We start from the raw sequence: 536616 nt of genomic DNA, 5'->3' as shown, positions 1-536616 counted from the left end.
AGCTAGAAGCAATCCCTTCTTCCCCTTTGACGCAGTGACACAGTACCTGCCTCCCCCGGTCATCCTTACTGTGGAACACGATGGGCAAGTCTCCGAAGAGTCAGATATCTGGCTCCTCTCCAGGTTAAAAACTGACCTTTTCTCTCCTTAAATTGTAAGCCTAGAATAGAAACTGTCTTCCCTCATCGAGTATAGTGCCTGGTAAAGTCAAAAGTATTCGGATTTTAGCCGTGATAGTGGAATATTGAAACTGAGATCCAAGGAAGTATATGCAAATTACAGGAAAACCGGTCTTAACAGTTACTGTGGTGGCCAATGAGTAGTCATAGGTGGCCCTGTACATTTAAATTAAATAAAATTAAAATATTCATTTCTTTAAGTGCACTAGCCACATAAGTGCTCGATAGCTACCTGTGGCTAGTGGCTAACTAATTGGATGTGGTAGAATAGGACACTTCCATCATAGCAGAAAGTTCTTTTGTACAGCTTCCAGGTAAAAGATTATAGGAGTTAAACCAAATCTCCTTTAATATAGATTTATGTATTGGGAGGAGATCTGGGGATACACACTGGAGTCAGACCCTGAATTATGCCTTGCAGTTTTGACCTAAGGCCATTCATAGCAATCCCAGCAAGGCAGGAGCACCTGAAGGAGCTGAATAGATTTTGGTTCTGTTTTCTTGGGTCTTGACTTCAGGCTTCCACCCAAGAGAATTGTTCAGATATCCTGAGGAAGTTCTTCACTTAGCAAGTAATCAGAGCTCCACACGTCTATCAAACAGAGCAAATTTCTAATGGTCAAAAATAAATTGGTCCCTGCAGCGTAGTAGAGGCTAAAAGTCATCTGGAAGAACATAAACAGGATGGCTAAAAACAAAGAGTTTAGGAAAACATTGCAAACCAATGTGAAGAGATGGATTATCCAATAATAGTTGTGGAAGAAGTAACCAACTATCTGGATCTCAGATATATCCTTTTTTTTTTGGCCACACTGGGCAGCATGCAGGATCTTAGTTCCCCAACCAGGGATCGAACCTATGCCCTCTGCAGTGGAAGCACAGAGTCTTAACCACTGCACCGCCAGGGAAGTCCCTGGGTCTCAAATTAGAGCCACTCCTTAACACCAAACTTCATAAGTAATAAAATATGAGAATTAAAACAAGATGGTATTTTTCACATAGCAAAATGGAAAACAAAAAGGTGACACTCTTGGTAGAATTATAAATTAGCACAATCTCTCTGGAAAGGGATTTGGCAGCATCAATCAAGATATATGTATGGCCAATGAAAAGATTCTCAACATTGTTAGTCACCAGAGAAATGCAAAATAAACCATACTGAGATACCACTTTACTAGCCTAGTAGAAGAGCTAAAATTAAAGACTCTTGGTCTTCCCTGATGGCGCAGTGGTTAAGAATGCAGGGGACACGGTTTCGAGCTGTGGTCCGGGAAGATCCCTCATGCTGTAGAGCAACTAAGCCCGTGCGCTACAACTAGTGAGCCCACATGCCACAACTACTGAAGCCCACCCACCTAGAGCCTGTGCTCCGCAACAAGAGAAGCCACCGCAATGAGAAGCCCGCGCACCGCAATGAAGAGTAGCCCCCGCTCGCCGCAACTAGAGAAAGCCCGCGCGCAGCAACAAAGACCCAACGCAGCCAAAAATAATTAACTAATCAATTAATTAATTTTAAAAAATGACTCTCAACACGGAAGTGTTGACAAGGATGGGAGCAACTCTCCTACATTGCTGGTGGGAGAATAAAATGCTACAACTACTTTGGAAGTTTCTTGTAAAGTTAAATATACACCTACTCTATGATTCAGTAATTCTACTCTTGGGTATTTTACCCAACAGCAATAATTACCCAAACAGTAGAATACTACTCAGCTAATAAAAAGGAAATAATTACTGATGCATGCAACCGTATGGATGAATCTCAAAAACATTATGGTGAACAAAAGAAACAAGACACAAAATAGTACATACTATGATTTCATTTGCATAGGAAAATGTTTAAATGAAGTATGAAATTGGATGCAACATTATGCTTTATGCAAAATCATACTTTAGATGGAAAGATATTGGCTATCATGAGAAAAACCTCAGAAGATAACGAAAAGTGAAAATGTACAGTATGGACCCCATATTATTAACAGACAAGCTAACGTATGCATAAAAATACTAGAAGGAAATATTAATATGTTCACTCATTGAATAAATATTAATTAGGTGCCAACTGTTCCAGGCACTGTGCTAGGTAGTAGGGTTACAGTGATGAACTAAAATCAACACAGTTCTTACCACCATGGAGCATTAGCAGATGAGGAAAAAACTGTTAACAGTAGCCATCTCTTGGTGGTATGATTAAAAGTCACTTATAAAAAACAATTTTCTGTATTTTACAGATTTTCTGTGGTGAGAAAGTATTACTTTATAACTAGGAGAAAAAAATATTTAAATGCTCTTTTCTTTCAAAGGCCTGTTGTCCACGCCTATTTCCAGTAGCATTAAATATTCATTTGGGGAACTTTCTGAGAGACTTCTCTGATCAAAACAAAACATCTAGAACCACTCAGTGAAAATATAAAAAGAAGAAAACTCTCATTAAGCTCCCTTCCCAAACAATTTTTTTAAATGAATAAGGCTTAAATGTACTGGTGGTGGTGGTAATGTTTTTAGTCATCACATCAATAGCTCCTGGCAACAACTGGAGGGTTCTATTTCACTCAGCTTGTACACGTATCCACCTGGCCTGGGTCAGTTGCATTTTCATTTAATTGATGAATTTGATTCTCTTTCCTTTTACTTTCTGCATTGGTCAGAATTGACTACTTAAAACTATCAAGATTCATGCTAAATTGGCAATTCTACTAATTTCTTCAAATCTAGGTTTCCATGTTACAGGGCTTGTGAGACTTGGTATATTTCCTTATGACACTCCCTAAGCACTTCATAAAGCTTAATTAATGACTAACTCTTCTGAGAAATAATTACAAATGCTTTTAATTTAACAAAAGCACAGGGAATCCTAGTTTCCACTGTTGTACAAAAGTAACCTGGCTTCAGTTTCTACATGTATGAAGCCATTAAATATTAAACTTCTGTGTTAAATGCAGAGAACTGCAGAATATTTTTAAAACTGCAATAAAATAGCAAAAGGTATTTTATAGTGTATAATCTCTAATCTTATTTGAAAAAGCACTACATAAATGTTTTTATTAGTAATACATATTGTATGGACATTGTATACTATATTTTACTCATATCTTCCTATGAGTGCATTTAATTTTGATTAAATTACCTCAGAATGGACTCCTCCCACCACAGTTGAGGTCTAAAAAAAATTAGCAACTCCATATTAAAAAAATATTTTTTTTGCAATTGGAAAAACATGGCCTAAAGCAACATTCTACCAATCATAGCCTGATATCAAATTTATAATCTCTTTAGACTTTTTTTGTTTTGTTTTGGCTTTGCCGTGTGGCTCATGGGATCTCAGTTCCCTGACCAGAGATTGAACCTGGGCCCTAAGCAGTGAAAGCGTGGAGTCCTAACCACTGGGCAGCCAGGGAATTCCCCCCTTTAGACTCTTGTAAGTAAAAAATGCGAATGAAAGTTTTGCTGACTGGTAAATATATATTTACAGGTTGATATTCAGGCCATTTGGGGGGTAATATGCAAAGCTCTTAACAGTGTGTTATCCCTTGGTCTTCCTGGGAGAACCCAATACTATAACCGTGACAAGGATTGGGGAGCCCCAAAGCTGCCATCACCCCCTATTACTTTTGTTTAAATCCTTACGAAGTAGGAGAGAAAATGGTGGCAGTCATTGCTGGCTACATAATACAGTACAGTCTAGGAGAATAGAATTTAATACCTCTCTCATACCTGGGCTCCAGCATTCCACAGGTAAGATGCCATAGGTAAATGTCACAGGCATTCATCAAGTTGCTTGGGCCACAAATTTAGAGTTGGGGGCCAGGCAGAGAGGGAGGCTCAATCCCTCACACACCATATCCTGTAAACCTACTCCCCCTACAGTCCATTTTCCCATACAACAGATCTTTCTCAACTTGTCTGATTTTTATCATTCCTCTGCTTAAAACCCTCAAGTGTCTCCTTTTTTCCTGAAAGTGATCTACTTCTTAGTAGACTTCTGTCTACTTCTTTGAACTCAGCTCAAACCTCTTCCCTTACATCCACTACAATTCAGACATAGTGGCCTTGTTTATACTGTATATACTGCAATTTATACAAATAACCTCAAACAGACCAAGCTCATTTCTGTCCCAGAGCTCTTGCATTTGCTGTACCACAGGGTTTCAAATCATTCCCTCCCCATCCAGGTCCAAACTATAAATGAAATAAAGGTTTTGAGTATATTTTTAAGTGCTTTGGGGTATGTGTGAGAAATGTGTAGGAAAGCATATATTTTTCAGTTTCTCAAAGGAATTCAGACAATAAAATGTTAATGACCACTGGTATAGAGTTTTAATTTAGAAAGCGCTTTCTTATACACTTACTTCTCATTACGTTTATGCAGGTAGATAGTATAGAAATGATCATTTCTACCTCGTAGATAGACATTGAGGTGTGAAGAGGTTAAACATATCAGAGTTCACACAGCCAGTCAGCGATGGAATTGACACAAATCCATTCTTTTGGACTCAAAATCCTGTGCCCTTTTGGCTGAAGACCAAGACATAGTCCATTCTTGCCTATCTTCATTTGCTTCAAAAACATCAAAGTTAAACACTTCTCTAAGGGCTTTCTTATTTAAACTAGCTTATAAGGCTGCATTAGGGCTTCCCTGGTGGCGCAGTGGTTGAGAATCTGCCTGCCAATGCAGGGGACACGGGTTCGAGCCCTGGGCTGGGAAGATCCCACATGCCGCGGAGCAACTGGGCCCATGAGCCACAACTACTGAGCCTGCGCATCTGGAGCCTGTGCCCAGCAACAAGAGAGGCCACGATAGTGAGAAGCCCGCGCACCGCGATGAAGAGTGGCCCCCGCTTGCCGCAACTAGAGAAAGCCCTCGCACAGAAACGAAGACCCAACACAGCCAAAAATAAAAATTAAAAAATAGAATGTAAAGGATGTACCAAGGTTTAAAAAAAAAAAAAAAAAGGCTGCATTAAAATTTTCAATGAAAAAAATTTTATCATCAGCTAGATCAAGGCAGTTTTCAAGCAAAAATTTAATGTATGAACAAAGGAATGTAAAGGAGTTTTCTATTAAGCTAAGTAGAGCATAATTGGGGAAATAGCTTTGCAGGAATAAATTTAGCACACCTTAAAACCAAATGAAAATAATGTTGAGATCTCTAATGTTTAGATTTTACCTACCCTTTTAGTTAGCATGCACGACTGAACCATCTATCCCGAAAAATCAATTTAATCTAATATTTTTAAAAGTTAGTTTTCCCAGAAAAGAAAAATCTAAATTTAATCTCTTTCTCCTGCTCATGCAGTTTTCAAGAGAAATGGGATGGGGGGGATCTACATTATTTGGAGAATTACCACAAAATATTTAAACCATGTGAATTTGGCAGTAAAGATATTTCATCTCAAGGGCCATGCCTGTGTAATGACCTATATGGGAAGAGAATCTAAAAAAGAATGGATATATGTACAACTGATTCACTTTGCTGTACAGCAGAAACTAACACAACATTGTAAATCGACTATACTCCAATCAAAAAAAAAAGGGGAAGGGCATGCCTGTAGGATACAACCAGACACCAGCTTCAAAAGAGCTTGCTTCATTAACCTCAAGAACTTAAAGGGAACATGTCACTTGAAAGAATCTCCTATTCTGGGAGGATACAGTAGATCAAAGAGACTTTTTTCCTTCCTTATGAGCATCTATAATTAAAGACCTAATCCTTTATTTTAAGGAAGAAAAAAATGTGTCCTTCATTGAATTAGTTTCTTGTTTTCTTTTCCTTAAAACCCACGAGGTTAACATCATGTTTTGGAAGGAATTTCCTTTTAACCGGCCTGGATGTCGTTCTTAGATTTTGGTGCGTATAAAAATGTTAGCCTAGCAGCGTGTCTGCCTGGCGTCTTGGGACCTGCCACCTTCCCTGGACAATGTGAAGCCCAGCATCCAAGCCCCACTGCCTGCAGAGGCCCAGCTTCACGCACAGCAAGGGCAGCAAAAGGAAGGACAGCCTGGAAGGGAGAAGCATGAATCCATCCACTTACAGGGTGTGTCCACAGCTAGGTGCAGGCAGCGATAACCATGGTATCCAGGATTTCTCCAATGAGGACCAGTTCAAGTTCCACTATGGGGTTCGAGGGCCTCCCCTGGGCAGCTGCAGTGCCCATAGGTGTGGCAGTGGACACCGATGGAGACATTTTCAAGGCAGACTATGACAACCATTGGGTCAGCATCTTTTCTTCTGAGGGCAAGTTCAAGACCAAGATTGGAACTGGTTGCCTCATAGGCCCCAAGGGAGTAGCCATACAAGTGAATGGACATATCATTGTGTTTGACAAGTTGCTGCATCTTTACCTTCTGGCCCAGTGGAAAGCTGGTTGGCTATTTTGGGGGCCATGAGGCCACTGACCAACACTTTGCAGGGTCCCATCTTGTGAACAAGAATGAGATTGTAGCGATAGATTTCCATAACCATTCCATGAAGGTGGACGGGGCTGGCAGAGTTCCTCTTCAGGTTTGGCTCCCACAGGAGGGCAACAGGCGGTTCAACGCCCCCACGGGAGTAGCTGTGGATTCCAGCAGCAGCATCCTTGTGGCTGACCAGGGCAGCGTGGCACCCAGGCGTTGCATGGCTCTGGGTCCTTCCTGTCCTCGTATCAAGTCTGCAGAGCCATCGTAGCACCCACGGAGTCTGGCACTGACCTCCGATGCCCCCGTCGTGGTGGCGGCCTATGCTGGTGTCAACGAAAATATCAATTAACAATCTATAATAGGAATAGAAGAGTTTTTTTGAGCCAAACTGAGGACTACAGCTTCAAGACAGCATCTCAGATAACTGAGGAACTGTTCCAGAGAAGCATGGTTTTCAGCAGTTTTATATGTTGTCAGAACAAAGAACATTAAACAAGTCAGGGATACATTCCTTCAAGGTTAAAAAAAAAGATCAGCACTACACAGCGAGTCAGTATGACCTTGGCATCTGGGAAAGGAGTCTTATCATTGAAGGAGTATCAGCATTGGCGTCCCAGGAAGGGAGACATCTAATCTTTACTTTTAACATGGACATTATTTACTTTCGGCCAATGTACCCTTTTCTTAATAATTAAAGCAGATGAGGCCTATGCTACACCAGTAGCGGCATGGAGGCCCGGCCTAGCTCACGCAGGGATGTACCTAGGGGTGACTGGACAAGAGGCTCTGGCCAGAATCTGGCAGCCCTGAACGTGGGTTGTGGGCATGGGTGCCCTGGTGCCTTCCTCTTCCCCATCTCCTAACCCCAGGGTTGCTCTTTATTTACTCATTTCTTGCTTTTAACTGGGTGGGCCTAGACTGTGGTCTCAATGATGTCTGCAAAGCTTCCCCCTACCCTTTTTACACACCTCCCCCGTCCCCTCAATCTGCTCCCCACTCCCCCAGCCTGGGGCGGAACAGCCTCGTACTCCAGGGCACAAGGCCCTCTGATGGTCTGTTTGCCACGCTTCACACAAAGACAGCAATACCCCATCTCTTTAATGAAATGAGTTCACACAAAAAGCCAAATGTAGGACGACGTGTATTTTAAGAGCACATTTCACATTTAGAATTACCTCATCAAAAAATTTCTTTCCAGAGGCCTCTGCTAGGAATTTCCTGATGGTTTTCTATTACGTACGTATATTTATCACCTGTGGATTATTGCCTAAGTTCATTCTTAGGCACCCTCAACAGAGAAGCAAACCACAGATGGAGGAAAAAAAAAAAATCCAGAGCCTAATGGAAGAAAGAACTACTTCGTGGCTTCTGATTGCCAGAATTAGAACACTTTTAGGTTATTCCTTAACTGTAACTGATGCCACTGTTTCGGGATCCCATCCACTGCTAGGGTCTAAGGTTGCTGTTATACAGGAAGGGTAATCTGTTAACTCCCTTCCTTCATTTAAAATAAACCTTGAAGAAACATCTGGCAAGAATTGTGATGTTGAAAATACTTTTTTGGCTGACAGATCTAAACATACTTAGCTGTGAGATGATAAGGACCTATGGATCTTTTCCAACCACCATTATTTTTTTTATATTTAAATGGAATATAATTCAGTTTATTCCAGAAGGATGAAAAGGATTCACTTCTGCTGGGATTCAAACCTATCATTCTTGAGAAGTCCACGTGTATCGCACTGGATCATTAAGAGTACAAAAATCTTTAAAATAGATGAGCATTTTGTTTTCCCACGAAACAAGGCATTAGCAAAACCAACACCAAACACAGGAAAACACAACAGGAACTGCTGCCAGTGGAAAAGGAGCCCTTCCATCAACACAGAACTTGCAGGCATTTCATTTCGTCTTTTCATTCATTCTTTCTGTGTGGCAGGTGCTGGTATCACAGAAAGAAACCAGGTATATAGCCTCTACCCAGAAGGAACTCGGTTTATAAAGAACAAGAGAGATTACAGTGCAAGTCCAGTAACTGAGGTGTGAACAGGGAGGCACTAATCCCAGCCTGGGCAGGCTCTCCAGAGGTGGCACAAGCCGAAGGACAGAGCGACTATCATTTTGAACAGCTGTAGCAGACGTTAATCCAATATAGTAGCTACTTAATGAAATTTAAAATACCAGCAGGAGCCACTTAATATATTATTCTTGAGTTTTAAAAAAATGGGAGGACTGAGCAACAGGCATTTGGGAATCTCTAATGTATGTATTAATAAGATGGCATCAATTCTTTTACCCCAATGCTCGTTTTTGTTGTCGAAGATAAACAACAGATCCCTGGCCCTTTGAATAAATTGGAGTAAGAACAGGTTTAGAATTTTAAGTCTCGGGACAGAACGTTTCCCTACAAGACATACAGGAGCTGTGGTTTAAATGAACCAAGTGTACTCTCCAAGTTTCAAATCATGGATTTATACAAGTGAAAACAGTGTGGCAGAAAGCTCTTCTTAGGAAACACCACAGTTCTTCCATCACTGATGAAGTCATGGGCTCCGTTAAAAGATAAGTTAATCATTTAAAGTGAGTATGTTATGCTATTTGAGGTTCCTTCTAAAACCCCTCTCCAAAGGTAAGCTGGACCAGTAAAATGAAGCTTTATAAGTTAGCAAGACACCACCCCCATCTTGTGTTCAACAGTCTTCATTACACCCACGTTATTGCCAAAGATGACACTTGCGATTCAACAGTTACAGAATATAGCTTTATTTATAGAATCTTACAAATAAAAACATTTACAGTCCACATAACTTAAGTTATTTTTTTTCTAATTTATCCTCATAACACCTGAGTTATTTAAAAAAATACTGTGATGGAATTGCAGAACTGTAAAAGGAAATATGAGTAATAAAAATCTAACCTCTCTCTTTTGCAAAAACCAGACAACTTTTCGTTTTTTAAGCAGATTTCCAACATATTACCATCTCCACATTACCATGTGGAAGAGGACTTACTAAAAACAGGTCTTAGGATACCCGAACAGAGAAGCCTTCTTTTTAAAACCCAGGGTGAAGGACCAATGAAGGAAAGACCTAAGTTGACACTAGACACAAAAAACCTTTGGGGCAAGGACAGAAGGCAACCTGCAAGCCAGGGTGAGGGTGAGAAGCAGAACCCCTGCTGCTGGGTCACTGCTCCTGCACGTGACACATACTTTCCTTGTTATCCTTAATGGGAGCCGGTCCACGCAGGGAAAGGGAGGGTGAAGATGCTAATGCCAGAGGTGAAAAAGGTCCTCAGAACTCGCTACTCCTCAGACTTCTAATATGTACAAATGCTTAAAACAGCAAATCCAACACTTCAAAAAGAAATGGCTACATTTTCAATTGAGGAAAACCTGTTGCCAATGGCAACACATAATCAGTTGCATGATTTCAGTGTCTCCACCCCTAAGCCCAAACTAGGACTGGCCTCTGGACCAATTAGTTTGAAGAGAACTTCCCTTTGAGTCAGCTGTCTGTGAAAGGAAAGTTAGTTCTTAATATAGGTGTGCATGAGAAGGGAAAGCACCCTGCTACTTTGTATTTTATTTTTTAATTTGCTCAAGGTTACATTTTTGAGCTCTTCTCCTAAAACTAGAAACCCACTAACTCTTACTTAGGATTCTACTCCAAGAATAACAGTATTTGTAAGGAATGACAGATCTATAGGGGATGCTAAAATTATAAATTTAATACATCCATGTGAATTAAGGGAAGCAAAATCTTCTGAAGTCCTAAGGTTTGAGTGTTATTTCCTGCTAGCTCCTGCAAGCAGTTTGAGGGAAATCAAACAGAAAAGACAAAGAATCGTTTTAAAACAGTAACGATGACAATAATAATGACACTATAAAAAGTTAGATTCCAACATTCAAGGAATTGGTTCTTTGGTAAAAACTGGACCATAATCCTACCAGGAGTCTGTCCTGATAGTTCATCTAGAATCGTGAGAACTGAGTTTTCCTTCTTCTTCTGCCCATTCTCAAATCTATCAAAGTCAATAGGCAAGATGAGAAAAACTTATAAAGCATCACCAGCAGTTTTCCCGCTCATGTTCTTTTCAAGAATAGTCCTGGTTTGACGGATGTTTCCCAAGGGGCAGGGTTGGGGGGGGGAGGTGGGGCGGGGAAAAAAGCCAGAGTAGATGCTGCTTTTAAGTACCATAGAGTGGAAAGTTTTCCTGTCAGAACGGAAAAACTAACGGGTGGTGGTGACGGACCAGGACTCGTCAGCCACGTGCACAAGTCAGTTTGCGAACACAGCCCCTGGGCTGCGACTGTGGGCACCACTGAGGAAGGCTTCTGGAGAGGTCGGCTCCCCAGAGTGGCTAAAGAATCTCACATTATCAATATGATAATAATAAAGCAATTCACCTAGTGAACCTGGAGATTAGCTCCCCTCGAAGCCAGAGCTCTGAGGAGAGGGCTCCACAGGGCCGGCGGCTGGCCTACGGTCTCACACACAAGTCTATCAATCCGTTTTTCTGAAGAGAGTTAGAACAATTCCTATTCAGTTCAATACAGGATTCGCCCTTGCTTGTTTGGGGTGAGGGAGGAAGGGGGAACCCCAGACGGTGCAGCAGAACCCATGGGTCCTCTATTCTGCAAACCCCAGGGATGCCCCCATCCAAGCTCTGGACCTTCCATCTCAGAGTTCTATCACTGTTACTTATGGAATTAGTAAACCCTAAATGTTGCCTGCACTGATTCCATTTCTGATTACCCTTGTCAAGAAGACCACAAGCTGCACTCCAGTTCTGTAAGTCAGCTTGCCACCTGTCAGCACAACTGTTGACCAGGGAGGTAAATCTGTGCAGTCTGCCCTCTGACACGGGCATCGTCAATGTGCTTAGAATGTGCTTCCAGGGATTCTCCCAGGAGATGGGGGTGGGGAAAGGGGGGTAGAAATCACAGCAAAGCCAACGGATTTCTCACAGGTCTCTCTTCTCTGCCCTCCAGTCTGCCAGTGTTCATCCAAAAGGAGGGGAGGTTCAGGCAACAGAACCTACCTGCTGGCTCACCTGGACGGCCACGAAACACCAGGTGCAGAACCGGTGCCAAGCATCCCAGTGGGAACAGGTAACCATCCTGACAAGACACACACCCCCATCTCAGGGTGATCCTTGCCTCTCCCTCCCGCCCTAACTCATCTGTTTCCAGCTTTCAGTTCTCTTTGAAAGAATAGGCAACTGAACAGATTTTGAAAAAATAAGAGGGATTCCTGTCTTCTATACCTTTTCTGTAAAAATAGGCGGATTCGCTTAAAAATGGGTCACCTTGAGGCCGAGGAAACACATTTAGATTTATGGGCCCCAAACTATAGATTCACCTCCTGATATTTCTAACCAAGTTGTGAGCCCTGGCTATCTTTTTGCATTGTCGGGCAAAGGATTCAAAATGTCTCAGTGCTGGTTGGAAGAGAAAGAGGCCAGGGCAACCAGAGAAAAAAGTTAGTCTTGTCTTTTAAGCTGCATTCAGTTCCAGAATCGCTCTGAGAAAGAAGAGGAAAGGGAGAGAGGCACTACCTAGAGGCTGGTTACCAGGGCAGCTTATTCCTAGGATACAGCATTTTAAAAACAGCTAACATTTGAATGCAGGAATACAGTCTCCATGTCACAGTTTTTAATAGAACTGCCTCTTCCGAGGTGCTTCCTGGATGAGGAGTCCTCGGGCCAGGGATCGGCAGCCAAGGGCCAGACTGCCAATGCCGCCGGCTCCTGGCAGGGCCCTACCCGATCTGGATCTGTCCCGAATACATAGTGAGGACCAGCATGATGCCGAAACCAGTCAAGAGGCCCAGGTTCTGGATGACAAAGGGGATCAAGACACTGCCCTTCCTTTCATCCTCTTGGCAGACCTCGTTCATCTCAGGGAACTGAGGAAGAAGAAGAAAACACGAGAGTTGCAGTTCCTTCTTAACCTTTAAGTGCAGGACAGTTCAGTCATATATATATTACCTAACAATTATTACAACATTTACTATTATTATATTTTTATATTATAAGGCCACCATAATCATTAGTATAAATATACGATTATAATAAAGATATATAATATACGATTGGTTTACAAAGAAAATCAACAGCAATAACTTCTAGAACTTAAACGTTAGAGCCTTTCTCCAAGATGGTTACCACTACTTTACAGCTATGGAAGTGAAACAAAGTACTATACATGCATGTAACCCTGGATGTGTTTAGATGCAGACTAAAAATAACCACTTTGATAAAAATTACTGTGATCTTTAAAAACACTTCAAAAGGTCTTTTTGCTATCAGAACGTTGTCACTTGTTTGGGAAACTCAGCAACCATGTAAGGGGCCAGAGAATGGAACTAAGCATTGCCATGACTCAAGGCCTCTAGCTGCTGGCCAGCAAGGCAGGTGACAAAAATACCCTAACCCCAGGGAGGGCCACCCACCGGAGGAGAGAATCTAAGATGTTTCCATGGGCTGAGGATGGACCATGGTGGTCAGTGCTCTCATCATCTCATCAAAAATACTACTTTCCGGGACTGCTCTGCTGGTGCAGTGGTTAAGACTCCGCGCTCCCAATGCAGGGGGCCCAGGTTCGTTCCCTGGTCAGGGAACTAGATCCCACATGTCACAACTAAGGAGCCCGCCTGCTGCAACTAAGACCCAGCATGACCAAGTAAATAAATAAATATTAAAAAAAACACAAAAACAAAAAACTGCTTTCCGAGGATATGGAAAATAATTCATGCAAACCTGCCAAAGAACACATCATGCCAACAAGGAAGGAAATCAACCTTGTTAGTTAGAAAGATGCAACAAATCAGGTATTAAACTAGCAAACACAAAACTACTTAAATGGTTATACCAAATGTTAGCGGGTACAATGTACACTTTCAGACACTGCTAATGATGTAAATTAAAGAAGGGTAAGCTTTTTAGAAAGCAATTTGGCGATACATATTAAAACCTCAAACCACGCATCCCTCCTGAACCAGCAATTCTTGTTCTGGAGAAGGTAAATCCTCTCACCAAATACTACTGCTAATGAGAAAAGGATGCTTTTAAAGAGTATGCAACATGAAAAATGTCTAGGATGTATTAAGTAAAAAAAAAAAAAAAAAAAAAAAGAAACTAGGATATAAAATTGGGTACTCCATGTGATTAGAGTTACTTAAAAACAAACACAAGGCACTGAGATGAAAAAGAAACAAACCCAAGTGTTGTTGTTTTGGGGGAGAATAATTATGGGTAATTTCCTCTCCTTCCTTCCCTCCCTCCCCCATTCTTTATCTATAAGTCTCTATTCTGTAATACTTAAAGTAAGGACCCTGGAGTTGAGATACATCATTTTCTTTAACGACATATGCTAAAGGAACATAGGCCTTTCATCCTTTAAAATTTAATGTTCCCTTAAAAGGCATTGAACAGTACACTGTTATTTACAAATCGTGTGGCATGTGACTTGATTCCTCAATAAAGTTATTATTGGTGGCTCAGCGGTTAAGAATCTGCCTGCCAGTGCAGCGGACACAGGTTCGATCCCTGGTCCGGGAAGATCCACATGCCGCAGAGCAACTAAGCCCGTGTGCTACAACTACTGAGCCTGAGCTCCAGAGCCCACGAACCACAACTACTGAGCCCACAAGCTCTAGGGTCCGCGTGCCTAGAGCCTGTGCTCCACAACAAAAGAAGCCACTGCAACGAGAAGCCTGCGCACCGCAATAAAGAGTAGCCCCCGCTCGCCGCAACTAGAGAAAGCCCGCGCACAGCAACAAAGACCCAATGCAGCCAAAAATAAATAAATAAATAAATTTATTAAAAAAAAAAAAAACAAAACTAACTAATGCCCCTTAGCTGTCCTCCCAATCCAATGAATTTCATAACCCGATCCAGTTTTGCCTACAAGGTATTAAAACTATGGAAACTTACCATATCAGCCAGAGAAATATACAAGAACATTCCTCCAGCCAGGGCAAAGATCCAGTTAGCAGAGAAGTGGCTGCCAGCTAAGATGCCGAAGCCCAGGCCCACGTAACAGCAGCAGGCAGAGAGGAAGTTGAAGAAGAGAGCCTGCTGGATACTCATGCCGGCATTGAGCAGGATGACAAAGTCTCCTATGGTGGGGACAACAAGAGGGGAGGGTGTGGACAGAAGATTCATACTAGGTCGTGGGACACACAACTTGATGAGGACATGCTTAAACGCTGGATGGAGTGTGGGTGAAAATCAAGATGGCCCCAGACTGGAGATCACGGTGACAAGACTAGGGCCCCCTTCACCACCACGCCAAGGGGCTGTCTCCACCTGTGAGGCTGGGAGTGTACATCCAGCCTAGAGGCTGAACACAATGCACAGGATTTTCAAAAGGGAAAACCATCTAGCAATGGCCTCATTTCTCTTTTGATTGATGGTGAAACAGAAGGAGCTTCCTTCCTCAAAACTGCAATGAATGGTACTTTTCGAAAACAAAATTGAGACTGAGAGAAGTTAAAGTAATTTGCCCAAAGTCACAAGCCGATAAGTGTCAAAGCCAGGACATGACCTTGAGTGTCTGAGCCTCCAAAAAGTCTAGTTTACACTCTCCCTCTGATAAAACCAAGGACCTTCCAACCCCTGGTTCATCTATTTCTTCTACCGACCAGACTTCTAACATACATCTCAGCCTGTGGAAGATGAATAGGATATAAGAGATAACCTATATTGAGCACTTAGAATAGTATATGGCACGCAGTAAGTCCTTTTCACTATTTTTTCCTTTTGTTTCTTACGATAAATCAATGAGGTAGGTACCAGTATTAAGCCCAGTGTAGAGGTGAGGAAACAGCCACAGGTTGTGGGACTATGGGGAAACAACCATCCCAGTAAAAAATGCCATCATTTCCAAAGATCAATTTTCTTTCTTTCTTTCTTTTTTTGGCCATGATGTGTGGCATGCGGGATCTTAGCTCCCTGACCAGGGGTTGAACCCGTGCCCCCTGCAGTGGAAGCGTGGAGTCTTAACCATTAGAAAGCCAGGGAAGTCCCGTCCAATGATCAATTTTCAATTATTAATTCAGCTGTTGAGAATTAGTGGTTGGATTTCACATAGCATAGACAATGTGTTAGTTAATGATAATGTGTGTTCTGAAGTGGGGGGAGGAGTCGGCACAAGCGGAGGGGGCTGGGGGGCGGGGTGTCAGCACACTTACCTAGCTCGTGTGGGAACTCCTCGCAGAGGATGGCCACCGAGGTGCTGATGCCTTGGAAGACAGACACGGTGAAGGAGGCACCGATAGCCAGGCCATCGATGAAATTATGGAGGCCGTCGCTCAGGGTGATCATCCAGGCCAGTGTGCCGATGTCAGAGTAGCGGACACCTTTCAGCCAGTAGCAGGCGCTCTGGGAAGCCTGCAGGTCCTGCAAGAAAGCCCCCCTGTCAAAGGGTGGACGACGGACCTTCAAGGTAGGCCCGAGTCATCAAGGCCATTACCGCTTAAGGGCCCCTGCCTGCCCAGCAGTGGATGGCCCACTGACCTGGACAGAGAGGGAGCCCACGATGACCTTCTCATCCATCACAGGGGCCTTTCCGTCCAGCTCGCCACTGCAGCGCTGAGGAATCATGTGGTCCAGATCCCCGTTCTGCAGCTTCTCCGTCACCCCCTCCTCCTGATCCTTCTGGGAAGGGAGCGTCTCAGAGGCATAATGACTGTGTCCATGATGATGCTGGAGGGACCACAGGGAGGGGTTGGGTCCGTGCAACGCTCACCAAAACCACCCAACCAGCAGGAGCTCCAAGCACCGGGAAGACCTCGTTCCCACCATCCAAGAAAACACAAGCAGGCAATAGGACAGAAACCTAGGGCAAGGTGTTGGAGAAAGCTGAATCGAAGGGCATGTGGTGCTGCCATGGGACGGACCTCAGAGGAGTGACCTCAGGGCCAACACTCATTCCTGCCAGGAGGCACAGCAAAGAGCGTTTAGAGCTGCTCCTCGCATGGCTGATGATTCGCCCTCACCCACTGCTAATACCCTCCTGAGGTGAAGTGAGATAGCTACTCAGGAAATAGTTTGTGGGTTTGAATCCACAGCGGGAGGATCCAGGTAAGCTCACTGGATTGGCACTGAGGTAACACCACTATCGGACACATTTCTGAGATGGATGCTCTCCCTAGAGGCGCTTCTTTTTACCAACGATTAGGCCTCACCTCATTTTTCTGCCTAAGAAGCATCTTCAAGACCTTCTCTGTGAAAAAGAAGAGATAAAAGCCCCCAAACACCACTGCAGACTTGGAGACATAATAATCTTCCAGAGGGTTGAAACCAAAAGCCTGTGGACCCAAGAAAAAAAAATGAGTTTAAGAATATAGAAAAATCTTCACTGGTCCCCTCTCATCTCTTTAACCACTTGACTCTAGGAAAGGAAGAGGCCGGGATAACTCTGCCATGTACTCAATCCCTTTCCAGCAAAAATCTAGCCCTTGATGTTTCCCTAATGTCACATCACCAGACCTGCTGGGTTCTTTCTAGCTTATTTTCTGATGCAAAAGACAAATAGTCTTTAGAATTTTACTCTCAGGAAGAACAGCCTTGGATGTGGCTTTCTACTTTTAATGAGGATTCTGTCTTCATTTCTCCTGGTGCTCTGCTACAAGGGCAGACTCTGCCGGCAGATTCCATCTTTAAGGAGGAGACACTCGTGTTTGTTTTCATCGTTATATAGCGTTCCTGGCTGATCTGCCTGTAAACACACAGGGAGATGGTACAGTTATACTTTCTAAAATGGGAAATCCTTTGTCCAGTTAAATAGTAAGAATTGCGGCATCTTCCTGACCGCAGACCTCCCAGTGACCACAAAACCAAGAAAGCAGACTGGGTGACTGCATGTGTCAATTTTGGGGGTTTTGTCTTGGTTTCTGGAAACTTCACTTATTATGGCCAAAAGGAAGAAAGAAAAAAGACTCCATTGGGAAGCAGACAGGAGTAGAAATCAGGAGAATTGCATTCTTGATGATGCTCCTGACTTGTGCAGGGGGGCCTTGGGAAAGTGTCTGCTGACCTGCTCCTAAGCTTTCCGATAGGAAATGGGCCTCTCGAATAAACGCCAGCCTTCTCATGAATGGGTCCCAGATAAAAGACCATCAGTACCAGGAACTCCGGGCTGCTTAAAAGCTAAGTGTTTTTCTTTTCTATTTTAAAGGGACGAAATGCAATCTCTTAGTGTAGTTTTCTAAGAGACATTAAAGGTCAAGTTCTAGAATAGAAATTACTCATTCTGGCCAACTTTCCAGGAGAGTCAAATCATCTTAAGGAAAAGTGGAGTGAAAAGAGGTAACTAACAGTTCTCCACAAAAAGCACTAAGATATGAGCTCTTGTGCAGGTCAGATTCTGTATCTGTTAAATGGGTACAACATTCCTTGTTTCCTACACATCACAGAGGTGATCTAAGGATCAACTCAGAAAACACAAAACCGCATCTTGGAAAACAAAGTGCTATAAGGAGCCCGGGGCGTCATCTTTCTGCTTCACCTCCGGCTCATCCAGGCCTGTCAGACTACCCACAGTGAAGCGCCTCAGGATTCCTGCCATCAGCAGGTCTACGCAGAGACCACACGGGATCAGAAACTCCTCCAAGGCCCTGCTAAGCCTTACAGACACTGGGCTCCTCCCCTCTCATGAAGGGTTTCCTGGTTAGCCCAGGCGAAGGGGCAAAGGTGCCATCAACATGTGTGAGGCCAGACTGGTGGGTTCTCTCTAGCGTATTTTCTTTCTTTTCTTCTTCTTTTTTTTTTTGCCAACAGCAAAACTTTACTGCACACCTATTATATAAAGGCCCTTCAATGGATTAGGAGCTCATTATTTAATCCTCATACCTCTCTAGCTTATTTTCTGATGCAAAAGACAGATTGTCTTTAGAATTTAATGCCCTACGGAGGAGAAGTGAGCTTTTCATTGAGACCTACGGATTCTGTTTTTGGTGCCAAAAGCTCCAAATTGGGAGCCATAATGTGACCTAACTACACTACCTCTCTTCACCCAACAGATAGTGAGCACCAGGTGTTTAAGAAACATTAACTCACGTAACCCTCACGGCATCACCCTGAGGTCCGCCCTTATTACTCTTCCCGTTTTACGTATGAGGAAACGGAAGCACAGAGAGGTCAGGTGACTTGCCCAAGGGCACAGAACTTGTGGCCGGTGGAGCTGGGATTTGAACCAGCTCTCAAACCTTCTCTAACCTGCCTCTCCTCGCTCGTGCCTACGTCCTAGCTTCACTTTCCAAAAGGAGAGGACCTCCTCTCTAGGCCTTCTGTGGAGACGGAGGGCCCTCCCACTGTGTCCCGCCATCCCCCAGGAGGCGGCGTGCTCCTGTGCAAGGGCCCTGGCTTGCCATACCTCGGGGATGAGCTGGAAGAGGGCGTTGGAGTAGAGGGTTCCAATCGCCAGAGCTATGAAGTAGAGCAGCAGCCTCTTGTAAAAAGTCTTCTTCATGAAGGGCACCACGCTGGCCCCCATCAGGGAGCAGAGGGAGATGACGGTCACACAGAGGAGACCGTACCCCCAGACTGCCGGGGAGGGGGAGCCAGCCCCACCCAGGACAGGGACAAGGGCGAACGCCCCACGGCACAGCAGCCGCCATTCAGGGAGAGCGGTGGAGAGGGCGGGAGGTAGAGTGGGAGGGGGTTTTGGTGGATATTAACAAAGGAGGCAAAACAAGAAAAATCAGAGAGACAAGCAGGGAGGGAGAGAGAAACAGAACATTTGTTAGTGATTCAAGTCCGATGGAATTTCCTTCAATCAGCTCAGGAGTAACGGGGAGGAACTCGAGGTGGCCTTGGAACCCCGCGTCTCTCGCCCCTGCTGCCTGGGGGCTGAGTCCCACCTGCTAGCTGTTGTGCCTGGCAGGGCAGGTCCTGTCTTGGCCCGTAGCCGAGGTGTGCTCAGGCCTAGCCAGGGGCTGCGCAGCAGACTTTGGACTCGAGAGCTCTATGGAACAGGAAACCAGAGCAAGGGGAAGAGACTGATCGATCGTTGGGCTGCCGTGTTGGCACGTCTGACCCTCGCTATGCAGGCACATGGGACACTCCCCGCACCCAGTCTGCTCTGTGCAGGACTCAACAAAGTCGGACGTGCAGGGCAGAAGGGACGGACAAGTAAGGCCCGATGGCCACAAAATCCATTCTCTTAACATCTCAGGTTTTGTTGCCTTTTTTTTTTTTTTTCCTATGACCTTGTTTTGTTTTTTGTTTTTGTTTTCGGCTATGCCCCGAAACTTGCAGGATCTCAGTTCCCCGACCAGGGAATGAACCTGGGCCATGGCACAGGAAACCTGGAATCCTAACCACTAGGCCACCAGGGAACTCCCTCAGGTTTTGCTTTATTTGTTTGTTTCCATTTGCTTTGAGAGGGCTGCAGTGTAGAGAAGAGAGTTCCAAGATCACCCCGTCGAAAAATATTTCCTCTACCATTTCCCAGTGTCACACACTCCGGGCAGGACAAAAGTGAGCCAGGATGAGGCCTCCCCTGTGAGCCCAGGGGCGGAGTATGTACCATTATTGTATTCCCATTCAACAGGCAACACAGCACTTCATTTCCAATCTTGAAAAAAAATTAATAAATTTAATTTCTGGAGCTGAAAAAAAAGTAGCCCAAGATGAGGCCTGCCCTGAGAAGTGCTTGCTAGATTCATGTGGAATTCTGATATAGCATCAAGATGGTTCACCTTAAACCAGATTTCTCCCCTCATCATGAAGAGGGAACAGGCAAGGCAAGGCTGGGCATCCCATAGAGTCTTTTGATTGGGAAAGGGCAGGCAGCTGCCTATGGAAGGCGGCCATCAACATTCTCAAAGAAGGTCCACACATCACCCATCGCCCCACTGCACGTCCTTGCCTGAGCTGACAGGTGGGCAGACTGTCACCTTGGGTCTTATTTTTTTTAGCTCCTCAGTGGTTACAATTAAAGAACAAAATCAACAAACATTTCAGAACAGTCAAGTAAGGGTGCCAGGAAGTCAGTCCTATCAGGAAAAAGTCAAGATGCAAGGTGTGAAGAACGGTGGGTCCCTTTCCTTTATTTGGTAATTTTGATTTCGCTTTTTTCATTAAATAGTCTTGATTCTGTGTTTGGCCCTCTATACTGTGGATTAGGGCCTGCTTAAAAAAAAAGGATCACGTACTTTCTAGGTCAATACAACTTTTCAGTCGGTAACCTCTTTCTTTCCACCTCATTCCAGGTGGATCATCTCTTGGTGGCCACATCTGAGTACGGCCAGGTCCTCTACTTAGAACAGAGGGGGGGTCCGGAGGACCAAGGGCAGGGATAGCCACCACCAGCTGCTTTCCTTTCCAGCCCTGCCGACAGGGCTTAGGAAAGGCACTGACTGGGGAATGAGGCTGACAGGTCCCCAGCATGGGGGACAAGTGCTGAGAGCCTTGCATCTGACATCCCCTGAAGAGGCCAGAGGCAAACCTGGGTGCCCCCAGGAGTGAGAGGAGGCCCTTGAGATCCAGAGGCAGAAGTCATTTGCATCCCTTGACATGAGGAAGAAGTTAATGGTTCAGGTGGCGGCTGTCAGGTGCCTTGGAGCACAGGGGCGGGGCGGGGACGCCCCAGGGAGAGAGGACGCGCACGCTTCTTTGCTACTGCACCTCTGGGATGAGCTGGAAGAGCGCGTTAGACAGCAGCGTTCCAATGGACAGGGCGATGAAGTAAGTGAGCACACGGCTGAAAAACGCTTTCTCAGTGCACGGCAGGACGAGCACTCCCAGGAGAGAGGCCAGGTTAATCAGTGAGACACTGAGGAAACCAAAGCCCCACACTGTGGAGGAACAAGAACAGACGAGGGCCTCCATTACTGAGGGTGGAGGTACTCTTGCTGCCGGGGGGCAGCCCGTTCTGAACTCAGCGGCAATCGGGGCAGACAGAGGTCCGCCAACCCATCAGTAAATGCTTGTTGAGTCCACCTCTTGCTGGGTGCTGTGGAGAAGCCTAAAAATATACACCAAAGCTGCTATCCAAAAGCAGCTTACCTTTCAGACGGAGGGGCAGATGAAAACGTGAAAGGCTATAGACCATAGGAGTTAAATAACGACAGCAGGAAACGACGTGGGGTGTGACACAGGTGGCACATGCTAGGTACCAAGTGCCAGGCCGCTCACACCAGCATGACAGGACTGCAGAAGGTCGATCCAGGTCCAAGGGAGCCGTGTGCACACACAGGCCACAGTGAACCACTGTGGCTGGAGCAGGGGTACCAGGCAGGGGAGGGGGAAGAGGATGAAGTGGGCTGAGGGCAGACTGTGAAAGGCCTTAAATGCTAAACTCAAAAATCAAGGTGTTGGCCCCCTGGTAGTTTAATAAAAACCAAAACGGAAAAGTGACCAAAAAGAGCACCTCGAGGCTGGTCCAAAAGCCCCACGACGGCACGCTCACCAGCCACGCTGCCTGGCCTGGCAATGTGCTGGACCGGTCTTGGGAGCACACGAGATACCGGTATAGTCATTACTCCAACTCGCCCCTCCCGACGATGATAAGAGGATGATAACCGGTCAAACATTCAGTGGGCAGCTCTATCTGATCAGCCCAGCGGTCCTCGTGCAGACAAGCACGGACCAGGCCCTGCCTTCCCGTGCCGGCTCACCTTCAACTGAGCTGGGCCTCCCCTCTTCCGCCTGCTCGTTCTCCTCATTCTCCTGGTTCTCGGAGGAGCAGGCCCGGGAATCCAGCTGCTGGAGGATGGTGGGGCAGAACTCCTGGAACTCACGCCCCCCAATCCGCAACTGGTCGCTGAGGTTGTGGGCAGCAAAGAGGTCTCCAGAACTGAAGCACTGAAACCAAGTGGGAGGGGCAGAAAGCCTCTTAGGACACAAAGTCACACCTTGTCCCTGATGAGCCTTCCCAGACGGAAAATAGAAGATGCAACTGTTCAAATTTCACGGAACCTGCAGACTAATTTCCAAGGATGAGAGCAAAGTGGTCCCTAAACTTGAAAGACTGATAAGTAATCTTAGAGATCAGCCACCCATACATACCTTCCGCTCACCCATCTGTAAATGGCTACCCAGAAGTTCTGGGAACAACCGAATTCCAATCATTATGACCAGGGTGTGGTTTCTGGGAAACATGCCTCTGTGTGCATACCTGAAGATACAGCTTCTCCCAGATCCCAAATCTGGCCACATTACAACAGCCCAGGGAGCTATTACAGTAAAATGCAGATTTCACATACTTCTCCAGAGCTATTGAGCACAGGTGTCTAAGGGGAACAGTAGTCTCCTGGACCATATACAGTAATGTCCCCAGCCTGCAGGATGTGTTGGCAGAGATTGGGGAAGGAAGCGGGGGAAATCTGAAGACTCAAGGTCTGCCATGGAGCAAGTGTGGGCTGCCCAGTGGGCATGAGCTCTCAGTTCCCTTGGGAGGCATCAGGTTAAGTGGTTCTCACACACCGTTCCCGTGAAACACTGCCATTTTACTTCTAATTAGACAGTTACACGTCGGTCTTTCGCTGAGTTTGGTTTTACGTGGCTCTTGTCTCTGAGGGAGCCAGCTCTCTGGGAGTGCCGACGAGTGAGGGTTTCTGGGCCTACAAAGCTGGGGGTTGGGACTTCCCTGGGGTCCAGTGGTTAAGACTTCACCTTCCAATGCAGGGGGTGCGAGTTCAATCCCTGGTCAGGGAGGCTGGGATCCCACATGCCTCGTGGCCAAAAAACCAAAAAACATAAAACTGAAGCAATATTGTAACAAATTCAATAAAGACTTTAAAAATGGTCCACATCAAAAAAATCTTAAAAAAAAAAAAAATGCTGGGGGCTGGACTCGGTGACCCCAAGATTCTGCTGCTGAGCCGGGAGGCCTCTGGGGTCAGGCTGCACGAGCCCCCCAAGGCAGCCGCCCCTCTGACTCAGACGTGCACCACGCCCCCGTGGTTCTGCATACACGCCACATGGCCCCCCACAGCCCGGCCACTCGGTCTCTCCAAACTCTGCTCTCCTTCAAGGCGAAGCTCCAGGACGCCCCACACAGAAGCTTCCTTGACCATCTAGTGCACACTCACCCGCTTCTCTCATTTCTGAATCCTGTAATGACTATCCAAGCCACAGCATCTAGCGCTTCATTTGAATATCAGTTAACTCTGTTCTTGGTTGGCTGAGCTCCCCATCTTAACAGTAAACTCCCTAAACATGACTCATTTTTCTCTATTTCTCACAACACTCAGCACAGGGAACAAAGTAGATAGATAAAGACGTTGCTGGCTGACTTATATTTGGCTGCCACACGCAGCCTCAGACTCTGATTAGCCAAGATGATATGGAAGACAGAACAGAGAACCAGGAGCCAAAATACCTGAGTCTTAATCCTGGTCCCTCCAGAACTCACTGTGGGTCCCTTAGTATCTCAGTATATACAGGATATAATGAAGATCTGCCACCTGCATGTAGAGGTACTTTGAGGCTCACCTAGGATAATGGGCAAAGGGCTTTGCAGAAACTCTATTAGAAATATTAGCTGACCCGGGAGCTCCAGCTTACCAGCAGTTCCAGGAGATCCCAGTGCAGCTCTGAGGAAGGGTCTGGAGGGCTAAGAGCCCCTGCTTCATGGCTGCCCTTTGCTAAGGGCTTCAAAACACCCATGTAGGAGGTCGGGAGGCGCTGCTGGAGACTCAGACTAGCTGATCCCGACCGTGGGGGAAGAAGTGGCCCCTCTGCTCTGTCATCAAGGCTCACCTGCCCCCAACTAGATTGGGAACCTTGAAAGGACAGAGACGGTGCTGGGCAGAGCCAGGAGCCTTACCGTCGAGAGGTTCCTCGGTCCCTGCATGGACTGGGAGACGTTGTCCCGGCCCACTCCCACATCCAGGTGGTTGAGCAGGGCCTTCAGCTGCTGCAGGGTGAGGCTGTCGCCCTCCCCGTAGCGATGCATGAGGTTCTGCAAGAAAGAGGCTGCGCTGATGGCGGGTGTCCCCACGGATACAGCGTGAGCCTCAGGAGCAGCTGTCCACACGCCGAGCAGAGCCAGCAGGAGGCAGCTGGGGAGGGCTGGGTGCAGCAGCTTCATGGTGACAGGTGAGGCTGCAAGAGGAGAAGGCCAGGTGAGGGCAAGGCTTAGGACACCCATCCTCTCCTTCCACACCAGACCCGTCAGCTGCGCTCCAAACCCGAGGGTCTCTCTTCAGACTCTGAATCCAGTTGGTATCAAAACTGACCCTTCACTCCTTCTCTAATGCCTCTGCCTAGCTTTTGAGAAAAATCCTTCTTTTGAAACAGAAAATAAAATAAGAACAAATTCAATAGGTTTGACCAAATTTGAAAAGAAAAAAGTATAGAAAAACTATGGGTGTTTAAAGTCTTTACCTTTTTAGAGATACTGAAATCATCATGGATTAAATATCTTACTTGGGATTTGCTTCAAAATAACCAAGGAGTGGATATTTGCATTAGAGTATAGATGAAACAAGACTGGGCATGAGTTGATAATTGTTGGAACTGAGTGATGGGTAGGTGGGAATCCATGATACTATTCTCTCTACTTTTGTATATGTTTGAAATTCTCCAAAGGAAAATCTAAAAAAAAAACCTGAACACTACCACTTAAAGAGGGGGGATAAAAAACAGACTGGGAAAAATATACACCATCAAACACGCCAAAGGATTATTTCTATACTACCTAAATTAGGGAACCAACATGAAAAATACTCAGTCTCCCTGGTTTGTTAAGAATACAAATTTAAAAGATGGAGGGGGCTTCCCTGGTGGCGCAGTGGTTGAGAATCTGCCTGCTAATGCAGGGGACACGGGTTCGAGCCCTGGTCTGCGAAGATCCCACATGCCGCGGAGCAACTGGGCCCGTGAGCCACAACTACTGAGCCTGCGCGACTGGAGCCTGTGCTCTGCAACAAGAGAGGCCGCGATAGTGAGGGGCCCGCGCACCGCAATGAAGAGTGGCACCCGCTTGCCGCAACTAGAGAAAGCCCTCGCACAGAAACTAAGACCCAACACAGCTAAAAATAAATAAATAAATAAATTTATTTAAAAAAAAAAAAAAAAAGATGGAGGGTGCTACTTTGCTACTTATTAAAATAGCAAAACACATTTTTTAAAAAAGATATAAAACCAAATGTTAGTGAGGTTAAACAATGGAATAACATACTTCTGGGGGCTGTATACATAATATGACTCTGAACAAGTTATATGACAATAAATGTATTTAAATCCTTTAATAACTCTACTTCTAGAATTTACACTAAGAGAAGCAATCCAAAAATAAAAAGGCTATTGGCAGAAAGATGTGTTGTGGTCAAGTGGATTATATCAATTTCATGCAATAGTATGCAGCTATAAAAAGGAGAATCGTGAGTTTAATGTTAAATAAAGAAGCAGAACAATTATGTAATCAGAGTTAAGAACCGAGAAGGAACAGAGAAAAAAATGAAAGCTTCCAGTAGCAGGATGGATGATTTTTTTCTTTTGTTAATCATTTCCCTTAGTATAGTTATAATTTAATTTGTGAATAAACAAATACCAGGAGGGGAAAATGAGCCTCCTATTTAATCCAGGCCCAGGAGCCCAGGCACTGCAGTTATTCCCATGCCTCCCCGGGGCACCCGGGGCTCTGGCATGATGCCTCACATGGATCACTCCATCTCCCGGACCTTGCCTGGGACAGAGGAACCAGAGCAAAGTGGTTAAGAGCAGGCTTACTTGCATCCTGACTCTGCCGTTTACCAGCTGTGTGATCTTGGGCAAGTTATTTAACCAGAGTCAACATTCTACAGTCACCCAGAGCGGTGATAGAGCGTACCATGGCCTTTAGGGTCAGGAAGACCTGGCTTGAATTTCCACACTGCTGCTTCCCAGAAGTGACCTTGGCCAAGTTACGTAGCCTCTCTCTCCGCACCTACGTTTTCTCATCTATAAAATTTGTACCCACCTCATTGGACTCTTGTGAAGATTTAACGACATGAGCTTTGGCAATGGACTAGACTCAAGAAAGCACTCGATAAAACATGGCTATGATTATTATAAGACTTGTAATTGGCAGGGTTCCTCCACTTTGACTCCCTCTCAGATATTAAGCTACCAATGGAAGCATAGTGGCCGACTTTACTCCACGCCTACATCGCACAGGTCCCCCACCACAAGCATACCCGGGACATTCCAGGCTTTAGGTTCCACACATGGGGCACGCACAGAATCTGGAGACGTTCATACCATCACTCTTCAGTGAATATACTTTGAGTCACACAAATGAATGGATTAGGCATCAGCCAAAACGATAGTCTGTACAAGTGTTACTTGGAGACTAAAAACTCTCAAATCTCCACCAAGACCCAAAAGTTAACCTATAGTGAGTAGGGTGGATCTTATCCAAAACAGCTAAACTCCACTGTACAAAGAAAGCTGTTCTCCGCCCGACCACACTGTGACTTGTCTAAGGCGTGTGCTGTACTGTTAAAACAAAAGGGAGGAGGGCTGCATGGGTTTAGGAAAGGGGGGGCAAAGAGATGGGGACAGCAGCTAGCAGTCCCAGTGTGACCTTACTTGAAGCACCTGACACTCACTGATTCCTTTAAGAGAAGGCAGGACATTTATCCCCACATAACAGATGAGGAAACTGGGGTTTGGGGATTAGGGAACGTGGTCCATGACCAGCAAGTAGACCAGAAATCGAATTTTTCATGAACTGAAGCCAGGTCTGAACGACACTAAAGTCAGGGCACTCTTAGCCACTGTCCCCTCTGTGTGGAGACACACACATATATGCCCCAGGTCCCATGCAGAAGCCACCAAAGCCCGCGTGTCTCTGGGCAGATCCACCCCAGTTTCTACCAGTCCCAGCAGGCACCCCAAATCTAGGCGTAAGATGCCCTGAAGACCTGTGGAGGAAACCCCCCAAGTGTGTAACACAGACAGGCTGTGTTACAGGGTTCCCTCTGCAGAATCACTTCAACAAAACAAGCAATCAAATTCATCTGCAGCAACTTCAGAACACTCACAAACAAGAGACACGCAAAAACACTTCAAGGCCGAGACACCTGGGGTACTTACAGCTGTACCCGGGCAGGCATTCGCGTCAAGGTAAGCATCGACTCCGCGTGTGCTCTTCAGTGACCCAGGGGCCCCTGAGCCCCTCCGCCGGCAGCTGGGAGTGGGTGGGGCGGAGCCCTCCCGCCTGGCCCGCACTCCAGACAGGACGCCCACGCCACCCCACCCCGGAGAGGCAGAGGAGAATCTAGAAACAGCTGGAGGGCGGTAAGGAGTCCTGGTCCGGGGATCCTGGACACGTTAAAGACACTTCAAATCCAAGTGACCCTGGCTTTTTTGGCAGACATGAAAGGGGAGCTTTGTGCTCCAAAGGAGATGTAAGTCATTCTTAGGGAAAAAAAGAAAGTTTATAAGGGATTCTTTGGAGGAGAGAAAGAAGACAGGAAGAGGACACATACAGCTCCGGAGCAGCGGGATGGTGAGGCTGGGCAGGGGTCCTTGCCTCCAGCTCCAGCTGCAGGAGGAAGCCCAAGCCCGTTCTATTAAGTCCATGGAAATGGGCGGCCCCGGGTGGGCCGTTCCCCCCCCCCCCGGGGAGCTGAGCCAGCTGCCCTCAAGGCCACCTTCCTTCCAGGAGGAGTAAGAAGAGCCCAAGGGGCCAGGCATTAAAAACAAGCTGCCGACAGACAAAGGCTCGAGTATGCTGTTGGCTCAGAGGACCAGGCTCCCAGACTAAAGAGAAGCTGGAGTCTTCTCCACCCCTTTGTTCACCTGGCTCAGGTTCCAAGAAGTAAATTATTTTAGTGCCTTAAGTCTGTCTTCAAGGCGCCAGACCCAACCCTCCCCAGGGCGGGGTCGGGTGCGGGGTGAGGTGAGAGTCGACAGGAGATGCTTTTGCTCTGGACCCTCTGTGGAGCTTCAGAAGTGCCTTCCTACCTTGGAGGCTCCTAAATCAGATTCCACCTGCCTGTGGTCCCTTCACTTGGCTCAGAAATATCTCATTCTGGAAGTGGCACTTCTGTCCCGTGGACATAACTTTACTCTTATATTTACCGTGCTGCATTTTTTCCATGCCCACCCCCTGTCTCAGAGATGAGCAAACATTTACTTCTCTTCGTGGGGACAGAGTAGTGACTTTCCGTGATGCTTGGTCCAGGGACTGGACATTGATGTGAGCAGAACAGGCAACAGAGACCCGGGGGGCCTGGGAGCCGCTGGGCCTCCCAACACCCACTCCTTTCCCTGACCACGAGCTGGCCAGACAGCCCACCGTTCTCCCTCTCGGATTCCTCTGGGCCGAGGAATGGAACGCGGAAGGTAAGATCTAATGCTCCAGAGACAAACATGGCTGAGGCACAGCGGTTTCCAAGGCCAACTGGTAAGTCACGGGAAATGGGCAAAGGATGTGTTTGGGACCCTACCTCCTCTGTGCAGCACCCTATGCCTACTCTGCGCCCCCTCAAAGCACGGGCTATGTGGGAGCACAGTGAATGGGAAGACTCGAACTCTTCAGCTGCGATGCTAGTCAGCGGCAGGCCAAGGCGTGGCGTGTGTGCAAGGGCAATCTGAATTGGGCTTTTGCAAAGCACTTCAGTTAAAACTGAGAAAAGACTGATGGTCCACACTAGAGAATGACCACGGGGGTCAGAGGGGTGGATAAGGAGGTGCAGGTGAGGGGGCAGGGGAAAAGGAGAGGCTATAGTGACATGAATGATGGCTCCCGAAGTCCTTGGCTGCACTACTCACTGGCCTTAGTGAATCATCTTAAGCCTTCTCCTCAACTGTCTCCTCCCCACTTGAAATCCAAAGGATGTAAAAAGAGGCATCAAGTTCTCTTATATTCCTCTTGGGGACAGACAGCAGGGGGTCTCTGAGGTACCTGTGCTCTCAGTACCCAACTAACTACCACAAGGCAGCTGCCACCCCCCTGGGGGCTCTCTCCCCACAGCTCATTGCTGCAGAAGACTGTCAAATAGACTGGTCTTCCTCCAGCCCCCAGCCCCTCCCCATTCTAAGGCTGTGACCTGCCAGCCTAATAGGAATGTCTCCCCGGTGGACACTCCCCATGAAAGGTTAACCAGTGAGGGGTAAAACAGACACACATGGTCTGGGTGAGCCAAGGGGGCAGCTTCCAGAGCCTACCTCAGGAGAGGTGTATAAAAATCCCCGAAACTTGCAGACCGAAGACAAAGCCAGGCCTCAGAGTGGAGGTGGAGGCCCTGAGGACTCAAAAACCCTGGCCTTTGTCTTCCCTGCCGTGGGTGCTGGTAACTAGGAAAAGTGCAGCTCTGGCAACAGAAGGACCACTGGGCTTGGTGGGAGAAGTCCAATCTGTACCTCACTGATCTCACTAGGTCGCCTTCCTTATATTGGCAAGAGGAAAACAAATCCACAGAGCTTTCTTTGAATACTAAGAAAGATAAGGTATGTTGAAACACTATATAAAAATAAAGATTTCTGAATTAAGATGGAGAACTGAAATGGTAGCATTTTTCCTTCAACTGATAACTAACTTTTGAGTTAAAAAAAAAAATAGTAAAAAGCAAGCCAAAAAAAAAAAAAAAATAGTCACCCACAGCAAGCAAACAAGGAAAGAGACATAATCTGATATAATAACTTCCAAACCAGAGGCAAGGAAAGGAATGCACGAGGCACCACACGTGGCTGGTCTCCCAGCCCTGGCCCGGCCCCAGGAGGATTCTCACTAAACCGCCCCAGATCTGAAGAGAGGCAGATTGCCGCCAAGTCTTCCTGCCCTTCCACTGGGGAGTAGTGGGAAAAGGTGCTGGGAAACAAAGAAAAAGGTGGCAGGGGAACAAGAACAATGGGCTGACTCTCTCTGAGGGAAATAAGGGCTGCAAGGCTGCAGGCTGAACTGGGGAAGCTGTCCAATTCCAGTGGGTCCTCCTACCCCTCCAACAGCACCTCCCCAGTCCAGGGCCGCCACCGGGGCCACCACCAAAGTCGCAGAACACAGGCCCGATCCATGCCCTCCACCCCCAACTCAGGCTACAGAGAACACGCCATAAATACCCAGCACTCGGCACTGCTGTCACTGGGGTGGGGGACAAACCAGCCTCAAAGTGGTGGGAAGAAAGTCACTGCCTTATTTTAGAGCCAAAAGAGGCAAAAGGCACTAGCATGAATATGACGAGAAGAAACAGCAGGCCAACCATGCAGAGACAAAGATGTCAATGGAAAGGAAAACATCACTCCAGAGACAGTAATCCCTCAAAACTGCCAACTCTGTGGAATAACTCAATTAGAACATGCACACAATAAAACCAGAGCTCAGAGGTGGGGCTGTAAAACAAAAGGAGATGCAGGTTTACCCAAAAAAGACCAACAAAACATCACTGAAGAACTAATACATAGATTATAATGAACAGAGAACAGAATTCTGCCAGAAATTTCAAATAGAGATACTGACAAAAGGTTTGAGATCAGCACAGTGAATGCGGATGGAAAAGACAAATTAAAGCACGTAGTGACGACATGACACCAACGCCAGGATAACTGGTGTTCCTGAAGTAGAGAACCTGAGACTGGAATAAAAAATATGTTCAAAGATAAAAAACACATGATTTCCCTGAAATGAAAGGAAAAACAGAATCTGATGATTGCAATAATACACTGTACTCCACAAAAATTTCATGCAGAAGGCTCAACACTGGGACACTGCCTAGCGAAGTTACCAAACTTAAAAAGAAGACTTTTGCAGGTATCCAGAAGAAACTCCCTCGTCCCATAATATTTTCTTCCAAAAACTGTGAAATGTACTAAAACTTCTTTTAAGTGGCAGAAAATTCAGACTGCCCTCACCTTCTCCATAGCAACATTTAGCATCAGAAGAAATGCAAGTGTTTACATAATTCTGAGAGAAAGAAAATATGAACCAATGAATATTATTCCCAGCTGTGATGTCGTACAAATTGGTAAAGACAACAGGCAGAAATTCTCAAGCATGAAATAAGTCAGAGACTTCAGTCCCCTTTCTAGGGGGGAAGAAAATGACATGATAATGAAATGCAGCTAATTAGTAGAAAAATAAAATGAAGGCTCAGGAATGCAAAAACCACGGGTAAGCATTAAAACCCTTCAAATAAGAAATAATTAAAAACTATGGGGATTACGGTTATAGGACAGAATCTAAATGTTATAATCATGGACAATTTAATAATATAATTAATACAATCAAGAGATGGAAAGAAAGGAGACGAGAAAAAAATGTGAAAATGCTAATGTCCTGGGACTTCCCTGGTGGTGCAGTGGTTAAGAATCCGCCTGCTAATGCAGGAGACATGGGTTCGAGCCCTGGTCCGGGAAGATCCCACATGCCGCGGGCAACTAGCCCGTGTGCCACAACTATTGAGCCCGCGTGCTGCAACTACTGAAGCCTGCGCACCTAGAACCCATGCTCCACAGCAAGAGAAGCCACCGCAATGAGAAGCCCGCGCACCTCAACGAAGACCCAACACAGCCAAAAAAAGAAAAAAAAGCTAATGTCCTCATTTTTCATAGCAGAGTCAATAAATACCATCTAAAATGGAAACAAGTAATTATAGATGTGACTCACAAGCTTTTTTTTTTAGCCTTTTTGGGGTCTTTTAGGAAATCATCTCTCTTGTGAAAGACACATTTCTTCATAGTTTAATAATTCCTTTAATTTTACTATAGTTTCTTTTTCTTTGGTTACATTCAGGGAAGTTTTAATACTTTTTTATAGGAGTATTTTCTTTAATTTTTATTGGAGTATAGTTGATTTACAATGTTGTGTTAGTTTCAGGCGTACAGTAAAGTGAATCAGTTAAATATATATATATATATATATGTATATATATTCTTTTTCAGATTCTTTTCCCATATACGTTATTACAGAATATTGAGTAGAGTTCCCTGTGCTATACAGTAGGTCTTTATTAGTTATCTATTTTATATATAGTAGTATGTATATGTTTATCCTAATCTCCTAATTTGTCATTTGCTCCCACGTTTTGGAGTATTTATATCTATTTCTCTGTATGCATTTATCTGTGAGCATGTCTGGAAGGCTGTCTGGAATAATGTTCACCTAATATTAGTGATGACTATTTCTGAGTGGTGGGATTTGGAGTGTTTTGTTTTGTTTTGTTTTTAACCTTTTTAAATGCATCACTGATGTGTCCCAATGGGTTGTGTAGGTACAACAATATAAGAAAACATGGGTGATTTTTTTTATAATCAGGGAGTTAGGGAGAACTTTCTAAGTATGGGACAAAACCTAGAAGCTGTAAAATTAATAATTTGACTACACAAACTGCCAAGTGTTCTATAAATAATTAGTGTACTCCCAGCACTCATGGACAAACTAACAAAGATACAGTTCTCTGTGTAAGTCCCCATAGACACCGGGAGAAAAACAATAGTCTCTCAGCATGGTACTCAAGTACATACCCCCCTACAGGCTCTCTGGAGTCCAAAAAGCTTTGAGAAAAACTACCGAGCCTGTGGTCCTCCCCGCCCACCAAATGAACATTGTCCAAGAGGCCACTCTCCTCTCGGACAAGATGAAACTCCCTCCCAAGTATAGTGCAAATATCACAGTTTGAAAGCAAGTCCTCGGCCTTGCCCAACAGTCTCAGGGCTCAACGGGCCCATTCTTCTCCTGCTTCCCTAGGCCCTCCCTCCTAACTGCTCTCCCACATACCCTAAAAGGATGTGCTCTCTCCTCTTCCAGCTCGCACTCCCAGAACCTTAGCCTCAGGCTTTGGCTCAGCCAAAGGCCACCCAGGGTGGGAGATTTCCACTGACAGCGTAGGAGAGCTGGCAGGGAGGAGGGCAGTGGGGGTACCTGGAACTGGTGACCCACTTACTATACTGTCCCCATGAAACCTCACATCGCTGGGAGAGGCAGGATGAGAAAACTTTAAAAAAAAAAAAAAAAAAAAAAGAGTGGTGACCCAGAAGCAGAGAACAAAATTAGAACCACTAGCCTGCCGTTCATGGACCAATATTTACTGAGTCCCCATTGTGCGAGTCACTGCCCGTGGGAGGGAGGTTGGGAAGGGCAGAGGCCAGCGGCGTCAGGGCCCTGGGCAGCCAGCACAGGCGGCTGGGACAGCTGATTTAGCCACATGCTGAGCCCTGAGGGCTGGACCAGCAGGGGAGAGTTGTGCATCTGCCAGGCTCCACCGTCCCAGCGGAGCCTGGGCTTGCCAGAGCAAGGAAACCTTCCAAAACCAACTGAGTCAGGAAACCCGGTAAGCAGGAGCCTGCAGGACTCCCCCTACCAGAGGCCAGGGCAAGAGTCACCTCTATTCTCATTCATCCATCAACATTTCCCAGACACTCCATTGCAAAATTCTGACCTATTGTCCCTCTAAGTCCACTCCTGTTTGTCAGGCCACGGGGCCGGCATGTGGCTTGGGAAACAAGGTACTCACATCCACCACTTACGTCACTCATTTGAAGCAAAACTTCCCAACTTGTTATTCAGGGTCAAATAAATAAGTAAAATGTATGATCTAGTGGCTAAATCAGACAGCATGATGAGTTGGGCAGCCCTGGGTTCAAACTTGGGGCCTGCCACTAACCTACCATGTGCCCCAGCACAATTAGGCTATGAAATGTCCAGGCTCTCAGGGTCATTCTGATAAACGAGAGAGAGCTTAAAGGTCATAGCACAGCGTGTACTTAGGTCTGTTCCTTCTGTTCCTTGTCCTCCAAGCTCTCAGGCCAATCCCCTCACCTAGACCTGAACCTGCCTATTCTTGGATTACCTCCTCTTCCAGGAAGCCTTCTGGGACTACCCTTTGAGCACTCATCTCCAGCTACTTTAGACTCCTAATGACCTGGTCTCCCCGGGAGCCTTCCAGGCAGATTTTTGTTCCTTGAAGGCAGGGGGGTCCTCCCCTTATGCTTCCCCATACATAGTGTCTGGACCAGTGCTGGGCACACGAGTGGGGAGAAGCAGAGAATTTCTGCTGGAAGATGCCAAGTCCAACCTCCCATCTAACTGATGTCTGCTGGCATCGCCCCTACAGCTTGATGAGGAACAGGTAGCTCAGTGCCTCCTTCCACAGACATTCTAACCCACCCACTACCACAGCTCCCCACCCCGCCCCGGGGCCTTCAGACATGCCCCAAAGTCAGATGTCCAGACCACTTATTACCCTAGACTAAACAATCCCCATTCCTTCAATTTTGTTTATATTCATTGAACAAAAGGCTAGCTACACCTGCCGGACTTTAAAAAACTCAGTCCAAGAGTTCATTCACTCATACATATTCATTGCCTACCGGTTTCATACCGGGAATAATGCTAGGGAATGCCTAGTACCTGCCCTCACGGAGCAGGGAAAGCAAACAATTCAACAAGCAACTTACAAGAACAATGATGACAAGGGTTGTGTATTGATCCGGGTTCAGTTAGGCAATCTAAGCAGAAAGAGATTTTGTGTAACATATTAAATGGCCCAGAGAATCACGGGAAGAGCTGAAGAAACAGACTCTAGACTGAGTGTCCAGGAGCTACTCCCAAAATCACAGTGCAGAGCCAGTCGGCCAAGGAGCTGCTGCCCCCCACCACCATCAGGAAGCTATGGCACAAGGAAGCTGCCTGCTCCAGGATTATGCCGCAACTGCCAAGATCTACACCAGCAAATGGATGTCCCAGGGTCCATCCTGAGGAAGAGGATATCCACATATTTAAGACTAGATGGAGTGTAGCTAATTGGCAGAATGCATGTCACATTGGGAATTCCAGTGAAAGGATGTCTGGAAAGTCATTTTTTGATTCTCTACTTTTAGTAGCTTGGCCCATAATTTATTATCCAAAGTAACGCACTTGATAGTGAAAGGAGGCGCTATTAGTAAACACACCAGGACAACAAGAGTAAACCACAGGGTTGCCTCAGCGTGGAGGCCTGGGGAACAAGCCAAACAAACCGTCTGCCACAGGTCACGACGAGGAGCACAGGAAGCTTGGAGAACACAGCAGGGCGGTCAAGTCTAGTGTCAGGGGTCAGGGGAGGCCTCCAGAAAGAGACATTATTTTAGCTGAGACTTCGAGGGCGTGTAAAAGTGGGCCAGGTGAAGCTGACAGGGTGGGGATGGGGCGGAATGTTCCAGAAAGATGCAGCTTCCTGTGGAATGCCTCGGCCAAGATGCCGCACCTAAGAACTTAAGAGCCCAGGTGTGCACAAGAGGATGTGGCAGGGGCCAGGGCAGGCACAGGCCTATAGGCCACGTGAAGGTGGCTAGACCCCATCTGGAGGGCAGTGGGGATCATTTTCAGCAGAGGTACCACCAGATCTGTGTTTTTAGTATACTGGTCCGGCTGCAGTGTGGAGAACAGACTGGAGGTGGGCAAGAACAGAAGCCAGGAGCCCAGGAAGGAGGTTCCCTGGGTTCCAGGTGGGAGAACACAGCACCCAGTCTGGTCTAAAGAGCAAGGCTTCTTTTCCCCAGGTTCGATCCAGCCTGGGGTGCTTCCCTGCCCCTTGGGGCTGCTGGCCCCGCAGTTTTCCATTAAAGACCTGCAGAGGCTCTTCTTTAACGGTTACCAGGAGAGAAACAAGCCACATCACTGTCCTGGTAACCACAAGCATCAGAGTGAGTTGGAAAAGACCGCCCTCCACCCCTCCCCCCATCATTTCCTCAATCAGGCTGAGACCTCAACTCTCTTGCTATAGCAGGAGGGTCATTCATAAATGCCAACTCCAACTCCCAGGCAGCAACACTGTGTGGGCAGACTGTGCCACCGAGGGCCTCTCACAAGAAGTCCCAAAATGGCTAAGAAGAGTCGTCTGAGAAGGGAGGTGGGCTCTTTCCAGACAGTGACCCCTTACAAGACCCTGGGCTACAGCAGGCAGAGGCACGCTTGGTTTTCCTGGTGCAGGGAACCTCTCTCTACTAGAAGCCCGGCCGGAGGAGAGCTCCACTGCTCTGCCTGCAGCACTCTCCCTGCCCTGACGCCAGCCCACCCATCCCCCTCCCTCCGTGTCCTGCTGCACCACTATCTCCCCCATTTAATCCCTCCCATCCTTAAGCCAGAGCAAGCCTCCCCCACTCCTCCTCAAAGATTCTGACCGCGCCATCTCTTCAGCTGAGATGCTGAATTGGGAGAGATAATTTCTCCAGGAAAGTAGTTCTCAGAGTGTGGTCCCCGGACCAGCAGCATCACCATCACCTGGGAACCTGTTGGAAATACAAATTCTCAGCCCCACCCGAATCTGCTGAATCAGAGACTCCAGATGGGGTCCAGCAATCTTGTGTTTGAGGAAGCTCTCCAGGTGATCACGATGCACACGGAGGTCTGAGGACCACTATTCTCCGGGGAAGGTCGTTAGAGAACCAGATTTCTTCACCAGAGAGGGCAAGGGCCACTGCTGTGCAGTGGCAGCCCCTTCCCTCAGTTACCGCGCATGAGCACATGGCCAGGGCCCGGGTAGGAAGGCACAGGCTGCATCTTGGGCCTTATATTTACCAGCATGAGTTATAAATGAGCCCTACTCTCAGGAGAAAGAGTGTTATTGGGAAAAAGAGGAAAAAACCCGTATTTCCAAACCAGAGACAGGAAGGTGGCAAGAAACAGAGGGAGATTGAGTAATTACATGCCTGAATCATAATTCCTCCATTTTCCCTCCCATTTCCCAAACCTCCCACATGGTTCATTCCCTGGCCCAAGGTCACTGGCAGTCATCATGGGATTACTGAGGTGAAAGGCCTTCCCTCATCCTCTGCTTCCCCAGCATGGGCCTCACCACGTGACAGGAGCGCCCCTCTTCTTGGGCTTCAGGAGGAGAAACCACTGCAGCGCACCACCCGCACTAGTCACTTACGCCCGCTCCATTCCATCCTGTCCCCTCCGAGGATCGTGCTAAAACACCTACCTTCCATCACTTCCCCTACCCAACAGCAAAGCTGAGTCCCTCTGCCTGGCAGGCAAGGCTCCCTCCAACTAGACTCCCATCACCTTTCACCCTCAGCTGCCACTACTCTCTGGCCGGGCCCCTGGGCTCCACCTGAGACGTCTGCCCCTGCTCCCTTTCACCCCTGCACCCTCCTGTCTCCACATGGCCCACAGGACCAGGACTGGAAAGGCTGATTAACATATGGTAGAAACATCAGTCAGAAAGCTGAATGTAGTCCGAATGTGTTCCAAGCACTCTCTCCACAAGTGTGAAGGGCCTGGATGTGTTGTGTTTTTTTTTTTTTAAAAAGGATGAACTGCAGGAAAAAGCACCATCTCTGGTCCACCCCAAATCCTCCTCAGCACAAGTCCTACCCCATCCGCCTCTCAATCCTACCACTCTGTCTCAATGGTGTACTGTCTCACAATGACACTCCTAACACTTTCAGTTAACTTTCTTGGTTGTTTCATAACAATCCTAGGAAGTTGGTAGGATCTGAATAAATACTTGCTGCTCGAATATGTAAACACAAATGCCTATGTAGACAGACATACCTTCACTTCTCCAGAGAGTGCAGGATGGCTGGGATACACTGCACCGGAGATGCAGTATTTAGGGCCAAGGGCTCAAGGGCAGGAGGAATGCACAAGTGTCTTCTCAAAGCTCCCTCTTGCCAAAGGTGCTAAGGACAGCATAAGGACCCCGATACTTTGCCCTTCTGCTTCCCCATCTCTGCCCGGCCAGAGCTCTAGAGAGGGGCTGTCAAAGCACACTCAGATGGATTCCAGAGCAAAGGCAACCACGTTTCTGGCTATCATCCTCAGATACAGATCAGGGACAGCAAAAGACCCACATGGACAAGCTCCCCTTTCTCAGGTTAAAATACCCCTCAAGGCAGCAGTCTCTAGACAACATGGTGCCATAAGTGACTTCCCTTAACAACACGATGTATTTCCACTTGCCCTCACCCTCCCCCCCCACAAATGCTTGCCTATTAAAAAGGGATCAACATTCTAACCAGACTTAAAGGCTTACCCTCTCCTGCCAACACCAACCCCAAGGGGCAATCAGAATGCCACCTGGAAAGGGTTTCTGATTTTTAGCTTGCAACTCAGACATCCTCTAGTTTGGGTGACTTTCAGCTCCAGAGAGGAAAAAAAAAAAAAGACAGATACAAGAATTCTTGCGGCAGCACTATTCACAGTAACAAAAACTTTGGAAGCAACCCAAAAGCCCATCAGCAGAAGAGTGGATAAACAAACTACGAACTTTCACACTGGAAGAGTATAAACCAAAGTGAATGAACTACAGCAACATTAGCACTGAGTGTATATTACAAGTTTTCAATAACTGCCTTTTTGGGTGCTACTCACAGGACCAATTCATTCCTCAAGACCTCTCCTCCAGAAGACTGGAAGGATTGTCTGAATCTGAAGACAGGAAATCTGAGTGAAGGAAATGTCGAAATGCTGGTTGAAATAAAAATACTAAAATAAAATAAAATCTCTTAACCAGGCTTCCAGCTTCCACTGAGCACTTACCCCCAAACTGTCTGAGTCCCTTCTCTCTTTTTTTAAGTGTAACATATATACACGTGAAGTGCCCAAGTCTTAAGTGTATAGCTCAATGAAAGAGTCATCCTTTTAAAGTACAAATCTGATCACAGCACTTCCTTTGCTTTGAACCCACGATGGCTTCTCAGTACAAGTGGAATCAAATCTGGGACTTTCCTGGCGGTCCATGGTTAAGACTCTGTGCTTCTACTACAGGGGGCACGGGTTCGATCCCTGGTTGGGGAACTAAGATCCTGTGTGCCGCAGCCAAACAAAACAAAACAACAAATGAATCAAATCTATACCACTTTTCCTAGCCTATAAGTCACTGTGAGGTCTGGCCCTTGCTAACCCCACTGACCTCACCAGGATCCAGCCACCCTGGCCTTCTTTCTGTTCCTTTAGCACACCAAGCGCATTCTGACCTCAGGGCCTTTGCACTTGCTGTTCCCTCTGCTGAGAATGCCCTTCCCCTAGATCTTCATATCAAGTCTCAGCTCAAAGGTCACCTTCTCAAAGCGGAGGGCCATCTGGTTTCAAAAAAAAAAAAGCCTACTCCCAAGTCATTCAGAATCCCAACACCCTGTTTTATTTTCTTCTTACCATATATCACTATTTTACAGAGTCTTCTTTCTTTTGTTTTGTTTTTTTTACATATTTATTATCTATCTCCTCCTACTGACTGTAAACTGCACAATGGTGGAGACTCACGCTTATTTTCTTCCCTGAGCCTGGAGGAGTGAGTGCCTGGCACCGGGAGAGCCCCCAAAAGATATCTGCTGAATGATGTATTAATTTCCCACGACCCTCTTGTCCAGGGCCCCCAAGTTTAGAACCTTACTGTTCTTTGATCTCAACCCCCAGTCGAACTATGAGCAATTATAGGGGGAGGGACACCCTCTCCTGCAGCTTCAAGAGAGCTGAAGACCCCCAGAGAGCCAGAGAAGTCTGTCTGGAGTTGGAATATAAAACATAAGGTAAAAAATAAAATAAAATAAAGTAGAACATAAGGTGGGGTGGGAGACCCAAAAGTAAGGTGGTGGGAGAGGCACAGACAGGCAGCCTTCCTTCCCCATCCTGGAAGCAAACATGCCGAGGACAGGCAACCATCTGATCGCCCTGCCGAAAATTCCACGTTAACTTTTCCCCGTGGCAGGGAGAGAAAAGGAAAGGAAACCCCGCAAGTACAGGCTGCTTCTAGAATTTCTCAGCTGGTCATGGAAACTCTGAGTCCCGGTCCCGTTGCTCACAATCTCTCTCAATGTGCCAACTGCACATATCCTGAAGTGCGGGGGGCGGGGAGGGGCTCGTGGCCGCTGCCAAAAAGAGGCACTGGTGTGAGTAGCCAAGGTCACAGGCAGAATCAGGCCAGCAGAGCGGTGCACGCCACGGTTTACCCATGGTCAAGGCCTCTGCCATGGGAAGCACCTCCACGGCGTCTGGTGGATGGCAGGGGGCGGCCGAAGCGGGAGGAACAGGAACGGGGACAGAATCTGTTCCTAGGGCTGGTCAGGCTGTCCCAGAGGGCACTTTGGCTGGTGGCCCGAGTCTGGGGGAGCAGGCGACTTTGTACTTTTTGCGCTTTTCTGGGAAAGGTGATGAGAACAGTTGTGGCTTGCTACCCCGGGAAACTCCCCAGAGACCTGGTATCCTGAGAACTTGCCCAGCCTCTCAGAGGGGAAATGGTCAGCACTGAAATATACATACGCTAATCAATGTCACTGGCCCGCCTTCAGGAAGCAGGGGGAGAGGAGGAGAGGCAGGGAGGGACTCCAGGGCCTTCTGCCACTGGCTCATCCCTGGTAGAGAAAGCCGGGCCAGCTTCCCTGCAGGCCAGCACGGCTCCACCTCGCCCCAAGCCTCACGTACTCTGTGCTCTGAGAAAAGCGAGTCCGGGAGCCCTCTCGCTTCCAGGAAAGGAGGAGGGTAGCCGGCAGTACAGCCTGCTCCCTGGGATTTGCAGGGCTCTCCTGACTAGCAGGACACACGTGCCCCACCTCACTTTCTCCCATACAAACCAAACTTTCAGGCTTCCAGTAAAAGTGAGAATTAAAACAGTGGGTTTGAGACTTACTAGAGAATGGACTTGAGGATATGGGGAGGGGGAGGGGTAAGATGTGACAGAGTGAGAGAGTGGCATGGACATATATACACTACCAAATGTAAAATAGATAGCTAGTGGGAAGCAGCCGCATAGCACAGGGAGATCAGCTCGGTGCTTTGTGACCACCTAGAGGGGTGGGATAGGGAGGGTGGGAGGGAGGGAGACGCAAGAGGGAACAGATATGGGAACATATGTATATGCATAACTGATTCACTTTGTTATAAAGCAGAAACTAACACACCATTGTAAAGCAATTATACTCCAATAAAGATGGTAAAAAAAACAAAAAACAAAAAAAAACAGTGGGTTTGGGTTTGGGTCTGGGTTCGGGTCTGCCCTCTCCCACCTTTGTGAGAACAACCCAGAAATCCTGGGAGCCAGGGGGTAGTTAGTATGCAAGGCCTTCAGGTGAGCTGGCTGCCTCCCAGCACCCACCCAGCCCAACCTGACAGCAGGGCATAGGGAAAGACCCCAAGGGGAGAAGGGGACCTTCCTAGAAGGAAAGGAATCAGTGAGATCCAGGAGCAAGTTGGCCCAGGGCCAGTCCCTGCCCCCAGGGCTGCAGTCAACAAATATTTATTAAGAACTTACTACATTGAGATTGACATATATACACTAATATGTATAAAATGGATAACTAATAAGAACCTGCTGTATAAAAAAATAAAATAAAGTTCAAAACTTTTTAAAAATAAAAAATAAAAATAAATATAAATAATAAAAACTAAAAATTAAAAAAAGAACTCACTACACAATTTGTTAAACTACCCTTCTGAGATTTAACTAATTTACTACTCCTACTACCTGTGGGTAAGGATGCCAGCTTCATAAGATTCTCACCAACGCTGAGCATTAAAATAGGATTCCATCTTTGCCAAAGAGGTTAAAAACCATTTTCATCATTCTTTTCATTTGCATTCCTTTGATTACCAGTGTGGCTAAACACAGCTTCAGGTTTACTAACATTTATACTTCTTCTTTTACAAATTGCCTGTCACTCTCCTTTGCCCATTTTTGCTGACCCCCATTCAACTTTTTTTTTTATTGGTGTACTTAAGAGTTCATCAGACGCTGTAGGTTAACTCCTAAGCTCAGGTCACCCCGTCCCACCCCACCTCACCCACCCCCACCCCCCAAGAGATGAGTGATGCCCAAGATCCTGCCACAATCCCTGCTGTTGGCACCCAGGTGAAGCTGAGGGGCTGGAGCCGTCAAGGGGAGGGCGGTGAGTCTTTCCATTTCCGCCAGCACCAGGAGCTCCAGGCCTTCCTCAACCTTCTGGAGCACAGTTTCCTCCAGGATTTCCTCTCCAAAGATCCCTGTTTCCAGATTTCAGATAAGTATCTCCTGGCCATGGTGCTGGTCTACTTCCAGCGCGCCAACCTGCAGCTCAGCGAGTACACCCACAGCAATCTGTTCCTGGCACTGTACCTTGCAAATGACATGGAGGAAGACCTGGAGGACCCCAAAAGCGTGATTTTTCTGTGGGCCCTGGGCCAAGATTGGCATCGTCGAGTGTCAGACTTCCTGCGTCAGAGGGACAAGCTGTGGGCACGGATGGGCTTCAGGGCCGTTGTGAGACGCCAGAGCTGCGAGGAGGTCATGGCCAAGGAGCCGACCCACTGGGCCTGGACTCGGGAGAGGTATCCCCACCACGGCAGGGCTCAGAGGAGCTACCCAAAGGCCCAGATCCCCCTCCCCCGGGGCCCCGGCCTCTCGCCACCCCACTGTCCCCTGTGTGGCTTGCCCCCTTGCTGCAGCCACCGCTGCCACCACCCCTGCCCCTTGCCTGTCATATCCAAGTGCCCTTCCCAAAACCCTGAGCGGCACCGCCCTCCCTCCCAAGCTTGCCTCTCGGTGGCTGGAGACTCCTGGAGTGGGGCCTTCCTCATTGTCCTGCCCACCCAGCTGCAGCTGGAGCCAGGCACCTACACCCTCCACATCTTCTCAAAGCTGCTGCCGTGCCCTCGGCACTGACACTCGCAGGGTGAAGAACAGCCCGTCTGCTTGCCTGCTGACCCAGTGCTCTACTGGCTGTGGCCCCTCTGGCCTCCTGTCTTCTTGGCCTCAGGCTGGCAGGGCTGCCCATGCCCCCTGCCCCTTCCTCCCAACCTGCAACTTGTACCCACTCTGACCTGACTCCTCAAATAAATTCATGTCCACAGAAAAAAAAAAAAAAAAGAGTTCATCGTATGGTAAAAATATTAACCTTTTGTCACATGTTACAAATACTCTTCCTAATTAGTCATTTGCCCTTTAATTTCGTTAACTGGTCTTACTGACAAAATTTTTAAGTAAAGTCAAATATATCTCACTTTTCCTATAAGGTTTCTGCTTTTAATATCATGCTTGGAAAACCCTTTCTCACCCTGAAATTACAGAAATATATACCTATTTTTTATTGCATTAAAAAAATTTAAATCTCTAAGTCATCTACAACTTAATTTGACATAGCGTGACAAAGAGAATCTAACTTAAAAAAAAATAGCCAATTATCCCAATGTTTTTTAATGAACAGTCTATTGTCCTTGTAAACCTCAACTGTGGAGTCTATAAGAGGTAAGAACCAGAGGTGAAGTCAACTATATCCTTTGTGCTAAGAAAGGCCACAGGTGGCTGTTCTGCCGGTGAAATCTAAGTGCAGGGCTGTGGTGCCATCTCTTTTCCTTCCTCCCTCCTCCTCAGAGGTACAGGCTCGACTACCACGAGAAGGAAGTCCTATGTGCTAAGGATGGCAGAGCAGAAAGATCCATTGAAGACAGCCTGGGTTCCTGCAGGCACCACTGAGCAGGAACCCAGCCTTCCACGATTAATCGCCAGATGCTTTACATGCTATTTGCCCAAACCAGCCTTGACTGGACTCTGGTATTTGCATCTGAACACTCCTGTAACTCACCCACAATCCTTTCTTCCCTAATTTTATAATAATAAGAATTGCTAGGATTTATTGGCGTCTGCCAGGTACTGTGCTAAGCAATTTGTTTTCATTATCTCATTTACTCTTCTCAACAACCTTATTAGATGCCACAGTACTTCCCTAATTATAAGTATCAGTGACAGCTTTTCAGAGCAGAAAAAGATACTGCATTAAATGTACACATCACTGAGACACCTTCCTATTTCAGAAACATGAAAATAAAACAAAAAAGCATTTTAAAAGTGAGGAAATATGGTATCAATCCCATTTTACAGATGCGGATACTGAGGCTAAGAAGACTTACTCAAAATCACACCACAACTAGTAATAAATAATACCATTGTTGTTTGCTAAATTCCTACATGTACTGAGGTCTGTTTTTGGACGTTTCTGGTCTGTTCTATTTATCTATCCTGTGTCAATGTCACATTTAATTTTTTATTTTTAATTTTTTCTGGTAAAGCAAGTTCAACTTCACTATTTTCTTTTAAAAATTGTTCTTGGCTCTTCTTACACATTCATTCTTTCAGAATAAAACTTTTAAAGTCATCTTATATGAAAAGACAACCCTCAGAATGGGAGAAAATATTTGCAAACGAAGCAACTGACAAAGGATTAATCTCCAAAGCATACAAGCAGCTCATGCAGCTCAATATCAAAAAAACAAACAACCCAATCCAAAAATGGGCAGAAGACCTAAATAGACATTTCTCCAAAGAAGAGATACAGATTGCCAACAGACACATGAAAGAATGCTCAACATCATTAATCATTAGAGAAATGCAAATCAAAACTACAATGAGGTATCATCTCACACCGGTCAGAATGGCCATCATCAAAAAATCTAGAAACAATAAATGCTGGAGAGGGTGTGGAGAAAAGGGAACACTCTTGCACTGTTGGTGGGAATGTAAATTGATACAGCCACTATGGAGAACAGTATGGAGGTTCCTTAAAAAACTAAAAATAGAACTACCATATGACCCAGCAATCCCACTACTGGGCATATACCCTGAGAAAACCATAATTCAGAAAGAGTCATGTACCAAAATATTCATTGCAGCTCTGTTTACAATAGCCAGGACATGGAAGCAACCTAGGTGTCCATCATCGGATGAATGGATAAAGAAGATGTGGCACATATATACAATGGAATATTACTCAGCCATAAAAAGAAATGAAATGGAGGTGTTTGTAATGAGGTGGATGGAGTTAGAGTCTGTCATACAGAGTGAAGTAAGTCAGAAAGAGAAAAACAAATACAGTATGCTAACACATATATATGGAATCTAAGGGAAAAAAAAAAAAAAAAAAAGAGGTCATGAAGAACCTAGTGGCAAGATGGGAATAAAGACACAGACCTACTAGAGAATGGACTTGAGGATATGGGGAGGGGGAGGGGTGAGATGTGACAGGGTGAGAGAGTGTCATGGACATATATACACTACCAAATGTAAAATAGATAACTAGTGGGAAGCAGCCGCATAGCACAGGGAGATCAGCTCGGTGCTTTGTGACCACCTAGAGGGGTGGGATAGGGAGGGTGGGAGGGAGGGAGATGCAAGAGGGAAGAGATATGGCAACATATGTATATGTGTAACTGATTCACTTTGTTGTAAAGCAGAAGCTAGCACACCATTGTAAAGCAATTATACTTCAATAAAGATGTTTAAAAAAAAAAAAAAAAAAAAAAGAAATACAGTAACATAAAAAAAAAAAAAAAAAGACCTAAATAGACATTTCTCCAAAGAAGATATACAGATTGCCAACAAACTCATGAAAGGATGCTCAACATCACTAATCATTAGGGAAATGCAAATCAAAACTACAATGAGGTATCACCTCACACCAGTCAGAATGGCCAACATCAAAAAATCTACAAACAATAAATGCTGGAGAGGGTGTGGAGAAAAGGGAGCCCTCTTGCACTGCTGGTGAGAATGTAAATTGATACAGCCACTATGGAGAACAGTATGGAGGTTCCTTAAAAAACTAAAAATAGAACTAACATATGACCCAGCAATCCCACTACTGGGCATATACCCTGAGGGAACCATAATTCAAAGAGTCATGTACCACTGTGTTCACTGCACCTCTATTTACAATAGCCAGGACATGGAAGCAACCTAAGTGTCCATCGACAGATGAATGGATAAAGAAGACGTGGCACATATATACACTGGAATATTACTCAGCCATAAAAAGAAACGAAATTGAGTTATTTTTTGCGAGGTGGATGGACCTAGAGACTTTCATACAGAGTGAAGTAAGTCAGAAAGAGAAAAACAAATACTGGATGCTAACACATATATATGGAATCTAAAAAAAAAAATGGTTCTGAAGAACCTAGGGGCAGGACAGGAATAAAGACGCAGACGTAGAGAATGGACTTGAGGACACGGGGAGGGGGGGAAGGGTAAGCTGGGACGAAGTGAGACAGTGGCATGGACATATATATACTACCAAATGTAAAACAGATACCTAGTGGGAAGCAGCCGCATAGCACAGGGAGATCAGCTCGGTGCTTTGTGCCCACCTAGAGGAATGGGATAGGGAGAGTGGGAGGGAGATGCAAGAGGGAGGAGATATGGGGATGTATGTATATGCATAGCTGATTCACTTTGTTATACAGCAGAAACTAACACACCACTGTAAAGCAATTATACTCCAATAAAGATGTTAAAAAAATAAATAAATAAAGTCATCTTATAAAGTCCCAATACTGTGGAAATTCATCCCATGGAAATTATCCTGAATGGGGGTATTCAGCTTTAAGGAATTTGATAGAAGTATATATTCAACAACAAATATCTATCAAGTACAAACTTTTGTGGGCACAGGGAATACAGCAATGACCAAAAAGACAAAAATCCCTACCCTCCTGGAGCTTGCATTCCTTCAGGGCTCATAACAGTGAAAAACTGCAAGCAATCTAAACATACAATAGAAGGGGATTGCTAAAGTAAGGTAATCCATACAATAAAATATATGTAGTTCAAGTCAGAGATTAAGAGTTTAGGGTCTGAATGCACAGACCTCAGTGCGGATCCTGAATCTGTATTTACTAGCTTCAAGGCTTTGAGTCAAGTCACTACTTCAAGACTTATTTTCCTCCTACATGAAAACAAAGCTAGGGCTTCCCTGGTGGTGCAGTGGTTGAGAATCCACCTGCCAATGCAGGGGACACGGGTTCGAGCCCTGGGCTGGGAAGATCCCACATGCCGCGGAGCGGCTGGGCCCGTGAGTCACAATTACTGAGCCTGTGCGTCTGAAGCCTGTGCTCCGCAACAAGAGAGGCCGCGATAGTGAGAGACCCGCGCACCGCGATCAAGAGTGGCCCCCGCTTGCAACAACTGGAGAAAGCCCTCGCACAGAAACAAAGACCCAACACAGCCATAAAGAAATAAATTAAAAAAAAAAAAATTCCCCAAGTTTAAAAAAAAAAAAAAAGAAAACAAAGCTACTAGGTCTCTCCCTCAGAGCAACTGAGAAAATTAAATGAGATATTGAGTATAAATACAGTGCCTGATACACAGTAATTGCTCAATAAATGTTAGTATTTGGTGAAACAACAAAGGATTAATCTCCAAAATATACAAACAGCTCAGGGAGCTCAATATCAAAAAAAACAAACAATCCAGTTAAAAAATGGGCCAAAGACATAATTAAACATTTCACCAAGGAGGACATACAGATGGCCAAGAGGCACATGAAAAGATGCTCAACATCACTAATTATTAGAGAAATACAAAATCAAAATTACAATGAAGTATCACCTCATGTTGGTCAGAATGGCCATTATCAAAAAAGCTAGAAACAATAAACGCTGGAAAAGGTGTGGTGAAAAGGGAACCCTCCTACACTGTTGGTGGGAATGTAGATTGATACAACCACTATGGGAAACAGTACAGAGGTTCCTTAAAAAACTAAAAATAGAACTACCATATGACCCAGCAATCCCACTATTGGGCATATACCCTGAGAAAACAATAATTCAAAAAGAGTCATGTACCACAATGTTCATTGCAGCTCTATTTACAATAGCCAGGACATGGAAGCAACCTAAGTGTCCATCATCAGATGAATGGATAAAGAAGATGTGGCACATATATACAATGGAATATTACTCAGCCATAAAAAGAAACGAAATTGAGTTATTTGTAGTGAGGTGGATGGAGTTAGAGTCTGTCATACAGAGTGAAGTAAGTCAGAAAGAGAAAACAAATACCGTACGCTAACGCATATATATGGAATCTAAAAAAAAAAATGGTACTAATGAACCTAGTTGCAGGGCAGGAATAAAGAGGTAGACACAGAAAATGGACTTGAGGACATGGGGTGGGAGGGCGAAGCTGGGGCAAAGTGAGGGTAGCATCAACATATATACACTACCGAATGTAAAACAGTTGGCTGGTGGGAAGAAGCAGCATAGCACAGGGAGATCAGCTGGGTGCTTTGCGATGACCTAGAGGGGTGGGATAGGGAGGGTAGGAGGGAGGCTCAAGAGGGAGGGGATATGGGGACATGTGTATGCATATGGCTGACACACTCTGTTGTGCAACAGAAACTAACACGGTATTGTGAAGCAATTATACTCCAATAAAGAGCTATTAAAAAAAAAAGTTAGTATTTGGGGGAATAATGACATGGAAAGATGTTCACATGTTAAGTGAAAAAAAAAAAAGTCTACAAAACTATGTACAGCAGACCAGTTTTCTTTAAAATGTATGCATTCATAGAAAAAATTAAAAATATATAACAAACTTATTTCTTGGTGGTGGGTTTAATGGTAACTTCTGTTATCTTTTTATTAGTCTATAGTTTCTACAATGAACTTGCATTACTTTAAGAAGAAGGTTAAGGGAGTTTCCTGGTGCTCTAGCGGTTAGGATTTGGCGTGCTTTCACTGCCGTGGCTAGGGTTCAATCCCTGGTCGGGGGAACTGAGATCCTGCAAGTTGTGCAGGGCAGCCAAAAAAAAAAAGAAGAAGAAAGTTCATTTAGAGTTCAATTAGGAAATGGGAAAGGCTTTTTTTTTTTTTTAACTATTTTATTTTGATTCCTTTTTTTAAAAAAATTAATTAATTTATTTATTTTTGGCTGCATTGGGTCTTCATTGCTGCACACGGGCTTCCTCTAGTTGCAGAGAGCAGGGGCTACTCTTCGTTGCGGTGTGCAGGCTTCTCACTGCGGTGGCTCCTTGTTGCGGAGCATGGGCTCTAGAGCGCAGGCTCAGTAATTGTGGCGCACGGGCTTAGCTGCTCCGCGGCATGTGGGATCTTCCCGGACCAGGGCTCGAACCCGTGTCTCCTGCGTTGGCAGGCGGATTCTTAACCACTGTGCCACCAGGGAAGCCCGGGAAAGGCTTAATGATGACCAAGTGGAAGCCTTTTCTCTCCCCTTTTTAAACATCTTCACTTAGAGTCTGGAGGTGGATTCCAGTCCTAATCTGCCGTGGGCTGGACTTCATGTGTGCCTGGTCCCCCAACCTGGCCGCCCCAGTGAGCAGGGCCTCACCTCAGTTCTCCTGAATCAGAGCTTCCTGGGTGAGATCCAGGTATCCGTACGTGCAGTTCTGACAGATCAGCCTGGCTCTTGTCTGGGGCACTGGTCTGACATTTCAGTCTAGTCAGGACTGCTGGACTAGACACAGACTAGCTCCGACACTCTGATATACAGAAACTCTTTGAAGTCAGTTCCCCCTCTCTGCCAAATGAGTACTACAATCTCTGCCCTGCCCTTCCTACAGGGAAACTAACACTCAGTGAGAACTCCTTGCACAGAGACAAACTGTTGGCATTGCAAAGTGTCTAGAATGTAGGGACTCTGAAGCCAGAGTCCTCAGTCATTTATACGCACCTGGTTCTCAGATCTGTGTCAACACGAGGGGAGCAGGCAGCCTGAGGCTGGGCCCTTGCATCCTCAACAGTCAGGCCTGACCTCTGACTCTGGTCGAAAAACAAATCTCCCTTCTCTTTTGCAGCTCTGTGAACCACAGTTTACAAAGAACAGTTCCCCCCATCCTGAGCGTAGTGGGTCGAATAATACCCCCCCCAAATCCACATCTACCCAAAACCTCAGAATGGAACCTTATTGAAAAATATGGTCTTTGCAGATATAATGATTTAAGGATCTCAGAGATGAAGTCATCTTGGATTTAGGGTAGTCCCTAAATCCAATGATTACTATGTTTCTAAGATAAAGGAGAGGGAGATTTGGACACAGAGACACACAGAGGAGAAGACCATGTGAAGACAGAGGCAGAGATGGGAGTGATGCTGCCACAAGCCAAGGAACACTTGGAGCCACCAGAAGCTGGAAGAGGCAAGGAAGGATTCCCCCTAGAGCCTTCAGAGTGAACGTGGCCTTGTTGACCCCTTGATTTCGACCTTCTGGCCTCCAGATCTAATAGATTTCTGTTGTTTTAAGCCACAGAGTGTGGTCATTTGTTAGGGTGGCCTTAGGAAACTAATACTTTGATGCTGGAATTAAGGCTCAATAACTTTTATCTGAGACTCTCTTGCTATGGTTGGCAAAATTCCAAGATGGCCCCCAATGACCCTTGTCTTTGTGTATGGGCAGGACCTGAAAATGAGATATCATTCCTGTTATTAGGTTACATTATCTGCCAAAAGGGATTTTGCTGGTATCAGCTGACCAAATTAGTTGACCTTAAGATAGAGAAATGATCCTGTATGGGTCAGAACTAATCAGGTGATAGGCTCCTCCTGGCGAAAGGGATTTGAACCAGAGAAGGATTCAACATGAGGGTAACTTTTCCAGTGTGGAAGTCCAGCAGACCCCGATTTAACCAAGTGATCCAGGAAAACATCACTAGTAATGAGACATCAACATCATGAATGACTTGATACGATGCTCTTAAAAGGATGCAACATCATTTTTGTGATATTCTTGCTAAAAATGCATGACCTTATTCTAAGGAAGAAAGATAGAGGAACGGTTACAGATTGAAGGAGACTAAAGAGAAATAACAGCTAAATGCAACATGGGATGGCAGACTGGATCCTGGGACAGAAGAAAGACATCAGCGAAAATATTGGTAAAATTTAAATAAGGCCTGTAGTTTAAAGTTTTGTACCAATGTTGATTTCCTGTTCTTGATAATTATACTATGGGGTGAGGGATATAAAGGAACTCTGCTATATTCTTTGCAACTTTTAAGTCTAAAATTAGTTTTTAAAAAAAGGTTTAAAATGAAAGGAAATGATTGAGCAGATTAACAGAGGTTGCCTCAGGGCCACAGGATTAGACTTCTCCCATACTTCTTTATACTTGTCAGTAAGTATGCATTACTCTCAATAATCAGGGGCAGGAGGTTGGATGGAGTAAGTGGACTGGTGCAAAGGATGTAGATTTGGGGCCACTGGAGTTGCTCTGGATAAGAGCAGGCTGGACCCCAAGACACCGCTGCTGAAACGAGCAGCAAGTCTTTGATAGAGAAACAGCTAAGACTTAGAGAATATTGGTACCTTAGACCCCAGAGCCCTTCAAAATAACTGGATCCAACCTAAGTTTCTAGCCATGTCACTTGCTCTTTCCTCTATCAGCCACTCTGACCTAGGGTGACCACCCCTGCCCCAGGAATATACATCTCAGTGCCATTATTCACACAACTCCCCCGGCCAGGACCTCTCCCTCTCTTCTTAGCTTTCAAAACTTCGCTCAACTCCACCTCTAGGAAGCCTTCCCAGACCACTCCTGCCCCCAGTCGCCTTGCCTTCTACCGGCCTCTTTAAGTATCTCTTGTCTGTTCCACTCAATGGAGCTTAACGAATGCCACAGATAGCATGTTAAGTTTCCATATGTACTCAGCTCATCCTCACACATATTTTACAAGCCTCTTTGGAACAGAGACAGTGTTTGCCTGTCTTCACGGAGCGGGAGCTCTCTTAGCTGAGCTCTGCTGGCTGGGCCCATCCCTGCAGCAAAGAGGCCCCCTCTGCTGTCACCAGTCCAGGATTCATTGACCAAGAGTCTGTTGTGTCTCTTCCCAAACTTTTTTTTTTTTTAAATAAATTTATTTATTTATTTTTGGCTGTGTTGGGTCTTCGTTGCTGCATGCGGGCTTTCTCTAGTTGCGGCGGGTGCTACTCTTCGTTGCAGTGGGCAGGCTTCTCATTGTGGTGGCTTCTTTTGTTGCAGAGCTCGGGCTCTAGAGTGCAGGCTCAGTAGGTGTGGTGCACGGGGCTTAGCTGCTTCGCAGCATGTGGGATCTTCCCGGACCAGGGATCGAACCCGTGTCCCCTGCATTGGCAGGCAGATTCCTAACCACTGCACCACCAGGGAAGTCCATTCCCAAACTTCTTTATGCCAGTTGTTTGTTTTTATGATTCTAATTTAATTAAATAGTAACTGAAATATAAACGGAGAAAAAGTTTGGATTTCTACAAAAATGTAACTAAGTGATCTAGAAGAGCAATTCTGAAATTGTGGTCTTAGATGACACCTAGGGTCACTGAGACTGTTTCAGGTCTGCAAGGTAAAAACTAGTTTTATTATAAAATTAAGATGTTAAAAGCTTTTTCACTCTCTTTTTGGGGCTACGTGAAGTGTGATGAATGTGTGCCTATGCAGTCTTAAGTTTTCTGAAAATTTCTAAGGTAGAAGTTTAGGGTATAAATATGTGTGTTCTCAGAGATTAACTCAGTTTGTTTTCAGAGATTAACTCGGTTTGTCCACCGAGTATTTACCAGCAAATGTATGCTATACCTATTTTAACCTGTTGTCTCATTATTATCTAATAAATCATTATTTTAAAATCCTGAAGATGCACAAAAATGTAAAAATAATGCCACTTTTTCGACTTTTTTTTATTTTGGAAAGTTATTTTTCATAAAAATATGCCTTTTATGTTAACATGTAATGACCTTTATTTTATTCATTTAAAATAGTGAATGAATAAACAACTTTTTATATGTTTTAATTTTTAACATGGTAAATAATAGATATAGCCAGTAAATGAAAGACAATATTAAGGAATCCTAGGATCAAAAAGTTTGAGAACTGCTTATCTAGAAAGATGTGTTACAAATGGAAAAAAAAAAAGATTAAATTAGGTGTGTGCATTAAAAAAGTAGGATTCTGCACATGGACTGGTTTGCAAATGTCTTAAATTCTTGCTCTATTATTATTTTTTAATGGAGACTAATTAACAGATGTATATATCCTGTCACCCAGCAATCTCACTTCTGAGAATTTCTTCTGTAGTCATACACATAGGAAATGCCATTTGTAAAGTTATTCACTGTAGCACTGTACATAATGACAAAATACTGGAAACAACCCAAGTTGGGGGAGAGAGGGAGGCAACATATGTTGGTTTAAAAATTACTTTTGCTTTCCTATTCTGGAATAATATGCAGCTATAGTAAAAGAATAATAAAAGTATTTCTGTGCCGATGGGGAAAGATCTAGAATAGTTGCTAGGTGAAAAAAGCAAGGTGCTAAACAATGCCTAAAATGTTAACTTATAGCATTTGTAAAAATGGGGTGGGGCGGGCAGAGGTGAGACTTTTCACTGTATGGGGTTAGGGGGGGATGTGCAGTTGCTTTTTCAACTTTTTTATCCTCCTGATCTTTGAACTATGTGAATATATAGCCTAGTGAAAAAATTTTTTTCCATTAAAAATTTTTTTCTTCCAGTTTTATTGAGATATAATTGACATATGGTGAAAAAAATTTGATAAAAGAAAAGAAACAAAAAATCACAGGTATGATTTTTATATACAAACAATTTGCAAGTTTAATTAGGGGACCTAGAGACCCAAAGAAAAAGGCTTAGCCCTAAATCAAGCTTTGGCAAATAAAGATATATGAACATTGGGGGTGGGGGAATTGGATGAAGGCAGCCAAAAGGTACAAACTTCCAGTTATAAGAAAAATAAGTACTAGGGAAGTAATGTATAACACGGTAAATATAATTAACACTGCTGTAGGTTATATATGAAAGTTGAGAGTTAAATCCTAAGAGTTCTCATCACAAGGAAAACAAATTTTTTTCTATTTCTTTAATCTTTTATCTCTATGAGATGTTGTATGTTCATTAAATTTATTGTGGCACTCATTTCATAACTGTATATAAATCAAACCATTATGCTGTACACCTTAAACTTACACAGTGCTGTATGTCAGTTATATCTCAATAAAACTGGAAGAAAAAAATGCATGCACGTTTTTAAGGAAAAATGAATTGTTTGAAACATGGATTTTTAAAAAAATTCCCAACGTTTAGCTGACATTTTTTATTAATTACTAATTCTGAGTGCATTGAGTAAGAGTCTCTAGGGACCCAAAGGTAATAAATTGGGTCAGTCACATTCTCATTCCACCAAACCCCAGGACTCTCCTGGGCCTGAGGCTGGAGGAAGGTTAGGAGGCCCAGTGATGCAGTCAGATCTGAGGCAGGGAATTTGGTTTCCCACATAGGGGCATGCCAAGCGCTCTCTCCAGGCTGATTCTGTGGCCACCTTCCCTCCCACATGGGGTTCTGCCTCTGGATCTCACCCGGGGCCCAACAAGGGGTCCCCCCTGGGAGCCTCGATGGCCACAGTAAGGGTGAGAACAAGGCAGCTGGGCCTCGGAGACCTTGTGGTGAGGTTGCCCTGCTTGCCCCCAGGAGGGCACGAGGCCCCTGGCTGGCGGTAGACTCTGGACTCCTTATCTGCAGGCATTCTGCCAGCCCGCCAGCCTCGAGGTCAGCAAAGTCCCATTGCAGACATCGAGAGTCCTGCCTGGGGCCCCATCATCATGACCCTTCCTCAGCCACTCCCCACCCTCCTATGTCTCCAGGGAGTCAGGAAGAGAGGAGTGAAGACTCCTCCAGAAGAAATTTCTATCCACACAAGCAGAGAACTTCCCAAATAAGCACAGGGACAACTGGCTCCTTTTTCTTCATGTTTTCGAGGAAAAGTCTAGGATTATCAGCAATTTTATCATCACACTTAGGAATAAAAACTGCACCTTTCTTTGGTCCTCTCAATCAAGCCTCTTGGCCACTAGCAAACAATGTGACTTGGAAACACCAGTTAACCTCTCTAGATCCAGTTTCTTTAGTTGTAAAACAAAGGGCCTAGACTCGAAGATTCCCAAAGTCCCGCCAGTTCAATATCCTATCATGGGTGGTTCTGCAAAACGCTTAAGCGTTATTTTCTGCAGGCATCAAGTACGAAAAGGCTGAATTATTCTGGAGGAGATCCCGATTTCCAGACATATACATCTGTTCATGGCACTACCACTTAGATCGCAAGATCCTGTAAATATTGGACATGGATTGACGGTCCTCCTGCAACTGAGTGAGGTGTGAACAGGTAAGGAAGAGAAGAAAAAGGTAAAAAGGGTTCGAAAACCGAACCAGACCAGCGACTGATAATTTACTGTGCGTGCGCATGCGCGAACACACACGCACGCATGCGCGCAGATACACACGCAGTGTTAGTCCTCCCCGCCTATTATCAGCCCAGAAAAGGAGTATCTCCGTTACCTGAAGGAATCAGAGTAGCTCCCAAAACCAAAGGTGGAAAAAAAGTCTTTGTGGGACAGTAAATATGTGGAACAATCCCTGGCAGGCCACTGAAAAGAGGCCTACCCGGAAAGGCATGGAAATTGCATCCATGTTCCCAAAGAGGTGATGAATCAACCCTACGTCTGGGCTCATACCATTCCTACAACCCAACCTACCTATCAGCTCCTGGGACCCCCTAAATAATCCACTCCATCCCAGAGATGATGATGATAATGATGATGTAGATGATCACAAACCTCTACTATGCTCCAGGCACAACACAACATGATGCACAGCAGTGAGGACAGGTCTACAGAAGTTAAGAAATGTCTCCTGCTGGAGAGTGATGGGGCCAGGATGTGAACAGATTTACCTGGCTCAAAAGCCTGGAATTCTCCTGTCACCTTACACCATCTCTAGTAGAGTGCTGTCTTCTCTGAACTTGACCAGACACAACAGTGTGACCTCTCTTGTGTCTTATTCTTTATGTATGAATGTTCTTTCTCCCCCCCAACAAGTGTCTCCAGGAGCCAGGCCCCATCCCCTCTTTGCACTCTCCAGTGGCCAAGTGCAGAGCCAAACACAGACCAGGCACTGTGTATTTACATACTGAAGTGATGAAATACTGAGAGCCACGGGGCCCTGGTACCTCAACGTAGTCTTCTTGCCTAAATGACAAGGCCAATCATTCTGTTTGGTGCTCTCTAGTCACACCTGCAACCCAGGAAGAGCACCACTAGTCTATATAGTGGCTATCACACAATTCATGAAAAACTCACCTCTGAGCCTCCAACAGGAAATGGAATATGCAGTTTTCAATTTCAGGTGCTAAAAGTTATGATTCTCGACATTCTTTCTCTTGCTTCATTAAGTTTCTCTCAGTTTTTATGGCTCTTGTTTTAAGAGTTAAGGATTAATCATAGATGCTATGGGTAAGAGACCACAGATCTAATCTGACTCCTTCTTCCAGACACAGGGCAAGTTAGGAACAGAGCTGGGACAGAGGCCAGGAAGCCAGGCCAGTACCCACCACATTACCACCACCACTTCCCAGCAGCCGACCTAACTGGCCTGGGGTTCCTAGGAAAGAGTGACTCCAGACAAAACCAAGCCCAGGGAGGCTCCAGGAGGAAGGGTCAGATCAAAGCTGCTCCTCCCCCCACCCTTTCTTAGGCCCCCAGGAGAGCCCTCAGCCACTCTCCAAATCATGCTCACACACTCACGGACACCCAGGCCCTAGCAGACTCTAGATCCTCAAAACTGAAGCCACAAGCCAGAGCTGCGGAAAATCTCTTGACTCAATTGGACCCCAGGATCACACTATAGACTGCTTGGATGGTATTTTTTCCCATTGCCCTAACCCACCAAGAGAGGGCAGCCTGAGCCAGACCACCTAACCCGGTCGGTAGGGACCAAAAATAGCTAAAAAGCCATGCCCTCGGGATAAGCCAGGTCGGAGTTTAGTTAGTCCCTCCTTTGCCATCCTCCAGCTCCTGCTCCGGGCCGGCCGGAAGATACGGGTCATTTATCTCCAGCTGGGAGGTGGTCTGGCCAGGGTGGGGTGAGGGACTCAGTTCCTGAAAAGCAAAGTCCAGACACCAGTGCACCATCAGAGCCGCCCCGAGAGCTGCCCACCAGATTTGCCCATCTACTCTCTGCTTTTTCTGAGCTCGAGTTCATGGGCTCCAGGAAACCTCTCAGTCTTTTAGTGCGGCTATCGACATCCTGCTCCGGCTCCCACATCCCGCGCTCTCCAGCCAGAGAGACCGTAGCTGCGCCTTCTCTTCCCTCGCCACCAAGTAACCCTCGTCGTGGCACCGCGGCCAGGTAGCCAGGTGTCGCCTCCATCCAGCGTCCCGGTCCGCATGCGGGTGCGCCGGAGCGACTTCCGAAACCGCGGCCGGGCTCGGGGTCCTCGGCGCAGCCGTACCCCCACCCCCACCCGGTGACCCTGAGCCCCGGAGGCGCACTGCTCCCGCGCGCGATGCCCCATCCCCGGGGCACGGAGCCGCCCCTCCCGCACGCCCTCCCCACCTCACCTGAAGCTGGGCGGACGCCACCTGGCCCGGCGCACCCTCACAAACCAGGCCCTCGGGCGTCCCGAAGCGACAGCAGCAGCGGCAGCAGCAGCGCAGCTAGGTCGGCGTGCCCGCGCACGGAGCCCGCCTGCCCTCACCCCCGGGCCTGCGTCCTTCCCCCGCGCGGCGCGCATGCCCCGCTATATACCCTGCGCGTCACGGCGGGGCCCGCCCCCGCTCTCGCCCCGCCCCGCCCCACCCCACTCTCCCCAGGGCCTGCCACGTGGGGCCCTGGCTGGCTGTAGGGCTACGTGTGTGAGCTGGCTGCCAGCCGCCCGCTAGACCCGACCAGCGCTCGGCTTGCCCAGGCTTGCGGGGCGAGCCAGCGCCCTTCTGCGCCTAGCCCGCCGAGAGCCTAGCTTCATCTCGTAGCCCTGCCGCGAATTCCATCCCACAAGCTCCTCCTTCCTCTGGAAACCTCCCATTAAGCCCTTTCCCTCCTTATGTGGGAAGTTCTCACAACCCAGCCTCCATCTCCTCGGAGTAACACTGCTACCCACCTAATATGTATATATATATCTTAACACTTCTGATTAATGTAAAAAGCTCGATTCTGAAATACTCCCTGGGAGGGGACGTACCCATAGATAATGTTTTTTCTGCATTTTCCCACCAGGCGAAAGAACAAAAAATTCCTGTTCAAGTTCTAAATAAGCCATATTATATACTCACTTTCGAATTAGATGTCGCACCACATATTGCTTAACCGAAAGCTGGGAGAAATGTTAATTTTTGTGTGAGGAGTGTCCTAGGAGTCTTTTCTGATGTGGAGTAGTTCTATTGAGATGGATATCAAGCCTCGGAAATGCAAATTTCTTGAGAAAATAAGCCACCAATTAAATTCCCATTGTTCTGTTCTGCTGGACGTCACGATTATTTCCTCTGCAGCTAAGCCAGCTGCCACCTCGGTCTATGGGACTCAAAGGAAGGGCTTTCTAAGCAGAATTGTAGCCTGTTAGTACCCAAGTCCCTGTTCCAGCTCAATGACTGGTGCTCAGCCGACACTAAGTGTCTCTGTATTTGCACAGGGAAGGGGGACCACATTCCACTCTGCAAGTCCTGGGGAAAGGAAGGCCCATGATGGCAGTGCTTGTGATGAAAAGCAAGCAGACAATCCCTGGAGTGGGTGGCAGGAAGAATCCAGGCCTCGGTGGCAGCCTGTTCCTCCTTAGGAGGAAGGTAGAGAGGGAAAAGAGAGAGAGCACTGAAGCAAAGCCAGAGCAGGCCAGATTGTTTATGCCACTCTTGAAGAGACTAGCTGGGCCGTGGGTTTTTCTAAAATTTAATTATCCTCACCCTGCAATTACAGTGCTCCAGTTGAGTAAGAGGTGGGGTGATATTCCTCTCATTTTCCAAGAGATTTCAAAGTAATTGTATCTCTTGCACAATCTCCCTCAGAGCCCCTTCATCTTTGTAATAACCCTTTATATTTGTCTTTCTTGGTTAAACTCGAGTATTTTTCAGACATTATGTCATTCATTTGGGACTCTCAACCCCAAATCCAGTGGGCTGTCAGAAATGGCCCAGTCTCTACCATGCCTTCCTTTTCTTGAAGTTCTGGAAAAGGAATGAGATACTCACCCAGTGATTAAGTAAAACAAGCATGCTTCTAACACACGGAGCTCTGAAAAGTTTGAGGCCCATAAATACACATTACAAAGAGGTGTTAAACTCTTCTTAAAAAACTGAGGTCTAAAAGCAATCCCAAAGGCTCTTCCAGGCAATGTGTCAATACTACAAACAGGGGGGAAGTTACCTTCAGAGAAACGGGAGGGGAGGCAGGACAAGACACCCCACCACAGGCCCTATCACAGCATTCTCACTTGTTTGCAACCAGCAAGGGGTAGAGCTGCCAAAGTCCACCAGAGCTGATAAGCTATCAGTAATCCATTAGGGAATTCAATTAATTATTAACACAGCTAAAAATCAAAAGGTCTTAACTCTCCATAGCCACCCCCACACAAAATTCTTTAGGTATACCCAAAGTCCTGCCTTGTCCCGCGGTCTTTCCTGCCTAGTGACAGGTTTGGAGCCCCAATTCTATCTTTCTCTCTACCTAATATAGCCCTTTCTCCTCTTATTTCCCCATTTCCACTTGTTAAAATTCTAACTCTTCAAAGCCACCTCCCTTCAGAAAGATTCTTGATTCTCCTGAAGCGTATTTGACCTACCTTTTCAAACTCTTTTTACTGTAACAGTAAAAAATATTTTACACTGCATCTCCAGTACAAATAACAACATAGCTAACAAAAATCTTACAAAACTTCCTTAGTATGGTCAACGTTCTGATATTTTATATTGTTTCAATTTTTAAAAAGTGGTAACAAACCCACTAAATTGATTTCATTGGATCATGATTCACAGAATTAAAACATTTTATATGGTTTATGTACTTGCTTTTCCCCTTAAAAATTATTTCATTTCCATCTCTAACCTCTTTACTGGACCTTAATCTGTCTTGCTTACCAAAGATTTCTGTATATACCTGCATCCCCTAACATAACATCTTGCACATAACAGATGCTCAATAAAATATTAGTTGGATGAATGAACAGGTCAGCTCACTAAAAGTTTGATGTTGGGCAATATTTAAGGAAGTAAACATAAAAATCTGACATTTTCATGACTGCTATTTCTCTTCTGACAAGATGCCACAGCCGCCTGCCTTTTCAAAAGATATGCAGACAGATTTCTTGTAGCTGAAGTGAGTGGAACAGCCTTGAGAAAGAAGCCAGGGAAATGAGACCCTGGCCCAGAGTGTACAAAGTGGGACTGGGGACTCGAAATCAAAGCCCACTCTGTGGTGTGTTGACAAGGTAGACAACTTGATCAGCAGGGTGGGGCAAAGATCCCCCTTCCACCCCCCAGCTATCACGCGAGCTCTAGAGAGACTGAAGAGAGAAACCAATGGCGAGGTTTCTAAGACACTTTAAGGGGAAAAATGAGTTTTCTATGCTTCGGCATGTCTTAACGAATTCAAGAGGATCAGAAGGAATGTGAAGGTTCTAGTTTACCCAGAATCATGTCAGAGGACTAGCACCCCACACTCTGTCAGACAAAAGAAAACATCTTTAGAAGCCACATTCGTCATTTCTGTTATCATCCGATGGTTTCAGCAGGCAAAAAAAGATAACTGGGAAAAATAACACTTGGTTCAGTAGCAAGTTATCTATAGGAATTTGTTCATTTCATCTAAGATACGTAATTTGTTGGCACTTAATTGTTCATAGTATTCCTTTATAATCCTTTTAATTTCTGTTAGGTTAGTAGTCCTCTCTTTTCTTTTTTTTCCCCTGGCCAATCTAGCTAAAGGTTTGCCAATTCTGTTAATCTAAGGAACCAGCTTTTGGTTTTGCTGATTTTCTGTATTATTTTTCTATTCTCTATCTCATTAATTTCTGCTCTGATCTTTATTAGAAAATATCGTTATTTTGGTCATCTTTTTATTTAGTTATTTATTTATTTTTGGCCGCGTTGGGTCTTCACTGCTGCCCACGGGCTTTCTCTAGTTGCGGCAAGCGGGGGCTACTCTTGGATGTGGTGCGTGGGCTTCTCACTGCAGTGGCTTCTCTTACTGCGGAGCACGGGCTCTAGGCGCACAGGCTTCAGTAGTTGTGGCAGGCGGGCTTCAGTAGTCGTGGCACGTGGGCTCAGTAGTTGTGGCGCACGGGCTTAGTTGCTCCGCAGCATGTGGGATCTTCCCAGACCAGGGCTCGAACCCATGTCCCCTGCATTGGCAGGCGGATTCTTAACCACTGTGCCACCAGGGAAGTCCCAGTCCTCATCTTTGAATGAATGTTTAGATGGGAACAGAATTCCAAGTTGACTTTGCATTTTTAAGTTATTATTCCTTTTGTCTTAAGCATCTGTTGTGGTTGATAACAAGTCTGCTGCCAGTCTAACTTCTTTTATAAGCAATCTCTCTGGTTGTTTTTAAGATTCTGTCTTTGGTGTTCTGTAGTTTCACTACAGTACATCTAGGAGTGGTTGTACTTTTCTTGATCCTCAATGAGTTTCTTCAGGTAGAGGATTCATATTTGTCTCTCATTCTGGAAAACTCTGTCTTCATATTGTCCATAATTGTGTGGCTTATTCTATTTTAACCTGCAGGAACTCCTATTAGACCTTCTCATTCTCTCCTATATCTTCTCTTCCATAGTTCCCATTTATACCTCTGTGTGCTGCAATCCAGTTGATTAGTTGTTTCTCCAGGGCTCTGGGCTCTCACCAGTCTGGGCCAATCTTCATGGTAATTTGTCAGCATGTGGTCCTTCCACATGCTAATATGAATTCAGGCTGCACACACCTGTCTGTGGCCCAAGCTTGGGGATTTCTCATAAATGCCTTTTGTCTTTCTTGCTGCTGCCCCAGGATGGTTGGCACAGACCTTCTACTCTACTCCCCTTCCAGGCTCCAGCTCTCTATCTAGGAGAATTCACCCCAGCAATCCTGCACCTCATAAGGTCTAACGCTGCATCTTCTATCCTTATCTGAAATGAAAAAGCTCAGTGCTCCTGTCCCTGCATTTTGTCCATAACCCTGGGATGCTGTGTTGGCATCAACTATAACCACTCTGGCTTCCCTTTCTTTCTTGTGCCTCAATATCTTCCCTCCTTCCTCCTTCCCCCCCATCTTCCTCTCTTCCCTCGTTCCATTTCCTGAAAATCCAGCTACTTAACATAAAAAAAAAATTTTTTTTTCTATTTCGGCCAACCTTCGTCAGTATGGTCAGCTCAAGTCTGCTGTGTTGCCAGAAGTCTCCCGTACTCATTCTTCTTTTTTTTTGTGCCACGCAGCTTGGGGGATTCTCAGTTCCCTAACCAGGGATCCAGGGATTGAACCCCAGCCAGGGCAGTGAAGGCGCCAAATCCTAACCTCTAGACCAGCAAGGAACACCCACACTTACTCATTCTTAAAAATAGGTATGTATTTTTTAGAATAGCTTTAGGTTCACAGCACAGTTTGCAGAGGGTAAAGATTTCCCATATACGTACAGCCTCCCCCATTATCAACATCCCCCACAAGAATGGTACATGTGTTACAATTAGTGAACCTACATCAACTTATCATAATCACCTAAAATCCCAGTTTACATCAGGGTTCATGCTTAGTGTTTCACAGTCTATGGGTTTACACAAATATATAATGACATGTATCCACCAATACAAGATCATACAGAATAGTTTCCTTGCCCTAAAAATCCTCTGTGCTCTGCCCATTCATCCCTCCTCTCCCCTAACCCCTGACCCTTTCACTGTCTCTATAGTTTTTGCCTTTTCCAGAATGTTACATAGTTGGAATCATACAGTATGTAACCTTTTCAGACTGGCTTCTTTCACTCAGTAATACGCATTTAAGTTTCCTGCAGGTCTTTCCAATAGCTTGATAGCTCATTGCTTTTTAGCACTGAATAATATTCCATTGTCTTGTCGTACCATAGTTTATCTATTCACCTACTGATGGACATCTTGGTTGCTTACAAGTTTTGGCAATTATGTATAAAGCTGCTTTAAACATTCATGTGTAGGTTTCTGTGTGGACAAAAGTTGTAAACTCATTTGGGCAAATACCAAGCAGTGTGATTGCTTGATCATATGATAAGAATATGTTTAGTTTTGTAAGAAACTACCAAACTGTCTTCCAAAGCGGCTATGCTATTTCGCATTCCCTCAGGCAATGATGAGTTCATGTTGTTCCACATCCTCACCAGCATTTGGTGTTGTCAGTGTTTTGGATTTTGGCCATTCTAATAGGTGTGCAGTGGTATCTCATTTTAATTTGTAATTCTCTAATGACATATGATGTGGAGCATCAACACATGATGTTCGAGCCCTGGTCCGGGAAGATCCCACATGCCACGGAGCAACTAAGCCTGTGCGCCACAAGTACTGAACCTGAGCTCTAGAGCCCGCGTGCCATAGCCACTGAAGCCCACGCGCCTAGAGCCTGTGCTCCACAACAAGAGAAGCCACCGCAACGAGAAGCCCGTGCACCGCAACGAAGAGTAGCCCCCGCTCGCCGCCAACTAAAGAAAGCCCGCGCAGCAACAAAGACCCAATGCAGCCAATAAATAAATAAATAAAAATTTTTTAAAAAGAAATTTATTTTTTTTAATTTTAAAAAATTAAAAAAAAAGAAATTGGGTTCTTTCTAGAATGAGTTCAAGAAGCACTGCCTCATTTAAGATGGAGTTTCTAAATAAATAGAAAAGGACGTAGTGGTGAGGCAAGCAGCCAGGGTGCTTTGGGAAGGTATTTTTAAAGGTTACAGACACACCATGAGGTACATGCAAAGAAGGGCAAGCATTAGGAAAAGGTGAGAAGGGAGGGCCACCCTTAGGAGCTGGCTCTCACTTAGGCTAACAGAAATTGTCTGATGGGAAAAGAGATTTTTGAAAACAAGACAAAACACACACACACACACACACACACAGAGTTGCCTCATTTGTCCCAGAAGTAAGACTGTTAGCGTCTTTTCCAAGAAATCTTACTGCCAGATCTCAGTGAAATTACCTGGGTACTAATACTGGAGCTGCATCCAGCATGCCTAGTAACAAATTAGTAATTTTAACAAGTGTTACAGCTCTACAAAGGAAAAGAACTATATTAATATCATATGTCAATGACATTATTTCAAACACAACTACACATTTATACAAATTTGTTTTTATTTATTTCCCACCCCATGACCAGTCACTTCACATTAAGACTGAAAAAACAAGACAAGAAAACCGGAATAAAAAGTGAAATTTTTGTATTATATTCAAGTATTTGTCTTTTCTGATTATATAAGAGAAAATGAGTATTAGGAAATCTAACTTCAAAAGAGAAATTCAAAATGCTTCCAAAGAGAATGAGAGACTGTTAAGCCAAAAACCAGTGATCCAATGTGTCTGATTCCATGGTGTTTAAATCCCAGGTCTCAGCCTTCCTCTGTCCCTCACTCCAAACGGAACCGAAGCGCACTTGAGACCATTGACACCCAGAGCCGCTCAGCCTCTGCCAACGCAATGCTTGCTCAGTTTTCTTCTAACGATTTTTAAGCTGAAGTTTCTCTTCTCACACACTGTCATATAAAATAGGGATTTCTGCTTCATCCCCTCCCTGCCATCATACCAAAAAATAAATAAATGCAAATTTGAAAACATTAAATGTAACTGTCCTTTAAAACCCAGGTAAAGCAAGATAGGACTGAATTAGCCCTGACGGGACTGGAAATTTTTTAAACGGGGAAAAATAAACACACAATAACAGTGCTTCCCCAAAACACTGAAACCCACAGACACAGTGACAACTTTCTAAACTGAAACGTCTGGACTTTGGAAGGAGTGTCATGTTTCCCAAAGCCAACTTCTAGAAATCGTAACATGGATTCAGAAAAACTCCTAACAAAATGAGCCAACAGCCGGGAAGAGAGTATTGAGCAAGGGAAATGAGTGATTCAATTTGCAAACATATCAACAGAAAAGAAGGTGACACACTGGGGAGAAAGGGTCAAGAAAAGCTCATGTCCCATCATGAACCTTCCAAGCTGCTGGATTTCATAGGTTCTGACGCTTAATTTTTAAAAAACTGAAACTAAAGATCAGTAACCGGAGCAAAGCTGTCTTTGTGCCTGAGTGTGTGTATATGCGGCGGGGAGGGAGGTAGGAAGAAATCAACATAGCACGCTCACTATAAAGCAACTGAAATATACAGAAAAAACTGCATTTGGCCTCTCTTAGGAGGCCAAGGAATAGCTAAACACCTCTTTCAAAGTCACGTGTCATCAACTCAATCCCTAGAGAAGATTAGGTAAGCAAGGGCCTGACTATCCCACCAGCTGGTTTTACTACATGCCTTTCACATTTTCCAGCAATAGGCATATCCTGAAAAACCTTGCCTTCTTACCTTTCCCAGTTGCCCAAATAAAGTAGCTCTCTACTTTAAGAAACTTGCAAAGACTTCATTCATTATCACCTCTGGCACCAGAAATGGGAACTGTTTATTAGTAAACAGAGTTTGTAAGTGCAATCGCTGCTTCTGCGGGTTTCTACAGCTCAAGTTGGCTTTGGAGGCTCCTAAAGGGTCCCCTGTCTTCACCCACCCCATCTACGCAGTAGCAGACTACCCCCATGTGCTCTACAAAGGCAACGAGACAATTTCTAGCTGATCCTTAGGGTGGAACCTGCTTCTTGGTGATATCAGGTTTAAAAGAGAAAAGAAAAAAAAGATATCTTATTCTACTGGGTTGGTGAAAGGGAAAACACCAACACAAAACCCCTTTGTCACTGTTAATCCTGCACAGCTGAGTTCACAGCTGAGTTCAGAAGTCTGATTGCTCTGACCAGCCCATGTCCTGATTATCCAGTCACAGGAAGAACAGGTTCTCACACAGCTGGATGGCTGGTTCATGATGCAAGATTTGTCCTGACAGGAAAGCTAGCTTGTGGGCATACTTGCAAGGAGCTGGAACTCTAATGGTACCAGGCCAATTCCAGTACATGTGGCACAGTTTGAAAGTCAACCTGTAGGCCAAGAAGAAAACATGATCCTTTTCACTTTCCATCTTCAATTTGGAGCACATTATGTACTTCTGGGTGTGTGACACAGCATAGTTACCAGCAAACTGGGGGACTGAGGAATATATGATGCAACTTTTGGGAATCATTATTTTTAAGTGGAATTGTATCTATTTCCACTATTTGTAAGTCAAGAGGGCATGGGGAAATTCCCACTTTAGGTGCTCCTCTTTTTATATCAAAACAAGGAAAACAGCAAGGAGCACATGGTTTTGTTTTTGGGGTTTTTTTTTGCCTCAAGAAAAAGCTGCAGAAAGGTAAGTACCCCAGCAAAGTATTTATATAATCTGAGCGCAAGAGCAATGCATCTCAAACCTGGCTGTGTGTCATGATCATTAGAAGCAGTTTTTAAAAATGCGAATGCCTCAGAATGCTTGGAGTTCATGAAGCCTGGGTGTATTTTTTGAAAGGTCTCCAAGTAATTTTAGTGTACAACAAGGATTATCAGTCGCACCTCAAAAAGATACCATTATCATGAAAGACAAGAAGAAACTCAAGGGGTAAATATTCCTGGCAGTGGGCAGTATTTGTCTTTTCTGATTATATAAGAGAAAATGAGTATTAGGAAATCCAACTTCAAAAGATAAATTCAAAATGCTTCCAAAGAGAATCAGAAAATTATTAAGCCAAAAACCAGTGATCCAGTTTGTTTAATTCAGTGGTTTTAAAATTCCAGGTTTTAGCCTTAGCTCACTGGCCAGAATTATTTACAAGTGAGGAGGAGGTTACTGGTCAGCTCACCTCTGCATATGATCAGGGCTCAGGTGTGCAGTGTTGAGAACACAAACATAATGGGTAGGAATGCCACAACCCTGTCGTACATGATGGGCAAGAAGGTAGAAGTCCACCCTAGAAAGGAAAAAGTACAAAGTAATGGTAGAGTTGGATTTGGCCAGAGCTGGAAAAGATCTTGGAGATCATTCTAGCTCCTTCACCTAAGGCTCAGAGAGGTCAAATGACTGGATCAAGGACATACAAGGACCAAACTAGGCTGAGAATTCAGGTCTCCTGACTCAACAGGCTATTTAAGAATGGTGGTAGAAATGACATCTGTGTGCAGGTTAAGCATGCATAGTCTTAGGAAAAGACTATATGTTCAATATTTTATACTTAAGAGGTAAAAGCTTCATTGCTGGTTTGTGTGTTCTTAAATAGTTTTTAAAATTTTACTTTTTAACAGTAAAATCTCTGATTCCATTCCACATCTCTCTAGGCAACGTCCCCATTCCAATACCCAGGGAACAGATAACTTCTCCAACCTATTCTTGTTGAAATACTGTGTCTCGCCCACTTACCACTCACAGCTTGTTATTGTATGATCTACCACAGTCCCGGGGGAGGGAGTCACAAAGTGCTCTGTAGAAGACCGGTACACATTGGTGCTGATTTTCTTCTGAACTACAAATACCACCATCTTGGGATGATAATTCTCAAAAGCTTCAAAACACTTCTGTAGCTGAGGAATCTCATAGCTGGCAATTGTCTTTAGTTGGCCATCAGACACTCCATCACGGTACACCACAATCTTCTCTGGGAGACAGTGGTTCACCTGAAACAACACCCTGCTGAGGTGAACTGTGTGGCCCTGGGGCTAATGACCACAGGCAGAGAAAGGCTGACTCAGCAAACAACCCGGAGACACGGCAGTGGGTCCCTTTGACAGCTGGGCCCAAAGCTATCATGTTGGAAGGGCAGGGAGAAGCAGCTTCTAGTCATTTCTAGACTTCCTCAGGGTAGTAAAACAGGTCTGGTACACCAAAGGTGTTATAAAATATGAAACCAAATAAGCAAGCTCTGAGTCATATATATACGGCTTATACTGAAACGGTGTGAAAAAAAGTTAAAAGGAAGGAAAATTATGGGCTGAATCAATCTTCCTACTACTTGGATTTAACACTAACTAGTGTCTAGGCAAAAAACAAGGTGAACTGCTGTAGAAATTCTAACATATAACTGCACATCCCACAGATCCACCATCCTCACGTTTCTGTGTATCAGTAACATCCAAAGTTGCTGACAAATGAAAGGGGATCCTTTACTAAATATTATCCTACCATCAGGTATAGTGTGAAACATTCTTAATATAACTAAGTAAATAGCAGTCCTGGTAAATTGTCCATGGATCCAAATCAAATTAAATGCTGGCTTGAATCAGTTTTTTGTTTTTTTGTTTTTTGGGTTTTTTAAAATTATTTATTTATTTATTTATTTATTTATGGCTGTGCTGGGTCTTCGTTTCTGTGTGAGGGCTTTCTCTAGTTGCGGCAAGTGGGGGCCACTCGTCATCGCGGTGCGCGGGCCTCTCACTATCGCGGCCTCTCTTGTTGCGGAGCACAGGCTCCAGGCGCGCAGGCTCAGTAAGTGTGGCTCACGGGCCTAGCTGCTCTGCGGCATGTGGGATCTTCCCAGACCAGGGCTCGAACGCGTGTCCCCTGCATTGGCAGGCAGATTCTCAACCACTGCGCCACCAGGGAAACCCCTTGAATCAGTTTTGAAAAATAATTTTTTCCCCATTTAGAGAATATAATTATGTTCTAGTTGTATGTGACTTCAATAATTTTAAAAAATAAGCTGTTTCATTTTAAACTAGAAGTTTTCTTTAAAGTGCTTAGGTTTAGGGACTTCCCTGGCGGTCCAGTGGTTAGGACTCCATGATTCCACTGCAGGGGGCACGGGTTCGATCCCTGGTTGGTGAACTAAGATCCCACATGCCATGTGGCATGGCCAAAGAAATACATAAATAAATAAAGTGCTTTGGTTTAATTCAGTTAGTGACAGTTTGATTCTGATTTTGGTTCATCCTAGGTTTTTGTTCACAATTCCCCTCAAAACCCTAACTTATCATTGAATTAGATAGGCTTATACTACGTATTCTTTATAGGTTACTCTACATGAAAATTTAAGTTTCATTTCAAAGAACCCTTTTTAATAATAAATAATCACCTAGCATCTTTTTGGAGTTTAAGTTTAAAATTCAAATATTTTATAAATGTCCCTTTTTTCTGAGACCCCGCAAGTACTGTATTTACAAACATGTGATTCATCTTCACATTCCAAGATTGGAATTATTCCCCCAGTTGTACTTTTTTGTTTTTATGTTGTTTTTGGCTGTCTAGCATCTATTCCACCTCTTTTTGGTAACAGCATTTTAAGTGTCCTCCTGCCTCCAACAGGATACACTGGAATTCGTGTGATTATTAATCAAGGTACCTTCCCCTAATCCAGGGCTTCTCAACCTCAACACTACTGACATGTAGGGCCAGTGAATTCTTTTTATTGGGGGCTGACACTAAAGGATGTTTAGCAGCATTCCTGGCCTCTACCCACTAGATGCCAGTAGCAATCTCTCTCAGTTATAACCAAAAATGTCTCCAGGCTGCCCACTGGGGGAACAAAACTGCCCCAGCAGAACACTCCTCCCTCACTCTGACTCTTTGACAGAGAGTAAGAAACACCTGGAGATTTTCCCTTTGTGGTGGTGCTTCTTCAGGATCCCTGCTTCTGGAACCCTATCCATTTCCCAGCTTGACGCTCAACCTTCCCACGAATCCTCTGAGACTCTCCATGATCTTACCAATTAATCCCCATTTTGCTAAAGTTAGCACATTTCTGTGACTTCCCAAAGACCCCTAACTGATACGTTGTGTAAAAGGGTGGGTAACAAAGGCACCTGGATCTGGAAGAAAACCTGATTTCACAGATGAGGAAACAGAGAAGAATTACACTGGATCTGGGGTCAGGAGACCTGGGACTGAGTCTGAATGTGCTGCTCCTCAGCTATGCTCTTGAAGACTCAGTTTCCTCACTTGAAAAATGGATGTAAATGACCACCTTACTTTTCTTCTTCTCAGGGTTAAGAGGGATAAAGTGTGTGTATATATGTATATAATTTTTTTAAGCTACACACAAAAGTTGAGAACAAACTAGATCAAGGAAATACAGATATTCTGAAGCACAGGGAAGGGATCTAACAAGATCAATGGAGTGAGAAATAGAATCAAGTTCGTCTGAAGTATTCACTGATATTACCTCTTTCTTTAAAATCTGTTAACCAACTACTGAGTGTGAGACATTATACTTGGCCCTATGTAAGATTCCAGTAGAAGTGAAAGGCATGATTCCTGTTATTAAGGAGCTTTCAAATCTAATAATAACAGTCAACAATGGTAACTTTTCTAGGTCATCTAGTCCATTCTCCTCATTTCATAAATGATAAGACTATGATGTAGGGGGGTCAAAATATGAGACAAATCACAATACTGAAACATAAACGTTAAATATACATTATTAAATCACTTCAGTACTAGGGTAAATACATGAAACAATAAATTAATGAAAGCAGGACTGTGCTTGTTGGCTTGCTATCCCTAGCACTGAATACAACGGTGAGGGTCAAGTAGAAAATAAGTATCTGCTGGAAGTTTGAGATGTTCTTTTATGTGTGATTCCATTCATTCACTGAACAAACACTTAATGCCCACTAGATATGAGCCACTGTGCTAGCCTCAGAAAATTTAAAAATTATCTTGATACCTTCCAAATATTAGTGGAGCTCAAATTAACACTGGGGAGACAGACACAAAGTAAATACTCTCAATACATTACAAATAACATAACAAAGAATATAAATAAAATGCTATGGGAACAGAGAAGTATAAGACATTTGTTCTCTAGAGGAAAAAGTGAATATTATGCCTCAGTGAAAGAACTAGCAGACAATTCAGTCAGCAAGAAGGGTAAAGGATTCCAGGTAGCACTGCAATGTATTGAATACTACAACATGGGTGAACTCTGAAGACATTATGCTAAGTGAAATAAACAAGTCACAAAAAGACAAATACAGTATGATTCCACGTGTATGAGATACTCAGGGTAGTCAAAATCAGAGACAGGAAGTAGAAGGGTGGTGGCAACGGGCTAGGGGAAGGGGAGCATGGGGAATTACTGTTTTATGGGGACAGAGTTTCAGTTTTACAGGATAAAAAAAGAGTTATGGAGATGGATGATGATGATGACTGCCCAACATTTTGAATGTATTTAATACCACTGAAATGTTATACTTAAAAATGGTTAAGATGGTAAATTTTATGTTATGTGTATTTTACTCAATTAAAAAAACTGGGGGAAAAAAAGAGGGAAGAGGCCAGGCAAGCTACTAGAAATGGCAGGTGCAGAAAGGGCAGGCTGAAGTCTGGAAGAGTCCCCAAATAATCACTTGCTCAAGATAACTCTCCACCCTAAGATCCTCCCAATTGTGCTAAGAAAAGGGAAGTGAAGGTGGAACTGAAAAGCAGAAAGAACCTATACTCTCACACATTGTAAACTGGCTGCCTGAAACTTCTGATTCCAAAGGCAATACCGTGGCCCACTCCCTTCTGTCTCCAGGGTCGAACACTAGTCAGACCAGTCCAGCAATATGAAGTCAGAGCCAGAGCCAGAACCACAGGAGAAGCAAAAGGGGCTGAATTAACTACAGCTGAGTTTAATCTTCTCAAAGCTCAGGCCAAATAACAGATGAACTCAACATTAAGTGATTACTAATCATGAGAGCTAAAGCTAAGGCAAGTGTCAAGAACGTAGCTTGGTTTTGATTTTCACACGAGTGGAAGGCAACACTGGCACTCAGACTCACATGTTAGGTTTCAGTGGCCCATGAGACATCCAAGTACTAGAGGGGCCACGCAGGCAGCTGAAGATGTGGTCTAGGAGCTCAGATGAAGGGTACGGGCCAGAGAGTGATTCTCAATGTGTGCTCTGGGCTCCAATGCTTCCCCTTAGATGTTTTAGGGAGTCCACAGAGTCAAAACTAATTTCACAATACTACTACTACATTACTTGCCATTTTCACTCTAATTAGCTCATAAATATCCAGTAGAATTTTCCAGAAAGTAAATGATGTGTGACACTGCAATAAGTTAAATGTAGGATATTCACTTGCCTTTTACTAACCCAAACATTAAAGCCATTCGCCAAAATGTAAAACATCACCGAATATTTTGAAAGTAATCTTTAATTTAAAATGTTATTTATGGGACTTCCCTGGTGGCACAATGGTTAAGAACCTGCCTGCCAATGCAGAGAACATGGGTTCGAGCCCTGGTCCGGGAAGATCCCACATGCCGCGGAGCAACTAAGCCAGTGCGCCACAACTACTGAGCCTGCGCTCTAGAGTCCACGAGCCACAACTACTGAGCTCACGTGCCACAACAACTGAAGCCCGTGCGCCTAGAGCCCATGCTCTGCAACAAGAGAAGCCACTGCAATGAGAAGCCCACACACTGCAATGAGAAGCCCGCACACCGCAACGAGAAGCCCACGCACCACAACGAAGAGTAGACCCCACTCGCCGCAACTAGAGAAAGTCTGTGCACAGCACTGAAGACCCAACGCAGCCATAAATAAATAAATAAATAAATAAATAAATTACAATAAAAAATAAAAAATAAAATAAAATGTTATTTATGTTATTAACTATATTGAGCTTATTATTTTAAAGTAAATTAAAAAACATTAAAAAGTTCTGTTTTAACTTCTAATACGGTAATTATTGATGTATACCTATACAAACAAAAAACTCAATAATATTTAAGAAGGTAAAGATTTCCTTAGACCAGAAAATTTGAGAACTGCTGGACTAGAAATATAAATCTAAATACAGATATTAAATAAAACCACAGATGAGATTCAGCTTGCCAACAAGGCTTCAGGTGGTGGACCAGGATTTCTAAGAAACCCTGCCACTGAGGACAACTGGAAAAGCTGGACAAAATATAAAAACATCTACCTGAAGGCAGCATCAGAGGAAGGATGCGGGCCCAGAGAAATAAGCCAGCCTTTTGAACCTGTTTTTCCCCGGCAGCATGTGTTGATTTTGCTGATTCCACAAGGGTACGTAAGCTAGACGGATGTTTGGGAGTGGTGCTTTTTTTTTAATCACAGCTTTATTGAGCTATAATTTGCTATACCATAAAAGACACTCTCTTAAGGTATAAAAGTCAAAAGTTTTACATTTATCGAATTTTGCAACCATCACCGCTATCTAATTTTAGAACATATACATCACCCCAAAAGGTAATCTCATACCCATTAGCAGTCATTTCCCATCGCCCCCCCCCAACCCCAACTCCTGGAACACACTAACATACTTTGTTTCTTTGGATTAGCCTATTTTGGACAAACAGAATCATGTAATATGTGGTCTTTTGTGACTAAATAGTTCACTGAACATAATGTTTTCACAGTTCACCCATGTTGTATCAGTCCTTCATTCCCTTATGTTGCCAAATGACATTACATTACAGGCTATATCACATTTGTCCATTCATCGATCATATGGGTTATCTCCAGTTTTGGCTATTATGAATAATACTGCTATGAACATTCATATACAAGTTTTGTGTGGACATATGTTTTCAATTCTCTTGGTTTATACCTAGGAGTAGAATTGCTGGGTCATATGGTAACTCTATGTTTAACATCCTGACGAAATACCAAACTGTTTTTCAAAGAAGCTCTACCATTTTACAATCCCACCAGCAATGTATGAGGGTACCAGTTTCTCCACATCCTTGACAACACTCTTATTATCTTTTTTATTTTAGCCATCCTAGTGTGTGTGAGGTGGTATCTCATTGTGTGTGCATGCTTTTAAATAGAGACTTTATTTTTCAGACCAGTTTTAAGTTTACAAAAAACTTGAGGCCATAGTACAGAGTTCCCATATACACCTTCCCCACCAACCATACACATAGTTTCCCCTATTGTTACCAAATTAGGGTGGTGCATTTGTTACAACTGATAAATATTGATATATTATTAACTAAAGTCCACAGTTTATATTAGCATTCTCTCTCTTGTATATTCTATAGGCTTTAAGAAATGCATGTCATTTATCTACCATTATAGTACTTTTACAGCCCTAAAAACCCCCTGTGCTCCCTATTTATACTTCCCTTCCTCACCCTCCCAAACCTCTGGCAATCACTGATCTTTTTACTGTGTCCATAGTTTTGTGTCTTTTCCAGAATGTCCTATAGTTGGAATCATATAGTATGCAGCCTTTTCAGATTGGCTTTTTCCACTTAGTTACATGCATTTAAGATTCCTCCATATCTTCCCATGGCTTGATAGCTCATTTCTGTTTACTGCTGAGTATTTAATTGTCTGGATGTACCACAGATTATCTGTCCATTCACCTACTGAAGAACATCTTCGTTGCTTCCAGTTTGGGCAATTATAAATAAAGCTGCTATAAAAATCTTTGTGCAAGTTTTTGTGTGGACATATGTCTTCAACTCATTTGGGTAAATACTAAGGAGTGTGATTGCTGAATTGTATGGTAAGAGTATGTTTAGTTTTGTAAGAAACTACCAAACTGCCTTCCAAAGTGGCTGTACCATTTCACATTCCCTCAGGCAATGATGAGAGTTCCCATTGCTCCACATCCTCACTAGCATTTGGTGTTGTCAGTGTTTTAGATTTTGGCCATTCTAATAGATGTGTAGTGGTATCTTGTTGTTTTAATTTGCCATTCCCTAATGTTATATTGAGTATCTTTTCATATGCTTATTTGCCATCTGTATATCTTCTTTGGTGAGAAGTCTGTTCAAGTCTTTTGCCCATCTTTTAATTAGGTTGTTTTCTTATTGAGATTTTAAGAGTTCTTTGTATATTTTAGATAACAGTATTTTATCAGATACTTGTTTTGCAAATATTTTCTCCCAGTCTGTAGCTTCTTTTCATTCTCTTAGTGTCTCTCACAGAAGTTTCACAGAAGTTTTTTTTTTAATTTTAATTAAGTCCTGTTTATCAGTTCTTTCTTTCATGGATAGTGCTTTGGTATCAAAAAGTCATCACCAAACCCAATGTCACCAAGATTTTCTATGTTATCTTCTATACCTTTTACACTTCTGCATTTTAAAGATAAGTCTGTGATAATTTTGAGTTAATTTTTGTGAAAGGTATATGGTCTGGGTATAGTTTTTGTTTCTGTTTGTTTTCTTTGCATGTGGATGGGCAGCTGTTCCAGCACCATTTGTTGAAAAGATTCTCCTTTTCCAGTGAAGTGGCCCATGATCTTTTATCAAAGATCACTGGAATCTATTTGTATAGGTCTACTTCTGGGCTCTCAATTCTGTTACCTTGACATGTCTATTTTTCTTTTTGTCAATACCACACCATCTATATTACTGTAGCTTCATAGTAACTCTTTGAGTAACAGAAGTCCTCTGATTTGGTTCTTCTTAGGTACTGTGTTGGCTACCCTGTGTCTTTTACCTTTCTATTTAAACTTTACAATCTGTTTGTAAATATCTGCAAAGTAACTTGCTGGGATTTTGACTAGGGCTACAGTGAATCGATAGATCAAATTGGGAAGAACTGACATCTTAACAATATTGAGTCCTCCTATCAATGAACATGGGATATCTCTCCATTTATTTAGATATTTGATATTTTTCATTAGAGTTTCAGAGTTTTCTTCATGTAAATCTTATATAAACTTTGTTAGACTTATATCTAATGTTTCATTTTTTGGTGCTAATACAAATGGTATTGTTTTTAATTTCAAATTCCAATTGTTCATTGCTGATATATAGAAAAGGAATTGATTTTGTGGGTTTTTTCAGCAATTTAATTTTGTATATTTATTTTGTATCCTGCAACCTTGTAATTCCAGCACAGTTTTTTTGTTGTTGATTTCTTGAGATGTATACATAGACATCATGCTACCTGCAAAGTTTTTTTTCCTCCTTTTCGACTGTATAACTTTTACTTCCTTTTGTCTTTTTGCATTAGCTAGGACTTCCAGTATGATGTTGAATAGGAGTGGTGAGAGAAGAAATAACTGTCTTGTTCTTGATCTTAGGGGAAAAGTATCTAGTTTCTCACAATTAAGTACAAGGTTAGCTGCAGGATTTTTGTAGATGTTCTGTATTAAGTTTATGAAGTTCCCCCTATACTCCTAGTCTGCTGGGAGGTTTGTTGTTTTTTGTTTGCTTGGTTTTTTTTGTTTTTTTAGTCACAAATGGGAGTTGACTTTTGTCAAATGCTTTTTCTGCATCTATTGACGTGATAGGATTTTTCTTCTTTAGCCTATTGATGTGACAGACCACATTGATTGATTTTCAAATGCTGAACCAGCCCTGTATAACTGGAATACAAACCACTTGGTGGTATCCACTTGGTGGATACCACTTGGTATCCTTCTTAAGGGTTGCTGTAACAACCACAAACTGGGTTGCTTAGAACAACAGAAATGTATTCTCTCACAGTTCTGGAGGGCATAAGTCCAGAACTGTGGTATCAGCAGGTCCACATGCTTCCTCCAAAGGCCCTAGGAAAGAATACTTCCTTGCCTATTCTAGCTTCTGGTGGTTTCTGGCAATCCTTAGTGTTTCCTGGCTTGTAGATACATCACTCCAATCTCTGCTTCTACCTTTCCAGTGCCTTCTCCTGTGTGTCTGTGTCTCTGCTCCTTCACATGACCTTCTATGACTCTGACCAAACTTCCCTCTTCTTATAAGAATATGTCATTGGCTTAGGGCCCACCCTAATCCAGTCTAACCTCATCTTAACCTGACTGAATCTGCAAAGACCCTATTTCCAGATGAAGTCACATTCACAGGATCCAGGTGGACATGAATTTGGAGAGGCAGTATTCAACTCAGAACAGTTACGGTGTATAATTCTTTTTATGCATTGTTAGATTTGCTTTACTAGTATTTTGTTGAAGATTTTTGCATCTATAATCATGAGAAATATTGATCTGTAGCTTCCTTTATTGTAATGCCTTTTTCTGGTTTTCATGTGAAGTGGTACCTCATTGTGATTTTGATTTCCACTTCCCTAATGACTAATGATTTAAGCTCTCTTCATGTGCTTCTTCATCTATTTGTATACGCTCTTTGGAGAAATGTCTATTCAAATGTTTGCCTGTTTTTATGCTGGGTTATTTGTCTCTTTGTTTTTCAGTTGTATATTCTGGAAACTATACCTGTACTAGATATATCAGATGAATGATTCTGTCCCATTCCATGGGTTGTCTTTTCACTTTCTTGCACTTTGAAGCACAAAATATTTTAAATTTGATGAAGTCTGATTTATGTTTTTCTTTACTTGCTTTTTGCTTTCAGTATCATATCTAATAAACTGTTGTCTGTTAAATGGTCACAAAGATATAAACCTATGCCATCATCTAGAGTTTTATAGTTTTAGTTCCTACATTTAGGTCTTTGATCCATTTGGACTTATTTTTTATATATTGTTTGAGGCAAGGATCCAACTTCATTCTTTTGCATGTGGATATCCAGTACTCCCTGCACCATTTCCTGAAAAGACTATGCTTTCTCACCGCTGAATGTCACCCTTGCAGAAATCAGTTTACCATAGGCACACAGGTTTACTTCTGGACTCTCAACTGATCTCTACATCTCTTTCCATTTCAGTACCAGACTGTCTTGTTTATTCTAGCTTTGTAGTAAGTTTTGAATTCAGAAAGTATGAGTCCTTCAATTTTCTTCTTTTTCAAAATTGTTTTGCCTATTCTGGAATTTTTTACATTTCCATATGAATTTGAAAATCAATTTGTCCATTCCTACAAAAAAAAATGTTAGACTTTTGATATGTATTTCCTTGAATCTGTAGATTAATTTAAGGAGTACTACCATCTTAACAATATTAAGTCTTGAATATGGGTTGTCTTTCCTTTTGTTTAGGTCTTCTTCAATTCTTTCAACAATGTTCTGCAGTGTTCAGTGTATTTTTTGCACTTCTTTTGTTAAACATTTTCCTACACAGTTCTCTTTTATGCTGTTATAAATGGAATTATTTTAATTTCATTTCTGGATTGATCATTGCTAGTATAAAGAAATAGTTGATTATTGTACAGCAGTCTTGTATCCTCAACCTTGCTGAACTCTTTTACTAGCTACAATAGTGTGTGTGTATTCTTTAGGGTTTTCTATATGTAAGATAATGTCAAATAGAAACAGACATAGTTTAACTTCTTCCTTTCCAGTCTGGATGTCTTCTGCAGTTTTCTTGTGATATTTTTGTTTAGCTTTAGTATCAAGGTAATATTGGCCTTATGGTATGAACTGGGAAGTGTTCCCTCCTTTCCTATTTTTTGGAAGAGTTTGTGAAAGAATATTAATTCTTTAAATGTTCGGTATAACTAAAAAGTTTTGATAGTTTGTGCCTTTCTTGGAGTTTGTCCATTTCACTTAGGTTATCTAATTTCTTGGCATACAGCCGTTTATAGTATTTTCTTAAAATCCTTTTTTTATTTCTGTAAGGTCAGTAGTGATGTCTTTTTCATTCCAGATTTTAGTATCTGATCTTCTCTTTTTCATGGGTGGTCTAGCTAAAGGCTTATCAATTCTGTTGATCTTTTCAAATAATCAATTTTTGGTTTATTAATTTTCTCTGTTGTTTTTCAATTTTCCATTTCATTTCTCTATGCTATAATCTCTATCAATTCCTTCTTTCTTGCTTTGAGTTTAGTTTGCTCTTCTTTTTCTAGTTTCTTAAGGTGGAACTTGGGCTGTTTGGAGATTTTTCTTCTTTTTTATTATAGGTGTTTACAGCTATAAATTTTCCTTCTAAGCACTTCTTTACATACATCCACAAGTTTTGGTATGTTTTGTTTTCATTTTCATTTATCTCAAAGCGTTTTCTAATTTCCCTTTTGATTTCTTCTTTGACCTCTTGGTTACTTGGGAGTATTGTTTAATTTCCATATAGTTGTGACTTTCCCAAATGTCTCACGTATTAAATTCTAATTTCATTCTATTGTGGTTTCAGAACATATTTTGCATGATTTTAAACCTTTAAGATGGACTGAGTCTTGTTTTATAACCTGACATATGTTCTATCATGGAGAATGTGCCATGCACATTTGAGAAGAATGTGTGTTCTGTTGTTGTGTGTTCTGTAGATGTCTGTTAGGCTGAGTTGGATCACAGAGTTGTTCAAGTATTTTATTTCCTTGTTGATCTTATTTCTAACTGTTCTATCCATTATTGAAAATGAAGTTTTGAAATCTCCATCTATTACTGTAGAATTGTCTATTTCTTTCACTTATGTTAGTTTTTGTTTCATATATTTTTGGATGTATGTTGTTAGTTTCATATATGTTTATATTTTATGACTTCCTCATGGATTGACCCTTTTGCCATTACGAAATGTCCTTTCTTGTCTTTAGTAACAATTGTTATCTTAAAGTCTGTTTTGCCTGTTATTAGTATAGCTACTCCAGCTCTCTTTTGGTTTATCTTGTTCCATTCTTTTACTTTCAACCTCCTGTGTCTTTGAAACTAAAATATGTCTCTTGGAGAAAGCACATCTTCATATTTTCACTTAATCCAAGTTGCTAATCTCTACCTTTGGTGTTTAGTCCATTTACATTTAATGTAATTACTGATACGGTAAGATTTACATCTGCCATTTTACTATCTGTTTTCCACATGCCTTATATCTTTTTTGTCCCTCTATTCTTCCTCAACTGCCTTAATTTGTATTAAATAGACATTTTCTAGTTACCATATTAATTCCCTTGTTGTTCCTTTTATTTTTCAGAGTTATTTTCTTAGTGTTTCACCTGGGGATTACAGTTAACATATTAACTTATAACAATCTCATTTGGTCAGTTAATACAAAATTGTTTTTAAAGATTTAAAAGATTTAAAGATTCTTTTAAAGATTTAAACCACTGGTGGCACAGTGGTTAAGAATCCGCCTGCCAATGCAGGGGACATGGGTTTGAGCCCTGGTCCGGGAAGATCCCAAATGCCGCAGAGCAACTAAGCCTGTGCGCCACAACTACTGAGCCTGCGCTCTAGAGCCCATGAGCCACAACTACTGAGCCTGTGTGCCACAGCTACTGAAGCCCACGCACCTAGAGCTCGTGCTCCGCAACAAGAGAAGCCACCACAGTGGGAAGCCCATGCACCACAATGAAGAGTAGCCCCCACTCGCCGCAACTAGATAAAGCCCCCCACATGCAGCAGTGAAGACCCAATGCAGCCAAAAATAAATATATTTATTTTTTTTAATGATGATTTATTTATTATTTATTTATTTATTTTTGGCTCTGTTGGGTCTTAGACGTGGGATCTGTCATTGCACCAGTGCGCGGGCTCTTCGTTGTGGTACACGGACTTCTCTCTACTTGTGGCGTGCAGGTTTTCTCTTCTCTAGTTGTGGCACACAGGCTCCAGGGCACGTGGGCTCTGCAGTTGTGGCACGTGGGTTCCAGAGCACGTGGGGTCTGTAGTTTGCGGCATATGGGCTCTAGTTGAGGTGCGTGCGAGCTCAGTAGTTGTGGCAAGTGGGCTTAGCTGCCCTGTGGCATGTAGGATCTTAGTTCCCTGACCAGGGATAGAACCTGCGTCCCCTGCATTGTAAGGCAGATTCTTTACCACTGGACCACCACGGAAGTCCCAATACAAAATTAATTTTGGTATTATTCAAAAACTTTGCTCCTATTATGGCTCCGTTCCCTCCCCTCTCCTTTGTGCCTTTACTGTCATACAAATTATATCTTTATACATTGTATGTACATCCACTTAGATTTATAATTACCACTTTATGCACTTGTCTCTTAAGACACAGACTAGAAGAAAAATTACAAACAAAAATATATTTTTGCTCTTTATGTTTACCTATATAGTTACCTTTCCTGGTGGTACTTACTTCTTCATGTGGATACAAATTACTGTCTAGTGTCATTTCATTTCTACCTGAAGGACTCCCTTAAGTATTTCTCGTAGGACAGGTCTGCTAGTGACAAATTCCCCTAGTTTTTGTTTATCTGAGAGTCTTACTTTCTCCATTAAAAAAAAAATGAGATGTAAATCACATAAAATTCACTATTTCAAAGAGTATAATTCAGTGGTTTTAGTATATTCACAAAGTTATATACCTATCAACACTACCTAATTCCATAATATTTTCAACACCCCAAAAAGAACCCTATACCCATTAGCAGTTACTCCCTATTCCTGCCAGCATCCTCAATGCCTGGAAACCAGTAATCTCTTTTCTGTCTCTACAAATTTTCCTATTCTGGATATTTCATAGAAATGGAATAATATAAATATGTGGCTTTTTATGTCTAGCTTCTTTCACTGAGCATAATATTATTGTCAAGGTTTCTCCTTTATTTCTGAACAGCAGCTTTTCTGGATATACAATTCTTATTCAACCTTCTTTTTCTTCCAGCATTTGGAATATGTCATCCCATTGCCTTCTGGCCTCTATGATTTCTGATGAGAAGTCAGCTCTTAATCTTACTGAAGATGCCTTGAATATAATGAGCGGCTTTCTCTTGGTGCTTTCAAGATGCCCTCTTTGTCTTTTAGCAGTCTTACTTGGTTGTGTCTAGGTATGGGTATCTTTGAGTTTTTCCTACTTAGTGTTCGTTAGGCTTCTTGGATGAATTGATTACTTTCTTCATTATTTTTGGAAATTTTTGGCTATTATTCCTTCCAATGTCCTTTGTTCCCAATTCTTTCTCACTACTCCCCTTCTGGGAATCAAATTATGCTTATACTGCTATGGCTGATGGTGTCCCACAGATCTCTGAGCCTCTGTTAATTTTCCTTATTTTTTTCATTCTTTTCTTCACACTGAATAATCTCAACTGACCTATCTTCAAATTTGCTAGTTATTTCTTCTGCTTAATCCAATCTGATGTTAGGCCCCTCTACTGAAATTTTCATTTATTACATTTTAGAAGTCCAGAATTTCTATATGATTCTTTAAATTTAAAAAAAATTTATTTATTCAGACATAATCCACACACCATATAATTCATCAATTTAAAGTGTAAAATTCAATGTTTTTTAGTATATCCACAGATATGTACAACCATCACCACAATCGATTTTAGAACATTTTCATCACCTCAACAAGAAGCCCCACACTCTTAAACTACCACCACTCTACCCACCTCCTATTCTCTCCCCAACTTAGCCCTAAGCAACCACTGACCTACTTTCTGTTTCTGTAAACTTCCCTGTTCTGAACATTTCTTATGAATGGAATCATATAAAATGTGGTCTTTTATGACTGGCTTCTTTCACTTAGCATAACATTTTCAAGGTCCAAGTATTGCTTGCTATTTGTTTCACCTGCTCTACATTCTTTTCCTTTCTTCCTTAAAAAAATTTTCGTTATTTTCTCTCATCGTGATTGTTACATAACTCTTTTTTTATTCTTTTAGTGGCTACCCTAGAAATTACAACATAGCTCTTTAGTGTATCAAAGTGTAATATAAATTAGTACTTTCACCTTTTCCTCAACAATTCAAGAAACTAAAGGCATTGAAACTTCATTTACTTCTTCCAGATATATGTGCTATTAGTGTCATCAATTTGAAATTTATACATACAAATGAATATATATCCACTCAAAAACATTATATTATTATTTTAGATGGTAGGTATTCATTTAAATTTATCCCCATACTTGGCACTTTTATTCCTGTATTTATTCCTTTAACCATTTCTAAGTGTTTTCTGGGATAATTTTCCTTGTAGGTGAAAAATGCTCTTTTGTATTTTCCTTCAGTGCAAATCTGCCAGTGACAAGCGTTCTCAATTTTTTATTTGCCACAAAATGTCTTTTTTCACCTTATTAGAAGTTACTTTTAGTGGATATTGGATTCTATGTTGGTAGTTTTTTTCAGCATTTTGTAGCTATTATTATCTTGTGGCTTAAACTGTTTCTTTTGACTAGTTCACTATTAGTCAATTTGTTGCTCCTTGAAGGTAACCTCTTTTATTTTCCTTTGACTTGCCTTAATATGTACATATATATTTGTCTTTACTTTCAACAGTTTTATTATAATGTGCCTAAGTGTACTTTTCTTTTTATATCTTGCTTGGGATTTGTTGGATTTCTCATATCTGTGACTTAATGTCTTCTAACACTTTTGGAATATACTTTACCATTGTTTTTCTGCCCTCTGCTCTCTCTAACCTCCTTCTGGACCACTTATGTGTATAATATATTTTAACTCCATAACTCCCATGTCTGTTGCCTTGTTATATTTTCTAACCCTCCGTATCTCAGTGCAGTTTGATTATTTTCTTCTTACCTATCTTTCAATTGTCTCTTAATTTCCTCAATTAAGTCTAAACTACTGTTGCCCACTGTTATGAACAGAGCTGCGTTTCTCCAAAATTTGTGTTGAAGTCCTAACCTGCCATACCCAAAATGTGACTGTATTTGGAAATAGATATTTAGAGAGGTTATTCAGTTTAAATAAGGTCACTGGGGTGGGCCCTAATCAAATATGACTGGTGTCTTTCTAAGAAGAGGAGACTGGGGCACAGACACACATGGAGTAAAGACCATGTGACACAGAGAGAAGACAGCCATCTATAAGACAAGGAGAGAGGCCTCAGGAGAATCCAACCCTGCCAGCACAGCATCTTGATCTTGGACTTCCCATCCCACAGATCTGTGAGGAAATAAATTTTTATTGTTTAAGCCGTTGTTCCGGCAGCCCTAGCAACCTAATACACCCATTCACTAAGTGTTTAATTTTGGTTATCATAATTTTTAGTTTTAGAAATTTCAATTTTTCCCCACAGTTTCCAATTCTTTGCTAAAATTCTTAATGTTGTCTTCCATTTCTCTGAACTTAAGGGTAGCTATTTTAAAATGTGTCTGACTACTCATCTATCTGAATCCTCTGTGTATCTGGATCAATTATCTGTTGACTTTCTTAGTTTTTCAGTCTCTTCATTTTCTCTCTTGTGTTCTTGGTTGTTATTTATTGATTGCTAGATATTGCAGAAAAATCTGATGCCCAGGATAATGTTATCTTCCTTCAGAGGGTTTTTATTTGCTTTTGGCAAGTGGGCAGTAAAACTAGCAGTCAGAGTTCACCTGAATCCATATGCAAGGACTAGTATCATTCAGAATTGATCTACCTATAGCTCTTCTTTACCCCTAGTTTGCAGCTCTTCAGACTCACAGCCCAAATAGTGGGGAGAAGACTCACGACTACCACTGACTTGGGGGCCCTGGCCTCCAGCTTTTGATCCCTAAAGACTTCAAAAGTGCTCCGCAGCTTTTCAATGTTTCAGCTGCCTCTTCCAGAATTAGCATATGTCCCTAAAGAAGAAGAACCCAAATGCAGCTCTCATCATCTCTCTGGGTTTCTGTCATTTTGTATCTTCACCTACTTATTCTTCTTTGCTTCATTAACTTCTCAATTAAATTCAAGTAGCCATACATATATATGTGTATATATATTCATATAATGAATACATGACATATGTATATGTATACTCATGTGTGTATATGTATATATGTATATATATACATGTATATATTCAAAAATATATACACATATGTGCATACATATGTGTGTATAATATACATATATTCCTTTTTAAAAATTGCCAAACATAGCACAGACGTACCTCATTTTATTGTGCTTCACTTTATTGCACTTCGCAGATACTGCATTTTTTTTTACAAATTAAAGTTTTGTGTCACCCTGTGTTGAGCAAGTCTATCACTGCCATTTTTCCAACACATTATTTTTTAATTAAGACATGCACATTTGTTCATTGCACACTTAATAGACTATAGTATAGCATAAACTGAACATTTATATGCCCTGGGAAACTAAAAAATTTGTGACTCACTTTAGTGCAGTACTAGCTTTACTGTGGTAGTCTGGAACTGGACCCCCAATATCTCTGAGGTATGCCTGTATTTACAGTATTGTTAATAGAAATTACATGGCGCCTGGAATGATATTGTTCATATGGAGAAGACTCAAGTTTGTTTCTTCCAGGTGTCTGGAGTATTTGCACTATGAGAAACTTGGAAACACTAGCACACTGGATCATCATATCTGATTCAAAAATTTAAAATAATTCAAAGATGAGCTGTAGTTTGCTTTCAATCACCCTTATTCATAGAATGTAGCCCTTTGGGGCCCTAAAACAAAATGATGGAGGTTTTCTAGTGCAATCTATCCTTAGTGGGTTCTAAACTCTAATCACTGTCCACCTAGAAAAGCACTTGCACTTGACAAAAGCAGACTGTCAAAAGCACTCTTCAAGAAATATTTCTTGAATGAGAAAGTAAGGACCTCCAAAAATCTGTTCAACCATAAAAGCAACAAGCACACTGCACAAATGGTCAAAATCAACTTTTTTAGAACTGTGGAAACTAACCAGAGGCTTAAAACAATCTGAACAGCATTTATTCAATAAAATTGGCTGAATCTTGACCTTTGTGGTGCTTTAACTTGCTCTATTCATATTCCCCTTTCTCTGCAGTAGCTGTGACACCTGCAGCCTCACTACCATGGTAACTGTGAATATAATCTAGCAATCACTGGAGGGTGCAGAACATTCAAGGCATTTGAAGAAATCTTTGTCCTGTCATTAGCTGATCACTAAGCTAAACTAAGGGGAGATTTCAGTGGCTACACACAGTTTAGATTACAAAGATTACAGAATCGGGCCAGGGAAGTCATCAAAGAGCAACAACAACAATCCCTGGGGGTGGAGATTTGATTTGCAGAGTTGCCAACATTATATTAAAAATGTCTAGGGACTTCCCTGGTGGTCCAGTGGTTAAGAATCCTCCTTCCAATGCAGGGGACGCAGGTTGGATCCCTGGTCGAGGAACTAAGATCCCACATGCCACAGGGCAACTGAGCCCACGTGTTCTGGAGCCCATGCGCCACAACTAGAGAGAAGGCTGCGTGCCACAATGAACGATCCTGATGCCACAATGAAACGTCCTGCATGCTGCAACGAAGATCCCGCATGCCACAACTAAGACCTGAGGCAGCCAAATAAATAAATAAATATTTTTAAAAAGAAAGAAATGTAGCTTTAAAAAAAACTTTTTTAAATTAAAAATAAATATGTCTAGCTTTCAATAAAAAATTATGAAACACGCCAAGAAATAGTAAACTACAGCCCATTCACATGAAAAAAAAGTAGTTAATAGAAACTGCACGGGGAGAAGCCCAGACATTGGTTATATTAGACAAGGACTTTAAACCAACCATTTTAATTTTATTTTATTTATTTTTAAAATTATTTACTTATTTATATTTATTTTTGGCTGCATTGGGTCTTCGTTGCTGTGCGCACGCTTTTCTCTAGTTGCTGCGAGCAGGGGCTACTCTTCATTGCGGTGCACGGGCTTCTCACTGCGGTGGCTTCTCTTGTTGCAGAGCATGGGCTCTAGGTGCACAGGCTTCAGCAGTTGTGGTACGCGGGCTCAGTAGTTGTGGCTCGTGGGCTCTAGAGCGCAGGCTCAGTAGTTGTGGCGCACGGGCTTAGCTGCTCCGCGGCATGTGGGATCTTCCCGGACCAGGGCTCGAACCTGTGTCTCCTGCATTGGCAGGCGGATTCTTAACCACTGCACCACCAGAGAAGCCCCCAACCATTTTTAAATAATGTTCAAAGATCTAAAGAAAACTACATCTAAAGACCTTAAGGAAAATCTCACGAAGTAAAGACTACCAATAAAGATAGAAATTGTAAGAAAGAACCAAACAAAAATTTTGGAATCAGAAAGTATAAGTGAAATGAAAAATTCACCAGAGGGGCTTAAGAGCAGATTTGATCAGGCAGAAGGAATAATCAGCAAACTAAAAGATAAATCAATCAAGATTATCCAGTGTGAGAAACAGAAAGAAAAAAAGGAAGAAAAATGAATGCAGCCTCTGAGACCTGTGAGACGCCATCAGGTATAACAATATACGAATAATTGGAGTCTCAGTAGCAGAGGAGAGAGAAAGGGGCAAAAGAGTGTTTGAAGAAATAGTGGACCAAAAATTCCCAAATTTGATTCAAAAGTTAACTAACACATTCAAGAAGACTAAAACATACCAATTAGTATAAACTCAAACTTGATCTACAACATCAGCCCTTCCCTGGGTCTCCGACCTGCTGGCCTACCCTGCAGATTTTGGACTTGCCAGCCTCCATAAATCACATGAGCCAATTCCTCAAAATACACACACACACACACACACACACACACACACACACACACACACACACACCCCGTATTGATCTGTTTCTCTGGAAACCCTAATATAAAATTAGCACAGGACTTCCCTGGTGGCACAGTGGTTTAAGAATCCACCTGCCAATGCAGGAGACACGGGTTCAAGCCCTGGTCCGGGAAGATACCACATGCCACGGAGCAACTAAGCCCTTGTGCCACAACTACTGAAGCCCACGTGCCTAGAGCCCATGCTCCGCAACAAGAGAAGCCACTGCGATGAGAAGCCCGCCACTGCAACAAAGAGTAGCCCCCGCTCACTGCAACTAGAGAAAGCCCATGCACAGCAACAAAGACCCAACACAGCCAAAAATTAATTAATTAAAATAAAATAAAATAAAATTAGCACAGAGAAAGAGGGACACCATAGTACCAGAAAGGAACAAATTTTTTGTGTACTACTGAAATCAATTTGGTATTAATATGAATGAGACTGTTATAAACTAATATGCAGAAAAAGCATTTGATAAAAATCCAACACACTTTCACTATAAAAACACTCAGCCAATTAGGAACAGAAAGAAACTTCCTTAACATGATAAAGTGAGTCTATGAAACACCCACAGCTAACATCATACTCAATGGTGAAAGACTTAAAGCTATCCCCCTAAGATCAGGAAAAAGACAAGGATGCCTGTTTTTACCACTGCTATTAAATATTGCACTGGAAGTTCCAGTCAGAGCAACTACGCAGGACAAATAGATAAAAGGCATCGAAATTGGAAAAAAAGAAGTATGACTATTTCGATTTGCAGATAACATGATTCTATATATAGAAAAATCCCAAAGAATTGAGGAAAAAAATCTACTAAAGCTAGTTAAGTTCAGAAAAGTTGCAGGGTTAAAGATTAACACACAAAACAATTATGCTTCTATACACCAGCAATGAACAATCCAAAAATGAAATTAGAACTATTCCATACACAGTAGCCTTCAAAAGAATAAAATATCCAGAATAAATTTAACTGAGGTGAAACACTTGAACATGGAAACTACAAAACATTGCTGAAAGAAATTAAAGACGACCTAACTAAATGGAAAGACATCCTGTGTCCACATATTGCAAGAGTGAATATTATTAAGATGACAATACTTGCAAAGTGATCTATAAATTCAATGCAATTCCTATCGCAATTCCAATGGCCCTTTTTACAGAAATGGAAGTGCCTATTCTCAAATTCATATGGAATTCCAAGGGGCTCTGAATAGCCAAAACAATATTGAAAAAAAACCTGGAAGACTCAGACTTCCTAATTTCAAAACTAAAAAGAAGCAATAATCAAAACAGTGTTGTACTGACATAAGGATGACATAAAGACCAATGGAACAGAACTGAGAGTTCAGAAATAAACCCAAACATCCAGGGCTAATTGATCTTTAATAAGGGTGCCAATACCATTCTATAAAGAATATAGTCTCCCCAACAAGTGGTGCTGGGACAAGTGGATAACCACATGCAAAAGAGTAGAGTTGGACCTCTACCTCACTCCACATACAAAATGTAACTCAAAATGGATCAAAGACCTAAATGTAACAGCTAAAGCTCTAAAACTGTTAGAAGAAAACAAAGGCGTAAATCTTCATGACCTCAAATTTGGCAACAGAGTCTTAGATTTGACACCACAAGCACAAGGAACAAAAGGAAAAATAGATAATGGGACTCCATCAAAATTTAAAAGTTTTGTGCATCAAATAACATTATCAAGAAAGTGAAGACACTACAGAATGGGAGAAAATATTTGCAAATCGTACATCAGACAAGAGTTCTGTATCCAGAATATGTAAAAACAAAAACTCTTACACCTCAAAAAGAAAAAGACAAATAGATCAACTGAAAAACAGGGAAAGGACTCAAAAGGACTTCTCCAAAGAAGTTATACAAATGGGCAATAAGCACATGAAAAGATGTACAACATCATTAGTCATTAAGGAAATGCAAGTTAAAGCCATAATGAGATACCACTTCACAAGAGTTACAATTAAAAAAAGGAAAATAAGATGTGTTGGCAAGGATGTGGAGGAGCTGGAACCCTTCTATATTGCTGATAGGAATGTGAAATGGTGCATCCACTGTGGAAAACAGTTTGAGGGTTCCTCAAAAAGTTAAACAAAGAATTACCATATGACCCAGCAATTTCACTCCTAGGTATATACCCAAAAGAACTGAAAATAGGTACTCAAACTGATACATATACAGGCATGTTCACAGCCTGTATTATTCACATTATTCACAATAGTCAAAAGGTGGGAATAGTACAAATGTCCATCAATGATGAATGGATAAACATACAACAGAACATTATTCATCCATAAAAAATAACAAACTAATAATATAGTCTACAATTTAGATGAACCTTATAAACATGATCAATAAAAGAAGGCACACACAAAAGATCATGTATTTTATGATTATCTCTACATAATATACACAAATCCACAGAAAGAAAGCAGATTAGATGTTACCAGGAAGTAGGGGGAAGGGTGAATGGGGAGTAACTACCTCCTTCCAGGATCAGAAAGTAGTTACCAGCAAGCAGATATCTTGGTGTGTCTGCTCGAGCGGTACCTGGGTCCATGAAATGAGTGGACACTGAGGGCTGTAGCAATGAAGAAATGGGCTAAATCTAGACATATTTTTCTCATACCCTCTGAAGTGCAAAATTCCAATAAACTGTTCTGTCTGCCAAGAGAACAGAGAATGCAGATGGCTCTGGGGGCAGATTCCCTGAGGGGAAGGCCCCGCACACAGTGGCAAATTGGACTGACTCTGCAGCTCCAGGAGATTACAAATTGTTCCTGACAGAAACAGACACCTATTCTGGACTGGGTTTTGCATATCTGCTGGTAGATACAAAGTCTCAAAATACTATAAAAGAACTAAAACAGAAGACACTATACCAATCTGGACTGCCAAGTCACATTTCCTCAGACCAAGGAACACACTTTCATCCCCAGAGTAACAGTTTGACAGAAAATTAGAATGAGCAACTGAAACATTTATTGTTTAAAATGAAGGGAATAAAGGTGTGAAGGGCTAGCTTACATGACTTTATGAGTGTGTACTCATACTCAACATGACAGGGGCCAAGGGAATGTCCCCACTAGATAAACTCCTCTCCTTTTCTGGGGGATCTAAAGAACAAGGGGTGGGGAAGGATGCTGCTATGACAATACTTTTTGTTTTCCCCCACATGACGTTAACCCTCTTTTTCACTACCTGATGCAGTGGTTCTCGGACCAGGACTGCAACTTTGGGTGCTAGATTCTAGCTGGGACAAACCACGCATTCATTTGCTAGAGCTGCCATAACAAAGTACCACTAACTGAAGTGTACTGTTCCATCGTGCTGGAGTCTAAAGTTTGAAATCAAAGTGTTGGCAGGGTTATTTCCTTCTGAGGGCCGTGACAGAGAATCTATCGTTCTATGACTCCTGGTGGCCTCATGTGTTCCTTGGCTTGTAGATGGTGCTCTCCCTGTGTCTTCACATTGTCTTTCCTCTCTGTGTGTGTGTCTCTGTGTCCAAATCTCCTCTTTTCATAAGAACACAGCCATACTGGATTAGGGCCCACTCTAATGACCTCATCTTAACTTGATTATCTGCCAAGACACTCTTTCCAAAAAAGGTTACATTCACTGGTACTGGGCTTAGGACTTCAATATCTTTTTAAGGGGGCACAATTCAACCCATAACAATCCCTAAGCAAGAAACTGTAATTAGAGTTCCTAAGGGCCTAACGGGGTGGACTGTGCCTTCGCCCCCTCAGGCAAAATTGAGGTTCACAGGACACGCATCTATATTGCCTAGGAGGTGAGATAGCCCACTCGTTCTGACCTATGTAATCCTACCCTATGTGGATGGCAGTGGACTGAGGGGGAGGCAATTGCTAGACTAGTATTGCTGGCAGCATCCTAGACCAGCACAGTGGCTAAACCTAATGTTCCACTTAAAGGTGGAAAAGTTTGGGTATAAATACAGAGAAGGAAGAATGGTAGTTGAGGATAAAGGAATGAATAAATGGTTGTGCAATGAGGAAAATACAATATTACGTTGGTGCCTTAAAAGACGCTCAGAGCAAGAGGTGACATTGTCTGTTAGCTCAAGTATACCAATGTCTGAAATGGCGAATGAACTGCTGCTTTCAGAACCTGACAATGTTGAATGCAAGCCTGCAAACTTAAGTGGCATGGCTCTGGGAGATATTTTGGTCTTACAATATAATGATGAACTGAACTAATTATTCATGCCTGCGTGGGTCTCTAGTAACGTGCCACTGTTGACTCTTACATTTCAGGTTATGTCTACCACCACCCTGCATCATGATGTAGGGTGACCTTGTTGGTAAGATTCAACTAACCTTGTTGGTAAGATTCAACTATACCATGTAAATAAGTCTTATGATAATACCAATATTGATAAGCAAATACATTGGGAAATTGGGTTAAAGCCTCCTCAGGATGTAATATCAATGGAAAAATTACTGGCCTGAAGAAAGAACAGGACTAGCTAACCACCAGCTAACTTCTATGCTAAAGAGTTTTGCACAAGTTTATTGTAAGGTACAAACAGTGCCTTATAATAGATGAAGGGGGGAAAGAGTAATTAGTACAGAAATATCAGAATATATGTAATGGCCTTATAGAGCATATCAGTTGTTTCTTTAAGTCTACCTCTACCTCATACTGGCTCCTCCAAAAGTCAGGCATATTCACAATGATACTACTACCTGGCTTACAGAATGCAGTGGAAGTGACGCTACATGGCTTTCAAGACTAAGGTATACAAGGCAACACGTTTTCCACCTGGCTCTCTCAATCTCTTGGAATGCTCAAGCTCTGAACCCAGCCACCATGCTGTGAGGAAGCCCAAACTAGCTCATGTGAAAAGACCACATGAAGGGGCCCAAATGGAGAGGAACTGGAGCCCACTGTGCCCTGTCCAACTTCCTGACAGTGAACATCATAAATGCTCACTGCATGTCACTAAGTTTTAGGGTAATTTACTACAGAGCCATCCATAACCAAACAGTGCTCAAGTAATTTACAACCCAGAGGGAGAGATAAATAAGGATACAAACAACTAATAAAAGGCAGGATGTGATAATCACTACACAGAATGTTAACAGAGGGCCTTGGAAGAGGACCATAAAGAAATAAGTCTAGCTAAGGGATGGAGCAGAGGAGGGGAAATGAGAAAGGTTTCACAGAAGTAATCTATGAGCTAGGGCTGAATAGACATACACAACTTTGCAGGCAAACAACAGCAACAACAAGAAGGAAGGTGTGGGTGGGACTTGGTAACAAAGTAGCATATCACATGGACCTCTATAGGGACAAAAATTTAACTTCTGGTTTACACAATCTCTAATACTGAAACAGTACCAAACTATTGGAAGGACACTACAGGAAACATTATTCTAAAAGGAAACAAGGTGGAGTTCTAGAGATTGACTTTAATCATGCGAAATCATTAAATTTCTTGCTGTTTAATCTCTATGCAAAGGGCTAACACTGAACCCTAAGAAATGAAAGCCACTTATCAGTGCTTCCTTTGATGTACTGGCCAAGGCAAAACCCAGTACCTTGCTTGCTCATTGTTCCAGACCCAATATCAGCTTAATGACAGCAATTCTCCATGGTTAGCATTCTTTGGAGTTCTAGGGGTGATTTTCAGGGAGGCACTGGTCTTGAACCTAAATGAAAAGAACCAGCGTCTAATGACAGCCATAAAAAGCTGAGAAAATTAATAAGCTGCTTTAATTACTAAAATTTACCCTGACTTTCCTGATAAGGGCCTGAAGATTATACACACAGGCATTAGGCTGACAACCAGGGAAATAATCATTACTTACCAAATCAAATCAAAGCATTGAGCTCTTTAAGCTGCTCTGTACAAGTAGAAGCCTGAACACAGTCCTTCTGAGCTGCCTGTCAGTCTGTTTAGGAAACTCACCTTCGATTTGGGATCCCTCTCACTAAATCAGACTTCCTCTTAAAGTGATCAGGAAGGCAGTCCTTAAAAACCCTGATACTTTAGAACTGCTGTTCTCCTCACCTCATAGAACTTTTTTAAGGAGCCCACCAGGCACAGCTTCAGGCTATCCACAATCTCCTGATGAGGCATCTGGAATACCACTCGTGAATACCATTTTGTGAGGGTGCTGCGGCAGAGGCAGTTAGAGAGAGAGAGAGAGAGAGAGAGAGAAAGATGAACACACACTCACAAAGGCAGGCCCACAGCTGAATGTCAGCATACACAGGATTCTCCATGCACAAGTACCCAGCAAATGCATTTATGTTACATGTAAAAACACGCATTGATGTAGGGAAAAGATACATGTAAGCCAGCTACAGAATATAAAAACACAGGCATAATTGTGGATATCTGCTACAAAACTGCTTCCAATTGAAAAAATTTAACAACCTAGCTATCCACCAACAGAGGACTAGTTAAATAAATAGTGCTATAGCATATAATAAATTCCATGCAGCAGTTAAAAAGAATTGATGGAGATTTATTTGCATCAATATGGGAAAATGACCAAAATATACAGTTTAAGTACATAAAAGAAGATGAGGAACAGTATACATAGTAATGTGCCACTTGTATGTGTATACCAGCTACCTATATGTTAATATGTGCATAAAAGAGTACCTAAAAGTATATATATACTCCAAATCTTTGGTGGCGGTTAATAAAAGATAGACCATGAGGAATTTTCACTTTCTAAATTTCCGGAGATTTTTGCATGAGCATGCTTTATTTTTACAATCAGAAAAAACAAACAAAACCCCTCATTTCTAGGGGAAAAAACCCACCACCAGCAAGACACAGACCCCATTCTGAAAGAGGTTACACTGTAGCCAGGGAACAAACTTACACATGTGATAAGAGATTGTACAAATTAATATCATAGGAAGATAGAGAAGGAAGAATTTCAGCATACTTTTACTATAATATTAAATATTCAAAAATTTTTTCTGGATTTACAGTAAGATTAGGCATTAAAATAAGGTAACCAAACACAATGGAGCCAGGAGTGGTACTTACAGATTGATGCTTGAGACAAAGCCAACCACAGAGCGCATGCCTCTGCTGGGGTTGTGGTAAACATCCACCCCGATCACCATTAATTGTTTCTGGGTTAGAAAACAAAAACAAACCAAAACATCCAAGCAATACATCACCCCATCTTTAATTGTTATCTGAACCCCAAAGCAACATATGAAAATAAGTTCTGGGAAAGGAAGAGAAAGAGTGCAATCAACTTGATATTTTTTAAACACTGTGAACAAAGTCAGAGATCGTCAAGACCAGGGATTGGCAAACTTTCTGTAAAGGACTAAAAAGTAAATACCTTAGGCTTTGTGAGCCACACCGTCTCTGGAGGAACTATTCAATTCTGCCATTACAGCACACAAGCAGCCACAGGTAGTACATAAAGGAGTGTGGCTACATTCCAATAAAAATGCATTTAAGGACACTGAAAACTGAATTTCATATAATTTTCATGTGTCTGGAGATATTAGTCTTTTTATTTTTTTTAAATGATTACTTTTTTTAAAAATTTATTTTAATTAATTAATTTATTTTTTATTTTTGCCTGTGTTGGGTCTTCGTTTCTGTGCGAGGGCTTTCTCTAGTTGCGGCGAGCAGGGGCCACTCTTCATCGCGGTGCGCGGGCCTCTCACTATCGTGGCCTCTCTTGTTGCGGAGCACAGGCTCCAGACGCGCAGGCTCAGTAACTGTGGCTCACGGGCCCAGTTGCTCCGCGGCATGTGGGATCTTCCCAGACCAGGGCTCGAACCCGTGTCCCCTGCATTGGCAGGCAGATTCTCAACCAGTGCGCCACCAGGGAAGCCCTGGAGATATTAGTCTTATTTTTATTTTTTTCAACCACTTAAAAATGTGAAAACCGTTCTAAGCTTGCAGGCTATACAAAAACAAGCAATGAACCACTCAGACTATAAGCACTGAGAATGAGGAAAATTCTAGGAGGAAAATTACGAAAATAGCTAGGTAGGACTCTCTGGGATGCTGAATTGAATGAAGACGTATCTCAGCATCACTCACCAGAGGAATATCCACTCCCCAGAGCTCACCACCCAATTTACAGTTAATCTGGAGTAAAATTTTCTGGGCCACACTCTGAAGCCTGGTGGGCTGGCCAATGGTTCGGACATTGATGACCTGTAATAGAGGGGAAAGAGGACACTATCAACCTTTCAAACAATGTAAACAATTCTAGAGCAAGTACTACATTTGTTTAAGAAACTCCAGCTGGCAGATAATACACTTTGTACTAACAGTTCTAATTCTAGGGTTTCTAGTCAGGCATGTTGTGTGTGTGTGCACACACATGACACAAATCAAAACCAAAAAACAATGAGCCAACAAAAACTTTCAAAAAGATCTCATGCAGATTAAAAAAAAATTTAACCTCCGTAGGAAAACCCGCTTTCTCCTTTCAAAGGGAAGCCTATACTCTCAGAACCCAGTCATGTGAAACCACCTGGCGACTCACCTATGAACAAGCAAAAGTGCTCATTTGGGAACATGAAAGCAGCATTTACAAAGAACATCTGCTATTAGCCAGGTTACTGTAACAGGAAAGTTTCACCAGATGGGTCTACATATGCTGGCTTCTAATAGTTACTTCAGTCCCTCTTTTCCAAGCCTCAAGGGAGGCTAGAGTTTCCCTCTGTGCCTCCTGCCCAGTTTCCACTCACCTGCGAGGGCACGGGAGTCTGCACACAGCACAGCTTTTTAATGGCCCTGTAGAGGTCGTCACGTGTGCCCATGATGATGCAAACAACCATCTGTATCTTCCCCTTGAGGAGATAAAGTATATATACGTCAGGCTTTGGAACTCTGAGCGGACCTTGATAGGGCTTCAGTCAGGGGCAGTTCAAGAGTCTGCAAAGCCACAGGACCTTTAGGGTAAAGAGGGGACTGAGACAAAGATGGTGGACATGCCAACAGAGAAAAAGGTCCTTGAACCTGAGTGAGCATTTGCTGGGTTCCAGGCTTCTTTGCTTAGCTACATAACATGTTACCGTAAGTTACCTAGAGCTGGTCCTGATTACCTGATTAATTTATTAGGACACTTAAGATCCCTGGAAAAGAACCAGGCTTAAAAATATGCAAGGGTTTCTTATTAGTTGATGCTTTCAATGCACTATAATGTTTTTTGCCACTCTCTTTAGTAAACTAAGCACCTTATTACATTCATGCCATAGAACTTTAACTAGGAAACACAGGATACAATACCAGAAGAAAGGATTCAGAGCCAAATGCAGAGGAAATGAAGCTAGTGCCAAATCCATAAGTAGATCTTCCTAACTTTCTGATTAGGAGAGAGAATGATATTGCCAGCAGAATATCTTATATCGGCATCTTCTACCTCTCACTGCTTAAGAGATCCGATATTAAGAACAGAGGATCCTTCAAAAATCTGAATAAAGATAAGTAGCACACAAGTGAAATAAAGTTGCCAACGCTTTATGACAGAAACAGAAATCAACAGTATACTATTCCAAATCAAGATTAATTTTAAATGAAGACTTCTCAGAGGACACATGTTCCAGCAATCAGATCAAAGAACTTCCGAAGTCACATAGAACATGGGCTGCATGCTGGGAGCCTGTGGGCTGGATCTAGGAAACAGATGTGGTTTTTTAGTCCCTATAATGATTCACAAGTCTTTTTAAAATTAACATTTAAACATAGGTAGGTGTACACATATGCAAATCTAGACTTTTGGCTTCTATTGAAAAATAAACAAACTAAAAATCAATTTGACAATGCTGGGCTGTTATCTGCAGTCATGGGGTTTACTCTCTTTAGTTCCCTAGAGTCCCCTCCTGGCCCACTTCACTCCCATAGACATCTGAGTTTATGACCCTGAAACAAAGAGAATAATAAAACAGAATGCCCTAAAGATGGCAGAGAGATAGCAAGACCAATAGGAGTCAACATTATGAATGAAACTCATACCCATGCTACGTGAAGATTGCTGGCAGTGCACTCTCATAAAGAGAACAGGCCAAGTCATGAGATGGGGGAGCTGAGGTACTCAGCTGGGTTTTTCTTTTGAAAGCAGGGCAGACTTTATCAATGATCAGGCCCGGGGGAGGCCATGGCAGAGTAAGAAGGCATGGGAAGTCAGGAAGAAAATACAAAGAAAGAGAGAACATGAGTGTGCTGCTACAAGATGACACACCCAGAGCGGTGGATGAACAGAGAAAGTCATGACTGACTAGTGTTCTAGTCAATACTAGAATATCAATTCTAGTATTGATCTCACAAGAACTGACTCTTCAATTCAAGGACTAGTTATTTCCAAAAACTTTTGGTCTGCTTTTTTTTTTTTTTTAATAATTAATTAATTAAATTTATTTTTGGCTGCGTTGAGTCTTCGTTGCTGCGCGCGGGCTTCTCATTGCGGTGGCTTCTCTTGTTGCGGAGCACGGGCTCCAGGTGCGCGGGCTTCAGTAGTTGTGGCACGTGGGCTCAGTAGTTGTGGCTCACGGGCTTAGTTGCTCCACGGCATGTGGGACCTTCCCGGACCAGGGCTCGAACCCGTGTCCCCTGCATCAGCAGGCGGACTCTCAACCACTGCGCCACCAGGGAAGCCCTTGGTCTGCTTTTTTTCCCTCCTTAATCTTCTTCCTCTGTTTTATGTACGAACAGATAAGAACTGCAGGCCTGAACTACTGAGTTGTGAACACTATGACCTGCTCAGCTCCAGTAGTCCCGTTCGGCTATCTGGACCAAGCTGATGGGCCCACTCCCAAGTTCATCACCGGAGCAATTTGAATCTTGAGCCAGACCAGACCGTGACAGCTCAGTACTGAATCGTGCAAGACGGCACCTAGCCCAGGAAATTGCTTTCTGAGCACAACATGTTCTATATAGATAACAAATTGAAGTTAAGTCAGCTATTATCTCAGCCAATTACGTGAGGAACAGAACGCTGGAGTGAGTGAGAGTGCCAACAAAGGAGGAGAGAAGCGAAACCAACCAAAGGGCATGACGACTACTTTGTTAATTCGGTATTTCATGTGCACATGAGTAAGATACAGATTCCTGGACATCATCAACAGCAGACCAATAACCAAGATAATTTAAAATCAAGTATTCAAGCATTTCAGAATGGACATCCTGAAAATTTACTCAAATTAATTTATTACCTCAACTCCCAGCATGGATTGAATGGTTCTGACATAGGTCTCTATGCGATCATCCTTCAGTTCCACCCAGGCTGGTGGGCTCATGCGTATGCCAATGGGGCCAGCTACCTTCTCTAACATGTTCACCAGTTCTCGGGCTTGATTCATTGCTCTCTTTGGGTAAAACAGCGCCCAGAAATGCATGGGGACCTAGGAGCAACAACAAGCTATTTTTAGTACTTCCCACAACTTCCCCAACACTCCAACTTCATATCAGGAGATGTTATTCTAAAGAACAAATTGCTTTTCACTCTCTCCGTTTGAGTCCTGTCTTATCTAATGCCGATTACTAATGCAGATGTGTGTGATAAGTAAATTGTGGCACAGTCTCAAAATGGAATACTACACAGCAATGAGAATCGAAGATCTGTAACTATACCTAACAGTATGGAGAAACTTACCAAACAAGGCTGAAGAAATGAAGCCAGACATGACAGAATATATACAGTGTGGTTTCATGTATATATTAAGTACAAACACAGCTGAAAAAAATCAATGCTGTTAGAGGTCAGAATAGTGGCCATTTCTGGGTTGTGTAAGGGTGCCAGGTAGGTAGTAATTAGGAGCATGGGGGTGGGGCTTCTGGGGCACTGGTAAAGTTCTGTTTCTTAACCCTCAGTGTTGATTACATAGGTTTATTTAACTTGTAAAAATTCATCAAGTTATATACATAAGTGTACTTTTTCTTTAAATATATTTCAAAAAAAAGTTTTAGAAACAAATGTGTGTACTTTATGCACGGCCACAGAGACCAGGTGAGCCAAAAACATTTAAAAATAATTATATACCATTTTGTTCTTTGGTTGCCTTGGTGGGAAACTGTTTTAATTTTATTTCTTTCATGGAAACCCTAGGGAAAAAGAGGAAGGAAAGAGAAAAGAAGAAGGAAGAACAAAGAGAGAGTGGGTAATAGGCTGGCACTGAATGAATTACCACGGCAGTTTATTTCCTTGTCCTAAGTCTATGGTCAAGCAAAGGGCTTCCCTCTACCAACTCATCAACTCGCTCTTGTTAAAAGGACCTCTGTTTAGCAAATAATTCAGGATGGGAATTCAGTTGGTACTTCCTCTCAAAAAGAGGACACTAAATAATTCCTGCTTCCTAATTTCCACACTTCTAGGAATACTGGACCTCTCTTTACCACCTCACAAGTCACTTACAGTTAAGATGGAAAGGTCTCTGGTTACTTCTTTAATCCAGTTTAGTTCCTGAGATGTGATAAATGACGTATTCCTTAAGTTAATTCTTTCCATTGGCAGAACACGTCCTTCAATCTAAACAGAAAATAAAGTGCCTATGACATGAACCATCTGTAAACACTATTTAGAAAAACGCTGATACCGTTCTGGGGCCTGGTCAACTCTACCATATAGACCTGTCCCTGTCATAACTTCTGAAAATGGTAGAAAAATGCAACTGTTAGCAGTAAGAGTCCATGTCAATAAAACTCTGGACACACATACAGGTGAATTTTGATAGGTGCTGCTCTTTAATTATTGAAGCTTCCAACATGGTCCCCAAGAAAGGAATCAGAAAACACTGTCTCTTTAGAACCAGGGAATTCATGCAAAATGCCTATAAATACAAGGTGAACAGGAAAATAATCTTTAAGAAGATTTTAAGGGAAAAATTTAAGTAGAAAATTAGAGAATATTTCTTAATAAGGCTGCACATAAACTACTATTATACTTTATACAAAAGAAAAGCAGGAAAAAAAGCATAAATATAATGAAAGACCAAATTAAAGTTAACAATAATGAATCAATTAGATCTAAATATCCAAAAATAAGACGATAACTAAGTTGATGACATATCAATATGATGGATATTTGCCATTATTAAAATAACTTTCTAAGTGCATTTAATATAATCCTGTTTTTGCAAAAAATAAATAGTAATGTATGCATTATAAAAACTGAATGAGTCCACATTGAGTAATGAGTATCTCTGGGGGAATATGTAATTATGTAGGATTTTTACTTTTTATGAGCTCTACTCCTTGCTTTCTTAAAAAAGTAACAAAATACTTATTTTACCTATAATCAAAAAAAATTTTAATGATTTTCTTAGTATTATAAAAGTTTAACACAAAGAATAACAATTGCTTTAGCAATTGTTGCAATTGTAGCAATTGTATTAGCAAGAATGTTCACCTTTGCTTATGAAAGTAAAAAACTGAACCTTTCTACAAGGCATTTGGTAATATATAATAAAAAGTACTAAAAACATAAATGTCCTCTGACCTAACAATTACACTTCCATAAATTTGACTATGAAAATAAACATCATGTGCAAAGATTTAGTTACAAGGATGTTCACAGATTCACTATTTATAACAGGAAAATACTAAATTCAATTTGAATGTAAAAGAATAGGAAATTATTAATAAAATGAATATCTGTTAGCCATTAAAATATTTAGAAAAATATTAAATGACATGGAAAAAAATTCTAAATAAACTGAGTAAAAAAAAAAAAAAGGAAACCATCTGAAAACATGCTGCATGTGATTGTGTGCGTACACATACACACAGACAAAAAACACTGAAGGATATGTACCAAGATGTTAACAGTGGTTATTCTGATACAGCATGATTATGGATAAACTTTTCTCTTCTCTGGCTTAAGTTTTCTGCCTCTTCAAATAATATTTAATAACATGAACACATGTTCAAGATATAATAATAAATGAAAAAGAAGATGCAAAACCATATATAGTTATAAGCACAATCTTTTAAGAAAAGATTCATCCTGGGCTTCCCTGGTGGCCCAGTGGTTAAGAATCCGCCTGCCAATGCAGGAGACACGGGTTTGAGCCCTGGTCTGGGAAAATCCCACATGCTGCAGAGCAACTAAGCCCATGCGCCACAACTACTGAGCCTGTGCTCTAGAGCCCGCGAGCCACAACTACTGAAGCCCGCATGCCCTAGAGCCTATGCTCTGCAACAACGGAAGCCACCGCAAGGAAAAGCCTGCTCACCACAACGAAGAGTAGCTCCCGCTCACCACAACTAGAGAAAGCCCACGCTCAGCAACGAAGACCCAACTCAGCCAAAAATAAGTAAGTAAATAAATAAACTTATAAAAAAATTAAAAAAAAAAAAAGAAAAAAGAAAAGATTCATCCTTACAGAAAAAAAGTTTAGGGAAACAAAATATATTGAAAATATTATCTTTTATGTGTCTAAAATAAATCACTAAGATATTATCTTTGGGTGATGAAACTACTGATGTTTTTATTTCCTTCTTCACATTTTCTACAGTACCCACATTTTCCTTATTGACTTTCCATTACTTTTATTTAAAAAAAAAAAAGAAAAAAGAAACAGTTTTTAACAAGGAGTCAATTCAGAGTGCAAGAGAACTAGAGAAAAGATAGAATTAATTATTTTGGTATAACCTAGAAAGAAAATTAAAAGTAATAAAAGCTAATATTTACTGAGCACTTGCTATGTGTCAGATATTATGCTGAAGATTTTACCACTTAATTCCTTTAACTCAATCATTATCTTTATTTCACAGATAAAGAAACTAAGAGATACTAAGCAATTTGTTCCAAGTAACCAAGATGGCAAGCGGTAGAACTAAGATTCAAAGCCAAGGACTTCACCACCACCTCATGCTGCCTCTGCACTATGGCTCACGCTGCACAAAATACAACAGAATGGACTCAGGCAAATTGCAGGCAGAAAGGGCCATGCGAAAATTAAAATGTACAAGTCTGAGACTTTATGCCTATGGAAAGAATGAGAGTAGTATATTCAAAGAAACACAATTATTGGGAAAGATAGAGAAAAACTTAGGGGGAAAAAGGAAAAAGACATAGAGAACTTTAAGAATAATTTGGGTTGGAAAACTAAAAATGAGGTGAATTTTAAGTCAATATTCCTTTTGCTTGACTGGAAATTAACAGCTCAGATCCTGGGAAATACAAAAGAAAATCTGTAAGAGATACTAGCAAATTAAGTCAAGGAAATTCAAGTATTATGACTAGGACCCAAAAAAAAAAAAAAGTGTAATTATAAAGCAAAAACTGCAAAATAAAGACAAGATACGAAGTTATCACCTAGTCTCACAAAGCTCTAAAATGTTTGGTTAATGCTGTTTCCTACCATCATATTTTCTAGTTTACCTTATGTACATCCTTCTGCAGACAGAGTCCCCAACGTGTCAGTTCACTGTTGGCTGTCTCATTTTTTGAAATTCTCTGTAGCAAGCATTTCAAAGCATTATGGTGCTGTTTGGGGCTCAGGTTGATCTGCTGGGTCAAATCCTAAATAGAATCAAAATGGAGATACTAAGTTATTACTTTCTCCAGTATGAGGTTAAATAAACCCTAATGTATAACAAATTTCCATAGAAAACCTCCTTCCCATTGAAATCTACAGGAATTTTAAAATATCTCCAAGGACTTTAATAAATATCTCATGAATGTGAATGAAGTATAAGGTTAAAATTTTAACCATAAAAGAATTGGCTTTTTTTTATTGAAATATAGTTGATTTACAATGTTGTGTTAATTTCTGCTGTACGGCAAAGTGATTCAGTTATACATATACATACATACTTAAAAGTTAAGTATTTAAAATTGTCATTGTTTTTTTCTTATGACATGTAAATCTTATTCTTTTTCTCAAAGCCATGTAAGGGGGCTTGATTACATCTATTTAATATCTGGGGGGGGGCGGAAATGCCCTATGCCAGGCATGCAGGCAAACATAATGGAATGGAAAAACACATCCAGTCTTATACTTTATGTCATATGATACTAGCCACTTAATGTCACCGTAAGACACTTGTTAGGTCCAGTGTGTGGCCCATAATAGGTGTTTTCTAAATATTTATTGTTGAATGAATATCTAATAGATGTGTATGAAGATTCTGAATCACGTAAGTGAGTTCTTCCTTCATTCTTCTGGGACTAATGAACTGTGCAGCTGTTGCTCCCTGTGTGGCAGTCATTAGGGCAGTGAGTCTATGGGGCTACACAGATAGCCCCATAGATCATAAAATCATTACATTACTGAGAGTTGTAAGGAAGGAGCCTTGACCTACATACTAAAAGCAGAAGTATCAGAAGGTAAACATGAAAGACATCTCTTACAGAAATTCATTTTAGCTCTTTATGATGTTACTAAAAACAATACGTGGGATCTGAGACAGGGCCGGGTTTCCAAAACTAGGACAGACAAGGACTGAGAGAGAGGCAGCAGAACAGTGTGAGGGTGGAAAGCCCCAAGCAGACAGTGTGGAGGTGAAGCCCTTGGGGTCCGGACCCACGCTGCTGCACACATCTCTGCCTCCCAGCTACTTCCTACAAGACTGTGCCCAACATGAGACTTCCAGGACACCCCGAGCCCCACAGTGTAAACTTCTATCCTTTAATTTCACCCTCTCACTTGTTAACTTTTTGCTACATTATCTCCTCCTCCCTTCAAATAAACTGAAGGTTTACAGAAATGTTAAAAAAATTCAGTGCTCTCAAAGAACCTCATTTATGGTCATAGGACCAGCTTACAGTCATCCATCTGATTGGCGAGGGTGATGCCAGAACTATTTGTTTCCTTTTACCTTATAATCCAGTCGTTCTACTATTGTAACAACATTCCAAAGAAAGTTCTGATCGGCTTTTTCACAGTGTGTGGGAAGGGACACAGATTATGCTTTATATAGAGGAAAAATGAACCTGCCCAGATGACGTGGAAACCTGGCCCAGTTCTAGCTGTATCTGATATCAAAAAGGTCTTCGGTTCAAAGCAGGCACTTCTCACCTTCATGGCTCTAAAGTCCTTCTTCATCTTCTCAGGGATTCCAGTCATGAAGGAAAGCTCAGGCAGCAGCAGGATTTCGCCTTTTAGCAGCTTTGAGGAGAGAACAGAGGGAAGCAAGGCAGTAAAAGAGGATCTTCTTCCCCTGACCAGTACAAGACCTCCCAGGCCCAGAGCTGGTCTTGCAGGTGTATCACTGGCACACTAAGGAACACAAAACCCCAGAGAAGAGGGCAGGAAACACTACAAGTGTTTTACCCTTTTCTCCCTCAAGTCACGATTGCCTGTTGTATTAGGTAAAGAGAAAAATATTCAAATTGTCAAAAGGAGAGAAAAAGCTAGAAAAACTAAAAGTTTTGTTCCACTTCGGCCTCCAGATAAGCTGAGACAATACCTCCTACCAAGCTGGTGCCTCTGTCTCATCTTAACCTATTGATCTTCAGTCTCTACTCTGAAGACAGAGGAGTCAGGTACCAAGGCACTTTTCCCTGGCCCCCAGTTCTGTTAAAATGTCTGTAACTTCCCTAATGGACCCAGTGTTTTCATCTTCTTTAGCAGTAAATTCTCCTTATTCCTTAACCTAACTTGCTCTATGGATGTTTAGTTCCTCACTAAGGGGACTGCAAAAGCAACTCTGGCTAGAGGAGACAGACAAAACCCTACACAGCTTTCCCCAACCACACTGTAATCATAGCTCCACTGTAATCATAGGTCCCACGGCTCCTGGGGCTGATGGGTGGAGAACTTAGATGGAAGCATCGGCCTGACACCCTGCCCCCCACCTCCAACTCACCATCCCTTGGTTATTCTGTCGCTCACTGGGCCTGTGGATCAGCAGTGGCTGGTCCTTTTCCTTTATTGTGATCCCATAGTTTTTGCTAGAGCCGAACAGAGGCAGGGGAAAAAGTCAGAAGCAGCATCACCACTCTTACAGCATCACAGTCAAAGTGTTAACCAGGACTGAGGTACACAATCTGCATTATACCCTTGTCAAGGATCCATCAGAAACTCACCATAGCATATACATAACTGGAAAAAGCAGGCTCAAGTTAACATTGCAATTAAATAGAGGAGAAACAGGATAACAGTCCAGGAAAGAATTTGTTTAAAAACTGTATCAGGTTAAAGGGCTTAGGTAACTAGAAAGGCAAAATGATAGTCAAATGATTAATGACTTGAATTTAATCTCTCCAAACAGACTTGTAACCAAAACAGCAAAGGAAGCACAATTCGAAGCCCTGAGATTAATTTATGAAATAACTTCCAAAAAGTACTGAAAGAAATAAAACTGCAAGGGTAGCAAATTCAGGTCAAATCCCACAAATGAGCTCATCAATCTTGGATGCATTACCAATCCAATTATTTTTGAAGTGTCCTGCTGTGTGCCACTCCTGCTAGAGAACAGGAGACTACGGCCCCAACCCGCAGGCCCAACCCCAGTCTCTTCTCTCTACCTGTAGTATTCCAAGAATGTAATCTCCTTCCCATCAGACATCGTGAAGCTATCTTTTGGAGTCTTATTCCAATCCACATCATCAATACGATAGGTACGATTGTTGTATCGGGTTATGACAATACTGCCAACCAGAAGCTTAGTGCACTCGTCCTGGAAGTCTTCTTTGTTCTGTTGGTACATGGCATGCCTTTGAAAAGAGACAAAAGACCTTTGGATCATATGCAGTATACACAGAGCAGCATGAAAGGCATAGGGGATGCAAATAAGTACTTTAGGGTTACAATAGCAACTATATAGCACCAAAAGGCTCCAGCTGTCTCTTTCAAGAGATAGGACCCTCATCTCTTTTCTTTTTAACATTACCCAAAAAAAGTGACAGGATAAAAATGAAATTAAAAACAGCAACTATAAATTGATAAAATCCACTGTATTCCTTAAAATAAGGTACACTAATCATCAAAATAATTCGTATCATTATTAGGAGATAGTCTACAGAGGAACAATAAAACATTCTTTAAACTATATTTGCCCTTTCTAGCTGAAGGAAGAAATTACAACTACCTATCAGAAGACACCACTGGTGAAGATGCTAAATATGAAGAGAGGAAAAGACTCACCACAGACAAATGTACTCTCAAGGCAACCTCTATAACACTGCCATGAACAAGGTAACAACAGAAACTCACAGAAAGCATGTCTGAGCATGCACAGGGAGTCAAGGAAAGTTTACAGAGGCAGGTGATACTTGAAGGAGCAACCTGCCAGGCAGAGACACCACGGCAGCTGGTAAGTAACACCCTAGGCAGAGGCATAGGTATGCAGGGGACAATCAGGGATCTGGGACTGGGGCGAGCAAGGAGGTGAAAAAGGGTCAGAAGATGGTCAGTGTAGGCTGAAGACAGACAGGGACCAGACATGAATTCCTTTGTGGGTCAGAGCATGGACTCTTCTATGGGCCAGTGTCAACTAGGGTACATTCCTCAGGAACACTGGTCCCTTGAGAGGTCTTGAGGTGGGGTGAAAAAGGTTCCACAATCAAAAAAGTTGAGTCCATTCTGCATAATATAACCCCTTCTTAGAGGTTCACAACACACATTACCACATCAGGCTGATAAAAAAGAGAAACGTATTTAGTTTCATTTACCTACAAATTTATTGAACCACAGACTCCTCCCTCCCTTTTCCCTTTTAGCTCACTGAACATCTATTACCATTGTAGGCAATTAGTATCCTGCAGAACTTGCTGCAGTAAGGGATGAAAAACCATCAGAAACGTGAAACAGTTCAACACTGACGACAGACCCTGGAGCCAAAGCCTGGGTTCAAATCTTGGCTCTGCCACTTAGCAGCACGTGAGACCCTGAGCAAGTTACTTAACTTCCTTGTGCCTCAGTTTCCTTGTGTGAAAGTGGAGTCAGAAAAAACCACCTAACTCACAGTGTTGCTGAGAGAACTCCATGACTTTATACATATAAAGCACTTAGAACATAAAATTGTTTTGAAATAAGGTTAGAGATTTTATCTCAGATAGTTTCATGAATTTTTGCTTCCTATTTGCACAGTTTTATTCATCAGTACATTTTATGCTTGTCTAACTCACTACTGTCTATTAAATGCATGCAACATTGTAGAAAAATTAATTAAAAGTAGTTTTAATCAAAACCTTCAACTATGTTAATGGTTCCTATTTCACTAAGTGGAGGGTACATTAATTCATTGGTTTTACTTTTTAAATAATAGTTCTATTGTTTCACTCTTACAAATAATTCTGGGTGAACATTTTTTATAAAGATTCTTCTATACTTAAAATTGCTTCTTTGAGACAGATCTCCCATAAGTGAAATCACTAGATTAAAAGATTAGACCTGGACTTCCCTGGTGGCACAGTGGTTAAGAATCCGCCTGCCAGTGCAGGGGACAAGGGTTCGAGCCCTGGTCCGGGAAGATCCCACATGCCATGGAGCAACTAAGCCCATGCATCACAACGACTGAGCTTGTGCTCTAGAGCCCACAAGCCACAACTACTGAGCCCGCGTGCCACAACTACTGAAGCCCGAGCACCTAGAGCCCGTGCTCTGCAACAAGGGAAGCCACTGCAATGAGAAGCCTGCGCACCGCAACGAAGAGTAGCCCCCGCTCGCCACAACCAGAGAAAGCCCGCGCACGGCAACAAAGACCCAACGTAGCCAAAAATAAATAAATAAATAAATTTTAAAAATAAAAGAGTAGAACTTTAAGATTCTTGTAATGAAAGCCTAGTGGCATTAAAAATTATCTTTTCAAAATATTTTCTTACTTTCAAATAATTATAAAATCAAAGGAAGGTGTAAAATTTGTACAGAGAACTTCATGTATGGCATTGGCACTGGTTATAATATCATTACCTGGACTGCAGACCTTATTCCGTTTTCACCATTTCTTGCACACATTGACGTGTGTGTGTGTGTGTGTGTGTGTGTGTGTATGTGTGTGGTTCTATGCAATTTTATCTCATTTATAAGTTTGTGTAGCTACCACCACAATCAGTCACAGAACTGTTCCATACCATCAAAAAGGGAACTATTTCATGCCATCCCATCATGGTCACAGTCCTTCCCCTTCCCTGTGCCCCAGAAGCCACAGATCTGTTTTCTACTATAGTTTTGTCATTTTGAGAATGCCATGTAAATGGAACTTTATTATGCAACCTTTTGAGATTGACATTTTCCACCAAGCGTAATGCCCCTGAGATCCATCCAGGTTGTTGTATCAATAGCGCATTTGTTTTTAATGCTGAGTAGTATTCCACTGTATGGAGGTACTAGAATTTAACCATTAACCTGCTGAAGGCCATTTTGGTTGTTTCCACTTTTTTGCTATTACAAATAAAAGCTGCTATGAACATCTATCTGTGTATCAGTTTTTGTGTGAACTTAAATTTTCATTTTTCTGGGAAAAATGCCCAAGTGTGTGACTGTGGGGTCGTATGGTTAAGTGCATGCTTAGTTTTACAAGAATATGCTTAGTTTCATAAGAAACTGCCAAAAAATTCTCTGGCATAGCTGAACCATTTTACATTCCCACACAAAGTACATGAGGGGCAGTTTCTCTACATCCTTACCAGTATTTGGTATTTTCACTAGCTTTTATTTTAGTTACTCTAATAGATGTATACTGGTATCTCACTGTAGTTATAATTTGCATTTCCCTAATGGCTAATGATGTTGAACACCTTTCCATGTACCTATTTACCTTACAAATCAGCTCTTTGGTAAAATGTCAGTTCATATCTTTTGCCCAATTTTAAATGGATCATTGTTTTTCTTTAATCTTTACTATGGTTTTGCTTTAAAAGTGTTATATGTTGCTTATAAAATAAAAATGTTACTATAAAAAAACAGAAACTGAACATGGTATGTAATCCATCTGTGAGAGACCCACTTTCCCTCAGCTTTTCTTAAATTTGTGAATACTAATAATTCCCCCCCGAAGTGTATAATCATACCAGATACACTGTTTTGCAACTTGATTTTTAACTTAATATAGTTTAGATAGTCTTCCACGTAAATACAAATACATAAGGTTCTTAAAGCAAAGGACTACTTTTAAACAAATTGTTTTAGATCTCAAAGAACTGACATTTGCCAGTTTTGGTTTTGATTTATGAAGAGAATCTGGTACAGGAAGAACCTATGGATATACCAATATAATAATGATCATAAGATTTAAAATTTAGGTGTAACAATGACATTATGGTTATGTTTTAAAGAGAGAGTCAATTTAGGAGATAAATACTGAAATATCTGTGAAAGAAATAAGATGTCCAGGATTTGCTTCAAAATAATTAAGTTTAGTGGGAAAGAGTGGTAGAAGACCACATGAAACAGGTTGTTCATGAATTAATAATTGTTGAATCTATAAAATAGGAATGAGGGGGTTTATTACACTATTCTCTCTATTTTTGCAAATGTTTAAAATTTTTCATAACTAAACTCTTTTAAACATAAAAAATATGAAGAAAAAAGAAACAAAAACAAAAAAATAAATTAAAAATATATAATAATAATAAAAACATAAATACAAATACTGGGAAGAGGGAAAAATAAACTCAACACTAAGTTTTCTAGAAAAGAAAAAAGCATGTATAAAATAAAAAATATTTTAACTATTTTAACTAATATTTTAAATATTTTTAATGATATTCAAAAGACTACTGAATTTATGAAAGGACAATAATTTGAAAGCAGTAGAGATTGCTTTAATGAAAAATAAAGCAGGGCTTCCCTGGGGATGCAGTGGTTAAGAATCCACCTGCCAATGCAGGGACACGGGTTTGAGCCCTGGTCCAAGAAGATCCCACATGCCGCGGAGCAACTAAGCCCATGCGCCACAACTACTGAGCCTGCCCTCTGGAGCCCACGAGCCACAACTACTGAGCCTGCGTGCCACAACTACTGAAGCCCGCATGCCTAGAGCTTGTGCTCTGCAACAAGAGAAGCCACCGCAATGAGAAGCCTGTGCACTGCAACGAAGAGTAGCCCCCTGCTCGACGCAACTAGAGAAAGCCCGCGCACAGCAACGAAGACCCAAAGCAGCCAAAATAAATAAATAAATAAATAAATTTATTAAAAATATAAATAAAGCAAGAGTGCCAACCATTAGAAATTTTAGCAAAGGTAACAGAGGCAGCAAATCTTGGCCTAGAAAATCAAATTTATGAATTAAAAATTGGGCTTAAGAAGTTGTTTTAAGCAACCTAAATGTCCATCGACAGATGAATGGATAAAGACGACGTGGTACATATATACAATGGAATATTACTCAGCCATTAAAAAGAATGAAATAATGCCATTTATAGCAACATGGATGGACCTGAAGATTATCATACTTAAGTGAAGTCCAACAGAGAAAGACAAATGTAAGATACTGCTTATATGCAGAATCTAAAAAAAACTGATACAAATGAACTGATTTACAAAACAGAATCAGACTCACAGACTTAGAGAACAAATTTATGGCTACCAGGGTGGAGGGCTGTGGGGGAGGAATAGATTGGGAGTTTGGGATTGACATGTACACCCTGCTATATTTAAAATAAAATCTTTCCATGAAAAAAAAAAAGAAATTGTTTTAGTACTCTGAGGAAATACAGAGATGAGTATGATAAAATGAAGGATATCCAGACACAGAAGACAAGTCCAAGGGATAAAAGATAAATACAAAATAATTTACATAAGGGAAACAAAGAAAATTGTTTTAAAAGCTGAAGAAAGAGTTGGGTCCAGTTGAAAGAGCTCAAAAAATGGCTGGCAAATTAATGTAAAGGAACCTGAATCTGAAAGTTCTGAAAAAATTTACATTTCAAATATAAAAAGGGGTAATAAGTAAGGGGTTTCTTTTGTGGGGGGTGATGAAAATGTTCTAGAATAAGATAGTAACCTTATTTAACTTTCACCATTTTTTACATACAGTGATTTGTGTATATACTAAAAACCAGTGAATTTTAAAAGTGGCTAATTTTATGGCATGTTAATTATACCTCAATAACAAAAACTGAAATTAAAAAAAGGACCTCTCATTACAACAGTATGAAGATGTCAGCAATTCCTTTCTATAAAAATCAAGTATAAAGCTAGACAAAATTGTCAAAAACAAACATTTTAATACACTGGAAATCAACCAAAGACAACAAATTGAGAAGCATTTTTTTTTTTAAACAACACCTAAAGTTTCTGGTAAGAACAGCAGGAATTTGTGACCTTGCCTGGGACAGTCCCCATCTTTTCTATCCCACCCCTTCAGTCACTGAGAAAGGGTAGTTTTACCTGCCTGAGTGGGAAAATACAACCTGAGGATGGAGTGGAAATGGATAGCAAGCCAGCTACCAATGGTAATGCGGAAAACCAAAGTTTTGCTAGTCCAAGGTTGTACCCCAAGTACAAGGAGCAGAGTAGCTAGAAATTTAACGAATAGATTCTGGAAATCAGAAAGCAATAGAAGGGTTTAAGATAAGCTCACCACACATCTTTGGCTGACTAGGAAACTTACATATGCTCAGGAGAAAGCCAGGAGAGACTTGCTAAAAGTGAAAGCCAAGACACATGTGAGAACTATCCATAACTTTGAGTTTTTCAACCCACACATAGATTCATCATCAGAGAATGAAAGCCTTATGGGTTCAACCTATAAGGTACAACCTCTACCCAAATTATTGCCTGAGCCTCTAAACTATACAAAGGTGTGATCCCAAGGAAGCTAGGCTAAAATATCAAAATAAGAATAGAAAAATTGAGCAGAAACATCAGCAGCTGCACTCCACAGAGGATACAGAGTCCACAGTTTAAGTATGAACAAGTCATAATTTTTCAAAACTCAGAAAAATAAAACAGGATCCAGATTTGCTACAATATGTTATCTGAAATGTTTACTTTTCAATTACAAATTATTAAATGTGCAAAGAAACAGGAAAGCATGGCCAATAATCATGAAAAAAAGCAGTCAACAGAAACTTATTCAAGAGGGTTTACATGATGGACTTTGCACACAAAGAATTCAAAGCAGCTATTTTAAGTATGTTCAAATAACTAAAGGAAAATATGATGACAAATTGACAAATAGGGCACATCTCGATAGAGAAATAGAAACTGAAAGAAAAAAAAACAGGAGAAGGAGGAGGGGAAATGGAAGGGAAGAAGGATGAGGAGGGGGAGAGGGAGGGGGAAGGGAAAAAGAAACTGTAAAGTTGGAAAATACAATCAAAATGAAAAATTGTTAAGATGAACTCACCAGCAGATTTGAAATGGCAGAATAAATAGCCAACAACATAAAGATAGATCAATAGAAAGTACTCAATGCAAAGAAGACAGAGAAAGATATTAAAGACAAATGACACAAAATCTTAAGAGACAATATAGAGTGCCAACATAAATATACTGAGAGTCCCAGAAGGCAGACGAGAGAGGAAAGAAAAATATTAAAAGAAACAGTGGCCTAAAACTTCCCAAATTTGATTAAAGAAATTACTTATAAATCCATAACCTCAATGAATCTTAAGTATGACAAACACAATGAGAACCACACCTAAACACATCATGGACAACCTGCCAAAAGCCAAAGCCAAAGAGAAAAATCTTGATAGCAGCAAGAGAAAAATGACGCATCATATACAGAAGAACAACAATATGGTTAAAAACCTACTTCTCGGGCTTCCCTGGTGGCGCAGTGGTTAAGAATCTGCCTGCCTATGTAGGGGACATGGGCTTGAGCCCTGGTCCAGGAATATCCCACATGCTGTGGAGCAACTAAGCCCATGAGCCACAACTGCTGAGCCTGAGCTATAAAGTCCACGAGCCACAACTACTGAGCCCAGCCCATGTGCCACAACTACTGAAGCCTGCGCCCCTAGAGCCCATGCTCCACAGCAAGAGAAGCCACTGCAATGAGAAGCCCCCGCACAGCAACGAAGATCCAACGCACCCATAAATAAATAAATAAATAAATAAATAAATAAATAAATAAATAAACCTACCTCTCATCTGAAACAATGGAGGCCAGAAGGCAGAGTAATGACATGCTCAAAGGGCAGGAAAGGGCAGGAAAAAAAAATGTCTAACAGAAAAATCTATATCTGCTTTTTTTTTTTTTGACCACGCCTTGCGGCTTACGGGATTTTAGTTCCCTGACCAGGGATCGAACCTGGGCCCTCAGCAGTGAGAGCATGGAGTCCTAACCACTGGACCTCCAGGGAATTCCCGAAACTATTTTTCAAAAATGAAAATGAAGAAGGCAGTCACAAAGGACCATATACTGTATGATTCCTATATGAAATGTCCAGAACAGGTACATCTATAGATATAGAAAATAGGGTAGTGGTTGCCTAGAACTAGGGAGGGAAATTTGATAGGGAGTAGGGGTGGGTAATGGCTAAGGGGTGTAGGGTTTCTTCTGGGGGTAATGGAAATGTTCTAAAATTGACTGTAGTGAAGGATGCATAATGAATATACTAAAAGCCATTAATGGTATCCTTTAAATGAATGAACTGTATGGTATATAGTTAAATCTCAATAAAGCTGTTTAAAAAAATTGAAGGTGACATAAAATCATTCCCAGGTAAACAAAAACTAAGAGAACATATCGCTGGAAGATCTGCTCTACAGGAAATACTAAAGGAAGTCCCTCAGGCTAAAAGAAAACAATACCAGATGGCAACCTGGATCCACAGGAAGGAAGAATACTGGAAATGATATATATGTAGGTAAATATAAAAAGACTATATATGAATATATTTTTTCTTCATTTCTGAAAAAATCATAAGACTGTTTATATTGATTGTTTAAAGCAATAACTAAAATACTGTACTGTTGGGTTTATAACATATATACTGTGTGTGTGTGTGTGTGTGTGTGTGTGTGTGTGTGTATGCATAAAGAAGGGAGAAATATGGAATTATATTGGAGCAAAATTTCTATGTTTTACTGGAATTATGTATTAATGTAAAATAGACTATGATATGTGTAAGATACTTACTGAAGTCCTTAGAACAAACACACACACACAATCAACAGAGGAATTTAAATGGTACACTAAAAAATATTTAACACAGAAGAAGGCAATAAAGAAGGAATGAAGGGGATAAAAGACAGGAGACATACAGAAAACAAATAGCAAATGACAGACATACAGCCAACAATGTAAATACTAATGTTTAATATAAAGGTATTAAACAGGGCTTCCCTGGGGGCACAGTGGTTAAGAATCCGCCTGCCAATGCAGGGGACACGGGTAAGAGCCCTGGCCCAGGAAGATCCCATGTGCCGCGGAGCAACTAAGCCGGTGCACCACAACTACTGAGCCTGCGCTCTAGAGCCCGTGAGCCACAACTACTGAGACTGCGTGCCACAACTACTGAAGCCCACGCACCTAGAGCCCGTGCTCTGCAAAAAGAGAAGCCACCGCAATGAGAACCCACACACCGCATCGAAGAGTAGTCCCCACTCGCCACAACTAGAGAAAGCCCATGCGCAGCAACAAAGACCCAAGGCAGTCATAAATAAATAAATAAATAAATTTATTTTTAAAAAAGTATTAAACAGGCCAATCCAAAAGCAGAGATTGTCAGACTGGATTAAAAGCCCAAAATCCAGATATATGCTGTCTACAAGATACACATTTTATATTCAAAGACATAAACAGGTTGAAAATAGAAGAACAGAAAATATATACCAAACAGTAACCATAAAAAAGCTAGATTGGCTACATTAATGTCAGACAAAATAGACTTCAAGACAAAATCATTACTAGAGACGAAGAGGCACATTTCACAATGATAAAGGGGTTAACACATCAGTAAGATATAGCAATTATAAATATACATATTTATGTAAATATAGATGTGTGTCTGTATCCAAAGGAAAATATCCGAAGGAAAAACTGACAATTTAAAGAAGAATTAAACAACTTGACAAGATTTCAATATCCCTCTCTTAGTAATTGATACCATAAGTAGAAAATCAGGAAAGATATGGAAGACTTGAACAACACTATTAAACCAACTGAACCTAACTGACGTATATAAAAAAGTCCACCCAAAAACAGCAGAATGCATATCCTTTTCAATTACAAATGGAACTTTCTCTAGGACAGATTCTATACTAGGCCATAAAACAAGTTTCAGTAAAATTAAAACACCTGAAATAATACAAAATACGTTCTCCAAATACATCAGAATAAGACTAGAAACCAAAAACAGAGAGAATAGAAAACATCCAAATACCAAGAAATTAAACTTCACCCTCTAAATAATTCAGAGAAGGCAGCACAAGAGAAATTAGGAAATATCTCAAACTAAAAGAAAACAAAAAAATCGATATATCAAAAAATCATGAGTTATAGCTAATGCCGTGGTCAGAGGGAAGTTTATAGCTTTAAATTATATGAGAAAGAAAAGCAGAAATAAACCTACATGTTTATGATAAAGGTGTCATAGGTAAATCATAAGAAAGGAAAGTCTTTTTAAAGAAACAGTGTTATGATAATTGGGTATTTATATGCAATAAAATGAACTTAGACCACTACCTCATACTGTCCACAAAAGTTAACTCAAAATGGATCACAGACCTAAATGTAACAGCTAAACAATATGCCTCTTAAAATAAAACACAGAAAATCTTTATGACCTTGAGTTAGGCAATAATTTCTTAGATATGACACCAAAAACACAATCCGTGAAAGAAAAAACTAGTAATAGACTTCATCAAAATAAAAATGCTCTATCCTTAAAAGACACCATTAATAAAAATGAAAAGACAAGCCACAGACTGAGAGAAAAGTTTTGCAAATAATGTATCTTGATAAAGGGATTATATTTCTCACATATAAGAATTCTTACACAACTCAGTGAAAAAACACCAAAAAAAATAGGTGAAAATTTTGAACAGACATTTCATCAAAGTAGGTAAATGAATGGCAAATAAGCACAGGAAAAGATGCTCAACATCATTAGTCACTAGGGAAATGCAAATTAAAACCACGATATTCTGTAATAACCTAAATGGGAAAAGAATTTGAAAAAGAATAGATACATGTATATGTATAACTGAATCACTTTGCTGTACACCTGAAATTAACACAACATTGTTAATCAACTGTATTCCAATATAAAATAAAAATTTTTAAAAAACCTTTAGAAAGCATTAAAATTAAACACAGGATCTTAAATGTTCTCACCGCAAAAAGAAATAAAACAAAATAAAAGCACAACAGGATACCACTATACTGATCAGATTTTCTAATATTAAAAAGACTGACTATATCAAGTGTTGGTGAGAACGTAGAACAAACTGAAATCTCATACACTGCTGGTGGGAATGTAAAATGGTACAGCTACTTTGGAACACAGTTTCTTAGAAAGTTAAATGTACACCTATCACATGACCCACCATTCCACTTTCCAGGTATTAACTAAGAGAAATAAAAGTATGTGTCCACAGAAAGACTTGTGCCCTAATATTTACAGCAACTTTATATGTAATAGCCAACAAGTGGAAACAACAGGTGAGTAGATTTTAAAAGCTATGGTATATTCATACAAAAGAATACTACTCAGCAATAAAAAAGGAACAAACTTTTGATACATACAACTACAACTAAGTACATACTGGGATTTTCCTGGCAGTCCAGTGGTTAGGACTCTGTGCTGTCACTGCCGAGGGCCTGGGTTCAATTCCTGGTCGGGGAACTAAGATCCCACAAGCCACGTGGCATGTCAAAAAAAAAAAAGTATATACTATATGATTCCATTTATATAAAATTCTAGAAAATGAAAACTAATCTCTAGTGTCAGAGAGAAGATCAGCGTTTGCTGCCCACAGGGCAGAAGAAAAGTAAAAGTGAGAAGAGGTTTCAAAGAAACATGAGTAAATTTTGAGACGACAATGGATATGTTCATTTTCTTCATTATGATGTGTCATAGATACAAAAATATGTCAAAACTCACCAAAGTGTATACTTTAAATGTGTTCAGTTTATTGTGTGTCAATTGTGCCTTAACAAATGTGAAAAAAAGAAATAATAGTATAAAGGAGCCAGAACTAGACTGAAATACCGATTAGGATTGAGTACACAGTAATTACTGGTGGCATTTCAAATAAGTGAGAAAAAAAGAGGATCATTAAAAAATGGATAGAGACAAATGAAAATGAAAACGTAACTTTACAAAATGTATGGGATGCAGCAAATGCAGTTCTAAGATGGAGGTCCATAGTGATACAGGTCTTCCTCAAGAAACAAGAAAAATCTCAAATAAACAACCTAACCTACCACCTAAAAGAATTAGAAAAAGAAGAATAAACAAAGCCCAAAGTCAGCAGAAGGAAGAAAATAATAAAGATCTGAGAGGAAATAAATAAAATAGAGATAAAAAAACAATAGAGGGACCTCCCTGGTGGCACAGTGGATAAGAATCCGCCTGCCAATGCAGGGGACACAGGTTCGATCCCTGGTCCAGGAAGACCCCACGTGCCACGGAGTAACTAAGCCCGTGCGCCACAACTACTGAGCCGGCGCTCTAGAGCCCACGAGCCACAACTACCTAGCCTGTGCGCCACAACTACTGAAGCCCGCATGCCTAGAGCCCGTGTTCCACAACAAGAAAAGCCACTGCAAGGAGAAGCCTGCACACTGCAACGAAGAGTAGCCCCTGCTCGCCACAACTAGAGAAAGCCTACGTACAGCAATGAAGACCCAATGCAGCCAAAATTAATAAGCAAATAAATTTATATATAAAAAAATAAGAAACAATTTAAACAGACTGATCACTAGAAGTGAAATTAAATCTGTAATTTTAAAAACTCCCTGCAAACAAAAGTCCAGGACCAGACTGCTTCACTGGGGAATTCTTTCCAACTTATAAAGAACTTATACCTATCCTTCTCAAGCTACTCCAAAAAATTTAAGAGGAGGGAACACTCCCATAATCATTCTATGAGGCAACCATTACCCTGGTACCAGAACCAGACAAAGACACTACAAAAAAACCAAAATTACAGGCCAATACCTTTGATGAATATAGATGCAAAAATCCTCAACAAAATATTAGCAAACCAAATCCAACAATATATAATAAGGATCATACACTATGACCAAGCTGGATTCATTCCAGGGTCAGAAGGATGGTTCAATATACGCAAATGAATCAATGGGATACACCACATTAACAAAAAGAAAGCCAAAAACCACATGATCATCTCAACAGACACAGAAAAAGTATTTGAAAAAATTCAACATCCATTCATGATAAAACTGCTCATCAAAGTGGTACAGAGGGAACATATCTCAACATAATAAAGGTCATTTACAACAAACCCACAGCCAACGTAATACTCAATGGTATTGAGCTGAAAGCCTTTACACTAAATTCAGGAACAAGACAAGGGTGCCCACTCTCACTGCTTACATTCAACATAATATCGGAAGTCCTAGCCACAGCAATCAGACAAGAAAAAGAAATAAAAGGTATCCAAATTGGAAGGGAAGAAGTAAAACTGTCTCTACCTGCAGATGATATGACACTCCGTTTTCAGAATGCTAAAGTCTCCACACAAAAACTATCAGAACTAATATATGAAGTGAGCAAGGTAGCAGGGTATAAGATCAATACAGAGACATCTGTTGCATTACATATACTAATAATGAAATATCAGAAGCAGAAACTAAAAAAACAACCTCTTTTAAATTTACGTCAAAAAAAAGGTAAAATAGCTAGGAATAAACTTAACCAAGGAGGTGAAAGACCTACACTCTGAAAACTATAAAATAATGAGAAAGGAAATTAAAGATGATTCAAAGAAAATGGAAAGCTATCCCATGCTCTTGGACTAGAAGAATTAATATTGTTAAAGTGGCCATACTACTCAAAGCAACCTACAGATTTAATGCAATTCCTATCAAAATACTCATAACATTTTTCACAGAACTAGAACAAATAATCCTAAAATTTATATGGAACCACAAAAGACCCCAAACTGCCAAAGCAATCTTGAGAAAAAAGAACAAGCTGGGGTATCACCCTCCCAGACCTGAGACTATACTACAAAGCTACAGTAATCAAAATAGTGTGACACTGGCACAAAAACAGACTGTAGATCAATAAACATAGATCAATAGATCAGAGAGCCAAGAAATAACCCCATGCAGCTAGAGTCAATTAATCTATGACAAAGGAAGCAAGAATATACAATGGAGAAAAGACAGTCTCTTCAACAATGGTGTTGGGGAAAACTGGCCTACATGGAAAACAATGAAATTAGAACACTTTCTCACACCATATACAAAAAAAAACTCAAAATGGTTTAAAGATCTAAATGTAATAAGACATGACACCATAAAACTCCTAGAACACAGGTGAAACTTTGACATAAATTGTAGCAATATTTTCTTAGATCAGTCTCCCAAGGCAAAAAAATAAATAAATAAAAGCAAAAATAAAGAAATGGGACCTAATCAAACTTAAAAGCTTTTGCATAGCAAAGGAAACCATCAACAATACATATAGACAATCTACAGAATGGGAGAAAACATATGCAAACAGTGCTACTGCCAAGTGATTAATTTCCAATATACAAACAGCTCAATATGAAAAAAATAAAAAATCTTATCAAAAAATGGGCAGAAGAGCTAAATAGACATTTCTCCAAAGAAGACATACAGATGGCCAACAGACACATGAAAAGATGCTCAAAATCATTAATTATCAGAGAAATGCAAATCAAAACTACAATGAGGTATCATCTCACTCTGGTCAGAATGGCCATCATCAAAAAGTCTATAAATAATAAATGCTGGAGAGTGTGTGGAGAAAAACGCACCCTCTTCTACACTGTTGATGGGAATGTAAATTGGTTCAGCCACTATGGAGAACAGTATGGAGGTTCCTTAAAAAACTAGAAATGGAACTACCATATAATCAAGCAATTCCAATCGCAGGTATATATCCAGAAAAAAACAAACACTCTAATTTGAAAAGATACATGTACCCTAATGTTCATAGCGGCACTATTTTCAATAGCCAAGACATGGAAACAACCCAAATTCCCATTAACAGATGATTGGTTTAAGAAGATGTAGTATATATACACAATGGAAAAATACTCAGCCATAAAAAAGAATGAAATATTGCCATCTGCAGCGATAAGGATGCACCTAGAGAATATTATACTTAGTGAAGTAAGTCAGGCAGAGAAACATAAATCACTTGTATATGGAATCTAAAAAAATATACAAATGAATCTATATACAAAACAGAAACAGACTCACAGACATAGAAAACAAACTTTCGGGTACCAAAGGGGAGAGAGAGGGGGAGAGGAACAAATTAGGAGTATGAGGTTAACAGATACAAACTACTATACATAAAATAGATAAGCAACAAGAATTTACTGTATAGCACAGGGAATTATACCTAATATCTTGTAATAACTTATAATGGACTATAATCTGCAAAAAAGAAGAATCACTATGCTGTACACCTGAAACTAACACAATACTGTAAATCAACTATACTTCAATTTTAAAAAAAGAAAAGAAAAAAATAAATAGAATAATTTCCTAAATCATTTAAAAAATAAAATTCTTTATGAATTTAAAATTAATATGTAGAGGCTGCCCTGGTGGCACAGTGGTTAAGAATCCACCTGCCAATGCAGGGGACATGGGTTCGAGCCCTGGTCCAGGAAGATCCCACATGCCATGGAGCAACTAAGCCCGTGCGCCACAACTACTGAGCCTGCGCTCTAGAGCCCATGCTCCACAACAAGAGAAGCCACTGCAATGAGAAGCCCGCGCACCACAACGAAGAGTAGCCCCCACTCGCTGCAACTAGAGAAAGCCCACATGCGGCAACAAAGACCCAACACAACCAAGAATAAATAAATAAAATAAATTTTAAAAATATTTTAAAATATTAATATGTAAAAAATTAAACAATAAAACTGGATGAAAACACAGATATTCATACACTCTTGGGAATAAAAAAAAATCCCCGCAAACTTCAGAAAAGATGGATTGTTCTGTAGTAATGGTAACAAGTAGTCATAAGAACCAATTTTAAACCTGCTTAATTAATCTACATCAACTCACCTCAGAGAACACACTTTTGCAAGCCAACTCAACCACTGTCATCCCCTTGTTTCTGGAAATGAGGGAATGATAATCCAATAAGCATCCCACCAAGCGCTAATCAATCAATAGTCTCACCTGAGCAACAATGCTTTTACAGACGATGTTGACCTACTTGGCCCGTTGTAAGTCTGCAGTCCTGAACTACACACTTCTCAAATACAGTACTCTATATAAGATCAACAGTCTCTTACTGTAGTAAGCAGTAAATCAGCTTTCTCTAAGAGGTCTCATCATCATTTGATAATTCTGGAGGTCTCAGCAAGATAACTGTGAAAACTCTTCCCAGGCAACACTCCAGGGAGTCTCAAACCAATAGATGCACTCATTGGGCCCCTTATGCTTAATTCCACTGTCCTTCAGATCTGCTGCCAATTTAGTCAATCCCAACAACCACCTGAGGTCTAACTAGTTTCATTAGGCTCTGGTTGCTTTAATAATATTGACCTTTCAGTTTAAAAGTGCATTATCTGGTATATAATTAGACCTAGCTCTTTGTACAAGGTTTTTAGGCTTTTTGTTTTGAAGATATACTACTTGAAAATATTTTTGCTATTAAACTGATTATTCTTCATTTGCTTATTTTACTTTTGCTATTACTTGTCAATATGCATAAAGTCTTCTTTCATTTGTTTTTGTTTTGTTCTGGATTTCCTTGTCTCTGTTAAATGTACGAGGGAGTGTTCGATACAGAATGGATAGAGGCATAAGCCAGATAAGTCTTGAAACCAAGCCAACCTACTCCTGAGACATTATGGTTGGAGGTCCATTAGATCAGCGACCAATTTGTAAAAAAGCAAATTTCTCAAATGTCATGAAGGCATTCCTTGTCTTGTCAATTTGTGAAAGAAGGTGACTTTGTTTATTTAGTTCAAATTCCAGGGTCAATGATAGTTGGGTCACTGATCTCATGGCCCCTTCCTATCTGAGGTCGGAACCTGAGATACCGTTCACAAACACACATCCTTAGACGACCTTAGCGCTTCTTTCTCTTGTTTGTCATGGGTTTGCTAGTATCAAAGTCTCAATGTCTCCCTGCTTCTGATATAAAGACAACTACAATCCTAACTCTTGCACTTTCCCTGGTAAATAGAAAAAAAAATTTTTTGAATTAAAGTTAAAATGCCCAAAGTGCACATGTGACATTCTGCAGTATAGATCACATGCTAAATCATAAAACAAACCTCAATAAAAGGATAGAAATATACAAAGTAAGTCCTCTGACAACCACAGAATGAAATTAGAAATAAATAACAGGAAGAAATTTGGGAAGTACACAAGTATGTGGAAATTAAACAACATATTACCCTAGATAATCAATGGGTCAAACAAGACATAACAAGGGAAATTAAAAAATACTTTGAGTTAGATGAAAATGAAAACACAACATAATCAAACTTACGGGATACAGCTAAAGCAATACTTACAGGAGAATTTATAGCTGTAAATTCCTACATTAAAAAGAAAAAATATCTCAAATAAATAACCTAAACTTCTACCTTGAGACACTGGAAAAAGAAGAGCAAACTAAACCTGAAACCAGCAGAAGATGAGATGACAGGGGGCTGGGAGCCCATGAGTAGCTTCAGGATTGGCGATGGTCCCCAGAAAGACTAAGGCATAACCTAGTCTTTCAGTTCCATAACTTAGAACTTTCAGCCCCACCCCTCAATTTCTGGGGAGGAGAGAGGGGGCTGCAGATTGAACTTGGTCACCAAAGACCAATGATCTAACCAATAATGCCTACGTAACAGAACCTCCATAAAAACCTCTAACTGATGGGTTTGGGGGAGCTTCTTGATTGCTCAATTCATGGAAGTGCTGGGAGGGTGGGTGTGCCTGGAGAGAGCATGGAAGCCCCCAACCCCCTATTCTCCTCCACTGCTCCAAGCATTTCTTCCATTTGGCTCTTCCTGAGTTTGCACCCTTTATAATGAACCAGTAGTAGTAAGTTTTAAAACATTTAAAAATAAAGCAAGCAGAAGGAAGGAAATAATAAATATGAGTGGTAAGTAATGAAACAGGGACATCAACAAAACCAAACGCTGGTTTTTTTAAGAGGTCAACAACACTGACAAACCTTTAGCTAGACCACCTATGAAAAAAAGGAGACCCAGATTGCTAAAATCAGGAATGAAAGAGGGGACATCACTACTGGCCTCACAGAAATAAAAAGGATTATAAGGGAATACTTTGAACAAAAGTATGCCAACAAATTAGATCCCTTTAAATGAAATGGATAAATTCCTAGAAAGTCATAAACTACCAAAACTGACCCAAGAATAAATTAAAAATGTGAAGAAACCTCTAACAAGACAATGAATTAGTAATTGAAAAGCTGAACACAAAGAAAAACCCAAGCCCAGATGGCTTCACTGTTGAATTTCTACTGAGCATTCAAAGAAGAATGAATACCCATCCTTTACAACTCTTCAAAAAAATAGAACAGGGAGGGAATACTTCCCATTTTTTTCTATAAGGTCAGTATTACCCAGATATCAAAACCAGACAAAGGTATCACAAGAAAACTACAGACCAATACCTCTTATGAATATAGACACAAAAATTCCCAACAAAATACAAGCAAACCAAATCCAGCAACATAGGAAAAGAATTAAACAATATGACCAAGTGGGATTTATCCCAAGAATGTAAGGTTGATTTAACATCCAAAACTCAATTTAAAAATCAGATAGAATTTTTAAAGTGGTCATCTCTATAGACACAGGAAAAGCAGTCAACAAAATCCAATAGCCTTTCATGATAAAAACACTCATCAAACTAAGAATAAAAAGGAACTTCCTCAACTTGATAAAGGGCATCTTCAAAAACCCACACTAACGTCATACTTAATAATGAAAGACTGGATGCTTTCCCCCCCTAAAATCAGAACAGGAAAAGGATGTCCACTCTCACCACTTCTATTCAGCATTGTACTAGAGGTCCCAGCAGGGCAATTCAGCAAGAAAAAAATAAAAGACATCCATATTGGAAAGGAAGAAGTAAAAATATCTCTATTTTCAGATGACATGATCTCTTATATAGAAAATTCCAAGGTATCCATGAAAGAACTATTAGAATAAATGAATTCAAAGAGGCTGAAGGATAAAAGATCAATATACAAAAATCAACTGTATTTCTATACACTTGCAATGAACAATCCAAAAATGAAATTTAAAAATTAATTTACAAAATCCTCAAAAAGACTAAAATACCTGTACTTAGGAATAAATGTGAAACTTATACTCTGAAAACTACAAAACACTGTTTAAAGAAATTAAAGAAGATCTAAATAAATGGAAAAACTCTTGTGTTCACAGATCAGAAGACTTAATATTGTTAAGATGGCAATACTCTTCAAATTAATCTACCGATTCAACAGATCCCTATCAGAATCCCAGGTGACATATTGGTGGAGTTTGACAAGCTGATTCCAAAATTCATATAGAGTGCAAGAGATCCAGAATTGTCAAAACAATCTTGAAAAAGAACAAGGTTGGAAGACTCGTATTTCCCAATTTCAAAACTTAATACAAAGTAACAGTAATAAGACAGTGTGGCACTGGATTAAAGATAGTCATATAAACCAGTGGAACAGAACTGAGAGTCCAGAAATAAACCCATGTGTTGAACTGATTTTCAACAAGGGTGCCAAGAACATTCAGTGGAGGAAAGAACAGTCTTTCCAATAAATGGTGCTGAAATAACTGGATATCCACATGCAAAAGAATGAAGTTGAACCCCTACCTCATACTACATACAAATATTTATTCAAAATAAATCAAAGACCTAAATATAAGAGCTAAACCTGTAAAACTCTTAGAAGAAAACATAGGGGTAAATCTTTATGACCTCAGATTTTGCAATGGATTTTTACATGACACCAGGAACACAAGCAGCAAAAGAAAAAACAGATAAACTGGACTTCATGAGATTGAAAATTTTTGTGTTTCAAGTGACATTATCAAGAAACTGAAGAAAACCTACAGAATAAGAAAAAATTTCCAAATCATGTATCTGATAAGAGACTTGTATCTTGAATGTATAAAGAAATCTTGCAACTCAATAATAAAAAGGCAAATGACTCAATTTAAAAAGCAGGCAAAGGATGTGAATAGACATTTCTTCAAAGAAGATATACAAATAGCCAATAAGCACATAAACAGATTTTCAACATCATTAATCATCAGGGAAATGCAAATCAAAACCACACCATTTCCTATCCACTTGGATGATTAGAATCATAAACACAGATAATAATAAGTGTTGATGAGGATATGGACAAATCGGAACCCTCACACACTGCTGATGGGAATGTAAAACAGTACAGCCACTTTGGAAAACAGTCTGGCGGTTCCTCAAATGGTGAAACATAAAGCTAACACATGATCCAGCAATTCCACTTGTAGGTATCTACAGAAGAGAGATGAAAACATAAGTCTACAAGAAACACTTGCACATGAATGTTCATAGCAGCATTATTCGTAATAGCCCCCGAAGTGAAAACAACTCAAATGTCTGTCTATAAACGAATGTATAAAACAAAATAAGATACAACCATTCAATGCAATATTATTCAGCCACTGAAAAGGAATGAAGTACCTATACAAGCCACAACATGTATGAACCCTGAAAACATTGCTAAGTGAAAGATTATTACACATATATTATGTGATCCTATTTACATGAAATGTCCAGAATAGGCCAATCTATAGATACAGAAAGTATATCAGTGGTTGCCTATGTCTGGGGGAAAATGAGGGAATTAAGAAGTGATGGCTAAGGGGTGCAGGATTTCTTTCTCTTTTTTTTAATAAATTTATTTAATTTATTTATTTTTGGCTGCGTTGGGTCTTTGTTGCTGCACACGGGCTTTTCTCTAGTTGTGGTGAGCGGGGGCTACTCTTCGTTGCGGTGCGCGGGCTTCTCATTGCGGTGGCTTCTCTTGCTGTGGAGCACGGGCTCTAGGCACGCGGGCTTCAGTAGTTGTGGCGCACAGGCTTAGCTGCTCCGCAGCATGTGGGATCTTCCCAGACCAGGGCTCGAACCCGTGTCCCCTGCATTGGCAGGCGGATTCTTAACCACTGTGCCACTAGGGAAGCCCTAGGATTTTTTTGAGGCCATGAAAATGTTCTACAATTGACTGTTCAGATGGATATACAGCTATGTGAATATATTAAGCCACAGTTAAAATGGATGAATTGAATGGTATGTGAATCATGTCTTAATAAAGCTGTTAAAAAAGATCACACATATTAATTACTTCACAATTTCAGTGGGTCAGTAATTTGGGTGTGGCTTAGTTGGGTGCCTCTGGTTCTGCATCTTGCACAAGGCTGCAAGCAAGGTGTCAACCAGGGCTGCAGACATCTCAAGCCTCAACTGAAGGAGGATCTGGTTCTAAGCTCACTTCATTGGGGTGCTCCACAACCTGGCAGCTGGCTTCCCCAGGGTGAGTGACCTGAGACAGCAAGAGAGAGCACCCAAGACAGACACCATAGTCTGTTTATAATCTCACTTCAGAAGTGACATCCATTGACACCAAAAGCAAAGGCAACAAAGGCAAAATTAACAAGTAGGACTACATCAAACCAAAAAGCTTGGGACTTCCCTGGTGGCGCAGTGGTTAAGAATCCGCCTGCCAATGAAGGGGACACAGGTTCAATCCCTGGTCCGGGAAGATCCCACATGCCTGGAGCAAATAAGCCCGTGCACCACAACTACTGAGCCTGCGCTCTAGAGCCCGCGAGCCACAACTACTGAAGCCCGCACGCCTAGAGCCCATGCTCCGCAACAAGAGAAGCCACTGCAATGAGAAGCCCGCGCACCGCAACGAAGAGTAGCCCCCGCTCACCACAACTAGAGAAAGCCCACGTGCAACAACAAAGACCCAACGCAGCCAAAAATAAATAAAATAAATAAATTTTTTTAAAAAACCCACCCATTTCTCTTAAAAAAAAAACCCAAAAGCTTCTGCACAGCAAAGGAAACCATCAACAAAATGAAAAGACAACCTACAAAATGGGAGAAAGTATTTGCAAATCACGTATCTGATAAGGGGTTAATATCCAACATATATAAAAAACTCACATAACTCAATAGCAAAAAAAAAGCAAACAATCTGATTAAAGAATGGGCAAAGAATCTGAACAGATATTCTTCCAAAGAAGACATACAGATGGCCAACAGGTACATGAAAACGTGCTCAACATCACTAATCATCAAGGAAATGCAAATCAAAACCACGAGATCACCTCACACCTGTTAGAATGGCTATTATCAACAATACAAGAAACAAGTGTTGGTGAGGATGTGCAGAAAAGGGAACCCTTATACACTTTGCTGGGAATGTAAATTGGTGCAGCCACTATGAAAAACAGTATGGAGGGTCCTCAAAAAACTAAAAACAGAACTACCATATGATTCAGCAATTCCACTTCTGGGAATTTATCTGAAGGAAATAAAAACACCAACTCAAAAAGATATATGCACTCCCATATTTGCTGCATTATTTACAAAAGCCAAGACCTGGAAGCATCCTAAGTGTCCATGAATAGATGAATGGAAAAAGAAAATTTATATATATGTATACACACACACACACACACACACAAATGCAATATTATTCAGCTATAAAGAAAAGAAGGAAATCCTGCCATTTGTGACAACACGAATGGACCTCAAGGGCATTTATGTTAAGTGAAATAAGGCAGACAGAGAAAGACAAATACTGTCTGATTTCATGTATGTGTGAAATCTAACAGAAAAGAAGGGAGGGAGGGAGGGAGGAAGGAAGGAAGGAAAAAAGGAAGGGAGAAACCAAACCTTCAACTCATCCATACAGAGAACAGATTGGTGGTTGCCAGATGCAGGGGGTAGGAAATAGGTAAAATGGGTGAAGGTGGTCAAAAGGTACAAACTTCCAGTTATGAAATAAATATGTCCTGGGGTTGTAATGTACAACATGGTGACTATAGTTAATAATAGTATACTGTATATTTGAAAGTTGCTTTCAAATCTTAAAAGTTCTCACCACAAGAAAAAATTTGTTTATGTCTGGTAATGGATGTTAACAAGACTTACTGTGGTGATCATTTTGCAATATATACATACATCATTATGTTGTACACTTGAGATTAATGACATTATATGTCAATTACATCTCAATTTTTTTTAAAGTAATATTCTATCCAATCCCTTTTGCCATATTTTTTTAAAACTGAAGTATAGTTGATTCACAATGTTGTGTTAGTTTCACGTGGACAGCAAAGTGATTCGGTCATACATGTGTATCTATTCTTTTTCAGATTCTTTTCCATTATAAGTTATTACAAGATATTGAATATAGTTCTCTGTGTTATACAGAAGGTCCTTGTTGTTTATTTTGTATACAGTAGTGTGTATATATTAATCTTAAACTCCTAATTTATCCCTCCCCATCTTTCCCCTTTGGTAACCATAAGTTTATTTTTTATGTCTGTGAGTCTATTTCTCATTTGTAGATAAGTTCATTTGTAACTTTTTTTTTTAAGATTCTACATATAAGTCATATCATATGATATTTGTCTTTCTCTGTTGACTTGCTTCACTTAATATGATAATCTCTGGGTCCAGCCATGTTGCTGCAAGTTGCATTATTTCATCCCTTTTTATGGCTGAGTAATATTCCATTGTGCGTGTGTGTATGTGTGTGTTTGTGTGTATACACACACACCACATCTTTATCCATTTATCTGTCAGTGGTCATTTAGGTTGCTTCCATGTCTTGGCTACTGTAAACAGTGCTGCTGTGAACATTGGGGTACATGTATCTTTTCAAATTAGTGTTTTCTCTGCATATATGCCCAGGAATGGAACTGCTGGATCATATGGTAACTCCATTTTTAGTTTTTTAAGTAACGGAGGCTCCTCCATACTGTTCTCCATTGTGGCTGCACCAATTTACATTCCCACCAACAGTGTAGAGGAGGGTGCCTTTTTCTTCACACACTCTCCAGCATTTATTATTTGTAGACTTTTTGATGGCCATTCTGACCGGAGTGAGGTGATACTTCATTGTAGCTTTGATTTGCATTTCTCTAGTTTTGATTTGCATTTCTCTAATAATTAGCAATTTTGAGCATCTTTTCATGTGCCTGTTGGCCATCTGTATGTCTTCTTTGGAGAAATGTTTATTTAGGTCTCCTGACCATTTTTTAATTGGGTTGGTTGTTGCCATATTTCATTCATTAGAAACAAGTCAATAAATCCAGCCCACACTCGGGGGGGCAGGGGGAGTTGATTACAGAAGAGCCAAGCAGCAGAAATACTGGGAAACCACATCTAGACACATTACAGGTATTCCTCAGAGATACTGCGGTTAAGTTACAGACAACTGCAATAAAGCGAGTATTACAAAGCAAGTCACTCAAAATTTTTGGTTTCCTAGTGCATGTAAAAGTTGCATCTGATGAAACTGTAAACTCACAGATGTTCAATGAGCCCCAGTAATTTAAAAAATATAAAGAAAACTAAAGGCAGTTTTTAATCAAATTGATTAAATCAAGTTGGTTTAATCCGAAAAACAGTCTAAGAAGAAAGACAAATTATGCAGGATAACACAGATAAGAATGATAGCAAACTTCTTTGTGGAGACATGGAAGCCAGAAGAGGAGTGCCATCTTTGAAGCTCTGAAAGAAAACAATTTTAAGCTAAGATTCCATACTCATCAAAAATATCTTTCAAAAATGAAAGTGAAATAAACACTTTAAAAAGTTGCGTTTACACTATACTGTGGTCTATTAAGTGTGCAATAGCATTGTCTAAAAATTGTACGTATCTTAATTTAAAAATACTTTATTGCTAAAAAATGCTAACCATCATCTCAGCCTTCAGCCAGTTGTAATCTTTTTGCAATAGTAACATCAAAGATCATTGATCGCAGATCACCATAACAAACATAGTAATGATAAAAAGTTTGAAATATTCTGAGAATTATCAAAATGTGACAGAGACACACAAAGTGAGCAAATGTTGTTGGAAAAATGGTGCCAACAGACTTTTTTGATGCAGGGTTGCCACAAACCTTCAACCTGTAAAAAACACCATAATGCATAGCGCAATAAAATGAGGTATGCCTGAATAGCGAGACTGCTGAAAACCAAAGGCCAAAAAAAAAAAAAAAGATATAATACCTTAAAAAAAAAAAAAAAGATAAGTCATTAGCAGATTCCACACTAAAGGAAATAGTACAGGGGGTTCTTCAAGCAAAGGGAAAATAAGATAGAATCCTAAGAGAAGCAGAAGAAATGAAGAACCAATAAAATTTCAGAATACTGGAGTAAAGAGGGGCCCCCAAAACTCCCAAGGGAGCAAGTGGGAGAAACACAGATTCTGGAATCAGAAATCAGAATGGAAGATGGCAGAGAAGGAAGACTCTGAGCTCACCTCCTCTCATGGACACACCAATATTACAACTATTTACAGAGCACTACTGATGAGAAAGACCGGAATCTACCAGAAAATATCTTCTACAACTGACAATATAAAGAAGGGAGCACAATGAGATGGGTAGGAGGAATGGAGTTCTGATATAATCAAGTCCCATACCCCTGGGTGTGTGGCCCACAAACAGGAGGATAATTACAATTGCAGAGGTTCTCCCCAAGGAGTGAAGGTCTTAGCCCTGCATTGGGCTTCCCTGCACAAGGGTCCTACACCAGGAAGAAGAGCACCCAGAATGTTTCGCTTAGAAGGCCAGTGGGGCTTATTCTCAGGCGATCCAAAGGGCTGTGGGGAATAGAGACTCCACTCTTAAAGGGCTCACACAAAATCTCACATACTCTAGGACCCAGGGCAGAAGCAGTTATTTGAAAGGAGCCTGGACCAGACCTACCTGCTGATCTGGAGAGTCTCCCAGAGAGGCAGGAAGCAACTGCAGCTCACACTAGGCACATGGACACTGGCAGCATTTTGGGGAGCTTGTTCTATCACATGAACACTGGTGCTGGTAAGCACCACTTTGGAATCCTCCCTCTAGCTTGTTAGCCTCAGGACCCAACCCCACACCTCATCCACCAGCCTGTAGGCACCAGTACTGGGACGCCTCAGACCTGGCAACTACCCAGGCAGTGAAACAGCCACATCCACCAGCAGGCAGGCTACCTTAAGACCCGCCTGAGCTCACAGCCACCACTGGACATGACCTTCTCCACCAGATGGTCTATGACCTGGCTCCACACACCAGTGAGCCAGCACTATCCCTAGGACCCCCTGGGCCCCATTCCTGCATACCAGCAGGCTGACACCAGCCCCAGGAAGTCCTGGGCCCCAGCTCTACCCACTAGCAGGCCAACACCAGCTCTAAGATACCTTGTACTCTTCAGCCAACCACTCTGGGATCCAGTCCCACTCACCAATAGGCTGGCATCAGCCTTAGGACACCCCAGAACCTGCAGTCAGCTGTGTCAGGAACCAGCCCCAATCATCTGGGAACACCAATCTCACAAACACCCATGCCAGAAGCCAGCTGTGCTCACCAGTGAGCCAGCACTCGTCCCAGGACACCCTGGAGTTCCACAGCCAGCCACCTTGTGACTGGTCATGCCAATCAGAGGCTGGCAGCCTCTGCACAATGCAGGGCCTGGCAACCAACTGGACCAGGGCCAGCCATGCCTACCAGACCACCCACAATAGTCAGTCCACCACAACTGAAGGACCCATGCAGCCCACATGGGGACACCCATAGGGCATATAGCTCTGGTGACCAGAGGGGACCAAGCTGCTGGGACACATAGAATGTCTCCAAAAAAAGCCACTCCACCGAAGTCAGGAAATATAACCAACCTACCAGATACATAGAAATAAAAACAGCAAGTTAGGCAAAATGAGGCGACAGAGGAACATGGCCCAAATGAAGGAACAAGATAAAACCAGAAGAACTAAGTGAAGTGCAGACAGGCAATCCACCCAGTAAATAGTTCAAGTAATGACCATAAAGATGATCAAAGAACTCAATAGAAGAATGGATGAACAGAGTGAGAAGTTTAAGAACGAGTGAGAATACATAAAGGAAAACCAAAAGGAGCTGAAGAATACAGTAACTGAGATGAAATATACACTAGACGGAATCAACAGTAGATTAAATGATACAGAGGAATGGATCAACAAGCTATAAGTCTGAGTAGTGCAAATCACTGAAACTGAACCAAAAAAAAGCAAAAAGAATAAAAAGAAATGAGGACAATTTAGAGACCTCTGGGACAACATCAACTGCAATAACATTCGCATTATAGGGGCCCCAGAAGGAGAAGAAAGAAAGGGGGCAGAGAACATACCTGAACACATAATAGCTGAAAATCCCCCTAACGTGGGAAAGGAAACAGACATCCAGGTCCAGGAAGCACCAGAGAGTCCCAAACAGGATCAACCCAAAGAGGACCATACCAAGACACACTGTAATTAAAATGGCAAAAATTAAAGATAAAGAGAATACTAAAAGCAGCAAGGGAAAAGCAACAAGTTACATACAAAGGAACTCCCGTAAGGCTATCAACTGACTTTTCAGCAGAAACTCTGCAAGCCAGAAGGGAGTGGCACAGGAGACGCTGCTTTGGGAAACAACCCCGGTGTTCTCCTTACTTGCTGCAAGTAATAATAAATCCTTCCCTCTCCCAGAAAAAAAAAAGGGGGGGGAGTGGCATAATATATTTAAAGTGATGAAAGGGGAAAATCTAAAACCAAGAACACTCTGACCAGCAAGGCTCTTGTTCAGATTTGATGGAGAGATCAAAAGCTTTATAGACAAGCAAAAGCTAAAAGAGTTCAGCGCCACCAAACCAGCTTTACAAGAAATGTTAAAGGGATTTCTCTAAGCAAAAAAGAAAAAGCCACAACTAGAAACATGAAAATTATGAAAGAAGAAAGCTCACTGGTAAAGGTAAATATACAGTAAAAGTAGTAAATCAACCACATACAAAGCTAGTAGGAAGGTTAAAAGACAAAAGCAGTAAAATCATCTATATCCACAATAAGTAGTTAAGTGATACACAAATCAAAAAGATAAAAATATGATATCAAAAACAGTAATCATTGGGGGAGAGGAGTAAAAAATGCAGAGCTATTAAAATGTGTTTGAAATTAAGACAGCAGCAACGTAAAATAGTCATATATATAATCATATATATAAACCTCATGATAAACACAAACCAAAAATCCATAATAGATATACACAAAAAAGAAAAAGGAATCCAAACATAACACTAAAGATAGTCATTAAATCACAAGGGAAGAGAACAAAAGCAGAAAAAAGTAACAAAAAAGAACTACAAAAACAACCCAAAACAATTAACAGAATGGCAATATGTACATACCTACCAATAATTACTTTAAATGTAAAGGCACCAAATGATCCAATCAAAAGACAGAAGGGCTGAGTGGATACAAAAACAAGACCCATATATACGCTGCTTACAAGACACTTACGTTAGATCTACAGATATACATAGACTGAAAGTGAGACGATGGAAAAGTATTCTGTGCAAATGGAAATCAAAAGAAAGCCAGGGTAGCAATACATATATCAGACAAAATAGACTTTAAAACAAAGACTGTTAATAGAGACAAAGAAGAACACTACATAATGATCAAGGGATCAAGCCAAGAAGAAGATAAAACAATTATAAATATATATGCAACCAACATGGGAGCACCTAAACACATAAAAAAAATACGAACAGACATACAGGGAGAAATTGGCAGTAACACGATAATAGTAGGGGATTTTAACACCCCACGTACATCAATGGACAGATCATCCAGAAAGAAAATTAGTAAGGAAACACTGGCCTTAAATGACACATTAGACCTGATGAACTTAACAGATATATATAGAACATTCCATCCAAGAGCAGCAGAATACACATTCTTTTCAAGTGTATATGGAACATTCTTCAGGGTAGATCACATGCTAGGCTACAGAACAATTCTCAGTAAATTTAAGAAAACTGAAATCATATCAAGCATATTTTCTGACTATAACACTATGAGACTAGAAATCAACTACAAAGAAAAAAAAACTGCAAAAAACCAAACCCGTAGAGGCTAAACAATAAGCTACTAAAAAAGGCATCACTGAAGAAATTTTAAAAATACCTGGAGACAAATGAAAAAAACCACAATGATCCAAAATCTATGGGACACAGCAAAAGTAGTTCTAACAGGAAAGTTTATAGTGATACAAGCCTATCTCAAGAAACAAGAAAAATCTCAAAGAAAAAACCTAACCCTACACCTAAAGGAACTAGAAAAAGAAGAACAAACAAAACCCAAAGTTAGTAGAAGGAGAGAAATCATAAAGAACACAGCAGAAATAAACGAAATAGAGACTAAAAAGGCAACAGAAAGGATTAATGAAACTAAGAGCTGGTTCTCTGAAAAGATAAACAAAAGTGATAAACCTTTAGCTAGACACATCAAGAAAAAAAGAGTGCCCAGATCAATAAAATCAGAAGTGAAAAAGAAGTTACACCATCACCACAGAAATACAAAGGATTACAAGAGATTATTACAAACAACTATGTGAATAAAATGGACAACATAGATGAAATATACAAATTCCTAGAAATGTACAATTTCCCAAGACTGAACCAGGAAGAAATGGACAATCTGAGCAGACCAATTACCAGTAATGAAATTTCAATAATAAAAAAACTCACAACAAACAAAAGTCCAGGACCAGATGGCTTCACAGGTGAATTCTACCAAAAATTTATATAAGAGTTAACACCTATCCTTCCCAAACTGCTGCAAAAACTTGCAAAGGAAGGCAAATTCTGAACTCATTCTATAAGGCCAGTATCACCCTGATACCAAATCCACACAAGATATCCCCAAAAAAGAAAATTATAGGCCAATATCACTGAAAAATGTAGATACAAAAATTCTCAACAAGATATTAGCAAACTGAATTCAACAATACATTAAAAGGATGTATATACCATGATCAAGTGGGCTTTATTCCAGGGATGGTTCAATATCCACAAATCAATCAGTGTGACACACCACATTAACAAACTGAAGAATAAAAATCATATGGTACCTCAGTAGATGCAGAAAAAGCTTCTGACAAAATTCAACACCCACTTATGATAAAAACTCTCTAGCAAGTAGGCATAGAGGGAACCTACCTCAACATAATAAAGGCCACATATGACAAACCCACAGCCACCATTGTTCTCAATGGTGAAAAACTGAAACCATTTCCTCTAAGATCAGGAACAAGACAAGGTTGCCCACTCTCACCACTATTTTTCAACATAGTTTTGCAAGTCCTAGCCACAGCAATCAGAGAAGAAAAAGAAATAAAAGGAATCCAAATCGGAAAAGAAGAAGTAAAACTGTAACTCTGCAGATGACATGATACTATACATAGAGAACCCTAAAGATGCTACCAGAAAACTACTAGAGCTAATCAGTGAATTTGGCAACGTAGCAGGATACAAAATTAATGCACAGAAATCTCTTGCATTCCTATACACTAATGATGAAAAATCTGAAAGAGAAATTAAGGAACACTCCCATTTACCATTGCAACAAAAAGAATAAAATACCTAAGAATAAACCTACCTAAAGAGACAAAAGACCTGTATGCAGAAAACTATAAGACACTGAGGAAAGAAATTAAAGATGATACAAACAGATGGAGAGATATACTATGTTCTTGGAGAGGAAGAATCAACATTGTGAAAATGACTATACTACCCAAAGCAATCTACAGATTCAATGCAATTCTTATCAAACTACCGATGGCATTTTTCACAGAACTAGAACAAAAAATTTCACAATCTGTATGGAAACACAAAAGACCCCGAATAGCCAAAGCAATCTTGAGAAAGAAAAACGGAGCTGGAGGAATCAGGCTCCTGGACTTCAGACTATACTGCAAAGCTACAGTAATCAAGACAGTATAGTACTGGCACAAAAACAGAAATAAAGATCAATGGAACAGGATAGAAAGCCCACAGATAAACCCACGCACATATGGTCACTTTATCTTTGATAAAGGAGGCAAGAATATACAATGGAGAAAAGACAGCCTCTTCAATAATTGATGTTCGGAAAACTGGCCAGCTACATGTAAAAGAATGAAATTAGAACACTCCCGAACATCATACACAAAAATAAACTCAAAATGGATTAAAGACCTAAATGTAAGGCCAGATGCTATAAAACTCTTAGTGGAAAATAGAGGCAGAACACTCTACGACATAAATCACAGCAAGGGACAATCACAAATGGGACCTAATGAAACTTAAAAGCTTTTGCACAGCAAAGGAAGCCATAAACAAGACAAAAAGACAACCCTCAGAATGGGAGAAAATATTTGCAAACAGAGCAACTGACAAAGGAATAATCTCCAAAATATACAAGCAGCTCATGCAGCTCAACATCAAAAAAACAAACAACTCAATCAAAAAATGGACAGAAGACCTAAATAGACATTTCTCCAAAGATGATACGCAGATTGCCAACAAACACATGAAAAGATGCTCAACATCACTAATCATTAGAGAAATGCAAATCAAAACTACAAGGAGGTATCACCTCACACTGGGCAGAATGGCCATCATCAAAATATCTACAAACAATAAATGCTGGAGAGGGTGTGGAGAAAAGGGAACCCTCTTGCACTGTTGGGGGGAATGTAAATTGGTACAGCCACTATGGAGAACAGTACGGAGGTTCCTTAAAAAACTAAAAATAGAACTACCATATGACCCAGCAATCCCACTACTGGGCATATACCCTGAGAAAACCATAATTCAAAAAGAGTCATGTACCACAATGTTTATTGCAGCACTATTTACAATAGCCAGGACATGGAAGTATCCATCAACAGATGAATGGATAAAGAAGATGTGGCACATATATACAATGGAATATTACTCAGCCATAAAAAGAAACGAAATTGAGTTCTTTGTAGTGACGTGGATGGACCTAGAGTCTGTCATACACAGTGAAGCAAGTCAGAAAGAGAAAAACAAATATCATATGCTAACACATACATATGGAATCTAAAAAAAAAAATTGGTTCTGATGAACCTAGGGGCAGGACAGGAATAAAGACACAGACGTAGAAAATGGACTTGAGGACACGGGGAGGGGGAAGGGTAAGCTGGGACGAAGTGAGAGAATAGCACTGACATATATACACTACCAAATGTAAAACAGATAGTGGGAAGCAGCTGCATCGCACAGGGAGATCAGCTCAGTGCTTTACGACCACCTAGAGGGGAGGGATAAGGAGGGTGGGAGGTAGATGCAAGAGGGAGCAGATATGGGGATATACCTATGCATATAGCTGATTCATTTTGTTATACAGCAGAAACTAACACAACACTGTAAAGCAATTATACTCCAATAAAGATGTTAAAAAAAACACAATGAGATAGCACCTCACACTTGTCAAAATGGCTATCATCAAAAAGACCACAGATGGGGCTTCCCTGGTGGCACAGCGGTTAAGAATCTGCCTGCCAATGCAGGTGACACATGTTCGAGCCCTGGTCCGGGAACATCCCACATGCCGCAGAGCAACTAAGCCCGAGCGCCACAACTACTGAGCCACAACTACTGAGCCTGCGCTCTAGAGCCCACGAGCCACAACTACTGAAGCCCGTGTGCCACAACTACTGAAGCCCGCGTACCTAGAGCCCGTGCTCCGCAACAAGACAAGCCACTGCAGTGAGAAGCCCACACACAACAAAGAGTAGCCCCCACTCGCCGTAACTAGAGAGAGCCCGCGCGTAGCAAAGAAGACCCAATGCAGCCAAAAATAATAAATAAATAAAATAAATTAAAAAAAGAAAAAAAAAAACCACAGATAACAAATGTTGGCAAGGATGTGGAGAAAAGGGAACCTCTGTACACTGTTGGTGAGAATATAAATTTGTGCAGCCTCTGAGGAAAACGGTATTGAGGTTCCTCAAAAAACTAAAAATGTATCATATGAGCCAGCAATTCCACTCCTGGGTACATATCCAAAGAAAACACTAATTCATAAAGATACATGCACACCATTGTTCACAACAGCATTATTATTATTTACAATAGCCAAGATATGGAAGTAACCTAAGTGTCCATAACAAATGAATGGATAAGGAAGAACTGAGATACATACATACACATACACACACACATACACACACGAGCGTGCGTGCATGCGCACGCACACACACACTGGAATACTACTTAGCCATGAAAAAAGAATGAAATGTTGCCATTTGCAACAATATGGATGGACCTGGAGGGTATTATGCTTAGTGAAATAAGTCAGAGAAAGACAAATACTGCATTTTATCACTTACATGCGGAATCTAAAAAAACAGACTAGTGAATATAACAAAAAAGAAAAGAGACTCACAGAGAGAACAAATCAGTGGGTAGAGGGAAGGGGGGAGGGCAAGATAAGGGTATGGGATTAAGGGGGTCCAAACTATTACGTACAAAATAAATAAGCTACAAGGATATACCATACAGCACAGGGAACATAGTCAATATTTTATAATAATTTTAAATGGAGTATAATCTATAAAAATTTTGAATCACTTCGTTGTACATCTGAAACTAATATAATATTGTAAATCAACTATACCTCAATAAAAAATAAACTTAATTTCAAAAAAGAAATCAGAATGGCTTTAGATTTTTTCAACAGTAAATCCGAAAGCAAAAAGAAAATGGAGCAAAACTGCAGTGGCATTTTCTGGAGAGCTCAACAAAAATATTCTGAAATTAATCTGGAAAATAAATGTGAAAAATAGTTATAGAAAAGAAAAAGGAAGATAGTGGATATAAGAGCAAGGTGGAAGGACTTGCCTTACCAATACTAAAATATAGTACTAACCATAATAATTTTTTAGAAGTGTAGTACCTACACAGCATTTAACATATCAAATCTAAAATTAAAATATGAAAAAAAAGAAGGGATGAAGCAATATTAAAATCAAGTTTGGGCTTGCTCAAAAGGTACAAGTAAGGTAAAAAAGATATAAGGATGGTGTAAGAGGTGGTTGTTTACTCATCTACAGAATGAAAAAGTGGAAAAATTCAGAAGTAAGGTGTATTCAAATAGAGCTTTACTATGAGAACACCCAAAGAGTTAAATTTAAATAAGGAAATAGTCTCACTGTGAAAGAATATGTGAACATGAATAAAGATTATACTGAAGAGAAAAAAAAAACAATGGAACCATGATTTTTAAATTCCAAGGGAAAATTATCTCCAATCTCAAATTTTATGCCCAATCAAACTAAGGTAAAATAAAGAGATTTCAAACACGTAAGAGCTGAGACACAAGAGAGTAAACCAGGAAGAAGTCGTCATGGGATCGAACTACAGGATACCTGTGGTGAGAGGGAAAGCGAGTCTTCACCACAGTGAAGGGGAACCTCAGACAGTAACTATCAGCTACGCTGGAGAGCAACCCGTCCAAACTGAAGCCACTCAGGTTTTCACAGAGATTTCTAAGATGATACTGAATTCTGTGGGTTGTTAAATGCGTTATTGAGAACTTAATAGCAACATATGAAACCTAACCTTCTTTGTTCATTACCCTTTGAGAAATAAGCCAACCATTCTTTTTTCTTCTTTTTATGGAAGTATAGTTGATTTACAATGTTGTGTTAGATTCTGGTGTACAGCAAAGTGATTCAGTTATATATATACGTACATATTCTTTTTCATATTCTTTTCCATTGTGGTTTATTGCAGGACACTGAATATAGTTCCCTGTGCTATACAGTAGGACCTTGTTATCTGTTTTATGTATAGTGGTTGGAATCTGCTAGTCCCAAACTCCTAATTTACCCCTCCCCTACCCCCGTTCCCCTTTGGTAACCATAAGTTTGTTTTCTATGTCTGAGTCTATTTTCTTTTGTAAATAAGTTCATTTGTGTCACATTTTAGATTCCATATATAAGTGATATCATATGGTATTTGTTTTTCTCTTTCTGACTTACTTCACTTATAGGATAATCTCTAGGTCCCTCCATGGTGCTGCAAATGGCATTAATTCATTATTTCTTATGGCTGAGTAGTACTCCATTGTGTGTATGTGGTATGTGCGTGTGTATACACATATATATATACACACACACATCGTCTTTATCCATTCATGTCTCAATGGACATTTAGGTAGCCAAGCATTCCTGATTAGAAATGCAGCAGCTTTTAGCCTTAAGACCTAACTTCCAGGAAAATAACTGCTCTTCCGTGGTTTCCAGTGGTTCATAACAACGTAAAGCGCACAGGGAAAGAAAGGTGGCAAAGTCCCAAGTGTGTAACCGCTGCAAGGCTGCAAGGGAAAACTAAGAAGTGCAGAGCCCCATACCTGAGTCATGCTCTCCAAGGCTGAGTGCTAGGCACTACAGCCAGACGAGGACCAGGACCATGAACACCTCAGGGTCTCGTATGTAACATAATGAGGTTATGTCTGACTTAGGACTTCTTACTGTCTTGGAGAACAGGAGCTCAAAGCTAGATATAATTTGATTTAAATAATCCAAGAAATATGATTTTTGGGGGGAGGGGGGAGGGGACAGGGAGGATGAAACTGACAAAATACCTAGTGTCTGAATGTACAGTGAGATTACACAAATGGATGTGAATCTGAAGTTGAATTAATGGTAAGTACATATAAAATTATGCACTTAGAAAAATTTTTTAAAAGACAATTTTTATATCCAAGATAATTGTGCAGAAAACAAAAATAATCATAGTACATACTACATAGCTCACCTATAGTTTCTGTGTAGTCATAATATGACTAAAACTTTAATAAAAGTAAAACTTTAATAAAAATAAATTTCAATAAATGAAAAGACACGCCATATTTATGAATAGGAAGCCTCACTAAACACTCTCCCTAGTCAATATCAATCAAATTGCCAATTGACTTTTTGTCTTATTTTCACTAAATTATTCAAAGTTTCACATGAAAGAGTAAGGGGGGGTACAGAATAAAAATTCTGAAAACAGAATTCCACAACAAATATTAAAACCTAATAAAACTGCAATAATTCAAACAGTATCACACTGGTTTCAACCAGTGGTTCAAAATGAAATATTCAGAAATAAATCCAAGTATTTTAGCATTTGATAAAGATAGTGATTTAAATCTAAAGAAAAATGTTTTTCAATAAATTGTGTAACCGTACCAAAACAATCATGGTGATCCTAACATCACACCAAGTTCCAGAAGGTTTAAAACATTGGAAATTAAAACAAGTAGACCTTTCTAAGTAGAAAAACAAAGACAGTAACCATAAAGAAAGAAAGAGCAAATTTAAAGACATCTATTTTTATTTAATAAACATTCTTGAACACTTACTACAGGCTAGGAATAAACTACGTCTGGGTGTACCATGTGAGAGAAAGAGAGATGGTCCCTACCATCAAGGAGAGAGAGTCTAGGAGAAACAAAATAAATAATTACAAACTCAGTCAAAAAAGTCTGAGTCATCCTTAACCTCTCTCTTTCTCTCACACTCCACCACCCAGTTGGGAAATCGACTGAACGCTACTTTGAGAACATATCCAGAGGCCAACCACTTCTCACCATCTTTACTGCTGCCACCCCCTCATTTCTCCACTGGATTACTACAAGAGCTTCCTGGCTGGTCTCCCCACTTCTACCCCATCCCACCAAGCCTATTCTCCACGCAGTAAGTAACAAGAGGGATCCTTTCACAACTCAAGTCACATCGTGTCACTCGTTGGCTACAAAACCTATGTTTCACTCACACTAAAACCGAAACTCTTGACAACAGACTTACAAAGCTCTGTATCCTCAGCTCTTCCTTCCATCTACTCCATCCTTCCACTGCCCTCACCTCACTTGCTCTGCTCTAGCCACGCTGGCTTCCCTGCTGCTACTTGAAGAGCCAGGCATATTTCTGGCTTAGGCCTTTACCTCAGCTGTCCCTCTAACAAGAATTCCCTTAGCCCATATATTTACCTGGCTAACTCCCTCACCTGTTCCAAGTGTTGGTTCAAATGAGCTTGACATGTTACTGAAATGACAGCTCTCTCCCCTCTCCATCCCACCCCTAGTACTCCTGATCTCTCCTACCCTGTGTTCTACCTTTTCCTTCCTCCATACCTCTTATCACTTGTAGTACCCTATGCAATTTACTTATCATGCTTATTATTTACTATTTATCTCACCTGACTACAATGCAAACTCCATGAGGAGAGGGATCTTTGTTTTGTTAACTGATAAGTTCCAGAACTCTGGTACAAACTGGAGCTCTATAAATATATGTTGATGGAATGCATGAATTTATCAGATAAGCAAAGATTCATAAGCTTGGTAACACCCAGTAGTTATACATAGCTGGTGAGAAAATAAACTAAATTTTCTAGAGGGTAATCGGTCAATATATATTTAAACATCTTATTATAGTAAATATTTCAAGTCTTTAAAATGTTCGGCCTTTTCGTTAAGTAATTCCACTTTTGGGTACACAACCTAAAAAAATCATAGATGCACACAGATTTATGTATAAGATAGGATTTCATGTAATGATTACAAATTATACACATCTATATTTACTACAGTAAATATTTACTAGAGTAATACACTTAAACAAGAACTCAGGGTATGTGTATATTAAACCAAGTCTTCGTAACCGGAGACTTAACATACGTTCCTCCTCAGTCTAAGTGTAGCAGGTCTCTATTCAGATGCCTATTCTGGTAGGACTCACAGAAAGAGCACATCAATTCCGCATTCTCAATCTATTCTACAATTTAAAACCCAAATGGAACAATGGCTTATCTGTATTTATTACCAGCTATTACTGAACTTCTCAGAAAATTGTTAGTTTGTTAAACGTAGATGCCACCATCCACTCACATGACGTCCAGCACAGAATCATTCCGAATGACCTTATGGGAGACATCAGCTAGCAGGAAAAGACCTCCATCTGTCCTCCGGATGCTAGCTGCATAGCCCGGCCAGATCTGCAATCTGAAGACATAGGTGGCATTTACGCTGGGGTTCTATAAGAACCACAGATATTTCCATGCCACCATTTGAGGCAATACTTTGAGCAGATACTGCCCCTCCCCAATAACAATGAGAAAGCAACAGGAAACAAATTAAGTCAACATCATTGTGAACTTACTAAAAACCTAAATTATGGAAAATAATTAACTCATAAACTGTACTCACTATCATAAAATACTAATATGGTGATTGCAATGAAAAATTTATTTCCAGAACATTCAAAAGTGAGGAAGAAGAAAACACCACCAACCTGTGTTGCTGTAGTACCATAGCACTTGTAGGGTCAAAGAAGTTTCTCCCCACCAGCTTCATATCTAAAAGTTTCATTACCCTGAAATAAAGAGCAAGAATGGGTTTTCTAGTAGAAGAATTAAAAATAATTAAGTTCAATTGCTCTTAGCTACATTTTCCTTTGGAAGCCTAAAAGAGTAGAAACGTTGATGCTTTGCACAATATACCTTTTATGCTGAGAACACTCTTGCCAAAAGAAAAATAAAAATTACCAAAGTATTTATCTTGCAGTATATGCAACTGACTGCAGATTTTTCTACTAACTAGGTAACCAAAAATCAAGTTGACTTCCCAAGCTCAATTTACATTACTTTTCCCCATTAACTAAACAGAGCACAAGAAAGTCCGTTTCTAAATTTGTGAATATCAGTCAGGCGTAGGAAGTTATGTTTGTTTCTGGCAGTTCAGCTTACTAAGTAGAAATCAGGTTCTATGTTTCATTTTAAAAAAGGTGGTTTGGGAATAACTGTTTTACGAAAATTTGGGAGTCTGCAGAAAAGTTAAAAAATTATGAGCCGTCTGTATCCAAAAATTCAAAGGACTGGGAAAAATTCTAGCAAAAATTTTTACATGCTACCTCTTCAAGTAGCCCCATCACTGACACCATTAAATATGTACCATAAACATTTGCTTTTAAAGTTCCTGAATGAATGGAAGGAAACTATTCCCCTCTATCCAGCTACTTCAAACCTACTTTCATATACCCAAATCTGGACAATCACTTGAGATAACTTTTAATAAGTTAGCCTTAATGTCATCCATTTATTTATTAAATGTTTCCAAACTCATCTATATATGCACTGCATTTTAATACCACCCAAGCTTCCTGAAGAGCTTTGTTACAAATACAAGACTGAGGTTAAAGAAAATAAGACTTCAGCCGTTTCTCACCGACGGAAAACAACATTGTAGAACGGAATGCACAAGTCAGAACAGGGCTCCAGGATCTTTGTCAACTGAATCTTAATGGTGATCTCGGCACTGTCAGTTTTCCTTTGACTTTTTAACTCAAGAACCTAACAAATAAACATATGAAGTAAAGAAAAACGACAACACTACCAAGCGCTAATCTAATCCAACTGTGTTCTAGAACACTATAATATCGTAAACATGTTTTATTCTTTACTGTTACTTTGCTATCCACACTAGACAAAATCACAGCATGACAAGTAGGATTTACGAAAGGATTTGGTAAGAGAAACCCAATGGAGAACTAGCAATAGAGCTCTTTAAATTTGCAATCTTGAACTATTCTTTGTCACTGAGGTCCAAGGCTTCCAACCACTCCTCTTAAGAGAGAAGGGACTAGAAAGAACTCAAATGTAAAAGTTTCTCAGTTTGCAATTTCTTTGTTATGGAGAAGTCTGCCTTTCCTCTCAGAACAGGGAAGTACAACTCAAATGTCCAGGGACACTATGATTTCCCACCACCCATGCTTCGTCCCAAAGTGCACTTCCTATTTGGTCTCACTTGTTGAAGCTTAACAGGCAGATAGAGAATGGATCCATCCAAAGCAGTGATGTTTCCGGTGACAGCTTGATGGTCCTTCAACATGCCAAACCTCATGCTTTTGCACTCCACATTGGGGCTAGAAAATAATAAAGACGATTTTATTTCAGTTTGACTTTACAGCTGTGCGGTAGGTCTGTTAGAGACGCAGTCACTTATGACTACTGCTCCATCTAGTGGTCACATTAAAAAATTGAAATACATCTGACTAAAAATAGAACTCTGACCCAAGGATACTGGCTCACAGAAAATAAAAACAATCCATAATTCCACCACCCAAACACAACTGCCTTATCATGTCAGTGTACATTCTTCGAGAGTTTAGACCAGAGGGTCAGAAAACTTTTATGGAAAGATTTTACAGGTCATATGGTCTCTGCTACAACTACTCAACTCTGCTAACATAGCACAAAAGCCTCGTAGACAATATGTAAACCAATAAGTATGGCTACGTTCCAGCGAAACTTTATTACAAAAACAGGCAGTGGGCCAGATTTACCCAGCAGGCCTGCCACAGTTTGCTAATCCCTGCTCTAGCGTCTATAGAAATATACACTCTTTTAAAAATATATTTTAAAAAAATATAGGATTTTACTCTAACCATTTTTCACTCACAGCAATTTCAACTTTTTATCGATTCACTGTCACAAATCTTACAGCTTTGAAAAAGTCCAGTAGCTACTTTGTACAATGATTGTCCCATTACATCACAGTAACACACAACCTATTCTACAACTTCGAAGTTTAAACAAATCCAAGGCTAAAAAGGGTCAAGCATGTTCAAGTACACGAAGAAAGATAACATTAACAAAAAAATCAAGCGGTAATCCAATATAGTCATCGCCAAAACTAAGCACTCACATGCTAACATCACATTTCAAAATGCTTCTTCTGAAAAATTCACACATACATGGCATTATGCCCAAGACACTATATTTAAATTTGTCTTTTTAGAGCCCCATGATGTCAAGGAAGCTACAGGATGACCAGTCACTGTAATACATCCTCTCGGTATTCTCTCATCCTCTTCACATTGTGGCTTCAAAGGTCCGCATCTACAATCTCGAAATTTATAGAATCCATGTCTTCTCCACAGCCTGGTCAATGCAGAGACCCGTGAGGAGTCTCACACTCCTTTCTGTTTCATCATCAGTTGTCAATCCATTTCCAGAGCAAGTACTCTTCCCTCTCATTAACACCCATCTCCATCCCTTACATTCCAGAACAGGCCCATTCCCACCACCTTCCCCTCTTGCTAGTTCAATTTCACCCAGTTTCCTGACTCCTTCTCTTCACTTGTCATATGTGTTCACCTCCAGTTTCTTACCTCACAGAAGTCTTTAAAGCAATTATCATTCCATTTCTCATTCCTCTTACATACTTTTAAAATAAGTGGCCAATCCACTGGCTATTTCTCATGGCCCAGGCTCTCCTTTGTTCTTTTAATCTTGTTTTTTTCCCCATAACACTAATAAAGCTACTAGAAAATCACCAAGGGTGCCTCTTGAAAGCAAATTCAATAACTTTTTTCCCTGTGGCCAAAGTCAACCACCTCCCCCTCATTGAAATGGGTCCTTCTCTCTGGCTTTATAACCTGTCTTCAGGGTATTTTTCCCCTAACTGTTCCTTTCTTCTCTCTTTCATTCCACTTCTTCTTCTTGTACCAATTAATAGCTGTGCCTCAAAAATTCAGTCTTCCATCTTCCTATTTTCTCCATAAATATTCCAGAACACTCATTTATTTTCACAATTCCAGCTAATAACCTCCAGCTAATGGTTCTCCTGAGATTTTAAAAAAGAACACAGACTAATATAAATTCTTAACTTTTAAAGAAGTATGATAAATCCTAAAGTTACTGATATAAAATTAAAGTTATTTTCTCTGGTTTTTTCACCCTCAAATTTAACCCTAGACTATCACTGGAGAGCCACCAAATGCTGGTATAGCACTCATGCAGGGAGGATCCAGGTATCGTGGGGTGTGTATCTGATACCACTGTGTGGGGGGGGGTCTCTTTAAGAAGAGGAATACAAAATTACAGATACAAGATAAGTTAAAAAGGTTATGAAGGGATCTATGCAAGTACAAGGCCCTGAACTTAAGTTTCATTAACTTCACAGAAAATCCACCTCTAACCTCATGCATAAAATTGCACCTATTAAGTTAAAATCTGGATTGGTAATATAGCTAAACACATACAAAAAATGTTAACTTTAAACTTATTGCAAGGATCTGAATATATGAATTACTGTAGGGGGAGCTGCATCAGGAGTTATACAGAAAAACAATTCAGTTATTCCTGTGGAACTATTTCATTACTGCTCTCTAAGAAGTGAACAATACAGGGGGGGAAAAAAGCTGTGAATACCTGAAAGTCACATGATATTGATAAACTGCTTCATTATGACACTGTATTTTGATAAGGTTCAATCCCAAAGATTCAGGTGTTCCTTTTGATCCTTGCTTCACAAAAGGCTCTCTAGAAAATAAAAATAAAAAACAAAAGCACCCACATATGCCAAAAACAAACAAATAATCCATGCCACAAAAATACAAAGAAAGAAAAGGAAAGGAAAGGTAGATTGGGGGAAGTAGTATTTCACACTCTGCTTACAGGTACACAGACCAAGAATCAAGACATACAAAAGAAGCTTTGAAAGCCAGAACGTAAATTCTTAGCAATCTCTAATTAGAGAAGCAAGGTCACCCTATTTGTCCTAGTAATATCACTGGAATAACTAGGCAGCTAACTAAGAACATAAGAATTAGTTCTATAGAGAAAAATGAACTGCTGCAATGTATTTCCTAGATAATTTCCTTATCTTCAACATGACAAAGAATTATCTATGTCTGAATTGGGAAGGAAATGAAAATCCATGAGTAGACTCTAGATAGATACATACTATCATCACTAACCCCATTTCACCTCATCAGGAATTGCCCCACCTCTGTCATTCTCCCCACTGGCAAAAAACAAAACAACCCTGCAGTACCTACCACCCAAGGAGGACTTTAGACACAACAGAACAGAGTTTGCAATACTATGTGAAGCCCTCCTCCACATCATCACCAAGCAGGGAAGGCAGCACTCCTGACTTACTTTTCCTTGTGTTCTGCAGTCCCAAGTGGAGGGCGATCCAGAGAGTGCAGTGGGGCCGGGGGCAGAGGTGGCGGAGATGACAGCTGGGCAGGATCCTGAGGATTCAGGCTGAGAGCAACGGGAGCCTTGTATACTCCTCTGCCTATACCACCAGCTGCTCTTCCCATCGGTAATAAAAAGGCATCCAAATTCCCTCTTCCAAGCATTCTGAAATGTTGAAAAGAGGCAAATCAGAACTTTCTAAATCATGCTTCTATCTATGCCCCATCTAAATGAGTCTCCCAAATCTACATTCTCTTCCTGGAGGAGTCAGCAAAAGGGACCCAAGCATTGGGATTCTCTCCAAATCCAATATGCCAACATGACTCATTCACCAATTGTTATTAATATTGACTCTCAGGGCCAACTTCCATAGCAGAAATTGAGATGGAAGTTTGACCCACCTGGGTTAAAGAACCACTACCATCAGGCTGAATTCTTAAGAGGACAAACAGCGTGGTGGAGTACTGCTTTTACCCTTGTCCAAAGACTGACTGCATCAGTAGCTGCTGACTACTCTTGGAAAATACCCATTCTTACCATGAAACCATGCATTGTTTCTTTGTGAGATAATACAACCCACTTTAGAGTTTCTCTCTAGACTTAGAGATATTTCATCTGAATTTGATGGCTACCCAAGAAGGCAACTTTACCCACCTATTCCAACCAACGGAGGCCTCTGCCATCTTGCTATCTCCAGATGCCAACACTGAAGGATCCAGAAAAGTGGGATGGGGTTCTTCTTTGTCCTTGCGTGCCATTCTGGTAGACAAGCCTCGACCTAAAATGCCTCTACCTAAACAGAAGGGTCAAACCCCAGCTGTAACCGTGAGCTGAACATTTTATAAAGAACAGTAATTTTTCTGAAGATAAACTGTGTGAATTTAAGAACAAAGCAAACATATATAACACCACATTTTCTCAAGTTAGTTTTCCACATACCTAAAGGAGGCATTTCCTGTTCCACAGGGGTCCGGGACACTGTTTCAAGGCCCAGTCCTCGGAACATTGAGACCAAACCCACAGATTCCTACAGAAAGTCAAAGAATAAAGTTATTCTAAGATGTTTAAAACCCCAGAAACACTGTTGGTTTTCTTCAAGTCTTGGTAAATAATAAAAATCATCCACTTCAAATTCTATAAATGTTACAAGAATAAAAATACCTTATAAAAATTGTTTAAATCCTTATGGTCTTAAAAAAAACCACTTCTGTCGGACTTCCCTGGTGGCACAGTGGTTAAGAATCCGCCTGCCAATGCAGGGGACACGGGTTCGATCCCTGGTCCGGGAAGAGCCCACATACCGCGGAGCAACTAAGCCCATGCGCCACAACTACTGAGCCCGCGCTCTAGAGCCCACAAGCCACAACTACTGAAGCCCGTGCACCTAGAGCCCGTGATCCGCAACAAAAGAAGCCAACGCAATGAGAAGCCCTCGCACCACAACAAAGAGCAGCCCTCGCTCGCCGCGACTAGAGGAAGCCCGCGCACAGCAACGAAGACCCAACGCAGCCAAAAATAAATAAATTTATGTAAAAAAAAACCCAAAAAACCCACTTATGTCATATTAGGTTTTCAAGCATAAACAGTTACAGTTCATGATTTGATATACAGTATAACAAATGCAACAGAATTATTTTTCTAGTTCATTTCCTGCACACCTAAGGTAAGAGAGAACAAGCTAATAAATTTCCTGTACACCTAAGGTAAGAGAGAACAAGCTAATAAATTTTCCCAAAAAATGGATCATTTAAAGGTATCAGAATTTTGGGGTTTTTTAAAACAACCTCAACAAAACTTGCTACTGTTTTCCTGTAGCAGTCTTTGAAGTTTACTACTGTTACACCAATTAGAGTTGCCACATATAGACTCAAGCAATCCATTTGAGTAAAAATACAGGATTACTGTCAATAATGTTTCTTCTTACAGAACGTTACATCTGACATTGTCAACCTACTTAAAATTGTCATAATTGCACTATTAGGTTCTTCCTGTATTTGCTAACTCTTTATTCTTTGAGATTAATTATAGACAAATACCATTCTTAAAATTACTATATAATTAGGAGATTAAGAATGTATGTCCATGCGAGTATACACACAGCACTAACAATAGCTGAAGATCCTCTTTTTCTTTAAGATTTAGGCAAAGAGCCCTCTGAAAGGAACCATTCTTAACAAATATGACCTTAGAGGCAAGAGTGGCTGCTAATACCATAGAGTCAAACCCAGAGTGGAAATCTAAACACTCACAAAAAACAGAAGACTGTACCTTTAAACCTATCATTTATGTATGTATATATTTATATTTATAGAAGCTAGAGAACTAAGGCATTTACCCAGGTCCATCTAACATTCATTACGAGGCCCTTTTTCTAGACTTGCAACTCAAGAATTTGAAATATATTCCAAGAGGCGACCACTTGTTCAAGGGAAAAAAAAAACAAACCCTTGCTTTCATATAGGGCTTCCCAGTTTTTAAGTACCTTGAAATCCCTTATTTGCCCTGATGATAAGCTGTATGCTGCTACTATGTAGGCAGACACGGTCTTACCTTTTGCACTGGCCCACTCTGTGGGCCTGGCTCCTCTCGTTTTCCAAATACATGGCCTCTGCCTGCAGGTCCTGCCCTGCCCAGAGCTGGGTCCAAAGGTTTTGGAGCCTGTTGCCAAGAGCCCGCCATCCGCACAGACTGAGATGGGTGCACAGGAGACGGGCCCCTGAAGGGTGGTCGGACAGGATCCATTGCAAGGCTGCAGAGGACACAGGTGTCCATTTGTTCTGGTTAATTATCTGCCATCATTTTATAATTTAAATGATTCCCAACTGTTTTCCTTTTCCTTCAAGACAGACTCACAAAGCATTTAAAAAAAAAAGCTACTTTGGATCAGACCAGTGATACAACCAGCCTCCTATATTATGTTCACTTCAAAAGCTTCTGTTTAGCCCAGAATATTCTAAACACTCTCCATCAGCAATCTCTTAAAGGCCAAGCCCTCCTTGAATTTACTTATATTTTCTACCCAAACGGCCTCTTAGAGAACTCAGTCCTGTAAGTTAACTACCAGTTGTAGACGGAAACGCTTTTTATGTATGGGCATGATTTTGCTTTATAAGTAAGTTTATAGTTAACATAGCCATATCATAAAATTTTTTTGTCCATAAATATTTATGGGTTTTGCTTTGTTTTGGGCCACTCTTCTACCAGAGTCCTAATATTTTTCCAGTCTCTTTTCACATTAAACTTTTCCATCTCCTCCTTGGTTCCTTAGCTGCTTCTCTGAATCTTTATCCAATTCCTTTCTATAAAACTCTTCTTTCAAACTCTACCAGAACTGAGGTCTCCAGGGTACAGACCCTTTCTGGTTTGAGCCTATGATTCCTGCTGAGTCTCACAGGTGACATTTAACACCTCCCCCCATCCCCCAAGGTAACCAGGGATGATGCTCTTCTCGCCCCTCAAGTCTCAGACTCACTAAGCTTCTTCAAACTCACTTCATAATCTGTAGACTTCAGAACTCCTTCTTTCAGGGGCTCCCTTCATTGTCTGGACTCACCCCTGATCCCTGAAGAATCTTTTGTAACCAACAAGTAAGCCTCTTCTTAACTTTTGCAAATGTGTCTTAAGTATTAGCTACAGAGAAATCAGGCCACGCATATAAGGAAAAGACTGACACACAATTCCTAAGTCAACTATAGGTGAAGGCAGTTCAGGATCTGGCAAAAATTTTTTAAATAAATTATTATCTTTTACACTAAAATGGGAGGATATGCCTCCCTTACTCAAAGGCTACTACAGTTCTCCCCTTTAATTGTTTAAACTCCTTTTCAGTTAGCTTGGCCTCTTCACTCACACCTTCTCACCACCACTGGAAGAAACCAGAACAATCAGTAGCCTAACTGGTACACACTGAGAGGCACTATAACACCTACCAATTACAGGATTTCTGGAATCCTCTTCTTTCTCCACCCCTCCTCACCTCCACCATCACTTCTACAGATTCAGGCCCTCCCTTAATGTGCATTTTCTCCTTTGCTTAGTTAGCAGGTGGCTGGCTGACTATAAGGTACCAGCGAGGAGAGTCCAAGGACAGGCAGGTCCCAAGACCGGCGAGGCCTACGTTCCCCACCCCTCCAGGTGCGAGCTCCGGGCTGGGGCATATGACTGGGCCTAACCAGAAAAGAGGTTCCTGAAGGCAAATACTACACCCCTTCCACCCTGGAGAAAGCATCATTCCCCAAACCAAAACTCCCCTGGGCGTCCTGCCCACCCCTTATGGGCGAGTAACACTCACGCCCGCCCAAACCCCTCTCCCCATCAGAGTCCCCTCGCTCCCCAAGCACCACCTTCCCACCTCTCCCAGGTCCTGCGTTCCTCCTACCCCCCCCCAACCCCCAGCCTCAAATAGCCACTCCCCGCCCCCGTCCCCGCCCCCGGCTCCACCCAGGGGCCCACAGCCCCTCGCGGCTACCCAGGGATATGGGGTGAGAGGACAGGGGAGGGTCCGAGTGGGCCGGAGGGGCCCCCGTTCACCAGCAAGAGCTTGAGCGAAAGCGCACCTGGCCTGTAGCAGAGCGACCTTGGCCTCCCCGGCCTTCCACACCTGCGTCCCCTCCTCTCACCAGCGTTCAAGCCCTCGCGCAGCTCAGCGGGGCCTCAAGAGAACCCTGCGCTCAGCGCTCGCGCAGCGCCACGGGCCCACATGCTCCAGACCCCAAGTTCCCGTCCTCTCGCGGGGCCTCAGGGGCTGAACCCATTGGCCAAACAACGTGCCACTCACAAGAGCCAGCGGTCTCATTGGCTCTTCGGCAAAGAGCGCCTCCCTCTCCCGTTCCAGCAGCTTCGCTCTATCACTAGGTTCATCCGAAAGGGGTGCTCCAAGTGGGGGTCCAGAAGTTAGGAGTGAACCTAAGCATTAAAATGTGTTACGTTTTTTAAGATCCTGACTCCCATGCCGTGGGCAACTCCTGTAAACAGAGTTAGCTTACACGCTCATGTAGAGATTGACTTGCCCCATCCTTCCCGGTTAGAGGATATAAGGATGTGGGTGATGAATAGGAAAGAGCTTGAGTTGACGTTCAAACACCTAATTACGTGATCTCTAAGCCTCACTGTACTTATATGTAAAACTGGAAGAAAATCATCCATTCATAGGATTGTATGGAAATGTACATACTTTAATGAGATGATGCGTGTAAAATACCTGGCACAAGAAGAAGATTGCCTGCAATAAATTTTGCCTATCGTTATTATTTATTGATGCCTGAATCTGTGAGCCAAGAAGAGCTTTCTTCAAACTATGTAAAAGCATTGGTGGTTAACTCTGCAGCTATGGTATATTTTCCAAATAAATAAAGATTTCTCTCCCTCTCCAATCATTTTGGCAAATAACTGCACCACTCTCCAACCCCAAGTTTTCTGAGGTGGTTGGGGTCAAGCTTCCAGAGACCTTGGCTGATGTTGTAGAGATATGTAAATACTCTATATGGAATAGGGCTAGACACGGCTTTTCCAAGCCTCAGATATCTCATACCTCGTTTTAATCCATACATTCAAGGACTCTCCTCTCCTTCCCAAAACAGAATAGTTTGAAAATTATTGGAGCAGGAGAATTTCCAAAGCAGGAATCTAATTGGCGGGATACCCCTTCCCTCTTTGTAGATGTTATTTGTTTAACATTATATGTGAGTTCTTCTACCTCACAGCCTTCCCACTTTACAATGTTACAATGTTAGGTTATAATAACATGTATACTGAATTCTGTTGTTCATGCCAACATTTAGTAGCAAGTGCACTGAAAAATAGTTATACAAACTATTTTGTAACCTTGATAAAGTCCCAGTTCCCTGTCCTTATATGTACTCTGACCAAACCTTGCATGAAAGATTAATTCCATACCTAGGAAACAATATTTCAGCAGCTCTTTACAACAGCAATTCTCAGATAATTTTCTGAAGCTGTCAGTTTTTGAATCTAAACCGAGCACCATTACAAAGGATATACACATTGGGTTCCCTAGATTTCTATACATGTCATGCAAGAGTAGACAGGATATAGAAATACCCTGTACAATATTTCTAGCCAACCCACACATAATGAATACTAGTTATTTCACCAAAGGAAAATCCACATAGTGTCAGTGTTGACTGGAAATTAAGATAGTTGAAGCTCTCTAAAGTGTGGACATCTGCTTAGAAGCTTTCAAAAGCTAATCAACCTCTCCTGGAGTTTACATTCCCCAACAGGACACTTCAGTTGTTAATTAACCATACCTAGGATATTGATTTAAAAGAGCACACACATATTGTACTGTTTAAAGTATTTAAAATTAAATTACAGATGATATTTTCATAACACCAAATTCTGTCCACTTGGCCTTGCCAGGCTCTAAAATTCAGGGTGAGTATGGCCCTGTCACTATATACAATCTGGATTTTCCCAGGCAGTCATGACATCAAAGAGTCTGGCCCTTTGTCCCCAGTAAGTATTTCCATTCTGACCATAAATCCTGATTTGTTGTTGTTATTGTTGTTGAGTAAATAAAGTCACCAGAGCCACAGCAAGACTAATGGCAGAAAATGACATTAACTGTTTGGCCTAGAAACTACAGGGAGGATTTAATTGAAATTGGACCTACATCTGTAGTACCTCTGGGTTCCAGGCAGAGGTAAACACAGATCCTCCCAGGAGAAATACACCCTCCACCTGGCCCTCAAAGTTTCCACACAGGAACTCACAAGAAAAAATAAATCACAAAACACATTAGGGTCAATAAAATGGGTGAACTGTTTTGATTGTTTGTTGGGTTGTTTTGTTTAACTTAATTTTAAAAACACACATTAGGCTCAATAAGAAGACAAACAATGCAATTTTTTAAATGGGCAACAGATATGAACTGATCTTTCACCAAAGAAGATATACAAATGGGTAAAAATCACATGAAAATGTGCTCAACACCATTAGTCATTAGGGAAATGCAAACAAACAGACAAACAAAAACACAGTAAGATATTTCACACCCACTAGAATGGCTATAATAAATAGGACAGATAATAACTGTGATAGTTACTTTTATGTATCAGTTTGGCCAACAGGTACCCAGATATTTGGTCAGACATTATTCTGTGTGTTTCTTGGAGGGTGTTTTGGATGAAATTAACATTTGAATTGGGAGATGGGGTGAAACAGACTGCCCTCTCTATTGTGGATGACCTCATCCAATCAATTGAAGGCCTAACTAGGACAAGAAGGCTTACCCTCTCTGGATTAAGAGAGAATTTTTCTCACCTGACTGCCATTGAACTGAAATATCAGCTTTTTCCTGCCTTCTGACTCAAACGAAAGCATTGGCTCTTCTGGGTCTTAAGTCTGCAAGCCTTCAGATTGGAACACCACCATTGGCTCTCCCGGTTTTCAGGCCTTTGTATTTGGACTAGAACTACACCATTGGCTCTCCTGCAACTCCACTGAAGATCTTGGGATTTGTCAACCTCCATAATCACATATTATAATTCCTTAGTAGAAAGTGTATGTATATATAAATATATATATATATATATATATATATATATATATATATATATATATATCTCCTAATGGTTCCGTTTCACTGGAGAACCCTGACTAATACAGATTGTGGTACCATGAAGTAGGGTGCTGATGTAAAAAATACATAAAAATGTGGAAGTGGTTTTGGAGCTGGGTGATGGGTATAATTGGAAGACTTTTGAGGTACATGGTAGAAAAAGCCTAGATTTCCTTGAAGGGACTGTTGGTAGAAATATGGATGCTCAAGGTGCTTCTGGTGAGGTCTCAGACAGAAATGAGGAACATGTTATTGGAAACTGGAAGAAAGGTCATCCTTGTTATAAACTGGGAAAGAACTGGCTGAATTGTAGTCTTGTGCTTTGTGGAAGGTAGAACTCACAAGCAATGAACTTGGATATGTAGCTGAGGAGATATCTAAGCAAACTGTTGAGGCGTGACCTGGCCTCTCCTTCCTGCTTATAGTAAAACGTAAGAGGAGAAAGATAAATTGAAAGAAAGATTAAGCAAAAAAGAATCAGAGTTTGAAGATTTGGGAAGTTCAGCCTATCTATAGTGCAAAAGTGAGAAAGCTTGTTCTGGAGAGAACACCCAAGGGTGTGGCTAGACAATCACTCTATTAGGAGATTATCCATGGTTAACTATGGAGTTAATCAGCTATCTCAGCAGAAGCTAGAAGCAAAAATAGGATTATGTTGAACAGCAGCAGAGACACTGCCAGTTTGGACCAAAGGGAACAGAGACTGGATGAAATAAAGGAAGGCTTTCTAAAGGATGGCTTTTGGACTTCTGGGATTCTACAGGACAGGACAATAGAGCGATTCAACATGCTTAATCCTTTAAGAAAAGGGAAGAATAACCCCAAAGGTGATTCAGCCATCACCAATGCTGCCACTGTCACCACAAGCCTATGTGACAAAGTTATTTCCTCTTCATAGCTTCACAGCTGGAGAGGAATATTGCTTCAGGATGAATCATACCTCAAGTCTCACCAATATCTGATTTAGATGATGTCTAGATGAGATTTTGGACTTGGAATTGATGCTGGAGTAGGTTAAAACTTTTGGAGCTATTGGGATGGGGTGAATGTATTTTGAATGTGAGAAGGACATGAATTTGGCGGGACCAGAGGGCAGGATGTTACGAACTGAATTTTGTCCCCCCAAGAGTCATATGTTGAAACCTAACCCCCAACATCACTGTATTTGGAGCAGGGCCTCTGGGGAGGTAATTAAGGTTAAATGAAGTCATAAGGGTAGGGCCCAGCTCATAGCATTGGTGTCCTTAGAAGAAGAGACACCAGAGATCTCTCTTTCTTTCCCTGGGAGCAAAGAGGAAAGGCCATGTGAAAACACAATACAACAAGAAGGTGGCTGTCTATAAGTCAGGAAGAGAGCCCTCACCAGAAACCAAATTTGCCAGCGCCTTGGTCATGGACTTCTAGCCTCCAGAACTGTGAGAAAATAAATGTCTGTTGTTTAAGCCACCTTGTCTGCAGTATTTTGTAATGGCAGCCCTAGATGACTAATGCAATAATAAAGTCAGCAAGGATGTTGTGCTGTAAGTACCTGACATTAAGCTTTTTTTTCATTGTAATTCAAGTGCCTGATATTAAGCTTCTCATCGCCAAGACACCCGTTTCAAAGACATCCATCTCAAATAAACATGCTGCCATCTGAATAACTAGATAAGGAACCAGGACACCTCCACCCATGAAGTTCCCCTTTTAGAAAGCCCTGGGTGATGCTGACCTCTTGAGTGCTCCTGCTTTTTCCTCCCCATGCCCTAATTCCTGCTCTTGGGATTCATTCATTCATTCATTTATTTTGGGTGGCGGGGCCTGCAGGTTTTATTTCTTGACTGGTTCACGGGGTGGTAGGAAGTTGTACTACAGGCCACCTCACCGGGCCCCTGGCTCTGGCTGTGTCTGCCTTCTTCTGCTCCTGCTGTTGTTGGAGCAGCCGGGGCTCTGACTCAAACTCCTTCATGCGCTTCCCGTAGTCCATGTGCTCGCAGTAGTCCCAGTTGTGCTGTCATGCTTGCAGGCCAGGAAGTCGGGGAATGTGACAGCTTACACCTGAGAAGCCCGATGAGGTAGTGAGCGCAGTAGTCATGCTGATGAAGCACCAGCTGCGCGTTGCTCCACCTGCAGCTGAGGGGCTACCATCCCATGCTCCTTGCACCTGAGGAAGCCATAGTCGGCTGGGAAGGTGGGCATCTGGAGGGGGTCAGGCTCCCCCAGTGCATCATCCAGCTAGCACCTGGCCAGGTGCCCCCCCCCATGTCTGCTGTTGCTGCAGGTTCCTGTGGGAGTCCATGCTCTTAGGTTTTAAATTCACCAATGAAGAGTGAACCTGCAAAACCCTAGCCACCCCACTCTCAACCTTAATAAAGGCAGAACTGCAGGTTCTCACTTTCTATCTGTCTCTGTGTCTGTCTCTGTCTCTGTATCTCTGTGTCTCTGTGTCTCTGTCTCTCTGTTTCTCTCTCTGTCTCTGTGTCTCTGTCTCTGTCTCTCTCTCTCTCTTCTGTCTCTGTCTGTCTGTCTCTCTGTCTCTCTCTCTATATATATATGTATATATTTCCCCATGACCTTGCTGTGTGGCTCTCAGGCATGCCATGTACCCTCCAGCACTTGATTTTTCAAAGTTCCCTGATGGTTGCTGCTGTGGTGCATCCTGCAGTCATAATAAGAACCCAATGGCCAGTCCAGCCACAGCAGTGGCTCAGGTCATATAAGCAGATAGGTTAGGGGGTGCACCACTTTGGAAAACATTTGGCAGTTTCTCAAAAAGTTACACAAAAAATTTCCTTAGGAACCAAGAGTTCCACTTCTTAGTAACTACCTAAGAGGAATGAAAACATATGCTCCCACAAAACTTGCATGCATACATTCATAGCATCAATTTTTATGAGAGCCAAAACCTGAAAACCAATTAAATGCTCATCAACTGGTGAATGGATAAGCAAAATGTAGTGTGTTCATACAATGGACAGATTCAGCATTAAAAAGGAACAAACTACTATGCTATGCCATGGAGGAACCTCAAAACACGTTATGTTAAAAGATGAAGCCAGACACAAGAAACCATATATTGTATGATTCCATTTATACGAAAAGTCTAGAAAAGACAAATGTATAGAGACAGAATGTAGACAAGTGGTTGTCTGGGGCTGGAAGTGGGAATGAGGATGAACTGTTAATGGGCCTGAGGGATTTTATTAGGGTGATAACAATGTTCTAAAACTGATTTGTGGTGATGTTTATACCACTCATTAAATTTACCAAAAATTATTGAATACTCTAATAGGGTAAGTTTTACGATATGTAAAATAGATCTTAATAAAACCTCCTTTAAAAACATTAGCAAACAAGCAGAAACTACAGTGAACAGAACCAGATCCACAAAGATTTCAAAAAAAGAATCACTGGACCCAGAATATAAATAAATCTTGAATACGTTTTAAGAAATAAAGGTGGCAATTAAAACCATGAGTAAGAGCAAAGGTTATCAAAATTGACTAGGCAGATTTGAAAAAGAACCAAAATAGGACTTCTACAAATGAGTAATATAAAAATTGAAATTAAATGTTCAGAAGAAAAGTTACACAAGAAAAAAGACACAGCTGAAGGAAGACATTGTGAATTAGAAGATAAATCTGGTGGTGCAGCGGTTGGGAGTCTGCCTGCCAATGCAGGGGACATGGGTTCGAGCCCTGGTCTGGGAGGATCCCACATGCCGCAGAGCAACAAGGCCCATGTGCCACAACTACTGAACCTGCACTCTAGAGCCCGCGAGCCACAACTACTGAGCCCGTGTGCCACAACTACTGAACCTGCACTCTAGAGCCCGCGAGCCACAACTACTGAAGCCCATGTGCCTAGAGCCCATGCTCCACAAGAGAAGCCACCACAATGAGAAGCCTGCACACCACAACGAAGAGTAGCCCCCGCTCGCTGCAACCAGAGAAAAGCCTGAGCGTAGCAGCAAAGAGCCAATGCAGCCAAAAATAAAATAAATAAAATAAAATAAATTTTTTTAAAAAAAGATAAATCTGAAGTATTTACCCATACTGTAGAACAGAGGTACCAAAAAAAAAAAAAAAAAGTAAAATATGAAAGAGAGGTTGAGAGACATGGAGAATAGAGTTAGAATAGAAGGTCCCATAGAGTTTGAGAAGGAGAGTATATGGAGAAAAGAGGAAAGACAATATTTAAAGGAGTAATAACAGAATTTTCAGAATCAGTGAAAGATACAAATCTTTAGAATCAGGAAGCCCAGTGAATCTCAAATAGAAAAGTAAAAAGAAATCTACGCTTAGCACGTCATAGCTGTACTGCAGAATATCAAAGCTAAAGAAAAGATTTAAAAAAACAGTCATAGAGAAAAAACACATTTCCTATAAATGAATGAAAATTGGCTCAATAGAAAAAGCCTGGGGACTTTCCTGGTGGGCCAGTGGTTGAGAATCCTCCTTCCAAAGCAGGGGATGCGGGTTCGATCCCTGGTCTGGAAACTAAGATCCCACATGCCACAGGGCAACTAAGCCCGTGCGCCACAACTAGAGAGAAGCCTGCGTGCCACAGCAAAAGATCCCGTGTGCTGCAACTTAGACCTGACGCAGCCAATATAAATAAATAAATATTTTTTAAAAAGAAAAAGAAAAAGCCTGGAAGACATTGGCACACACACACACACACACACATCTCCACAGGCCTGAAAGTTTAAGGGAAAAAAAGAACTGTCAACCTAGAAAATGCATATCCAGTGAAATTTTCTTCCTAGAACAATAGTAAAATAAAGCATTTTCAGACAAACACAGAGATTTACCTCTAATAAACCCTCTGTAAAGGACTTTCCAAACACTAAAATGAAGAAAAATGACCCCAGAGGGAAAGTCTGAGATGAAAAAAGGAATCGTAAGTAAAGTAGTTGATTGAATAAAGTAATAATAATAATGTATAAGAGGAGGATGGCTTATCCTAGATTCCTCAGGAGGCAGAGACTGAGACAAAGGTTTAGCACAAGGATCTTATTGGAAAGTGTGATCCCAAGGAACAGGAGTGAGGAATGGAGGGAGAAAGAATGATGCAGAGAGGGAGAGAAAATTCATTCAATGATGCATTACCGGGACTTCCCTGGTGGTCCAGTGGTTAAGACTCTGTGCTTCCACTGCAGGGGGCGCGGGTTCGATCCCTGGTCAGGAAAATAAGATTCCCAAGTTTGTCACCGCTACAGAGTTCTGGTTGCTCCATCTCTGGGGACCATTTGAGAAGCCATAGGAAGTACACGTCAAGACTACTAGTCCTGGGACTTACCTGGTGGCACAGTGGTTAAGACTCCGTGCTCCCAATGCAGGGGGCCTGGGTTTGATCCCTGGTCCAGGAACTAGATCCCACATGCATGCCACAACTAAGAGTTCGCATGCCACAACTAAGGAGCTGGCGAGCCACAACTGGGGAGCCCACAAGCCGCAACTAAGGCTCGACGCAACTAAATAAATAAATAAATAAATATTAAAAAAAAAAAAAAAAGACTACTAGTCCTGCAGGATGTTACCTGTGGGAGTTGGGGGGATGCATGTATCCACTGACTCTCTCCTCTCCCTTGGTCAAAGGCTCACCTCAAGGAGTATTAACCCCTTATACTTTCTAGGTGCACCACGATGTTCCCATGCTACTCCATGCCTTGGCATCAAAACAGAAGCCTCAGGCTTCCCTGGTGGCACACTGGTTGAGAATCTGCCTGCCAATGCAGGGGACACGGGTTCGAGCCCTGGTCTGGGAAGATCCCACATGCCACGGAGCAACTAAGCCCGTGAGCCACAACTACTGAGCCTGCGCGTCTGGAGCCTGTGCTCCGCAACAAGAGAGGCCGCGATGGTGAGAGGCCCGCGCACCGCGATGAGGAGTGGCCCCCGCTTGCCACAACTAGAGAAAGCCCTCGCACAGAAGCGAAGACCCAACACAGCCATAAATAAAATAAATAAATAAATAAATTTAAAACAAAAACAAACAAAACAAAACAAAAACAGAAGCCTCAGGGCAGAAAGCAGGAGGTGCACAGGGCAAGCCTGAGGCTAGGCATTATCAGCTTGTATCCCTGTAGACCTGGTGAGTGCTCACAGAAAACTGTTCACCATAGTACTGGCTGTATGAAGGGACAGGTAAGACCGAGAGGATCTGTAATGGAGCATAAGAGGTGTCCAATACAGTGAAATTTTTAAAAAAATGATAGAGCTAACTGCCTTACCATGGTGGTCCGGAAACTCAGAGTCATGAGTGTGACCCCCTGAGGCATTCATCTGTTCACCCCTTCCTTGGCGTCAACTTCTTGTTCCTACTCTTGTTTTCCCTGAACCTTCATTTCCTTACATATTTGTTAAAGTCTTCTTGCAGTACAAAATTTGTTAGAACATGTCAGAACTTCTTGGAGAAAGGCAGATTATAAATAATTAATGAAGCTTGACCTCTCAAAAAAAAAAAAATGATAGAGCTAAGAGGTTAAGAAAAATAGCATATAAGTCAGGAGGGAGGTAATTAGAATAAAAGCATTATAAGGTTCTGGAGGAGGGTAATAATAATTAACTCTACACTCTCTCAGCATGCATATTAAGTTTTTTAAATATATATTTAAAATATTTTAATTGAGGTATAATTGACATATAATGGTATATTAGTTTCAGGTGCACAACGTAAGGATTCAATATTTGTATACTTTGCAAAATACTCATCACAATAAGCCTAGTTAACACCCATCACCTTACACAATTACAAAAAATTTTGTGTGTCATGAGAACTTTTAAGATTTACTCTCTCAGTAGGCTTAAAATCCCTTATCAGAAATCCTTGGGGCCATGTACATTTCAGAATTCAGGAAATTTTAAATTTTAAAAAGATAATTAAATTGTACATTGTATACCTCCCCTAGAGTGGTCTGAGACAGCACAAATAATCAAACACTTATATTTATGCAGTAAAACATATGAATATTCACCTCAAGTAGGGTAAAGACTGTAAATAGCTTCACATGATCAGGTAAAAATTTCTACCAAGTGAAATCAGATCAGACAGTTGAGGTTTTGCCACCAAGGAGGTTTCAAGAAAATAATTTTTACAACTTTTAGATTGCAAACTTTTGAATACGAAGCTGTGGACCTAGATTGGTTGAGCAGTAGCCATTACCAATATGTTAAAATTTAATATTTTCAATAAACCTCTCAGGAACATTTTATTATTTTCATTTTATAGATGAGAAAATGTAGGTTCAAATAAATTAAATAACATGACTAAGCTCACACACCAGTAAGAGGGGTAATCAAGAATCGAAGGAAGTCTCTTTACCTCTACCACCAGTGCCTTTCCTACCACACCTCCTCAAAGGAGCACCACTGTGGCGCCTAATTGGACAGTCATTATTCTGTCTACATTCCATTCAGGCTCTGAGAGTAAAGGAAAGGAGTGCGATATTATTTTTATAAGCCAAAATTGTAACTGGAGATTTTTTTATACTTCACTGAACATGTTTGTGGCAGAGAACTTTATTTCACTTTATTCCACTTCACGCATGAGAAACGGGGTCCAGTTCCTAACCTCCTATCATTTTGATGTCCTTACTAAAAGTCAGCTTCCCTTCTGATTTCAGTTTGTCATGAATATTATCTGACACTCATCAATTGATGAAAATCACAAATTCCACTCTCTGCAGCTGGCAGGAAATGAATTAGCAACATTTCCTGGAATACACCCAAATTCGCTGAAAAAAAAAATTTGTTAATGTGATCCCAGGTCCTGAAATTTCTTCCATTGTGACTAACGGAAAGTTTAAGGAACCTGAGAGATGGAAAAATCTTCAGTTATCATCTAACCTAACCCTTAATATTACGGATGAAGGGGCTGAGACCCTGATACATAGTTTCTCCATCACTTTATAGGGCTTACTTTGAACTTAAATGTAAACTAAAAAGAGAAGTAAGCCAATATTTACCAAGGAAACAAATGCGATGATGTATTTATGCAGGCATCATCTTAAAGTATGATTCTCAACAAAGCAAACAAACACCCCCATCAGCAGAAGTAGAGCTTGGGGAAACACAAGGAAAGGAGGAGGTGACCTGGGACCTCCCCTGGCCAAACAGTATGCCAAAAATTTACTAATTTGCATATAATATGACAGCATTGCCATCAAGCTAGACGTAAGTTTTCAGATCACTAGATAGACTCTGAAATGAGCCAGTTTATCATGTATCATTCCATTTGCCTCAATAGCTTCTCCAGTTACATTTGCTATCATGAGGATGTTACTACTATCCCCCAATACTAGTACTATTGGCTGCCTTTTTGGCCAAGAGAAGTTCCATACTGTTAACCTATGTTAAAGACAGATGGAACTGTGCAAAACAAACAAACGCCCTGAACTGAGATGTGCCAGTATGTTAAATAACAATGAATTTGACCCTGTATGTGAGTCAGCCAAAGGAGACAAACATAGGGAAATGGTTTCATACAAAACTGTGGTTGACAGCATAGATCCCCAGGGAAGGTTAAGCCTTGACTGTGCCACTTATTAGACCAGCATGACCTTAGGCAAGTCACAAATCTGTTGTTTCAAAATTTTGTATATTGATTATATATTACTTTCATAGTAAGGAATAATTAAATGTGTTAACTGAAAAAAAAAAGATTTACTCTCTCAGCAGCAATATGCAATACATATTTGAATACATATGTGAATATGCAATACAGTATTTTTAACTATAGTTGCCATGCTGTACATTACATCCTCAGGACTTTTTATTTTATAACTGGACGTTTATACCTTTTGACCCCATTCAATCATTTCTCCCACTTCCTGGCAACCACCAATCTGTTCTTTTTATCTATGTGCTTGTTTTTTTGTTTTTATTTGTTTGTCTTTTTAGATACCACATATAAGTGAAGTCATACAGTATTTGTTTTTGTCTGACTTATTTCACTTAGCATAATGTCCTCAAGGTCCAACCATGTCACGGATGGCAAGATTTCATCCTTTCTTATGAATGAGTAATATTCCATTGTGTGTGTGTGTGTATCACATTTTCTTTATCCATTCATCCATCAGTAGATACTTAGGTTGTTTCCATATCTTGGCTATTTAAATAATGCTGCAATGAACATGGGGGTGCATATATCTTTTGGAGTTAGTATTTTTGTTTTCTTTGGATAAATACCCAGAAATTGAATTGCTGGATTATGTGGTTGTTCTATTTTTAAATTTTTAAAAAAGAAATAAAATGCATATCTATCCAATCAGTAGAGGAAAAAAAATAATAAAATGAGAAAAACTCAATCAATCCAAATAAAAAAGGCAAGAAAGAAGAAAAATAAGTCACAGAAAAATCTGGACAAAGAGAAAGCACAAAATAAGTGGTAGAAATAAATCTAACAGTGCTAATAATTACAATAAACATAAGTGGGCTGAACTTTCCAGGTAAAAGGCAAAGATTACCAAACTAGATTTAAAAACAAAATCCACCTATATGGTGTTTAATAGAAAAAGATAGACATAAAACATAATAATAGAGAAAGACTGCAAGTCAAATGGTTAAAAGGAACGGAGCAGGCAAGGAAGGAAGGAAGAGAGGAAGGAAAGAAGGAAGGGAGGAAGTGCAAGTCACCATGACTTTGGTGAACAGTTCTTCTTTGCTACGAGCCAACTGGCATTCATCCAACCAATGGAATGACTGAGCAATGGCCGGGGGAATGATGGTGAGATCTGATGGGTGTTTTGTGTAGAAGGGACAGGAGCTAGGACCAAGCCCTGCTGTTTCCAACAGGCTCTCAGCTGAGATTAAAGAGAACGGTGATTAAATCAAGGTCCAACCATCTTGCAGGGAATGGCCAACTCAGCAGTCAGGTCAACTTAAAGGGCTTGCCACAGTTGGAGAGAACCAGGGTGTCTTCTTTTCTGAGGAATCTCCAGAGGCAATTCTCCAGAGACAAATCATTAATGTCCCTCCCTGTCCCATGCCCCCATCCCGGGGACCAAAGTGGTCCTCCCTGGTACCTAAGTCAGTACTCTCCTTCCACTGGGTCCCATTCCAATAACTATAAATTTACCATTTGTCACACCCAGACCTTTTGTTCAGAAGGATCAGGTAAAAGAGGGACAAGTGTATTTTTAATAAAATTTAATCAGTTGTGCTTCTAGTGTTTCATTAATTTTTTACAGCAACTCAGGACAAAAGAAATATCTAAAAATTCCATTTATTAAGTTGTCAGATCCAATTATCTTAACACATATTTATGTTGTCACAGTTTTGTAGCCATTTGAAAAAAAATACATATAAATTGAAAGAAAAAAATAATACGTTTATTCTATTTTAAAGAACAGTAATCTCCCCTTATCCACAGTTTCACTTTCTACATTTTCAGTTACCCTCTGGCAACTGCTGTCTCAAAATGTTAAACAGAAAATTCCAGAAATAAACAACTCATAAGTTTTAAATTGTGCACCATTAAATGAATAGTATGATGAAATCTCACACCACCTCGCTCTGTTCTACCCAGGATGTGAATCATCCCTTTGTCCAGCATATTCATGCTGTATACACTGCCTGTTAGTATAGGAAAAAACATAGTATATATAAAGTTGAGTACTATCTTAGATTTCCGGCATCCACTTGGAACATGTCTCCCGAGGATAAGGGAGACTACTGTAATCATATTTACTTCCCTGGGATGTGCTGGGTGCCATACAACTTCTCAAACCTTGGAATCAGATTGGGCGCTACCATACTCATTTCCTGTACCACACTGATATTCATGCAGTATTTGCTTTTTATCACACCAACTGCAGGAAACCCAACTTTGCAAAGATATGACATTATCAAAAGGAAAACAATCTAATGTTGCAGTCATGATCTACCTTGTACTAGTTTGCATAGTTTCCGACAGATGATGAGTATCACTGTGTTTCCCTTGCACTTTTAAAATACAGTTGACCCTTGAACAACATGTGGGGCTGGGGCACCAACCCTCTGCACATTCGAAAATCTGCGTGTAATTTATAGTCAGTCTTCTCTATACGTGATTCATCTGTACCCGAGGTTCCATATCCCTGGATCCAACCAACCACAGATTGTGTAGTACCATAGTATTTACTATTGAAAAAAATCCACATACACGTGGACCAGTGCAGTTCAAGCCCATTTATTCAAGGGTCAACTGTATTCTATGGTGCTCCATGGGCTTGCTGCCGAGGCACCCTGGGGTGCCTCAGAACACAGTTTAGGAACTATGGGTCTAGTACAGAATTATTATCCAGTTTTGGGGACAAAATTCTTGGGGGAAAAAATTCAAAATCAGATTGTCACACTTGATATTACTTAGTAGTTTGAATGTCAACAAATTGCACAAAGAGTTAATATTTTTAAAAAAACTTAGCATTAAGTTTGAATTCCCTAGGTCTTTCTTTTGGCTGGGCAGCTACTAGAGGGTGAAGCAATCAGGCCTGCTGGGGTTGCCATTAGGTGAAAGAAAGAAACATTGGACATAGAAGGGAATCCCAATTTCTCAAAATAGGTCTACATAACACTCCACCTTTTCATCCTGATTAGTACCCAGGGAGTGGCCAAGAACAAAAGATCGCTTTCTAAGAATAGTCATAGTGGCCACGCTGCCTTGTTAACACACACGGATCAGGAAGAGGTGATAGACATAGGGTCAGAAATCCCTTTCAGTTGACTCTTGAGGAGGCCCTTCCAATGCTTAACAAGCCCAGTTGCCTGTGGATGGTGGCCTGTGCAGAAAGTCCATCAAATACCTTGACTGGCTTGAGAGTCCATTGCAATCAAAGATGCATCATCATCAGACTGCAAACGTCTGGAAATCCAGAAATGTAGCAAAGATTAGTTTCAAGGACCACAGTGGTCTGGGCAGAGTCAGCTGATTGTACTGAGACAGCAACACTGCAACCTGAAAAACTGTCGACAGTGGTGAGCCCCAGGAGTGGGGCACAGGTTCGATGGCTTTGCCCTGTGCAATGGGCCTCCCTCACCGAGACCAACAGTTCAACTTTTATTAGGACGTGCGGGCCCAGCACGCAGTAGTAGTGTGTGCATCTTAAACATAGAGTCCTTTGCCTGGTGCCCAGTCTACGGTGGTGGGTATGTTGCATGTCGGGTTCAATGATGGGTCCAGGCAGCAAAGGTGGCCGCCTGGGCAGTGCAGGCTCAATCCACAGCTTGATTCCAGTTGGTGTCATCAGAGAATTGGTCCTCACCATGGGCACCTATAGGAGTGACCCAGATGGCTCCATTAGCAGCCGTGATTTTTTTCCATAGTTGATGGCCCCAAAGAGGGAAATCTTTAATCTGCCACTCTGTAGTTTTCCAAGTGGCAGACCAAATGGCTAGGCCATTGTCAACAGCCCAAACAAGAGTTAGCAAAAATATAACAAGCTTCATCAAGGAGTATCGGCTGGAGCTGTGAGGACAGCTTTGCGTTCTGCCTACCGAGCAGAGAGACCACATCTGTTTTCTGTTCCAAGTAGATGGCGCGGATGCTGAACAGCCACAGCATGGTGCCTACCCAGTGGACACCATGGGTTTTAGCTTAGCCGAACCATCAGCGAACCAGGCCCAGGCATTTAGAAGAAGCACTGTGGAATGAAAGCCCCACTGAGCAAGTGACTTTGCTTCAGGCTGTGGAATGGAGGATAACATTTCTCCCAAAGGGATGGCTGCCTGTTTGTCATGTAAAGCTGAAAACGCCACTGGGGCCAGGCCAGCTGGAGACCTAAATACACCATTTCCATCTGACAAGGGAGGTTTATTGGGCCCTCCCCACATTGTTAGTTATTGAGTCCCAGTTACCCTACCCCTCAAAATATCAGTCACAAGGCCTCTATGTGTGTTTAACACTCTTGGGTGTTCAGTTTTGACAAGAACCCAAGAGCAAGGTAAGAGATGCTTTTCAAAAGAGGTGTACCTCTTAGCATCATTAGGGAGGCAACAAACCCCATCAATGGACGCCTCCCAGGGGAGGCTGCCTCCCAAATGTTCTGATCAGAAAAATGATCAATCAGAAAGATTTTTAGCTCAAAGGGATCATAGGGTTGTGGGGTCTCAAAGACACTAGCACCTCTCTACATGCAGCAACTCCCCACAGGTATCATCCCTTCTGGCGTTTATGAGCGTTCACGGAACGTTCATGGAAAACACCAATGTCAATTACACACCCAGCAGCGGAAGCCACGAGGACAGTCCACTGAATTGGCCCAAAGCCCTGCCCACAAGGTTGGCCAGCTCCTTTCTTGTCCCTGGAAAAGTGAGGGCCATTCTTCCCTTGGGAGGAAGCCTGGAAGACTTCAAAAGTCTTTTTTGCACTTGCTCAGAAAGGCAGTTATCAATACTTTAGCACACATAGCCTTCACACAATAGCAGTCATTCCTTCACTCTTTCAACTAACATTTGTTTGGTGTCTATTATGTACAAGGCACTATTTTAAGTTCTGGAGACACAGTAATGAACAAAACAGTCTCTCATAGCTTATGTTCTAATGGGAACATCAGACAAAAAAAGGAAATAGATAATATGTCAGATGGTGATAAATGCTATGGAGAAAAAGAACAAGGAAAGGGGCAAAAGGAGTATCAGGAGTGGAACTTTCCTAATTTAAGCAGGATGGTCAGGGAGAGTCTCAGAGACCTGAAGGGAATGAGGAAACAAGACATGAAGGTTTCTGGGGAAAGTGGCTTCTAGGCAGGGGGAAAATAATGTAAAACCCCTGAAGCTGGAGCCTGCCTACTCTTTTACATAAGAAATGGACGGAGTGGAATGACCCAGAAGAGCTGGACACGAGGTCACAGGGATCATAGGAGGATCCCATGAGGTCTTGTAGCCTGAACAGACTTGGCTTTTACTCTGAATGAGATGGGAAGTGGTATAATATGGCACATTTTACCAGGATGTCTCTGGCTGCTGTGCTGAGAACAGACTGGTGGCGTGGGGGGGCGGGTAGAAGCAGGCAGATCATTTAAGAAGCAATTGTAAAAAAATCCCACAAGAGAGGATGCTAGTTTGGTCAAGGGAAATAATGCTGGATAAGTAGTAAGAAGTGATAACATTTGATATAGATTTTTTAAATGATTATTATGAAAATATAACCACAACACCATTATCGCACCAAAAAAACAAACAATAATAATTTAGTATCAAATATCTAGTCAACATGCCAACATTCCTGATTGCCTCATGATTTTTCAAAAGATTTGTTAAAAATACCAAAGATAAACAAAGCCAGGTATTAGTTAAAATGGTGAAAACAGATTTTATTCAGTAACTACTGACAGTAGGCGAAAAAGTGGAGCTCCATCCTGATTTGCAAAGAGGAATTGTAAAGGGAGAATGGGGACAGGACTCAAGTGAAAAATTACAAAGGGTTGGTCACTGTAAAAGTGATTAGGCCAGCAGTCTCTGCTGGCGATTATGGAAGTTAGGATTCTATCCTCCCAGAGGCTGGAAGCCTTCTCCTTCCTGATAATTACATTTCAAAGGAATGGCTTTCGGGTCCTTCAGACAAGACACTCCACAGTTATAGAAGATACATATCATCTCAAAAGGACAGAGGAAGGATTCACAATTATAAGCCCTTTTTGAGTAAATGCTCTAATAAAGGGAGGCCAGGGGACTATGTCAGGTGTTAGCTAAAACAAACAGCAAACTTTTTTGACAAACAATAAATTTTTTGACAGCTCTGAGCTTTTCCAAACAGGAACTCAAAAGGGGCTGGGTGGTCCCAGAGACACGGCCTTAAACTGCTAGAAGTCATGTTAAAGTTTGGTCGAGACTCTCTTAGTGCAGGGTTTTTTTGTTTGTTTGTTTGTTTTGGTTTGGCCGCACCATGCAGCTTGGAACCGGTGCCCCCTGCAATGGAAGCAGTGACCTAACCACTGGACCACCAGGGAATTCCCAGTGCAGGAGTTTGAATAGAGTCTTCACGCTGAGATTCATTGCAGTTCTCAGAATCGCTATCCAAATAAGGTTCATACAAATAATGCCATTTGCAGCAACATGGATGGACCTAGAGATTATCATACTAAATGAAGTAAGTCAGAAAAAGACAAATACCATATATCACTTATATGTGGATCTAAAATATGACACAAATGAACTTATCTACAAAACAGAAACAGACTCACAGACATAGAGAACAGACTTGTGGTTGCCAAGGGAGAGGGTTGGGGGAGGGATAGTTTAGGAGTTTGGGATTAGCAGATGCAAACTATTATATATAGAATGGATAAACAACAAGGTCCTATTGTATAGCACAGGGAACTATGTTCAATATTCTGTAATAAACTGTAATGAGAAAGAATATGAAAAAGAATGTATATATATTTATATGTATAACTGAATCACTTTGCTATATACCAGAAACTAACACAACATTGTAAATCAACTATGCTTCGATCAAATAAATTTTAAAAAATAAAAAATAAAAATAATACAAATGAGGTTCATACATTGCAACCGATTGACATTATGTCCTAAATCTCTTTTTATCTGTAGGTTCCTCCTTCATCCTTCTTTTTTCCCTTACAATTTGTTCAAGGACCTGAGTCATTTGTCCCACAGATTCAAGGCTTTGCTGATGGGACTCTCATGGGTTATTTTAATGTTTCTTTGTCCCTGTATTTCCCAAAATTGGTAGTCAGGGGTGAATTGCCTACCAGACATGCAAGAAGAGATGAGGGAGTGGCAGTTGGATATAAGGTTGGGAGAGGGGTCTCAGCTGCAGATAATAAATTGGGAGTCATAGGCATGGAGAGTTTAAAGCTATGATTCTAAGTGAGATGGCTGAGGGAACGAGAGTAGACAGGCAAGAGAAACGCTCTAAGGCATGATGGGGAGGTACCAGGAAAGGAGATGGAGAGCACATCCAGTGAGACAAGAAGGAACAGTTAGGACAGTGACCCTGAAGCCAAGAAAGGAAGGTATTTAAGGAAGGGAAGAGTGATCAACTATGTCAAATGTGATAATAGATTCAGTAACATAAGGATGGCAAGTTTACTACTGAGTTCGGCACTGGTGACCTTGAGAAGAGCCGTTGGGAGGAGTGGTGAAGGCGGATTGGAATGGGTGCAAGAGAGAATGGATGAGAGGAAGTGGAGATAAACAAAGACAACTCTTTCAAGAAGTTTTGCTGCAGGGCTTCCCTGGTGGTGCAGTGGTTAAGAATCCGCCTGCCAATGCAGGGGACACGGGTTCGAGCCCTGGTCCAGGAAAACTCCACATGCCGAGGAGCAACTAAGTCTGTGCGCCACAACTACTGAGCCTGCGCTCTAGAGCCCACGAGCCACAACTACTGAGCCTGCATGCCACAACTACTGAAGCCCGTGCGCCTAGAGCCCATACTCCGCAACAAGAGAAGCCACCGCAATAAGCCCGTGCACCGCAACGAACAGTAGCCCTCGCTTGCCTCAACTAGAGAAAGCCCATGCGCAGCAACGAAGACCCAATGCAGCCAAAAATAAATAAATTTAAAAATGTATAAAAAAAAGTTTTGCTGCAAAGGGAAGTAGAGAAAAGAGGTGATAATTGGAGATGAATGCAACCTCAAAGGAAAATTTGTTTTCAAGATGGATCCCTAAGAGCCTATTTGGATCGTGTGAGACTGACCTAATAGAGGGAAATAGATGTGTGTGTAGGGGGTTGCTGGAACACTAACCTTTGAGTAGGTAAGAGGGATGGAATCTAGGGCTCCTGTGAAGGGTCTGATCTCCGGGAGGAGGGCAGACAGTTCATCCATAGTAACAGGCCAGACTGTGCACCTGGACACAGCTGCAAACAGACAGATGCAGTAGTGGGAACACGTGGTGTTCTTTCTGACTGCTTCTATTTTCTTACTGCGATAAGAAGCAGGGTCACCAGCTGAGAGTGAGGAGAGGTGTTGGAGGTGTGAGAGCACAGTACTCTCTGGGGAGTGGGAGGAGTAAATGGACAAGGAAAATGTACTAGATTATCGGTCTTAAAGTGAGATGATTCAGCTTGGTGTCAGGTGCTTCTCCAGCCAGGTTTAAGCCCTCAGGAGAGATGCAGAGTAGGCAGAGGTTTAGATTTACCCAGAAGTGGGCTTTTGTCCTGTGAGTAAAACAGGAGAGAGGGGCAAGGACACTGAGAGTGTATGCAAGGAAGTGATTATAACAACAGCACACGATATCTGTGCTGGCAGTTGAGGGTTTGCTTACACAAGTGATGTAAATTGGAAGCTCTTCTCTGTCACAATTGAGACCAGTAGATGTTCAGTTATTCTTAAAGTAAGTGAAATAGATGTGCCAGAGGCTACTGGTTGATCCATAGTATCCAGTTTCCTTCTTTCATGATAATGAATCTTGATTTTTAGGAGGGTACCTGCTCATTCCAGATCAAGACCACATTTCTCAGCCTCCTTGGAGGCTGAGGCTATGTCACTACTTTCTGGACAATGGTGTGTACAATCACCCCTCCATATCCCAGGGGAATTGGCTCCAGGACCCCCTGCTGATATCTAAATCCATGGATGTTCAAGTCCCTTACAGTCAGCTCAAGTCCCTTCCATATCCCCGCATAAGTGGACCCATACAGTTCAAACCTGTGTTGTTCAAGGGTCAACTGTAATCATAAACGTTATGGGACAGCTCTTAGGTGTCTTCCTTAAAGAAGATATAATATTCAATACATGCCCTGTCATTTGGCAAGGGGTGGGGGGATGGGGAAGTATGTAAACCTTTCATTCATCTGGCTGCCAGGGGTGGGGATGCAATGAACAGAGGTCTGGTTTCAATTTAGAAGTTGAGGATAAGAGCCACACCCTAGACACCATGGGAAGGTAAGCTGGAAGGAGCGGAGACCCTTGGGGCTCTGTAGAGCAGAGCTGCCACACCAGTTCAGACTGTGCATCTTCAGATTTTTATGAGAGACAAAAGTCTATTTGGTTAAGCCACTGTTATTTTGGGGCTCTATTTCTCTTAGCTGAACCTCATCTTAACTGATATTTTGGGGAAAATTTTTAATACAAGAAATGTATCTATTTTAAATATTTTAACTTAACACTTATAAATGGACAGTCATCCCCTTTTGGTGTAGGGACAAGTCCTTTTCTTTGAGTATGGGTCCACTGATTAGCATTCCATGAAAACTACACACACCTACAATGCACTGCTAAGATCACCAGTTTTGATATCTCCAAAAGCAGAATGTGTAGTCAAAGCACTAGAGAACTTGCAGAGAAATGTGAATGCAGAATTACTTTAGATAATTATGATTGCCCCCGTCTTTACATTTATCTTGCCTAAACTTAATTCAATGGTAGTATTTAGTGACTCACGTTTATTCTTTCCAAAGCATTTACCTTGGTTTACACAGAAGTAAGAACTTTATTTTAGCACTTATATTTCATCAGTTTATATATTTAAATTATGTACTTACCTTATTTTCATCAGAAATACTTCCTTCTAATCCTCATATTGTATTAGTTTATACCATGTTTAACTGAACTATGTAAGTACAATAGTGAACATAACTGGCAAAAGCAAGCTTGGGAAAAACACAACTGACTTTTGGAAAGCATATAATCCAACCACGGGGGCAGCGTGTTCTTTACACATCAACCCCCTTTGACGCCTGACAGAGGGAAGAGAGAAAACATTAGTTATCTACCCTGAAGGTCAGCTGAGTACAGGTCAGGTCTCTACTCAGCATCTTTTTACATTTATATAGTTCAAAACCAGAATCTTGATTATACATTAACTTTACAAATGCACAAGCAACTCTTACACACTGTTGATGGGCGTGTGGACAGGTGCAAGCATTCTGGAGGGCGTTATCTACCAAAAGCCTTAAAGGTGGCACAGAATTTGACACTTTTAATGTCAAAAAAGCCATTTTTAATTTAAAAACATCCTAAGGAAATAATGAGGATACCAGAAACAATTTAACTACAAAATTGTTTATCACATCACTTTTAAAATCGTGAAAATTTGGAAAAACCAAAATTGTCCAGAAATCAGGGAATATTTGGGTCAATTTTGATAGTCCAAAGATGCATTCTAATGTAGCCATTAATGTTATGTTGTACAGTGTAAGAGCTGTTTCCAAAATAATTCCTGTATTATCTTGCCCTGGGAAAATGCGTGAGTCACACTGAGTACAGTCAGTCTTAGGTATTGTGTTTTCATTTGGAGTATACTGTTTTGAGGCAATCAATCAGAGAACTTTGTATTGGCAGCACGACGTGGCCACAGAAAGCTTTGCCTTCAAATTTTGGATCCTTAAGCCAACTCTGCTGAATGTGGTTGAACATGCACACATCAACCACCACTTTATAAAGTGTCAGCCTGGATTACTGGGGCTAGAAGGGGGATGCTACATTTCCCAAAATCACTTGCGTGAGGATGCTGGGTGTGAGTTAAGTTCTACCAATTGGGATTTGAAAGGTGGAAGTACAGCCCACCTTCCTACTGCTTTGGCTGTTTGATTCTGCTCTTTCACACCCCACATCTACTCTATCAGCAGATCGAGGTGGCTCTACCTTTGCAATAAGTATCTAGCATCCAACCACTTCCCAACACCTCCACCATTAACCCTGGTCCAAGCCACTGCCGTCTGTCGCCTGGGTTAATGTAGCAGCCTCCAAACTGGTGCCTCTGCTTCTACCCTTGTCTCAACCCAGCAGCTAATGGGAGCCTTTTGAAACCTAAGAGACACTTGCAACAGCTAATCATTTCCCTTAGAATAAAGCCAAAGTCCTTACCATGGCTTCGAAGCCCTGCAGGACCTGGGCTGCCCACCCCACCTCTGATACTGTCCCCCCTCTCACAGTGTCAGCTCCTAGCTGTCCCCACTGCCTACTGATCCTGCTGCTTCACTTCAAACATTTTTTCAACGAAGCCTACCCTACTTACTGTGATACTACCACCCATAGACTCCCCTTACCCTTTTAAAAAAAAATTCACAAGCACTCATCACCTTCTAAATACTATGTAACCTACTTATACTTACTGTCTGTCTCCCTCACTAGAATGCAAGTTCCACCAGGACAGAGACCTTTCTGTTTTGTCAGACAAATACCACGCTTGAACTGTACCTAGCACACAGAGGGCACTCAGCACATGGGGGGTTTTCTTCAGGTGTTCCAGGGTGCAACCTTTAGCTCTGTGGTTCTCCAGGCAGTTGAGACTGCGGGCATTTCCTGATCCCTAGATTGCAGCCATGAAGTGTGTCCTCATAGCTCCATCCTGGTCCTTCGCCTTCCTGATTCTAGCAGAGGGTGTCGCTCCCCTGGTGAATCAGTTCTCTACGGTCCTGAATCCTGGAGACTCAACCTATGGCTCACTCTTCCAGCTTTCCAATGAGTCTAAAAATACTTATCTTCCTGTATTAAACTTTCCTGCTTAGAGTACCTAGAATGGTTTCTATTTCTCCACTGAATCCTGAAAAGTACACAAGATAAAACCGTTGGGCCAATGATGATCAGACCGCATTTTTTCCAACTGACTGGGTCTTAAACGTAAATGAGCCAAATAGAAGGAAGTCTAACCTCTGCCTCAGCTTTCGGGGAGTTGGACCAGTGACTGCTCCAATGGAAGGGGACAGAAGAAATGCTTCGGAAGAGCTGAGTCAGAAGTTGGCCACACAGAGGGGTTCCTAGAATTGGCATTCTATCTCCATTTTTTCAGATGATGCCCTTGAGATCTAAGCCCACTCCAGTTCCGACCCTCCATCAGTAGAACTTTGGCAGCTGAACCACAGTCCAAGAGCAGCTGTCAACATGGCATCTGTCACTATAGCTGTGGCCATCTTAAGAGGGGGATGCCCCAACTGTGGAAGCACCCTGCACTAGGCTGGGGGTGGGATGAATAGGCAATGGACGTCACTTTTTTCACCGTGACTATACCTAGGAAATAAGCCTCTTCCTTTAAAGAGCCAAGTGTGAGTGATCAATTGGACCATGTGGGTAGGTCTGGGAGGATTAAAGGGCGCTGTCTCTGATATTTTCAGCTAGATCAGAAGTATCTGAAATACAAGATGCTTACTATTAACATGGAAGAACTGTATTTTTGAGTGAGATGAATGTGATAAAACAGCATGTTTATGTCATTACATGTAACATACACAATTTTGTAGTCTGAAAGAATATGCACTAAAATGTTAAAACTGGTTTATTTAGTAGAATAAAAGGTAATTGAACATTAAAAAAAATTCTACCTAGATATAGTTAGAGTTTAGTACAATAGACAGTATTTTTAAATCATGGACTGTTTATACCTAACTGCCATTCCTGTTTCTTCCCTACTAACAAAACCCTGTCTCAAAGGCAACAAGACGTCAGTGCCAGGGGACAAACTGGTCCACCCATCCCTCTTTGCCAGTGCCCATCCAAGGGTGGTTATGTGGTCCGCTCTATCAGAGAGACATAGGGGCAAGTCTCTTTGGGGCTCTGAAGGACACTCCTCCCTGATATGAGCAGAATGAGGAGAAAGTTCCTTTACTGCTGTCTACTTTGCTTCCTGCTTTGGCTCTGGACACTGTCATTTGAAGAAATGATGCTGAGTTGTTACAGCCACTTTGTAACACCAAGGATGGCAGAACAAATGCATCCAAGAAAACCTTGATGTTTTGGCTGCCACCCAACTCTGGAACCATCTATCTCCAGACTGCCCGTTACATGAGATAATTAAACATTCTTATTGCTTACGTCACTGTCAGTCTAGTTTTCTGTTACTTGTGCTGATCAGGTCCTGACAGAAGCACTTTTCTGTCTGGCATGAAATAAATGCTTTATGTCCACTGTAATTTAAAAGCAACCCTATTAAAAAGCTACTATTATCTCATTTTTACAGAAAATGAATAAAACTGAGCTTAGGGAGGATAAATGATTTTCCCCAATGTTATACTGGTGGAGTTAGATTCAAACCCCACCCTGACTCTAAGGCCCACACTCTGTCACTTAATCATGTAATTAAGAAATGAACAAGCCTACAGCTCGCTTTCAGCATCTTAACAAAATGCATACACACAGATGCAGGTAGTAATAAATTTGCATCCATTTGCACTCATACGTGAATTTGGCTTTGGGCTTTTTACTCCTGTTATTTGCATTTATTTGTTGGTAGAAATGTATGCTTTGGAGGCTTGGCCAAGAAAGCAGACTTGCCTCGTCTTTTTGCCACACTTTTATTGACGATGTTCAATCTGTGTATCAGGAATGTAGAGACAGGTCGTGGGGACTCTGATGCAGGGTCATAACGGTCGATCCCCAAGATACTTGAAATGGCGAAGTGGTGAACGTTAAAGTGGTACACACTCTTCCTCAAGCTTCCGTGGAGGAGTCAAAGAACTAAAGACTGCAAAACACCAAACATCTAACGAGGCAGGGCCTTTGAGTTAGCCGGGAAAAGCAGAAGAGTGTTTTTGAACCAAAGTAACCAAGAGAAAGAGAGGATTACAATGGAGACTCACTGGCAGTGCATTAGCTGTGGAAAAGGAGAAGCAGCAAACACTGAAACCCAGAGAACAAAAAAGGAGTTGGTTCATCAAAGCTCAGCATTAGACCAAACAGGACTTCCATGGCACACATCTCCAAGACCCTTTCTGCTCACCTGTCCTCTACAGTGAGAACAGAGACCAGAACAGCACCATCCAGCGGAGCTCACGTGAGCTCTTAGCTACAGAAGGGGCGATGTGGGGATTACACAGTCAATCCTGCCTCCTAGCTGCTGGCTAGGCAGCTTGAGGGGCTCGGTGGAGAAGAAGCCCCAGTGGTGATGAATAAAAAACAGGCTCAAGGAACAGAAAGAAGGCGAGAATAAAGGAAGGCATATGCTTCCAAAACCTCTCGGGCCACCTAAGTTAAGAGGTGTCTGTGTGGTTCACACCTGTCCCAGAGGTGGTCTGCTAAGCTCACAGCAAAGGGAGCTGCGTTGCCGGTGTCTCATGACCACGGACACTGCAATAGGAGGCCTTCCCCAACCTCAGAGGTGCCTCCCCGACCCTGTCCTGCAGACAAGGGACGAGGAAAGAGAAGCTGCTCCTTAGGGACCACACATTGGAAGGGTCAAGAGTGTGGTGAGCTGCTGAAAGGAACAAGACCACAGACCAATGAACTACAAGGCCAGCGCGGCCAGTGGCAGTGGAATCCAAGCTGATGCCAGGGCAGGAGACAGAGGTGGGCCTCTCAAATTGAAAGTGAGGCCATTATTCAATAAATCTCTACTTACTATCTCAGCCAGGGTTGTTTTTCAGCAGTATTTGACTCGGTGTGGTGATAATTCTCCAGGAGTGGTCACAGGTTTCTTCTGAGAAAAAGTGGAAGCAGCTACTCTTCCAGTAGCTGCTACTGGAAGAGTAGCAGCTACTTACTGCAGGAGTGAGGGTGGAGGGAGTCCTGGGACCACCATGTCACCCAAAGGCATCTGTAGGGCACTGGGAGGAGTGAGTCTCTGACTTTGTCACTTCTGATGGCACCTACAGCTAGGGCCTCGCAGCAATAAACAGGAAGCACTTGCCTAAGAGTGCTTAGGAAAAAAAGGGCATAGAAGGGCCCAAACCCAAACCTTCAGAGCATCACGCTGCGGGGATAGGACATGGAGTAAGAATGTGGGATGAAGCAGCTCCATTCACTTTATCTGAGATTCTCAGAATCTCTCTTTTGTTTGAAAATAGATTCAGTCGAAGGGAAACTAAACTAACATTTATTGAGCGCCTACTGTGTATGTCTGGCCTTGTGCAAGTTTTCATCGACAATATTCCACTGCATCCTCATGCCAACCCTGTGAGGTAGGTATGGTCCTCATTTTTGTCAGATGAGGAATATGAGGCTCAGAAACATTAGGTAGTTTGTCCAGTCACACAACTAGTAATGGACAGAGCTGGGGCTGAGTCTCAGATTCAGAAGTCCCTGCTCTCTCTCTGGCGCCGCCTCTTGGGGGGAAGGAGGGAACAGCAGCTGTCCGTACACTTCCTACCCTGAGAACAAAGACGTCACCAGAGAAGGAGCCTGTCCTTTCCCAGACCGTGCCCCCGCTCTACCTGGGGAGGATGCAGTCAGTTGAAGAGCTAAGCCATAAATACAAAAATAAATAGCAGGGACAATCCCCCCCAGCAGCGAGGGTGTGCAGTCTCCATGCTGTGGGAAGGTCATTGCGCCGTTCACAGCTGCTGCGGGAAGGAGCCATGTGGGGAAAACTGGGACAATGGCTGGAGTGGGTGGGCTAAACAGGCGACGTCTGGAGCAGGCAGCAGCCGTGGACACGATCCCCACCGTCCTCCACCTGCTCATTTTACCGGTGTTTGTGATCCAACAGGGATTCAAAATTGGGAGAACATACAAGTTTGTGCTTTACGTGTCCCAGGACTGTCATGTCACCCGTCCTACTGTCTCCAAGGCCCACGGACACCAGCTCCTGCCAATCAAGAGAGACAGAGATGAGAACCAAAACCGCACAGCCTATCACTCGCTCAGTCCCGTGATTTTAACGTGATAATCCCAAGAACCCTTCCTCCGTATTCAGCACCAAGTCCTCAACACTCCTCAATGTCTTGAAGAGCCTCCGTCCCGACCCAGCAGGCTCTCACCTGCAGGAAAGAGCAGGTGGTCCCCATGGTCACGTCCAGAGTCACCTTGCCCAGGAGGAGCTGCACCTTCCCCGACTTGCGGATGAGCAGCTTGCCGACCTGACCCTCTGTCAGGTCAGCCAGGGTACAAGCATTCTCTGCCAGCCTGGCTTCCTGTGAAGACAATGAGGGGATGGAAACTGGGTACGGAGCCGTTCCCTCCATCCTTTAGCTCCCCAGACAGGGCCTTTTCCTGGGGCTGCCTGACACTGGTCAAAAAACAAAACAAAACCACAGCAAACATAAATAAATGGACAAAATATCAGTAACTGATAAAGCTGGGTGATGGTATATGAGAGTTTATGTTCTCTCATTTGTACACATTCAAAATATTTCATTGTGAAAAACACACATACAACTGGGATTGAAGTACAAAGCCCCAAGGCCCTCACGGGCAGAAAGAACAAATGCATTTTATTCTCGCATTTCAGCGTGGGCGGCACACCTTTGTTTCCCCCTACAGGTGGCTCTTTCCCCTCCTGGTCCCCTGCATCTTCACAGAACTCAATCGTGAACATACCCGGTCTTTCTCCTGCTTTATAACCACCATCTGTCCGTCCTCGCTCTGCACCTCTGTCTTGATAGGCTTGACGTCCTGAGTGGGCGGCTGGCCAGGGAGTGAGTCTGGCAGCTGCAGGAACAGCAGCTCTTCCTCCTGCGTGAGGCTCAGCTCCCTGAGCAGCTCTGCCACAGATACGTCCTTCGGGAGGCCCAGGGTCTTCCTGGATGCTCTGGAAGAAGCCTTCATCTTGGCCTCCTCTTCCTCATCTCGCGGCTCCTCTTTCACTGCCCGAGATAATAGAAGTGGAAGGGCTATCAGTGGCCAGCCCCTATGCCATCTCACTGCACCCATCCCTTCGCCTGGTCTGCTCCACTGTCACTCAGCCAGGAAGCTGGAAGGAAACTCTGATTTGAAAGAGGGATCCAGGAGCTGTGGGACTTATTTAAAAAGGAGTATCGCAGGCTGGGCCCACCGATCCCCGTCAGCATGAACCCGCTGAGCATGCTCAGGTCCTGTGGAGTGGGAGAGGACCGGCTTAGCAGCAGCAGTCTGGGAAACTCCCTCTTGGGGGACAGCTGGAGAAAAGGAGACAAGACGTTAACTGACGCAGAGTACCTTTCACAGCAGGCACATCCACCTCCATGTCCTCTTCCTTGGGGCCAGCCAGCCAAGGTTTAACATCTGGTTCTTCATTCTCTTCCTTAAAAAGCCAGCCCGAGTGAGCCAGCGGCAGCTGCACAGGCATATTTCGAGTGTCATTCCTCAGCCCAGGGTCATCGATGAACTGCCAAAGAAAAGTCGGAGGTCACATGGCAGGGCCAGCATACACAAATACCTGGAGTGCAGTCCACCTTAGTCCTTTTCTAATCGAAGATTCCCGCCGCTCACCAGGCTTCTGGGACATCAGAGAGCTCTGCATCCCCCGACTTGGTTCCCCTGAAGCGCTCTTCATCACACAAAGAAGCCCCATCCCCCCAGCCAGCTGGTACCTACATCATCCTTCTCCAGCATACGCAGAATCTGTTTTGTTTCTTCATCTGTCTCTCTCTTCTCCTTTTTGATGTTGATGATGTGAGAGGGCCCCATGTCCGACACATCCACCGTCTTATCCCAGTTCCCTGTGGGAAACCACCGAGTTCACCAGGAGTAAGGAAGGGGCCAACAGCAAGGAACACTAAACTGGGAGCAAGCAGGGGAATGCCACCGCCCTTGCCCTTCTCTTGAGCAGTCTGAACTGAAATCCACCAATTCCTTCCTCCCGGAGCCCCGGCAGCTTTGTACCCTTTTTCTTCATCATTTCAGCTGGGCCCTGCTCAAAGATAGAGTGGGACTGGATCACTTCTGGGCGCCCCCGGCCCCGTCCATGGCCCTCTCGCTGTCGGTCTCTATCCCTATCACGCTTCTCCTTCTTGACAGTTACTTCTTCCTTGGGCCTGGAGAAGACACTGGATTAAGGAAAACCACTCACTTTCCCCGCCTCCGAGAACTGGTCTTACTCTCCCATACACTCCGCTCCACATGAGCCAACAACTACATCATGAGAAGCAGAACACCCAATCTTAAGTCTAGCACCTTTTTCACTTCCTTGCTGAAGAAGAGTCCTTTCAGTTTACTGTACTTTACCTTTTTGTTTGAGAGTGTATGTTAGAACTATAAGTCAAAAGTTGAATTATAGAGACTGCCCCAAAATGTGGATTTTTTGGTATTCACTGAAAGTAGGAAAGCTGCGTTGCAAAAGAACTTAAGGGAAAACCTGATACATCTTTGCCCAAACTATTGGCTCTCAACTCTGGCTATAAAAGATAATCACTCTGTTTCATTGCAAACAAGTTAAACCACTATTTTAGGGATGGACTCCCAGGCATCGGTATTTTTTCAAAGCTTGCACACTAGAATCACCTGGGAGCCAGGGTTGAAAATCACTACCGAAAAGAACTAGATCTACAAATTTAAATTTCTGAGCCACATACTTAGTTATTTCCCCAAAGGCCCAAATTCAGAACAAGTAAATAAGGGGCAAGTATTCAGAAGGCCTAGCTACTTACTCTTCCTTGACCTTCCGACTGATGATATTTGGGGTGAAGGTTTTCTGAAAGTAAAATACAGGAGTCACTGATTTGGTAAATTCTGATCCCAAAGTACAGAGGAAAATAAAAACTTCCAAAGGGGCATCTTCTGTGGACAAAGACCAACATGGCTCTCTTCTGCACATTCCACACTGTTGTCAAAGATTTACAGAAAGGGACATGTGTTTGAAAAGGAGGAATGTCATGTCATGGTGACAGTGGAGTTACACATAGAAGAAAAGGGGCATCAAAAAACATTTAAATAGCAGCCTCAGCTTCTGCCCCCTGAAAGGAGAGCCCTCAGGACTTCTAATAGCAAAGCAATTTACCTAACCTCACCCCTTGTCTTCAAACTGCTATAGAGACCAGACAGTATCATAGGGAAAGAGCTCTAGCAGCAAGGCTCAAGTAGGGAAGACAGATCTGCCAGCACTCACAAACAGAGGATCGGGTTAGACTGCCACCATAATTTCCAAAGGTAAACTCTGGTCTTCAAAAACTGGCTGCTTTATGCTGTCATCCTCCCCATCTTCTTTAAGGGCTACCCTTTACATCTACAGTCATAAACATAATAGGAAAGGACTCAGAGCCTCTAATACCATGCCTAAGAATCGTAATACTTTGGATCAGAAGTTTGCACACTGGGATCCAGGTCAAATTCAGAACTCTCTTAAATTGAAGGCAAAGTTTATGTCTGTGTGGCTTTCATGGGTTTGTTAAAGGTATCCAAGACACACACAAAAACGAAATAAACACTGCTAAAGTTGCTTTTGAGCTAATTAGGATTCTCTGCTCTTCAGTCATCTCTGAGAGCCATGTCAACATTTTGTACCCAGTATCTTGATTTGAAGGTAGGGTAGGCTCCCCAGAAATTGTAGGCGTAAGTCTGAGGACAAGATTCGTGAGGCCCAACACCACGCTAGGCCCTACAGGAACAGCAGTCAAACCCCCAGGTGCCTGGAATTCAGGGTAGTTGGGTTTCTTTAGAAAGGTGCCCTCGGGTACCTTCTTGACTCCCCCGAGGGTGAGATCCCTGGAGCGGATGGAGGGAAGGCGGCCCGGGGTGAGGGAAGGCGCCGGCCTCCGCCCGATAAGCCCCCGCGCCCCAGAAAGGAGGGGTCGGGGCCCTCCTGGAGCACTGGGCTCGCCCGCGGCGTTTCCTTCTGACATGGTGCCTGGGAGAGAAGGAGGAAAGCGGTAACGAAGTCACTCGAGGGGGAGGACACGCGGACCCTGGGCGGAACCCCACCCACGTGGCCTCCCACCCCCCCCACGTGGCCTCCCACCCCCCCCACGTGGCCTCCCACCCCCCCCGTCAGCGCGTCCCTCGCGCAGCGTCTCAGCTCCTCCCCCTCCCACGTGGCGAGACTCCCCGGACCACCGCGGCCAGACCCCTTGGCTCGCCGTCTCCCCAGGCTCCCGACCAGGCATGAGGCAACGACGCACCCCAGCGCACCCAGGCTGCAGCTCCGCACCACACACGTCCCGATTTCACCTCCGAGGCGACCCGCGGTCGACCCCAGACCTCGGCGCCGGGCGGAAGTCTGCGTGGCACGGCGCGGGCGCCGCCATCTTGTCGCGGGGCGGAAGTGAGGTCGGTGGGCGGGGCCGAGCCACAGTATTTATCCGGCGGCGCCTAGCTCCCCTCCGCCTTCTCTTCCCGGTTCTTCCCGGAGTCGGGAAAAGCTGGGTTGAGAGGGCGAAAAAGGAAGCGGGGAATGGTCTAGGTCACGCCACGCTGCAGCGCTCGGGGGGTCTTGGCTGGCGGCGTGAGGTGGGGGCGCCAGCTCAGGGTCTGGGGGCTGGGTGGCCGCCTGGACGCAACGTGGGAGTTCGCCGCTGCGGAGCCTTGGGGTCGAAGCTTGGGTTGGGGCGGGGGACGCGGGGGAGAGAGCGAGACCCCGACTCAGAGTCAGGGAGCTCTGGGCTGGGCCGGGCCGAGCCTCGACTGCCAGCTCGCTGGTGACCTTGGAGTGGTCACTGCACCTCCGGGCTGCATCCTCGCCCTTGTTCGGGGGTCCCTTCCCCGGTATCCTGGTGGGATCCTGGGGTTGGGCTGTGGGCATAGCGCTGGAGCAGCTGCAGCGGATGAATCGGGTGCCTAATGGCACCTGCCCTCCCGTGACTGTGGGCCCTTGTATGCACTCTTGTTCCCACCCTGGAACCTGAAAAACGAAGTTTGTTCTGTTGGTTCTGAGGGACAGATTTAAAGAACTTTTATCGTGACTTCGACATTTGTAATTTAACATAAAAAAATGTCCTTTACTGTCGTTCCCCACCCCCAAACCATGTAAAAACCATGTAATTACAGATAGCTTGAGGGAAGGAAAACATTTGTTTGAATTTCACATAGAATAACTATTAAAACTTCTGTAATATATTACAATCCCCCTCACAGAGATTTCATATTGTACCACAATTTTGAATCCTCCGTTTTCAAATAACGTTGCTTTGTTGATGCATCAAACGACTGCATAATTCTTGGGTGGCTATGTCACAGTTTGTCTGTGTTCCTGTTTGGACACTTAAATTGTTTGTTTTCCCTATTGTAAATACCACTGTAGTGAACATCTGGTGCCTTTAAAGTTTTTTCTTCTTCTGGATTATATTCCTAGAACAAATTTCCAGACTTCTGATAACTGGCCAAAAGAAGACATACTTTATTTTTTTAAGTAAAATTTTTTAATTTTGAGATAATAGTAGATACACGTGCAGTTGTAAGAAACAATGCGGAGATCCCAAGTACCTTTTACTCAGGTTCCCCAATAGTATCATATTGTAAAACTATAGTACACTATCACAACCAGAATATCTACATTGATAGGCAAAATACAAGACATTTCCATTACCACAAGGATCCTCTAGTGCCCTTTTACAGCCACACTTCCCTCCCTCCCACACATCCCTGGCAGCTGCTAATCTGTTCTCTATCTTATAGTTTTGTTATTTCCAGAGTGGAAATCATTCAAAGATGGAATAATACAATATGTGACTTCTTGGGATTGCTTTGTTCACTCAGCATAATTCCCTGGAGATTATCCAAGTTGCTGCATGTATCATGCACGTATAATTCCTTTTTATTGCTGAATATCCATGGTTTGTTTAACTATTCATCCTTTGAAGAACATCTGGGTTGTTTTCAGTTTGGGGCTATCACAAATAAAGCTGCTATGAACACACATGTACAGGTTTTTGTGTAAGTTTTTCTTTCTCTGGGATAAATGCCCACAAGTGCAATTGTTGGGTTGAATGATAGTTGTATGCTTAATTTTATCAGAAACTGCCAAACTGTTTCCACAGTGGCTGTACCATTTTTTTTTTTTAATTAATTTATTTATTTATGGCTGTGTTGGGTCTTCGTTTCTGTGCGAGGGCTTTCTTCTAGTTGTGGCAAGCGGGGCCACTCTTCATCGCGGTGCGCGGGCCTCTCACTATCGCGGCCTCTCTTGTTGCAGAGCACAGGCTCCAGACGCGCAGGCTCAGTAATTGTGGCTCACGGGCCCAGTTGCTCCGCGGCATGTGGGATCTTCCCAGACCAGGGCTCGAACCCGTGTCCCCTGCATCGGCAGGCAGACTCTCAACCACTGCGCCACCAGGGAAGCCTGGCTGTACCATTTTGAACATGCACATTTTATGGTTGTTCATCCATTTTGCTGAATTGCTTTCAAAAAGGGTTGTGCTGATATGCATCACCAGTAAGAAAATGTATACATAAATGTATGTCATATATAAGAATATATATAACATTTTGCCACATTCTTTTGAGTATTGGCTCTTAAATTTTTTTTAATTTTTGTCAATTTAATAATATATTAATATTTTGTTGTGTTGGTTTCTAAACCAGACTTTTTTCAACTTCTTTTCTCCATATTGGTTTTATATAACTAAACCTAAACAAAGGAAAACTCTTCCTGTCCCTTACAGAGCTACGCATAGCAGCTCTTAGCTTCTGACTGGGGCACTAGATAAAACTGCTTTGATTTCATTCTCTGGGCTTTGAGGTCCAGCAGCTTTCTAGCAGCTCCTAGGTTTTTGTTTTATTTTGTTTTTTACAAAGGTACTTATTCATTGTAGAAAATTTGGAAATTTTTAAAAAGCATCTATATATATATATATATAGAGAGAGAGAGAGAGAGAGAGAGAGAGAGAGAGACACATACACATAATGGAATACTACTCATCCATAAAAAAGAATGAAAATTTGCCATTTGCAGCAACATGGACGGACTTGGAGGGCATTATTGCTAAGTGAAATAAGTAAGAGAAAGATAAATACCGTATGATATCACTTATATGTGGAATCTAAAAAACACAACAAACTAGTGAATGTAACAAAAAAGAAGAAGATTCACATATATAGAGAACAAACTAGTGGTTACCAGTGGGAAGAGGGAAGTAGGGAATGGTCAATCTGGGAGTAGGGGTACAATAGTAGGTACAAACTATTAGGTGTAAAATAAGCTACAAGGATATCTTGTACAACAATGGGAATACAGCCAATATTTTATAATAACTGTAAATGGAGTATAATAACTATAAATGAAGTATAACAACTCAACATCAAAAAAAAGCAAACAACCCGATTAAAAAATGGACAGAAGAACTGAATAGACATTTTTCCAAAGAAGAAATGCAGATGGCCAACAGGCACATGAAAAGATGCTCAAAACTACTAATTATGAGAGATGCAAATCAAAACCACAATGAGATATCACCTCACACCTGTCAGAATGGCTATTATCAAAGTCTACAAATAACAAATGTTGGCGAGGATGTGGAGAAAAGGGAACCTTTGTACACTGTTCTTGGGAATGTAAATTGTCGCAGCCACTGTGGAAAACAGTATGGAGGTTTCTTAAAAAACTAAAAATAGAACTACCAGATGACCCAGCAATTCCACTCCTGGGTATATATCTGAAAAAAAAACACTTACTGAAAAGATAGGTGCACCCCAATGTTCATAGCAGCATTATTTACAATTACCAAGACAAGGAAACAAACTAAGTGTCCATCAAGAGATGAATGGATAAAGAAGATGTGGTATATATATACAATGGAATACTACTCAGCCATAAAGAAGAACGAAAATTTGCCTTTTGCAGCAACATGGGTGGACTTGGAGGGCATTGTGCTAAGTGAAATAAGTCAGACAGAGAAAGACAAATACTGTGTGATATCACTTATATGTGGAATCTAAAAAATACAACAAGCTAGTGAATATAACAAAAAAGGAGCAGATTCACATATATAAAGAACAAACTAATGGTTACCAGTGGGGGTGGGGGAGGGACAATATAGGGGTGTGGCAGTGGAAGGTACAAACTATTGGGTGTAAGATAGGCTCAAGGATGTATTGTACAGCACGGGGAATGTAGCTAATATTTTGTAATAATTGTAAATGGAAAGTAACCTTTAAAAATTATATCAAAATTAAAAATTGAAACATTTTATATATGGTTCTATAATCTGCTTTTTTCTCTTAATATACTATAAACATTTCTAAGTTATTAAATATTCTAAATTATGGTTTTTTAATTTATTTATTTTTGGCTGTGTTGGGTCTTTGTTGCTGTGCGCGGGCTTTCTCTAATTGCAAGTGGAGGCTACTCTTCGTTGAGGCACACAGGCTTCTCATTGCGGTGTCTTCTCTTGTTGCGGAGCATGGGCCTTAGGCACGCAGGCTTCAGTAGTTGTGGCTCCCAGGTTCTAGAGCACAGGCTCAGTAGTTGTGGCGCACAGGCTTAGTTGCTCCGCGGCATGCGGGATCTTACTGGACCAGGGCTTGAACCCATGTCCCCTGCATTGGCAGGCGGATCCTTAACCACTGTGCCACCAGGGAAGCCCTAAATTATGGGTTTTAATGGCTAAATATTATTCCAAATTGTTGTCTTGCATCATACTTTACTTAACCAGTTTCCTTACTGCAGTACTTCTTGGATTTCCGCAGCACTTTTCAGGCTGAAAGGACAAGAGGAAAGAATACTTAAGCCTTCTACCTTTAACATTTTGGGGTTTACTTCCTAACAACAATTATTATAATTTCCCATTAAGAGTACTCTCCAATTTTCCCTCTAATCAGGCTGATATACTTTCGGCACCATCCTGCTTTCCTTATTTGCTCCAGCACCTCCCTCTTCATTTTCTCTGGACGAGTGTTCATTCTCTTATCTAGCCTCAAAAGAAAGTTGTAAATCATTACTAGCCAAACCATGGGCAATCATATCTGTGATTCTAGCAGACCTTAATTTGTTATTAATAACATTGCATTTGGGGCTTCCCTGGTGGCGCAGTGGTTGAGAATCTGCCTGCCAATGCAGGGGACACGGGTTTGAGCCCTGGTCTGGGAAGATCCCACATGCCGCGGAGCAACTAAGCCCGTGTGCCACAACTACTGAGCCTGCGCGTCTGGAGCCTGTGCTCTGCAACAAGAGAGGCCGCGATAGTGAGAGGCCCGCGCACCGCGATGAAGAGTGGCCCCGCTTGCCACAACTAGAAGAAAGCCCTCGCACAGAAACGAAGACCCAACACAGCCAATAAATAAATAAATAAATAAAATTAAAAAAAAAAAAGAGGAGTCTCTTTAAAAAATAAATAACATTGCATTTTATTTTTACACATTTCATAGTAAAGACAATAATCTCATTTTTGTCTGATAACTTAATGAAACTAATAATCAAAGTCTTTAAGAACAGTTTTTTGGAGTCTAAATGCAGATTTCAGAAGGTATAAACTGATTCTTTCGAAAGCCTGTTCCTGTGAATTCTTGATGGCATTGGAAATGCTAAATGAATAAAGAACACTTCGAATACACATCAGTAGAATTAAAGGAATATGTGGTCTGAAAATGTTATCCAAGTTCAAGCTATTACACGTTCTCTATGAATAATTTATCCTAATTCGTTTGCATCATTTTGCAGCCATTTATTTGCTGGTGCCTCCTCATCTCCTTGACCTCGAAACACTGGAGAGCTGTAGGATTCAGTTCTCAGAACTCTTCCCTTTTTTCTCTATACTTGCTCCCTTTGCAATGGTCCAGTTTCTCAGCTTTGAACTATGTGCTGTATGCTGACAACTCCTCAATGCTTATCTCAATCTGGACCTCTCTGAACTCCAGATATGTATCTCTGCCTATCCCACACCTCCACTTGGATGTCTGCCAGGCATCTCCAACCTATATCCACATCCAAACTCTTCATCTTCCTCCTCAAACTACTCCAGAGTGTTCCCAGTCTCAGTACCTGGCAACTCCATCCCTCCTAGGAGTTCAAGTCCAAAATCTTGGGGTTATTCTTGACTCTTCTCTTTTTCTCATGCGATACCTCTAACACATCAGCTCTTCCAGATATATACCACTTCTCACCACCTTCACTGACATCCCACCTTGGTCCAGGCCACCTCTAATGAGGAGGCTGTGATTATTGTAATAGCCTCCTAACAGGCATCCCTGTTTCCACCTGGACGCCCTCAGCCATGTCTCAACAGAGCATAATTAACATATTTCACATCAGGTCAGTCTCTGCTCTAAACTGCCCAGTGGCTTCCCATTTCTCAGTACAAACCAGAGGTTTTAGACCGGCCTACACAGCCCTGCATAATCTGTCCCTCCACCTACCACCTCCCTGTCCTCAACTCCTACCACCCTCCGCTTGCTCCCTCTTCTTCCTCCACACTGGTTCCCTTGCTGTATCTGGAACAACCTGGCATGCTTCCGCTTCAGGGCCTGTGCTTCAGGACCTCTGCTCTTGCTAACGGGAATGCTCTTCCCCCACGTAATTCTGTATGGCTCCCTCCCTCCCTTCTGGCTTTTTAGCCCAAAGTCACCTTTTTCAGGCCTTCTCTGATGGCCTTGTTTAAAATTGTAACTTCCCATTCCCCCATGACATTCCCTATCCCTATGTACTGACTTATTTTTCTCCATAGCACTTATCACCACCTAATAGAGAGTTTGTTTACTGTCTGTCTTCCCCTTACCAGAAAGTAAATCCCTAAGAACAGGGATTTTTTTTCCCCCTCCTCCCGCTACATATCCTCATTGCCTAAAACATCACCTGATATGTAGGGAAGCACCCAATACATTTTTGTTGAATGAATGAATGGATTCTAGTTTGTGGTGAGACCAAGTAGCCCATCTGGATGTGCATTAGAAAAACAAGGGTTGGGACCTCCCTGGCGGTCCAGTGGTTAAGACTTCGCCTTCCAATGCCGGGGGTGCGGGTTCAATCCCTGGTTGTGGAGGTAAGAACCCACATGCCTTGCAGTCAAAAAACCAAAACAGAAGCAATATTGTAACAAATTCAATAAAGACTTTAAAAATGGTCCACATCCAAAAAACAAAAAAATCTTGAAAAAAAAAAGAAAAGAAAAATAAGGGTGGATTGTTTCTAGGTGGATTGTATCCGTAATTTAACTTTGGCACCATTGATGTAAAAGCCATCTTTGCCTTGCATTTTCCTATGTCTTCTCTATAGGTTCTTTCCTATGCAACTCTCTAAATAGAGTAAGTGTGGAGGGAAACCTTTCCAGGCTGGCAGGAGTTCACGTATTCAGTATGTGTTGTCCCAGGTGTCTTGCCATGCTGTGCCCAGGGGTATTCCATAGTTCCTACGTTATGATGGTCCACTTCAGGTATAGTTTAGTGACTATTCCAGTACCTTCATTCTATCTGATTAGTCCTTCCCCTTCTCATTTCACTTGTGATTCTTTCTTCATTGTTCTTGATCTTCCCTTGAAATTTCTTCTGCCCCTCCAACGTTTCATTAGCGTCTCTTCTAATAGCTTTTCAGAGTCCTTAAATATAATTCGGTATTTTTCCATGTCTTAAAGTTGTTACATATTTAAGTTTAAAAAAGCTAAAAAACATATTGTATTCTTTAGTTGAATGAATACTCAGGAATGTGTCCAGATTTTAGAATTAATGTTTTTTAGTAAATTCGAAATAGGTGACTGGTGAGGGTTGTAGGAGGTCTAAACATAATTTTGAACAGGTAACGAAAATAAGCACTGAGAAATCCACTCAGTTCTCATAAACAGTCACTGCCCACTCCTGTCATTGTTGACACTTGTAAATGAACAAGGTGGTGTTTTTTTTTTTAATTTTTTTTTCAAGTTACTTTAATTAATTAATTTATTTTTATTTTTGGCTGTGTTGGGTCTTCATTTCTGTGCGAGGGCTTTCTCTAGTTGAGGCGAGCGGGGGCCACCCTTCATTGCGGTGTGCGGGCCTCTCACTGTCGTGGCCTCTCTTGTTGCGGAGCACAGGCTCCAGACACGCAGGCTCAGGAGTTGTGGCTCACAGGCCCAGTTGCTCCGCGGCATGTGGGATCTTCCCAGACCAGGGCTCGAACGCGTGTCTCCTGCATTGGCAGGCAGATTCTCAACCACTGCGCCACCAGGGAAACCCAACAAGGTGGTTTTTATGGGCTGTCTGGATGTGTCTGCATTCATTGGCCCCTGAGACCTCCACACTTAGTTCAACCATGGGGAAACAGACGTAAACATTTTGAGTCTAAAAAGTGCATGAGCAATGTTAAGACTGTAGATTTTTTTCACTTACAGACTCATTCTCTCTTACCTCAGACTCTATATTTGCTCTGTGCCCTTCTACCACGAAGAACCCAGCCTTTGTACTCAGACCTGATTTGACTCTAGCTTGACTTCTTATGGATCGAGTCTCATTTCCCACTATCCGCCTTTGAAAATGGGGTTGATAGATCCACCCCTCAAGGTCGTTGTGAGAATCGCATGCCTAGCACCGTGTCTTGGTGCTTAATAGACGCTTTTGTTATAATTGTAATCATAGCTTAGATATAATATTTAACATGGAAACTTCCAAGCATGCACAAAAGTGGAGACAATAGCTTATTGAATCTCAAAGTGCCCGGCTTCAATAATTATCCACCCATGCTGATCTTTCATATACACACCCCATGTTCCCCCGAGATTATCTTGAAACAAATCACAGATATGATGTTATTCATCCATAAATATTAGAATGTGTATCGCTGAAGGATATTCTCTTAAAAGAATAACCCTAAAACATTATCAGAACTAATAATTCCTAAATATTATCAAAGATCCAGTTAGTATTCAAATTTTAACTGCTGTGAAATCAGTATCCAGATAAGGTCCCTTTATATTTATTATACCTCTTAATATAATCAGTATCCAAATAAGGTCCCTTTATATTTATTATACCTCTTAATATTTTACTGGAAAAAATAATTAAAGCGTGGGAAGAGATTTTGCTGCAAGAATGTCCCTGGCAGTGTTGTTTAGAATGGAGAAAAAGTAAACTAAGTTAATCAGAGGAGATGGGAATTGGCTCCAAAGAAATAGAACGTATTTAAATTTAAAACAATACTGTAGGGAATTCCCTGGTGGTCCAGTGGTTAGGACTTGGTGCTTTCACTACCATAGGCCCAGGTTCAATCCCTGGTCAGGGAACTAAGAGAGGTGTGACCAAAAAAAACAAAAGAACAAAAAAACAACTGTAGAAAGACTATGTAATGAACAGAAAAAGTATTGGTAAGTGAAAGAAGCAGGTTATAAAACAGTATTTATACTTTCTATTTTTGCTAATAAAGTATATATCATATATGCCTATTTCTGAATGGTGAGGAAACCAGCAATTTTAATTCTCTCAAATTTTAGAATTAATTCTTCTCGTCTTTCTACAATGATCATGTATGGCTTGTGTAATAAAAAGTTATTTTAAAAAAAAATGCAGCCGAAGTGCATCTTGGCAGTTGTTTGGTTTCATCCGGAGTTAGTTATATTTGGCTCGTCATGCTTTCTTCTTACCATGTGTTTTCTCATGTGATCTGCAGAGAAGTCCTCTGAGGCAAGAGGAGGCAGGAGCTCTGAGACGGTTTGTGTCTTCACTTGACACTAGCGCCCAGCTCCACGAAAGTGCATTCAGATAGCGACTGTTCTCTGCTTGGGACACATGATCTCGTGCGGTCTCTGCGTGCCATCCTGTGAAGGTGGGAGGCGGGGGTGTGCTGAGACTCGTCTTCCTTTACAGATGGGGAAACTGAGTTGCTGTCCTCAGGTGGGTTGTAGGGCCAGGTGTCGGTCCAGGTGTCTGATGCTGGCCATGACCATGAGATGACACGGTGCATCTCTTCAGAGTTTCAACTTCTCAGTGTAGGTGTGTGAGGAGCGGGACCTACTCATGTTTGGCCAAGGGAGGGCTTAATCCTGCCTCGGTGTAACACCCCACACCGCATTGTGAGGTTCAGGATCTGACCAAACTTGCCCGGGTTCTCCATGCCCATTTAGGGTAGGATTGGCTTCTGCTGTCTTTGCTTTCTGTGAACTGTTCACTTTCTGTCCACTGTCACCTCCTCTAACCTTTGCTGCCGAGGTCTGCAGCCTCTGAGTCCCTCTCAGGGAGTGTCCCTACACTCAGCTCAGGCCTCCTACGGCTCTCTGAGGCCCTCACCCAGGGCCTGCCTGCTGTGTCTGCACCAGGACCTCCCCACCTTCCACCACGCTGCTGCTTCCACCTTCTCCTCTCGGCTGTGCTCAACCAGCTCTCTGGAGCTGGTCCTCCCTCCTTTTGTGCATCCACATCTGTACCCTCAATTTAGCTGTATACGCCTTGTTCTCTAACTGGGTCTCTAAATGTCCATCTTTTCTCCCCTAAAAGACAGTGGGCTCTTTGCAGGCAGGCACGGTCAATAATGATGGTGATGATAACAGCTGTGATGCGTGACTGGGCACATCTGGTGGATCAGCCAGAGCTTTGAGATTTATGACCTGATTTCTCATTCAGTGATGACAACAAACCTGTGTTATTATCCCACTTGACGGATGGAGAAACTGAAGCTCTGAGAGGTTGAGTAACTTGTCCAAGGTCACCCAGCAAGAAAGTGACAGAGCAAGAATTTTGACCGTATCTGTCTGACTGCAAAGCCTGTGCTTTTCCACACTGTACATACTCTTTGTCACTGTTGTTTGCTTGACTCAGATTTCCTTGAGTGTTATTCATGGTGGCATCCTCAGGGTCCTCATTTCTGGGTGGCAGAAAAGCTTCCTGTTGATAAGACAGCAGATAGTAATCTCTCTGGTCAAGGTATTCAGGGCTTGGCTCCTCTGAGCCCAGGTGGTTGGCTGGGATGAGAACACTCCAAGCTCTGTGTGTCCCTCCCACCCCCACTTTCTTGCCTCTGCTCTTCCTTCACTGCCCCACAACTTCTTTCTCTTGTTTTCTTTTCCCCCTGGGGAACTTAAGTAGCCAGACATTCTCCCTTGACGATCAGGGGGCCCTGGAGCTGCAGGTCTGATATCTCTTGACAGAGTTGGTAAGAAAATGGAGCCACAGATCAGCAAAAGGCCCTGAGGAGAGAATCCAGACTGTAGACAGAACCCCCCTCCTGCCCGCCTGCAGCTCACATACCCCATGTGAACCCTTCCCCTTCACAGCCCCCCTCTCCATCTGCCAATCAGAATCCTTGCTCTGGAGCTCCTGAGCCCTTAGGCTAAGCCCCACCCCTCTCCCAGCATCCTGAAGTTTAGGGGCTGCCTTCAAGTGAGAGATTTCCAAGCAGGGGTGTGCTGGAGGGACTTCTTCTGAGGGCAGCTTGCCCTGGAAGAATGGGGGAAAGGTGATCACTGCCACTGTCTCCAAGGACATCGTTGTAGCTCCCTGGGAGACCCTCTGCCCTTTCCCCCTCCCACCAGCCCAGGCGAGCAGGGACCAAGCTTGCTTATTGTCACCTGACGCTGGGCAGCCACTGATCCCATTGGTGGAGCCAGATTCGGTCTGGCTCTTTCGTTCTTTCTCGCCTTCTCTGCCTCTCTCTCCTCCACGCCGCCGCTTTGATTTCGCTCTTGTTTCTCTCCTGGCGCTCGGCTGGGAACATCGCCTCTCGGGGGGCAGCAGCGTTGTGCTGCAGAGCCAGGGAGGAGCTGCCTGCGGGGCATGGAAGAAGCCTCCTTGGCAGCTGAGAGAGGAGCCAGGGGAGCGAGAGAGCGCTGCTGCCTTTGACCCAGGCGTCCGGCTGCTGCCCCTCAGCCTGGGGAGACTGTCCACGCAGAGGTCTCTCCCCTCCCTCCCTTCCAGATCTTCCTCTGCAGAGCCCGGTGGAGCCAGGTGAGCGTCCTTCCTCCCCAGAGGATTGATCCTGCTGTCAATCCCGAGAGGGACTCGGGTGGCCAGGGCCTAGGAGCTGGGGGCGCCAGGGTCCTGCCACTGCCCGAGGTGCCCACCTGGATAGCCGGGGCTGACGACCTTGTCCCCTTTCCCCCAGGCCCTTGGCAAAGGGGTTCACAGCTGGATCCAGTCCCTGGGGCACCACAGTCACCCCATGACCATTCTGCTGCAGTCAGCGATGCCAACGGGGACAGCGGGGTGGGGGGATGCGTTCCCTCTGGCGTGTGGTGGCTGTTCGGAATGGGCATGGGCCGGGGGTATCGGTGTGTTCAGCACGCGTGCCTGCTTGCCGGGGAAGTGGAGGCTGGCTTGCGTACATAGTTCTGTCTGCCTGCACTTATGCTCACGTGTGGCGGGTCTGGGAACATACATGTACATGTGAGGTCCGTGGGGGGGGGATCAGTTATCTGAGCAGCCTGGGGGCTGTGTGGGCGGGGGTTGGTGTGAGGCAGTATATTTATGGGGTGGACATCTCACTTGTCACGCGTGTGGGAGTGCATTTTGTTGGGGGGCTGACTGCATGCGACCAGAGGGTTTCTACGTGGGGAGGTGCAACTCCAGAGCAGAAGGGGGATGGAGGTGGGGAGAGCGGGCAGAAGCCTCTGTCCGTGGGCAGGCCCGCGTGCGTAGGTGCACAAACCTGTTGGCATGTGAAGGATCAGGGCTGGCAGAGCCTGGCGGAGACAAACACGTTTTCAAAGTCTGTGGCTTTGAGGCTGGAGAAGCCGTGAGAGAGCACGGCTCTCTCAGAGGGCAGAGGTTGAGGTTGTCGTGTTGCAGAGGTTGACGTGTGTGCGAATGCACACGTGTGTGCAAGCAGGCGGAGGGGTAGCGTGCCTCTGTGGAGGCGGCACGCATGCATGTTGGTGACTGTGGCCTCCTTTCTTCCCCAAATATGGCTTGTGGGAAGGCGTGTGTGCCTACGTGTGTGTATGTGTGAGAGCCTGTGGACGTGAACATGCGTGGGTCTGTGTGGAGGTGACAGCTTGTGGAGGGACAACTGTGGGACATTCTTAGAACGTGGAAAGTGGCGGAGGGTACCTGAGTGCGTAGGTGAGTGTGTGGGACGAGGATGTCTGAGGAGGCGTGTGCAGCCGTGTGTGGCAGGTGTGGGTGGGCATACCCAGTGCATCTGTGTGCGTGCGTGTGCGCCTGCCTGTGTGTGGGTGTGTAAATGCTTGTCTTGGGGTGGATTACATGGGACCGTGGGTGTTTCTCAGGTGCTGTCTCAGCCTGTCCCTCAAACCCTGCCCTTCTCCAGCATCTGGGCTTGGAGACCCAGGTGCACGCCCATCCTTGGTCCACTCGGCTTCATTGTTCTCCCAGTGTCACTCACTGCCTCCCCCCAAGCTAGCATCGGGGAGTGATCTGAGCTCTCCTAGAACTGGAGAGAGGAAAGGAGGAGCCAGGTCCTGGAGACCCCTGCCACCAAACATGGCTGCCCCTGCTGCCCCTGCTGCCTCTGTCTCTGGGAAGACTCTGAGGAGAGGAGTACGGGGACAGGAATAGGTGTCCACCCACAGGCTAGGCGTAGACTGCGTCCCATGCGGCTGGGAGGTGGCCCTCTGGGGTGGCTGTGTGTCTGTGTTGGTGTGTGTGGGTGCATGTGTGTGTGTGGGTGCATGTGGGGGGCACACATGTGTCTCCCGGGGGAGCTCCTCACTGGGAGCCCAAGGGAATGGCAACTCCCCCCTGCTCCACACCTGTCCCCAGGAATTACCAGCTGGTTTATTATCATACAGTTGTTTCTAGACACTGATCCCATTCTGTTTGATTTCGGGGTGGACCTGGTAGCACCCCTGTGCTTATTCACCATAGGATTCCCCATACGTGAAGCCACTGGCATTTGGCTGAACTTCACAACAGGCACACACTTTAGGGTGGGAAGCTAAGATGAAACAAGGATTCAGGTGACAGCCTGGGACAGGTGAGGGCCATCACCCATATCCTTCGCCCTGTGCCTGCCGCCCAGGCAGCCCAGGGGTTAATTTAGAGGTGCCAGTCTCCGGAGCAGCCTTAATTGACAGGAAAGTGTGGGTTGGACCTTCTGGGAGATATAAATAGAAGTACCTGCTTTCGAAGGCACAAGGTACCCTCATCCTTAGCTCCTGGGTGAGGAAGAGGGGAGGGGGAGAAAAGGAGATGACACTCCAGAAATCTGAGGTGTGCTGGGCTGGGCTTGAGGCAGGCATGAGCTCGATGCAGTAATGAGCACATGCCCCAGGACAGAGTCCAACCACATTCACGTTCTTATCCCAGAGACAGTCACTCCCCCTTCCTCTCACTCCCCACCCTGTTCCCCGGAGCTCCCGTGAGCCAGGCCAAAGTCAAGGCCAGAGTCAGCTCGTCCTAGCTAAAGCACAGTTGAGAGTGATGGTGGTGTGGTCCTTTCACACCTGGAACAGCAGCCAGGGGTAGAAGCAAAGGAGTGAGAGAGGGAGGTGAGAGAATAAGCAATTCCTTGAAAGGGAAGGATGGAAGGAGGAAAAATAAACAGCGGTAAAACCACGTGCACCTGTGCACACACACACCACACGTGTCACACACACACACACACAAGGGGACACAACCTTAGCTTCCTGATAAAGAGCTTGGGCCCTGGAATCAGACAGACCTGAGTTCAAATCATTTTGCAGCTGTGTGACCTTTGACATCTTAGTACCACCCCCCACCCCGCCGACCTCAGCTACTTCATCTGTAAAATGGGGATAATAATAGTACCTACCTATTGTGAGGCTTGCATGAGATGATGTTTGTGAAATTATTAGCACGTAGTTGGCCTGCAAGAGATGTAAAGGTAAAAACTAGTAATGTAAGAGTCAAGCGACAGAGGATCTGCTGAAAGAAAAAGAACGAGAGTTGAAATGTTACAGGTGGAAGAGAACTGTGGCCCTGCTGTCCCCTCCCACCACCAGTGGATTCACGTCATCTCGGTGGCACTCGTACTCCCAGCCCCGAGTTGTGGTGACCCTTGCTGAGTCATCCCCAGGGAGGAGGGGGCCTGAACCCGAGAGCCCTGGCATCCTGGGCCTCTTGGCTGCCAGCGCCCCCTGCCTGCCTCACCCTCACACCCTGCTCCCGGTGGGTGCTTCCTGCCGCTCCTCCACCGCCTCGCACTGCTCTCTCCACCCCACCCCTTTCTCTTTTCACGCCTGCTGGCTGAGGGCCCCCCTCCTTGGCTCCATCTGCTGCAAATCTGTCCTGCCCCACGTTTGAAGCATTCCCACTGCCTCCGCCACCTGTCAGGTGCCATCTGCTCTGCAGACACCTCCCAGGAGAGCCAAGAGCCCCCGAGGGGGCCACCCCAGCCCACCTTCGGCCCCACCCCTCCAGTCCTCCTCGTGCAATCTTCCCATCAGATCTGATGAGGCAGGTGCAATCGATGGCTCCTCAAGGTTCCACCTTGCAAGTGATGTTGGGAGCAAGGCATTCTAGAAGATTCCGTGGCGGGGAGGGAGGTGTTGAGTCTTCCTCTCTCCTCAGTCCACACAGAAGCCAAACCAGTGGGGAGCATGGAGCTGCTGTCCACGCCCCACAGCATCGAGGTCAGCAACATCACCTGTGACTCCTTTCGCATCTCCTGGGCCATGGAGAACAGTGACCTGGAGAGGGTCACCCACTACTTCATTGACCTGAACAAGAAAGAGAATAAGAACTCCAACAAGTTCAAGCACCGGGTGAGTGCAGGGTGCCCAGAGCGCCTCCTCCGAGCCCCTGCTCTTGAAGGGGGCAGGATAACAGAACACCTAGAGGGGACAGTTGGGAGTCGGAGAGGCCCGACTCCAGTCCAGCTCTTACTGTGTAATCTTGGGAAAGGTGTTTAACCTCTCTCCTCCACTGGTAAAAAGGGAATAATAATAATGCCAGGGAGAGGCTTCATCGAGGTAATTGTCTGCGTGGTATTTGGCTTCGGCCCAGCACACAGCAAACACCATCATCGGCATCATGACTGGACATTCACATGGGGTGGGAAAACCCAGGGTGCGGCCACAGACACGTCACACCTGGGGATGGCGTCTCAGGGGTCCGACGAAGCCCCCGACTGAGAAAGCAGCCTTATTGTTGACCGCGTGGGCAACGCGGGCCGTGGGCAGGGTTGTGCCCCTTTGCTTGGTCCTCAGGCCCCTGTGATCCTCTTTGTCTCCGACCCTCTGGCCTATTCTTTGCTGGGTTTAGAAAAGGGATGGCGAGTCCTGCACTGGCTGGGATGTCTTTCCCTGGGTTAGAGCCGGCGTGGGGGCGGGTGGCAGGAAGGCTCCCATCTTCTCAAGCTGGCAGAGAGGCAGGGGGAAGAGTGAGGTGGGAAGGAGCTGCTTCCCACGACGACTGCATCGTGTGGGTTACTCACCCTCTCTCTCTTTGGAACTGGCTCTCCAATCTGGGTGTCTTTTGGCAGGCCAGTTGCCACGGTGACGTGAATGTTCAACACCACCCCCTTAACCCTCCCCCCCAAAGAAGAAGGCATATTTTCCCTTCCTCCCTGGCTTCTCAGCATTTGCCGTTGCCGTGGAGACGGCACTGCAGTGTGCAGAGCTCTCGAAGTCTCCCTCGGAAAAGAAGGTCTTGCCGCCCTCAACTTTGCGGGCCTCCACCCCAGTGGTCTTTCTCCTCAGTTCCCAAGAGAACAGGCATCAGGGGTTAAGGGGGTGGAGGCCAGGGAGTGTCTGTATGGCCTTCCCAATGGCCACGGCTTGCTTCTGCGGGAAAATGGTGGCCAGGGCACCGAGCCATTGAATCCTTGAGGCTCTGGCTCTCCTCAGCAGGAAGGCGGCCATCTGGGGGAGTGGGAGGTCTGGGGGAATGCCAAGAGTGGACGTGACCCCCAATTTGACTCTCAGCTCTCTGTCCGCGCCCCATTTCTCAGGATGTCCCCACCAAGCTCGTGGCCAAGGCCGTGCCGCTGCCCATGACGGTGAGAGGCCACTGGTTCCTGAGCCCCCGCACGGAGTACAGTGTGGCAGTGCAGACCGCCGTGAAGCAGAGCGACGGGGAGTACCTCGTGTCTGGCTGGAGCGAGACGGTCGAGTTCTGCACTGGGGGTGAGGCCCTGCTGTCCGGCTGCTTTGGCACATCTGGTTTAGTGATGGTCAGGAGGGGACTTCCTCTTAACCCAGCACGCACTTAGGAACACCTGCTGTACGCAGGCACCGTGCTTCGGTCAACGGGGAGACACCTATGGATGAGACCCACCCGTGCCCCCCCAAAGCCTGCAGTCTGATGCAGAAGGCAGATGCGAGCACTGCTAATTATGTTGACAATACCTCTTCCAGAAAGGGATGGAGTTACTTTTCTGGCTTGGGGCAAGCATAAGTGTGGGAAAATACACATAACATAAATTTACCATCTTAACCATTTTTCAGTCCAGCAGCGTTAAGTACATTCACATTGGTGTGCAATCCATCTCCAGAACTTTTTCATCTTGCCAAACTGAAACACAATGCCCCTTAAACAACAACTTCCCACTCCCCTCTCGTTCCATGCCCTGGCAACCACCCTTCCACTTTTTGTCCCTGTAAATTTGACTACTCTCGGTACCGCATGTGAGGAGAATCACACAGTATTCGCCCTTCTGTGATTGGCTTATTCATTTAGCATAATGTCCTCAAGGTTCATCCATGTTACAGCATGTGTCAGAATTTCTTTCCTTTTTAAGGCTGAATAACACCCCATTGTGTGGATGGACCATGTTTTGTTTATTGATCATTGGTTGATGGACACTTTGTAGGACAATCACATTTTGTTTGTCTTGAGCCTCCACCTAGGCTGGGAAAACCATCCCACAAACTCAACTATTAGCTTGCAAATTCCAACATGAACAAATACTGGGCTTCTGCGTACTTGCTCACTGATGACCCAGGATCGGCCCCATGATATTCCATTCTTTTGGTGCCCACGGTGAGAACTGCTCCAGATCTCCCTCTGTCACAAGGAAGGGGCATGAACATCCTTAGCCCCAGGCCTCAGAGGCTGCTGACTCCATCCTCTGCCAAAGTCTGTGCCCCAAGTCTCCTTGACCTGCCTTTCTCTTTTGAGTGGTGTTTTTTTCTTAGCTCAGCTGCAAAACGCCACTCTCTGGAGGTGCTCCTGCACCTTGCAGGGAAAGCCTCTTGGTTTACCCCAGAACTCTACATGTGGTGGGAGGTCATTCAAACTGGGGAGCTGGGGATGGCTGCAATTCAGTTCCTCCTCCTTCTGTCAAACCCAGCACCCTGGTCAGGGCTGCGTCAGCAAGGAGGAAAGGGCACCTCTTCCTACTTTGTGCAAAGGCACTGTCTAGGCTAGCAGCAGCCCTGCCTGGGCTCCACGGCCCCAGCCTCTGGCCCTGGCCCAGGGAGTCCAATTTGACTGTGCTGTTTCCAATCTTCCCCCTTTCTCAAGGGATGCCCCAGACCCTGGTCTACCTAGATATTCACCTTGGTTCTCTGCAGTTTCCTCCTGACTCTCCACCTGAAATTACAACTGGCTTCCATGCGATGGTGTGGGCAGCCTCCTACCTGGTGGATTTGAGGGGCTCTCCCCAAAGAACCTCAAATTGTCTCCTCTCAGTCTTTTGCCTCTTGGTCCTCTTTTCACAAGAGGATGGTCTTGGATCATAGCCTCTGGGGCCATCGCTGTACATGACTGTATAACTGGGCAGCCCTCTGCCCTTTTCTGACGCAGAGCCCTGAGCCTCTGGCAATAGGGCCCAGAGGTGACAAGGACAGACAGCATCCAGCTGCTCATGTTCCCAGCCAGGCCAGGTGGTCTGTTCCTAACTGGTCCAAGGTGCTGTGACTGTCTGGTCTCCCCTGCGCCCTGACGACAGAGGTGGGCCGGCGTTCACGGTATGCAGTGGGTGATCTGTGGGGCAGGTTGTGATCCCCCGCTTGGCCCTCGGCTGACCCACCTGGACTCTTGCAGATTATGCCAAGGAGCACCTGGCCCAGTTGCAGGAGAAGGCCGAGCAGATCGCAGGCCGCATGCTCCGCTTCTCCGTCTTCTACCGCAACCATCACAAGGAGTACTTCCAACACGCCAGGTACGGCTGGGTCTCTCCTTCCTGCCCTGGATCTGCCCGCCGCCCCAGCCATCTGACGTCACCCCCACCGTGTTAGTTGCCAGACCCTCCTCTGGAGTCCTCACCACCCCCATAACCCAGGCTGGATCTGTGGGGAGATGTTAGGCTCCAGGGAAGGAGAGGGCTCTCAGGATGGGGCTGCCTGGGGGCACCACGCTAACAGTCATGAGTGGACGAGGTCCTGGGTTTGATCCTCCTTTCGGAGAGTTCCTTTCACTGGGTTCTAAGGCTGCAGGTCAGCTGTCCCTCCAATTCAGGCCCTGGGTCCCAAGGGAGGTGGTGAGGGGAATATAGAGTGAGAGGATTCTCAATATGAAGGGTTGTGGTCTTCACACTGTGTGCTGGGAAACCTGGAAGCTCTGGGGAAGGATCTCAGGGCGCCCTTTAAGGTGGTGCCGAGGGACTGGAGAGGAAATCAGAGGATGAGGCTTGCTGAGCCCCGCACCTGTCGCCCAACCAGAGAGGCTTCAATTTAATTGCCTCTGGCCTGCCTGTGTATAATTTCCTTTGGGGATAAAAGAGAAGGGTTCTGCTTGAATGTTTGAAACATTTCAAAAATGTTTGAAAATTGGTGATCCCATCCAACACCCTCAGGCTACAAATGGGGAGCCTGAGGCCCAGAGGGCCAGCAGAACCGGGCAAGAGTGAGGCTGGACCAGGGGCTGCCCATCCTCACCATGCTGGCTGATACTGCTCCAAGTCTTCATCCTTCTCAGGGCGCCAGGGCAAGCTGCCCCTGTTACTGTCTTTATCACTGCAGTCAGCTGGGGCGGGGCGTTTTGACCTGACCCCGGGGGGTTCTTTGGTGTTTGTACTAAAGAAGAGAGGCAGCAGGTGAGTGGTGAGGACAACGGCCAGTTGGGCTCCTCTATCAGCAAGCAAGGGAGAGACAGAGAGCACCCATACGTGCCAGAATATAAAGATGAATAGGGACTTCCCTGGTGGTCCAGTGGTTAAGACTTTGTGCTACCACTGCTGGGGGCATGGGTTCGATCCCTGGTCAGGGAACTAAGATCCTGCATGCCGTGGGGCTCAGAAAAAAAAAAAAAAGATGAATAAAGGCATAGTCCCCCCCTCTCGCAAACCTCAGAGTCTATCAGGGGAACAGTACAGACAGATGGAATATAATAAGTATGTGTGACTGCCGAGTAAAGTTCAGTGTCCTGCACGTAGCAGGCAGTCAAAATTTTGTGGAATGTAAGTGCTTGCTGTTCCTGGAAGGTTTTGGAGAGGAGGGGACACCTGAGGGATGATTAGACGTTTGCCAGGCCAGGTGGAAAAATGTGGGAGGGGCAGTCCAGGCAGAGGGAAGAGGACTGCAAAGGCACAGAGGCAGGAAAGACCTGGGGTGGGGTTCCCGCTGGAGGATGTTACCTGTTACCTGTGCGTTTGGGGGTGTTGCGAGGTGGGGCCCAAAAGACCAGATCTTTACGGCGTTGCTTTTTGTGCAAGTCTCATCAAAGGGTTGTAAGCTGGGGAGTGGCGCGTTCAGATCTCTCCTCCGTGAAGAAGTGGGCTGGATCAGCCCATCTCCCGGGCCCTCCCTTCTCTTGCATTCTGGAATGTTCTATTTGTGACTGGTGGAGGCGGTAGCTGGTGGGAGAGCTGGGAGCTGGGCTGACACCCTTCTCGGTCACACATAGCAGCCAAGCCTCAGTCCAGCTAACCAACGGCATTTTCTCTTCCCCTGGGCCTTTCTCCCCGCCCGGGGTGGGCAGGACCCACTGCGGGAACATGCTGCAGCCCTACCTGAAGGACAACAGTGGCAGCCATGGCTCCCCGACCAGCGGCATGCTCCACGGGGTCTTCTTCAGCTGCAACACGGAGTTCAACACAGGCCAGCCCCCGCAGGACTCCCCCTACGGCCGCTGGCGCTTCCAGATCCCTGCCCAGCGCCTTTTCAACCCCAGCACCAACCTCTACTTTGCGGACTTCTACTGTATGTACACGGCCTACCACTATGCCATCCTGGTGCTGGCCCCCAAGGGTTCCCTGGGGGATCGCTTCTGCCGTGACCGCCTGCCCCTCCTGGACATTGCCTGCAACAAGTTCCTGACCTGCAGCGTGGAGGATGGGGAGCTGGTCTTCCGCCACGCCCAAGACCTCATCCTGGAGATCATCTACACCGAGCCTGTCGACCTGTCCCTGGGCACCCTGGGGGAGATCAGCGGGCACCAGCTCATGAGCCTGTCCACTGCTGACGCCAAGAAAGACCCCAGCTGCAAGACCTGCAACATCAGCGTGGGCCGCTAGGGACTTCTGGGGAGCTGGGGGGCTAGGGAGAGATGGCAGGCAGGGTGGTGATGGGTGGCATAGGTGCAGGGAGCTGGCTTTCTCTCCCTTGCCGCCCTGCTCCCTCCATGCCATCCATCTCCCTCTTCCCTTCCCTTCCCCAGGGCACTGGAGGCAACGGAGGGTGGTCCCTTGGTAGGCATGGCCCACCCATGCCTGGTGGGGTTGGGAAGGCTTCTTAGCCTCAGCAGGTTGGTGGGGAGTGCGGGGGCGGGTGGATTTCTAGAGACTTCCCCTTTCCTCTGGTTTCCCTGCCCTGCTGTTTCTTGCCTCATCCCAGGCCTCCATCTCAGGAGACCTGCCGCCTAGGGCTCAGCCGGGGAAGCCTTCCCTTCCAAGGCCCACCTGTAGCTTGCCTGCCTCCGGAGGTGAGCCGAGAGCTGTGGGCGTGCTCTTCCTTAGCTCCACCCCCTCCCGCTCAGGGCCAATCACAGAATGCCCCTCCCCGTGAGTCGGGCCTGGGGGCTTCTCACCGCAGGCCCCATCCTCTCCCTCTATAAATAGTTTCCTGCACCGCTGTGATCCCCGCCCCCACCCCGCCCCCTGCTCCTTACCCCGAGGCACCCTCTTCCTGCACGGGGAGGGCTGTGCCTCCCCTTCTCCACCTGCCCTCTAGAGAAGGACCCTCTTTTTCTCTTAGCTTCGGGGGCACCTGGCTGCTGGTGTTTCCCCTTCTTCCGTCTGGAGATGGTGTAAATCCCGGCGTACTTTCTCCCTTGCTCAGAGTGCTGGGTCTGCAAGGGCAGCCGCTGGGGTCGAGGAGGGGGCAAGAGACCCCTGAGACCCGGAGGGACCCCTTCCTCAGCCGGGAGTGGGCGGCCTCACGCCTTGGGGACCCGGCGTGGAACTGGAAGTGAGGGCGTTCCCCCAGAGCCCTGGCACCCCGCCTGGCTGCGCGCTTGCTCGCTCGCTCTGCCGCGGCGCTGCCACTGCCCTGTGCCTGTGTGTCATCTGGACTGTGGCTTCCCTGCCCCGCCCCCCCTCGCGCCCCTGCCCACTGGCCCTGTCGGGTACCCACCGCGAAGCTAGCCTATTGGCGGAGAGGCCCTTCCCTGGGGAGTTCTTGGTGAGGTCTTTCCCGGGCCACTCAACGTTTTCACCTCTTTCCTACTTTTGTACGGGTCATGGGAGTGGTGAGAGTGGACCCTGGGGACAAGCAGACTGCGTGGGCGTGACGGGGAGAGGTGTTAACTAAGGCAGGCAGCTGTTTGGGGGATGCCAGAGGTGATGTCAGGTGGTGGGAAGCAGCCCCCAAGGTGACAGCCGGATTTCTGCGATGAAGGACAGAAGGGGGCAGCAGGCCAACAAGACCATATCTCAGTGGGTGGCAGATGGGACAGCTGGTTGCCTCTTCTGTAACCACAGGGAGTGGTGTGGCCAGCTGTCTCCGTGGCATGGATCAGGGCTGGGGGCTGTGGGAGATGCATGGAGGAGAAGACGTGGGCCCCAGGCCCTTTCCCCTCTGCTGAGGGCAGCGGAAAAGGCCCACTGCCCTCCCCTGGCCTCGTGTTTGCCCTGGGCTGGGGGCACACCCGCCTGTGTGCTGTGCTTGCGACGTGCATCAATAAACCACCATGGCCTGAGAGCCCCGCCTCTCCTTGGGCTCTGGGAGGGGTGGGGTGGGCAAGCTGTATAGTCACAGAAGAGCTGTCCTGTCCCAGGACAGGCCACCTGGAACTGTCTCCAAGGTTGTTCCACATCTCACTGTGAGAGGCAGGGCTCCGAAAGCAGAGCCACATCTCCAGCTTGGAAAGGACTTTGGAGGTCAATTTGGCGCTACCATGCACTCTGCAGATGGGGAAACTGAGGCCTCCTAGGGGACAACCTGTAGCAATCTGGAGGCCTAACCGAGGTCCGCAGGCCGCCTGTTTGGAGCCCTTCCCACTGCAGCAGCCTGCCACTGCATCAGACTCAGATGCCACTGAATTTCCCTCCCCCAGAGCCAGAGTGTCCGCTCCCCAGCAGGGCTCCTCGTTTGCAGATCTGAGTCACCTCTGTGTCTATTATTATGGACTTATTAAAATGATCCTCTGCTGGAGTGGAAAAGCTCCAGAAAAAACAGAGTCACCTCCCTGACACTGCCTGGCTCAGGGCCAGATGAACATGTGTCATCCAAAGCTTGGGGCACAGCCTCCTTGCACTAGGAAGGAAAGCTGAAGGGCAAATGCCACTTCCTGAGGGCCTACTACGTTCCAGGCATCCGGCCAGGTGCTTTCACACACATCAGCTCCTTTAGTCTTCACAATGTCCCTGCACCGTATGATTCCCATTTAACAGATGAAGAAACTGAGGCACAAAGAGGTTAAAAGGCTTGCCCGTGTCTTACAGCCAGTAGGCAACAATGCCCAGGATTTGATTCAGAAGCTAGAATCCTTCCATTTCACTGCCCGGTCTCCCCAGTGTATGCCAGGGACCACCTGGGACAGTAAGACACGGGCGGGGCAGGTCTCAGACACAGTGGCCCACCCAAGGGTCTCCACAGCGCTTCTGGCTGACCATGGCCATGCCTAGTTCCCGAATAACACCAGGGGGGGCTGTGGAGCCAAAAATGCCAAGGAAGCTTATTTTGAAGGAGTAGTGGGGAATATTTGGAGTCCAGGATTCTAAGGATGGGGGGGTGACCTCCAGGGTCCATCCTTCCACCTCTGGGCAGGACCACCCCCCAGCACCAGCTGAGGGGTTTTCAGAGTCCCGCAGAGGCACAGGCTTCAATCTTCCTTTTGCAAAACCCTTCTGGGTTTCTTAGGAGGAGAGATTGGCTTTCAGGGTCCCCTTAGTGGGGGACGAAGGAGCCAGTTGAGGCAGGGGTTGGGGGGGCTGCATACAGGTTTCCTCCAGAGAGCCCGCTCGTCCTTCCTCTCTCCAGATGGCTGCTCTCTGGCACTCGGCCAGCCCTGGGCAGCTCCAGGCACCTGTCAGATAGAGCTGGGTCAGGGCATCTGCCAGAGTCTGCCCCGGGGTCCCTTCTGGCCTGCGTCCCTCTAATCTGACCTGGCGGAGGGAGAGAGGTCTATGTGTGCATAAACACACACACACACACACACACACACACACACACACACACACACACACCCCGCCTCCCTGGGCTGGATATGGAGGACAGCTTTGGCGGCCACAGAGAGCTGCCAGGTAAGGGACAACCTTGGGCTGCAGCTGCCACTGTCCAGCAGAGGGGCCCCGAGTTAGCTAGTGCAGGCAGGGAGGGAAAATGAGGTGGTGGCCACCAAGGGGCACTTCCAGGTTACAGTGGGGTATTTTGCTGTGCAGACACAAACACAGACACACCCAATATATAGGCACAGCCTCATACACTCACACCTCACTCACACACACACACACACACACACACACCCATACTTCCCTATCCATTCCTTTCCTTCTGGGACAGCATCTTTCTTTTAATCCTGGCTGGATGACAGGCCCCCCCCGCAAAGGAAGTGGGAAGGAAGGTGCCAGTTCTGAGGACCCTCACAGTTTCATTTGGCTTCGATATGTATCTCTTCTCCATGTTAGGAAAAGAGGTGGCCAAGGTCCCAAGGAAAGGGACGAGGAGGGACCATTCCCCGAAATGGAGGGAGGCCTTCAGGAAGCTGAGCTGAGGTGATTGGCCATAAAGCAGCTTGGCCACAGCATCTGGAAGAGATTGGAACCAGATGTTCCTGGGATGGGGGAGGGGAGGGCTGTGAGGCTGGGAGGGGGCTGGAGCAGGAGAAGCAGGCTGGTCAGTGAGGGGGTGGGCCTTCTGACTCTCAGGGGAAAACATCTGGCCTCCTTCTCCCCTCCTTACTCCTCTCCCCAAGTCAGGCACTACTATTTTTGCAAACTGGGGCAGCAAATCTTTTCACATATTCTAGAATCAGCTTTGTATGTAGGGACAGTCAAGCACAGGGTGTGACTTGGGAGGTGCCCAGAAAGGCTACCAGCTAGCCAGAAATATGTCCCCCGCTGCCCCGCAAGCCCCGCCTTGCTGTGGGTTAAGCATTGCCCTCTCTGGCACATGTAGTTCTGCGCTAAACTCCTAATGCACGACTGGAAACTGGTGAACCCAGAAGTTTCCTTTTAGCATAGGAAGAGCTTCGTCCAGGAACTGGAGAATTGTTCGGCAGATGACAGGAAAAGAAGGCCCATTTACAGAGAGCCTATTTTCCAGGCGCTGTGACAGGCTCCCTCCAAAGTCTATCTCTTCCTTTCTTGAAACACTGTGCTATCATCCTTTGTATCTAGATGAAGAAACCAAGGTTCAGAGCAGTTAAATGACTCACCAAGGGGCACGGAGCCACCAAATGGGAAAGCTTGTATTCAAAACCGGCTATGTTTTTATTTTATTTATTTATTAAAAATTTTTTTGGCCGTGCCACGCAGCATGTGGGATCTTAGTTCCCCTACCAGGGATTGAACCCGTGTCCCCTGCAGTGGAAGCGTGGAGTCTTAACCACTGGACCGCCAGGGAAGCCCCAAACTGGCTGTGCTGCATTCAAGCTTATAACCTTCTCACGACCTACTGAGAAGAATGTGGGGTTAGGGGGAGGGGGAGGGATAAAAAGGAGTGAGGGGGCAGTGCAGGGCATCCAACCTTCTTTCTTTTACAATTGAGCCAACAGTTGGCCCTGGAAGCCCCCAGCTGCCTCAGGAGCCTGGCCCTGCCCTCTGGCTCTTGGAGACTAGACCCCAACAGGAAGGGTTGCTGGGGAAAGGTGATAGGCTGGGGAGCAGAGGCCCGGGGAGGGGAGAGTTGGTCAACGTCATAGGGCAAAGCAAGGCAGAGCCAGATCTCCTGACCGCCAGGCCGGGGCTGGTGTCCTGTCCTCCGAGGGCTAGAGAGGTGCGCCCAGAGGGAGGAGTCCGGAGCTCCAGGGTATGTGGTTATCTTAACCGGGTTACCAGGTTGGGAGCGCAGTCTGGGACAGGTCCATCCTAGCTTTTCTGCTGCTGGCCACGCACTCAGGACCCAGGAAACCTCAGGGACTTGGAGACAGTTGGACGAGGAAGGGTTCCGTCCTCTGACGTGGAATCACCTGAGCGGCTGGGCAGCTGCGCTGGAGTTCATCTAGTCTAGAAGCCTGAAGTAGCCAGAAGGTGAGCGTAGGCCGGGTCTGGAGAACACATTCATTAACTTCTGGAATGTGTATCAATGGCCTGCAGCCAGCTCCTGAACAGCCTTCAGCGCCCAGAGGCAGCCTCTGGGAAGATGGGCCCAGGGAAGACTGGGAGGGCCCACCAGCATGGGCCCCTGAGTCGTTAGAGGGGTCCGAGTCTACGGTGGTGATGGAGTCTTGGGACGGGTGCCCAGGGTGGCTGCATGGGTCAGTCCTGAGCTGCCTCCGGCTGTGCTGCTGCCGTTCACAGGGGTCCTGATCTGGGTGGGGGAGGACTGGGTACTCTCTTGGGCCGCAGTCCCGAAGTCTGGACGAGGCTGTGATCCTGACTCTCTTCGCACATGTGGCTTGTAAACTGGCAGTGTGGTCCTCTGAGCTTCAGAGGAACCTGCAGGGATGGTGAGGAGAGCTGTGACCACTGACTACAAATTCTGCCGTGGAGCTGAGGCCAAGTTTGCTGGCAAAGTGTCCAGATGAGATGCCTGGGCGGCTCCAATGGTTTGGGGGTTTTTCTATTCTGTTCACGGCCCTCTGAGCTGTCCTGAGCACCTTGGTCAGAGGAGGTGGAGGGGTGGCCGTGACATCACAGCCTGTGACCTCGCTGGCCCTCCGGCCAGCACCCACTCCCTCACCTGCGCTCAGGACTAGAAGAGAAGGCTGCAGCCTGACCATGGGAGCTGGTCCCGCATGCACATCAGATACGAGCCATGTGTCTGGTTTCCACTGCTGCTTTCTGCCTGAAGGACCAATATGGGATGCACCGTGCCGTATTGCTCCCTGGGGGTAGGTCCCCCCATGTAGTCCAGACAGCAGCTGGCACAACATCTGCCTCTGCAATGGGAAGGAGTTTGGGGCCAGTAAAAGACCTACAGTCCCCCGAAGGCTCTCAGGGAGCCCCAGGGCTTGGAGCAGGCTGCCTGCTCGCTCTGGAATCTGGGAGTGGCCAGTCCAGGCAGAGAACCTGGGTCCTCTCTGGGCTTTCTTTCCCTGTGAGATCCATGGAGGGAAAGGGTACAGAGAGGCTCCTTTGAAGGGAAGGAGCAGGGATGTAGTTTCTCTCCACCTGGCCTCGGGGAGACAGGTCTGTGCCTCACTATTGCCTGGAGAGGGAGAAGGCAATGGCAGGAAGGAAGAAGCCAGACAAGACACAGCCATGGGTCGCCTTGGGAGAGGGGGCCAGAGCTGGAATGTTAGCTCAGTGGCTGCCGAGCATCTGGCTCTTGTCTCACTGAGGAGAGAAGGCTCCGAGGGGCCAGCACTCGGGGTCCGACCTTCAGGAGGGCAGGCACTGGGGGCCAGCTGGTGGATCTGTTCTGGCTGATGCTGGTGTTCTGGGTCCTGGTGGGCTCCCCTAGCCCGACATCCAGACCCAGAGACAGAAGACCCAGATGGACACTGGATGGACAGACACACGCCATCCCCTTTTACATATCTCCTCCCTCCCCACCCATCAGCCTGTTTACAGAATGTTCCACCCCTTCAGTTGTGTGGGAGAGCTGTGGGCAGTGTGTGTACATGGGGCGCCTGCAGGCTGAAGTGTGCGAGGAGTATCTGTGGGTGCCCGACCATGAATCCCACCCTCTGGGGCCCTGGAATTGACGGAAGGAAGGGCAGCCAGTGAGGCCAGGTGTCCTGGCTGTGGGCCGGCCCCACACACGGCAAGCCTGCGCATCTGGAGTGAGACAAGCCACCCCACGCCCGCCGCCCCCATACCCCAGACAGCATCTGGCACAGGATACTGGCTGTAACACTTTCGGTTTATTGGCTGGGGTGCCCTGGTGTGGCCGACCAGCCACTGGGCCTGAGAGAAGCCCTGTCTTGCTGCCCCACTCCCTCCCCTTCATCTTCCCACCCTGGCTCCTGTGGGACATGTACGGAAACTCACACCCCAGGAAACAGGGGGAAGTGGAGGCTTAAAATAAAACCAAATCAGGGTTGGAGAAGGGGTGGGAAATGTACATTACAATGAAGATATGCCACCGGCCATACACAATACAGCGTGTAGAGACGGGCAGGGAAGGTGGGCGGGTCCCGCTGACAGACCCTCTCCCGCCGGGCTGGGCCCCCAGAGAGGAATGGCCACTTCAAGTGTCTCAGGGAAAGCTCTGGCTCCCTGGCCCTGGCCCTTCACTTCTGGCGGGGGCAAGGGAGGAAGGGATTGTGGGGCAGTGGCTCATGTAGGAGTCCAGTGCCCTGCCTCACCTGGACCATTGGCCCGCAGGTCCTGGCACCTGGGGGATGGGGACGGGGTCCCGCCTTCTGCCCGGCCCCCGCTGTCCGGCTCAGTTGACTGAGGGCAGCGGGCCTCCCGTCCCCGCCGTGTGAGGGCAGTGGTCACTTCCTGCTGTGCAGCGTGTCCTGGAACTTCGTGCTGGTGTATCGCAGGTGGAAGCCTTTTTTGGTGATGGTGTCATCTGAGTGGAATTTCACCAGGACAGAATCTCCCGCCGAGTACACCTCCTCGGGAGGCTGACAGAGGAAAGGGGTGGGCATGAGACTGAGGACCAGGGGCTGGGCTGCTGTTTCCCTCCCCGAGCTCCCCAGCTATAAGGAAGGTGGGCAGCTCCCGATTTCCGCCAGATTCCCCCAGCGCCTTGAAGCAGGAGGAGGATTCTTGGGAGCAGGAGTTTAATGGGGTGCCTGGTGGAGGGGAGGCAGCAGGGGGTAGAGGAGCTTGTCTTAAGTTCAGAGTTACACTTTCATTCCACACCCAGCGCTGCTACTAACTAGTTAGCCGTGAAGTCTTAGGCAAGGCACTGCCCCTCTCTGGGCCTGGCTTCCCTCAGAAGCAAATAGGAGCAAAAGCTCTCTGCTCTCCAAGCCTAGAAGGGCTGGTGGCAGGAACAAAAAGAGGATAGCTGTGAAAGGGATTTGGAAAGGGAGCAGCTTGTGGCTGCCTTGTTGCTGTCCCGGCTGTCTCTCGGAGAAGACAGGACAGCTGGGTCCCCCAGACCCGGACTCGGCCACGACGCTCCTGCCCTTCCCCGATGCCGGCCCTGGTCAGCTCCGGGTGGTGCCCCTTCCTAGGCTCCTGCAAGCCCCTCCTCACCTGTGTGTGCAGGCCCTCAGAATGACAGCCGCCCACACAGCATCAGCACAAAGAGGCCCTGGCCCTCAAGGCTTGGAAAGGACCATTTCCGAAAACGCTGGGGACATTTCCAGCAACCATGCCAGGAAGCCCTGACGGAACTGGGTTCCTTCCCCAGGTCCCCTCCCGTTTGCTCCAGCCTGATGCAAGTCTTTGGAAGAAGCCACCTGGGGACACCCAATTTGGTGTGTGACTCACCCAAAGGTGTCAGATCAAGGGACTCACAAAGAGCCAAGTGGGGAGGGGGCACTAGCTTGGTAGCCTGGGGATTCTGGAGCGGCTGAGCCAGGCAGGCAAGGGGGCTGTGGCTGTGTCCTCTGCTTCCCCAGCTCTCCACCCTGTCCCAGCCCTGCCCAGCCCTTGCCAGTTGACAAAGGCTGAAGCTCTGCTCCTAAGGGGATATTCCACCGGCCAATGCTGGGTTCAGCAGCTCCTGCAGCTCCTGGGAAGTTTAACCCTTCCTGGGGCACCCAGGCTGCCCTGGAGCACGGCCATGAGAGAGGCAGGGGACCAGGGAAGTGATGGGAAGGAGGGCGTGTCTGAGTGTGCATATGAGTGTGAGTACATGTGCAAAAGTGTGTGTGTGTGGAATGGCGAGGGGAAGATGGCATTCATTGAAGGAGGAGAGGATTAAAAAGAAAAGAAAAAGAAAAAAACAAAAGAACTCACAAGCTCTGCCTGGAGGAAAATAAACCCACCTCTGTGGTTTTCCTGTGGCCTCAGTTAAAAACCCCATCAAGCAAACTTTTGCCCACTGCCTCTGAAAGTGCCATTTTATGGACCAAGAAGTAATATTGAGTATCTGCTTGGACAGCAGCATCAATATGCTTTGGGACCAGCTGGCCTTTCACCAAGAAGAGAAACTGGCAGCGGAAGAGATGAGGGTATTGTTATAGCTCCGCCAGAACGACCGCCTAGCACGACTCAGCTCAGTCCTGGTCTCTGGCTCCTGCCCCAACCTCTGCTCTCATTCCGGGCCCTGGTCAGCTGCCTTTGGACTGGGACGAGGGAATCAGAGGGCAGAGGGAACTCCATCTTCCTCTCCAGATGCAAACTACCTCGGAGACCCAACCAAACTAGTGCTGAGCAGGCTTGGGTCAGGGCAGGGCCTATCCCAGAGGCTGCAGGAACCTCTGTGTTGACCAAAAAGGACCTGGTTTCCTGGGTGGGGATGGCCCAGGGCGGGGCGGGCCTCTGTGAGCGACCACCCACTTTGTAGGTCTCTGGCTCCTACAAAGTGCCAGGCAGGTGCTGTCACCCATGCCGGACCCCCACGCCTGCAGAGGCGCTGGGTCTCTGCATGGGGGTGAGAGGGGTGGCGGGTCTCACCCCTGAGCCGCAGTAGCGCCCCAGTCTGGGGGCTGTGCTGTCGTAGCCGTCAAAGAGCTCCATGTAGTCGTAGCCGCAGTCGGTCTCCTCCTCCACCTCGAAGGTCTGGAACACCAGCTCCACGCCATAGCCCTCCTCGGCCACGATGACCCATGCGCAGTCCACCCCCCCAGGGTAGTTGTTGTCGCCAAACTGGGCGTGGGAGTAAAGGTCCTTGGTCTTCACCTCTGCCTGCACCTGGCCTCCACACTCTGAGGGGGGAGGGGGACACAAGATCAGCCACCTCCCCCTGAGCACGGCTGCGGCCCAGGCACTGTCCCTCCCCATATTCAGGCCTCCTGGCCGGCTGGAGGCCCTGGGACAAGGCCACATGGCTAGCGATAGGTGGGTTTGGACCCGGCCCAGGCCTTGGCCTGGAACAAGTGCTCTGTGGCTTTCCCTCTGGAGAGATGCCCACGGAGGCCCGGGGACGTGGTGGGTGGAAGGCCGCTCTGAGTGGAGGCCCCGGGGAAAGCGCGCTTGTTGAAAGAGGTTGCTGCTAATTTGCTCCAGCTGATGGCTGTCACGGAAGCATGTGGGCCCCATGTCGCCTGAGCTCCCATTCTTAAGCGAGAAGACGTACTTGTGGATTTTATGCGAAAACTCCTAATTTTTAAACGTTGGCTCATGTTTTTAAAAAACACAGTGTGGGTCAAACAGAGCAGGTCTGAGGGCCAGATGGAGTTCCGGGCCTCCAGTGTGTGACCCTGTGCTGGGAGGGGCAAACGAGAGCAGGCAGGGCAGGGCCATCCCGTCCACCCCTTCTTACGCCCCCTGGCCTCCAGGACACCTGGGCTCACGGGTGGGGAGTGGATGGGCGAGGCCTGGGTCAGGGGCTGAGTTAAAAGGGAGGAGCGGGACTGTGGACCCATCAGTTGTGGGGCCTCCCCAACAGGTAGCTTAAGACCCACAAGAAGCCTGCCAAGCCCCCAGCGGTCACCGTTGGCCTGATGTCCCAGGCCTCACAGGACTGGGCTCCAGCCCTTCTCTGTAGCCACACCATTCCCAGTTCACTGCTGTCCTCACACGCCCATTGCTCCAGCCAAACTAAGTGACCTGCAGTCACCTGTGTACACACAGAGCTGTATGGGGTTGTGGCTGTGCTTGGGCTCCTCCCCTGCCTGCAATGACCCATCACCTCACACCCAGAGCGAGGCCCTTATCGTGTTTTGTCTCCTGCTGTAATTATCTGTCCGTGTCCTGTCTCTCCCCTGGGCTGTGGGTTCCCGTGTGGGCAGGGTGAAGGGCTTACGCCTGATTCATCTCTCTGTGCCCCTCTGAGTCTCCTGCAGGGGGCCAGGGCTCAGTAGAAGGTTGTTGAATAAACGAACAAGTAAATGCAGAGTAAACCCCTCAAGGACTGAGAGGTTTGTCTGCTTCGTTCATTTTGTGACCCGCACTTAGGATGCTGCCGCGTACCTGCCACGTGTTAACAAATGTCTGTGGAATGAATGAACGCGTGAATCTGGGGGGGTGGAATGTGGGTGGCCTACTGCACAGTCAAGTGTCCTACCTCTGGGGACTCCAGGGGATTCCCTCCCCATCTCTGGTTCTCTACGCACTGCTGTCACTGCCCTGTTTTCGGACCTTCGCACCCCTAATCAGGACCTCCTCTCCCTGGCCCAGGAGGCTGACTCTCTGCCCCTCTGGTCTGGCCTTCAGGACATGCTGTCTCTCCACCCGGCCAGGGGCTGGGCCTGTCTGTGTCTTCAGGAGCTCTTTGTAAACGTCCGACTGGAGCCCAGGGCCTGCCTTTGAGACCAGGATCAGCAGAGGCCTCCAGGACAAATGACCACACAGGGCACCGGCTGCTCCTGCCCTGGCCTGCGGTGGGCTCACCTGTGGAGTGGGACGCCTGGAAGCCCTTCCTCTGCACGGAGTTGTCAGAGTAGAAGCGCAGGAACATGCGGTTGCCCGTGGCCAGGACGGGCTCGGGCTTCTTGCTCCCGCAGAAGCGACCCAGGACGGGGGCCTTGGCGTCACGCCCGTCGTACACCTCCAGGTGGTCATAGGCACACTCAGGCTGGGACTCGATGTCCATCTCCATGAAGGTCTGGAGGGCATGAGGGAGGACAGCGAATTAGGAATTATGTGGCCGGGGGCAGGAGGCGTGGGCAACAGGTGGCACCAAACCAAGGCCCCTGGACCCCAGTTCATGGACACCAGGGCAGTGGCCACTGCTGGTGGATGGGAGACGGGGAGGACCTAGGAATGAGGTGATGGCAGGTACAAACCCACTGTATGCTGGGAAAGGGCCTCTGTCCATACCAGACTTGGGCTTCTCACAGGGATGGCAGCCCTGTGGGCTCAGCCAGGCCACCAGCCTGCAGCCTGCATGGCCCTGAGCAGTGCTCTGAGTGACATGGGGCTTTGGAGCTGACAGGAAATAGGTGATGGGCAGATGGCACAGAGGAGCGGGGTGGGGAGTGGGCACCTTACCAGCTTGACCCGGTGCCCGGGGGTGCTAGAGATGGCCCAGGTACACTCCTTCTTGCTGGGGTATTTGTCAGGCCAGTTGGGGCTGGTGATGGTGCCACTGGTGGATGTCACCCTGTGGTCACAGCCGGCTGTGGAGAGGTGAGTGAGGGGAAGGGGATCAGCAGGGACCCCAGTGCTCCAATGGTCCCTGTGAAGAAAGGAAGGAAGAAGCCCCTCCCTCCCCTCCTCCTCCTTTCTTGCTTCTCTTGTTCCCCACTTAGAAATGGAACGAAAGCTCACATTACTTCTTTTCCATTCAGTCACCCAGCCCGGGGAAATCTAGCTGCTTGGTTCCAAGCTGGACCTCACCTGGCACCATCCATGGAAGCAGCCCTCCCAGGCGCCCCGTGTACACTCCTGGACCTTTGAGGCCATTTGGCCATACCACCTCTGCCCTCCACGAAGCTGACATCCTCTGATCTCCTGCCACGCTTCCACATCCACAGAAGACTTTGGCACCTGACTCAGTTCTCTCCACGCCACTCCTGCCACCATCCTAGGTGATGTCAACAAACACATGGATGGTCCACCCACATGCTGGCCTCTTGCCCCTGACCTTCTCAGCTCTATGGGTTCTCACCTCTCACCACCAAGGCTTCACCATCACCCTCCAATTCTCGATGCTACAAACACATCACCCTCGCAGTGGCCACCTCCCGTTCTTCCAGGGCGCTCAGGCCCTCCCTTTCCCTAACACCTCTTCAGCTTTAGAGAGACCTCGATGGCCTCGATCCTTCCACTTCCTCCCAATACTTCCGCCTGGGTTGACTTAACTTGTTTCTCTATCAGCTGGACCATGTGGCCCATCACCCCAGCTGCTCATCAAGGGCCACGCTTGAGCTGCACCATCTTGGAAAACCCCATTCGTGGTCTCCAAGCGTGGCTGGGCCCCCACCCCTTGATATTCTTTGGATTCGTCCTTCACCAGCTCCATCTCTCACCTCCTCAGCTACAGCTCCAAACCTTCGGCCCTCTCCTCAACTCCCAGCCCCGCTCCCAGCAGACCACCTCACCTCCTGCCTCCTGGAGAAAAGCAGGGCCCTCAACTATGAACAACTTCAACTTCCCAACCCCTACCTGCAAACTCACCTTCCCCGCTCACCTTCCCTCCTGCCTTGTCTTAGAGAAGGTGCCACTCCTCCTGGGCAGGAATGGATTTTCCTTCCTTGAGCTGGAGCTCATTGCTGCCCACCATCTGGGGACCCTCATATCACACATTACCCGCGCTCACTCCCTCTGCCAGCTCGGCCAGCCCACGAACCTTCCTACGCTTTGCCCATTCTGAAACAACTCTCTCCTTGTCTTCAAGAAAACTTGCTACACCATGTTCTCACTACTCATGGCTCCTTGATCCACTGCAATCTGCCTTCTGCCTCGGAACAGCATGGCCTCACAAACTCCAAGGCTGATGCTCCTTATTCGTTATCATCCAATCTGACAGGTCTCTCTGAGGAAAAGCCAGTGCACTGCTGGACTGGGGAGGAGAAAGGGGCGGGTGGGGTGCAGGCCCAACAGTTGTGCCTATAGTCAGAGGCTCACAGGATGAAGGCACAGCCGCCAGGGTCCAGAGGGGCAGTGCCCTCGCAGGCCGCCCAGCGGCCTGGGTGGAGGCAGGTGGAGCTCCTGGCCTCCACGTTTGAGCTATGAACTGCTTCCATCACCCGTCTTCAGCTTCCCATGTCCACACTCACTGCCCCCCACCCCATTTTTACACCAGTTTTCCCCACCCTCTAATTTCTCCTTCCATGCCCACTTCTCTCCCCAGCTACTCTGCAGTCTCCTCGGGAGGAGAGGGATCCCCTCTTGAACCCCCTACAGAACTTTGCACAGACCTACACCCTCCGCAGGGCGTCAGGAAATACTGATTTGTTACTAGCCTAGCACTGAGTAAGGAACGATGAGTTCTTCTAAAGTGAATCGGAGCTACACACAGGCCATCTTCCCAGGAAGTTTACACCTGCTCCTGCTGTCTTGTTGATGTCAATGCTGAGGGTTCTTTAGCAAAACCCTGTTTTTCATAGAGAGTACAGAGATGGCATGCAGTTTAGATAACATCAGAAGAAGGTCTCCCCTAGCTAAAAGATATGGGGGCTCCATGAGTCAGGTGCTCTATATTTGGAGAGCCTGAAGCGATGGGGATGGAAGCCCTGGAATGTCTGTTGGGTGCTTCACCTCTGTTTATTCTAGTCGGCAGTTTATTTGCTGATACTTTGGTTGTCCACCTAGTAATGGTGAGAAGAGGCATTTGCCAGGCACTGTGCTAAGTGGTCAAAGCAAGGGCTCTAAAGCTTAGGACGATCTCATGGGTGAGGCAATTGAAGCTCAGAGAGCCGAAATGACTCACCCAACGGCACACAGACTCTCAGTGTCAGAGGCGAGTCTACATTGTGCTGCTGCGGTAGTACATCCCCAGCAGGCACGGGCCACAGTGGAATCAACAACAGGGAGCAGGCCAGGGTTGTATTGCATCCAGAGAGGTATCATGTGATATGGGCAATGACCTGAGAGCTGTTTCCAAGGATCTGCAGGGCTTCAATGTCAGGGAGGCAGCAGCCCTGTTCTGGGTGTCCCCAGGGGTCAGAGATGTGACCAATAACAGTGACATACGTGACTGCTTGCTATGAGCCAGGCACTGCTCGGAGCACATCACAGCGCCCCGCCCCTAGGAGGAGGGTGCTGGTGCCATCCAGCAGTCACTCGTGAGCAAACCCAGGTGCGGAGAAAGGAAGTCAGCTGCTCAAGGGCACGTGGCTGGCTAAGTGGTAGGGCTGCGCCAGGCAGCCTGGCACCAGAGTCTGTGCTCTTCACCACTGTCCCAGCTCGCCTCCCTGACAGAGGGAGGTCGGACAAAGAGAAAGACTTGGACGTGGACTTTAAGGAGTGCTAATTACCAAAGCAGCCTAACAATGGGGCCTGGGGGCAGCCCCTCCTCTCCAGAAGTGTGTGTGGCTTGGATATTGCTGGGGGGGGGGTCCGTGCACTAGGCGGGAGGCAAAACAAGGTGACCTCAGAGGTCACTCAGCTTCTCGAGTCCAAAGAGAGGCCGAAGGAGATGGCACCTCTGAGCCCGCTCCCCAGCCTCGGTCCTTCAGGCCCCAGGCCGTGGGCAGCGGGAGGTGCCCGGGGCCTCTGGCAGCGCTTACCTTCCTTGCAGTCGTGCTTGTTGTCGTGGAGGACGAAGCCACTGCGACACTGACACTCATAGCTGCCGAAGGTGTTGACGCAGTCTTGCTGGCAGCCGCCGTTATCCTTGGAGCACTCGTCCTTGTCTGCAGGGGGAACAAGCAAGGGCAGACTGGTCTGTGTGGGGCTGAGGGCTGCGTCACCCCAGGGGAAGTGGGAGGACTGGCTGGGCGTCCACCTCGCCCTCCCCCCGCCCCCCCACAGGCGGGGTGGGGAGCGGAGGTCAAGGCGATGGTGGGGGTCCAGGGCACTGCATCAAGCGGAGGCGGCTGAGGGGGGCCCAGCTGTGCGGAGAGAAAGGAGAAGTGGACGGAGGGAGGCTGGGGTCTGGAGCTGACCAGCATGGGAACCCTCTACCATTACCTGCTTACTGGACAGACGGACAAGTGGAAAAATAGACACACGGACAAGCAGACTGCAAGAGAAAGGAGCAGGACGCAGGGGTCCCTCTTTTACTTCACAACAGGAAATGTCACAGACACCATCAAAATGGGAGGGGCGGGAGGCAGGGAGGGTCCCCTGTCCACGTGAGGGGGGGCGGGGGCGAGGAGAGCACCAGTTCTGTCCGGCCGGAGGGAGCCGGGCCGGCATGGCAGAGCGGAGGTCGGGGTGGGCGGCAGCAGAGCCCCCAGCCCATTCCGTCCAAGGTGAGGTTCCTGAGTAACAAAGGGTCCGGGAGGCCAGGCGGGCCTCACTGGGGGGTCCGGTTTCTTTTCTGCACTCGGAATTTGAGCTGGTGGGGCCGTCCCCGGGGGGGCTGCAGAGCTGGCCTCTTTTCTGAAACGAGAGAGAGAAGGAGAAAAGGGACCAAGGGGTGCGGGTGGAGGGCGGGGGCCAGGGAGGGAGAGCAGTGAAAACCAGGCCCGGCTCCGAGGGGGGTCCACGGGCAGCGCGGGGTGGGGGGCAGCGGGACACACATGCAGGATGGCCATGTCCGGAGCAGCCAGGCCACGGAGGGGCAGCGGGTGGGAGGAGGCACAGCGACAGGGGACAGACGGGAGGAAGCCTGCGGCAGGGAGAAGGCCTTGGGGGTGGGAATGAGGCCCGCACGCTGGGGAAGGAGACGTAGAGTCTCTAGCACAGGGGAGCAGTCCAGGGGAAGGGGGCCTCATCCAGAGCTCGGCTCTCTCCCCTGGTGCTGCAACTACAGAGTGTGTTACAGACACAGACACACACTCACGCCAACACACCCACAGACCTATTATCCCTCACCCTGTACCGTCGTCCCGACATGGCAGCACAGACACTGACCCACAGGTTGACACACACACACACACACACACACACACACACAAACACATGCACAGGATACACATCAGCCCCTCACACACAGACACCACACTCACACACATCAGCCATCAGCCACCTGTGTACACCTGCACACAGGGATAGATGCCGCTGGCTCACTCCCTGTGCGTGAGGAAGCATGCGCAGGCACAAACACACAGGCACAGGTACAAACAGAGACACACGTGGATGCAGAGACCACGGGCTCGTCAGCAGGCCACTGCGGACTCAGGAGGGCTCGCAGGCGCAGCTGCTCCCATTCGGGTGGATCTGCACATGCGCTCTCCCATGAACACAGAAACTGACACACAGAGGGACACGTGGTCACAGGCACGGATACGTCACACACATTCTCCACTCTCTACATGGTCATTTTGGGTACTGTGTGCCTGGAACGGAGGCAGGCATTCAGGGAAGGGGAGTGGACACACAGAATTCCAGAGATGAGCCCGAGGTAGAAAGATGCCTGCTGACATTCACATGGCCAGGTGGAGTCTGTGACAACGGTGGCCCTGTTCCGGGTCTCCCTTGGGAGAGGGCCCCGAGGGCTGGAGCACTGGCTCCCAGATGGCCCTGCTTCTCCAATCCACTCTCAGGTGAGCCAGACCCCGTGGGACCCAAACAACCCAAGGTCAAGAGGTGGAGTCCCCAAGTCCTTCCCCAGGTCTCCTCAGTTAGAGCATCGTGAGGGACCCTGACAGAGGGCCCTGTGGAAGCTGCCTTTGCACAAGCCCTGTGAGAATGTGGGGGTGATGGGCACCCTACAACCCATCCTGGGGTTTCACCGAGTAACTCACTGATGACTATGCTGGGAGCTTCAGGAGTCCCAGCTCATGGAATGAGCAAAGACTGTCCTGAAATTGACCCCCATGCCTTCGTCATATTTGCACCACAGAAACCGAGTACAGTGCCTGGCACATTGTAGGGGTAAAATAAATACTTGCCCAATGAACGAGTGAGTGGGTGAGTGAGTGCTGAGTGCAGTATTGAGAGCTGTGAGCCCTGAGAAAGGGCTGCTTTAGTGCCCGGAGAGGGGCTCTGCCATGGTTGGGGGCAGCCTCTCCTGGGAGCCAGGGATGCAGGTTGCAGGAGGGGCAGGAGCAGGGAGTGGACACGGGCTGGGACAAGGAGATGGCACTCACCCTCCAGTGCCAAATGCCCCGGAAGGTGGCTGGGGTCACACTGAAGGTCTTCAGGCTCTCTCTTCTTCTTGCCTTATGGTCTCCTCGCTGGGTGTCCCAAAAGTCCAAATAGCCCCCCTCCTGGGGGGTCAGAGTCAGATGCCCTGGACCCTGAGGGCTGAACCTTGATGCCCAGCGGTGAGGGTCCTCTGCAGGTTTCTTGTGAGAAGGCACAGTGCAAGTGTGCATGTGCAGGTGTGTGTGTGCGTGTGTGTGCGCACGCGTCTGTGCAGAGCTGAGGGTGGGCTGAGGGTAGCACGGTGTTGGGCCAGGGCAGGGCAGTAACCGTGGGTGGAGAGCCCTGGGCTCTAGGTCTGACAGATGTGGTGCTGGTCCCCCTCCGTGCCCACCCCCGCAAGACTGGAGCAACAGAAGGGCAGGAAGAGACAAGAGTAAGCAGGTAATGGTTTCCCCGGCGCCGAGCCCATCCCTGAGTAGATGTTACGTCCCCTCAGCCCTCTGGTGAGCACCTTACACGGGTTCCAGGTGGGCCCAGGGAAGAGAGGGAGTCGCATTGCAAGGGTCTCAGCCAGCAGTGGGGCAGGGGCTGTGAGGCACTGAAAGCAGAGCGGGGTGGCTGGCAGTACCAAGCAGGGAACCAGTGCACAGGGGCAGTGCATGGCATCCAGTGGGGCAGGCGAGGGTGCAGGGCGGCCACATAGGGGACTTGAGGATGCAGGACCCTGGGCAAAGGAGGGGAGAAGGAAGGCAGCGTGGACCCGGCCGGAGGCTTCTGGGCTTCCTGCCGCCCATGCCTGGCCCACCAGGTGTGCTGGGGATGAAGATCCCTGGGCTGCTTCCCGACAAACTGTCTGCTCCAGCCAGCCCATGGCCTCCTGTCTGCCCGGAGATGGGGCCCTCAAAGGGACTCGACCCCTAGCCTTACATGGGGCAGCTGTCAACAGACATGTGCTGGCTGGATCTGAGTCCCCCACCGTGGGCCTCGGGGGAATGGGAAGGCTTTGGGGTTGAGGGAAGGGAGGCTCCTCATCGTTTCTGAAGGCCCCGGCATGACCCCATTTGGTGTGTGCAGGTTCTGATGAAAGATCCAGCCGCTGCCAGATAATCTGCCCCAGAGTCCAATGCAAACGCCCTCCTCTTCTGCATGCGGCAGTGCCCGGCCTCACTGAACTCCCTGTTCCCAGGGCCTGACCTCTCTCGGGTCTTGGCTGGCGGCCCCTGAGGCCTGGAGCGCCCTCTCCCTTCCTTTCTGCAGGCCTATGTCCTGCCTGGCCTCAGGTCGGCTCCCATACAGCCTTGAGGGCTCAGGAATAGCGGGGTTCAGGCGGGGAGGGCTGTCCTGGTGGTGGAGGGCCAGTGCGGGGAGCAGGGGACAGACCCTGCTGCCCGACACCAGAGGGGCTGCAGAGTACACGGGTGCAGCGGCAGGAAGGAAGGGATGCGGGGCTCGGAGCTGGGGAGTCCGGGGTTACCTGAGAAGAAGTGGGCCTTGAAGCCCTTTTTGGAGACTGTGTTGTCGGACTTGAACTCCACACGCATGTTGTTGTACTGGGAGGTGATGACCTCGGGCTTCTCGGAGCCACAGAACTTGCCGTGCAGCTTAGAGTCGGCCGTGAGTCCGCTGCGCACCTCCACGAAGTCATACTTGCACACCTGTGGGGCAGCGCAGCTCCAGGCCCACCTCCTCCAGGAAGCCTCTCCTGACCACCCTCGCCTGAGGAGGCTCCCTGTTCTGTGGGTCCTTTCGCCTTTAGTTACCTGCTTTGCCACATCTAACAATTCAAAAAGTGCCACCCCACCCCATCAGTTCCTCTTGTGCTCCCCACACAAGCCCCCAGCCCTGCCTCTCCCCACAGGATTCTGGACTCCACGTCCTTCATTCCCACGTGCCACGTGCTCCCTGGCCTTCAAGGCCCTCCTCCCTGAGCCTCCCCTGCTTCCTCTGAACCCCCCTCTGCCTCTACATTCCTGGAGTATTTCTTTCGGAGGGTAGGAAGCAGGCACCAGGCTGAGCTCGCATGCCTCAGACCTCCCTGTGTCTCCTCAGCCCCAGGCGGGCACTTACATCATTGCCCTCGGTCTCGAAGAAGTCAAACTGCAGGGAAATGCGGTACTGGGTGGGCGCCACCAGCTGCCAGATGCAGTTTTTGTTAGGGGGGTACTCCTTGGGCCAGCCCGGGCTGGTGATGGAGCCATTGAGCTTGGTGAGGAATCCACCACAGGCAGCTGGGGGGACAAGGGAGGTGGCTTCACCCACCAGGAGTCCCGGCTCTAGAGAAGGGCATGGACACAGGCTGGGGTGCATGAAGGAGGAGGAGTGGGTTTGTGGGTTCCCCCAGCCTGGGGGGCTTGTGTGTGGTCTCTATGCGGAAGAAGGGAAGGAGGCAGGGCGAGGGGGGTGTCTTCAGAGTAGGAGGAGTTGTGTGGTCACTTCAATTTTCTCTACGAGAGAACAGGCCAGGCGTCTGCTTAGAGGTGGGGGGGTGGGGTGAGGGGCTCCAGAAAGGCAGTACCAGTGGGCAGGGGGCGCTGGGAGGGAGGCAGAGGGGATGGGGCTGTGGGGGAGGATGGGGAGGATGGGGAGGAGGGCAGGGAGGACCGAGTGGAGAGCAGGGAGGACCGAGAGGAGGGCAGGGAGGACCAAGAGGAGGGCAGGGAGGACCGGGAGGACAGGGAGGACTGGGAGGAGAGCAGGGAGGACCGAGAGGAGGGCAGGGAGGACCGCGAGGAGGGCAGGAAGGACCGGGAGGAGGGCAGGGAGCACTGAGAGGAGGGCAGGGAGGACCAGGAAGACTGGAAGGAGGGCTGGGAGGGAGGCAGGGAGGACTAGGAGGCAGGGACTGGGAGGCACGGAGGGAGAGGGAGCTGCTCAGAGGTGAGTGGAGAGAAGCTGGGCAGCAAGATCAGGCTGAGCTGGAGTCAGTTAGCCAGAGAGTGTTTCACTACCTCCTGGGAATATTTATAATGAGTGGCTGGAACTCAGTGCCTTTCTAAGAACAGTGGTTTCCAAATTGTGGGTCATGACCTTCTGGTGGGTGATGAAATCAGTCAAGATCAGCATTTAAAAAGAAGAACAAGAATGAAGACAAAACAAAACCAGAGTACATCACACCTGGTCACAGTGTGTTCCAGGGGATTGAAACATACAATGTATTCCTTATCCATGAGTAGTGACCAAAGTGCCAGGGAATCCTAGTTTTTCTGGAAAGGGGTCTGTCCAAGGGCAGAAGAGATCCGGGCTGGAGGGTTTGGGGTGGGAGAGGGAACAAGGTCCTGGGCAACCTGGGGGCACTTACCCTCGCAGCGGCGCTTGTCAGGGGCCAGCTCATACCCAGGGTCGCAGCTGCACTTGTAACTGCCCAGGGTGTTGAGACACCGCTGCTCACAGCCCCCACGGTTGGGCCGAGAGCACTCGTCCACCTCTGCGGTCGGAAGGAAAGGGTGTCAGGGACTCCCAGTCCGGGGCCTGGGTCCCTGCTCCTGCCCTCTGCTTGAGAGTCAAGTCCAGGGTCCCTCAGGCTCCTAGGACCACCCCCAGTCCCATTGCAGGGGGAGGAAGTCAGCTGTGACCTGCTCAGAACCCCACTCGGTCCCCAGGGGATCCTGTCTGTGACAACCCTAAAGGGACAGGCAGTGCCCTGAAGGAGGGGACAGGTGGGCCCATGGAGCCTTCCTTCTGACCACACTGGCTGGGCCGGTGGCCACCACCATTCACTGGGGCCTCTCATGTGCCGTCCCCGGCTGAGTACTATTCTTTCACCTCTGCTTCAATCCCTACATGAAGCCTGTGATGGAGGGGCTGTAACTGTGCCCAGCTTACAGACGAGGAAATGAGGTTTGGGCAGAACACCCTCAATGCCCAGGGTCACGCCGATAAAAAGTCCACGCTGCCTTGTCTCCTCCCTGAGCTCCTACGGTACTTCCTGCCTGCACATCTCACTGAGATTCCTTCAGTACAAACTTTTGGACTTTAAGGCAACTCCTGAATTGTTATATCAATTCTCTGTCGAGCACCTACCGTGTGTCAGCTACTTTTACCTACGTTTTTCATTTACTCAATGAGGTATGTAGCTTTTCAGTGGGACCTTTTCTGCCCAGTTAGGCCATAAATTCAAGGGCAGGGCGCCAGGGTCTACGAATCCCTCACAGTGTGTTGAGTGAGTGAATGAGGAACGAATGAAGCCATGGCAGCACCATTCACAATAGCCAAGGTGTCCACCAATGGATGAGGCTAAAGGAAATGTGGTTCAGACACACAGTGGAATACTATTCAGCCTTAAAAAAGAAGGAAATTCCGCCATATGCGATAACACGGATGAACCTTCAGGACATTATGTTAAGTAAAATAAGCCAGTCCCAAAAAGTCAAATTCTGCATGATTCCACTTACATGAGGTATCTAAAATAGCCCAATTCATAAATTTAAAGAGTGGAATGATGGGTGTCCAGGGCTGGGGGAGGGGGAGGTGGGGAGTTATGAATCAGTGGGCATAAAGTTTCCGTCAAGCAAGGAGATGTGCACAGCGCTGTGCCTTGGTCAGCAATACTGGTCTGTACACTTAGATGTGTTCCGAGCGTAGATCTCACGCTAAGTGTTCTTACCACAATCAAATAAAATTTAAAAAATAAAAAGAAGGAACAAAGGAGGTGGGTTGGCCACAGGAGTGGGCCGGGGTAGGGGAGCGGGGAAGGAGGCACCTTTGAAAAAGTTGACGGCGAAGCCAGCTTTGTTAATGGACCCATCAGAGACGAACTTGAGCCAGAGGCGGCTGGACGTGCTCTTGATGTCGTCCGGCTTCTCATAGCCGCAGTAGCGCCCGACGAGGGTGCTGCTCTCGCTGTGCCCGTCGCGCACCTCCAGATAGTCATAGGCGCAGCTGTCGTGGCGCTCAATCTGGGGGTCGGGGGCTCCGTCAGCAGGAGGAGCCCTGGGGGCCCAGACCCAAGCCCCGGAAGCCCGCAGGAGGTGGGCCGTCCTGGGGGTCTCTGACCCACCTCAAAGGACTGGAAGGTGAGGCCCACATGGAAGCCCTCGGACACCTGGATCCGCCAGATGCAGACTTTGCTGGGCCGGTAGTCGTCTGGGTAATTGGGCGACTGGATGTGGCCGTTGTCCTTTTTCACATCTCCCCCACAGATGGCTTTGGGGACAGGGGACGAGGTGGGAAAAAGAAGATGTTGGTCAGAATGCTCTGCAATGTTCGAAAGCCCCTCTACCCCCTCTTCCAGCCCTGCCCACCCACATCCCCAGCTTCCCAGTGCCCCTGGTCCTGGCCAGTCCCAGTGGGATCTCTGTTTCCTCCTTCACGGGCCCTCGGCCTTGCCCCTGGGGTGCCAGGAGGGAGTGGTTCTAGGGTGTCCAGGGACCCCACCTCTGACTCCCCCGTCCCCCTGCCTCGGTACCTTCATAGACCGCAAAGAAGCCTTTCCCAACCCAGTTGCTGCTGCTGCGGAATTCAACCCAGAGGCGGCTGTCGGTGGAGACAATGGGCTCCGGGAGTTTGCCCCCGCAGAAGCGGCCTGCACAGACGGCGCGGACAGGGGGCAGTGAGGCCCAAAGCAAGGCCCTCTCCCTTCCCGCACCAGGGCTGCACCTCCAGGAAGCCCTCCCCACCTCTCTGAGGGGCTCGGGGGCTCTGGCCCTGGTCTGCACTTGAAACACATTCAAGTTGGCCTGCATCTGGTCCAAGGTCCAGTTTGGCCTTGAAGAGCCAGAGTCCACTCTAGAAGATTTCATGCCCTTGAGGGAAAGGATAGGAGTCTGTTTCTGGGAGGAAAGGTGACTCCTCACCTTAACCAACGGTACCTGTGTTTTATTTACTTTTTAAAAAGAGCATTACCATCACTACTTATCCTTTCTTATTTGCTCTCCACGCAAACAAGTAATAACCAAAGACAAACACAGTTTTCTTTTGCTCAAATGCAGGGAATGCCATGGGACCCCAAATAAATCCCAGAAGCTGGGGACTGGGTCAGAAAATATCCTCTTTGAAATAAAACCTGACAAGAATCCACATAAGCAGATGAGGCTGGCCATCTGTGGAATTCTTTGTAGTCAAGAATTGACTAGGGATGATTTGTGTGTTCGTAATAAGATGGGTGTTTCCCAACTTTCAGCAATGGACAGAGGGTGCTGCCCTAGGAATGTAAGTTATGAAAAAGAAACTGCAAAAAAAAAAAAAAAGAAAGAAAGAAACTGCAATCTTGGAAATGCTAACACTTCTGTAGCAAGAAGTGTCGTAATGACAGCTGCTTTGGGTGACTAATAAGAAATATTTGAATATCAGAAACTGGGGGAAAAAAAGAGATGGTTAGGAGGATTTGTCAGCCTGCTTCAGGCAGAGGCTGTGAGACAAAGTTCTAACGCTAAGGAGCGGTCCTGAGCTACTTAGGCTCACATCCAGATCGAAGAAGGAGAATGCATGTAGCTCCTCAGGCTCTAACTCTGTGTCCATTACAGCATCTTCTGTCCTGTGGTTCTGACCCATCCATCCCCCACTTACCCACTCTCCTATCCCCTGAGACAAAGCATCCTGTGCAAACAAGTTTGGGCGACCGTGCCAGGAATGTAGGCCTCTGTGGTGCACCAGGCTGCATTGTGGGCACCCTCAGGCCACATCTCGTAGACAGAAAACGGAGCCTCTGAAATTGCCCAGATGAGGAAGAGAGCCTGGAGCTGAGAGGACGGGCCTGTCCCTCTCCCTCTGTCACCTTGTGTGACTCCCCACACCTATACACTGACAGCCACCCTCTGAGGGAGGCCTGGAAGCCCGTACTGAGGACCCTGAGGTCCAGACTGGGGAAGAGACTTGCCCAAAGTCACACATTTAGTGATGGAGCTGGCAGCACTGACTATACCAGGACACCTGGTTCCCATGCTAGGGTGCTGCCCTTAGCCAAGTGCTGGTGTTGCGGGGAGGATGCAGAGCGTGTCATGTGAGTAGTCCTAAGAAGGACGCAGCTGTGGAGGCGGAGAGGCGGGGCTGTGCCGGTACCTCGGAGGGGCGCCTTCCTCCAGAAGCCGTCTCGGACCTCCACGTAGTCGTACCAGCACAGGCGGCTGCGGTACAGGTCCATGGACGTGAAGTTCAGGATGATCTGGGGAAATGGGGGAGGAAGAAGGCTACACCGCTGCCCACACATCACCCGCCGGCCTCGCCCACCAGCCCCGTGACCGCTGCCTGCCTCGCGAGGCTGTTTGCCATGGGTTATAAACAGTTAAGTGCTCCAGAAAGGAGCTCCTGGCACAGAAGTGTCCCTCGTCCCCAGCCATCTGCCATTTCTAGTCAGCATTCTTCCCAGATACCCTAAGCCAGGCCTCACTTCAAATGCACAGCCTCGCTGAAAATATGTTTGAGACCTGGGGTCTCATTTTACTGATCTCCTTAGTAAGGAGCCGTTGCTTAGGGTTAAACAAACCCAGCTCTCTTCATGGTCAACTTAAATAATATAAATTACAGCATCTTTAGAGGGAAGAGGTCTCCTTGGTGAGAGGAAGGGCCCAGGGAGGCATGTGGGACTGGGGGCAGGGGGCGGTATGAACGGGAATGAAGGGTCCAGAGAGGAAGAGCAGAGGGAAGAAGGCCTGAGTTACCCATCATCACGTATTTACTGAATGCTGGTTCTAGGCAGGGCTCGTGCTACCCGCTGAAGGGAATATCAGGTCTGTATGCCTCCCAAGAATGGGTTTAAGACACTCAACTATACTTCAATTAAAAAAAAAAAAAAGGGCTTCCCTGGTGGCGCAGTGGTTAAGAATCTGCCTGCCAATGCAGGGCACATGGGTTCGAGCCCTCATCCGGGAAGATCCCACATGCCGCGGAGCAACTAAGCCCGTGCACCACAACTACTCAGCCTGCGCTCTAGAGCCCACGAGCCACAACTACTGAACCTGTGTGCCGCAACTACTGAAGCCCACACGCCTAGAGCCCGTGCTCCACAACAAGAGAAGCCACCGCAATGAGAAGCCTGCGCACCTCAACAAAGAGGCGCCCCCGCTCGCCACAACTAGAGAAAGCCTGCGCACAGCAACGAAGACCCAACGCAGCCAAAAATAAATAAATAAATAAAAGAAAAAAAAAAAAAGATATGTCCCTGTCAAGGAACTTAGGACTTAGAAGAATGAGACATATGCATGAAAAGACCACCTAGTGAAAAACTCAGACTCCAGTCATACGAGCCTGGGTTTGAATCTCGCCTCTGCATAAAATGGTGCATAAAATGAGGAAAGAGCATCTCACCCTAACACAGCAATACATCCGTACAGATACTGCCCTAAGCACCTCTTCACATAAACTTATTTCAGCCCTTGAACTCATCAAATGGTCACCTAATACTGGAGGAACGTTTGATACCTCGGTAAGTACCAAGTCTCCCCAGCAGGGGGGCATATGAACAGGTAGAGAAGCACACTTCCTAGGAGGGAAACTGCTTCCTTAGTATTTTCTGGAGTGAGTCCTGAAGCCTGCTGTATGTTCAGAGTCCAACAAGCAGGGACTCCAGAGAATGGCGCCCCCATCTGCGAGCAGTGTGCAGTGGGCATGAGAAGGCCCAAGGGGCCCACCTGTTAGGTGCTAGCTGGGTTCCCTGCTGGAGGAGAAGGGGACAAGGGTGTCCATCTCCCCTGTGGCTCACTGCAGTGTTAGAGGCAGACAGAGTGCAGGCCAGAATGAAAAAGATCCCACGGGTGCTGGCAGTTGCTGTCAGCAGCCAATACTGCCGCTGGTCAAGGAAGAGCTCCTGGCTCATGGTCACTTTAGCACCGACCCCGTCAGAATTCTTGGTGTTCTCTTTTTTTTTTAATTTTAATTTTTTATTTTATTTTATTTTTATTTATTTATTTTTGGCTGCATTGGGTCTTCGTTGCTGTGCGCAGGCTTTCTCTAGTTGCGGCGAGCGGGGCCTACTCTTTGTTGTGGTGCATGGGTTTCTCATTGCGGTGGCTTCTCTTGTTGCGGAGCATGGGCTCTAGGCATGTGGCCTTCAGTAGTTGTGGCACGTGGGCTCAGTAGTTGTGGCTCGTGGGCTCTAGAGCGCAGGCTCAGTAGTTGTGGCGCACAGGCTTAGTTGCTCTGTGGCATGTGGGATCTCCCTGGAGCAGGGCTCGAACCCATGTCCCCTGCATTGGCAGGTGGATTCTTAACCACTGCGCCAGCAGGGAAGTTCCTTCTTGGTGTTTTCAATATCCACCTGCACTATCCTTCCCATTTCCTGACCTTTGCATTCCCTAACCTCCTCTCTCACCCTCTCTCTGCCCCTTCTCAGCCAGCACATCATGCCCTGGACCTTGTTATCATCCATAATCTCAAATCCAAGGACCCCACTCTATATCCATGTGCCCCAATCTTTCCTTGCTCACTCCCTCTGTACACAGAGCTCAACGATCCTTCCAGTTCACTGCAACCTTCAATCTACTGAGCCTGTTGTACTTTCACTGCCTTTCACCCCCCTGTACTTACATTTCTTCTGACCTAGCTTGGAACCCATGGTCCATCTTTCATATTTTCTTTTGATTCACACATGAGTTTAAATATGTTTGTGTTTGGGGGGGGCTTTCATTAATTTTGTTACTCTGAGATGTAATCGAGTGAGATCACGTTTTGAAAAGTGCATTACAGGGGACTTCCCTGGTGGCGCAGTGGTTAAGAATCTGCCTGCCAATGCAGGGGACACAGGTTCAATCCCTGGTCCGGGAAGATCCCACATGCCGTGGAGCAACTAAGCCCGCATGCCACAACTACTGAGCCCACGTGCTGCAACTACTGAAGCCTGTGCGCCTAGAACCTATGCTCTACAACAAGGGAAGCCACTGCAATGAGAAGCCCGCGCACCGCAAGGAAGAGTAGCCCCCGCTCGTCACAACTAGCAAAAGCCCACGTGCAGCAACGGAGACCCAACACAGCCAAAAAACAAATAAAAATTAAAAAAAAAACGAAAAGTGCATATTACTCCTTTTTTTTTTTTTGGCCGTGCCGCATGGCTTGCAGGATCTCAGTTCCCCAACCAGGGATTGAACCCAGGCCACGGCAGTGAAAGCCCGGAATCCTAACCACTAGGCCACCAGGGAACCCCCGAAAACTGCACTATATTCCTCTTGATGATGATGATTCATCATCATTGGGAGTATTATTATTATTATTATTATAAAAATACAAGTCCTGGCATTTTGAAAAACTGAAGTTGAAAATCTGTTCTAACTCTTGCTATAGAGCCAGTGTCTTATGACCCAATATTTTATCTTTTTAGAAAATGACCAAATATGACCACAGAGGAAGTTTAATTCACTATGGAATCCTCGGTGCATGGCACATAATAGTTGTTTAATAAATATTTCTTGAATAGAATTTTGCTTTTTGGAATCTATTCTAATATACTTGCCCAAGTGTATAAAGATTTAAGTTTCAAGGTATTTATTTTGGCAGTAATGAAAGCTTGGAAAAACTTAAATCAGCATCCATCAAGAGACCTGAGGGGATGATTAAATAATTAAATTAAGGGCAATCAAGATGATGGGATGCCAAGCAACCACGAAAGTGATTGAGGTAGATCTATATGTGCTGACATGGAATGATGACTGTGATTTATTGTTGAGTGAAAGGCAAGTTACAGAAGGCCACACCCACACCTCCACCCACACACTAGAAGGGCCTGGAAGGACATCCCAAGTGTTACCAATGCTTAGTTGTCTCTGTGGAGTGGGATTTGGAGGATGAGCAAGGGGAGAAAATTCACTTTTTACCTTAGGCATGCCTATACTGCTCAAAATTTTTACAACATGCATATGTTATCTTTATATCTAGCAAACAACAAAAATACCTTTCGAAGAGCTGCTGGGTGGAAGAAGGAATGCAGAGGGCCGAGTGAGGGCTCCCTGACTCCTAAACTTACACCCTTAACCCCTACTCCACATGGCCTCCTTGGGCCTGCCAATCAATTTCACTCAGCAAGCAGCCCTGAGAACGGCAGCCACTTTCCCTTCCTCCCCGGAAACAACTGTGACTCTGTCCAGGGGGGATGGATTCAGGCCTCCGAAGAAACCGTGCCCAGCCAGCAGAGCCCCACAGGGCCCACCCAAGACCTGCCACGGGCAGGAGGAAGCAGAGGCCACCTCACGTGGAAGGAAGAGACCTGGGCTAGCAGTCAGGGGCATCCTACAGGGAGGCGCAGCCACGGCTATATTGAGACCGGAGGTGTCTAATTAAGAGTTGTAACAACTTCTGTCATGTGGAAACAGCTGTGCGCTGGTGGCAGGGGCACTGCCCTTTGCCAAGGAAAACTGGGCCAGCTCTGCCACTTCCTGGCCGGTGACTCCGGCCCATGGCTTGACTTTGTGCCTCGCTGTCTCTGTCTGAAAAATGGAGGTGACCGTTAGGACTCCACTGGGGAGTCGGAGGTAAATGAGATACGGGTACAGAGTCCCCAGGTGCACCCTGCGTGTGGGAAGTATTCCTCATGCTTGTTGGGTGCTCTCAGGGAGGGGTTGGGAGAACACGCCGACCCTGGGGAACCTGTTGTCTGGCTTCAGTCAGATCTTAGGTCTCATTTAACTCCTCTGGGCCTCTGTTTCCTTATCTATAACATGGTAACGGTAATAGTACCAGCCTCATAGGACTTAGGGGAATTAAATTAATACACGTAAAATTTACGACCTAGTCTGACACGGGTGCCATACATACACGTCACACATCCATACGACAGTGTATGCCACTTGATAAACGTTAATTTCACTCCTGGAGTTGAATTTGCTTAGATAGTTTGATATTGGGTTCACAGGATGGTCCGGATCAGAATCCAGGAAATAGAGGGAGGCAAATGAGGCACCCGGGGAAGTTGACCAGGGCTCACTCATTTAATAGATCAGGACCGTAGAATGATACTAGCAGCTAACATTGATTGAATTCCCACTATGTTGCAGGCAGTGCCCTAAGCACCTTATGTACATTAACTTGTTTAATCCTCGTATCAACCCCATGAGGGAGGTACTATCGCCAGGCTCATTTCACAAATGGGGAAACAAAGGCACAGAGAGGGCAAGCAACTTCCCCAAGATCATACATCCAGTAAAGAGCACAGCTGGGCGTCAAACCCAGGCACTCTGGATCCTAAACTTACACCCCTAACCTCCATTCCACGTGGCCTCCCCAGGCCTACCAATCAATTTTGCCCAACAGCTGTGCAAAGAATGAGCATCAACTTTCCCTCCATGCTCAGAGCTCTACGCCCTTCAGTGCCTGAGAAGAGGGACTTAAGGGAGGACCCAGCCCAGGCCTCGCAGAGGAGGGATGGGAGGGGTCATCTCTGCCCAGCTGGGGGATGGGAGGAGGCAGAATTTGGGTTGGACCTTGATGGGAATGAGGGTGGATACGGCCAAATCCAAAAACATTTTAAGTTCTTATCTTCTTGGCTCCTCTGCAACATTTGACTATGGTCTCCTTCTGAAACCACTTTCCTGCTCATAAAGGAGTTCCCTTCGTTGCTTGGGAAACACTGTAAATCCTCTTCAGGGCAGTTGCTGATTACGTGCAGTGTAAAGACTTGAGGATCCTCCAAGAAGTCCTCCAAAGTGGCTCTTTCTCCTGTTTGACATCCCTACGACTTGCACAACTGTACGAGATAAGTTTTACATTATCACTTTCATGTCTGGCAATAAGCTGAGAACTGGTAGGCAAGTGAAAAACAACCTCTCAGGAGCCAAACAGATGTCAAAGTCCATCCGCTAACACACGTGGATTTATTTAAGGTTTACTGTTGAAAGAGTAGACTTTGGAGTCAGATAGTCCTAGAACTGAATGCTGGTTCCACCATTGCTACCTGAGCAAACTTGGCCAGATCTACTCCTGCACTTTAAGCCTCAATTCCCTCCACTCTCCAGTAGGGATAACAGTACCTACGTCATGAAACGGTTGTGAGGAATAATGAGATCATGCATGTAAGATGCCAATACTTTGGCACATAATTGGTAAGTAACAAAGAGTGGCCATGCCAATTTTATGATACCATCCTCTTCTGACTTCCCAGCCTTTAAATGTTTCTGTCCCCCAGGGTTCCATCTTTGGTTCAGTTACAACTCTACAATTTCAACCAGGACCATGGGTGGGTTTTACTTTTTGCATTTCTACAATCATGCATTGGTTAATCTGGAATTTTTATCCGTAGCCCACTTCTCTCCCTGGAGCTCCGGGCAGGCCTCTGAAAAAGGATGGGGAGTCTTGTGGGAGCTATGAAGGGAGCAGGTCCCAGGCACAGAGAGGCTCCTAAGGCAAGGCCATGTGCTCACTAGGGACTAGGGCCAGCCCATGCCAGCCCACAAAGCAAGGAAAGAAGAGGGTCCTGACCAAGTTGCCATATGCCTGCCAACTGAGCAAACCTCCTGAATGGGAAAGAAAGTGATGCTCTACCCTACTCTGTGCTCCACAGGGCCGGGGACTGTCTCGTGCACCTGTCCATCCCCAGGGCTGGGCCCAGCACTGGGCACCTAGTGGCCACACAAGTTGCCAAAGGGCACTTAGTTGTTGGAATGGGACAAGGCTTTGGAATACACACAGTATTTCAATCACAGACTTTTATGTCATAATCCAGGATCTATGAGATCTTGGGCAAGTTAATTTTTCCAAGTTTGTTTTCTCATATACAAAATGAGGCTAACATTAGCACCCAGCCTATAACGTTGTGCTAAAAGACATAACACAGAGATTTAACACATGCCTGGCCAATCATATGCTCAGTAATCATTAGTTATTATTATTGTTATCCGCGGTGAGATTTCCAAAGGCTGGAAACCCTCAGCAGAGGAATGAAGGAATCCAGGGCAAGGTCACTACAAGCCAGTGAAAAGGACTGCAATTTTTAACTTAGATTCAGAACAAGAAGAAGAACAAGGAAGGGGTGGGTTCACTTTTGAGGGAAGACGGTAGAAAGTTAACCAAGGGAGATAGGGAATTACTCAGCTCTCAATAAAAGTCTGTCGTAAGTGAGGATGATCTTCAAATTATAAAAAATAAAATCAGCATCGTTTGGAAAGGAAATAGAAGCTCAATAATACAGAAGGAGAGTCAGCGAGCGCCTCTTTAAATTGGCTTTTGCCTCTAGACTCAAAAATGACATCAGAGGACATTCAAATAACTTGCAGATGTGAGCAGTGTCTGTAATCTTGAGAACTCAGAACAAAATCTTTCCCAGTTTTCAAAAGGGGTTTGTATGCATGCGTGCATGCACATGCGTGTGTTGGGAAGGGGGTTTAGAGTGAATTCTGGGAATTGCAAACCACTGAGTTCAATGGTGATCCCCAATTAAACAGATGGTCTATGACCATTTAGAAAAGAAACACTTGACTACTAGGAGCCAGTTTGGGTTCACTTGAAACAAGGTACATCAGACAAATCTCACTTCCTTTTTAAAAGGGGATTTACCAACTGGTGAAACAGTGGATTTGTTTTGGTAAGGCAATTCATCCATGTATTCGGCATTTATTAATCACTTCCTGTGCCAGAGACATAAAGATGACAAAGGCCTCGTCTCAGAAGCAGCTCATATGGTGGTTGGTCAATAAGGTGGTGACTGGTGGCTGGCTGGTAATGACATTTAGCGTAGTCATAGCTAGTGGAATAGTTTTGCCCGAAGCCTGCAGATTACTGGGTCAATGTCAATTCAGAGGGAGATCTTGGATCTGCTTTAATTCATGTCCTGTTCAATATTTTGATCAAAGGCCAGGTTCGGAAGACCCAGAAGACATGCTTATCAAATGAGCTCATGGGAGAGTGAGGACGGCTACCTGCTGGATGGTGGAATTCTGATCCAAAATGATCTTGAGAGCTGTTGGAATGAGCAATGCGACTGGTAATAAAATCTAACCCAGCTCAAGGTTGCACTAGAACATTAAGAACCAAGTTCCAATCAAGGGAAATAAAGCCTTAAAGCTGACTCTTAGGAGCAATAAAAATATGAAGGACATGGAAGGTCCAGGGGTGGGTGAGAGGTCCAGATTCCACATGAAAAGCCTGTGAATGGATCTGAGAAGCACTTAGAAAAATGCCTGGCACTTAGTAAATGCTATTCACAAGTTAGCATTTATATACAACTATTAGTAGAAGCCTCTCATCATCCTGCAGGGTGAATGAGTTTACATTCCCCAGGTAGGTCACTCACAGACACATGGACTAAGCTCTCCTACTCAGGGGTCCTGGCAGAGGAGAGGATGCTCAGTTACCTTCTCCCCAGGTGTGACTGAGATGCGCCATACGCAGTGCATGTGGGCGGAGTAGCCGTTGGGGTACTCAGGGGAGGAGAAGTTGCCCGTGCTATCTTGTAGGGTCTCTCCGCAAGCTGTCAAGGAAAGGAAATGACTGGGTTGCTGGCTGCAGGTGCCCAATCCCCACAACTTTCTGGCTTCCCTGCCCTGAGCCCTGGCATACTTTGGGGGAGAGGAGAGAGTCTGGGATGGCCCTGTCCCTTTAAGATCCATCCCTTCTCCTTTTCGTTCTACCTAGTGCTGCAGGATGCCCTGTTGTCAAGGCAACATGGGTTCCAGAGTTAAGGTCAAGCTCCTTCGGAGGGCCTCACTCCATCTCACTCCCTGAGAATCGCTCTGCGCCTCCCATTTTCTGCTCCTACTGTCCCTCACTCTCACAGACCCTCAGAAGATGGGTGGCTCGGCATCTCCCCACCTGATCCAAGCCCCAGTTTGGGTCTGTAACTTGAACACTCCCCCTCCCTGGGTGCCCCCTCCCCCGACACCAGGCAGCCTCAGCCTTTTCTAAGTCTCACAGCCTCAACCTTCTTGGCCCCAGGGCCTGCCCTCCCCCCAACCCTGGTCTGTCCCCACCCCTGCCCCGACCTGGGCACTTGTAGAGCTTGCGGGCCTGGGCAATGTCCCCCTTGCTGAGCCGGGTCCTCTGGCCGATGGGAGGCTTCACCCCATTCACCTCGTACTTGGGAACGATGGTGTCCAGGAAGATGCCCCTGAGGAGGAGAAGCCCAGCCTGAGTGAGAATCCGATGGGAAGGAGGGCAGCTGGCCTGCGTGCACCGAAGGTCACGACCCCGTAAGAGCCCAGACATTCCTCAGCAGGGTCAGGGATGGGTGGAGACATCTCACTCTGTCATTACACTGCCCACTGACCAGCAGCCACCCTGCTCCGTGGCAGCCACACCACAGGGCCTGGGGGAGCCCCAGGAACACTTTGGGAGGTCGGGGACACGGACCTAGGAGGCCCTGGGGACCCACCGGTGCTCCGGCTCAGTCTGGCCCAACTCCCAGCCCTGGGAGAGCTCCAGACCCCTCGTCAGTCATGTCTCAGCCCTGCCCGGCCCTGCTTCTGAGGCTCCCTGTGCTGATTCAGCCCTGACTACACCTCTCCCAGGACTACCCAGGGCCAACACTTCACCCTGCTGGCACGGGCTACTCCTGATGGCACCTGGGACAAGGCCAAAGGGCAGGCTCCACCGTGGCCAGACCAGACCCCAGGGACAGCCCCGCTAGCTCCTGATCCATCAGTGTCCCCTGTCCCCTCAGTTCCTGCCTGCTAGGTCCTGGATGTCTCCATCCGGGAGGAGCACAAGGAAGGGGGAGCAGGCATCCCTCCGCCTCCCTAGGGCCCCTGACTCACACCCAGCTGGGCAGAACTCAGCAGGAGGTGGGGTGGGATGTGGTGGGAAATGTACAGGGGGTGGTCTGTGGGCGTGGCGGGTGGGATGACCTCACCACCCTTCCTTGGTCTCTGTTCTCTCAGGTCTGGAGGCAGGAAGAGTGGGTCTAGAAGGAGCGTCTGAGGAGAAGGGGAGGGCCAGGGTCTGGGAGAGCAGAGACAGAGGATGAGGACAGAGCCAGGCATGGGAAAGGCCAGGAGGGGGTGCAAGTTGGGGTGTAGGGGGCTTGGGGGGGAGGCTGAGGAGGAGGAGGGGCTGTTTCCCACACTCCGCTAAGGAGAAGCTGGGACGGGGAGGCTGGGCCACTACCTCTGGGGGCTCTGGCTGTGATTTCTGGGAACCTAGGCCCAGGATAAAGAGTAGGTGTACATGTGCTCGTGAGCTGGGGAGGGGGGCTGGTCCAGGGCAGAAGCCAGACTTTGTGCCAATCAGCCAATTACAAAAAGGCAGACCCATCAGAAAGACATGCCCCCTTTGGCTGAGGGTTGAGGGAAAAGCTCAGCTCCTTCGGGTGGATACGGTCCCAGGGCCACAGCACACCACGCGGCTGCACAGCGGCTGGGTTTCAGCCTCCTGGGCCAGGTGTGCCCAGTACTAGGTGAAGAACCCAGGCTCTGTGAGTCCCGGCCCTGCCATGGACCCACCGCGGAAGAGGACAGCAGGGCAGGCAGCACCCACGGGTCCTCTGCTTGGGGGCCGCAGCCACCCAGAGGCCCACCCTTGTCCTCGCCAACGACCCCAGCAGGGCAGGCTAGTGCAAAGCGGGAGGCCTACGGAGGGCAGGGCCAGGCTGCCCCAGAAGAGGCTGGGCCCCATCTCTCACCTGGAGAATGTGTTCCGGGCATAGTGCATGATACTGTCAAAATCATAGGTCTCCCCCAGGGATTCCACCTCCTGGACCTCCATCTTCAGGAAGTTATACTCCTGCCCTGCGAAGACCAGGAAAAGGGTGTGGGGAGGTGGGAGTGGGAGGGTCTGTGCGGGATGCAGTGCTACCTTTTCAGGGTGGGGAACGGGGTCCTCCCTGCACTTGAGAGGTGACCCCCTACTTGGGGGTCTGGGCAGCTGCCAAAGGAAGCCTGGGGGAGGGGCGGGTCTCTAGAAGAGTCTGTCCAGCAGGAGGGTGGGTGGGGTTGAGGACCTGCTGGAGGGAAGGCTCAAGGGAAGATGGGAAGGAGGTGCCCATTTCTAGAACCACAGGGAGATGAGAGCAGTGAAGAGTGGAGGAGGCCTGGGGAGAAAGGGAGGAAGCAGGAAGGGAGGGAAGAAAGAGAGCACAGTGGGGAGAAAGGAGAGAGGGAAAAACCCTTAGAGGACAGCATAGGCAGAGAGCAGGAGACTGGGTAAAAGTGAAGAGAAAGGCTGAGGCAGCATGGGGGATAGGCCGACCCCTTCCCACCCGCCACCCTAAAGGCCAGGTGCGTTCTGGCTGCTCCAGACAGCCCCTGTGTGCAGGACCTGGACCTGTCCTGGCCCCCCATCTGACAACTGATTTGCAGTCCCTGAGCTGCTACTGACCCGGAGGAGATGCTGCAGGGGAAGGGTCTGGACCCCAGGCAGGGCTGTGACTACCCAGCTGGCTGGGACTATAATGCTGAGTTGACCAAAGGTGATGGCTTGAGGGAGCAGCTCCCACCCTGACCAGGAGCCCTGGAGGGGCAGGCAGAGGTGCGTACCTGGCTGGATGTTCTCGCGCACGATGGAGACGTGGCGGTCTCGGTCGGGCCGCGTGTGTTCGTGCCAGAAGCCGATGACATGACCCAGTTCATGGACCACGATGCCGAACTTGTCACAGTTCTTGCCGATGGAGATGGCCTGGGGGCCCCCACCACGGCGGCCCACGTAGGAGCAGCACCTGGAGGGCGGGGCCAGCTCAGGGGGGCGGTCCCGAGCTGGGGGAGTGCATCCACTCAGGGGTCGGGTGTGGCTGCCAGGGGGGCCAGGGAGCGGAGGGGTTGGGGAGGGACCCGAGTGCGGGATGCCCGGACTGTGTGCTGGGGTCTGAGCCACATCCGGGGCAGCTCCTGGGGAGATGCCCCATGGCGGGAGGGGACAGATGACGCAGGGCCGTGCCCAGATGGGACAGCTGCAGTGCTCAGGACAGAACATGGGTTGGGGCGACAGCCGAGGGTATAGTGCCCAGGGGCCCCTGCTCACCCGCAGGGTCGATAGGTGAACACAATATAGCTGTCCTCGTCTGTGCGCTCCAGGAAGGTGACACAGGTGTGCTTCTCCCAGTGCCTCATGGCCTGCCGGAAGACTGCCCTCTGGCTGCCTGCCAGGACAAGGGAGGCCAGGCTGTCACAGTTGTCCAGGTGGGCCCACTTCCAACCATTGCTAAAGAGTCAGCCATTCATTGGACAGACAGGCAGAAGGTACCACTCACACCATCATGCACGACAGGGCTGTCCTGAGGCCAGGCCAGGGTGCAGGCTGCTCTCCACACGCCTGACATCATGCTCACCAGTGAAATTTCCCCCAATGACAAAGGGGATGACCCCATCGGGCCACACGCGCTCTGGTCTAGACGTTGCTGCCCTCCGGCTCCGGGACCTGCTTCTCCATCTCCCGTGACTTCTCCTCTGTGGCTGCCCACTAGTGCTCTGACAGTTGAGGGTGGAAGAGTTTCCTGAAATTGAAAGAAGAAGGCATTTGGTAGCAAGGGAATGAAGAGCAAGAAGAAGCAAATTACAACCGATCCTCATTATCTAGGGATTCCGTATTTGCCCACTCAGTAAAATTTCTTTGTAACCCCCAAATCAATACCCTCAGCTCTTTCATGGTCACTTGCTGTCATGCACAGAGCAGTGAAAAATTTAAGTCACCCAACAGGCATGATCCCAGCTGAGCCTGAACAAGGCGACAGGCTGCCTTCTTGTTTCAGCTTATACTGTAAATATCTTTTTCACAATCTATTTAGTGCAACATTTTTTGCATTTTGTGCTTTTTCTTGGTGAGTTTGCTGTTTAAAATGACCCTCCCCTTACCCCCCTGTAGTGCTGAAGGGCTGTCTAGTGTTCCCAAGTGCAAGAGGGCTGGGATGTACCTTATGGAGAAAATACCCGGGTTAGAGAAGCTTTGTTCAGGCATGAGTTACAGTGCTCTTGGCCATGAGTTCAACGTTAATGAATCAATGCTATATTAATTAAGGTGTCTTTAAATAGAAACACACATAAGACTGGGTTACGTATTAATGAGTTGATGAAAATGTGACCAGAGGCTTGCAGGAACCTAACCCTGTGTTTCTCCTAGGAGTAATGGCTCAGAATTTGCTAATTCAGTGTTCGCAGTGACTTTATGGAATAACTGTAAGGTTATTCTATAACTCTATTCATAACTACGATGAACAGAGAGAACTGACTGTCAGTGAAAAAGAGAACAGCGGTGTAATCATTTCCCCAGACCTGCAGGGGACCCGAGACTAGGAAACAGTCCCCTCTCAGCCAATAAACCTTCATATTTGTGGAGCATACAGAACTTGATGTCCTCTTTAAGTATTCCCAAGTACATGTCCTCATTTGACACCGTAGCTCTCTGGATGGACTGGGCAAGTGTCGCTATCTACATTTGACAGATGAGGAAACTAAAGCCCAAGATTTGCGCAAAGTCAGATGGTGGGTTAGTGGCAAGTCCAAGTTATCCAAATCTCCATTCTGCTTTCCTCTTGTCCCATGTCTACTAATCCCCACTAAGGTCAAGTAAGCCTTGCTAGTTACCAGGCTACCAGGTCACCCTCCAATGCCAGCTGCTCTCTGGGGTAGTTTGACCTTTACTCCATGGCCTGCCCATGCCACGATCCTCCCTCCTGCCAGACAGGACAACTGCCTGGCACCACCAGAGTGTGCCCAGAACAGGTCCCAGGTGAGAATCCCCCACTTGGGCAATGGGAGGGTTACCTGTGAGCAGGACCACGTTCCAGAGCGGTGAGAAGGCTGGACAGAACCAAGACAGCCCAGGTCCTCAACCCTCCCATTCCCTCACCCATTCACAAGTGCCAGGCTTGTTGTGGGGGGGGGGGAATTGGACCCACCCCTGACCTTGAAGAACTTTGAGTCCAGCTGGGGAGAGAGACATATAAACAAATCATTGCAGTGTGGTGCGACTTGTGAGATGCTAACAGTGTAAGCCCAGAGGAAAGAGCACAGCAAATGGTGGCATGGTCAGGACTCAGGGACGATCAGGGAAGATTTCACAAGAGAAGCTCTTGAGATGGGCTTTAAAGGATGTGTAGAGGCTTGCAAAGCGGGAGCAGGAGAGGAAGCCAGGAGGGATGGTGATATGGAGCGAAGAGCCTGGGATTTGGAGTGAGAAGCCTTGGGCTCCTGTCCCAGTTTTGCCACTGACTAGCTTTGGGACCTTGAGCAAGTCACATTATCTCTGTGACTCTTAGTTTCTGTACAGATGGTCTCTGACTTATGATGGTTCTACTTGCAACGTTTTGATAGTACGAAAGTGATAACACACTCAGTAGAAACCGTACTTCGAATTTTGAATTTCCTGGGCTAGTGATAGGCAGTGTGATCCTCTCTTGAGATGCTGGGCAGCGGCAGCGAGCCGCAGCTCCCCGCCAGCCACACCATCACGACAGGAAACAGCCCATACGCTCACAACCATTCTGTACCCAGACCACCATTCTGTTTTTTGCTTTCGGGACAGTATTCAATAATTACGTGAGGGATTCATCATTTTATTATAAAATGGGCTTTGTGTCAGAAGATTTTGCCCAACAGTAGGCTAGTGTAAGTGTTCTAAGCACCTTTAAGGTAGCCTGGGCTGAGCTATGATGTTCAGTAGATTAGGTGTATTAAATGCATTTTCGACTTAAGATATTTTCAACTTATGATGGGTTTATCAGGATGTAACACCACCATAAGTTGAGGAAGATCTGTGTCTGTAAAGTGGGAGTTGTCCTGACCTACCTGTGAAGGTGACTGGGGACAGTCAAGTTGACGATGTTTTTGAAAGTACTTTGTAAACTGTAAGCAAAAAGCAATGTGGGTGCTTAGCTTCTGGGTATGTCTACACTTGCCACTGCTCTGGGGAAGGGATAAAGATATCCCAAGGGAAGACAAGCCCTTATGCTGGGTTCAAGCTCATGGCCTCTGTCCTGGGAGGGCCTCGCTGGGAACAGGGAGGTTCCTTGTTTTTCCAATTCTGGAACCCATTTCTGGGACAGAGAGGGGCCAGCCCGTACTGGGTGTACCTGCAGCTTTGATGGAAGACCTGCGGGTTGCACGCTGTCTGAGATCCGCAGCCTGCTGCAGCTGGAAGGCCCTCAAGTCCTCCTCATCAAGGGCGATGTCCCCAAGGAAGGCAGCTGGAGAGAGAAGAGGCCGGGGCGAGTCAGTCCCCCTACCCAGCACTGAAAGCCCAGCCCTGTGGGCACAGCCCCTGGCCCCAGCAATTGTAATCCTCAAGTGCCTTCTGAGGAAGGGGAAGGGACATGGGGGCTTTGAGGATCTCTTGGGAGACTCATGGTCATTTTTCAGTTGGAATCTCAGCAAAGCGGATGCCCACCCCCACCAGACTGTTAGCTCCTCAAAGCCACAGTCATGTCATTTATTCCATCATTCTTTAGCAAATGCTTAGTAAGCACCTACTGTGGGCCGGCGCTACTCCAGTGATTAGCAAGACAGAAGAGGTCCCTGCTCGCAGGAAACTGACCTTCAAAGAAACCAAGTAAACAAATACGGAGCTCGAGAATTCCAGGAAGGGATGGGTGCTACCAAGAAAATGAAAGGGGATGAGAGGACAGCGTGTCTACTTCGGGGGCCCATAACCTTTAGCCTTGTGCTGAGCATATGGAATTCACTCAACAAATGCCATTTCAATTACACTGAGGGGAGCGTATATTGAGGGGACCCAGGACACCTGATGGGCTTGGAGGAAAAGCTTTAATAGTTCTCAAGTGATTCATATTCTGAGTCTCAGAGTCCCCTCTCTGGAGGAAGAAAGGCCTGGGGGAAAAGAAGCCCCCTAACGGGACATTTTGATTTCTGGAGCTGGAGGCTGAGGTTTCCAGAGGGATGGGTTAAACGGTCTATCTGCTTTTTGAGAAACAGAGGCCCTGGAGCTGAGCGCTTTGGAAGGAGCTCAGATTCAAGCTTCATGCTGGACTGCCGTGGGGGAGGTGAGAGGCTGGGCTGGAGGTGGAGCAGAGAGCAGCCTCCCCCCAGCTCCACCCACAGTGACATCTGCTTCTCATCCCAAGCGCTACACAGGCCTGGTGGGCAGCGTTACACAAATTGTTTTAACCTTGAGGCCTTACACACAGGTTTCTCCTCCCCAGATGGCCCATTGGGTGGACAGACACACACACACACACACACACACACACGCACACACACACACACACCCCCCTACTCATCAACACAGAATCAGACACATGAGCCAGTGTTCTTCCAGACACATGGTGACATCCACAGCCATGCCACCAAAAACAGAGCTATAAAAGTCACAGAGACAACCCTGCACGCACAAGCAGCACCCATACCACCCCTTCTGGTGGGAGGCACTCAATAACGTTTGTTCAAGTGAAGGATCACGTCAATATTCTTCGGGCTTGCAAACACGTGCCCCAGACACACACTATTCTATAGATGTGACCTGGAGCTGGATGGGCAAAATGCGGGAGTGACTTTAGCAGTTCTCTAGGCCAAATTTCCATTTTACAGATGTGGAAACTGAAGCTCAGAAGGGCAATGATTTAACTGAGACCATGTTGCTAGTCACTACAAAGGCTGGATTTATAACTCACGCCTCCTGATTCCCAGTCCAGCACTCACTGCACTGAAGTTCATCACCTTGCAGAACCCATATTCTAAATACTCACTCAGACACACACATCCACCAAAAAATACACACATCACAGACAGTCCTAAAACACACATGCAGAAACTCCAACACACACAAACCCAACTGCAAGTTCCAAGCCCATTAAGCCAGTAATAGTAGCAATAATGACACCTTATGTAAATGTCTGTTGAAATTTATGTGGTGCTTTCCAGTTGACAAAGTGCTTTCATATTAATGAATTCATTAATCCTGGCCCACCAGGGACATGCCCATTAAGCCAAGCTCCACCCATACACTTGCCTAGGAGTGTCCCATTACAAACTCTTGGAGAGATAAGCTAGTGGCTAGATTCGAGCCTACCTCCCTGACTTGAGAGATCAAAACACTTGGATGTGAGAGGGGAAATGCCTTGGCCAAGTTCACCAGCTGGTAGGTGGTCCAGAAGTTCTTCCTCCACACGGGAAAGATTCTCTTACTGAAAACATCACCCTTGGCGGCCTTGGCTCAGCAATTGATGGGATAGCAATACAAGGCGCTTCTCAGCTGACATGCAAGGGTGACCTTAGCAAGGATATGGGATGGGAGGTGCACCCCACAGAGGTGGTGGCGGGTCCTATGTGCCAGTGTTCATACGGGCATTCATGTCCCACGTGAATGCTCCCACACCTCTGCTCACTTTGCACCTCTGCACAGACACTGCACCGCCAGGCTCACACAGCCACACCCGCAGACATCACCAAGTACACGTGTGGCTGGACATTTAGACTCATCTTCAGACATAGCTGCAAACAGCAAGGTCTTTGGAGTCAGACAGACCTGTCTTTGAATCCCAGCTTGACTACTTCTCACTGACAAGTCATATGAACTCTTCTAAACCTCAATTTTCTCCTATATAAAAAAGGAACAAATAAAAGAATCTGTCTCCCAGGATTACTGCATGAAATAAGGCATGTAAATAAAGCATCTAGCACAAAGCCTGGAGCATAGTAAGAAGCCACGGAATGGCCACTGTTCATATCACCCCAATAGTAGTCCTATAATCTCAAGTTCAGCTCTCTACTTTCAAGGGCACAGAGTTTTCACCCACACTGGCCTCCTGGCTGAGTGAAGCCCCCAGGTGCTCAGAGGCAGAACCTTAAAGTCCAAGTACAGAGGCCACAGAACTGTGTTGGCCTGCGGGACCAAGGCGGCGTGGAGGGCAGGGTGAGCGGAAGGCGGGACACGCTCTGGGCTAGCCTAGCGGCGGAGCTCACTGCCAGCAGTGCCCTGCGGTGGGAATGTCATGACTGAAGAATGCGTGGGAACTGAGGGGGGAGGGGAGAGATGGGGGTGGGCAGGAGAGCCTGATGGCCAGGACCTGGGCCTGAAAGCCCTGTCCATTTGGGATGCCCTCCGGGGAAGCTAGGGAATCTGGATCCTGGAGAGTCCAGGATGCCCCTCCTTACCAGGAAGGAAGCCCTGGGTCAGGGTCAAGGTCAGGATAGTAGTTGTTTTCAACACGGGATCAAAAGTTTTTGTTTTGTTTTCCGGCTGTAAACCATCCAGGAGCACTTATGGCTGCTCCATAGCCAGTTCCCCACCACACACACACACACCCACCCGCCCCCCAGCAGGAGAGGAAAGAAGAGAGTAAGTATCGCATCCTTCAGGTCGGTCTCCTCACTGCAGTCTCCTCCCCTTTTAGGGGGAGGGAGAGGAGCCTGGCTGGTGTGATGGAGCCCCAAAGCCATGTGTACCAGGCATACTACGCATGTCCCATTACACAGATGCAAGCTTCTTGCTGGGGGAGGACACGCTTAAGCTCCTGCGAGTGTTTGCGTGTACTTAATCACAGGTGTACATTTACACACAGGTGCACATTTGCACACGCACTTACATGTACTCAGGAGTACCAACATGCACAGTTGAACAGACTTGCCCATAAAGCAGGGGCACACCCACAAACGTGCAAAAAACACACTCTTGACTACTTCCCTGTGCAAGCCCTAGTGTTTTCAAACACACAAAGAACTGCACGTGCATACCCCATTTCACAGGCTACACCCCCAGAAGGAGAGGGGCACCTTTAGAAATGGAGAGGGGAGAGGAGAGAGAGAGAGATCAGCTGATTCCCCTAGCTCTCCTTAGGAGGTAAGCTTTAGTGGCCTGAGGAGTGATACATTCTACTCCCTCCCCTCCCCCAATATCTTCTCCCAAAATCCCTGGAGAAACTAGAATTTTTGAGAGTTCCTTCTTCTGGGGGAGTCACATCGGTCCCCCTCCATCTGGAGCCCAGGGAGATTGTAAGACTTTTCCTGCTCCCTTGGGGCACCTAAAAGAGAAGGTGACTCACGGAGCAGGGGTATAGGTGGGTGGGTGACTCATTCAGCATGTCTGGAGGGGGAATGTGGTCTGGCAAGAGAAGGAATTGTTTCTCAACCTCTGGAGCTGATAACCTACTCCTCTGAGGCCCCCTGAAGTCCAAACCTGGGCTACAAAGCCCCTGGGATGGGGATGCTGACAAGGGCTGGTGAGCTACTGGCCCACCTAACGTCCCCAAAGCAGACCTCTGAGCTGCCAGCTGAGGCTGAAGTAAGGTCCTTGCTGGCTCAGGAGAATCTCTGTGGGCTTCTCTGCTGATGGGAGCAGCTGTGTCCCAATTCCTGCCTCTAAGGTCCCTCCCAGAGTCCTGAGTCATCTGGGGCAGCCAAATGGAACTGGGAATCTTAGGGAAGGATTCCCTTGATGGTTTGGCATCCCAACGTACAAGAAATCAGGGCTGACTCGCAATCTCCCTGGGAGAGAGAGAGAGGGCTTGGTGGAACCAGCTCTGAGCACACACAGGCCAGCTTGGCTTCCTGCCCATTGTTCTGATCTTGCCCAGAATATCCAGGCACTTCTCCAGGGTATCAAGGGTCTTAATTTTGTCCTTACTGCAACAGTAAACCATCACTCTGATGGTAATAGCAAGAGGTGACCTCAAATGAAGAGGCCCCGCTCTCCTGAGTGATCACAGGTGAGCCAGGGAGTCAATGGGGCTTTCATTCTTGGTCCTCCACATGCGAGGAGGAGGAGAGGAAGAGGAGAGAGCTGGAGAGCATCAAGTGGGTAGAGGTAGCAGGCACAGCCAGGTGCATCCAAAGGAAGTAAAGCCAGACACGCCTGTCACTGCCACCTCCCGCATCTGGAGGGCAGGGCTCAGAGGGGGCAAGAGATGAAGGCCGGCAGGAGAGGTTAACACAAACAGAGGAAAGAGCCTGGGGACCTGAGGCCTGAGGGTGTTGGTGTGGGGTCTTAGGAGTCAGGTCGGAGGGAGGCAGGGCTGCACCAGTCACACCCAGGAGGGAAGCCTGGTCTGACCCTGAATCGTGGCCTTGTCAGACCCTCCTGGCCACCCCCAGGCCTGGCCCAGCTCCCCACGAGCCCCATGAGCCCCGAGCCCCAGTGGAGAACTTTCTCCAGAGTCCTCGTTTGAAGTTCCAGCTCAGCTAGCCCCACCCTTCCATGAAATCTGAGACTGGGGATAGAGCCCTCAGCCTCCCGCTGCTCAAATCTCTCCAATTTCCAACTGGTAGTGAAATACATCAGATTGGCTTCCTACCTATTCTTTAAGACCTTGCCCAGCCCTCCTTCTCCACGAAGACCTCCCCAAACTTCCCAGCTTGCTGTGATCACTGTTTCTCTGCCACCACCACCACCAGGGCTGCAGAGGGGCAAGAGGCTCCTTGAGCCTTTAGGGCTTTCCCTCCTTGGTTTGTGCAGTTGATTATGTCCACGTGTGTCTTGTGCCCCTTTTGGACTGTAAGCTCCTTGAGGGCAGGGGGCATGACTTATAATTCTCTGTATCTCCCACAACATCAAGGCCAGGGCCTGGCACCTCTTAGGCATTTAGTAAATGTAGATCAGTTGAATGAATAAGTGACACAAGGATGGGGTTAGGGAGACACTCCCTTCTCCTGAAAACCAAGCCTATTCCCTCAGAAAAAAATGAAGTCAGAGCGTGAGGCACAGAAAACAGGGGGTAGGCCACCAACATTTATTTAGTGCTTACTGAGTGTTAAGCTCTCATATGCATTTTATATATGTTCTCACATTTAATCCTTACCACCAACTCTACGGAGAATCGGAGAATCGTATTATCAGTTCCATTTTACAGGTGAGAAAAGCAAAGTTCAGAGATGATAATTACCATTCCCAAGATACTACAGCTAATGAGTTATGGGTCCAGGATTGAGAGCTAGGTCTGCCTGCCTCCAAAGCCCACGCTCTGTCCACTTAGCCTCATGTCTACCCCAAGCCCAGCGAGAAAGATGGAGGCTAATGTCTGGTTTGCTCACAGCCCAGCAGGGGTGGAGGAGGAAGGGCTGGGGGATTGGCTTCTCCTCCTCGCACTGGAAGGACTCTTATTCCTGCAGTTTGCTCGGATCCATCACCCAAAGAGGGGTCCCCCAGGTCAGGACCAGAGCAACCTGCCCCCCAACACCTCATGCTCCACACAGGCACTTCTAGAACTCCAGGCACTGTGCCACTGCCCTGGCTCTGGCTATTTGGAGACAGTCTGAAGTCAGAGGCAGGAAGTCGAGGAAAGGTTCTGATATCTAATGCCCTGTGTGTTCTCTTGTCCCAGGCAGCCTGTTCAGGGTCATCCGATCAGGCAAACGGCTGGAGTGCATGACCATCTGGTCACTCTGTGGGGGGGGGGGGGTGGTGGAATCCCTCTGGGCCCAGCAGGAGTGAAAGGGTTACATGGGGTCTTCATGGACAAAGAACACACATACACACACACACACACACACTCCGGGGCCCTGACCTGAGCTAATTAGCCTCCAGTGTCTGCGGGACAGAGAGAACTGATATACAGTATCTGAGTTCTCTGTTTTTCCCCTTTCCACCCCACTTGGCCTTAGTAGGGTCCTCTGGCACACAGGCAGAAGTTAAGTCCCTGTCCTGGGCTGGCTTCTCTGACTTTGACAGCTGTCTCCGAGGTCAGAAACCTGCTGCCGCTGGTGGTGAACATGGGATTCCCAGTGGGCATGATCTCAGAGGATCCCTTGAAAAACTTTCTTCTTCCACTTGCTGGGTGGGGGCCTCAGGAGACCTGCTCCTTGGAGATAGAGGCCTCCCTGAACCCAGCGGGACAGACGTGCAGCCCCAGGGCAGCCTAGACAGACAGGCTGGAAAACACCAGTGTGCTGGAGCCCGGGATGGGGGAGAAGGGAAAAGTGCACACACACACACACACACACACACACACACACACACCACACACACAGAGGAGTTTGGCCGGAAAAGTTTCCAGTAGAAGGAAAAGCCTCCTTGGCAGCAGGTTTCTCCTGGGACCCGGGCAGGAATCCTCTGGGAGAGATCAGAGACAGCCACGGCAGCTCCCACCAACAGCAGCAAAACTTCAGTCCCTAAAAGTCCCCCAAACTTCCCCCTCCCTCTCTCCCTCTTTCTTTTGTTCCCCACTGCATTGCCAACCAGGCAGCTCCCGGCTTCCCACACCGGACTGTCCTCCCCCAACCCCGAACCCTCAGCAGCCCGCGCCTCCCTCCCAGCCCCGGCCCGCCCGCGCCCGGCCCGGGCGCCCCGGGACCGGCCGGTGGGGTGGGGGGGCGCCTACCCGCCTTGCAGGGGTCTTTGTAGTTGAGGGGCTCCGCGTCGTCCTCCTCCCCCAGGTCATAGGTGTAGTCGGCCAAGTCGAGCTGCCGGCCCGGGCGCGCGAGCAGCAGCAGCCAGAGCAGCAGCGGCAGCGGCGGGCGGGCCACGCCGGGCATGCTGGCGGGCGCGGCGGCGGCGGGCGCGGTGGCGGCGGCGGCGGCGGCGGCGGCGGCGGCGGGTCGCGCCCGGACGCGGGAGCGGACGAGAGGGGAAGCGGAGGACTGGCGGCGAGGGGAGGGCGCTCCCGGCCGCCCGCTCTCCCCCCGCGCTCTCCCTACCTCTTCCCCTTCCCTCTCCTCGCCCTCCCTCCTTCCTGTCTCCCGCCCCCTCTCCGGCCCGGCTTCTCCGCTCTCCCTTCCCTTCTTTCCGTCTCTTTCCTTCTCTCCCTCCCTCCCTCTCCCCCTCTTTAGGGAAATGAGCTCGCTGGAGGGCGGGTTTTCGCCTGGAGCTCGGCCCCCCTCGGGGCCGGGACCGTGCTCGGCCGGGCCGGGACGCGCGCCAGCCGGAGGCGGGGAGGGTGTAGAGCTGGCCGGCCGGGAGGGGGCTCGGGAGGCGCGGGGCGGCGGGGCCGGAGAGGGGGCGCCGGGCGCCGGGCCCCGGGGTGTCCGGCCCGGCGCCCCCTCCCGGGCCGCGGAACACACCGTCGGGTCAATCGTGCCGCCTCCGCCTCGCTCCGTCCCCCGATTTTGGGCCGTGTTTCCCCGCCTGCGGCTCTCGCTGTCTGCCTTTCTCGGACCCTCGCGCTCTCCCATCTCGGTCCCTGTCCCTCTAGTTCTGTCCTTCTGTCTCTCGCCGTCTCCGTCTCGCTCCCTCCCTCGGGAGACGCCACTGGAGGGCGCCTGAAGCCCGCGGATTGCTCCCCAGTCCCCTCGCCTCATCACCCTGGGACCGGGGGAGAATGGGAAAGCCCGCTTGGCGCGCCCAAGGCCCTAGCCTTCCCCTGGCTGGCCTCCACCAAGAGCGGGACTGAGGCATGTGAGAGGATAGACGAGGTACACCCTTCGTTTTTTAATCAGGCTGCTTTATTCTTTGGTGTAGGAACCCCCTTGGGCCCTAGGAGCTGCTTCTCCTCTGCCCACCTCTCCCCACAGCTCCCATTTCTCCAGGACCAGTCCCAGTGGTATTGGCAGGAGCGGCTTCCTGCCTGTCTGCACAAGACCCTTTGCTCCTGGAGCTTTGCTGTCCCTTTGGGGCTTGCTGAGGCCCTGCGAAGCAAAGGAACACTGTTTATTACGTGAGGGAGAGGGACGTGGGGGGGCGGTGTCTGTGAACCTTCCCTCCCCTGAGCTCTGTAGGTGACCCCGCCTCCGTGGTTCCCCCAGTTCCTGGTCAGCTGACGTGACCATCCTGGGCCACTGTTGCGCCAGTGCCCTGGAGGTCACACCTGCTCACCTGATGGGTCCTAGATGTAGTAGAGGGGCACCTCGCCACACAGGGTGCTCACGGTGCTGCCCAGGAAGGCCAGGTCCCCGGAGGATGCCAAGCCGGCATCACGGCCCTCCTCCTGGCCCAGCTTAGAGGTAGGTACTGAGGGCTCGGCCTGGAAAGAGCACCTGATTTGGAGGCTGGGAACTGAGTTTCTGCCTCACCTGCGGCCCTTATTGTGGGACCTCAGGTGTGTCAGGCAATCTCTCTGAGTAAAGAAGGGGCTGTGCTGGAGTCAGAAGCCCCCAGGGGGTGTGTGGGCTCAGCTGAGGCCAGCAGCTTGGCTGTGGGGTGGGGATGGTAAATGGGTAGGAAAGGTTTGGTGCAGGGGAATCCCGGGAGGGCATTCACCTGGCAGTCCACGAGGAGCAGCGCTTTACAGGTGACAAAGAACCATCATCTTCAATGCTCCTCATAGCAGCCCTGGGAGGGAGACAGCCCACTCTTTCTTACCCACACACCCACCTGGAAGTTCTGGAATTTTCTAGTGAGAGCCTCAAGACTTGGGACGCTCTGCGGAGCCATCTTCATGACGTAGCAGCAGGTTCCCGGGGCTGGCTTGTAGGCAATCAGGAGCTGGGCACAGGAACCCCAGAGTTGGTTCAGGAAGGCGCTGCCTAGCTCGCTCCTAACCCTGGTCCTTGGCCATCTCCCTCTAGGTTGGGGACTGGAGGGAGTCATACTGGAATCTAGGGCTCAGGCAAAAGTGCTGGGGGGGGGGTGGGGAGAGGTGGACATGTGCGAGTCCACAGCTGGATAGGTCTCGCACAGTCTAGCCCTAGGGTCAAGAGGTCCAGGCATACCCACCCTCTGGTAGTCATATGCCACGATGCCAGTGGAGCCAACGGAGAAGGTGGCAGTGGTTCCCACACGCTCACTCAGGACCAGGCGTTGCTGGGCTTCCGGCCCCGCGATGCTCATCTCTAGGACCTAGGGGAGGGCATAGTGCTGCCTGGAATTCCTCTTTCCCCACTCATCATGCCCACCCTCAGTCCTCTTTACTCAAACGCAATTTTTTCTTCCCTGGGAGCTCAGAGAGGCCGAGTGGAACCAGGTGCTGGAGGGAACAGGTCATCCCACCGTGGGGCAGGGACCTAGTGAAAAAGCCCAGGCCAGGTTTGCCACACTGTTCCCACCTCTGTCCTTCCCTGAGGTGCCACTTGCCTCCTCCCCTCATTCCCCTTGGGCAATTTGCTATCTGCCCACCCCATCCCAGGACCTTTGTCTGGCCTGCCCTGTACCCACTGCCCACCCCATCCCAGGCCTGCTCACCATCTCAGTATGTTTCTGGCTCATGTGAAGACCCATGAGCAGGGCCCCTACAATCACCACGACAACAAGGACCACCACCACGACCACGATGAGAAGGCGTTTGATGTTCACAGGACAGCAGGGGATTTGGAACCGGCCCCCAGGGACTGCTGAGTAGTCCTGACGTGGTGGGGCAGGGAGGGAGACAGGTGTGAGGTCATGAGGATACCCTTTCTTCTCCCTGCACAACCAGGACACCTTCCCACACTCTCCCGAGGCTGAACAACCAATGCTATGGACATGCAGAGAAGGGCTGAGGAGATCAGAGAAGGCTTCCTGGAGGAGGGGGCCTGGATTCCAACAAACCCATAGATGCTTAGAAGTGAAGTCTGGCTTGGAGGGACCCAAGAGAGACTGTTTCACCAGTCTCATCTCCTGCTGTTTCCTCCAGACCTCTGGCATCCCAACCATGCCCAGTCCCTCTCTGTCCTGCCCCGCCCCCCCCCCCCATCCATGCCTTTATGCATACTATCCCTTCTTCCTGCAATGCCTTCCTTCTTCTCAACCTGGTGAGCTCTGACTAGTTCCTCTGGAGCCAGCTCAAATGTTATTTTCTCTGCGAAGCTTCCTGTGATCTCCCGAGTAGTGGCTCCTTACCCAGTGCTCTCTACAGCCCTTTCCACTGACCCCTGTGGTGGCTCACGGCCCCTCATATGGGAATTAGTGGCTGACGAGTCTATCTCTCCAAGGGTCTCTGTCTTAGCGGTTGGTGTCCTTACCTTGATTTAGCACAGTCCTAAGTTAGTTGAGTGAATGAATCTGGATGAGGAAACAGGCCCAGAGGTTGGAGGAGGTAGGGCCCACCACACACAGATACACTCCCACATACATGCGCACACACACGATCAAACTCACCGGCGGGCTCTCCATCAAGACCTCTTTGCTGCCCACATCCATCTCGCGGTAGACACCTTCCCCTCCTCATCTCCAAGTGTGACTAGGGTCTTATATGTGCCAGGAGGGAGAGGGGACAGAGGTGAAAGACCCAGCCCCTGTCTGCCAGCCAAGCCCTCAGCTTTGAAGCCTGTTTGTTCCTGGTCCTCCAGAGCCGAGGCCCCGATAAGCTAGCTGCAAGAGTGCCTAAGGGCCCTTGGCGCTGGCACATGAGTCCTCTTGGCCCCAGCAAGAGCAAAGCTGGGTAAGGTGAGCAAACCTGCCCTTGGGCAATCTACACCTCTCACCGTGGGTGTCTTGCTGGCATGCCCGCCATTCTTGCTGGCACCTGCCCCTGCAGTCCTTTGGCTTTTCCTGTTCTTCTCCCAGGCTGAACCTCTTAGGCAACCAAGGGTCTGACCCAATGGGTCCACCACATTTCCCAACAGAATTTTCCCCCAAGCATAGGGCTGAGCTCCAGGAAGGGGAGCCCCTGTGGACCCGCAGGGACAGTACTAAAAGCACGGGGTGCTTTGGCATCAGTGTGGGCGTTCATAAATGGTTCATCAATTCTCTGAGAGCATCAGATTTTCACTTCAAGTATCTGCCTCACCTCCTCCCACACATTTTGTACCTAACCTCAGACATGCCCCCAGTCATTCTTGCCCAGATTCTGAACACTGTCCCCTCTGGTTATAAATGCTTACTAACACACAGTTTTTCTTTCTTTGTCATAGGCTTGTTTGTAAGCTGAAGGCTTTTTTTTTTTTTCTAACCTGCTTTTACTTTTATTTGCATTTATTTTATGCTGAATTTATTTCCAGACCTTATGTTTTTGCTTCTTCAGTTTCTTCTGGGACAGCTTTCTCTTCTGTGCAACCTCCTCTTCGGGTTTAGGAACAATCTGCTCTTTTTTTTAGGGAGGATCATCTCCATGTGGCGGGGGGAGTCCTATAGGGGTTAATCCGACCGTGAGCTCTGTGAAGTTCTGTGCTGCATCGTGGGGGCTTGTTCACCTGCATGTGCTTGATGACCAGAGAATCCACATCTAAACCCTTCAGTTCAGCATCACTCTCTGCATTTTTAAGCATGTGCAGCAAAATTCCACACTCTTTTTGGACCGCCGACCCTATGTCCAGCCCCAAAATTGTAACAAGGTGTGTTTGGCCTGAGCACACCTACCAGCTCCACAATTGTAACAAGGGAACAGCACACATTGCTTCTGCAAAGTGACATCATTCAAATACTTGGTGGCTTTTTGGATATGCATACCCTCGATAGCCTGAGCAGTTTCACAAATGTTCCTAAAATGAACACGAAGATTTGAACTTCTGCATTTGCATGATTCTGCGGGGTTTTCTGTATCAAGTGAATAGCAAACCAATTTTCAGAGATCAAGCTGGAGGCTTATGATAGCAGTTCCATGCCTGACACTTAGTCCCAGACAGCCTTGCACAGGGCTGGGGGTGGTGACTGATGGGGTCCCCATCTCCTCGTCCCTGAATCAGCCCACCTGCTTGGTGCTGCCTCGCACCCTACCCTCTCGACACTCTTCTTTGTATATCCTCTGATCCTATATTTGCCCTGAGAATGCTACTCACCCAGATATGAACCACTTTCTGGATCTTCTTCTCCTCTCTACCTCTTTCCTGCCTCTTTGCCCAAAGCCATCTCTGTTGCTTTGTTGTACTAAACCACATCGACTAATGGCTGCATCCTTTCTCTTGGGCTCCCTCCACTTGCTGGGCCAGGTGGTCCCTACAACACCTCCACCTCTAAACGGTCACGCGAGTGTAAGTCAGAGCCCCACACCTCACTCCTCTCTTGGCCTCACCCCCTGTCCTTGTACTTGAACTCCAACACTTCACCCCAATTCCTGTCCCTTGCTGGGGCCCCCTCGCACCTTGGCCCTGCCCTTCAGTCATGAGCTGGCCCCCAACTCTCCAGCCCTGGCAGGCTCCCGTGTCCCCACAAGGACCCCCTCTCCAGCTGGAGAGCCTTCAACCTCCAGGTTGCACAATGGCATGGCATCTGAGCTGAGAGCCCTGAGAAGCTCGGAGAAGGAGAGAGAGACAGAAGTGTTTGTTCCCCCCACCCTACTCACCCCCCAGCTGCCACTTTAAATATTTGCCTAAGCCTCTAGCAGCAAGTGTCCTAGGAGGAGTGAAAGAGGGGGAGGGGGCTCCAGGGAGAAGGGGGGAAGAAGCATCCTCCTCTCGACTGTGTGCAGCTTCAGCTGTGTGCAGGTGCCAGATGCAGGAGACAGCCTGCCTGCAGGGCCCACCCCTGCCCGCCCCAGGGCCCCCACTCCCGCCCCCGGTTGTCCTGGCAACACTGGAACTGATTGGCTGACTCACGCATACTGGACCTGAGCCAGGTGGGCAGCAGGCCAGCGGGAGAACCAAGGAGAATGGCAAGCATCTCGGGGGTCCCTGTGGGCATCTGGGGCAGGGGGCGCATAGTCCAGCTGTGGGGCTTGTTCTGAGCAGGTGCTGTGCTTAGGGCTTGCCATCATCCCTGGCTGCTGGGAAAGGGATCTCTTTCTTGGAAAGAAGCCTCTGCTCCCTTGGGTCCTCAGTCTCCCCTGCAGGCTGCCCTTAGACTGTGGTTCTTACAACTTTTTTTCTTTCTTTCTTCTTTCTTTTTTAACTTGTTTTTGCCTATTTGGAGGTTGGGGAAGGAAGGGTGATCTCAAGTTTCATAAGGGAAGTTCAGATGCTGGCACTGACCTGGTAGAGGTTTTGGGATTCTTGTCTTCCTTCTCAGGAACGGGGGCGGGACCTTTCGCTGGGCATGCATGGCTGTCACCTCGTCCCCCACACCAGCCCTCTGCTGCAGGCTTTTCACATTTTTGGTCTTTACTTAGGCCATTTCTCCTTCCTGGAAAACGCACCTTCAACGCCTCTTTACTTCTCTGAATACCACCCACCCTAAAAGGCCAGGCAAGAACCAATGACACCCCCTCTGTGCTCACCACCCCAGCCTACGGTGCCCCCTCCCTCCTCCAAGATCGCCCAGCCTTCTTGATGCACTTTCATCTGCCACTTAGCAGGCACTGCTGTCCCCATCAGCTACATGGCTGTTTTTGGTTGCCTTTCTTCCCAAAAAGCCTGCCAGCCCTGGGACCAGCCCTGAGACCATGCTTTCCTGAGGCTTCCCTCAGGGCAAGGAGCACGCATGCAGCCAACACGTAACTCTATTCAATGATAATAAGACTGTCACCAAACATGAGGGGGCTCCTGGTGAGGGGTCAGTAGTTTATTCCTTCAGTATGTCCTCAGTGCTTCACTGGCCAGCTCAGCTCTGGGACTTTGAATAAGTCATTCTGCTTTTCTTGGCTTTAGTGTGTTCATCTGCAAAATGGGTCTAATACAGCCTGTCCTGTCCCCTCTCCAAGCTGTTATGAGGATCCAATGACATCACGATGTGAAAGTCCAATCTCCATGACTATCATCATCTACTTCACTGCCAGGGCACCTCTTCTCAGTAGCTAAGAATAGAACCCAGACAGAGACTTCCCTGGTGGTCCAGTGGTTAAGAATCCGCCTTCCAATGCAGGGGACACGGGTTCGATACCTGGTTGGGGAACTAAGATCCCACGTGCCGGGCCTGCGTGCCGCAACTACTGAGCCCATGCACTCTGGAGCCCTCATGCCACAACTAGAGAGAAGCCCTCGTGCTGCACCGAAGAGCCCGCGCATCACAAGGAAAGATTCCTTCCCAACAAAAGATTCCGTATGCCACAACGAAGATCCCGCATGCCGCAACTAAGACCCGACACAGCCAAATAAATAAATAATTTTTTACGTGGTCAGAAATTGGAAGCAAAATTTGTGGATCTTTAGGGCTGGAGAGTATTCTTTAAAAAAAAAAAAAGAAAAAAAAGAAAGAAAAAAAGGATAGGACCAGGGACTTCCCTGGTGGTCCAGTGGTAAAGAATCCGCCTTCCGGGGCTTCCCTGGTGGCGCAGTGGTTGAGAATCTGCCTGCCAATGCAGGGGACACGGGTTCGAGCCCTGGTCTGGGAAGATCCCACATGCCGCGGAGCAACTGGGCCCGTGAGCCACAACTACTGAGCCTGCGCGTCTGGAACCTGTGCTCCGCAACAAGAGAGGCCGCGATAGTGAGAGGCCCGCGCACCGCGATGAAGAATGGCCCCCGCTTGCCGCAACTGGAGAAAGCCCTCGCACAGAAACGAAGACCCAACACAGCCAAAAATAAAATAAATAAATAAATAATAATTAAAAATGAATATCTGCTTATAAAAAGAAATTATAAAAAAGAGTAACCTATAAAAAAAAAAAAAAGAATCCGCCTTCCAATGCAGGGGATGCGGGTTCGATCCCTGGTCAGGGAACTAAGATCCCACATGCCACAGGGCAACTAAGCCTGTGCCACAACTACTGAGCTCGTGCGCCTCAACTAGAGAGCCCGTGTGCCGCAAACTACAGAGCCCACGCGCTCTGGAACCAGCACACCACAACAGAGCCCACGAGCCCTGGAGCCTGTGTGCCACACTAGAGAAGAGAAAACCTGCATGCCACAACTAGAGAGAAGCCCGCGCGCTGCAACGAAGAGCCCACGCACCGTAACGAAAGATCCCGCATGCCTCAACGACGATCCCGCGTGCCGCAACTAAGACCCAACGCAGCCAAAAATAAAAATAAATAAATAAATAATAAATAAATCTTTAAAAAAACAGAGAGAAAAGAATAGGACCCAGTCTCCCCCTTTCTGTCTGTCTCTGAGTTAAACCTCTCTGAGAATGTGGGTGATGGAGAACCCCATGGCAGCCACTCCTGTTTGTGCCTCCCCTTTTCCTCCTTCCAGCCCCTCAGCCGCAGGGGATGAACAAGATTCACTCTGCCCTTTGTGTGCTGGGCAGAGCCGTGCCAGGGACGGGTGGGGATGGTTGCCCAGCTGCCCCAGCCACTCTCCCCACCCCCAATGCTTGTCTTCCCACAAGCTGGCATGGGGAGGGCAGCACGGGCAGCTGGATGGGCAGTAGCAAGTGAACATCCAAGGTCAGGGGCATCCCTGGCTGGGAGAACATGGACTTAAGCTCAGACCAGAGAATCCCCTGCTAGCAGAGGCTGGGGACAGCTGGGGAAGCATCTTATACCTAGTGATCTCGGTTTCCCGGACTGATGGAAAGAGCACTGGACTGGCAGCCCAGCCACTTGACTGTACCTGTGAGCTCTTGGGACAATCGAACACCCCCTCCACACCCCTGGGAAATAACGTAGTATAGAGTAGCAGTTCTCAAACTTTTTGGCTGCAGGACCCCTTAACACTCTTAAAAAGGTAGCGAGGACCCCAAAGTGCTTTTGTTTATGTGGGTTATACCTATTGATATTTACCATATTGATATTTACTGAGAAATTTTAAAATATGAATTAATTTAATTAAAATAGCAATAATAAACCCATTCTATGTTATAACATACATAACATACAATTTCTTAATGAGATTAACTATTTTACAAAGCAAAAATATTAGGGAGCAGAGTGTCATGGCTTTACATTTTTGGAAATTTCTTTAACTTTGTTAATTCAGTTTAATAGAAGATACCTCTGGAAAATTCCAGGGTACTTCTATAAGAGCATGAAAGTGAAAAGGGCAAATAATGTCTTAACATTGTTGGGAAAACTGTTTTGACCTCAAAGACTCCCTGGAAGGTTCTCAAGGCCCTCTGGGCTCCCTGGACCGGACTTTGAAAACCCCTGGTGTAGAAGAATGGCTGTGGACTTTGGAGTTGGGCACAGTGGATTTAAATCCCTGCTCTGTCACTTTCTTCTTCGGGTACTACGGGCCTCACTTTTCTTATCTGTAGAAGGGGATTAATATCAAAGACCTCAGAAGGTTGAGGCGATTAAGTAAGTAGAGTACACAACACGTAGTAGATGTGATATCAAGCTTGGCTGCTTTCCTCTTGATGTGGGCTTCAGTTTCCTCATTTGTTAAACAAAGGGCTGGACTGGAAACGTCCAAGGCCGTTTCCAGCTCCAACAGGCTGTGGCTATTTAGTGAGGAATGTTCTGGAATTCCACACATTCCCATTCCAACTCCAGTGATATTTCCCCTTTCAGCTCCCACAGACACAAAGGCACATTCTGTTTACTAGCCTGTGGAGACGTGAACACAGATACACACATGTCACTTATGACAGATGACATGCCCATGAACTCTGCTTAGAGGCCGCTGAGCGCCAAGACATACGCACAGGTACACAGAGGTTCATGGATCTATACGTAGCGCAGAAATGCCTGCCCGGAGGAATATGTGCCTGTGCCCGTGCAGAGACAAGGTGTGCACGCGTGCAGGATGCACAAGGAGACCTCGCACACACGCACTCACGCACAGCCACGAGCAGATGGCCCCAGAGACCGCCCTCAGGGTGTGCAGCGGCCAGGGCCGCAACCACTCCTTTCAGTGGCTACTCCCCGCCCGGGACTCCCCCCTCCGCCCAGCGCGCCCCCGCCGCCCGCCGCAGTCCGCGTACTCCCAGCCGGTCAGCCCTCGGCTCGCTCCGGACTCCGCGCATCTCTGCATCTCTCCGAGGGCTCGGCTCGCGGGAGCGAGCAGGGGAGGGGACGGCAGCCGGCGCCCGAGGGCCCGAGGAGTCGTTCTCCGCAGCAGGCAGCTGCGGCCCTAGCTGCGGCAGCGGCTGCCTGTGGCGCCCGCGCCGGGTGGCCGAGAGCGGTGGGGCGGGAGCTCACAGGCAGCATGGCGGGGCTGCGGGCCAGGCTGGGCTCGGGGCTCGGGCTGCTGGCGCTGTCCACGCTGGGCCTCTGCCTAATACTGCAAGTCGGCGCCAAGAGGCCCCCCAAGACGCCCCCGTGCCCGCCCAGCTGCTCCTGCACCAGGGACACCGCCTTCTGCGTGGACTCTAAGGCAGTGCCCAGGAACCTGCCCTCCGAGGTCATCTCTCTGTGAGTGCTCTGGTCTGGGGTGGGGTGGGGTGGGAGAGCTTGAGAGGGGAGGAAGGCAAAAACCTGCTCTGGGAGTGGGTGGAGAGAACCCCTGCTCCACCTCTACAAAGTGTGGGGACCAGGAGGGCTCCAGGGCGTCCTCAGGACTGGAGATTCAAGGCATCAGCCCTGGCTGGGAGTTCTGCAGTCATGCAGGCTCAGCAGCGGTGGCTGGGAAAGCTGGTGTTTATGGCCAAGAATGAATCATCACCACCATCAGCATCAATGAGACCTACTGTGTGCAGGGCTCTGGACTTGGAGGGAGGAGGTTGTTTACATGAGCATGGGGGCCCCTGCCTGTGATGTCACACCAAGGACAGAAGGCTTCTTGTGGGGGAAGGGTGGCAGCAGGGGGAGGGGTGGAAGTGAGATACACTCCTACAGTGCCCTGGCACGGGCAGATGCCTGCCACTGGTCTCGCCAGCCACTCTGCACGGGGCCAGCCAGCCTGTCACTTGCAGCAAGCGGCCTCAGGGACTAGACAGTCTGTGTGGTCCTTGAGAGCAAGATGCTAATCCACCACCCCCATCCCAGTGCCCCATCCCTCAACAGCACCCAGCACACGGTGGGTGTCTGGATGATGGAGAAGGTGTGGGTAATGGAACCTTCTTTGGGCTGAGGTCCTTAGTGCTCAGAGAGGCAGTAGGGGAGGATGATGAGGAAGGCAGGCAGTGAGCTTGTGAGAAGGGAAAGACAGCCTCAAGTTGGGGGAGGAGCCAGGTGACATGGGGAGTTTCCAGGGCGAGGGTATGCAGAAACCACTGCCCTGTCCACCTCCTGCCACCCCAGCAGAGTCCCTGCATACGCCCCTCGGTACTGACTCAAGTGTCCCCTGCAGGACGCTGGTGAATGCTGCCTTTTCGGAGATCCAGGATGGAGCATTTTCCCACCTGCCACTGCTGCAGTTCCTGTATGGACAGAGCCTTGCTGAAGGAGGCCGGGGAGGGGGGGGGGGGCGGGCGGGGGAAGGGGGCGGGCGGGGGAAGGGCACAGATCCTGGACTGGGGAGAGGGGAGAGGTTGTGAGTAGCCTTTGGAGGTTAGGAGGCAGGCATCCCTTACTTTCTCTCCAATGGGAGAGCCACAAACAGCGAAGCAGCGGGGAGTCAGGAGGGGTGCAGGGAGCAGCAGTTTTGGGGAAGGAAGATGGGGGTTGCCCACAAAAGCAAAGAAGCGGGTATTTGGGACCCAGTTAGGAATGGACTTTCCTCTGCAGATCCCAAAGAATTGGGTGCAGTAATTTAGGCTGGTGCCAGAGGGTGGACACTGCAGGGGAGAGAGCTCATCTTAGAGACAAGTGACCCCAGGGATCAGGTTCTGAAGAAAAAGCTGGGGACTGAAAGGGAGGGAAGACGGGAGGGTCTGGAATTCTAAAAGGGGCTGTTTATGTTTGAAGCCCCAGTTGCAGGAGAGAATATATGTGGTTATCCTCAAACTTGACATCCATCTGGGAGGGACTGGAGAGAGCTGGGGTGAGGGTGGGAGACAGAGCAGTGGGGAAGGACCCAGCTTGACAAGAGAGATCCGCCCTGGCTGCTCTTACCCTAGGAGTAAATAGGGACCCTGGGAGCTTCTGGGACCAGAGCAGGCTCCTGCCTGGACCTGTCGCCCAGGCTGCTCTGGGGTTCTTTGCTGGGGTCCCAAGGGTGGGAGGCATGGCCCAGGGGTGAGGCAGCCGGCTGGGGGCTGGCATGGCAGGTGTGCCGTTGGAAGCTCTAATCCACCTTTGTCTCTGCAGGTTACTCAATTCCAACAAGTTTACACTGATTGGAGACAATGCCTTCACAGGACTATCTCACCTGCAGTACCTGTGCGTGGGAAGGAAAGGGGAATTGGGAAGTGGAAGGGAGGAGGGCTGAGGGGGAGGGGGAGTGAGGAGGGCTGGGGGGAGGTGAGGGGGTGAGAGCCCTTGAATCCTCTGACTGCAGGGCCCAAGCAGAAGGTCATTTCATCCATCCCTCTGCCTAAACCATCCCGCCTGGATGCCCTGTCACCACAGACTTAATGTTGCCAGATTCAGAATGGAAGCCTGTCTTAGGGTCATGGGCTGGAATCTAGGTGGGGCATGGGAAGTAGCAGGTCGAGGGTCTGGGATCCCGACTGGTGGCTGAGACAAGTTCTTATTTTCTCCAGCTTCATTGAGAACAATGACATCTGGGCACTTTCCAAGTTTACCTTCAGAGGACTCAAGTCTTTGACACACCTGTGAGTACATCACACTCATACACCAGACCAAAGCCCCCTGTCTCCTGTGGCCTTTGGCTTCGGTCACGATCTTCAGATGACCCAGGGGTCTCTCTTGCAGCTCACTGGCCAACAATAACCTGCAGACACTGCCTAGAGACATCTTTCGGCCCCTGGACATCCTGAGTGACTTGTAAGGCCTGAGTCCTTCTTCTTTTGACAATGGCACAGAGGGACACGTCCCTGGAGGGAGGGGTGTGGGAGCCAGAATTGGGAAGATCATAAGGTCTTGACAGGCAGGGAGGGTTTGGGTTTGGGGCGGGGAGAAGGCTAGGTTGAGTTATATATAGATTGGTAGCCTTTCAAGTTGGGGTTCTTCAAGGCATCTGTGGGCCCTCTTAAAATGCACACGAAACGTTATGTATATATGTTTTTTAAAACATGCGCTTTTAAAATCTATGTTTGATTTGAATCTACGTTAAAGTCTGATAGCATAGCCGCAGTCATTGATCAGTATTTCTACAGGAAAACAAAAGCCCTGGATTATGGAAGGTTTGGAGGAATTGGGATGCAACAGATAGTTGTGCAGGTCATACACTGCAAAAGGCACCTGGCCAAGGAGGCAAGTAGGGGATGAAACTCAGCCCCCACTCTGCTGGCCAAGCACGTGTCCACGGGGCTGCACCCACCCCAAGGGGAACATTTTCCTAACTGGCACAAAGATGCCACATGAGCAACCAACAGCAGCCTTGACAATATCTACTTCTGAAAACCTAGATGGCCTGGGTGGGCAGAGCAGCTGGGAGCCTGTCCCTCTCTGTGTCCCCTCCATTACCCTCATGATCCAGGGACCTGCGGGGCAACTCGCTCAACTGTGACTGCAAGGTGAAGTGGCTGGTGGAGTGGCTGGCACACACCAACACCACGGTGGCGCCCATCTACTGCGCCAGCCCGCCCCGCTTCCAAGAGCACAAGGTGCAGGATCTGCCGCTGCGGGAGTTCGACTGCATCACCACAGGTAGGAAGAAGGTGCCCCACCTTGGGCATCAGGCTGGGCCTCCCCAGGGAAGCTCCCAGCACCCTGCCTTGCCAGTCGAGTAACCCTTACCACCCAGAAAGCTCTTACCCTTCTCCCTAACCACCACCACCACCCCCCCGACCCATCCCTGCAGATTTCGTGCTGTACCAGACCCTGTCCTTCCCAGCGGTGTCGGCTGAGCCCTTCCTTTACTCGAGTGACCTCTATTTGGCTTTGGCCCAGCCAGGAGCCAGCGCTTGCACCATCCTCAAGTGGGACTATGTTGAAAGGCAGCTTCGAGACTATGATAGAATCCCAGGTATCTGCGCCTGGCCTGGTTGCGGTGGTCCTTATGGTGGGGTGGGCTCCATTGTTCCTCTTCATTGAGTTCCTATAGGTAGAAGGATAGATGAAACATGGTCTCTGCACATAAGAACTTTCTAGTCTTTGGGGGGAGGCTGACATACACACATAACATCCACATAATACGTAGGTGTTAGGAGGAAGATATGACCACAATGCTCTGGGAGCACAAAGGAGAGGCCTACCCTGGGCAATCAAGGAAGGCTTCCTGGTGGAGGGGATGCCTAAGCTGAATCTTGAAGGATGAGGGAGAGGGAGCAGTGATGTCCAGGATCCTGGCTTAAGTAGCTGGATGGTGCCAGAGAACTAAGGAAGATACAGGAGTGGCTAGTGAGCTCAGTTTGGGATCCACTGAGTTTAATCTGAGTCTAGAAGGCTGAGGGAGACTTAGCTAGGAGAAAAATTGTGGGAAGGGTATTCTGGCAGAGGGAACGGCATGAGCAAAGTCAAGAAGGTGTGCAGCAGCTTAGCATGTGAGAGCATGCATGTGTAAACAATTAGCAGCTCACAGGATGACAGCATAATGTTCAAGGTGGAGAGTGGCAGATGAGACCCGAGAGAGAGATGAGGACCAGGCCATTGACAGGTTCTGAGCAGAGTGTATGAATCAATCCAATCTGTATTTTGGAAAATTCCCTCTGTGGGCAGTGTGGAGACTGCTAGGCATGAAGCAAGACAGGTGGGCACACCAGGAGGGGTTCAGCTGGAGCCTGGACTGAGACAGCAGCAGTGTGGATAGAGCAGTAGAATCAGGGGGGATTGAACTGACACAAGAGGAAACGGAAACTTTATATTGCCCTGTATCTATGAAAGAACTTGAAGTCGTTACATAAAAAACCCTTCTCCCAAAGAAGACTCCAGGGCCAGATGGTGAATTCCATCAAACATTTAAGGAAGAAATAATACCAATCTTACACACACTGTATTAGAAAGCAGAAGGGAGGGTTGCCAGGACTTAGGGACTGGTCAGCAGTGGGTGAGGGAGAGGGCGGCAGTGTTGGGGATGGCTCCCAGGATTCAGGATGGGGTGACTGGGCGGAGCCACAAATTGAAATCAAGAACACAGGTTTGGGGGTAGATATAGAGCTCAGTCTCGGCCAGCCAGTGTTTGAGAGGCTTGTGGGTGTGGGGGGAAGGAGGGTCTAAGCTGCTGCTCAGGAGCTGGGGGAGTCATCAGCATCTGGGTGCACAGACCAAGGCTGTGGAAAGGACTCAGGGCGGTGACTGCCAGAGCCTGAGGCTCAGCACAGGCTTCCCTTGGGAAACAGGTGGGGTCATGAGGAGGAGGAGGGTGGTGAAGCAGCGCTGGCAAGCAGGAGAGGAGGGGCGATGACTGGGGACACCAGGAGAGGCGAGAGTGTGTCCACACATGACTCCGGTGCCTGAGAAGGGGTCTGGGCAACCTGGTTGTGATGCAGATGTTCTCGTACATAAAAGCCCTCTCACAAGTGCGAGCTCTTGGGGGATTGTGTTTTCATACACAAGGCTCCAAGGCTCTGTTTACCTAGGCTTTGTCACCAGCTGTGGCTGTGTTCAAACTCTTTCTCCTTCCCCTGCCTGGACATTCGCCAGTGGGGTAGCTTTGGGCAAGTCACTAAGACTCCAAGCCTCAGTTACTTCCTGTGTGAAATTACAAAATAATAGGGTGTATTTCAGCGTGATTCATTGAGGCAATGTGTTCACACTTAGCACAGTGACTATACACAATAAAAGTTCAATAATGGACATGACGGTTATACAATCGGTCGATATCTAGCAGCACCTACTTTGTGCTCAGCGTCAGCTTATATTTGAACCTTGGGGTCAAGAGCAAAGGGAGGGTGATGCTGAGATTGATTATTAGCTGTGAGACAATTAGAAAGCATTGAGCACCCAGTGGATATTCAGCGGGGAGAGAATACTGTAGCAAAGAGCCTTAGTCTTCGCCCACCGTTGGAAGGGACCAACCCTCTTTTCTGAGGGTGTGGCATGGGGCAGGGGCTTGCGGTCCCCTTGAGGCTGCCTGACTCGCTTCCCTCCATCCTGCAGCCCCCTCTGCAGTGCACTGCAAGCCGATGGTGGTGGACAGCCAGCTGTATGTGGTGGTGGCCCAGTTGTTTGGTGGCTCTTACATTTACCACTGGGACCCCAACACCACGCGCTTCACCAAGCTGCAGGACATCGACCCTCAGCGCGTGCGCAAGCCCAATGACCTCGAGGCCTTCCGCATCGATGGCGACTGGTACTTTGCCGTGGCTGACAGCTCCAAGGCGGGGGCCACCAGCCTCTACCGCTGGCACCAGAACGGCTTCTACTCCCACCAGGCCCTGCATGCCTGGCACCGTGACACTGACCTGGAATTTGTAGACGGCGAGGGCAAGCCACGCCTGATCGTGTCCAGCAGCTCCCAGGCCCCCGTCATCTATCAGTGGAGTCGCACCCAGAAGCAGTTTGTGGCCCAGGGCGAGGTGACCCAGGTGCCTGATGCCCAGGCTGTGAAACACTTCCGCGCAGGTCGCGACAGCTACCTGTGCCTCAGCCGCTACATCGGCGACTCCAAGATCCTGCGCTGGGAGGGCACCCGCTTCTCCGAGGTGCAGGCGCTGCCCTCCAGGGGCTCGCTGGCCCTGCAGCCCTTCCTGGTGGGTGGCCGCCGCTACCTGGCGCTGGGCAGCGACTTCTCCTTCACACAGATCTACCAGTGGGATGAGGGGCGGCAGAAGTTTGTGCGGTTCCAGGAGCTGGCGGTGCAGGCCCCTCGGGCCTTCTGCTACATGCCTGCTGGGGACGCCCAGCTGCTCCTGGCCCCCAGCTTCAAGGGACAGACACTTGTGTACCGACACGTGGTGGTGGATCTCAGTGCCTAGAGGGGGTCCGAGGCCTCTGGGTTCCTCGGGCAGCACTGGAGGCTGGGTGGAGCCTCCGGGTGAGCAGCATGTTTGCCTGTGTGAAGACACATGTAGCCAACCTGCATATGTGCCCTCACATACACATCCCCCCGGTGAGCATGGACCGTACCGTGGACTCTAGCCCAGGGATGCCACTTAATTTTCACTGTAATCAGCATGACGTCTTGTATACGCACCAGACAACCCAGTCCCTGGTGCCCTCCTATGTGTGGACGCCGGTTCACCCCACACCACATCTGCAGCCTCCCTTGCTCTGCTGCCTTCCACATGCTCTGGCCCAGGGAGGGGTCCTGGGGGGGCTGGAGGCTGAACCGCTCCCTCCTGTTCTTCAGCTTATCCTTCTGACCCTCCGGTCTTTTCTGTTGGTGCTCCAGGTGTCTGTTTACCTGCTCATGCTCCGCATTGCAGCCCATGGCCACATCCTTCGTACTGCCGGGTGCGCTCACCCACGCTACCCGCCTTCTGCACGCACACGTGGACAGACTCCCTCAGTTACACGCACACACACCTGTCTACACTTCCATCTCCACGTGCACACATGCAGATTCAGCGCTGCCTAAAGTGGGTCCCCTCCATGACCTTGCCTCTCTTCCTGGAGGGGCACAGAGTACCCGTCCTCCTCTGCTCACCCCTGGTGTGCCCACCCTGCAGCTGAAAACGATTGGAATGGTGGTGCCAACCTCTGGGCACCAGCTTGACCTCCTGGGGGCAAAGCCCCTCTGCCTGAAGCAATAAAAACAGCTGCAGCAGACCCTGCCTTCTTCCCAGCGCTGTCTCAGTGCTCACTGGAGTTTCCTTCTCTGACTCTGAATCCGGCTCACTGGTGAACAGGAGACCCCCAGATGAAAGCCTTTCTGCTTTTCTTTCCTTAGCTGCCCCAGCCTCAGACCACCCCCTGGTTCAGCCCCACCATTGGGATATGGACCCTGCGCTGTGTTGGCTCCTTTGGGTGCGTCCAAGGGCTGGCCAAGCCAGGGACGCTGCAAGCACCTGAGGCATCTGGGCAGGTGCCAGGAGTGGAGCTGGGCTGAAGAGCATCCTGGGGGCCCTGGCGCCCCTCCAAACCACAGAGGCACACCCCAGGAGCACTGCCTTTCAGTGCAAGCTGAGTGCCGCAGGGGGGAGGGAGGGAGGGTCCTGTGGGAGCAGCACCTGGCAGCCAAGCTTCTGCTGCCCTCTGCTGTACGCTGGGAATAGAGGGCTCTGAGATGTTAGGCTGGTAGGGAAGGCACAGGGCGGGGAGTCTCTTCCCTGTGCCCAGACTGTGTGGGGACCTCCAGGTAGGAGGATGCCCAGGGGCACTTGGGGACAATGCTCTGATTCACTTGCTTCAAATAAAAAGTTTCCACCCCATTGATGGCTCTCAGGTATCCAGTGGTGATGGTCAGCAGCACCCGTTTCCTTAAGAACAGAGCTGTGTTGTCTGTCCCTGCTGCTTGCAGGGGGCCAGCATCAGCTTTCAGACCCCCTTCCTCCCTGCTCCCCTCCCTCTGAGGAGTGAGTAGGCACCCCAAAGTCAGCCGGTGCTGGGATCAGGAGTTCATGGTGGTGACGCTCAGGTGCTGGGTGTGACTAGTCTCTATCACCTGGGGCTGACTCACGGCCAAGTGTTCCTTCTTGGAGATCACAGTCTTGGGGCCCACTGAGACTGGAGGCTGTCCCTCGGTCAGGTCAAATCCAACCAACAGGGCCAAGGACAAGCTCAGCAGTCCGTCTCCTCTCCACCCCCCTCTGCTGGACAAATATGTGTCATCGCTGCCACCCTCAGCCCTAGGTGTGAGATTTCAAGCAAGTGGACTGATTTCTCCAAGCTGAGCTTCTCCTTCTGTAAAGTAAATAATAAAACCTTCTTTGTCCAATCCTGATTCTGCCACTTACTAGCTTGGAGGTCTCAACCATGTTCCTTCGCCTATTTGTATCTCAGTTTCCTCATCTGGAAAATGTGGATAATCATGCTACCTATGTGACAGGGTTAACGTGAGATTTGAATGCATTAGATTTATAATGTGTTAATATATGTAAGGCTTAGAATCGTGTGTCTGGCACAGAACTAAGATTTTTTATTTTTGATTGTAGGACTCTAGGAGATACTCAGGTGGCTCAGAGAAGGCTGCTTTGTGGGCGAGGAGAAGGTTGATCTTTGGGGAGACCTGCTGTCTGTGGATTAGGGTTCCTGACCTATCTTTAGTCTCAGAGGCCCTGTACCCTACATCTTACCTTTAGCCTCAGATGCCCACTCCTCACAGTAGGGAATCTCATAGGTGATGTGTTTGGGTTTCCACCTCCTAAAACCACATTCACGTGCTCTTGGCTTAGCGGGTATCTCTTGGGACCCCCCCAGACACAGTGTCCTGGGAATGCCTGTCCGCTTTTTCAAATGGGGAATGGGCCCTCATGCTGTGCCAGGGAGAGGTTGCCAGGGAAAGAGGGTTGGGTCTCCCAGACATGTTGGCACTCTGTTGCCCAGTAGAAAGATAAACATCACTCTGACTGTCGCTCGCCCCAGGGCAACCCCCAGGGTTGGGAGACACTTCTCCCCCTGAATGCCCAGCTTTCTGCACATGGGGAATGGAGCCCACCATATGCCTGCCTGGTCACCTGCCAGAGGTGGGTCATCATATGTCCAGAGAGCTGCTTAGCAACCCACTGTAACCGGGTGACTGTGTCAACAGCTCAGGACCAATGGGCGTGAGAGGCAGAGTCCACTCACTCTGCCAAAGCCCAGGAGGGTGACCCCCTCAGCTGTCAGCCTCACGCCCCTCCATGCTCTCAGTAGCAGACCTCTGACGTCTTGTCCCTTAGATTCTTCCAAGCACAGTCATCGGGACCAAGAGTCTCCATGTGAGAGACAGTCCCAGCTGGGTTGGCTTAGGCACAGGTGAGCTCCTCTCCAGCAAATGGGGGTAAAGTGAGGCCTGTGATGCTGACGTCAGGTGACTCTGGAAGGCAGCGAAGGTGGGGGAGGGGAGGCAGTTCTGCAGCAGGTACCAAAGGCCCGAGGCTCACATGCACACAGTCAGCCCAGGCACCCTAACTTCTGGAGGAATGGATGTCCATTCCCTTTTCTGTACCCCCTGCTCCTCCTGAGCTGTCCAGAGGGTCAGTCACATCCTTTTGCTCCAAGGAGACAAGGATACTTTTCACCTTCATTACAATGTCTGTGATCAGAGATGGATGGTGGCCGGGACCTTCCTGAGGGGATCCTAGCCCTGGGTGGTTCTTGTTACTCCAAAGTAGGGTGGGAGTTAGGGCCAATGTGAAAAGGTGGTTAGGTGGGGGAGAGGGAGGCATCAGGGCCTTGGGGGAGTTTCTCCTGTGGGCCAGTTTCACTGCAAGCTCTCCCACTCAGCAACACCAATAAAACTGATGATGATAATTATGACTATATAATCAATGAGTGTTTATTTATTCCCAAGAAGCCTCCTTTCCCTCCATCATTAGCTATTCCATCCTTTCGATAGATGGTGAGTGTTAACTGTGGCTCTAATAAAAAGTAATAACTGCCCAAGTTTTCTTGTTTTTTCCCCACGCTCTGGGCAGCTCTGCTGTCACCCTCACTTCAGCCCTGCGAGGCAGAGGGGAAGCTGTGCGGGGTGGCGGGGAGGGGGGATGATGCGCTCCCCATTTTCAGAGGGAGGAATGAGGCACCTAGCAGAAGAGGTACAAAGAATGCAACCCCACGTGGAAAGTTGTAGAAGCAGCAAAGTTTGCCTTCTCTCTTTTTTTTTAAATTACTTTTTATTGGAGTATAGTTGATTTACAATATTGTAAGCCTTTTCTTTTGAGCCTCCTGCCTTCTTCCAGATACACACCTTCCTCCTAGAGGAGCTTTTCCATTCCCTGTCCCCTCCCAGGGCTGCCCTCAGAAGACTGATTAATCTAAGCATTTATTTATCGTTCACCATCAGGTGCCGTTGGGCAAGTTACTTTCCACCATTGTGACTATTTCCTAAATGGTAAAAAAAAAAAAAAAAAAAAAGGATCTTTGTAAAGATCAAGTCTCTGCGCTCAAAAATGCACTGCAAAATGGCAGTCGTTGATACTGTTAAGCTCTCAGGGATATCTGTGTTCTTGACTCACGGAAATAGGTGGAATTTCAAACTTTTGGGGAAGAAGACATGGGGGGGCTGGGGACTCCACCCAGAATCTTTCAAATCAGCCTGCCCAGGGATGTGGGCTCTGGAAAGGTATCCCAGAGAGAAGTCAACTCCTGAAGCCCACTCTTCAGCAGGGTGAGCGGGATGGGGGTGATGAGTCCCTCAGGTTCCCTCTCCTCCACCTCCTCCCCACTTTCCCTCTAGGTCACCTCAGCATCTTTGAGGCGCTTACCGATCTCCCGACCTAGTGCTATAAGAGCCGGATTTGCTGGCGCCCAGCCAAACCTCCTTCTAGTTCTCACCTGAGCCTCTAACGGGGGACGTCCACCCATCTCATGCCCATTCCCATTTCACAGAGGGGGAAAACGAGGCAAAAGAGGGGAGCTAGTGAAGATCCGCGAAAACTCGGCTCCAAATTTCCTTCGTTTCTTTCTTCCCCCGTCGCACCTTTTTTTTTTTTTTTTTTTTAATTTATTTATTTTTGGCTGCATTGGGTCTTGGTTGCTGCGCGCGGGCTTTCTCCCGTTGTGGCGAGTGGGGGCTACTCCTCGTTGCGATGCGCGGGCTTCTCATTGCGGTGGCTTCTCGTTGCAGAGCATGGACTCTAGGCACGCGGGCTTCAGTAGCTGTGGCTCGCGGGCCCTATAGCGCAGGCTCAGTAGTTGTGGCGCACGGGCTTACTCCGCGGCATGTGGGAGCTTCCCGGACCAGGGCTTGAACCCGTGTTCGCTGTATTGGCAGGCGGATTCTTAACCACTGCACCACCACGGAAGTCCGCACCTTTTTGTTTCCGCTTCCTACCCCCAAATCTTTCCCATTCGGAGGGCTACTCAACCTACGGGCCCCATCCACCAGTCGGAGGCGCATCGCCACTTTAAGGGGCAGGCCTCTCACCTCCCTGACCTCGCCCCGCCCCCTCCGCGGCCGCACTGCGCCTGCGCCACGCGCCGGAGACCTGGGGTTGGGCAGAGCCCAGTTCCGTGCAACTTTCAAGTGAGTTGCAAACTCCGCCCCGAGGCCGGTGCAGGTGTTCTGGCGCACTGGGGCCGTGGGGACCCGCACGAACGCAGGCTGCGACCAGCCACCCCTGGCCCGGGACCCACAGCGCCCCCGGCAATGGCCGAACGCCTGGTTCTCCGGGGCAGGAAGTGCGCGTCGGAGCTGTAACTGCCCGAGCGGCGGGGCGGAAGAGCGTGCCGGCCGGTACCGGCTCCCAACTCGGTTCCTGCCTGCCCCGGCCCGCTGGTCTCCCTATTCTTCAGGCTTCCAGCACTGCGGAGTTAGTGGGCGGTGGGCTCCGCCTCCACCAAGAGGCAGCCCGAGCGCCCCTGTGGTTCCCACACCTTCACTGTTAATCCCATCCCAGCGCAGGCGTGAGCGTCCCTCTGGGCGTCTTCCTGGAGGGATCTCCCTTCGCTCCCGAGACTGCAGGATGGTGTCCTGGATGATCTGTCGCCTGGTGGTGTGAGTATGGCCGCTCTAATACCCTCTCTATCCCTGGATGTCAGCCCGCCCCTGGGGTGGAAGCTGGGAATGTCTGGTGGAGAAGAGGGCTTTTTCTGAGCTATGTCACACCTTTCCCCTCCCTCCAACATTCACCGCAAGGGTTAACGGACCTGCGGGCCTGCACAAGGCATTGGGCACCGTGTGCTTGTCCCCCCGCACTCAAGCCTACTTGGCTGATGGCGACCCCCTGCAGTCGCACACACACTGCAGGTAGGTGAGTGGGACGGAGGACCACAGGCCGGCCAGCCGCCCCTTGACAAACACAGGATGTGGCACGTTGTGGGCAGAGAATCCAGGTGCCGGCTTCCCATCTGAGCAGTCAGTCACGTGACTCACCACCCTGGCCCCAGCTTCCCCACTCTGTCCTACTCCTCACCTGGCTGGAATATCCTTGCCTGCAACCTGGCAGTGCTAGGTCTGGTGGCCCTGGGCCTGATTGCACGTCCAGGGGAGGGAACAGCCTGGTGCTCTCATGGCTCCGAAGCCTGCCTCCCACTCACCTTGTGGAGTGGCTATCTGTGCTCTCGCTGCATCATGCACCCATGGGCCACTCGTGCAGGCCTGGGCAGGCTTGGGATGTTTGTAAACAGCAGGGTGGGGAGGTGGCCTCCAGGGCACTGAGTCAGGTGCAGGTTGTGCAAGCCAAGCGGGAAGAACAGGGCAGGCACTGCCACCTCGAACATGGGGTCGGGGGGAGGCCGCCACCTGGCAGGGACATGGGGCGTGGTGCTCCTCACACTCTCCCTTTGCTTTGGGGGCTGCTCTTCAGGCTGGTGTTTGGGATGCTGTACCCAACTTATGCTTCCTACAAGGCTGTGAAGACCAAGAACATTCGTGAATATGTGAGTGCGGGGGTGGGCAGGAGGGCTCAGCTCAGGTGGGGGGACCACAGCCTTGGGGGTGTGGTAGGACTTGGCGAGGTGGGGGAGTCTGAGCTGGCCTCCCTTTCCTCCAGGGGTATAATCTGGTGGCGTACCCTGGAGCAGAGTGGGTGTGGATGGAGGATGGGCTATTGGGATTCTTTGCAGGATCTTGTGGGTGCAGCCTGTTGGGGGTGGGTACAGGAATGAGTGGCAGTTTCTCAGAGGCAACTTTCTAAGGCCAGCCAGGTGCCAGGGGAATGCAGTGGGACGGGCTTTCTGGAATCTCTGGGCTGGGTCAGCCCGGGACAGGGGATTTGGCACTGCAGGCTCAGCTGCTGGCCTCTGACCTCTCTGCCCGCCCCTCCCCGTCCAGGTTCGGTGGATGATGTACTGGATCGTCTTTGCACTCTTCATGGCAGTGGAGACCTTCACAGACATCTTTATTTCCTGGTCTGGGCACTGGGGTTCTGTGGGCTGCGGGGAGGGGGTGGCCCTCCCTGGCCTAGCTCCCTGGCGGACCTTGCCCCCTCTGCTCTGACAGGTTCCCTTTCTACTACGAGATCAAGATGGCATTTGTGCTGTGGCTGCTTTCGCCCTATACCAAGGGGGCCAGCCTGCTTTACCGCAAGTTCGTCCACCCATCCTTGTCTCGCCATGAGAAGGTACCCCAGGGGGCTGCAGGGCGGGCAGTGTAGGAGTGGGTGTGAGGCAAAGAGCCCTGGACTTGCAGCTCAAGACACTGGGGACACCTAGGCTCTAATCCCATCCTGCTGGTGTTTAGCCATGGGACCTTGACAGAGCCTAGCCTTCCTCCTCTTCTGGGAAAATCAAATGGGGACACATGTGAATGACCTTTTGGGGGTGTGAAACACCAGCTGGAAGTTGGTTTGGGGATGGTGGGGGGAGGCTGGAGCATGGCCGATCATTGAGGTGTAGCATCCGGTGAGTGGATGGGGAGCCCTGTGCTCTGTGGGTGGGGTGGGCTGGGACGTGTGGCTCCCAGTGGTTTCTCTGGGCCATAGAGGAGTGACTAGGGCTGTCCGCCTGAGCTTTCCTCCCCCCGTGTCCGCAGGAGATCGACACCTACATCGTGCAGGCCAAGGAGCGCAGCTACGAGACGGTGCTCAGCTTTGGGAAGCGGGGCCTCAACATTGCCGCCTCGGCTGCTGTGCAGGCAGCCACCAAGGTGCCCTGGGCCCCAGCCCTCCCCCACCCCCACCCTACCCCCAGGGCCTTTTGAGCGAGTCCAGCTCTCTGTCAGGGAGCCGAGAGATCGCAGCTGTCCAGGCCGAGGGAACAGGGGCGAGAGGTGACAGGTGGGGTGTTGGCAGGAGCACAGAGCTGGAAGTTCAGACTTCCTGGCTCTGACACTGACCGTGAGTGGCTCCTCTTGCTCCCTGGGCCCTGCCTTCCTGCTGGCGCCACAAAGGCACAGGGCTAGAAGGTTGCCATGTTTCTTTCGGTTCTGAGGCCTGTGCCCCAGGGATTGCTTGCAGGTCAGCCTTGATTTTCCTGGGCAGCTCCTCTGGTTGAGGCCCCTTCCTGCCAGGAGCCCTGCCCCCCTCCGTCAGGTGGTGCAGCAGATCCCACTCTCTTGCAGAGTCAGGGCGCACTGGCTGGAAGGCTGCGGAGCTTCTCCATGCAGGACCTGCGCACCATCTCCGATGCCCCCGCCCCCACCTACCAGGATCCCCTCTACCTGGAGGACCAGGTACCCCACCGCAGGCCACGCATCGGTGAGTGGGCAGAGGAAGCCAGAGCTGTCCCAAGAGGGATGGCTTCCTCCAGGCAAGCTGTGGCTCCCCCCAGGGCCAGAGGAAAGCCTGGCTCAGCTGGCCCCAGGCCTTCAGACTGTGTCCGTGCCCAGCTTTGCCTCCCGGCCTCCCTCTCCTCCACAACAGGGTACCGGGCAGGGGGCCTGCAGGACAGTGACACCGAGGATGAGTGTTGGTCAGACACAGAAGTGGTCCCCCAGCCATCAGCGCGGCCCCGAGAGAAGCCTCTGGGCCGCACCCAGAGTCTGCGTGTGGTCAAGAGGAAGCCGCTGGTGCGGGAGGTCGGTGGTGAGGAAGGCACAAGGGAAGTGAGCTGCCCTGGTGGCCGCCTCAGCCCGCATCTCTCACGGTGTGCCTGCTCTCTCTCCCCACAGGGCACCTCGCGCTCCCTGAAGGTTCGGACGAGGAAAAAGACCACGCCTTCAGACATGGACAGCTAGGGTCTACGGAGCCTGGCCCGGTCTTACCTCGTGCCTTGCAGGGCATTGGGACTGTTTGGAGGGGACCTCTGGCTGCACGTCTGGCCTGCCCGCACCAGCGGCCTGCGTGCTGCCCTCCTGACCCTTGCTGTCGGTTATGGGCCGTGTGTGGGGCTGCACCCATGATGTACCAAAGCAGGCTGGGCTCAGGGTTCTATTTATTGTCTTCCTCGCCCTTCTACCTTCCCAGGTGTGGGACCAGAACCCTCCCCAGACCCCTGAAAAACGAAACCCAAAGCCCACCCAGCTGTGTTCATTCCTTCCTGTCCTTCAGAGTACTTCACAGCCTTCTCCAAGGCCGTGTGTGTGTCCTGGTTGTATGGTTTGTGTTGGTGAATGAGGCCAGGTTTGTGTAAGTTTTCATAAATAAATGCGTAAAAGTGCTCTGTCTCTTCTGGTTTGTAGTCCCAGCCCTCACAGCACGTGTTATTAAACAGCCTGCCCCAGGCCAGTCTGGGCCTAGTGCTGAAAGGCCAGACAGACTGCCAGAGGGGCCCAGTGTTCTGGGGCAGATAGCCATTGACAAATTGTTGTGATGCGGCAAGTACTATTATGGAAAGCTCTTGGGGACCTCTGAGAACACGGATGGGAGAGTGGGGTGGGGGGGGGCGGGCAGTCCAGAGTCTAAGAATGCAATCCGGAGGGGATGGGATCAGGCCTTGACGGGAAGTAGAAACCAGTGGGGGCGAAGATGTGGAGGGACCTCAGGCAGCACGATAATCTCATGGGGATTAGCTAAAGCTGTGCGGAAGATTAGGGCTGGGGAGGCCGATTTCCTCCAAGGGCCTACCAGGCCTCTAGGCAGCTCCTGGTGCATCGAGTTCGTAAACACTCAGGTTGACAGTAGGAGCTTTGCACCTCTGCGGAGTGGCCTTGAGAGGGCAGCAGCTGCCAGGGTCTGGGCTGCCCCCAGCTTCCAGGTCAAGGAGGGCGGGGCTTGGAGGCTGGGTAGAGCCTTGCCCTGCTGGGGCCTGTCAGCTAGCTGGCTGGAGGGATGATGCAGAACTCCAGCCCAGCCTCCAAAGGCCCTCCCTGCTGCTCGTGGTCATTCGTCCTCAGCCAGTCCCACCCACGAATCTCCTCTGTTCTGAGACCCAGGCTGTTTGCTGGCTACACTCCATCCCCTACTCTAATCCCTGGGGCAGCCAGTGCCCAGCCCTGGCCTCTCCTGCCCCTGGATGCTGGTCTTACTGTACTGTCCCCGGGCTGCTCCCCTCTCCCACCCACATGCATCCTCTTCTTTCCCGCTTTCGATTAAGTCAAGAGATGGGTGAGAGTGTCGGGTAGGAAGAGGGGAAATGGGGTGGTCACCCGGAGTGACCTGAGGAGTGTGGATTAACTCTGGGTATGGGGATTATCCGGGTTTATTTGGGGGAAGTACTTAATCTGCTGGGTGGCTTAGCTCCTCACGGATTGGTGTTCAATGACTTCCTATTTTGGTGTTCCCTTGCATCATGGGGTTGATTTATCTCTTCATTTATTCATTCAAAAATATTTATTGAGCATCTCCCAGGTACCAGGCATGTTTCGAGAAACTGGGGATGCAAAGTCAAGTGAGAGCTAGCACCTAGAATGTGGCTGCCCCAGCAGGGGCTGCGCTGAGCCCCCGACATATATTAATTTAATCCTCACAACAATCTCATGAGGTACATACTATTATTATAATCTCCATTTCACAAATGGGAAAACAGGCACCGAGAGGGCAAGTAATTTGCCTGAGGTCACACAGCTAGTAAGTGGCAGAGTTGGGCTTGGAAACCAGGCAGTCTGGCTCCAGAGTCAGCGTACTTAACCACTGTGCAGAACTAGAGTAAATGAGAAAGTTTCTTGCCTGGGAGGCAAGGAGAAGGAAACTAGCAGTTATCAAACATTGATTGTGGGGACTTCCCTGGTGGCGCAGTGGTTAAGAATCCGCCTGCCAATGTAGGGGACATGGGTTCGCGCCCTGGTCCAGGAAGATCCCACATGCCGCAGAGCAACTAAGCCCATGCACCACAGCTACTGAACCTGCGCTCTAGAGCCCGTGAGCCACAACTACTGAGCCCACGTGCCACAACTACTGAGCCCATGCGCCACAACTACGGAAGCCCGCGCACCTAGAGACCGTGCTCCGCAACAAGAGAAGCCATTGCAATGAGAAGACTGCACACCGCAACGAAGAGTAGCCCCTGCTCGTCCCAACTAGAAAAAGCCTGTGCGCAGCAACAAAGACCCAACGCAGCCAAAAATAAATAAATAAATTTACAAAAAAACAAAAAGAAACATTGATTGTTTGTCTGACCTTGTGTTGGGCATTTTAAAGAGATGATTTCCTTAAATTCTCCTGTCAAGCCTGTCAGGTCGGGGCTATAGCCATTTTACAGATGGAAGAACTGAGACTTGGAGAGGTGAAGCAACTTGTCCATGATTGTGCTGCCTGTGGGTCAGGGCCCTGTCTCCTGATGCAAGTCTGCCCAGAAGTCGCCTTGGTGGGGGTGGAATGGCAGGATCCACACCCCTGAACCGAGAGAGAAAAACAGAGGAGTGTGTGATAAATGGACAAAATGAAATAAAAACTCAAAGCGGGGAGCAGCTGGGGGAGGCCTGAAGGTGCCGGCTGGTGAGGGAGTTTTCCTGGGAGCTGGGGCTTCACCAGCCCTCATTCCTTGGATGGGGCCTTACAGTGACAGGCAGGCTCACTTGGGCCCCGGGGCTGAATAAGAGATGGTCCCTGATGGCTATCTTAGCCCCAGCCTCCTGGCTAGCCTGGCTGCCCCGCTGCTCCTATTTCTGTCTGCAGAATGCATCACTTTCATTCCAACCTTGGCCTCCAGGCCTTTGCTGCACTGTGTGCATCCCCTGTGCTCCCAATAGTCTTCCATCCAGGCCGTCACGGCCTTCCTTCATGATCTGCTTTCTCCAAGAACCCTCCCCTGACTCCAACCCCTCCTGAGGATCCTGAGGCTCCTGATCTCTGGCCCGCTCACCCTGTCCTGGGCGCACGATGCCGTGGGCTGTGCTCATGTGCCCATCGCCCCCTTCGCTCCCTGACCAACCAGACTCCCCTAGACCCCAATTGCTTCTTGCTCCCCACCTCATCAGTCTGGACTCTCTCATGTCTCCATGCTCTTCTCCTGTCCCCCCAACACTCTGCCCTATTCCTATTTGCCCTCTGAACCCCACTCAGACATCACCTCCTCCAGGAAGCCCTCTGTAACCTTCCCTTTGCACCCTTGGGGTTGATTGCTCATCTAGACCACGCTGTCTCTGTTCTTGCATGGACTTCTATTTTTGCCTTGAGCACATCGTATTTTCCCCCCACTACATTGTGACTTCATAATGAATAGATCTGCGTCTTACTTTTGTATCCTGGCCCGGAGCAAATGGTGGTTTAGACCAAGTGAAATATTGTAGTACGTGGTGAAGTACTTAGTCTCTCATTTCTGAGCTAAGCATCACCCCCTCTGTGACGCTCCCCTGATTTTTCCAGGCTGGGACTGGAAGCACCTTGTTAACGTTTGTTAGCATGCCCGACTCCAATCGTTACCTGCAGTGCGCAGCACAGGGCCTGACACCTAAGGTGCTTCAGGGAATGTTAGCTGGTAAAAGAACATGGACCAAGTGAGCAGAAGCTCCTCGAGGCCGGGGATGACCTTGTACATTCATCTCTGTACCCTGCATCTCCTTGGTGCCCATCACAGAGCCTTGAAAATGCCCAGGTCTCTGTAACACATGTTTGGCGAATGTCTGCTGCAGTTGTTTGGATTCCAAGACATTCTGGGGCCAGAAGGGAAGGGGCAAGGAGAATTCCAAGTTCTGGACAAGCACATGTGATCCCGAGACTGGGGCATTGGGTGTGGGCTGGGCTTCCCTCAGAGCCTGCCCTGTCCCTCTGAGAATCACTGACACATCTGCCCAGCACCATCTCCCTCTGCATGGGGTTACTGGCCCAGCCCATGCCCTCTCTGGCCTGGCCCCTAGGGGAAGGTTAGGCCTTGCTCTGGCCTACCTACGGCCCCCCACCTTCTATTACCCACCAGTATGCCCACTGCTTTCCCAGGCAGAATCACGCCGTGCACTGGTACGGAGATGAAGAGCCTAGGCCAGTCCCCTTGGAAGCACACACCTTTGCTTGGCCCAGGTACCAGCCCTGCTCGATTTGCGCTCACTCTGGCCTCCCCATCCATCTTGCCTGCTTCTGAGGGATGCCCCCATTGCCTCCAAGTTCCCAGGTGCAGGTGGCCCTTCATTCCCAGCCCTCCCTTCTCTCTCCTCCCCACAGCCCAGCTGTCCCTTGGACCTTTCTGGTGGCTCCTCTCTCTCCCTACCTCTTCGGTCCCTCCCGGTCCTGGTCCCCCTTCCCTACCTCTGGCCTCCAGGTGCACTAGCCCCACTGCTGCATTTTTCGCTGCCACTCTGGGCGGCAGCAGCGTGGTTAGCCTCTTGTTTCAACACAGCCCTGGCCCAGGCTGAGTTGGGGCGTCTTGGCTGGCACTGCCCCACCCTTTAAGGGGTTGAAGAGGTGAGCGCTCCGGCTCTCGCCCCCTTGTCCCCCGCCCAGCATCAGGGACTGGGATGCCCTATAGCTGGGTAGGCGCAGAAGCCCCGGCAGGAGGATGAGGCCCGCTGCTTGGGAAATCCCGGGGGCCAGAGCTGGGTTACTAGGCAGAAGGTCCTGAGCCCGGGGCGGAATGAGGTAGCTTTCTCTACCAGGGTGGCTGGATTGCAGGGGAGGGAAGGTTGGGCGGAAGGAGAAGGGGCATTGGTGAGGTGCAGACTGAGAAGAGGAACTAGGTCAGAGATGCGGGTGGGTGGCTGAGAGGGGAGGGGGCAGCTGCCGCGGAGCTTCCTCCTGGCTCCAGAAGCATCTCCACACTTCCCTGCCTCTGCCCCTCTCCCCACGTCCTGGGAGAATTCTCCCCGGTATTCCCCCCTCCCCCATGCCCCCGCCCCAGGCGTTGCCACAAGGGTGGGGGTGGGGTGGGGGGAGGCCAGCCTCAGCTGTCTGAAGGATGGAGGGGCTGGGGAAGTAGGGCTAGGTGCCCAGACGGCCGCGTGTGTGGGAGGGGATGTCCTCAGATGCCCTCCACCCGGCAGTCCCCGCTCTGACGTGTGGGTGCCCCCCCTCTCCCTGCCCGGATTAGTGGCAGCTTGGCCTGACTCTCCGGGGCTCCTTTCCCCGCCCCCGCCTGCTGCCTTCCCCTGGGCAGGGGGCTGCTCCGCCCGAAGGGCACTTGTGCTTGCCCAGGTAAGGGGCTCTGGGGACAGCGTGAGGGCAGCTGGCTCATGAGTGCTGCTGCGCGTGTCAGTGGGAACGTGTGTATCAGTGTGTGTGTGTCAGTGCTCTTGAGGGGTCGTTGCGGGGCCGGAGCGGACCCACGCGTGTCTGGGGGTGCTGGTCAGCTCGCCTCTGTCCACGGATCCGGCATTGTGTCCACACATTGCGTGGCTTTCCTTCTGTTTGTGTCTTTGTGTGGCTCCTCAGCTCTGCTCTGTCCTCAGGCACGGAACAGCCGGCTACAAGGGCTCTGTGGGCCTGTGGCATGGGCTGTGGAGCAGGACGGGGAGCTGGGCGAGGGTGGAAAGGGGTTCCTTCCCCCGCCACCCCAATCCCCCCCACCACCCCCTGGGCATTTTAGGAGCCTGTCCTGAGAGTCCTGGTCTAGTCCAGAGGCAGTGATCTGACAAAGCAGACTTGGCAAAGGGGGTGGGGGGAGGTGTCTGTCCCACTCCCCTGGGGCAGTCCCCATCCCCTCGGGTCCTGGACAGCCCAGGCTCCCACCCTGCCCTGCCCAGCCTCTTCTAGGCCTCAAGCCGCAGGAATCTCCCCCTGGAATCTCCCACAAGTTTTGGCTGCCAGAGGACACAGATGGGGGACTACAGGCACACCCCAGTCCTCCATCCACATCCTGGAGCCAGCCTGGGAGCCGGAGGCTGGGGCTTGGGGCTTGGGGCTTGGGGACTGCAGTCTGGGTTAGATCTTCCAGGATCACTTCCCCTGGCACACTCAGGTCCAGGCCACCCCTCAGGGGAGCTGGGGGAGGAAGGGAGTGTTAATAACTCAGTCATGTAAACAACCCCTACCAGCCTGCCCTGCCACAGAACCGGCCTCTGGGGGAAGGCGAAGGGGCCAGGAGAATCTATGCCAACATGACCTAAGTCTTGCCTGGTGCCGACCCCTTCAGGCCTCCTCTCCTCAGGACCCCTCCTCTTCTCCTCAACTGGTGAAAGGATCCCAGCCTCCCCTCCAGTCTCTTGGGAGGAAGGCTCCCTCCAGGCCCTCATGGCTTCCTGCTCCAGGGATGGTAGTGTGACCTGGGACAAGGCTAGAGGCATCCAAGAGAACGAAGATCCCTTTGATGGAATGGGGGTGGGTGGGGTGGTGCTCTCTCTGTCCCAGGCTGGGTGAAGGCAGGCCAAGGATGGCTTCCACAGGGAGGCAGGGGAGTCGCGGGGTGGGACGTGGGTGCCTGAGGGGAAGGGAAGCGCCCGTTGGGCGTGTGGGTTTCTGTGTGTGTCTGAATCTGTCTGTGTGTGTTTGAATCTGTTTGTGTCTGTGCTCTGGAACCACCCTCGCAGAAGGGCCAGGATGCTTCCTCGGGTGGAGGGTGCCCTGCTTTCCCATTTCCTCTCCTCCTCTCTGCTCCCTCCCAGGAGCCACTCCCATGGGCTCCTCTCCAGGGCTGGGCCTGGAAACACTAGGAGCACAGGATGGGGCAGACCCCCAGAACACGGGGCTGGAGCAGGTGGTGGAGCGCATCTGGTCCCACTTCCTCTCTGGACAATTGGTGAAACTGGGGCCCTTAGACCAGGAACAGACTAGAGCCTAGACCCTTCTAGAACTGCTAAGGCAGGACACTGTGCCCTGGGAGGGGGCTTGTGTCTGGAACGGTGAAGAGCAGCTTGGCCAGATGAGGACCGGGCAGGGCAGACATGGGCCAGCGTGTGTGCCCACGTGCCAGAGCTGGAGAGGATCAGGACCCAGTGGTCCAGCAAGCACGGGGAGGTTGGCGTGGGTCAGAGCGCCCATCACTGACCCGTGAGAACTCGACTGCCCCTGCCAGCTCTGGCACTGACCCCTCCCAGCAGCCCTGCCCCCTGGCACCCCTGGGGGCACCCCACCCCATCGTGGCCTGGTCCGGCCCCTCCCGCCCTTTGCTCCAGTTCCCGGGCTTGGCACCTATACTGGGGGTGCTGCCCGCCTGCCAGGCTCCGAGGCCGGGCCCACGGGAGGGTGGGGCGGCTGGGAAGCTGGCACGCTGCCCCGGGGGAGCCTCTCTCGGCAGGCGCCCGGGTGCTGCGGGGGGGAGGGGGGAACAAAGGGCTCATTCTCCCCGTGCGCAGCCGGTGGCATCGCCGGGGCGTTGGCGGAAGCCCCCGGGGCCCGGGAGGGGGCAGGCCCAGGCGGGGCCGCCGAATCTCGGGCTCCTGTTTCCCCGCAGGGTGCTGGAGGAGGAAACCGGCGGAGCAGCTTCCCCACTCTCAGTTGCGCGTCTGGCGATGGCGATCAGAGGTCCTGCTGCGCTCTCCGCTGGGCACTCCCTCCATTAGCCGCGCCGCGCCGTGCTGCGCCGTAGCTGGTGCCTCTCTCCCGGGTCACGGGATTGGCCCCCCTTCCAGGCACGACCCCCTCCCCCGGCCCCTCGGCCTTTCCCCCCACTCCGCCATCTCCGACCCGGGGCGCGCGTTCCCCCCGGCCCGGCTCCCTCTCTCCCTCCGGGGGCACCCGCTCCCTAGCCCCGGCCCGGCCCTCCCCGCAGCGCAGCACGGAGTCTCGGCGTCCCATGGCGCAACCCACGGCCTCGGCCCAGAAGCTGGTGCGGCCGATCCGCGCCGTGTGCCGCATCCTGCAGATCCCGGAGCCCGACCCCTCCAACCTGCGGCCCTAGAGCGCCCCCGCCGCCCCGGGGGAAAGAGAGCGCCAGCGCGCTGAGCAGAGAGCGGGAGAACGAACGAGTCCTCGCCCGCCGGCCGGGAGGCCCCGGAGCCAGCCCATGGGGAGAGGGCGCCCGGCGTCGGCCACAAAGACCGCCGCCGCTCGCGCCGCGCCCGGCGCGTGAAGCCCAGGTAAAAGCCGAGAGGGGCGCCGGGCGCGCGCCTTCTGGGGACCCCCATAGGAGGGTATTTCTAAGCCGAGCCCGCGCCGCACGCAGGGAATGAGCTCCCCTTGCTCCTCTGGGCTTGGCCACACCTCTGAAAGTTAGGATGTCCGACGGGGCTGGATCGCGTCGGAGCGGTGGCCCCAGAAAACCCAAGCGCCCTGTGTCACGGCTCCCTGGGCTCCCTCCCCTCCTTCCTGGGGCTTCCCCCAGTGGGCCGACGTGGCCGTGCTGGGAGAGCGCTGCGGCTCTCGTGCCACCTGTCATCCTGGTCCTTTGCACGCACGTTCAATTTTCCCTCCTTTGCCTCTCTGTGGGCCCCAGCCCGCTTTCCCCGCCTCCTTCCCTCCCCTCGGCCAGGCTGCAGTTACCAGCGTCCACCGGCCGCCCTAGCACTGCCGGCTGGACTGGGGCATCTTGACCCATCCCGGCTGAGGCCTCTAACTCCCCTCCCCTGTGCCGGCTCACTCCTTCCCTTGGGGGCAGCGGTGGAGATCCCAGCCCCCAGCAGTTGTCCTGGGCTCTGCCTCAGGAGCCAAGAAACTGTACAGCACCTGGAAGAGGCAGACTCGGGGGCTGCCCAGGTGTAGGGAGAGATTCCAGCCAGCAGCCCTGCTCTCCCCCGTGACTCCAGCCTGCCCTGTCTGCACTTCCCACCCAAACAAGCCTAGGTGGGGCTGAGGGCTGGGGGTGGGGAAGCAGCACCCCCAGAACCACAGACTGCAGCGCAGGGAAGAGGCTTCTGAGCCTGCCCATTTCCCAGCCCTATTTTACACAAGGGCACCAGAGGAGTGACGTGACTTGCCCAAGGTCACACAGCAGGTGACTGGATCAGGGCCAGGATCCAACCTTCTTGTCTCCCAGTGCAGTGCCTTCCACGGAGCTCATCTTTTGGGTTCTTGCCCTCTGCCCTTCCCCATGGCTCATGACCAGTTCCAGGCTCGACGAGGCCAGGACATGTCATCCTAGAATCGGCAGTCTCTGCTGAGGGGCCCTGGCCCAGGTGGGCTGTCAAGTTCCAGGCATTCAGGGGAAGGGATGACGTCCCACACTGGAACATCCCACTCAGGCGGGTCCTTCGAGTCTCATGTGGCAGGCAACGTGGAGCCCAGCTGTAGGTTGGCACTTGTCTTACTGGTTTGGGGTGCCTTGGTGCTGCCAGGGCGGTGCCCACTCTGTACCAGGCGGTAGGGTGCTTGAGGCATGTGCCTAAGCAGCTCATGCCTTGGTGGTTATGCTCCAGGGACCCCCTCTGGGAGAGCCCCATGAGGGCAGGAGAGCGATGGAGAGTACGCCCAGCTTCCTGAAGGACAGCCCAGCCTGGGAGAAGACAGCCCCTGAGAATGGCATCGTGGGACCAGAGCCGGATACCCCACCACAAGATGGCCTGAGCCCTGCAGCACTGTGCCTGGGAGAGCCTGCTCCTTTCTGGAGGGGTGTCCTGAGCACCCCAGGCTCCTGGCTCCCCCCTGGCTTCCCCCAGAGCCCCAAGGACACGCTCCCATTGGTGGAGGGCAAAGGTCCCCGGAATGGGGAGAGGAAGGCTAGCTGGTCGGGCAGCAAGGAGGGCCTGCGCTGGAAGGAGGCGATGCTTACCCATCCGCTGGCATTCTGTGGGTCAGCGTGCCCGCCTTGCTACGGCCCACTGATTCCTGAGCATAACGGTGGCCCTCCCAAGAGTGACCCTGTGGCCTTCCGACCCTTGCACTGCCCCTTTCTTCTGGAGACCAAGATCCTTGAGCAAGCTCCCTTCTGGGTGCCCAGCTGCCTGCCACCCTACCTGGTGTCCAGCCTGCCTCCAGAGCGTCCATGTGACTGGCCGCTGACCCCACACCCCTGGGGGTACGCCGGAGTCCAGCCCAAAGTGCCCTCTGCCTTCAGCTTAGGCAGCAAGGTGAGTGTTGGAGCAGAGAGGGTACCTGGGGCTCATGCAGCGGGGCTCAGTGGCCCCTGAGCAACGCTGCCGGGGCCAAACCACTCTGCCCTTCCATTTTGATGAAAAGATAAGGTGGTACCCAGGCAGAGGAGGAGCCTGTCAGCTCAGGCATAGTCCACCCCAAGCAATTCCTCTTCTGAGCAAACCCATTTCATTAGGCCTCACCTGCCTTTGGGCCATTTCAGGAATTGACTCACGCATTGTCCACCCAGAACAAGGCCCTGGGAACTGGGGCCTCAGAATGTGTGGTCTTGTCCTGGGGGGAGGGGTAGACAAGGCCCTGTATCTGGGAGTGGGATGGGCAGGTGGCCCCATGGCCTGTACCTCTGGCACCTCCCCCACAAGTGACTCCCCCCAGGGTCACCTCAGGGATGAGATGTAAAATATTTTAAATCCAGTGTGGTACAGGGCATCACACAATCTGAATAGATCCTGGAGGCCCTTTGACTGTGCCAGGCATTAAGCCTTTAGTTGCTGGGTTATGGGGAGGCCTGAGAAATCCTGGGGAAGGATCTGGGGTAGCCAGGACTGTGGCGGAGGCAGTTAGGGGATCAGTGCCTATTAACCAGTATGTTCTTCAGTATTTTCACAACCCTTAAAGCCACACAGGCTCACACCTGATGGTTGTCAGTTCTGCCCATCCTTTTAAGCAGTGGGAAGCAAAGTCAGCATGAGCTTAATCCCTTCTCCTCTCTTTAGGGTTTTTACCGCAAGGATCCAAGCATTCTCAGGCTGGCAAAGGAGCCACTGGCAACTGTGGAACGTGGGTTGTTGGGCTCAGCGCCTGGTGGGCATCTCCAGAGAACTGGGGAGGTGGAACGCCCTTCACTCCACCAGAGAGATGGAGAGACAGGAGTCGTCAGGCATCAGAATCTTTGCCCCCTTGTCCTGGGGCATCCAGATACTGTTCCCCGGACCCCGTGGCCCACTTGTTCCCCAGGCCTGGTTCATACTCTTGGCAATGTCTGGGCTGTACCGGGAGGCGGGAGCCTTGGGTACCAGCTGGGGCCGTCAGCCACATCAAGGTGCCCCTCTCCTGGGCCTCCTACCACCCAGGTGGACCGTTGCTCATCTCACCCACCAGCTAGAGATGGAGGTCTTGGCCCTTGTGGGAAGTGCCAGGAGGACCTGGAGGGGGGCACCAGTGGGCCGAGTGAATCCAGCGAGGAAGCAAACAAGGCCCCTGGTCCCAGGGCCTGCCCGCCCAGCCATCACACCAAGCTGAAGAAGACATGGCTCACACGACACTCTGAGCAGTTTGGGTGCCCAGACAGCTGCTCTGGGGAGGAGGAAAGCCCAGCGGCCCAGCTGCGGGCCCTCAAGAGGGCAAGCAGCCCCGAGGTCCAGGGAGCAGTGGGCAGCCCAGCTGCCAAGCGCCCGTCCGGCCCTTTCCCGGGCAGTGTGGGGCAGGGGGCCAGAGGTTGGCAGGAGCTGCTGGACTCATCATTTGGGAACAAGGCAGAGGCAGAACAGCATGATGACCACAGAGGTAAGGGGACAGGGGAGGGCCTGCAGGGTGCCCTACTTGGGAGGGTGCAGCCGGGACTGGGGCTTTGCAGGGAGGTGGGATCAGAAGTCCTTAATGAGTGGATCACACCCAGCTGTCCAATTGCCCACCTGGATGGGATAGCTCTCTGGGAATCCTTAGCATGTACAGGCCAGACCCGTCCAGCATGTGGCTCCTATTTTCGTGTGCCTACTCCCGAGCCATGGCGTTTTGGTGACAGTATAATGACCGGATTCAGAGTGTGGACTCCGGAGTCAGAATACCTGGCTCCTGACTTTGCTGATTGGTGCTATGTGACCTTGGGCTGGTTACTTCACCTCTCTGGGCATCAGTTTCTCCATCTATAAAATGGGGATAAAGACAGCACCTACCCCGTAAAGAGTGCTGCAAAGATTAAACAATATCATTCACGTAAACGGCACTTAGCAAGCACTCAATGAACAGTCACTTTTGTGATTACTTGTGCCACAAATCCCCCGTCGGGGGGATTACATCTCCTGAAGGACCCCTTGTCCTGCCTCAGGAACAAACAACTACTCTCTGGGCCAGCTGGATCATGGAAACTCAGTTTGGACTCTGCCAGTGTTAGGACTTGGGCACATCTTGGACCCCTCTGTCAAGCTCTGCCCTTCACGGAGGGTTCTGGCACTGCCGGCCCCAGCCTCGGTTCTTTGGGATCACCTCGGTTTCTTGGCCTCCCAGACTGCTGGGCCTGGATCAGGACTCTTTCTCTGGTCTTGCACCCCTGCACCTGGCATGGGTCTGTCTGTGCTCTTCCAGGCCTCTGCCTGGGCTGGGAAGCTGTAGGCCCCTCCGACTTCTAGGGTTACTGCACCTGTGGCCTGTGTTGAAACTCTCCGGCCTTCTCACCTTCCGTCGCCCTCCGTCCACGTCGGGATTGTCTCTTCACACTGTCACGCAGCCAACGGTATCACTGAGGCTGAGGCAGAGCTAACCCAAGTCTACACCGACTGGATCCTGCGCCCCAGCTGCCCCAAACTTGGCCCGTCAGTCCATGTTAGGGCTCAGCCTTTTTGAAGTTTCCGGCTGCCTGGTTCCCTGGTTCCGAATCAGGCCTCGTAGGCCCGGGCCCAGGGGCAGCGCTGACTCTGTGTGGGGACGGGCTGGGTGCTAAGGCAGGGCCTGGGGTTCACAGAAGCCCAGGAAGCCCAGCCTCCTGACCAGCAGCATTGTCCCCTCAGGACCCCGAGACATCAGGGCCAGACTCCAGGACCCGGGGCTTCAGGATACACCTTGCGCGGCTCCCCCGGCAGGCATGACTCAGTGCCAAAGCTGTGCCCAGGCAGCTGGTGCGGCGGGAGGGCCGGCCTGCCACTCCCAGCCAGTGCCCAGGTGAGCCTGTTGCCCCCGGCTGCCCCCAGCATCCTCCCAGTGGGGCTCCCTGCTCACCTTCCTCTGCCCTACCTCCAGATTGCAGCAGCAGGAGGAAGACGCGGCAGCCAGCTCCGAGGGAGGAGGGTCTGGCCCGGAGGAGGCCGGGCTCAGCATGGGCCTCGCCAAGCACCTGCTAAGTGCTCTGGGAGACCGACTGTGCCACGTGCTGCGGAGGGAGCGGGAGGTCTTGGCCTGGGCCCAGCGGGAAGGTGAGCAGGCCCCACCAGGCATTCAGGACCCCGGGACGGCCCGGTCCTGTGGTCAGTGCTTTCACAAGGAGCATGGGACCTCCCTCCCCCAGCACTGCCTACCAACCAGCTGCCAGCGCGGGAGAGCTCCTGCCCCACTGTGCCCTTATTCCCAGCTCAGGCTCTGTCAACTTGTATTCCAGTTTCTGGCCTGGACGGGGGATGTTGTGAAGGTGTAAAACCTGATCTGGCCCAACCCTCTAAGAGCTTTGGGGAAATGAGACTGAATGCCAAGTGTCTGCAAGAGCACCGGGAGGGAGGCGGGGGGGTGGGGGGGGAGCAGCTCCCTGAAGCTTTGCAAGGGAAGGAAGGCTTCCGGGGATGGCGGGCTGTTGGGCCCTGGGAAGCTGGTAGGATTGGGGCCGAGGTTAGAGATGGGAGGAGCTCGAGGCAATCAGCTAATTCCTCTGGCTCCAGGCTCTCCCTCCTGCATCCCTTCCACGGGGAATGACAAGACACTCCTGCTGTCTTGTCACTCCCTGGATGGAACCCCCTGGTGGCTCCCTCTTGTCCCAGAAAGTCCAGCCCCTTCCCCTTTCACAGCCTGCCCCTGTCCACCCTGCCACTCCCTCCGCCCCGATTCCCACCGCATCACGGTCTGCCCGGCCCTCTTGGCTCACCTGAGCTGGTCCGCCCCCTCAGGCCTCGGCACCCTTTGTTCCCTCTGTCTGGAACGCGCTTCCCTTCCTTTCCTACCTGGTGAATGAAAAGTTACTCATCGCTCAGGGCCGTTTGTGCAGCTGTCCCCACCCTCCTCCTTCCATCCCACTCATACTCTATCACCCACCCCATGATGCCACGAGCATTACCATGTTTATGGGCCCATCTCCCCCCTTGTGATGTGAGTGCTGGGAGTGCAAGTGCCAGGTCCTGACCAGCTCTGAATCCCCAGCACCCAGCCCTGGATGGGACGAGTGTGTGTCGATGAGTATATGAACGTGTGCTCACTGGCAACCTCCCACCTACCAACAAGGGCTTGGTCTGAAACTCTGGGTGAGGGAAGGAGCAGCCTCCCAAGGTTTCCTCTTCTGAGATACAGAGGAATCCCCTGAGGAAACACCACTGTGTTGTGGGCTGGGGGGATGAAGGACTGTTTTGGGAGTCCTGCGGCTCAGGGGGCCCTGGGGCAGGCGCCGGGGAGGTGCAGCCTGCACTGGCCTGGGAGGGTTGGCTGCAGACAGACGGTGCGGCGAGTAGGTTCTTTACGGGGCTGTCGAGTAATCAAGGGTGACTGTAAGGGGGCCTGTCTCCCTTCTGGGGCAGCCCCTCAGTGGAAACTGCTCCTGTGTGTCCATCCCTTCCTGGAGGCCTCCCACATGAGGTCCTCAAAGGGGCCACTGACTTGAGGCCCCTCTGACCCCGTTCTCTCCTGTGGTCAGCAGGCCAGGGGCCAGTCGGGACAGAGGACAACCCAGGCATTCCACGTTGCTGTAGCCGCTGCCACCATGGACTCTTCAACACCCACTGGCGATGCCCCTGCTGCAGCCACCGGCTGTGTGTGGCCTGTGGTCGCATGGCGGGAGCTTGGAGGACCAGGGAGAAAGAAGGTAGGAAAGGAGCTGGGGGCTTCGGAAAGGATGCTCTAGAGTTCATGGCCAGGGACTTCCCTGGCAGTCCAGTGGTTAAGACTGCACTTCCACTGCAGGGGGCACGGGTTCGATACCTGGTTGGGGAACTAAGATCCGGCATGCCACGTGGCGTGGCAAAAAAAAAAAAAAAAAAAGTTCATGGTCATTTCTTGGCTGTGGCTCCCTGAGAAAGTCTCCCTCTGCAGCCTCAGCTACCACTGCTCAATGCCCTTTAGAGCAGACCTTTTTCTTTCCCCAGATGGGCCATGCCCATATCCTTACAAGAAGTCGAGTGCCTACTCTCTATCTCTCACTTTGTTCAGCTTGCACCTTTTTAAACCTTACAACACTGTGAAGTAGGTATTATTGCCTCCGTTTTCCAGATGAGAAAAACTCAGAGAGGTTAAGTGACTTGTGCAAGGTCACACAGCTCGTAAGTGTTGGGCCCAGGATTTAAAGGCAGGTCTTCTGATTCCAAGTCCTGCTCTCTTCATGGTTCTCAGCTTTCTCTCCCTTGGCTCAATTCCGCCACCTCAACACTTGAAATTTCCCAATGTTCCAATAGACATGGCCAAAAAGAATTCCAGGGTCAGAAACCTTTTGGAACACCATATTCTGCATGATTGTCTTGCATCTTGCAACGCACTCAGCATATTAACGGCTCTGCGTTCTGCAAGCAAAGGATCCTATGTCACTAGGGAACTCAGGTTTCCCAGAAAGCCCGTGTTTTGTAGATTCTCAAGGTCCCCGATTTAGATATCTTGCCCTTGCTCTTCTTCCCTGACTTTAACCTGGGTTTATCTTGATTTCCTGACCTGCAGCTTCTCCTTTCCTACCCCCAACAGGCTCTCAGGAACAGTCCATGGAGAAGTGTACCCAGGAGGCTGGGCACAGTGCCTGTTCCCTGATGCTCACCCAGTTTGTCTCCAGCCAGGGTGAGCCCTCTTGGAGCGGTGGGGTGTACAGAGGGCAGGTCCTGGGGGAGACCAGCTTCCTGTTTGGATGTCCTTCAGCCCGATCCCATGCTCTCCTGGTTGGTGAGGCCAAGCAGCATGGAAGTGGCCCCCTGTCTGCAGTCACTGGCAAATTCCATCTCCCCTCTCCCCCTCACAGCTTTGGCAGAATTGAGCACTGCAATGCACCAGGTCTGGGTCAAGTTTGACATCCGGGGGCACTGCCCCTGCCAAGCTGATGCCTGGGTGTGGACCCCTGGGGATGGGGGCCAGCAGGTAAGAAGCAGGGCACGGGACAGGGCACTGGCTGGTGCGCCCCAGGATTAGGCGGTGTGTCTGCAAATTCCTGACTTTGGCAGGGTTTGGTCCTTTTCTTTTGAGGGGAATGAAGAGGGACATGGAAGCTGGTGAAATCAGGCTTCTTCTCTTCTCCTGGGGATGAGGATCCATGGAGTGAGCTCTAGCCTCTGCCCCACCTCCCCCCACCCCGCCCAGCAGAAGTCCTCGCTCTCTGTCTGCCTGGAAGTCCCACCCTCTTTGTGCGCGTTCCAGCATCTTGCTAGAGCTGCTGGAGTCCCGTCTTTCCACTCCCCAGGCGCAGGCTCCTACAGGTGGAGTGTCGGCCCACCTTCTCAGTATTCCCCGCACCTGACACAGAGCAGGTGCTGTGTGCGTTTCACAAAGTTTTTATGAAGTTCATGTTTTTATTATAAAAGTCATTTATTCAAGAAAGGGTTTATCAAATGCCTTTTGTGTGCCAGACACCGTACACATTCCCACTGTGGAAAATTTGGAAAATACAGACAAGAATAAGGAAGAAAACAGCAGTGGCTTACAATACCACCGTTACCATTTTGACATATTTCTTTCCAGTCATTTGCCTATCTATTTATTCCAGCCTCTTCTGAGTATACTTTAGATCGTGCTGTATGCATAAGTCCATGGGCAACTTTTTTCCACTAACGTTGTATCGTATGACATTTCGCTCCTTGTAAACACGATTTTAGGACTTAACAAGAGTCCACTGTTAATACTTGTGGGTTGAATTGGATTGAGATGCATTTGCCATTTTTAAATCTCTGGTTGGATGGGGGGGGTGGCGGCTGGGTTTAACAGAAGGAGCCGACGGAGAAAACTCCCCCAACTCCACAACCTTCCTGCAACAGGGATACCAACAGGACCAAGGACACTAAGGAGGGTGAGCGGCCCCCTGCGCCTTGCTCAGACTGTGCGGGGGAGGCTGGGCCAGGCTGGAATCCCCAGGAAAGATTGGAATGGCTTTAGCCATCCCCCCAGCCCCCCCGTCACCATCTCTCTTCTCAAGTCATTCCAAAGAAAATAAATCTAAATAAAATCTAGGACAAGCCTCCTAACCCCTCTCCAGCCAGACCCCTGTTCTGAGCCCCTCCTTTGGAGAGGTCCTAGACACACTGGCAGGAAAGCTGGTGGGAGGCAAGTGCATCTAGACCAGAGATGAGATGGGCAGTGCCAGTGAGGACAGAGCAGATTCCGCCGGGAGAGGAGGGAAGGGCACATGGGCAATGGAGCCTCGAGAGAAAGGTGAAGCCCCGCACCGCCCTCCTTCCTAACAGAGACCCCAGACTCCAGAGAGACCCCGGCAGAGGACCGTGCTGGCCAAGGGCCCCTGCCTTGTCCCTCTCTCTGTGAACTGCTGGCCTCCACTGCTGTCAAGCTCTGCTTGGGGCACGAACGGATACACATGGCCTTCGCCCCTGTCACTCCGGCCCTGCCCAGCGTGAGCGAGGGCACGAAGGGAGGGCTGGGGGCCTGGGGCCGAAACCGGGCTGGCCTTCCCTGCAGGGTCAGGCGGGTACTGGGCTGGCCTTCCCTGTAGGGTCAGGCAGGTCCTGAGCACGCCTGCCTCTCCGCCCCTCCCTCCCCGCAGGACGACCGCATCACTAACATCCTGGACAGCATCATCGCGCAGGTAGTGGAACGGAAGATTCAGGAGAGAGCCCTGGGGCCGGGGCTGCGGGCCGGGCCGGGCCTGCGCAAAGGCCTGGGCCTGCCCCTCTCACCGGTGCGGCCCCGGCTGCCTCCCCCTGGGGCTTTGCTGTGGCTGCAGGAGCCCAGGCCTCGGCGAGGCTTCCACCTCTTCCAGGAGCACTGGCGGCAGGGCCAGGTGAGGCTCCCAGCTCTCACAGCCTCGCCTACCCTCAGGGCCTTGATCCCGAGGCCCAGGCAGACCTGGTCCGTCACTGGGAGGGAACAACAGGGCCTGTCCCCACGCCGTTCTGGTGCCCCTACAACATGCCCCGGCCTGGCCATGTTGGGTACCCCATCCATTCTCCCCGTGTCCCCCTTTCTTTCCCCACTACAGCCTGTGTTGGTGTCAGGGATTCAGGGGACATTGCAAGGCCACCTGTGGGGGACAGAAGCTCTAGGGGCGCTTGGAGGCCAGGTGCAGGAACTGACCCCCCTCAGACCTCCCCAGCCCGCAAGCCTGGGCAGCACAACGTTCTGGGAGGGATTCTCCCGGCCTGAGAGTGAGTATCCCTGATGTGGGGTAGAGGAGCTGGGAGCCCCTATGATGCTGGGGGGCATCGAAGTCCCAGAGTGACCCTGGGGGCAGCTGGAAGCAGAGCCCAGCGCAGAAACTGGACTCTGTTGCTGCCACGGGAGCAGGGCCTCTGGGCCAAGGAGGTTCCTCCCTGGGCCAATGGCCTTTCTGTCTCTTCCCCTAGTTCGCCCAAAGTCAGATGAGGGCTCGGTCTTCCTGCTGCACAGAGCTCTGGGGGACGAGGACACCAGCAGGTGTGTGGTGCCATAGGGCTGTCCGGCCGGGCCTCCCTGCCTCTCCTCCTTGGCCCTGTGATGCTCAGTGCTCTGTGCTTGCCTCGGGAAGTTACTCTAGCTTTGGGGGCTTTGACGGGGTCTCTGGTGCCTGGATTGAGCCTGCTGGGCGTGACACCCCCCCACACACACAGGGTGGAGAGCCTGGCTGCCAGCCTGCCACTCCCAGAGTACTGTGCCCGCCATGGGAAGCTCAACCTGGCCTCCTACCTCCCTTGGGGCTCTGTCCTGCGTCCACTGGAGCCCCAGCTGTGGGCGGCCTATGGTGAGTGTCCACTCCATTCCTGCCCAGTCCCTACCCCCTTCCTGTCATCTCCAAGAACACATGCGTCAGTGCCAAGGTCCGGGGGCCCATTCCCAAGTGTGTTTTCTCTACCTCCATACAGGTGTGAGCCCACAGTGTGGGCACCTGGGGACCAAGAATCTCTGTGTGGAGGTGACCGACCTGGTCAGTGTCCTGGTACGCGCTGAAGCCCCACTGCCTGCCTGGCACTGGACACAGAAAGGTGCGTCCTTGGCCGGAAGCAAGGGTTGGCGCAAGCTGCAGATGCGAGGTGCTGTCTCTGCTGGCCCTGGGCCCTCCTGAGCCGTCTTTCTCCCCCAGATTTCCTCTCAGCCCTGGACGGGGAGGGGCTCTGGTCTCCGGGCAGCCAGGTCAGCACCGTGTGGCACGTGTTCCGGGCACAGGACGCCCAGCGCATCCGCCGCTTTCTCCAGATGGTGAGGAGGGAGCCGGGAGCTCTCCCCTTCCCCTTCCAGCCCCAGAAGCTCTCCCTCTGTGTGTGTGCCCCGTGTGCTCGCTCCCTTGCCTCAGGTGAGCTGGACTCCACTGGTGCAGAGAAGGCAGACTGGGCCCTCCTGAGAGGTGTGCAGTGGGGCGCACAGAAAGTGGGGGACCTAGTGATGAAATGAAGCAAGAGCTGCCACAGGCTGGGCACTGTGCTCAGGGCCTTGGGTACATTCTCTCTGTTAATTGTCACGACCACCCCGTGTGGTAGGTACTGTTGCTTTCCCATTTTGCAGGTGAGAACACTGAGGCTGAGTGGTAAAGCTGGGACCCGAGCTTGTGGCTGTTCCCAGCCCGGGTCGCTACACTGTGCTCCCCCTGGGGACAGGCAGCCTCCCTGCTGCAGGCTCCAGGTGGGGGCTGGCCGAAGGGCAACAGGAAGCTCACCTGAGAATCCGTCCCACTGCTCCCCTCTCGGAAATCTGCACCTTATGAGGAGGTGCCCTTTGAGGTGCTAGCAAGGAAGGGCTAAGGGGGGGCAGCGTGGTAGGTGGAGAGAGACACGGGGCCAGGAGAGGGGGCAGGGAAGGAGAAGAGGAGGGGGTGAGCAGGAGGTGGGGGAGGCCCTGTGGTTCCAAAGTCCAGCTGAGCCCTGACTGTCCTGGGGAAAGGATGCCCACCAAGTGTCACCCCTGCTCAGGCACATGCACACACACGGACGTGCAGGTGTCAACGTGGCTGTCCACTGCCACCCTCCTGCCCACAGGAGATGCACACACACGGATGGACTCACGCAGGTGCTAGAACACGCAGAGGGGAGCAGACAGCAGCACGCCTTCATGCATAGATGGCCTTCTCTGATCTGGGTGTGGCCGGCTGTGGGCAGTCCCGCATAGCCAAACCCGATAATTCACCGGGAAGGTCTGAGGGGCATATTCTCACTGGGTGGCCTGGGAAACACTGCTCTAGTTCCAGGTTGGACTTCCTTGGCACCTGCCTGGGGTTACCCCAGGGTCCAACCTGACTCACCAGCCTCCCCTTTTCCCATGGCCTGGTCTTGGAGGCCTGAGCCCTAAGCCCAGGAGTAATTGCTAAAGTTCTAGCTGAAGGGCTGGATGGAGCTGGTGGGCAGCTGAAGCACGATGCTGGGTTCACCTCTGCAGGTGTTCCTTGGGCCCTGGCCTCCACGAGTTCCCATCTACCCAAGGAGCTCCCCGCTCTGGTTGGGCTGGTGAAGGCCCCCCAAAGCTGTGTCTGCTTCAGAGGCCTCAGCCTGGACAGGCAAGCCGGTCGGTCCATCCACTGGGGAGTCAGAACTTCCGTGTGGCTGTGCCTTTTCAGGATCTGGGATCTTAGAAGAATCTGACGCATGCTTTGGATTGTCTCCCCAGGGACATACAGCTGTCTGCTCACCTACAGCTTAGCACACAGTTCAGGATCTTCACAGGGCTCCACAATTAAGAGCTCCTGGTGTAGACAGTTTATAAGTTGAGGTTATGCAGGACGTCTTCCTGGGTTTTGGAGAAAGGGGTACCTTTGAAGGAGGGAGCAGAGGGCCCAGGGCCAGGGCCACAGAGGCTATTCAAGGCATCTAGCTCCAGGAAAAGCGGGGATTTAGACCTCCAGCCTCAGAGCCCTTAATCCTTTCCTCTCAGCTCCTTCCAGCCAAATCTCTATTCTGCCAACGTGAGCGACCCCAGCCCTTCACCATCCTGCTCCTTTCTCCCCCACCCCTGTGTCCTCCCCCTGCCCTTCAAGACTTGACCCCTGCAGCTCTTTCCTTTGCCTCTGGCCTTTGGGCAGCCCATGCCCCATCTTCCTGCAGCCCCGCCCTAGCCTCCCGCCTTGCTCATTCCTCCTTTTCTTTGAGGTGTGCCCGGCCGGGGCGGGAAACTTGGAGCCTGGCACCCTGGGCAGCTGCTACCTGGACGCAGGGCTGCGGCGGCGCCTGCGGGAGGAGTGGGGTGTGAGCTGCTGGACTCTGCTGCAGGCCCCCGGAGAGGCCGTGCTGGTGCCCGCGGGGGCTCCCCACCAGGTGCTTCCCCGGCGCGTGCAGGCGGGGGCTCTGCAGAGAGCTCAGAATATCGGAAGCATTCCCCAGCCTGGTCTACCCTCGTCCCTCTCAGTTCCCCTCTGGAGCTAGGCAGAGCAGGAAGTCACGCCTCCACTGCAGGGAAGAGGAGAAGCCTAGTGGTCTTGAAGTCATCAAGCCAACTGGGCTTTGTGTCCTTGGGTGCCCGCTCTGCTTGTGCCGTCTCTGGCATCCCCTTGGCCTGGTTTTGGCCACGCCCTTTGGGGGTGGCTGGTGCTGGACCCAGGGCCTCTGCTCTCTGAGAGCTGGGTGGGGGTCATTTGGGGAAGCAGACCTCAGGAACCAGTGGGGCAGGGTGCGTCATCCTGAGTCCGCACTGACCCTCCTGCCCGCCCCCTCCCTGGCACAGGTGCAGGGGCTGGTCAGCACAGTGAGTGTCACTCAGCACTTCCTGTCCCCCGAGACCGCTGCCCTCTCTGCTCAGCTCTGCCACCAGGGGCCCAGCCTGCCCCCTGACTGCCGCCTGCTTTATGCCCAGGTGAGTGTGACACTGGCCGGGAGCCTGGGTGTGCTGCCCAATTCCCCCCACAGCACAGCTGCGCCCAGGGAGGGTGTTCGCGGCAGGGTAGAGCCCAGGGCGCGACTGTAAACTCCTTGTCTTCTTTTCTCCTAGATGGACTGGGCTGTGTTCCAAGCAGTGAAGTTGGCTGTGGGGACATTGCAAGAGGCTAAATAGGGGGATCCCAGGTGTCTGGGGTAGGGGTTGGGAGCAGGCAGACCAGTGCTCAGCCCAGGCACAGCTTCAGCAGAGAATGGCACCGGGGAACTTGGGGACTTCTGCTCGATCCCGCAAGCACCACTCTGGGCACAAGCAGGGCACCCCGTTCCCTGCCCCTGACCTGGGCCCTAAGGCCGACAACCACAGTGCCACTGAAGCTCGCACCTGCCCTTTGCAGGCTGGCACTTGCTCCGCCCTGAGCTCCTCTCCATGGTACCAGACTCACACTGGGGGTGACCGTCTCCCTCCAACCCCTGCCCGCCAACCCAGGAGACGAAGAGCCCTTCCTTGGGGGACCTCGGAAATCATTCTGGCTTAAGCAACACCTGCTGCTGCTGCTTCATCTCCTGCTGTCTCACCTGTGCCCGAGCTCTGCTTATACCACCCACATCCTCCTGGGCTCCCGGGCGGCCCTTTGCACTGCAGGCGTGCTGGACAAGGGCCACCGACATCCTGCCCTCTTGCCAGAGAGCTGTGAAGTGTGGGGAGGGGGCAGCATCAGGCCACTACCCAGGCTTGGCTGGAGGGGTTGATATGGGCGAGGCCCCATCCCTGCACCCTCCTCTCGCCTCCTTCCTTCTTGATTTCCATTAAAGGCTGTTGTTTTGTGAATGCTGCAGTGTGGTTGGCCCTGCTCCTGCAGGCCACATGGACTGGGGAGGGAGGGGACACATGGAAATGGAGTAGGGTGGGAGGGGGCTGAGGCTGTGGTGACGGGGACCTCAAACACCCCTGCCTGTTCGTCTTAGGGTGGGGGGCAGGGTCCCTCCCTCCCACAGAGAAGCAGGTGGAGCCTTCCAAGGGGGCTGCCCTTGAGGGTACTCCTGACAGCGACAGCGGGCAAGGCAGAGGTCCGGGCCACAGCAGCAAGGCCATCTCCCTGTGTGGCACCAGAGATTCTGGAACCCTCACCCTCCCTACGAACTCCAGGCTACCCCATCTCTCCTGTCTGACCTGACCTGGAGCTCCGGGAGTCTGGCCCGGGAGAGCCCCTGCCCAGCCTTCTGCCCTTGGTGCCCATGGCCAGCCCCATGCCCACTGGCCGGTCGCCTGAGACAGCTGACGGCCCCTCCCTCCCCCTCCCCCACCCTCTGGTGTGGCTCCACCCACTCCCCTGCCCTTGTACATCTCACCACAACATCCTCTGACTCGTGTTACAGTTGTTCCTGCAGTGGTTCAGGGAATGTTTTTTTATGAAGTAAAATTTTTTATTATAAATTTAATATACTTTCAGAACATTTAGAAAATAAGTAAAAGAAACCTGTAGATCCACCTCCACTCACCTCCAATCCAACCACTATTAGTCTTTTGGTGTATTTCCTTTAGTCTTTTCTCCAGGGATCTGTTTTACACATGGTTGAATTGGGGTGCTTTGTGCTGAGTTTCCTTTTTTTTTTTTTTAATTTATTTATTATTTAATTTATTTATTTTTGGCTGTGTTGGGTCTTGGTTGCTGCATGCAGGCTTTCTCTAGTTGCAGAGAGTGGGGGCTACTCTTCGTTGCGGTGCGCGGGCTTCTCATCGCGGTGGCTTCTCTTGTTGCGGCGCATGGGCTCTAGAGCGCAGGCTTCAGTAGTTGTGGAGCACGGGCTTAGTTGCTCCGCGGCATGGGGGATCTTTACAGACCACGGCTCGAACCCATGTCTCCTGCACTGGCAGGCGGATTCTTAACCACTGGGCCACCAGGGAAGCCATGCTGGGTTTCCTTCTGTGAAAATGTATTGTGATCATTTCCTGGGTTGCTATCTAACCCTTATTTATTTTATTTTATTATTATTTTTTAAAATTTATTTATTTATTTATCTTTGGCTGCGTTGGGTCTTCGTTGCTGCACGCGAACTTTCTCTAGATGCAGCGAGCGGGGGCTACTCTGTTGCGCTGCACCGGCTTCTCATTGCCGTGGCTTCTCTTGTTGCAGAGCATGGGCTCTAGGGCACGTGGGCTTCAGTCGTTGTGGCTCGCGGGCTCTAGAGCGCAGGCTCAGTAGTCGTGGCGCACAGGCTTAGTTGCTTCGCGGCATGTGGGATCTTCCCGGACCAGGGCTCGAACCCGTGTCCCCTTCATTGGCAGGCGGATTCTCAACCACTGTGCCACCAGGGAAGCCGCTAACCTTTATTTCAAATGGCTTCATATATTCCCTTAAGTGGCTTGGCAGTGATTTCCATAATCATCTCTCATTTTTTAAAAAGTTAGGTTTCTTCATTGTTTGCAAAGCTAGGTTATTTTCATTTTTTCCACGGGATAGGAAAATAAGCAAAAAGAAAAAATTAAGGAACTACTGCACTTTATGTGCCAGGGATCTCATTGAATCCCTTATCACAACTTTGGGGTCGATATTACTTATTTCCATTTTACAGAAGAGGAAAAAGGCAGGCTGGGGTTAAGTGTGTCACCCAAGGTCACACAGCAATTTTAGTGGCAGAATTGGGACTTGAACCAAGTTTCCTGACTTAAGCCGCCTCATTTACATTACAGTCTTCGTGTTTAATGGATTTTGCAGATGGGCTTGCTGTCCCCTCTGTCCTCCTCCTTCCGGTACATGCACTTCAGGGCTGATCACGTTCCAAGTGGCACGGAGCGACCCATCCTTACCTACACTTCACCTTGTATAGCCGTGTCCTGATGTCACCCCAGAACCCCAAACACGGGGTCCTTCCTGTGGGAAGATGGGGATGGCCCCAGGACAGGCCCTCTCTCCCCTCCAGACCTCTTTGAGGCCTCCCCTTTCATGGCAGGTCACAGCACCCTTGAGGGCGTATTGGGTCTGGCTCCTAGCGAACAGCAGGTGGACCAAATGTTTCAGAACTCGACCTGGGAATGAAACCAGTCCAGGTGGGGACTGACCCTGAGACAGCTTGGGGCACTTGGTGGCCCTCTTCCTCAAGGAGGTTCAGCAGGCCACCCCTCAGTCCAGCCCTGCACTTTGGGCCTCTGCTTCTCCCTGTATCCCACTGTCCACTTGCTCCAGCCCCGCTCACCGGCCCAGATATCACAGAGGCACAACCTCAGAGCTGTAAGTGACCTCAGAGTGTGTATATCCAACACTGCCTTTTTTTTTTCTTATCAAGTACATTTTTTAGACTCTTTGTTTTTTGGCCGTGCCACGCGGCTTGCAGGATCTTAGTTCCCCGACCAGGGATTGAATCCGGGCCCTAGGCAGTGAGAGCGCTGAGTCTTAATCACTGGATCGCTAGGGAAGTCCTATTGTTTTTTTTTTTTTAGACTTTTAATTTGGAAATGATTTGAGGTTTCCAGTTGAGTCACAAAGATACTACAGAGAGTTCCCAGTTACCCTTCATCCGTAACATCTTATAGAACTGTGGCACAGTGATCAAAACGTAAGAAATTGATAGTAACACTACCATTAACTAAACAACAGATTTTATTGGGATTTCACCAGTTTTCTGTTTCAGGATCCACCCATCCACCTTACAGATGGCCTAGAGGGTAGATGTGGCTCCCGCAAGGTCACCCAGCAAGCTAGTGGCAGGGCACAGGCTGAAGCCAGACCTCCTCCTCCCCGTACTCTGGGCTACTGTCCTCCTCACCCTTCCTGCTTTGTCCAGGGCCAGGGCTGCCGCTCCCTAAATGACTTTAGCCTCACAGACACCCTTGCCCCACCCTGCCTGCCCGGCCTGTTTCCGAGGTTGCCTATACTGCCTTCCTGTTCACATGCACGTGTGTCCACAGGCCCCAAAATGGCTGGCTCAGGCCTGGCTCCCGTGGGTGCTGGGAGCATTGCACCACGGGGCCAACCAGTTCAGCCACTTCTGGCCACTGTGCTGCTCAGCCACCCACACCCGCCAGTGCTCTGCCCTCTGTGGGAATGGAGGATGCAGAGCAAACCTGATGGAGACCTACCTTCAGGTTCTGGAAGTTCTGGAAGTTTCTATCTCAGCCCCCCTCCCTCCCTTGGCTTTTCCAGTTCTGTCTTGGGGTCTCTCCTGACTCAGTCTGGTGTGTGCTCTGTCTCCCAACGCCTTGAGAAAGTCTACTTTCTGTTGTCCCCCTCAGCATCTGCCAAGGCCTGGGTACACCCCCTCAAGGGCCCTCTGCCCATGGGACCCTTCACAGTTTACAACTGGTTTTCAAGTTTCTCATGTGCTCTTCATCACAGGGGTGATTAGGTCCACTTAACAGGAGAGGAGCGCTTTTCTCAGTGATAATGGGGGGAGCGGAGTCACGGTCTGCTGCAGCCTTTGCTCTTCTGGGCAGTTAGGCCATCTGGTATTTATCTTAGGCTGCCTCTGAGACTCTCAGAGCCCTGCCCAGACATGACCTCACTCTCTCTCAAATCATTCCTGGGAGGCAGAAAGAAGTCTGGGACTAACACTGTCCCCACTTCACAGATGGGAAAATCAAGGTCTAAACACGCACATGCACGCACGCATGTATGTGTGGCAAATACATTGACAAGTTGCTCTGCAGTCCTGGGGGCCTGACTTCAGCCCTGTGAGTTCAGTTGTTTGGGACGTGACAGGTCTTGGATAGGGGTAGGGGCAGCAGCGTTCACCAAGTGTCTCGAAAGATTGCAGGTCCCCCGGGGATACTCCACAGCCTAATCCAGCACCCTGCCCTCCAGGGACCTTGCAGTCAGTTCAGTATGTGAGAAGGGCCTAAGGAGGCTGATCTGGTGTGGCTGGAATTCCCGAGAGTAAGGTCTAGTTCACGGTGGCCCTGTAGGCGCATTTCATGAAAATGAGCCTTTGTGTGGTAGCAACAAGTGCTGTGGCCAGGAGGGCCCAGCCTGGAGGGTTGGTGGGCTGCCTGGTGGTGGTGACCCTCGCCAGACAGCCCATAGAGCTCCTCTCATGATGTCTCACCTTCCCGACAGCCCTGGGAAGGAAGAGCTGTTAGGAGCATACAGGATGAGCAAACAGGCCCACAACTTATTCAGGGTACAGAGGCAGCCAGGGAGCAGTGGCTGGGCATCCAGCTCCAAGTCCAGCGCTTTGTCTGCTCCACCAAGCTACTGTTCCCCCAAAAGGGACATGCCCAAAGCCAGCAGGAGGGAAAGAGGAGCATTCACTGGGGCTGAAGAGCTCAGACTTGGCTGATTTCAGCTTCATTCCAGCTGGCCCTGCCTTCCTGTCCTGAGAGGAGGTTAAAGGAAGCTCTGAGGAGGAAAGATCAGGCTGCGGGGGAAGCAGGAGCTCCCCAAATCAACCCACACACCATCTCTCAATATTCCAGGGCTCCGCTAACTGCGGGGGCGGGGGGGGGTGACAACAAAGCAGGACCCGGCCCCTGCAGCGGAGAGGGTCCTGACCCTGCGTGGGAAATGCGGCAGGCAGGTGGCCGGGAGAATACTGAGGGCGGGGCAGGCTGATCTCTGCCCCAAATCCCGGCTTCCATCACCAGGCACCCCTTGAGCATCCCAGCTCTGCTCCCTCACTCCTCTGAGCGCCTGTAGCATCTCCTGCCCAACCCAATCTTTTAGTCCTTGGCTTATAAATCAGTTGACTTTCCATTATACGTCTATGTCCACGTCTCCAACTAGATCAAAATCTCCTCCAAGGCAGGAGCTCGTGTCCTTCCTGCCACGTGACAGCCAAGTCCATTTTTAGTGAAGAAAGAAGGTTATCTGGGAAGTGTCATTTCGGGCAAGGCCATGGTTTGTTTACGACAAAAGCTGGACAGTGGGTCCGAGCCTCGGGCCCGGGGACGTCATCGGGCTTGTAACGTCACCGTCGCTGGCCGCTGCGGCGCTCCGCAGCCTGCGGGCAGGATGACGTCATCGTCGGAACCGGTGCAGACAAGTGCGCGCGGGAGGAATTAGCTTGGTTGGCGGTTGGCGGCGCCGGGAAAGAGAGAGGAGAAACCGGTAGAAAGGCAGAAGCTGGGCGGGGTCCGCACTGCCAGGGCGGGGTGCCCAGCCCCTTTACGGACTGGCCCCGCCCCACCGTGCCAGAGGCGAGCCAGCCAATCCGGGCCGGCCGCGGTGACGCGCAGCCTATCAGCGTCCAGGGCTCGCCGGGCGCTTCCGCTTTGCGAGCGCGTCCGGCCCGAGTTTGCAGGGGGAGGGTGTGAGGGAGACGCGTTCCACGGTCACCCACGTCCATCACACCCGGCTTGGCCGGTCTGCGGGGGGGGGGGGGGGGGGGGGCCCGCCTTCTCCCTGGGGACCCGATGGCCTCGGAAGACCTGGCAGGGGCGCTGGCGGCCGTTCTTGCGGGCCGGGGGCTGCGCGTGCAGAGCTATGACTCGGGGCCGGCCGGGGAGACGCCGGCGCAGGTGCGGCTGCGGAAGAACGTCTGCTACGTGGTGCTGGCCGTGTTCCTCAACGAGCAGGTGAGCGTCCGCCCGTCAGGCCCACCGCCCAGGCCTCCGGGGCTCGCAGGCAACCCCGGTGGGGACAGAGGACATGCCGGCAGCAGCCACCGCTTCCTGGTGTGTGGCTCTTCCCAGTTTTGCAAAGCACTCTCACACTTAGATCTGAGCCTGTGCAGCCCAACCCTGCGATTGTCCCGATGTACAAAGAAAGAAACTGAGGCCCAGGAGCCTGCCTGTCCCATCCCTCTAGGCCTCAGTTCCTTGAGGCTATCTTAGGCCTCTTCCTTTCCCCAGAATCTAGCACAGTGCCCGCCGCGGAGTGGGCGCTCTTAAAGACCTGTCCAGTGCTTCAGAGACCTCCCCTGGGTCCCATGGGCAGTAACTGCACAACCTGCACGTACACTCAGGCCTTCTGATCCCCTGTGTGATGCTCTTTTTGGTGCTGATCCCTGTACAAGTTGCTGTGACAACAGCTAGAAGGGGCCGGAGCCATAGGTAGGAGTTGTACGGGGTGAGGGTTTGGGGTGTGTTTCAAAGTCTAGACTCCAGTGTGAGGACTGGCCACAAGCAGTTGATAAACCACAAGGGGAGATGGGAGATATGCAGTGACTTATGCAGACATGAATCAGTGCAGGATACACGGCAGCCCTCACTGGGAGGCCTAATCTCCAGCCCCTGAAGCAGCTCCCAGGAATCTTAGCCCCTTTCTGAAATGGAAACTTGAGTGCAAAGAGGGATGAATTGCAGAGGCAGCTGCAGTCCCCAGACACACAAGGGCCAGTCGCCTGGAGAGCGCAACAATTTCAGGGTGTCCCCCAGAATGTGGGTATTGAGCAGCTACATCTGAGATTTGTCAGGGACCCAGGGCAAGCAAAGGCTGCCGGCTGTGCTGCTCCCCAGGAGCTCCCATCCCGGCTGTGGTGGGTGAGGATCCTTCCTCTCCCCTCAGGATGAGGTGCTTTTGATCCAGGAGGCCAAGAAGGAGTGCCGTGGGTCGTGGTACCTTCCCGCGGGGAGGATGGAGCCCAGGGAGACCATTGTGGAGGCGCTGCAGCGGGAGGTGAAGGAGGAGGCCGGGCTGCAGTGTGAGCCTTTGACGTTGCTGTCTGTGGAGGAGCGGGGCCCCTCCTGGATCCGCTTTGTGTTCCTCGCTCGCCCCACAGGTATGGCCCCAGTGGATGGCAGTGTGGGCAGAGGGCAGTTGACACCGTTTCCCCAGCTTGTCATCAGGTGAGATGAGCCCCTGTTCTGGCTGGTACAAACCTGGCATCTCCAGATTCCAGCCTGAGGACTTGACTCGGGGCCTCCCCTGGGTCAGGGCTAGATGCCTCGGTGGCCCTTTACTCTGCCAGGCCCAGCACTTCCCTCAACATATACCTTTCCCCCTACCCTGTCACCTACATCACCCCCCAGGTGGAATTCTCAAGACTCCCAAGGAGGCAGATGCGGAGTCCCTGCAGGCTGGCTGGTACCCTCGAACCTCGCTGCCCACCCCGCTGCGAGCCCACGACATTCTGCATCTGATAGAGCTAGCCGCCCAGTATCGCCAGCAAGCCAGGCACCCTCTCCTTCTGCCCCAAGAGCTTCCCTGCAGTCTGGTCTGCCAGCGGCTCGTAGCCACCTTTACCAGTGTCCAGACAGTGTGGGTGTTGGTGGGCACAGTGGGGATGCCTCACTTGCCCATCACCTCCTGTGGCTTTGCTCCCATAGAGCAGAGGGGTGGCATCAAGATGGCCGTCCTGCGTCTGCTACAGGAGTGTCTGACCTTGCACCACTTGGCAGTGGAGACCAAGGGGTTGCTTGGACTGCAGCACCTGGGCAAAGACCAAACCGATGGCATCTGCCTGAACGTGCTGGTGACAGTGGCTTTTCGGAATCCAGGTATCCAAAATGAGCCCCCGAAGGTTCGGAGTGAGAACTTCTTTTGGTGGAAGGTGGTGGAGGAAGACCTACAAAGCCAGCTCTTACAGAGGCTTCAGGAATCATCTGTCGTCCCAATCAACCGATAGGAGGCTGCCGTCAGTGGGCCAGGAGCTGGGTTCCCATGGGCAGTAATTGCACAACCTGCGCTTACACTCAGGCCGTCTGATCCCCTGTATGATGGTGTCTGTGCTTCAGAGGAGGCTTTGCCTCTAAGAGGCACCGGGGGTTGGTAGAGATCTTGTTGCATGGGGAGCAGGGCAGTTCTCCTGGTTCCCAGGGGGACTTCCATCTCTTATTGCCATGGAGCAGGTCCCTGCACTGCATCAGAAGGGACAGTGCCTTCAACCAAGCAAGGAGTTCAGAGCTCAAGGACCCAGTTGCCCTGAGGGCACAATGAGGGCATGACTCCCTAAGGGGATGTGAGGACTTTCTGGACCTGAGGTGGCACCTCTTCGTTTTCTGTGCCCGCCTCAGTAAAGGCCTCATCCAGATTCTCAAGCACTTAGAACATGGAAGGGGTGCTGGGGAAGGTCATTCCAAGGGAGTGGGTCCCTGGCTGAGTAAATAGGTGTTGCTTACTTTGCCTTCCCGCCTAAATGTCTCTGTGGGTTGGAAGTGAGCAGGAAAGGGGGGCTGCCATCAAGAGAAGCTCTTTCCCTCATCCCACTGATACCACCCAGGCCTTCCCAGACAGCAGGCGACACTGCGGGTGACCGGCTGGCAGGCTTCCTTTGTCCACCACAGCCTGTCTTGGGCCCGCTGGGGCTCCTTCATCTGCCTGCCAGGTGACTACATCCCCTCCAAGGTTTGAGCAGTGAGAAGGCCAGGAGAAGCTTCAGGTGGGCGAGGAGCTGAGAGCTGCCCCTGCCTCTCTCCCCCAGTCTCTTTCTCCCTGAGCTTCTCCGACAGATCCCTCCCGACCTCGCTCTGCCCCCCAGGCTCCTGCCTCTGCCTTGGTACAACTCCAGCCCAAAGCCAGACCAAAACCCTCTCTTCATTTTCCCTCAGCTCAGCTGAATCATGGTAGGAATTATTTTAAAAAGAACTTTACTGAATAAGGGAAAACCAAAGGAAATGAGGAAAATATATCACGCTACTTACTGCTATACACTCATCACTAACATACAGGTTTTGTTCTGAGCAGGGAAATATTTGACTGGGTTTCCCTTCTGAAGTAACTCTACTCTGACACTGAAGGACCAGGATAACCTCAAAGACCCCCTTCCCTGCCTCTCTGGGCTGCCATCTTGTTTTTCTGGCCTCGGGGGCTGTGGTAGGAATACTCTTCTTCCCTCTAAAGACAAACGTTTTCCAAATGAGGGAAACAAACCCTTTCATTCTGGTTTCCCTTCTCTCAGCGTCTGAGAGACCCACCGGTCCATATCCACATTGAAAGACAGTGATCTTCCATTATTTAGCCTATAGTAGTTTTCAACCCTGGGTGCCCATTAGAATCACCTGGAGAGCTTTAAAAACAACTGTGGGCCCATCCCCAGAGATGTGATTAACTGGTGGAGGGTGGGATTGGAGCACTGGTATTTTTAAAGGCAACCCACAAGGGGATGCTTTTAAAAAGCAACGAGGCGAAAGCCACGGATCAGGCCTCACTCTGCATCTTCATCTTCCCTGCCCTGGAGTACTCTTGGGGACCCCCCCTCAGAGGGTTGCCACACGCATACACTTAGGGACAAGATTTTTAAAAAATATCAGGCCCACTGTTCACCACTAAAGCAGTCATACCGCTCACAACATAAACACTAAAAAGGAGACTTGCATACAGATGCCTCAGGTGGCCCATTCCCTTGTGGTGTCTCCAGGGCTGCCAGCTCTCAGCTGTAGGCAAGCCGTGCAAAAATAGTGCTGCTTGGCCAAGAGAGGCTGGTTCCTGGTTCCTGGTTCCCGGCAGGTGCTGGGGAACATCAGATCTGCACTGCCAGAGCCTGTCTCTGTTTACCACTCCCTCTCCGGCCCACACCACACACACACTGCCCCCCTACGCCCCTGTGCTGGAAAAGGCATTTAATTTGCCTTCCTTAGGAAGATGGGCCTGAATCAGCAGTGGAGCCCTGGGGAGAAGGACACAAAGGGCGCAGAAGAACAGGGCAGCTGTCTCCACACAACCACACCATTTATTTCCGTGCTGTCTAGCGGGGGACACTGTGCAAAAGCCCGAGTGCATTGGGGAGTGGAGTGTCTGTCTGACTCCCGGACGCTCAAACGTTTTCTGAATCGAAGAGTCCAGACCCAATTCGCCCGCTGAGCTCTGCTCCCCTGTCCCACACCAACGCCCGCGTGCGCACACATACGTGCGCACACACGCGTGCAGGCACGTGCACAGTGTCCTCCGGAGCAGCAGTTAAATCTTCCCCAGCTTGGAGGGATGCAGGAGAGGTAGAGGTCGTTGAGTTTCCTCCTCTTTCACGTCACCTCTTGGCAACCTGTGGACGGCTTCTAGAAGCAGCATGGGCAGAAAAATGAAGCAAGTGGGGCTCTGGCCTGCTCCTCCTTGCCCAGGAGTAAAGCCAGCAACTGCAGTTTGCTGTGAGGTAATGCCTGGCACTGCCTGTGTGTTCCTGCAGGTTGAGACAGATTCGGGCCGGGTGGGGTGGCAGCCCCAGCCGTAGAGGTCATGCAGGGAGAACCACACCGTGACCGGCTGGCTGCCTGTGCCCCAGCCCCCCTCCCCGGCCAGGCCTTGGGGGGCCCACGGTCCAGTGGGCATCTTGGCCTCACCTGGACCCAGAGCTTCCAGCACCGCTGGGATTGAATTCCATGGAGAACCCTGGCAGGATGCTAAGGGCAAGGCCTGGCCTCCCCCGGTCTCTGAGCCCCTCTGCCCAGGTGTCGTGGACCTGCCGAGACAGGTTCAGAAGGCGCCAGAGAGAAACCAGCTGGAGCTGGAGCCTGGCATCCAGCCCCCCGGGCTCCCCAGGCCCTCTCCCGCCCTGGCTGCAGTTGCATCAAGCTTATGAGCGGCTGCCCCCACCTGGGCGTGGAGCATGCTTTGGGCATTTGCCATGAGGCTGTTGGGAATTGTGCAACAGTCTCCGGGAGGGCTGAGTGGGAAGAGGGGCTTCCCCTGCTGTCCACTGCCGCTTCCCCAAGGGTTAAGCCAAGAAGGCAGGAGAGAAAACGTCAAGTCTCGGCAGCATCTGTGGTACTTGGTGTGGCCAAGACAGGGCCGTGCCCGCATCTCTCTGGCCTGTGGTCCTGACCAGCCTCAGAGTCATCAGCTCACTCCCCGCCGTGCCCCTGGAATGAGTCTCAGGTCTTGGCTTTCACCACAGATGGCCCACAGAGACAGGTGACAGGCACAGGACACATGAAGCTCTGGGTCTGGGGACTCATCTGGCCGTCACCCAGCTCCCCAGAGAAGGCCCCGAGGACACCATGCTGCCCAGAAAGCCATCTCTTTTGCTCCTTGGCTTCTGATACCTCAGAGACCCGCTCCTTGAAACCCAGTCTGGTAGAGCCAACAGGCCAAGGGCGTCTTGAGTTAACCCGAGAGTGGAAGCCCAGACCTCCACCCAGGCAGAGGTCCCCGGGATGTGAAGGAGACGGAGCCAAGCCCCCACCCCGGGAGGACAGTGGTGGCAGCAGTGCCAGGCGGGAGGCAGCTCTTGGGCAGAGGTGTCACGTTCCTGGTTCAGACGTGCCCTTCCGGGGGTTCGGAGAGGCGCAGGTGAGGACCATGTGGGGGGAACTTGACGAAAGCGATGGCAGCCAGCTCTTTGCAGAATTCCTCAAGGACTACCACGCCCTGGAGGAGGGTCTGGTGGTCCAGCCTGAGGGAGACAGCACGGCGGGGGTCACGGCTGGGAGGTGTGGGGAGCGTGCCAGCGTGATATCCCAGTGTCTGTGAGGGATCATCCGGCGGCAGCCACCTCTGACTGACTGTGAGGGACCACAGGCCTCTGCAACGGGCCCTCCTCTGTCCCCGGCCTGGCGCCTCCCCCACCCGGAAGCCCTAGCTTTCCCACCCCAGGGCTCTTCCTTGGGCACCCGCTTCCCTCTGTTACTTACTGCTCCCCGGGCACCTGGCCCATCAGCTGCCTGCGCACCAGCAGCAGTTTGCCTGGGAACTGGGGCACCCTCTGAATTCTCTGCATCAAGTCCCCGATCACCTAGAGTGGAAACAAGAGGGGAATGAGGAGACCAGCGACACTGCCGCAGGGTCCCTGGCTCTGTCGCACCATGGGAGGGGGGTGGTACCAGTGCTTTCCCCTGGCGCTGGCAAGGGTGCCCACTCCTGCAGCCCCCGGCACCCCCGTCCTGTCCCCCTCCCTTCCTGTCCTCAGCATTGGCGTGCTCCCTCCGGCCCGGGCATCCTTACCCTGACGAGCACAGAGAACAGGCTCCGGCAGCCAGGGGCCAGGTTGATGTAGGGATCCAGGAGGTACTCGTGGATGAGGGGGTGGGGGAAGAGGGCGAGCCGGGACAAGACTGAGGTCACTTGCAGGTTCAGGCTGTACGGCTGGGGGGAGCACGGTGGACAAGCGAGGGTTGGCACAGGCGGTGAGCACTTCTGCGCCCCCCCACCCCCCAGCAAGGCGCCTGGCCAGTGTGAACATGTGCGGGGGTTGGAGATGCATGTGATGTGTGTGTCACAGGTTCCCTGGGGCTGAGGACCAGGGCACGTCAGGGCGTGTGGAGCAGAGGCGAGACGGGGCTTCCCGCCTGGGGAAAGGTGGGGCTTGAGGGGGGTCGTGGAACCAGAAAAGAGAAGATGACTGGACCCCCACGGCTGGGCCCTCCTCTCCTGAAGGACTCCAGAGGCCTTAGCCCTGTGACAGGGGCCCAGCCCTGTCAGGCACCTGTTCTAAAATCCGGGATATGCGGTCGAACAGCATTCGGAGGAAGTGACCCTCAAAGAAAGGCCGTTCGGGCTCATGGGGGTCCAGGGGTGTGGGAGCCGGCGGCCAGCCCCAGGGTGCCACTCGGGACCTGCACTCCTGGAACTGAAACAGGAGGGGAGAGTTAAAAGAGGTGGACCCAGTGGTCAGGAGGCACCAGCAGACAAAGGGAGCCGCGCAGGCAGGTGGGGCTCGGGCACTTGGCCAGAGCTGGGAGCACCTCGGGCGGGAGATCGCAGAGGCAGAGTGTATTAACCCCACGCTCTGAGCGGTGAGAACTGGGCGCCGGCAGAGGCCTTGACACTCACCAGTCCGTAAGCATCGTGGACGTATGTGTCATATCCGGTCTCTTCCAGGAAAGCCGAGGTCTTGGCTTCCTCAGGAACGAGGCAGAGGAAACTGAGAGACAGGACCCGTGGTTTGGAGGTGCCCCAGCCTGGGCTGCCCTGCTCTCCCCGCTCCACCTCCAGCCCCGAGGGAGCACTCTCCCGGCTGCACCCCATCAGGGCTGTGGCCAAAGACGGAACAAAACTCAGGTGGCTCAGAGTTCCTGACCTGCTCCTACCTGTTGACAATCTCGGTCACCGCTGTTTTGCCATCGGGGTTGGTGATGGGGGCAGGGGGAGGCTTCATGGAGGGTTGAAAGCCGGAGTCAAGGAAGCCATCCGTGAAGTAGGGGTCTTCCTCCAGATCTCTGTGCCAGGGCAGACAAGCGAGGCACCAGTGAACGCAGGAACTGGTGTGGGGTGCTGGGGGCCAGTGGGGGGGTGGTCCCGAATGGTCCGAGGCCTCCCCGAGGCGCTGAGCTTCACTTACAGGGTGTCCTCGTAGCTCTCGGGCTCGGGCGAGCCCCGGGCCACGTAAGGGCGGCCCTCGAGGTGGCACAGGATCAGGCTGTGGATGATCTGCTCGTGGGGCTTCTGGAGCAGCTCCTCAAACAGCCGCAGCGTGGCGATGCTGATCTGGGACCAGAAGCGGTCAGCAGGACACCCCTTCCCCATCCCGGCCTCTAGGGGTGCCTGGGAAGTGCTCACCCAGATAAGAGGAGTCCCCCTAGGAGAGGGTCACCTCCTCCAGCCGGGGGCTAAGGTGGCAGGTTTTAAGGGGAGCAGATGGGTGTTGGCCCAGGAACCGGAAGTCTGGCTGGTCCCTGTCCCATTACTGATTTGAGGTGTAGTATCAGGCAAGCCCACTGGCTCCTCAGAGCCTTAGTTTCCATGTCTAAAAATTGGCCCGGAGCTGTCAGCTTCAAACAAGCCAAATGAATATAAAAGCATTTTGTAAGATAAAAAGTGCCATTACAAGTATGTGATCACAGAAAATTAACTGCGTGACAAAAGCAGTTTGGCTACCAATCACTGGGTCACTGCCTTTTTCTGTTTTTTTTTTTGGCTGGGGGTGGGGGTGGGGGTGGGGAGTTGGGTTTCAATGGCCTGAAAGGTAGAACCACCTGGAAAGCTAATGCAAATGGGAAGAAGCTTCAGGAGTCCCTTGGGCAGGGGCTGGGGGCCAGGGAGCAGTTAGAGAGGAGGGCCCGCCCGCCTCACCTCATCAGAGAGGTGGTCGCAGTGCCTGACGAGGTGGCCGCCCAGGGTGTGAGGGCTGTCCTCGGGGGCTGCAGGCTGCTGGTCCGTGCCCAGGAGGAAGGCCACGGCCTCCCGCAGCAGGGCAGGGGAGCGGAGCTGGCGCAGCATGGCCGTGAGCAGGGCGGTGGAGGTCAGGACGCTCTGTTCAGACCTATGGGGAGGGCGCGCTGAGCCAGGCGGGGCAGTCAAGACCAGAGTAGGAGCAGGGAGGGAAGGGGTGTAGGGGGCAGCACCCTTTCCTGGTTCCCTTGCATCTTCGGCTGGTATTTCTCTGCCCACACCCCACCCCTCCTGAGGTCCTAGAGTCCAAGGGTGGGAGGCCTTTGTTAGCCCACGTAGCTCTGAGCCACGAGTGTGTCAGGGGAACAGGCAAACATCAACTCACGGAGCCCACAGACTCCCATGACTCTGGACAAGGAGGTCCCTGGTCTCAGGTGCAGGAAGGGGCTTGGTGGGGTGGGTGGTTCGCCCAGACTATGGCTACGCCCAAGGGAACTGCACAGAACTTACACATGCAGGAGCTGGGGCTGCAGAATCTCCACAAATAACTTCTCAGCCACAGACTTTGCCAAGGCATCCGAAACCACCTGGCGCCAAAAAGCATGTCTTAAACACATTTTACCTCCGATCGACCATTTTCCACTGAGAAACAGCTGTGTCCTTGCACAGAGCCTGACAACAGGTAGAGGGTCTCTGCTGACCCCGGGCCCCACCCAGCTCCCAAGAGACCCCCTGGGTCCTTGAGGTAGAGACACGAACAGAGCACCATGAAGCGGGGGACACCCGAGGAGAGCCCTGTCATTGCCCACCCCGCTCACCGTGTGTGCCTCTGTGATGAGGTGGTCGCAGTAATCAAACCAGCCCAAGAAGGCAGCCAAGGTCTCCTTGCCAGGGAAGGAAGCCTCATCAGACGGGGCACTGGGTAACCTGAGGGAGAGCGAGGGAGCCTTGTGAGGCCTGCTTCAGGTACGTCCAGGAAGCTGGGCCCTTCTGCCTTCTGCCCTAGAACCTCTGTTGCTGGGGGTCAGTTCTACTGGGGGCTCTGAGGGCAGAAGCCAAAGTGATGCTTTCCTGGAAGGCGAGAAGGCCCTTGGGCATGGGCTGTAACCTCAGGAAGAGGGTGGCCAGCAGGGGTCCCCATCCCCCCTGGAAAACAAGAAGAGCCGCTACCGGGAAGATGACGGGCAGGGCTTCTAGCCACTGAAGATGCAGCCCAGCCTTCCCTGGCCAAGCGCCTACCTCCAGCTGATGCCCTCTAAAGCGGCAATGTCTGCGGGGTCCAGGAAGCTGGGCAGGGACTGGTACAGCTGGCAGAGGTGCTCGACGATGGCAGGGCAACAAGGGCTGCTCTGCACCAGGTAGGTGGCAGCTGCCTGGGAAGCCACGCTTACCAGGAGCAGCAGGTTCTCCTGGGCCTTCAGGGCCACCCGACCTTTCTAGGGGATAAGGGTACGACTTCAGTGACGTGCAGCTGATCCCCCAAGTGCCCTCCCAGCAACTCGCCCGCCCCACCCCTGCTCCCTGCGTCTCGGCAGCCGGCACCTTGCTCTTGCACAAGCCAATCAGCGAGGTGATGAGGTTGCTCTCCCCAGTCCCTCCATCGGGCTGCTCGGTCTCAGCAGGCAGCTGGGTGCTCAAGGCCCGGGCCCCCCAAGCACCCCTGTCAGGAGCTTTGCTGTGGGGCTGCTCCTCGTTCTTGATGCCGGCTGCCTCTCTCGGCAGGGCGGTGGCTTCTCTGGATGCCTCCTTCCTACCGACGGTCTTTTTACCCTGCAAGGGAGGCTGCGTGAGGCCAGGCTGTGGTGCAGAGCACCCCCCACGATTGGCCCCTTGGGAATACAGGGTGGCGTGGAGCTGGAGGGGGAGCTGCCTGAGCACCTCCCCGGTACCTGCTCCATCCTTCTGCTTCTTCAGAAGGGCCACAGGGGATTGCCCTGGGGTCTGGGCCCTCCCGCTCCTGTTCCCCAGAGGCGCTCACTTCTAGAATATAGGTGAGCAGGGCTGGATCCTGCTGGATCTTGGAGCAGAGGACAGTGGTGAACTGCACCTCCTCCTTTTCTGTGAGGGATCCAGGAACTGTCCCACCAAGTCGGAGAAGTTTCTGGAAGCGGAGCAGGACAGAGACAGAGGGGAATGGGGTGGCAGGGAAGAGAAGGAAGAATGGGGCGGCAGAAAAAAAAACCCGTGCACGACCATGGGTTCAGACTCAAACCTGCGGCACGGGTCCTGATGGAGAAGCTGGATTTGGGGGCTTTCTTAGAGTCTCAGAGGGTGGAGTGTTTTTGTAGAGAAAGTTCCGGTGCTTTGGGACTGGCCTAGGAGCACCCCTAGCTTTTCTTGAAAGCATAGGCCTCACCCCCAGACACCCCTTAGCTTCTGGACCCCTCACCTGCACAGGCCTGTGGACGCTGAGGTAATGCAGGAGGGGATGCTGCACCTGGGCCAGAACCTTGCTGAAGAACTGGAGCACCTGCTGCCGCATGCCTGGCGGGTACTGCGGGTCGGGGGACAGAGTGCCTGTCAGTCAGGCGGCGAGGCCACGCCCCCGCCCGGACCGCTCCTCCCCTCACTGCGCGGAGGGGCCTTCTCCGCCCGCCTCCCTCCCTCACTCTTGGCAACTGGCCTCCTCTATGCTGCCAAGCCCCCTTCTTCCATTTTTCCTTTTTCTTTTTGGCCGCACATGCGGGATCTTAGTTGCGACCAGAGATCCAACCGTGCCCCTTGCATCAGGAGCGCGGAGTCTTAACCACTGGACCGCCAGGGAAGTCCCGCCCCCTTCCTGCTTTATTTTTGTCCATAACCTTGTCTTTATTGAACATACTATACGTGGGCTCCTTTGATTATCCTGCCTCTCCCCAACTAGAATTTTCGCCTGTTTCAATCACTGCCAGGTCCCCAGTGCCTAGGACACAGACTGGCACATGGCTGGTCCTCAGTACATCTTTGATGAACGAACGCGGACTGAACGAAAGGAAACATGTCCTCAACGCGGACGACAGCGAGAACATGCCACCAAAGCAAATAAGCAAGGGCCCAAAGCCTCGGGGTGTTCTGAGACAGCCTCAGTGCCCCGCCCCCAGTGTGGGCACCGGGCACCGGGAGGAGCACAGGTAGACCTGCCGGACACCGGCTCAGGTGGAAAGTTCCAGAGGCACCGGGGTCCTGCCCACCTCGGCCTTGCCCAGCGTGCACAGGGTCTCCAGGATCTTGTGCTGCAGCAGGTACTCCAGACACGGCCCGGCCTCACCGGCCGCCGCCTGCTGCTTCTCCTCGTACACCAGGATGTCCAGCATCTGCTTCAGCCGCCAGGGAATATCTGTTTTCTTGGCCGGGGTGTTTTCATCTAATCAAGATTCAGGAAACAAGGTGAATGGGGTGAAGAGGGGCACTCTGGCTGGATGGGGTCAAGCCCACAGGGCCTAGCGGGTGGAGGGAGGTAGAAGCCAACCTGGAGCAGGCCAGGTTAACACTTTTCTTCAAAGACCAGAGGAAAGGGAAGTTTACAGTTGATGCCTCTCTAGTTGAAAAGACAAAAGACCTTCTAGATGAAGCCCAGGATACAGCCCTCTGACGGAGCATGTGTGCAGGCCCCAGCACTTTATGAGAGGAAAGCAGCAGCATTTTTTCTCTGAACCCTGGGGCCTACAGAAGGACACCTGCTAGGGTTTCAGGCCTGCTCTGGGCCTGAGTGAGAAGCTATGGGCTCAGGGGTCTCTGTTATATTATTTAGAAGCCATCTTCGATCAGCTTCCTAACAGATAACCTCCTGGGGCCTGTTTATGTCTCTTTTATACTCAAGGAAGGCAATACTCTATTTTTTTTACAAAGCCAAAAAAAAAAAAAAAAAAATCCATGCATGACCATGGGTTCAGACTCAAACTCACTGCACAGTGCCCAGGTCCTGACAGAGAAGCTGATTAGTGGGGTTTTCTTAGTCAGTCTCAGAGGGTAGAGTATTTTTATAAAGAAAGTTTTGGTACTTTGGGACTGGCCTTGGAGCACCCCCTAGCTTTTCTTGAAAGCATAGGCTTTTAAGCAGGGCAGCTCACCTCGCCCACCCCTGCATCTCCGGTCCAGGGACCAGTCTGGAAATTAACGGATTGGGCCCAGGTGAAGCCCCAGGTGGACCCAAGGCAGTTCTAGATCTTTTCCTAGTCTCTGGTAGCTTGGGGCTCCCTGTCAAGAGATCTTCAGTCTAAAAGCTGCAAACTTCCAGATGTAAAATAAGTCCTGGGGATGTAATGTACAGTATGGTGACTATAGTTAATAATACTGTACTGTATATTTAAAAGTTGCTAACAGAGAAGATCTTAAAAGTTCTCACCACAAGAAAAAAAACTGTAGCTATGTGTGGTGACAGATGTTAACTAGACTTATTGTGGTGATCATCTCTCCGTATTTCCATATATTGAATCAATATATTCAATTGAGTACACCAATTATATTGGGTTGGCCAAAAAGTTCGTTCGGGTTTTCCGTAAGATGATACAAAAGCCCAAACGAACTTTTTGGCCAACCTAATATGTCAATTGTATCTCAGTTAAAAAAAAAAAAAGGGATCTTCAGTCTAAAGCAATCGTTCTTAACTGGGGGTGATTTTGCCCCTGCTCCCCAGGATATTTGGCAATGTTTGGAGAGCCATTTATGGTTATCACAATGGGGAAGGGGTGCTACTGGCATTTAGTGGATAGAGTCACTCTATCAGAGTCAGAGTTGCTGCTAAACATACAGTGTACCCCCCCAGCCCCCTACAACAAAGAATGATCCAGTCCAGGTGTCACCAGTGCCAAGACTGAGGAACCTGGTCTAAGAGAACGCTCAGAGGGTCCCTCAGAGTGTCCAAAGGCCACTTTTAATTTCTTGGGTTGGCTCAGGCTGGAAATAAAGCCTTTAGGAAAGGTGTAGGCTGGAATCAAACCCCAGTCTGAACTCCAGGAGGTGGAAGGCTAGGGATGCAGGAAAGGTTACCTGGCAACCAGTGCATCTCCACCAATCCCAGCATACTGACTACAAGGCAGCCAATGAGACGCTGCCCCCTCAGTGAGTGATCCTGATGGGCCCAGATGACCCAAGGCTTTGGCTTTTTAGAGTGTCAGCTTGGGGAGAAGGACCAGGTGTGCTACATGCCTTGCCAGGTCTCTACAAGAGAAGTGCCCTCTCAGTTGGCTCACAGAAAAGAGGAATTTATTCCATTTCTTTTCTTTAATCAGTAAGCCCTAGGCACAGGGCCCAGGCACTTGGGGACTGAAGGCCTGGACATTCTGCCCAACTGGAAGCTGAGGGAAAGTGGCATTCAACCTCTGGGTTGCAGAGTCAGGCCAGTGAGACCTCAGCCTCCCTGTCCCCACTCCTACCTCACACAGGTCCCCTCCCAGAAGGTCAGGGTGGGGCAGCCCCCACTCTGAACTCCTGAGCAGCGGATGTCACCTTCCTCAGGACACCTGCATCTCTGAGCTGCAGGGTGACTCCACCCACACCTTCCTCCCTGCTCCCTCCAGGGATCCCTGCGCGGAAGGAGACCAGGCCCCACCTGTGCTTTCAATGTAGTAGTTCGTGATGCCCTTCCAGTGTTCCACGAAGGCCTCCAGCAGGTCAATGCTGGGCTCCCGCTGTGGACAGAGCAGACACAACCTAAGTGGTCACCACCGGCACTCATCAGAAAGGACATTCCACCATCTGCTAAGTGTCGGACGGGTGCTAGGCCCTGGAGGAGGCACCGTGATCCTGGGTTCTCAAATTGAATAGTTACACATTTTCTCCAGGACATTTGTACATTGTCTCCCTATCTGCCAACAATCTCCTGGTTCCTCTCCTCAGACCCCCCTCCCTCCTGGAAATGCTGTGACATGAGCACATGTCATGATTCTATATCCCCTGTCCCAGAGCAGCGAAGACTGATGGTAGGGGAAATAGACACAGAAACAGATCATTTCTATATATCGTGGTTATGCTACAACAGAGGTACATAGAGGGAAACAGGAGAGCACCCCCAAAACAACAAAATCAAAATGATACAGATGGAAAATGTGGCAAAGACAAAGCTTTCAGGTCCCTCTCGGTCTGAGAGTCTGAAAATCCGGGTTGAAGGCCACGACAGCTCAGTTCAGCCAGATAGGTAACGTTAGAGGAATATTAAGAAAGTGCCTTACTTATAATGTGCTGCATCTTTTGTCCACGGCTGCAGGCCGTGCACCCCTAGCTCCTCTCCGCTCTGCTCCTGTCCACATCTCCTCTGACTCCTTCGATCGCCCCGGGGGAATTCTGATCTGCTGTGAGCAACCCCCGAACCTCCCCCCTTTCCCAAAGTGCTCTCTTCATTTCCATGCCCCAGCTGGAACTAACCTTGAACTGGTAACAACCAGTTCCCCTGAAAACTTCTCCAAAAAAGTGCATTTCTTCTCTTTTCTAGCAGGGTAAATGTTCACAGGAGAAAAACGCATAGTCCCTACCTATATCCCTACCTCTTGGTCTTTGCTCCGGCCACTCCTCTGTCCAGGAGCCCCCGTATCCCCCTACACCTGTCTAGGTCCTAGCAGTCCCCAGTGAGGTCCAGCTCAGGGCCACCACCTCCACAAAGCCACCTCTGCGGTCCCCAGATGCATCTCTAAATTCACGCTTTTCTGCACCACAGGACGGGGTGTCTCCTCCTTCCATAACTCACTCAGTAGGTATCTGTTGAGTGCCTACCACGTACAAGACACCACGCCTGACGTTACAAGCCATACAAGGCTGTCTAAGAGCCAGTCCTCCAGAAACGTGCCGTGGAGGAGAAGAGAATATAAAACACGCTGAATAACTCCACCACTGAAGTAGTGTGAGAACACAGGAGAGGTGGAGAATGGCCTTTGGGCGAAGAGGGGTCACTTGCAACAAGTGGAACAAAGAGGCTTTACTGAGGTCATGCGGGAACTAAAACCTGAAGAGCTGGGTCTGATTTCAACAATTAGAGAAATAGGAGAGACATTTCCTGCAGAAGGAACTTTGCAAAGCATGTCCAGGTCAAGGATGGATTGATGAGTGTGTGGGGCCTTGAATTTCTTGGCCAAACCAAGAAGTCCGATTTTGTTTTTAATTTTTAAAACTTTTTATTGTTTTGCAGGCTGCCGGGTACAGGTCAGTGACATCGGAACTGTGTGAGGAAGAGTCATCTGGCGGGTGTGTAGGAGACAGACACAGGATAAATGCTTAGCAGACCATTATGACAAGAGGAGGAAGCAATCACACTGAATCAGAGGCCTTGAAGTATTCCCCCGGCCTTGGCGGCCCAGGCAGTCTTGTCTTCTCTCAAAGTTCGCTGTGGGGACCACGACTCTTACAGGAGTGGCACCTCGCACAGTCGTTCCAAACACACCGTCCATATGGAGTGACTGCATCTTATCATGTTCTACGTGATGCTATTATTGTTGGGTGAGCACTCATCTCTCCAGGCGACTGTGAGCTCCCTGGGGCCAGGGTTCTTTCTGTGTTTCTGCCTGCCCCTAAAGGGCTCTGCACAGAGTGATTACTCATTGATATTTACTAAATATCTCAGCAAACTCCTTCAGCCCCTTCCATAGTTCCTTGTCTCTGGGAAAGCCCTCTGACCCGTGACCACGCTACGGTCATCGCACAAGCCTGTGATGGGGTCTCATCTAGCCTTAAAATTCATTTATAGTCTCCTAAAGCCTTAAGCTGGACTTAAATCAAAAAACAACAATCCAGGGACTTCCCTGGTGGCACAGTGGTTAAGAATCCACCTGCCAATGCAGGGGACATGGGTTTGAGCCCTGGTCGTGGAAGATCCCACATGCCACGGAGCAACTAAGCCTGTGTGCCACAACTACTGAGCCTGGGCTCTAGAGCCCGCGAGCCACAACTACTGAAACCCGTGTGCCTCAACTACTGAAGCCCGTGCGCCTAGAGCTGGTGCTCCGCAACGAGAAGCCACCGCAATGAGAAGCACATGCACCGCCAACGAAGAGTAGCCCCCGCTCGCCACAACTAGAGAAAGCCCGCACGCAGCAACAAAGACCCAACACAGCCAAAAATAAAAAATAAATAAATTAAAAAAAAAACAATCCAGCAAGAAAAGGAGAAACAGGAGAACAAAGGTTAGCCAAAACAGACTGTTAGAGCTAAGAAAGCAGGGGGTAATCTTTACCTGTATCTGTTATTAGCTACTGTAACTCCAGCCCAAGGAAACTGCACCAAATGATTAATTTTTAAAGATAATATTATATTTACAAATAATGCTAAAGATTGCTATTCTATTTTGTCAGAAGAGGGCAGGAAGGCACACTCTTCCTCTTTAACTAGGAGTCAAGCAACTTGCTGGGGGTTTTAACCTGGTGACCCAGCCCTGGGAAGACCTATGATACTCAAGCTTGGGGGTGGGAGGGAGAGGGGTCCCCATCTCTCCTGATGGTTGCACAGGGCCAGCCAAATTTCCAGGGCATCATCTATATGTTGTATACTGAGGGGCCTAAGATCACCTGCCTAAAAATATCCCCCTTGACCAGCAATACTCCTGCAGCCACTGACACTGAAATTTCCACATAGGAAGCATTAGAAATTCACTTCTCAGGGCTAGGGTCCTGTCTATCCAGTCCACCCACCTTGTGTATGCAGCTTTCCCAGAGAGGTATGAAGGAGTGTCAGATTACTTTCTAAAATGACAGCTATTTTGATTGGGGACAGGGAGGAAGGGAGGAGAGATCATTTTGGAACCCCCTCCTGAGGCGGGATGGCCGGAGGCTCCTGAACACCAGCGAGGGCAGGGCTGGGGCAGGTGGGAGAGGAGAAAGGGCAGAAGCTTTTCACTTTCTTCACAAGTTTGCTTAAGGCTGAGACTGGTTTCACTCATTAACAAGCTCTGATTTGGTGTGTGTGTTGGGGAGGAAGGCGATGGAACCCAAGGGTGTTTCTCCTGAGAACATGTGATACACTCAACTGATCAATTAGGGGAAGGGTTTATACTGTGAGACAAAAGAATTGTTAACTTTACAGGCAGAATCTTGGCAGGGTTGCTTTAACTGGAGGGCATCCCGCCTACCCTATCTAAAGGGCACTTTTATCTCGCTCAATGAAGAGAACAGCCGCCGTGGGCGCCTCTCACCAGCCTTCAACCCCAACAGAAAATGGCAGAAACACACACTCCCCCGTCCCCGCGGGCCGCCCCAGGCCGCACTGCAGCTGGCCTCTCCTGACTCAAGGTCGGTGGGGCTCGGGCTGGCCTGGTGTTGAGACAGCATTCTGGAAACTGCGCTTGTACCCTGCAGACGGCTGTTTCCTGGGCTAGGCGACCCCCTGCCCGCCGGACTGTATCTGTACCCTTCCTGGGGACTTGGCCAGTCCGGGGCCTGCACTTCCCAAGTCCAAGGTGAGAGGGCAGACTGCGCCTGAGTGTGGTCTTGGAGGCGGCCGAGGGCTCGAAACCAGGGTAAGGGGCAGCTATTTTTTAAGGCCGGGTGACCAGGAAGGGAGGAGCGTGGGGGAGGAGGAAGGCACCCAAGCTGGGGGAGGGGCCTTGGGGGGAATTTTGGGAAGAAACTATTGGGTGACTAGGGATCATTCGGCACAGAGGAGTTTGGGAATTGGGAGAGACTCGGGGAGCAGGAGAAATAAACAGGAAGCAATGCGGGGAGAAGGGTTAGGGGCCGGAGCGACCTGGAGAGGAGCTGGGAACACGCGCGATACGGAAAGAAGCCCGTGGAAGCGGGGAGCGCTGCGCGGGAGGGGCGCGGCGGGGGAGCGAGGAGGCCCGGGAAGGGGCACCACGGCCCGGGTTGGGGGGTCCCTTCCTGGAGGCGGCCCGCGCCCTCCGTCCGCCCGCGCGCCGGCTGGCTCCTCCTCCGGCCCCGCGCCCGCCCTTCCGGCCCAGGCCCCGCGCGCCCCAGCGTCCCCGGCCTCACCGCCCCCACGGCCTCCTGCAGCAGCGCCCCGAGCCGGCTCAGCATGACGGCGGCCCGGCTCCCGGCTCCCGGGCGGCGGCGGCGGCGGCAGCGGCGGCGGCGGAGCTCCCGGGCGCAGGCGGCGACCCGGAGGCGCGGCGAGAGAGGCGGGGCCCCGGCCGCCCCGCCCCGCTCCGCCGCCCCCGCTCGGCCTAGCCCGGGGTCGGAGAGGAGGCCGGCCGCCAACGTGGCCGGGACAGGCAGCGAGGAAGGGCCCCGGGGTCGGGGGCGCCGGCAGCCGGGGCAGCGTAGGGGCAGGGTCAAGTCCGCCGGGGCCTCTTGGGGAACCAGGAGGCAGCGAGCGAACTACCCTTAGAGAAGGGCGAGTGGACCCAGACAGGTTTTTCCCATGAGGGATGAGAAGGTTTGTGGGTTCTGGAAGTCTCTAGACTTTCCTCGTGGGACCCCGTAATGCCTTAGCGTCCCATCATATGATGTCGAGGGTCAGCAGAAATACATTTTGAACAGCTGACTGCCATGTGCTCAGGAAGAATTTCTTTCCATTCCTGGGGGAATGGGGGCGTGGAGCGGGGAGATGGGGAATGGGCTTTGAACTGGCAGAGCTGGCTGCTCGAAGGTCCCCTCCCTAAGGGCCGAGCTTTGAACATTCCGGGAAACCCTGCCTGTGTAATTCTTGGCCATAATTTTCCCAGTGTGTCCCCCCGAACTAACACACACACACACACACACACACACACACACACACACACGGGAGACACACCTGTTTCCTTGATGCGTCTAGAAGGGCAAAACGGGGCCAGCGTGACGTCTTTCCCCCACCCCTGTCCAGCACAGTAGCCACTGGCAACGTGTGGCTATGGAGCTGAAACGGGCTAGTCCCAATTGACATGTGCTGAAGACATGTCAGACAAAGGAAAGGATGTAAAATAGTCACTAATGATGTTTTACGTTGATTACAAGTTGAAACGTAATCTATTAGATAAATTGAGTTAACCAAAGTATATTATAAAAATTAATTTCACCTGTTGCTTGTTACTTTAAGTGGATACAGTGCTGGTCCAGAGGTCCTGCAGAGGAAGTCACACTGGCCTCGTTTTGCCCTTCTAGACGCACCAAGGAGAGAAACAGAAGGTGGGTCTCCGGTGTCGGGGACACACTGGGAAAGTTACACCCAAGAGTTAAACAGGCAGGACCCTCAACCAGAGCAGGGTTTCCCAGAATGTCAAAAGCTGGGACCTTAGGGAGGGGGCTTTCTAGCAGCCAGCTCTGCCAGTTCAAAGCCCATTCCCCATCTCCCTGCTCCCATCTCCCACCTCTACCCCCCAGGAATGGAAAGAGATTCTTCCTGAGGATAGGGCTGACATCTGTTCAAAATGTGTTCCTGCTGACCCCTGACACCATCTGATGAGAGGCTGAGGCACCAGGGGTCCCACGAGGGAAGGTGGGTAGCCCCTCTCACAGATCGGAGGACCTGGAGCTGTGGGGTACTGGGGCTTCACTGCACTGGCCCTGCCTTTGGGGCCCCTTTCAGTGGGACTAAGGCCCAGGAGGCAATGCCTGCCCAGAGTTGGCCATGTGCTGTGGAGTGGAGCCTGCAGTCCAGACCGAGTCACGGGGAGGCCAGGGTTCGGCTGAGCTAGTACTTGGATCTCAGTTCTCTGGCAGCTGCTTAGGGAAAATAGATGTTTCAAACAGCTCGTCTACAATCGGTCCCAGGTGAGGAGCCTATGGGAAATGAGAGGAGGCTTTTAGGCCAAAAAGTATCAGAACAAAGGGAAGAAACAAGCCTATTTTGTGTATCAAGAAGCAATCTAGGGGACTTCCCTTGCGGTCCAGTGGTTCGATCCCTGGTCGGGGAACTAAGATCCCACATGCTGCACGGCGTGCCCCCCCAAAATTTTTTTAATTAAAAAAAAAAGCAATCTGGAGTCAGTCCAACACTGTTCTTCTCTGGGTCTTCTTCCTCATAGGTAAAGGAAGCAGGCTGGATGGATTAAATCTACTTGTTTTCCTTCAAGATATTTCAAGGAACTGTAGAATATAGGGGAAGTGTATAAGAAATTCATAACCTTTTATTTGGTTTAACTTTTAAAATTTTATTTCAAAAGCTCTAATAAAAGTCAGTGGACATACTTGTATATATGATAGAGCCCACCGATGTATTTAAATTCTGCTGCCAGGTTAGCTCATTGGGAAGAAGATGTTTGAATAAACCTTCCCTCCTGTCAGCGTAAATGAAGGTAGAAGGCTGTTGCAGAATAAACAGTTTGAAAGAGCAAGGCACAAAGCCCAGATTCAAAGAGATGGGACTTAGCTGCTGCCGCGCATCGTGAGGAATGTGACCGTTCACATTTGCATGCATTTTTAAACCACTGCAACTTTGTGACTACTTATCTGTGAATCAGAATCCTCTCCTACTGTGCAACCAAATACAAGAATAAATTAGATCCCGTGCTTGCTGAAAGGGCGGCTGTCATATACAACCCTTGACTTAAAATTTTTATATCCATCAAATAGCTTCCTTGTTCTCATTGATTGATTTCATTAATAATTAACTATAAAATTCAACTTACAGGGAATTCCCGGGCGGTCCAGTGGTTAGGATTCCGTGCCTCCACTGCAAGGGCCACAGGTTCTATCCCTGGTCAGGGAACTAAGATCCCGCATGCCGCGTGGCGTGGTCAAAAAAATAAATAAATATAATCAACTTATAAATGTATTCTAATTACTAATAGTAAGATCTAATTTTTAAAAAGATTGACTACTAAAAAGGTTTGGAAACCAATGGACTAAATAATCACCAAGGTTTTATTTTAGGACAGACCTCCACTTTGAGCCGCTCTAAATTCTCAGGAACTTCAGATCCTTTAGGACTTCGAGTCCAGTCTGCTCGCACCACAAACATTTCCCAGTGTGCTGTGATCAAACACTCCTCACACCCCTTGGTGCGCAAGAGACTGGGAGCTCCGTGGACAGGGGGGTGCTGGCCTCGTCACCCGTTTCCCTCATGCCGGAACGGGATAAGCCTTCCAAACTTTGGCTGAACACCTACTCCTGGGTACATGTGTGTGGGTACCATTCCTCTCTTTGCTGCCCCTGGAGAGGCAACTGTGTCTATACTGGGAATGACCCAGGTTAGCAGTGAAGAAACTGGGATGTGTGTTTCCAGTCTGCAATCATTAGTTGCTTGTAGCTTCAGGCTTGTGAAATGTCTCTATTCCACGATTTTCTCATTCTCAAGAAGGATGAAAACAACCTGTGCCGTTGACCTCGCAAGTTTGTTAAGACGATCAATGTTGTGCATGTAGAGAACTCCTACAGTTTAATCATTCACACTTGAGCAGTTCTTATCCACTTTACTTTTGTTTCAGCCAAAGGGGCTAGAAACTCGTCCAAGGGCAGGAGAGTTGATTCAGGTGCCAGGTCCAGTCTTGGGTTCACACGCAGGGCCCCCTCCAACTCACCGGGTCCCCTGGACTGCATACCTCTTCAGGTGCCCAAACCCAGGTTCTGTTCCCCCCAGGTGAGCCGGCCCCATCCCCGCCAGCCCTCACACCCAAAGTCCTCCTTCCGATCTTCAAATCCAGTCTTCACCCCCTCCACCCACTTCAGCAGGCCTGTTCCATGTCTACTGCCCCTGGGCGGTCCTGCCAAGTCATCCAGGACCAAGTTACCCCTGCTCCCTCGGCCTCCACTTGACCCTTGCTCCTGCTAGATTTCCCCCATCATTTCTCCACCCCTTAGTTTTCCCCGCCTGACCCTCGACAATCAGCTCACTGCCCACTCCTACACAGTTGACCTTTACTGGGTGTTTGGCCTCCCCATTGAACTGTGAGTATCATAGACCTGGAGGGGTACAACCATGTCAGCTGTTGATGAGCTTGACCGCCAAGGGGGTGCATTTAGGGGCTCAGTGAAGGGCAGAGCCTTTTCTCCCAGCTGGCTCTATATTCATGCTCCAGAGTGTGAGTTTCTGTCCCCTCATCCATGTCACCATTGCACAGCCCCTGAAGGAGAGGAGGCAGACAGGACCTGCTAGACTGCCCCCGCTTTTCTGGCCCAGGGATGGGGGACGGTAGGATGTGTGCCATCGCTCTCCCTCTTCCAACTCTGTGTGCCCCCCCATTTGAACCCTCACTCTGTGGCTTTTCTCAGCCTGGCATCACCTGTTCCTCTCACTCGGATCTGGTGGCTCATAAAGAACAAATAGATTTGGGGCCCCGATGCAACCTTTTAATTCCAAGCAGAGTCCCCCTCCCCCAGCATTATCACACACACACGGTGGAAAGGGATGTCGGGGTCTGGGCAGGAACAAAACCCAGACCCCGGCAAAAATATATATATATAATTATATACACGTGTATTTGGAGAGAAGAAAAGCTGGGAGCGTGATTAAGGTAGGGCAGAGAGTTAGGTGAGGAAAGCAGCTGGGGAGTGCCCCAATAAATTACATTCTTTAGAGAGCATGGTGGGGGATGCAGGGGTGTGGGTGGGACTCGGTAGCCAGGACTCTCAGCCTGGCTCCTCATCCCGTCCAGGGGAGCCCAAAGGCCTGGGCTCTGCCCGGGACCTGGATGCTAGAAGGTAGCATTCTAGCCGACTCAGCCTGAAGGCTGATGTTGGGCTGGGGGTCTGTATAGGCGACATCTCCACTCTAAGCCAAGGCTTCTAGGGAAGCCTCAGGGCTGGAGCAAGAGGCTTCGAAGCTTGGGGGTCACAAGGAGAGGACAGGGTAAGCTGGAGGGCTGGGTGGCCTCCCTGCTGGAGGCTGAGAGGTGGGAGGCCCAGGTGCAGGGGAACCCGTCCCAGGTGAGCTGTGGAGGAGTGTTTGGGTGCACACAGGGTCCTGGGCGCTCTCTGCCTGCGTGGCTGCCTCCCACCCTCACGTGCCTCCTACCAGGCCCGAGGGTTCTTCCCACCCCTTGGTCAGGACAGCAGACAGGCCTGACCACTAAGTGTCACGTTCATGTCTCATCACTCCCTTCTGGGGACCGTCACATGGGGGTGGGGGCAGGGAGAGGGTGCAGACACTAACTCTGCGTGTGCTGGAGTGCACGCTGGGTTTGCCCTGTGCAGCGAGGACCAGGGATGAGAGGAGGCCCCCTCAGCTCATCATGGGGAAGGAGGTCCACGTCCCAAAACCCCAGCACTGCAGGGGCCTTGCTCTCCCTTGACCTGGGCAACAGAGCCAACCCCACCTCTGCCCCACCCCCCTGCTCCCCCCAGAGGTGATGCTTTGGGGTCTAGTGACCCCAGCTCCAGAGCCCCGAAGCAGCAAGGGTGAGGGTCAGTCACGGAGCAGGTGGGGGCCGTCAGAAGAGAGAGGCCTTTTTCTTGAGTTCGTTTCGCTTCCACAGAGCCAGCTTGCCAAACTCTTCGGGAGACATGGAAAAGACCCTTGAGAAGTCCTCTGCTGACAGGTGCCTCTGCAAGGGGGACACACAGAGGCAGTGTAGGGACAGGAGGCACAGGGTGGGGCTGGGCCACCTTCCCCCACAGCGGGCAGGGGAGGCTGCCCCGTCAGTAGCCCCTCACCCACCCAGCACATTCTCCCTGCGTACCTCAAGCCTCATCCTATCCACACCTGGAGGCAGCTTGGTTCGCCCCCTGTTGGTCACCACCAGCATTTCGTAAGGATAGATCTGGCGGGGAGGGGAGGCGGGCAGTAAGTATTAGGCTCTTCGAGGTCCCTGTCAGCGTTAACCCCCTCCATTCCCCAGGCCCCCTTATCAGCCTGCAGGGGCCATGGGGGCTCATGCCATCTTGCCATCCAACTCCCCCAACTTCCGTGCTGCCCCTCCCATCATCAGCCAGGAGGACCCCTCAGTGCATTCACTTCCCTGGCTTCTCCCCAAGCTGGCCTGCCCCCACTAGAGACGGTTCTGTCCCCTGCCCACCATCCCCTGCCTCTGCCCCTGCCCCTCACCTTCTGCTCCAGCACACAGGGAAGGGAGTTCCCCCGGTCCATCCTCCCCCTCTGGCCCTCTCCGTTCTGGGGAGACCAAAGCCGCAGTGAGCCAGAGTGGGGCAGGGAGGCCTCCCCAGCCTTACCCTAGGCTTCTTATGTCCTCACCAGGTGACTCCGTAGCCCCACACCCCTCCCCCAACACTGCCAGTCCCCCGTCCATCCGTGGCTTCCGTGCTCCACGTGTTCCCCTCCAGAAGGCACTCACCTGCAGGCCTGTGGGAGAGAAGAGCCATTGTTCAGAGGCAGCTCTGAGGTCAGCAGGCTTCCAAACCTGCCAGCTCAGCCGCCCCGACCTCCAGCCACAGAGCCCTGCCCACATCGCAGACACGGGCTGCCCCAGGGGCCTCTTGAGCCCCTTTCCCAGCATCAGGTGGGCCCTGCCTCTCACCTGGGCTTTCGGTCTCACTCTCGGATGGGCTGAAGTCTGTGGACTGTAGCTGGAAAGGACACGAAGGAATCAGAGGAAGCTGGGGCATTCCACATCGTCCCCCTTCACTGTAAGGGTCTGGCTGCCCCCCCGGGTGCCCACGTAGCTCAGTCCCTCATGGGCCCCACACGCACACTCTTCCCACGAGGCCTGTGACCTCCGTCCTGGGACCTTACCCGGCTCAGGGTGGTCCTGCCGTAGGCGGGGAGGGAAGAAGACTTCGATGTTCCCACGTGCAAGGCTGGAAGAGAGCAGGAGGCCCTGTTTCAGACCCTTTGGCCTGACAGTCATTCCAGAGGGTCATTCCCTGGCCTCCCCTGCCAGGGGCAGGGCAGTGGAGGGGGGACTTGGGGGAAGCCGGTGGGCCTCTGTTGGCTTCCAGCTCCTGCCCGTTACCTTCAGCAGGTGACATCGTGCTGGCAGCTCTGAACTATCCCTAATGCCTCCCCTCTCCCTAACAGACGTGCACAAAATAGACATTTGGGCCAAATGTCCGAGTGTTCAAATTGATAGTCAGCCAATGATAGTCAGATGATGAGGCTCACCATCGTAAAATGAACCTCTGGAATATGAAAATAAATCTAAAATTTAGTCAAAAGAATCGAATTATTACAATTTTAGGTTTAGCAATGTTGGTAATCAAATTTCAAATGCTTGATGTTATAAAACAGAAGCTGCAGTTTTCCCAGCACTTTCAGCTGCTAGATGGCACCGCAGTCACTGGACTTGACATTCGCATGACCAGATGTCACTTTCAACTTGATGTCCAATAATATCACTAAGCTTTCAAGCACTGCAGATTATAATTCAAGAAAATTGGTTTTCGGTAACAGGTTTTCCTAGGATTCTTAGTTTGCACTAATCTCAAAATTCCTTCATCTCCAATGACTAGAAATTGCTGGCATGGTATAGCAATTGTTTTGACTAGCATTTTTTGTGTGAAGGTTTAGCCTGGACAGACTCAAGAGTATAAGGAAGAACTGTTTTCTTCAAACATTTTAATAAAATATGTTATTTGGAAGTTTGGTGAGAACAAAATGTGTTTTGGGGACCCTCGTGGTTTTTTTTTCCTTAATGTTTCTTATTTTTGTGTAGAAAATTGTCTGCTTTCACAACCCTCATTATTGAAGCACTTCTCTTTTGTGATAAGTACATACTTCTCCCTCAACTGACTGATAAGATTTTTTTTTTGAAAATTTTTTGGCCATGCTGCATGGCATCCCCAACCAGGAATTGAACCCGTGCCCCCTGCATTGGAAGCACAGAGTCTTAACTACTGGACCGCGAGGGAAGTCCCTAAAGTGTATAAGATTTTCACTCCTAATTCTAGACTGCTTATTTATGTTTGAAAGTGACCATTAATTTCAATGTTACCCTTAAGTCAGAATGACACGCCTGTCCGTAATTCTGAAATTGTTCAGGTTGATCAGCTATGAGAGTAACCTAGGCAATCATATGACCGTTGATCCCATACAAGTTCAAGGATGCCAACAGTGACACTGAGGCAGACATTTCCGCTACTCAACTTTGCAAGGCCAAATGCACATTAAAGAGCTAATTTTGCCTAACTAGCAAATCCTGGTGGAGCATGAATCCAACCTTCGGGGCATCTCTCTCTCTGCCTCATTCTTCAGGCCTTAACTATTTATTCCACATTCTCTAAAAAGGCCTATTAGAAGCTCTTCCCACGCACACTGAAATATCATCCTGGTGAAATATCATTTCGATGACCCTGTGGATGTCCCAGCCATATATGAGCCTTAACGGTTCCTTGAGTCCCCCTGCCCAGTGGCTTTCACCTCCACTCCACAGCATGCAACCCCTTCCGGTGGCCAGCCCCTGGATCCTGTCGTCCACAACCGCTTCGCTTTGACACTGAAGCCTGGGTATCACACTTTGCGGCCACAGCGCCCTTTTTTGTTTGCAGCTTTCCCTCAGCCGCATTCCTGGCACATCTGCCGGTCAATATCATGGGGAACCTCCAGTGTCTTGGTCCCCCACTTCCCCCTGACCTTTGACCCATGGGTGGGTACATAACCACTTTCACCCACACTCAGCAGCACCCAAACTCTAACCCTGCATCAGCCCAGGGCTCCCCTTTTGCCCGCAGGCTATGGAGATGAAGCCCACCACGTGTACATTAGCATCACTACAGACCCTAAAGCCTCTCATCAGTTCCCTTTCCCAGCAGAAGCTGTTCCGAACCTTCACCACTCTCACCAAGCCTCACCCTCTGTGTGCTCAGATGTCAACTTCTCTCTCTCTCTTTTTTTTGGCCTAGCCACGCAGCATGCAGGATCTTAGTTCTCCCAGACCAGGGATCGAACCCGTGCCCTCTGCATTGGAAGCACAGAGTCTTAACTACTGGACCGGCCAGGGAAGTCCCTAAAGTGTATAAGATTTTAACTCCTAATGATTTCTAGATTGCCTTTTTATGTTTGAAAGTGACCATTAATTTCAATGTTACCCTTACGTCAGAATGACACGCCTGTCCGTACTTCTGAAATTGTTCAGGTTGGAGCTTGGATTCTTAACCACTGGACCACCAGAGAAGTCCCAAACCTCAACTTCTGATGTGGCCTGCTCCCAAAGCCAAGTCCCCGACCCTTTCAAGGCCAGCCTCCCGCATCCTGAGGCTGGGTCTCACTTCTGACCTCCTCCCAGCCAACCTTCCAAGGGGACTGTAGTGTGAGTGCTCTCCAAGGAACAGCCCTCGGCACCCTGCCCTTCCCTCCCCTTTTTCTACACAACTGGGTTTTTTCTCATGGTCCCATTACCACGTATAAGCTGAAGATTCTGCTTGAGCCCTGACTTGCGCCTCAAGCTGCCAACTCAGTCAAACTCAGCTCCCACCTACATGCACTTAACCCAACACGTCCCAAAAGTCTCTTCATCTTTCCCCCGAAACCTGCCTCTTTCATGATCTCAGCCCCAGGTCTGTCATCACCCAGCACCCAAGACAAAAACCCCAACTCGTCTCTCCTTCACCACCCACATCCAATCAGCTACTAAGTCCAGTTGATTCCATCTCCTCTACAGATCTTCCTCGACCTACGATGGGGTCATGCCCCGATAAACCCATCGTTAAGTCAAAAATGCATTTAATACACCAAACCTACTGAACATCAGAGCTCAGCCCGGCCTACCTTAAACGTGCTCGGAACACTTCCATGAGCCTACAGGTGGGCAAAGCCTATTTTACAATGAAGTGTTGAACCTCTCATGTAATTTATTGCATACTGTACTGAAAGTGGAAAACAGAATGGTGGTCTGGGTACAGAATGGTTGTGAGCGTATGGGCTGCTTCCCGTCGTGATGGTGTGGCTGGCGGGGAGCTGAGGCTCGCTGCCGCTGCCCAGCATCTCAAGAGAGCATCGTGGGACTTCCCTAGCTGTCCCGTGGTTAAGACTCTGCGCTTCCACTGCAGGGGGCGTGTGTTCAATCCCTGGTCGGGGAACTAAGATCCTGCATGCCGCACGGTGCGGCCAAAAAAAAAAAAAAGAAGAAAAAAAAGAAAAAAAAAAAAGCCAAGAGAGCATCGTACTGCACATCACTAGCCTGGGAAAAGGTCAAAATTCAAAACTGGACATACAGTTTCTACTGAATGCATATTGCTTTCGCACCATCGTAAAGTTGAAAAATTGTAATTCCGGGGCTATTTCTATACAGACGGTGCCTGTATAGTTCTCAAACCCATTCCCTCTTCTCTGGACCTATGTATATTTTTAGCCCTTACCCAGATGATTGGAAAGTGTGGTAGACTGTCTCCGAAGATGGCCCGCAACATTATCTCCCAGCCTGTGTGCCCTTGTGTGGTTCCTCTCATCAGGAAGCAGAATCTCTTTCCTCTCCCTTGTGTCTGGGTGGCCTGTGAGCTGCTCTGGCCGTCAGAAGGCAGTAGAAGGATGCCCTGTGGCTTCCGAGGCCAGGCTCTTAGAGGCCTTGTAGCTTCCAGTTTGGGCTTCTCAGATGTGCCCCGCTCCTCTCCAGCCATCCATGCTCGAAGGAAGCCCAGGTTAGGCTCAGTGATGAGCAGCATGGCACCAAAGCCCCAGCCACCTCAGAGCACGCTCTGTGCGCTGTAATTCCAGGCTCCCGGAGGTCCTCTCTGCTGGCTGGATGTTTGCTGCTCCTGGCCTTTGCTCCCACACTGTCCCTGGGGTCTGTGCTGCCCTTCTCCCCCACTCACTTTGTCTTGTCCTTCAAGACTCCAACTCTGGGACCCAGGCCCTATCAGCGTCCTCTCAAAGCACTTGAAGTGTACCTCTCACCTGCTATGCTGCACTGACACCCCAGTTTCCACGTCACTTTCCCCGTGACCAGAAGCTACTTGAAGGCAGCACTATAGTGTTTTACTCTTTATGTCCTCAGGGCCAAGAACATGGTAGACACCCAATAAATGTTTGTTGAATTAAACAAAATGTGCTAATTCTGCTTTAGCTGATGCCATCCTTTGTCATCTCATCTTGTTCCGTGACTGGTACTCTTGCCCTAAGGAGAGCGCCAGAGCCTTGAGCCAGCAACCGAAACTTCTATGTCTCTTATACCCACAGTAGCGCAGTGCTGGGCGTGTGACAGACAAACTCAGCAGACTATTTGATTCTGGCCTCAGGGTCTGGCCAGGTGATTCTGAGCCCCCTCGGTGACACTCACAGGTATGGAAGGGTGTCCGGTCAGGCAGAGAGCGGGTTTTCCGCCGGATAGGCAATGACTTTTCCATCTCTTCTTTCAAGATCATCTTTCCCAAGTTAGAAGTAACCTGGCAAGGAGAAAGGAAGATGGATCCAAGGCGTCGATACTTGTTTCTCATCTCCAAAAGGTTCAGAGTTGGGTCCACCCCAGGCAGGAGTGGGGACAGAGTTCCCGAGGGGCTGTGTGGTGCCTGGAGCCCGTGGAGCCTGTCCTGGTCAGAAGCTCTGCCACATTGGGTCTGGCCACCCTCAAGAGCAAGGAGTCAGAGCCGCTCCGTGTAACTCTGCCCCAGGGACTTCTGCATCCCAGGTGACAAGGCCCAGAGCACAAGCCCGTGCCACCATCAGTGGCCTTTCCGTGACTCCCTACACCCTCTCTCCTCCCCCTGGAGGCCAGCAGCCTACTCTCTCCTTTCTCCTAGTCCCATGAACTACTCCGCCTGCTGAAGCCTGGCACTGGCGGGGCCACCCTTTTCTGTGCTTTTGGCCCTAACAGTAAGTGGTGCCCTCCTAAAGCAACATGCAATCCTAGTGTCCCTTCAAAAGCAGCAGCCTGACATCCTGGCAAAGAAAGGGAATTCCTCACATGTTCTCACCAGGACGCTCTTCAGACATGTACCCATTTAGATCAGAATGGAACTTCTGTCCCCAGGGTGGCCCAGGGATGCGGGTGGGGCAGCGAGACGCTACCTTACTGAGTTCCTCTCTCTGACGCTCCCTGAGAGCCTTCATCTCCTCCCCGGAGTCATCGTCCTCCTCCTCCTCCTCCTCCTCTGCCCCCCTCCTCGACGCCTTCCGCTTCCTCCATTCTGTCTCTGGGAAATACGGACAAAAGCAGGCACATCAGTCAATCAACCGCGCACTCAACGAGCGTCTGTCAGGGGCTGCTTTGTGCATGTCCCGGGGCTGCACCTTGAAGGGAACACTGCAAATTATTATTATAAAACAAAAGCAACGTTTTCTAGCCTTGCGGTGAAGCTGGGTGGGCAACACATGCTCACACGACTGAAAGCGACTGGGGGCCAAGACCTCGTCTCATTCCTCTTTCTCTTTCCAGAGCTCCCATCACAGAGCCTGGGACACAGTAGAAATTCAACAAACGTCTGTTGAGCGGCCAAAGAAATGAACGGAAAGCGGGTAAATGACTAACAAGCAGGGCTGCTTACTCCAAGAGAGATGGGGTTGCAGGGGACGGGGGAGCAGGAGCCTGGAGGGTTCATGCAGGTGGTGGTGGGGTTCCTGGGGCTTCAGCAGGGCCTCCCTCTCCCCTCTCCAGCAGTCTCGCCTACCCACAACAGCCAGCGACGGGGGGCACGGCCAGTAGTCCGTTTCGATCTTGGCTGGCTGGTTGGGGTCGGGAGGCTGTGCTGCAGGGAACTTGGACGACTCGATGATGAGGTCTTCAATGAGGTGCTTGCTCTGAGGGCTGCCTCCTGTGGACTCTGCGGGGGGAGGTCAAGGTCAGCCCGGGCACACCCCGCCCCGGAGGCCACCTCCCACCTCAGCCCCCCACTCCCTCATCTCTCCCTCTTCACACCTGTGAGCTCCTGGGTGTAAAAGCAACGCACAAGGAAATGCACAGGGCAGTTTACAGGCCGTGATGAACATCTGTTCTCCCATCACCTTCCCACCCTCAGGACAGCCTCCCGGCACGTGGTGAAAAGGGGACTCTGGTCGGTCAGGGGAACCTTCACCTTTCTGCTTGTAGATGGGTGGCTTCTTGTAGATGTTGGAATCTGGGCGGGTGGTCTCTGTGGAGAGGGAGCAAGAGTGGATGAGAAGGAGGCTATGAGGATGGCGGGGAGGCTGGGTCAGAGAAGGGAATGGAGACATGGATTGGGAGAAGGTAGGAAATTCAGGGGCTCCTGCCAAGAGCCAAGACAGAACCGGAGATCCTGAAATTATCCCTCAGGGGTTGGGATTTTTGCACTTCTCTGTTTGGGTGGGAAGGAGGATGCAGCAGGGCCCACCATCTCTGGGAGCTCTGCCTGGGGTCCGGCATCTGGGGTTCCCGCCAGTTCTGTGATGTGCATATACTCCAGAGAGTGGGGGACTGAGAGTAAGGGGCTTGGGTTCCTGAAGGAAAAAAGAGGTCCTAGGGCAAGGATGCAGCCATGCTCACACTAAAACCTACCAGGATGGTGGAAATGGGGCAGGCTGGTCCGGGGTGTCCCAGTGGTTCTTGGGGCTGAAGCCTGAGAGATGGTTCCAGGGGACCGGCTCTCCGCCCACACCTGCAGAGCAGAAGTACGGTTCACTGCAGCTCCCAGGTCCCCCACCCCACCCCCTCCACCATCTCCATCCTCCCACCCTAGCAGCCCACACGCCCCCAACCCCAGGGCAGAGGAAGGCTATCCAAGGACTTGACCTGCTGATGGTGCCTGACCCAGGAGAAAGGATTAAAAGAGATCCTGTGTCAGACGTAGATGGACCCAGAGCTGGCCAGTGACAGGACAAGGTCCACTGATTCCATCACCCCCTAGGCTCTGCCAAGCCCAGTCTGGACGTGTGTGGGGAAGGGGGTTGAGCCCGGTCAGAGCAGGGCTGGGCAAGTGTCAGGTGCGGGGCAGACTCACCTCTGGGGATGGTGGGGGGGATGTGGATTTGGGTGACAGCGAGCGCTGTGAATGGAGAGGAGGCTGGTCAGAGCCACAAGGGTGGGATTAAACCCTTGTCCCTAGGACCCCAGGTGGGCCACTTCACCCCCCCACACTCAACTCTGCAATTGCCCAGCCAATTTCTGGGCCACCTCTTCTCTCTTAGTCCTTGCCAGCTTCCAGGGCTGGCCCTCCGTCCTCTCTCTCCCGAGACAGGGTCCTAAGTCTTTCCCTAGGACCCACGAAGAAGCAGAAGAAGCCAAGGATCTTGGAGCAGTGTGCATGTGCTCTGAGGGCCAGCTGGAGGGGCTATGGCTCTGACCTCAGAGCCAACGAGCAACAAGGGGAAGGGACAAGACCCACAGCGTCCAGGATGGAGTCCGGGCCCCTTGTCAGGCATTTAAGTCTCCCCACAGCCTGGCCCCGTCTCTCTGCTCAGCCATGACACTGCCCCTTTCTCCAACACAGTGTACGAAGTACCTGTCCTGCATTATCTCGTGCATTTGACTACCTGGTGAGGTGGACGGGTAAAGGTATCACCTCTATTTTATAGGAAGGGAAACTGAGACCACACCGTCACACAGGTCACACTCAGCTAGGACTTCTGGCCTCCGAGCTCAGTGTTCCTGAGTGCTTTCCACAAATTTGCTCACTTTCTGCCCAGTCCCACCCCATTCCTACATGACCCCGCTCTATGCTGCTACCATTCAAACACGGCCTCCCCTGCTCTCCACCTCAAGCTAGTCTCCAGACACCAGCCCATCTCTGCCTGCTCTGCACAAATACCCAGTTCACCAACTGACTGGTGATTCCTGTGCACAGGTCCCCTTCTTGTTTTGGAGTCTGACCTCCAGGAAAGAAAGCATGAGAGGGATTCTGCCTCCCACCCAGTGTGGCTGGGGGAGCCCTTCCCCCAAGTCCTGTCCAAGAGGAACCTCCCACCCTTTACCTCCCGGCTTCTGGGCAGCTCCACGTGTTCCAGCAGAGAATAGGTAAAGTGGGGCTCGTAGATCATGAGGTCAGGCCTCTCGATGTCCAGGATGGCCTTGTCCTTGGGGATGGCGGCCAAGTCCTTGTAGCCCATCACCTGATTGTCCATCTTGGCCTGAAGGGAAATGATACACATGGAACAGAGGTGTCAAAAGCCTCCCCTAGAATACTGGCCTTACAAGCCAGACCTGCAATTTATTAGGAAGAAGATGGGCAGCCGTTTTAGATGTCAGCTCCTGGAAGTTAATATTTCTATTATTGTCATTTTAAGGGTTTAGAGGGTCACCTTAAAACAATGATAGTCCTTCATCTAGCCCTTTGGGTACAACGAGACAGGACCAGACCAGCAGGAGGGGGTGTGCAGAACCTTCTCTGGATCTGGGGTTCTCTCTGCCTGCCTGCCAGCCCTGGCAGGACCATCATCATTTGAGTGAAGCTGCCCCGCAGCCAGCGTGCGCCCCTTCCCTCCCTCCTCCCAGCCTGAGGGTGCTGGTGGCCGAGAGGTACTCACCACGATGCTGGAGGGAGAGCCGGGAACACTGGAGCCTCGGGAGGAGCTGACGCTCCCAGGGGAGGTAAGTGGTTGCTGGGGAGAGCGAGAAGGCGGGCGGGTGGGAATGTGCGTGGGTGCCAGGGCTGGGCCGGAGGGAGGGGGGTGGGGCAGGGGAGGGCTTCTCTAGGCCTCTGGGGCCCTGGGGTGCGGCGCCGCGGGCAACCACCAGGTGGCATCCTCGACTCCCGACCTGACCCTCCGCGGGGAGCCTGGCCCCCACCGCGTGCCCCCAGCACCCCACTGCCCCGGCGTGGGTGTAGCCCCGCGCACCTTCTGCAGCCGTTCCATGCAGCAGGCAGCTGGCCGGCCGGATCACTCGCAGAGCCTTGTGCGCGAGGGGAGACGACAGGGCGTCAGGCTCTATCCGGCTCCTGGGCGCTGCGCGCTCGGGGCAGCGAGAGCAGAAAGGGTGCTCCCCCGGGCTGTGGCGTCCTCATCCCTCGGTGACTCTCCAGGCTGCTGGCCGAGTGCAGGGCCTGGAAGGGGAGGGAGAACGTGCCAGCCGGGGCTGTCGGGCCCCGCGATCTCAGAGAGCGGGGGCGAGGGCAGCCCCCTCCGGCCCCGCGTGTCTCGGGGAGCGGGGCTCCAGCTTTCCGTTCGCTCAGCCGCGGGGACCGGAGGTCGCATGTGGCCCGCGGCGAGACGGTAAGGTGGACGGGCTGCACTAGTTTCTGAGCCATTGTTCTCTGGCTGGAAAGGAAATGACGGCAGGGGCCAGCCGTTCCCGTGGCAGCCTACACATCACTGCTTCCTCACACCTGCCCTGCCGGGGCTGCGGGTCAGTTTCAGGCCCAGGTTCTCACTCGCCTCGGCCTCTGACGTGGCCTTTCCCTGGCGCTGTGTTGGTGCCCTTGACCTCCTTCCCCTCAATCTATGTCCACGGTGCCACCCCTCTCTCATAGCCCAGAAAGGCTGAACACAGAGGGACTTAGTAATACTATGAGATGGCAATAGGGGGAGGGTAGGACAAAGCGAAGGCGATTTGGTGGGAAGCGCTCAGGTCATTGGCTGGGGGCTGCCGCTCTCCCAGTGGAGAAGGGAGGGGGCGGCTGGAGGGAGCCACATCCCCATGTGCCTGTCCCTGTACAGCAGGCAATCCCACTTGCAGGCATTTGGTAAAACACTTTTGGGGCCAAGGCCACGTCCCAGCTCCCCACCATCTCGGAATCCTCGAGCTGAGGCTGCCCTCTGAAGTGCTACTTTGCTGCAAGTCAGGGCCCCCTAGTTCAGCAGGAAGGCCTCCAGGCTGGCAGTGCCCTCTCTTGGTTCCTAAGAAGTTGAGTCCTGTCTGCAGCAGTAGAGTAGGAGTTCCCTGGGGCCACAGCCCAGGTCTCCTTCCTCAGTAACTCCCTTAGCAATCCTCCCATCCTCCCCACACACCCCTGGACCAGACACATAATAACCATTCAGTGGGACTTCCCTGGTGGCGCAGTTGTTAAGAACCCATCTGCCAATGCAGGGGACACGGGTTTGAGCCCTGGTCCGGATAGATCCCACATGCCGCGGAGCAACTAAGCCCGTGCACCACAACTACTGAGACTGCGCTCTAGAGCCTGCGAGCCACAACTACTGAAGCCTGCGCGCCTAGAGCCCATGCTCCACAACGAGAAGCCACTGCAATGAGAAGCCCGCGCATCGCAACGAAGAGTAGCCCCCGCTCGCCACAACTAGATAAAGCCCGTGTGCAGCCATGAAGACCTAATGCAGCCAAAAATAAATAAATAAATAAAATAAATTTATATAAATAAATAAAAATAACCATTCAATGAACGCCTGGCTGAGTTTCTGATGTGATGGTGGCAGTGGAACTGTCTTCCAACTGCTGGCAGTAAGCCATAGAGTGAAGAGAGCTGATGACTACAGAAGGTACAGGGAAGAGGCAGCAATAATGTAGTGGTTAAAAGCATGAACTCTGGACTGGAATGCCTGGGGAGAGGAGACTGCTACTCAGAAGCTGTGTGACCTTGCGCAAGTTACTTACCCTCTTTGGGCCTCACGTTCTCATCCATAACATGGAAGGTGGTACTAGTATCTGTGTCATAGGGTTGCTCTGATTATTAGGTAAGTTACAACATGTGAAGTGTTTAAAACATAGATTTTATGTAGACTGTTAACTATTATTATTTCTATCTCCCTGAGGACTGATAAACTTAGATGGCTTTCTGTAGCCACTCTGCCACAGAAGGTCATGAAAGACTTGAGGTCATTGGTGCTCCCAATTTTATCACCTGTTACTTTGTATCAGGCCATTTTTCTGCTGTCTCTCCACCACCTACTTGCTGCACCAGCAGCCCTCACTCCCACTTCCCTGCTTTTGCGCATGCTCTTGCACTATTCTCATCTCCCAGATCCCACCCATCCTTTAAGGGCCATGCTAAACCCTCCTCCTCTTGGAGGCCTCCCCTATTATTCTAATCCTCATTGACAAACTCTTCTCTGAATTCCAGTGGGACTTAAAAAGAGAATCATATAACTTAGTCCTTGATTATGTTGCCTGACATGTTTTCTCGCTAACTAGAATGACTGCTAATTTCTACAACAATAATAATAGCTATCATTTTTTGAATGCTCATGCCGGGTACTTTGATAAGCACTTTACAAAGATTATTTTGTTTCATCCCCCCAACAATCCTATAAGGTAGACCTATTTTACAGATGAGAAAACCAAGGCTCGGAGAGGTTAAAAACTTGTCCAGAGTCATGGAGGTGACAGTGACTGTGTCTTCAGCATTGGCATGTTTCGTAGTGCCGCCGTAGTACTGTGTCAGGTTCACTGTGGGGATAGACTAGCATTTGCCGCAGTTCTCAAGTCTTTTTGGAATTCTAGAGCCAAGGCTTCTCCAAGACAAGACTCTGACCATCAGAGTCACACTGGTGACTAGGTGCCCATGGAAGGGCTCCATTCCAGAGCTTCATCCTTCTCTTGCTTTCTTAACACTCACTTTGTAATGCTTTTAACTAGATGTGTGAGGACTGGAATAAACTCTAACACATACTCAAAGAGCTGTTAGCTCCCTCTCACTCCTATTTCGTCTTTACTTTGTTAACAGACATTGTCAAACTAGCTATACACTGGCTTAGCCAAGAGGCAAACACTCATTCATCCACCCATATACATCCACCCGCCCACCCAGTCATGTATCGTTTTATCCATTCATTCACTACTTTCTGAGCACCTGTTCTGCAATGACCACAGAGCGTTGTGGTGTTATGGAGAACAGAAAGATGAGTCAAAGGAGCTAAGCCGCCCCTCCAGAAATGAGGCCATATGTATAGATAACACCCATGCAAAGCAGAAAATTATGTGTGCCTGATAAGATAATATAAAGGGCTGTGAGAGGTCACAGGAGAGAGGAATCACTCCTGCTGGGGTGTCAACAGGGGAAAATAAAAAGGTTTTCTTAGAGGAGGAGGTGTTTAAGGCAGGCCTTGAAAGATGCCCGGTTTGAGATCATGCAAAAACTAAAAGAGGGATCCTTGAAAGAGACAGCAGCATGAGGGCAACTGGAGACACGGGGAAGCACTGGGTCTGTCTGGGGACAGCAAATATGGCTGAACCGTGGAGCTCATGAGGTTGAGACTGGTTTGGGGCAGGAGGTTGGGGGCCAGATTTGTAGATGCCTTGAACTTAGACTAGGGGATTCCGAATGTATTCTGTGGGCAACTAGGGCTATGGAATGCTTAGAAACTTTTTTTAAAACAAAGAAGCGACGGATCCAAGCAGTGCTTCGGGAAAATGAATCAGGCTGCAGCCTGGGAGATGGAATAGACAGGAAGAGGCGGTCCACAGAGAGACCAGCCAGGAAGTTACGGCAGTAGTTCAGGCAGGGGATTGTGAGGCTCTAGACTTGGGCCTGGGGCCGAAGATGTAAAGGGCCAAGTGGGAGGAATCCTAGAGGCAGAATGTGCAAAACAGAACTTGATCTGGAGACAGCCCCCCCCCCCGCCCCCGCCCCCGCCCCTCACCGCGGGGGAGGAACAGGTAGCAATGACAGGAGAAGGGGAAGCAATGAGGTCACTTCTTGCCAGTTGAGGTTGAGGTGGGGGCAGTAGCTGGCAACAGAAATTTGGGAGCCATTTGAGCTAGAGGTGGTAGTCTGCCCCATGAGGTTGCCAAGGGAGAAAGAAGGTCAAAAACCAGCATCCTGGGGAACGCTAGGGGACTAGAAGAAAAAGGGAGCTGGAGATGGCATGAAAGGGAGGGGAAGACTAGATGGCCGGGTCCCTGAGGGGCTGGGAGCGTATCTAGTGATTCTTTGCATTTTCAGTAAAGAACCTAATACACAGTTAAGTGTGCCATAAACATTGAGAGAGAGTTGCGGGGAGGGATAGGGGGGTTGAGAAAGAATGTCATGAAGCCAGGAGTCCATCGCCCAGAGAAGGCAAGACATGCAGGAAGGAGTGACAGCTCGCCAGTTTGGATGTCAAGCCCTGGTGGCCTCTGAGAGCATCTGCAGAGGAATAGTGAGGCCTCCTTGTTAGGGATGGGGGTGGGGAGGGGTGGCCAGGGTGTACAGGCAGGGGGAGGGGCACTTCCAAGAAGTGTGACAGAAGGGCAGGAGGGGGTTAGGAGAGTTACTTTGCAGGAGGTGAGCTTGGCTGAAGGTTTTTTAGGAAAAGGGAGACCTGAACACGTTTGTAGGCAGTGAAGAGTAGAGAAGAAGAAATTGTGGCTGCAGGAGAGGGGGGGGCACTTGAGGGAGGAAGGTCGCAGCAGGGGAAGGGGAGAGGGATTGGGTCCAGGCCCAAGTGAAGGACTACCTTTGCAAAGAAAGCCCGAGCTTCCCTGAAAGGAGAGGAAAGGGAAAGCTGGGTAACTGCAATCTAGGGGACTTTGGAGCGGGCCGATCGGGAGGCTTCTATTTTCCCAGGAAAAGTGAGAGATAAGGTCATATACAGACCCTACAGGTGGGTTAGGCAGAGGCTGAAGAGAGTAGAAAGGACTGGAACGGTCTTGGGGGGGGGCGGGGGGGAGTGTGGAGCAGGGGAGGGGGGGAGAATGGAGAGCTTCTACGTGTCCTGGAGCCTCAGGCTGAACCTGGAGGTGGCCCAGGCACCCTGCCCTCGAACACCAGTTGCGGGTGGGTACAGAGTGGGGTAATGACTGCCTCTCAGAGTGGTCACTGCCCAGGGAGGGAGAGGAGGGGTCCAAGATGAGCCAGGTCACAGGTTACAAGGTCCTGCACTGAGACCCCCACTCGCCTGTGCACGAACACTGTCCCACAGACGCAGCCACTCGGAAAAACGATTCATAATAATGATGTCCCTGCTCTGTCCCCTGCCCCTTCTTCTCCACAGCTGTCCACAGCCCCGCGCCCATCCCCTGGGCTGGGTCTCCTCCCCTTCTGCCCTGAGCCACATTCGTTCAGGAACCTGCACACCAGCGCCTGGTGTGTTAGAAAGCACGCTGCGGAAATTGTTAATGTCTTACCCTTCCAGAGACATGGCATTTTAATTTGGGGCTAACCTTAAGGAGTGAAGGTCTTACTCGTTAAATATTAAGCCAGCAGGGAAAATGTTTTGGGGTGGAGTAGGAGTGTGGGGTGGGGGGAGAGGGAGAGAGGGAGAGAGGGAAGGAGGGAGGGGAGGAGGAAAGGGGGGAGGGGAAAGAAAGGGAGAGAAAGTGTTCTTGCCTTCTCCCGAATCACATCACGCCCCGCAAACGCTTACTCCACCCACTCGTAGCCCCTCCCCCAAAGCCAATTTCCTCGCGCGTCCGCACCCGTGCACACCCCTCGTTTTTGCACGTGCGCTCCCAGGCCCGGGCCGCCTCCCGTGGACAGACCGAGAGGGCAGACTGCAGCAGGAAGGGAGGGCGCAAAGGGAGGAAAGGGAAAGAGCTGCGGAGGAAGGCCAGCCCAGGTGGCGGAAGGGCCATCTCAGCTGCCCCGGCGGCGCCCAGTTCTTCCATCTCGGACCCACCCTCCCCCAGCTGTGCAGCCGCGCCTTATCTGAGCCCCCAGCCGGGCCCCACCTCACACCGCCTGCCCCGTCTCCACGGCAACTAGAGCCGCTCGGCCCTGATGATAAGGCCCGCCCACCCATTCCCATGGGCGCCCGCTACAGGTAGGGGCTGAGCCGGCCTTGGCTCCCTCGACTTGTGGAAATGAAGGCTCAACCGGCAGAACCGCAGCCTGGTATCCTCTAGTCCAGCTTCCCGCCCTGTTCTAAACCAACCATCACTTGCTCTGGGCCAGGGACTTTCACCCATCCTCTCTAGCTACACCAAAGCTCATGTCTCCCAATTAGGAGATGAAAATGTGGTTGAGAGATTGACCTGCCCCCCGCCCCATGCCCCCCACGCCTCGGCCCACTGAAGCCAACCTGGAATTCCTACCCAGGTTTGTCTCAGGTCAAAGCCAATGAATGCTCTTTTCAATGGGTCCCCAAAGATCTCACTTTAATCTGAACTTGGGATTTGGGGTCCCGTCTGCTAACCTTATGCCGTGGAGCCACCAGAATCCTGCTTCGTTGGACTGGCCTGTGGATAAGGGGCAGAAAGGCTGGGGGACGCGGGCTCTGTGCCCTGGGGCAGGGACAAGCCAGGCTGGAGGCCGGCCTTGCAGATAGTAAACGAGTTGCGAGTTGCGAAATGGCTGAGCTGGCCCCGTGGGCTGGGGTCAGGTGGGCAAGCATTCTGCCTCTCTCCTTTTTCACCAGTTTCATTCATAGTGTGCCTGCCTGCCTTGTGCCTCCGGGTCCCATCTCGCCCTTTCTGCTTTCCATTCCCTTTTTCTTTCCTTTCTTCATCTTTCTTCCCTTGGTTCTGCTTCCCTTTCACCCTCTCTCCCTCCCGGCCCCACCCCCGCAGTTACTGTGGCAACAACTCAATGCCAGAAATAAAGGCAGGATCCAGCTAGGTCACAGTTCCCAAAACAGCATACCAGGGTGGAGAGGGGAAGGGTGGGTGGGAGCAGACCAGCCCAACAGGGGAGGCCCGGGGCATACCCTGAGGGTGGGGTCTGTGTCTGTGTGTGTGTGGGGAGGGGGCACCCACAATCGCCCCCAAAATCGCCCTGCTCCGGGCCGGTGGCTCATCAAAACATCTCTTAACCTCTGCCAAGCCTGCGCCTGCGCCTTTTCTAAGATTGATGAAGCTCCCACTCCCCTCCTCTCATTTTATCCTTCTCCTGCACCCCCATTTTTAAGTCCTGCTCTATCTGCTAGGACTAAGGTTGGGGTTCCTCTAATGCCAACCCTGAACAGCACCCTCTCACACTCTGGTGAAGCATCAGGCAGGGGCAGGTGGGCCCAGAATCAGGGTCCCAGCCTGGGAACCCACCTGCTCAAGGCCCTGCTCCCCGTTTACTTCTGATGACAGCAGGAGCGGGCCCGGGCGCCCCCTTCCTTCCTTCCTCCCCCCCTCCCCCCCACCAATATGCATCTCGTCACACAGTTTCTCTAAGTACTCTTGCTTGGGCTTCTGTATCCTCTCTCTACACACCCCCTGAAGAGGGCCCTCTTTCTGTGTCCCCCCTCCCAGCCCCTTAGGCTTGCTTGGTCCTCAGCTTGTTCCTGCTCTGGTCTCTATTTATAGCTGGTCCTGTTGGCGGGTTGTGGTGTCACTTGTACAAGTTGATTGATAGGGCTGGGGGAGATGCAAGGGAGATTGCCTCCCAAATTCAGCTTTCTGAATCCTGGGGGCGTCCCTATTCTGGTCGTTACACACACGCATGAGCTCTGAACGAGGAATTCCTCAGACCTGCACCCCCAGGTGGACGGGCTGGCCCCGGCATTGGACATGTGGCCGTAGCGAGGCCAGCAGCGCGGAGGCCAGCCTCCCCTGCGGGCACAGGCACTTCACCCACACAGGCAGCCCCTGCTGAAGCACGGTTGCAGAACGCACGCCCCCGCTCTCCCAGCGAGGCATCCCCCACGCTGACACACGGTGCCTTTGACACCCACTCACGCCACCCACCGATCCTCCCCTTGGCTCCGGTTCTCCACGCTCACAGCCACCCACCCCACGTGCTGACACACCGTCCCTGGCACAGAGCGCCCACTTACCCATCCCGTGGGCGCTTCCCGGGCCCCACCCCTTCCCAAAGCAAGACTGCCTGCCTTCTCCTACACCTGTCCCTGCTCCCCTGCCTCTCACAACTCGGCAACCCAGTGCCCTGGGAAAGAACCACCAGGTGTGCCTGCCCGGGGAAGGGCGCCTGGCCTGCCAGGCCAAGGGAGGGGCAGAGCTAGCAAGGGGGCGCCTCGATCCTTGGAGGCCTGCGTGTCTGCTCAGCCCCCAGCCCCTTCAAGCACTTCAACAGCCGGCACCAGGAGAGCATCGTGGTCAGGCCTGTGGCCACGCCCTGCCACCCAGCCTCGTTCTGCATTTGGTCCTCACCCCAGCCTGGCCAGCTAAGGGCTAGAAGGAGGCTCCTCAGGCCCCTCCCCGCAAGGAGCAGTCCCCACACCAATGGCATTCAGGCCTCTGAGTGAACTGCTCCCCCCTCCCCCCCAGAGCATCTATGGCATGGTGGCGGGAGACGGGCAACGCCCCCTCCCCTTCCACCACTCAGCAAAGATGGCACAGCTCTCCAGCCTACCCAAGGCGGAGCCTCCACCCCCATCACTTGGACTTCTGACCAGCACAGCTAGGGGAAGGGGTCCCTGGGTGGCAGCATGTGACACCCCAGCCCCTCTTCCCCGAATCAGAAGGAGGTTGGGTCAGATCAAACCCAGCTAGTCCCAGGGTCCTGCCCATTCTCCCCCTCCCCACCCCAGGATCCCTGCCACCACCCAGAGCCTCACTTCTAGGCAGGTGTTGTGGCCAAAGTGCCCACAGAGGGGAAGAGAGGCGGGAGACCCTGCCACCTACCTCTTCCCAGACAGGGTGGCCCAGGTGCTCTGAGGCCCCAGGGCGGGGGCAGGGGCAGGCGCAGATCCCGGGCCTTCGGCTTTTCCTCAGAGCCCAGGTAACAGGCGGCTCTTCCAGGAACCCAGCGTGCTTTCCCAGAGCACAAATAACAAGAAAAAAGCCGGCTTGCGGTGGGTGAGTGGGTGGGCAGCCGGCGAAGGAGGGGACTTACCCTTCTGGGCCCCCACCCCCTCGCCGCCACCCTGCTTCTCCGCCAGCCTGGCGCGCAATCCCAGGGCCGGGTGTGTGTGCCGGTGGGCAGGCCAGGCGGGGCGGGCGGGCGGCCAGGTGGGCGGGCCGCTGGCTCCCACCCACCCCTGCACCCTCCCCACCTCCAGCTGATAGCGTGTGGCCACTGGCCTGCGGGTGTGTGTTTGTGTGTCTGCTCTTCCACCTCGCTTGCTGCAGCTCAATCCATTTCAAACAAGAGGACCATTAACCGGGCATCATGACGAAGCAGAATCGGAAGCAGACTCTCGGCCAGCCGCTGGCCTTTTTCCCTTTCCCACACCCACCCCCCACCCTGCAACACACGCTCACACACACAGCCCCTCCAGCCTCCTAAACAGCCAGAGTCTGAGGCAGGGGGAAGGGGCTCTACTGATAACAGAGGGGTGACAACACCCGGTTTCCCCAAGCACATGTATCTCCCACTCATCACCTACCAGCACCACAGAGGCCTCTGGGGTCCCTGCCTCCCTGGGGTGCTAAAGCGCATAGATGGTGAGGGGCAGGGGTGTGGGCTAGATGCCAGAATTGGTTACCCAAGGATTAACCCTCTCCTGGGGAGGACAGAATGGGAGGATTCGAGAAACCAGGTCCTCAGCACAAGAGACCGGGTTGGCCCTTGGGTAACCCAAATCCCCCGGGGACAGAGCACAGTGGTGGTGAGTGGGAAGGACCCCAATCTCTCTCCAGGGCGGGGTCTTCAAAAGAGAAGTTCTCACCAGGTGATGTCCAGGTCCCAGCACTGAACTACAGGAATGTCTCTGGGAAAACCTCCAGGACTCCAGGCCCCTGTCATTGGCCTTTTGGTTCCCTCTGGGCTTAGAGCAGAGCCTGGTTCATTTGTGACCCCCGGGAGCAGGGGAGGGAGCCCAGCCAGCTGACCCTGGCCCCAGCCCGGCCTCCTCTCCACCTCTGTGCAGACTTGCCTACCTAGGCAGCCCTTACTGTTGCCCTGGTAACCGCTGCCCACAGCTGGTCAGCTGATGGTATCAGCTGTCGTTGGGGAAATCTAGAATCTGGGGAGGGGGCTCTGGGGTATCTGAATGGAAAAATCACAGGGGGGAGGGTCTCGAGAGGACAGGTGAGAGTGTACCCTGGGACCTCTTTCTCAAAGAGAAGAGGACCGGAGAGGACGGGTAGGGACAGGAAGGGGGGGATGTGTCTGGGTTAGTGGGAGACAGAGAAGAATGAATCCTGAAGGATGGGCTCCAGAAAGAAAGGAGAAATGAAAAAGGCAGGTAGCCGAGTGGCTGCGGAAGAGTGGAAAGAATCTGGGCTTAGCTGCTGGATGCACGGCAGAGTGGGGAGAGGGGCCTGTGGAGAGGTACTAGAAAGCCTGGGAGTGGGAGAGAAACACAGGATCCATTGAACCATGAAAAAAAGGCCAGGAGATGATGGAGGAGGAGGTGCACTTTTGATGTGGCAGGAGCGGGCCACAGCATTAGCAGAGGGGAACCAGGCCTTTCTGGACAACCAGCCTGGCCTCTCAGCTTTCTGTCCCTTCAACCCCACCCCTATTGCCCTGTCCCCACCCTAGTGCTGCACAGCCTCCCTCCCCCTCTCCAGGAGACCAAGTGCCAGGTGGCCCTTTAGAATTCCTGATTTTTCCCACTATCTTGGTTCCTTCCCTGTTTTCATGCGTCACCCACCCCCCCAAGACCCCATTCCAGGAGATTTGCCTTCCGGTGCAAGGGTCCCCAGAGGTAGGGCTGGAACGAGTGGTTGCCAGGAAGGACAGCTGTGGACAGGGGCCTGGAATGAGGTGGCTCAGGAGGAATCGGTGGGAGTCACTGGGCTGGGAGGAGGGGAGCATTCCTCAGGGAAACAAGCACTCTGGATAGAGTGGGGAAGCCTAGGGGAAAGGGCAGGGGGAGGGGGAAGGGAGGGGTCTGCGGTACCTTCAAGGGCCTGGGGCGTGGGGCTCGGCAGCTTCCTCGGTGACATACACCTCCATCCCTCAGCGCATCTCCTCTCCGCCTCCCGTTGCCAAGACAACCTGCCGGCTCAGCCGAGGAGGCAGCAGCGGCAGGGAGGGGGGAGGAGGCGGCTGTAGCTCCTACTGCCTCTTCTTCAGCAATGGAGGGAGGGGGCCTCGGTGCTGGGGTGGGGGTGGGGGACCTTCAGGCGCCGGGGCTCCCACTGAGCCCCCCCCCCCACTCTCCCCTTCCCTCTCCTTCCGTAATGATCTGGGATTGGCTCCTGGGGCGGCCTCAGGAGAACCTTAATTCAGGGCCAGATAGCAGGCCGGTCTTGGGAAGCACTGGGCAACGTCCCCCATTCCAGAAAGCTCAGCGTGGAGTTGGGAAGAGCGATAGGAACAAGGGAGGGATGGCTTATGTTGAAGGGTTGAAGGGTGGTTTCTGGCAGGAAGGAGAGGCCCCGGGTGTGGCCAGGGTGGGCATGTGGGCCGTGGGCTGAGAAGTCTCCCCCCACCTCTGCTGTCTCTGAGCACCTCCTCCCAGTCGCAGATCCTCTCATTCCCCTGACCTAGAGGAAGGTCAGAGCCTGGGACAGCACCCTTCCAGTCCCGCAAGGCCCATTCCCACTGCCCCGCACTCCATAGGCATGTCCCTCCAGGGGCTGGCGAGCACCTTGGGCAGAATAGTCCCCCTCAAGCCAGCCCTGGAACCAAGGGGACTGCAGAGTTAGGGCTCCCTCTGTCGACCTGAGGCTTGGTAGCTGTCAAGGTCATTCCTTGCTGAGGGATCCTGATGTGTGTGTGTGTGTTTGTGTGTGTTTTGGGAGGGGGTTGGGAGGGGCGTGGGAGCGCACAGCCAGGCCAGAAGACCCTTCCCTCGCCTGCCAGGCTCTGCCTCCCCCTCATCTTTGGCCTCGCCCTATGGGGAGACTTACTCTGCCTCTAGCCCCCTCCTCCTGGGAAGACCCCAGACTCCTCAAGGCCAGCTGAACGGTCGGTCTTCCCCCACTGCTTGCCTGCCACCCCAGTGGGCTGGGAGGACAGGGGAGGCAAAAGCTTCGCCCCGGAAGCAGGCAACACTGAATACCAGGTGCCTGTGAGCCCAGGTCCCGGGGTGGGCTTCCTGGGCACGGCTTGGCCGCACCCAACCCAGCAGGCTGCTAACAGGACAAGCGTACCTTTAGGCTCAGGAGTGCCTTCAGGCTCGAGGATGGGCACGTGCGTCCCCAGCAGGAGGCTGGGGCTCCTGCCCCTCTCAGGCGGGTGGTCCCAGGCCCAGGATACCTAGTTCTTGGCTCTTTTCCCCAGCAAGGTCACTGCTGCCAGATGTCCTGACCAGACGCTGGCCCTGCCGCCTGTCCCCTCCCCAGGGGCTGTGCGTAGGTTTCTCTGTCCTCTCTCCGTCTCACTCCAATGCCCCTGCCCCGCCCCCTGCACCGACCTGCCCGGGGAGGTCTAAACATTAACTCCTGGAGAGGCTGACTGGGCACCTGTGCACCTAAGAAGGGACAGTGACAGAGAACTGGGCCAGCAGAACGAAAGGAAGGACAAGGGCCTCCAAGTGGCCCTTTCCCATCAGTTTGAGTGACACGTCCTCCTACCTCCGAGCGCTGGACTGTCTGACTCCTGGACCCCAGAGCCTCAGCCCCAGCAGCTGCACCAGACCAGCCTCTCCCCCGAACCCCAACCCCACAATTGCGTCTGGTCACTCCCCTTCTTGAAGGCCCTCACTGTCTCCTCCTGTCACAGCAGAGACCCAGCTCTCCATAATGTGGCCCCATCCTTTCCTGCCACTTCTGGCTGCAAACTTTCAGTGATAGCCAAGCCGATCGACTGCTCACCTTCCCACTCCCACAACAGACCTCACATTTTCCTGCCTTGAAGCCCTTCTTCCCATGCTGTTTTCACTCTCAATATCGCCCCCTGGTGGGTCTTCTTTGCTGACGGAAATCCTGCTCCTATCTTCAAGGTCAAGCAAACCCCAGCCCTTCCCAGTGCCCCTGCCCCACGTACATCCCAGAACCCACCGTGCCTGGCTGAGGAGTGGAGAACATCCACTCGAGGTGTTAAAGACAGGCGAGAGGGCTTCCCTGGTGGCGCAGTGGTAAAGAATCCGCCTGCCAATGCAGGGGACACAGGTTCGATCCCTGGTCCAGGAAGACCCCACATGCCGCGGAGCAACTAAGCCTGTGCGCCATGACTGCTGAGCCTGCGCTCTAGAGCCCGCGAGCCACAACTACGGAGCCCGCGTGCCACAACTACTGAAGCCCGAGGGCCTAGAGGACATGCTCCGCAACAAGAGAAGCCACCGCAATGAGAAGCCTGCGTGCGCACTGCAACGAAGAGTAGCCCCTGCTTGCCGCAACTAGAGAAAGCCCGCGCGCAGCAACGAAGACCCGATGCAGCCAAAAAAAAAAAAAAAGAGAGACAGGCGAGGATCTGGACTGTGATCTTGGATGAGTTAACATCTCTGCACCTGAGCCTGCCCACACGCAACATGGGAGCAATCTCACCCCGCAGAATGAGGGGCTCCATGTGAGCACACCTTGCACGCTGCCTGGCACATCTCTGGAGCTCCGTACACAGCAGTGTCCTTATTTCCTCCCCTTTCACTCTTTGGGGATGTACCAAATGCTGCTTTGCTATCTTAGGGGTAAGAGACAGATTTCCAAAAGTCCTCAAAAGAACGGCCTTTTTTATGGGTTGATCCCCCCCAATTAAATTTCAAGTGTCTTGAGAGCTTGACAGGGGATGACACACTATCTTGTCCATCTTTTTTATTAACTGAAGGGCTAGCACATGGTCATACATTGTAGGGAATACACAAATATTTGGATTAACTGCTTAGGACCCCTCCTGCCCAAGTCCTCCTAAGGATGGAGTTTGGAGGCAGGATTCTGGCTTCTCATCCTACCTCTACCTTCAGGGACCACAGGGTGCTGGGCCAATGGCCAACGACTTCTTTCTGGGTCTTCAGTTGGTTTATTTCCTCAAGAAATACTTATTTTGTGTAACGTACTGTGCTGGGTACTATGGGGGACGCAAAGACTGACTAGTTCTACATCTGAGGCCTTTGCTGTCCAGCGGAACCATGACACGAGCATAGATAAGTACAGTTCTGGGCGAGCTGTGATATGTGCCTTAAGGCCAGGGCAAGTCAATGGCCGGAGGGGCTGGGGGCAGCAGAGACGGCCACTGCCCCTGGGAGAGAGAGGGGCGTCTGTAGAGCCAAAGACATGGCTGTGGTCTGGACGTGCCAGCATTCTGGAGAAGGGCATGCAAGGCAGTGGGAAACTCATGAGCAAAGATGGGCCCAGCAGGAATTCCCTGGTGGTCCAGTGGTTAGGACTCCGCGCTTCCACTGCAGAGGGCACGGGTTTGATCCCTGGGTGGGGAACTACGATCCCACAAGCCGTGTGGTGTGGTCAGAAAAAAAAAAAAAGATGGGCCCAGAGTGTCTGTTGGACTGCAAGCGTTGCAGTTTTGCCAGCGTTCTTGAGGGGAGCTGGAGGGACAGGGCTAGCGGAGGGCCTTGGCAGGACTGGGCAGGGGTTTGAAAGCCATGCTGAGTCTGTCAGTGATGGCGTGACTCGGGCAGAGCTGTGGTAAGGTAAGGTGAGCTGAACAAACTATGTGATGTGCTGGGGGGTGGTGTGTGTGTATGTCAGGAGGGAGAAAGACCGCTGAGAGAGCTACCGCATTCACTGAGACAGATCCCAGTGAGGTCCGGCCATGGTGCAGGGTTCCAGAGGTTGGAGGGGAAAGCAGTCGTGTGAAAGGGGGGTGACAGCTGACATGCTGGTTTGCTCAGGGAGAGGAGAGAGTGACAGAGATCTCGGGGCACGTTTCTGTGAAGAGGGGCCAGGAAAGAGAAGAGTCCGCGAGCCGGAGAGAAGGAAGAAAGGACCGCCTAGGGCAGGTGAGGGAGGAAAGAGCTTCAAGGACAGGTGGTCCTCGAAGCTGTCCAGGGCTGTGAGGCTGAGGCTGGGTGACTGGGAAGTCGCAGCCAGCGGAGTCTGAGGGACAGGGTTGAATAGAGAGACGTGGCGAGGGCGAAAATGTGAATGGATTCCCGCCCCCTGCCACCGCCCCGACTTCCTGCTTCGGCTCCCCTCTGCCTCATCTGGCCGTTTGGAGGACAGGACAGAGAAGGCAGGATCTATATGTAGGCTATTCTTAGCCAGAGTTCTTGGTAATCCTAAACAGGCATAGGATTTCAGGCACGCTGCTGCCGCCGCCGCCCTCCCCCTGTCATACCCTCCCTGAAACAGATGTGTTCAACTCACCCTAAGTCTTCCTGCACTGTGTCCATCCCTACCCGCACACCTGCTTGGAGCTTTAGGGCGCCCAGAAGCAACCAGGGTTGCTGTAGCCATCAGAGGTCCATGGGAAGCCTCCTTCCTGCCACACACACAGATACTTTAAATCCCGCCCCCCCCCATCCCATTATTAGAGACGGATTCCTTTGCCTTCTTCCTTTTAGCATCTTCGAAATCACCACCAGGTAGGAGGGAAAGAGCTGAAGAGACTTCCCCAGAGCATGAAGAGGCACCCTGGGTACGGAGCCTGGAAGCACCAACAGCTGGGGTGAGATGGCTCAGAGGGCCGAGCAGGGGACCCAAGGCCACAAGCGGGCGTCAGAGCTGCCGGGCTCGGGCTGGGGGTGGGGCAAGGGCCCCGTCTGAGATGGCACAGGCCTCCAGAGTGGCCTTCCTCTCTCACCCTTCCCTGTTCTCTGTCCCTCCCTGCCAGGTCTCACCTCAAAAAGCAAGAAAGGAAACAGTGAGGGCTTTCTGGAGCCGGCCCCCAGAGGCCTGTCTGTGCTGGGGAGGTCAAAGAGAGGGAGGGAGGGGCCGGAGAAAGGCAGAGAAGAAAGGGGAGGCGAGACAAAGGGCCCCATCCACCTTTGAAGCTGTCTCTAACCCGAGCCGGTGGTGGTGGCGGGGGTGGGCCTGAGCGCCCGGCTAGGGGGAGGTGGTCCAGAGCTTTAAAGAATGTCTCAAATTCCTGCGGAAATCAGAGGGCTTGTAAGAGCTCCCCCTCCCCGGCACACCTCCTTCCCAGCCCCCCAAGTCCAGTCCTCCACACCTGGGGGCCCCGACCCTTTGTCCTCAGGTAATTGCTGGGCGTTGCCCCTGCGTGGAAAATCCCATTGAACTCGCCAGTTATCAGCTGTGGCTCCAGACCACCCTCCCTACACTCCCCCACCCTCCCCCGAAAACGACCCCCAACACGTTTCCCGCAGTCTTCGCCAGGATTAAGACTCTTTGTGATTGGGGGGGGAGAGGGAAAAAAGCAACCTGGTGAAAAGTGATTATGACAAGCTGGAGGGAGAATGGCCTGGGGCCTGGGGACCTCCCTCTTGGCTGCCGCTGTCTAAATTGCCTCGAGTTGGGGGTGTCAGCCTTGGCTCCGGTCCTCACCCAGGGAGAGGTGAGTGACCCCCCCCCGCGCCCCCCAACTTGGACTACGCGCCACTCGCCTCCCCTTTTGACTAAACCAGCCCCCCCCCCAGCTTCCCATTCTTTCCTCATTTTTAGGCCACTGTTGGGAGAAGTGGGGAGAAGAGATGTCGTTCATCCTCTTTCTTCTCTCTCCAAAATCCCCCTCCCCAACATTTTCTCAGAAAGAGGAGGGAGGGGAAACTGAGGCTGGGGGTCCGTCCGCAGAAGAGCGGGCTCAGTGAGGTGTTCCCCGTGAAGAGCAGAGGTGGGGCGCTGCTAGGAAGGGCCTCCCCAGTGGACAAGATTAAAAGCCGTGGCAAAGGAGGAAAGAGGCGGGTTTTATGGCCTCTTAGTTCCACTCCCCAAATGCACACCTGGAGCCGTCCGGAAAGCCCCCGGAGGAGCTCTGGGCGGGGAGGGGGAGGGAAGAGGATTGCCCCTCCGCCCTGCCCGCCCCCACGCCCCGGGCCGCCGCTTCTAATCGTGTTGTCCCCCCAGGTGTGGCCCCCGCCCCGCCCCCCGCGGGGACCTGGGCGCGCTGTACGCCGTCTCGCCCTCCCTCCGCTTCCGCCCGTCCGCGCCTCCTCCCCCACCCGACCTCCTCACCGGAAAAAAGTAATCTGGCTCCCGGCGAGGACGCTGCAGCGCCCGCGGCCGCCCGGCCAGCGACCCCGGCCCCGGAGGCTCGGACCGGCCCCAGGATTGGGGTTTCTGCGCCCCAGCAGGTAGCACGGGACGCGCGGTGCCAGCCAGGAAACCTGAGCCCGCGGAGGAGGGGCGCGCCCCGGGCCGCCAGCCTCCCGCGGGGCGGAGGTGCGGGGCCTGCCGGGCCATCCCTTGCCGCTGCTCCTGCCCCCTTGTCCCCTGCCCCTGCGGGGACGTGCGGGGCCCGGCCTGGCCTCCACCTGCCACGCCACCCCCGGGCCTGCGCGCCGGCCTCCTCTTCTCTCGGAGGAGCAAGTTTGTCCCCAGTTCAGCTTTGCAGTTGTTCCCCAGCCCCGCTTCAGATAACCCGTTTGCAGGAAAATGGTTTTATTCTGGGGCTGGGAGTTGTGGGAGAGGGTGCAGGCCTGGGTAGTGGAATGTGAAGAATGGCCAGCCCTCTTTTTTTTTTCTCCCTCTTTTTCTTCCTGAAACCAAAACAAAAGTCCCTTCCTACAGTCTGGCCAGGAGGAATTTGGAGGCTGGGGGGCAGACTGAGGGAGACAGGGGGAGCAGAATTCGAGGAGAGCCACCTCCAGACCATGTCTGCAGAGCCTTGAATCCGCTGACTTTGCCCACTCGGTTCAGGGGAGCCTGACCTCGGGTTATTCTACCTTCCCCTTCTGGAGGGCCTGCCCCGCCCCCAGGGGGCCACGCCAGGGTGGGGCCCTGAGGAGCCAGCCCTGGTTAGTGGCAGTCCTGCGCCTTTCCAGGGGGGGGCTTTGATGCTCGGTGGTCCTCAGCATCCTCCTTGGGGGCTCTGGCTCCCCTGCCTCCACCCCAGCCCAGTCTTTGGATTAGGAAGGGAAGGGGATGGGAAGGCCCGTGAGTGAGGGGCGGCTGCCCCCCCGGGGGCGTCCCTGACTATGTCAGGGGCTGTGGCCTCCGAGTGCGCTTGGTCCGGCGGGTGGGGGCTGAGCCCACAAACTCGAACTGCTTCTGCCTCTCGGCGTGGTTGGGGAAGGGCAGCTGGCCCTGGTAGAGGCGTTTGATGAAGTGAGCCTCTCGCTGGTTCTGGCGGCTGCGGGAGGCCTGGCGGGGCCGGCCCTGCCGCGTGAAGGCCATGAACCAGCCCTCGTGCCGGGCGTTCTGGAATGCTGTGTAGTTGTTCTCCAGCACGATCTCTGTGAACACGCAGTCTTTGCTCTTTCCGCTGGGCTGCAGGGGAAGGAAGGGGAGTTTGTCCGCCTACCCTGGCTGGCTAGTCTGCCTTATGGACCTATGTTTTAGGACCGAGGAGGGAGCAACAGGGGCTGTGAGCCCAAGAATTCCTGCCCGGTGAGGTGGGCACCCTTGTTGGAGAGGCAAAGGTGGGGGTAAGGAACAAGCTTTGTTGGAGTCAGATCTGAACTTAAATACAGCCTTGTCATTTGGAAGTTGTACACCTTGAGCAAGGTATTTAGCTAGGCTGAGCCTCAGTTTACCCAGCTGTTTCATAAAGATCAAGGTAACTGTGCAGTTCAGTGCATACCCAGTGGGCACTCGTATATACGAGAACGTTCCTTGGTCTGCGTGAATGGTGTTGCTGGGTGGAGGGGAGGGACGCGACAGTCTGATGGAAAGAAGGTTAAAACGTTTGTAGAACACCACTGGCACTGTGTAAAGAGCCAGGCAGCCACCCATCTGGCTCTATAGATAATCTTGACACCGTGCCCATTTTACAGATGAGAAGCCTGAGGCTTGACAAAAATAAGCAAATATTTGAAAACGGCCAGAATCAGAAGTCAGGATTGGCTGATGCCAAAGGAAATGGAATTCTCCCTGCACAGCAACTCTGGACCCACCATTATAGAGAGTGTAACTAGTGGTTACACTAGCAGGCAGTTAGCACGAATCTTGTTACTTGGAGCCCGGGGACCCCACTGACCTGAGGGGGCGTGGCTTCTGGCCTCTCAACCCTGATCAGGCCTTAGCCCTCAACACAGAGGCTGTGACATGATGTAGGTGCTAAAATTCTTACTCATTGATGCTGGGAAAGTACCTCATACATCAGAGCCAAGGATTCTTATGGATCAGCCAGCGTCCTCAGAGGGCTTCTAGACCCACAGGGACTGGAGAGACCAGAGAGAGGCCGAGTGGTGGGGTGAGAGCAGGAGAAGTCAGAGCCCTGGGTGGGGTCCAGCAGAGGGCGGTGGGATGCTGTTGGGGCCCTGCATGCCCCGACCCCGGGAAGATGGATTCGTTCATTACTCCCTGCCCTCCAGGCCTCACCTTCCCGATGAGCTTGCCCTTCTTGTTCATACAGATGTATTTCTCGCTCTCAGCTCCCTTGATGCGCACCCGGCTTCCGAAGGTGTCTGTCTCCACTATGAGCTTGGCTGTGGGGGGGGGGGGGGCGGGGGAGAAAGACCTCTGTCCCTCGGGGCTGCTGGCCCAGGGGTGTGCAGGGAACCCCTACCAGCCTGCCCTCTGAATTCGGGTGGGGGGTCCTCGGGGCCTCTCCTCCTAGAGGCTTCTCCCTGCTCTCCCCTGCAGCCTCCACCCTGACCCGTCTGGGGATGGACCAAGCAAGGCTGGGCAGGGGTGTGGGTGGCCTCCGGTGAGGGCTGGGCCTCACCAAACTTGTTGCCGTCCTCAGCGGTGGCGGAGATGCGACGCCCAGTGACCTGCACGTGCTTGCCGCTGGTCCGGCTGTAGAGCTGGTACTCGCGGATCTGCCGCCGGCTCAGCTGGTCAGTCATGGCACCCTGGTCCCTCACGTACTGGTTAAAATTAGGAGACGGGTGATTCTCCCCCTTTGCGGTTACCAAGGGAAAAATAGTGTCAATTTGCTTTGGGTGACACCACCGCAGGTCCATCCGGGGGAGGGGTGCGGAGGCGAGTGTGGTGGGGCAGGTCATTTGCCCTGAGAAGTAGAGGTGCAGGGGGCATCTGGCCATGACCTTCCCAGGCCAGTGTGTGAGCCAGTCATCGTGACTTGGCTCCTCGTCTGCCCTGGAGCACAGGACTGGTAGCTGCCCAGCTCAGGGGATACTTGGTGATACAGCTCTGGAATCACGACTCTGGGAGCTGGAAGGAACATTCAAGCTGCTGGTATATAATCCCCATGGTCTAGGGAGGAAGTGCACAGGGCCGCACAGCTGATTAGTGACAGACGCCTGTCCTGCCTCTAGGACGGGAGCTTGTCTCCTCTCCAAAACTCCAGGGGCTTGGCTCTGTTAGCCAGGGTGACCAGATGTCTCCCCAGTCCTCCGCACTGGCCTCGAAGGAGCCCACGCCCAGCACGTGCACACACACACATGTGTGCACACTCACGCACACACATACGTGCACACACAGCAGCTGGTCTGTTAGAGTCACTGGAGACCTTTTTGGGGGTTCTAAGACCCTTCTCTGTAGGCTCCTGCAGGGCCCCTGGAAGCATTTCTTTAGACCACTAACGAAGGACTCCTGAGCTCACGCCCGTCTCCCCTGCTGCTCCCCCTGGGTGCTCAGGGCCCTCAGAGAAGCCAGTGCCCCTTCCAACGTTCCTCCCCCTCTAGGGGTGAGGCGCCTCCTTAGCGGAGGGCGGTGGAGGCGGTGGTGAGAGGTGCCCTCAGTGGTGGCCCAGTGGCTGCCCTGTGAGGCCACCTGCATGTGCCACAGTGTAACAGAGGCTCGTGGCCAGTCGGGGGTGATGCTACCGCCCACTGCTTTCCGGGGAGTGGATAGGGGACGTTTCCACCTGCACACGGTACAAAGCCAGGACGAGTACCTTCTCCGGGCCTGGTGTCTCCTTACCCATCTGCAATGCTGAGTAGGAGAGAAACAGACCACTTCCTGCCCTCTCTCTCCAGCAAGGTGCAAACCGGGATGACGTTTCCCAGCTGCTGGTGACAGCCTCAGCTCTAGCACTAAAAAGTTTCTCTCTCCACCTGGATCCTGCTGGCCTGTGCTGGGACAGCCTTTCCCTGCCCCAAATCCCTAAGTCCGCCTTTATCCCAGGCCCAATCGCAACCATCTGGACAGAGCTAGACCCAGACCAGCATCTGTGAGGGGCCTCTCTCTCCTGGAGGGAGGGGTGGGAAGTATCAGCGTTGAGGAGGGGGGAGGTGAGGGAGCAGCTCCAGGCTGTCAGCGGAACCTGCTTAGGGTAAACCCTTCCCGGGTGTCACTGCCCAGGTCCGACCCCAGCTCATCCACAGCCAGGATTCCCAGCCTATGAGGGCAGGGTCTGCCCACCCCACATCCCGCCCTAGGAAAACCTGAGGCCAGCATTTTGGGTGGGGGACCTGCCTCCCTGCCAGGGGGTGGGGTCCGGCCTGTCCCCAGCCCCCCGAGCCTCCTGGCCCAGGTTCAGGCCCTCCGCCCCTCTTGGCGGGCAGCCTCCTTCTGGCTGTCTGTTCCAGGTCGGGAGCAGAGAGGGCCCCCCCGAAGCCCCCTCCTCTACTCGTCCCCCTTCAAGCCCTGCACAAAAGCAGTCCCACGCCCCCCCCCCAGCCCACAGCCCACAAGTCGCTCTCCCCGCGGGACCTTGCCTGTCCCTTTCATGTTCCCGCTGCAGGGGGACCTCCCCTTCCACTGCCGCAGACAGCTGCTTGTCAGACGGCCCCTCAAGCATGGCTGCGGTCCGGCCTGCTGGCCCCCCCCCGAGGGGGGCGAGGGGGCACTTCAAGGGGGAAAGGACAGCTTTGCCACCTTCCCCGGGTCCTGAATGGGGCCTCAGCCAGGCCATAAACGCCGGCCAGCCGCACCATTGTGCTAATTCCCCCTCCAGAACAGGTTGGGCCCACCCCCAGACCCCTCCCGGCCAGGCTGGGGGCTTTCTTCTTGCTCTCCGTGGATGTGTGAAGCAAAAGGCCTGGAACGGGGGCTAGAGCAAAAGGGGGAAGGAAAGGGGGGGTTGTCTCTCCCTCTCTCTCCCACCCCCCCACTGCTTCAAAGGCAGCCCCTTTCCCTCTCCCAGAGAAAAGGCATTTACCTTCAAAAAAAGTCCCCACTGGATATGAAGAGAAGCGGGCCTCTGGCCTGGGAAAGCCAAGGGATCTCTCCCCAGAGCGGTTCTGGACCAGTGCATTTTAATAGCTGCACTTTTATGGAGGATCACAAAAAGGGACCGAGCCTCACATAGGGGGCTGAGGCTGGGGCGGGGGGCGGGCGCTGACTTGGGGTGGGGGGTGTGGAGAAGCAAACCCTGAATCTCATCCCATACAAACCTCTTCGGGCTTGACCTCATTGCCCTGTAGGTAAGGAGTCGCCCACGCTGGCTGGGCATTCTGACTGCCCACGCGATCACCCAGGACCGCGACCCACAGGACCTCCGTGTTTGTGGGAGTGGGGTCGTGAGTGGAACACACAGGCGGTTTTGCGTGGAAACCTGTCCTTTCAGGTACTTGCAAGTACAAGCCTCACCTGAGCCATCACCTCCGCCCTCTTCCGACCACTCCCGGGCTCCATCCCTCAGGCTTGGCTGCCCCATGCGCTTAGCCTTGGGGGGAACACAGTGTGGAGGGATGGAGGGAGCAGAAGAGACCCCAGGGCAACACGGGAGGGGTGTCAGAAGGAGGGCTGTAATAAAAACTTCCATCAATCCCCCAACCTGCTGTAGCCCCTTCTCCTACCCGATCCCACGCCCCCCCACCCACAAACCTCAGAGTCTTTTGGACCCAGGGAGAGGCCAGGATCTGCCTCTGTCCACCGAAAGGAGACTGACCGCCCCCAACGGTAGGGTGGGAGAAACGGGGAAGAGCTAGTGGGGGGTGCCCGCCTACCTGAGTTTGACAGCAGAGAATCAGCAGCTGCAGGCACCTGTGTGGGAGACGAGGCGGGCCCGGGTGTGGGTGTCAGCAGCCAGTCCCCGGGGCGCACCAGGCACCCACCCCTGCCCCACGCGGTCCGTGTGCGAGTCCCAGGAAGATTGGGTCTGCCCCCGAGGCTGGAAATGGCAACAAGACGGCAGTCCGAGAGGTAGCGCACTTACAGCGTGAGGTTGGGCAGCAGGCGGGCGGCTCCCATCGCCGGAGAGATTTCTTGGGGCCGTTGCCCTCCTGCCCCCAAAGTCAGGAGCAGATGTGGGCAGTCCCTGGGGGCAGAGTCCCAGAGAAGCCAAGGTCTCTCCAAGCCACAGGTTTTCAGTGGGGAGAGGAGAGAGAGGGGAGGAGGAGGAGGAGAGAGGAGAGAAGGGAGGAGGGTGAGGGGGGAGGAGGGCGTAATTGGGAGACTGAGGTGTGAGGAGTCCACCTTCCTGGCCAGTGAGACTGCAAAGCAGCTGCTGGCGGGGGTCGGGGTGGGGGGGTGCTGTCAGCCTCTCTCTGGGCTACCCCAGTGCAGAGGATGGAGCTGCTGGAGGCTTCTAGACCCAGAGGCTGGCTCCTGCGTTCTTACTGACCCTCACGGACCCTGACGGCAGGGCCCCTCCTCCCCTCTCAGGGCAAGCTTCTCCTGCCCCACCTCCCCAAGGGTGAGCTGCAGGTATCATTCCAGGCCTGGGGTCGCTGGGTCTGGGTCTGGGGGTGGAAGTTCCCAGCAGCAGCCTTAAAAGGAGGAGCCTCCCTCCAGGGGGCAGGAGGTGGGCTTGGCTAGCAGCGGAGCTTCCACTGCCTCTGTCATCCCTTGCTCCCCCTGTCTGCTGTCCGGCCACCGGGAAGGAGGGGTTAAGGCTGTCCCGATGGGCAGCAAATGGTGCCACAGCTTGGGGACCAGGGGTAGGGAGGCAGGTGCAGGTGGGGCTGTAGAAGGACCCCATGGCATCGAGGAGAGCGGGTGCATTGGCACCAGCCGCTTTCCTCTGGGCCTTGGCAGGTTCCTCTGAGAGATGGGCACAGTAGTGCCTCGGGATGTTGGAGGACCCAGTGAGATGGCCGCACTGAGGCAGAAGTCAAAGGTATATGTTCTGGGCCTCACTTGTCATCCCCCCACGACAGCAGCCATCCCTAGAACCTCCAGGAGCTGGGAGGAGCCCAGGGCCTCCTCCCTGCGCCCTCTCAGCAGCGGTCTGGGATGAAGTGCCCAGCGGCCTCTTTTTCTAACCTCCGGTCCCACACTGCTCTGTACCACACCAGGTATCGCCCCATTCTGCAGAGGAGGAAACTGAGGCACACCGGTAGGTCGTTTGCTCAGGATCACCCAGCTACTGAATGGCGTAGCCAAGTTTCCAAAGTCCATGCTCTTTCTCTCCCACACAGATTCCTTCTACTGTGCCCATGCCTCCCGGGCCCAGCATAGCGCCCACCCATGATGTCCCAATATTCCTGGTCCTGGAAGCTGATGACCAGGGACTCTGCACGGTTCCTTCCCCGCAGAAGGTGGCTGATGGTGACTGTGGAAGGGGGCTAGTGCTTAGGGGGGAATCTCTGAGAGAAGCTCACACCTCAGCTCTGGGCTCCCTGGAGGTCTCAGTGCCTCCAGGATGGGAAGAGAAGGGGAAATGCTGGCTGTGGATTTATTTACCTAAAGAGATGAGTGGGAGGGCGAAACTCTCACCTCCAGGCCTCCTTCTCACCTTCCTGAGCTAGATCAATCCACAAAGTTGTCTGCCACCCCTCCCCACCCACCGACAAGCAGGGACACCTCCAGCCGGCCGGTCAAGCTCCACACTTGGCTCCCAGCTCCGCCCTAGGTGCCCCGCTGGGGGCTCAAGGGTGAGTTGAGCCTGAGCTGGCCTGGGGAATGCAGTGTCGGCTCCGGCCCGACCTTTGTAACTAGGGGTGTCCCGGGTTGGAATCAGTTGGAAAGAATGTCAAAACTGGAAGGGAATCTTAGAGATTCTTCATCTGGTCCAGCCTCCTCATTCGCCAGTGAGGTCCAGAGAGGGTCTCACAGCTGGTTAGCAGCATAGTTGGAACAAGGTACCAATGATCCTCCCGATCGTTTCCATTTTCCACATTCGCACCACCGTTTGGGGCCCCATGTAAACTCTCCCTCTTCCATGGAAACATCTGGAATCTGCCTCTCCACTGTGATCAGTGCTGGTTCTGTCTCTGTTCTCTGGGAAGCCCTTGTCCTCATGCCCACATGCTCACCAGCTCCTAGCTCCCTGGTAGAGTATTAAAAGCTATCTCCTCCGGACCTCAATCCCCAGGAGTCACAGGTAAGAGCGGAGAGGCATGAAGGAGACAGCTCAGGCCTGGGGTTCAGGGGTGGAGGGGTCAGCTGGGGGACGGAAGGCAGTGAGGAGAGGCAGGTGTGGGGAGTTGATCTGGGCCCAAGGTCTCTGAGCCCGAGAACCTGGTTCCTATCAGTGGGGGAAGGGCCTGCTGTCACTGGCCAGCCCCCAGCCCAGCCTGGGTCTCCATGGTAACAGATGCCCACAGTCAAGCTTGGCCTTGGGGCTCAGACAGGGGGCTGGTGCCAGGGGGCTCTGGGGCACAGCTGGATAGCCTTTCTGCTCTTCGTCCCTTCCCATTCTGCACCTGCAGGCCTGGCTTTCTGGCTCTGTTTGCTCCTGTACCCCCATGGGAAGGCCGGTGGTGGGCCCCAAGTGGGGAATGTTCCAGTCCCAGACTCTGAATTTTATCCCCATTCCCTGACCCTGGCCCTTACAGGCTATGTGACCTGTGGCAAGTCCCTTCACCTCTCTGATCTCAGCTTCTTGATTTATAAAAAGGAAATGGCCACTACTGATGCTGCCAAAACTGCCATCTTGTCAACTGAGAGGAAGGACACTTCCTGAAAAGCATCAAGTGCCACAAGAACGAGGGAGAGGGGCAGAGACCCTCTTACGTGGTCCAGCCTCAGTTTACCTAAACTTTGACTTTCTCCCCTCACCAGAGGGACCTGGAAGCGGGGGAGGGAGGCGGTGGGGGGAGAAGGGTAGGGTTCATTACCATTTTTGGGGGTTGGCAGGAGGTGATAAGGGGGGTGAGGAGTAGCCAAGGCCGTGGTGGTTAATCCCATCCCATAGTGCCAAGTTCAACACCCCCCGCCAAAGGGGGTGTCTCACGCCTGCTCCTCGCAGCCCAGCTTGTGCAGACCCAGAGTCCACCTGCACGCCGGCCACTTGTCACCACCTGCTTTGACCCCAGCCCACCCTTTTCCTGTTGACAAACAGAAGGGCTAGGGCTGGGGAAGGGTGAAGGGCAAAGAGCACTGTAGCAATGCAGACAGATCCCCCCCATCTTTGCTATCTGATCCCCACCGCCTGCCGGCACGTGGAAATCAAATTGTCAGACGTCTAGCTGTTGAGTGCTCTTCTGTGCGGTCCTGCAGCGGAGCCAGAGAACAGGGGCGCTTGCCTGGGGCTGGCGGAGCGGAGAAGTACCTGCGACAACACAGGCTTTGCTATAACTTGGCTCCGGAGCTGCCCTTCCTGGGCTCCAGTTATACCGTGGACTCAATTCTAACTCCCACTCTCAGTTTGAGGCTTCCTGGCACCCTCAAACTTCCACGTCCCCCTCTCACCCACAGAGTGGTTAAAAACAGAGCCCTGGCACCAGACTACGTGGGTGTGAATCCTGGCTGTGTGACCCTTGGGGGGCAAGTTGTTTAACCTCTCTGTGCCTCACTTTCCACATCTGAGAAATGGGGCTAATAACACCCACCTCTAGGCATGGTTGTGAGGATTAAAGGTGTGAATCCATGGAAGGCACTTAGAGCAGCGCCCAGCTCACAGTGTTATCACTGCAATCACATCAGCCTTCTTTCTGTCCAAACCTCCGTGCCTGTTCTGCCTCAGGCCATTTGCACCCTCTGTTCCTGCTCCTAGGAATGTCCTTCTGCCAGCTCCACATGTAGCCACCACTCCCTTCTTGTCAATCGTCTCCTCTGAGGGACCTTCTCAGATCCAACTAAACAGTATTTCCCGGGACTTCCCTGGTGGTCCAGTGGTTAGGACTCTGCACTTCCACTGCTGGGGGTGTGGGTTTGATCCCTGATTGGGGAACTAAGATCCCACAAGCCTTGTGTCATGGCCAAACCCCCACCCCCCAAAAAAAACCCACCATCACTTCCCCACCCTGGAAATTAGCCTGTTTTACTTCCTCCAAAGCGCTGGACAGTAATTGAAATTATATTGTTGGCTCCTGTGTTTCCACTAGACTGTAGGCGACTTGAAGGGAGGAATTTGTCTTGCCCACCCTGTATCGCGGTGGCATGAAGCCATGGTCAATGCCAGCTGCTTACCTGGAACCAGACCTGATGTCCCTTGTCACTCTGGGTGACTGAGGTCAGTAGCATGTTCTCCTTTGTTAGAGGGTGGGACAAAGCCCACATCTCCCTTGTGGGGTGTAGAAAGCAGAAGCAAGAATGCCAGCCCTGCCCTCCTCTGCCTCTTCTGGCATCAAGAGAAGCTGAATGGGGAGACTCAAGCCTGCCTGCTGCCCTTCCCATGCAGGTGTTCAGAGACCTCCAACTTTCTGGGACCCATATCTGGGGGTCCTGGGGAGAGAGGGCAGGGCCAGTTCCCCACTGGCCCACTTCAGGCCTGGCCAATGCGGGTGCTGGTTAGGGGCAGGGAGAAGCCCAGCAGAGGCCCTGCAAGTAGACCCCGAGGGGGGCGGCCACCTGCATGTCACCGTGGGTGAACCCAGCTTCAAAGTGGCTCTGCAGGCTGGGAGGGGGCAGACGGCCAGAGCCACGCGATGGGTCATTCACCCCCCTTCCAATTCTCTTGGCCTCACCCCGGCAATTTACTGAACCCTGTTCCTATGGCTCTGACTGCTGCCCTTGGGGAATGCTAGCCCAGGAGTTGAAAGTGTTCACCTGCCCACCTCCTGGAAGAGATACTTTATAGCCTCCAGGAAGCCTGCCTGTCTCCCCACTTGGGAGGTGTCCGTGAAGGTGCAGGCCTCTGGGCTCCTGCCTGACACAGATCACACCAGTGACGTCCCTGTGAGCAGCTCATCCCTAACAGGACGCAAGCCTGGGACAGCAGGACTAGGCCCGGCCCTTGAGATGCAGACCCTCAGGCTGGTCCCTTCCTGGTAGGGGCGGCGGGCAGCTGTCACCCTTCAGTTCTGTATCTGGAGAGCCAGGCCCTGCCAGAAGGGAGTGTGGATGCAGGAAGACCCACCCCAGCTCTAGCTCCCTCCCTCAGGCCTGAGGGCTGAAGGTCGAAGCTGGGAAAGGGGCTGAGACACTTGGTCCGTCCCACAAAGATGGGGATGGGGGGGTGGTGCCGGGGTGGGGGGGCGGGTGGAGAGGGAGAAAAAGAGCCGAACACAGCTGGCTGGCTGGCAGGCAGGCAGGCCAGGGTGTGCTGGCACACGGCTGCCCTCTGCCGGGCTCACGGGCTCACTGCAGCTGGCAAGGACAGCTCCTGGGGAAGGGAGAGACAGCTGCAACAAGGTCCTAGCAAAGCAAACTTTATTGTGGGTCTGAGGTCGGGGCTCTTCCCTCCAGGTCCTGCTGCAACCGAGAGTCGGGGTGAGGAGCTCTTGTGTCGCGCCCAACACGACCATCACATGCAGACTCAGCACGGTGGTCTCACGGGCCCTCCCTCGGTCACTGCGGCCAGGCCACTCCTGGCTCCTCATTTCTTGAATCCTGGCTTTTTAGGTCTGGGTGTGGTTTTGGCCTGTGAGAGAAGGGGTTGCTCCAGTGTCCCACCCGCTCCCCATCCTGGCACCTTCCCAGAGACCATCCCTCCTCCCCCAGGAGGACCAGCCCCTTCTTATCAGTACTCACCTTTCCCACAGGGCTCCTGTCTTTAGGATGGTATCTGAAACGGGTTGGGGTTGGGCAAGGAGTGGGGATGTGGGAAAGAGAGCTCAGTCTGATGCCAGTAGCCCCGGGCCCTCCTACTACTGCCCAGGCTGCAGAGCTGGGCCCTGGGCACTTCCGGGAAGCAGGGGGCTGTGACCTGGAGAGCTTTGCCTCGCCGCCTGTCACCTGCCAGGGACCACTCTGACTCTCTTTTATTTTTTAAATTTTTAAATTTTTAAATTAAAATTATTTATTTATTTATTGGCCGCACCACGCGGCATGCGGGATCTTAGTTCGCCGACCAGGGATTGAACACGTGGCCTCTGCAGGGGAAGCCCAGAGTCTTAACCACTGGACTGCCAGGGAAGTTCCTGACTCTCTCTTTTTAAGCAAGATGTTTTTTCTTCTTAAGCTTCTATCTGCTTTCCTTTATTTGTGTATAAGACACAAATGTTTCTTATCATAAAAGTAATGTTAACCACATTGCACAAAATATAGCAAATAGAGAATAAATTGCCTATAATTTTCTTTACCTCCTACTAATATTAACATTTTGTTTCCTTTCAGAACTTTTTTGGTTGTGAAGTAAAATGAAAATAATTTGGGACTTCCCTGGTGGTCCAGTGGTTAAGAATCCACCTTCCAATGCAGGGGACGTGATCCCTGGTCGGGGAACTAAGATCCCACATGCCGTGGGCTAAGTAAGCCCGTGCGTGGCAACTACTGAGCACACGGGCCACACCTAGAGAGCCTGCGCACCTCAACGAAGATCCCAACCAAGATCCCGCGTGCCGCAGCTAAGACCCGATGCAGCCAAAAATTAAATAAATAAATATTAAAATGAAAATAATTTAATATCCTGCTCTTTGAATTCTAGAAACACTTTCCAGTTTGCTATATTCTTCAGGGGCATTATGTCACATGCCACTGAGAAGACGTGACATAGTTTAAGCAACTGGTATATTGATGGACATTTACAATGCTTCCATTTTATACTATTATTTGAATAATGCAGTGATACGTTTCTTAGTGCATGTATTTCCCCCATATCTTGGATGGGATTCTTCGGAAGGAACTGCCATAAGTGGGATGAAGTCAGAAGATAAGAACTGTTCAATGCTTTTCAAAGACTGTGCCAACCGACAGTGGCAGCACACCCGTGCACCTGTGTACCTGTGTCTCCGTGCATCACACACCTGCACACACATGTGCATCATCCTCTTTCAAGCACGATGTACCTCAACTAAAAGATTTTGGCTAATTTAATAGATGGAAAGAGTTACCTCACTGCCACCTCCTCTTTCTCCACCTTTTTTTTCTGGAAACCAAACACAAGCATTATTGGGAGTTCTGGCAAGGCCCAGGGGCAGAGCAGACTCCTGCCAGGCACCTGGCAGGTGTTGCCCCGGGCCTCAGCGCACTCAACTGGGGAGGCCTGGTCCAGGTTTCTGAGGAGATTTTGCCGGGGGGGGGGTCCCCTCCCTCACCTTGGCAACGCTTGTGTGCTTCTGGGGCGCCAGCCTCTTGACTTGTTTGACAGGGGTCTCCTTCTCCAGGGACACATCTATGTCTTCGTCATCATCATCTTCTTCCTCTTCCTCCTCCTCCAGGTCCTCCTCCTCCCCCTCCTCTTCCTCCCAGGATTGGTCTGAAGTGTCAGCGATGGTGTGGGAGGGAGGCAGGGCCTCTGAGCCCGAGGGTCTCTGCCCGGCTCCCCTTCCCAGATCTACCTGCCCAAAGTGCGGGCTGGTGGGGGGGGGGGCGGTGAGGGCTGAGGCCGCAGCAGGAGGGCAGGGGAAGTGGTAAGCTGCAGCTCTGGCCGGGCCGGAGGGGGATGCACACTGGGAAGGAGAGTGTGAGGGGAAGGAGGGAGAGGGTGGGGACACAGCAGCCGAGGAACTCAGGCCTCATCCTGAGGCAGGTGGAACCTGCCCGGGGTTTGGAGCAGGAGAGAACCCTGATGGAAGAGGCACCACTGGACAGAGAAGAAGGCAGTTAAAGGGCTGTCAAAAGCACAGCGACTTGCCAGGGTCCATGTTACTGCTACAGCTACATACGTCATAGCAGGTAATGTTTTGAGTGTGCTCTGGTGCCAGGCGTTATGTTAAGTGCTTTTTCTGAATATGCCATTTATTCCTCACAACTAGGAGGAATATACTTGAAGATGGAACCAAGTATATACCCCCACCCCCGTGTTATGGCCGGAGGGCTGCAGCCCACAGAGGACGTGGTGGAGAGGTAAAGGAGAACTGGGGCTAGGACCCGTGCCCATGGCCTTCTGGTCCAGGCTGCTGGTGATTCTGTTGCCTTTGGGGATCTTCTCTAATAATTCAAGAATCCCTCGTGTTTGAGTACCTATTATGTCCTTGGCCCTGTGCTGAGCACTGTACCTGCAGACCTTTCTCGGGTCCAAGCTTGGACTTACCATAACATTCCTGGCCACAGAGGAACACAGGTCCAGAGCCAGCCCGGAGCTGGAACGTGACAGGAGGAGAAAGCTCCAATCCCGCCAGGACGACCTGCAGGGGTAGGGGGTAGGGGCAGGAGCAGAGAGGACAGGCCACTCGGGCCTGGTAGCTGGCCGGGGGTGGTGGTGGTGGGGGCTGGCTTCAGGCAGAAATACTCAGTTTATTCCCTCCCCTCAACCACACACGCTTCAGGGCTTCCCTGGACCTCTCTGCACTCTCAGACCCCTGGGTCTTCCTGCTGAGGTGGACTCTGTCAGAGAAGAACATGGATCTGATAATCTCATTCCTGCCAAGATCACAGATGGTATTCCAAGCTGAGGGGCAGCCGTTAAATAGTCTGATAGGTATGGACTGAACTGTGTCCCCTCAAATTCTTACGTTGAAGCCCCTAACCTCCAATGTGCTGGTATCTGGGGATGGAGCCTTTGGGACCATAACTAGGGTTAGATGAGGTCACGAGGGTGGGGCCCTTGTGATGGGATTAGTGCCCTTAGAAGACGAGGCCAGACAGTTTGCTTTCTCTCTAGGCCACGTGAGGACACAAAAAGAAGGTAGCCATCTGCAAGCCAGGAGGAGGGCCCTTACCAAAACCCAACCATGCTGGCACCCTGATCTGACTTGTAGCCTCCAGAACTGTGAGAAAGAAATGTCTGTTGTTTAAACCATGTTATTTTGTTATGTCAGCCCAAGCCGACTAAGGCACTGATCAAATGAAAAAAGCAGATGCAAAGTTGTATTACAGTCTTCCTATTGTCTTATAAGTAATGTGTGAATATTCAATATTCATAGGAATAAAGGTTAGAAATATATTACAGTGCTAACCATAATTTTCAGTGGACAGTACCACATTTATCTTCTTTATACTTTTCCATACTTTGCAAATTTTCTAGAATAACAATGATGATACTTAAATTTCTTGAGTTCTTACCATGTGCCAGGCCCCATGCTACACATTTTACCTGCTTTATCTCATTTAAATCTTCACAAGAAGCCCACAAAGGAGGTGTTGTTATTTTACAGAGGAGGAAACTGAGGCTTAGAGAGATTAACTTAGATTTTCTGGTTCAGAGAGGAAGCAGATAAGTGAAAACTGATCACAAACACCTAGAAATGCTGGATAAAATGTAATTCAGTGTTTTTACTGCTTGGTTGAATGGTAAGACAGAAAGAAGGGTCCCTGTGCATCAGAAAGAAGAGCAGCCTTTGCAGAGGCTGATGCCACAGCTGAAGGGAGGACGTCCTTGAAAACAGCAAGGACTTTGGGTTGTGACACTCATGTGGACAGGAGACAAACCCTTGGGGAGGGGACCTTCAAAGGGCTACATCTCAGTAAAAAGCCCCATGGTGAGGGTTGAGGAGAGGGGACTGAAGGACCCTAAGCCACCTAACTAGAAAGGACCCACCATCAAAGGAGGGAAACAAGAACGTGTGGGTGAGATAACAGAGTCTCCTGTGAGAAGCTAACAGCTGTGGTTGTACCTGTCACTTATAGCAAGTCTGAATTTACTCGGTGGGCACTGCCAAGCCAAGAGATCTGTATAAAATCCCAGGCTTGTGATATTCCTGGGGCAAATGGCAGATGCAAACACAAAACCGGTCTCTAGGGACACTCTGAGTTCTTTTCACACAGAATTCTTTCAGAAAACAGAACCAAACCAAACCGGAAGAGGAGCTCACCACCTAAAATTACAAAACACACAAGAAACAACCCTGCTAGAGTCTGGCAGCAGAACGAAACAAAATGTACAACCAGGAACCTGAGATAAGAGAATAACAATCTAAACAACATGAAATGTTTGATGAAGATCAAATAAATATACGAGTAGGAATCAAAATAATAAGAACAAGATATTACAAAAAATAAAAAGAACCAAAGGCAGCTTCTAGACATCAAAAACATTAGCATTGAAATAAACCGAACAAATGGTTAAAAAGCAGAGTGAAGCAGCTGAAGGAAGAATCAGTAAATTGGAGAAGTGCTGGGAAGAAATTACCCAGTATGAAGCACAGAGAGAAATGAGCAAAATATGAGAGAGAAGCTGGATGTGGAGGACAGGTGAGAAGGTCCAACATGCATCCAATCAGAGGTAGGGACTGGAGAGAATGGAGTCAGTGTTCCAAGTGATAACAACCAAGAGTTCTCCAGAAATGATCCAAGACAGAACCTCATATGCAGGAAACCTCAGCCCTGAACAGATAAATAAAAATAAATCCATACCTGAACATACTATGGTGAAATGACAGATGAGAACAAAGAGATGAGCTTAAAATCAACCAGAGAGGACAGATTTCCAAAAAAGGAACAATAACTGGGCAGACTGAGGATTTCAACAGCAACATCAGGAATCAGAAAGAGGTCAGGAATCAGACCTCTTACCTAGAAGTATATACACAACCAAACTATCGTGAAGGAATGAGGGTAAAAGAAAGATATTTCTGAGCAAAGCCCAAGTAAGTTTACTACTCCCAGGTCTACAAAAGGATGTTCAAAAAGATGGCAATTAAATTGAGAAGTAGGTGCAAGAAGCAGTGATGAGCAAAAAAATTGGTAAAAATAAATAAAGACCTAAATAAACATTGCTGTAAAATAAAACAACACTAGTCATGACTAGTGTTGAGCTGGTTTAAAACAAGTTGGAGCTAAAATGCTACATGATGACAATATGTATGTTAAAATGAAAGTAATTAGAACCCCCTGGTTTGGGAGGAAGAAAACATTAATTTTCAACTTTGATCATGCATGATTGTTAAAAAATTAAGGAGAACAAATAAAGATTAGAATGAGATTCTATAGCTTCTAAACCAGCAGAAGAGAAAAGGGGAAAAGAAACTTTAATCAATCTAATAAAAGACAGGAAAACTAGAAAAAAGAAACCAAAAAATTTTAAAGGCAAGGAAAATAGAAGCACAAAGTACATGCTACAAGTAAATCCAAGTATATTAGCAAGTCACAATCAATATAAACAGACTATACTGGCTGGATAGATTAAAACAAGGTCTAGCTACATACTGCTTATAAGAAACCTTGTAAGGACAGAGAAATGCTGGAGTAAAGAGATGGAAATATACATACCAGGTGCAGCAGAGGCTTCCAGTTGCTTATCCAATAGCCGTTCTTTCCTTCCGTAATAACAGCACCCTGATATTACTGAAATACTGTACCCAGCCATAAAATGCATTCCTCAGTTTCCTTTGCAGTTGTGACTATGTTACTAATTTCTGGAGCAATGAGCTGTAAGCAGAATTTGGAAGGTGGTACTTGTGGGAAGACTCCTTAAAAGGTGGACAGAGAACTGAGAGAAGTCCCTGTGGTCTTCCCTTGCTGCTTCTTTCCTATTACATTAATTGTAGAAGTGAGGGCTGGAGCTGCAGCAGCCTTCCTGGACTGTAAGGTGATCTTGAGGATGGCAGCTCTGCATTAAAGACAGGAGAAAGGTACGAGGAGACTTGGTCTTTGGTGACCATGGAGCCATCTCATCAGCTCTGGACTGCCCATCCCTGGACTTCTTCTATGCAAGACAGAAATAAATCTTAAGCCCCTGTAGTTGGGTCTCTGTTACGGCAGCCACACATGACTAAAATGAAAATGAAGCTAGTTGTACTATCTGGTGAGTGATGTTGATAATGGGGGAGGCTATGTATGTGTAGGGGTAGGTGGTATATGGGAAATCTCTGTACCTTCCTCTTGATTTTATTGTAAACCTAAAACTGCTCTTAAAAAATAAAGTCCCTAAAAAATGAAGCTAGTAGTGTTTGTTAGGATTAGGTTTGGTAATAAGTGACAGAAAACTCCATAACAGTGGCTTACACAGGTAGAAGCTCACTTCTTTGTCACATAAACTGAGTCCACACATAGCTGTGGGTATACCACTCCTCAATCACCAGGGATCCAGGCTCTTTGTACCGTGTTGCTCTACCATTCTCAATACACGGCTCCCACCTTGCCCAGGATGGCTGCTCTTGTTCTAGTCATCACATCTACACTCCAGGAAGGGACAAAAAAGTGGTCACATGATCTCTCTTTAAGGACACTTTGCAGATGTTGTCGATCCCACTTCTGCTTACATCGCATTGGCCAGAACTTCATGGTTATGCCAAACTTAGAGGGAATATAGTTTTTATTCTCAGTAGCCTTGTGACCAGTTAAAAGTCATGAATGCCATTACTAAAGAATAAAGGAATAATGGAGATTGAGGGACATCTGGGAAACAAATTAATATCAGATGATATAGGCTTTAATTCAATAAGTATTTTAGGGATAAAGAAGGTCACCACATAATGAAAAAAATTAGACAAGAAAGATATTTACAAGTATACAAGGCAAGTAAAAATTTTACAAGAAAGCTAAACCTGTAAATTATATGCATCAACAACATAGTCTGAACATACATAAAACTATAGCCACAGTAATCAAGACAGTGTGATATTAGAGGGATAGACACATAGATCAACAGAACAGAAGACCTAGAAACAGACACACACAAATACTTGCAACTGATTTTTGACAAAGGTGCAAACTCAATTAAATGGAGCTTTTTCAACAAATGGAGCTGGAGCAATTGGATGTCCATAGGCAAAGAAATGAACCTTCACCTAAACCTCATAGCTTATACAACAGTGAACTCAAAATGGATCATAGACTTAAGTGTAAAACATAAAACTATAAGACTTTTGGACAAAAAACATAGAAAACCCTCATGATCTCAGACTAGGCAATGTGTTCTTAGACTTAACATCAAAAGTCATAAAAGGAAGAATACAATGGACCTCATCAAAGTTAAAAACTTTTGTTCCGTAAAAGCTCACGTGAAGAGGATGAAAAGACAAGTTATAAACTGGGGAGAAAATATTTGCAAGCCATATATTTGACAAAGGACTAGTGTCTAGAATATATAAAAAATTAGCAAAATTCAACAGTAACAAACAATCCAATTAGAAAATGAGCAAAAGACATGAACATTTAACTGAACATACATATGGCAAAAACCGCATGAAAAGATGTTCAACATCATTAGCCATCAGGAAAATGCAAACTAAAAGCACAATGAGACATCACTACAGACACATTAGAATGGCTAAAATAAGAGATAGTGACAACATGAAATGTCGATGAGGATGCAAAGAAACTTGATCACTTATGCATTGCTGATAGAAATGCAAAATGGTACAGCCACTTTAGAAAACAGTCTGGCAGTTTAAGAAACTAAATGTGTAACCACCCCCATATGGCCCAGCAATTGCACTCCTGGACATTTATCCCAGGAGAAATGAAAACTGAGCTTACGCAAAAACCTGTACACAAATGTTCATAGCAGCTTTATTTGTAAGAGCCCCAGATGGGAATCAGCCCAGTTTTTCCACAGATGAATTGTTGAACTGTGGTACAACTATACCACAGAATACCAGTCAGCAGTAAAATGAATGAACTCCAGGGAATTATGCTGAGAAAAAAAAAAAGCCAGTTCCAAAAAAGTTACATATGTCTGATTCTATTTCAATGCCCAAATTTTAGAAATGGAGGACAGATTGGTGGTTGCCAGGGGTTAGGGGGAGGTGAGGGAGCAGGAGGGAGGTGAGTGTGGTTATAAAAGGGCAACATGAGGGATCCCTGGGGTGTTGGAACTGTTCAGTATCTTGGCTGTGGTGGTGGATATAGGAACTTAGGTGATAAAATTGTATAAACAGATCGCTGCATTGTATCAATGTCAATATCCTGGTTTTGATATTATATTACAGTTTTGCAAAATGTTACCACTGGAGAAAACTGGGCAAAACATACAGGGATCTCTCAATATTATTTCTTACAGCTGCATGTGAATCTACAATTATCTAAAATGATTTTCAATTAAAAAATAAACATATATAAAGTAAACAAAATTATAAGAAGAACCTGAAAATCCACAATCATAACAGGAAATTTTAACATATTTCTTTTGTTAATTGATACATCAGGAGACAAAAAATATATAGGTTTGAACACAATTAATACACTTGATTTAATGGACACACATAGAATCCTATACTACCATGTAGTAAGCCACAAATTGAGTCTCAACAAATACCAAAGAATTGATATGGTATATATATATACACACGCACACACACACACACCATATTTTCTGTTGCAATTACACTAAGAAAAAGGGTGATGACTCAACCCACCCATACCTTTGGGAATTAAAAAATTCGAAGTAACTCATTCATCAAATAAGAAATCATAATGGAAATTAGAAAATATTTAAAATAAGATAAAGTGAAAATACCACAAATCACAAATTAAGGGATGCAGTTAAAAACATCTTCAGAGGGAAATGTGTAGTATTCAAAATAAATAAATAGAACTTACTTGGAAAAAATAAGCTAGAACATGAATGGGCTAAATATCTAACCTAGGAAGTAGGAAAAAGGAACAAAGAAAGCAGAAAATCAGATAACCAGAGAAATTAATAAAATAAAAAATAAGGAAACAATAGAAAACATCAACAAAATCAAAAGCTTTTTCTTTGAAAAAAAGAAAAAGACTAATATCCAGTGATTGAAGTGAAGGGAAAAAAGGAAAGATGATAAACACTACTGGGAATTTTAAAAAGAGGAATATAATAACAGATATAGCCATGATGAAAAATATTATTAGCAAATAGCATGAACAATATCTAGAAAAATATAAATGATCATAATTGACTCAGGAGATGTTTGGTTCAGGCCAAGTAAGTAACAGGGACTGAATTTACTCTCCAGCTTGACACAACTAAAAAACTATAATACAGGCATACCTCAAAGATATTGCAGGCTTAGCTCCAGACTACTGCAATAAAGCGATTATCACAATAAAGTGAGTCACATGAAATTTTTGGTTTCCTAGTGCATATAATTACACTATACTGTACTCTATTAAGTGTACAACAGCATTATGTCTAAAAAATGTACATGCATTAATTTAAAAATACTTTATTGCTAATAATGCTATTCATCATCTGACAATGCGGGGCTGCTACAAACCTTCATTTGTAAAAAACAAAAACAAATGAACAAACAAACAAAACCCCCGCAATATCTGTGAAGTACCATAAAACCAGGTATGCCTGTGTAGGAAACAACAACTCTCAAGACACTGGATACCAGTCAAGGAAAAACAGTGGTCTCTGAGAGATGGGACAGAGATGAGATGAGCCCTATGGTTGCCCAAGCTTACTTCCTGGACAGTGCAGGGAGGGGGAACCCAGACAAAGCCTAGTGGTCTCTCTGAGTTTAGGAAATAGAACTGGAACCCAGGGAAGCCAAGGCACCTAGAGTTCACAAGAGAGGAAAAAGCTGCAAAGACAGCACTCCAGAGATCTGTAGAAGGCCCCCTTGAGTATTCAGTCAAGTAGTAATCAGAACATCCATGCAAGGAAACTACCGGAGGCTGGAGAAAGAATCATCCTAAAGGTGTCTGGAGCTCACAGAGTGGAAAATCTCATAATTTATGGGGCATCTATTGGAGTACTAAGAAGGGTCTTGCTACCGTAGTGGGGCAAAATTAAACTAAATTCAGCTTAAGTCCCTAACAAAGGGATTTGTGTCTTGCTTAAAAACAAGACACAAAAGGATCAAATGGTATTTAAGTAACTTCACTGCATCCCAGAACAAAATTCAAGAATACTTATAAAACTGTAAAAATATCCAGCATCCAAATAGTAAAATTCATGTCTAGCATCCACTCAAAAATTACCAGACAAGACTTCCCCGGTTGCACAGTGGTTAAGAATCTGCCTGCCAATGCAGGGGACACAGGCTTGACCCCTGGTCTGGGAAGATCCCACAAGCCGTGGAGCAACTAAGCCCATGTGCCACAACTACTGAGCCTGCACTCTAGAGCCTGTGAGCCACAACTACTGAGGCTGTGTGCCACAACTACTGAAGCCTGTGCGCCTAGAGCCCATGCTCCACAACAAGAGAAGCCACCGCAATGAGGAGCCCATGCACTGCAATGAAGAGTAGCCCCTGCTTGCCGCAACTAGAGAAAGCCTGCACACAGCAATGAAGACCCAACACAGCCAAAAATAAATAAATAAATAAATAAATAAATTTATTAAAAAAAAATTACCAGACATACAAAGAACAAGGAAGCTACAACTCATAATGAAGAGGGGAAAAATTCAATAAAAAATGAAACAGAAATGACATAAATGAGAATTAGTAGAAAAGAACATTAAAACTATAGTCCTTATGTTCAAGAAAGATCAAAAATGAGACACGGAAGACTTGAAATTTGTAGAGATGAAAACGACAATACCTGAAATGAAAACATACTGATAAGATTAACAGCAAATTAGATACTTCAGAAGAAAAGAATAATGAAACTGAATAAATAAAGACTATCCAAAATGAATACACAGAGGAAAAATACTTTAACAAAACAAAAAGAGCATAATGAACTGTGGGACAACTTTAAGGAGCCAAGTATACATGTAATTGGATTCCTCAATGGAGATGAGAGAGAAGGGGGAACAGAAAAAAATGACTGAAGAAATAATGGCCAAAACTTTCCAAATTTGACAAAAATGGTAAATCCACAGATCTAAGAAGTGCAGTGAACCCCAGTGCATTTTATAATCAAATTGCTCAAAACTAGTTATAAGGAGAAAATCTTAAGAGCAGCCAGAGGAAAAAAACATCACATACAGGGGAATGAAGACAAGGATGTGAGAAGATTTCTCCAAATAATGCAAGCTAGAAGACAATGGAGAAATTTTTTTCAGTGTTGGAAGGAAAAAAAAGTCAATCTAGAGTTCTTTACCCAGTGAAAATACCTTTCAAAACTGAAATGAAATAAGGACTTTCCAGGCATACAAAAGCTTAAAGAATTCAACATAAGCAGATCTGCATTACAAAAAATGTTTAAATCCTTCACACAGAAGGAATATGACACCAAATGGAAACTTGAATCTACACAAAGGAGTGAAAAGTACCAGAAATGGTAAATATAAAAATGGTTTATTCTAAGTTCTAATCTCTTTAAAATATAGACCGTTTAAAGAAAAAATTAACAACAATGTAGAGTAGGATTTATAGCATATGTAGAAACAAAAGTTATTACAATAGCACAAAGGATGGGAAGTGGTAAATGAAGTGTGCTGTAGTTAAGATTCTTATATTGTACATGAAATGGTATAATATTATTTCACTATAGACTGTTGTAAGTTAAAAATGCATACTGTAGGGCTTCCCTGGTGGCGCAGTGGTTGAGAATCTGCCTGCCAATGCAGGGGACACGGGTTCGAGCCCTGGTCTGGGAAGATCCCACATGCCGCGGAGCGACTAGGCCCGTGAGCCACAATTACTGAGTCTGCGCGTCTGGAGCCTGTGCTCTGCAACAAGAGAGGCCGCGATAGTGAGAGGCCCACGCACCGCGATTAAGAGTGGCCCCCACTTGCCGCAACTAGAGAAAGCCCTAGCACAGAAACGAAGACCCAACACAGCCATAAATAAATAAATAAATAAATAAATAAAATTAAAAAAAAAATGCATACTGTAAACTCTAGAGCAATGATTAAGAAAAAAACCAAAAAGATGAGGTACACCTAAGAAGCCAATATTGAGGATGAAAATGTAACCAAAAAACCACTTAGTTAATCCAAAAAGCCAGAAAAGAGGAAGAAAGGAGCACAGATAGGACAAATGGGAAAACAAATAGCAAGATGATAGATTTAAACTCAACCTTGTTGATAATTTGGTTAAATATTAACTGTCTAAATGCTCTAATTAAAAGGCAGAGATAGCAAGTGGATAAAAAAGTAAAACTCAATTAGGTGTTATCTAAAAGACACCCAATTTATACATAAAGATACAGAGGTTAAAGTAAAATAACAAAATAAAAGAATAGGAAAAATATACAACACAAACACTAATCAAAAGAGAGCTAGATTGGGGCTTTCCTGATGGCGCAGTGGTTTAGAATCCGCCTGCCAAAGCAGGGGACACGGGTTCGATTCCTGGTCCGGGAAGATCCCACATGACGCAGAGCAACTAAGCCTGTGCGCCAGAACTCCTGAGCCTGTGCTCTAGAGCCCGTGAGCCACAACTACTGAAGCCCGTGTGCCTAGAGCCCATGCTCCACAACGAGAGAAGCCACCACAATGAGAAGCCTGTGCACTGCAATGAAGAGTAGCCGCAACTAGAGAAACCCTGAGCACAGCACCGAAGACCCAACACAGCCAAAAAGAAATAAATTAAAAAAAAAAAAAAAAAAGAGCTAGATTGACTATATTCCAAGTAGACTTCAGAATATTTATCAGGGATAAAGAGGAGCATTTCATAATGATAAAGGGATCAATTAACCAAAAGGATATAACAATCCTAGAAACACAGGATTTATTAGGATACACCTCATAAAAGAGTTTTAAAATACATGGGGCAAAAACTGATAATTAAAAAGAGAAATAGACAAAGACACAATTATTGTTGAGGTCTTCAGCGTTCCTCTTTCAGTAACTAATAGATCAAGTGGACAGAAAATGAGTAAGGATATAGAAGACTCGAACAAAACCATCAACCAACTTGATACAATTGACATTTATAGAGCAATACACCCAACCATGGGAGAACACACATTCTTCAAGTGTGAATGAAATAGTCACCAAGATAGAACATATTATGGGCCATAAAACAAGTCACAACACTGTTTAGACTGAAATCATATAAAGCATATTTTCAGACCATAATGAAATTAAAATAGAAATCAATTAAAGAAAGAATTAGAAAATCTCTATTTGGAAATTAAAAAGCAAACATACTTCTAAGTACCCCAGGGACTGAAGAATAAAACCAGAAAATAATTTGAACTGAATGAAAATGAATACAGTACTTATCAAAATTTGTGGGATGAAGCTAGAAAGATGCTTAGAAGGAAATCACAGCATGAAATGCTTATGTCTCAAAAAGGTCTAAAAAATCAATAATGTAAGATTATGCCTTAAGAAACTAGAAAAAGATCAGATTAAAACCAAACTAAACAGAAGAGAGGAATAAAGAACAGCTCAATTAAATACAAAAGTGGAAAAACAATAGAGAAAGACTGATGAAACCAAAACCTGGTTCTTGAGAAAGATTGATACAACCGTTAAACCTCTAGCCAGACTGGACCAGGTAAAAAGGAGAGAAGACACAAATTACCAACATCAGGAACAAAAGAGCAAACTTTAATACAGATAATACAGAAAAGGATTAGGAAATAATATGAACAACTTTATGCCAGAAAAGTTGACAATTTAGATGAAGCAGAAAAATTCCTTAAAAAACACAAACAAAAGCTCTCTAAACAAAATAAACCAAATAGTCTTATATCCATTAAATAAATTTAACTTGTAGTTAACCAGATTGCTTCACAGGTGAATTCTACCAAAACATTTAAGAAAAAAACAAAACAAAACAAATTTACGTGAATTCTTCCAGAAAACAGAAGAGAACATCTTCCTTTTCATTTTATGAGGCCCAGCATTACCTTATGCTAAAATCAGACAAAAACATGACAAGAAAACCATAGACCAATGTTGCTCATAACATAGACAAAAATATCCTTAATAAAATAGTAGCAAATGGAATCCAGCAATATATAAAAAGATAATGCATTATGATCGAATGGGGCTTATCCCAAGAATGCACAGTGGGTTTAAAATTTGAAAAAAATCAATGAATGTAATTTGCCACATAACAAAATAACGGAGAAAAAAATCACCTCACTATACGCAGAAAAGAATTCTTTGACAAAATTCAACACCCACTCATGATAAAATATCTCAGCAAACTAGGAATAGAAGGGAACATCCTCAAACTTAATATAGGACATCTACAAAACTCCTTCATCTGTCTCAATGGTAAAAGACTAAATACTTTCCCTCTGGTAAAAGGCAAGGATAGTCGTGCTCTTACAACTTCTACTCAACATTGTACTTGATGTCCTAGTCAGTGAAGTAAGACAAGAAAAAGAAACGCAGGGCATACAGATAGAAAATTAAGATGTTAAACTGAGTTTATTCACAGATGACATGAATAAATACATAGCAAATTCTGTGGAATCAACGGAAAGCTGCTAGGACTAATATGCAAATTTAGCAAGGTTAGATAATATAAAAACCAATTATATAACTATATACTAGTACTGAATAATGATAAAATAAAATTTTAAAATAGCATTTCTGTACCTTATCCCATACACAAAAATTAACTGAAAATGGCTCATAGACTTATATATAAGACCTAAAACTTTAAAACTCGTAGAAGAAAACACAGGAGTAAATCTTCATGACCTTGTGTTAGGCAATTGTTTCTAAGATTCAACACCAGAAGCACAGCAACAAAAGAAAACACATATAAACTGGACTACATCAAAACAAAAAACTTTGTGCTGCAAATGATATCATCAAGAAAGTATAAAGATGTTTAAAAAAAAAGAAAGTAAAAAGAGGATCCCTCAGGTCCCGGGATGGGGGGGCGGTGAGGCAGGCACAGCCCCCCGCCCCCATGGCCGCCCGTCGGAGCCAGAGGCAGAGGGGGCGCCGGGGGGAGCCGGGCTCCGCCCTGCTGGCCCCGCTCGTGCTGGGCCTGGGCCTGGCGCTGGCCTGCCTTGGCCTCCTGCTGGCCGTGGTCAGCCTGGGGAGCCGGGCATCGCTGTCTGCCCAGGAGCCTTCCCAGGGGGAACTGGTGGCAGAGGAGGACCCCAACCCGCTGGACCTGAATCCCCAGACAGAGGAGTGCCAGGATACCCTGCCTTTCCTGAAACTGGTTCGGCCTCGCAGGAGTGCACCTAAAGGCCGGAAACCATGGGCGCGCAGAGCGATTGCAGCCCACTGTGAAGTTCACCCACGACTGGGACAGGACGGAGCGCAGGCGGGTGTGGACGGGACGGTGAGTGGCTGGGAAGAGGCCAAAATCAACAGCTCCAACCCACTGCGCTATGACCGCCAGAGCGGGCAATTTATGGTCACCCAGGCTGGGCTGTACTACCTGTACTGTCAGGTGCACTTTGATGAGGGGAAGGCTGTCTACCTGAAGCTGGACCTGCTGGTGGATGACATGCTGGCCCTGCGCTGCCTGGAGGAGTTCTCGGCCACAGCGGCCAGTTCCCTCGGGCCCCAGCTCCGTCTCTGCCAGGTGTCCGGGCTGTTGCCCCTGTGGCCAGGGTCCTCCCTGCGGATCCGCACCCTCCCCTGGGCCCATCTCAAGGCTGCCCCCTTCCTCACCTACTTTGGACTCTTCCAAGTTCACTGAGGGGGCCCTGGTCTCCCGGTGGTTTGCCAAGGCTGCTGGCTCCCCACGGCAGCTCTCTGAGCACCCCAGTCCCCTCTGCCCACCCTGAGCGGCTCCTCCCCCAGACCTGCCTCTCCCTCTGTAGGCTGCCAGGGCACGCTCAAGAGATGTCCATGCCACAGAAATAGTCCCCTCATCTCTGACAGCTCCCCGCATCTCCAGCTCTCCACCTCACTAGCTCCCAAACCCCCATTTATCTCATGACTCCCCACCCTGGCCGCAGCCCCCCAGGACACTGTGTTTACTGTACTCTGGGTGACAATGGGTCCTGAACACCCCTCTTCAGGCACTAAGAGGGGCTGGATGCCAGAGAGACTGGGACTAGGCCAGGAGTTCCTGAATGTGAGGGGTAAGAGACCAAGACATGATAATTCCTCCCCTGATAATTCCCTGTGGATTTTTAAAACAGATATTATTTTTATTATTATTGTGACAAAATGTTGATAAGTGGATATTAAAAAGAATAAGTCATAAAAAAAAAAAAAGAAAGTAAAAAGACAACCCAGGGAAAGGGGGGTAACTATTTGCAAATAAGCTGATAAGAGGCTTGTATGTAAAATAAAGGACTCATACAAGTCAATAGTAAAAAGACAAATATTAAAATACATTAAACTCAAACACAGTTTTACAAAATGAATAAAGATTTGAATAGAAAATTCTCCAGGAATTCCCTGGTAGTCCCGTGGTTAGGACGCCATGCTTTCACTGCCAAGGGTGCGGGTTCAATCCTTGGTCAGAGAACTAAGATCCTGCAAGCCACGCAGCCAAAAAAGAAAAAACAAAAAGAAAGAAAGAAGATTCTCCAAAAAAGATATACAAATAGCCAATAAGCACATGAAGAGATGCTCAACATCATTAGTCATTAGGGAAACGCAAATCAAAACCACAGTGAGCTACCATTTCATACCCACTAAGATGACTAATCAAAACCAAAGACAAAAGCAAGTGTTGGTGAGGATGTGGAGAAATTGGAATACCCAAACATTGCTGGTGAGATTGTAAAATGGTGTGACCACTTTGGAAAACAATACGGCAGTTCCTCAAAATGTTATATATATGAAGCTACCATATGACCCAGCAATTGCACTTCCAGGTATATGCTCAAGAGAAATAAAAACTTATGTTCAGGACTTCCCTGGTGGTGCAGTGGTTAAGAATCCACCTGCCAATGCAGGGGACATGGGTTCAAGCCCTGGTCTGGGAAGATCCCACATGCTGCGGAGCAACTAAGCCCATGAGCCACAACTACTGAGCCTGCGTTCTAGAGCCTGCGAGCCACAACTACTGAGCCCATGTGCCACAACTACTGAAGCCCCCATGCCTAGAGCCCGTGCTCCACAATGAGAGAAGCCACCGCAATGAGAAGCCCGCGCACCGCAACGAAGAGTAGCCCCTGCTCGCCGCAACTAGAGAAAGCCTGCATGCAGCAACAAAGACCCAACACAGCCAGAAATAAATAAATAAATAAAATATTAAAAAAAACTTATGTTCATACAAAAATTTGTACATTAATGTTAATAACAGCATTCCTAATAGCCAAGTGGTAGAAACAATCCAAATGCCCACCAACTGCTGAACAGATAAAATGTGGTATATCAATACAATGAAATATTATTTGGCAATAAAAAGGAGTCAAGTACTGATACATGCAACAACATGGATAAACCTTAAAAACATTATGCTAAGTGAAAGAAAGCAGTCACAAAAGACCATACAGTTTATGATTCCATTTATATGACTTGCCAGAGTAGGCAAATCTATAGACATAAAGTAAATTAGTGGTTGCCTAAGGCTGGGGGTAAGTGAATGTGGGAAATGGGACGTGACCACTGGTAGGTATGGAGTTTCTTTTTGGGTTGATGAAAATGTTCTAAACTTAGACTGTGATTGTTGCACAACTCTGAATTTACTAAAAATCACTGAATTATATACTCTAATGGGTGAAGCTTATGGTATGTGAATTTTCTTCCAATAAATATGTTAATCTCATTTTTAATAGCACTCCAAATCATGAAATATGTAGGGGTAAACTTTACAAAGTATGTAGGAGACCAGGACCCTGAAAATTACAAAACATTCCTGGGAAAAGCTAAAGATGTAAACAAATGGAGAAATATATCATGTTCAATTATCGATGACTCAAAATTGTTAAGATGGCAATTCCCCCCAAAGTAATCTATAGATTCAATACAATCTCAATCAAAATCCCACCAGACTGATTTTTAAAGAAAGCTGATTCTGAAACTTATACGGAAATGCTAAGGACCTAGACTTGTCAACCCAATTTTGGAAAAGAATAACAAAATTGGAGGACTCACATGATCTAATTTTAAGACTTACTATAAAAGCACAATAATCAAATTAGTCTGGTATGGAATGAAGGTTAACATAAATCAATGAAACAGAATAGTGTATAGACATATATGCATACACATATGGTCAACCAATTTTTGGCAAATGCCAAGGTAATTGTATCAGTGAAAGAGCAGTCTTTTCAAAGAATGGTACTGGAGCACTGGATATCAATTTGGAAAAAATGTCCTTCTATCCTCACTTCATACCATACAAGAAACTTATCTTGAAACGGATCATAGACTTAAATATAAGAGCTAAAACAATAGCATTTCTAGAAGAAAACATAAAAGAAAACCTTTGTGACCTTAGTTTAGGCAATGATTTCTTAGGACACCAAAAGGATGAACCTTAAGAGAAAAAAATGTTAAGTTGAACTTTATCAAAATTAAAAACTTGTGCTCTTCAAAAAACATTATTACAAAAACGAAAAGGCAAGCAACACATTAGGAGAAAATATTTGTAAATAAATAAATATTTGTAAGGACTTATATCCAAAATATATTTAAAAAAAACTCCCACAAGTCAATAAGAATAACTCAATTATTTAAAAATGGGCAAAACATCTAAACAGGCATTTTGCAGAAGAAGATATACAAAAGACCAAAAACCAAATAAGAAGACAGTTAATATCACCAACCCTCAAGGAAAAATAAAAACCACAATGAGGTGCCACTGTATATGTACTAGATTGGCTAAAATTAAGAAGACTGAGAATGCCGAGTGTTGGTGAGGATGTGGACCAACTGGAATTCTCATAGATTGCTGGTAGAAATGCAGAATGGTACAGCAATTTGGAAAATAGTTTAGCAGTTCTGTATAAAGTTTAACATATGCTTACTATATGATCCAGCAATATCACTCCTAGGTATTTACCTAAGAGAAATGAAAACACGCCTATACAAATACACTCAAACATTCCTAGCAGCTTTATTGACAATAGTCCAAAAACTGGAAACTACCCAAAATGTCCATATGTCCATTAACAGGTGAATGAACAAATTTTATATAAATTGTAGAGTGGCATATTACTCAGATATAAAAAAGGAGCATATTACCGTTTTATCAACAACGGGGATACATCTCAAAAGCATTATGCTAAGTGAAAAAAGCCAGCACAAGAGACTACATATTGTATGGTTCCATTTAAATGAAATTATAGAAAAGGCAAAACTATAGTGACAGAAAGTAGATCAATGGTTGCCAGAGGCAGTGGTAGGTGGAAGGAACTGACTGCAAGGAGGCACGAGGAATTGGGGGCAGGGCGATGGAAATTCTCTACCTTGATGTTGGTGGCTATTGCACAATTTGTCAAGTGCATCGAGCTGCACACTTAACACTAGTGAATCTTCTTGTATATAAATTATATCTCAATACAGCTAATAAAAAAACTGACTCAAAGAAATAGAAACATCTGAGAAGATCTAAACCTATTAAATGAATCACAAAAGTTTAAAAATCAAACCAGTCCCACACAGTTCATTCACTTATTTACTCACTCATTCATTATATATTGAGTTCCTACAACATACCAGACACTAGTTTAGGGGCTGTATGGATAATGCAGCAAAGCAGGCAAAATCCTTGTTCTCTTGGAGTCTATATCCTGGTTGGGGGGAAAAGACAATGCACAAATGAAACCTGATGTCAGTAATGGGTCCTATGGGGGAAAAAGTGATCATGGGTGGGGTAGAAGGTGGGGTGCTGTTTGTGGCCAGGGAAGACCCTTCAATGAGATGACATTTGAACAAAGACCAGATTGAAGTCGGGGGCAAGTGTGTCCCTGGCATGGGGAACAGGAAATACAAAGACTCCAAGGAGGGGGTATGTTTGGAATTTTCAGGATACAGTCAAGGAAGCCCATGTGGTTTAAGCAGGGTCAGGGTGGGGAGAGTAGCAAAGGATGAGGTCAGAGAGCTTGCTGAGGGCCAGGACATAAAGGATCTCGAATCTCATTCTAAATGAAATGCGAAGCCACTGAGCACATTGAGTGTTCTAGCCGAGAATCAATAGAATCTGACCTTTGCTTAAAAGGATCTTTCTGGCAGCTGTGTATGGAATGGACCAGAGGCCAGGAAACTTTTTCTGTAAAGGGCGTGTAAAACGTATGGTCTCTGTGGAGACTACTCAACTCTGCTGTTACTGAGTGAACGCAGCCATGGATAACATATAAATAAAGGGGTGTGGCTGTGTTTCCAGACAGCTTTATTTACAAAAACAGGCAGTGGGCTGGACTTAATCCTGTAGTTTGTCAACCCCTGGAATTGACTAAAGGGGACCAACGATGAAGGCAGGTATATCTCTTAGGAGGCCCTGCAATAAACCTGAGCAAGAGGTGATGGTCACCTGGACCAGAGTGTAGCAGGGAGGTGGTGAGATGTGGTCAGATGAAGGTAGAGCCAACAGGATTTGCTGGTGGGTCAGATATGGGGTGTTAGAAAAAAGAGGGTTTTGTCCTGGCTAATGGGAGGAATAGCTATTTACAGAGAGAGGATCAGGTCTGGGGATGGGGGAAGAGATTATAGATAGAAATCAAGAATTTGGATTTAGACATGCTAAGTTTGGAATATCTATTAGATATCTGTTAAATGTTTTGAGTTAGGCAGAGGATCTGGAGCACAACAGAGAGGCTGGGTTTACAGAATAAATGTCAGAGTCTTCATTTGTATAGGTGGTCTTTAAAACTATGGGAATGGATGAGATTTAGGGAGATCTCATAGATAGAGAAAAAAAATAGGTTTGAGGGCAGTTTTACAGATCAGCCTCCCAGGTCTTTAAGGGCAGATAATCCTGGTCTCATAGTCACTGTTCCGCTGCATGGAAGCAGGGAACACGCCATGCCTCGGTTCATGAGGCTAATATGCCTTGACATCCAAATAAGATACGGAATTTATAGGCCAACCTCACTTATGAGTATATAAGTTTAAAAAAAGTCTTATTAACAAAGCAAATCTAGAAGTTTATAATACAATCAGTAATGTTTATCTCAGGAATGCAAAGTTGGTTGAATATTATTCTATTAGTATAATTTACCACATTAACAGATTAAAGAAGAGAGAGCCCCTGATAATATGAATAGAAAAGCATTTGATAACCAATTTGATAATCATAATTAAAAAGAAGAAAATTCAATTTTTCAAAGTAGAGTAGGATTAGACGGAGACTTCCTTAACCTAACAAAGGGTATCTACCAAACACTTCACACTTAATGGAGAAACATTAGAAGCATTCCTTTTTAAAAAATCAGGTATGGGGACTTCCCTGGTGGCGCAGTGGTTATGAATCTGCCTGCCAATGCAGGGGACACGGGTTCGAGCCCTGGTCTGGGAAGATCCCACATGCCGCGGAGCAACTAAGCCCGTGCGCTGCAACTACTGAACCTGCGCTCTAGAGCGCGTGAGCCACAACTACAGAGCCTGTGTACCACAACTACTGAAGCCCGCACGCCTAGAGGACATGCTCTGCAGCAAGAGAAGCCACGGCAATGAGAAGCCCGTGCACTGCAACGAAGAGTAGCCCCCGCTCGCCGCAACTAGAGAAAGCCCGCGCACAGCAACGAAGACCCAACGCAGCCAAAAATAAATAAATAAATAAATAAATAAATAAATAAATAAATAAATAAATAAATGAGGAATGAAACGAGGACATCTACCATTATCATTTTATCCAGTGTTATACTGGAGGTCCTAGCCAGTGTACCTGGATTTAAAAGAAAAAAAAAAACAACACAAAGACTGCCATTACTCACAAAGAAGATCTGCATAGAAAACTCAAAATAAATTATTAGAGTGAGACTTTCTGGATACACAATCTGGATACACAAGCAGTATGTAAATCATCAACACTGTCTGGTCACCAGCAGTAAACAGTTGAAAAATGTGATTTGGAGAGAGGTTATTTACCTTGCCCAAAGTCACACGGCTAGTAAACAGTGGACTAGGAGGGAGGTCCCCGGCGGTCCAGTGGTTAGGACTCAGCCGGGCCACCCCCCCCCAAAAAAAATTGTGGACTAGGATGGAAACGGGGCTCCCTGCCTCCTGGGTCCAAGCTTTTAGTCCTGGGCTATATGCCTCTCTAGCACTGGCTGTACTTCTGCGGGAGCCTGTACCCCACCTTTGGGTCCGTCCCCACGCAGCGGGTGAGGCCTGAGCAGGGCCTCCTAGGGCTGGAGCCAGGGTGTCCTAGGCCCGCAGGGAAAGGCTCACCATGGGCAGGACGGAGGCCCGAAGAGAGGCCAGGGTGATGGGCTTCCTCTTTCTGTCGTCCTGGCTTGCTGGGGGCAGGATCTCCACGAGGTTCATCTCCTCTTTGGCTTTCTCCCCCAGGCAAATCTGAGAGGGGTGGAAAACGAGCAGGGCTCCTCCTCACCCAGAGGGCGAGGGAGGCAAGCCCTGTTCCAGCTGCGGGCACCGGACAATCCCACCTGCTCCTCTGTGGCTGTCCAAGTCCCTCCCTGCTCCGTCCTTCCTCCCCTCCTTGGGGCTGGGGGGTACCCACCGTACTAAGCAACAGCGTGCAGTCCTGCTTCCCCACCTTCTGGGGTCTGAAGGTCCAAGTCGGCTTCTCCTGGCTCAGTTCACAGCCTGCGAAGGGAGACGGAGGGCGGAAGGCGTGGCGTGGGGCGGGCAGGCTCCAGGGAGGCGCGCCTCTCTCCCTCCAGCCCTAACCCCCCACCCCCGGTGACGCACCCCCAGCCCCCCCGGATGCTCCGAGAACAGCCTGGAGCCTCACTCACCCCAGAGCAAGGCCAGTGTCGCCTTTTCGGAGGTGCTGCTAGTGCGGCTGCGATTCATGATGCGGGGCGGGGGCCGAGCAGCTGCGAGGAAGGGCGCGTTACAACCCCCGGCCGACAAGGCAGCCCACACCCGAGCTGGGGACACCCAGGCGGAGCGCTCCGCCAAAGGACGGTGCTTAGATCGCCCAGAGCGGGAGAGGTGAGCGAGGGGCCCGGCTGCCCCGCCGGCCCTCCCAGCACCCCGGGGGTGCAGCGCCGGGCAGCCGCGGGGAAGGCGGCTCGGTGCCCGGTCTCACGTCCACTCGGCCCCGGGGCCCGGCCCTCTCGCAATCCCTCCTCCACCTCACCGTCCCTACTCCGCGGGCGAGGCTCACGCCATAGGCTCCTCCTCGGACCGCTTCCCTCTTGGGCTCCCTCCCTCCGGCCTCATCCCGGCCTCACCTGAGGGCCGGCCGCCCACAGCGGGCGGTTATGAAGCCTGGGAAGGGGCAACGGGAGGTGTCTCATCAGCCCCATTCCGTTCTTCCATTCTTTCCTCCTCTTCGCTCCTCAGAAGCACCTGGAGAGCTTGTTAAAACACAAAGCGCTAGGCCTCACCCACCTCCATCGTTTCCCACGGGGGAGGTCTGGGTGGGACGCAGAGAATTAGCACTTCTAACAGGTGCCCAGGTGAGGTGGATGCTGCTGGTCCAGGACCGCACCGTGAGAACCACGGTCCTGACCAATAGGGGCTGACTGAGGCCTGCTGCCGGAGCCCGCCCAGCACCCAGCGTGGAGATGCTTTGCTACCAGGTAGGAAGCGCAGCCTTGTCGGCCCTTTGCGCTCATTGCCGTTCTTCTTTCTCCGTGTCCTTTCCCTACCCTCTAAGTGCGGGCCTTTTCCCAGGCCCAGAGGGCCTGACCCTCAGGGCTGTGGTCCTCGGAGAGGAAGAGCCCTGTTTCCAGAAGGATGACTTCTCCCAAGGCTAAGAAGGGGTGGAATACACCACGGGGCACTGCGAGTGACCTTACGAGGGCCAGTCATTTCACAAACAGCAGTTCACACAGCACAGTGATGCCCTTAAATGTTTGTTTGGGTGGGGGGTAGTGAAGAGGAGGAAGGTTTTCAGCTGACCACCGCCCTCAAGTAACACCTCTGTTTGGGAGACAGAAATAACCAGGAATCTCTCTCATTGCATTCGTATCCATCATTCCCATCCTGGAAACTTCTCACCTGCATATAAGGTTCACTGATTTTCAACAAAGGTGTCAAGGGAAAGGATAGTCTTTTCCAAAAAAGGTGCTGGAGGAACTGGATTTATCTTTCTGCAACCCTGATTGGAGCTTCTGCTGTGCAGGAATCAGTTTTTTTTCTTTTTTTTCCTTTTTAAAATACCAACTTTATTGAGCAATAATTCATAAACAAAAATGTACCAGTTTAAAGTGTATAATTTGAATTTTGACAGATGTATACACCATGTGGCCATCACCACAGCCAAGTTACAATTTCTGTTACTCCCCCAAATTTTCTCGTTTCCCTTTGCAGTCAATATCCTCCCCTTACTGTCTACTTGGCGTCAGACGCTTACCTGTTTTCTGACACTGTAGATTAGTACAGACTGTTCTAGAAGTTCATATAAGTAGAATCATACAGGGTCTTTTGGTCTGCCCTCTTTTGCTGAGCAGAATGTGTTTGAGATTTATTTATCCATATTGTTGTTGTATCAGTAGTTTCTGTTTATTGTTGAGTAGTACTCCACAACTTGTATATCCAGATACCTGCCTGTCAGCTTGGCTAGGCTATTGCACCCAGTTATGCAATCAAACTGAGGGTGTGGCTGACACCTTCTATTTGGCAGTTGCTATTGAAGGTATTTTGTAGATGTGATTAACATCTACAATCAGTTGCCTTTATGTAAAGATTACCTTCAATACCATGGGTGGGTCTGATCCAATCAGTTGAAAGGCCTTAAGAGCAGAACTGAAGTTTCCCTGAAGATGTTTTGCGTGTGGTCTGCAGCTTCAGCTCCTGCCAGAGAGCTTCCAGCCTGCTCTTCCTGACAACCTGTCCTACCGATCTCAGACTTGCCTAGCCACCTCTCATGATTGCATTAGCCAATTCCTTGTGCTACATCACTGACTGATAACACCTGTTGATGGATATTTGGGTAGTTTCCAGTTGTGGACTATTATGAATAAAAATGCTATGAACATTTGAGAGCAAGTCTTTGCATGGATATATGTTTTAGTTTTTCTAGGATAAATACCTAGGAGTGGAATTGCTGGATCATTTGGTGTGCATTAAACTTTATGTGAAACTGTAAAACTATTTTAAAAATTTCTGTACCAGTTTGCATTTCTACCAGAAATGTATGAAAATTCCAGTTGCTCTACATCTTTGTCAGCACTTGGCATTGTCAGTTTTCTTAATTTTAGCCATTCTAGTGGATGTATATAGTGACATGTGGTTTTTATTTATCTTTTTTTGATGACAAATGATGTTGAGTATTTTTTCAAATGTTTATTGGTCATTTTTGTATCTTCTTTTGCAAAAATACCTGTTTAAGTATTTTGTTCATTTTAAAATTGAGTTATCTTATTATCTTATTTAATTGTGGTTCTTTATATATATTTGGATGCCTGTTCTGTGTCAAGTATACGTATTCCAAAGATTTTTCACTCCCGTGTATGGCTTGTCTTTTCATTTAAAAAAATGGTATCATTTGGAGAGCAGAAATTTAAAAATTTGATGAAGTCAAATATTTCTTTCTTTTATGCCTTATGCTTTTGGTATTTTAAGAAATCTTTGCTTAACCCATTAAAATTTTTCCTGTTTCCTTCTAGAAGCCTTGTAGTTTTAGCTTTTACTTTTACAACTGTGATCCATTTGAAGTTAATTTTTGTGCATAGTGTTTGGTAAGGGTCAAGGTTCCTTTTTTTCCTCCTAAGTGGTTATCTAATTCCTCTAGCACCATTTTTGGAAAAGACTATTCTTTCTCTATTGAACTACCTTGGCATTTTTGTCAAAAATCAATTAACCATATATGTTGGTCTATTTCTGGATTTTATTCTGTTACATTGGTCTGTCTACCCTAGTGCTGATACCACACTGTCTTGACTACTGTAGCATTATAGTAAATCTTGAAATCAGGTAGTTGAGTCCTCCAACTCTGTTCTTCTATTTCAAAACTGTTTTGGCTCTTCCAGATTCTTTGCATTTTCATATAAATTTTAGAATCAGCTTGCCAGTTTCTAAAAAAAAAAAAAAAAGAAAAAGCCTTCTGGGATTTTTATTGGGATCCTGTTGCATGCATAGTTCAATTTGGGGAGAATTGTCATCCCGATTTTGAGACATCCAATGCATGAACACGTTGTAATCTCTTCATTTATTTAGATCTTTAATTTTCTCAGCGATGTTTTGCAGATTTTAGTGTTCAGATCCAGCACATCTCTTGTTAAATTTATTCCTATGTATTTCATGTTTTCAGATGCTATAGCAAATAGTATATACTTCAAAATTTCATGTCCTAATAGTTTATTTTTAGTATATAGAAATACAGTTGGTTTTCATATACTGACCTTGTATTCTGATTTTGCTAAATTCACTTATTAGTTCCAGTAGCTTTTTTTGTACCCCAAATCACGACATCTGTGAATAAAGACAGTTTTACTTCTTCCTTTTTGATCTGTGTGCCTTTTATTTGTATATTTATTTATTTTTGTGCCTATTTGCTCTAGTTAGGACCTCAGGTACAATGTTGAATAGAAGTGGTAACAGTGGGCATCCTTTCCTTGTTTTCCATCTTAGGGGAAACATTCAGTCTTTCGCCTTTAAGTATGTTGCTGGTGGTAGGTTTTTCATGGATGTCTTTTTAAGAATGTTTCTTTCTAATCCTAGTTTGCTGAGAATTTTTTTTATCATGAATGAGTATTGAATTTTGCCATATGCTTTTTCTTTATCTATTGAGAGGACCAGCTTTTTTGCCTTTGTTTATATGGTGAATTACAGTTACTGATTTTTTGAATGTTTTAAACCAACCTGGCGTTTCTAGGACCAATCCCACTTGGTCATGATGTATTATGATTTTTTATATATTCCTTGATTTGATTTGTTTATATTTTGTTAAGTATTTTTGCATTCACGTTCATGAGGCTATCAGCCTGAAGTTTTTTTTTTCTTCTATAATGTCTTTGGTTTTGGTATCAGGAAGTGCTTGTTTCATAAAATGATTGGGAGTGTTCCCTCTTCTATTTTCTGATTTTTTGTTGAATTCCAGGTGCTCTGCTTGCAAAAGCAGAAGCATACTACAATTGAATACAATCCACTTTCCTGTACCCTCCCAAAGTCCTGTTGATTCCACCCCTCGACCCCAGTATTTCCCAGCTCTCTCTCCACAGCCCTCATCTTGGTTCAAATCTTTATTACTCACTAGTTGGTGAATTAAAGATTGGTCACTAGGCTGCTTTCAAACTTAATGGCTTTTAGGATCAAATCCCAACCTCTTGTGCCCCACCCTTCATCCAGACATGTAGAGGACTGCACTCTCCCTCCGGTCATGCTGTTTTTGCAGCTCCTAAAAAGGTACAAGATGTTTCATGCCTCAGGGTTTTTGCGCTGCTTGAGTATTCTTCCCTGTCTTCTTCCGATTAGCTCGTTCCTGCGTTAACGCTCCTCTTGGTGGCTCCTCAGTTATCCCAGAGCAAACAGAGCGCGCAACAATCAACCTTTTCAGCTTGTTTGCCCACTCCACTGAGTTCTTCCCATCCAGGGATCAAGTCCTTGAACAGTGCCTCTGTGACTATCACCGTGGATACCCCCACCGGGCACACGGCCCAACTCTGGCCTTGCCCAAGAAGAACGCCCCGGCAACCACAGAGGACACCAGCCTTTCTTTCAGCTGTCCCCACAGCCGGCCGGCGCGGGAAGGAGTTATGACTGCGCCTGCACACAGCGGCGGAAGTGGGGTGAGCGTCGACGCGGGGAGGACGCGCCTGGGGAGAGGGCCTGTGTGCGCAGGCGCGGCGGGGAGGGAAGGAACGCCCCGAACCACCTCCGGGCCGCGGAGGCTTGTTGGGAAGTTGTGCCGGGTTGGGGGTGAGTTCTTTCTCTTTCCTTCGCAGGGCGTGCGGCTGGTGTCAGAGGCTTCTGCTCTTTTCCTTTTGGTAGAGGCCTGTGGTAACGATGTGAATTTAACCCGCTCAACGCAGGCAGCCCGGGGCTCGCTCTGCAGGGGCTTCGCCCAAATGAAGGTGCGGTTACTCTCCAACTCCCACTTCCCATCTTCTGCAGACTCTCCCACGCCCCAGATACACATCCTTTCATTCATTATGATCTTTTCCGTGTGGCCCCGGCTCCTAAGGAGCACGTTTTGGTTGCTGGGACGAGGAGGAGGGGGTGGGGTTAGCAATAACTCAGATAAACCCGTGAGACTTAGGGACAGTAGGGGGAGACTTCACAGAGGAAGTGGGACTCTACGTTGGGTTTGAAAAGGTGAGCAACGGGCAAGAAAGTTTAGACCGAGAGGAGAGGGCCCTGCAGACGGGGTTAAAGGCACGAGGTAGGATGTGGAGGAAGAGATGGCAGTGGCAGCGGCCTAGTTGGGTGGAAGCGTTCTCCTGTACCCAACTCGGCTGGTAGTTTATGACTTGTTTGCTTTGTGACATGTCCCAGACTGCAAGGTGTTAAAGGGTGGGGAACTGGTTTCCTGGTAAATAGAAATGATAATGGCCTGTTATATACTTAAACTGAAAAGTAGTTTCATTTCCACTAATTTTCCAGGTGAACTAATTCAGCCTTGAGGAGGCTTTACTTTCACTGCAGTGTCCTCAGTCTTTTAGAGCTGAGGAGGTATGGTGTGGGTTCTGACTTCGAAGGTACTGCTCTTACCTTTGCCCACCCTTTCACTACTGTCAGACGCTGAAGAGTGGCCCCTCCGAGCTTTACATAAGGCCAAATCCATTGTCCAGTTAATCAGTTTTTATCCTGGGTTTGGTTGTCCTCCAGACCTTGAATCCAGATATGCATGGACTTGCTTAATTTGTTATCCAATAGCCGGGGTTAGGAGATTCCCCACTTGTCACTCTTCATTCTTTTGTAACCCAATAATGGGAAGGTTTGGGCCATACAGGCGATGCTGTTATGCTTAACATTTATTATGAGTTGTCTGTCTTCATGATTGTCAAGCAGAATTTACAGTATAACTGTGTACAGTGCTTGTGTAAGTATTGTTCACTACAGTTTTGGAATCAGTTTGTACTGTTGAGGGATCTTACACAGAAGAGTGGCAATGAATTGGCCTTGCAAGTGATGTTTTTTGCTTTTCTGTTTAGTTTTCTTTTCTGTTGCTGACCCTCAAAAAGATATCTGGCTTATAGTGGATGCTGATGAATGAACAGACAGCACCAGTCAGGCAGTCCTGAGAACCATAGGGTTTTCTGAGGAAGGGGGCATAATATTCCAAGCTTGATTTCATCCTCCATTCTGATCATTTGATGTCCCACTGTCTGGCAGCTGATTTGTTTAGTGACCCATTGACCTGAAATACACAAAAGTGGCTGACCAGTGAATTCCAGGGTATCTAAGAAACCCAAAATAGATATGATGGACCCAGGAGACACGCTACAGAGGCAAGAATCCTCTTAGATGTTATTTACCACCTAATTGGTTGTTGTATTAATTATGGCTGGTGAATACATTTTTATCCTTTCAAGTTTACTTTAAAAATATTTAAAGAACTAGGACTTTAAAATAGTTACAGTCATTTACATTTTTCCAGGGCCTGTTAATCAGTTATGGCTTTTGCAGTTTCCCTGTAATTATCTTTGCTTTCCTTTTCTGCTTTGGCACTTGGGTAGCTTCACATGGCAACTTAACGTTTGTAGATCTAGCTAAAAATCTTGGGTGGAGGGAGGGTTGGCTGGTGGTAGATAGGATATAGAGAGGTGTTTTGGCCCTCTAGAGTTAATTCATCTTACCCCATGACCATGGATATTTTGAAAAGTGGTCTGTTTTTCAACTTGGTTGAAACTTCATAAGGTATTAGAATATTTTTCCACTTGGGGGGAAGAAAACAAGTTCTGAAGAATAAGTTTGTGTTTGCAGAATACAAAACTATTATTTCTTAGTAGGTTGTCATTTGTCATTAGAAAAATGATAATTGGCTCAAAGTCCTTGCTTCTTAAAATCTAAAAACCTAAAATTTGATCCTTCATCCTTTGTCTGATTTATACTTTAGTGGGAATAAATAACCCTATTTGTTGGCAGAGCCAGCAAACCAATATATACATACATACATAATACAGTTTAATAATCTGCAGTCAAGACTTTAGGTGTTTTGTCAGTGTACAGTTTGTGTCAGGAAACACTGTCAAAAGACACTTGACTTGATGCCCAGGATAGCCTAGAAAGTAATAAACTCATGCTTCAACTGAAGAAAACCTCCACAGGATTTCTTGAGGAAACCAAGGTTTAAAGATAACTGGCTGGGCTTCCCTGGTGGCGCAGTGGTTGGGAGTCTGCCTGCTAATGCAGGGGACACGGGTTCGCGCCCTGGTCTGGGAGGATCCCACATGCCGCGGAGCAGCTAGGCCCGTGAGCCACAATTACTGAGCCTGCGCGTCTGGAGCCTGTGCTCCGCAACGGGAGAGGCCACGATGGTGAGAGGCCCGCGCACCGCGATGAAGAGTGGCCCCCGCTTGCCACAACTAGAGAAAGCCCTAGCACAGAAACGAAGACCCAACATAGCAATCAATCAATCAATCAATAAATAAATCTTTAAAAAAAAAAAAAAAAGATAACTGGCTTTCACGTTTACTAGGTTGAGTCATGTGAAATTGCTGATAACTGATCAGAAAGAAAGGCTGTTTTCTGGGTAACCCTCTTATAACTGTCAATTAAGAAAGGAGCAGCTTCACTGTTTAAAAAGTTTGATGAGGTTGGGGAAGATTTTACCTATGGCAGTTAGTCATGACTGGACTGTCCTTAGGGCTGCACTGAGGAGACACCACCTCTGGTGAGTTTCTTCTGAAATTGTTTTTGTGGAAGGAAAGGGAGGGGTATGGGGTTTTGCTGGTCAATCAGCAGCTCAGGATAGTTGGGGGAGAGGGTTTCTTCTTCAAGTACCCATGAGAAAGTTTTTTTTTTGTCTTATTTACTGCAGAATTAGAATTCCAGGTCACTGGAACATGTGACTGGTATGTTCTACATATTAATGCAGCCTGACCATTTTCTATTAGGTTTAGAGATAGACTTGGCTAAGATGAATCAATTCTATTTGCCTTAAAGCTATTAGAATACATTTTTTTTTTTGGGGGGCCTGTGAAATAACTTTGGGCCAGAGACTGAAATAGCAGACAAAGGTAGCAGTATGTCTAGTGGACAAGAGTGGCTCTCTAGAGTCTGTGATTATTAACTCTGCATTAAGGTACAGGTAGGCATCACAGAACCTTAATAATTTTCAGTGTTCCTGGCAACTAAATTCTTTTACACCTAGGTACTACATAGCATGGGGGATGAGAAACAGTCCCTGTTCATGGTAGTGTTCTTCATTTGACAGTTCTGGCTCTTGAGGTCTGCCAAGTATTTTAGGGGATAACACTTATCCTTGAACTTGTCGGGGTCTAATGAGTGAAACCCAGCCCACATTAAGGAGCATATGTCAGAACATTAACTAAACTGGGATTTCTGCAATTATTACTTCTTTCTTGGTTACCACCTGGAAGCTCGTAAAGTGGCTTCACTTTTATAACTGTGGACCCAGCATATTTTTTATATACAGATATATATCAACTAAACGAATCCTATTTTTAAAAGACATTGAGTCAGACTTAGTCCAATGAGAAGCTAATTTCACAAGGTTGAGGGGTGCCTGTCACCCGCTGGCTTTTAGGAATGCATGTTTCAAACATCTTCATGAGTGCAGAGTGAGACATGTCCCTGCAGACACACTAGACTTGATTGCTGAAACCAGGTCAGTAGAAACCATTGAAGTTTATTGGCGGTCACAATGCTTACACTGTATGCAGCAAACACCCTTACAAGTCTATCCGCGACCTGATCACGCAAGAAAGGATTCACCACACAGTCGCCAGAGGAGAAGGAAAAAAAAAATTAACAGGCTTGTTTCTGGGGGCAGAGGAGAGAAATAAAAAAAAAACCTAATTGATGAGTGTCCCATGGGCAAGAGCTGAACTAGAGATGCGTACAACTAGCAGCAACAATTGTGGAAAAAGTACAAGGCAAATAGCTTTCTCCATTAATTTTCCTCCGTAGGTTAATTTTTTTTAATATTCAAAACATTTATTATGGTTTTCATTTTATAAAAATGTATATTTTTAAAGGGGTGGGAGAATGTTAAATACTTCATGCTAGGCAGACCTTGTTATTAAGAACCCCTCCGCTGTAGTAACTTCCTCCAGTTCATACATTCACGAGTGCAGGGTACATATATAAATATCCACACGCACACATCCACACACACTGCCTCGAGGGCTGGGGAAGACTAAAAGTTATTGGCCACACACGACTGGGCCTCAGGTGGACTCATCCAAATTGCTCAACAGGAGAGCAACTGGCTCAATTCCTTCTCTCTGGTCTCCACTTTTACAGAGACCAAGAACCCTAAATCATAGAGTTACATCTGGCTTTTAAAAGCAAGAGGCGTATGTCTGAGGATGGGGATAAGCAAAGTGGGAAAGAGGATGAAGCTAAGAACACCAAACACTTTTAGCTGGAGTTGTCTGGCACCGCAAGAGGCCAAGGGACCTAGGGCAGCATCTCGGTTGAAGGGGGAGGGACGGTGCTCCGCATGGCTTAGAGTTCCTAGTAACAAGGGTGATACAGTAACAGGAAGTGATAATTTGGGGGGCGAGGAAAGGGTAATAAGAAAAAATATACATTTGGAATTTTTACTTTTTTTTTTCTTTTTTTTTTTTTGCCTCTCTACACTGTGTCACTAAATATATCTCTGCACGTTCACACATCCTCGTCCAGTAAAGCTTCAGGCCACCAGAATACACATTTTTTCCTCACTCGCATACATAACCCCTCACATCAGCATTGGTGCACTAGACTCTGTAAAAATTTTTCAGTCACACTTTGTTTTTAAACTTGAGTCAATATAAACCTTGTTCAAAATGTTATGAAAAAATGTACATGTTTATACAAGGCAGGTTGTGACAGGACACTGGGGTTCTTTCCCCGTGGGCGGCCCCAGGAGGAGGGGGCTGGAGTCTCACACATTTGTGTCTCTATCTCCTCCCACCACCCTTCCCACCCAATCCCCCAGGAACCAGCAGCGCCCTGTCCCCCTAGTGAGTGCACTCACACCCCTATTCCCTGGGGAAGAAGCTAGCTGACCTTTGCCATTTTCCCCACACCCCTGGAGGAGGGGGCCAGGATCAGCCAGGCCCTCTCCGTTGTAATTGTTCGCCCCTCTGGGCCAGACCAAAGGGACGCTGCTCTGTACAGGTAGAGTCCAAGGAGGTGTCAGCTCATCATATCATTGCTATTCACGCCGTAAGTGGAGTTCTTCATCGAGTCGTTGACTTCTCGACGGAATGCTGACAGATTCTGGGTGAACCTACAGAGAGGATGCATGTAGGTTGGGGGAGCAGAGTGGAAGGGAAAGATCTTTGCCTAAAACGTTTCTAGCAGACAAGTGGCTACTGAGAGGCAGAACGTATGAATCGGTTCTGTTTCTAAGGTCAGTTAGTCTTAAGACTTTAAGGGAAAGTTGGGCTAGTTTTGCACCCCTTTCTACCTGACAACTTCATGGCAGGCCTCGAGATCTGGTCAAATCTGGGGCTCTGAGGATCACCTTGGGTTCATGGCAGCACAAAAGGAGCCTCACTGACAGAGACGGGAAGTAACCCTCACGAAGTGAGGGCTAGGAGAGGATGAAGCTCTCTCATTTCTTAATGCCAAGAGACCTGTGCTGTCCAGTATGGCAGCCATTAGCCACACGTGGCTGTAGACCACTTGAATTGTGCTCAGTGCAACTGAGGAACTGAATCCAATTAAAAGAAATTTAAAATTCAGTTCCCCAATCGCACCTTAATTAAAATGCCATATTTTAAATTAATTAAAATTAAAGAAAATTTAAAAATAAATTTAGAAAAACCTGACGTTCAATTCAGTTATTGGACAACTTCTAAGTATGTTTGGAACAACTTGAGTATGGGAATCTAATTGCAACTGTAAGTTTTATGAAATCTAAATACAAATCAAGTATTTCCGATGAAAATGTAGCATATGAATTGAGATGCCCTGTTAAGTGTAAAATACACAGGATCTTGAAGACTTAGTACAATAAAAAGAATCTTGAAATTCTCAATTTAAAAATATTGATTACACATGGACATATTATTTTGGATACATGGGTTAAATAAAATATATTAAAATGAATGCTGTCTGTTTCTTTTTACCCTTTTTAGTTGTGGCAACTAGAAAATTTAAAATTACTTTGTGGCTTGCTTTTCTATTGGGCAGTACTGCTTTAGACGGCCTCTAAAAGACTTTTAAGGAGTCTCCGTCATTTCAATGATTTGAAAAGTAACACTTGCCTAGGGTTTCTTGCCAGAGCCTTCTACACTCACCTGTCTCTGTTTTTCGTTAGAAGATTTCGCTCAATGCCTTCCATCAGGTTTTCGAAACACAGATGCATAGCCTGCTGCTTCTCTGGTGGCTGGCTGTTCACGATACTGTTCCTTAGGTCAGAAAAATACTGTAGGGCAAAGTGGGGGGGGGGCAGTAAGGAGAGAAGATGGGGAAAGGCTGACTAGCCCTCCATCATCTGCAGAGTGGAAGGAGTGTTCTCCAAGAAATGGAATATCTATTAAAATTGGATACTTGTTTTTTTTAAAGTTCAAGCAAGCACCTGTAGGATAATACATCTTTATCTTACTTAAAAATGTAGAATTTTAAATTTGTAAATGCTATGAGGGTCATCTGATCCAGATTCTTTTATAGGAATCTCTAGACTTATTTATGTCTGTTTATGGCAGAGCTGGTGCTCTGATCTCTAGGTATCTTCTCTCCTTGTCACACTTCCTCATCCTTTCCCTTTTGTCTGAACTGCCACAGGTGCTGACTTCTAACCGTTAAGTGATTATATGCTGTTCAGAGCATGAATAGGACATGCTCAGAAAATGGGCCACTTTCCCTCTTTCACCACCGTGGGGTGTTGCTGTAAGTGTTTCTCACAGTGCCCTGGACACCAGGGAGCTGTCCTCTTACCTTTTCATTAAGTAGTATCAAGCCGAGTAGGGGCCGGGACATAGACCACTGGTTCCTACAGTCTTCGAAGATGATGATGTTCAGCACCGTTGACAGCATCTGGAAATGCAGAATCTGAGGCAGTGACCTAGTGTGTGGCTACTCAAGACAGAATTACAGATTCCAAACAGAGGTGTTTATTAAGTTGAAGGCCTTTTCTACCTAGAGTAAACCAGACGAGTATTTCATGAAGCTTCATTTAAATTTTCTATTACAAGGTAAGTTTTGTTTCTAAGATATTTCCTTTCTTGTTCTTTAAATTGGTTTGAAAATTCAATTAAAAATGGGCCTTTCCAGTTAACCCTGAGTTTTGTGGGTAATGGGATGGGTCAAGTAAATGATTATAATAGGCAAAATCACCTTGCACTATGGCTCCCAGGATCTTTTCTCAGAAGAGAGAGCTTTATAACATTTTGGGGACGTTCACTACTCCTTTAGAGAACAATGTAGACAAAGATGAGATTGGTTAAAATATTATTGGCTAAAAGTCTACTTCCATTCTTTTTCCTTACGTATTTTTACCTGGTATATTCCTGCAAATCTTATTTGTGAAAAGATGTTGCATACAAATAAAATAATGGTAAGCATATGGTTTGATCTCCACGTGGTCAGTTATCTCTTTTTGTCCTGCACTCTTTTTTTTTTTTTAAATTGAAAGCAAAGGTGGTACAATCTTTTTTTGGCTGCGCCATGAGGATTGCGGGGATCTTAGTTCCCCAACCAGGGAACGAGCGCACGCCCTTGGCAGTTAAAGCTTGGACTCCTAACCACTGGACCGCCAGGGAATTCCCTGTCCTGCACTCTTGTTTCTGTTTTGCAAGTGGCAGTACAAGTTTTACAGCTGGATACTGCTAACTCATGCTCCATTTGCAGCAATGGATGAGCAAAGTCACTGTCATGGAAGGAGGATAGTGCTCATGGGACAGGCCCAAGGCATGGAGGTTAGTGTGACACTCGGAGAACAATTCAGAATTTGATTTTTTCAGATTTTCTATATCCATATCCAATGATTACTCAGGTAACTGAAAATCCACCGTACTTTTAAGGTATAAAATTCACCTTGGCAGCATTAACCAGGTGAGATGTTAGTCAAACTCTTCATCTTGCTTGGCCTCTCCTCTCTCACAGAGAGGTTCTCCCACTGTGGGACACCCACACTGCCTCTTACCCCTCATGCTCCTTACCTGCTGGATCATCTCTGGATGCTGCTGCATGATATGCAGAAAGCGGTCACTCTCCTGGTTCAGGGGCGTCGTCCTCTTCTTGGTGCTACGTGAAAGCTGCTTGAAGAGGTATGTCACAATGTGGTCCAGGCAGGAGCAGCAGCCTGTGCATACCATGGTGTCTGGAAGAAAGAGGGGGAGGGGTGGAATAGAGCAGGGATACTGAGCTGCTTATGGTGACTTGGGTGAACGTGAGTTGCCCTTAGCTGAGATCCCACAGAGGTCCCCAGTCAGACTGGGAACTGCGGTCAGTGCAGCCAAGACCACGGCTTGGGATGCTGCCTATTAACCTCTCACCCTCATCATACAGCAAAGTCCAATTCTAAGTCTGAAAAAGAGCCTGTCATAATAGGTAATAATAGAAACAATATTGAAATTATTGACTCAATATGATATGGATTTATGTCTTCTGCTTCATAAAAAATATCAAATAGCTTACAATATAGCAAGTACTTTTATTGTGCTAGACATTGTGCCGAGGACTTTATAGGTTATCATCTCTATTTTATCCTCTTGAGAACTCCAGGAGGTAGGTGTTCCATTTCACCAATGAGTAAACTGAAGTTTGGAGAGGTTATGTGACTTGCCTCAAGGTCACACTGCTAGTCACTGGAAGAGCTGTGATTAGAATCCAAGTCTGAGGTGTGGGCCTATACTCTGAGTTACCTGGGTGATTGTCACTAAACCCAGCTTAATACAGCCTATCAACACCTACAGTTTGTTAGAGTGGGGCGCTGTAATATTTGTTTATCTGTGATAGCATCTCCGGGGGAGTGTGTGGTGGGAAGCTGCAGACTTGTCTATTCATTTTACTAAGGGGACACGGCAGCACAGCCTGCAGACAGAGCTGACTAGGTGACGCACAGGCCACAGGCCTAAAAGAGTAAAGCATGCTGCTTCCGTTCATGCAGAGGTCCCTCTATTTTCAAGAAGCTAAAAAAACAGCCTTCAAAAGCAGGGTCTGATACCCTGGCTGGACTGTTCTAGATACGGCTACGCCCCCTGCTGGAGGTAAGTGCGTATCAAAGAAGTGGCCCAGAGCAGAGGTGTGGCTAACTCACCACGATAGACAATCCAAAAGTCATTCTCTGTGCATTTGCAATATTTCGTGATTACTTTGCAGTTGACTTAATCTTCCTATTTATGTTTTGCTCAGCCTAAGATAAAAATGTACTGTATTCTCTGAACACATACACACTGACTAAGACTGCTGGAACGCAGCTTGGTAACAAAATGGTTGACAAGAACCAGGTAGAACAGGATGAAAAAACTTACGGAGCTAGCTGTGTAAAACCTTCCACTGCCCTAAGGATAGAACCCAAATGTACTGATATGGCTTAAGGGCAGCCTTTGTGATCTCCAGATTTGCCCCTGCTTCTCTCTCTCCCTCCAGCTTCACTTCATTCCTCCTCTTCTCTTCTGCACGAGTGTGCCAGCCATCTGGATTTCCTGGTCCTTTTTTGCCAACAGGTGCTAGTACTTGCTGTTCTTGCTGCTAGGAAGCTTCTTCCTCCACTAATCTGATAATGCTGGTTCAGCTGTTAGGTTTACGCTTTGATACCAACTCTTTCAGCCAGCCTTGCAGGACCCTACCTCCTCAAAGCCAGGAGTTTAGGTATTCTTCCCGAGCCCTCCCACAGCACTCCGTACTTACCCTACTGCTGTGTGTACATAGGTAAGGGTGGTAAACAGGCAGTTGTCTGTTTACATGTCTGTTTCATCTACCAGATAAAAAGCTCCTAAAGGACAAGGACTAATTACTGTATCCTTAGTGCCAAGCACAGTGCCTGGTGCATAGGAGGGCATCACTAAGTATTTGCTGGATGAGAATGTACCCATCAGTTATACACTCTGTTGTTAGGATAAGCTCCCCAAAGCAGTCATCCTTTTGGATGCTGGGGCAAGATTCTCCCTTCTGTTTAGTTAAGTGGTAAAAAACCAACCAACTCACCCACCCATCCATCCAGGTCCTTACCAAGTGCAGTAAGTCCTTCAGAAATGGAAGAGAGAATATACATGATGACATGAGGTTCCAGGCTTGCAATAAAGTTCATGTGGTCCTGGGTCAGGACTTCCAGTAGTGAATAGTAAGACTGGCTGAGCTTGGGGTAATCCTGTGGGAGAAGGAGGATGAAAATCAGCTTAGGTGCTGTGTACCTCAGCATGTGTGGAGCAAGATCTCAAATAAAATAGCTTAGCTCCCTTCAGACGGGAAGACAGAAGACCTAGGTGGAGCCAGCTTCTAGTTCTTCACAGAAACATTCAATCATGGTCTCAGCAGAAAAAAAAAAGAAAGACTGACATGACATTGGCCTCAGATCCTGTCAACGAAGCTTAGGGCTTACCAGGAGGTCGCTGTGGGGAATAGAGAGAAGCAGCTTGATGAAGGTCTGTAGAGCATTGTCCAGGGCGTCATCCCCATAGAGACGGAAGACTCCAAAATTGACGTAACTCCCACTGAGAGCAGCCTTCAGCATGGAGAAGCAGATGGAGATGCCCTTGAGCTTCAGTGCATAGACCTGATCCTTCGGGACCTCTCCTAGTGTCAGGATGCGATTGCCTGAGTAGACACGATATATATTTACTCGGTCATGTGGTAACTGACAGTTCACATACCGCCTCAATCCTCTTGGCACCAGCTGGCGCTGTGACCCAAGCGTGCGAGACCCACACTGCAGAGTGTGGTGACTGAGCTGGAACTCACTTCCAGGGTTCTGCTCCTCTTAAGCACTTACCATACATTGTTATCATCTTGCTGGTTTCTCTGAAGAGTAAGATGCCATTGGGGGAAGAGACATCAAACTGGAGTCGCTGGGATCTGAGCAGAGAACACAGAGGAGACAAAAGTCAGAGGTATGTTGCTGGAACACTAGGCTACTTCAGGCTCTCCCCTGAGTACGTTAGGTGATACTTTTTGCACAAAGACATGCAGATTGCTTATCCTAATGTGAAATAACCAAGTTAACCCAAGATAACCAGTGATGTGGCTTGTATCCTGAAGACCAACATACTAGATTCAAGTTCTGCTCAAACTGAAAACATTTAAAAGAAACAAAATGAGGCAGTAGATAAAATTATTCTCTTAAAATTCTCAATTTACTTCAAGTTTAGCTTTTATCACAGTCACTTCTTGGTCGTACTAACTCACAGCCCTTCAGACTTGAATCTACATTCACCTTTACAGCTTCAGTAGCAACTGAAGGAGGGGTACGAGCATCGTGTCCCCTTTAGAAGAGGAAAAGCTGTAAAGGGACTGAGAATGTTACAAGGGGAGTGAGGCCAGGAGGGCAAACAATCTCAACCACCTGAGTTTTGGGTTCCTGACTGTACCCTAGACCAGAGCTCCTCCTCCTTGGTTGGTTCTACTGCTTAGTGAGCGTCACTGACCTCATGGCTGGTAAGGTCTCAAACCCAGAAGTCCTCTTGATTCTTTCTTCCTCCCCTCCCTACATAGAATCCATCAAATCCAGCTCTACAATATGCCCTGAACCCACCCGTCTCCTGTGCGGTCCTTCTGCTTCCACTCTTGCCCCTGTAGTCTCATTCTCCACGTGTAGCTAGAATGACACCTTTAAATTATGTCAGTGATACCATTTTAATTCCTGCTTAATATACTCCAGTAGCTTCCCGTGTAATGAGAGTACACGCCATCCTTCACTACTGCTGTACGAAGTCACCACACGATCTGTCTGACTCATTGCCTACCTTGACCTCCCCTCCTTCACCAGGCTCCAGCCAGTGGCATTCTGCTGTCTCAAGTCCCAGCAAGTTCATCCCATCTTGGGACCTCTGCACTTGTTTTCTGTTTAGAGTGCTCTTTCCCCTCATCCTTGCAGGGATACCAGAATCTTTCTGCTCATTCATATTACCTTCTCTGAGAGGCCTTCTCTCCTTCTAATTCCCCTCTGTTTTATTACCTTATTTAACTTTTTTCATAGCATGTACCACTGTCTGAAATGATCTTCCACACTTTTTTTTTTTTACTGTCTGTCATCCCCCCAGAATGCAACATCTAAGTGGGCAGAGGTTTTGTCTGGCACAATCGATATGAAAGTGCCTAAGTGGCAAAGAGTAGATGTTCTTAAATGTCTATTTTATAAATGAATAAGTCTTAACTGTAAGCCTCATGGGAGGCTATAGCTTCTATGAATATTACCCACTTCTTCACTAAGATAGTTTTAAAAATTATTAATTCTCAGGGTGCCTTAAGAGGCAGATACAGACCTGAAATTCTAGTGAAGTCAAGGTGCTGGAGTTTTCTTTCCTTTCCATCCCTAAGTTGCTGGGCAAATCTAAAATGTGGTATTTTGGAAATCTTTCTCACTTTTAAGGTAAATCTTTACCAATCCAGCTGTAATCTGCCTAACAAATCCCTTTCTGCAGAAAGAGTGTTCTAACATGTCTGCATCCCTCTCAACAGTCTCTATGAAATGTGAACTATGGAATGTGATGGACGTGGCACCATCACTAAATGTTAACTTTTATACATGTGGGCAGGGAAATCAGAATTTTGGTTGCCAAATTCACTTAAGAGTGGCTATCTTGAGACTCTTTTTAAAGGGACTTATTTCCTGCACGCAGCTATGGTTTTGTGTGGTTGGGGACACCCTTCTTTCAAACAAATAAAAACACACACTATAATCTTTTAGAGGTTTTCAAATTTTGATAGCAGTGAATCTTAAAATCTTCCACAATCTGCTGAAAACACTAGATAAAGCAAATTATCTTAGGGATCTCTCAGATAAAAGGGCAGTTGTAGCCTTTGAAAATCTCCCTGCTTACCTATTATGAACCAATTCAGCCATTAGCTTGAGCACAGGTGTGGTACAGGCTGGATCATGGTACCATAGCTCAATTGCCCGCTGGAGAATTGGCATGTAGGATGGGTAGCTGTAAATGAAAAGCTAAGGAAGAATTCTGAATCCAGAAAGGTACAGAATTTAAAATAATTTCTCAGCACTGGTCAAGCACAAACTGCCAAATTATAGTTCTCTAACTTCCTGTCTCTTGCTTGCTAATCTTAAGAGTCTTTCTAACCAGAAGGTGCTAAAGCGACTGTGTGTCCTTTAACTTGTAATAGGGATCTAACGACACACTGTAATTTACATAATGCCTTTCTTCTGAGGAGCACAATATATTTCATATTGTTCTATCCTCTTACCACTTCTGTAATGTGACAGGGAAGCAGCTAGTTCCTTTACATAACTATCTGAGAAACAGAGGCACTTAGATTTGAAGTGATTTGTTCAAGGTTATGAAGTTAGTAAGGTCAGACTTTCCAATTCCTAGTACAGCTGTCTTCTTTTAGTAGATTGAAATGTCTCTCTTTTCTAAGTGTAGCAAAATTCACATGCAACAATTCCACAGGCATTTATAACTGGGACCCAAAAGAGAAACTGAGAAGCCACCTCACTCATTTCCCAATCTCAGTAACCAAAGCAGGCAGCATCATATTACTGGACCACTATGGAATGACAGCTTACAAGACATATGGCAGGCCTTCTGGGTAACTCTTCACCTTCTTTTGCCTCACAACTCCTTCCCCCCACCTTCCCTGATGACTTCATCACCCATTCACACTCCAGTCAAGGCTTGCTGTGGTACGCTCCTAGTTTGAGTTAGGATACATCCATTCAAACAGCATCATGAAGCTGGTCTTGGCATTGAAGGCGAAAGCTATCCCTCTCAGGTCTCTTACTAGGCCAACTAGAGTTCGCTGTAGTAGAAGGCAAAAATATGTTAAGATACAAGAAAAACCAAACCTATAACCACCTGATGGGGATTTCACATATCTGTAATCAAATTCTTCCTCCCATCATTCAACAAATACTCCTTCCCAAATATTCTCAATCAATCTCTTCCATACTAGAATGGAATCTTTTCACTTGGAAAATTAGTTTTGGAAGCTTTTTATACCAAGAGAAAGGGATGGTTCTTGGCCCATCACGGCAAAAATAGAGGCTGATAAAATTTTAAGACATTAATGTGATAAATCATATGTAAAAAGTAGAAAAGCAAAAAAGCTTATTCAAGAAGAGGTAGGGAAAAAAAAAGGCAAAAAAGTACATACAAGAAGAGGGAGAAGAGGCATATTCCTAAAGGTCTGGTCCACATCTAATTACAAAGGTGCCAGTGCCACAGGAATGCAAATGCAGACTCCGCCAGAAGCATGACAAGAGTCTACAGGTATCTGCCCTTTGGTTGGGGTGTCTGGAAATAAGACTGATGTGCCGGATCTTGGACCTATAAAGTACTAATACTATACTTTTACAGAAAAAGAGTGAGACCCAATGAGGTCAAATAATTTGCCCATAGTTGTGCTGGTAGGTAGCAAGAGGGCCAGGATTAGGACTTATAACACCAAGACTCCAAATCCAGTGCTCTCTTTCTCAGTAGAACTTTTACTAGTGGGCTCTGAACAGCAATAAAACCGCTTTCAAAAGCTAACAATCATCAGTAGGCACAGTTGGGTATCCTGACTCATTTATCAAAAACGTCTGCACTTCTGCTAACAGTCTGCTTTAAGCAAACAGTTCTATTCCTGAACAGATACCATAAGCTCAATTTTAAGTCTGAGACATGGGCAATCTAAAAGACTTGTTATATGAGGCATGACAAAGATACGGTGATGGTTGTGGTTCATGGCCAAGGTGGTTCTTTCATTAATTTTACTTGTTTTTTGATGGGGGAAAGGGCTGATATTCACTGATATCCCTCACTTATCCTTGACAGTGGTTGATACTCTATTAACCTTAACCTTAACTACATTAACCTTAGCTTTGAATGGTACCCATCTCAGACCCCAGAACACTGGATTAAAGAGGAGAGAGTTGGGCAAATGGTGTTGCTCTCTGACTTCCCTGCTAATCTGGAGAGAGAAAACTAAGAGGCTTTCTAAAGATGAAAAAGGAGAATTTTAGAATGTCAGGTAAAGTCTGGCATTTTGGGGGGCAATACCCCTGGGCTATTTGGTGGGTCTAAAATTCAGTATCAGTGTCATTATGAACACTGCAAAAAAGTCCTACAAATATTAATAGTCTAGTGTTTTCTGGTTTTGGTACAGAGATCTATAGGTAAAGAGAGCAGGTGTGCATGAAGTAAAAAGATGAGGAAAGCAAAAAACCAAGAAATGACCATTCTGACAGCCAGAAATCAATAACTAAAGGTAACTTTATAATTCCATTTGTATGGAAATTCACAAACCCTTCTAAATGACTCATGGGTCAAAGAAGAAATCTTAATGGAAATTAGAAAATACAGAGAACTGAATGCTAATGAAAAATGTTACATATCAAAACTTGTGGGGCTTCCCTGGTGGCGCAGTGGTTAAGAATCTGCCTGCCAATGCAGGGGACACGGGTTCGAGCCCTGGTCCGGGAAGATCCCACATGCCACGGAGCAACTAAGCCTGTGCGCCACAACTACTGAGCCTGCGCGTCTGGAGCCTGTGCTCCGCAACAAGAGAGGCCACGATAGTGAGAGGCCCGCGCACTGCGATGAAGAGTAGCCCCCGCTCACTGCAACTAAAGAAAGCCCGCGCACAGCAACTAAGACCCGACGCAGCCAAAAATAAATAAATAAAATAAATTAAAAAAAAAACAAAAAAAAACCAAACTTGTGGATTCTGGAGACCTGTTCCACAACAATATGAATATACTTAATGCTACTAAACCATTCACTTAAAAATGGCTAAGACAGTAAGTTTTATGTGTTTTTTATGCCAATTAAAAAAAACAAAAACAAAACCAAAAAACACTTGTGGAATAATATACCTAGAGGGATATTTATAGTTTTAAATGATTACATTAGGAAAGAAGGGCTGAAATGAATGAAATACAAAACACAGATAAAACGGAGCTAAAACAAAGCAAAAAGTAACAAATCTCTGGCAAGATAGCTAGAAAAAAGAGAGAAAGCACTAATAAGCAGTATTGAAAATGAAAAGCGGGCATAACTAAATATACAACAGAGATTAAAAAGGCAATGAGAAAACATATAAAATAACTTGATGCTAATACATTTAAAAACTTAGATAAAAAATCCTAAGGGCTGTTTAAGAACACACTTCAACTAAAAATAGAGTTTATAAACTTACACTGGTTCTTCTATATCAAAATCCTTGGAGTCCAAGAGATTGAGTAGAAAGCTAAATTAGTGGAAAATGTATGGATAAGCACTATTTTCTGCAGTGCGACCCAATCTAGTCTCTCTCAGGGACTGCCCTCAACCAGAAGCGATCAATCAGTGGGTGAAGGACTCACCTTTGCCTCTTGCTCGTTGAAACTATTAGTACTAAACATCTGGGCCACAGCCTCAAACGCCGCTGTGAGCGGCAGCATGAACTGCTCATACTGATCTTCATCCTCTCCTGCAAGGAAGACAACCCGGGCTGTGACCCCAATACAAAAAAATGCAAGGCTGTGTATGCATGGAAAATAAGATGGTATGACAGATGAGCAGACCCAAGGATAATTCAGAGGGGTCCCTTGATAATCCCGATAGGTACTAGTAGCAATTTCAGAATAAAATGTATGTATAGAAATAATTTTTAAACTAGAAAAATCGTCACGGCAGAAATCATCTAGTCCAGGGATGCCCTAATTTTTTCAATTCTGAGATTCAATATCGGAGATTCTGATGTGTACAACGTACTATGTTGCTTATGTTTCCTTACTTGAGAACTATAGTCAGTTGAGAAAGGACTGAGGCTGGGGTATGAGAACTAGATGAGACTTGAACTTGAATCAGGCGCTTGTGGAGGCCCTTCTTTTTATACCTTTCTTTGTTTTTTTTTAAGTAATCTTTCGTAAACATAGAAGGTTTTATAATGTAATTTTAGTAGGATTAAATTTAAATAGCTAAAAAATTATGATACTATTAAGCTTCAGTTTATAAGTTGAGCCCAAACTGCTAATATCACAACCAGGGCCAGAAAGGTGCTTAAGCCCTCCTGGTTCACATGTGCCAGTGAAGTGGGTACTGAGGAGTGCTGGCCGTCTCAGGTGGGTTGCACCTCAGTGTGGGAGGAGGGGATTATCTGGCCAACAAGATGCATTTAGGAATCTCAATTCTCAGTTCCCTTATTTTGTAGATGAGAATTATGAATAGAATTTTAGAACCACTGCACATCAAATGAAAACTTCAGACTCATACTGTTTTTCTCTTCCAGTTACAGGGACCATGATAGCATGATCTGTTCTTGGTGAAATCAGACTGTTATTTCAGGTAGTTTTGTTACTGTTGAAACAACAAAAAAGACCTCCCCCACATCTAGTTTTCTAGCCTCAAGTGAAAATTTAGAACCATGCCAGATTACTTCACGAGCCTCTAGGATTTATTGCAGTACCTAAATCCACCATGAGGAGACGCCCAAGTGCTGTGTAGAAGGTAGTTCGACATCGCATGTCTGTCAGGTTGGACTGATTGTTAATACCCAAAAATGAAAAGTGCTCGCTCTATAGAAAAAAAGAAAACAAGTTAAAAAGATAAAAACATGGGTCAGAGGTAGAATGCAAGCCAGTAATTTCAGAATTACTGAGCCCTTTCAAGCTAATGGCTCTATTATCATTCCTTAAGGGTATAAGGGGTATTAAAATTTTTAAAAAAAAACTATTGTTATTGTTACCTACAACTAACTTATCTCCGTATGAGTAACAGTCGGTGACTTCACCATAACTCAGGTTATCTGGATCCCACACAGCAGCTCTCACGACAGTAAGTGTAACCTGGCAGTGGGACGGGAGTCAGGGCACAGCCTTTGGCGGCAGCAGCGCCAAGGAGCTCAACTTAAACATCTCCCTTGTTTGCTGAGAGAGTGTGTGCGTGTGGCTGGAGAGCAGAACCAGGAAGAGGGGCTCAACCACTCACCGTGTGATTGTTCAGCATGAACTGTACCGCACTCAGCTTCACTAGTTTCCTTACACTACTGTATGTAAAGACAAAGGAAGAGGGTCAAGGAAAGTGTGATGCAAACTAAGAATCTTTAATGCAGGATGAGCACTTTCTAGGTTAGAGTACTATCAATTCCATACCCAGCTATCTTATTTTTTCTTAACCATTTGAGTATGACACTGCCAAATGGGAAAAACAGGTGTTCTCTTCTAAGCAGCATTTAACTGATCAGTGAGAGAATACCCATACCAAAGTCCTATCTGTAAGAAAAGAGATAAAACCCAGCAGTTTCCCCCAAGAATCATGATATCCTAGAGTAACTTTTCTCAATGGGGCTGCTAGGGCTTCTAATTAAGCCCTAAAGCCCGCGTCAGGCATCCACTGTGTGTGGTGAATTAACCTCTCTCCTATGCATTTAGAATGAGACTAGCTATGTACGTACGATCTTTGGGAGAACTGAGAAAAAAGTCACTCAGATCATTTTTATAGGGTTTACTTCTCTTGCAGACCCCTGGTTGTGAAAGGCTGTCTTAGAGCAATTCAACCTTTACAGCAGACTGAGTCCAAGTCAAGAGGAAGTGTAGTGGCTACTTTTATTGCAAAGTTTGTAATCAGGCGGCTTCTACCTATAAGCTAATAGAAAAATTCAGATGGACTTTGCTGCCACCTATGCTAAAACCTTGGCTACAAAGAGTGTGCACCTAGCAGACAGACCTGTTGGGTATTTCTGGATCTTAGAGATAGCCAGGAATAAATCTGTGGTAGACTATTAGCTTGTCAGTTGGCTCATTTTTTAGGGTCTGGAATTATTCCTGGATTCTGTTTGGGTATTGCCTTTGGTTCCTAGGAGAACGGAAGATACTTTTAAGTACACATACAGCTAAATTAAAAGAGAAATGGAGGAGGCCATGATTTCTAAGACTGTGGCACTCCACAGTTCCTGTTTTGCCCAGAAGCCAGCTTAGAAAAGGATATCCAATGGAGAGGTCATTGAGAAGCTGTAGTGTCTTGGAGGTGATTGGTTCACAACGGCCCCAGTACTTCAGGTTGGTGATGCTGGAGGACAAAAAGAAAAAAAAAGCAGGAGACACTTTTGATATGCCTGGTATCTTTGAGAGTTGGGAGAAGAAGAAAATCATCCATCAAGAATCACCACACATCTGCATCACCAATTCACAGACATCACAACCACAAAAAATGGGTATAAAATCTCCGTACTTACATTTGGTTGACTAGAAAAATTATCCTTCAGATAATCTTCACTACTTGGTTCCAAAGCTACACTGGCCCATACCCAGGCCCTTGGAATTCTGGGGCACTCCAGGGCTGATTTCTGCAGCAAGGGTAAGAGATTTCTGCGGCAGTGATAACATGCAGACGTATGCAATTCTGCACCTGCACCATCCACTGTCAGCTGCAGAATTCTAGTAGCCCTTGCTTCTGGATTCTTGGCTGGCAGAGTCCTTTAGACCCCCTTTGCTTTTATCATCTTAAATGATTAACCAGCTCATGGATACGAGTGTTTAGGATTGGGATGGTTGGAAGGAGACAAAAAGTCACATTGCACACAGCCCTGGGTAATATATTTATTTGGCTCCTAGTGTGTGCTTTGATAAATTGAGCTCCTAAAAAGGGGAAATGTAAACAAAGGGGCATAACTTAAAAAACAAACAAACAAACAAAAAAAAACAAAAAAGGGCCAATCAGGAGCTCCAACTTTGATGACAATCCAAACAATAGCACTAGATTTTGGAGATTCAAGACTCTCAAAGGGTGTTAACGCTTCTTGAGAGGAGTAAGCCTGTTTTAGAGTGGGGCTCTGCTCCTGGGGGCACACCTAGTGGAAATCAGTGCCAGAAAGTGAAAGCCCACTCTGGGCATCCTGGCAGCAGGGTGATCTGGTGAGGAGCTGAGCACCAGTCGCTGGGGAGGAAGGTCTGTTTTGCTAATGCCATGGCAGGGCTTCACCTGTGATTCCAGAGGCTGTAGATGAGATTCCGTGTGAACAAAATGAAATCCTTGCCTGTACAAGCCTGGAATGCTCTGGGGCCGGGCCATATCTCTAAGCACAGCTTGTCACACACTCAAATGCACAATTTTCTGACGCAAACGATCAATGCTGGAATACCAAGGCACTGGCAGCACAATGCCAAGATCACATTTTACAGTTGCAACAGGATTGCAAGGGACTCTTGCTGATGGCAAGCCAAAACACTTACATTTTTCCTATGAAGACGCTTAGGACCATGGTCTCATCATTCAAGCCCAGAACTTCTGAGAGTCGGCGGTACAGCTGGTGGTGTGTTTAGGGAAGAGAAAGTAACCAGAAAATATGGATTAGAAAAATCATATCCCAGTATTGTTTTTGTCCGCATTCAGGAGGCTAAGATATAAGAAGAAAACGGACAACAATGCTGGGGAAGTCTTTACTGAAGGAATGAGCTAGTTTCTAAGTATTACTAAATACTGGATAGATGCTGAGTTATCTTCAACCCTGAAATTACAAAAAGACTGTCAAAACCTTCTGTTGTTCTGAACATCAACTCATGTACAGAGACTGAGAATTGCCAATTTGGGGAAGACCAACAGATGTTTTGACTGGTCATTTATTAAGCACATGAAGTACTAGAAAAATGGACCCAATTCTTTGATGAGTCTCCCCGAATTCTACAGACCAAGAGGAACTATTTAGTTTATTCTGATACATAAAATCTGGAGATTGTACCTAAACTGCTCTCTGTCATTTCTCTTAATCAGAAATGCCACAACCAGAAGTGAGAACTAAATGGAGCCAACTGAGAGTCTGTTACCTTAGAGGATTTCTGCACCTGGTCCCCAATGTAGATCTTACGAAACTGTTCAAAAAAGCTCAGCATGGCCAATTCTAGTTTCTCGTTACCCGCCTGAGCCAAGCGAGAGTCTGTTAGGTTCATCAGCTGGAGCACCCTAGAGGTGGAAGAGCAATGATTCTCTCAGCAGCGGGATATCCTGGTCACTGCAGAAAACCACCTCCCCTGAGACAGGCACACATCCCCTCTCCTCACCCATCCTATTGGAAAGGCATTCTCTGCAGGCTCTAAGCTCCACTGAGGGAACAAAATTCTCCATTTCTGCCCTACAGGAACCTCAGCCGAGGAGTATGCATGAACAGTTACATGTTTAAAACTTCTAGTCGCCTGAGACTGTAGATGGAGGCAGAACTCATAATTGCTTAAAAAGAGTGGAAAAAACACTAGTACCAGGGTAATGGTCATCCTTGAAACTTCTGTGAGACCTTGAGTAAAGCAATTTATTTTCTGAGCCCCACTTCCTCATTTATAAAATGAGGTCGATTGGACTAAATACCAGTGGCTCTCAATCTTTTTTCTCATGGAGCCATAAAAGGAAAGGAGACACATGAAGGACGATGTTCACAGGCAGGTAACACTTCCAGGGACCAAGAGCAGATATGCTACCTGTGACTTCATCCCTCTTCCCTGCACCCATCCCCTCAAAAGAAAGCATACTGGAATGCTGGGATGAATAAGAATGATGCGATTACAAGTGAGTCATTTGGCATTTTGATAGTGTGAAAATAGGTAACAAACTATTTGTGACATCATGTGTGAACTGGACTCATTCATCGTGTTGGAACACTCAAGTTGAGAACCAGTATATGAGACACTGTCTAAACTCAATCTATATTATGACACACAGTATCACAGCAGGCTACAGAATCAGAAAGGTACTGGACTTCATCTTTATTAAATCTTTGATCAACTCTTCAAAAAATGCCAGTGTGATATGCCGTGGAGACTTTAGTCAGGATTAAGGCACCTAAGGGCAGATGGGCATCTGACAGATAAAGTGGGGGTGGAAAGAGACAAATAGGGATTTTCAGAATAAGAATAAAAATTATGGATTGAAATGTCTGGGGACCAATAAATTCTAAGGCATCATGTTAAAATGTGTTTATCTCTAAGGAGAGCATCTGAAAGTTTAGAACCCTTCAGGGTAGCAGTTCTCTACAAGGTAACAAAACCACTTTCATAAAAATACTAAAACATTATTTGCCCTTTCACTCGCATTCTCACATGAGGGTGCAGTGGGGTTTTCCAGAGGCTATAAGACGTGTGGTATCACAACAGACTGAATGCAGAAGCAGAGAGGAGAATCCAGCAGACTTCTACTATGCCAGACATTAAAACAAAGCCAGTTTTCTCATTCACTTCTTCTGAAAAAATAGTTATTAAAAACAACATATGTTGACATGAAATGGGCTTGTTATTTTTAAACAAATTCATAAATATTTTAAAAACTTCTCAGTTTTACTTTCTAATACGATAAGTATCGATAGATATAGCTTACATAAACAGAAGCTCTTTGAGGGCCTCCATACTTTTTAAGAAGGTAAAGAGTCCTGAAGAAAAGGTTTGAGAACCTCTGCAGGCTATTAAAAAGTCCTGCCTCTTTATTTCTATGTTAAATAAAGTTTCAGAAATCACTAAATGCTCATTTATAGGTTTTTAGTAAGATTAGAATCACAGACACGAAGTAACTTGAGATCCTGTACGAGGGAAAGTGTATGGTCAAGAGATTTGAAAGGCTGTAGAAATTCTGTAATTCCATCTTTGGGGATAGTTGAAGACCCACAGTTTCCTATTAGACTTACTCTGGTAAGGCAAAAGCAGTCCACATTTCATTAACTCTGAGATACTGCACTTAAACAGAACTAAAAGCTACTCTCCACTCTGTATCCAATATGCTTAATTCTATATCCATCATTTCCTTTGCTGAATTACTGCAGATGGTTTTTTAGTAAGGACTGTAGGCATAGTTGTTGCTGTACTTAATAAAAGGTTTGAATTTGAACTTGTAACAGTTCTTCATGGGCAATCAGCTTCATAAGATTATATTTATATTCTATAAATGGGGAGAAAAGCACTAACAGAAGCATGTCAAGTTCTCTGGTCTCATGACCCAAAAGGGGGTGGCAGGGTCACAGCAGTGAAACAGGAAGCCTCCACGGGAGCACTTACCGACAGACAAGCTCACCGTCCATAGCATCTTGCTCGTCAGTGCTGGCAAAAGAGACCCGGCCACCAATCACTGCACCAATGATATAAACCAGCCACGTCAGCCTTCCTGCAACAGGAAGAAGACCCATTAGTGTCACCACCAGTGATCATTTCATGAAGAAATTCCTCACTGTGAGGTTCATTTCTTACTATCAGCTTCCTTAATCTCAAGAAACTGAAAAAGTCATAAAGTTTAACTGTTCTTCCAGAGAATAGCTACTCCTCTGCTCTGGTAAGGGTGATGCCAAGGGCAAAATTTATTAGATAACCAAGGCTCCCCTATCAGACAGGGTGGTTATTTTTACAGTGCAGTACCTTCTTAAAGTTAAACATACCCGCTGCAGGTATGATTTCAGTTGCTCCTCCCTAGTTCCCTGTGGCATTTATTATCAAATATTCTTTTGTGTATATGGAGCTAACTGATGATGGAAGAATTCTGGGGGGAAAGGTGAAAGAGAGGTAGCAACGAGCGAAAGCGTGCTGACAGCACCTTCTGCCAGGCCCAGTCCGCTGTCCACTCACCCTCCTGCACTGCAATGTCCATGGGGCTGGCGCTGGCACTCTGGAGCAGCTCCTGATAGGACTGGGCAGACTGGTCAAACAACTGCACGAGGAGCGCACACGTCTTCTCATATTCGCAGCGCCCGATTGTAGACAGCTGGTCCAACTGCTGCTGGACCAGACCCGTGTCCTCCAGGGGATCTTCCAGTCCGTCTCTACTCCCAAGGGAAGAAGGAAGGCGCTCTCTTAAAATATGCCTACTGATTTCTCCGTCGCAGCGGTTCTCCTTCTCCATTCATCCACCCCGTGCAGTTGTAGAGGCCCACATCCCAACACCACTTTTTACCAAGGAAGGAAGGTTAAGAACAGGTGGAAGGCAGGTGCCTCAACCTAGCATCAGTCTCCCGTAGGTATGCTCTGCCCATTGGCGTCCAGTCTTCCAATTCCCAGTCGCTTAACATTTGTCTGCCATGATCCTCTCAGTCCTACGCTTCTCACCCCTAAAAGCTCTTGGTTCTCAGCTTCTTGTTTGTTCCTGACTATAGTAAACTTTGTGACTACAAGTAACCTGTCCCTTGTGTGAGGCCATTGTGACCAGATGTGTTTTGGAATTCAGAAATCTTCAGATTTTAGGGAGGCACTATGATGCTTCTACCATGTAATATGAACCCTCCCTGGGCTGTGGCATGTCAAATACAATATTCCTGTAGCAAAATGTATAAATATTATGAACAGTCACACGAAGTAGAATTTTTAAAAAATGACTATAAATGGTCTCATATCAGCACATGTCAAGTTTTGCCACCAAATGAGTTTTGTGCCAAACTTCTGAGAAAAATTAATTTTCACATCTTAAATTTCAGAAATGCAGATGAGGCACTGTGGCTCTATACCAGGTCTTGCCTTATCTACTGGTTTCCTAGACTTGAAAGTCTTACCATAAGTTCGCCATGTACTGTTACATCATCGTATGACAACCCAGCAGCAGCAACACCACGGCAGCAAGCATTTCAGAGCTGTGCGTTTACCATGACCCACACACGAGGCCGGGACACAGTAATGTAATCCGCATTACAACTGTGCCCAAGAGTACACAGCTATTAACCGGCTACGTGGGCCCAGAGCCCATACATGTAACCCTCCCCAGCATGGCCTTGCTGAAACTAGCTGAGTCCTCAGGAATAGAAACTATGCAGCTAACAGAACAGTGCTTTCCAATGGGCTTCACAAATACTCAAGATTTTGAAATGATTCAAGTCATAAACAGTTGAGACTATAATTCTTATGACAATTAAATGTACTTGATTCTGAGCAAATTAAGAATCTGAGTTAAAAAACAAAACAAAACACCCCAAACCTTCAGAGTCCAAGTAAATTCCCCTTAGAAATAGCTAATGAAAAAAGTATACAAGATAGGTCCCTACACAAAGAATAACCTCATTCTTTTTTTTTTTTTCCGGCCACGCCGTGCAGCAGGTGGGATCTCAGTTCCCCGACCAGGGATCGAACCCATGCCCCCTGCAGGAAGCTCGGAGTCTCAACCATTGGACCGCCAGGGAGGTCCCTAGAATAACTCCATTTTATATAGGTCATTTCTAAAGGGTCTGACATTTCTTTACTATAGATTTCTGGTCCAGTTAGTAGTCAAGGAAGACAGAAACCATGTGTCAGTATAATGCAATCAGTGATCGGCTGCCTGGAATTCTTACATCTTCTAGTAAGCTCTGGATTGTGTAGCTTATTTATCTACTTATTTCTTTAGAAGTTCACATTAAGCACCTATATTTTACACATTATAATTGTTGTCATCTATAGCTTATAAATGCTTCTCTCATGTTTGAAGGTAATCAGTGGCAAGGACAAACATTATACTGATATACTTTGTATTCAAAGATACTGCTATGGTTGGTGAAGAAGGGACACGAATAGGATATTAAAGAGAAAGACTCTTCTTTTGGACTTTATGCTCTCCTCAGCTATTGTGCTAACGTGAAAAAAATGCCCATTATGGTGTTAGCTCCAATATGACTCATATCAAGTACGCTTTTGCCAACTGGGTGTCTGATCTCTGGCAAGTCGGACGCCAGGCCACCTGTGGGGAAAGAGGGAGGCTGCCCCAGTTTCCTTACCTCAGTATGATGTGCACAGATTCCAAACGGGATGTGATGTAGGCTTTGGTGACCTCAGGAGTATAAGTCTCCAGCATGTGGGGCTCTGTGGCTTTCACGTATGGCACGGAGGCTGCCAGCCGCTGCCATAGGCTCAGGAGATAGTGCACGCTATTTGGGGCAAATTCCCAATGCTAAGGAAAACCAAGAGAGTAGGAGGCATAGTTTTCATTTTTGTACATAATACATTAGTCCCATGCCATCTGACACAAAGGATAAAGACTTTTCTTAAAAAAAAAAAAAAAAAAAAAAAGAGAGAGAGAATGAGGATAAACTTTGATGGGCTTTGTTCTGTGCATGGCAACTAGCCTAATGTGTTTACTGGTATTTCAGAGATTAAACATCCAATGAGAAGAGCCGTTCTGAGCTGGCTGAGTAACTGGCTCCCAAACATCAGTGTGCACGAGCATCCCGTGGAGAGCCTGTTAGAGACAGAGATGCCAAGGCTCCACCCTGGACCTAGTGAACCACAAATTATGGGGGTAGGACCCAAGCACCTGCATTTCTCATCCAGCTCCCCAGATGATTTTGATGCAAGCCATCGCCTGTGAGAACCACTGCCTACACATGACTAAGAAAGAGAGGGCGCTGAGTCTCTCTTCACTCTTCTGCCCAGCTCCCTGTTCCAATCTTGCCTTTTTTGGGGGACTACAAGGGAATTCTCCCAGTCTTGAATCTAAATATGATTCTTACAGTTCCCTCATGCTCCTCTAACCACACTCCTTGAACTTTTGTAACGTGAATGAGTAGGCTGCAGTAGTGACCACTCTGTGCAGGGTTGCCCTATACTTACATTCACTTCTGCCAAGGTTAAATAAAACCAATGAGTAAGAGAAGAGGTTCCAGTGTTTAGGAAGAAAGGGACAAGCAATCAAAGACAAACCTGTAGGCTGGTCACTGTGAAGTTAGCTATCAATCGGATGACCTCAGGGTAGTTTTCCACCTTTACTAGTTCTCCCAGTTGATAGTTACTCTTCAATCGGGCCAGTAGTCTGCAAAACTCATGGTAATTGTTTGGGTCTGATAAACTCTGGTGACAGCACAGGGAAGAAAATAAAATGTAAAATGTGATTCATTATACTTCTTCCCGAATGACATCTGGGATGGCATGAGGAGAGGGGGGAATCTGCTGCAGGTCATCATTCAGAATGACACATTTGTATAATGTTTAAAAGCAATTTTTTAAAAAGTCACTTTTAAAAGGGATTATTACATCTCATCTGTCCATAATAATCATCCTGTGAGATGGGGTTATTAGCCTCAATTGGAAGAGTCTGAAACAGAAGCCCAGAAGGACGACACTACTTGCCCAGGGCTGTAAAGTTGATTAATGGCAGAAAACGGGCACGATCTAAGATGTGACTGGTCTGTTTGCTTCCCACCAATCAAATGAAAAGTAATGAGATTTTTATTTTCACATCTGTCAAATCTGTCATTAAGCACAACTAAACTACAGTGGCAAAGTTACACAAATATTTCATATATTTTATTATATCATCTTTGCTACAATAAACGTACTCCTATATTAGTATGTTTATGTATTTTATTATATACTTATATCAAACACTTTTCATCTGTTTGCATACTACACCAGCATACTTGTTTCCTTACATATGTCCTCCTCTATTAGAGAAGGCGGGCAGGTTTTGTTTTGCTCACCACTGAATCCCTGGCACATGGTAGGTGGCTCCATACAATTTGTTGATAGAATAAATGAATTTTTAAAAAGAGGGAGAGAACAGAGTATATTTAAAAGTGAACTGTTTTTATGATATTTTCTAGTGTGCAGAAGAAATACTTAAAAAAAGGAGGTGTTAGCTCAGTCTTTGGGACTGAAAAAGACAAAAAGGGCAACTGAGTTATGGAATGAATATTTGAACGAGAAATAGCTCCCCTCCCACCTAAATGTAGCCCTATACACTTAGGTAAATAATGTACATTCAAAAAAATGGAAATGAAAACAAAAAACAAATTTTAGATTCTTAATTTCTTTGGGAAAAATGACTAGCTCTATCCTTATTTTCCTTCAAAGTGATCCCTTCCCTAAAATAATGCCATTTGCAGCAACATGGGTGGACCTAGAGATTGTCATACTGAGTGAAGTAAGTCAGACAAGGAAAGACAAATATCGTATGATATCGCTTACATGTGGAATCTAAAAAAAAGGGTACAAATGAACTTATTTACAAAACAGAAGTCAAGTCACGGATGTAGAAAACGAACTTATGGTTACCAGGGGATAAGAGGGGGAGGGATAAATTGGGAGACTGGGATTGATATATACACACTACTATATATAAAATAGGTAAGTAATAAGAACCTGCTGTATAGCACAAGGAACTCTACTCAGTACCTTGTAATGGACTATGTGGGAAAAGAATCTAAAAAAAAACAGTGGATATATGTATATGTATAACTGATTCACTTTGCTGTACACCTGAAACTAACACAACATTGTAAATCAACTATACTCCAATAAAAATTAACAACAACAACCAAAGGGGATCCCTTCCCAGAATTCCTACATTCCTGAAGCTAGAGGATACAAGCTCCTCTTCTGGGTAAGTATTATTTAAATCTACAAATATACATTCACTTAAATCTTCTGAAGGATGACAGACTGAACTGTTTTCTATGATTTCTGCTAAGTGTGACCTCTAGATTGATTTTTCTTTGGAGCCATAACAGATAGGCATATACTAATCATACACACATATACACACACAAATAAAAATAAATTCTCAAAAATCTTACCTGTGGGTTTTCCAGTATTCGTTTAACACCATCAACAAGGTGAGAGAGAAACTTGGCCCTCTCTGCGTTGTTAAACAGGGATCTTCTAACTGAGGCAATCTGTACTAAGCAGGATAATACCTAAAGCAGGGCACAACCCAAACACAAATGATCAAAAAGATTGTATAGCTATTTTCATTACCCCTTCCCCTGCTGTAAATATTCTTCTTTACATATGGCACTAACGCTGTTCTTTCAACCCCTGCTACCATTATAATGATATAAAAAAAAGATCAAGGGGGATGTAGCTTAGGATATCTGAAACAGCTTTATGAAAAGAAAAATAAAAAGAGCATTAGATCCAGGTTGACTGTAACAACTAGTTAAATCCATAGTTTGGAAATTCATCTATGTTTTATTCTTTGACCACCCTGATGGCTTCTTTGATTTGTGTTTAAGATATATATTTAAAGCTTGAAAATACCAAGCAATTCATAGTTTAAATAATGCTTTAGATTTAGTTTTTTTTTCTGTTTTATTAAGGCCTTTTGGCTAATCAGCCTTTGCTATGTAGTGCTATAATGAAATAACCAAGTCAGATCTGTGCCCTAAAGAAAACAGGTTTTATAATGAAAACATTTTCCCCTTTCCCCACTGTGCTAGATATTTATATTCTGTTTGCCCCTCCAGATCTATTTTCTGCCCTTCGCCTCCCTGCTCTGCTCCCTGGGAGGCTGACCTCTGTTGACTAACAACAGCCAAGTTCCCTTGCCTTCTTGCTTCTCACTGGCTTCAACCATTGGAAAGTACCAGCAGGAGATCAAGGGCAGGAAGAAAGAGGAGCCCCCTCCTCACCCCGAGCTGGGCCATGGTTGGCAGAGTTTCTCTACCTCTGGTGAACAGCCCTCCCCTAAGTCACAGCTTCAGCTCTCTCCAGGGTTTCTTTCCCTTGCTCCTTGAGGCTCCCTACTATTGCTAGCCCCAGGGCGTGTACATCACCACCCCTTGTTGGATTCCCTTAATTTTGCCCACCCCTTTACAAACAGTCCTTTCATTAATTACCCTTAAGTGTGTTACCTTTTCCTGAAGTAAACTTAATGATACAAAAAACACGAATTCATGTTTCTGCTAAAGTGAAGGTCCACATTAATTTGGAAAACTACTATTACCAGGAAAGTAGTCTACTGCAGAAAAACTATGCAAAACACCCATTTACTTTACTATATTTTCTCTGCATGTTTTGTACAATGGTATTTTATACCAACAATCTGAAATATCAGACCAACGCCTTTTAGGAACTGAATGAATTTTGAGATTTGAGGCGGTTAATTATTGCTTTAAAGGAGAAATGCAGCATTCCCAAGAGGTTTCAAATGTTATTCAGGATAAGTATGCAAATATGCCTTCCCAATACAGCTTCCATTTAGCACTTATGTAACATATGCTTGAGGGATTTTCAGAAATTTTCTTAGTCTTGACTATCTTCAAATAGACAATATAAGGTGAATTCCCCACATTCTAGCCTGTGGCAATTTGAGGTATAGTATAAAGTCAGATACAAAGGGAGACTAAAAGAGCTTGACATCTGCAGCAATCTGTCATTAGACAGGAACAATTATTTTTGGCCGCACTGCGCGGCTTGTGGGATCTTAGTTCCCCAACCAGGGACTGAACCTGGGCCCCTGCAGTGAAAGCGTGGATTCCTAACCAATAGACCGCCAAGGAATTCCCAGGAACAATTTAGAAGGAATTAAGACTTTACTGTGAGAACCTTTAGGTGACAAGCTTTATCTCAAAAGGCTAGATAACTAACCCTAGTATTTCTATGCTTTACTTCTATGATTTTGTACAACAAAATGAACATAAGGCTCATTCACCATTGCTACGTTCTAGAAACAGAAACTGTGGTCCTGACTCACCAGAGGTGAAAACGAAGGAGGGATGGAATGATACAGGTCAAAAAACAGTTGCAGAGTTGAAGAATCTAAGAATGCTGAAAGACAAAAGAGCACTTTACTGAGTACGTCTGCACAATGCAGCTGGCACACTCCGGTGCTATACAGTCATCGGGGAGCGTGTATCTTCCTGTTTTCTTATCTTACAGAATGTTTATTTCATTTGAAAGTGATAAGCTAATAGGGGCTTTTTGTTTTCCCTTTTTTTTTTTTTTTTAAGCACTTGTTTTTAGCTCCTCTAAGAAATGGATTCATTCTTCTGATTCTCAAACAACTTAAGACAATCAGAACTCTGTTCATAGCAAGAATTTTTATCCTTAGGAATACAATACCAAGCATAAGCACAAGTTCTTTTATTTGATTTTGTTTTTAAAGTTAGAAATTCCCTCAAATGAGTAAGATATCAGAAGTCTCTAGGTGATTAACGTAAGGTCAAACTCACATCCGTCAGGAACCCAGTAATTAAAGAGTTCTCCCCGGCTGGGGGATCCTCCAACAGCCTCTCTCTGACTTTAAAAAGACCCATACTGACATCCTAAGTTTTCTTTAAGAGGAAGCAGGGGATTTACCAGGGGTTCCTGAGACCACCCTGCAGACTCCAGGTTGAGTGGAGAGGCAACCTGTTTCAGAGGGTGCGACTGTATTACCTGATCGCCAGCTGGTGGGAATCTGTACCGTGCACAGGTCATCTGAGGACTCATCAGTAGAAGTGCCGATGAAATCAAAGTTTAGGCAGTTATGAGTGAGTTTGAGCAGTTGCATCAGCAAGCCATGCTGACTTTCATCATTCAAGTTCAGATTCTTTCCAGAAGCCTGTAAAAATGACCACATAATGAGCCCCAAACAATCACTCCTCTCTTCCAAGCTTGCTACCAGACTTACGAGGAGGCTGCTAAGCCAGAAAAGGAGGGCGGTATTCCAACACAGTCAAGTGACGTTTCTCTCCCAAAAGATGCTGCACTTCCATCACCTTCAAAGTCCTTCCATCACTATGAAACTCCTAGCTCCTTATTTACTATTAAAACACATTTACTATAAAAACATGAAGCTGGTATTTAAAGAAATTCCCCCTTTGACACTTACTCTTTATATGCTGTAGGCATCGTGGCCACAGTGAATTCTGAAGCAATATGGGATGTTTGGTTACTTCATTTGCATTTTAGATCCTTATTATTTCTAGACAGGGCTGGGGCTAAACTCTGGAGGGAGTTCTAGTAAATTTTACACCCTGCCCTACCTTCCTTCCTCTTTTTAACATTACCATCGCCAGCATCAACAAAAATCTTTCAAACCACAATCAAAACAAAATCACCACTGAATTTTATTTATTCATCAGCAGTGTACCGGCCTATAGCTCAATAGTGGTCCAGAGCTACGGTGACTATGAGATTCAAATTTCTACCAGCTGTGACCTCAGTGACTGGCTGGCTCATTGTTTTTGACAGAATTAGTATCAGAGGAGGTTTCAAGGCTCAGTTTTCTCAAAAGCTTTTTCCCTCTAGAAACAGCTTTTGCGAGGCAGCTTGTGAGCTACAACGGCTCTTGCGAGGCAGCTTGTCCAAACTGAGAATTTTTTGGGAATTCTGAAGTAAAACTAGGTAACTGAAGGAAAAGATGGACATCACTAACTGGGACAAAAGAAGAATACAAACTTGCTTCTAATACTACAACTGAGACATACTGGAAAACGAGAACAAGAACAAGAAAACAAACAAACAGAAAACCCCCAATGAACACAAAGCCAGAGGCTAATTCCATTTGGCTTTCTATAGCGACAAAGCATCCAAACATGGTTATACATGTGTAGAACTCACAAGTTAACATTTCTTCCTTAGTTCAAGTCTATCAACAAATGAAATACCAACTTTCTATTTTAAAACTGGTAATTTCCTTCTGTGATACTGTCTACCCCTTCAGGTTATGAAATCTAAGTGGATGTTAAAAATTCAAAATTTACTTTTCCTTACAGATGTTGCTTGTTTATTTGCTGCCTGTAACTCAGCAGGGGACAGGGAAGCCAGCCTAGTTTTAGTATGCTAACAATGTAGTCTGAGACTGCTTTCAAAGCACTGAGAATCCAAACACCATAAAGTGAAGATGCTTTTACTCCACATAGGAAGATCTTATGTGGATATAAAAAAAGCAAACAAGAAAAACCTCAAACTTTGTGGTAAACTAGTTCCTTTAAAATAGGAGCATGGGATAAGTGTTCACATACTGCTCTTTACCTAGGGGAATAGATGTGAAATAGGGAAATCACAATTCTTTCTTTCAGTTTGGTAAGTTTCTTCAACAGCTCGGACATATGTATTACGTGAGACATGACGATGATTAAAGAGATGCAAAAAAAAAAAAAAAAAAAAAGAGATGCATAAACTCTCATGGGGTCATAACAAGTCCCCATTTATTCTCATCCTTTCAAAAGGATCTGTGAGGCAGGTCCCAACATACAATCTCACCTGTTTTAGCAGATTGCAGGAAAGAGTGAAGATATCAAATAACGATGAATCTCGGAAAGAAGAGGCTATTTTTCTGTGCTTGGTTAAAGGATGGGTGGTGTCTGCCTGTGCAGAAAAACAAACCAACGCAAGTTTTAGAATTAGTTGCAAAGAAAAAAATTTTCATGTAGACTTCAAGTAAACTAGAAGGATTTTCAGTAAGACCAACATAAATAACAAAATACATTTTAAACATTTAAGTTACTGTTAGACCATATTTAGTGAGAGAATGCAGATGACAATAAGCTGCTAATAAGAGCTAGCCAGGATATCATGTCTCTACCGCATACAGAGGGAAGACAGAAGGAGAGGTATCTCCACTGCAAAGTTTTAATTTCCTCTGCACTTAGGGAGGTAAAATTTAACAAACTGTTGGAAGACATTGCTAATAATTTCTATCATGTTGTATTGTGGCTTAGTCTCAAAACCAGACAGTAGCAAGGCTTGGGTTTTGGTAAACAATCCAGTCAGGGCTGAAGTTACTACAAAATTTCTAAAACAGTCATTGACTAACAGCCATGAACTTAAGATAGACGATTGCCTGTAATACTCTCTTCCTTCTCTAACTTATTTCAACATGTAGTCTATACCACAGAAGTGAGTACTTAAATTAAATGGTTGTATTGGTCTCTCATTTACTCCTCTGTTCTTGTCTTTTTGGTCATATTTTAAAGGTTTTTGTGGTCAAGGATTAAGTCTTTTACTTCTTTAGTATGCCCTCTATTTATGACACATAGTAGGTACTCAATGAGTACAATAAAGGAATTTCAAGGTTGCCAAGAGTAATTTCAGTCCAACCATTTACTGTAAGCTTAAATCTCTTCTATATACTGTTCAATTCAACCAGGAGGGAGCTCATTTTGCTTTTAGCACATTAAAGAAAAAATGCAGCAAGATTTCTGATAGACAACCAAGTTATGGAATTCCCCCTTAATTTTATTTCTAAGTTCAAATAGGAATGGTAACAGAAATATGCTTTCTGATTTAAATGACAACCAAAAAAAAAAAAAAAAAAAGCCAATAGAAAACTAAGTTACATAGAGGTTCAAAGTGTTCCGATTTTAGCTTCAGGGTCACTGTGTTATCATAAATGTCTTGGATAAAAAGGTTTTGCTAGATTATATACCAGATGCTATATATAATCTGTTATACTGATCATAATACAGAGAATAATTACATCTTAAGTATGTCACACACATTTCTATTATTTTCTTAAGAAAGACAAAATTTCGAAGATTTTAAAAATACCAACACTGATGGATTTTCTGGAACCAAGCTTCAAAGGGGACAGCATTAACCCCACAATCTCTGTACCTAGTTAACGCATGCTCTCTTACTACAAGGGTAATAGTGGGTAAATAATAAGTTAGTTGCTAAGAGCACAGGTTCTGCAATAAGCCTATGTGGGTTTGAATTCATATACTGTTGCCAGGTAACTGTGACACTGTAGGCAAATTATTCAACCTTTATGATGAGCCGCAGTTTCCTTATCTAGGAAATGGGATAACCAGAGTCCCTATCTCACAGGACTACTGTGAGAATAAAATTAATATAAGTAAAGTGCTTAGAAAAGTGCCTGTCACATAGAAATCACTCAAAAGTGTGAGCTATTATTTTGATAATTACCAACCGCAATGGGGATTGCATGTGACAGAGAACACAATATGGACTCCAGATTTTAACAGACTATAAGCTAGTGCATTTAAGATAGTACCAACTCACAGTTAAAATTTCTCAGGGTTAACAGAAATGTCTGCATAAATACGAGCAGTAGCAACAATGATGCCAATGTAATTAATAGCTGACAACTGAAGGGTGAGATGTTACAATTAATATTAATTCTGGCCTGTCCAATAATTTTAACATTTTAGCTGGATACAAAAGTAAATGACTAAAAAATAATAGCCAGAGCAAAAGAAAGCCACTGGTGTTTCCTCTGTAGTAATCTGTGACATCAATGACTATTTAAAAAAAATTACCTGGTATTTAGCAGAATGTTTCGTGCATTCTGAAAAGATTATCAGCAAAATCTTTAATAATAGCACATGAGAACTGATTTTTGAATGATTATAAACACATTAATTTATACAGCAGAAGGGGCACACCAATGATGCTGGTTTCCTAAGTTCTGACTTAGGACCATTGCTCTCATCTCTAACAGTGAACATTAATACCACTGAGGAAAGCTGAGATGAGAGGAAAAAATATTCCAGAGACAGAAGGGGATCTGGATAATAAGAGTGAGGTAGACTGCACTTACAGAGGGAAACCCAATGGAACTATTTTGTTTCAAAAGGGCATTAATCACTTACCGCAAAAGCACACAACTGCCAAAAAAGATCATCCCACACACAGCAGAAAACACCAATACTAAGAAAAAATATGGCACTTACTTCAATGAGGAAGGCTGTAGCACTTACTTGATTAATTTCATTGGTTAGCTGAGATAAAATTGTGACACCAATGATGCAGTATTCAACACTATCCTGGTTTAAAAAGAAAAAGGCAGAAAGAGTTGGCCTGTGCAGCTTGATTTCAGCATTTGGAATGCAGTCATACTTTTGAAATAACAGAGTCCTGTGCTGCTATTAAAACTGCCCAGGGCTTCCCTGGTGGCGCAGTGGTTGAGAATCTGCCTGCCAATGCAGGGGACACGGGTTCGAGCCCTGGTCTGGGAAGATCCCACATGCCGCGGAGCAACTAGGCCCGTGAGCTACAACTACTGAGCCTGCGCGTCTGGAGCCTGTGCTCCGCAACAAGAGAGGCCGCGACAGTGAGAGGCCCGCGCACCGCGATGAAGAGTGGCCCCCACTTGCTGCAACTAGAGAAAGCCCTCACACAGAAACGAAGACCCAACACAGCCATAAATAAATAAATAAATAAATAATTTAAAAAAACAAAAAACAAAAAACTGCCTAGACAATGTAGCAAGAAACTGTAGTTTAAAACTGCTGCTTTGCAGGACATAAAATCTAACCTGCCATAAAAGAAGACTGCTAAATCTGACTTCATCAAAATTGAGACCCTTTGTATTTTAAAAATACCCTTAAGTATCATACCATACATACCATACAGAAAGAGAAACTAGCAAATCACATTTAAGATAAATGATGAATGTGTAAGATAATTTACAAAGCGACTGTATACAAAAAAGGGCAAAGAACCTGATAAAAAAATGTACGTAAGATATAAATAGGAAGTTCACAGAAAAACAAAAATAAGTAGTAAATCAGCATATGAAAATTTGTTCTGTCTCATTCGTAACTCAAATGCTGAGCTACCAATTCTTTCTACCTACGAAACTGGAAAAATAAAAAAGCTGAGCTCACAGGGTGGAGGTACAGGGAAATAGGCATTCTTTTAATTGTTGCAGGGAACAACTTTTTTTGAGGGTAATTTGGAAATATCCTTGCAAACCCAAAATACACACATCCCTCTGACTGAATAATTCAAAGGCTGGGAATTCACACTATAAACACACTTAACTCAAAGTATAAAAAGATATATATATATACACACACGCACACTAGGATATTCACTGAAGTATTTATTTAAGTCAAGATATAGATACTAACTACATGCCCACCTATAAGAGTTAAATGAATTATGGTATTTTAAACTGGAATGGTATGTAAGCATTAGAAAGAATGAAGGTTTTGTGCTGACATCTAAACATGTCAAGCCGAGACATATTAAGAGTTAAAAAGACACAGAAGAATATATACCAAGTAATTCCACTTATAGATCAATATATAAGTAAGCATATATTGCTTCACTCATTTTTATTCCATCAAATACATAAATCATACCTGTAAAAACCTTGTGACATCTGTGATTGCATTTCTGAAGACATAGTCATCCTTCTGACAGTCAAACCAGCCCAGTTTTGTGATTCTGGCATATAACTGAATAAGTGCTTGTGTCACGAAAGTAGCCAACTTTGGCCGAGTGGCAAGGTAGTTGAGCACATAGTTCCCTATAAAACAAAAGTAATCTACGTCGTTGAAGGCTCTGCCAGGGAAGGGTGTACATCTTTAAATGTCTAAGAAGTAGTAAATTTAAACTATTTACCCTAAACTTCCCTAATTATTCACACTACTGAGAAATGGGACTTGGAATTTAAGATTCATAGGCTTTCCAACTCAGAATATACAACGTGTCACAATGAAGAATCTGAGGTAAGGCAGCCTTCAATCTATCCCTCGATGGTTAAATAGCATGGTCTGCACAGAATTCAAAATCCTTAACAATGTTTTTCTTAGTTATTAGTGACAGTAAAGACTGAATGAAAGAAACCTTCTGAAAACCAAAGGGATAATGCAGGCTTTATCTAGAAGCAATTATATTGGGTCCTCTTCACTTTTAAGCCCAAATTCTGGAAAGAAACTGGATTCTAGATGCTCTGTATGCTTAGCAATTTCAGAACATTATCAGACAAGCAACATAAATGTAACTATTACTAGAACATCACTAAACTAATTTCTTTAAGAGAAAAAAGACAACTCTCTACTTACGAATATCTATTCGTTGTTCCAATGGTAGAGGGTTATTTGTGCGCGATACAAGCTTTGTAAGGCATGTAGCTGCCAGTAACTGGGAGTAAGATGACTGTGAAAAGAGGGGGGAAAGGACTTAGAATTCAGTTTTATTGAGTTAGTCAGTCATAAAGTTTTTAACTTGGAGATCTGTTCTCAAATTTAAGAAAATTAATCGGCTTTGCTATACTTGATCCTCAGGATTTTAAAGGGTCACATACTAAGGAAAAATGAGCCCCACAAAGCATATGTGCTCATTAAGCTGATTTCAGTCACGAACAAAGGGCAGGATAAAGTGAATGGCTGATCAAACTGAATCTAATACAGGTATCTGTATCACTTTGAGGGGGCAGAAGTTAGAGGGCCTCTTTTCAGAAAAGAAGCTAAATCTCTTCTTTCATTTAAATCAAGAAATCTTCTCCCTCCAACAGCCTTGTTATAATGATGTTTCAAAAAGTTTCACCTCATAATATTCCTATAGTATGGCATTAGAAAGAGGGGGAAAAAAAAAAAAGACAAGAAGAAGTAGTATTAGAAGGAACCACCACATTATGCTGGGTAGTTAATCCCCAATTGTATCTTCCCATCAGCACAACTATCAATCAGCTACAACTTTGGGGAATGTATATGCTAGTTTTAGTAGTAAATTCATAACAATTATTTATGAGAAAGAAAAATTATGCCCTAAGCAATGGAATAGCATTATCATTCTCAAGTATGGATTTTAATGAATTTTAACCTTACGGAGAATCAGAGTATTCTATCTGATCATAATGTATAAGGAGGGGCCGTGTGCAAATTCAGATTCCCCCACGTGGCTACATTATATAATGTCACGTAACAGAGACAGACTCAGAATCATCAAAATAATTTAATCAAGGGTCGAACATAATTTCCCATGAAACTATAAGTCCTTAAGACAGTAGGCTGTCCATAGGCATTACATCATCCCATCAGTTATAAAAATAACTTAAGTTGGGGGCTTCCCTGGTGGCGCAGTGGTTGAGAGTCTGCCTGCCAATGCAGGGGACACGGGTTCGAGCCCTGGTCTGGGAGGATCCCACGTGCCGCGGAGCAGCTGGGCCCGTGAGCCACAACTGCTGAGCCTGCGCGTCTGGAGCCTGTGCTCCACAACAAGAGAGGCCGCGACAGTGAGAGGCCCGCGCACCGCGATGAAGAGTGGCCCCCACTTGCCACAACTAGAGAGGGCCCTCGCACAGAAACGAAGACCCAACACAGCCAAAAATAAAATTAAAAAAAAAAAAATAAAATAACTTAAGTTTATGGACAAAATCTATAAAAGTGACTTTGACATGTGATTTTTATTCAACACCCTTGAACATGGTTTAAACTGACTAAAGCAGGTGTGTCAAATCGCTAATAATGCAAGAGAGGTTACTATTAACTATAGAACATAGTGTATATCTATACACTATATAACATGTAAATGGTTTCTGCATATAATTCCAATAAATCTGCTAAGTCACTAAGAAGTCAATAGAGATTAAAAAGGAAGAACCCACTATAATTAAGTGTTTTTAGTATTGCACCAACCCTGTTTTATTCCAGCCTGTTGACTGACAACATGAGGACTGGAGTTAACAGTGTCACAAATGACACTGTGGGGCTTCAGTGGGAGTCAAATGAGAGCTAGCTGTGCCATCTCCCACAGTACAAATCTAAGTGGATCAATCCTAGAGCCAAGGGATTGAAAAGAAATACAAAAAAATCTGAAAATAGAACAGAGCCCTACACAATCTCTGACCATGACTGTAATCTTGTAAACTTGGGAAAAGAGTTAGCTCTCTCAGCTACTAAAGGATATTATTTAGCCAACTATAATTTGTTCAGTTTACTGCATAAATTCTGTAACACCACTAACGCAAATTCAAAAATGAAGTCATCTAGAATTCTATACTCTCAACAAATTAACTGCTTTCCTCCTTTTCACATTTCCTTCTAGTCTTCAGCAGAGTGCTGGCTCCTGGTCTAGCTGGGATTCTAACTCTCTTGATGCCCTTTCATGATACACTGGTTGGATGCTTACCCTTCCTAAGACCTCCATCTTGCCAAAAATATTAACTTAATCAAATCATGTCTCATTAAAAGCATTACTGATCATTGCATGCCATTTTTAAGCTGGAAGAGGTTCTAATTCCATTTTAAAAACTGTAACTTCCTGTAATTTTCATTGTCGAGGTAATTTTTTCCCCTACACTTCTAAGACAAGAAGCAGCTGTGGTACAGGGGAGGAAAAACAGAGAAGACTAGGGATCTTACAAGGTGACATGAACTTTGTGGATAAGAAATGTCAATTATATACAGCCCTGTCTTCTTTGTAAAGGATACGAAGTGGTACTTAAGTGTAAAAAACAGAAAAGGAGGCCCAGAAATTTGATTCAAGACGAAAAATTACAGGACAAAAATATACGCTCAATGAGATTTTCCCTGATGAGTTTGTAAGGCCTTTTTTGCCAACCTGGCAGGTGTGGTGCGTTTTAAAAGTAAAATTAAGAAGGCAGAGGTACCTAGAAAAATCAAGGAACAGAAGTTATCCCAATCCACCCCTAAACTCAGAACCAGAATATATTTTCCTAAACCTGTTACCCTTTAGGATTTTCCAAATCTTACGTACACTTCCTCTTTCGAGGAGTAGCTGGCACTTGCTCAGGCAATCAGGGCTGTTGGTGAATTCAACCAAGGCTTTCTCTGCCTGGAGTCGAGTGGTTGTATCTGTTGTTTCATACAGCTGTTTGCACAGATTCTCTAGTTGGGCCAGGCTCTGGAAAAGATTAGTCAAAAACGAAATCAGTCGAGCCTACTATATATACAAGGTACTGTGCTCGAAATTACTGGATAAAGATAAATAATAATCAATGAAGAGAGACTTGCTTCTCAACTTGGAGGAGAATCTGGGTGACCTTTAATAATAACCATTTATAGCCTCCTTTATTTGATGCTTTAGAAGACAAAATGATAGAATGCCTAAAATATCTATATACTTTTTCAGTCATTCCCTTAAAGATCAATCACAAATGACATATTTTTTTCCTTGCAAATACCCATCCTAAGCTTTTCCAAAAGGTTTTCAAGTAAAAATTCAGAATTTACTTGCTCCGCCATCAATTTCAAGATTATGAATACTAGAGTCATCACTGTAAAATTAAGCACATAAACACACAGTGTAAGCATCACACAGATCTTTACATACGTTTAAGCATTCTCCCTTTGCCTAGTAGTTATCAGTTTACAATTATGTGTATGCACAAAGATGGCCAACCTCTATGAGAAAGCTTCCGAATGCAAGTACGTACCTTCCTCCCCGGATCCCTCATGTCTAAAGTGCAGCGGACTTTCTTCTGTTGCACTTTAAACTCTTGCTTTGGATCCAAATTTAAAACGCAGGGTCAAAATAAATTCAACCCTAGCATGTGCTCAGAGATAAGACATGGGAAACGCCCCCAAACAAACCCTTCTCTCCAAATCTTGAACCAGTTTCCAGGGAGGCAGGAAGGAGATGGGTATGTGCTTTGGTCAAAAACCCAAAGGGATGCAAATCCACTTCCACTTAACGTGTTCAAAAGCAAAGAGGAAAGGAATGTGTAAGGGTTCATGTAACTGTCACCTTTCACTGACTGGAGAGAAGGGCAAACATCTGTTAGTTTTCAAAGGACCAGTTTGGACTTTACGAAGAAATTCTGAGCCTATTTTCTACAGCAGCGAGCAAGATCTGGTTTAAATAGTTTGAAGGATCCTACTATTAGAAAAGACAATTCTGACAAGAACAAAAATAATAATAGTAATTAGACAAACCAACCTGTGTAAATAGCCTAAAATACATTACACAGTCTGCCCAAGGCTTTTCATTATCACTTTATTTCATTATGCTGTGACTTTATAAATCACAGCTTTTCTACTAAGCAGTAAAGCCCTTAGGGCAGGATACCTATTTTATTCAATCTGATTAATAAATTTCAAACATTAACCTAAAGAAAACAAGAAAGACAAATACTGACCCACTAAGATCATCAGTCTCACTTCAGGGAGCCCTCTAAAAACCAACCACCTCCATTCCAAAACAAAACAAACAAACCACCCTTCAAAACATCTTGGGGGGCTTCCCTGGTGGCGCAGTGGTTGAGAGTCTGCCTGCCAATGCAGGGGACATGGGTTCGAGCCCTGGTCTGGGAAGATCCCACATGCCGCGGAGCAACTAGGCCCGTGAGCCACAACTACTGAGCCTGCGCGTCTGGAGCCTGTGCTCCACAACAAGAGAGGCCGCGATAGTGAGAGGCCCGCGCACCGCGATGAAGAGTGGCCCCCGCTCGCCACAACTAGAGAAAGCCCTCGCACAGAAACGAAGCCCCAACACAGTCATAAATAAATAAATAAATAAATAAATAAATAAATAAATAAAGTAATTCCTTTAAAAAAAAAAAACAAGAAACATCTTGGGACTCTGATTAGGCTCCTGTTTAATCTGTTCCTCTCTGACTTCCAGAGGTCCCCCTTAATACCTTCCTCAATTCAAAAGCACAGAGAAAACTGTACTTGCAAAGCCAGATCTCAAGTAATGAAAGTTCTATAAGCAATAGCTGATTTTTTCATATAGCATATAAATACAAGGAGTAGAGAATAAGGCTAATTAACTACATTTATTCCATAAAACACATGTGAAAGTCAGTGTTACGCCTGCCAGTACTGGCCAAACATCCAATGAATCAGTTTAATTATAAATCCCCACATTCCTAAGCAAGGGATTAAATCTCTTTCACAACGTTTTTGTTTCAACCCAGCAGGCTGGTTCCCCCCTCCCCCCCATGAAATGACTAACTGAAAAGGGGACAAATTATTTTCAAAATAGGTAACACAGAAGACATCAATAGAAAGATACCCTAACCGAAACTGAAAGATAGCCATAAAATCTGGTACTAGGCGTCAGGAAGCAGCAGCAGCCTCCTAACGTCCACAGCTACCACACACTGCGAGCTTTCCAGTATCCTCAACAGACACTCCCTAAAGAGTCAGGCTGCTTAAGGTATAATGACTCTCCTTGAAGTCTGATCAATCAGTTCCGGTAGCTCCCCCAGTGCAACTCTTGTTTGCGTTTATTACAACAAAGTTGTTCACAAGATGACGGCTAAGCATCTGTCACCGGTAGTTCCTTACTGCTAAAAACCTACATGCAGGTTATGGTGGGCTTTTTGGTTGTTGCTTTGTTTTGATTTGCTTTAATTTAGCAGACAAAAACATACTGCAGGCTAAGTCTGGTAATGAGTTCTCAGCTCAGGAAACAAGACCATTTAAAAAACAAAAGAGTAATTTGACCATTTACACAAACAGTCTGAAGAACCGTAGCTCTATTTCTTTGTTTCCAGAAGAACAAATGGGAAACAATCTTGTTTTCCCAAACAATTAGTGAAAACATCTAAAAACCAAGTCATTTTATTTGGGTTGCCAGTACTACGCATCGAAGGAGAGGGGAATGAGACATTTACATTTCTGTTCTCCTGGATCCTAATGTTTCAAAAGCAAATCTAATAGATTATTTTGAATCACCTTTTTTGGGGACCCAGAATAAAACAATTTATCCTACAATGTTTGATTAGCCATTGAAACTAGTTATTTCACATTTAGCAGCGAACACACCACCGTGTTTCCCCTTTGACAGTCCCTTCTTCCATTCAACCAGTTCTTAATAAGGACATCTATTACACGATGCCGGTTCAGTCACAGAAGAGCCTCCAGAGAAGAATGTCTATTTTCTATTCCTGAGGCTGCCAAATTGATAATCCACAGAGAAACGTCCATCTGGTCCCACTGGAACATAAAAGCTTGTCTGGGTGAAATACTTAACAAAACTGGAAAGTGATCTTCAACTAGCAAAGCACTACTTTAGTACAAGAAACTCAAGACAGTCAAACCTCCAAACCTAAACCACCTGGATTTCACTAACAATAGTTACAATGAAGGTATTAAATGAATATATCTTCCTTAATATTTAGCAACAACGTTATTTTATACAGTTTTTTAAGCCTGGATAGAGAAAATGCAGCTCAATTATTCTCATTTCAATATGAGGTGCAACCAGTTGAGACTACAGACCTCAGAATTTAATGATTTATCTGAAGAGTTGCCTGTACGTTACAGGAAAATGAAGACTTTGTTTCTGCATTAGATGTTATACTACACCAAAAAGCAGAATACCTTGGAATTTATTTTAATTTGTCACATATTGCTTTAAAAAGCCCGACAGTATATACTTTTAGCCTCACTGCTTGGAAAAAAAAAAAAATCCACTTGGAGATTTCCAATCAGACACCAGGATACTCGCTTTTAGGAAGGATCTGACGACATTCCCAATAATGCTGAAGAGTGAACTAGAAAACAAGCATAACCCTTGGATGACTAGGTTCTCTACAGAGTACATCCTTGATCTGACAGCCACCCAAACCACCTGAAATGATCAGAAGCACCACCTTATTACAAAGTGAAAAGTACAGGTTCAATCCAGAGAAGTTCTCACGAAGAATATATAGTCAGAATTATCAATTTGGTAGCTGAATTTTCATGATTTGGATGCCTGAAATATAAAAAGAATTGCTGAAAAATCAAGCCACTTTCAACCTGTTCATAAACTCTATTAATTTAGATCTTCCTCAGTTGGAATTTTTCTGTGTATTAGGAAAAAACTGCGTTGGGTAAATTAAAAGATGCATACTGAACCTGCCAGAAAATGAACGAGTTAAGAGGTGTATAAGTAAGGCTAATAAAACTGATATACTAATTACATTTTATTTTTTATCTATTCAATAAGGCATTCCTATTGTCAGTAATGAATATCCAATTATCATAGATAATTTTTAAAACTCTTAAAAATCCAGTAACAACAACTATTGTTAGGTTAAAAAAGCAAGTGGCGGAACTTCCCTGGTGGCGTAATGGTTAAGCCTCCACCTGTCAATGCAGGGGACACGGGTTCGAGCCCTGGTCCCGGAAGATCCCACGTGCCGCGGAACAGCAAAGCCCGTGCGCCACAACTACCGAGCCTGCGCTCGAGAGCCCGCGAGCCACAACTACTGAGCCCACGTGCCACAACTCCTGAACCCTGCACGCCAAGAGCCCATGCTCCGCAACAAGAGAAGCCACAGCAATGAGAAGCCCGCGCACCGAAATGAAGAGTAGCCCCCGCTCACCGCAACTAGAGAAAGCCCGCGTGCAGCAACGAAGACCCAACACAGCCAAAAATAAATTAAAAATAAATAAATAAATTTATATATATAAAAAAGCAAGTAGCAGAGAAAGACAAATATCATATATATCGCTTATATGTGGAATCTAAAAAAATGGTACAAACGAACTTATTTACAAAACAGAAATACAGTCACAGATGTAAAAAACAAACTTATGGTTACCAGGGGGGAAAGGAGAGGGGATAAAAGTGAGAGATTGGGATCGACATATACACACTATTATATATAAAATAGATAACTAATAAGGACCTACTGTATAGCACAGGGAACTCTACTCAATACTCTGTAATGACCGATATGGGAAAAGAATCTAAAAAAGAGTGGATATATGTATATGTATAACTGATTCACTTTGCTGTATAGCAGAAATTAACACAACAGTGTAAATCAACTATACTCAAATTAAAAAAAAAAAGCAAGTGGCAAAACAGTATGTAGAGTATATCATTTGTGATATATGTCAGCAAATTCATAAAGGAAAATCTGGATGAAAACACAGCAACAATTATCTCTGGGAAGTGAGGTTATGGGAGACTTTTAATTTCTGTTATGTATTTCCATAACTTAAAAAATTTTGACCACAACCAGATATTATTTGTAAGCAGAAAAAAACCCCAACAGTGATACATAAATATTTTTTAAAAGGAAAAATTTAAGCTACCTTTTTTTTCTAAATTAACTCCTCTAATTAGTAACATATACTAATTAACTGATTTAATTAATTAGCTGATTGTTTCCAATCAGAATTCATAAAACAAATCCATGAAACCAAAAAGGCAATATATTCTAATGGCTGAAGTTTTAAAAAGTTATGTCTGTGTTTATTACTACTTTTATTTTGTTCTTTCTTACTACTAATAAATGCTGATAGTTTAAATGGCCTGAAAAGAACACTCCACGCAAGGTTTCCTCTTGTTTATAAAAGTTATCTAGAAGGCAATCTTGTGGGCCAAAGCCATTTTAGTTTTATACATATATCAGCAGATCTCTAAGATGTTAACAACTGCAGTGGAGTCAATGGGGGGGGGGAATATTCTCATTTTTTGAATGAGAATATTTATATAGGCAGACTATTTTTAAAAAGTTAAAAAAAAAAGTTTACAAAGCCAGTGCAAAAGACTTGAATCTGTACTTTACAAGAGAATATCCAAAGGGCCAATAAGCAAGTGAAAGGTGCTCAACTCGATAATCACCAGGAAATGTAAATCCAGACTACAAGGAGATATCCATTAGAATGACTAAAATGAAAAGGCCAACATCAAGCGCTGGTTAGGATGCTGGAACTGTCACACAGTGCTAGTGGAGTCGGAATTGGTTCAAACACACTGGAAAACTGGCTGGATCTATTAAAGCTGAACATATAAATATCCTATGACCCAGCTATTCCACTCCTATGTATATACCCAACAGAGATACGTGCTAAGTTCACCAAAACACTTGTATAGGAATGTTCACGGCAGCACTAAATGTAATAGTTCCCAAATGTGAAAGCCAAATGTCCATCAATAGTAATACGGATAAACGTGTCATTCCTTAATTTGGGTGCTGATTACAGAGGCACATCCATTTTGAGAAAATTGAGTTGTACATTTATAATTTGTGTATTTTTCTGTAAGTATGTTATACTTCAATAAGTTTTAAAAAAAGATGGAAGAATGACACAGTTCTCCCCAAATTCTTCAGGTATTTACTCTCATCTATTTCTTTCTGATACTAATGGAAAAGAAGTTCATCAATAACTGACAATTGCACATTAGGTTTAGAATGCTTTAGTTTTACACCAATTCCTGCTTTTAGAACTGTAACTCCCATTATTTGCTCAGGAAATAAATAAGGTAAGATTTTTGGATGCATGTGGGGACATTCTATTTCTGAGGGTACTAAGAGGGTGAGTAAAGCTTTTTGGCTGCAGATGCTGTGTAATGTCTACTGTCGTAAAACAAGATAAAATACGTATTTTCAGCAGGTGATAATGCAGTGCCAGAGCCTTGCGTGCATTAGATAAGGACAGCAAGTCTGCTAACATATGAGACTGCAAAATTCTACACTTAACTTCAAAACATGTATCAATCCTAACTTGTAATAAACACATATGATGTTTGCACTGTGGGCAACACACAGCCAAAACACATGTAAACAAATTATTTCATGAGGTAAACAGCCAGACTAACTGTGCCTGGCTTATTGACTTATAAATTTAACTCAAGAGTTTTCATTTAACATGTCACTAGAACCCAGTTTTGGTTCCTTCTCATAGTCACTAATGGTGCAGAGAAATGAAAGCTGCAGTATAAGCTGAATCCTCTAAAGTACAGATTTCAAACTGGTAGCCTCAAACCGGTCCACAGACATTTTTGTTTTTCGTCTTACAGTGTGGTTTTAAAGTCTGACATAGTTGCCAATATTTCATAATGATATCTGGTTTTCTAGCTTCCCATGAAAAATTAGAAGATCTGATTACACTGGACCTGCATTTTCAAGTGTCACTAATCAAATGACAGTAAGAGCACAGTGCTTCCTAGGGGGCAGGCTCTCTCTAGTTGACTCAGTTCCTAAGCGTCTGGCCCCCGTAGACAGCGGAGTTTTCTCCACCTGCTGTAATGCAGTTTTGTCTCGGTATCAGTGGTTCACTCCCGGATGTCAAAGTTAAAAAGTAGTGAGCATATCGTATTACAATAGATTTTGACTTAACTTTGGGTACTAACTCTTTGTTAAACTTGGTTAAAACAATCTTTTGAGTACATGGGGCTACATAAAGCTTAGGCAGAGAAAACAATTAGATTGAGAGTTAAGCAATTTGGATACTGGTCTTAGTAACTAACGGTGTGACTTTGGGCAAGTTTATTTCCTGGAGCTTCAGTTTTCTCATGGGTAAAGTAAGTGGATTTTATTATGTTATTTAACAGAGATACTCCTGGTTCTAACTTCTATACTTTTTAATTATACAAATGAATCAGATTTAAAAGTAAGCAAATATTAAAATTTAAAAGATCATGAAAACAATCAGGCAAATTTTTTTAAAAGAGAGAATTCAACAAAAAATAAATCAGGTGAACACTCCCACACATCCCTCTAACTCACAAACAACTCCCGTGACCTAGCAGCAGAAACAAGGATCCTTTTGGAGTGGAGGTTCAGTACAATCTGAGTTAAGACCTCAGATGTCAGACAAATCCCCACTCCCCTATTTACTAGCTGTGGGAGTGTGAATAAGTTACTCAAATCTTTCAAACTAGTTTTCATTTCTTTTAAGTAGAAATAGTATCTATTTCACAAGTCAATGTAAAAGTCAATGAGGTAATGTATGTAAACTTAATTACTGAGTTTATTACTTGCCCATATGGCATACACTGGCTACTAACAACTGGAGAACAACAGCTTTTTTAAGCACGTGCATAAATGCATATAAAATCTGCAGTTTCTTCTAGAGGCTTTATAAATGCCTTTCCCTGCAGGGCTAGGGGACAGGATATACAGTTGACCCTTATTGTTTATGGGTCCCCTATTTGCAAATTTACCTACCTGCTAAAACTTATTTGTAATCCCCAAATCAAAACTCTCAGCAATTGTGCAGTGATTTGTGGACACGCACAGAATGGTGAAAATTTTGAGTGGCCAGACACACATGTTCCCAGCTGAGGTGGAACAAGGCAATGCTTTGTGTTCTTGCTTCAGCTCTCATACTGTAAACAATGAGAGTATAAGCGTCCTTTTTGTAGTTTATTTAATGCCACGTTTTTTTGCAGTCTTGTGCTTTTTGTTGCCGATTTTGCCATTTAAAATGGCCCCAAGCACAGTGCTGCAGTGCTGTCTAGTGCTCCTAAGCTCAAGAAGGCTGTGTGAAAAAACGTGTTAGATAAGCTTCATTCAGGTGTGTTAAAAAGGTGTCTGTAAATAGAAATACAAATAAAACAAGGTTATAGGTTGCCTGATGAAAATGTGACCAGAAGTTGGCAGGAACTTAACCTTATATATCCTACAGGAGAAAGGGTTCAGTATTTGCTAATTCAGTGTTCTCAGTGACTTTATAGAACAAACTACCATAAATAATGAGGATCAGTTGTATTTCCACCCATTTCCAGTACTGGGTGGTATTCAGTACATATTTCCCCATAGAAACAGAACTATATTACCATTGTTATAGGCATTTGTTCAAACAGAGGTATTTACTAACTTACGCAACTGTGACCCTCAAACTCTTGCAGATGACTCAAATGTTTGTTTAAATGGCCATTTATACTATTTAGGTACTGTGATTTTAGTAAATGAGCACTAACGCACACACTGCATGGAAAGGACAAGAGCATGCCTCAGTGTTTGGCACACAGTAGAAGTTTCATAAAAATGTCTTGCATAAACTCTTAAAAAGCTTCTAAAGGGGTCTGGATTAAAATGGCAGACTGACAACGTATCTAATCTTGTTCCTTTCCCAAACCCAACTAAAACAACACTAAAGGGATTAAAGAAAATCATAATCCCACAACGATTATGACAGGAGACAGGACAACAGCTGCAAAATTTTGGAATATAGAAAAATCAGCAGTAACTGGCTTAACCGACTCAAGAAAGCCAAATACCTTGCCAGGGGTGAAAACAACCTGAAAGCCAACCTGATTTACACTCCATGCTCAGATGTTAAGGTGAAGTGGGGTGGCCAAAGCAAGGAAGAACAGGGTAAAAGTATTTTTCAGAAGTTAAGATTCCCAGATACCTTCCCTTACTCGATGCCTCTGAATGACTGCCCCTCTTCCTCTGGACTGGGGGACACCAAGCCAGTCAAAAGCACCTTTGAGGACATGGGCACCAGACAGTTTACAGGTCGATTAAGCAGCCACATACACATCAAATGCTGCTGAGCCTTCCCTTACTGGGCTCCTTCCACCCAGAAATGCCTGTGTCCAAATTGTACTCCCTAGGCAGGAGTTTGGAAAATCTTCCCCTGAGAATCTCATTAGTCACAAGGGAAATACCTAAAGATACACTGATCTGGGGTTACCCAACAAATGACACAATTGGATTACCCTACTGTGATGCCTCAAGCAGACAAGCCTCACTTCCACACTTAGAGCTTCCAGTCAGCTTTGTAGTCTCTCAATCTTGATTATGAGGAAATAATCAAGGATTACCAGAAATCTGAAGAAAGCCTTTAACATGGAAGATAGTGTTAAAAAACAAAACAGGCCTAAAATGGAATTGTTTATGGTTGGTCAAAAAAAGAGACTAAATTATAGTTTCGGCTCTCCCAGAAATGGAATCTTAAACCAGTCAATCAGGAATTGCCTGATTAGCACTAGTTAGGTAACCTGCCTGATAGACCCCTGCCATCCCCTAAAGGAAAGCAACCTTGTTCCCACTCCTTTCCCACCTAAAGTCTTTTATTTTGTACAGCTCCTCAGACCTTTCTATGTGCTAGATTGGATGCTGCCTGACTGGAATCGATTTTTGCTCAAATAAGCTCTTAAAATTTTTAACATGCCTCAGTTTCTCTTTTAACAATAGCAATCAAAACAAACACATAAAAAGCAACCTGGAACAAACAGAAACCATGCAGGGAGAAGGAAACTTGAAAAAAGGAAAAAAGATACAGGGAGTAAAAAAGACAAAAATATTATTAAGCTCACCCAAGAGATAAAACATACTCCAACTGTGGAATAAGAACAGGGGTGCTCTAAAAAAGAAACGTTCAAGGAACATAAAAAAGAGATCTTAGAAATTAATAATATAATAGCAGAGACAAAATATTCCATCAGAGGGTTGGAAAATAAAGGTAAAGTCTCTCAGAAAATAGAGCAAAAGAACTGAGATGGAAAATAAGAGAGCAAAGATAAAAATCAGAGGCCAGGTTCCGGAGGTCCAACATCTAATTAACCAGAGTTCCAGAGAGAGAGAACAGAGAATAGAGAAGGAGAGGAAAATATCAATAAAATAATTCAAGGAAACTTCCTAGAGCTGAAGAACATCAGTTGCCATAAGGAAAGTGTCTACCAAAGCCCAGCATAATAAATGAAAATCAAGCCATACCCAAGGCACATTGCTGTGAAATCTGAGAAACCTGAGGACAAAAAGAAGATTCTATAAGCTGCCCAGGCGGGTGGGGAGATGGGTGATGGGAACAAAGACCAAAACCAAGACCCAAGCCAGGTAAACACATAAATGATCATGAATCAGATGGCTCTGGGCATCACAAAAGCAACACTCAGCAACAAGCCAACAGAACAATGTCTGCAAGATTCTGAAGGGAAATGATCAACACAGAATGTTTACCTAGTTAAACAAGTAATCAAGTGGGAGGGCAGAACAAAGCTATTTCAGGCACATAAGGCCACAAGAATTTATCACCCATGCTCCTATTAAAGAATGTGCATCACACCAAAATAAGAGTAATACCATAAAAAGGTATAAGCATGGAGTGCAGCAAATGGGAACTCCAACACCGGAGAGTGATATCGAGGGAATTCTGGGAGGATGGTGAAGGGAGATACTAGGATGACAACTGAGCTACATGGAGAGCAACGAGGCCTTAATCAAGCAAAGTGGCTCAAGGGACAAGTCATGCTGAGGAAGTCATCACCAAGATCTCTGCTGCCATCGAGGACAGAATTCTCATGTTAAGACGATTTCACCTAAATCCATGTTGAAGTTTAGCTCACAGAAAAGCCCTTAACTGACAAAGTAAGCATTCTCCATTAAACTTTGGAAAGTTTTTTTATAGAGCTATGAAATCATTTTAAACTAACATTCCAAGGACAAAGGCAGTTGTGCAACATAAAAGATAGCTTTGAAATGAATACTGCACAGTATGGTTACTTACAGCATTTAAAAGCTGTAATAGACTTCAGGCATAAAAATTTTGCATCCTATGATTTATAAATGGAGTTCCAGTAAGAAAAAAAAAAAAAAAGAACATACTTGGTTTTTGCCACCTTCACTTCCTTTATAAAAAAGGTTGTTTGTCTCTCAAATGCCTTTTATGGAACTTGATTTTGCCATGCTGACAGTATTAAAAGACCAAAACAATGTACTTTGCTATGAAAATGGCTGAGTAAGAGAGTAGATTATGAAGGCCAAGTAGATCACCTCAGGAAAGGAAGCCAACACCCAGCCATGTGGGAACCCAAATTTGCAGTTTGAAACAATCATACTTGTAAATAAACTTTTCTGCTACATAATCATTTCCCTAAAACCTCATTTTTAAAAGCAGGTCTATGCAGGGAGAAAAATCCTGTATTAGTTCAATACTCTTGTTAAGAGTGTTAAATCACATCTCTATCAATTTAAATTGGAATGACACTGTCTACTGATAATATATTTTTCCTTACAAATTTAGTAATTTTTTTTTTCTTTACCACATAGCAAGCATGGTCAAACAAGTGACTTCTAAAGGTCAGAAAGTGATGGCTTATTGGTTAAGTATTAAAGGGACCAAAATGGGAGAGTTGTATAGTCTTTCACTTCATTTAGTCCTGGTTTCCAAGAGCTATTTGTTTTTGAGTTCTTTACCATTTAAGCTACACTGTAGAGGGATACTGTTGGGTCAGTGTGTATTTATTATTTCAATTTTATGTTCTTAATATCAATACAGTACAAGATCCAAACTTTAGAGTACTGGGGATATTTTATGCAGAATCATATTAAAATATTAGAAGTGCCATTAAATACATATAATAGAGCAAAGAAAGTGATCAGGCACACAATCATCAATTATCTGATGCCCCCAATCATCAAGCTCCATGACTACGTTTTCCAATGACTAAATAAAAAGAATTTCAGGTTCAAGCACACTTGTTTTATTAATAGCACAGCCAAATAAATGCAACTGGCTGGGAGAGTATTCAAACAACTTCAGGAATCTTAGGGTTTCCCCCATTCTTTTTTTTTAAAATTTATTTCTGCTGCGTTGGGTCTTTGTTGCTGCGCATGGGCTTTCTCTAGTTGTGGTGAGTGGGGGCTACTTTTCATTGTGGTGCGCGGGCTTCTCATTGTGGTGGCTTCTCTTGTTGCAGAGCACAGGCTCTAGGCGTGAGGGTTTCAGTAGTTGCAGCAGCCGGGCTCAGTAGTTGTGGCTCACGGGCTCTAGAGCACAGGCTCAGTAGTTGTGGTGCACGGGCTTAGCTGCTCCGCAGCATGTGGGATCTTCCCGGACCAGGGCTCGAACCCGAGTCCCCTGCATTGGCAGGCGGATTCTCAACCACTGCACCACCAGGGAAGTCCCTCCCCACTTCTTTTAATGTTACTAGTTCTTTCAGTTTCCGTGGCTGATAGGAATTGCAGTTACAAACAGAATCTAATTTGCTTAAGAGAATGAAAAGACCAGCCAGACTGGTAAACAATCTTTGCAAAACATATATCTGAGAAAAGACTGGTATCCAAAATATACAAAGAACTCTTAAAACTCTACAGTAACAACCCAATTAAAAATCTGGCAAAGGATCTGAACAGACACCTCACCAAAGTAGATGGCAAATAAGCATATGAAAAGATGCTTAACATTATACATTATCGGGGAAATGCAAATTAAAACAACAGTGAGATACTACAACACACCTAAGAGGATGGCTAAAAAACAAAACACTGAAAACACCAATTACTGGCGAGGATGTGGAGCAACAGGAACTCTCAACTCATTGCTGATGGGGATGCAAAATGGTACAGCCACTTGGGATGACAGTTTGGCAGTTTCTTACAAAACTACCACAGCATCCAGCAATTGAGCTGCTTGGTATTTACCCAAATGAGTTGAAAACTTACATCTACAGACAAAACCCTGCTCATGAGTATTCACAGCAAATTTATTCAGAACTGCCAACACCTGGAAGCAACCAAGATGTCCTTCAACAGGTGCATGGAAAAATAAACTGTGGTACATCCAGAAAATGGGATATTAACCATCGCTAAAAAGAAATGAGCTATCAAGCTGCAAAAAGACATGGAGGAACCTTAAATGCATTATTACTAAGTGAAAGAAGCCACTCTGAAAAGGCTACATACTGTATGATTCCAACTATGCAAATTTCTGGAAAAGGCAAAACTACAGAAACAGCAAAAAGAACAGTGGTTGCCAAGAGTTTGAAGGGGAAGAAGGGATGAAGAGTCCAGAGGATGTTTAGGGTAGTGAAACTACTCTGTATGATAGTTTAATGATGAACACATGCCCTTACACATTTGTCAAAACCCACAGAACATACAACACAGAGTGTACTTCAGTTAGTACAATAACAATGTACCAGTATTGGCTCATCAATTGTAATACAGCACAGTAATGCAAGACGTTAGTAACAGAGGAAACTGTCTTGAAGATAAGGAGGTATATGGGAACTCTGCACTTTCCACTCAGTTTTTCTGTAAACTTAAAACTGCTCTAAAAAGTAAAGTATATTACAAAATACAGTCTATTAAAAACAAATCTGTCAATTTATAAAAATTCCTACTCTTCTTCCCCAAATTTTATCTTAATATTGTCTAGTTTACTAACCAATGTTCTATAATAAAACATGCCATTTCATATCCTAGCTTTCACCCTGCTGGTCCACTTGACAGGGCAATAAAACAGTTAAAATTCTCTAGTTTAATACATAGGCATTATAACACTATCATTCAGAGATGATGTAATTGACAGTGGTTCTCTGAAGATATAAATTAGAATCCATACTGTATCTATCTGGTATAAAATATTCTTCTGCTAGAGGATGTATACAGGAAAAATCTTCAAAAGTTAGATTTATAAGGTCATTTCAAAGTAATGCTCATGTTTAAATAACTTGCTGTTACTCTTCTAAATCATCCCTCACCACTCAAAAATATGTCTATATGGGAAAGGTCAGCAAAATGTAACTTGGTTTGCCTTATGAGCCTTCTATTTTATATAGTATCTCTGGTGTTCTGCCCTCCTTTCAAAAATAGGAATACAATTCTGGCGCACGTTGACAATCGAAAATATCTTCTTTGTAAGTTTCTTCAGCTTAATCATGCATTTGTCTTCATTTTTTAAAAAAAGCACACCACCACCTGAAGAACAGAGTTTACAGTAAATTTTAGATTTGTTGCCACATATGCAACTAACAAAAGTGCAACAACAGCAGAAAACTAGTGTGTGCAACATACCAATAAAGTTATTTTTGAACAGCCCTAATGTCTTCATTCACAAACTTGTAGGAAATGACTACAGGTATTTTACCATCTCTCACATCCTGAGTTAAATTCTTAGAAAAGAAATAGGCCAAATGCACTTGATATTCTAGAAGAGAAGAGACATCTGCTAAACAGGTCACTAATACCAAGGAGGAACTTTCTAACAATGTGGGGATGGTACTGGATGATCTTTATTTAAATTTGTTGAGACTGGGTTAGGTTATTGATAATCACTCCTATCTTGAACTATTATGTCTCCATCATCCCAGTAGGGATTCCCACTGTTTAAACAGCACAGGATCTTCTCTTTCACAGTCAACATAACCACAGGATTCATATTTAACTATACTCATAATTAATATACGACCTTACTGTAAGTTCTAGTACCACAAATACCATACTCCTTAAAAGTAATTTTCCAAAAATACTGGGCTGACAACATGAGGCTCTGAAAAAACATTAGCAGTAGCTGGAGACCCTCAATAACAAAACAGCTGATAATACACCTATATGGTTACAGGCTTCTCCAAGTTTGACCAGATACTGACAAGCTGCATCAATGTTTTAACTAAATAGACAGAATGGCAGACTAATGAAAAGAAAGGATGGTTTTAACTGGTGGTGTGCATGCGTGTGTGTGTGTGAAATAGTATATAAAGATATGAATAATTGGTTTTTTTAAGATTTATTTTTTATTGAAGTAACACTGAGTTATAACATTATGTAAGTTTCATGTATACATTATATTTCTACTTCTGTATACCCTACAGCGTGCTCACCACCAATGTAGTTTCCACCCATCACCATACAGTTGATTCCCTTTACTCATTTTGCCCCCCTCACCCTGACCTCCTTTCTGGTAACCTCTACTCTGTTCACTGTATCTACATTTATTTGGTGGTTTTATGTGCAGCTCTGCTTTAGATTATTTATGTGACACTGAAAGTTCCCTAAATCTTGAAGGTCTCTATTCCACCATATAGGAAACAGGGGCATTCATTTTACAACAAATACCTGAGTGCCTACTATTTGCCAAGCACCATTCTAAATGCTTGAGACATATCAGTGAAAAAACAAAGACACCTGCCCTCTCGGAGCTGACATTACAGTGAGGGAAGACAAATCATAATAAACAGAACGAATGAATTATAGGGTATGTTAGGAAGGTGGTAAATACTATGGGAAAAAAACAGGACAAGGTGACGAATAAGAGAGTATATATGGGGATGGGGGCAGGATGCAGCATGCAATAGGGTAGTTAAGGTAGGTCTCATAGAGAGGTGAAAAAATGAAATAACACATTTAGAAAGTGAGGGAGTTGACCAAAGAGGTAAGCACATCTACTTATGACTCTTAACAAGGATTCGCTATGAATAAGATGACATACATAAAGTCCTCAAAGGGAAAGACTATCATTTTTCTGGGTACCGGTTATGTGTTAATCCCTGTGCTATACACTAATACGTGTCTCATTTTCTATAAAACTTTAAGGCAGAATATTAAAATCCCATTGGAAGTTATTCTCATTTTTAAAAAAGTAAAAGGTAAATGTAGGGCTTCTCTGGTGGCGCAGTGGTTGAGAGTCTGCCTGCTAATGCAGGGGACACAGGTTCGAGCCCTGGTCTGGGAAGATCCCACGTGCCGCGGATCTGCTATAGGCCCGTGAGCCACAACTACTGAGCCTGCCCGTCTGGAGCCTGTGCTCCACAACAAGAGAGGCCGCGATAGTGAAGAGGCCCACGCACCGCGATGAAGAGAGGCCCCCACTTGCTGCAACTAGAGAAAGCCCTCGCATAGAAACGAAGACCCAACACAGCCAAAAATAAATATTAATAAATAAATAAATAAATAAGACCCGGCACAACCAAATAAATAAGTAAATATTTAAAAAAAAAGGTAAATGTAAATTTTATGAGTTAAAGAAAGACTACTGAAAAAGAAACAGGGATAAATGTGTATATACTATATGTAATATATTTAATTCATCCTTCTAATGCTGTTTTTGAAATTAACAATGGTATATTGCAAGATACTTCAAACTGAATTCAGCCAAAGAAAGTCCATGCAACATTTGCAAACTGATCAAGATAACATGAAATAAACTGACAATCCAGCAGCTGAAAACAATAGAAATAATCCCAGAAAGAGACATGATGTAACCTAAACTTCTCAACATAACCTCACTAACAAATTTTACTTATTTGATGGGGAGAACAATTTACTCTTCTCTTTAGGAGAACAAAAATCAGCTCATATAATTTAGGAACATGATACATTCCTTCGATGAATGGTACTAATGATAATTAAATCTTCGGACAAGTGTTTCTTCGAAAATGTCCTTAAAAGCCTGTGAAACAAATAAGATGAAAGAAACTACTTCTAAGGAAATGAAATAATTTTAGACCCATTCAACCCACTGGATTCTGAAATATTTCAGGGTAGGGCTGTGAACTAAGTCAAAAACAAACCTACCTACCTAATATGTTTGCTTTTTTTTTTTTTTAAACCTCAAACCAAACCTAGATCCCAGTAAAAATGATCTTAAAAATACATTCTGGAACTTACATCTGTTCCTACTTTGGTAATTAGGTTAAAAGCAAAGTGCTCATAACTATATTTCTTCAGAAACTTAAGACTTCCCAAACTGCAGTAAACTACAAGTGCTACCTGTATTTCCCTACCAAAAATAATCAACAGTGCTCAGTAAAGTTTAGAACCGAACAATAAATGAGAGTGAGACTTGAGGTAGAACAGTTTTTAAAAAAGTTGCCCTTGGCATGACAGCTTTACCTGACCCCTGGCAGTTAGAGCAGCCACTGCAACACCTTGGTTGTTGCAAGACTGAAAGAAAAGTCAGGGAGCGTTTAGCCTTTAAAGCTACAGTGAACACTACTACCTTTTTGCCACATTGCTCCCCCCAACTCCCCACCCCCATCACATTGCTTTTAACCAATTATGGTACAATTAGTGCAGAAAAATAACTTTCTTCTGAGTGGTGATGATGATGCGACAAGTATCACACATAGTACGAATCTAAGTTATTTGTCAGTTTCATGTTATTCAATAATGTAGGTGTGGGAGAAAGGCAGCTAATCAGCAACTGTCTCTGGGCAGGCAAGGAGCTAAAGATGATACCCGGGTGAGCCTTTGATGGCTGCTGGAGCAACAACCGAATCCCAAGGAGCAAAAGTTAGTTAAGCCAGGAAGATCTGTGTTACAGAAGGAAGTAACACAAATCACTTAATTATATACGTGGAAATTAAACTTTGCAGAGTGAGAATAATGGACTAATTTTGTCTATAATGTTAATTTCTGGAACTACTGTGTCAATTTGTGTAATTCAACAGTGAAATAGAAACCAGAAACAGAGGGCATTATAGAATTTTGAACAGAGATATTAACAAACCTTAAGAAAATCAGTTTGATCTCAGGACCCCTAATTTGCTATAGAAAGCCCCCAGGTCCAGGCAAGTGTCAGTATTTCCTGGTGATGACTCAAACTACGGATGAGACCACACATTCAGTACCTATATGCTTTAGTGTACTAACTGGCTTTTAAAAGGATGCTTGGAGGAGCCAAATGGTTTCTTTGAAATAATCCAACATCTACGTCTCGTCTGAGAATGTGTCATTACCAAAGCCTGCGACATCTTCTGGTGTGTAAAATATTAAGTAAATCTAGGAAGATTTTGGCACAGATGTTTTTGATAGGATGTAGAATCCTGGCCTGCAGATACTTGTCTTTCTGGAGAAGGTGAATTAAAAAAAACAACAACAACCCAGAAAAGCTCAACTCTTCACTTTGTGTTTGGTTGGGCCATATGAAAATGCCAAATAGCCAATCATTCTTGTCCTACAAGAAATGGCAATTTTATGTGGTTCAACCCAGTACATAAAAATAACACTTAAAAACTCCTTCAGGGACTTCCCTGGTGGTCCAGTGGGTAAGACCCTGCTCTCCCAATGCAGGGGGCCCGGGTTCAATCACTGGTCGGGGAACTAGATCCTGCATGCATGCTGCAACTAAAAAGTCCGCATGCTGCAGCTAAAAGATCCCGCGTGCTGCAACTAAGATTTGGCACAGCCCCCCGCAAAAAAACAAAAAAAACCTCCTTCAAAGTACTCTGAAATGTGTCTTTAACATCTTTATTGGAGTATAATTGCTTTACAATGGTGTGTTAAGTTTCTGCTTTATAACAAAGTGAATCAGCTATAAATATACATATATCCCCATATCTCCTCCCTATCCCACCCCTCTAGGTGATCACACAGCACGGAGCTGATCTCCCTGTGCCAGGCGGCTGCTTCCCACTAGCTATCTATTTTACATTTGGTAGTGTATATATGTCCATGCCACTCTCTCACTTCGTCCTAGCTTACCCTTCCCCCTCCCCGTGTCCTCAAGTCCATTCCCTACATCTGCGCCTTTATTCCTGTCCTGTCCCTGGGTTCTTCAAAACCATTTTCTTTTAGATTCCATATATCTGTGTTAGCATACAGTATTTGTTTTTCTCTTTGACTTACTTCACTCTGTATGACAGACTCTAGGTCCATCCACCTCACTACAAATAACTCAATTCCGTTTCTTTTTATAGCTGAGTAATAATATTCCATTGTGTATATGTGCCACATCTTCTTTATCCACTCATCTGTTGATGGACACTTAGGTTGCTTCCATGTCCTGGCTATTGTAAACAGAGCTGCAGTGAACACTGTGGTACATGACTCTTTTTGAATTATGGTTTTCTCAGGGTATATGCCCAGTAGTGGGATTGCTGGGTCATATGGTAGTTCTATTTTTAGTTTTTTAAGGAACCTCTATACTGTTCTCCATAGTGGCTGTATCAATTTACATTCCCACCAACAGTGTAAGAGGGTTCCCTTTTCTCTACACCCTCTCCAGCATTTATTGTTTGTAGATTTTTCGATGATGGCCACTCTGACCGGTGTGAGGTGATACCTCATTGTAGTTTTGATTTGCATTTCTCTAATGATTAGCGATGTTGAGCATCCTTTCATGTGTTTGTTGGCAATCTGTATATCTTCTTTGGAGAAATGTCTATTTAGGTCTTCTGACCATTTTTGGATTGGGTTTTTTTGATATTGAGCTGCATGAGCTGCTTGTAAATTTTGGACATTAATCCTTTGTCAGTTGCTTCATTTGCAAATATTTTTTCCCATTTTGAGGGTTGTCTTTTCATCTTGTTTATGGTTTCCTTTGTTGTGCAAAAGCCTTTAAGTTTCATTAGGTCCCATTTGTTTATCTTTGTTTTTATTTCCATTTCTCTAGGAGGTGGGTCAAAAAGGATCTTGCTGTGATTTATGTCAGAGTGTTCTGTTTTCCTCTAAGAGTTTTATAGTGTCTGGCCTTACATTTAGGTCTTTAATCCATTTTGAGTTTATTTTTGTGTATGGTGTTAGGTGTCCTGCTTCTAAGTAAGGGTTAGACTTCACTTTTAGATCAATATATTGGGGTGATCCATATTACAAAGTTGGTAAACTATCTGACTTCAAATGCACCTATCTACTTTCCATTACCCCTCAATGCAAACTTTCTGGTCTCTGGCTTTCAGATCCATCACTCATTCTTCTTCTGTGCTTATAGCATCTGCTTCCTATTGATACTTTAGCTTTTTGTTTCTTGTTCATTTCTGTAGATGTCCCATGTGTGCTTGAGAAGAATGTGCTGTCCATCAGATCCACCCTGTAATTTGTGTTCAAATCTTCTGTAGCTTTATTCTTTTTGGCTCCTTGTCCAATCAATAACTGAGTGATTTTTAACTATGATAGTGGATTTGTGGTTTTGCCCTATACTTTTATCAGGTTTTACTTTATATATTCTGAAGCCATTTCATGAGGTGCATACAAGTTTAGGAGCTGGGTCTGTTGCTATTTAGTGACTTTTGATCTCTAAAGTTTTTGCCAGTTACGTGTATAAATCTTGCCTCCCACTTTGTAGATTGTATTGTTACTCTTAATGGTGTCTTTTGATGAAGAGAAGTTCTTAATTCTAATACAGTACAATTTACCATTATTTTTCTTTGATTAGCGTTTTGCTTGTCCTTTTTAAGAAATCTTTTCCTAAGATCACAAGCATATTCTTCTATGTTATCTTTTAAATGTTGGTTTCTTTTACTTTTTGAATTTTAAAACCCAAGCATCACTTACTTATTTATTTATGGCTGCATTGGGTCTTTGTTGCTGCATGTGGCCTTTCTCTAGTTGTGGTGAGCAGGGCTACTCTTTGTTGCGGTGCGCGGGCTTCTCATGGTGGTGGCTTCTCTTGTTGTGAAGCATGGGCTCTAAGCACGCGGGCTTCAGTAGTTGTGGCACGCGGGCTCAGTAGCTGTGGCTTGCAGGCTCTAGAGCGCAGGCTCAGTAGTTGTGGTGCACGGGCTTAGCTGCTCCGCGGCATGTGGCATCTTCCCAGACCAGGGCTCCAACCCGTGTCCCCTGCCTTGGCAGGTGGATTCTTAACCCCTGTGCTACCAGGGAAGTCCTGGTTTCTTTTACTTTTAACTTTAGATCTGAAGGCCAGTTGGAAGTGACTATCTTGCATGGTTTGTCTGTTATGTTGGGGGTGGTGGTGGTCAAGCTTTATTTCTTCTATGTTATTATTATGGACTCTTCCTTTGTGCTGTGTTTGTCCTCTTTTTCACTTTGCTTGATTTTCTTTCCTTGACCTTTTCTGGATTAAAATTTTTTTTTGGTTTGCTAGTTCTTGAATTCCGCCCCCCCCACCCCAATACTAGTAACCACACATTCTTAATAAAGCCCAAAGTTAGCAATATTTTATCCCCCATCCTGAAGAAAACAATGACCTTAGAACATAAACTATGATCAGTTCTCTCTTGTGTTAGTCTGTTATTGTCCATTACTTTGGTATCATATTTTTTTTTTTTTTCTTTTTTAATTCTATTGGAGTATAGTTGATTTACTGGTTGTGTATTTTTAGCCCTAAAAATTAGACACTACTGTAATTTCATATAATGTTTGTTTAGATTTACTTATGTTTGCCAACTTCTTGGCTGTGCTTTACTTCTCACTACCCTTATTCTAGGGTATTTTCCTTCTTCTTTAAGTGTATGCTTCTTAAAATTTCCTTAAGTAAAGATTTGCTGATGGTAAACTCAACTTTTCTTTATCTAAAAATGACTAAGAATGTCTTCATTCTTTTTTTTTTTAAATCAATTCACAGCTTATTTTTAAAATTTATTTATTTATTTATGGCTGTGTTGGGTCTTCGTTTCTGCGCGAGGGCTTTCTCTAGTTGTGGCAAGCAGGGGCCACTCTTCATTGCGGTGCGCGGGCCTCTCACTATCGTGGCCTCTCTTGTTGCGGAGCACAGGCTCCAGACGCGCAGGCTCAGTAATTGTGGCTCACGGGCCCAGTTGCTCTGCGGCATGTGGGATCTTCCCAGACCAGGGCTCGAACCCATGTCCCTGCATTGGCAGGCAGATTCTCAACCACTGCGCCACCAGGGAAGCCCCATAATGTCTTCATTCTTGAAAAATTATTTTGTTGTGTACACAATTCTAAGCTGATATTGATTTCTCTCTGTACTATTTTTTGGCTTCTAGGTTGCTGTTGAGGTGTCTCTATCAGCATGATTTTTCTTTGTAGGTGATGTTTTCTTTCTGAGAATTTGTAGCTTTACTACATATCTAGGTGTGATTTTAAAAAACGTATCTTGTTTTATATGCAAAGCAACTTTAACTTGTTTCAGAAAATTCTCAGCCAACATTCTTCAAATATTTGTCTCTCCTCCATTCTCCCTTTCTAGGTATGTTAAATATTCTATCCTCCATGTCTCTTGACCCTTCGTATTTCACACTTTTCCTGTCCTTGTTTCCCTGTGCTGTATTCTGAACAACATCTTTAGATCTTCCAGTTCTTTAACTCTCTTCCTCATTGTCTAACATGCTAACCTATTCACTGGGTTTAAAATTTCAACGATTATATTTTTAACTTATATTCTACTTGACTTTTTTTTCAAATGTGCCTCATCATTTTTGATGGTCACGTTTTGTTCTTTTTTTAAAAAAATTCATTATTTTGTTAAGCATTTCATAGATAAATTAATTTTTTATTCTGCATTTGATGATTTTCTAATATCTGAAGTATCTGGTATGTATGTGTGAGGGGGGATGATAGGGTAATCTAAATCTGCTCTTACAGTTTCTGCTCAACCTCATTTATGGGGGCTTTTCCCATGTGGGGGGGATAATATAAATTCACAATTGGCTGATATGAAGCTGTGGAAATCCTGAATACCTACGTTTTCCTGTTTCTGCTAGTGGCAAGGGAGTGATAACAACTCCGACTGCTTTCTAGGGTCCTGGATTAATGTGGAAGTTTCAGCTTTAGATTCCTTACTTTGCAGTGGGCACAAGTGTTTAGTTTTGGGATTTGACCCTAGAGCCACTTCTGCTTCACTACTGACTCCCCACACTCCAGTTAGAATGGGTTCATTTAAATTAATCGATAGGGGTGGAGGACTTGGAGATTTCCCTTCTTGCAAGCTTGTCAATGCTTATTCATATTCAACAGGATCCACTTATACAACTCTTTCTACTTATTTTTTTTTTGGCATGCGGGATCTTAGTTCCCTGACCAGGGATGGAACCCGTGCCCCCTGCAGTGGAAGCTCGGGGTCTTAACCACTGGACCACCAGGGAAGTCCCTTCCTACTCATTTTTGCTCCCAAGGAATTTTCCCTACTTTTTTGGGCTAAGGTCAACTATGTATTTGAAAGGAATTACTTTAATACTTTACTAAGCATTTCTAGGTGTTATACAGAAGAATTTTCAAGTAATGTACTCTGCCACACTGCCAGAAACTTCAGGAGTCCTCTTTTCTTCAAACATGTGTTTAAACTATATCTCTCCCATTTTATACCTACGTAGCTTTTCTATACCTACATGTAGGATCATGCATTGATTTATATAAACTTATCTAGTCAGGTTTGGAGAATTTTTCTAGTCTATTGAGATCTTTTCAGCTCCTGTTATCAAACAATTTACCCGTTCACTCTGTATATAAGCAGCCCATTAAACTTTTATTCCAGCAGCTATTTGTTTATATGATCGTTTCTTTTATTACCCGTTGAGATTAAAGGATAGGATATATGTTTGTTAGTTTTGAGTTTTGAGAGCATGTTGGAATATTAACTCACAGGCGATATTCAATAAATGCATACTGAATGGATGTCCTTATCTAAGTTGCTAATAAAAGTACTGAACAGGATAAGCCCGTGGTCAGAGCCCTGAGCCATAACAGAGACCCTGTTCCTAGCTGTCAATGATTCATTGTTCAGCATGCTTGCGTATGGCCATTCAACTGGTTATTCAATGATTCAACAAATATTTGAGACTGTATTAAATTTTACATTTCAGCCAATTACCTAATGTCTATGAGGATATCCTGAAAGATTTTATCCAGTGCTTTGCTGAAATCCAGATATATTCTGTCTATAGCATTTCCCTTTTCTACTAGCCTTATTGACTCATCTTAAATCCTTCATGAAGCCATTCTAAACATTCAGATCATACTGATTTCTTTAGTACAACTCTGAACTCAGCAACACACATTTTTACACTTTAACTATATGCTGCCTATTAACTGTTTAATGAGTTTATAACTTATCTTCCCACGATATTTAACAGTATTGTACATATAGCAAATTGTCAATAAATAATTGCTTTTTATAGCAGAATGCCTTTTAAATGTGTGATATTTGGGGAGAAAAGGAGAACTCATCTCTAGTCCCACCCTCACTGGAGGAAAAATGGTAGGAAAGAAATAGGATTTTGCATTTAGTTACCCTCAAGGGAAGTAAATAAAGAATGTTGTATATGTTTAATAAAATTACTCACCCTTTAATACTACTAAAATCTGCTTTTATATCCTTAAAATCTTATTTCTTCAAACAGCAGAGCAACAAACACTTGTGAAAGAAATGTATTCAGTTACAGCAACCCAAAGAATGAGGGCCTATACATTTTACAGATGATGTGAAATAGAATATTTTGAAACATACTGTCAATCACTGTAGCATATTAACACTCCAGTCCTAAATATTTTATCCAATTGGTGATGCCCAAAAAGGAACTTCCATAAATTATCAAGTACTTAATTACCGACAAGCCGAGGAAAGCCACATTGTGTGCCAATTCTTGAAAACACAAGAAGTTAAATTTTCATGTCTTTCTCAAAAAATAACAAAGACGAGTGCTGAATATTACAGCCAGTGAGAATCCGCAAAGTTTTCCAGTTCAGTGTTTCTCACACTATGATTCATGGACCTCTGGGGGTTACTGAGACTCTCTCAGGAGGTCTATAAGATCCAAGCTATCTTCATAATAATACTAGGACATTATTTACCTTTTTCACTGTATTGACATTTGCACAAATGGTTCACAAAGGCAATGGTGGATAAAATTGCTGGTAACTGGGCTTCCCTGGTGGCGCAGCGGTTGGGAGTCTGCCTGCCAATGCGGGGGACACGGGTTCGAGCCCTGGTCTGGGAGGATCCCACGTGCCGCGGAGCGGCTGGGCCCGTGAGCCACAATTACTGAGCCTGCGCGTCTGGAGCCTGTGCTCCGCAACGGGAGAGGCTGCGATAGTGAGAGGCCCGCGCACCGCGATGAAGAGTGGCCCCCACTTGCCACAACTGGAGAAAGCTCTCGCGCAGAAACGAAGACCCAACACAGCCATAAATAAATAAATTAAAAAAAAAAAAATTGCTGGTAACTTAGTACAAACCAAGGCAGTGGCATCAGAGTGTACTAGTAGTCATTGTATTCATATTCTTCACTGCCTCACACTTATTGGGGGTAAAAAAAAAAAGACAGTTTCACTTAAGAACATCCTTGATGGAGGGACAGAAAAATTATTATTTTTATGAAATCTCAACCTTGAGGGCACTTTAAAAAATATTCTATGTGATGAATGGGAAGTATGCATAAAACACTTCTCCTGCATACCAATGGGTTTTCACATAACAGAGCAAGGAAAGTTCAGATCCGGTTTCAGATTCCACACTGCAACTAATCTCCATGAAACTACTACTTGTCAAAGAAGTATCCAAGAAGAATATCCATAATTATCTGAAAAGGTTATTAAAATATTCCTCCCTTTTCCAACTACTTACCTGTGTGAGGCTGGATTTTTTTTTTTTAAACACATTTCAACCAAAACAATGTATGGTAACAGATTGAATGCAGAAGTAAATATGAGAATCTGGGTGTATTCTATTAAGCAAGGCATTAAAGAGATTTAGAAATAAATACAGAACAATGCTACTTTACTAAATTTTTGTGTTTCGGGACATTTTTTCATAAAAATGTTTATAACTCATACAACTCAATAGCAAAAAACCAAAGAATCCGTTTTAAAAATGGGTAGAGGACCTGAATAGACATTTTCCCAAAGAAGACATACAGATGGCCAACAGACACGTGAAAAGATGCTCAACATCACTAATCATCAGGGAAATGCAAATCAAAACCACAATGAGATATCACCTCACACCTGTTAGAATGGCTATTATCTAAATAAATAAATAAATAAATAAATAAATAAATAAATAAATAGCAAGTGAGGTTGTGGAGAGGATGAAGAGAAAGGGGAACCCTTCTGCACTGTTGATAAGAATGTAAGTTGGTACAACCACTATGGAAAACAGTGTGGAGGCTCCTTAAAAAATTAAAAATAAAACTACCATATGATCCAGCAATTCCACTTCTGGATATTTAACTGAAGAAAACAAAAACACTAAATTGAAAAAATATATACACCCTCATGTTCTCTGCAGCATTATTTACAAAATATGATACACACACACACACACACACACAGGAATACTACTCAGCTATAAAAAAGAATGAAATCTTGCCATTTGCGACACCATGGATGGACGCTGAGGGCATTATGTTGAGTGAAATAAGCCAGATAGAGAAAGACAAATACCGTATCATCTCACTTATATGTGGAATCTAAAACAAAGAAAGAAAGAAACAAACAAAAAAATGCCAAGCTCATAGATACAGAGGACATATTGGTGGTTGCCAGAGGCTGGGGGAGGGTGAAATGGGTAAAGGGAGTCAAAAGGCACAAACTTCCAGTTTGTGTATGCTGACAGATGTTAACTAGACTTATTGTGGTGATCATTTCACAATATACACAATATGTCATTATGTTGTACACTTGAAACTATATATAATGTATGTCAATTATACTTTAATAAAAAATTTAAAATGTTTACAACGAGTTATGATGATTGTATTAAATGAATTAAACACACACTCTAAAAATTTTGCTTTAATTTCTCATCTGATAAATATAAACCACATAAATAAAAGCTCTTTGTAGTCCTCAATAATCTTAGTGTAAAGTGGTCCTGAGACCAAAATATTTGACAACTAACTGCTCCTGCAGTTGACAGAAAGCATCATTTTGGGAAGCCCTGTTCCACTTTCATGCAGGACTTACAAACTACCTCATTTATCTTACTTACCAAGAAATACTTAGGACTACTATTTGCTACTTGTACATCTTCTCCAACATTGTGATGATGACCTGATAAACTATTCTAAGGTGAACACCGGTCAAGTCCAGAAATAGAACTTTGCCAACCACCCCAGAAGCCCCATCCCAATCACACCTTCCTTCTCCTGCTGTTATGTACCATTAACCTGCTTTTATATTAATCACTCCCTTGCCATTTTCCTTTTTTTGTTAATTCCCTAGACACTACAGTTTAGTTCTCCCCATTTAAAAAAAAATTTGGTGTCTTCTAGGTCTCTTTCAATCCACAGGGTTCCCCAGCTTCCCTTTCATTTACATATAATGTGTCTACTGAAGAACCCATCTGTTCTATAGAACAGGAATCTATAGAGTTCCCCAGGTTTGGGTTTTGCCAATTGCATATTCTTGGTGCAGTTCGGCATGTTCCTGTTCCTTGGTATTTCCGAAAAATTGACAGATGGATCCAGAGACTGGATTAGACTCAGGCTCTGTCCCCCTTTAGCAAGACGATAGGAGGCACATAACGCCTAATTATCTTTTGTGATGTTAGGAGCCACTGATAATTACTGCCACTGTCAGTGGGGATTATAAAATGGTGATACTTTAATTCTACAATTTCTCTTTCACTTATTAGTGGGAATACATTTATAAAGCGATTCTACCCCTCATCTACTATTTGGTTATCTACTGGCTCAGTTCACTTAGAAAAGGCAGGGGTAATACTTGATTCTTTTCCTTTACCAGTTTTCAAGATAATGAATTGGTTTCCTATCACCCTCTGAAGGTGACCAATTATTTTTATTATTACTTTAAAAATACGATTAAGAATTAATGGACTTAAACATATTTGATTAACTTCTCTGCCAAATTTTCAAACAGCACATTCTGGCCACCAAGGGCTAGATTTAACTATAGATTTAGCTGTGTAAAGATCAGCTTCACATCTGAAAAGGTCTACCTCCATTAGCAAAGACATTTTAGTTATGGAAAAGGCTGGTAACTAATTACTTCTCAAATATATGAAAAAATTCAGGGTACATTTAAAAATATGATTTTCTTAACACAAATGCTAAGATAAGTTCATACAAAATATAAAAGATTAGGAAATGTTTGCTAATTATATTTTTAAAAATTCTTCAGTGACTTCTTGGTTTTCAGAATAAAGTTAAATCTCATTAACTTAGTTCATAAGGCATGTCATGATTTGGTCTCTTTAGCCTCATATTTTGCCACTCTATCACACTTAATCTTTTTGCGTAGTATAAAAAAAAAAAAGTTGTCTGTTTTGGTGATGCTGTTTTCCTAATACAATGTTGAAAAATTATTCATAAATATCTAAAGATATGGGTAGTATAAACTAAGTCTAATCTTTTTGGGTAGTATAAATTAAAAAAAAAGTTATCTGTTTTGGTGATGCTGTTTTCCTAATACAATGTTGAAAAATTATTCATAAATATCTAAAGACAGTTCATATTACAATTATTTTATAAGAATCTGACTCAACTTTCGCATAAAAAATACGGCTCAATTGTTGGAAGTAATTTCTCCAAAGCAAATTTTAAAATCTGAAAATAAGTTACTGCTTGAAAATCATGCACACGTTCTATAGGAAAATCTATGTCTATCTAGTTACAAAGAATATATAAGGAACAAAATAAAAATCAAAAGGGCAAAAAATGAAATTTCATTTTATTATCAATTTGAAGTTTCCAAAGGGAAGAAAATATTTTTCATGTTCCCAGTGAGCAAAATTATGTAAATAAAAAGTTTGTTTTCACCAAAATGAGACAGGAATAAGACTTTCCCAAAAAGATATTTTCACACTGCAGGGCAATTATCTTAAAAAATTTCAAGTATAATAAGAAACTTAAAATACCCATGCTCCTCATTCTCATTAAGTACACACAAGACCTAAGTGATTACATAAACCAGTGTTCTTCAATTTGGGATCCTCAGATATAGTCTCAGTTGTCCATAAGTGCTCTATGAGAATTTTAGCGATATACTTTCCCTTTTAAGATTGTTTTTAAAATAATATAAGCCTATTTTGGATCATCTGCCTAACCACCTTAGTATCAAGTACTACCTCATGATTTTGGTGCTCATGTACTTAAGGATATACTTGGGTCAAGCAGTTCTACTTGAATAACTGAGGACTAATAAAAAAGGAGCAGAGGTAGGCTTAATATGTAAATGATGCATTCTACCAACTGAAGGCCAAGTTACAGTATGAATGAATGTTTCCTCTGCAGAAAAATGGAGGGAGAACTGGGTCATCAAATGGCACACAATAGTACCGGCATGCTGAACTCAAAACAGAACTTAGAGAAACTTCGTAATGGGTATAGAGTTTCTTTTTGGGGTGATGAAAATGTTCTGGAATTAGATAGTGCTAATGGTTGAACAACACTGTGAATATACTGGAAGCCATTGAACTATATATTTTCAAAAAGGTGGATTTTCTATTATGTGATTTTTACCTCAATAAAAAAGAATTTAGAGCACAGCAGTTGGCATTATAGACATCATCACCTAGCACGGTAAATGTATGTTGCCAATTTGAATGTAATTGGTCTTAAGGTTTGTTTTAAATTTGTAAAATCGTTTACAGTTGCATAAGAGTGATAACTCTGTGAAATTTATGTCTAGTTTTATGTTTATTCCTATTTGTTACATTAAAACAGGTTAAAACAGATATATTGTTTATATACTAAATCAATACTGGGGATCTGTGAGACACAATTTGCCTTTGAAAAAACGGCTATATATTAAGAAAGTTTTAGAAAAACTGATATGTAAGACGCATAAACATTATCCATACCTTATTTCTCTGAAGCTTTAGTAATAAAACAGCTTAATAAAAATGGGAACTTAATACAAATTTTCTATCTTTAGAAATTAATCCAAGACCTTTCAAGATTCTCATTTATCCATGTATCATTTCTACTTGCAAAAACTGAATACCAATTTGAACACAGTAGTTGTTCAACAAATACACATTGCTTTAAGAAAGAGGAACAAAGATACCAAGAATCAGGCACTGAGAAACAGAAATGCAGGTTTCTGTGTTGGTCCACGGTACTTCAGTTTCTGCTTGATCCGCTACAATTAAACAGAGTTACTAGTCAATAACTTCCAGTGATTTTAGTGAGCCTTTTAGTAATTAATCAACTCAAAAAAGGAATACCTTCCCTGTTCTGACAACTAGTAGGCTGTTTCAGATAGGGACCCTGCAGTGAAAGGAACAGAGATGGGAATAGGAAGGAAACGGCTAAGAGCTACTTCTGAATGCTAAGGAATTAGACAAGCACAGCTTGAAAAGTATACTAAGCTCAGATCCTGTGGAGTCAGGCAGCAAAATAGCAGATACAAGTCTTTCCTATTATACGAGTACTAAGATGTTTAATCTTGGTAGTAGAGAGATCAAAAGTAACTTCTGCCAACAGATCAAGATGTTTTAAAAAGCAAATAAATAGTTTAATGACAAGTGTATTTTGGAAGTACATTTAATAAGTCCAAATAAGATTCATTCATTCATTCATTCACTCAACCAATAAGAATTTGTGTATGCTTTATGGTGGTAATTTATAATCTACCAATAATTATATATAGATGTCAATCTAAAATTTTCCTAGCCATATTGAAAATTCCAGAAAATATGCAAGTTTAAAATTTTTGGAGCCCTTATTGTGTAGGCATTTAAAAATATAGTCCAATTTTGAAACACACAGATTTGGTTTTTTTTAAATAGGAAAATACATTTTTAATGCTATATTGATTCCAATTTTACATATTACAAAAACTGGATGAAAATACAACAAAATGTTAACAGTGTTTATATCTAGATTGTGGGACTATGGATGACCTAAAATTTTTCTTTTTTATATTCTTCTGGTTTTTCACACTACCGTGAAATTAGAAATTTTTATTTTTTTCTTAAAAAATTATTCCTTTTCTTTTTTTAATATGATTTTTAAAAATTGAAGTATAGTTGATTTACAATATTGTATTAGTTTCAGGTGTACAGCATAGTGATTCAGTATTTTTGCAGGTTATATTACATTATAGGTTATTACAAGATAATGGCTATAATTCCCTGTGCTATACAGTATACCCTTGTTGCTTATCTATTTTATTAAAAAAAATTTTTTTTAAGCTTATCTATTTTATATACAGTAGTTTGTATTTGTTAATCCCATACCCCTAATTGTCCCTCCCCCCTCCCCGCTTGTAGCCACAAGTTTGTTTCCGTGAGTCTGTTTCTGTTTTGCATATACATTCATTTGTATTATATTTTAGATTCCACATATAAGTGATATCATATAGTATTTGTCTTTCTCTGTCTGACTTACTTCTCTAAGCACAATATTCTCTAGGTCCACCCATGTTGCTGCAAATGGCAGTATATCATTCTTTTTTATGACTGGAAACTCATAGATTTGATTAGTCAAAGCCTGAGTCTATGAAGAGTGACCCAAAGGTTGATGACAGAGTAAGTTGTCTATTTTGCTGAGGCTGGTATGTAGTAGCAAGGCACTTATGTAGGCAGCAAGTAGCCTAGTTCACTGCTCAACATTGACCTCTTAACTCCCATTTCATCCTCAAAACCACCCGATATGAAGTAGGTATTATTCCCCCTTTTCGAATGAAAACAACAGAAAATTCTACCTACAGAGCAGTGAGTGTTTCACACTGGCTACTTAACAGAATTACACGAATAAAAGACACGAATAAAAGACATTCCAGTTTGTGAACTGCCAAGTTAAACAAAACAAAAAGAATTTTTTAACTGAAAAACTTGTAAGAGTCCTTCAGTATGCAAATGTATACCATGAATTTCTAAGAGAGAAATATGTAAGCTTCCTAACTTCTAAGGCCACATAAACCTTTTGTGTGTGTAGAACAGGTGACAGACCAATGAGCCATGAAATAACTTAAGACATGCTGCTACTGTGGTCTCACAAAATTTGAAGATTCATGGAAGTTTGGGAATTAAGCTTTTGAGACTATCACAGAATATGTATGATTCAATCATTATAGTATTGTTGGTTTGGACAGGCATCATTCACAATCATTCTCTACAGAACCGAAATCTAGTGTCCTGGATGTTATGAAGCATTGTAGATTCTGAGATTCAAACAGCCTCTGTGAAACAAAAGGGCAAAAATCAATTACTCTGTTGATTATATCTTCTGGGCTTAAAGAGAAGTCATGGTGGAAGAAATAAGTACCAGTGATCCCTAAATGATTGCTAATCAGAATCACTTGGGGGGGCTATTAAAAAACTTAAACTGCCACAATCACGATTTTGATTCAGAAGGTTGAGGTGGGGTCCCAGGTGATTCTAATAAAGGTAGTGTTAGAAAACAGAGGGAATAGATTAGAGAGCTTGGCTTTCAAGAGGATAGAACAGAAGGGGAGATACCTCCAGCTGCCACCTCAGAAGGAAATCAAGAAACATTAGGTCATGGACCATGACCATTAGAACCTGGTAACCTTTGGAGCTTTACTGTACAGTGTATATTGCAGGATTGTATGACTGGAATAGTTCAGATTTGGGTTTGAATTCCTACTCCATAACCTACTAAGTGTGTGAAACTGGGCAAGTTATTTAACCTCTCTGCCTGCTTCCTCATTTATAAAATGAAAATAACAACATATACCTGATTGTGTTGTGACGTTTAAATCAGATAATATATAAAAGCACTTAGCAAAGTGCCTGATATATGATAAGAGCTCAATACATACCGTTATTATAGTTACTCCTGGTCAGTCTTCAATTAGTGATTAGGAGTAAAACTGTTAGAAAAAAAGGCCCTATGACACTGTTTCAGGGGGATATAAGCCATAAAAATGTTTGGGAAAAGAAAGCCCTAATGGACAGAAAAGATGGGGGCAACATGAAACATGAAAATGAAATAACAAAGATGAAAGCAGACTGAGTCCCTGGGGTTTGCAGAAACTGGAGAGAGAAAAATCCTGCCCATACATACTCTTCATAGGGACTGCAGGGGCATGAGAGGGGCCCCGGATTTATTTAGAAGGAAGTCCCAATACCCCAGACAATACCTACATATAAGAAAACTAAAGCTCCGACGATTAAAATTATTTGCCCAAGGTTACACTGCCATTAAATAAATTAAAATTTAGGTGTTGCTTCAAATCCAATGCTCTTTCCACTAAACCATACTTCCTGAAAAAATAAATTCCTTTTTAAATCCTAAAGAAGCAAAAGACCAAGCTATTTAGTAAAAACAAATATACATTCCAATAAATACATGAGTTTCTACTATCTGTATTTAGTAGAAAAGAGGGAGTTTTGGCAAGAGACCTAGACTTGGAGTGTAATACTAGAATTTTAATCCTGGCTCTCACTGATTTGGGCAAAAAGCTCAGTTTCCAATTATTTTGCTTGCCCGGAGGAAGCTTGCACCTTGATATAGAAATCAAAAGAAATAGTGCATCTAAAAATACTTTGTAAATGAGGTTCATACTTCTGGTTCTGGCAATATGGCCAACTAGTTAGCTTCAAACCTTCCTGACACAAACATCTAAAGCTGCTATTTAAATAAGACAAAAATCATTTTAAATGCGTAGCTGTGGTAACTAAAGAGTAGGGGGAATCAGTGAGGGCCCAAAACTAAGAGAGAACTAAAAACCAGAGAATTAATCATGAAAGATAACCTGTGACTGTCCTGGTGCAGATCGGGGGGTGGCATGTTGGTTTTTGGTCTTGGTAATCTAGGGGCTTACGTTTTGACATCCGTGCAAGGAAAAGAGATGCTCTGGGCCTGCACTGGGTCGAAGCTGGAAATGAGTCCCCAAGGATTCTTGATTCATACTAGTAAATAAAATATCTCAGAGAGAAGGTAGACTAAAAAAAAAAAAAGATATAAAATATAAGTTTAAAATCTGCCCACTGTATAGGGACAATAAGGAAGCGTGTCTATCTTAATCTGGACTCCGGGTAAAGGGAAAAAAATCTCCTAAGAATCTGTAACCAAGGACTGGTGTCAAACTCTGGTTCAGGAAATCGCAGGTCAAGAAAGTAACATATAAATTGACCTTGGGCCAATGATACTTCTTGACGGGTGGAGTTAAATATAAAACCTCTCCACTAGAGGGCACCTCTGATCCAGGCCACACAAGATTTCCACAGACAACTCTATTCCAGTTTATCTCATTATCTAAGACTGAAAACATATGAAGAGAGCAAGAATCAGCAGACCAACAGAAGAATTAAACCTGTAAGAAATTCACATAAGATAACATGACAGAGATGAGTACAGATGTTGAAATAATCAAAACCTTAAGAGAACAAGACACTATGAAAAAAAGAAGAGGCAAATTTGAATAAAGACGAAATAAAACTTTGGAAAATATAAGCCAATTAAATCAAAAGCTTCAGTAGATGAGTTAAACAGCTGAATAATCACAGTTGAAGAATGAGTTAGTGAACTAAAAGAGAAATCTGTGGAAATTATGCATACTAGGAAAAAAAAAAGACATGAAATATGAGTGGTGAAGACATACAGGACACAGAACAAGAAGATCCAACATATGTCTAAAAAGGTTTCCAGAAGGGAAGATAGAGAATGCAAAAGGCAATATTCAGAGAATTTTCCTGAACTGATGAAAACTAGAAATCCCCAATTTCAAGAAATATAACATGTATCAAACAGAATCAATAAATATCAACCCATCCCACTTTGCAGTAAAACAAAGAGGAGAAGATCTTAGATCTTAAATAGAGTGAGCACATAATTTATTTTCCAAACTGGGACACTTTTTTTTTCTGAGACAAATGTTAAACCAGATGGGATCCCAAGACAATAGGAGTAAAAAATTGGGACTGTTCCAGACTATATATCCCAGCCAAGACATATAGTAATTTTACTAAAGAAACGATAAGGAGACTGACAGAATACCTGACAACAGAAGATGGAAGACAATGGAATAATCTATTCAATGGGTGAGAGAAAGTGACAGTATTGTATTTCTATACTTCTATTTCTAGCTACACTATCTTTCAAAAGTGAGAGCTAAATAAAAACATTTTCAGACAAAAGCAGACTGAGTTTCTTATTCAAATTGCTGAAATAATTACTAAAAGATGCACATATCAGAAAGAAGGAAATTCACTTAGAAAGACAGCACAGAAATTAAAAAAATAACAATTCTATGGACATTATGTCAATTAATTAGAAAACTTTGATAAAATGAAAAATTTTAGAAAATTACAACTTACCAAAAATGACTCAAGAAAGAAAAGAAAACCTGAAAAGATCTACTGCCTCACTGCAAAAAACATTTATGTAAATGTTACCAAACATTTAAGTACTAATACCAATCTTATTTAAATTGCTCTACAAAAGAAAGAAAGGGAGGGAGGAGGGAGGGATGAAAGAAAAATTGGAAAGCTCCTCACCTGAGTCTAAGGCTAGTATAATCTTGATACCAAAACCAGACAATGGGAGAGCAAAGTATGACAAAAGAAAATTATAGGCCAATTTTCATTTATGAACAGTTACAAAAATCCTAAATAAAATATTAGCAACCCAAATTGAATATAATAAATTTGACCAGCTGATCCTAAAATTCATGTGGAAGAGAAAAAGGGCCAAGAATAATGGAGAATATTTTGAAGAAGAACAAGTTTGGGAGCACTTGCCTTACCAGAGACCCAAATTTATTATAAAGCTACATTGATTAAGAGTATGGCATAGGCAGAGGGACAGAGAAACAGATCAATGGAACAGAGAGAACACCAAAAGAAAACTTGTTATATCACAGTCATGGTAATACAGATCAGTGGAGAAAAGCTGAGTGGACTACACAATAAACAAGGTTGAGAAAAGCCACACGGGAAAAAGTGAAATTAGATCTCTATCCCAAAATGAATTTCAATAGATAAAATGAAAAGTATAATAAAAATGTGAGTTTTTACTTTTTCCTGTAAATAGCAATATATTCAGAATAGAATGATTTAACCAAAGGGCATTAAATATTCTCGGAGAAAACAGTTTGATTTTTGACGAATACCAGAATAAATGTTCCAGCTAGTTGGAACTAAGGTTACAAGGTTATATATGTATAACACAATAAGGTATACACACACACACGATATACCAAAACACAACTTTTAACGTATATACAACTATTATAGTTCTTAGAGATAACAAGTTATCTTGGGGAAAAAGGTATTTTATTCAAAAGACAGTCCCCATTTACTAACACAAATATGCTTATTTTAGTCATATCATTTCTCATAACTCTAATAAATAGCCAAACTGAAAACATAGGAAGGAAAAAAAAAATCACACAGATAATCACGATCTCCTTTGTGGTGTGCTTCCTTCTTGCCATTACAACCTCCACCCTGGCAACTAAAAATCAGAACTGGAACACTACACAAAGTTTCACTCCTTGCTCTTTTCATTTAATTTACAGAACGAGCATTCTAATAAATCATTTAAATCTCTGAAAATCTGATCTGAATACCTGCAAAGCAATCCATCATATGCTAGGATTTGCTAATCTCTGTAGCGTCATCTTTCCTGGTTCACTAAGCTGCAGCCAGGATGATCTCTTCCAGTTCTGTGAGGGGAGGTCTTCCAGACCTCAGGGCCTTTAAACATGCCGTTTCTTTTTGTCTGGTACACTTCCCCTTCCTTTCCTTAATATGCCCACCCAAAAATAAAAATAAGAAATCACTCTCAAAAGATTTCAATACAACCTTTTTCCTTCATATCACTTATCACAAACTGTAAATATATATTTATTGGTACAATTTCTGAGTATCTATCTCTGAGCAAGTACCATGCCTATTTTCTTCACTGCTTTATCTCTAGTATTTGGTACAGTGCTTGCCCCATATAAATGAAATACACAATTAAAAAAAAATTTTCTTGTCTAAACCTATTCTTGTCTAATAAACCTTCCTTAAGCATGTTGACTTGTAATTTTTCTTTAATTCTGCTAATTGTGTAACAAAATTAAAATTTTAATGGTTGGGATAGTTAAAATTCTTGCATTATCTCTAAAAAACAATAATATACAGCTAGCTATCCTCCAAAAAGAGGGCATATGAATTTTTAAAAATTTTATCATCACACTCTAAGATTCTTTTTAGCTTAAAAATTATGTGATTCTAATCCCATTTCATTAACCTGGTAACACTATTATTCTCATTACCATGGACATGTAATACAATTATAGCATTCATAAATGAAACATTACTCAGTTGTAGCTAAACAAAAACAGTATACTTGGTGGAGACATGTTAACTGGCTTTAAAATGCTTTCTTAAATAAAATGTAATATTAAATAGGAAGCAAGCTACTATTGCACATCATTAAAATAGTTGTCTATTTAAACACAGGGGTCAGGGCAGTATTCCAATCTTAAACAAACCTGTACATGTGATTGGGGAACTCATGACTGATATAATCCTGAATCCTTGAATTACAGGAATTTTTCAAAACAGCACATCAACTATTAAACAACAGTAATGACGATAACATCATAAGAAGACATTTTAATAGTTTTCTGATACCTCAGAATGTCATATACACCTATAATTGTAGCAGTAAAGTAGTACAGTATATCACATGCCAATTAATACTTTCTTGCCCTACAGAAAAGCGTCTTTGGTTCTCTAAGTCAATGTGTATATCAAATACACAATATACAATGTGTATAAGCCGACTTTCCTTAAATTCTCCCATTTGTACGTTATTTCTTTATACTTGTGTATTACAGGTATCAAGAATGAACAGTCTGTTTGTATCAGGAATGAACAGCCTGTAATTTCTGAGCCACACTGAGATTTAATATTCTGAGATATTAAGACAGCATCTCCTCTGGCCTATTGACTAGCAGTCTAACTATTGTTAAAAAATGTTTAAAAGCTTGTTAGTAAGAATGAAAAAAGATTTAAGAAATAAAGGGATAAAGAGAAAAGAGAGTTTTTACTGGCCTAAAAATTCAGAAGAAAGCTTCTCAACTCTCATCTCTTTTCCCATGAGAAAAATCCAAACACCGTATGTACTCCTTTAGAAGACTCAACAAAAAAGCATAAGAAGCTCAAAACAGAATATTAAAGGAAGAAAGATAAAGGTAATCACAAATACTTAATCCTGGAACCCTGAACTTTGAATTCAGACAGGCAAGAATTTAGAGTTCCATATTTACCCTCTGATAAAAAAAGTAAAAAAGAGTTTTTGAGTAAATGTTTCCTAAGACGTTTTGGCATACACGCCCTGTACATGCCAGTTTTCTGATTTTCTGGAATTCTAAATAATTTTTCCCTTAACAGTTTTGTAAAGTATCAATTTGCCTTTTAAGTTTACACTATTATATGATCTATGAAAAATGTTTTCCAAGAACTCATCAAGTCACCAAATAAGGAAGACCAGGCAAGCTGTGAAATAGAAGATTTAGAAGAATCCTCTAATAGAAGAATCCACGAGTTTTTAAAAAAGAAGTCTTTTCTGGATACCCCTCAAACACCAGTTCTGATGGGGAATAAAGGAAAACGAATCTGGTTTTCCAAAAGATAAAAATGAGATGGGGAGACAAAACAGACCAAGGGCTATAGATTTACTTCAAGATCAAGCAGATTTAGTTTTAACTGCCTTAACAATAAAGAAACCTTTAAGACATATTGATGGCCAGAGTCGTCAACATTGTAAGGTTTACTCAAACTCCTTGGAATATGACCTCTTTTTCGCATTACATGCATGCCAATTTCACTGCTGATTGTCAAAAGCCTTTTACTCCTGCTGCTGGCAACGTAATATGAGGCTGTTTCAGAAAACAAACTAGAATAAAACATCAGGGTTTCACTCAAGTTTTACAGTTGCTGTAAGACTTAATAAGAAATATGATAGGTGTATATTATGAGCAGCTAACATTTTACATATTTACAATATCTGAAGGCTACTGAAATGGACTTTCACTATGAAAACATGAGTTCCAACCCAAGTTGACAACAAGTAAGCAAATGCCTACTGGACATCTCCACTCAAATGTTTACCAGCACCTCAAAATCTGTATATTCAAGACTGACCTTACTATCTTTTCAACATCCTGTTCATTCATTTGCTCTCAACTTTGCTGCCCAGAAATGTGGGAGCCTGCCTTCTCACTTTACACATTCAACTGTTAACCAAACCCCATTGTGTAATCTCCTTAACATCAATCTCCTATTCTCCATCCTTACAGCTAAATTACGTTAGTTCAAGTCCCAATTATTTCTTGCACAGACTACTGCTTCATCTCCTACTTTGTCTACATCCAATCAATCTTTTATACCATCACCACAGTGATGTGATTATTCTGTCACTTCTACTTAAAAACCTTCAACTACACATCCACTGTACAAATTCCTTATTAAGATACAACAGGCTCTTCATGTTCTGGTCTCTTCTACCATTGGAGTCTCATTTCTTACCTTGCTCCGCTTTATTCCCTATACAGCTGCAGTATTTCATTGCTTTCACTTTCCTGGAATGTTCCATGAACATATATAGCTTTGCTTATAGTATTCTCTCTGCCTGGTATATGCTTACCAACTGGGAGAAAGAACACCATGTCTTTTTAGATCTGGCTTAAGCATTCACTACTTTAAGAAGCCTTTCCTGGCTCTCCAAAGGAGGACTAACATTTATGTCTCATTATGTTCTATGCATACATGTGTCACATCACCTATATCACTCTATAGTCCTTGTTGGTATACATTTCTAGCTATTCAGGTCCTTGAGCATTGATGCTGTACCTCACTCGTTACACATTTCCTTATATCTACATACAAGAGCACCACTAGAATACCAACATGCTACTTTCTTACTGTTAGCTGGTGCATTTATTTTCTTACTTCAGCAAAACATTTCTAGGTTGTACTATGTTGACATGACTGAACAGTCACCAAAAACTTATAAACACTTCTATTCATGTTAAGAACAAGATAATTCATCCACTATAATAATTACATTTTTTTTGCTAAAGAAGAGGATGACTATTTGATAATATATTTATTGACCATCACTTCAGTATTTAGAATTGGTTATGCCTGCCTCCAAGAGTCGAACCACAAAAAACAGTTTTCACTGAAGGAAAGCCTTTAAATACAACCTTAAAATAGGCCATCTCAACCATTAATTTAGAATATTTCTGGGTTATTTTCAAAGCTAATGTTATAATTATGAAATACTTTAAGGTTAATAATATTTTAAAATTAGTAGCTGAAGGGAACCAGAATTGCTACTATATCAAAACTTAGCACCTTGAATAAGTGATGTAATGGCTTGATACCTTCCTCAATATTCTCCCTCCATCTTATCTGTAAAATGACAAATACACAGGGATTTTAGAAGGTTTGTTTTTGCAAAGTGCTTTAGGGGAGAATACATTTAGGGTACTTTTTAGAAGTCCCTAAAACACTACTTCCTATCAGTAGAATTCTGAATTTCTTTTATGATTTGACTGCTTCCTCTCACTCCCTTGGCTAAGAGAACAAACATATCATAGGCTCATAGCATAAACAGTAAGTAATCTTAAGTAAATTATTTAATATATTCATTTACATTCACACACCTGGGAGAATGAGGATTTAGCTTATTTTTATAGGCACACAGGAAAGCAATTCTATAACCTATGTTCCACCTCTGCGTCCAATCTCTGGTTTTGTGGCAAATTTTTATTATTCTAGAGTAGCACTGTCCAAAAGAAATTTCCATGATAATGGAAAGATGTTATACCTGCATTGTGCAATATGGCAGTCACGATGTGACTACTGGGCACTTGAAATTTGAGTGAAGAACTTAATTTTTAATTTAAATTAAAATAGCAAAATGTGGCTACTGATTACCATTTTGGACAGTGCAGTATAAATGCCACAGTCAACAAAATGGATCAAGTCTGTCATGGTTCCTGTCAAATTGGGCTTGGGTTAGAACCATACTGGGCTAGCCCTCTCCCCACTCAGAAGTCAGGCAATAGATCTGAGGGGACAACCCCCAGGAGTCTGCAAACTTTTTCTGTAGAAGGCCAGATAGTAAATATTTTAGGCTTCGTGGGCTAGTAGGCCAAACGGTCTCTGTTGCAACTATTCAGCTCTTGCCATTGTAACACAGAAGTAGCCATACACAATGAATGTGTAAAGGAGCTCGCATGGTTGTGTTCCATTACAACTTTTATTTATGAATTAAAAAAATCAGAATTTCATGTAAGTATCATGTGTCATGGAATATTATTCTCTTTCAGACTTGTTCAACCATTTAAAAATGTAAAAACTGTTCTTAGTTTTTAGGCCATACAAAAACAGGTTGTAGGGCCAAACCACCAGCCTGGTTTGCGAACCTCTGAGATACAAGAAAGGTCAGTGAGCGCAGGAAGAGACAGTCAACACTGTTAGTCATCAAGGAAATGCCAACTAAAACCACAGTAAGGTCCCACAAGAATGGCAATACCAAAGGCTGGTGAAAATATGGATTCCTTGCAACTATTCTACACTGCTGGTGAGAAAGTAAAATGGTACAATCATTTTGGAAAACTGACAGTTTCTTTAAAAAGTTAAACATACCATAGGACCCAGTCATCCTACTCCAAGTACTTAACTCAAGAGAAAAGAAAATCTGTGTCTACACAAAGACTTCCATATGAATACTCATAGTCCCTTTATTCACAGGGACTAAAAACTGGAAACCCACCCCCCCTCCAAGGGGTGAATGGATACATAAAGGGTGGTACTTCATACCATGGAATACTACTCAGCAATAAAAAGTAACCAACTACTAATACTATGCAACAACCTGAATGAATCTCCAAATCACTGTGTTGAGCAAAACAAGTAAAAAACCAGAGTACATAGTAAGTTCATTACATAAAATTCTAGGATATACAAACTAATTTACAAAGACAAAAAGCAGATCAGGATTGTTGGGGGCTGAGGGTTCAGGGAGGGGCAGACTGCAGTTAGGAGGAAATGTTCTGTATTTTGATTGTGGTGAAACAGTCACAGGTATATATTTGTCAAATTGTACACTTTAAATGGATGCTGTTTACTGTACACATAAAGGTGATTTAAAGAAAGTCTTGATTCCACCGGCATCAGATTTACTCACAGCCATCTCTGTGAATTGATATATTCACTTTTGTAAGTGTTGTTTAAATTTGAGGAGATGGGTAAGGGAGGGATAGATAAGTTAGTCTGAAGTCTCACACTATCACAGCGGATGGGATCTGCAGGGCACATTAATAGTAACCTAAATCAAAGAGCTTGGAAGGGACAGGTTTTAGGAATTCTGTGAATTGAAATCTTTCCTGTTCACAACATTCTGATCTCCCTGTTTGGAACATGTATCTTAAGTTAGACTAAAATGTAAGATTCCAAGAATTAGTAAATAATGCTTTATGTTAAAACAAGCTTTCATTTGTAACACCTCTGAGATACTGTCCTTATTTAAAAACAACAACAAAACAAAACAACAACAACAAACCTGTTGCTCAGATTCAATTTGTTTAAAAACATTTGTTATATGTCTTACGAAGGCTTGATGAAACCTGCTCAACTCTGGAATGACGTTATCAATTCAAAATATTAAGAGGAAAGAAAACAAGGTCCCATTTTCTAGCAAGTTTTATTCATTCTTTTAAATTCTAGACTAGTTTTTTTTTTAACATCTTTATTGAAGTATAATTGCTTTACAATGGTATGTTAGTTTCTGCTTTATAACAAAGTGAATCAGTTATACATATACATATGTTCCCATATCTCTTCCCTCTTGCATCTCCCTCCCTCCCACCCTCCCTATCCCACCCCTCTAGGTGGTCACAAAGCACCGAGCTGATCTCCCTGTGCTATGCAGCTGCTTCCCACTAGCTATCTATTTTACATTTGGTAGTGTATATATGTCCATGACACTCTCTCACCCTGTCACATCTCACCCCTCCCCCTCCCCATATCCTCAAGTCCATTCTCTAGTAGGTCTGTGTCTTTATTCCCGTCTTGCCACTAGGTTCTTCATGACCTTTTTTTGTTTGTTTGTTTTCCTTAGATTCCATATATATGTGTTAGCATACTGTATTTCTTTTTCTCTGACTTACTTCACTCTGTATGACAGACTCTAACTCCATCCACCTCATTACAAATACCTCCATTTCATTTCTTTTTATGGCTGAGTAATATTCCATTGTATATATGTGCCACATCTTCTTTATCCATTCATCCGATGATGGACACCTAGGTTGCTTCCATGTCCTGGCTATTGTAAACAGAGCTGCAATGAATATTTTGGTACATGAGTCTTTCTGAATTATGGTTTTCTCAGCGTATATGCCCAGTAGTGGGATTGCTGGGTCGTATGGTAGTTCTATTTTTAGTTTTTTAAGGAACCTCCATACTGTTCTCCATAGTGGCTGTATCAATTTACATTCCCACCAACAGTGCAAGAGTGTTCCCTTTTCTCCACACCCTCTCCAGCATTTATTGTTTCTAGATTTTTTGATGATGGCCATTCTGACCGGTGTGAGATGATACCTCATTGTAGTTTTGATTTGCATTTCTCTAATGATTAATGATGTTGAGCATTCTTTCATGTGTCTGTTGGCAATCTGTATATCTTCTTTGGAGAAATGTCTATTTAGGTCTACTGCCCATTTTTGGATTGGGTTGTTTGTTTTTTTGTTATTGAGCTGCATGAGCTGCTTGTAAATCTTGGAGATTAATCCTTTGTCCGTTGCTTCATTTGCAAATATTTTCTCCCATTCTGAGGGTTGTCTTTTGGTCTTGTTTATGGTTTCCTTTGCTGTGCAAAAGCTTTTAAGTTTCATTAGGTCCCATTTGTTTATTTGTGTTTTTATTTCCATTTCTGTAGGAGCTGGGTCAAAAAGGATCTTGCTGTGATTTATGTCATAGAGTGTTCTGCCTATGTTTTCCTCTAAAAGTTTGATAGTGTCTGGCCTTACACTTAGGTCTTTAATCCATTTTGAGTTTATTTTTGTGTATGGTGTCAGGGAGTGTTCTAATTTCATACTTTTACATGTACCTGTCCAATTTTCCCAGCACCACTTATTGAAGAGGCTGTCTTTTCTCTACTGTATATGCTTGCCTCCTTTATCAAAGATAAGGTGACCATATGTGCGTGGGCTTATCTCTGGGCTTTCTATCCTGTTCCATTGATCTATATTTCTGTTTTTGTGCCAGTACCAAACTGTCTTGATTACTGTAGCTTTGTAATATAGTCTGAAGTCAGGGAGCTAGACTAGTTTTTGACAAGACCTTACAGCGACTTGTCAGATGGGTCAATGACAAGTTAATGATAAAAAAAAAAAATCACCCACTAACACAAAATAAATAATATTTTAAATAATTTATGGCTATACATTGGGCAAAATTGGGATAGAGTTTTATTTTTTTAACTGAGTACAGATATGTGAAATGCAAATATGGCCTCCCAGATTCTTTTCAGAGCAAATGGTGTTACAGGTTCCTAGAGTCAAATTAAATGTCATGCTTGACTTTAGACAATGTCCTTTTGGAAGAGAGAAATAAAATACTAAAATTCAGGAGTTAGTGGAGGTGACTCAGTTAAAAAAAAAAAAGAGATATGAAATGATTTGCCAAACTTATGACACAAGCTTTCAAAACTCTGCAAACAATACTAAATACACTTGGAAAAAATCCTTTAAAAAACCCTGCTTTTCCCACTTCTGACCTTAAATACACCCCATTTAATCATAAAATTGACTCAAATTTTAGGGCATATGTCTAGCATAGCTCTCAATTCTTTCTGAGACTACACACACTTCAAATATCATAATTTCTTATCATACAAAATAGAAATGAGATCAGCTTTTGGGACCAACATACATTCATACACTTTAAACTTCTAAAAGGCCACCACAGCTGTAGGATCACAACTTCCTGATGTAATACAAGGGCTATTCTATTAATCTAATTGTTTTCCAAGGTATTTATAGGAAAGCATTTTGACCGCTTTTCATCTAACTAGTTTCTCTCTAAGAGAGGCTTAAACCCAGGGACTTTTAAGTGAGAATCATTTTTCAGTCTACAAGCAACAACATCTGACTAATAATGTTAATTTCTTGGCCCACAGAAAATGTCCTTCACTACTTACTGTCCAACTAAGAGAGCTCTTTACTTATTATTTGGGGTATATCAGAGCTCAATTTGTGAGATGTGCTACAGACTATTAGTACCGCCCCCCCCCAAAAAAAACACCCTGAGAGTTAAGAAATTGGGAGGTGGGGTAGAGGAGGGCATATTTAAGATAGAAGAAATGGAAATACTAGTATGAGCATAAATATTTTAGGAAAATTTATGACAATGTACGTATGAATTGAGAACATGGTTGTTTACTTGGGAGAGAATGGTAAGGAATGACAACTGGAAATGCCAGCCACAATGCTGAAAGTATAAGGGACTTAAGAGATCACCTAATCCAGGTTCAAAGAGACTCAATGAATTGCCCAGTTAAATGGCATAATACAAATAAAGGGGCTTGGGCTTTCCTGGTGGCGCAGTGGTTGAGAATCTGCCTGCCAATGCAGGAGACACGGGTTCGCGCCCTGGTCTGGGAAGATCCCACATGCCGCGGAGCGACTGGGCCCATGAGCCACAATTACTGAGCCTGCGCTCCGCAACAAGAGAGGCCGCGACAGTGAGAGGCCCGCGCACCGCGATGAAGAATGGCCCCCACTTGCCGCAACTAGAGAAAGCCCTCACACAGAAACGAAGACCCAACACAGCCATAAATAAATAAATAAATAAATAAAATATTAAAAAAAAAAAACTTTTTAAAAAAATTATCATTATAAAAAAAAAATAAAATAAAATAAAGGGGCTTAGCATGGTGCCGGCACATAACAGATGTTCCATAAATGTTACTGTCACCCTTTCATGTACCCCCAACGAAGGTCCCCCACCAGTAAGTTGTACAATAACCACCACCACAACTGTCACCTAAATCTTCCAACAGTTCTCCAGTCTTTTGGAGACACTAGGTCCTTTCATCAACCTATTTCAAGGAACATTCCATTACTATTATCTCTACGATACCTACCTTATAGACTGGCTGTGAGCATTAAATGACATCATGTAAAATGGCAAGCAGCTAAAAGTCCAATAAATGCTAGCATGAAGTTTCCAATGCTGCCTTCTCTCAAACACATCCTTTCCATTTATGACGGTAGGAGCATGTGTGTATGTGTGTCTTCGTGTGCGTGCACACAAACATGTATGAAGGAGTGAAGAGCCAGGGATGCAAATATCAGATATACTTAAGACCCAGTTTTTGACAATTCCCCTCCTTTCCGCAAGATTTTGATATGACTCCTGGGTACCAATCTCATTCCATTGAGAATTCCCTGTCACAGTGAGTCACTATAAGTGTGGGGCGTGAACTCAGATGTACTGGAATGGAGGAAAAAGGTGATGGGAGCAACAGTCCCTTCATTCAGAGACATGTTGACAAAAACCAATGTCTCACTACAAATTCACAACTCAACCCAGGCTCGTTATCTCTCCAATTAACATGCAACGCCCCTGAAAATAGGGCATTACATCTTGTACTTTCTTGCATGTGTCTAAGAACAGGCCATCAGATGCTTAATAGTCATTAATTGTTTTTAATCATCCTCAAGAATTCAATATTTAAAAATTCAGCCTGCATGTAACTCTCCAGGAATACATAGTGAGACCGAGAACTAGCCTTTCACACAGGTCAAAAGAGAAAGACTTGTAAATCAGTTTCTCAATAAAATGTGGTAAGCATTTCATCTAAAAAGGAATGTATCTTTAAACTCGAGTTCTAAAGTTCATGAATGGCCTGAAACTGTAGGTGAATCTTTGTGTAGGTATACCTTCCCTCCTTAGAGAGCACACAGCTTCCATTACATTCTAAAAAAATAAAAAAACAAACCAACTCCCCCCAAAGCTGAAGGACCACCGCTCTATATAGCTTCTCCCCTGGCTCTGAAGTTCAAGCTCTCATGGACAGGCCTTCCTCAGCTGGACTCCTAAAAGCATACTTAAAAATCAAATGACAGGATAGTACAACAGTTACCCTCAGGCAGAAGGATCTATGGGTAGTTGTTGAGGGGGGGGGCACTAGAGGGACTTCTGAGGCGCTGAAAATATTGTGGATTTGGGTGCTGGTTAGAAGAGAGTTCACTTTGGGTTTTTGTTTTTTTGTTTTTTGGCGGCGCTGTGCGGTTTGTGTTCCTTAGTTCCCTGACCAGGGATCGAACCTGGTCCCTAGGCAGGAAAAGTGTGGAGTCTTAACCACTGGACCACCAGGAATTCCAAGAGTGTTCACTTTGTGAAAATTCATCAAGCTGAACAGTTATGATTTTTGCACCTGTCCGAAGGTATATTTCAATAAGAGGTTAAAAAAAAAAACAGTAACAAAGATGGGTCACTTATACATAGCAGACATCATTACATAAGGTAAAAAAGAAGTCCTTAAAAATTATGTCCTAGGAAGGGTCCATGTGGTGAAGAGCTGAAACCTCCAGACAACAGCCAGTGAGGCACTGTGGCCCCTAGCCCATCTGCCTGCAAGTAACTAACTGATGATGCCTGCCAGTGAGCATGTGGGTGAGCTTGGAAACAGGTTCTCCATCCTCAGTCAAGCCTGGAGAAGGACTGCAGGCCTGGCTCACAGCTTGAGGGCAAATGAAAGACCCTGAACTAGAACCATCTAGTTAAGCCACTCCCGGATTCCTGACTCAGAATACCTGTGAGATAATATATGTTTGGTGTTAAAAAAAAAAAAAATGATGCAACATCTAAATACTATCTTCCTTACGTATACTAAAGTGAGCAAAGTGGCCTCGGTAGTTGTACCTACAGAGACATCAGCTTATCGGTTTAAACTGGCAACTTTCCCTTCTCGAAGGGCTGTGGTACAATATTGGTTTCAAAACCCAACCAAAAAAAAAGAAAATACAGCTGGTGGTTATGAATATCAATTTCTGGATCAAATGGAAGTTAATTTATCTGTAAGATACAGACCAGGGATCTTCTTAATGCTCCTTTCTCCTACCTCCATCTAAATTAGAAATTCCATTACAGTAATATATTTTGTTTTATTGCATAAGTGTTTGAATGATACTACATGCATATATACAACCCTTCATTTTTCTGAAGGTTTTTCTCACGAGAGGAAGTAACACTAAATCAGAATTATCAAGTACATATAAATATGTTATTTTAAAATACAGACATATTATTTGTACAAATCCACAGAAGAGGTAGCTGGGGTGAGTGAGGGGACGTAGCTATTTCATATCATCCAACACAAACGTAGCATGCTTTGAAATCAATGTATTAAGTTCTTGTATCCATTTGACTTCTGAAGCCTGCCCAACACAGCATTAGAATTTGACACTTCAGCAGTCTGGCTCCAGTATCTTTCTCAGCCTGGAATCCTTTGCAGTGCTCAGCACAGCAAAGGGCCTTGCACACATTAAACATTATGGTATTAGCTTAACTGAAAGAAAGTTAGAAAAGTAACTGTTTTTTCTTTTTTTCCCATTAAAAATTCTCGAAAGTTGTACAGAATTCTCTTCTCAAAATGAACCACGGGTAGATCCTCTCATGTTTCCTTGCATAGTTTTAAAAGCTAAAAAGACAACTATCTTTTGCTCTAATCAGGCTAAACTTTTGCACTCTGTTAAATTTTAACCTGCCAGTTTCAATGATTCTTCTTGACTCCCTAGAGTTACACTGGTGGTCAATATTTAAACAAATATGACTATCTGAAAATCGTATTTTCTGTTACTACACAGTCATAATATAGAGCCCAGTAAATAATACTGTAAGACCGTGGGTAAGGCCCAGCATAACAACATAATAAATCCAACAAAACTCCAGAGTTATCCTTCATTTAATATATTTACATATAATTATATGTTAAATATACTTAATATACAATTATTATATGCGCTTTCCTTTTCCTCTCAAGAGCCTGAATGTAGCTAGCACTATTAAAGCTAACATCTGATCCTTCTTAATTTTTTCATTACCACTGTACACTAAGCCATCTTCATTTCCTTACAGTAAGTAGTCAGCAAGTGGAAATACTGAATCCTCATTATCTTATCTAACTTTAGATATTTAAAAAAAAAAAGGAAGGAGGAGTGTTAATATTATGAAGATAAACACAAATGAGTTTGATTTTTTTTTTTTTTTACAGTTAATCACTGCCTCTATGGTGGGTGTTAGAGTCATCTAAGACCAAGAATAAGAAACTCATCACAACAAGGAGATTCTTTCTTACAAGTCTCTCTTCTTAAGAGGCTTGATTATGACACCAACAGAGCTAAAAGACACGAATGTTACAATTTTCCCATTACTACCATTTTGTGACTTCCATTAAACACTTATCAGAAGAGATGCTCAGGACTCCAGCCTGAGAATCATATGACACTTGCTTAGTGTCAATAGAAAAAAAAAAAACAAAAAAAACTGCTCACCCTGGTGGTTCAGACAAGCACTAGGTACATAATGAGTCAACTATTTAGTAGTACACATGAAACTTTCAAATAATCAGTCTTGAACCTGTGATAGGCTCCTTTTTAAACTTCACGTTCCAATAGTGTTTTCAGAAAAATATTCCCCCTCAACGCACTTCAGATTTGTCTTTAATCTTTTCATTTATTTACTCTTTCCACACAGGGGAGAATCTATCTTTTTCTTGGGAAGGTTTTGTGCTACAATAAAGTACCACGTTAAACTTTCCGAGTATCCAATACTAAAAGTAATCTAGTGGTCTAACAAATAAAAGCAATATGCCCCATTCTATTTAAAGAGAAAAAACTCTCGCAAACTTACCCTGTTGTTATAAAGACCACTAATTTAGAGAGTAACATACTACAACTCTCCAAAGTCAAATAAAACAATGGACTGGCATAGTCCTCTTTGTTTTGAAAAATTAATAAATTCTTACTTTGGTAGATTTTTATTTTGGGATGGGTGGGGGAAAAAATCCCCTTACTAAAAATAAGGCAGACCCTCCTTTGAGACATAATTGCTATTAAGACTGCTATGACCCATCTTGACTTTCCTCTGGTGAGGAATGACAACCTTTTTGTTCAAAAGGTGGGAGAGATCACATTAAGAGAAACTTCTTTGCAAGAGATAAAACAGATGTATATTCATAAAAGTACACGGACTTCCTCTGCCTTCCAAAGCATCATTCAGAAAGGCTATCTATTCAAACCATGTTCTGGAATGCTCACAGACACTACTTTTTTTTCCCCCAATAGATAAGAGCACGGGACCCAAAGTCAAAAGCCTTTGATCCACTTTAGCCTTACCCTAAGCAAATCTCATATCAGTTCTGTGCTTTGGTTTGTTTCTTCAAAATGACAGAAGTAGTTCTTGCCTATCTACTCTTTTAGAATGGAAGAATTTTTAAAAAAAACAACACATAAAATATCCTTCACGCTTCAAAATAGCTGCTATAAAACTCAAGGTGCTCACTATTATTATTACTATCACGTTGTACCAAGTTTTACTGCTACTTCTGAATTAGGCCATGATACTGGCTTTGAAACACAAATCCTGTGGTCTTCCATCTGTGGTTACAATTTTTGATATAGTTCTGCCCTGATAACTTGTACCTCTAAGATTTACTCTACTGATCCCTGGCCTGAGAATTTATTTAGTCCCTCCTCTCCCAAAGAAATTGGTAGAAGTCACACCATCCACCTCCTTGTAGACATAATGTGAGGAATAAGATCATCCTCTTTACTCGAGGAATGATAACTATACAGTATGCAAAATAAGGCGACACTTGTTATCCTCTTTTCTTTCTACTTCCCACAACACAAAACCTCTGCTAGAAAATCCGAAGGTTTCTGACAACAGATTTGTAACAATAACTGCCATAAAAATATCAGATCTAAAGCACAGAGAGGAAAAACTTTATCGAGTTTGCAAGAAATAACCCTGAGTCCTACAGCTACTATTAGGTTCGGTATGGGTTGTCCCTTCCTAGGGCCTGTGCCGTGTCTCTGAAGAAAAGTGGCCTGGGCCCAAAGCACGCCTGGGGCAGCCCTGGAGCCCGATCAGGACCCTCCAGAGCAACGTATGCACCCAACGTTGCATCTCTCATTTCAGACACACCCCCTCCACCCCGTGTTTCAGAGGAGGTGTGGGCACTCAACTCCTTCACTGGGGATAGGGGCACCGGAGGGAGGGCGGGCCCAGGCCTGAGCACCCATTTTGGAGGACGGGGGAGCTCGGCCCTGCAGGCTGTGCGATCAGGAGTCGGGGAGTGTAGGACGCATCCGTGGGAGGAGGGAGGAGGCCGGAGGGGGGTCTCTTGTACTCGGGGGCGTGAAGAGGAAGGCGGCGGGAAAGACTCGGTAGAGCGAGGTTTGTCAGTGCGAGGTATTCTTTTTGTTATCTGTTTAGGGCTGGCGGGTGTGATGGGGAAGTTCCCCTCAGGACAGAGTCGGCAAGGGGTCTCCCTCCCTTCCCCGTCTTGGGGGGCACTGAGGACTTGCGAGAGGCCTCCCTCCAGTGGAAGGACAGTCACTGATAAGCGATGTAGGCTGTGCCAGCTGGGGCGCCGATCCCTGAACCTCCAGCCCAGCGCGAGAGGCGTGGGACAGGGTGGGAGGGGATGGAGGAGGCCCCCGGCCCAGGAGGCGGGAAAGGCCCCAGAGCTCCGGGACGGGCGGCGGCTCCGGAACCCCGAGTGGCGGCGGCGCGGGCCCGGTGAGCCCCGAGCCGGCCCGAGCCCCTTGGGCTGCGTGCGACCCCACTCCCCACTCTCCGCGGCCGCCCCCTCCCCCGCGGCTCCTCTCACCTGCACATGATCCGCCATTTTGCTCCATTCATGCTCCTCTCCGGCCCCCCTCCCCCCCAGCGCGCACCTCGGCCGGGCCGCCGCCGCCGCCGCCGTCGCCGCTGCGCCTGCGCGCTGGGGGCTCGTCGCGCTGCGCTCGCGGCGTAGCACCGCCCGGCTGCGTAGGCCCGGGCGGCCGGGGCCGCGGTTGGAGAATGCGCAGCGCCGTTGGGACGGCGTAAAAGCGCGGCAACGTCAGCGGCCCGGAGACGCCGGGGGCGGGTGGAGGAAGGAGCGGACCGAGGGGCGAGAGGGGCGGGGGCCGGGGGAACAAAGCTTTGTTTACATGGTTTTTAAAGGGGCCGTGCTCGCTCCGGCGGGCGGGCGAGAGCGGCAGCGGGAGTTGGCGCTGCCTTAGCTCATCGGCTTCGCGAGGGCTCCTCGAGGGGCCGGGACCTGTCCCCGCCCAGACCCCTGCACCTGGCGGATTCCTCTCTTCCCGAGTGTCCTCACGACGTGCCCCCGGACGCTCCCCACCGCTCTGCGGCCGCGCCACTGCTGTAACACCACACCCCCAGGGGGGTCTTCCGGTGCGCCCACCGCCCCAAACCCCCGCTTGGGACGCCGGCATTATTCTTTACTTTACACTGCCGACGGTGGCCGAATTTGTTTGTGTCTTTCTGCTCTAGTGGACAGGGGTCATTGCTCTCTGATCCTGGGTTTTACCAGCAACCCAAATCTCCTTGTTTCCATTTCTCCACGATAAACATTCATGGAAGTAGCCGCCAAAGAGTGGTGATGTTGGAAACGTGCAGAAGGCACGGTTCCGATCTTCCCCAATAGGTTATCTTAACCAGCAGTCTAGGCTGCCTCCTGAGAGGGGTCAGAAGCTGGGGGAGGTGGTGGTGGGGAGTGATAAAGGAGTTTTAGAACCCTTGACTCAGTCTGAGTGGGAAAGCCATCCCTCTGGGTCAGGTCAGGTAAGGCTCTGCCTGCTGAGGCCAATTCCAGCCTTTCCCACTAGGAATGATCCATGTTAGATAATGCCGGATCCCGTTTTCAATTGGATTCCACTCTGGCTTCCAATCATGGCCCCCAGATTAGATTTTAGCTGGATTCTGAGAGTATTGGTTGTCTGAAGTTTGTATTGACTAGGGGCCACCACGTGCGATGGAAATGATTATAGTAGTGAATGACACACACTTTCTGTTGTGGATCGAGAGGACTGGTACTCAGCATTCATTTCAAGCTTCGTCCTCCTCCAAGTGTGTCTTCCTGATTTGCAGAGGTAGGACACCTAAAAACTACATTACCCAGACTTCCTTGCAGCTAGGGTTCTGTATGCAAGTTCGGCTCCGCCAATTAGATTCACTCAGAGAAGACTTTGGAGGCAGAGCTTTTGACTGTTGCTTTTGGCAGGCCTAGCCCCTGAGATGTGGGATTTTTCTGTTTTTGTTTTTCAACAACTTTCCAATGTCCAATCCTTAGCTCCCTGAGGGTAGAGAGCAGGGGTGGTGGGTCAGGTGCTTCCTTGGTATCTTCTTGGTGTGACGATTGCAGTGACAGTCTTCGAATTCCCTACTTGCCTGATTGATTGGGTAGAAATAACAGCTCCCTGTGGGCCAGGCCCAAATCCACCCCCCACCAAAACCCTCCCCCACACCTGTTTCTCTCCCTCTATCTTCCCTTTCTCAGTAAATGATACTGTCATTCACCCAGTTGCTCAAACTAAAAACCCAGGAGTTGCCTTGATTACTCAGTGTTTCAAGAGTCCCCCCATATCCAATCCACTTGCAAGTCCTGTTGAATCTATATCCGGTACATACCCAAATCTGGCCACTCTTCTTCATCACCACTGCTAGCACCCTGATCCAGGCCACCATCACATTTATCCTGGGCTCTGATAATAGAGTCCTTGCTTTCCCTGCTTCCTGTCTTGCCCCATGATAATCCATTTTCCCTATAGCTGCAGAACATCCTTTTAAAATCATAAATCAGATCATTCACATCCCTGCTTAAAAATCCTCAAGTGGCCTCCCATTACATTTAGAGTACATTCCAAATCTTTGCTATAGCCCAAGAGGCCATGTGATGGGACCATCTCTCCATGTCCCCTCTGGCTCACAATGCTCTGGTCATTCTGCCCTTCCTGCACTTCCTCACATCCAGCTATTCCTGCCTCAGGGCCTTTGCCCTTGAAGGAACTTCTGCCTGGAATGTTTTTCCCTCAGATCTTTAAGTGGCTGGTTCCCTCTTATCACTGATGTCTTGGTTCAGTTGTTATCTCCTCAGAGAAGCTTTTCTCACCGGCTCTATTGAAAGTTGTCCCCGACCCCTTCACTGTCATACTTACAGCGTTGATCACTGTCTGTACAAAACTATTTAGTTACATATTTATTCTTTTCATTGTCTGAGTGTTCAACTAGAAAAGAACCACGATGAAAACAGGGATTCTATATATGTCTTGTTTATGCTCTGTCCCTCCTACCTCTGCACAGAGTAGATGCTTAAAAAAAACCAAAAACCAAAAAACAAAAACAAAACTTTTGAGTTAATTAAATTCTTCCTGGGCTTCCCTGGTGGCGCAGTGGTTGAAAGTCTGCCTGCCAGTGCAGGGGACACGGGTTCGAGCCCTGGTCTGGGAAGATCCCACATGCCGCGGAGCAACTAGGCCCGTGAGCCACAATTACTAAGCCTGCGCGTCTGGAGCCTGCGCTCCGCAACAAGAGAGGCCGCGATAGTGAGAGGCCCACGCACCGCGATGAAGAATGGCCCCCACTTGCCGCAACTGGAGAAAGCCCTCACACAGAAACGAAGACCCAACACAGCCATAAATAAATTAAAAAAAAAAAAAAAATCTTCCTATCTCAGTCTCATTCTAGGGTGCATTTGGGGTCTTATGAGAACATAAAGAGTTTGAAGTGTTATGCCAATGTTAAATAACATTATTATTATGTTAATAATGATATACTTAGTGGAGAAAGGGTGAGGACTGGGAATGAAACTCAAGAGACTGGTCCTTCCTTCCCACGGTCAGGAACCACTGGGGTCGGAGGAGGCAGGGATGGAATCTTTCATGAACCCCGCTCACATTTTTTCTGTGCTCAGTCCTCCATCCTTCTCAGGACCCCACCAGCTCCTTGCCCATTCTATACCTTCTTTCCTGTTGTGTGTCCAGAGCTGCCCCTTGGGTAGCTGCACCCCCCCCATTCATCCTCGGGGGGTTGCCTAATCTCCAGACCTGTCCAGGGAATCAGTCTCTTCTGCTCCTTCCTTTCTTGCCCCCAAAGACAAGCCCAGAAGCCCTTTTGTATTAAAGATTTAGTTGCTAATCACTGGGGAGGATAGTAACAAAAAGTTGCCAAGTTCCTGCAGCTGTGATCTCTTGATCTGCATTGTTCCTAACTCCTGCTGAGAGAAACCTTTGTAAAGGAAAGGATCCTGGTGGTGAATATTGAGGCACAAATGAGGTGGGGGGGTGTCCCTTTCTTTCCAATAAGAGCCATGAGGAGCCAAGGGGCACCCCACCCCCACCTGGGCCTCAATATAAACCACTGGGACCCTTTCCTTTTTGCTTTCTCTCCCTATCATTGGTGCCTGGGTAACCTAAGGGCCTCTGGTTCTCTGCCCCTCTGCTGTGTCTTGGAGCTATCTCTTCTGGGTCCCTGCTCACAGGGTTTGCCTGTGGCCAGACAGAAGGTTACTGGGGTTAGTACTTCCTCTGTGGGGTTCCCGCAAGTCCTGCTAGGAAAAGTGGGTGTTGCTCTGAGTTCACTCCTGCTGCAGACAACAGCCACAGGAAGAGAACTTTTCTAGCTCCCACAGGCAAGGGATGGCATGTGGGGTGTCTGAAATTCCTGGGGCTCAGGCCTCCAGGTTTAAATAGTTTCCAAGTGATCTGGCAAGCTCGGGTGCCCCCCTGTGGTTCTGAGTGGAATGTGTCCAATCGACCTTGGGGGAAGGTGATCAGAGTGGTGGGGGGGACATCCTCTGTTGTCTTGCTCCGGTCTGGTCCACCCACCAGCAGCGTCAGCATCTCAGGTCTCACTCCACACCTACTGCATCAGAATCTGCACTTTTAGCAAGATTTGCACATTAAAGTTTGAAAGGCACTGCTCTGGCAGCCCCCAGGATGGCCCTAAGAAAAAAAAAGGAAAAGCCGTTCTTTTCTCACTCCATAAGGAGATGCTGAGTCGACCACAGACCATGCAGCCCCCAGGTAATGTTGCCTCCCCTAAGGGACTAGAGAAATGGAATAGGCCACCCATTTCCATACTCCTAACTACTTCCCAAGGAGCTTTTCCCACACCGACATCCTTGGTTCCCCCTTGGTCTCTGGATTCACCTGTTCAAATCCAGGCAGCTGGGCTGAGTGCCGTGAGCTTTACGTGACTCAGTCCTCTCCTCCCAGAGCTCATAACATTCACCTTTTAGAGCTGTTTTGGTAAAGCACATGGCATGTACAGCAGAAGGTGTGAGCGGTGTACTGTTCTGCTCTCCTTCCTAAGGCAACCGAACCCCTGTGGTAGAGGAAATGGCTCAGATACATAAGCACCCATTATGGGGTTACCCCAAGAGTGCTGGTCTAATTCTCTGGTTCCCCCAACATTTCTGCACCGTGCCTCCTTCAGATTGCTTCTCTAAACCATCTGGCTCGAAGTTAAATATTCTCTTGGGAGCTTAGATTTCCCCAAAGCAATGTATCTTCTTGCATGGAGTCTGGATTCCACTTAGGGGTCAGCAATAAAAAGACTTGAATTCAAGATCAGGTGACCCCGTACTTCCTTCTCTGCCCCTGTGACCTTAGGAGAGTTGCAAACAGGTGTGTTCATACCTGCCCTTCCTTCTTTCAGGGTTAGATAGGGTGCCTGGAGACAGTGTGTTCCTGGAAACTTTGGTACCTATGAAGCACTTTTGATAATTCTACAGCTTTTTTTTTTTTTTAAATATAAGAATTGCTACCGTAACTTAAAAAGATAACCTCCAGATGGAACTCCGGTGTCTTTACAACGTTCTCAAAGGCTGGAAAGAAGGTGAACTCCGACAGTTGAGATGTGCTCGGGGAGCATAGCATGTTTCAGTGTGGAAGTGTTCATGTTTCTAGAAGCTCAAGGAGGTGGTGTAAGTGTGTGTCATTGTGGGGGACATGGAGTGCTCCCCGCAGACTGAAACTGTTGCCGTGAAGTGTGTGAAAGTGGTGAGGCTAATGTGTCCAGTGTGTGTGAGTGTGGCTCAGCTCCTACTGAGTTGAGAGATCTGGGTTCTGGTTTGGTGGCCTTGAACCCATGCCTCAGACCTTCCTGAGCCTCAGTCACCTCATTTTTAAATGACAGACTTGGGCTGATTGATTTCTAAGTTCTCTCCTAGCTCCGTCATGCTAAGCATCCAGCTTGAGCATGGGGGGCCTTTGGCTACTGGTTTTACTGTCGCATTTCATTTCTGGATCTCTGTACCTGAGTTGCTGCTCACCAACGCGCTGGAGTTTGGCTTTTTGGAAATTCTCTCTTACTCACTGAAAATGCAGGAGGCTTGAGCGTGAAACTCACTCATCAAAAAGAAAACACACACACACGTACACACAGAGCAAGAAACCACAGGGCTTATCAGCCTGTCGTCATCGAGCAGACGAGAATAGTGCAGAACTCTAGGCAGAGAGGAAATGAACTTGTGAGAAGGGGGAACATAGGGCAGAGAGGAGAGAAAGAGGGCGGGAGTGGAAGCAGAGAGCTGAAGCTCAGGGGCCCAGGATGGTGGGAAGATGGAGGATGTGGCGGTGAAGCAGGGCTTCCTGTACCTTCAGCAGCAGCAGACTTTTGGGAAGGTAGGAAGAGCACGGCTGGGCTGGGGCTGGGCCGAGAGGCTGGGGGGCTGCTAGAGACTTCCCCGGGGAGGAGAGGAGGCCCCGGAATGTTCCAAAACCCCTATGGGATAGTGGAGACTGCCATCTACCACATTGGGCCCAGAGTACAAGCTTGGGAGGGCTCTTTCCTTAGCAGCTGCTTGCCTCTGCGAGCTGGCTCCAAACTGTGCTCTTTGCTGACAGCCGTTGCCCCGGGAGGAGGGGGAAAAAGAGGGCTCTGACTCTGCTTTTCTTGCCTTTCTTGTTCTGTGGTGACGTCTTCTCACCGGGACACCTTGGGAGGGAATGGAAGGCACAGTGGAGGGGATATTTCAGGGTTGCCGTGGAGGTTCCTTCCTCCTCTCCTGCCCCAGTGGGGTACGTTTGGCTGCTATTGAACTTGAACTGGGGTCTCTGGGAGCCAGGGCCCCATTGTGTCCAAACTCCTTTTCCTTCTTTGGCCTCCTTGAATGAGGACGTCTTCCTTCCCTCAGCGGACACACCCCGGGGTTCCTCTCTCTGTCTCTCTCATGGCCTAACTTGTCAGAGGCTGAGGCGGGAAGGTTCAGGAGGGTCAGCTGAGGTTCCGGGGGACAGGGCTTTCTATGGGGCCTCACACAGAATGAGAAGCGTGCTCCCCAGTCTGGGCCCTTGGGCTGCGCTCCTCACCCCTCTGGGCTCCGGGACTCACAGGTTTTCTGCCTCTTGACTTGGATCCCCTGGGTTGGGCCTGCCCGGCCTCCCTGCAGTCGCCTCCACGGGGCTCACTCCCGTGCCTTTTTTGCCTTTGGCTTCCTCTCTGCTGTCATTGTAGGCCTCTTATTGGGTTGCTTGGGGTGCATCTCCATTGCTTTCTAACTCCTAAGGCCTCTGTTAGGCTCTCTGCATCCTTGGGTCTCCCCCGATCTTCACCTCTGTCTCCCCTGGGTCTTCCTCTCCCTGCTGGTCACCATCTCTCCATCTCCCCACCTGCCACGCATCTGAGGGCAGAAATGGCGCCGGTTCGGGGCGGCGCTGTACGGAGGATCGGGCTGCGCCCTGGCCCGGCTGGAGCTCCAGGAGGGCCCGGAGAAGCCTCGCCGGGGAGAGGCGCCCCGGAGGGTGATCCGCCTCAGTGACTGCCTGCGGGTGGCTGAGGCCGGAGGGGAGGCCAGCAGCCCCCGGGATACCAGCACCTTCTTCCTGGAGACTACGGAGCGCCTGTACCTGCTGGCGGCCCCCACTGCAGAGCGGGGTGACTGGATACAGGCCATCTGCCTCCTGGCCTTCCACGTGAGTCGCCCAGGGCTGTAGAAAGGGCAATGGGGCACTGGATGCTTGCCGTGGGCAGGTGTTGTGAGAGCCAAGGTCAGGATGCTGGAGGTGGTTCCTTGGTGGGGGTGAGGGATCCCAGTTCAGAATAAAGACAGGGCGGTAGGCTGAGTGTGTTTTGAAAGAAAGCTTGGGGTGGCCAGTGGTGGGGCTTGGGATTGGCAATGGTGGTGAGTCTTGGGCCTTCTCCCCAGGGCCAGAGGAAGGAGCTGGAGGGGAAGGGCGGCCGGCCCCGCATGGAGGAGAATGAATTGTACAGCAGTGCGACCACAGGTGAGGGGCCTGCCTCTGCTCCCTGGGAGCTCTCTCCAGGGCGTGGTGGGGAGGAGGTGAGGGCTGGCCGGCTGCCGGCTCAGTCTTCCTGCCTTGTGGTTGCCCCCGGCCCCCCGGCCAGCCCCCTTATCAGTCTCTCCGCATCGCTTCCGGCACAGCCCAAGGTCGGGGAGGCTGGCCTGCCTTAAATGTCAGCCCTGCACCCTTGGCCCACTCCCTCTTGTCCAGGCCCTGCTGGTGGGAAAGGGCCCGGCTGAGGGGTCCAGGTGAAGGTGGGGCTCTTGAGCTCTCCCTTGTTGGCACCCGAGTCATTGTCTGTGAAAAGAATGGTTTTCTTTCTGTGGATTTGAGCTGTCCTGCGGCAAGGGAGCTTTTTGCTGACCAGGCAAGGCCCCTCCTGCTATCTATCTAGCCCTTGGGGTGGGCGCGTGGGGAGAGCAGGTGGACACGGGGTGGAGGGCACATCCAGGCTCCACCCCTCGGAGGGCACCTGATGGCAGGGGCAGGGGCTGGGTAGGCTGAGAGCTGGGAGGGCAGGGTCAGCTGCATCTGCAGCTGCGACAGTCGGGATTGGGGAGGCACCTGGGTTGGGGCGAGAGATGAGATGGAGGAGACAAGGCTGTGGCTCTGGTGAGAGGGGCAGGAAGGATGTGGGTACGGGGTCGGGGTGCGTGTGGCTAGGGCTGATGCCTCCCGAGGGAGGGGGTGGAGGTTCCCGGCATTTTAGGGAGTCTGACCTGGCGCAGGGCAGCTCAGCCTTCAGGATGCAGGCTGCAGGGTCATGGGGCCGTGGATAATACTTTTTCTGGAGACCCGGCATGCTATGTAGAGCAGGGTAGAGTTGAGACAGGTTGGCTGCTTCCCCTGAACTGCCTCCTTCGCTCCCCTCTCCTCCCCAGGGGCCCCCCGCAAGGAGTTTGCTGTGACCATGAGACCCACAGAAGCCAGTGAGAGGTGCCGGCTCTGGGGATCCTACACCCTCCGGGCCGGGGAGAGTGCCCTGGAGCTGTGGGGCGGCCCTGAGTCAGGCACCCAGCTGTACGAATGGCCCTACAGGTTCCTGAGGCGCTTTGGGCGGGACAAGGTGAGCGGGGGGGCTGCCGCGGGCAGGTGAGAGGAAGGATGAGTGTCAGGAAGAGGGCGAAGGGGCCTTCAAAGGAAGAGGGAATGGAGGAGGAAGAAACGACGAGATGAAGGCCGGCAGAAGAGAAACAACGTGGCCCAGGGGCTGGAGGAGAGAACCACGGCAGGGAGAAATGGTGGTCGAGGTGGGGGAGAAGGAAAGGAGAGGAAGAGGTGGGGAGAGGTGGGAGGGTGGAGAGTGGCTGGCGTGGTGGAGGATGAACTCTACATCAAGCTGCATACTCGGATGGATGGGAGGAAGAAGGAGAAAAGATGAGAGAGGGCTTTGCTTGTAAGCAAACGCATGGAGGGAGGGAGGGGAAGCAGCTTGGGGAGAGGTTGGAGGTGACAGGTTTGTGGTTGGGAGCTGGGTCCAGAGCAGCAAGCAGCCCCGCCCAGCGGCCTGCCAGTCATCGGTTTTCTTCTCCACCCAGGTAACCTTTTCCTTTGAGGCAGGCCGGCGCTGCATCTCAGGGGAGGGCAACTTTGAGTTTGAAACCCGGCAAGGCAATGAGATCTTCCTGGCCTTGGAAGAGGCCATCTCTGCCCAGAAGAACGCCTCCCCTCCTGGGCCCCCAACCCAGCCAGCCCCCGTCCCTGCGGTGCTGCCCCGGCCGGAGAGCCCCTACTCCCGACCCCACGACTCACTCCCACCACTATCGCCCACCGTCCGGGTTCCCGCCCCCCGGCAGCAGCGGGGCCCAGAGGGGGAGTACGCCGTGCCCTTCGATGCAGTGGCACGGAACCTGGGGAAGAGCTTGAGGGGCATCCTGGCCGTCCCTCCCCAGGCCCCGGCCGACCCTCTGTACGACAGCATTGAAGAGCACCCGCGCTCCCGACACGACCACATATACGATGAGCCTGAGGGGGTGGCCGCCCTGTCCCTGTATGACAGCCCGCAGGAGCTCCGGGGTGAGGCCTGGAGGAGGCAAGCCGCAGCTGACAGGGACCCCAGCGGCCTCCAGCATGTCTACCCAGCGGGACAGGACTTTGCTGCCTCTGGCTGGCCACAGGGGACCGAGTATGACAATGTCATGGTACTTAAGAAAGGCCCAAAGTGATGGAGGGTGGAGGAGATGCGGACTCCATCAACCACCAGCGCTGAAGTGGTCCTGTGCATGCTGGGCCGGGCTTAGAGGCTGGTGAGAAGGAGCCGGGGGGCAGGTGGGCCTCCCCTTCTAGCTTCTGCTGGCGACTCCTCCTGGCCACCGCATCCCAGGAACCTCCCTCCGCTCCTTCCAGAACCCTAGGCTTGGCCGCCTTAGTCTGACCTGAGTTGTCCCTCCCAGGGCCAGCTGGGTGAGTCACCATCCCAAAGCAGGAAGAGTGCCCCGAAGAGACCCACACTTCTCCTACCCCTTTTCCACTTCCTCTTCCCCCCGCCCCCCACCGGCCTAAATGGAACCTCCAGATTTAGGGCAGAGGACAAAAGGATGTCAGCAAGTCGCCCTGGTTCCTTGGCTTGTGCAGGCCACCTGCCTGCTGGTGTCCCCTTCCGGGGACAGCCGTGGCTCCGGGCAGCCTGGAGGATGGCTGTAGCTTCCTGCAGGTTTTGGACTTCTCTGTGGCATTAAACATTTCTGAAATATTTCTGTGTGGCATGAGTGTACGAGGTGGGGATGGGACAGGCACAGCCCTGCTGGGGGTGAATGCTTCGACCAGCCACCACTGACACCTCCTGTCCCAGCAGCAAGGTCCTCTCTGGGCCTAAGCTCCATCCCAAGCGTCATCTATTCACAGAGGTAGAAGTCTGTGCAAGTCAGGGCGCACCGGGAAAGATCTTCAAGCATCTCTAACCCTTTGCTAGGGTAGGGTCAACACCAGAAAAATAGCGGGGAATCTGTGTGTGTGTGTGTGTGTGTGTGTGTGTGTATGTGTGTGTGTGTGTGTATGTGTGTGTGAGTAAACCTGGACTGGAAGATAGGCAAGAGTTGAGCCTCTTCAGCATTAGAAATGGGACTACTCCCACTCAATCCCTTGCCTTCCTGAGACTTGCCCTCTTCATCTGTAAACTGAGGGGGTTCCTCCATGTAGGCACTGAGAACACTTCCTGTGCTGAACTTCCCCCTTGGCCCTTGTATCCCATTTCCCCACAGGCAGGCTCTGTGCTGTCTCCTCTCATCAAAACCCGCTTCCACGGAAAGGGGTGTCAGTGCGTTTCTGCTACCGGCCGACTCAGCCAATATTATGGGGCACTGCTTGAAAGGCCTGCCCTGGCCTCACGATGCTTACAGTCCAGAGCGGGCTGAGATGAGGGCACACATGTCTATCACAAAAGGTGGACATTAGTGCCACAAGATGTGAATCAAGGCCCTGGGGATCAAGGGAGATAGCTGTTTGTTGGGGGACCAGGAAAGTTTTCATAACGAAGGTGGCATTTAAGGTGGACCTTCAAGGGTGGGAAGGAATGTGAAAAGAGCATCCCAGGTAGAAGAACGTGAATGGAGGTGTAGGGGGAGGTATGTATACACTCAGGAAAGAGTTCTACATTAAGAATGGAGGGGACACGGGACAATCTAGTTGGGAAGGCAGATCCTAACCATGTTGTGGAGGAATTTGTACCTAATTAAAGGGGAAGGAGGAATGACAAGTCTTTTTTTTTAAACTTTTTTATTATGGAAAATTTCAAACATACGCAAAAGCAGAAGGAGTAGTGTAATAAATCCCCATGAATCCATCAATTCGCTTCAAGAATTATCAACACATGGCCAATCTTATTGACAAGGCTTTTGAGCAGGGCGTCCAGTAAGAGCTGTGTGTTAGGTCAATAACCCCGACAGCCCTTGGAAAATGGTCTGGGGGCAGAGTGAGCTAAACTGGGAGGGGAAATGCAGAAAGACTGGGGATTCAAATGCCATTGTAGAGATAGGGCCTGCAGATCTTAGAGTCGCATTGGATGTGGAACACAGAGAAATAGGGTTTCGGGAGAGATTCAGTTCTGGGGAAGAAGGTGAGCTTAGTTTCTGACTGAGGCTAAGATGGCCTTACGCTATCCAGCTAGAGGAGTCTCAGCAGCAGCTGGAAAGGGGCTCCGGAGCCGGGGAGGGAAGCAAGATAGAGACCTATGGGCTGCCCAGCCTCCCATGTGGGTTGTGATCGAGTTTTATGTCACACCATGCCTTTGCTCCTTATTAAAGGAATTTGAGGCAATGGGTGAGCAGGCTGGAGACAGAGGGAGAAGCCTTCCAGGAGCCCAGACTCTTGTCTGTGCCAAAGGGCTATTCCGGTTGCCAACACCCAATCCCAGCCTTAGAATACACAGGAGGCAGGCAGGCCTAATGCCTCTAAGGGGTTCAGTAGTTCCCCTCTCCAGGTGGGAGTTGGGGAGCTCTTAGGCAGGGATGCCCCCTAATTTCCTTCAGAGCACTTGTGGCAGACATCCCAGCGCAGCCCAGCAGGGGGCAGTGTTAGCCTGTGGAAAAGGCCACTGGGGTCTTGGCTGCTGCCAGGCGTGGGGGCTTGGTCCTGAAGGAGGGAACTTCAGGATTTACTGCCCAAAAGAATGCGGGATAATTGGAAGAATCTGCATTTCAGGGCTTGTCCAGAACCTCAGAATCCCACTTGGAGGACTGTGGAGCCTGCCTCCGAGAGGTGTGGGACCCTAAGCTGAAAATTGCTCCTCTCCTGGCCTCTCTCCTCCCTGCTGGGATCCGAGGAATTCGGAGCTTTTCCTTCTGAAGCTAGCTTTGCTCGAAAGGGGAAGTGGTAGATTGGGGCCCTGGGGAAAGGTGGGGAGGGCTGGTGGGGGCAGGGGAAGGGAGCGTTTGGGGAAGTGGGAGGGGTCATGAGAGTCCTGAGAATGCTGACCAAGCCCGCAGGGTCCCTCTCAGAAGATGTGACAGGGCGGGTGGGTCTTCCTGCAGAGAGCTGGGTCAGCCCATCCTCAATGGCACCGTCGCCTCGGACACGTGCATCATTCCTTAGTTCCCGCCCTGGGCCAGCCCCGCCCCCCACCTGCGTGGAGCCTGCGCGCAGAGTGGCTATACAAGAATGGATTCATGCAGGCGTGAGCCTCAGCAATGAATCTCCGCAAACAGAAACACAGAGATGAAGCCCTTCTTACAGTGTTTGTTTCTCTGGCAGCCTGTTGTCAAGGGGCAAATTCATACAGGAGGAAGCAGATTGGTCTCGAAGGGGAGGGGGCAATGTAAGACCAAGAGACAGCTCCACCAAGAAAGGGTCTCCTGGCTCCAGGTCTGCTACCTGGCAGCTGTCGATACCACGAGATCCTCTGCCGTGACCAGAGCACTTAGGGACTGCTTTTATTTGCTAATTATTATGCAGAGGTGACATCAGGGCAGATAAGAATGGCATCGTGACTGGTGCCCAGCATAGAGACGTGTACACAGATTGGTATAACTGTGTGTTCATACACACAAGCATGCTATATCATTCTTCATGTTTCTTTTTTTCCCTCTCTGCCTCCCCTTGTATAATATTTTCTTTTTTCTAGAGCATAGCAGTGGTGTGGTGTGTGTGTGTGTCCATATGTGTGCGTCTTGGCCCCTGGTCCATCCCATAAGCTTGCTCCCAGGCTGTGGTGGCGGGGTCGGCCAGGGCCCCCTGGTGAATTCCCACCTTGGAGCTTCAGAATAAACCAAGACCCAGGTTGCCTGGGCCTCTCTGCTCGCTCAGACTCCTCCCTGATGGCTGCGCATAAGCTGTGGCTGCCACCACCTTTCAGCTGTGATGCTAACCAGCCTCCTGCCTCCTGCCTCGTGGGTGCTGATTCAATTAGCCAAGGTGCCCACCTCCTGCCAGAGCCGTTTATAAAATCAGCAGGAGCAGCTGGAGATCTCAGGGAGGGCGGGGCTGGGAAGCGAGCATGGAGGTCAGTGAGGTGGGAGGGGGAGGGGGAGGAATGAGGGGGTCTGGGAAGGGGTGTCTGATCTGATTAGGCATCAGGTTGGCTTCCCCCTGGCGGGCGGGGCTGTACATCACTGCCCTGCTTCGCTCCTCAGCTCCCAGGACCACCTGATGCTGGCCAGCGTGGAGCAGGGCCCATCTATCTCCAGGCTCTGGCCAGGCCTGCCTCTTTCCTCCTTGCTCCCTCCCACCTCCAGAGCCCTCTTCTTGACACCAGCTCCCGGATCCCTGGGCCAGAGGTGGCTGGTGGGTTCAGGGAGGGGGCACCAGGGCCTGAGGGATTTGTTGGGGAGCTGGAGTCCAGAGCTGGGTTAAGTAATTCTGGGACCTGCAGCCCAGGACCGGCTCAGCCTTGTCCTTTCAGGTGTCTGATCAGAAAGGGCTAGGCGGTGCCTGAGGTGTGCCTGAGGGGGCAACAGCGTTTGGGTAATAATAATGTTCTTGAATTTGTACAGCTTTCCCTTACTTATAAAGTGCTCTGGGGGCAGCTGAGTATAGTTGGTTAGGCACACACACACATTCAAATTCTGGCTCTGCTCCTTGCTAGCTGTGTGTCTTTGGGCATCTGCTCTGTGCATCTGTTTCCACATCTGTAAAATGGAGATAATATGTTTCTCAGAGTCTTGTTGTGAAGACTAAGTGAATGAATGAACGCATAGCTCCTAGAACGGTGCCTGGACCACAGAGCTCCGTGTTACCCACGACTGCCTTTTACCTCCCAGGGGCTCTGCCAGGTGGGCAGGCAGAGATGTCTGTTTCATAAGCCAGGGGATGGAGGTCCAGAGAAGCAGAGTCCTTTAGCTTTGGGGTGAACTCAGGCTTTGTGGAAGTGGGAGGACCTGGTTGGGATTCTGATAAGAAGGAAGAAAACCAGATGACCATTTGAGGAGAGGGGAAGGGAGCAACGTCAAAGGCCTTTCATCCCTCGTCTGGGTGGCTTCTGGCCATCAGACTCTGTACACCTAGGCAGAGCGGGGCTTGCCTGCACTTTCCCAAGCCCAGAAATGGGAGAGCTTGGGAGGGAAGCTGCTTCCTAGACTAGAAGGCCTTTGGCTTGAGGAAAGGGCAGAGAGCAGAAGCCACAGGGGAGATTGCCTCCTTTCATCTGAGCTGCTGCATCCCCTCATGGCCTGGCAGCTGGCACGTCTGGGCGTGGGAGCAGGTTTCTGCCAGATAGGAGCACCTGGGGGTCCAGTTGTCAAGGCCTGCCGACGGGTGCGATCACATACCCCCCGGGGGCCGCTGCCCTGCAGCAGCAGGAGGAGGCTGGGCAGGAAGGAGGTTTACCGTCTCTCCACTAGACTGCAAATGTGCTAAGGGTGGAATTCATTCTTAACCTAATTCATCCTTGTACCCCTAGCACTTAACGCACTGCCCGGCACAAGGTAGGCACGGATAACTATTTCAGGATGGAAAGAATAAATGAAGCTCACCTTACTTGGGGTGGGGTGGACACAGGTGATTTGTGGAGCCCTGCGGGGATTCCGCATCCAGAAACGTTTCCCCCATCGGCTCCAGGAATCCCATCTTCAGCATTTTGGTCCAACTGCCCCTCCCCCCGCCCACCCAACCTCTCCCAGCAGGCCTCTTTTATTTGTTTATTTTTTATTTTTATGGAAATTTTTTCATTTTTATTTTATTTTTAAATTTATTTATTTTGGCCGCGCCATGTGGCTTGCAGGATCTCAGGTCCCTGACCAGGGATTGAACCCGGCCACATGGCAGTGAAAGACCCAAAGCCCAGAATCCTAACCACTAGGCCACCAGGGAACTCCGCAGGCCTCTTTTAAAATGCAAATGCCCTGGGGCAGGGCATCCCCAGAACCACTAACAATCCTTGGGAGAGGGAGTGTGAAAGGAGCTGTCTTGAGACTGGAGGCAGGAGGTCCCTGTGGTGGCAGGAAGGAGGGCTGAAGGTGAGAGGCCCTGATCGGGTCTGGAGTCATGGTTGGTTGGTGCAGTGCCTCTGATGAAGCCGGAAACCCGGCAGCCAGGCCTGTAGGTGCAGGAGGTGCAGGCAGGCCCTCGGCATGGGACGCACTTCTTGGCAGACGAAACTCTTAACAGAACCGTGAATTGGCAGGTTTCCCCCTGTTGATGCCTGCCTGTCTTCCTGTGCCCCTTTCCACACCGTGTCGCAGCCCTGCTCCTCCACAGCCGGGGCCCTGGGGTGCCCTGGGGGCCGAGAAACCCCTATACCCTGACACTTCAAGGAGCAGAATGTCTGAGCCAGAAAGAGGTCTTAGCAATCCTCTCGCCTGAGTCCTTATCTTCCACTTAAAGAAACTGAGGCCAAGTTAATTTTTAAATCCCTCTCAGATGTATTTACGTTTTATTAGAATTTGTTTACCGTTGTGCTTAATCCGCTGGAACAAACCATTAATGTTGACACTGGCGACATCCACAGGGAGATCATTTGTAGCCTTTTAGGTAGATAGGGGAGGGACAAAGGGGAGGGGACTCTGGATTCCCCTGCTTCACTATCTCTGAGCAAAGCTTTCTTCCCTTCTCCAAAGTCACCACTGGCAAGTCCCCAAGCAAATGCCCTGAGCCAGAGGCCCAGGTTAATTAAGGGTAGCTTAGACCGAGGCTGTTCATTTTCTGCTGATTACCTCCCTGGTCCATATGGAAAGGGATGCTATGTAGTCCTATTTGCTTTCTAGTTTCCTCCAGTAACTATACTCCACCCCTCCCCCCCCCGCCCCCTGCCCCCGCCCCCAACTCGCTCACCCACGTTATCCTTGACCCTGATCCTCAGGGGCAGCTTTCCTGCCCAGACAACTCCAAAGCAGGGTACAGCGGCAAGCTCCTGGCTCCCAGGCTCCTGTTTCCACCTATAGACAGGAAGGACTTGGTCCATGAGTGAGTATGAGGTGAGGGCAGGGGAGAGGTTGATGGAGAGAAGACAGAGGATGCAGAGGAAGATGGGTTGGGTGGGAAGGTGTGGATAAGAGAAGGAATGGACTGAGACGGTGACTGGGTGGGGAAGCAGAGGCTCCAGTGGGATGGGAGGAGTCAGGATGGAGGAGTTATCTAGGGCAGCTTCCGGGAGAGCAACTGGGATAAGACCACCCTGCCTGGTCACAGAGGAAGGAGAAGCATCAAGAAGTTGCAGCTTTTGGGCTTCGCTGGTGGCACAGTGGTTAAGTATCCACCTGCCAATGCAGGGGACACGGGTTCGAGCCCTTGTTCGGGGAGATCCCACATGCTGCAGAGCAACTAAGCCCGTGCACCACAACTACTGAGCCCACGTGCCACAACTACTGAAGCCCGCGTGCCTAGAGCCCGTGCTCTGCAACAAGAGAAGCCACCGCAATGAGAAGCCCGCGCACCCAGCGAAGAGTAGCCCCCGTTCGACGCAACTAAAGAAAGCCCGCGTGCAGCAACGAAGACCCAACGCAACCAAAATAAATAAATAAATAAATAAAATAAATTTATAAAAAAAGAAAAAAAGAAGTTGCAGCTTTTGAAAGCAGAGTGGTTGGTGAAGCCAGGTTCCCGCGCTGCTGGGAGGCCTGAGAGGTTGATTTGTCCAAACCTGGGGTTACGCCTGAGAACCAGTGAGAAAAGCCCTGGTTCTCTCTAGGACTGTTGGCTGAGAAGGAGTGGGAACCTGGCTGGCTCAGGATGGTGGGGGGGGAGGTGGTGCTGGGGGAGGGGTTGAGGGGGTCAGGGGAGCACGGCCAGGCAAGATGGGCTCAGCTGTTGAGTAGGGACGTAGAGCACTCAGCAGGCTTTCATGGGCAAAGTCTGGGAGACTGGTGATGAGCCTGCAGGAAGTAAGAATGGGTGCTCAGAGCCAGGCATCCAGTGTCTGGGGCCCGCAGGGCCAGTGGACAGAACTGACCAGCCAAACCCAGCCTGAGCCTGAGGCAGAGACTGGGCCAACTTCCTGTGGGACATTCCAACCTCCGGGCTTTGTCACATCCTGAGAGCCAACTTGAGCTCTCCTGGTTCTGCCTTCTGGTTTGGCTGGCCCAGCACAGGATCCTTCCTCCCAGCGGACAAAACAGAACTGCCTCCTTAAAAAAAAAAAAAAAAAAGCCTTTTGATTTCTTTGATGGTGAAAGCAGTGAGGCCACCAGTGGTGTAGAGGCCTCTGTGCTTGGGGAACCTTTGCTTGTTCAGCATCTCTGTGCCCTTAACCTCCATCTGTCCATGAGGAGGGATGCTAGACAGAGCACTGAGCTAGGAGCCCTAATCCCTGCTCTGCCACTAACTGGCTGTGGACTGTGGTATGCTGGGCAAGTCTCTTACCCTCTCTGGGCTTATTCTGCCATCCGCAAAATGATAGAGCTGGATTAGAAGAACTTCAAAGTGTCAAAGTTCCCCTTAACTGTACAGTCCTTTGTTTTGGGGAAATCGCCAGGACAGCAAGGAAGCAGAAGTGAGTTTCACAAGAGGGAGTGTGGAAAATGTGGCTTCAAAGTCTTAATTTAAACATGTAGTGGGGCCCACTGCTGGAATTCAGAAATGTCTGGAGAATTGGTGGGGTGGGTCCCATCCTGTGAGGGACAGAGGAGCCTCCTGGGAGAGGACTTACCCTATAGGAGGAGATGGCATTGCAGGAGCTCTGTGCATGGTTGTGCAGGTTGAGCAATGAACACCTCTAGGGGGCACCATTCATAATGAGGGCTCACGTGAGCCTGACATGCTTGACCAAGGAATAAAGCACAAGTTGTCAGAGAGATTGGGTGCTTTGAGGAGTGTATAGTGTCTACAGGGCCATCAGGTACAGTAGCACAGACTGTGCACTGCACAAGTGCAGGGGGTACCATTCACATAGACCACAGTGGAGCCATGTCTGGGTATCTATTTCTAAGACTTGTCTCTCAGCATCCCTGCTTTCACTTAGAGCAATGGCTGCACACTTGGGCATTCTTATAGTGGAGGTTGAGACAGAGAAGGGAAAGGAAAGGGAGAGTTTCCTTGCTTTGCTACATGTTGACAGGCATTGCCAACAGATCCAAGGGCTCAGTGCCTGAAGGGTTTTTTTTTTTTGCCATTTACAACATCATGGGCGGCCCTGGAGGGTACTAGGCTTAGTGAAATAAGTCAGACAGAGAAAGACAAATACCATATGTTATCACTTATATGTGGAATCTAAAAAATGAAACAAATGAATGAATATAACAAAACAGAAACTGACTCACAGATATAGAGAACAAATGAGTGGTTACCAGTGGGGAGAGGGAAGGGGGAAGGACACAATAGGGGTAGGGGATTAAAAGGTACAAACTGCTATGTATGAAATAGATAAGCTACAAGGAGGTATTATACAGCACAGGGAATATAGCCAATATTTTATAATAAATTTAAATGGAGTATAATCTCTAAAAATATTGAATCACTCTGTTGCACATCTGAAATTAATATAATATTGTAAACCAAGTATACTTCAGTTTTTTAAAAGTGTAGAAGCAGAAGACAAGGGTGGTGGTTTCAGTGCGGGTGGTATCAGTGACGGAAGACAGAGCCAGCACCTGGCGACAGCCATAAACAGCACCCGGGAGGCACTTCCCATGGACTGGGGTCCTCTATTAGCAGATGCCTGCAAGGGGCTGTAAAATCCTGCTTCTCCTTCCTTGGAAGCTGGCCTCAGAGCTGTCCCTCAGTCCAGCCACCTCTTCTCCCTCCCGTGGTCCCAAGCTGGGCTCACCCTTGTTCAGGTACCAGGAACACCTGTCTCCAGGTCCAAACCATCCCTGACCTGAACCCTTCCCTGCTCTGTGTAGCTGTCTTCCTTGCTTCTCTCAGCCACAGGCCTGGTCTTCTTGATTCCCTTCACAAAGGGAATCATGAGAGGAGGACCGCAGCTTTTGTTTACGGAAGTCACAGTCAGCTGTGGAGGCTGCTTTGTCACAGTAGGTCATATTGTGTCAAGCATGAGGGTGTGGGTGCGTCTGGGGGTGTGGTGATCATGGCCCTTCTCTTGGGCACAGGTCTTCCTAGAATCCAGAGCATCCCATGTTCTCTGTTCCTCTCCAGGCAGTGGGTGTTTTTTATATTTTACAAGTGAGAAAACTGAAGTTCAGACTTGAGACTTGATGACTTGCCCAAGGTCACCAGGCTCCTATGTGGCCGTGTTGGGCTCAGCCAAGCCCTCTGTAGCCTGCTAGAGCGCCTGGCGTGGTGGGGTGGCAGCGCCAGGCAGCTGCCTGCCGATGCTATTCATTACAGTCCCTGCAGGAAAGTCCTCCGTGACCTGAAGATTTCCAAGAGGCAGTGTGGCAGAGTGGAAAGAGAACTAGGTCCTGGACTTGCCCCGGACAACTGTGCTAACTTGGGCAAATCACTTCACTTCTCTGGGCCTCGGTTTTCTCATCTGTAAGATAGGGTTAGTAATACCCATTAACCTCATGGGGTTGTTGGGCAGCTTAAATAAGATCACAGGGGGCGAGTGGGAATTGTGTGTTTCTGTTCAATGGTAAGTCATGATCATCTTCCAGGGTCCCCTATGGCAGACAAATGCCTAAATTCTTATCAGCACGTGTCTCAGGAGTCATCTGAGCTTCCAGGAGGCATCAGACTAAGAGTAGTGGGAAGAGGACACAAGATGGCCCCATGGAGGAGATCAGGGGTAGAGAACTCTTAGATCCACCTGATCTCGGCTCCACAGGCTCTCTCTGAAGCTCACTGGAGGCAGCACAAATGGCCAGACCCAGTGTCAAGGGCCCAGGACAGAGGGAGGCTTTGGTACCTGTGGGCAGCTGACGGGGCACCTGAGGGTTGGGCCCAGCTCCTTTAAGAGGCTGCCCCTTCCTGCTGCCCCAGGCAGGTGGACAGATGATGGATGGCCTGAGAGGAAGAGATTGGAGTTGCAAGAAGAACTGGGATGGAGAACTGATCTGTTGGCAAAATCTCCAGCAGATCAATGGAGACCACCTGGATAAAGGGGCTGCACTCAGGGCCCTGGCGGTGAGTGCCTAGGTTCCCAGGAGCCTGTTATACGCTGCCCCGTCTCCAGAGAAGAGGGTAGTTCTGGCTGGAGTCCCAGTGCCCTTCCCCACCCCCACGTCCCACCCCAGGACAGCCCAGAAGTCCTCCCTGCTGACCTCACCCCAGGCTAGGCTCTGTCTGAGTGGGGCTGTGGTCTCCACCTGAGCTAGCAGTTTAAGGTGCCCCAGATAACGCCGATCAGGTGGGGTGGAGAGAATGTACTTCTATTGTTGTGTCTGGATGTTGTCACATTCTAATGTCCCAGCCTTGTCATTGCTGGTGCCTGTGGGCACCCTTAGGTCACTGCTGGCTTGGTCTTCAGGGTCTCCTCCGGCCTCCAGAAGGTGGGGCTGTAGGAGGGAGCAGGAGGTTAGTCCATCAGCTCCTCCTCTAGGAGGTCTGGACCTGGGATGGGCCCCCATACAGAGAGCCCCCAGGAAAGGTGATCCGATTGGCTCAGCCGGCTGGGGTCCCCGGATGGGAAAGCTCAGACTCCTGCTGCATGGGATCTTCCTAAGTGAAGGGACAATCTGAAGGACTCCTTCAGGGCTCCTCCTGGGCTAGGCCCTGGATTGGCTTCCCTAAAGCAGCCTTAGCCCTGGTCAGATCAGAGCTGATGGGGGCTCTGGGGGCAGGTGACAGTGGCCTGGGGCATGGCATGTTCCTCTTCCTGGGGCCCAAACACATGCTTTACACACATGAGGATTTCCTCAATTGACTCACTGACCCCTGCACTCTGCGGAGTCTCTGCTTCATCCATAATCATCTGGCCTTTGCTTCGGGGGCCGTGCCCACAGTGCCAGCCCGCCAGTTCTTCTGGGCACCTGAGGTTCCTGGCCTAGTAACACTTAGCTGAAATGCCTGGGGGCCTGGCCTGGTTTGGGACGGCTGCTCTAGACAGCCATGCTCCCCTGCACTCTAACTCCAGGCCCTGGCAGGCTGGGAAAAGCCAAAATAAAGCCTCAGTGGGAGACGGGGAGAGGTCAGGATGGCTGATACAGCTTCCTCCGGAATCAGAGGGAGCTGAAGTGGGCTTCAGAGGGGGCGTAGCTGTGGGCTGTGTGATTAGGGGGCCCGACTTTCCCCTATATGCTCATCTGCTTTGAGATACTCTGAGTGGGGCAGAAGGGGGCCCCCAAATATCTCCCCCATATAATTCACCCATCATGGATTCATTGCATTTGCTCATGAAAGATTTTATCATTTCTAAAGGCCTCCTTTATAAAATGCAAAAACCTCTACAAAGTGGTCATGCATTAAGTTCACTATCAGTGAAACCTTCAATTATTATTCTAGCAGGAAATAGATGAGAGCCAGAAATTTGGTCTGGAGAGAGGTATCAGTGTGTGTGGTGTGTGTGTGTGTTTGGGTTGAGGGTGGGAGATGTATTTTTCCATTTGTCCAAATATGTATCAAGCACCTGTGAAGAGCCAGTGTTCTTGGTCCCGGGGATGCAGAGTGAAGGAGAGATGGATATATTTGCCCTTGTGGAGTTTACATTCTTTAGGGGGAAGGGGGACAATAAGCAAACCAAAAAAAATGAATACAATTTATGGGATGTCAGATGGCAGTCTGTGCTACGGGGAAGAATAAAGCAGGGGAGGGGGGAGGATTACTGCTGGAGGAGGTGCAAACCTCTTTGTAGGGGGCTTGGCTGTGAGGGAAGGACTAGTCTCTTGGCCTCTGCAGGTTCTGGGACTTAGAAGGAGACTGTTGCTCTCAGGGGCCCGCAAGTGCCTTGGGGCCTGCCCTCTGTGCTTGCCTGCTTCCTTCTCTGCCCAATGTCCCAAGAGCCACAGAGCTCTCGGGTCCCAGTGGAGGGGACGCTGAGGAGATAGCCCCCTGGCAGACCACCAGCTGGAAATGTTCCCTGAGCTGGCAGGAGGAGGGAGCCCATGGAGCTGGCAAGCTCTGGACCAGCCAAGATTAGTGAGGAATATGGTGCTTGCTCACCCGGCATGGCTCATTACCCAGCCCTAATCTGAGCAATTTCTCTCTTTTTTCACACCAAGATTTGGAGGGAGCAGTGCAGCCGTGTGGAGTAACAGGGGTCACTCTGCAATAGAAAGTCAAAGCTTGGGATGGTGTTGTGGGGGGAGGGGAGGGTGTTGTGGGGGGAGGGGAGGGTGTTGTGGGGGGAGGGGAGGGTGTTGTGGAGGGAGGGGAGGGTGTTGTGGGGGGAGGGGAGGGAGTTGTGGGGGGAGGGGAGGGTGTTGTGGGGGGAGGGGAGGGAGTTGTGGAGGGAGGGGATGGTGTGGGGGAGGGGAGGGTGTTGTGGGGGAGGGGAGGGAGTTGTGGGGGGAGGGGAGGGAGTTGTGGGGGGAGGGGAGGGTGTGTCCCTTCCTGCCTCCCTCCCTCATTCCATCAGTCCCCCATAGGGTCTTCTTTGGCCAGCTATGGGGGAGAGAAGAAAACGACAAATTCCCACCTCAAGGAATTTCATGGGGCAGATGCTCAGGGCTAAGTGCTCAGGGGGTGAGGTGGGGGCTACAGACATAGCACTGGAGTTCAGGCACCCGACAGGAGGAAGGAGGCATCAGGGAAGGCTTCCCGGGGGAGGTGATGCAGCAGCAGCACCCTATACTGAGGAGGAGAAAAGGGTGCTCCAGACCGAGAGACGGAGAGTTTGGTCACTAGATAGACGGCACCATGAGTGTGATTAGCGAAGGAAGGCCTGTCTCAGAACGGCAAGGACCCCCTCTCAAGAAGGGACCCTGAAGACGCCATCCTGGGCCTGGTGGGCGGGGCAGGGAGGAGGCCCAGAGCAGGCGTTCCTCTGACAGCTGTGTTCATCACGGTTAGACCCAACAGGATCAAGGGACACTGGCTCTAGAGAAGGGGAGGAATGTCAGATATGTTCTAGAGGTGCAAGAGGGCTGCCCAAGGCCCCACAGCTACAGACGGGGAGGTTCCCCTCCCAGGATGCTCCTCCGGTGCGCTTGCCCTGCAGCTGCAGTAAAAGCAACAGTAGCCATCACTGAAGGAGGATCGTGCCAGGCGCTGTTCTAAGGGCTTCCTGTGGATTAACTCATGCATCTGCAGAAAGCCCCTGGAGGTAGGGACCATGGTTATTGCAGACGAGGAACCTGAGGCTGAGTGGTTACTCAGAGTCACACGGCTAGCATGTGGGAGCAGGGATCTGACCCCCACGTCTGCCTTCGGGTCCACGCTCTTAGCCCTGGAGGTAACGTGGAGCGTGTGAACCAGCCGCCTGTCTGCGAATCGTGCAAGCACTGCGCATGCTCGCCTCAATCCCGGAACCCTCCACACTCCCGGCGATTCTTCTCAACTCAACTCCCCAGTCTCCTCCTTGCCTGTGATTTTCTGCAGACCCTCCAGCAGAGGTCAGGTGGTAGAGACAACCGTCTCTGGGGACAGGAGGTGGGGATGCTGTCATTTGTAACATTTGCTGATTTCCGTGGTGTACATATTCCCACTCTGGCCGCTTTCAGCTATCACTCTGACATCAGTCGGCCTGCAAAACTCCCGAAAGTCTCACCATCAGCTCTCAGTACGGGCCAAGTCCAGCGCTCCAGTGCAACAACACCTCCCCTGCCCCGCCCCACTTCGTTCCCGACACCTCTACTTAGACTAGGTTCACATAAACGGGTGTGCTTTGAAAGTTCTCATCTTGGGAGGTTTGAAAACGGTTTTATTTCCTCCGCTCAGAAAGAAATAATAATAAAAGATGCATGGAGTGCTTCTCACTATAATCATTTCCTGGAAGAGACCTGGGTGATTTAGTTCAAATCTTGGTTTTAGAGATACGGAAAATCTGCCCAAGAGTGGAGGTTCTGGCCCAAAGGCACAGAGCTGGTAACTCACAGCCACTGCGGAAAGCCAGGTCTCCAGACTCCTGTCCCCTGGCTCTTCCTTGTGACACATCTCAGCACTGTTCCAGTTTCAAGGGGGTGATGCAAGGCAGGTGAGAGAAAAATGCAGGATGGAGTTTGGCTTTGCCACACACCAGCCTGTGGCTTTGAGCCAGTATCTTAAATGCTTTGAGTCTGAGCTTTAATCATTTAAAAAATGTAGATCTTATTAATACTTGCCCTCTGTATCTCACAGGGGTGTTGTGAAGACCAAAGGATATAAATGGGTAGCAAAGTACATCTAAGGGAAGGAAATACAAATGGCTGTTAAACGTATACAGTGATGTTCGATCTCACTCAAAATAAGAGAAATGTAAATTAAAATTACACTGATAAATAATTTTTTCCTATCAGACTGGCAAGGGTCCAGAAATTTGATAACACGCTCTGAATGGTGAAGTTGTAAGGAAACAGGCACTGTCGTATTTCTCATGGGAAGGTAAATGTGTGGAACCTGCGCGGAGGTCAGTTTGGCAGGAGCTAGCAAAATTATAAATACACATATTTTCTGACCCAGCAATTCCACTTTTGGGAATTTATCCCACAAATACAGTTGTGTAAGTACAACAGGTCTATGTATATGGCTATTTGTTGTAGTGTTGTTTGCGATGGGAAAAAATTTGAAACAACGTAAATGTCCATTGGGAGGACTCTCTCTGAGAGACTATGGTTTGCCCATGTGATGGAGTATTATGCAGCTGTAAAGAGGAAAGAGAAAAAAGCTTTGTACTGATGAATAAGGCAAACTGTTAAGTGAAGAAAAGCAAGATATAGAACAGTATGTACAGTATGTTACATTTTGTGTTTAAAAAAGGAGGAAAAAGGAGTATTTGCTTGTGTCTACATAATGAAATTCTAGAAGGATCTCTGAGAGACAAAGAACAGTGGTCACCTGTGTGTGTGTGTGTTGGGGGTGAATCTGGGTTCTGGAAGGGCAGGAGATGGGTAAAGGAGAGTCTTCACTGTTTGCCTCTTAATATATATTTTTAATTTTTTGAACCATTTGAGTGTATTAACAATGCATACCTGCAAATTAAATGTGGCTTTGTAAACTGTAAAGCACTGTGCACATGCTAGTTACCTGGGCTATTACTAATATACAAATGACCTGAATTGCATGGCTAGGACTGGGGTCTGCAGGGGTGGCAAAAGGAGCATGGCTGGAGGTTCTGGAGAGGGCAGAGCAGTCGGAGTGGGGGGTCTTGAGAGAAAAGTGTTCCTCTGTGTTTTACTGGAAAGTGGTTGGTTGGTGTGACGTGGCAGGCTTTGGCGGTGAGGACTACAGTTCCCGCCCAGATTGATCACATTGGCTGTTGTCAGTCACAGCCGAGCTATCTCATGCACGACATGCAGCTTATTTGGGTGATGGTGTCAAGGCTCCACAGTCGTCTGAGGAGTGCCGGCTCCAAAGCTCTGGCTGAGAGAGGCATGCTGGGCTGGAGAAGCTCCTCTTTGTTGAGCTCTTACCGTGTGCTGGACATGGGTGTGAGTGCGCTACCTGCGTTAGCGATTAACATTTTTTTTTTTTCTGGCCGCGCCATGCGGCATGTGGGATCTTAACTCCCTGACCAGGGATCGAACCCGCATCCCCTGCATTGGAAGCGCGGAGTCTTAGCTGCTGGACCACCAGGGAAGTCCTGTGTTAGCCCTTTAAACCTTCTCCCCGGTCGTCTCCCACCTCTTGAAGCAGAGGTGGGTATTGTGATTATCTCCATTTTGCAGATGGTGAAACTGAGGCCCAGAAAGGTCAAGCACTGTATCCAAGGTGCAGCGATGGTGGGGCTGGGCTGTGATTCCAGGCAGTCTGGCTGTTGGGCCGTCCTTCCGACGGGACACGACCTCTCGGGAGAAGGCCCTTGGCTTCCTTGTCTCCTTCCTAGTACTGCCCTCAGCCCTCTTTGTCCCTCCTCCCTCTGTCCTTGGATTAGAACACCATCGCTGGATCGGAAAGGTGCCCCCTGATTTTTTGTTAGGTGGGGATAAACATCACCAGTGGGAGGACTCCTTTGTTTCTACTGGATCTCATTTAGGGCCAGCACAGTGTGGGCACCATCCCGAGGCTGCTGTGTCCCATGTCATGCTGCTTCTGTCTCTCCTCTCAGAGGGGCACTTGAGCACCCCTCCCTTGTATCTCTGAGATCCCAGAAACAAATCCTAGCAGACAGCGGCCTCTTGTCAATTAGAGTGAGCCAAGGGCCTTGCTATCTGTAGAGGGATCTGGGGGAGAGGCAGAGCTGCTGGGCAAAGTGAGACCATCATGTCTCCAATTAAAGTTGTGAGGATTCATCTTCTAACTCAGCCCCTCTCAGAAATTGACATTTATTAGGTTGTCAAAGCTGATTTTTCTCCCTGGCCCTTTCCTGCCCCCAACTGTGTGTGTGTGTGTGTGTGTGTGTGTGTGTGTGTGTGTACGAACATGCATATAAATAAATACCTATATTTTGCTTTTAAAAATTAAACATGCGGTATTCAGCCGTATTGGACATTTGGCTTTTTGACTCCTGATAGAGTGGAAGGCAGAGAGCCTGGGGGCAGGGGCATGCTTGGTGGGAGAGGAGGGGGGTCTGAGATGATGGTAGGCACATCATCTGGGGGTTGGGGCCAGGCTCCTGTAGAGACAGAGGTTGCCTGCTGTGTGATCTTAGAAGTGCCCCGTACCACCACCCTGAAAATCTCTCTCCTCCATGTGCCACTGAACCTGGAATTCCTCCAGTGGGGAATCATTCCTATGAATTTAAAGTGAGATAGGAGTCCCTAAGAGGGAAATGCATTAAATCACTAACATCCCAGAAGCATAGATTTCAGAGCCTGAAGATAGTTTTATCTTCTCTTGTAGAGAGGAAGCTGAAGTCTGGGGAGACTAAGGGATTTGCCCAAGGTCACTTATCACGTTAGTGACAACGATGTGACTGTCACCCACATCCTCTGACTCCAAGCTCAGTGGGCTGTAGTTTATCAGATCAGTTTTCTTTGGTGACAAGAGGGAGCCTGGCCATATGTAGACCCTGGCCCCCAGATGAGGAAAGGCCAAGAAGGTGAGTGGGGATGGGGTGTGATGGAGAAAAGGTATAGAAAAGCAAGACCAATGTGACAACAATTTCGCTATGTCGTATTTTTTCTAATCGTATGTGTTGTCATTTTCATTTTATCCATTTTGCATTTATGATTCATGACATCACGGGCAGCTCTATAGTGGCTAGCTGGGCCTGGCTTTCCTTGAGACTATCTTCATTTACCATCGCTACCTTTGCTACTTCTGCCATAATTTTATTCCACTTTTATTAATATGACATAACTATTTTTCTTTAAATGAATCCTTTTAAAACTTTATTTATTTAAAAATGAAACTTTGTTTTTCTGTTGTGCAAGGAAAACCAGTTATCACTTGCCAGAAAATAGATGGTAATCATCAAAATAAATATAATGAGATCAAAACAAGGTTATTAAAATTTAGTTAGCTGCCTTTTCTGCCAAAAGCTCTTAGCCCGAGGACTGTTTTTTCTTTGTAAAAAGGAAAATTAGCAAGTCTTGGAAAGGCATTAAAAACCTGCTAGCCCCCAGATGAGACTTTCTCCTAGGTAATCAGGATCTGTGTTAGTTGCCTAGGGCTGCCACAAACTGGGTGGCTTAAAGTAACAGAAATTTGTCATCTTACAATTCTGGAGACCAGAAGTCCAAAATGAAGATGTCGGCAGGGCCGTGCTGTCTCTGAAACTGTAGGGGAGAATCCTTCCTTGCTTCTTACAGCTTCTGGCGGTTGGCTGGCAAACCCTGCCGTTCCTTGGTCTGTAGCTGCATCCCTCCAATCTCTGCCTTTGTTGTCACATGGTCTCCTCCCTGGGTCTCTATCTCCTACGGCCATCTTCTGATAAGGACAACAGTTATGTTAGATTGGGGTCCACCCTACTTCCATATGACCTCATCTTAACTAACTACATCTGCCACAACCCCATTTCCAAATGAGGCCACGTTCTGAAGTCCTGAGGATTGGGACTTCAGCATATCTTTTTCGGGAGGCACAATTCTTCCCATAACAGGGTCTTTGAAAGAGAAGCAAAAAAGAACTTTTTCATTGTGTGGTCAATGCTATTGGATGCCTGTCCAAGGGTCAGCAGTGGGACTTGACCCACATGTGGAAAAATAGTACATTAAGGGGGGTGGGAAGGCTGTGAGGTGCCCCCTGCTTCTCCTTCTAGGCCAAGGAGCATGGGATCCCCTTAGCTCTCAGGAGCAGGTGGTGTTCTTGAGGCCTGAATGGGCCTTTGATAAGTCAGCTCTGGGGCCACTAGGTGCCCCAGGGTTGGGGTGGGTGTATTTACCGAGGACTCTCAGCCACCCCTTCCTCAGCCCCATGGATCCAAGATCAGCATCATAGAAAACTCCCTGCAAGCAGCCAGCATTTACTGAGATCCCACTGAGTGCAAAGCCCTGCGGGGTTCCCGGATGTTGTCCTGGAGTGGCTGGTCTCATGGGCCGGCCACAGGCAGCCCAAGGCAGAAAGACAGTGGAAAGGGCCAAGCGGGTGGATGAGGTGGGTGGGGGTGGGAGGGGTAGATGCCGTGGCTTCTAGGATGGAGAGGCAGCTGCAGGCCCAGGGGGGAGTTTTTCAGAGACATGGGTGGGAGATCTCTATTGGGTACCACCGTGAGCAGAAGTGGAGAAATCTCCGAAGCTCTACCGAGTAGGGGAAGGGGCGACAGACAGCTGCTCCAGCAGGTGGTGACAATGCTAAGGAGAAAAAGCAGGCTAGGAGGACAGGGAAGAGGATTCCTGGCAGAGGGAGAAGCAGGCATAGAGGTTGGAGTGGGACGGCAGAGGCCAGTGGGGCTGGAGCAGAGCAGGTGGGAAGAAAGAGGCAGGAAAGGAAGGTAAGAGGCGTGGGGGGTGAGGGTGGGTGCCAGGTCTTGGGGCGGGGGGGGGGTCTGGTGATCCCATGTAGGTGAAGATGTTGTATTTTATCCTAAGTGTCCAGGCAGAATTTTGAGCAGAGAAGTCAGTCATTGCACCTAATTTCAAACAGATCACCCGACTGCTGTGCTGAGAATAGACTCTGAGAAGCAAGAGAGGCAGAGAGGAGCTCGAGCAGTAAGTAACCCAGACGAGGTGATGCAGGTTTCGACCAGGGTGATGGTAGGAAGGTGATGGTGAGTGGGGAGAAATGAGCGGATTCTGGATAGTCTTTTTTTTTTTAAGTAAATTTATTTATTTATTTATTTATTTTTGGCTGTGTTGGGTCTTCGTTTCTGTGCGAGGGCTTTCTCTAGTTGCGGCGAGCGGGGGCCACTCTTCATTGTGGTGCGCAGGCCTCTCACTATCGCGGCCTCTCTTGTTGCGGAGCACAGGCTCCAGACGCACAGGCTCAGTAGTTGTGGCTCACGGGCCCAGTTGCTCCGCGGCATGTGGGATCTTCCCAGACCAGGGCTCGAACCCGTGTCCCCTGCATTGGCAGGCAGACTCTCAACTACTGCGCCACCAGGGAAGCCCTGGATAGTCTTTAAAAGTAGATCCAGTGAGATTTCCTGATTGGATGAGTGTTGAGAGAGAGGTGTCAAGGTGGACTCCAAGGTGTTTGACCTGAGCTGCTGGGAGCATGGAGTTAGTGTTTACTGAGATGGAGAAGGCTGCAGCACGTGTGGGTCTGGAAGGAAAATCAAGGGTTCCTAGTGAGGTGGCTTAAGGTGAAGATGGGACTTTCAAGTGAAGATGGCAGGTGGACAGGTGCAGATACGAGCCAGGAACTTAGGGGAGAGTCTGGGCTGGAGATGGAAATTTATGGGTTAGTTAGTAGAGTTTAGATGGTATTTTAAAGCCGTGAGACACAACGAGCTCACTCTGAAACGAGTGTTTGGAAAAAAGTTAAGAAGGCGAAGGATTGATCTCTGGGGCGCTGCAATCAGTAAGGCTATGAGGACAGATCAGCAAAGACAGCAGAGACGGGCAGCCGGGGAGGTGAGAGAAGCACCAGGAGAGAGAGTGGTCATCCTGGAAGCCATGGGAAGCCAGTGTTTTGAGGAGGAGGGGTGGTCCATCAGTTCATGAAGTGTTGCTGATGGGTAGGTCACTGTCACAGGAGGGAAGGCAGAGAGAGGCAAGATGGCAGATCCTGTGGTGGGAACCCTTGGAATTCTCTCCTGGTTGCTTCTCTTTCCTCAGTGAAATAAGAATCACGGCTGAGGGTGAAGGGTAGGGAGGAGGTGTTGGAAGTTTGAAGAGAGGAGAGAAAATGGACTCAGGAAACGTAACAATTGCACCAAGGGCCGCCTTGACTGGTGGCAACTCCAGAATTTCTGTATTTGAAGGATGTAGGAGATGTAGAGCTAGTCAGAAGGGGAGCTTGACAGTGAACCTGCAAAACACCCACATAAGGCTGAGAAACTTCAGTCATCCAGGTCAAAGAGAAGGGGAGCTGAAGGGGGAGAAGAATAAGGCCAACACCTGAGAACCCCCAGGTAGGTCCTACATAAGCAGGGGAAGGGGAGGGAGAGCCTTCTAGGCCAGCTGAACCTTACAGCTGAGATACAAGCCATCCCCTCTGTCACTAGCTGTTTGCAGCCACCAGAAATACAGCCAGTGGGATGAGAAGGAAGAGGCAGGACTAGATAGGAGGGCACCAGGTGATGTGGCCACGCCCCCTCATCTGTCAGGACAGGAAACTCCTGGGACCCCTTCTTCTTGCTCCCACCCTTCTCAAAGTGCTAGGTCAGACATTTAGGTAGGTTTCTCTAAGAGAATAGCCTGCATCTCTATTTTTTAATTTTAGTTTTATTTTATTGAAGTATAGTTGATTTACAGTGTTGTGGACCTGCATCTCTAAAGTACCTTGGCTAATTAAACACACACACAGACACACACACACACAAGTTCAAACATCAAGTAGTCATCTTGGGCCGTGAACTTCTTGCAAAGATGTTGCCATGACACAACATATTCCTGGAACTCCTTTTTGGGAAATCCAACTTAGTATGTGACACACTGTTCTCTCTTCTCTGTGGGGGTCACTCTTTGCACTTCAAGGGTAGATTTGATTTCTGGAAACAGCCTAAAGTAATTTAGGCCAAGTGTGATGACTAAAATTGGGGATTAGAGTTTTGCAGCCACTGATGAGGTTTGATAACGGATAGAATAAAACTAGCTTTGTCTTGTTCAAAAACGGACAATACTTCTTTTCCAGGATTTAATAATGTATAGTGGTAAAGTGCCTGCTGTAGTTTTTGATCCATAACAGGCGTTGCATAATTGGTAATTATTAATATTCCTAAAACAGAGATCCTGAAATGAATTGTTGAAATAAGCGATTCATCCCCAAGGTGATGGCTTTGAAGGGACAGACTTTATCTAGAATGATAAATTTTGCTAAGTCAGTTAAAAAAGCATAGCTCTGTAATCTTATATGTTAATTTCTTGATCAGCCTTGCAAGTTGGAGGATAGAGGGCTCCATGTCAGAGAAAAGAGCAGCTGGAGGAGATCATGGGGAGATGAATAATGCTGACCCCTCGGTCACCCCTTAGGACCACCCTTGTCTTTTGGTAGTTCCTGGTTAACCAGCACTAGACACAGTGGGTCATCAGGTACTAAAGAGGTCAAGTGTGTTCTCCCCTCCCCCACTGGTGTCCTCAATGCTTCTCTGCTGGTTTGCTGATGCCAGGGAGAAACTCTAGGATGAGGAATTCTTGTCTTTGGCTTAAACTTTCAATCCTTCAGTACAAGAGCAAATAATCAGGAATAAGATAGCATGAGAGTAACTTACAGCTTTGTGTGGAGGAGGATACGAACTCCTTTCCTGAGACCAAGTGTTGATAGTGGGAGAGGAGAGACAACAGAAGGACCCCAGGTCTTTTTGCAGAAGGGCTGGGGAAGGAGGAGGCATCACCGAGCCAGACTTGCTCTGTGCTTGCCTCTCCAAGGGGCACACAAGGAAGCCTCCCAGCCTGGAGCTGTGCATGGTGAAGGCTCCCAGTGCCACCTTGCTGCCACGGGGAACAACAGAAAGTCCTAGCCCTTGTCTGGACTCTGTTCTAGCCAGGCCAGCAACTTTGGCTCTGCTCTCTCTCTGGACTTCAGTTTCCCATGAAACAAAATGGTGACTTGGGACTATATCAGTGTTTCCTAGCCTTTTTGTTGATTTTTGTTTGTTTGTTTTGTTTTTGGCCATGCCGTGTGGCTTGCAGGATCTTAGTTCCCTGACCAGGGATTGAACCCGGGCCATGGCAGTGAAAGCGTGGAGTCCTAACCACTGGACCACCAGGGAATTCCCTCCTAGCCTTTTTGTTTTATAACCTCAATCTGCAGTAAAAAATACGTTTTACATTGAGACCCAGTATATGTATTCATATTGTGTGTGTATATGAGGACGGAGATATATTTATCTATCATGTATTTATCTATCATCTCTCTCTGTCCGTCTATCTCTATATATCTCCTATTCTGTTTCTCTGGAGAACCTTGACTAATATATATATATATGTATATATATACACATGCACATATACATTTGTGTTTATATATATGTGTGCACTTTTCTCTATCATCTGTCTATGTATCTATCTACCTATCATCTATCTATCTAACTGGACAGAAATTATAAGACTTGCAGTTTGAAAAACATGAGAGTAGGTGGTCAATAATGCTCTTTCCAGTTTTGCTATTTTAAGCTTATTTCTAAGCCAGTCATTGCTTGGTGGGTTGAATATGCAGCAGAAGGTTACAGGGATTTGTCCGTGTAGAGCTGTTAGCACGGAGTACATCTCATGGTAACCGCTGTGACTGTCAATTGTTACTTTTGCTCTCATTACCTGGATTGGCGTCAGCACCTTGAAGCCCACCTCACTTCTCTCCCTTTGGCTTTTCCTTATAGGTACTTCTCATTTCTTGTTGTATCCTGTAATTTTTGATTTCCCTAAGCTTTATTAAGGTATAATTTACAAATAAAATTGTAATGTATTTAAAGTGTGCAATGTGATGATCTGATGTATGTATACATTGTGGAATGATTCCCATAGTCAAGTTAATTAACACACATCATCTTACATAGTTACCTTTTTTTTTTTTTTTTTTTGGTTTGGTGAGAATGCTTAATATCTACTCTTTTAGCAGATTTCAAGTACACAATGCACTATTGTTAACTGTAGTCACCACGTGTACATTAGATGCTCAGAACTTATTCATCTTATTACTGAAAGCTTATACCCTTTTACCAACCTTTCCCCATTTCCTGACTCCCCAGCCCTTGGCAACCACCATCCTACTCTGTTTCTATGAGTTCTGTCTTTTTTTTTTTATTCCACATGTAAGTGATATCATACAGTATTTGTATTTCTCTGCTTATTTCACTTAGCGTAATGCCTCCAGGTTCATCTGTATTGTTGCAAATGGCAGGATTACCTTATTTTTTAAGGCTGAGTAATATTCCATTGTATATATATACTACATCTTTTTTTTTTAACATCTTTATTGGAGTATAATTGCTTTACAATGGTGTGTTAGTTTCTGCTTTATAACAAAGTGAATCAGTTATACATATACATATGTTCCCATATCTCTTCCCTCTTGCGTCTCCCTCCCTCCCACCCTCCCTATCCCACCCCTCTAGGTGGTCAGAAAGCACCAAGCTGATCTCCCTGTGCTATGCGGCTGCTTCCCACTAGCTATCTATTTTACGTTTGGTATATATATACTACATCTTTATCCATTCATCTGTCAATGGAGACTTGGGTTGTATCTATATCTTGGCTATTGTAAATAATACTGCAATGAACATGGGAATGCAGATCATTTCTTTAGTGCTTTTTTGCAGGAATTCTTTGATGTCTAAGCTTGAATCGTGTTCCTCCAGAGAGGGTCTGTGTGTTGGCTTTTTTCCAGCAAAACCACTTTAAAATAATTTTTTGTTGTGATGCTTCACAGCTGGTACTAGTTTCACCCCAAATCCGTGTCAGGGCCATTTTTGAATTAGGAATTACCAGGGGAGACTCTACCCAGAGCAGAGACGGGCAGGTACCCCCACCATATCCAGGTGTGGGGTAGGTTTATTTAGGGTGTAGAGGTGTTCTGGCTTTGTGACAGGGTCACTCATCTGCTTTCCACTCTTCTTGAGCCCATTTTGTCTTTGAGCTACTCCCCTTCATGTTGATCCATTAAAACCCAAGCTCTAGGTCAACAGGGATCATCTGATCCCCCCTCACCACACCCTGGGCTTTAGTGGGCACTTACCTCTTGAGATGGGGCTTTCTGATGATTTTTGACCTTTGGGGATTTTTCTTTTCCCCCAGCTCAGCTATGCATTTACAACATTAATTGATTTTTAGTTATCATATTTTTGGTGTTCTTTACTGGGAGAATTTCCTGGATATCTAGACTGTCGTATTACCTGAAATGAAAGGTCCTAATGGTACTTCTCAACAGAGAAATCCTACACCTCTCTTACAACACGGAAGGAAGGATGCAGATCTGGGGTTTGTGAAGCAGTACGTCCACCAGATGGCTGGGGTATGGTGGGGCAGTGGAGTAAACTGGGCAACTTGAAGGAGCACCTTGATTAAGAGCATAGCTTCTTGAATTCCTGGTTACTTATTAACTATGACAGTCAACTTGGACACTTATGCACAGGCTGACAGCTTAACCTCTGAATTCTCATCTGTGTATTGGAGATAAGATTTGGTGCCACCTGATATTTGGAAGATTAATTGCTCTTGAGCATCTAGCATGGTGCCTGGCATGTACCAAGTATTCAATAAACATTGGCTGTGATTGTTTTATTTCTCTTCTTCTTTGGCTGCCTGGTGGCCATGGTATTTCCCATCATCTGAAAAGACTCTGTTCTCTGCACTGGGAGCCTGGGGACCCAGGTCACTGTCTAGCTGTGCGAATTGGGGCGTGTCACTCCATCTCGCTGTTCTCTCACATGTAAACATTTTTCTCATCTGTGAGATGCAGGGGTGGACTAAGTGATTTCTAAGGATCTTCTCACCCTCACAATCTGTGATTCAAGTAAGAATGGTGTGAAAAGCAAAATGTACCCCTGAAAACACAGCATTTTTCCAGGCAGCCCTCAGTGTATTAACAGACTGTACTTCCTAGAGCTGATCTGTAAAAGTTGGATCTTCGGAATTTGGCACTTTTTCCCCATAGGAGTAGTTTTTAAGTGGTGGTTAGCTTCCTGAGCTAGCTCATAAAACCCAGCTTAATCCACCATGAAGCAGAAGCACTGCGCATTTGCATTGGAAATGGTAGAAAACAATACTGCCACAATACTAGTAATTAAACAAAACAGAAAAACAATTCCATTGAATGAGAACTCTTTTATTTATCTAGAATCCTGGTGCTTGAGGGAAGCTGGTTAATTTAGAAGAGGAGGAGATCTATGGAAACGTATTGAGGAGAGTCTGCAAAGCTTCTTCTGGGCTCTCTTGAGGGATTGGGGCTGATGGTACAAGTTCTTTAAATGTCTGATTTCGGTGAAAAATTCAAGGATTTCTCCTGTACCACTTTATCTTCTCCTTGAGATAGCATTGACCTAAGTCCTCTCATGTCTAACAGTCGTTGTAACCATTAGGCCTTGGCAGGTAGAGAGGGAGAGAGAAGAAAGGAAAACAGGAGGCAAGAATTATCCCAGCATCACAAGCTGCTGACCCTCTGGCATGTGCTGTTGTGCCTGTGTCATGCTGTCCCATATAACAATTATTTTTCTATTTTTTAAAATTTTATTTTTCCATCTTTATTGAGGTATAATTGACAAAGAAAAACTGTATACATTTAAGGTGTATGACGATGTTTTGATATACATTGTAAAATAATCACCACAATCAAGGTCATTAACATATTCGTCCCCTTGCATAGTTACCTCTTTTTGTGTGTGTGGTGAGAACACTGAAGATCTACCCTCTTAGCAAATTTCAGGGATACAGTACAGTAGCCATATAGCATCTTAAAGCTTAAAAGAATTACTTGCCAGGATATTAAAATGTCGTTAAAAAATATCCAGATTTCTGGCAATGGGAAGCCCTAGCAACCTGGACTTGTGGCACTAAACTTCCACAGGGTGACAGTAGGCTGTTGCTTACCCACCAGGTCTTCTTCACTTAGTGAAGGTATTTTCTGGTTAGGCCCTGTAGGCGTTTGAGTTTGAAAACCCCAAGTGATGTACTTTAATAAGAGGAAGGGGATTAAAAAGAATGTGTGTGTACTGGCATGGAAGAGATGATCTGAGACAGAGTCAACTGACAGAAGTAATGAAAGAGAAAAAGAGAAAACCGAGGTGAGTCACGCATCATCAGGAAGAGTCAGACAGTTCCTCCTGTGGCCACCAGGTGGCCTCGCAGCTGCAGCACTGCTTGGTTGCTGTTTGAGGGGACTTCTGCATGGCTGGAAGAGGTAGTATGCAAATATTCAGGATACTTCTATGTACATAAAGTTTCCAAGTTAAGAGTAAAGATTTCCATGCTTGGCTGGTTACTACTCTTCTTTGAGCTAAATCCTGGGATCCCCAATGAAAAAGGTGTGCCTATATTTCTGATATAAGGGCAGTTTGGCTGTGGTACTGGTACTCACTAGGAGGACTTGGCTGACCTTGATAAATGGGTGGGGTCCACCTCCACCCTCACTGTTCCATGTGAAACTGTCCATAAGCTCTGTGCTGGTCACAGATGGGGGACTGCCTCCCCCTACCATGTCACAGTTAGATGCTGCCTCTCCCTGTCCCTGTGTCACTTGGGAGTTTCTGAGTTGCTACTGCAGACCTCTGGGGCATCATGCTCAAGTTTTGGAGGGGACCAGTTCCACCTGGAGAGCTTTTTAACATGCTGGGTCCATCTCAGACATTGTGAAACAGACTCTTGGTGTGGGGCTTAGGAATCTGCCTTTAAAAGAAAGCAGCCACGGGGGTCCTTAGCCTGTGCTTTGAGAAACATCGCTCTGGCTGAAAGAGTTTTGGGTTATGGGTTCATGAAAGCCATTTTGCACCAGTAGCACATGGTGTACACACCAGTTATAGCTTGGGCAAATCCCTTTCCTCAGTTTTCCTGTCTGTGAAATGAGGGCTTTGGATGGGCTTGTCTCTAGGCTCCCTTCCGGCTGTGCAAGTTGGAGTTTGATAGCTCTGCCTCGGTTTGGCTGATTCCAGATGTGGATATTCATTTCTCCTCCTTTCAGACCCACTTCTCCAAAGGCTGTGTTACTTCCTGCTGCTCCTGGACCATGTGTACCCCCAACCCCATCTACAGAACTGGGGAGGGGCTAAGGTGGAAGGCTCCTGAGTACCAGGGAAGAATCTGCCTGTTAGCCTTCCTGCATTCTGACAGCCTTTCTCCTCCATGAGCATATGCTACAGGCCTGCAGAAGGAAGCTGTATCCAAGATGCACAGCAACTAGGACCCTGCAGGGGCTGTTCCTGGGGTGAATGTGACATGGAGCTCTTTCTGTGTTTCTATGTTCTGTGCCCCAGAGCTAGCCTCTAGCTTATATATGGAGGTGTTATCAACTGACTGTCTCCCCCAAATTTATGTTGAAGCCCTAACCCTCAATATGACTGTATGTAGAGATAGGGCCTTTAAGGAGGTAATTAAGGTTAAATGAGGTCATAAGGGTGGGGTCCTGATCAATAGAACTGGTGTCCTTATAAGAAGAGGAAGAAAAATTAAAAAAAAAAAAAAAGAAGAGGAAGAGACACCAGATCTTTCTCTCTCTCTCCCTCTAGCTCTCTTTCTCTCTGTCTGTATGAGCACATAGGAAAGGCCAGGCCAGGACACAGTGAGGTGGCCGTCTGCAAGCCAGGAGGAAAGGCTTCACCAGAAACCAACCCTGCTGACACCTTGACCTCAGACTTTTAGCCTCCAGAACTGTGAGAAAATGAGTGTCTGTTGCTTAAGCCCCCTATTGTATCTTGTTATACATGCATATCTTGTGTAATTGCACTTTTTACAGATATTGTGTTTTTGACAAATTGAAGGTTTGTTGCAACCCTGCATTGAGCAAGTCATTCTCCCCACAGCATTTGCTCACTTCGTGTCTGTATCACATTTTGGTAATTCTCAGACTATTTCAAACTTTTTCATGATTGTTATATTTATCACGGTGATCTGTGATCAGTGATCTTTGATGGTATTATTGTAATTGTTTTGGGGCATCACAAACCATACCCATATAAGACGGCGAACTTAACTGATTAATGTTGTGTGTGTTCTGGCTGCTCCACTGACTGGTCATTCCCCCATCTCTCTCCCTGTCCTTGGGCCTCCCTATTCCCTGAGACACACCAATATTGAAATTAAGCCAGTTAATAACCCCACAGTGGCCTCTAAGTGTTCAAGTGAAGTGTCAATTGATGTGGCAAACTTCATTTTTGTCTCATTTCAAGAAATCATCACAACCACCCCACCCTTCAGCAGCCACCACCTTGATCAGTCAGCAGCCATCAACATCGAGGCAAGACCCTCCAGCAGCAAAAAGATGATGACTCACTGAAGGCTCATGTGATGGTTAGCATATTTTAGCAAGAAAGTATTTTTAAAATTAAGGTATGTACATTTTTTTTTTAGACATAATGCCATTGCACACTTAATAGACTACAATATAGTGTTACCTTTTATATGCACTGGGCTTTTTAAAAAGCTCATGTGGCTCGATTTATTGCGATATTCGCTTTATTGCCATGGTCTGAACCCACAGTATCTCTGAGGTCTGCCTGTGGTAGCATGAGCTGACTAAAGCATGAGGGAACACTCATTCATTCATTCATTCATTTATGCACTCAAGCATGTAGCACATTCATGCATAATGGATTATCTATAAGGAATCTTCAAATTTGTTTGGGCTTCGAGTGATCACAACAAGGTCACTGTGGGTCAGGTTTTTCCCATCTTGGTCCAAACTTCCCCAGAAGCCTCACATGCAGTCCAGCACTTCAGGGCCCAGGATGCAGTCCCTTAATCCCTGTTTTGGCCCTTTAACTGCTCTCCCCAAATTATCACTCTTTGGCATCAAAAGACAAAAGCCCAAGAGTGTTGTACATGAACATGGAGCTGTATCCGTGTGTGGGTTTGTGTGTGGACACCAAGCATTTTTGTAAGTGTAAGTGGTCACACAGGGACCTACAAAATGAGGCTGTGGGTGTGCCCGTGTGTTCGATCACTGCATACATTTGTTCACATAGAAAAGACCAGATTTGGAGTCTGAAACGCTGGGTCAAAACTAAGTTTTTGCTTATCAGCTGTTATCTGAGGCAAGATGGCTTAATTTATTTGGGCCTCAGTTTCTTCTCTTTAAAACAGGGAGAATAGAAATGTTTGTCAGAGATGAGTTGTGAGGCCCACAGGGAAGTGAGTGTGGAAACCCTGGTAAGCTTACAGCTGCCCACAGATGTGAGGACTCCAGAAGCTCTCCTCCCCTGAGGCTGTGTGGCCTGGTCCTGCTCTCTGACTGTCCCCTCCCGTGGTCCCTTGACTCTGCTCTCCCCGAGAGGAGGCGTGACCATGGCTGGGCATCCTCTGCCAGGTCTGGGCTCCCATGGCTGCTGGTTTGCTCCATTTTCTTCTCTTCCCCCATGTGCCTGGCCCTGGCCTATACTGGGTCCTCAATAATCATATATGAATATACATAAATGAATGAATGGCACGTTGTGGACAATACCAGTTACTGAATGGAACGAGGTGTCTTGGGCCCATTGAAGCATTCTACCTAGGTTCTTGTCGGCTGGAGTGGAGATGGGAAGATAAAGACAGAAACTTACATTTCTCAAGTGACTGTCTGCTGGGGATGATGCTAATCTACCCCCAATGTTTGGGAAGCAGAGAAAGGGAAAGAAAGCTCCCTGAGGATGTATGCGAGCCGAGTGTTCCCTGAGTGTCCCCAGTGCCAGTAGGGAGAAAAGCAGATGATTGGAGAACTGTCATCTCTCTGCTACGGGGTCCTTAATAGCTTCTGTTTATTGAACAACTACTATGTGCCAGGCACCATGCTGGATGCTGGGGTTAAGGTCATGACCATTAATTATCTCCCAAGACACCATTATCTCATTTAATCTTGAGAACAGCTGTGTGAGGACCAGGTGAAATATTGCACAGGAAAAGAGTTTATAAACTGTAGAGTGCTATAAAATGTCAGGATTATTATGGGGATGATTTTTTTTCCTCCCCCAACTCTGCAGCTTGCCCGGCAGCCTCCCTCTTGGTGCAGCGTTGGTACCCACCTTGCCTGTCTCCTTCCCGGCTAACTGGGGAGGCTCTCCAGGCCTGATTTATGCGGACACTCACACGTTCTCCCACTGAACATTATTCTAATCAGACACCTCATTATTGGAAGCCTGCCTCCTCGGGCTGCCTGGACAGGGTTATTATAGGATATTATACAGACCATTTGCATGGCCACCTTCAGGTCATTTCCATCACTTTAAGCTACTTACAGGCCCATTTTCTTCCCCATAATATTTGCCTAATTCGATTACTCTGTGGCCTCAGCTGGCTCAAAATGGAATCAGAAGTTACACGAGGGAGCAAAGTCAACTGGATCCTGACACGCCCTCAGTACTTTGGGGCCTACCTGGTCTCAGGTGACTGTTGTCACAACCAGGCTTCCAGATCCAAGGGGCCACTTAGGAGCCTGGTGAGGAGGGGGCTGGGGTGGGGAAAGGGCAGCTTGTTGGATAGGCTAATATTTTATAGTTCAAGATGATACAAAGGATCCTGTTCCAGTCCCGGAGTTACCTTCTTTAAATTCATTCAGGGCCTCCTGTACTTCATCATAGCCCTTAACACACTTTATTATAATTGATTGTGTAATATCTGTTTTCCTGCTAGAGATTTAGCTATGTTGGGACACAGACTCTGCTTATCTACTTGATCTTTGTGTCCTCAGCATCTAGACCAGAACCCAGTGTATACTAATTGATCAATAAATAGATACGTTTGTTGATTGGCTGATTGAATGAATGGGTCCTTCATTGCCTTTAATCATCTCTGCTAGGAATGTGTGTGTCTGTGCCTGCCCAGCAATTAGTCTTGACTCGGGGTCAGAGCCCCTATCCCTGTTATATTGTGTGCACTTTCCCTGGTGTCTGTTTCTGAAGGGCCCAGTCTGGGACTTCTGCTCACGTCCTGACACTGTGCTGGGTGAGAAATCTGGGGCACAAGACTCTAGAGCGGTGTTTCTCAGCAAATGTGCCTCCACGTGGCTTTCAGCAATGTCTGGACACATTTTTGGTTGTCCTGACTGAGGGGACACCACTGGTATCCACTGGCAGCCCAGGGACGCTGCTAAACATCCTACAGCGCACAGGACAGCCCCCTACTGCAAAGAATGATCCCGCCCAAAATAGCAATAATGTCAAGGTTGAGAAACCGTGCCCTAGAGTTAGCTCAACAATAGGAAGTGACGTCGGGGTCCCCGGCAGTCAGGTGGACTCTTGTGGCATTTCAGGGGATCTTTATATGACACCGTCTCTTCCCTGCCCAAGTTCTGAACCATGAATCAGGCAGAAGGAGATCAAATACCTCTTTTATTACTGAAAACTGTTGGAGAACAGAGTTTCGCCTGGTAGAACAGAATTTAGTCTGTTATCCGAGGGAGATAACATTCCTGAGTTGAATGTATTCATCTCCCTTGAAAACACCGGCCTCTGTATAGGGCCTGGCATGGCAGGCAGAGGAAGAGGGCGTGCACTGCATTGAACCATGGGTGCCCGGTCCCCCTCCCCACTCCAATAAACTGTTCTTTGCCTAAAATGGCAGCCAGAGCAGCCCAGACCCAGATGAGGTAGAAATGGAAACCCCACCGAAGATGAGGATTCAGAGTCTCTCCTCCTGGGGTCTGACCCCCGGCATGGCCTGTGGTTATGCCATGAGGACTTTGGAGTCAGATGGGCCTGGTCCCCAGTCTCCTTCCCCGAGGCTCATTGGCTGGTCAGCGTTTGAGCTGTACTTTTCAAATCTACAAAATAAGGACGATAATAGATATTGTTCAGTTTTGTTGTAAAAACCAAAAGAATCATGACTGAAAAAGTGCTTAATGTTAGTATGGGACGGGGCCAGGCTAAGCTCTGCAGTGACCACAAAGGCGGGCAGAGTGCTGTCGGGGGGCCGCAGGGAGGTGGATGGCCAGTAGTGCAGCAAAATCATGCACAGAAATAACTGCAGCCCAGACGGAGGAAGCAGGGGAGAAGTCTGACTCCCAAGGGCTTTCAGGGCAGAAAAGGCTCATGCATTCACCTGTTGGGGAGCAGCAATGTGGAGCGAGTGGCTTTGGATTTGGGCCCAGAAGAATGGCAGATATTTTCAACGTTCATAACGTACTATTTTCAGTTATTGCCAAAGCAATTCGTGTTCATGTAGAAAATTGAGGGAACATGGATAAATCAAACAAAGCCAGTACAATCCCTTTATAATCCCATTGCCCAGAGATAATCATTGGTAACATTCCCCAGATTGGCTAAAAATATGGTCACGCCAACCTTCTTCTTACAGTAGAAAACCCAGTATCTCCATCCTGGGCCTCCCCCTCCTCCTGTCCCTGGAGTGTTTAATTCAGACTAAAGGGGTCAACCTGATGCAAAAGCCAAGCAGAGTAGGATAGGAAAGCCACCACACAGGCTGAGGAATGTCCCTTGCCTGGATTCTAGGATTGCTGCTTTTAGTTCACACACACACACACACACACACACACACGCTTAGCCGTTGTATTAGTCTGCTAGGTTTGCCATAAATACCACAGATTGGGTAACTTAGACAACAGAAATCTATTTTTCACAGTTCTGGAGGCTGAAAGTCCCAGATCCAGGTGCTGGCAAGGTTGGTTTCTCCCGAGGCCCCTCTCCTCGGCTTGTAGGTGGCTGCCTTCTTGCGGTGTCCTCACATGGCCTTTCCTCTGTCTGTGCACATACCTGGTGGCTCTTCCTCTTTGTGTAAGGACACCAGTCACATTGGATTAGGGCCTGACCCTTATATCCTCATTTAACCTTAAGTACCTCTTTAAAAGCCCTCTTTTTACAAAAGTCTCATTCGGGGGTTAGGGTTTCAACATATGTATTATGGGGGAAGACAATTCAGTCTATAGTAGCTGTTTCCCCCCAAACTCAACAGTATGTCAGAGTAGTCATCCAAAGGGGTTATACCCCCATCTCATGCTCTTTTGTAATTGACGGGGGTTTGGGGGGTGACCCAACCCCAGAGGCAGCTTCCTGCTGTGGGTTTGGGGTGGCAGTTCGCTGTGGGTCCCAGGGACCTGCACTGGACTCACACAAGGACTTGGGAGGTGGCTGGACCTCTGATAGGGTAGCTTCTAGATTCCAGGAGACAGAGCTAAGCGGTGTGATCTTGGGAACTCTTCCTAAGTCTGGCATGGAGGGCATGGAGCTTGAACCTTTGAAAGGACCATGGCAGCTGGGACAACGGGCATCTCATTGGTGCCCGTGACAGATTGAAGTTCAGTGCCTCTTCCTCCTCTTTTTTGAATATATAACCCTCCCAGGGCTTTAGTATGGTCTTCAAGAGGGAGAAGGGCCCTCAAAATCATGACTAAGATTGAATATTTTTGCCAGTCCTGGAGAGTGAGGGCTTGTTGCCAAGTTTAACTGGATTTAGACAAATGAGTAATGTAACATTTCTTACACAGGAATGTTGCAGAACAAGGTCATACCTGTTATGTTGGGCTGTATCAAACATTTTAATCTTTTGTCAATCTGGCGGATGAAAACTGTGTTCTTCTCTGCCACAACAAAGGGGAGAGGAAATGTGTCCAAGTAGATACTGGGAAGTGCTGAAGACCAACGGGGGAAAAGATCAACAAAGGCCAGCCCGAGACAGAGGAGGGAAAGGAGGGCTGGGGGAGCCACACGCCCACCTGCCAGCTCTGTCCCTATCCACCAGAGGCTGGAGACTCATCCTAACCCCATGCGTGACCCTGCCAGGCTTGTAGGGTTGGTGCTTGCCATGGGGAGGGCTTGGATCTTCGTTGCTGCACGCGGGCTTTCTCTAGTTGCAGCGAGCGGGGGCTACTCTTCGTTGCGGTGTGTGGGCTTCTCTTGTTGCGGAGCACAGGCTCTAGGGTGCGCAGGCTTCAGTAGTTGTGGCACGCGGGCTCAGTAGTTGTGGCTCGCGGGCTCTAGAGCGCAGGCTCAGTAGTTGTGGCACACGGGCTTAGTTGCTCCGCGGCATGTGGGATCTCCCCGGACCAGGGCTCGAATCTGTGTCCCCTGCATTGGCAGGCAGATTCTTAACCACTGTGCCACCAGGGAAGTCTTTGTTTCACATTAAAAAAAAAAAAAAAATTACACATCTGATAGAAACCCCCTGAGTATCCCTCCCCAATCCCATTGTCTCACCTTCTTCCCCAGAGGTAACCCCTCTCCTGAATTTGGAGTTTACCACTGCCCCCACTCATCATTTTAAACTTGTGCTAAGTATGTATGTTTCCATATACGTGTGTATATAGTATACACACATAGAGTATATACACATGTACATATAAAGTTTTGCATATTTTAAAGTGTATACAGGCAGTTATACTATATAAATCTGCAAATTGTTTTTCCCTCCCTCAGCATTATTGAGACTTATCCATGTGATTCTCGTAACTCTGGTTCATTCGTTTTAACTGCCGTACAATATTCATTGTGTGACTATACCAAACTTATTTGTCCATTTGTCTGTTGATGGACATTTAGGTTTTTTCCATTTTTTTTAATTGTTACTCTTGGGCACCTAAGTATTCATTTGTACAAGAAGACATGGGTCTCCTTATGCCATGGGTGAGAGAATCGTTCTAAGATGTGTACCAAGGAATTGAATTGCTGGGTTGTGGAGCATGTACATCTTCTACTTTACCAAATAGAGCTAAATTGTTTTTCTGAGTGATCTCCCATCAAACTGTATGAGAGTACCTGTTAGTCCACCATCACTTGACATTGTCAGAGTTAAAAAAATTTTTTTTTCATCTGGTGAATATAAAATAGCATTGGGACTTTCCTGGCGGTCCAGTGGTTAAGACTCCGTGCTCTGAAGGCGGGGGCAGGTGTTCGATCCCTGGTTGGGGAACTAAGATTCCACATGCTGCATGGTGCGGTCAAAAAAAAAAAAGGAGCGTCTCCTTGCTGTTTTAGTTTATTTTTCAACAATTATTAGTGAGGTTAAACATCTTTCATGTTTATTAATATTTGGGTTTCTTCTGTGATTTGCCTTTCCATTTTCCTTGCCCATTTTCTCATCGGGTGTGTAGGGATTTCTTATATATTGTGACTACAAATTCATTCTCAGTGCACACGTGGCAGCCACCTACTCCCAGTTCGAAGCTTATCTTTTCATTTGTTCATGGAGTCTCTTGTTCTGAACAGGTCTTTTTAGCGTTTCAATGTAAATCAACCCTTTCCTTTGCTGGGGGAAGTCGAGGGCTTCTAGGGGATGGTAATCGGAGAAAGAAAGAATCTGGGTTCTGGGGGAAGGGGAGGCTTCTGGTGGGAATGAGGATGTGCATGGGTCTGGCCTGGAAAGGCTCCCTCAGGGTGGGATGGGAGCTGCATGATCTCAGCCCCCCTGTTAGAAGGTGTGTTAGGGCCTGTGGGTGTAGTTGGCCACTGCCCAGAGACCCTTGTGACTGGGGTGACAATACAATTTTTCATTTAACTTGGGAGACTTTTGAGGGTGTAAGGGAACACCATTAATAATTACAGTGGGACAGTAGAAGTAAACTGGGACTGTCTCAGGCAAACTAGGACATAAGGTCACCCTGCCTCTGGAGTTTGCATCCATAGTCCTTACATTCAGTCTGCCTCTGCTGGTTTCTGCCAGTCTCTGCCCACCTCTGTACTTGCCCTTTCCCCATTGCCCTGGAGGGCTTTGGGGTCGTTTTCCAGCCTCCTCAGAGCCTTAATATCACCTCTCTCCACAGTCCATTGGAAAAATCCTTTTAGAGAGACCGGTCCCTTTGCTATCCAAATCCCACTCTACTTAAGGGCCCCTGCTGGCCACCAAAGCTTGTAGTCTACTTTCCTCTGAGCTCCTATAGCACTTGCTCTGCATGGCTTATTTGGATATTTAACTTGTAAATTTCTTGTGCATTGCCTCCCCCATTAGCTTGCAAGGACCCTAGAAACAGGGACATGTATTACATTTCTCTGTCTCATTCTTCAAACCTGCCCCTGTACTAAATGTCCCCCACCCTTCAGTCTGTTCCACTGCTCAGGTTGGGGGAGGGGTCTTTCCTGCTTTAGGGGAGTAGGTTCTTTTTCATCATTTCTCTCTGAAGCACATCATCTTGACTGCACTCCTCACCATGTCTCATCTACACCTCCATTGTGGTGTCATCTCTCCCCTCTCTAGGGTGCTTTCAAGGGCAGTTTTCTGGAACCTGGCATAGTAGACGGTTCAGCACATCAGCATGTGAAAGTGCATCTTCAGGCTGGAAGATAAGCATATAGTCATAAATGCTGAGCAGAGCCTCTAATGTCAGGGATGCATGCGTTGTGGCATAATTAAGAGGGAAGCCTCGTCCTTGGAAAAGATTTGCAAAAAGGGTTTATAATTGCAAGGGCATAGAATTCGTTTTAAGGCTTCTTGACTTCTGTGATAATCTCTAGGGCTTCTTTATCAATTTGTGCCCAGATGATGTTGCTCAAGTCAAAAGCAATTGGCTTATCTGTTCCTTCCGGCATCTCACGGCTGAGCACAGCCCGGGTGGGGTTAGGTAGGGCATACTGGTCAGAGATGGTGGATTCTGTTTATTATAATATGCCGGTTTGGACTTAGAGGTCCATAATTGCTTGACATTCCTGGAAGTGTCCCCAGAATGGTAAGTCCAATACCACGGATGTCTTCTTAGTAGGAGTTAAATTGGTTTTGTGATGCTTTTCAAGGAAGGAAAACATCATAGAGATGGCGTTGCCTCCTGAAGGCTGGAAGCTATTGTTTAGTTTGGAGAACAAACACATCACGGATTGCACGGACGCTGCCTTTTGGTGGGAGAGGCAAGCGGCGGCTGGCAGCAGCCCCGGTGGCGTGGCAGTCTAAGAAGGTGGCAGTGAGGTTCGATGTCACATTTCTCTCCTTTTCCCTTAGGTTGCCTGATACGTGCAGAAGGTGTGGGATCTTATGAAAACCTCTTGTGAGTTTATCTTCTGTTGATTTCAAGATCGGGGCAATATCAGAATATGGTTCTCCTCCCAGAGTTCTTGATGCCTGGGGAGTTCTAGAGGTAGCACACGTCTTACATTTTAAGGTGCTTAACTCTGGATGTGTCTCAATGAGTGATGATGATGTGTGGGTCCCTGGCAGTATTTCTACGGATTCCCTGTCCATGGACTTGGATGAGGTTCGCAAGAGGGCGGAGCTGACTCACTGCTGGGCTGGCACGTCCTACTGTGTCACACGCCTCAATCACAGGGCACTGCGGTCTCCACAGACTTATCAAACCATTAGAACCATTAGGCGTTAGCAGCGACAATAATACTCATTGAGTTCACAAAACGTTTCCAGATCACCTGATTTAATGATA

General features: G+C 46.9%; 19 protein-coding genes and 1 long non-coding RNA gene across 39 annotated transcripts; 10 read left to right on the top strand and 10 right to left on the bottom strand.

The window, feature by feature from the left end:
- Positions 1-12212: 12212 nt before the first annotated feature.
- On the bottom strand, positions 12213-57722 carry SLC39A14 (solute carrier family 39 member 14). 2 transcript variants are annotated; one of them, XM_061200680.1, is made up of 9 exons: positions 57578-57722; positions 24361-24638; positions 22208-22394; positions 21216-21385; positions 16772-16894; positions 16101-16289; positions 15776-15983; positions 14517-14701; positions 12213-12487 (listed from the first exon to the last, which is right to left on the bottom strand). In XM_061200680.1, exons 2-9 carry the CDS (start codon positions 24622-24624, stop codon positions 12341-12343), a joined length of 1473 nt encoding a protein of 490 aa, XP_061056663.1. In that variant the 5' UTR covers positions 24625-24638; positions 57578-57722; the 3' UTR covers positions 12213-12340. The 2 variants fall into 2 exon arrangements, with proteins under 2 accessions (XP_061056663.1, XP_061056662.1); XM_061200679.1 differs by lacking the exon at positions 21216-21385 and adding an exon at positions 18961-19130.
- On the top strand, positions 42242-43078 carry LOC133097394 (speedy protein C-like). Its single transcript, XM_061199250.1, has one exon. The coding sequence runs from the start codon at positions 42242-42244 to the stop codon at positions 43076-43078; it is 837 nt and encodes a 278-aa protein (XP_061055233.1).
- An 8243-nt stretch (positions 57723-65965) lies between the features above and the next one.
- Positions 65966-151067, bottom strand: PIWIL2 (piwi like RNA-mediated gene silencing 2). Of its 2 annotated transcripts, XM_061199400.1 has the most exons (22): positions 150876-151067; positions 149265-149352; positions 148980-149118; positions 148284-148490; positions 147552-147662; positions 145144-145261; positions 144565-144689; positions 143633-143713; positions 143230-143343; positions 105681-105869; positions 105020-105104; positions 104230-104319; positions 102591-102731; positions 99621-99734; positions 98422-98610; positions 95959-96060; positions 95303-95419; positions 94280-94368; positions 93284-93389; positions 67472-67725; positions 66918-67025; positions 65966-66122 (listed from the first exon to the last, which is right to left on the bottom strand). In XM_061199400.1, the coding sequence occupies exons 1-22, from the start codon at positions 151065-151067 to the stop codon at positions 65966-65968; spliced, it is 2916 nt and encodes a 971-aa protein (XP_061055383.1). The 2 variants fall into 2 exon arrangements, with proteins under 2 accessions (XP_061055383.1, XP_061055384.1); XM_061199401.1 differs by lacking the exon at positions 66918-67025.
- A 29013-nt stretch (positions 151068-180080) lies between these two features.
- POLR3D (RNA polymerase III subunit D) lies at positions 180081-184648 on the bottom strand. The gene is made up of 9 exons (XM_061199399.1): positions 184518-184648; positions 184077-184246; positions 183051-183094; positions 182287-182438; positions 181999-182123; positions 181621-181789; positions 181024-181289; positions 180465-180617; positions 180081-180292 (listed from the first exon to the last, which is right to left on the bottom strand). The coding sequence occupies exons 2-9, from the start codon at positions 184239-184241 to the stop codon at positions 180170-180172; spliced, it is 1197 nt and encodes a 398-aa protein (XP_061055382.1). The 5' UTR covers positions 184242-184246; positions 184518-184648; the 3' UTR covers positions 180081-180169.
- Positions 184649-199739: 15091 nt separating this feature from the next.
- On the top strand, positions 199740-205574 carry PHYHIP (phytanoyl-CoA 2-hydroxylase interacting protein). Its single transcript, XM_061199398.1, has 4 exons — positions 199740-199904; positions 201092-201266; positions 203128-203245; positions 205003-205574. The coding sequence occupies exons 1-4, from the start codon at positions 199740-199742 to the stop codon at positions 205535-205537; spliced, it is 993 nt and encodes a 330-aa protein (XP_061055381.1). The 3' UTR covers positions 205538-205574.
- Positions 205575-212410: 6836 nt separating this feature from the next.
- Positions 212411-252424, bottom strand: BMP1 (bone morphogenetic protein 1). Of its 5 annotated transcripts, none has more exons than XM_061200676.1 (20): positions 252258-252421; positions 245064-245177; positions 242325-242489; positions 242018-242135; positions 241537-241715; positions 240684-240789; positions 239050-239174; positions 238423-238538; positions 230213-230315; positions 228621-228737; positions 228213-228358; positions 227916-228111; positions 226515-226640; positions 225284-225489; positions 224691-224871; positions 220750-220875; positions 217568-217695; positions 216968-217181; positions 215090-215340; positions 212411-213141 (listed from the first exon to the last, which is right to left on the bottom strand). In XM_061200676.1, the coding sequence occupies exons 1-20, from the start codon at positions 252409-252411 to the stop codon at positions 213007-213009; spliced, it is 3006 nt and encodes a 1001-aa protein (XP_061056659.1). In that variant the 5' UTR covers positions 252412-252421; the 3' UTR covers positions 212411-213006. The 5 variants fall into 5 exon arrangements, 3 of the variants coding, with proteins under 3 accessions (XP_061056659.1, XP_061056660.1, XP_061056661.1); XM_061200677.1 differs by having other exon boundaries at positions 225284-225444; XR_009702102.1 differs by lacking the exons at positions 212411-213141; positions 215090-215340; positions 216968-217181; positions 217568-217695 and adding an exon at positions 223219-223617 and having other exon boundaries at positions 220823-220875.
- Positions 252425-253697: 1273 nt separating this feature from the next.
- SFTPC (surfactant protein C) lies at positions 253698-255928 on the bottom strand. Of its 3 annotated transcripts, none has more exons than XM_061199394.1 (5): positions 255887-255928; positions 254993-255151; positions 254528-254650; positions 254178-254296; positions 253698-253848 (listed from the first exon to the last, which is right to left on the bottom strand). In XM_061199394.1, the coding sequence occupies exons 1-5, from the start codon at positions 255926-255928 to the stop codon at positions 253698-253700; spliced, it is 594 nt and encodes a 197-aa protein (XP_061055377.1). The 3 variants fall into 3 exon arrangements, with proteins under 3 accessions (XP_061055377.1, XP_061055378.1, XP_061055379.1); XM_061199395.1 differs by having other exon boundaries at positions 253698-253835; positions 254186-254296; XM_061199396.1 differs by lacking the exon at positions 254993-255151.
- A 6464-nt stretch (positions 255929-262392) lies between these two features.
- Positions 262393-270801, top strand: LGI3 (leucine rich repeat LGI family member 3). Its single transcript, XM_061199393.1, has 8 exons — positions 262393-262835; positions 263713-263784; positions 264612-264683; positions 265007-265078; positions 265179-265250; positions 265906-266075; positions 266230-266394; positions 268467-270801. Exons 1-8 carry the CDS (start codon positions 262630-262632, stop codon positions 269282-269284), a joined length of 1647 nt encoding a protein of 548 aa, XP_061055376.1. The 5' UTR covers positions 262393-262629; the 3' UTR covers positions 269285-270801.
- A 3576-nt stretch (positions 270802-274377) lies between these two features.
- Positions 274378-278263, top strand: REEP4 (receptor accessory protein 4). The gene is given in 9 exon segments (XM_061200675.1): positions 274378-274887; positions 275699-275771; positions 276166-276242; positions 276334-276454; positions 276865-276978; positions 277393-277528; positions 277694-277855; positions 277942-278069; positions 278071-278263. Coding segments are annotated over 9 exon segments (945 nt in total). The 5' UTR covers positions 274378-274855; the 3' UTR covers positions 278173-278263.
- Positions 278264-283168: 4905 nt separating this feature from the next.
- On the top strand, positions 283169-285920 carry HRURF (HR upstream open reading frame). The gene is made up of 2 exons (XM_061200673.1): positions 283169-283273; positions 285468-285920. The coding sequence occupies exon 2, from the start codon at positions 285810-285812 to the stop codon at positions 285912-285914; it is 105 nt and encodes a 34-aa protein (XP_061056656.1). The 5' UTR covers positions 283169-283273; positions 285468-285809; the 3' UTR covers positions 285915-285920.
- A 1252-nt stretch (positions 285921-287172) lies between these two features.
- HR (HR lysine demethylase and nuclear receptor corepressor) lies at positions 287173-300694 on the top strand. The gene is made up of 19 exons (XM_061200672.1): positions 287173-287238; positions 287368-288018; positions 288760-289549; positions 290770-290920; positions 290999-291171; positions 292593-292757; positions 293624-293713; positions 293892-294007; positions 294848-294929; positions 295324-295487; positions 295638-295874; positions 296073-296238; positions 296437-296506; positions 296680-296810; positions 296932-297051; positions 297150-297265; positions 299143-299307; positions 299714-299842; positions 299978-300694. Exons 1-19 carry the CDS (start codon positions 287212-287214, stop codon positions 300038-300040), a joined length of 3606 nt encoding a protein of 1201 aa, XP_061056655.1. The 5' UTR covers positions 287173-287211; the 3' UTR covers positions 300041-300694.
- A 4999-nt stretch (positions 300695-305693) lies between these two features.
- NUDT18 (nudix hydrolase 18) lies at positions 305694-308861 on the top strand. Its single transcript, XM_061199249.1, is given in 4 exon segments — positions 305694-305976; positions 305979-306373; positions 307305-307518; positions 307769-308861. Coding segments are annotated over 4 exon segments (1488 nt in total). The 3' UTR covers positions 308365-308861.
- A 1528-nt stretch (positions 308862-310389) lies between these two features.
- On the bottom strand, positions 310390-324708 carry FHIP2B (FHF complex subunit HOOK interacting protein 2B). The gene is made up of 17 exons (XM_061200658.1): positions 324608-324708; positions 320248-320326; positions 317888-318060; positions 317107-317211; positions 316696-316818; positions 316260-316487; positions 315957-316153; positions 315536-315644; positions 315228-315304; positions 314679-314868; positions 313948-314093; positions 313697-313825; positions 313440-313530; positions 313093-313236; positions 312612-312752; positions 312302-312402; positions 310390-312063 (listed from the first exon to the last, which is right to left on the bottom strand). The coding sequence occupies exons 1-17, from the start codon at positions 324650-324652 to the stop codon at positions 311925-311927; spliced, it is 2217 nt and encodes a 738-aa protein (XP_061056641.1). The 5' UTR covers positions 324653-324708; the 3' UTR covers positions 310390-311924.
- A 4118-nt stretch (positions 324709-328826) lies between these two features.
- On the bottom strand, positions 328827-356995 carry DMTN (dematin actin binding protein). Of its 6 annotated transcripts, XM_061200665.1 has the most exons (16): positions 352012-352227; positions 340104-340309; positions 339792-339866; positions 339240-339395; positions 338270-338314; positions 337828-337927; positions 337388-337444; positions 336983-337135; positions 336384-336508; positions 335656-335761; positions 331179-331243; positions 330964-331012; positions 330781-330788; positions 330534-330599; positions 330169-330249; positions 328827-330033 (listed from the first exon to the last, which is right to left on the bottom strand). In XM_061200665.1, exons 2-16 carry the CDS (start codon positions 340119-340121, stop codon positions 329920-329922), a joined length of 1218 nt encoding a protein of 405 aa, XP_061056648.1. In that variant the 5' UTR covers positions 340122-340309; positions 352012-352227; the 3' UTR covers positions 328827-329919. The 6 variants fall into 6 exon arrangements, with proteins under 6 accessions (XP_061056648.1, XP_061056642.1, XP_061056643.1 ...); XM_061200659.1 differs by lacking the exons at positions 328827-330033; positions 330169-330249; positions 330534-330599 and adding exons at positions 348649-348777; positions 350814-351013 and having other exon boundaries at positions 330640-330788; positions 352012-352228; XM_061200660.1 differs by lacking the exons at positions 328827-330033; positions 330169-330249; positions 330534-330599 and adding an exon at positions 350814-351013 and having other exon boundaries at positions 330640-330788; positions 352012-352228.
- On the top strand, positions 356672-369382 carry LOC133098029 (uncharacterized). 3 transcript variants are annotated; one of them, XR_009702100.1, is made up of 5 exons: positions 356672-357002; positions 362145-362287; positions 364083-364202; positions 366933-367060; positions 369106-369382. It is a non-coding gene; the product is annotated as an uncharacterized LOC133098029 (long non-coding RNA). The 3 variants fall into 3 exon arrangements; XR_009702098.1 differs by lacking the exon at positions 364083-364202 and having other exon boundaries at positions 356673-357002; XR_009702099.1 differs by lacking the exons at positions 362145-362287; positions 364083-364202 and having other exon boundaries at positions 356675-357002.
- On the bottom strand, positions 357844-362913 carry FGF17 (fibroblast growth factor 17). Of its 2 annotated transcripts, none has more exons than XM_061200670.1 (5): positions 362879-362913; positions 362670-362706; positions 359537-359714; positions 359191-359297; positions 357844-358137 (listed from the first exon to the last, which is right to left on the bottom strand). In XM_061200670.1, exons 1-5 carry the CDS (start codon positions 362911-362913, stop codon positions 357844-357846), a joined length of 651 nt encoding a protein of 216 aa, XP_061056653.1. The 2 variants fall into 2 exon arrangements, with proteins under 2 accessions (XP_061056653.1, XP_061056654.1); XM_061200671.1 differs by having other exon boundaries at positions 359537-359681.
- Positions 368192-391562, bottom strand: NPM2 (nucleophosmin/nucleoplasmin 2). 3 transcript variants are annotated; one of them, XM_061200666.1, is made up of 8 exons: positions 391381-391562; positions 391143-391228; positions 390851-390976; positions 370964-371057; positions 370026-370186; positions 369822-369856; positions 368521-368554; positions 368192-368410 (listed from the first exon to the last, which is right to left on the bottom strand). In XM_061200666.1, the coding sequence occupies exons 1-8, from the start codon at positions 391436-391438 to the stop codon at positions 368366-368368; spliced, it is 639 nt and encodes a 212-aa protein (XP_061056649.1). In that variant the 5' UTR covers positions 391439-391562; the 3' UTR covers positions 368192-368365. The 3 variants fall into 3 exon arrangements, with proteins under 3 accessions (XP_061056649.1, XP_061056651.1, XP_061056652.1); XM_061200668.1 differs by having other exon boundaries at positions 391179-391228; XM_061200669.1 differs by lacking the exon at positions 369822-369856.
- LOC133097504 (tumor necrosis factor ligand superfamily member 12-like) lies at positions 383473-384366 on the top strand. The gene has a single exon (XM_061199392.1). The coding sequence runs from the start codon at positions 383508-383510 to the stop codon at positions 384252-384254; it is 747 nt and encodes a 248-aa protein (XP_061055375.1). The 5' UTR covers positions 383473-383507; the 3' UTR covers positions 384255-384366.
- Positions 391563-400329: 8767 nt separating the features above from the next.
- On the bottom strand, positions 400330-489047 carry XPO7 (exportin 7). Of its 2 annotated transcripts, none has more exons than XM_061200656.1 (28): positions 488946-489047; positions 436830-436976; positions 434174-434267; positions 433469-433635; positions 432053-432145; positions 429621-429725; positions 427809-427974; positions 427126-427199; positions 425228-425347; positions 423357-423503; positions 422435-422607; positions 420327-420520; positions 419766-419871; positions 417558-417693; positions 416967-417040; positions 415723-415803; positions 414724-414787; positions 414203-414311; positions 413118-413224; positions 410484-410572; positions 409639-409746; positions 407592-407674; positions 407202-407416; positions 406832-406970; positions 404818-404978; positions 403595-403693; positions 402955-403082; positions 400330-401939 (listed from the first exon to the last, which is right to left on the bottom strand). In XM_061200656.1, the coding sequence occupies exons 1-28, from the start codon at positions 488961-488963 to the stop codon at positions 401846-401848; spliced, it is 3291 nt and encodes a 1096-aa protein (XP_061056639.1). In that variant the 5' UTR covers positions 488964-489047; the 3' UTR covers positions 400330-401845. The 2 variants fall into 2 exon arrangements, with proteins under 2 accessions (XP_061056639.1, XP_061056640.1); XM_061200657.1 differs by having other exon boundaries at positions 432080-432145.
- A 5635-nt stretch (positions 489048-494682) lies between these two features.
- DOK2 (docking protein 2) lies at positions 494683-498991 on the top strand. The gene is made up of 5 exons (XM_061199391.1): positions 494683-494745; positions 495754-496035; positions 496269-496347; positions 497247-497431; positions 497904-498991. Exons 1-5 carry the CDS (start codon positions 494683-494685, stop codon positions 498528-498530), a joined length of 1236 nt encoding a protein of 411 aa, XP_061055374.1. The 3' UTR covers positions 498531-498991.
- Positions 498992-536616: the final 37625 nt, after the last annotated feature.

This window comes from Eubalaena glacialis, chromosome 9 (genome assembly GCF_028564815.1).
Source record: "Eubalaena glacialis isolate mEubGla1 chromosome 9, mEubGla1.1.hap2.+ XY, whole genome shotgun sequence".
NCBI lineage: Eukaryota > Metazoa > Chordata > Mammalia > Artiodactyla > Balaenidae > Eubalaena > Eubalaena glacialis.
This window is presented reverse-complemented; position numbering and strand designations above follow the sequence as displayed.

What these genes read in the sequence shown, in the direction of transcription:
- SLC39A14 (XM_061200680.1), bottom strand. Translation starts at nt 24,624, where the DNA reads ATGAAGCTGCTGCACCCAGCCCTCCCCAGCTGCCTCCTGCTGGCTCTG. An exon ending in GAGGCCCAGCTCAGTTGAAG is followed by an intron (nt 21,386 to 22,207) that starts GTGAGCCGGCAC and finishes GTTCCTCCACAG; the next exon opens with TGTGGGGCTTTGGTTTCCTC. An exon ending in TTCTTAGGCAGAAAAATGAG is followed by an intron (nt 16,290 to 16,771) that starts GTGAGGCCTAAT and finishes TGGTCCCTCCAG; the next exon opens with CATCATCATGGACACAGTCA.
- LOC133097394 (XM_061199250.1), top strand. Translation starts at nt 42,242, where the DNA reads ATGAGTGATGCCCAAGATCCTGCCACAATCCCTGCTGTTGGCACCCAG.
- PIWIL2 (XM_061199400.1), bottom strand. Translation starts at nt 151,067, where the DNA reads ATGGATCCTGTCCGACCACCCTTCAGGGGCCCGTCTCCTGTGCACCCA. An exon ending in GGGGAGTGGATATTCCTCTG is followed by an intron (nt 94,369 to 95,302) that starts GTGAGTGATGCT and finishes TTTCTAACCCAG; the next exon opens with AAACAATTAATGGTGATCGG. An exon ending in AGCCCTGATCATATGCAGAG is followed by an intron (nt 66,123 to 66,917) that starts GTGAGCTGACCA and finishes CTTGGCCTACAG; the next exon opens with GTTGACTTTCAAACTGTGCC.
- POLR3D (XM_061199399.1), bottom strand. Translation starts at nt 184,241, where the DNA reads ATGTCAGAAGGAAACGCCGCGGGCGAGCCCAGTGCTCCAGGAGGGCCC. An exon ending in AGTCGGAAGGTCAAGGAAGA is followed by an intron (nt 182,439 to 183,050) that starts GTAAGTAGCTAG and finishes TGTCTTCTCCAG; the next exon opens with GCCCAAGGAAGAAGTAACTG. An exon ending in GTATGCTGGAGAAGGATGAT is followed by an intron (nt 181,790 to 181,998) that starts GTAGGTACCAGC and finishes TTTCTTTGGCAG; the next exon opens with TTCATCGATGACCCTGGGCT.
- PHYHIP (XM_061199398.1), top strand. Translation starts at nt 199,740, where the DNA reads ATGGAGCTGCTGTCCACGCCCCACAGCATCGAGGTCAGCAACATCACC. An exon ending in GGTCGAGTTCTGCACTGGGG is followed by an intron (nt 201,267 to 203,127) that starts GTGAGGCCCTGC and finishes GGACTCTTGCAG; the next exon opens with ATTATGCCAAGGAGCACCTG. An exon ending in GAGTACTTCCAACACGCCAG is followed by an intron (nt 203,246 to 205,002) that starts GTACGGCTGGGT and finishes CGGGGTGGGCAG; the next exon opens with GACCCACTGCGGGAACATGC.
- BMP1 (XM_061200676.1), bottom strand. Translation starts at nt 252,411, where the DNA reads ATGCCCGGCGTGGCCCGCCCGCCGCTGCCGCTGCTGCTCTGGCTGCTG. An exon ending in CAGTCACACCTGGGGAGAAG is followed by an intron (nt 230,316 to 238,422) that starts GTAACTGAGCAT and finishes CCATTTCCCCAG; the next exon opens with ATCATCCTGAACTTCACGTC. An exon ending in CAAGCACGACTGCAAGGAAG is followed by an intron (nt 217,696 to 220,749) that starts GTAAGCGCTGCC and finishes ACCTCTCCACAG; the next exon opens with CCGGCTGTGACCACAGGGTG.
- SFTPC (XM_061199394.1), bottom strand. Translation starts at nt 255,928, where the DNA reads ATGGATGTGGGCAGCAAAGAGGTCTTGATGGAGAGCCCGCCG. An exon ending in TCTTGATGGAGAGCCCGCCG is followed by an intron (nt 255,152 to 255,886) that starts GTGAGTTTGATC and finishes CCACCACGTCAG; the next exon opens with GACTACTCAGCAGTCCCTGG. An exon ending in CAGAACTTCCAGGTGGGTGT is followed by an intron (nt 253,849 to 254,177) that starts GTGGGTAAGAAA and finishes CCTCCAAATCAG; the next exon opens with GTGCTCTTTCCAGGCCGAGC.
- LGI3 (XM_061199393.1), top strand. Translation starts at nt 262,630, where the DNA reads ATGGCGGGGCTGCGGGCCAGGCTGGGCTCGGGGCTCGGGCTGCTGGCG. An exon ending in CTCAAGTCTTTGACACACCT is followed by an intron (nt 265,079 to 265,178) that starts GTGAGTACATCA and finishes TCTCTCTTGCAG; the next exon opens with CTCACTGGCCAACAATAACC. An exon ending in AGACTATGATAGAATCCCAG is followed by an intron (nt 266,395 to 268,466) that starts GTATCTGCGCCT and finishes TCCATCCTGCAG; the next exon opens with CCCCCTCTGCAGTGCACTGC.
- HRURF (XM_061200673.1), top strand. Translation starts at nt 285,810, where the DNA reads ATGGCGCAACCCACGGCCTCGGCCCAGAAGCTGGTGCGGCCGATCCGC.
- HR (XM_061200672.1), top strand. Translation starts at nt 287,212, where the DNA reads ATGTGGCAGGCAACGTGGAGCCCAGCT. An exon ending in GACCAAGGACACTAAGGAGG is followed by an intron (nt 294,930 to 295,323) that starts GTGAGCGGCCCC and finishes CCTTCCTAACAG; the next exon opens with AGACCCCAGACTCCAGAGAG. An exon ending in CCGCGGGGGCTCCCCACCAG is followed by an intron (nt 299,308 to 299,713) that starts GTGCTTCCCCGG and finishes TCCCTGGCACAG; the next exon opens with GTGCAGGGGCTGGTCAGCAC.
- FHIP2B (XM_061200658.1), bottom strand. Translation starts at nt 324,652, where the DNA reads ATGCTGAGCCGGCTCGGGGCGCTGCTGCAGGAGGCCGTGGGGGCG. An exon ending in CTACTACATTGAAAGCACAG is followed by an intron (nt 318,061 to 320,247) that starts GTGGGGCCTGGT and finishes AATCTTGATTAG; the next exon opens with ATGAAAACACCCCGGCCAAG. An exon ending in TGCTCACCTATATTCTAGAA is followed by an intron (nt 316,488 to 316,695) that starts GTGAGCGCCTCT and finishes CCTCCCTTGCAG; the next exon opens with GGTAAAAAGACCGTCGGTAG.
- DMTN (XM_061200665.1), bottom strand. An exon ending in AGCTGCCCAGAAGCCGGGAG is followed by an intron (nt 338,315 to 339,239) that starts GTAAAGGGTGGG and finishes CTCCATTCACAG; the next exon opens with CGCTCGCTGTCACCCAAATC. An exon ending in CCTGTGTGCTGGAGCAGAAG is followed by an intron (nt 330,250 to 330,533) that starts GTGAGGGGCAGG and finishes CCTCCCCGCCAG; the next exon opens with ATCTATCCTTACGAAATGCT.
- FGF17 (XM_061200670.1), bottom strand. Translation starts at nt 362,913, where the DNA reads ATGGGAGCCGCCCGCCTGCTGCCCAACCTCACGCT. An exon ending in TGAGGACGGCAACAAGTTTG is followed by an intron (nt 359,298 to 359,536) that starts GTGAGGCCCAGC and finishes CCCCCCCCACAG; the next exon opens with CCAAGCTCATAGTGGAGACA. An exon ending in AGGGCAAGCTCATCGGGAAG is followed by an intron (nt 358,138 to 359,190) that starts GTGAGGCCTGGA and finishes CTTCCCCTGCAG; the next exon opens with CCCAGCGGAAAGAGCAAAGA.
- LOC133097504 (XM_061199392.1), top strand. Translation starts at nt 383,508, where the DNA reads ATGGCCGCCCGTCGGAGCCAGAGGCAGAGGGGGCGCCGGGGGGAGCCG.
- NPM2 (XM_061200666.1), bottom strand. Translation starts at nt 391,438, where the DNA reads ATGAATCGCAGCCGCACTAGCAGCACCTCCGAAAAGGCGACACTGGCC. An exon ending in CTGTGGCCAGGAATGTTATG is followed by an intron (nt 370,187 to 370,963) that starts GTAAGTCCAAGC and finishes CTGACACTTCAG; the next exon opens with ACCAATCCTGGGAGGAAGAG. An exon ending in ACAGGAGCCCTGTGGGAAAG is followed by an intron (nt 368,411 to 368,520) that starts GTGAGTACTGAT and finishes CTTCTCTCACAG; the next exon opens with GCCAAAACCACACCCAGACC.
- XPO7 (XM_061200656.1), bottom strand. An exon ending in AGGTGCAGAAATCCTCTAAG is followed by an intron (nt 417,041 to 417,557) that starts GTAACAGACTCT and finishes ACACACCACCAG; the next exon opens with CTGTACCGCCGACTCTCAGA. An exon ending in CAAGATGATAACAATGTATG is followed by an intron (nt 407,417 to 407,591) that starts GTAAGTGCTTAA and finishes GTGTCTACTCAG; the next exon opens with GCAATCGCATCCTGACACTA.
- DOK2 (XM_061199391.1), top strand. Translation starts at nt 494,683, where the DNA reads ATGGAGGATGTGGCGGTGAAGCAGGGCTTCCTGTACCTTCAGCAGCAG. An exon ending in TCTGCCTCCTGGCCTTCCAC is followed by an intron (nt 496,036 to 496,268) that starts GTGAGTCGCCCA and finishes CCTTCTCCCCAG; the next exon opens with GGCCAGAGGAAGGAGCTGGA. An exon ending in GGCGCTTTGGGCGGGACAAG is followed by an intron (nt 497,432 to 497,903) that starts GTGAGCGGGGGG and finishes TTCTCCACCCAG; the next exon opens with GTAACCTTTTCCTTTGAGGC.